Source organism: Gopherus flavomarginatus, chromosome 16 (assembly GCF_025201925.1).
Source record: "Gopherus flavomarginatus isolate rGopFla2 chromosome 16, rGopFla2.mat.asm, whole genome shotgun sequence".
Lineage (NCBI taxonomy): Eukaryota > Metazoa > Chordata > Testudines > Testudinidae > Gopherus > Gopherus flavomarginatus.
This window is the reverse complement of record NC_066632.1, coordinates 2,048,350-2,597,861: the sequence shown is the minus strand read 5'-3', so window position 1 is coordinate 2,597,861 and position 549,512 is coordinate 2,048,350. Positions and strand designations below refer to the sequence as shown.

The 549,512-nt window shown below is 56.1% G+C and overlaps 23 protein-coding genes and 3 long non-coding RNA genes across 61 annotated transcripts; 11 read left to right on the top strand and 15 right to left on the bottom strand.

The window, feature by feature from the left end:
* Positions 1-66,025: 66,025 nt before the first annotated feature.
* On the bottom strand, positions 66,026-71,889 carry BRME1 (break repair meiotic recombinase recruitment factor 1). The gene is made up of 4 exons (XM_050925549.1): positions 71,572-71,889; positions 70,142-70,269; positions 68,825-68,917; positions 66,026-66,900 (listed from the first exon to the last, which is right to left on the bottom strand). The coding sequence occupies exons 1-4, from the start codon at positions 71,887-71,889 to the stop codon at positions 66,777-66,779; spliced, it is 663 nt and encodes a 220-aa protein (XP_050781506.1). The 3' UTR covers positions 66,026-66,776.
* Positions 71,890-85,619: 13,730 nt separating this feature from the next.
* Positions 85,620-120,887, top strand: CC2D1A (coiled-coil and C2 domain containing 1A). 3 transcript variants are annotated; one of them, XM_050925136.1, is made up of 30 exons: positions 85,620-85,684; positions 86,717-86,816; positions 89,923-90,052; positions 90,321-90,430; positions 91,028-91,093; positions 92,706-92,843; positions 93,924-94,275; positions 94,428-94,552; positions 95,266-95,338; positions 96,537-96,632; positions 97,423-97,556; positions 98,629-98,701; positions 99,163-99,302; positions 99,818-99,956; positions 100,344-100,516; positions 101,475-101,597; positions 102,288-102,346; positions 103,624-103,740; positions 104,504-104,577; positions 106,868-106,926; positions 107,013-107,064; positions 108,137-108,236; positions 109,657-109,747; positions 110,464-110,595; positions 111,202-111,257; positions 114,897-114,963; positions 116,023-116,149; positions 116,776-116,852; positions 117,226-117,273; positions 117,745-120,887. In XM_050925136.1, exons 2-30 carry the CDS (start codon positions 86,754-86,756, stop codon positions 117,763-117,765), a joined length of 3,015 nt encoding a protein of 1,004 aa, XP_050781093.1. In that variant the 5' UTR covers positions 85,620-85,684; positions 86,717-86,753; the 3' UTR covers positions 117,766-120,887. The 3 variants fall into 3 exon arrangements, with proteins under 3 accessions (XP_050781093.1, XP_050781092.1, XP_050781094.1); XM_050925135.1 differs by lacking the exon at positions 85,620-85,684 and having other exon boundaries at positions 86,292-86,816; XM_050925137.1 differs by lacking the exons at positions 85,620-85,684; positions 114,897-114,963; positions 116,023-116,149; ... (1 more) ...; positions 117,226-117,273; positions 117,745-120,887 and adding an exon at positions 112,507-112,802 and having other exon boundaries at positions 86,292-86,816.
* On the bottom strand, positions 120,719-123,264 carry LOC127035385 (uncharacterized). Its single transcript, XR_007769781.1, has 2 exons — positions 122,015-123,264; positions 120,719-121,747 (listed from the first exon to the last, which is right to left on the bottom strand). It is a non-coding gene; the product is annotated as an uncharacterized LOC127035385 (long non-coding RNA).
* A 183-nt stretch (positions 123,265-123,447) lies between these two features.
* Positions 123,448-149,354, bottom strand: PODNL1 (podocan like 1). 3 transcript variants are annotated; one of them, XM_050925609.1, is made up of 11 exons: positions 148,666-149,354; positions 140,017-140,214; positions 137,813-138,061; positions 136,576-136,669; positions 135,837-135,901; positions 134,836-134,945; positions 132,111-132,267; positions 131,577-131,692; positions 130,653-131,310; positions 129,063-129,211; positions 123,448-124,597 (listed from the first exon to the last, which is right to left on the bottom strand). In XM_050925609.1, exons 2-11 carry the CDS (start codon positions 140,017-140,019, stop codon positions 124,447-124,449), a joined length of 1,752 nt encoding a protein of 583 aa, XP_050781566.1. In that variant the 5' UTR covers positions 140,020-140,214; positions 148,666-149,354; the 3' UTR covers positions 123,448-124,446. The 3 variants fall into 3 exon arrangements, with proteins under 3 accessions (XP_050781566.1, XP_050781564.1, XP_050781567.1); XM_050925607.1 differs by having other exon boundaries at positions 148,670-149,354; XM_050925610.1 differs by lacking the exon at positions 148,666-149,354 and having other exon boundaries at positions 140,017-140,302.
* Positions 149,355-150,165: 811 nt separating this feature from the next.
* On the top strand, positions 150,166-168,526 carry DCAF15 (DDB1 and CUL4 associated factor 15). 2 transcript variants are annotated; one of them, XM_050925606.1, is made up of 13 exons: positions 150,166-150,304; positions 152,691-152,788; positions 152,979-153,114; positions 154,198-154,304; positions 155,536-155,675; positions 156,158-156,328; positions 159,894-160,511; positions 162,021-162,112; positions 164,004-164,132; positions 165,054-165,139; positions 165,505-165,609; positions 166,068-166,183; positions 167,587-168,526. In XM_050925606.1, the coding sequence occupies exons 1-13, from the start codon at positions 150,170-150,172 to the stop codon at positions 167,640-167,642; spliced, it is 1,989 nt and encodes a 662-aa protein (XP_050781563.1). In that variant the 5' UTR covers positions 150,166-150,169; the 3' UTR covers positions 167,643-168,526. The 2 variants fall into 2 exon arrangements, with proteins under 2 accessions (XP_050781563.1, XP_050781562.1); XM_050925605.1 differs by having other exon boundaries at positions 165,475-165,609.
* Positions 168,527-168,765: 239 nt separating this feature from the next.
* On the bottom strand, positions 168,766-221,293 carry RFX1 (regulatory factor X1). 3 transcript variants are annotated; one of them, XM_050925604.1, is made up of 22 exons: positions 221,021-221,293; positions 211,973-212,296; positions 205,679-205,788; positions 205,025-205,108; positions 199,010-199,105; positions 194,665-194,760; positions 192,984-193,079; positions 190,889-191,254; positions 189,402-189,487; positions 187,764-188,073; positions 184,721-184,902; positions 184,047-184,166; positions 183,638-183,753; positions 182,818-182,936; positions 180,784-180,893; positions 179,726-179,877; positions 179,097-179,194; positions 178,653-178,802; positions 177,485-177,693; positions 177,240-177,393; positions 174,304-174,349; positions 168,766-173,958 (listed from the first exon to the last, which is right to left on the bottom strand). In XM_050925604.1, exons 2-22 carry the CDS (start codon positions 212,244-212,246, stop codon positions 173,792-173,794), a joined length of 3,141 nt encoding a protein of 1,046 aa, XP_050781561.1. In that variant the 5' UTR covers positions 212,247-212,296; positions 221,021-221,293; the 3' UTR covers positions 168,766-173,791. The 3 variants fall into 3 exon arrangements, with proteins under 3 accessions (XP_050781561.1, XP_050781559.1, XP_050781560.1); XM_050925602.1 differs by lacking the exon at positions 190,889-191,254; XM_050925603.1 differs by lacking the exons at positions 190,889-191,254; positions 199,010-199,105.
* Positions 221,294-224,309: 3,016 nt separating this feature from the next.
* Positions 224,310-227,388, top strand: RLN3 (relaxin 3). The gene is made up of 2 exons (XM_050925611.1): positions 224,310-225,023; positions 226,656-227,388. Exons 1-2 carry the CDS (start codon positions 224,864-224,866, stop codon positions 226,922-226,924), a joined length of 429 nt encoding a protein of 142 aa, XP_050781568.1. The 5' UTR covers positions 224,310-224,863; the 3' UTR covers positions 226,925-227,388.
* Positions 227,389-229,425: 2,037 nt separating this feature from the next.
* IL27RA (interleukin 27 receptor subunit alpha) lies at positions 229,426-246,102 on the top strand. 3 transcript variants are annotated; one of them, XM_050925715.1, is made up of 15 exons: positions 229,426-229,934; positions 233,200-233,309; positions 234,829-234,961; positions 235,224-235,384; positions 235,714-235,862; positions 236,424-236,577; positions 238,744-238,823; positions 239,401-239,596; positions 240,546-240,746; positions 241,479-241,580; positions 241,693-241,854; positions 242,258-242,386; positions 243,091-243,181; positions 244,369-244,465; positions 245,151-246,102. In XM_050925715.1, exons 2-15 carry the CDS (start codon positions 233,243-233,245, stop codon positions 245,454-245,456), a joined length of 2,028 nt encoding a protein of 675 aa, XP_050781672.1. In that variant the 5' UTR covers positions 229,426-229,934; positions 233,200-233,242; the 3' UTR covers positions 245,457-246,102. The 3 variants fall into 3 exon arrangements, with proteins under 3 accessions (XP_050781672.1, XP_050781674.1, XP_050781675.1); XM_050925717.1 differs by having other exon boundaries at positions 244,369-244,449; positions 245,151-245,334; XM_050925718.1 differs by lacking the exon at positions 243,091-243,181 and having other exon boundaries at positions 245,151-245,334.
* Positions 246,103-249,681: 3,579 nt separating this feature from the next.
* Positions 249,682-256,154, bottom strand: LOC127035139 (neurofilament heavy polypeptide-like). Of its 2 annotated transcripts, XM_050924626.1 has the most exons (3): positions 255,301-256,154; positions 254,668-254,787; positions 249,682-252,679 (listed from the first exon to the last, which is right to left on the bottom strand). In XM_050924626.1, exons 2-3 carry the CDS (start codon positions 254,717-254,719, stop codon positions 250,551-250,553), a joined length of 2,181 nt encoding a protein of 726 aa, XP_050780583.1. In that variant the 5' UTR covers positions 254,720-254,787; positions 255,301-256,154; the 3' UTR covers positions 249,682-250,550. The 2 variants fall into 2 exon arrangements, with proteins under 2 accessions (XP_050780583.1, XP_050780584.1); XM_050924627.1 differs by lacking the exon at positions 255,301-256,154 and having other exon boundaries at positions 254,668-254,841.
* Positions 255,436-268,962, bottom strand: PALM3 (paralemmin 3). Its single transcript, XM_050925548.1, has 6 exons — positions 268,883-268,962; positions 262,353-262,404; positions 259,907-259,987; positions 258,470-258,591; positions 256,172-256,271; positions 255,436-255,522 (listed from the first exon to the last, which is right to left on the bottom strand). Exons 2-6 carry the CDS (start codon positions 262,395-262,397, stop codon positions 255,436-255,438), a joined length of 435 nt encoding a protein of 144 aa, XP_050781505.1. The 5' UTR covers positions 262,398-262,404; positions 268,883-268,962.
* Positions 268,963-277,949: 8,987 nt separating this feature from the next.
* On the top strand, positions 277,950-283,894 carry MISP3 (MISP family member 3). Its single transcript, XM_050925648.1, has 3 exons — positions 277,950-278,872; positions 280,701-280,783; positions 281,649-283,894. The coding sequence occupies exons 1-3, from the start codon at positions 278,119-278,121 to the stop codon at positions 281,739-281,741; spliced, it is 930 nt and encodes a 309-aa protein (XP_050781605.1). The 5' UTR covers positions 277,950-278,118; the 3' UTR covers positions 281,742-283,894.
* Positions 283,895-289,104: 5,210 nt separating this feature from the next.
* Positions 289,105-293,343, top strand: CLPP (caseinolytic mitochondrial matrix peptidase proteolytic subunit). The gene is made up of 7 exons (XM_050924591.1): positions 289,105-289,199; positions 289,845-289,946; positions 290,689-290,760; positions 291,293-291,389; positions 291,584-291,771; positions 292,153-292,258; positions 292,820-293,343. Exons 1-7 carry the CDS (start codon positions 289,182-289,184, stop codon positions 292,981-292,983), a joined length of 747 nt encoding a protein of 248 aa, XP_050780548.1. The 5' UTR covers positions 289,105-289,181; the 3' UTR covers positions 292,984-293,343.
* Positions 293,344-294,322: 979 nt separating this feature from the next.
* On the bottom strand, positions 294,323-295,522 carry LOC127035118 (spidroin-1-like). The gene is made up of 2 exons (XM_050924590.1): positions 295,020-295,522; positions 294,323-294,901 (listed from the first exon to the last, which is right to left on the bottom strand). The coding sequence occupies exons 1-2, from the start codon at positions 295,479-295,481 to the stop codon at positions 294,434-294,436; spliced, it is 930 nt and encodes a 309-aa protein (XP_050780547.1). The 5' UTR covers positions 295,482-295,522; the 3' UTR covers positions 294,323-294,433.
* Positions 295,523-296,616: 1,094 nt separating this feature from the next.
* LOC127035134 (afadin- and alpha-actinin-binding protein-like) lies at positions 296,617-306,333 on the top strand. The gene is made up of 12 exons (XM_050924618.1): positions 296,617-298,038; positions 298,636-298,827; positions 299,547-299,657; positions 300,377-300,512; positions 300,980-301,055; positions 301,742-301,901; positions 301,984-302,107; positions 302,569-302,714; positions 303,696-303,869; positions 304,264-304,381; positions 304,812-304,986; positions 305,581-306,333. The coding sequence occupies exons 1-12, from the start codon at positions 297,880-297,882 to the stop codon at positions 305,708-305,710; spliced, it is 1,701 nt and encodes a 566-aa protein (XP_050780575.1). The 5' UTR covers positions 296,617-297,879; the 3' UTR covers positions 305,711-306,333.
* A 663-nt stretch (positions 306,334-306,996) lies between these two features.
* On the top strand, positions 306,997-311,255 carry ALKBH7 (alkB homolog 7). Of its 2 annotated transcripts, none has more exons than XM_050925518.1 (4): positions 306,997-307,287; positions 308,845-309,018; positions 309,759-309,883; positions 310,628-311,255. In XM_050925518.1, the coding sequence occupies exons 1-4, from the start codon at positions 307,012-307,014 to the stop codon at positions 310,752-310,754; spliced, it is 702 nt and encodes a 233-aa protein (XP_050781475.1). In that variant the 5' UTR covers positions 306,997-307,011; the 3' UTR covers positions 310,755-311,255. The 2 variants fall into 2 exon arrangements, with proteins under 2 accessions (XP_050781475.1, XP_050781476.1); XM_050925519.1 differs by having other exon boundaries at positions 309,759-309,900; positions 310,628-310,720.
* An 831-nt stretch (positions 311,256-312,086) lies between these two features.
* PSPN (persephin) lies at positions 312,087-314,466 on the bottom strand. The gene is made up of 2 exons (XM_050925517.1): positions 314,289-314,466; positions 312,087-312,550 (listed from the first exon to the last, which is right to left on the bottom strand). The coding sequence occupies exons 1-2, from the start codon at positions 314,434-314,436 to the stop codon at positions 312,105-312,107; spliced, it is 594 nt and encodes a 197-aa protein (XP_050781474.1). The 5' UTR covers positions 314,437-314,466; the 3' UTR covers positions 312,087-312,104.
* Positions 314,385-345,926, top strand: LOC127035522 (adenylate kinase isoenzyme 1-like). 4 transcript variants are annotated; one of them, XM_050925515.1, is made up of 5 exons: positions 314,385-317,895; positions 341,669-341,868; positions 342,355-342,468; positions 342,820-343,014; positions 343,551-345,926. In XM_050925515.1, exons 2-5 carry the CDS (start codon positions 341,671-341,673, stop codon positions 343,617-343,619), a joined length of 576 nt encoding a protein of 191 aa, XP_050781472.1. In that variant the 5' UTR covers positions 314,385-317,895; positions 341,669-341,670; the 3' UTR covers positions 343,620-345,926. The 4 variants fall into 4 exon arrangements, with proteins under 4 accessions (XP_050781472.1, XP_050781470.1, XP_050781469.1 ...); XM_050925513.1 differs by lacking the exon at positions 314,385-317,895 and adding an exon at positions 338,921-338,990; XM_050925512.1 differs by lacking the exon at positions 314,385-317,895 and adding an exon at positions 340,093-340,616.
* Positions 320,966-338,869, bottom strand: GTF2F1 (general transcription factor IIF subunit 1). Of its 4 annotated transcripts, XM_050925509.1 has the most exons (15): positions 338,773-338,868; positions 333,649-333,710; positions 333,231-333,277; positions 332,443-332,515; positions 331,651-331,844; positions 331,100-331,270; positions 330,223-330,398; positions 329,665-329,809; positions 329,349-329,413; positions 328,687-328,806; positions 327,935-328,008; positions 323,194-323,253; positions 322,423-322,561; positions 321,984-322,110; positions 320,966-321,569 (listed from the first exon to the last, which is right to left on the bottom strand). In XM_050925509.1, the coding sequence occupies exons 2-15, from the start codon at positions 333,658-333,660 to the stop codon at positions 321,365-321,367; spliced, it is 1,608 nt and encodes a 535-aa protein (XP_050781466.1). In that variant the 5' UTR covers positions 333,661-333,710; positions 338,773-338,868; the 3' UTR covers positions 320,966-321,364. The 4 variants fall into 4 exon arrangements, 2 of the variants coding, with proteins under 2 accessions (XP_050781466.1, XP_050781467.1); XM_050925510.1 differs by lacking the exon at positions 323,194-323,253; XR_007769870.1 differs by lacking the exons at positions 320,966-321,569; positions 321,984-322,110 and having other exon boundaries at positions 322,523-322,561; positions 323,194-327,540; positions 338,773-338,869.
* On the bottom strand, positions 345,860-368,438 carry KHSRP (KH-type splicing regulatory protein). The gene is given in 20 exon segments (XM_050925511.1): positions 345,860-347,842; positions 347,992-348,069; positions 348,647-348,844; positions 348,963-349,051; positions 349,887-350,005; positions 350,126-350,286; positions 350,390-350,531; positions 353,536-353,636; positions 354,609-354,711; positions 354,911-355,009; positions 356,575-356,673; positions 357,612-357,740; positions 357,742-357,784; positions 358,662-358,719; positions 359,495-359,566; positions 360,863-360,912; positions 361,495-361,534; positions 361,853-361,891; positions 362,502-362,598; positions 368,141-368,438. Coding segments are annotated over 20 exon segments (2,121 nt in total). The 5' UTR covers positions 368,333-368,438; the 3' UTR covers positions 345,860-347,630.
* A 7,669-nt stretch (positions 368,439-376,107) lies between these two features.
* On the bottom strand, positions 376,108-391,267 carry TSPAN16 (tetraspanin 16). 2 transcript variants are annotated; one of them, XM_050925537.1, is made up of 7 exons: positions 391,045-391,267; positions 390,197-390,394; positions 389,583-389,657; positions 388,331-388,438; positions 380,732-380,884; positions 380,053-380,136; positions 376,108-376,576 (listed from the first exon to the last, which is right to left on the bottom strand). In XM_050925537.1, exons 1-7 carry the CDS (start codon positions 391,111-391,113, stop codon positions 376,529-376,531), a joined length of 735 nt encoding a protein of 244 aa, XP_050781494.1. In that variant the 5' UTR covers positions 391,114-391,267; the 3' UTR covers positions 376,108-376,528. The 2 variants fall into 2 exon arrangements, with proteins under 2 accessions (XP_050781494.1, XP_050781493.1); XM_050925536.1 differs by lacking the exons at positions 376,108-376,576; positions 380,053-380,136; positions 380,732-380,884 and having other exon boundaries at positions 387,955-388,438.
* Positions 391,268-393,105: 1,838 nt separating this feature from the next.
* Positions 393,106-406,201, bottom strand: LOC127035531 (tetraspanin-1-like). Of its 4 annotated transcripts, XM_050925539.1 has the most exons (10): positions 406,004-406,201; positions 402,279-405,853; positions 401,945-401,974; positions 401,259-401,325; positions 400,861-401,067; positions 398,079-398,153; positions 396,766-396,873; positions 396,092-396,232; positions 395,408-395,491; positions 393,106-394,107 (listed from the first exon to the last, which is right to left on the bottom strand). In XM_050925539.1, the coding sequence occupies exons 4-10, from the start codon at positions 401,313-401,315 to the stop codon at positions 394,051-394,053; spliced, it is 729 nt and encodes a 242-aa protein (XP_050781496.1). In that variant the 5' UTR covers positions 401,316-401,325; positions 401,945-401,974; positions 402,279-405,853; positions 406,004-406,201; the 3' UTR covers positions 393,106-394,050. The 4 variants fall into 4 exon arrangements, with proteins under 4 accessions (XP_050781496.1, XP_050781497.1, XP_050781495.1 ...); XM_050925540.1 differs by lacking the exon at positions 401,945-401,974; XM_050925538.1 differs by lacking the exons at positions 401,945-401,974; positions 402,279-405,853; positions 406,004-406,201 and having other exon boundaries at positions 401,259-401,936.
* Positions 406,202-413,188: 6,987 nt separating this feature from the next.
* DOCK6 (dedicator of cytokinesis 6) lies at positions 413,189-465,618 on the top strand. 5 transcript variants are annotated; one of them, XM_050925522.1, is made up of 49 exons: positions 413,189-413,269; positions 420,661-420,751; positions 422,467-422,642; positions 423,598-423,666; positions 424,919-425,030; positions 425,228-425,440; positions 426,983-427,068; positions 427,604-427,670; positions 428,357-428,506; positions 428,703-428,783; positions 429,161-429,317; positions 430,758-430,882; positions 431,212-431,305; positions 431,774-431,936; positions 435,886-436,003; positions 436,773-436,843; positions 437,361-437,499; positions 438,203-438,304; positions 439,729-439,815; positions 440,401-440,632; positions 442,308-442,469; positions 443,075-443,250; positions 443,615-443,719; positions 443,993-444,079; positions 445,494-445,589; positions 446,499-446,639; positions 447,005-447,118; positions 448,009-448,179; positions 448,520-448,659; positions 449,040-449,209; positions 450,038-450,189; positions 451,186-451,368; positions 453,043-453,169; positions 453,300-453,384; positions 453,708-453,804; positions 454,369-454,503; positions 455,149-455,301; positions 455,611-455,769; positions 456,045-456,145; positions 456,621-456,813; positions 457,596-457,739; positions 457,951-458,082; positions 458,805-458,819; positions 459,863-459,988; positions 460,560-460,649; positions 461,026-461,262; positions 461,793-461,936; positions 463,424-463,530; positions 463,905-465,618. In XM_050925522.1, the coding sequence occupies exons 1-49, from the start codon at positions 413,226-413,228 to the stop codon at positions 464,074-464,076; spliced, it is 6,291 nt and encodes a 2,096-aa protein (XP_050781479.1). In that variant the 5' UTR covers positions 413,189-413,225; the 3' UTR covers positions 464,077-465,618. The 5 variants fall into 5 exon arrangements, with proteins under 5 accessions (XP_050781479.1, XP_050781482.1, XP_050781480.1 ...); XM_050925525.1 differs by lacking the exon at positions 443,615-443,719; XM_050925523.1 differs by lacking the exon at positions 443,993-444,079.
* Positions 438,659-439,732, bottom strand: LOC127035532 (uncharacterized). Of its 2 annotated transcripts, XR_007769874.1 has the most exons (5): positions 439,648-439,732; positions 439,429-439,549; positions 439,209-439,330; positions 438,868-439,110; positions 438,659-438,769 (listed from the first exon to the last, which is right to left on the bottom strand). It is a non-coding gene; the product is annotated as an uncharacterized LOC127035532 (long non-coding RNA). The 2 variants fall into 2 exon arrangements; XR_007769875.1 differs by lacking the exon at positions 439,429-439,549 and having other exon boundaries at positions 439,648-439,721.
* Positions 440,592-442,327, bottom strand: LOC127035533 (uncharacterized). 2 transcript variants are annotated; one of them, XR_007769877.1, is made up of 4 exons: positions 441,564-442,327; positions 441,106-441,513; positions 440,736-440,861; positions 440,592-440,653 (listed from the first exon to the last, which is right to left on the bottom strand). It is a non-coding gene; the product is annotated as an uncharacterized LOC127035533 (long non-coding RNA). The 2 variants fall into 2 exon arrangements; XR_007769876.1 differs by having other exon boundaries at positions 440,736-440,779; positions 441,106-442,327.
* Positions 448,225-533,598, bottom strand: LDLR (low density lipoprotein receptor). 3 transcript variants are annotated; one of them, XR_007769873.1, is made up of 19 exons: positions 533,410-533,598; positions 523,420-523,542; positions 522,966-523,088; positions 522,013-522,387; positions 521,228-521,350; positions 519,609-519,731; positions 519,164-519,283; positions 518,382-518,507; positions 517,675-517,846; positions 516,934-517,161; positions 516,580-516,698; positions 515,742-515,881; positions 514,796-514,937; positions 514,488-514,640; positions 514,003-514,176; positions 513,415-513,492; positions 512,712-512,869; positions 511,577-511,881; positions 448,225-448,235 (listed from the first exon to the last, which is right to left on the bottom strand). XR_007769873.1 is itself a non-coding variant. In XM_050925526.1 (18 exons), exons 1-18 carry the CDS (start codon positions 533,483-533,485, stop codon positions 511,846-511,848), a joined length of 2,589 nt encoding a protein of 862 aa, XP_050781483.1. In that variant the 5' UTR covers positions 533,486-533,598; the 3' UTR covers positions 509,715-511,845. The 3 variants fall into 3 exon arrangements, 2 of the variants coding, with proteins under 2 accessions (XP_050781483.1, XP_050781484.1); XM_050925526.1 differs by lacking the exon at positions 448,225-448,235 and having other exon boundaries at positions 509,715-511,881; XM_050925527.1 differs by lacking the exon at positions 448,225-448,235 and having other exon boundaries at positions 509,715-511,881; positions 523,420-523,539.
* On the top strand, positions 468,203-494,579 carry KANK2 (KN motif and ankyrin repeat domains 2). Of its 7 annotated transcripts, XM_050925530.1 has the most exons (14): positions 468,221-468,268; positions 468,775-468,828; positions 472,286-472,350; positions 475,624-475,747; positions 479,596-479,710; positions 480,519-481,931; positions 483,802-483,901; positions 485,370-485,558; positions 486,089-486,176; positions 487,649-487,868; positions 490,998-491,140; positions 491,646-491,846; positions 492,171-492,269; positions 493,001-494,579. In XM_050925530.1, exons 5-14 carry the CDS (start codon positions 479,674-479,676, stop codon positions 493,061-493,063), a joined length of 2,553 nt encoding a protein of 850 aa, XP_050781487.1. In that variant the 5' UTR covers positions 468,221-468,268; positions 468,775-468,828; positions 472,286-472,350; positions 475,624-475,747; positions 479,596-479,673; the 3' UTR covers positions 493,064-494,579. The 7 variants fall into 7 exon arrangements, with proteins under 7 accessions (XP_050781486.1, XP_050781490.1, XP_050781485.1 ...); XM_050925533.1 differs by lacking the exon at positions 472,286-472,350 and having other exon boundaries at positions 468,216-468,268; positions 487,652-487,868; XM_050925528.1 differs by lacking the exon at positions 472,286-472,350 and having other exon boundaries at positions 468,216-468,268.
* Positions 533,599-549,512: the final 15,914 nt, after the last annotated feature.

Below are 549,512 nucleotides of genomic sequence, written 5' to 3'. Positions count from 1 at the left end.
TCGATGGGCTCATGATGAGGCTTTTTGTGCCTTACCCAGTGCTAAGTGCACTGGTATTAATCCTACTCACAGTCAGGCTAGCAATGCTTTCCATGCTGCTATGTATAACATACACATGGACAAAAAAGTGGTGATCGTTTCTTTCCACATGGAAAAAAGTTCTTTCAAAAACTTTTATTGGGAGGCATAAGTTGAAAGCGGCTGAAGAAACTTTCCATATGCACAAAACACCCCAATAATCTTTGGGGTGAGACCAGGCTAGACCAGCTCACTCCACAGAAAACAGGTTACTCCAAATCCTCCTCTTCTCTTCTCCCTCTTGGCGGTCCTGTTGCACTGGGTGCGGCACAGACACATGGTGAGAGACAGTTGCTGGCCTAAAGAGTTTACAGTCTCAACAGGCAGGTCAGGTACAGGGAGGAAGATAGGAAGGATTATTACTAGAGTGGGGAAATGTTTTCTTTCATAAAGTTTTTTTGTGACAAAAATGGCTTTTTTAATAGAAATGAATATTTTAATGGAAAATGTCCATTTCCCTCAGAATTTTTCAGGTTTTTGTCCCAAAAAGATGACAACTTTATTTTATTCTTGGCACCCAAACAACAGAAAAAAATCAGCCAAAAACTGAAGAAAAAAAAAATTGGGGTTTGATATTTTTGACTTGTTGACAAAAACCCGAGAAATTTCAGTGAAAAACATGAACACCTGTTTTCATCAACATTTTTCTTAGGGGAATAAAAAGTTGTTTGACTAGCTCTAATGATTGCCCCCAGGACACAGAGGGGAAACTAAGGCACAGATCAAGGCCTTTTCTAAAGCCATATATGCCAGTTTCCAACCCAGTGACTTGCCCAAGGACACAGTGTATCCCTAGCAGAGGCAGGAATTGAAGCCAGAGCGTCTACGTCCCAGTGCGGGGTTGGAATCACAAGACCCTCTTTCTTTTCTCCGCTTGTACAAATAGGGTTTGTGATAGAAACTGTGCTTCAGCCCAGTACAAAGCTGTTCTAATGTAGCACCCTCTGAATACACACCCAGGTGATCGCTTTCATAACATCAATCAGACTTCTCACGTGAGTACCTGCTCGCCAGACAGTGAAATCCATCCCTGTGCAAAGAGCCAGCACCAGGTCTATGCACCACTTCAATCCTAAGCAGAAATCTTAAGTAACATGTAGTCGTCTTCTGGCCCCTCCACACGGTGGTAAAATTCCCCACTTTGAGCAAGGGGCTTGTAATAAACAGACAAAAACACGAGTCCAGATTCTGGAGTCTCTCCATTAGCTTCAGTAGAGTGACTCCGGATTTACGCTGCTGCATCTGAGATCATTCATTTTCCACATCGCTCATTTGTTCCGCCGTTTCCTTACGATTTCTGCCCTGCCTTATTATTTATTAGTACTATTAACAAGAGTTGGAGCTGAGCCAGCAAGCACTGGATCCAGCTCTCGGCTTCACCCGAGGTTCAGGGTTGTTTGGGATTTTGTGATTCGGCCCAATCCAGAGACCAGGGTTAGCTGTGATGTTTGGAATAGGATCAGAAGTTCCCGACATTGTGTTTGTTCAGTTCTGGGGCTTCCATTCAGGGCCCAACCAGATAGAAACAGTTGTTATGAAACATCATAATATTTGATAGATGTTCTTTCTTCAGACTCTTAATTCAAACCATCCCTCCACCGAGCCTTTTAGCTGTATGTCTGTAGGGGGACCGTATAGCTAGTGATTGGGGCAGCACGCTTCCATAGACAAGACAGCTAGGACTGCTGGGTTCTAATTCCATGCTTTGCCACTCACTCATAGTGCATCCTTGGGCACGCTGTTTCCCTTTTCCGTGCCTTGGTTTCCCCATTCGTAAGAGCGGGGATAATAGCACTAACTTATGTGCTTTGATGATTGTTGGTGTTATCATTATATAATGAAACAGCAACCTGGCACATGGGGGGATGTTTGGTAGCACAGTGCCAGGCTATACTTAAGAAGAGTTGCTTGTGACTAGATGGAACGGACATCCCTAGCATGCCATGCCCCCTGCTGGAACGTTTTAACATAACCTGCGTCACATTTCAGCTGCAGACTGTCCACACTGTTTCAAAAGAATGGATCATCTGACAAAGATAAAGGACACACAGTCTTGTACACCAGTGTAAAGTGTATGTAAAAAGCTCGGTGGAGGGCCAGTGACTGGATTTAGCTGATACATGTTCATATGCTGTTCTGGCACCTCTCTCAGGCAGCTCTTCTGTTCCTCAAAATCTCAGCTGTTGTTTCAAAAAAACCTCACCTCTCTAGCTCTCATGACTGTGGAAAAAAACCTCCAAAATGTGACTTGAATTGAAGCAACATTGCCTGAGTCTGCAGAGAGCCTGGAAAGATAGCTTGGAGAGGTGTGAACCACCCCATTCACCTAAGGGAGGAGTTAACATGGTGCCCCAGTGCTGATCAGTTACATTTTGACATTAACTATTTCATCTCTCCTCTAAGAGAGAAGGGGAGGAGTACGGATTGCCACAGTTCACCATGAATGACGTCTCATTTTAGTGCCACAAGTGGCTGGTTTATGGGAGATCCCCCCACTCATCTCTCTCCCTGATTAAGAAGCCAAGCCCAGCTGAGCCCCCAGCACATTCAAGCCACATCAAGAGGGAGCCAATTTCAAGCAGACTAGTGGAGCACGACCATATTTTGAACATCTGCACAGTCTACTGTGAGCAGCATCTCAATCTGGTGACTCAAATGGGCAGAGCTTATTTAGTGGGCAAAACTTGGAGGAGACCCCCCCACCGCACATTCTCCCCAATTTGACCCCAGTGCAGGACAACGATGAATTGGGCCCAGTGTTCTCTGTCCCTTTTTTACCATCTTCAGATCTCAAGCATCTTACAGAGATCCCTGAATTAAATTTCACCATCCCACCAGGAGATAGGTCAGTACTATCCCTACTTTACAGTTAAGGAAACTGAGGCACAGAGAGGGGAAGTGACTTGGCCAAGGCCACACGGGGACAACAGGGTTCTAATTCCGTGAAGACAGGATGGAGCAGGGAACAGAACCAGGAGTCCTGCACCTTAACGAAAGGACGACCCTTCATCTCTAATAGCAAATTTCCTTGCCACCGCCTGAAAACAAGCACTAAAAAGGGTGGAAGCAATAAGACGTGAATGAGTGTCATGCCTGCTTTGGACATCCCCAGGATTATTCTCTATACTGCAGTCCTTGTCGTTTCCATCCCCCTCACCTTTTGTCCGGCTGCCCAGTCCTGCAGCCAGAAGCTCCACTGGCTTCAGTGAGATTAGCTGCACCCCGTGCCCGCTGAACCTCTTCAATTAAAGATCATGAGGTGCTAAGATACTAGAGTGGTGGGAGTGAGATAAGGACTTAGGCCCCATCGTCAGAGAAGCCTGAAGGAGGGTAAAAGATCTGCTCTGAACCCTCCAGTTACAGTCTCATTGTCCCCTTTAGGCAAAAATGAACAGTTAGGGTGACCAGATGTCCCAATGTTATAGTGACAGTCCCGATATTTGGGACTTTTTTTAATATGGGCTCCTATTACCCCCCACTCCCATCCCAATTTTTCACACTTGCTGTCTGGTCACCCTAGGAACAGTTAAGGAAACCAGTGGATTCACTCCAAAATCTGCTGGGCTCAACTGAACCCCCTGTGTGGGTCTCAGTTTCATATGCCCCTAACAATGTGGCTCCGTATGGAGTGGCTCTGTATTGTACCTACATCTTATTGTGCTCTCCAGAGGCAGTACAGAGCTGTTCCCATACAGACTGCACTCTGCAGAGAATGGGTGTGACACATCCCCCAACCACCCTTCACACCCATGGAGCCTCAACCCCATGGATCTTGCACGCAGGGACTTCTGCAGCGTCTCAAGGCTGGGAGAAACACATCTTGCCTGATTCAGTGGCATTTCTGCCCCATTTACTCCCCTCTGCACCTGTGAGGACAGAGAAGCACCTAGCCCCTTAGTAGTTCATCAAATCAAGTGAAAGCCTTGTATCCTTATACATAGTTTTCACATAAAATCTGTGCCAAAGGCATGTCTCAAATCCTAAGGGAACCCTAAATAACCAGTTCCAGTGATTGCCACAAGGGGGCAGCCAGACATTGCAAAGAACAAGGATGGAGTGTAGATTTCCAGTTACAAAGATTTCCCATTCCCAATTAATCAGCCCCCATTGATATTGGGGGATCACCTCGCAAGGGGTAGGACCTCATCTGGAACTTCCGCCCTCCCTGACCCAAGCCAATAGAATATTTTAGATGGCAAATGGCATCAACAGATCTGAGTTAGATGAAGGAATTGACAAGCTTCGTTCAGCAGCTGTAGGACACTGATGAGTCCTGCGAAACTGGGGCTGGTTGGGAGGTGTGTGATGCAGGAGGCTCTGTCCCCTCTGAGTCGGTGCTGGCCCCAGTGCAGTCCTAGGAGGTGCTGTGCTGCAGAAGGGGATTCAGTAGGGGGCACTCTCCCCTCTGGGCGGCGCTGGCCCAGTGTGGTGCTAAGGGGAGCTATGCTGCAAGGACCAGTGTTGGAGTTTCAGTAAAGAGGGACTCTCCTCGCAAAGTCAGTTTGAAACTAAATACTCTCCCTGCAGTTCCAAGCAGACATAGGATTTTTCTTCACTCTGATCCCAAGTTGTTGCTCTGTGACTGTTAAAGAGATGCCGCATTCCACCCAGAGCCAGTGTCTTTTCAGCAGCAAGCAAGAGAACCCTGTACATAAATTATATAGCTTACATGTTAAGCCAGTATATTGCCTTAAAACCCTTTGGGACAAAAGCTTCTGCTGTTAATAGAAGCCCTCCTTAACACAGTGCTGCCTTATATCAACCCGGAAAGTCTCAACTCTCAATAAATCTATTTGCCATTTTCAAATAAAACTGTTTTTGGGGAGCCCCATGGAAACAGACACCTTGCAGAAAGTGGCAGTTTCAACTCCCCCCTTTGCCCCTGGTAGTAACAACATCCCAAGCCGAGCAGTTTAATAAAGAAAGCTGATGCTTTAGGTGCAGCTCCGAGTGCTCCAGTAACATTGTCAAGCTCCAAGAAACATAAACCCTGTATTTACCTCGGTCCGAAACTCACCTGAAGGGGTAGGAAAGTGAGCCCCCCTCCTGTCCCAGACTTGGAATGCCCTGACTTGGATTGGCTGCCCCTTGCAATGCAGGTATGTCAACAGATTCCCCCAGCCCCTCCAACTCCCTGTTGGTGCTAAGGACCATCTGCCTCCTCAGGAAGACACCCCACTGTTATTCCTTATCCCAAAGGATCCTGTCCAACTGGGCAGTGAAGAGGTGGAGGAGCAGGGAGGAGACATCCCTGGTGATTTCTTAATGAGTTTCCAAAACATGCACTGCCGGTGCAGTAGATTGCACTGAGGAAACGGTTTCACAAGGAGGTAGAGACAGCAGAGTCCAATGGTTAGGGTGCCGGACTGAGTTCTAATCCTAACTCTTCTGCCTTTACACAGAGTCATACCTGATTTCATCAGCAGCCCCATTCATTTCGAAGGGGCTTCTCCTGGAGTAAGGTCTGACTGGACCTAAGGGGATTGATTAGAAGCTGGCCCTGTGTGACCCTAAGGCTGTCTACACTGTGCCGCTGTAAGGTCTCCCATGTAGCCGCTCTGTGCCAACCGAGAGATCTCTCCTGCTGGCGTAAGTAAACCACCCCCAACGAGCAGTGGTAGCTATTTCGGCGGAAGACACTGTCCCAGAGACCTAGCGCTGTCACACCAGAGCTTTTCTCAGTGAAACTTATGTCAGTCAGGGAGGTGGTTTTTTCACAGCCCTCACTAACAAACATTTTGCTGACAAAAGTGCTAATGCAGACAAAGCCTAAGCAACTCACTTCACCTTCCAGAGCCTCGGCTATAAAAGGGAATAATGCCTCCTTTGTAAAGTGCTTGGAGATTTGCTGTTGACAAGTGCTGTGCGAGTCAGCAGGACCATTGGTTTTGGATCCTCCCACTTTATACCTAGAGACGTACTCAGGAGAGGCACAACAGGTATTGCCTCAATGTTCCTGTGTGCTCCCTCATCCTAGACTTACACTGCAAGCTCTTTAGGGCGCAGGCTTACCTTGGGTGGCTCCCCGTCAGCAGCACAGTGGAGGTGCTAAGGCAGGCTTCCTGCCTGTCCTGGCACCGCGGAAGCGGTCAGCAACAGGTCCAGCTCCCAGGCGGAAGCGTGCATGCAGCTCCACATGGCTCTCACCCACAGGCGCTGCCCCACCCCAGCTCCTATTGACCAGGAACCAGCCGACGGGAATGTGGAGCTGGTGCTCGGGGTGGGGGCAGCATGCAGAGCCCCGTGGCCCCCTCGCCTTGGAGCCAGACCTGCTGCTGGCCCATCCAGGGCACAGCGAGGTGTCAGAACAGGTAGGGACTAGCCTGCTTTAGCCGGGCAGCACTGCCGACGGGATTTTCAATGGCCCAGTTGGCGGTGCTGACCAGAGCCGCCGTGACTCCGTGCCTTACATTCCGCAACCCAGTACTGGGTCGTGACCCTCAGTTTGAAAACCACAGCACTGGGTGGACCAGCCACTAGATATGGGGAGTCCACAGCCAGTATGTGGCACTGGCCCTGTGGATAAACAGAGGCCTTTGGTCTCTGGCTTATTTTGCCAGTGTGAAGTATTATTCCTAATAAACTTGCTCTCACAGCAGCTGATGGCTAGGAGAGGGTCCCTAGTTTTGGTGGGGCAGTGTGTATGTATGTGTGTGGGTATGTGCGTTCTTCCACTGGTAGGGCAGTGTGTGTGTGGGTGAGCGTGTGTGTGTGTGTATAACCTTCCACTGCCAGGCTGTATCTGTTCTGATCATAAACAGAGTCCTTTAGTCTCCAGAACTGTCGACCTGCCACCTTTCATCAGTGTAAAAATAACCCACTGTGTGATGATTGAGGAACATTGACAATCTCCTTCCGATCAGCTGGGGTGGAGGTGGTTAAGTTCTGAGCCTGAAGCGTAGTGGCAGCGCTTTTTTCGGCCCATCCCAATGTGTTAATGGGTACTGCACTGCCTCTTTATCGATCTGTCTCCATCTCTCTCTCCTCTGCCCTGACCACAGTCTAACGGTTTCCTGCTCGCACCAGGATGCGGCAGCCTGGAGAGAAGGCTTGTTTTTAACATACCTAAGCACAGCTGTGCCATGGGGCTGCTGCTTCTCCCTCCTGACTCTGCAAAGGGTTGTAAGTTCTGGACTGTGTCAGTGTAATTATTATTATTATTTATATCATTGTAGCACCAAGTAGCCCCCGTTATGAACAGGACCCCATTGTGCTAGGGGCTGGACATTATTTATTAAGCATATTACGGTAGCGCCAAGGACCCCAGCCCTGGATCAGGATCCCATTGTGGTAGGCACTGTACATCGTTTATTAGTTGTATTATGGCAGCACCTAGGAACCCCGATCATGGACCGGGATCCTATTGTGTTAAGTTCAGTACATTTTTATTAGGTGTATTACGGTAGTTCCAAGAAGCCCTCACTCTGGACCAGGACCAGGATTACACCAGCTGCTGTACAGACACAGAACAAAAAACAATCCCTGCCCCAAAGAGCTTCCAATCTAATTAGGCTGCAGTTCAGGTTTGCAGTGTTGCCAACTCTCACTATTTTATTGTAAGCCACCTTGGAATATTTGGTGTTTTTCGTCAAGTCACAGGTCCTGGAGGCAGGTGACTAGGTGAGAATTTCACCTTTTATTTAAAAATAAAAAACAAGTTTCTAGCCCTCATGATTGCAGAGAAAAGTTTGAAATCACGACCCAATTGTAGTCGAAAGACTTAAAAAACAGAAGGCAAAAAAAATAATTTTTAAAATTATTTTAAAAAAATCTCTCTGTTTAATCCAGTCTTGTTATTTCTGCTGTCCCAGCTCATGATTTTTGAACGTTTAGCATTGGTTAGACTGGGTATGGGATAGAATAGGTTCAATAGTGCAGGAAAATTGTGAGCTGTTGCTGCTCCAGGATGGAAAAACTCTGGTGAGATTAGTTGATATTGTGCAAGTTTTCTGCCATCTTGAATCACTGAAATCTGGTAAAATGAGCTGATATTGTGAGATTTCCTCCAGCTTGAACCTAGTGAAATCAGCTGTGTCACACAAGATTTCCACCATCTTGAATCACTGAAGTCTGATGAGAGAGAGTGTCTCATAGGTAACACTGGGAGAAATGACTTGTCCAAGATTGTAAAGAAAGACACACCAGCAGAACCAGGAATAGAACCCATGACTCCTATTTTCCACATCTCAGAGTACTAGATCCACACCCCAGCTGCAGTGCTAGAGCTTAAAGCCAGGAGCCTGGCTGCCAAGGGCCCTACTCTGACCACTAGATTGCACTGAGACTATCCTCAAAGAATCTTGACTCCTGATCCTGGATTTTGTCCATACTCCCCCTCAGAACTGGGAAGGGAACTCAGAGATCCTAAATCACAGTCACGTGCTCTAAGCCAGAGGTGGGCAAACTACAGCCTGCGGGCCACATCCAGCCCGCGAGACCCTCCTGCCTGGCCCCTAAGCTCCTGGCCCAGGGAGGCTTGCCCTCAGCCCCTCCCCTGCTGTTCCCCCTCCCTTGCAGCCTCAGCTCACTGCACCGCCAGTGCAATGCTCTGGGTGGCCGGGCAGTGCAGCTGCAGAGCCACGGCCTGAGCCAGTGCTCTGGGCAGCGCGGCTGTAGCGCCGCCAGCCACTGGTGCTCCAGGCAGCGCAGTAAGGGGGCAGGGAGCAGGGGGGTTGGATAGAGGGCAGGGGAGTTCGGGGTGGTGGCTGGGGTGTGTGTGGGGATAGGGGTTGGGGTGGTCAGAGGGTGGGGTGGTTGAATGGGGGCAGGGTCCCGGGGGGCCGTCAGGAAAGAGAAGAGGGGTTGGATGGGTGGCGGGGGGCAGTCATGGGTGGGGGGGCCGGGAGCGGTCAGGGAAAGGGAGCAGGGGGTGGTGGATGGGGCAGGAATCCCGGGGGGCTGTCAGGGGACAGGGAACGGGGGGGGTGAATAGGGGTCGGGGGCTGGGCCACGCCTGGCTGTTTGGGGAGGTACAGCTTCCCCTAACTGGCCCTCCATTCAATTTTGGAAACCCTATGTGGCCCTCAGGCCAAAAAGTTGCCCGCCCCTGCTCTAAGCACTTGGCCAGAAATGCCAGTTGTTAGCCACTGGAGCAAATGACCAAGGGAGGCTGTGGAGGTTTTTAAGAACGGGTTAGACAAACACCTGTCAAGAGCAGTCTAGAGTCCTGCCTCGGGGCAGGGGACTGGACTAGACAACCTCTGGAAGTCCCTTCCAGCCCTGCGTTTCTATGATTTGGGTGTGCAAATGCTGCACTATCAAAGTGGCTCTTCTTCACACAATCTGCAACCTCTTGCAGGGGGAAGCGGTTTCTTGTGACCGATTCTGCCAGGAAGATAACGATGTCCCCTTTAAGAGACAGCCCCAGTTACTGTAGTGCTTATGATACCTAAACTGCAACAGCAACAGCTGCTGTCTGCACCTGCACGGGGTTATGGGAGATCACAGGAGCTGAGCCAGCCCCATGGGCCCTGGAGCCTCAGCATCCGGATGCCAGAGCTCTCTCTGCTGCAGCAGGGTGGCCCCTTCCTCTCCCGGCCCAGCTCTTTAGCGAGTCCCACACAAAGAACATCAACTCTGCACGCACACACACTCCCTTCCACATACTCCCTTGTGTGCCCAAACACACACTCAGTCTAGGCACACATACTCCACCTTACACGTACAGTACACACATGCACAAGCACACACCCAGGCATACGTTAGCTGCATGCACAGGAGGAGTCACACGATCTAAACACATACATACACTTGTTCTCCTTAGCCTCTAAGGATAGAACAAGAAGCAATGGGCTTAAACTGCAGCAAGGGAGGTTTAGGTTGGACATTAGGAAAAAGTTCCTAACTGTCAGGGTGGTTAAACACTGGAATAAATTGCCTAGGGAGGTTGTGGAATCTCCATCTCTGGAGATATTTAAGAGTAGGTTAGATAAATGTCTATCAGGGATGGTCTAGACAGTATTTGGTCCCGCCATGAGGGCAGAGGACTGGACTCGATGACCTCTCGAGGTCCCTTCCAGTCCTAGAGTCTATGAATCTATGAATCCCTTAGTCATACACAAACAAACTGTACACACTCATGCACAATATATATACACACATATACCTGAACAATCTATGCACACATTTTCTACACCCTCCCACACCTTTCCTTATACATACACACATTAGTTGTACACGCACAAACACAAAGTCATATACAAGCTACATACGCACATCCTCCCTTACATGTACATACATTAGCTACACACACATACTCCTATAATAATATCCCAGACTCCCATAATAAATTAGACAAAAGAAGTTTGAAAAAAAAGTCAAAATCAAAAACATTTCAATTGACCCAAGTTGATTTTTTTTTCTAGTTCATCAGTTCACAAATTTTTCTGAGGTTTTGACTTTTCGTCTTGATTCAGGATGGGAGAGTTTTCTAAATCTCAAAAATTCTTGGGGATGGGACACATGAAACGTTCCATATCCATCGATCTATCGATGGCCTTGTACTGCTATCCATAACCCTCTGAGCATCTTCTGTACAAAACAGATTGGGCAAAAGCAAAGTCATGACTCCCTGGCCCTGAAGAAGCTAACGCCACAAGTTCTGTCCAGCTTGGATCCACCCATCTGCCTGAGGATCCCCCATTCACATTACCAACAGCCTCAGGGGAAAACAGCTGCTATTTGCTCCAATTCTTTAATAACATTTAAATCCAAAGCTTCTCTGGCAGGGAACCCAAACGACCCAAAGCCCTTTTGAACATGGTTGGTTCCCACCTCGAATTGAGACACACACAGGAGAAACCTCCCTCCCCTTGTCCAAGGAGTGGCTCGGGGCTGTGGTTTGGAGACTCGAGGGAGAGGTGCTGTTGGTTTAACTGATACACATAGCAACCAGCACCGTCCAGGGCTTTGGTCAGAACGTGTGCAGGCTTTGAGCTCTCTCGAGGCTAACCACACAGTGAATGTTAGAGATGGAGGAACTGTTATTGGGTTTAAACGTATTGCAGTCATATATAACCTGGGGTTAGGTTATAACAAGAATAGTTTGATCTTCCTTAGCCCTTTTCACACAAGATCACAAAGCTCCACAGGCATTCGCTAAACTAAGCCTTATTACTTCCAGGCCAGTGAGTCAATATTGTTCTCATCTATTTTACACATGGGGAAGCTGCAGCACAGAGCAATGAACTGACTGAATGGCACCAAGGCACATACAGAGATGGCCAAAAAAACCCACCCAAACAAAACTAGACCTAGAACCCAGGAGTCCTGATTTCCAGTTCCCTGCTCTAATCACTCTCTTACACAGGGCTAAGAATAGATCCTGGCTTTCAGCTGCCACTGCTCTAACACCTAGACCACACTTTCCTTCCACAGACATGAATGAAAGAACCCAGAATCCCTGTGCTCTAATCACTACCCTCAAAGCTAGAACCCAAGCGTCCTGATATCTGCTCAACTTCTTTCGGTGCTAGATCACACTCTCCCCTGATGCTAGGAATAGAAACAGGGAAGTCTGGATTACCCGTGCCTTGCTCTAGTGGCTAGAGAACCCTCCGTCCCAAAGCGAGGAACAGAATTTAGGATGCCCATTATTCCCCTGCAAGTTACAAGTCACTCCAAGCAGATCTAGGCTAGTGCTGTCCAGCTGCCCTACAGCATGTGCACTGTTCTTCTGTAATATGAAATAAATCATGACTTCAGAAAAACTGGCTGCTGCTGAAACTTTCCATCCATCCCCAGCGGGGCTCCTGTTCTGTAATGCCAGGCTTACTGGACCAAAGCATTAGTGCCCCAGTTGTTCACTGGTGCATCAAATTCAGCTTTCAGCTGAAATGTGTTTACTGCATACCACTGAAAAGGAGGGAATGTGGCCTGGTGGTTGGGGCTGGGGACTGGTGATCGGTGATCAGAGCTACTGTATTCTAGGCCTACCTCGGGAAGGGAATTCAAGATCTTGCACCTAGAGTAGCAGTTTAGGTATCAACACTGTATACTTTAAGGTTCTTAGATTCTAGATTTCAGAGTAGCAGCCATGTTAGTCTGTATCCACAAAAAGAACAGGAGTACTTGTGGCATCTTAGAGACTAACAAATATATTGTAGCATAAGCTTTCGTGGGCTACAGCTCACTTCTTCGGATGCATGTAGCGGAAAATACAGAAGGAAGATAAATATATACACAAGGAACATGAAACAATGGGTATTACCATACACACTGTAAGGAGAGTGATCAGTTAAGCTGAGTTGTTGTCAGCAGGACAGAAAAAGAACTGTTCGTAGTGGTAATGAAAATGGCCCATTTCCAGCACTTGACAAGGAGATATAAGGAACTTGGAGGTGGGGGGGGGAGATAAACATGGGGAAATAGTTTTACTTTGTGTAATGGCCCATCCACTCCCAGTCTTTATTCAAACCTAATTTAATGGTGTCCAATTTGCAAAGACTTACTTGTAGAGGGCAGGCCAGAAGAGCTGCCAGAGTAGAAGATGAGGATACTTAGGTCCCCATTTTCCCCCAGCAGTATATGAAGAGCAACCACTAAAATCAGAGAATAAAAATTACAAACAACAATTTTATTATCTAGTGCTCCTCTGCTCTCAGTAGCTCCTGCATCCCTGCTGGCTCTGTGGCCCGCAGCGGCCCAGGAGGGCAGACACAGAGTCTGCCCGAAGGCATCTGGGAGCTGTCAGGAGTATACACCCAGCAGAGGGCAGTCTTGGGCAGGACAAGTTCAGCCCTGAAGTTGTGGGATGTAACCATCCCTGACCTGACTTTTTGTCTGGCTCTCCAGTGGCATTGTCCATGGGGAATCTCCTTCATCAGGGAGGGGGAATAATCCACTGTACAAAGGTCTAAGAGGGAGAGACCAGAGCTGAGCCCTCTGGAGGGATTTGTTTGGTGTTTAAACACAATCACAACCAGAGAAAAGATGGGAAAGGCCTAGTCTCTGTTACGATGCATATTACAGCAGTGCCCATGGCCTCTCAGCTTAGATTAGAGCTCCATTGTGCTGGGTGCTGTACACAGAGAGAGACACAGTCCCTACCCTGAAGAGCTTACTGTCAGGGAAACAATGGGAGAGGAAACTGAAGCATGAGGAGGAGAAGTGACTTGGCCAAGGCCACAGACAGAGCCAAAAACAGGACCCAGGTCTCCTGGGTCCTAGTCTAGTGCTTTATATACTAGACCATGTTAACGCAGAGACAAGATAGCAGCCAGAAAAGGGTTATCTATACGATCTGCTCCCCATGGCGTTGGTTTGAAATGTCCCAAGCAGTGGAACATTAATTCTTTCCCGGAGGGAAACAGTTCTCACTGATGGGAAATATTTCCTGTTGGTCCGTTCACACTATATATCCCGTCTAGTTATAGCCACCACTCAAAATTCCTCACGCTCCATTATCAGAGGGGTAGGCGTGTTAGTCTGGATCTGTACAAAGTGACAGAGTCCTGAGGCTTCTTATAGACTAACAGACGTATTGGAGCATGAGCTTTCGTGGGTGAATACTCACTTTGTCAGATGCATGTAGTGGAAATTTCCAGAGGCTGCACTACGTGCATCTGATGAAGTGGGTATTCACCCATGAAAGCTCATGCTCCAATACGTCTGTTAGTTTATGAGGTGCCACAGGAGTCTTTGTCGCTTTTCACCCTCCATTGTGTTCAGGGACAGTCCTGGACTCATGGACTCTATTCCCAGCTCTGGGAGGACAGTAGGTTCTAGTGGTTAGAGCGAGGGCAGGAATCAGAACTCCTGGGTTCTACTGATAGCTCTGCATGAATTAGTGGTTAGAGCACAGGGGGACTCAAGATGGCAGAAATCTTGCATGATAATCTCATGAGATTTCTTTCGCTGATTTCATCCAGCTGGGACACAAGCACACTGCTCCACTGTCCCTCACACACTCTGCCATACTGAGTCAGGACCTATAGGTTCTGTTCTCAGCTCCAGGTGTGGAGTGACATCCAATGGTTAAAGCAGTGGAGCTGAGAATCAGAGCTCCTGGATGGAATGTGATCTAGCAATTAGAGCAGCAGGGACTGGGAATCCTGACTCCTGATGTCTATTCCAAGGTCTTGCACAAACTTTTTGTGGGATCTTAGATAAATTGTTTCCCCTCTCAGTGCCTCAGAGTCAGTTAATGATGCTTCACGACTTGGCCGTGAAGTTAACATAATTAATGTTTGTAAAGCCCTTTGAGATCTTTGGATGGAAAGTGCTAGGGAAAGGAAAACGATTATCTTCAATGCACAGCTCAGTCCTGAGCTAATTCAACTTCCCCGTGCCCTTGTGAACATAGAGCAGAGAAGTAATTTGCTCCAAAGTTATTGTCCTCTGCTTGGATCTTGTAGGGTAGACAACCAATACACCATGTTACAGCTTGGGTCCTAGTACTCAGCACCACTCTGAGGCATTAACGTCAGTGCTGACCCCATGGGGAAGGCGCCCCCTACTCAGTCACCTCACAATGCTCCCGGCAGTACAGTGCCCCTAATTTCTTGTAAAGGCTTTTGGGCAACGCTGACTCAGAAGAAAGAGTGCCACCAGTACTGCTTCTCTCAGGGCCCTGGGTTTTCCTTGCAGTTTTCCATGCAAGAGTGAACCTGATTTGAGTTTGTTCCATTTTTGAGATCCCAGACTAAGGTGGTGTGGAGGCAGACTGTCTGGCTTGTCAGGAAGTCACAAGGGCCACCAATCCCCTGGGTGGCTGGTAAGATCCCAAGGCTTCTTCTTTCTCTAGTCCTGCTCCAGCCTTATATCCCAGGAGACCTGACCAGGAAATAAGAGGGCGAGAGTGGGCAGAGTGTGGGGGATAACAGCCTGGAAAGGGTATAATTATTATTCACTCTGTCTTGCTGGCACTGAAGACCCAGGAGGTGGGTCATTAGGTAGCAAATAATTAAAGACTCATGGAATAATGTGCAGGTTTAGGTTTCCAGATCCAGGGAAGGCTCTATGTGGGGGGGGGGACGGGATGTAACTGCTTCCATAAACATGTGAGGATTCAGTTGGAACCCTGCCCACCCCATACTCATCAAAGGAGCTGCCTTCATTATAGCTTCTAGGTACCCCTTCCTTCAAGGGCCTCAGCACCCCTCTTTTCTCCCCCTGTATACACATGCTTTTCTCCAGATCTGGGAAAGGAAACGGGCCTCACTGTCCGTTGCACCAGTGCAAAGTGGTTTAGAATGGTAGCAGTTTTCTTTGACTCTGCCCTGGTGTAATGACTGCACAAGGGGCAGGGTAATGGAGGATCAGGCCTCTTGCCTGTGTCCTATCTGGTTCTAGCAAAGCCTGACCCATTTGTAGGTGGAGAGCAGTAGGCATCTGTCCAGCACCAAGTGCAGATGGTTTCTCATCCTCACTGGGGCGTCTATGTGCTGCCATAACACACAAGATAAATCATCTTCTATCCAGATGTAATATAAACATAATCACAGACGTAAGAGATGGAAAGCCTCCCCTCCTTTTCCCAGTTCCTCTATTTCAGCCGGTAGAAGATTATTTTCTATTGTACATTCACTAGCATTCTTGCCCAGTCTAGTTCTGATGTCGCAAGGGAAGGAGCAGGTATGGCAGGACAGGGCACATGGTCTGTCTGTGGTTCGGAAGCACAGTGGTAAACCCCCCACACCTCCTTTTTCCCTACTGGTAGGACCAGATGAACCAGGGAGTGAATTCGGGTGGGGGCTTGATTTTTGCTGGAGTAGCTGCATCAGTGCAGGGCCAGACTCTGATCTCAGTTACTGCGGTGTAAATCCAGAGCGAGCCCGTTGACTTTGCTGGAGTTATTCCTAATGTACACCGTCATTGTCACTGACACAGAAGTTGGCCCTTGCTATTGCAGCAGATTCCAGCACAGCAGGGTGAGCCACGGGAGGGGTGGCAAGCTGCAGACGGGAATTTCCTGATTGTCATCTGCATAGAATCAAGCAGAACAGTCCATCTGACCAGGGCAGGCTTGTTATTCCCCAGGGCTTTGTCTAGCCTACTATTAAACATCCCAATGGACGGTGGTTCCCCCCTTCCTTTAGGAGCCAGCTCCACTATCCAACTGATTGTTCAATCACTTCTTCTTTTCCAATTCATCCACAATTTCTCTTTGCTCATTTCACCTCCTTACACTTAATTCAACCCCCTGGTTCCACCCTAAACTACCCCCTGCCTTCCTAGGGCCAGATCCTGAGCTGGTGTAAGTCAGTGTAGCTCCATGGGCTCCAGAGTCCATGTACACCAGCTGAGAGCTAGCCCAGACAGACCCGTTTGGTCCCATCATGACAAGGGAGCCAGTGCATATCATTCTCTACAGGCCATTTTCCAGCCTTTTGTCCAGTTTTGAATCAAAACTCCTGCAGGCAGGGGGGCTCGGCGAGACTAGTGCACAGCTAGAGATGTCACACGCCACCACCCTGACTCGGACAAGCCGTGTGCCCTTTGCACACAGCCATGTCCCAAATTCAGCGCACACAGGAGTCCAGGGGGCGGGGGGGGAGGGTCCTTGGCAAAGATGGAATAGAATCACATGGCACAGGGAGGAAAAAGGAAAGAGGAGGGAGGACAAATCACTCCGCTTTGAGTATCCTCAATGGCTTCTTATTGCGCCCTGCAGCCCGGCAGGCTGAGGGTTAAAGTCTGCTACTTGGCAGCTTGTCTGCAACCCCCCCCCCCCCCAGCCCCAGATATCCAAGAAGTGATGTTCTAAAAAAAATATATCAGTCTTTAGGGCCCGTGGCCAATGAGAAAAGCCCTCGGCTTTCCAGGCGGCCAATCCTGCGACAGCATCTGCCCTGATATGACCCCCTCCCCCCCTTTCCTGGCTGCCCACATATGGGATGTATGTATAGAGTTATATATAACTACATAGGCATCTAGAGAGAGAGAGATTTGGCTGGGGCTTAGGGGAGGGAAGGAGAACGCGAGAGCGACAGAGAAGGAGCGTGTGTGTCTGGATGGCCCCAGATAACCTCACTGGAACTGTCACAGACAACTTCATCTCCTGCCCCCCCCCCCGGTGCAATGTACAGTACGAGCCCAACACGGAGATCTGCTCCGTGTATTGTTCGTTCTCCCTTCTGTGTTACACACACACACCCCTTTACAACAGCAGCACCCTCGACGCCAGCTGTGAGTATCTTGCTGGGGAGGGGTGGGGGATGTTGCATGTGGTGGTGGAAGGCAGCTAAGATTTGCCTGCTTCGCTCCTTCAGCTTTTTGGGAATCGAGCTCGGGGAGGGCTCGAAGACTACTCAAGGATTTGTTTAACCCACCCCACCCTTTTTCCAAACCTTCCTGACCCCTCATGTTAAAGAAGGTGGACCCCCCCCTTGCTCCAATTAACCGAGAAATGCAACAACCACCTCAGTTAAAAGCGATGGACCAAGTACAGAAAAGCGAGGAGAGAGACAGACAGAATCGGCTTGAGATCTGGAAATGCACAAAAGGAAGATGTTTCAGTCCAGAGCCCCACATGCACACACCCACCCAGCAGGGCAAACTGCCCGGTCCACTCGGCTTTCTTGACTCTCATTGTTATTATTTTTGCAGCTACCGAAATTACAGCCCGACAGCCGGAGAGACCCAGGCTCCGAGGAGCTAGACACTGTAAGTAGCGGGTTTGTTTTACTTTACAAATCTTTGTGTGTCTGTCCCACCGTGCAGCGAAACGCGGCTGCAGACTGCAAGGTCCCCAGTGCCTCAGTGCTCCAACGCCCCCGCTCCTGAGTCCCTGGGTGATTTTAATTCTGGCAGGAAACATCCCTCTTGCTCCCCGGATCTCGGGCGGCGGAGACGCTGACACGGCCCCCCGGCTGCCCGCCTCCCGTGTAGACAGCAGGAGGTGTGTGCAGAGTTCAGACACGGCTGAGAGCCGAGAGAGCGAGGCAGCGCCTCCTTTCCTCTACAGCCATCAGCGCCTCGGAAGTCTCCCTGCCTGAGATCTTGGAAAGGTCAAGAGCGACACTCCCCTCTTTGCAGCAGCCCTTGGGCTTCCCTCTTCACTGTTCTCTCCAGCCTGGAGGGGAAAGAGAAGATCTTCCCCCGAGGCTGGCTCCGGCGGGAGCTGCTCTGTGGTGCCTGGAAGGGGCAGGAGCTAGGGATGCCAGGGCATCCCCACCCTGACTGCTGGGGAGAGCGAGCCTTCCTTGTCTCTCATGCTAATATATTGCAGGATGTGTCTCTCTCCCGCTGTGTGTGTATTAACTGGTATTTCTAATGGATGGTGAAGTTTGGGGAAGCCTTTAGGTTCCTTTGGAAGGAAAGGGGGTAAGAGAACTGGCCGAGGTTTGTTTGTGTGTTTGTTTTAATTTACTGCTCAAATGGGAAGGGGATACAAAAGGACAAGTCCTTAAAGGGTGTAAATTGCCAGAGCTCCATGGCCTATGCTGATTTATACCAACTGAGGATCTGGGCCAGGCTTTATAGGGGAAATCAAGGGGAAATTACTATCTTTGGTCCAGCCTGGTACCTTCCAGAAGTCAAATGGGAAAAAACATGGTTCTTCAGAAGTCTGTTTATGAGGCGGTGATAAAAACCATCCCTGAGCCGAGATGGTTTAGTGCTAGCCACCTCCAGGGGTGGGGGCAGAAACGGGGAATGAGCTCCAGCTAGGGAAGTCCTCTCCCATCAGTTCCACAGCTGATAGCTCGGACCATCAGTCACCTGGAGGGTCCTTTTGCACATTTCAGTTAGAGAAGCTTCACAAACAGTGAGGATCAGATACAAAGGTGGCAGGTCAGGGAACTGGGGAGGATTTCAAGGCATAATTTATTGTTGTCATAGGTAGATATGGGGGTAAGGTTGTAATACGACACGTATGGGGATTGTCTATGTAACCTAGACAGATAGACAGGGCCTGCTTCTGACCTCAGTCGTGCCAGTGTAAATCAGGAGTAACTCTAGTAACCAATGCAAAACTAGTGTAAGATCAGAACCAGCCCCATGATCTATCATGTCATCAATTTCTATTATGACCATTACTGATAATATTATCTGTACTGGGAACCACAGCCAGGGACCAGAAACCCAGTGTGACAGGTGCTGCACAAGCAGAACAAAAAGGCAAAAGCCCTGTCCCTGAAAAGTTTACAATCATCGATACATCATAGAGCAACTAATCTATATCATTTCATCTATAGCTATGGCCCAATTATGGGTCTGATCCTCAGCTCTTTCTTATACCAGGGTAAATCAGGAGTAACTGCAATGAAGTCAGTGTGTAGTTACACCGGCATCAAATGCCATGAGAGAAGGAACACACCCTCTGATCTTAGTGACACCAGTATAAAACAGGAGTAACTCTGTTGACTTCAGAGGAGTCACTCTGGATTTGCACTGGTATAAGTGAGATCAGAATCTGGACCCTAGTCTGCTGAACGTTCTGGGATCCTGCACCATAAAATTATGGAGCCTCATTTATGCCTGGAGTAAGGGAGAGGTCTCGTTTGTGCTTATTGTGCTACCACCGTTTCAATACCTGTCCCTGCTGATGTAGCTTCCATTGCAGGGTGCTATTTGCCCATACAGACTGGGGGTCAGATGTGCCAGGGGTGCTGCTAGCTCTTACATTTTGCTTGGCTTTTTAAGGTGTGGCGAAGAGGGAGGCAGAAGGGAGGGGCGGGACAGGCTGGTCCTGGAGAAAGGGAGGCCCTGAATCTGCAAATGATATGGGAGTCCAAGGCTACGTCTACACTAGAAACCTCAAAGCGCTGCCATGGTACCGCGTCCATGGCAGCACTTTGAGGTGTGAATGTGGTCACGCGCGAGCTCTCCCAGTGCTCTTGGTAATCCATCTCCACGAGGGGAACTGCTCCGAGGGCTGCCTGGGAGCGTGGCGCCCAGAGCTTGGAGCCTGTCCACACTAGCGCTTTAAAGCACTCAAACTTGCTGCGCTCCAGGGGGTGATTTTTCAGACCCCTGAGCCAGCAAGTTAGAGCGCTATAAAATGTAAGTGTAGACAAGCCCTAATGGTGTTAATGAATGTGAAACAACGAGCATGTTTACTGCAGTGAAGGAGAAGATCTGGAAGAGGAGGGACAGAGTCTGGAGGAGACCAAGAGCCCATTCTTAATAGATGCCAGCCCCTCCATCCCCTTCTCTAGAATCCTGAAGGGCAGGAAAGTCTCATTCTGGATCAATACTGTCTGCCTGTTTCAGTCTGGAAGTCAGGGGTCAAGTCCATTTCTCTGCAAAGGCAGAATATGGCCTCCCCAACAGAGATGTCTTAGCCCTCCCCCGGAGCATCTCGATGAGCTTCACCAACATTAAACCACTAAGGCTCACCCCACCGCACACATGATGTGGGAATCATTCTTCCTCATTTCACAGAAAGGTAAACAGAATCAGTTTACCTAAAGTAGCACAGCAAGTCAGCGGGCAAGGCAGGAACAAACTGCTGTTCTCTGTTCTCCCTGACCAATAGGTCACACTGCCCTCCCAGAACTGGGAATAGAACCCAGTTGTCCTGACCGCCAGCTTCAACTGCTTTAACCACCAGACTCCATTCCCCTCCAAGAGCTGGGAAGAGACCCGACTCTTAATTCTCAGGCCTAGGATTGATCTTAATTCCATGCTCTCACTAGGTCAAAATGCAAGGCTGTGAAACTAAAAGAGGGCTGAACCATACCATCATTAGAGACATGTAGGACCAGATATTCAAACAGCCTCCTAGTTTTATTCCCCGCCTGTTGGATTTCCAAGCACGTCTGTATCCAAACTGGTTAGCTGCAGGTACAGTTGGATAGCTGAGCATGCCCTTGTGTGATGAGCATGTGCAAAGGGCTGCAGTGGCAAATATATTGCAGGCACCATTAAGAAGGCCCTTTGGGAATGCGGCCCTTAAAACTCAACTAGACAAAGCACTGAGGAACAGACTGTGCAACAGGACATGCTCTATTCATCTGTGTTAATCTCGTTACCTTGATTTATGTCCCTCCCTTCTGAGTCGCTCCTAGCTAGAGAGGTTTCCTTTGCGTGCCGGTGGGGGAACAATCCTCCAACAGACAGGGAGATGGGTCCTAACAGTTCTTTTTTCTATGGGAGTCAGTATGGCCTAGGGACGAGATCTGGGTTCTATTCCGCTGCCTGACCTTGGGCAAGCCACTTCACCCCGTGCACACTGTCCCCATCTATAAAATGGAGATAATGATACTGTCCTCCTTTCATGAGCTTTGAGATCTAGGAATGAAAAAGTGCTCTGGAAAGAGCTGTGTATTGTTATTGTCCATCTTGAACTCCTGTGATTCTGTCACACCCTCCCACGGAGCACGGGGCCAAGCTCAGCCCTGGTCTAAGCAGGTGCAACGGCACAGACTCCAGTAGAGTTACAACTGTTGTCAACACCCCACTGGGATTTAGCTAATCATTTCTACAGGCTCCCACACTTGGGGTGCTACCCGCTAAATGTGCGTTGCTCCCCTAGTCAAAGGCACCATTTCATGGTGAGAGAAGCAGTTTGGCTTAGTGGATACAATGCTGGACTGCAACTCAGTAGGCCTGGATTCTCTTTCCTGCTCTGCCAATGGCCTGTTGGGTGACATTGGGCAAGTCACTTCAGCTCTGAGTGCCTCAGTTCCCCCATCTGTAAAATGGGCATAATGATACTGACCTTTGCCCTGCACCATGTGTATTGATTTACACCAGTGCAAAAATGGGTGTCAAAACACCCCGTTCTGATCTGGACCTTGCACTCACTTTTGCCCTGATGTAAAGGACTGCATGAGGTGAAGGGCAAATGGAGACTCAGTCCCAATGCAACTGAGGCCACTGCCTTTATCCTTTATTTAAACACAACTTTCCTTCAAGGAGATGATACACTGACGGCGCTGCTCCCCATCAATTACAGCATTGCAACTCCCAACACTGTAATTACAGTGGTGTCAGCTTGTCGCCAGACCTTGCTTTAAGGGGAGCAGAAAGTTGGCTTGCAAAGTCCTTTCTTCTGGTGTCAGGCTTGTTCATACAGATAAAAGGGGGTGGGGAGAAAATCTTTTTGGATGTTTATGAAATTGTTTGAGTCAAGCAGGTCTGCCTGCCTCTGGGCTATAGGGCCTTGTATCCTCTCATTGGTTTTGTTCCAGCCTAAGTTGGGAGTGACAGAAATCTGAAGGCTGCTTGGCAGCTGGTGTGATGTAGATTTGGTGGCTCTCAGTTCTGCTCGGTGTAGAAAGGTTACAACCCACCATGCAGTTGTCCCTAAGAAGCCCCCATGTTGACTGAATTATCCTCTCCCCCAGTAGTATACCCAGGGTCTATTCCCTAGGAAGCCTTGTGTGCTGATACCAGGCAGTACAGGCTGGGAGCCAGAGAGAACCACAGGGTCTGTCTATATCCCACAGTCTGAATAAAGAATCTCTTTTATACTCATCCCAGCTGACTCTAGTTCTTCTTTACCAGGAGGGACATTACTCCATTGAGAGGTGGGCCCCAGATCATGCTTGAGGCACCCTCATGTAGCAGCATGTGATGGATGCTGCCCAGGCTGTTCCTAAGCCTGCTGGGTGGTAAATCTGGCGCCTTTCAGCAGCTCAAAATTCACACAATTAAAAAGAAACAAGACTGAATGTTGCAAAAAAACCCAAGAACTTTGCCATCAATGAGAGATTTGTTTTGCTGATCTATTCAGAGATTCCAAAGCCAGAAGGGAGCATTGGGATCATCTAGTCTGACCTTCTGTATAACACAGGCTAGAGAACTGTCCCCAAAATAATTCTCAGAACAGATCTTTTAGAAAAAAAAAAACCATCTTGATTTAATAATTATCAGGGATGAATCCACCATGAACCTTGGTAAATTGTTCCAGTGGTTAATTCCCCTCGGTGTTAAAAACGTACACCTTATTTCCAGTCTGAGTTTTTCTGGCTTCAACTACCAGCCACAGGATCGTGTTAGACCTTTCTCTGCTAGACTGAAGAGCCCATTCTTAAATATGTGTTCCCCATGTAGGTACTTATAGCCCAGGGGTAAGCAACCTATGGCACGTGTGCCAAAGGCGGCACGCAAACTGATTTTCAGTGGCACTCACACTGCCTCGGTCCTGGCCACCGGTCCGGGGGGCTCTGCATTTTAATTTAATTTTAAATTAAGCTTTTTAAACATTTAAAAAACCTTATTTACTTTACATACAACAATAGTTTAGTTGTATATTATAGACTTATAGAAAGACCTTCTAAAAATGTTAAAATGTATGACAGGCACGCGAAACCTTAAATTAGGGTGAATAAATGAAGACTCAACACACCACTTCTTAAAGGTTGCCAACCCCTGTTGTAGACTGTAATCAAGTCACCCCTTAACCTTCTCCTTGTTAAGATGAATAGATTGAGCTCCTGGAGTCCATCACTATCAGGCATGTTTTCTAACCCTTCAGTCATTCTCGTGGCTCTTCTCTGACCCCTCTCCAACTTATCAACACCCTTCTTGAATTGTGGACAGCAGAACAGGGCACAAGATTCCAGCAGTGGTTACACCTGTGCCAAATACAGAGGTAAAATATCCTCTCTGCTCAAGCTTCTCCTGCTTCAGGGTGGCATTAGCTCTTTTGGCCACAGCATTGCACTGGGAGCTCATGTTCAGCTGATGATCTACCCATGACCCCAGATCTTCTCCAGAGTCCCAGGACAGAGTCACCCAGCCTCTGAGTAGGGCCTACCTTCTTTGTTCCTAGATGTGTATATTTACATTTTTCTATATTAAAACATATATTATTTGCTTGTGCCCAGCTTATCAAGCAATCCAGATCACTGTACCCGTGACTTGTCCTCTTCATTATTTACCACTCCCTCAATTTTTATGTAACTTCGAAGATGCAATTTAGAAAACCAAAATTGAACTGGAGAGTGATTGCTCATATAATGTAATCTGAGAGAGTGTGGAGTCTAATGGTTAGAGCATATGGGTGGGAGTCAAAATCACTGTTTTCTATTCCCAGCTGTAAAAGGGAGTGTGGCCTAGTGGTTGGAGGGGCTGCTCGTTAGCATCCCTTTGTTCTATTCCCAGGAATGGGAGAGAATATGGATCTGGGGAAAGGAGGGAAGGCACAAATGGGAGTGAGGTGTCCAGTGACTTTCAGTGAAATATAGGCTCCTAATTGCCTTTTGTGCAATAGAGCTTGTGATTCAGATTCAGGATACCTGGCTATTTCTATTCCTAATCCTTGGAGGGTGTGTGGATCTAGTGGTTAGAGCATGTACTGGGAGCAAGGACTCTTGCAACCTATTCCAAGCCCTGGCAGAGGAGGGGGGTCTAGTGGTTAGATGAGGAGACACAGTTTGTTCCTGGCTCCACCACTGACTGGCTGTGTGAACTTGGACACGTCACTGCATCCTACGCCTTTAGGAGCTCTCCTATGCCTGGGGATGGCAGTGAAGGAGGCATGCGATGTGGCACATATAGTCTCTGAAGGTCCTCATCACATTGGGGCCAGTTAAGGACACCTGAAAGCTGAGTGGCTGCCAGATGTTCCACCTGAGGCTATGTCTGAAGGCCCCTTGGAAGCTAGTGCTGAATCACAGAATCCTAGGACTGGACGGGACCTCATGAGGTATCTAGTCCAGTCCCCTGCACTCGTGGCAGGACTAAGGATGTGCTGCCCCCTTTCTGCCCATGGGGAATACTTATATTCCAGGCTCAGCCCATTCACTTCCAGGTGCTAGTCAAGGTGGTCTAGACCTTCATTATATTAGGGCCACCTATGCTGCTAGCATTGCTCTGACAGCCTCTAGTGTGGATCACTTGATGATTCCCTGTTCTGTTCATTCCCTCTGGGACACCTGACATTGGTCATTGTGAGAAGACAGGATACTGGGCTAGATGGACCGTTGGTCTGACCCAGTCTAGGTGGTTCTTATGTTCTTAAGGCGTGCTTGGTAGCAGACCTCGCCTCTGGAATTTGCTCCCATCAGAAGTAAAGTTAAACTCTGACATGGCTGTATTGAAATGCATGCACTAGCCGGGGTCAGGCTTCTCACTGAGTGCAGGGCATGAAATCAAGAATGTTTAGGCTACAGGCTGGTATCTCCTGTCTCCGGACTTTTCAAGGGGAATTGGTTAGGTGTGAGGGCTGGATCAAAGAGTACATGCTCTGCATTTGAGGTTGGGGGAGTTTCTAAAGGGTCTGTGTTCAGATCTGGATTGAAATTTTCAAAAGCACCTAAGTGACTTAGGAGCCTACCTCCCATTTTCAAAAGTCACTTAGGCACCTAGGAGCCTAAGTCTCATTGTGAATCAATAGTGCATAGAGACCAAAACTACATTTTGCTGGGCCTGCACAGACATATAGTAAGAGACAATCCCTGCCTCGAAGAGCTTACCGGCTATGGAGATGACAGACAACAACAAAAAAAAGACCATTGTCTCCATTTTACAGATGGGGAAGTGAGGCCCAGAAAGATAAAGTGTCTTGCCCAAAGTCACACAGGATTTCTGTGGTAGATGCAGGACCTGAACACAAATCTTCTGAGTCGTACTGCAGTGCCTTAACCAGAAGACCATGGTCCCTTTCTAAAAGTCACCTTATTGGTTTTCTAAGATTTTATGCTGTGTACCTGAGCTTTTCTCCTTAGAGATTGCTTAGATGGCTGCATGGAATGAGGGTTAATCTCGTGATGAACTGACTTGTGTGTGCCCTTGTCTGGATGGAATCAGAACTGCTCAGCTGTGAATCATGGACCCTGCACTGCTGACAGCTAGCAGTGATTCTGCTTTAGTTCAAGTGGTGGTCCACCTGTGCTGCTTGGAGCATGATGTCCTGAGATTTATCTCCACTGTTGCTGTGAAGTTCTGAGTAGCCCAGCCCTGCAGCACAGTGGTGACTGTAAAATCCTAGGTGGTCATGGAATTGTTATATTGCTACCGGATCTTCTTCTGATCTTTCAGATAATTATAGGGCTTGCTACTGTTCTTTAAAAATGAGGGTGAAAGTGACATTTGCAGTGTCAGCAGCAGGAAAATGTTGTGGTTCCACTGATGTGCTTTACAAGATCTTGTGTTTTCTATCTAAATTAGTGCAGCGGATGGTTATTTTAATAATTCAGGAAACATCCCTGAATAACCCTCCAAATGTATTCATTCCACTGGCTTCACTTGCACCAAAGATGAATTCAGTCCCTTGTGTTTTGAATCAGGCTGAGTGGGAAAGAAAATTCTTCTTCCTTCCCTGTCCTACACACTAAACAAATATAGACATTGCTGCAAACTGCTGCATTTCAGTGGGGCAGTGATCTCTCTGTATGTGTATGTATAAACGCACACACAAACACAGACACACACGTTAGTGATTAGAAGAGGACTGTGTGGGGATAGACAGATAGGTAGGCATGCAGTACGTATGGGGATGGACAGCTAGCTAGCTGACTAGTTGGCGGTATGAGTGGGGATGGATAGATCAATAGAAGGGGGTTTGTATGGGGATGGATGTATGGCTAGATAAGATTTTGTAAAGAGCTTTGGGATTCTTTAGAATAAAAAGCACTAGAGAAATTTAATCTACTGTTATTACTCTTTTAATATCATGATGATGTTAATCTAATTCCAGGTTACTTTTGGAACAGTTAAATAGTCTTTCAAATAATATTCATAGTCTGGGGAGGCTAGAGAGCCCCAAATAATGTAGTTAGAGGGTGCTGAGAAAGCCTGGGATTGCCCCAGTATAAATGGAATGAGCCATCAAAATTCAGAATGGGCATCGCCTCTATTCCCAACCAAAAAGAAAGAACCAAGTGAGAGTATTCCTTCTGAATTTGGAGGAAAGTTGCTGGATGGAGACAAAGTCTCTCTTCTGTCTGAAGATAGTGACCCTGTTGCTCCCGCTTTTCTATAGGACACATGTTGATCCAGCGCTTAGGGAAGGAAAGATTCTGTTCACAAATAGAACACAAGACCAGCCTTCTCTCCTGGGGGTTTAAATAAAAGACAACACAAGGAAAGAAAGTTCAGGGTAAGATTTACCCTGTCCACAAAGAATAAACCCAAGAGAAATGGGAAGGAATTGTTGATCTGTTACTTCTGCATGGCTCAGAAACAATTAGCTGCAGCAGAAAGGGGTAGGGGAGACCAAAGGTCCCATCCATTATCCCACTGCACTATGGGAAATCTCCACAACCTCCAGAATCGGTTTCATCAGCTCTGTGTAGGCTTTGATTTGTTGGGGATGGTTCTGATGGCCAGAGGAAGTGTCCGTGAGTGTATTCCCATGAGAAGCTCAATGGAAGCCAGGGAGGTGACGCTATTATTATTTAACCTTTATGCAGTAGTAGCGCCTAGAGGCTAACCACGTGCTGTACAAATATAGAGAAAATGACAGTCCTTGTCTAGCGAGGTAGGTCCCTATATCTGGGATGGTGCAGGCAGCTCCCACCCTCTCTGACAGACACCAGCCTGACTGCAGATCGACGAAGAAATAATGAATTCATTTATCAAGGAACCATGTGGTCCAAATTCATCCCTCCTGGTGTCCCTAGACTCTGTTTGTCAGAGGATGGAGATGGATGGCAGGAGAGAGATCACTTGATCATTGCCTGTTAGGTTCACTCCCTCTGGGGCGCCTAGCATTGGACGCTGTCGGTGGACAGGATGCTGGGCTGCATGGACCTTTGGTCTGACCCAGTACGGCTGTTCTTACATTCTTATATGTTCTGTAACTCCACTGACTCTGGGCGAGCTACAGCCGGGATGAATTTTCCCAGCCTGCCTCCAAGCACAAGCAACACCAGTAACTCCTCTGGGTCTTCCCTTTTATGGCCCCCCCGGGAAGAAATGCAGCTCATGGTCAAGCCCATTCTGAAAGTCAGAGACAGTGGGGCACTCCCAGCCTGATTCCCTGGCCCCTCACATCTTGGGGCTATGCAAATCATGGATGTCAGTGAGAGAATTTTCTTTTCCCCTCTCAGCAGCAAGGATACTTTGTGCCCTGTTTGCAGAAATTCAGCCAGCATTTAAAGCAGAAGGAGCCAAGATCCTTTTAGTGTATCAGGGAGACTGGCTGTGCGCCATGTGCGGGGTCATATACTGTCAGAGAAGTCTCCCTTTTAGAACCTCTCTTCCCCCTCCCACACCATCCTGTGCCACCCCCATCCAAGAAAATCAAACCAGCGTTTGTGCCCCCAAGTTTTGCCTTCTCTAACATGGAGAGAGGTCCCCATCCCCACCCAACCCCACTTACAGGCCAGAAGAGATGAGAAACCTCCTTGTTCAATGTAAAATCCAAGCTGAGCCTGGATTCGTCTGGTAACTTCCAGTAACTGGGAGGAGACTAATTTGGCTGAGGGGGGAAGCAGGGGGATGGAGAATTTGGCTGCCTCCAAATCAATTTTTTTGTCTTTTTGGTGCCTTTTAATTGAGCCCCTGCCCAGTGCTCCGGGTTTTATTTTTAGCAGGGAGCCTGCCATGGTGAATTAATCTCAGTGAGGGGAACTGAAATTGGGGTCTGGAGCTCAGCCTCTCCACAGCCCTACAATTACTGCTCCTTTGAGTTTTATTTATAGCTCCAAGAGGTTTACTTGGGAACACGCCCACTGAAATTCACTATAAAAAGGAAAAATGGCCCCTTATTGGAGGCCTACAGAGCACAGTTAAAGAGACAGGGTTTTCTTTTTTCTGGCGGCCGACTCTGCCAGTTTCAGAAGTTGTCTGCTACCTCACACACACTCACACATGCAGGCGCTCTTCTAGTCTGACAAGCAGACACAGACACACACACACACATTTACATAGTGTCACACACACACAGGCATACTCATACAGTCTGAGAGGCACAGTCACCCACCCACACGTACAGACACACAGTCACAGAGGTATGCAGACACACACACACTATCACACAGACACTAATACGCTATCAGTGACACACAGAAACACAAACACAGTTTCACATATAGACATTTACACAAATACACATACAGGCATGCATGTAGACCCACACTCACTGATAGCACTTGACATAACACATACACTCAAGAATACACAGTTGCACACGCATACACAAATACACATATACAGAGAAACATAGCTGAATCTGAACACAATGGTAGTAACATACAATCATTTTACTTCTGATATTTTTTGACATTGGTTTTGCATTTGAAATGAATTCTTTCAGACAAGATAAGCACAGATTGGCATTTATTTATACTCCAGCCCAGCTCTCACCATAGATCCTGTATCCCAAGGACTTTTTCACTGCTCAGAGAGTTAGCAATAAGAATGAAGAACAATAGGAAGAATCCAAATGTCTTTCAACACTCCAAAAAGACTCCCACCTCAGAGTAGAGATTCAGAGTGATTGGTCTGAGTGTCGGGAGTGAAGGCTGAGAGGAGTTGTTTTGGATTTCCGGGTGAAGATTCAGGGGTTCGGGATTTTGGAGTCAAGGTTTAGAAGAAGGTTTCTAACCACCAGAGCAGTGGGGGCAAACAACCTAAGTGGTTTGAAGATGGAACTTGGTATGTTTATGAATGGGATGATATGATGGAGTTGCCTGTGATATAGCTGGGGACTGGACTCAATGACCCAAAAGGCCCCTTCCAGTCCTATGTTCCGAGGATTTGGGTTGAGCAGTCATATGAAGGCCAGAAGGGACCATTACGATTATCTAGTCTGAGCGCCTGCCTAACACAGCCAGAGAACCTCACCCAGTAGTTTCTACATCAAACCCATAACTTCTGATTGAGCTAGAGCATCTCTTGCAGAAAGGGTGACCAGACAGCAAGTGTGAAAAACCGGGACGGGGTGAGGGGTAATAGGAGCCTATATAAGAAAAAGACCCAAAAATCAGGACTGGCCCTATAAAATCGGGACATCTGGTCACCCTACTTGTAGAAAGACATCCAGTCTTGATTTTAAAACTTCAGGTGATGAAGACCCACCACATGATTGTTCTAGTTTTGGACCTAGGTTAAGGTTGATCTCTATTGTATCCTAATTAGGTTGCTCCCAAGTTGAAATCTGTTGTTATTTAGTGATTTTATTACAGTAGCCTGTTCAGGGTCCCCAGCTGAAACCTGGGCCTCATCAGACTAGGCACTGTACGTAACATGAGAAAGCCCCTCTCCCCCCCCCCCCCCGAGTTTGGAAACTAATTAAAGAGCATTCTCCTGTACGTTGTAGAAGTTTTGTCCTGGGGTTTTGGTTCCTTGCTGGATGGCTTCACATAAGAGAGGAAATGGGGAAAGAGGCCAAAAAAATCAATGCCTATAAATAACTTTTCCTGAGATTAGATTGGGGTGGGAAGGAGAGGCCGAGGCTCACGCTGGAGAGCAGCACATGCCTCCTCTTTTACTACTGAAAAAAGCAGCACAAGGAGAACAGTCAATAAAACACTCTGCAAAACGTGCAACTGTCCAGAGCACGTCCTAACACGGCCCAGATAAAAAGACCTTGTGCGCCATGAAATACGAGCTGCTTTCTCTTGTGACAAGGAGAGCAAGTGAGTCTGTAGGGTCAGAACCGTGGAGCCCTCGGTGCTGTATGGAGAGAATGAAGGGAGCTGGTGCAAGACAGGGGAGGGAAGTAGGGTGACCAGTAGGGTTCCGATTTTATAGGGACAATCCCAATTTTTGGGTCTTATTCTTATATAGGCTCCTACTACCCCCCACCCCTTATCCCGATTTTTCACACTTGCTGTCTGGTCTCCCTAAAGGGAAAAGAGGCAGAAAAAGAAGGAGAGAATGTGCAGAGAGAGCTAGATAGACACAGAGACATAGGGAAGAGAGGAGTGAGACACAAGACAGGGAAAAGGTTGACAGTGTGAAGTGCATGTGTGTGACAGAGGCAGGGATGGAATGTGTGTGCCGGAGAAAGAAGGAGAGGGAGAGCAGTAGCGTGGAGGAGACAGAGCAAGACAGGGAGCGGTGTCTGATTGAAGGTGTGTCTGATGGGAAGAGACAGTGTGAGGGGGAGGGAGACTTAGATGGGAGTGTTTGCGATGAGAGAGACAGAAAAAGGGAGGGAGTGTGTGAGGGAAAGAGGAGACAGGGAGGAACAACCGAGTGACGGGTCTGTTCAAAATGCATGTCATGATGGTGTTACAGGACAAGGGAGGAGTTGGGATGGGGCTGGAGGGAGAACAGCTATAACAGGTGTCCGAGCAAGGAGATGCACCCCAAAGCTACAACAGCCTGTGACCTCCCTCCCCACAGCCCCCCACTGCTCCGTGCAGGTGCTGGGAGCTGACACGTGAGTAGCTCGGGGTGCTACGAGAAGCAAGCAGTACCACTCAATCTCCTGTCACTCCAGCCACAATGGGGGCCTTTGTCTGCCTGGCAGTTCCCAGTGCTGCTAACTAGGCTGGGACACAGAGGGAGAGCAACACAGCTTGTTGCTGCTGTTTATCCCATTCCCACAGCTGCAGGGCACGGCTCGTGGGCCTGTTTCCTGAGAAATCCCGCCTCTCTTGGTTTTTACGGGTCCAGCAGCAATACTTAGCCCCATGTACTCTAAGGAGTGACCATCTGCAACACCCAGAAGTGACCGACTGTAGCGCCAAAGGGTCACTTGGCCCACAGGACCAAAGAATTACTTTCCAGATCACCCTGGTGTGAGAGCACCCACAGCCACAAAGCATGGCAGCAATCATCTATGCTAAGAAGATCAATCCAGGACAGGGGGTAACCAACCATGCAAAGCAATGACTATTCACCCCGTGGTAGCGTCTTGCTATTCTGTGCGATGACTCAAGGCTGATCGGCCATGATTGACCTAACTATCTTCACTGCAGGGGTGGCTTATACACTGGAGCACCTCTTTTCTGTGCCTGGCTGTATATTGCTGTGCATTTCTAATGCCACCATCATCATGGAATATGTATCATTTAGACAAAAGTGCATGAAGTTCCGGCTACAATATGACTTAAACTCTCCACCTCTGTGTCCAAAGGGGATCACACAGATGGATGTGTTCCAGCAGACTGCTGCTAAGCTATGCCATAGTTCCATTCCTGTGAGAAGGCCTGTGCAAAGAGGTGGCCCTTGCACCATAAAAAGCCTGGCCTTCCAAGCAATATTCTTTTGTATTGCAATAAAGTCCAGAGACCTAATCGGAGATTACAGCCCCACTGGGCACTGAAAAATACAGAGAAGAAACTGTGCCCCAAACTGCTTCCAGCCTAAGCACTTGTCTACCTAGGAATTTTTTCCAGTAATACTGCTCTAGTCAAACTGCTGTAACACTACCAGTATTTAAACCACTATAGTTATACCAGTATAACTCCCCATATGGACATGCTCATTCCAGAATAAGAGTGGCTTTTCTCGATTTACCTTGAACCACCTCCAAAGCAACATAAACTAAACTGGAAAAAGGCATTCTTATACCAGAATAAGAGTATCCAGCAGGGAGTTTATACTGATATAACTAGAGTGGTTTAAATTCATATCCTCTCTTATACTGGTATAACTTTGCTGTGTAGACAAGTCCTAGTTAGACAAAGGTTGGGAGGGGAAACTGAAGCACAGAGAAGCAAAGTGATTTGCCCATGGACATCCAGCACATGAATCCAAAGGCATGTTTACACAGCAGGTCTGATACTGGTTTTGACGTGTTTTAACCTCATGCTCTCACACCATAAAGCCTCTGGAAACGTGCCTGTGTATCTTCAGAACACACCCTTGCTAGCTCCTTTGGAGGAGGCTTAGGTACAAGCTTGTGTCCTGCTGGCGGATATAGAACCCCACTGCACTAGCCACTGGTCCATGTTACCCCTCTAGCATGCCCTAAATGTGACAGCACTTGGGCTCCTCCTGATTTCCAGGGGGAGGAGCAAGGAGTGGTTGGGAGCCTAGCACTCCACCCTATGCTTTTGTGTTTGATTGACTATTTTAAAAAAAGTTATGGAGGCCGAATGCAGGGAGGGCTACTTTGTGGCACCATGGAATCTAGGAATTCAAAGTGGGAGGGGCTTGGTGTGGCTCATTTCCATAGGATTACCCAGCGTGCTTTGTTGGCTCAGAGCTGTTTCACAGCAGCCTAAGCCTTGGGAATGAACTGAAAGGTTTGGGCTTTGCTTATGGCTGTACTGAGCTTGTTTCAGTTTTGGGGGGGGGGTTTGCATTAAATGACTTTAATTTCTATTTTCCTAGGAAGCCTTTTTAGCTTAGCAAAGGGATATCAATAACTTTTCGTGACGCTGCTGTGGTCTCTCCAGCTACTGACAAACAAAGTGACCATTATTTGCCTTTCTGAGACCCTTTTTCTTGGGGGCCCCTTTAAGGTTTATTGCTTAACTATAAACACCATTATGTCACCACGAGCCAATCAGACGGCAGGGTAAGAGTGGGCTTTGCTGCAGGTCCTGGTAGCCTCAGCTTGCTGAACTCCTGCCTAAAGGCATTAAAAATGAATTGGTCCCAGGATGGAGTAAGGAGAAACACTGGTTTGTAAAACTGGATTAAAGGGGGGTGGATCTTGCTTTATACTGTTTGGGGTAAAAGGACAGTGTGGCCCTGGGATCAAGCTTTATTTTAATTAGGGATTGATTGTCATCTAGTGATTGGAGCAGGGATGGCTGGGAGCTGAGATGCCTCAAATCTATTTTCCTGTTCGCGGAGAACATGTTACCAAGTGGTTAGAGCAGGGGTTGATAAATCAGGACTCTTTGATTCTGTTCCTGGCTCTGGAGAGGAATTTGGTAGAGTGGTTAGGAGATGGGGGAGACAGGGCTCCTTGGGTTCCATTCCCAGCTTGACGAAGCATTGTCGTCTGGTTGTCAGAGCAGAGGAGTGGGAGTCGGAAAACCTGGGCTCTGGTACACTGGGGCAAGTCACTTTGTCCTTAGTTAATCTGGACATGGCAGAGTTCTGGCTGGCATCGATGGGGCATTGTTGTGAAGGAGTTCACAACACTGCAGTTGCTTGGCTTCGGCTAGGGACTTCTGTGAAAAAGTCTGCCATCCCTGGAACTGCTATCAAAATGCTCACGCTGGTGGGTAGAAGCCACCTTTTGCAGAATAGAGCTGTACAAAGGAGCATGGCCACCACCAGCATAGGGTGACCAGATGTCCCGATTTTATAGGGACAATCCCGATATTTGTGGCTTTTTCTTATACATGGTCCTATTACCCCCCACCCTCTGTCTTGATTTTTCACACTTGCTGTCTGGTCACCCTACACCAGCAGGAGATTGCTGGTGTACCTTCAACATGGCACTGAGTAGAGAAAACAGAAGCCAAGTACTGGAGAAGAACACACTGAGGGTTGGGGGAGGTCCAGGAACATGGCTGGAGGTGTGGGAAATGGGGAGAAGGTTACTCATGGAAATTAACAGAATAAAAACCAGCCAGAGCTTGGGACAGGAAACATGCAGTGATTTCTGCAGATCCTGTCCTGTTCTGGCCTGGTCCTACACATCTGAAAAACACAAGAGGTTCAAAAAGCTCAGCATTAATGTTTAAGGAGCTTGGTTTGAAGTACGTGCAGCAGTGAGGCCTGGCAGAATGAAGCTGGGCACAATATGTATCTGATTTATAATTAATAAAGGAGATTTATTTCCCCTGTGTCTCTCTCCCTCGCTCTCATTTTGATCTCCAAGTTTAAAGAGGCAGATTGTGTGTTGTTGGTTTTTTAATGCACTCTTTGTCCATTAATACTGCACGGCTAGCCTTGCATAGCTGGGCACACCCTTCTGGCTTTACCCTTTTACCCTGTGTATTCAATCTGCTTCAATTATTGGTCGGGCTTTCTCAGTGCTGCAGTTGCTGATTTCCTTAGTGCAGAAAGCAGAGGGGCACAGCAGTGGGTAGATTAGATACAGCCCAGAGCATCTGAGGAGGGGTGGGACACTGTGGGTTTATTCTCAGGGTCTTAAGCACAAACAACTGGTCATCTGGTTTCCTCTGCCCAACTCAAGACAAGAAGGGAAAACCACCTGCATCACAAAGAGGCAGCCAGGATGGTCCATTCCCTTCCTCTTGCAGCAGGAAAAGCAACATGCCCTCAGCCCTCCCTGCTAGTATCATTAGCCCTATTTCACATATGGGGAAGGTGAGGCACATAGAGGGGAAGTGACTCGCAATGGTAGAGTCACAATCAGAACCCCGGGTGTTCCTGGTTCCTAATACCATAGTTCTCACTGCAAATTGGATACTAGCAGCCACAAGGTAAGACTTTCAAGGGCACAATCTTGCACTTCTTAAGTGGAAAGAGAAAGAATGGGATGTATAGGACCCAGTTTCTTCTCTCTCTCCCATCACTCTAGTGGGTGAAGGGAGAATGGATTCGTATGTACTAGATTTAGTTACAATGGTGCATCATGGTCGAGATCAGAGTGGATAAAAGCACAGGGTGGTATACACTATATTTGCCGCATTGGACAGTGTTTTATTCCCTGATAGCTAGATTTTAACTGGCAGGCGTGGGGGTGGGCGGAGGAGGGAGATATGTTTTCTTAACAGCCTCACCGTCTCTCCCACTCTATGTGCTGTGTTCACGTTTGACCATGGCAGGCTTGCTTCTCAGTCATGCCAGTTTTAGTGGAATAAAATTTAAATATTAATAAATAAAGCAAAAATCCAAGCATTTTGGATGGGTTATAAACCTTCCTGCGACCTCCAGCCAATGGAGATTACAGTTAGGAAGAGGCTTCCCTATGGCCAGGTTATTTCAGAGCTGTGACAGCAGGGATTCTCGCATCTTCCCAGAAACAGCCAGTCAGAGACAAGATTCTGGCCTAGATGAACCTCTGGTTTGATCCAGTCTGGCAATCCCTGTGTTCCTGTGGGTTACTCCTGGTTTACACCATCGTGACCAAGTGAGGTCAGAAGAGTCATACTCGTTACATGCAATGAGAGGAGGGTGGCTTTGTGGTTCAGTTACAGGAGCAGGGGTCAAGAGATCTGGGCTTTACTTCTGGCTCTCCTCGTAGTTAGAGAACAGGCTGGGAGATAAGACTCCTGGATTCTAGTCCCTGCTCTGGGAGGCAGTGCAGTCTAGTGGTTAGAGCAGAAAACTGAGAGTCAATACTCCCAGATTGTACTCTTGGTTTCGGGAGGGAATGTGATCTAATTTTAGAGTACAGACAGGGAGACAGGACCCCTGGGTTCTATTCCCAGCTCTGCCACCTACTTCCCATGTGATGCTGGACAAGCCACCTCAGTCTCCCTTCTGTAAATGGAAGTAATAATATTGACCTGCTTCCTGGGGGAGCTGTGTAGCTTAATCCACGAATGTTTGTAAAGTGCTTTGAGATGCTTATTTGGGAGATGCGAGAGAAGGGAACAGTCCTATTACTTTTATACCTTGGCCAGCATTTACTGCCAGAGGAGTGAAAGCATTCTTTCATGGCAGCTTCACCTCGGCAGGCTGTGAAGATAAGGCCTGATTCAACGCCCACTGAAGTCAATGAAAGTCTTTCCACGGACTCCTAGGGGCTCTGGATCAGGTCCACACTGTGTGTGAGAGTGTGATGGCTGGGGCAGAGGGTGTTCATGTTGCAGATTGCTAATTCCACCCCTCGGGTGCTCTGCTTAATGGTTCCATTGATCAAGATGTCCATTTTCTTTTCTTTTTCCCCCCCTCCCTGAGCTGTTCCTTGTGCTTGTTGTGGCTCAGCCCAGCATGGCCAGAGCAGACAAGACGTCATTGAGATGCTCCAGTTGGCCTGATAGAACTGAGCCGAGCGGGAGGAAAGATATAAAATAAAGATGACATCTTGTGAAATGCAGGGATGCTGTCTAAAAATAATCAACCTCCCCCTGCCCCCCTTCAGCTCTGCAAAGGAACCACAGCTGCAGTGCAGATCCAGCCACAGCCACGCCAGAGGAAGGGGGGCGTTGGGGAAGTTGCCCTGTCTTGTAGCCTTAGCTGCCTGCGGGACGGGCTCTCTCCCCAGAAGGGTTAATAATCCCCGAGCTAATACGTTAGCATTCATGAAGAAGAATCAAAGCTGCATCTAGGGAGCCATGGGCTCAGCCCGGGCATGTCTGATGCATTCAGCCCGTGCTGCTGATAGATTCACAGGAGCGTGTACACAGCCAGTGAAAGCTTCCAGGACAAAGATACGAGACAGTAATGGCTCTGACAGTCCTCCTTACAAGCAGGAGCTGCTGAGGTCAAGCTCAGGAAAAAACATTGTCATTCCAATAACCTCTGTTCTCTCCTTCCCCTTGTTTCACCCCGTTCCTCATTTCCCTGCAGTGCATTTGGTGCCCATCCCCCAGGCTCCCAGAGGGCAAATCAGCTGATGCTTTTAATTCTTAAACTAGACAGCCCTTGACTTCCTGCTTGCAACTGTGAGAACTATAATTTCTCTTGAGTCACAAAAGTTTCCAAAAAGCAGATGGAAAGAAGGTTGAGGGGAGAGAAATGAAGTGTGGAAATGGGATGATGAATGGGAAACAGAAGCTATTTGTTCAGAATGCAGACACAAATCACACACAGTAACATGGACCTATGCCCAAACACAAGCACACAGACATACAGTATTACAATCACTGAGACACTCCCAAACACAACACAGCATAGATGCAAAACACAGAAACACAAAGACACAACAATGTAGATGCACACATCGAGGTCTGCACATAGATATTACTACAGATATGTATACGGAGATGCTCCAACAAAATAACAGTGATGTACAAATGAAGACACAACCACACCATAACAGCAACATACAAACTGACACACTCACAATAATACAGAGGCATAAACTGAGATAAACTCACATGCTTATAATCAGGGTAATACATCCAATAACAGGGACATAAAAATTGAGAGAATCGCACAACACACACACCTGCATGCACACAATATCTGGGATACACAAATTGAGAAACTCTCACAATAACAGACACACAAACTGAGACAAACAACCCTCAGTAACAAGGATATGTAACTTGAGTTGTTCTCACTATAGCACACACACGTACGTCTAGATAGCTTCACACATATAATAACAAAACTCATACTGTAACAAAGACACATGCTGAGTCACATACACACAAGCAGACTAGCGCTGTTTTTCCTAGAGGGGTCTATAAATCCAAGGAACCTGGCTGTGGTCTGTTTGTTTTTTGGCTAAGCAGTTTGGATCCAGTCCCTCACTGGACTTCCCAGGGACCTGTGCAGTGGCTACAGTGGGAATCTCAGACATCCTAGTCCTCCAAACTCGAAGGAACTGTACTCTCTCTTCATCACTTCTCCCGTCCCCACGGAGTCCATCAGAGACACAAAAGGCTTGGTCTCTTCTGCATTAGGCTATTAAAAACAATCTTTATGTGCTTAATTGGAGGATATAAACCTTATTTGACCTTTGGAAGTCAAATCCTACTGAGGAAAATAGAAAGGAGCATAAACACCAGCAAGTCAAGTGTAAAAGTATAATTAGGCAGGCCAAAAAAGAATTTGAAGAGTAACTAGCAAAAGACTCAAAAACTAACAGCAAAAAATGTTGTAAGTACATCAGTAGCAGGAAGCCAGCCAAACAACCGGGGGCCACTGGATGATCAAGGTGCTAAAGGAGCACTCAAGGAAGACAAGGCTGTTGCGGAGAAGCTAAATGAATTCTCTGCATCAGTCTTCACTGCAGAGGATGTGAGGGAGATTCCCACACCTCAGCCATTCTTTTTAGGTGACAAATATGAGGAACTGTCCCCGATTGCAGTGTCAGTAGAGGAGGTTTTGGAATAAATCGATAAATTAAATGGTAATAAGACACCTGGACCAGGTGGTACTCACTCAACAGTTCTGAAGGAACTCAAATTTGAAATTGGAGATCTACTAGCTGTGGTATGTAACCTATCACTTCCTTACCGATGACTGGAGGATAGCTAATGTGATGCCAATTTTTTTAAAAAGGCTCCAGAGGTGATCCTGGCAATTACAGGCTGGTGAGCCTAACTTCAGTACCAGACAATTGGTTGAAACTATTGTAAAGAACAGAATTGTCAGACATGTAGATTAACATGATGTATGGGGAAGAGTCAACACAGCTTTTGTAAAGAAAAATCATGTCTCACCGCTCTGTTAGAATTCTTTGACGGGGTCAACAAACATGGACTAAGGTGATCCATTGGCTATAATTTACTTGGACTTTCAGAGGTCACCTAATGAAATTAACAGGCAGTAGGTTTAAAACAAGCAAAAGAAGTTCTTCACACAACACAGTCAACCTGTGGAACTCCTTGCCAGAGGATGTTGTGAAGACCAAAACTTAAGTGGATCATTCATGGAGGATAGGTTCATCCATGGCTATTGGCCAAGATGGTTGGGGATGCAGCCCCATCCTCTGGGTGTCCCTGAGCCTCTGAATGCCAGATGCTGGGACTGGACAACAGTGGATTGATCACTTGATGATTGTCTGGTTCTGTTCATTCCCTTGGAAGCATCTGGCACTGGCCACTGTCGGAAGAGAGGATACTGGGCTAGATGGACCATTTGTCTGACTCAGTATGACCATTCTTATGTTCTTACAACATGTGCCTGGCAGGGATTAAGGAAACAGAGAGTGAAACAAGGAACTAGAATGAATTGTCCTGTGTGTGGAGCAACTAATTGCAGCATAGGTGCATTACCTTTAGCTCTGCTCAATAATAGCAAGAGCAGTTTGTACATTGAGGGCCAAATTCTGCTCTTTGTTACACCTGTGCGATGACACTGCCTACTATGGTGGAACGGAAAGAAGAATCAAGCCCAGTGGGTCCAATTGTCAAATGTGACATAATTCAGGACACCCAGTTCTACTCATGATACTAGGCACCCAAGTACCAACATTACATGCCCAATAATTAAAAACAGACAATGCATTTGGCACTCCACAGAACATACAAGGAGATATCGGCCCTGGCCCCTAGTAGCTTAGCACAGACACAGATAATAAACATAATCCCCTGGATGACAGTTCAGACACAGAGTGGAGCAGATCAACATGGAAATGGTTCTGGGTGCCTTTCCTGATTGCCACTGACTCGCTGTGTCTCTTTCTACGCTTCAGTTTTCCCACCTGTGAAACTAGAGTGGAGAAAATGGGAGATCTGAGCTATCGGCGGGAACTGAGTTATAAAGGAAACTGTTGCAGTTGGGGATCAGAGCAGTGAGAGGGGAAACTGATTTTGTTGGGAGCACTTTGGATGGGTTGAAGGGGGAAGTTTGCAGTAGATAACGACGACATGGCAGCAGTCCAGGAAAGCTGCCAGGGGTGATGCGGGAGGGTCTGATTTTAGAGTTCCTGAAACAGGACAATAGGGCAACATTCTGGGATGTGAAGGGACAAGAAAAGCTGGGGGATGCAAGCCTACACGACGAGACGAATGTCAGCACTGTCATTCTACATCCAGCCATTACCCACTCCCTAACCTGGAACCCAGACATGAATTCCTCCAGCTCCAGAGCTTTTCTCACCATGTCAGTGCTGGCTGGAATAGGGACCTGTATGTAATTGGGGCACCGAGCTGGATGCCTTCCCTAAGCTCCTTACTTTCTTTCTAATTTGCTGTCAGAGCTGAATAAATTAATAGGGATGGCTATCAGCATGATAGGAAAATCCCAGCAGGGCCCCGGGCCCCCCTGCAGATTAATCTGCCTGTCTCACAATAACCTGTCTCCCAAATCACCACCTCTTAATTCAGATGGTGCTCTGAAAAAACCTGCCATAATGCCGTGCCGTGGCCCCTCCCGTCACTGCCAGGGAGAAGATCACAGGGATGGGGGAGTAAATCATCATGGAGGTATTAAAAGGAAACAGACAGGACACTGAGCTTCAAAGCTGTGGCTCCAAAAGTCAGTGGCTGGGGAATTGATTGCATCTTTGCATTATCAAAGCAGAGAAGGAGGGATGGGAGAGTTTGATTTTAAAATGGCGGCCTGTCCAACCAAAATGTAGCTTGTTGTTAGGTTTTTTAAATCACTATCAGGTGGATTTTAGATTGTCTTTAATCCTAGTTTAAATTAGCGCACAGGTTGTGTCATTCCCAATCACCTTATACATTCAGGAGACACAATCAGGACGGAGGGAGAGACTCGGCCATGACAAGGAGGTTTCTTTTTGCCTCCAGCTTATTTGGAGAAGGGGTTGTGCAATCAGGGCCGGCTCTAGCAATTTCGCCGCCCCAAGCACAGCGGCACGCTGCGGGGGGCACTCTGCCGCTCGCCGGTCCCGCGGCTCCGGTGGACCTCCCGCAGGTGTTCCTGCGGAGGGTCCGATGGTCCTGCGGCTCCGGTGGAGCTGCCGCAGGCGTGTCTGCAGGAGGTCCACCGGAGCCGCCTGCCGCCCTCCCTGCAACCGGCAGAGCGCCCCCCGGGGCATGCCGCCCCAAGCACGCGCTTGGTGTGCTGTGGCCTGGAGCTGGCCCTGTGCGCAATGTATTGTCATTGCTGGAGAGAAGGCATTATGTTGTTTCTTGCAATTAGTTCCACCCAGTCTTCGATCCGGTATCATGAGACCAAGATTCAGAGCCTGTGATAGCAGGGCTGGGGAGTAGGAACCATAGGGAGGGTAGCTTGCCTGTCCCGCTCATGCAGGCATACATGTTGAGTATGACTATTTGTAGTGTGGGAGTGCCCATTGTGCTAGGTGCCACACAAAAGATGTCTTTGAGCTGAAGAGTTTACTGTCTAAAGCAGGGGTCGGCAACCTTTCAGAAGTCTCGTGTGCCAAGTCTTCACTGATTCACTCTAACTGAAGGTTTCGCGTGCCAGTCATACATTTTAATGTTTTTAGAAGGTTTCGTTCTATAAGTCTATAACAGAGAACTAAACGATTGTTGTATGTAAAGTAAATAAGTTTTCAAAATGTTTAAGAAGCTTCAATTAAAATTAAATTAAAATGCAGAGGACCCGGGCAGCGTGAGTGCCACTAAAAATCAGCTCGCGTGCCGCCTTCGGCACTCGTGCCAGAGGTTGCCTACCCCTGGTCTAAAGCCTTGTCTTCACTAGGAAGAAAAATGTGTTCTAGGTTCCCATGGAGTCTTCACCTTGACCTCGTGTGAGAACTGCAAACTACTTTGTCTTCACTTGGATTTCACCTGCGTGTTAGCCGACACGAGGTCAGAAAACACACGGGAGGACAGGAGACAACAGAGGGAGACAACAAAAGGGCAGGGGGATCCCAGCCTAACAAGGAGATGCTGATAAGCTATGTAATAAGCGACAATTATGCCTCCGCATTCCCACATATTCACACACATGCACAGACCTATCTGCAAAATTAACAAAGACCTACGTGTAGGTTATCTGAATAGGATGCTGGCTTTTCTTCCCTTGGTATTAATTTGCCAGTGCCAGGCTGAGGCAACTTCTTTGTATTTCAAAGCACCTTCTATCCAAAGATCTCACAGCACATTATGAACATTCTTTAATTAAGTTTCCCGGTGAGGTAGGCAAGTAAAATATTAACATCCACATTTTGAAGACACAGAAACAGAGGTTTGCCTCAAGATCACACGAGAAGTCAGCAGCAGGGTCAGGAGCAGAACTCAAGAGTCCTGATTCCCTGTCCTCTCTTGCTGTAACCACTAGACCACATACCCTACCAGAGTATATAGAACAGTAGTGTTTAAGGCCAGAGGGGTCCATTAGCTTATCTAATATAACACAGGCCACAGAATTTCATCCAGTTACTTCTGTATTAAACCCGGTAACTTGTGTTTGGCTAAAACATATCTTCCAGGAAGGCATCGAGTCTTGATCTGAAGACTTCAAGAGATGGAGAATCTGCCACTACCCTGGTACTTTGTTTCAATGGCTAATCCCCTTCCTTGTTACAAACATGCTCCTTATTTCTAAGGCTATGTCTACACTAGCACTTTTGTCGGCAAAACTTGTCTCTGAGGGGTGTGAAAAAATGCTCTCCCGCCGATATAGCTACCACCGCTATGTCTGTAGTGCAGACACAGCCTAATATGAATTTGACTGACTACATTCCAGCTATAAAGTGTTCAAACTCCCAGCTCCCTGCCCTATCCGCTTCCTCTCAAATCTGGGTTTATAATACAGGACCCTAGTTGTCTACCTTGTCCCTTTTAAGCACTAGACAGCAATGCCTATGAAACTATAAAAGAAGGATTATTTTTGTAAGGGGGAGTGTACATTTTTTTTTTTTGGTAAGTTACTGAGACAAATCCTTTTGTCAGTTACACTTTGCACAACCCTACTGGCTTCCCTGGAACTGCATGGGTCTGAAAGGATAATCTGGCTCAATGCCATATGACATTTTAAAAAAATCATTGAAAACTGTTAATATTATCAGTTTAAATTGTTCCCTGAATTGCTGAGATCCAAAACTCAATGATATATTGATGTATGGTGTAGTAGGAGAAACAGACTGAAACTGACAAGAAAGTGAAACCAACTAACTTATTAGCACCATCTCTAACTGAGTGAAGTGCAAACAAGTAAACAAACTGCCAAAAGGGAGAAAAGTAAATTTAAATGTTCTTTAAAATCCTTTGAGTACTCTCAGGTGTTAAAGAAACTGGGGCTCTTAGCTACACCAGTGTAAATTCAGGGTAATGCCGCAGGATTTACATTGTTATCACCACAGGCAGAACTGAGCACGAGTTTTATTTTGATATTGTTCCTTCCCTGCAGACCTCATCTGCCCGGGGGCCAAATTATTTCTGGCCCCACAGGCTCAGGGATTTCTTTTCTCTCTTTTGTCAGCTGAGGGAGGGTGGATCAGAAAGGACGCACTCCCTTAATTCTCTAAGCCCTCATGAATTTAATATGATGCTTGAATTAGCACCCCCATACCGTCTCACACAATGTATCCGAAGAACCTACTGACAATATCTGCTATGGGGGAATAATGTGGGTCTCACTGTATAATCCCTCCTCTGTGAGAAATTCTCCCAAGGTTATTGGATTTATTGAGACTGCACTCCCTTGGCTCAAGAAGAGAGATGCTGAGGGTTTTTGTGTGTGTGTGTGTGTGTGTGTGTGTGTGTGTGTGTGTGTGTGTGTGTGTGTGTGTGTGTGTGTGTGTGTGTGTGAAGGGTGCATGGCAGTGATCAGGGTGGGGAAGGAAATCCTATAGAAGAGCATTTAAAAATGAGCAACGTGAAAAGGTTGCTGACTGTTTAAATGCAGTGGCTCACTGCAGCAGGCAGGCTGTGTCTAGACAAACTCCTGCAAATCTCCCAGGCACTTATCCCTTCTCATTCATTTCTGGTGGACTGTCTAGTGTGAAGTGAACACAGCTGTCTGCTGAGGAGTGGAGCCCTTGCATGAAAGGCCACGGGCATCCCTTTTATCTTCCTTTTGATTTTTCTTTGACATTCCTTTGTGTCCCTTCTGGACTTCTCCTGCCTTCCATCTCCATAATCTCCTTTATAGAAAGACATATACAGGTACATAAGGAACTTTAACTGGAGCATTAGGACTTGAATACATACATAGAATGTGCTTAAATTAATAAATAGTTAAGCAACTCTTGTCCACAATACTCTCAAACAAAAGACATCTTTCCCCCTTACAGCCTGGTGGGATATTCACTGCAGCGCATGGAACAGGAGTGCTGGCTCTGTGATCACAGCCATTTGAGACTGAGCCACTCCCAGCAGCAGGTAATATCTGAATGATGGCTCTAAGGGGTGCTCCTGCCTACTGCAATCCCAGCCTCTCCCAGCAGAAGACACAAAAGTGGACAGTACAGCAGGGTGCTGGCTGTGGGGAGCTGGCACTTAGATGCTACAGTGATGAGCACAGCACAAGAACCTAAATAAAACTCACAGCTACTCCATTCCCAGGAGTGGTGCTGTAGAGAATAATGTCGGAGTGCCAGCTGTGCAGGGATGTCCCTGCTACTCCACTTCCATCTTCTCTCAGCAGGAAGTATTGCAGGGAATGGTGCAGGAATGCTGGAGGAGCTCACAGCTAGTCCAGAGGCCATGGCCCTCTCAGCTAGAAACTCTGTGGCAGTGATAGGAGGCTGCTCCTTTGGCTCTGAGCATACGTCTACACTGCAGTTCAAAACCCGCGACTGGCCTGGGCCAGGTGACTCGGGCTCATGGGGCTTGGGCTGCAGGGCTGTTTAAATGCAGTGTAAACTTCTGGGTTCAGGCTGCAGCCCGGGCTCTAGAACCCTGCAAGGTAGGAGGATCCCAGAGCTTGGGCTGCAGCCTAAGCTGGGAAGTTTACATTGCAATTAAACAGCCCTGAAGCCTGAGTCAGCACAAGCCAGCCACAGGTGCCTAACTGCAGTGCAGACATGCCCTAAAGCCAGGTCTCTACTGCAAACTTACATCAGTATAACTAAGGCACTCGGGTGTGAAAAATCCACACCTCTGAGTGACGTAGTTGTACCGATCTAACCCCCACTGTGGACAGCGCTGTTTCAGTGGGAAAGCTGCTCCTGTTGACACAGGTACTGCCTCTCACGGAGGTGGATTAACTACGCAGAGAGGAGAAGCTCTCCCGTTGGCATAGGAGCATCTTCACTAAAGCACTACAGCTTTGGTAGCTGTGCTGCTGCAGCTTTTGAAGTGTTGAACTGCCCTAAGGGACCTCCCAGTTCCTCCAGACCCTACATTTCTGAGGCCATGTCTACATCTAAAATTTTGCAGCGCTGGTTGTTACAGCTGTATTAGTACAGCTGTATAGGGCCAGCGCTGCAGAGTGGCCACACTTACAGCAACCAGCGCTGCAAGTGGTGTTAGATGTGGCCACACTGCAGCGCTGTTGGGCGGCTTCAAGGGAGGTTCGGGGAACGCGAGAGCAAACCGCGGCGAAGCTGGTCTCCTTTCCCGGTTTGCTCTCGCGTTCCCCGAACCCCGAGCAAGCAGGTCTCCTTCCCTGAGGTTTGCTGGGTGGTTCCGGGAACGCGAGAGCAAACTGGGAAAGGAGACCAGCTTCGCCGCGGTTTGCTCTCTCGTTCCCCGAACCCCGAGCAAGCAGGTCTCCTTCCCTGAGGTTTGCTGGGTGGTTCCGGGAACGCGAGAGCAAACCGGGAAAGGAGACCAGCTTCGCCGCGGTTTGCTCTCTCGTTCCCCGAACCCCGAGCAAGCAGGTCTCCTTCCCTGCGGTTTGCTGGGTGGTTCCGGGAACGCGAGAGCAAACCGGGAAAGGAGACCAGCTTCGCCGCGGTTTGCTCTCTCGTTCCCCGAACCCCGAGCAAGCAGGTCTCCTTCCCTGCGGTTTGCAGGGTGGTTCCGGGAACGCGAGAGCAAACCGCGGCGAAGCTGGTCTCCTTTCCCGGTTTGCTCTCGCGTTCCCGGAACCACCCAGCAAACCTCAGGGAAGGAGACCTGCTTGCTCGGGGTTCGGGGAACGCGAGAGCAAACCGGGGAAGGAGACCAGCTTGATTACCAGAGGCTTCCTCAGGTATGCTGGGATACCTGCTTATTCCACGGAGGTCAAGAAAAGCGCTGGTAAGTGTCTATATTTGATTACCAGCGCTGGATCACCAGCGCTGGATCCTCTACACCCGAGACAAAACGGGAGTACGGCCAGCGCTGCAAACAGGGAGTTGCAGCACTGGTGGTGCCCTGCAGATGTGTACACCTCCTAAGTTGCAGTGCTGTAACTCCCTCACCAGCGCTGCAACTTTCTGATGTAGACAAGCCCTGAGATGGAAGTACTGTGAATGACAAAAGAGCACTAACATTTCGCCAAATGGCATTAATAGGCAGCAGGTTTAAAACAAACACAAGGAAGTGTTTCTTCACGCAACGCACAGTCAACCGGTGGAACTCTTTGCCACAGGTTGTTGTGAAGGCCAAGACTATAACAGGGTTCAAAAAAGAACTAGATAAATAAATGGAGGATAGGTGGCTATCATCCAGGATGGGCAAGGATGGTGTCCCTAACCTCTGTTAGCCAGAAGCTGGGAATGGGTGACAGGGGATGGATCACTTGACGATTCCCTGTTCTGTTCATTCCCTCCGGGACACTTGGCATTGGCCACTGTTGGAAGACAGGATACTGGGCTAGATGGACCTTTGATCTGACCCAGTCTGGCCATTCTTATGTAGCTACTCCTTCCCATGCCTGTCTGAGGACACTGCTTTCAAACTGCACCTTGATAGATACTTTATATATTTTGTGGGTCCATTGTTCCTTTCCTATGAGGATCTCAAAACCCTTTACAAAAATGAATGAACACACACTGACCCACCTCCAGAGGTAGATCAGTATGACCACCCCCATTTTATAGAATGGGGGAACTGTGGCACAGAGAGGTGGAGGGACTTGTCCACAGGTAAGCAATGGTAGAGCCAGGTACAGAATCCACAAGAACTAACTCGGAGTCCCTTGCTCTAATCACTGGACCAGGCTCCTCCCTAAGCCAACATTCCTGGAACAATACAGGTACTTGATAGGATACTGTGGAGGAAGAGAGAGAGGGAGAACGCCAGCAGTAACTGGAATGCTTATTACATAGATATTGTTGTTTCTTTATTGCAGTGATACTTTTTCTTTGCCTTCTAAAAGAGACATGACGCAAGTTCATTTGGACACGTAGAGGCTGTTGTTTCACTTTGGGCCTATACCATCTCATCACTGCAGTCCCTCAGGAAGGTAAGAAGGTTATTTCCACTGCCCTACCCAAACTGGTTAGGAATCCAGGTAGCTCATATGCTGGCTTGACAGGGGCTGGGATCACTGTGAGCTCACACATGGTCTCTGCTGAGCTCTGCATTGTTCCCTGTCCTGTGTCCCTTAATCTCCAGCTGACTCAGAAGCAGTACTGAGCCATCTACATTTACCTGTCATGAAAACAGGAAGGATGTGACTCAGGCTTTTCAGTCTGATGATGGGACAGTAAATGGAGGAGAATCTGGAAAGACACTCTCCCTTTCCCCCCAAAATTAGCCATGGAAACATATATTTGCAGAGATTTGTTTCTCTTCAACCCCAAGCCCAGCCATCATCACTTGGCATCAGTTGTGATTACTGGAAAGTTCAGAGCAGCAGCAGTGGGCGTGGATGAAGGATGCGCCAGGGAGCAACAGATCAGTTGATCAGAGCTAAGTGCTAGCCCTAAATCAATGCAGACAGCAATTTCTGGCCAATCCAGGATCCAGTGAATCCCTACCAGAGAGACACACACCCCTTAACCAGCGTCCTGCTTCCCCCACCCCCCACATACACGCTTTCCTCTATGACCAGGGCCTGGTATCTGCAGTCAGTCACAGAGGTGGCTCAAGGCACCAGCGCAGCAAGCATGTGCCTGGGGCAGCAAGCTGGGGTGTGTGTGTGGGGGGTGGCATGCCAGTCGCTGTGAGGGCAGCAGTCAGGGAGCCTTTGGTGGCAATTTGGCGGCAGGTATGCTGAAGGCACAGGACCGGCAAATCACCCGCAGGACCACCGCTGAATCCGTGGGACCGGCGGACTTCCCGCAGAAACGCCACCGAAGGCTCCCTGACTGCCGTGCTTGGGGCGGCAAAATACACAGAGCCGCGCCTGGTCAGTCAAATCCACCATGAGCTTGCTGCTGCCCCTAAATATTTCTAGCCATGAGGGGAAAGGTTTGTCAGCACAAGGGAGCTGAAAGAGCATGATCATTCCAGTGGGACTGAAAAGAGGTGTTGCTGTGGAGGGAATAGCCATCTCCGGCTCCTCTCTAAGCTACACTCCGCCCTGAACCATAAAGCTCCATGGGGAGAGTATCTATCTATCTGTCATTTGTATATAAACCGTTTTGTGGATTTATCATCTATCACGTTTATGTAAAGCCTATCAACGTAGGGTGAAATACTGACCCTGCTGAAGTCAATGGCAAAACTCCCGTTGACTTTGATGAGGCCAGACTTTCATCAAATGCCATTTTGTGAATTATGCTCATAACTCTGTTTCCTGTGGGATTCTGGAGGGGACATAGTGGGGCCTAAGTTTGCACTAGATCCAGGGGCCACAGCTCCCCATAATCCACCCCTGTATGAGGCAACAAAGTGGTCTGAAAAGAAACCCCTAGAACCGCCTGAAATGGAAGGGTGTATCCCACACCGTGCACGTTCACACCACGTTTGACTAATGTAAGGGAAGCTGAAGGCTGTGTCAGTGTTGCTGGGTAATACCTGGAGGGTCTCATGTAAAGAGATTGCCAGAGGCAGGCAAGGGCTGCATTAAATATGCAACACACTGGATCTGGTTGAAATGTATGGAAGCAGTTGCACAGAACCTGTCACATGGCTTGAAGGGGAGGGGGAAGAAGATGCCTGTGCCAGCAAAAAAAAAAGAGAGAGAGACTTTTTGAACATCTTTGCATATTGTTAATATAAAGCCGTGGTTTCCTCTGACATATTGCAACCAAGACATCTCCACAGTAAGAAGGAATGGAAAGAGCAGAGCTAGAATTTTAAAAGAAATCAGAGTGTGCAACAAAATTCAAAAGAAAAAGAAGAGCTGCTGGATGTATTCTAAATGGCCAGAGTCTATTTAATCCCACTCACTTCAAGGAAGACACCCAGTGAGGGCAGAATGTGACCTGTTTGTACTTTACAAGTGTATTTGAAGGGCTAGATCCTCAGCTGGGTCAAATCAGCATAGCTCCTCTGTTCATTTGTTTTACGAGAGCTGAGGATCAGGCCCGGTGTTTTAGGTTTTGCGTAAAGACACAGATTCTGACTCCTTGTCTACGAGCGGGATGCAGGAAGCACAGTTCCTACTGTGGCCATACTCCTGGTGCTTGCACTCCATGAATGCAAGTGTCCATTCCATGGCATCTTAGCATGCACCGCAGTGCTAGACACTCCCAAGTCAGGAGGATGGCAGGGTACGGCCCAGCCCCTTTCTGCACTGCATGGCAGTCAAAGGGGATGCGTATTTTAAGGCTGTTGTTCCAGTGGATGATCCCTGGAGCTGTTCGTCCAGTGCCCCTTCTGGAGGTATGGCCTCTGTCCTCCAGGCAGAATGCCTCTGGCATCTGCTGCGATATGGTGCCCTTCTATGCCATCCCACCCGCCAACTTGGCTACAGATCCTAAAGAACGTGGTCCTAAAAGCATGCACAGGTACCTGGTGCAGCATTGTCTAGTTCCACCAGCGGCTGAAGCAACATTAACTCTTGTGCAGATTTCCCCTGGGAAATTTGCTATGCTCTGGGAGCATGCCATGTCAAGTAGCTGCTGCCCATCCCCCTCATGACATATTCCCTCCTGACCCACAGTACCCCAACTCTGCAGTATGTCTGGGAAGGGACTTCCGGAGGCTGAGAGAAGCTTATTGCATAACTGCGGCTTCTATCTAATGTATTCTATTCTATCTAACCTACGTTTTTATACCCTGCTCATTACAGTGGTATCTGAACTTATCCCTAGCCAATTCCACTGGCATTTTTGCTCCTGTGTAGGTAAGAACAGTATGGGGCCTTCTGTTTTTGTAAAGCATACTGGAATTTTTCAAGTTGAAAGGCTCTCTCTCCATATATATTTAATATTAAATAAAAAGTTGTTTAAAACTCTCAACCCTGCACACCTACTGGCTGCACAAAGTAATTTCTAGTCCTTTTAAATTCTCTTAATCAGGAACATTTTTCTGAATGGATACAAAAATATTGCTAGAGACAGATTTCCCCTGATAGGTTCATCCTGATCTGCTGCTGCTATCAATAGGAAGGGATGGCTGGGCTGCACTGCTACCTGCTGGTACTGATAAAGTAATGCACAAACAAATTCTTTTAGAGTCATGGGTTGCCTGATGTTGCTGAGTGGCCATCAGCTCTCAGTGACTTCAGCAGGAGCTGAGCGACCTCAGGAGCATGCAGGATTGGATCCTTAAACAGCATAAGTTTCTACTCTGCAAATAAGTTGAGCAAGGGAAGTAGGATAATACTCCTCTAGTCTGGCGTCTTTCATCTGTGGATCTCAAAGAGCATAACAGATGTCAGTTAAATTAATCTCATACTGTAACCCTTCTATGAGCTAGGTATGGATAACAGCTGTTTCACAGAAAGGTAAAGTGAGGCACAGATATGTGGGTTAACAGATCAAGGTAAAGATTAAGGGGATGCCTACGGCTTACTTTGACCTTGTGTTAAAACTACACATTGTCTGTCTTCACTAGGATTTTATCTCATGTTCATTACCATGTGCTATTTTACACTAGTTAAGAACACACTTTTTCCCTAGTGAAGATGCACCCGATAGCTATGGGGAAGAAGTTTTTCCTTGACCAGCTAGCACTTGTTCAGACTACAACTTGCCTTGTGTTCACTAGGATTTTAACACGTGTAAGGTGTCATATTAATCATTTCTTAGTGAAGCCAAGACCTTAATTGTGAGTTGTTACAGTCGTTTTATCTAGTTCTGTCTAATAACCACTTTTAAAACTCTAATCTTGGCTTGACTAGCATTTTGGGCCTTGGTTGGGGTATGTCTACGTGGAGAAATTGACTTGCATAGCTACAGTGGAATAATTATGCCACTATAACTATGCCAGTATAACACCACATAGCTACAGTCACTGGTATAATTATTCTGCTATAGCTACACCGGTCAGTTTCCTCACGCAGATCAATGATTCAGCCCTTAGACTAGGAAAAAAGGTCCTTTTTTCAATTGAGCTGGCTCAGCTGAGACTGAGAGTTTAGTTTCATTCAACTGAATACCCCACATAACACCAATGTACACCGGTTAACACATTTAACTTGATTGTAGCAGGTTGTCTACATTCTTGCCTGTGGCAATAGTATTTCTGCGAAATTGATCAGCAGTGAAATAATTAAAAGACTTTAATGGCCTCTAAAATTGTTCTTTAAATCCTCTACATTAAGCTTTGTCATCAACACCTCATTGAGATGAATGGGACACTTCAGACTTCACTCAGCATGCTGTTACCCGCTGTAGATTCAGACAAGTTGGTATGGGTTTGTGTTTGGAAGATTTTCTGCACAACCAGAGGGCTAGAAATGTGATTTTTTTTTCCCTTATAGGAAATCATAAACTCTTCAGAAATAGATGTGAGTCTCCAGAGAAGGAAATTCATCAGAGTGATTAAGGCAGGAAGGCCTTTTCTCACTAGGGACATGATGCTCTATCTAGTATTAGCCTGTCTCATCAGACTTCTGTTGTGTGCAGGGAATGGAACAGCATGGAATGCCATCTGCTGAGGTGTTGATGTGAGGAGCATGAAGCCTAGCATTGCCGGAATTCCCAAGAAGAAACTCAAGATCTACTGTACGGAGGGGGCCAGCCAGAGACAACATGTGCGTGTGTGTGTAGGGGAGTGTGATGCAGGGTCACATCGCCCCCACCCCCGATTTGCAGCTTGGCTTGTATTGAGCATGCTCAGTAACAGTGCTGAAGCCAGCTGCCCTCATTCTGCTCCCCTCTTATCGACAGGCACCGGTTGTCTCTGCCCACTCAGCAGTGAGTTTCATATCTGCAAGCTCCTCAATCATCCTTCTCCTTGTAGAAGAGGAACCCAAAGCCAGATGCAGTCAGGATGGACAAGGTGTTGAATTGGTGCTGAAGCCTCTACCCACTATGGTATGCACTTCAGATCTGTCTCTCTCAAGTTGGCCCCTCGCCACAGTATCTAAGGGGCAAATATGAGCGTTATAAAATAATATCATTGCTGTCTGGTTACAGAGGGCTTGTCTACACTACAAAACTAGGTCAACTAATTTAGGTCGACCTACAGCCACAGCAGTAATTCAATTGGCTGTTGGTGTCCACACTACCCTCCTTCTGCTAATGATGCATGCCCTCACAGGAGCACTTGCACGGCACCAACTGAACTGGGGCTTTGTGGGGCACTGACAGCTGCATAGGGCTCACAGCTGGAGCCCCCCACCCGCCACGGGGGGACACCCCAAGCTGTGAGTCTGGCGCAGGGCTCAATTTCATAGGAGGGAGCCTACCAGCCTTTCTTGTCAATTTTCTGGTAGCCTCAGCTTCAGAACAGCAGCCAGGGACTCCCAGCTGGAGTCCTGAAATTGACAAGAAGAGTTGGTAGACTGCGCTGTGAAATTGAGTCCTGTCCAGGGCTTGGATCTGGGGCTGTCATCCCAGTGTGATTGAGGGGCAGGAGCTCCAGCCGTGAGCTCTGTGCCTGGCTGACCGCTGGGGGATAGGGGTCAGCTGTTGCGGACCAAGCCTGAGTTTCTCTGTGCTTGTCTATACTGTATATTTGGGGCACAATTCGTTGAGTCAGAGGAAGTCATCATACAATGGTACTGAGGTGAGGGCTGTGTAAAGAGGTGCCCTCCGCTATGCTCTAATGCAGGGGTTCTCAACCTTTTTCTTTCTGAGCCCTCCTGCAACAAGCTATAAAAACTCCGGGGCCCAGCGGGGAACGGAGGGGACTCAGAGCTCTGGGAAGGGTGGGGCTCAGGCATAGATGTAGCTTGACTTCTATTTTGGGTGGGCAGGAGCCGACAGGGCTCAAGCCAGCTCCGCATGGTGGGATCTGGGGAGGGAGCACCACCTCCACCCTGACTCACCTCAGCAGGCCACTCAGCCTGGGTTGTGGGTGAGGGGCAGGGGCGCAACCAAAAATTATAACTCAGAAGTGGGGTGCTCAGCTCAAAATGTTTGAAAACAGCTCAGGGTGCAGGGAGGGGGGTAGCTAGGGGCTGTGTGCTGGGAGGGCTGCCCTGCAGGTCCCTGTTCCCCAAGGGCTCTGCCAGCCACAGAGCTGGGTCCCCCGCCCAGGCGGCTCTTACTGCCTCCGTGAGCAAAGGGGGCTGGGAGCTTAGGAGCATCTTCAACCCCCTGCAACAGCAGGAGCCAAGAGAACAAGGCTGCCTGCACTGCTTGGCCCTTCCTTCCGACCTGGCCAGGGGGCGGGGAGAGAAGGAGGTGGAGCTGCCCCGGGACTGCCCTGCTCTTGCACTGTAGTTTCAGGGAGGAGGCAATATCCCCATGTCCCCCCAGCTCTGCCCATGGGCTCAGGGTTTCTTCCCTGTGGGAAGTACTGGGGGTCCAAAATTCAGCCTTGCTGCTCCCAGCTTCAGCTCTGCAGGGGCACCAGGGATCGGGGCTTCAACCCCACGGCTCCTGGCTTCAGCCCCGAGGGAGGTGCTGAGACTAAGGCTCTGGGTTTTAGCCCCAGGGCCCCATAACCCCCTGAAAGGGTTTGCGGACCCCCCCGGGAGCCAGGCCCCCAATGCTGAGAACCGCCGTGCTAATGTAAGCAAGACACAAACTCCTCTCCATTAGGGAAGTCCACAGGCAAGAGTCCTCTCCTGAAAATTCCTGGCCCTGATCTCGAAAAAGCTTTGTGCTGGATCTGTCTGTTGTTCATAGCAGATGGTCAGATATGAAGACAAAGGGTTCCAGGAGGGCTAGTAACATTAATTGTTGCAGCCATGCCACCTCAACTCGAGATCTTGTCACATCTGCCAAGCTAAGAATGACTGGGTGGGCAGGCAGGATCATTGCGGGGGAGGGGGAGATCTCTAGGGCTGCAAAGTGATGACATCTTGCAGCCACTTGCTGTTGTGTTTTCATGCAGTGTTGTAATACAAGTGTGGCCTACTGGATGTGCTCACAAAGGTGGCAAACCTGGGGAGTTCCCTTCTGTAAGTATACCTTCCACTGTCTGTGGTGACCTCTGCGGTGCTTTGTTCTGACTAGTTCTAAAGAAGAATTGATATCAATTTCCACCAGCCTATCCTAAATGAGTAGCCCAGAAGAGCTTTCAGGCAAATAAATAGGATCGTGCAACACTGTGCCACATCAGGCCTGCTGCACATCATCATGTGGTGGCAACCCTGTGCAATAGATTAGTATTGCGATTTAGTCTGTTAATCTAATCTCTATTTCTCTTTCTATTCTAATCTAGTTGATCTCTTTCTCTGTGCTTTTCTAGTGCATCCGTTAGCATAGAACCACACAAGAAAGAATCCCCTAATAGGGAGAGGATGGGGAACTTGGGATGAATGAGCTAAATTGAACTATTATTATTAATAACCATGTATGTAGTGTTGTAAATGCTTATGGCTCTATAGAGTCAAGTCAGGGGATAGCAGATGATAAGTCCCTGCTCCAGAAGGACTTGTCCCTCCCTACAAATATTTACTACTGTGGGTAGCCTTGACTTCAATGGGGCTGCTCGTGGTGGTAAGTTCTATGTGCAGGCAGTGTTTATGAGATCAGGCTCCAAAAGCAGGAAAACCAAACTGAGCAACGTAAGACAGAACACACATGGACATACTTGGCTGTTTCATAAACTCAGTGGGGCTTAATGGAGAGGTTGGTGTATATTAGTGGGAAGGCTACTCTGGGTATATGGGTGGAATAGAGGAAGTTGGCAAAGGAGACCAGGTCCAAGAGTATATCTAAACAGCAAAGAAAAGCTCACAGCTGGCCTGTGCTGACTTGGGTTTGCGGGGATCAGAGTGTGGGTCTGTTTCATTGCCATTTAGACTTCTGGGCTTGGGCTGGTGCCTGGGCTCTGTGACACCTTCAGGGCTGAGCCTAGAAGTCTACACAGCAATGAAACAGCCTGAGCCCTGCGAGCCCAAGTCAGTTGGCACAGGCCAGCCATGGATTTTTCTTTGCTGTGTGGACATACCAAAAAGGAGCAGTGAGAAGGGTAGCTTGAATGGAATGTAACGAGTGGGGAGGAATATAGGATGAGACAAGGCCAGAAATATACATGGAATTGAGCAGTCCTGCAGGTGAGGAGAAGCAAGTTAGAGATATGGAAGCTACATGTGTATTTAAGGAGTCAAGAGACATGGTTGGAGCAGAATGAACGAAGAATGACGATGGCAGCTGTATTTGGGATTGGATCAGACGTAGGAAACGGGGAAATAACAGAAGGAAGGCAAAGCTGTCTGTTGTGTACCAAGACTCAAAATGTCCAGCAATGCATGTGGCCTAAACTACAAAGATGCAAAGGTTTCAGTGAACATTCAACGCTGTCGGTGAGTTTTCTCAATAAGGTTAAACCATCGACCGTTGAGTGTACCCTGCGGCCTGAGTAGCAGCACCTGAATTGAAGGATTTGGGTTTAAAACCAGGTCTCTCCCAAGGTTTTCACTCAAACAGATTAGCACATTCTAATAGACAATTCCTTTGTCCTGGTTGGAAGGTGTTAATTACATTGAGTTAGTTATCTTAATCTAATATCAGACCTTTAACTCCTTAGGGCATGTCTCTAAGGGAAAATGAGTAGACTAGCTCTTGTGGAATAGCTCAGGACTCCTTATTCAAAATCCCCTTCCCTAATCATAAATCCACAATGCCTTTCCCAAAGGGTAAAGTACGGGTGGCCAACCTGAGCCTGAGAAGGAACCAGAATTTACCAATGTACATTGCCAAAGAGCCACAGTAACACATCCCCCAGCAGTCCTCCATCAGCATCCCCCCCACTCCCAGCACCTCCCTCCCTGCACCTCCTGATCAACTGTTTCTTGGTGTGCAGGAGGCTGGGGGGAGAGAGGGAGGAGCGAGGGCACTGCAGGGTCAGGGGTGGGAAGGGGTGGAGTGGGGGCAGGGCCTGTGGCAGAGCCAGGGGTTGAGCAGTGAGCCCTCCTGACCCACTGGAAAGTTGGTGCCTGTAGCTCCAGCCCCCGAGTCGGTGCCTATACGAGGAGCTGCATATTAACTTCTGAAGAGCTGCATGTGGCTCTGGAGCCACAGGTTGGCCACCCCTGATAAAGTATGTCTGCCCCTGAAGACAGTTCCTGTTCTAAACTGCACAGTTGCTTACAACTTGTATGGCTATCACAGCTCAGCTAGTGTCAGGCATTCAGAATGCACATTCTTGGGCTAAAGTCAAACAGAGTTAGTTGACTGTTCCTCTTGCTCATATGTCTGCCACCAAGGCCTTGTCTAGACAAGGGGCTTGTCTACACAGGGAAATTGACCAGAAAAGCTATTGTGAAATAAGGTACTCTGCTTATTGCAGGATAGCTCCCTGTATGGAGACTCTGTTCCAGAATAAAAGTAATTTTATGCTAGAATACTTAGTGTACGTCTAAAGCAGAACAAATTATTCTGGAATAAAATCAGTGAGTAGTGTCTCAGTTTCCCTAGCTATAAATAGGAATAATACTGCCCTTCCTATACAGGAGGTTGTGAGGTTTAATTAATTAATTAAAGTTCTTTGAGATCATCCTGCTAAATAAGCATGAATATGTTATATATGCTTAATCTCAGTGCCCCAACTCCGTTCCTGTGGTGCTTGCAGACAGATTCTTACAAGCCCGAAAAGTCACAATCAACATTCATTGCTGTCGGTGGGTTGTGTTGTTGAAGGAAAAACTCACTGATCAATGAATGCAACTGTGATTGGAATGGACACATCACATGGGAATGACCTTGTCTTCTGACCTTTTGCTGACAAAGGGATGGGACATCACTTCATTGGGAATGCTAAGGACCTTTCAGGAAATGCCCATCTAAATGCAATATAGGAATACAGGACAAAGGCTGGAGAATTTCAAAGTCCTTGTGAAGTAAATAATAACTTTTAAAAAAAATGAATAGTGGACTGATTTTCATAGGTGCCTGCATCTCCCATTAACTTCAATCATCATAGAATTTAAATATAAAAGACCTATTAGGGTTTTTTCTTCAGCTAGTCTGTATCTCAATTAGTGTAGCCTCTGCAGGCTATTGTCAAGTGCTTTGTGTAGTTTTAAAAGACTTGAGCAACAGGGCTTAGATAGACACCAGAAACTACAGTGATGAGCATGGAAAACAGGATAGATAGATACTTCTTCTTTTCTCGAGGAGATCATTCTACTAATTTTACCATTAGGACTTGTATTTTCAGATATTCACCTTAAATTTCCTTTTATTATTTATGTCACAGCTCCTCGGGCTATCCTAAATAATCCTTTTCTCTCCTTGGTGTTTCAGATACATGTAGACAGCACTGTATATCTTACAAAGATCTTCATTTACAAGTATGAACTGAAACATTAAAACAGTGAGACTGGAGGTGGCAGATGTTTTGCGAAGCATTGGCTGAAAAGTTAATATTATTCTTGAGATTTTGGCTGACAATCCTAGCAGAATTGGCTGCAGTTTCATCAATCCTGTCAGTCAGACCATAAATTTGAAACCAAAAATGGCGAATCACCATTTAATGGGAGGGAGCATGTCTAGTGGTTAGAGCAGAAAACTGAGTTCTGTCTGCGGTCAGGATTTCACCCTATACATCTGTTATTTAGTTATTTTGCAAAGGGGACCTGAGCATACTGAAAAGTATTTCAGTTGTTCCCTGAAAAGCAATTTTTATAACCAGGTCTCCTGGAGCTTGAAAATCAATTCTAATAAGACGGAAATCTGCTGTGGTTCCCTCATTGTTGCAGTGGATAGATTTCAACTGATGAATTCCAGTACCTAGATATTTGGGTATGAAAAGCCAAGAGAACATTTGCTAGGTAGAAGGGGAAAGACAGTTACTCACTTTTGTAACTGTTGTTCTTCGAGATGTGTTGCTCATATCCATTCCAATTAGGTGTGCGCACGCCGCATGCACATTAGTCGGAAGATTTTTACCCTAGCAACACTCGGTGGGTCGGCTGGTCGCCTCCTGGAGTGGCGCCGTTATGGCGCTGGATATATACCCCTGCCAACCCAACGGCCCTTCAGTTCCTTCTTACCACCCATGACGATCATTGGAACAGTGGAGTGCGGCTTAGCTGATCTCCACATCCCCAGCTACTCGTAGTTCTTTGCTGTTTATTGTGTGTATAGTTCGAGTTCTTCTAGTTATAGTTAGTATTAGTTCTTGTCTTTATTGTTAGTGTATATAGTTTAAGGGGGGATTGAGGATTAGCCCCTTTCCTCCACCCCGGGATTCAAACCGTGCTCGGCGTGCCAAAAGCCGATGCCAATAGGGGATCTCCACGACTCCTGCCTCAACTGCCTAGGGGAATCCCACCTTACCGATAAGTGCTGCATCTGCAAGTCGTTTACACCAAGGACGAAGAAGGAGCGGGACTTTCGATTGAAACAGCTCCTCATGGAGTCGGCACTTAGTCCTGCAGTGTCGGCACCGAGTACCCAACAGACTGCTTCTGTAAGGAGCGCTCCATCGGCCCCGGACCGCTCCGGTACCGAGAAGGAGTCCCAGCACCGACCCTTACCAGCACTGACATCTGCTCGGCACCGCTCCCTGTCCCTGAGACCTGGGAAGCAACATAGTGCTCCAACTTCAGCTCCACGGAAGGAGCACTCTTCCAAGATGGTTCGTCCAGCACCATCATCTGCCGCTGCACCGTCGACTGTGGCACCACAGATTGCGGCTCCACCAAGTGCGGCACCATCACTTCCAGTCCCACAAGGGCCGTTGAGTCCGGTGCCTGTCAGCTCCCCGGCTCATGCTGTGGTTGAGCTTGCCCTCCCTTCTACGCCGGAGACCTTCTCCACGGCAAGGGAGCTCATCGCAATGACGGAGTCAACACGGCCTCGATCCCCGGCGCCCAGCCGACCCATCGAGTGTTGCTAGGGTAAAAATCTTCCGACGAATGTGCACGTGGCACGCGCACACCTAACTGGAATCAATATGAGCAAGCACTCGAAGAAGAATATGAATATTATGGGCCCAATCACACGTGTCCTTACTCAGCAAAAATCCTGTTGTTTGAGTAAGGACTGCAAGATTAGGCCCTGTAAAAGTTGACAATGGGAATGCAAGTTTACAAAGACTGTCCAAAATAGTTAGGCCCCAAATTCAAGTCTTGCTAAAATGGAGTGGGGGCTAGGGGGGCAAACCTGGCATACATTGGCTTAGCTCCTATAGCTGACTGTAATGACAGTTTACATCAGCTGAGAACAGGGCCGAGAGGTTTTTTTAAAAAATATATGATCAATAGAAATATTGACATTAATTACCAAAACATCAAATCATAACAGCTTTTTGTTCAGAGGTACAAAAGTTCGGCAGCCTTGGAGGCAATTTTTAATTGGATCTTGATATAAATAGAGAGTCAGGGAAGTTTATTTTATTTATTTTTATTATCATAGCATCTAAGAGCCCTAGTTATTGAACAGGACCTCATTGTGGTAGGTGTTGTACACACACAGAACCAAAAGATGGTCCCTGCCCCAAGGAGTTTGCAATCCAAGTTTGAGACAAGAGGTAGATTAAGGGCTCGTCTGTATTTAAGATGCTGCAGCAGTGCCGCTGGAGCATTTCAATGAAGATACAGTTCACACCACCAGGAGGTGGTAGCTAGGTCAACAGGAGAATTTCCCCATCGACTGAGCACTGTCTATACTGGGGGTTAGGTCAGTTTAATTGCCTTGCTTAGAAAGTGGATTTTTTACATCACTGAGTGATGTAGTGCCCAATTTCCCAGTGCAGCCCAGGCCACAGACAGATAGAGGAGTACAAGTGAACAATGGACAATATTGGTCAGCATGTGTTCAAAGAGGCAGTTGGTGGTGTGGCTCATCCACTTTTTGTATATATGAAGGTGTCCAGTGCTAAGAAGTCTAGAGAGCTGGGAATGGGGAAGGCCTTAAAGAAGGGAATTGCAAAAGTCAAGGTAATAATAGTAGAAGAACTTGATGAGAAAATCAGCAGAAATGGAGTTTAAGCAACAGCATTTACAATCAAATGTTTAGCTCATGTCCTATTTGCCATTAAAAAATCTCTTTGAAATACTACGTGCAATTTCAGCATAGTTACATAGTTGCATAGTTACAGATTGCTGTGACTTTAAACCCCAGGTTTTCTGATAAGGTAATGTTGCAGGACAGTTATCTTTTAGAACTTTTCTTTGAGATAACCCTTTAAAATGAAAAAGCATCAAGACAAAAAACAACCAGACTCATTGGCTCCAGGCTGAAAATGGGGGAGGGGGCTGACTGTGTCAGGTAGGATTCCAAAGAAGTGATTGGCTCTTTTGGAGAGACCTCTGATGGCCCTTTTAGAAAATAAAAGTACATCACATTCAGGGGAGGGACTGGGAGCCATCTGAGAGTTACAAGATGCAGGGTTTTCAGATGTTTGACATGTGGAAGGACTATTTGGGGCTGGCAAAAGTGGTGGAAGAGATACAAAACCAACAGAATAAAGGGGACAACTTGCAGGTAACTGCTGCCTCTGAAGATGAGGTAGACAGTCCCACATTCAGAACAGACCTTTCCCCAGTGACTCTGACAGGAAATTCTCTCTGTGTTTTTTGCAAGCACAATGGAGAGTCAAGGAATATTTATATGACACACAATTTAAAGGACAAGAAGGGACGGGTGGAATGTCCAATCCTGCGTAATTACATCTGCCCCCAGTGTGGGGCCACACAGGATAAGGCTCACACCAAACGATTCTGTCCTCTGACCCAGAAAGGATACACCTCAGTGTACAACTGCTCCTCCAGGAATTCAGTGGGAAAGCGGGTGATTTGGCCTCCCAGTGCCCCTTCTGAAGGGAACAAGGACGATATGCCACCCCTGCCAAATGACTTTTAAAATGGAAAGGCTTCAGCTCCTGGACTCCATGCTCAGGTAACATTTTATTTCCCATATTTTTTGCTGAGAACCTAGCTGTGCGACTTACATTTGAAAGTAGTCCTGCTGCTGAACTCTCATAAGTAAAAAATGTTTAATGTCAATAACCTCAGCATTATCAACCTCATGAACATATGTGGGAAGTTCATGACTCAGGCATGCATTCCAGTGATAATAGCTCCCTGTCTGAAATTTCCAGAAAAGAGAGGATTGCACTGTGACTAGCGCACAGGACTGAGAGCAGCAGTAGACTTCAATTTTATTCCTCGCTTTCGCCAAATTATGACTCTGTCTACAAAACAGATTTTAATGGCATTGCAGCCAAATCAGGGATCAACTGTCCTGTAATTGTCCCCCTGACTTGGGTTATAGTTTCAGTATAGACAGGATCTAACTAGCTCTGGAATCTTGTTGGGCAAACCACTTCACCTCTCTGCCTCAATTCACACTTCAATAAAACTAGGATAAGCCAACAACTTCACAGAGAGTTGTTCACTGGGTTTTTGTCCTCTCTACCTAGGAGGAGGGGATGTTTTGGGACATTGTTACAATATCATGGAAATGTGTTACTACTCACACATCCATGAATTAAATATTTAGTACCAGACTTGACATTCAGTTTCACCAATGTAAATCCAGAGTAAGTTTGTTGACTTTTTCTTGCCTACTGCAAAAACACTTGTTAATTAATCCCTTTCATTGCTTGGCCCTGGGCTTCTCTGTTAATTTTCTGGGAAAAAGTTTTCCGGGTGTTTAATGTAATAATACTTTACACTTCTATTGCTCTTTTCATCAGAGGAATCCTCACAATCCCTTTCTGAAATGGATAAATATTATCTCCATTTTAAAGATGCGGAATCTCAGGCACACAGAGATACTGTGAAAGTGAACTGTTCAAGTTTATCCAGTGAATCAGTAGCAGAGCTGGGAGGAGAGAGTAGGACAGCATCTCCTACTTTCTTCCTCCTTTAACTACTAGACCACACTCGTCCCCATAGCTGGAAATATCACCCAGGAATCCTGATGCTTGTCTCCAGGTTTAACCACTGGGAGAAAATAAACCTAAAATTCATAGAGCCACACATTTTATGACAAGGGAAATGCTTTTAATATTAGTGAGAAAGGGTAGGCTTGGATTTTTTTTTTTCAGTTGCTGTAAGTTGAAGGAAATGGCCACTGGATGGTAGTGTTGACTAAGAGAGGCTGCTATAATTTATAATGACTGAGGCCAGAGCTACACAGTTGCACCAATTTAAATACTGAAGGTATGATTTTAAATTAAACTGATTTAGTTAAACTGGGGCAATTCTGTGTGTGGCTACTCCTATATCAGTTTAAACTTGGCTTATAGAAGTTTAGTTTGCACCTCCGAGGGCTTGTCCGCATGCAAAATTGTAGATACAGCTATGTTAACGGGGGCTTCCCTGGAAGGTCATGTAACTAACTTTGGGGAGATGGTGCTCCTATGATGTAACTATGCTGGTATAGTCTCTGTAGTGTAGACACAGCCTTATGTTGGTTTAAACCAGGTTTGTTTTGGCTTAGCTTAAGTCAGTTAGGACAGGTTTAAGCTGAATCCAAATAAGCCATTCTTAAACCAAAATAAAGCGGTTTCCATCAGGTTAAATTGGTTCAAGTCTACATTAACTGGTGCAGCAAGCTAAATCAGTATTTACTATGTCTAAATCATTATGAGTGACCCCATAGCGATTTACATAGTATTAACTAAATTGTGTTTATTTTTTAACTGACTTACTGTGATGCAACTTCTGTGTGTCACAAGCCTTGACTCAGAATTATTTTGCTCCAGGTCGCTGATAATTATGATAAATTTTTCAACTGTAGAACTTGCAGCAACTTTTTTTTTTTTTTTTTATAAAGCAGCCATGAAAGGATTAAAACTCCCAAATAGAGGACCAAATTCAGAAATCCTTACTCAGACTTTTACTATGGCAGGATTCTGGGGTTTGCCTAAGTAAAAACTGAATAGGGCCTTGTATACACAAGGAAGTTTCAGCTGTTTAAAAAGTGGTTTTTAGTTAGGCTTAGGAATTGGTTTAATGGAGCATCCGCCGAAATGCCGCCAAACTTCTGCGGCATTTCGGCGGCGATGCCTCTCGATGACGCCGCTTGCCAAGCGACGTCATCGAGAGGCGTCGCCGCCGAAATGCTGCAGAAATTCGACAGCATTTCGGTGGATGCTCCACCGCCGCCACGGTCCCGGGACCACTGGTCTATATGATGGTTTGGGTTAAGAAATAAGTACAAGATAGCATGATACAGGAGGGCCAGGGAGCAGTGGGAGAGTGGTCGAGGGGAAGTATATAAGCCCTAGGCTAATTAAGGCATGGGTCCTGTAGACTAGGGAGGGTTGCTACAGGTTAAATTGGAGCATCTATAGTCAATTAAGGCCCTGTTAGCAATCTAATAAAAGCCCCTGCTTCAGGCAGTCAGGGGAGAAGAAGAGAGGACTAGAGTTTAGAGGTGTGCTGTGAGACCTGGATGATCAGAAAGCCGGAATAAGGGAGAGCCTCCCCCAGTGTTTAAGGACTGAAGGTACCCCACCCAAGGGGGAAGAGGGTAAGACCCCACAGGGGTTGAGAGGGGCTGGGGCTCAGAGTAAGGAGCAAACCCAGACCCCTCCCGTGCTTCCCTCCTTTACCACTTTGCCAGGCCACTAGTGGGGCCCTCAGTGCCCCAAGAGCAGGGACAAGTGGTGGCATTTTAGCCCCCCACCAAGAAAAGCACAGGACCCACCATACTACATTGGCCACCTTGTCAGAATAGATTTTGGGCCTAAACTAGGCTAAGTGTAGAGGAGAATTGAAGCTACTAGTGTGAGACAGTTAGAGAGAAGTTGGAGTCCGAGTGCTATGTGAAAGTAAGAGTTGGCAGGATGTGACCAAGGGTTATGTTACCATTGTGTTTTGGTTATAACTGATTTAAGCAAGGTTTTTAATTAATGTTTTATTAAAATATTACCTATATTGATAGAATGGGAAGGACATTGGTGCAGATGTTAATTTAAATAATGGGTAATGTAAAGAGCCAATAAGAAGGTGGTAAATTATGGTAAATATCAGTTTAATGCTAATCAGTATTGAGTATAAAAGGAGTCCTTTTGATAAATTGCAGAGGAGCTCCAATTAACATCAGAAGGGTATCATTAGGTTCCAGGATTATAAGGCTCTTCACTCAGTCAGTGGACTGATCACCTGTTGATACAATCCCTTCCTTGAGGTGAAGTATAACTGCAATATTGTGTAACTAGTAATTGCATTCTGCTTGCTTATCATTTTCCCTTTAAATAGTTTGGTTGTATCATTCCAAGTGTCTCCCTGTGGTCCTCTACAAAATAAATTTTCTCTAACCAACCTAGAGGCTCGAACCTGAAAACTAAGTTTGGTTTTATTGCATCCTCATTTTTTATGGGAACATTTCAACATAAAGGTTACAGACCCTTAAACCAAAATCAGTGTCCATACAGGGGTTTGCACCAGTTTAACTAGTTTTTAAAATAAAAACTTTAGTTCAACTGATGCAACTTTCTCATGTAGGTTAAGTCCTAAATTGGTCAGGTTTAATAATTAATAATTATAATATATTAATTAATATAATTAATAATTGGTCAGCCCAATAATTACATGTGTTCCTCTGAGGGGGGGAAAAAGGAGTGTAGAATTACATGTGCTTAATTTTTTTTATCTCCTAAAGAATGAGGCATCTTCTTCGTCACCTTCCCAACTCTGCCTCAGGTGATGTCCCTTCTCTGGCATTTCAGGCAGATGGAACAGCAGATGCATCAATACTAGAGGAGGATGGCATGGAGGAAGCCAAAGAGATTGCCCGCATTACTCATGCTATGTGGAGAGAGAGGTCTGGGAGCCAGATTGTCACTTTGCTCCAAGAGCCAGATGGAAATAAGGGGAGAGTATGGAGGTGAATTCTCCCAGCATCACTAACTTGCCTACCATTCTACAGGACCATTTTACCTTTCTATCCAAGATGGATACCTGCCTTGGCTTCCATTGGATGTTCCAGTTCATGGAGAGGTAAGACTTGCAGCTAGGAAGCTGATGGCAGATGCCTTAGTCTTTGTGCAATTATGTCATTCAGTTGAAGAGTGGGAGAGAATATCAACAAAATAGTCCTGACTGAAGACTCCAACAGACACTCTGGCCATTTCTGAAAGCTCAGACAACAATCAAATGGCTCTTAAAAGCTATGTGTTCCCATATTTGAGTTTGAGGGGGCATTATGTAACAAGGTTAATTTACCAGCTAATGTTAAGTGGGTGAGTGTCTAATGTTTTCCCTCAGTCTCAAGTCTTCCTGCCTTTATTTTCTTTGAAAATTGTTTTATATGTTATACATACATTTGCCAGTTATTTCTGAAAGTTTATTTCTTTTTGCCAGTTTTTGGTTGTCATTCTATTCAAAATTGTTTCACTAGTTAAAAAAAACTGTATTAATGTTTTGTTTAAAAAAGGTGCATGATATTATAGAGATAACCAAAGTACTGAAATGTTTGAAGACTCATCCATGGATTATGAAGATTGTGTTCAACCAGTATTGTTTTGTTTATTGCACACAATGAAAAGAGGAAAGAAAAGAAATAAATATCAACATTAAGGTTTGCCATCCCATATAGATTAAAAACAGCTAGAAAACAGTTTCACTTTTTATTCAAGGGCCAATGTTTTCTGCATAATTTATATCAAAATAATACTGCACAAATCCAGGCTGTTGCAGGGTCATAGGACTGAAAAAAGCACGTCAGTTCTGGTTTTCCCTGAAAACATGAAGAAAGCCTGCTCTGCAAGAGCTCCATAACAGAAGTGGATGAAAGGTATTTTCCAAAGTCTGGGACTTCAAACACATGCTAAACTGATTGAGGTGAAGTCTTCAGTGGGGAGATTAGGGTTTACCTTGAACAGTTTAGCATGTATATGCTGCCTTGTCTACACTAGACTTTTTCAAACATGGTAGCTAGAATGGCTCAACATTTCACCTTTAACCTCTAGTCTGGACAAGGTTGGAAGGGAAAGACCAAGGGTTTACAACCAGAATTTGAGCATACAACTGTTTTTTGAAATCTGTATATGTGCCTTTTGGGGAGGCAGGAGATGAGTGGATATTCCTGTACTGCAATCAGCCAGTAGCCAGCAAGCATTTGGTTCTAAGCCACTGGGCCTTAGTCTCATTTATAATTCAGCCTCATTTACTACATTCTGCCAGTGAAAAGGAGCCTTACCATGGCTAGAGTGGTGTCCAGGGCCCTGAGTGTAAATAAGAAAAAGGTTCAAAATGCCAAATGTAGGAGAGTAAAAGCAACACCAGAACAAAACCTCTGACTATTAAACCCAGCAATGCTGCTATGTAGCTCTGATTTGATGCACAGTCCTAGAGCGCCTTCCATTTTTTACTTAGTACAGAGTATTTGTCGCTCCCTTCAGGGCATGAGCAATAAACCTTCCGGATTGTCTGCTTTTTCTGTACTTCAATCTCTTTAAAGACTCCAGATCCCTGTGGGTGTTCATTATCAGTCGACTAGAAAGAATGAAAACAAGATGTGTTTCACATTAGCAACAAACTCTCCTCACAGCTGCAGGAATGAGAGTCCAAATATCTTTTTAAAAAAACCCACTCAAAGATCACTAATTTTTCCTTCATTAATCTGAAAGCTCTATAATTTACACAATGCTTTTCTTTCCCTTGCAGATCACCTTTAAGTGAAAAAATGGGTTTGGGAAAGAGATTTTTCTCCTAAATGGGTACAAATAAGCAAAACATCTTAAAGCATTAGGCCCCATTCAGCATAGCACTTAAGCATGTACATGAGGAAGGGCTTGCTCATTTGGTTAAAGATGAATAGGGGCCTAAAAATAAAAACTCTTCAGATTTTATGGTTTGTTTACTTGCATTTATTTAATTCAAATTCCAGAATAGGGAGCTTAAATAAATGAAATCCCTTCCCCTCTCAGGCCTATCTTCACTATGATAAAAGGAGTGGGAGGTTTTAAATCATGAAGACAGGAAAAGTAGTTTAACATGTTATCTGCTAGCAGCTGACTGTAGACTAAAGTCTACACTAAAAAAACTAACTAGTAGAGATTAGGATTTACTTTGATCAGCTAACCCATGTTAAAAAGAAAGATCTTTGAGTGGATGTTTTCAGAGAACTATCCACAATAACTCCATGTGCAGCAGCAGTAAAAAAAGCTAATAGAATGCTGGCAATAATTAGGAAAAGCACAGATGATAAGACAGAAAATATCATATTGTCGCTATATAAATCTATGGTATCCCACATCTTGAATACTGGGTGAAGATCTGATTGCCCCATATCAAAAAATACATTGCAATTGGAAAAGGTGCAGAAAAGGGAAACAGCCCCTTACGAGTATGGACAACTTCCGTGAGGAGAGATTAAGACAACCAGGACTTCTGAGCTTGGAAGAGAGATGACTAAGGGGGATATGACAGAGGTCTACAAAATCATGACTGGTGTGGAGAAAGTAAATAAGGAAGTGTTATTTACTCATAACACAAGAACTAGGAGTCACCCAATGAAATTAATAGGCAGTAGGTTTAAAACAAACACAAGGAAGTATTTCTTCACACAATGCATAGTCAACTTGTAGAACTCTTTGCCACAGGATGTTATGAAGGCCAAGAGTATAACAGGGTTAAAAAAAAGAACTAGATAAGTTCATGGAGGATAGGTCCATCAATGGCTATCAGCCAGAATGGGCAGGGATGCAAAACCATGCTCTGAATAATCCCTAGCCTCTGTTTGTCAGAAGCTGGGAATGGGTGAGAGGGGATGGATTGCCTGATAATTCTGTTCTGTTCATTCCCTCTGAAATACCTGGTATTGGCCACTGTCTGAAGACCATTGGCCTGACCCAGTATAGCCATTCTTATGTTCTTAGGTAATTACAATTCGCTGTATGTACACTAGGATTTTGAAAAAGTATCTTTTTTTTTCCTAGCAAAGACAATGCCATAAACTTTGACCCTTCAAATCCTTGTGTGGTTTGCAGCAGAGTGTGCAGTAAGGCTGTTACCTCCTGCACAAGTGTGAATGGAGGTTTGTGGCATAAGTAATCTTAAGCAAAGTCTTTCACAGTAAGCAGTCGTTTTAACCTGCTGGTACACAGGAGTGATACAATAGCCCCACAGTAGTTCTGTCAGTAGTGCAGGAGTCCCTCTCCTGTGCTCCCTACTTTACTTTACTTTACTTTACTTGCCCTTATGCCCACCTAATTGCGCACATGTCATGTGCGGATTCAACCTCTTACAGGGCATACAAAGACCTGGACATTTGACACTAAAACAGACAATCTCTGAAGCTGTCTATATTATAAAGCACAGTAAACCAATCCTCCTATCCTTCAGTCAATAATCAAGAGAATCACATGCGGTGAAGAGTTCTACATGTACCATCCCTGATACCGAAGTATGTTCTTACTTGAGATTAGAGAGCTCAATAATCAGACCACAAACAACATCTGTTGCATCTTCCTCTTTCGTGGGATCACAATCTCCCTCCATCATCTCAACCCTGATGAAAAAAGGAAGGAGAGAAGAACCAAAACAATCCTAAACACCAACTCATCAATACCCGTTCAGCTAAAACATTAGGCCTGATTCTCATTTATACTAAGGCCCCTATACAGTATATGACTAAATGCAACTTTAAGCTTCTGTACACTGCCGAAGGGGTAAAAGGACCTTAATGTAAACAAAAATCAGGCTCATTATATATTTTGGCTACCTGCTGCAGTTGCACTGTTGTAGCACTTCAGTGTAGACACTCACTACAGTGACGGGAGGGGTTCTTGCTGTAGTTAGGTAGCAACTAGGTGGACAGAAGAATTCTTCCATCAGCCGAGTCTATCTACACTAGGGGTTAGGTTGGCGTAACTACGTAGCTCAGGAATGTGGATTTTCACACCTGTGAGCAACAAAGCTGGGTCAACGTAACTTTTCTACAATCTATATCTAGTTTCCATTTTTTCAAGCTCCAGATAAGTTTAAAGAAAGATGTTCTTGTTTTGAGAAAAATCAGAATGAGGGTCTAGGAAGAAAACTGTATTACCTACATAATGAGAAGTTCTCTATATTTGGTATTTGGCCAGAAACTAGTATCTCATATTGCTACACATTACTCATCTGAAAGGATTGTGAACTATAGTAATGACTTTGTCCACCCACTCCAGAAAAGTATGGAACAAAGCAGTGAGAAGTCCTCAGCAATATTATGCAATAGTTTAGGACAGGAAGTAAAGAATATTAGATCCATTTAAAACTGCAAGGGAAGTTTTAGGTAGACAAAATGTAATTTCCCAATTCCAGATTGTGCACAACTCTAATCCATGTGTAGAGTACACCTCTAAATGCGAATCCACAATGCCATCTCACACCTCCTCCCCCCATATGGAAGGCTAGTACCCATAAATTTATACATGGATACTTATCATATAGAGTGGCAATGATAGAGCATGTCTGTATAGCTCTAAAATCACCACTACTGTCAGCTCACACTTTCCATTCTTTCCATGATAGCTTGAAATACAATTGAATCTTGTTATTCCTTCTTGCCAGAAATGTTCCTAGTACCAAAGAAATCAATTGAAATAATTATACTATTTTCAGTAGTCAGGATTAATATGTACAGTCCTGGACTAGTGAAATGCAATATTGCTTACTCCAGAGCACAAAACTATGAATGGAAGGAACATATTGAAAATAAGGTTTCACACTGCTCAGTAGGAAGTCTCCCTACCTGGGTTGCAGCTTGTTTGAGTAAGATATATTAATGATTGGGACTGGTGTCTTTGGACGCCGTTCTCTTTCAGGATACAGATCACTTTCAGGAATGGAAGGACTGCAATTACTATCCACAGAAAATGGCTGAGAGGGAGGAAGTTAATACAAAATTAGAGAAATGCTCTGTATAACTATTTAATTTGACACACCAAGAGAAGTTGCTTAATGTACTACTGGACAGTGCTCATATATTATGGTGATGAGCATGGTACAAAAACCTATATAGAATAGAATATAGACGCTCCCGACTTACACAATCATTCAGTTCCAGAAAGCCTTGCGTAACTCGAATTTTGCATAAGTCGGACACGTATACCCCTATATTACACAAACATTTCCGCAACTCAAAAATCCCATTTCTGGCACCATGCTGGACTCATGCTTTTAAGCTTCCTAAGTCTGAGCAGAGTCCAGGCACTGCCTCTGGCTTTGGGTTTCTAGGCATTTTCTCAGGTGTAGATCCTCTATTCTGAGACTTGAGACCCATGGTATAACTGCCCGGGCTCTGTGACTAGTGCCAGCACCCCAGACTCCTCAATAGCTTACACACAGCCTTCCCAGAGTTACAGCCCTGTGGGCACCCTCATTTTCAGGGACATGCGATAGTTGAAGCATACACTGGACAGATTTTGCAAAGATTTCTAACACAATTTAAACAGATATACATATAACAAAACACCTACACACCATTCCTTGCCTCAGTTTTCTCACCACCCGTGAGTGTTCTTTGAGATACGGTCAGAGTCCTGTAGGGTGTCCCCATCCTGCACGACTTTGCCTCTAAATCACAGAATCTCTCTCCTGCAGCTAGTTTCCTTCTTTCTCAGCTGGTCCTTCAGTCAGAAAGGACCTCTATGAAGGCATGAGCCTTCATTCTTTTCTCCTACCGAAGCTTCCTATCTGGCTCTCTGAGTTTTTACCTCCTAGTATTAACACCTGGTTTCTTTGTTTCCTCGTTCCACTGTTCAAACCCCTTGTCCCCTTCCCTGCAGACAAACTTGGTCAACCGGACTTCCCTGGGCATTCAATTACACAGCAATTTGATCAAATCAACCAGAATTTGTAAGATGTAAACAGATTCTCCAAATCGTCACAAAACACAGGAACAGTCCCTCTGATTTCCAATGGAATTATTCACATGCTCAAAGTTAAGCACTTGCTTAAATGTTTTGCTGAACTGGGGCCTGAGGTAGGCCTAATAAAATCTCATACTGTACACTGTAAACTGATCATAAAAGGGCCCAGAAATTTTGCATCTATATATAAAACTCCATGTTTGGCCAGGTGTATTTTGAATGTAGTTTTGCTTTGTATGCTAGGTGGGCCCAATGCAGTCCAAAATGCGTATTTATGTTCAACATTATTGTAACTTGACAATGAGCTTACCTGCTTTAGTGGAAATTCAACTCTGTTATCTTCAAGGACAGTCTGTAACGGGTTGTCAGGCAAGAATTCTAGATCTAGAGAAAGTGCATCTTCCCAAGGTGAGGAGGTTTGGTCCACTGGGGAAAGATCCCTCAGTGCACCACTAGGCAAACCTGTATCTGCTGCAGAAAGAGACTTCCAGACACCTGAATTAGCATCAGTTTCTCTTTTATGATTGATTATCACCTTTTCTCTTTCCAGTTGCTCAAGAACATCTGTAGGGGAAAGATAATTTTCCATGGGAACAGGGTCCATTTTATTTTTCTCACAAATGACCATTTCTTCATTGTTTTTTACATTCAACGAGAGGCCAAACAAAAGGGGAGAAGACTTTATTCCTGCCTCTGGAATTTGAGTTGCTGCCTGTGGGACAATCTCTGTATTTGACTGTTTCACTTCTAATGGATTAGGTCTTGAGTCACAGATACCAAATGGGGACTGCTTCCTACCAGGCCTCACCTTCTCACTTCCATTTTCCTTCCCCCACTCCAAAGTGATGTAATCTTCTTGATTGTTCTCACATATAAAACCATTATCAATCAAGGGAGTTGAAGCATTTGGGTCCGATTCTGCTCTGGTGCCTTCAGATGTCTTGCTCTTCTTTTCTGCCTCTTCTTTGCCTGTACAACTCTCTCCATTGTAAAAAGCTGTTTGCAATGAGGTGTTGTTGCACTCTAAGTGACCACACCCTTCAGTTTGTATGCAGAATAGACAGGTTGTTTCAGTAGCTTGTATGCTTTTTAATTCAGTAACCTCTACATCCATCTTCAGATCAATAATCATGGATTGAGTACTACTAAGAAAATCCTTCCCAGAAGTATCTCTGTCTTTGTCATTGTTGATTTTCTCTGAGACGCTGCCACTGTTGTGAAGGCTGCTTTGCTCTGCAACTTTACCACTGCTTTGCAGGCTCTTTCGCTCCAAGACTCTGCCACTGCTCTGTGGGCTGCTTTGCTCTGTAACTTTGCAACTGCCTCTTTGCTCTACTATAACTTCAGCTCTTATGCATGGGCTACTCTGCTGTGTGGTTTTGCCACTGCTTTTTGAGCTGCTTCGATCTGCAATTTTACCAGCGCTGCACAGGTCGCTGTGTTCTGCAATTTTGCCACAGCTGTGAAGGCTATTTTGTTCTGCAGTTTTGTCATCTTTGAATGGACTGTTCTGCTCTGCTCCTTTGTCACTGCTGCTTTGCTCTTCACCTCTGCCCCTTGTGCATGAGTTGTTCTTTTCTTTATCTGTGGTGATGTTTAAATCTACTAAAAATTGAGGTTTCATTAGGTTGCTCTCCATCTTGCTCTTGATGCTTGTATCCATCAGATCTATGACTTCCCCATGCACATTCTTAGTCTCTTCTTCTTCTTTAACGAAGTTGCCTAGTTTTATGGCAATTTCATCCTCTGTGGGTATCTTTTGGTCCACATTCTCAAGACAACTATTCAGGTCTTCATTTTGATTGCCTTTACCTCTGTTAGAAATTCTGTATTCTGTTAGTATACTACAGCTCACATCCTTTTCAATGGGGCATTCAAGTGATCCTAGAGACAGGTTCCTGTTTTCATGACTGCCTGCATCCTCATGACATAAAGTATCTGGAAATAAGGGAACAAGTTCCACGAAGGTGTTTTTGTCACAGTTGTCTTCTTGTAAATTAAATGCTATCCCTGTTCCTTGGTGAGAATCACCTACCATAGCAGTCTTGGTGCTTATGTTTTTAATCTTCTGCTCGTTCTGAGTTTTAACATCCAGCCCTTCACTAGTACATTTCTGACAGTGAGAAATTTCCATATCTCCAGCTTCTTGCACTTTGGACCCCATCAACTGAAATGACTCTGGTGAGAACTTTGCTTCCTGCATATCTGCTTCTGAGGACTCACATGCCAGATTGCTGTCTGTGCATTGGAGATTAGACTCTAATATTTCCTGAAGTTTGTGCATCATTTCCGTCTTGGAGGAAAATAATAAAACAACTTCAGTATTTTCCAGTCTATAGATCTCTACTCCAGTCTATACAAACAATTACCAGGCAATTTATAGGAGCTGCGCACTGAATTCAGATGATATTTACAAAGGTGAAAATTATATGTAAGTTATGTGACAAAGTAGTGGGGGCTAATCCCAGATGGTGTAAATTGGCACAGTTCCACTGAGTTTAATATACATTGGCCCAGGATCTGCCTGAGGCTTTGTCCTCTCTCTTTCAGAACAGTTTTCTGAGGCCTGATGAAACTCCCAAGAACCTCTGCCAACAGCAGACTGTGCCACAGTTCACAGAATTCAGAAAGATTTTTAAATACACCCACTGAACAGCTTTCCCTTTTTTAGTCTTCCTGGATTTATTACTCTCATTTGCATGGGAATATATAGTAGTTGTTCCCCTCTGCTGAGACACTTACACTGTGGAATAATTTCTCAAGGGATCTAGTGGAAACCCTGTCGCTGAGTCATTTAAAATTGAACAAGACATAGCACTAGAAAAGAGACAGCAGAGCAATCTTACAGGCCTAATAGAGCAGATGGACTTAACAGGTTTTTTTTCCATCCTTAATATTTATGGTTCTACAATAAGCAGAGCCAATATTTATTATATCTTGTTGGCTGGTCAATTATTGTATATTACCGACATCAGGAAACATTTTCAGAAGTGCCTAAGGGTATGTCTACACTATCCGCTGGATCTGCTGGTAGTGGTTGATCTATTGGGGACTGATTTATTGCGTCTAGTGTAGACACAATAAAATCAATCTCCGATCGCTCTACCTTTGACTCTGGAACTCAACTGTGGCGAGAGGTGGAAGTGGAGTCGACGGGGGAGCGGCAGCGGTCGACTCACCGCCGTCCTCACAGCCAGGTAAATTGACCTAAGATACGCCGACTTCAGCTACGCTATTTGTGTAGCTGAAGTTGCTTAGCTTAGGTCAACTTCCTCCTCCCTCAGTGTAGACTTAGCCTGAGTAACTTAGAAGCCTAAGGCTTATAGTCAAGAGTAACTTTGACATTTAGAAGCCCAAGTCTCATTGAAAGGGCTTTCAACCCTAAGAGCCTTTTGAAGAAGGGACTTAGGCTCCTAAGTCACTTAGATGCTTTTGAAAATTTCATGCATAATGTTTTCGTTCTCTTCATATCTGGGCAAAACTCTTGGAAAAACCAAAGGGGTTCATTCCTGGGCACTGTTCCATTGAACTGTGTTGCATGGAATATGTTCATCTTTAATTACTAATGTGAAATAAAATGTGCTTTAAATTTTAGAGTCAGAAGGAATTATTTTGCTAAATGTTCTCCAACATCTAACAACAAGAGGTGCCTGTAAATTGTAGGTTCTCTTGTATATAACTGCACATGCATTGGTCGGGCTGTCTAACATGTTAATTGATGATCAAGTGCTGTACCTGTTCTGTATGAAACCCTGCTGCTTCTCCATCATTTCTCTCAGGTGTTTCAGTCAAACCTTTCTTTGGTTTTGCGAAGATTGGCACAAACTTCTCTGCTGAATTCTACAACCCAGTTCAATATTGATGAGTGTAAAGGGTGGTTATTACCAAATGTACTAAGGAATACAGCACTCTGAACAACTCTGACCCAAGCTCCCTCAGATCAGACACTTTCAGTATTGATTAGAAAGATATCAAGGGAATGAATGTATCTGGGTTTATAATCTTGTCTAGTTAAATAATGCAAACCAACCCATTTCAATCTACCCAGTAACATGTCAAGCCTGAATCTAAACTCACAAAGACTACTTGACTGAACATAGAAAACAGAGCTGAACAATTTAAAGAATGCGTTTCACATAATTTCACACACTTTAACATTTATTTTATAAGAGAACAGAGGATTATATTAGTTGTACATTATTAATATGTATTTAGGTCTTGTGATGAATGTGTGGTCCATAGGCAGCATCTCTATGAGGTTAACCTTTTTCCAATGCATGTTGCTTTGGTAAAGCTGCTGCCAACAAACCATAAGCATCCAAGTTTGAGGTGTAGGAGATAACAATATGTACACACAGAAAATCTGGCTACATAACAGAATCATATCCAGCTGTGCCATGTCTAGACAGCACCTAGCAAACCACAGCACAACTTATTGCTAATATTAGTTTTGCATCACACCATTAGAACAGACTTACCTGAGATAAAGGAAGAGAAATAAACTCCTTTGCCTGACTTAACTGTTTCGGCTCAGAGGTAGTCTTTCTTTCTTCATCATTTGAGCTGGTTAGAAAAAGACAGCACAACAGCATGCACATTTAGGAACTGTAAATTAACAAATTAATAAATTCCCTAGGGAGAGGCTAGAGCACAGATTCTGGGCCCCTGCATTCTATTTCCAGCTCTACCAATGCCTTGCCATGTTATCTTGGAGCAAATCGTAATAATTCTGTGCCCATTCTTCCTTCTGTAAAAAGGGGATAACAATATAGATCAATTTCAAAGGAATTCTGTGAGACTATCTGTAAAACACTCTGAGACTCTCAACTGAAAGACACTACTGAAGCACAAAGTATTATTATTAATATACACCAGTAAAACTGAAGCACACATATACAGTAAAAGGGCTTGATTTTCAGAGGTGCTGAGCCAGCACAACTTTATAACTTCATTTGGAATTATATATGGTTAATAACTCTGAAAATTAGATCCATAGGGACAAATCTTGCAGTTCTTGACTTATTAGGTTTTGCCTGAGTAAAGAATTGCAGAATTTGGCTCTCAGGCTTCAAGTGAACATTCTCCTATAAAGAAATCTTATGTGAAAGAAATTCTGCGCAAGTGATCAAAGACAGTGAAAATTAAACGTGCAGGGAGTCAGAAAAAGGGAGTATTTCTCCATATTCATCCCACTCACCCCACTCTACAGGGAGAACTTCCCCCACTGCCTTTGTTACTCCAAATCTCTGTCTTCTATCATCCAAGAAACCGATGTCTGATGATTCCAGTGCTTCATTAAATTACCTTGTTTGCAAGTTTACTGCCAAAGCTTCAGTGTTTTCCTGGCTTTTCTCTGACCGTTCCTGCTTTGTTCCTGCTGTGGTTGGTTTTGATTTTCTTTTGGAATCATTGGATTGAGGTTGTACTGGTATTTCAAAATTATTCTCTGCTGTCAGCTGGGAATTCTCCCTAAGGCTTCTTTTTGCTTTGGAAACATTGAGTTCATTGTTTCCTTCTTTTAAGGGAAAAAAATAATTAAAAAGTCAAATTGATAATGTTCTATGCACCAGGAATAATTACACTACATCTCTCATCTAGAACAGAAAAAGAGTGCAATTTTATACAGTTACATTGTAGCTTGGGAGCTGTGGCAATTACGCCACAGGCCCTATCAATAGAAACTTAATAAGCTCAAGGTATCATATAGTTGGCCAAGTGGTCATTAGTGCAGGTTTTGCATTAATTTTTGCAGCTACGTAAAAATGTCAAACTAACACTAAATTTCTAATGCAATCTGTGACAACATAAAATGCTACAGATGATTTTGGATCTGATAGTTATCCTATGGGCCCTTTGCAGCCCTCTTGCAGTGTTAAGGTGCCTTAAAGAGGGTGTAAAGCAGCATTTTTACACTGCCAGAGGCGTGTAAATTGGCTTTACTGTAACTAAGAATCAGTCCCTTTAACTGTATCCAGCAATCCTCTTAATGATGTGGCACAGGGATTTCCAGATTTACCAAAATTGAGGTAAGCTACATTAGATATTTGCTAGCTGCCAGAACCTATTTTATATAGAGAGAGTAATAATTAATTGAGCATCTAGGAACTTCACACAGAAATTACTATCCTGCACATCATGGTGATCAGGAGCTTACATAATATTATTCTTTTCTTTTCAATTACATATAATTACAATAGCAAAGATGAATCTTATATCCTCCTGCTACAGAAACACACATTTCTACCATTTGAGCTAAAGGGGGATCATCTTTAGTTGTTAGCAATATAGGACCTATAATAACAGTAGAGGACTTCTGATCTCAGTTGAGGACAGTGGTGCCTTAGCCAGTTCAGTACAGTATTTACATCAGTTTAAATAAAGATGCTGGTACTTTTATTCATCTACTGAGGACAAATAAAACATATGGGTTGGATAGATTTATGACCAATAAAACATACATTTATCATGTTTGTCTTCATCTTGAGGTTGCAAGCAGATTAGCCATGAGTGATATTTTAAGAGGCTACAGGCTTTTTTCCCTCTTGCTGCACTTTGGACACCTGATTTGGCAGACTGGAAAACAAATGCTAAGCAAGGAATCCTGAAACCCCCTCTGCATCTTGGAAGAAAGCCTCATGTATGTTGCCAGTGTTAAAAGTTAATTATGCAGTGGTCAAATTCCAGGTCTCCTTTATAGAGTAAATCTGTAAGCACTGCCAGCTGAGAGAGGCGGAACAGGAATTCTCTAGTGATCCTTCAGCTACCAGAAAGCTGCATAACACAAACTACATAATAATTATGCCACAATATATTATTTGACAAAACTCAATCTCTGAACAGATTAGAGAGGTTCTACTCAGGGAAGGGAGCTAAGACTGAACTAATTTAGCAGTAAGAACTAAAAATTATCATCCATATGGTTAAGCTTAGTTTGGTCGTGTCATTCCTTGGACCCAATTCTTCTTTTACACAATGGTGTAAATCAGGAGCAATTCTATTGAAGTCAATGCAGTTACAACAGTGTAAATAGGTTTGGAGGAATTTGATTTTTATTTTTTCATAATTTTGATAGATAATATCAATGTTTATTTTTAAGCATTTTTATTTTTATCTATTTAAATTTTCACTATTGGGCAAAGTTACGGATTTCAAGTATTTTTTTCTATTTTTATCGATTTAAATGTTCACAGTTGCAGGAAACTGAGGTGGTCAGACAATTATTTGATGACAGCAGACAGTTTTAAAATTAAAATTTTATAACTGTTAAAACACAAATTAGCAACATCACCTATCAAAATATACAAAGTAAATATCCACAGATCAAATTCTTATAAATTCTCAAGCAGCATTTTTCTTACTTTGCCTTTCTGATTATTATTGAGGGAAATATTTTTTCATCAGTTTGTGTATCCTGAGACCAATTCAGCTACAACACTGCAAACTACAAAGAAATAGACATTTACTGGAAAAAAATCTAATCCTTCCAAGCCTAAGTGTAAATGAGAGCAAAATCCGGTGCTTTGCCTTTGGGTCCTTACTGCAACGCATTGGCAGGAAGCTTGCTCTTGCAAGCATGCATTGCCACCTGATCTTTGAATAGAAAGTTCAAATGCTGCTAGCCCTCTAGTACCAGTTTCCCATATTCCCCATCAGAGTTAAAAGAATCTACGCAGATGTGATTGATTCTAGAGTGTTTTTTAAATGGACTGTCGTGCTGTGCTGGATTTTTAAAGATGCAGCATTTACTGATTCTTCAAAGTGCGTTTCAGTTAGATGAGGGTAAAAAGATGAGGATTGTTTCCAAAGAACTGCAGACTGTGCGCCCCACTTGAAAATCATCAACTTTATTTCTTTATTACCAACTATACTAAGAGGCACCAGGCCAGACTCCCTTCTGATATCCCATGGAGTAAGAACAAATGCAATCAAGAAAGACAGCAGGAGCACACAATGCAAATAGTGAATTCTTGTGTACCCAAACAAGAAAAAATGGGCTTGCTCCCTGATAAACAGACAGGGTCTCTAAGTGCGGACTACTGAGAAACTTCATGAAATATTTATTAAAACATAACCACTTGAGAGCAGAGCTTTACCTCTTCCGTCACCGGCATACAAAGTGTGACCTTGCATGTACAGTGCATGTGAGGTCATGCTGTGCAGAGGATGCCATTGTTATTGTTTGAGCCTGGGCACCTCTTTCTTTACAAATTAAGCTCTACCTGAGAGGAAGTGTTATAAAGGAACTGGAGGAGCCGTCTGGGTGCTATTCCCTGCTTTGTCAGTGGCTCCTTGTGAGGCTACGAGCAAATTACTGCACATCTCAGTGCTTCCATATCCTCATCTGCAAAACAGGGATAATAATAGATATCTACCACACAAAGGGGTTGTAAATGTAATATCTGTAAAATGCTTTGAGATCTTCAGATGAAACTTCCTATAAAAGTGCAAAGTATTGTACAGCAGCAGGGTAAAAGGAGGGGAAAAGATGGTGGCATAGGTGCCGATGCTGTGGGTGCTCCAGGGCTAGACCACCCACACAAAAAAATTAGTGGGTGCTTAGCAGCCACACACACCTGTCAGCCCTGCCAATCAACTCCTCCCCCTCCCTCCCAGCGCCTCTTGCCCGCTGCCATCAGCTGTTCCACAGCATGCAGGAGGCACTGGTGTTGCAGGCACAGAGGTGCCGGAGGCACGCAACAGTGGTTCGTTGCCCAGAGTGCGTAGCGCCAATAAACACACCAGGGTGGAGAAGCAAGCAAAGTTTATTTGAGATCTCAAAGCGGTGCTGGGAGACTTAGCATGCCTCAGATCCAGCACCCCTACACAAGCGGCTTCCTCCTTTTATATCCCAGTTGCTTTCTGAGAACTATTTCTTGGTGTCTAGCTGATCTCTCACTCCCCCATTCTTTCCCATCCAGCTGCAGTATCTTTTCTCACTCAATCTTTTGTCTTCCCCCTTCCTCCCCGCTCTCTGCTGCTGAGACATGTATACTGTATCTAAAAGCGACCTTGAAACTTGCTTCAATTTAGCTCCAGTATGTTACAGCAGGGAACTGGCTGTTACAATTAGAAAACTAACTGCTGACATTACATTTTACAGCTCTTAACATATTATGTTACACTAGGTTACACAAAGTGTTTAACATGGAGGAACATTGGTTCATTGAGGCCTACAACAGGAGGGCTTCATTGACACTTGTGGTCTACCACCCTCCCGAGTTACCTAGGGTTATGCCTAGTGACACCAACACTGGGGTGGGGGAGGGGGGCTTGCTCTGGGGAGGGGACAGAACTAGGTGGGGTAGTGTGATGAACTGGGAATGTTCTTGATGTTTCCTCTGAAAACTGTGTTGGTGCCTCAGTGTCCCCTATGCAGTTCTTAAGTATCTAGGTGGTGGGATAAGGGCATGTGATTGCTGAAGAGCAAAGGGCCAGTGCACCTAAATGCCTGGCACTCTGTCTCCTAGCAACTGATGGCCTGGGCCCCTCCTCTGCAAAGGTGCCAGCTGAAGGTGTTGGAGACAAAGGGATCAGGTGACCTCCTGGCCCGGGAAAGGGGCTGAGCAGAGAGGAGGGGCTGGGAGGGGTTGTTAGTCTGGAGCTGGCTGGGATCGAGGAGTGGAGGGCAGATGTGGGGGGTCTGGCTCACTGGTCCCCCAGAATGGACCCGGCTGAGGGGTCCGGTTCGCTGTATCTACAAGCTCTGTTTTAGACCCTGTTCCTGCCATCGAATAAACCTCTGTTTTACTGGCTGGCTGAGTCACGTCTGACTGCAAAGTGAGGGTGCAGGACCCTGTGGCTTCCCCAGGACCCCACTGAGGCGGGCTCGCTGTGGGAAGCGCACGGAGGGGCAGAGGATGCTGAATGCTCCAAGGAGAGACCCAGGAGGTGAAGACGTGTGAGCTTCTTGCCCTGAACAAGTCTGCTCCAAGGGAGAGGAGGCTCCCCAAAGTCCTGACTGGCTTGGTGGGGAGCAGTTAGAGAGCATCGCCCGGTGACTCCGTGACAGGTAGGGGTGGGGCAGGGATGGGGACTTGGGAGAAGGGGTGGGGGCAGGGCCTGGGGTGGGGCAGGGGCAGAAAGAGATGGGACAGGAGTGGGGGTTTGAGGGAAGTGGCTGCGTGGGGGTGGAGCAGAGCAGGGGGGCTGAGCACCCCCCAGGGCCTGAAGGAAGCCGGCATCGGTGGGTGGTGGTACTCTTCTAAGCTCCACCCACAAAGTAAGATCTGCCCATGTGAGGTGCCAAAATGAGATAGCAGTGGCTCACAATAGATTGTGCAGTTGTTTAAAATTGAGTGTGTGTTCTCCCTGAAACTCCTTGAAACCAGATCCCTCTCAGTAGTGTAGTAACCTGCATGGAACTTAGATGGAGAAACACATTTTGCAGAGTGGAAAGGTTTGGAGGAGGCACCAAGCAGGAAACAGTTTGCCGACGCATGGTTTGAATGCTAGAGGAGACATCATCTCTGTAAAAAATTATCTTAAAGAGCCAATTCAGTTTTAGAAACATGAAGCCCTCTTATTATTCTCCAGCACCAGGTACATGAAAAGAGTGGGCTTCAATACACCCTGGACTCTACTAGGTTGGGGGGTGGGGGGACTGGTGGCATCTCACACCCACTTGTAGCACCAAACTAGGCCCTAGTATTACATTATTATTACCTGACGGTTCTTTCTTCCTTTTATTCATCTTGACGGTTTGGTAAATCTAGATGGGGGAAAACACATGAGAGTGCTCAAGATACACAAGTCTCGGTGTATGTTATTTCATACAAGGCAAAGCACATTAAACATAAATGTTGACATTTTACTATGGATTTTTAAAATTATTAGTACATAATTCCAGGAGATACCTTTGTCTGGCATATCTGCTCAAATGCTATGGATGGACAAAGTATCTGTAGTGTTGTTGCAGCAGTCTTGAAGAAGAGCTCTGTGTCGCTCAAAAGCTTGTCTCTTTCACCAACAGAAGTTGGTCCAAAAAAAGGTATTAGCTCACCCACCTTGTCTTCTCATGCAAGACAGCATGAAGTTATTCAGCTACACGGATACAGATTTTGCCCACATGTTGTTATACCTATTATCAAAGTATCTAGACACCTTACAAAGTTGACACTGAAATATTCAAGTTCTCAATTAGAGAGGCCAAGCACCTCATCTGCCTGCACTTTTACCAACGAGCTAGGAAATCAGGATTTAATCAGCTCAGAAGGCATGAGCAATGAGTTGCTTCTTTTTGCAGCTCTTTCTATTCTAAGAGTGGCCAGCTTCCTGGTAAATCACTTTTCTGCTGCGAGTGAACTCCGGCAGTATGAGCCTGCTATTGAGAAAACTGTGCTACTCCGATGCAATGTAGTGATGTCGCTGTGAATGGCACATCTCCTCCTCACCAGCTGGCATCTTGGTCTGCCAACATTGTGCCAGCACTACAGCTGGCTGAAATTTTTTTGTCAAAACAGTTTTCCATTGGAAAAATGCTATTTCAACTAAACCAATTTTTGTATTTTGGCTAAATTATATTTTGAAAAAAAATGGAAAAAGTTTTTAAAACGTAGAAAAATCCTGTTTTGACATTTTCAGAAGAGAAAGCTTCAATTTTTCATTTCAAAGCAGTTTTGGTTTTGAAAATGTACAGTAAAAACTATTTAAAATAGTCAAAATCAAACTGAAACATTTCAAATGCATCAAAAGCAAACATTTTCAATGGACCCAAAACAATAATTTTATTTAGACTTTTGTTTTGAAATGTTAGCCTTTTGTCTCAGTTCAGGTCTTGTTTCCTCAGAATTTCTAAATTTGTCACGGGACAGAAAATCCGTTTCCCGGCCAGCTCTCGCCAGCACATTGTGACGGTATCTCTGCCAGCACATCGCTATCTCGTGACACAGTGGCATCTTGGCGTCACTCTGTTACACCAACATCTCCTGACGGGATCGCCGGAAGTGGCCCATTTCCTTCGGATGAGCTGGCCTGTTGGCAGGGCTGGCTCTAGGCACCAGTAAACCAAGCACATGCTTGAGGTGGCACATTTTCAGGGGCTGCATCCCAGCCATCTTTTTTTTTTTTTTTTTTTTGCTTTGAGCAGCAAAAGCCTAGAGACGGCCCTGGCAGCAGCAGCAGCATGTTGTGTGGGGGGGGCACCCTGGGACTGCTACGGTTCACGCCGCAGGGGAGCAGCGCCCGCACCTTGTGGCTGGGCCGGGCAAGCTCCGAGCGGGGGACACTCAGGCTGGGGGCTGCCCCGTAGCTGCCTGCAGGTGCCGCAGGGCAGCTGCTCCCCAGCACCACAGTGGGGGATGGGTGAAGCGGCCAAGGACTGTGGCAGGGCAGCCAGAAGCAGGGCCACAGAGGGCGGGGTGCTGCCGTGCGGGGCCTGCGTCCCACTCTCTGGGGCTCCACTCCCTCTGGGGCTACCCTGCCCCGGCTCCTCAGCCCCCTGCCGGGGCAGTCCCCTGGCTCTGCCCTCCCAGGTCCCGGCCAGTCCTGGAAGCGGGAGCCCTGGCTGGAGGGACCCTGGGCTGAGGCGCGGCCCAGGAGCCCCACTGCTTACCCTGACCTTGCCAGTGCCAGACTAGCTGGAGGTGAGGGGGGAACGGGCAGAGTCAGCACTGGTGGCGGGGGGGGGGCAGGGCTGGGGCAGCAGGGGGTTGGGGGGGAGAGTGAGCCCAGCGCTAGGGCAGCAGGGGGTGCAGGTGGGGGAGGGCACTGGGGGGGAAGGGAGAGCCCAGGGCTGGGGCAGCAGGGGGTGTGGGGGGGAGGGCACTGGGGGGGGGTGAGAGCCCAGCGCTGGGGCAGCAGGGGGTGTGGGGGGGAGGGCACTGGGGGGGGTGAGAGCCCAGCGCTGGGGCGGCAGGGGGTGCGGGGGGGAGGGCACTGGGGGGGGAGAGCCCAGGGCTGGGACGGCAGGGGGTGCGAGAGCCCAGGGCTGGGACGGCAGGGGGTGCGGGGGGGAGGGCACTGGGGGGGGGAGAGCCCAGGGCTGGGGCAGCAGGGGGTGCGGGGGGGAGGGCACTGGGGGGGGTGAGAGCCCAGCGCTGGGGCAGCAGGGGGTGTGGGGGGGAGGGCACTGGGGGGGGTGAGAGCCCAGCGCTGGGGCAGCAGGGGGTGTGGGGGGGAGGGCACTGGGGGAGTGAGAGCCCAGGGCTGGGGCGGCAGGGCACTGGGGAGGTGAGAGCCCAGGGCTGGGACGGCAGGGGGTGCAGGTGGGGGGAGGGCACTGGGGAGGGTGAGAGCCCAGCGCTGGGGCCGCAGGGGGTGCGGGGGGAGGGCACTGGGGGGGGTGAGAGCCCAGCGCTGGGGCCGCAGGGGGTGCGGGGGGAGGGCACTGGGGGGGGTGAGAGCCCAGGGCTAGGGCAGCAGGGGGTGTGGGGGGGAGGGCACTGGGGGGGTGAGAGCCCAGCGCTGGGGCAGCAGGGGGTGTGGGGGGAGGGCACTGGGGGGGAGAGCCCAGCGCTGGGGCCGCAGGGGGTGCGGGGGGAGGGCACTGGGGGGGGTGAGAGCCCAGCGCTGGGGCAGCAGGGGGTGTGGGGGGGAGGGCACTGGGGGGGAGAGCCCAGCGCTGGGGCAGCAGGGGGTGCGGGGTGGAGGGCACTGGGGGGGGAGAGCCCAGCGCGGGGGCGGCAGGGGATGCAGGTGGGGGAGGGCACTGTGGGGGGAGCCCAGCGCTGGGGCAGCAGGGGGTGTGGGGGGGGGTGAGAGCCCAGCGCGGGGGCGGCAGGGGGTGCGGGGGGAGCCCAGCGCGGGGGTAAGCGGCAGCCAAATCCTTTCTTCTCCTCCGGGCAGCTAAAAAGCGAGCGCCCGTCGGCCCAGCCGCCCCCTGACTGCGGGGAGGGCGCCAGGCAGCCCAGCGGCCGCCCTGCGCGTGTGGCGAGGCCCGGGGGTGTCCGGGGGGCCGCCTGCCCCGAGCACGCTCCAGTCACCTCAGGAGGAAGCGGGGTACCGCTCCCCGCAGCACCACCAGGGTTTTCCCGCCCATGAGTCTCACCCCCTGCCCCGCCCTTCGCCTCAGGGCTCGCGCCGGCATCGCCCCGACCGCCCCCGCGGGCCGCTCGCGCTAACAACACTTGTCCCGCCCTTTCCTTGGCTCCGCCCTCAGCTCCCTGGCAGGGCATCTAGCTCCGCCCCCTAATCGGGGCCCAGCCCAGGTGTCTTCCGCTCTGTCTCAGCCACGCCCTCCGTTCAAGGGTTCCAAATGCCCTCCCGGCCTTTGTCTGTTAGCCCCGCCCCGCTCTGGATCACACCTCCTCCACTATTACACATGCGCGATTCTGTTACCTCCCTGCGTTGTCTTCTGGGAAATGTAGTCCCCTCCCCTCAGCCGGTGCCGTAAAGCAAGTCGACCGCGGCTCTGGTTTTGCGACAATGGTGTGCCGGTGGCCGTAAAGCAAGGCGTGTTGTTGACAGCTGCCTGGGCAAAGCAGGAAGTGAGTTGGGGGGATAAGGAGGGAATGGGGCCCCCTGCCCTCGGGGTGTCCTCGAAGAGAGCCCTCCGCTGGGGGAGAGAGCAAGGCTCTTGGGGGGTCAGGACGTGGGGGGGATCGGGGTGGGGGAGCAGGGTGCTGAGGGGAGGGTCAAGACGTGGGGGGGATCGGGGTGGGGGAGCAGGGTGCTGGGGGGATCGGGGTGGGGGAGCAGCATGTTGGGGGGAGGGTCAGGACGTGGAGGGGATCGGGGTGGGGGAGCAGGGAGCTGGGGGGAGGGTCAGGACGTGGGGGGGATTGGAGTGGGGGAGCAGGGAGCTGGGGGGAGGGTCAGGATTTGGGGAGGATCAGGGTGGGGGAGCAAGGTGCTGGGGGGAGAGGTCAGGACGTGGGGGGGATCGGGGTGGGGGAGCAGCATGCTGGGAGGAGAGGTCAGGACGTGGGGGGGATCGGGGTGGGGGAGCAGCATGCTGGGGGGAGGGGTCAGGACATGAGGGGATTGGGGTGGGGGAGCAGCATGCTGAGGAGGAGGGGTCAGGAGGTGGGATGGTTCTGGGTTGGGGAGTAGTCTGCTGGTGGTGGCAGAAGCCTTGGGGTTGGGGGGAGTAGGCTTATGGGGGAGTGAACAATGAGCTGTGTGGGACTTCAGGATGTGGTTGCTGGGGGCATGTGGCTAGTTCAAGAAGCGTGAGAGAGGGACCACTAGGGGCAGGGAGGATAGTTCATTATGCCTCTCCTGGGTTGAGAGGGAAGCAAGGATCTGGGAAGTGTGTGTGCTGTGTTGAGGATTTGTGGGAGAGCTCCTGGGAGTTGGGGCCTCTTGGGAAGAGAGGGGCATTGGAGGTGGTATGAGTGGGAAATTGGGATGGTGGCAGACAGCTGAGTAGGGGAAGGGGAAGAAGAAAGCATTAGGAGGAGGAAGGAATGAGGTTGGTTAGCCTAACTGCCCATGGGGCGAGGGAGCGGAAACACAGGGACTGTGCCTGAGTGATCCCATTGTAACCATCTAGCTCCATCTGACCTGATAATGCACTGATTCTCTTCAGCTCAATCTGAGGGGGAGAAAAAAAAAATGAGCAAGAACACGAGACCGCCTCCACCACCAGGACGCAGTGGTGCTGCCAAAGCCAGACAGGTGAGTCCTGGGTTTCCTTTTTTACCTCTCCCCTGTCTGTATGAGGAAACACCTCTCCCTTCGGATCTGCTTTGAGATTCTTGGTGTCAAAAAATGTAGTTGTTCTGTTGTCAGAATCTGAAATTCTCTCAATCCCTGTAGCTGCTGCTCCACCCCCAACAAGTGATCTCTGAAGTAACCTTTGCATGTATAAAGGCCCCAACCTTGCTACTCTTGACTTCAGTGGGAGCAGGTTCAGGCTTGCAGTTTGTAAAGTTTGGGCTCCTGCTGGATGAAAAGTTCTATAGAGATGAAAAATTGTTGCTGTTAATAATATTGGTTCTTTCATTGTGGGAAAATTTTTGTCCTCCTGGCCTTATGGTGTAAATACTGGTTTAGCCAGTGGGAAAATTGGCCAGGTTGTAACCTAAATGGCCTCTGCCTCCATCCCAAGGTGGGAATTAGATTTACTGTCATTTAGAAATCTCATCAGGAGAATTGACAAACCAGAAATAATAGAAGTAAACAAATCGTCATCATACCCCTCACCCTAGCCCCTTGGGACAAAGATGGGACCAAGTGAAGAGGAGTGATTCATGTGTTCCCAATATCTCTCTGCTAATGCACAAAATGTGGAATTAAAAGTAAACAAGAAAAATACTAATGTGTGGAATTTAAAATAGTGTTGCGTACATTTCCTTAAAGCGCAGCATCTACTTGTACCCAAGTTTCATGATGCAGAATTCCTGATATTAATGTTCATTTGTGTTTACATAATGAACTAAAAATCTGAGTTTTCTCAATCTCTGTGTACAGGCAGATGGGCAGGGTGATCTTTTGGGTTGTTTCTGTCTCTAACTTTTATTAACCTAGATCAGAATCACACAGAAAGTTTACGTGAGTTGCGGGTCTCCTTTCTGACAGCTACTGGCATGAGCATGGTCAAACAATTGCTTTATTTTCCTAGAATGACTGGGGAGGAGAATTTAGGATTTTGTTGAAGATGATTGAAATGAATGGTGTTAAATATGGGTTTGCAAATGTCAAAGAATCAGTTTAACTTTTCAAAGCTCATTTTTCTTTCACATGTGCCTGCCACTCGCTAGTCTGTGAAGCACATGTGCCAATCTAAGGGTGGGAACTTGATTGCTCCTAAGTGACTGTCTCAGGAATAAAATGTGATGGCTTGTCATAGATCCCAGGTTAAATTGCCACTCTGTGGGATGGATGGTCCAGCATCCTGTAGCATTTTCAGTCTGTGGTGGATACAGCTGGGCATTACTCCAGGTCTCTTGTATCAGGGGATATGAGTAATTGAGCTTCTGTAGACCTTTCTTTTGCACCCTTTTAACTGAACTTACCTATATGCTAAAAGCTGGAGTGGCTGGAAAACCTGCTAACGCTTTCAGTGGTATTGTATATGGTATTCCAGTCACTGCGGTACCTAGGCCCAGCTGACCGTAACTAGTACTGCTGTCTGACACCTCACTGAATTATTAATGGAATACCTGTCTGCAGGAGGAGCATGTTAAGAATGGCCATATTGTCACAACATGCAAGTCATGGACCAAATCAGAGATCCAGAGCAAGTCTGTGGAGGACAAACTATCCAGTGACGTATGGTAACAGCCCTCTTCATGTGCTGGAGGGCTTTGTGTCAGACAGAATCCAGTTAGGTGTGGATAATGTATTAAACCTCCCCCTTCGCTTGAATCCTGCTTTCAATAAAATTAATGTATGACCAGTCAATTGGTGAGAGCTTTCAATTTCACTGGCTATAAACCTTGATAGATCGTAAAATGTATCTGACTGTGCTGCAGCTTGGAGGGTGAGGGGACCGCATGTTGCTTCCCCATTTTCAGGCTGTCTGAAGGTTTACAGGACTTGCATTAGCCTTTCTTTTAGTAATCTACCAGAAGGGGGTATTGAGTTGGGTTTTGCCATCTGTCAGGGATTTTTACGTAGTGGTGCATGAATGTAGGATTTGTGTTGCCCTGCCCTGCCCTGTCTCAGTTGAAAGTCTGGCCTGCTCCCTTATGCTTTCTTCTTCCGCCCATCAGGGATTGGGAAACGCAAAGCAAACACTCCTCTAAAAGCTCATACACACCTGCAATTAAGTCTTTGCAGCAGTCTCTGTAGGAGGGAGAGGTGATTCTTCTTAACAAGCAGTATGAAAACAATCCTCCAATATTACAGTGAGGTGCCCTCCACTATACAAACAGCAAGACACGCCCTGACCACATGTTAGGGGAAGCTGTCATAAAGAATGCGTTGTGTAATGCTATCATACTCCTGTAGCTCCTCTCTTATAAGGCTGTCAAAATGCTTCATGAACATATGTTAAACTGTGCAATGCCTAGTAGCGTAAGTAGGTGTCCTGTTAGTTTCACTTTATCACTGGGAAAATTGGCACACGGAGGTAAAGTGACTAGGGTTTCCAACTTTCTGATTGCAGAAAACCAAACACCCTTGCCCTGCCCGCCCCTTCTCCGAGACCACCCCCCTTCTCCAAGGCCCTTCCATCGCTCGCTCTCCCCTACCCTCGCTCATTTTCACTGGGCTGGGGTAGGGGATTGGGGTGTGGGAGGGGGTGAGGGCTCCAGCTGGGGGTGCTGGTTCTGGGGTGAGGCTAGGGATGAGAGGGTTTGAGGGTGCAGGAGGTGGCTCTGGGCTGAGGACGAGGGGTTCGGAGTGTGGGAGAGGGGGCAGATTCTGGGCTCTGGGAGGGAGTTTGAGTGTTGGAGGGGAGTCAGGGCTGGGGCAGGGGGTTGGGGTGCGGAAGGAGGTGCAGGCTCTAGGGGGGTGGAGTTTAGGTGTGGGAGGGGACTCAGGGCTGAGGAAGAGGATTTTGGGTGCAGTGCAGGCTCCAGGTGGCGCTTACCACTATCAGAAGGCAGGATACTGGGCTGGATGGACCATTGGGGTGACCCAGTATGGCCAAGGAGGAAAAAAGTACCCCCTCCTTATCTCCTGCTCTAACCATCAGATGACACTTCTCCCTCTTTTAGTTGAGACTAGAATTCGGGAATCCTGACGCCTGGTCCCTGGATCTAAGCACTAGATACCACTGCCTCTTATTGCCTATTAGGAAACCATGGACTCATGGTTTGTCTTTTATCCTCTCTAGATGGGTTTGCTAGTGGATTTCTCTCCAGATGGGATGATGGACAATGATGAGGAGGATGGTGAACTGGAAGCAGAATTGGTAGCTATCGTCGGAGGCCGGCCAGATTCCAAAGAGAAGCCGAAAGGGAAAAGTAAGTGGTTCTCTGCTCTATGCCCATTATACATCTGCTCAGCTAGGACACATCTGAATCCCAGAAGGGCTTGATTAAAAGAGTTACAAACTGTAAGTTTCTAGTGCCTTAATTTCAGAGCTACAGCGAGAGAGAAGTGGCAGAGCCTCGCAGTCCTGTACTTACAACTAGACCTTTCTTCCCCCCACCCTCCCAGCACACTCGTCTGAACTCTGATATTAAATGGTTATGTGAAATGAGTTGTGTATTTGTCTCCTCTTCTTTTCAGCCCCTTTGCCTATGGAAGCTATCGAGAGAATGGCCGCTCTCTGCATGAAGGACCTGGATGAAGAGGATGAGGAAGAGCAAGAAGATCTGGAAGATGAAGATGATCTGATGGTATGAAGGACTTTGTACTCGGTGAAGGACTGGGAATGTTACACAAAAGTCCTTGTTATCAGGTCAATGCCTCATGTGGGGAATGTCTAAAGTGACATGTCTGAATGAGAATTCTTGTGTAGCAACAGGCTAATAGATCCATTCATCTACCATCTCCCTGCTCCCTCTAAGTCCTCTTGGAGAAACAGGATTTTGTTTTCTCCAGAAAACTTTATACCTCAGCGTATCACTGACCAGGGATCCTTCCGCTGAATTTTGCTCTCAGCTGCATTGTGAGCCAAACTCATTATACCGATATTCATACAGGAATCCCGCGGTGTTACCTATCTGTAGATACTGGAGTTAGTGTCTTGACTCCTAGATTATTCCATTTCCTTAAAGATGGGGTATTATACATAAGTGCCTGTCACATCCTAATAAGGAGAAGATATTTATGAAGTGCTGGGACTTTTGCTGCAAAGCTTCTCCCTTGCTAGTTGTCACCCTTAATCTGTCTCTCTGTAGTTTATGAATTGCTGCTCCACTTCTCATCAGTGTCACTTACATTTTGAGCATCTCTTAAACAAAATTAAGAGACCAAATTTCTCTGTTTTGTAGGCGGAACTCAGTGAAGTCCTGGGTGAAGAGAAAGAAATCAAGGATGCCACAATACCTGCTGCTAAGGTGCAAAACTCCCCTTCCGACTTTGCTTCCTCTTTCATTCTTCTCACTGTTTCCAGTTGAAAGTGTGGCCAGTACAGAAATGGCTTCTGCTTGTGCTACATATCTGTTCCCGGTATGTCTGGAAGTTATATATGCTCACCCCGTTGATGCAAACCAGCATGTGTGCCTGTTAGCATTGCAGAAACGTTAAAGAAGTAAACGACCTGTGAGGTCAAAGTCCATCTTCCTGTCAGTTCAGGGCGGACGAGTGAGCTGGAGCTAGGCTCTGACAGCTTACAATATTGGGTTTGGGTTTTTTCAGATCCAGATTGAACTGATGACATTGGTACAGGGGCGGCTTCAGGCCCCAGCACTCCAAGCGCGTGCTTGGGGCGGCAAGCCGCGGGGGGCGCTCTGCCGGCTCTGCAAGGGCGGCAGGCAGGCTGCCCTCAGCAGCTTGCCTGCGGAGAGTCCGCTGGTCCCGGGGCTTCGGAGTCCGCTGAAGCCGAGGGACCAGCAGACCCTTTGCAGGCAAACTGCCGGAGGCAGCCTGCCTGCCGTGCTTGGGGTGGCAAAATCCCTAGAGCCGCCCCTGCATTGGTAGACAGTTAGGAGGCTTGTTTTGTTCCCTGTAAATTGAGCAAAGTAATTGAGTGGAAAAGATACGGCACACTCCAGAAATTTGCAATGTATGGACAAAATGCTGTGATCTCCGGGAGCCACGTTGCCTTAGCGGCGCTCTGCAGGTGCAGCTGCTGTCCCACGTATCATAAATTGCAGGATCAGGGCCTAAATGTGCACGCCCAGTAAAGTCACTCCTCAGGAGCCAAATCCCTAAGGAAAAATCGAGTATTTAGTTGTCTTGAAATCAGATGGGTTTTAGAATTTACAGCTGATGAAGTTGGAAAAAACGATAAACCTCTAAGTCTAGGTCGTTGCTACTAGCAGAAAAGGCCTTGTACTATTGTCATTCATTTCTCACTTTCATTAGCGATTGTGTCATAACTACCACACTTTCCTGTGGCCATACATTGGCTGTTCCATTGTCTTTTTAAAGGCTTTCCTGAATTTAGAAGATAAATGCATCCTTCCTCACCTTCAGTTTTTAGTATCCGTTGCTTGAATCCTGGTATACCCTGAGGAGAGTTCTTATTCCTTTACCGAATCCCTTCACATAATGTATTGTTTTTCCTATGAGTGTCTTTAAAAGACTCTCAACTAGTTGAAGACCAGTTCTATTTTAAAAACAAACAAAAAACGGGGAAAAACTAATATGATTAAGGACATTTTTGTTGTATGTGGTTGGATTAGTTTGGATTAGTTAACCCAAACTCCATAGCCTTGTGCTTTCAGACCTTTCTAAGGCACCAATTGCTTCACCAGCTGCCCACCTTCAGTCCTTAGTGTCTGAACAGAGAGATCTTGAGGTGTGGTCACTCTAGACCCACGTTGTCCAGGAAAATTGTTCTAGCATGTAAGAACCAGAAAGTGAAACGGAGCAGTCCAGTTTGACTGTCTTGAGCTGAACAATATCAGTCTGTCATTGGAAATGTTGCTATGGCTGTCTCCCGTTAGGCCAGTGCTTTGGATTAATTAACAACACTTTTTCCTCCTCTTCTCTGGGCTCTTACAGGTGAATGAAACTCCAGCTGATTCCAGCAGCGTAGAATCTACTCTGGTGGAAAGGTTGGAAATGTACAGAACAGCCATCGCTAACGCAAAGCAAGCTGGAGACGGGGCCAAAGTGCGCAGATATGAACGAGGCCTCAAAGTGAGCATTAAATAATGCATCTGAATACGATGTGCCCAGGCTAATGGCTTGGTAACCATCTTGTCTTGCAAGATGCTTTTTAAGAATAAAACTGAAAAGATTTTTTTAGAAACTTAATAGAAATTGTTTGATCTTAAATTTGCAACTGAGCACGGCCAGCATTTTCAGTATGGCACTTAAATCCATATTTAGGCACCCACTTAAGGGGCCTGTTTTTTCAGCCTTGCTCCTAGTGCCTTTGGAGGAAGCTATGGGTCCTGTGCCCTTCTGAAAATCAGGCCATTTTTACTGAGGTGCCTAAATATGGATAATACAATAGCTGATAACCTCTTCAGCAGCAGTATATTGTAGGGGATGCTGCGCTCTGATGTCTTAATATTAAGTGGTGTTGCTGTGTCCTCAGAGATAATATTGAGCCCAAAGGCCCCAGCATCGTCCTAATGGATCCTGCACAACTGCAGGTGTGGGCTTTCCAATTAGATGGAGAAGTGAGGACCTGATCGCTCCTGGTCATTAAAGTTCCCATAGTGCTTTTCTCAAGTCAGAGTGCTTGTCCCAGCATCCTAGCCAAATTCCATCTTGGGTACTTTTATTCTGCCGCCCTAAAATTCTCCCTGCATCTTCATTTGGGTATGGAGTCTTCACTTACAAAACTGGGTGTGCTCTGACAGTGTGCTGTTCCTAATCGTCCTGCTGCTTCCCACCACTGAGAACTGCATTTCTGTGATAGATTTGTCCATAAAGAGCATGCGGTTTGTAGAACACTTTTGGCTCCTGAAGGATGAATGGCACTCATCTAAGAGGCTGCTACCTTCTAGTCATGAAAAATGTGGGAATTAGGAACTTGCTGTTTGGCTGAGGAATGACTTTTTAGCTGATGACAGGCAGTGGGTTTCTGAGGTCTAATTAGGCTGCAGTTTCTGGGCTGACTAAGGTGCCGGTATCCAGTTTTCCTGCTGTCAGGCTCTTAGCTGAAGTTCTGGCTAATTTTAAAGCCCCTGTTTTCTATAGCTGTTTGCAAAACCAAGAGTGAGAGTTTGGAAGCTTATCGCTAATTATCCATTATTGTTTTTTCCCAAGACATTAGAAAACATGCTGACCTCTGTGAGGAAGGGCAAAAAGATTGATGAGGAAGAAATCCCCCCTGCAGTTGCACTAGGGAAGAGCGGGAACTCCCAGCTGCCGTCCCCTTCTCCACTGACTTTGTCATCCCACAGCTCCGCACCCAACGGAAGGTTCAGTTTATCCAGCCATACTCCTCCACAGCCACCCACTGCAGCACCTCCACAGGGGCCCTCTGCGGCATCTCCCAAGCCACCACCTCCTGTGTCTCCCAAGCCGTCGCCTCCTGTACTTCCAAAGCCAGCCCTGTCCTTGCCCATCAGATCCCCGGAGACACCAGAGGAAAAACCTGTCCCTTTGGCGCTGTCGGGTAAGCATGGGGAGGGCCTTTTTATTCTCTCTCATCACAGAAGGTTGAGCTTATAAATTCCTGCTGATCTATGACCATGATGTTCCCCCAACCTTGCATCAGATGATTCTGAAGCACAAAGCACAATGGCTCTTTTCTCGGTCTCTCTGCAGGTTCTGAAAACTCCAGGACCCAGGCACTCCTACAGGACAGGCAGCGGGAGTACAAGCTAGCCGCATTGCACGCTAAACAGCAAGGCAACGTCGAGATGGCCAGTAAATACTACCGTGTCGCTAAGGTAGGTGCCTGCCAGCCAGAGCACTGTTCTGCCAGCCGGGCAGAGGCTTTGCTTTGGCCCTAGAAGTGACACTTTCAGTGGGTGCAACTAAGAAGTTGACCAGTTGGTGCTTAGAAGGCTGCTGGTAAACCACATCCACTGGTTCTGCGGCATGTTTGTGACTCTGTTTCACCTTGGCTAGTCTTATTCTGGGGCAGGCTTTTCCTTCAGTTCAGCTGTTCTGCTTCGTATGCGGAATTAAAATCAAACTCTACAAAAAAAGATCCTGAAAATTGCAGTTAATACAGATGCAGTTATTGTCTCCATAGGCCAGCTCAGGTGTGGCTTAAGAAACTATATTTCTCTGCTCCTATCTGTCCTCCACCTTTGGAGCATCCCTCTGTAATCAACATGAACCTGCACTGGTAGTATGGTTCACTTGCTGTAGCAGGAGGCTGGGAGCCCAGAGGCCTGGGTTCTGTTTCCGATTCTGGGGGGAGAATGTGGTCTAATAGTTAGAGCAGAACATTGGAAGCCAAGACTACTGTGTCCTAATTACAGCTCACTGTGAAACCTTGGGCAAATTGCACTGGTTTTTTCAGTTGTAAAATGGAGATAAATCCCACTTCACATGGGATGTACGAGGTTGGTTTGAGTGGTTTTGAGTGAAGTGTTTAAAGATCTTTTAAAGAAAGAGGTTACAAGTACTATTCTCCCTGGCTTGTGCCTTTCAGAGCTTTGATCCCATTCTAGAAGCTTTGGGGAAAGGTGAAACCGTGGATCTGGGACATCTGCCCCCACCTCCAGGTGAGAATTGGTACTCAGCTTTGCCAAACAGCCACGTCTGCTTTCTGGGGAGGTCCCACTGACTTCATTGATATGGCAATGGAGGCGCTGACTGAGTGGAGGAAAGTGCTAAAAGAACAAACACAGCAGTCATGATCTTTCTTTGCTAAGACAGGCCTACAAAGTTTTGCCTGTATAGCTCTGTCAGTCAGAGACGTGAAGAAATCTACCACCTTGACTTACATGGCTATGCCTGCAAAACCACCCGTTGACATGCAGCTGGACTGATAAGAGTCCCTACGTTGTCATTCGGGGAGGTGGATTGTACCAGCCAAAGCTTTCCTGATGCCAGTAAAGCTGCACTAGGGGGCTCTGGCAGTACAGCTCCACTGGCAGCTGTATCAGTAAAGCTTTTCTGGTGTAGACCAGCCCTTAGTGTCATCCAGTGGTTGGAGAGGGCCTGGAAGTCGGGACTCGTGGGTTCTGTTCCCAGTTCTGTCACTTACTCATTGCCTGGCCTTTAGAAGGGGACTCCACCACTCTGTGTCTCAATTGCTGTGTTTGTAAAGTGGGACTGGGAGGAAAGGGGAGGTTTTATTAAGTGTTTTGGGATCCTGGCGTGGAAGGTGCCAGAGAAAGACGGAATATCATCATTGCAGTGTACCATCTGGGTGCTGCTTCTTGTGAGGACTGGGTTGGCTGGGCCAGGTGGGAGAGGAGGAACCTGTCTACTTTCTGTCAATCTGGGTTGGGGGTTTTTTTTGTCCCCCCCAACTTTCTGCTTGTCACTTAAGATCATGAGAACGGCCGTACCGGGTCAGACCAAAGGTCCATCTAGCCCAGTATCCTGTCTAACGACAGTGGCCAATGCCAGGTGCCCCAGAGGGAGTGAACCTAACAGGCAATGATCAAGTGATCTCTCTCCTGCCATCCATCTCCACCCTCTGACAAACAGAGGCTAGGGACACCATTCCTTACCCAGCCTGGCTAATAGCCATTAATGGACGTAACCTCCATGAATTTATCCAGTCCTCTTTTAAACACTGTTATAGTCCTGGCCTTCACAATCTCCTCAGGTAAGGAGTTCCACAGGTTGACTGTGCGCTGTGTGAAAAAGAACTTCCTTTTATTTGTTTTAAACCTGCTGCCCATTAATTTCATTTGGTGACCCCTAGTTCGTGTATTAAAATCTTAAAAAATTACAATCTTATTTTCACAGACCAGCTGCCCAAGGAGCTGTTGTCCCCAGGTCTACAACAACAATCTGCTGTGTCGACAACCATGCCTTTAGCAAAATCAGCAGCCCCTGCTGCAGGTATGATCTCCAGAATGGTACCTTGGTACCTTAGCTGCCCCAGCGTGACTAGAGGTTGCTCATTATGCCGTGCAGCCGATCAACCCTGGAATTTCCATTAGACAGAATGGGAGCTGCCTGCTGTACTGCCTGTGTGGTGGTTGCTATGTATCTTGCCAACCTTGTTTTTGTTCCTAAGGACAGCAGACCCTCTCTGTAGTGAAAGGAAAAACCTGTCCAGAGAGTAAATGGGACTGGAGGGGAGGAGGTTTCTACCAGAAAATATTCTAGAGCCTTGCAGAGCTTGTGCTGCATGTTTGGGTAACAAGAAGAATCGTTGTGACACGGGGATGGGTGGGCGTGTGAGTTCTGGGGTGGGAACACGTTTGCTCCCTGATTGGCAGGGAACATCTCTTATTTATCGTCAGTGCTCAGGGAGGAGTCAGTGTTGCCGAGTGGATAGAGCACTGGACTAGGACTCAGAAGACCTGGGTTCTATTTCTGGCTCTACTGTTGGGTGACCACGGGCAAGTCATAGCCTGCTTTGTGCCTCAGTTTCCCCATCTGTAAAAAGGGGGGATAATTCTATGACTTCATATGTAAATCACTTTGAGATCTACTGATGACAACTAATGATGAGAGCTAGATATTCGAGGCAGCGGTTAGAAATGAGTTGGAAATGAAATGCTGAGTTGCCTTCTGTCACCACCTCAGCACGGGCTGGGGCAGAGTTACAGATTTTCGTTAAGGAGGGAGAAGCTGGAAAAGTAAACCCAGTAAACATATCATCCCTTTCTCCCCGCCCCTGCAGTAGAGCTCCCTGCACCCCCACGAGACATGTTGGAAGCCCTGCAGCAGAGGATGGAGCGGTACAAAACAGCCTCTGCTCAGGCCAAGAGTAAAGGAGATGACCGGAAGGCAAGAATGCATGAGCGCATTGTGAAGGTGAGAAAAGCGTGAAAGTCCTGTGGCCTACAGCTCTGAGTGGATCCTGGCTCCCCTCACCCCCACCAGATACCGTGCTGTATTAGAGCTCTACAGCAGGGCAGTATTCCTTCTGAGGCAATGTTATCTGCTGGCTGGGGATTCGATTGGTGGTTGCCTTCTCTTTGAGTCGATGCTGACCCCACTTGCCGGGAGCACAGTGCTTCTGGACGTGCCATCTTTTTGAGTGAGATTCTTCCCCACTCGTAGTCATTAGTCTTTAGTGCTTTCCTCAAAAGTTGGGGGGTACATTTTGGGTAACCGCATACTGCCTTGCCCCTGCAGTTTCATTTGGATCCATGATACATCACTTCAAGTAGCATAAATGTTTCTGTGCGCTATTAAACAGCTGCTCTGTTCCACCCCAGAGACTGCTGCATTTCAGTGATGAGTGAAAGATCCTTGTGCCGATCATCTTTATTCGTAAAATCCGTCAGTTTTGCTCAATATCTTCTTGAGGGCTGAGCATTAAAGCCTAGTGCAAATTGCCAGTATCTTGACAGAGAAATGGAGGGCTTAAAAAACCTGATCTTTTAGACTTAAGCAAAACCCAACCACGATGTGGAATCTAATCTGCCACTGATGGCATAATTCCAATGGATGTTAGAGTTAGCCAGGTTTCTTCTCTCATACCACACTCACTGCAGTAATGGGAGGAGAAACCCCTAACTGTTGCCATGGGGGTAAGATTCGAACTCCTCAGTAAAAAGATTCTGAGGCACAAGCTGGTTGTCTGACTCTTGATTAGTTGATGGGACACCCCCCCCTCTTGGCAGCTTGCATGGGGATTGTCTAAGTGTTTCCTTATGCTCCCCCCATCTGTCTGTATCCACCTGCTGCCTCTTGGCTATACTTAGTTTGTAAACTCTCTGGAGCAGGGACCACCTTTTTGTTCTGTTTGTACAGTACCTAGCACAACGGGATCCTTGCCCACACTGGGGCTTATAGGTGCTACCCTAGTGCAAATAATAAGGCATATGGCATGCCTGTGAGGCACCATGGCAGAGGTGCTCAGTCCTGATTTCTCTTTCAGCAATATCAAGAGGCCGTCCGAGCTCACAAAGCAGGGAAAACTGTGGATTTTGCTGAGCTGCCTGTTCCACCAGGTATTTTCTGGTTTTAGTTTGGTACCGTGTAGAACAGCAGAGGACACTCTTCACTCATGGTTTTTTAAAACTTCCATATGCGTGAATTTCACTCAGGAATAGCAGCTTTGGAGACCTCTCTGTTTACAACACATACAGCATTGGCAGTAACAGGGCACATTTCTACACTCCATCCCCACCAATGTCTCTGAGCCCTGCCCTGGAAGGACCTTTCCCCTAGGAGCAAGAGGGAATTTCAGTCTCCTTTCTGTGGTCCTTGGCATTTCTTCTGAGATCGCCCCCTTGGTCCCTGCAGTTCTGTTACCTAGCACGGTTCACTCACCGGGTTTGAATGGCATTATCACTCAAGTAGCTAGATTTGGAATCTTCCTACCTCTTTGGGGAGCTCAGGTATGCAGCAGCTCTCTATAGTAGTTTCATCAGTTTCGATCTCCTCTTTAGACTTGCCATCTCTTTGGCAGGCTTCCCACCCATCCATGGCATGGAGGCTTCATCAGGAGACCAAAGCATCATGGGAGTCCTGGAAACCGCTATGAAACTAGCCAATCAGGAAGACCGAGAGAATGATGAGGAAGATGACAATGTGGAGGGGAGGAAAAAGGTCAGGTGCTGCTAACCTGGGAGCCTGTTCCGCTGGGCACAAGATGGCTCAGTTAAAACCAATGCTGACTTGTATTAACTGATTATCAGGGGTGGGACCAGTTTGTACAGAACCCCATTCATTTGTGCTATGGAACTTTTTTCTGTATGGAAACTGGATACAGGTCACTTGCAGGTTTAAATTAGCATAAAAGGTGGATTCTCTGTAACTTGAAGATTTTAAACCATGCTTTGAGGACTTCAGCAACTCAGCTACAGGTTAGGGGTCTATTACAGGATTAGGTAGGTAAGATTCTGTGCTCTGCAATGTGTGGGAAGTCAGACCAGATGATCACGATGGTTCCTTGAAGTCCTTTGGGTCTGTGTTTGGGTTGAATTTTATAGTGCTGGCTAACGTTGGCTTTTTGCCTCTCCATTTGTTTCAATTCCCACCTTGCCTGAGTCCCAGAGTTCAGAAATGTCACGTTCTGTTGTAAGAAAAATAGCTTCACATATTTTTCTGATTGTTAATTACAGCCGGGCTCCCGCCCTGCGCTGTCAAAGCCAGCCGCCTCATCCCAGCCCAAGCTGGTTCCACGTGTATCTTCGGGAGGTACCCCTGCAGCAGCAAATCCTGCTGGGACTGGCAAATCCACCGCAAAAGCAACCACAAAAGGTACTTGCACTTTCCAGCTCACAGAAACGTTCCATCTTTATCAAGGCCGATGCTGTAAGAAGTGGCCAGGCTGCGTTCAGGGCCACGCTATCCTATATGCTGATCTGTGGTGCTGGTGCCTGCTACGGTTCTCTGGATGGAATGGTTCCCTTGTCTGACTCGGTGCCTGTGGTGTAGTCAGGAGGCCAGGCCAGGATTTAGGGAGAGCATGCATGATGACATTAGGCAGGAAAGGCTAGGAACCAGAGAGGACTGTAGGGTCTGATGAGCCCGGTATTTTGAATACACCAACATTCCCAGCTTCCCTTTCCAGCTCGGACTACCCATAGCATGAGGTCCTGACAGCCACCCCCGATGTGACTATCTTCTTTCTCTTCCTCCCGGCAGCCCAACAGCAGCTGGCTTTCCTGGAGGGCAGGAAAAAACAACTGATGCAGGCGGCGCTTCGAGCCAAACAGAAGAATGACATTGAGGGAGCGAAGCTATTCCTGCGTCAGGCCAAGGGACTTGACCCCATGATCGAGGCGTCCCAGGGTGGGCTTCCTGTCGACATAACCAAAGTAAGGAGGTCCCTGCAGTGCATTTAATTTGAGACCAATCCACGGCATGAGAAATACTGGTCTCTGCATCTCCCATTCAGTTGTTAAAGATTCCTGGCCTTTTCAAAAGCCCAGAAGGCCTGGGTAATTCTATTCTGCCTCTTTCAATTCCAAATGCGTTTATTATGGCATGTTTCACTCTCTCTCCTACCATGTTGTGCACCATTGCTGTGTGCTAGTTAGACAACTGATACTTCCCACCCCAGAAGTGACTGCATTTTAGCGCTGGGCATTATGATCCTCACAGACAGCATCTGTCACTGTTAAAATTTGTAAAGTTCTCTGGGGATCCTGCATAACAAAAAGATAAATGGTTTTGCTGCTTATACTGTAATGATAATCCGTCTCTAAAACTAGCCACTACATGAATATTCATAGCTATGTGTGTTGCCTGAATTCAGGAGTATTGAATGCACAAGCTCCTGAACTTAAATATAACTGGAGCTGTGTTACATACTGAACACTGGAATACCCCGCCCCCTGCACTTGCTTTCGGAGTGCTGACATCTCTGCCTGTATCAGAAGATATGTCTAATGGTTAGATTAGGGGGTGAGCATTCAAGTCTCCTGGATTCTATTCCAAGCTCTGAGAGGGGAGTTGGGTCTAGTGCTTAGAGCAGGAGAGTGGAAGTCAGTACTCCTGGGTTCGGGTTCTGATACTGACCTATTGTGGGACTTTGGAAATGGAGATGCAAAGATGAAGTGACTTGTCCAGTTTGCAAAGTGGGGATAATCTCTGCCTTCCAGGGGCTGTGAGGCTTGATAAGATAATGAAGGGTTTTGAGCGCCTCGGTTGGAAGATGTGGTCCAGCATGGGCAATTCCTTACTCCAGGACTGACTTCTGCAGATGAGTGTGTGTAGGTGAAAATCTCTTCCCTTGAAACCGCAGGTCACTGTCATGCCTCACTTCTGTTTCAGGTGCCTCAAGCCCCAGTGGACAAGGAGGATTTCATGCTTGTGCAGCGTCGTGGGGTCAGCATCTCCCCAGAGGCTGCCAGCCAGTACATGGAGTTCATGAAGCTGATGAGGCAGCAGCACGAGGTGGGAGATGCAGTAGGAAGAGAGCGTTCGGCTGGGCTTTCAGAGGCTTAGAATCTCCTGGGAAGCTCTTCAGAAGAGCAGTGATGGCAGCGGATTCCTCAGGGACTGGAGCTTTTCTGCCTAGGCTTAAGTGAAGTTTCTTGCCCTTCTTAGTCTAGGAGGAGATTCTGCCAGCTGTGATCCCAGGAGCGTTAGGGTCACACCTGCTGCAGCGTCTTGTTAAGTCAAACTTGCTCTGCCCCTTCTGGAGTCCTCCTTCTCTGCAAAGGATTGTGGAATTTTGGGGGGCGTAGCAAGAAAACACAGGTGTCTATTAGTTCCTAGATTAAGAACTGCTGATCCTAGGCATTAGGCAGGGGACTGAGGGAGACTCCAGTTTTGTTTAGCAGACGTGTATTGCTGTGGTGTGTGGTGGCAGGAATGCCGTCCTGATGGCAGTGTACTGGGTGGATTGTAAAGGTCTGTATGAAGGAGAAAGGATAACTTGGGAGACAGGACTCAGGGGTTCTATTTCTCCGCTGAGCGACCTTCCCTTTTCCGTCTCAGTGGCTCCATTTGTAATTGTGAATGAGAATACTTCTTCCACAGGAGGCTGTGTCTGTGTGTTAGTGACGTGCTGCAGATCCTTGGATGGAAGGCGCCAGAGGAGGGCAGATTGTAGTAACTTTCTCTCTCATGTTTTTGTCCCAGATGTGTTTGAATTACTCCAAGCAGTTCACTCACCTAGGGAATATCGCCGAAACAACCAAGTAAGTGTCAGCGAGAGTGCTTTCTCTCCCTCTTTCCCTCAGGCCCCTTTCCTTGTGTTGGTTGTACACACCATGACGCTGCTGCAGAATTACCTAGGGTGTCCTTCCTGGTTGCTTCCATCCGGGAAGTCATGCGTTTCCTTTCTGAAATGTGGCTGTGTTGGGGGCTCTACTGGATGTTCTGCCTTTCAGATGAGATGCTAAGCAGGGGTCCTGACTGCTCATGGGTTAATGATCCTATGGCATTTTTCCCAGCCCCAGTGTCCTGGCTAAATTCCAGCATAGGTAATTCCATACTGCCTGCCTAAAATTCCTGGCACACAGGACACCTCACTGTGCAGTGTTGTTTAACAGCACACACCAGCTTCTGTTCTCTACTCCAGAGGTGGCTGCATTTCAGAGGTGGGTGAAATACTTAAAAGCATTGCAACTTCTGAAGCATTTGATGAAGGGTGCTATATTAAATATAGAAAGTGTTTGTAGTGATCATATGAAACTGGTAACCCCATGTCTCCAGTTTCTCTCTCCGTCCTAGAAGGTGCTTTCGCTAAATTCAACAATCTATCTTCCACTCTCCATCCTGAGTCAAAGCTAAGACTGCAAATTAAGATTGCCTTGGCCCAAATGGGTCCAGTTTGCTCCACATCTGTTGGATGTAGGCTCATGGTGTGAATTTGTGAGATAGGAACTGATTCAATGGGTCAGGCACACAGAGATACCGTCAGCAAGGACAGAGGCCAACAATACCAGATATTTATGTGATGTGCACAATGTATGTTACAAAATAAAACAATTAGGGTATTTTTTAGTGTCACTCATGGGAAGTTTTGAGATTACAGTTCAGATTTTAATAAATAGAAGGAGAGAGAAATTGTGGGTATGTCCACACTGCGATCCTGAGGTGTGATTGCAGCTCTCCAGGCGTACCCAAGGTATCTTTGACCTTGGGTATGTACTCCGACAACGAGCCCATGTAACCACCTGTGCTGCTAAACTGCCACTGTTCTAGCTAGGCATACAGGAGCTGCAGTCAAGCCTCCTGATTGTAGTGGAGACATACCCAAAGCCACAGACAAGAGGGGCAATGTGATAGGCCATCTCCTGCAATCTGTAGTGAGATGGAGAGTGAACAGTGCAGGAATGCTCTTCCAGGCAGCAGGAGCTGCAGGCTTGAAGGTTCTTGCACTGGTCTGAGAGCAGAGTGCAGAATAACAGGTAAGCTACAAAAGACTCCATGAGAGTAAACTCCTGGCTCAGTTTAGCCCTTCCCTCTGCAGGTTTGAGAAGATGGCAGAGGATTGCAAGAAGAACATGGAAATCTTAAAGCAAGCCCATGCCAAAGGCTTCCCATTGCCCAAGTACCACTATGAGCAGAGGACCTTCAGTGTGGTCAAGTAGGTTAATTTGATGCCAGTTGCTTCCTGCTCCTTTCATTCCAGCCATGCTATCCCTCATTGCAGGGTGGGAGAAGGTAACCAAGACCTTTCCGGTGCTGATATGTCTGGCCCTCCACTGGGGGCAGCTTCCCGTGGCCTTGCTTTCGGGGGAGCTCTTCTGTACACTGGAGCGTACATATTGACCTCTGCCTCCCAGTCGGTGTGGAGTCCTCCCTCCCACTCTAGTCTCAGGAACTGAATAATTGGTTTGAGTTCTGTCATGATCTGGTGTGTGCGTGAGGTGGAGATGGCGGCCTACAGCAGTTGGAGTGGATAGGGCTGTTGTATGTTTCACCCATGGCTAACCCTGTGTGCCGTCTTGGAGCCATACTCTATAGTCAATTAAACACAATATTTGTTAAAACTGAGATCGATACAGCCCACTCTGTGCCTGTTTCCCCATCACCAAAATGGGGATAATACGTTGCAATTCTTGGATGGAAGGTGGTATAAATGCAGCATTTGATCATTTCTATGGAAAGGTTGTCCTGGCAGATATATTTTTCCTGGTATAGTTGAGACATACCTGTGTTGGTCCGCTGTATGCAAGCCCAGGAAATGTCAACCTACAGCACCTGCAGAGGGCACTGCAGAGCATACCAACCCCCTTCCCCCCCCGCCCCTCCCTGTTCCTGTCCCCCGTCCCCAAGTCACTACTTGGCTGGCTGGAGAAGGTAGGAATTATTTGATGTTTAACCTTCTTTCTGCCTTATTCTTGAAGGATCTTTCCTGAGCTGAACAGCAACGATATGGTTCTTACTATAGTGAAAGGGATCAACCTCCCAGCTCCTCCAGGTAAAACAGCAGTTGGCTCTTATTAGCAAAGGAGGGGGTGAAGGGGATGTGTCTCATTACTGCTATGCGAAATAACCATAAGCAGAGGTGCTGAGTGGTGGTTTCGCTGTGCAGTGGGAATTATCTGTTCTGCTAATGCGGTGACTGATTGGAGCAGGTGAAGAGCCCCAGGCACTGGGACTGCTGCTGAGTGGGGTATCAACCAAAGGGGGTGGCCTAGGTGCAGTGGGAGCATGGGGCTTTGTCTGACGACATTGTTGGTGGGGCGGGATGTTGCTACAGTGTCTGCTCCAGCTCTTGGACTCCCACGCTTTTTAATTACCTTTTGTTAAAATGCCCCAGAGACTGTTGGTCAGAGCACCAGCAATTGTCACTGGTGCTTTTCCCTGCTCTTCTCATATGGGATCCCCTTGTGGACTGGTAGGTGCATCAAAAATTGTGTGTCTGAAACACGGTTATGCAGAGCTGTCCCAATAAGGAGAAGAACCCCACTGCGAGTGGGGCTCAGATGATTAGAATATGGGAATAAAAGTCAGGAAAAACGAGTTCCGGCCCAGTCTCTGCCACTGATCGTGTGACCTTGGGCAAGTCAGTTAGCCTCTGTGCCTCAATTTCCCCATGTGTAAAATAGGGATAATAGCACCTAGTTCTTGGGGAAGAACTTAATTGTTTACATTGTTGTTGTGGCCATGTGGGTTCCAGGATATTAGACAGCTAAAGGCAGGTAAGGTGATACCATTTATTGGACTAATTTCTATTGGTGAGAGAGACAAGCTTTCGTGCTTACAGAGCACTCTTGTCTGTGTAGCTCAAAAGCTTGTTTCTTTCACCAGCAGAATTTGGTTCAGTAAGAGATATTATCTCACCCACCTTGTCTCTTTAATTTAATTTATTAATGTTTCTTATAAACTTTGAGATCCTGGAATGAAAATTGCTATGGAAATGCAAAGTTGCAATTTATGAGGAACTTAAGTGCTGCAGAAGATTTACTGTCTCCATAGTCCCCATATTTTCAGCCTCAGTTGGAAATAACTCTCCCCTGCAGCAACTCTCTCTCTATTCGTCTAGGTACTTACCTAGTACTAAGTACTCGTGTAGATACTACTCCATCACCCTAATAGCTGAGTGTCTCACAGATGTTGTTTATTATCACAACACCCCTTGGAGGTAGATCGGTATTTATATCCCCATTTTACAGAGGGGGAACTGAGACACCCAGAGGTTATGTGACTTGCACAAGGTCACACGGGATGTCTGTGGCAGAGCCACACACTGAAGCTATTTCTCCTGAGGCCCAGTCCTTAATCCTGCTGAAGAGTGTTGGCTCAGGTTAACTGTTAATGAAATGTATCCAGTCATTAGCAGAGGAGGAACAAAGTGGGATATGGGACTCTAGGAGGGTATCAGACAAAAATAACACCAAAATATGATCAAATAGGAATAGCGGGGCATGAGGTAGATGGTGGTAACTGTGAATGTGTGGGAAGAAATGAGCAGAACGTGAGAATGCACAGATCTAGGATGGATTATAGACCCTCTCAAGAGTGAAAGTGTTCAAGCTGGTTGGGAAATGGTTTTTTTTCCCCCAACAGAAAATTTATTTTTTGTGGGAAAATTTGAAAACTACAAAATTTCTATTCAGGAATGCTGCCTTATGGGAGTTGTCGTTTGGGTACCTTGTGCTCCCATTCTCCTACAGACTGGGCTCCCTGGTTCATGTGCATCCGCCATGGTGCACCCCCTCCCCAGTTGGAGAGGGGAGTCAGTACATCCTGGGAGTCCCTGACTATAGTGCATCATGGAAGATGTTGTCCAGCCCGGGAGCTTGGCTAGTAGAGGAGAATGGGGACATGAACTACATGTCCCATGTGGCAGCGTGGCAAATTATCAAAACAGAAATACTTTGCTTTGGGGGCATTTGGGGTTTTTGCAGAAAAGCCAAAACTTTCTGTGGAAATTGGATACTTCTTGTGAAAAATATCTTTGAATCGAAACCTGACTTTTCCATCACAGAAGAGTTTTGACAGTTTTCAGCCAGTTCTAGAAAAAGAATTTGTCTTCAGTGTAGGCTGGAACCTTCTGTCTTAAACAACCATTTCGACTATCCCAGACGTCTCCAGTACAAATTAATCTGCCCTTTGGTTAAAAAGCTCTCTTCCCCCAGATAGATAGCTTCAGGGGGGATTGCTCACTCCCAGTGACCCCAGCGGAATCCTTGGATTTTTATCTCATGTTGCATATTAGGTCTTCTCCTTTAAGCTGTAAACTGGTGGGTTTTTTGTATTTTAAGGTGTGACTCCCAATGACCTGGATGCCTTTGTACGCTTTGAGTTTCCATACCCCAACGCGGTGAGTTTTGAATGCTGCTCGGTGACATTCCCAGGCTTCAGTTGGGAAGGCTCAGTTCTCACCCTCTCTTGTGTCTTGTGTTGTAGGAGGAAGCTCAAAAAGATAGGACCAACGTGATCAAAAACACAGATTCACCGGGTAGGTTCCCGTCTGGAGTTATGGATGCGTGTGTGTGCGTTTGTGCTGGGAGGAGGGTTCCCTTGCGTTAGCATTTCATTTCTGAAGACTAGAGCACTGGCCTTAAGGTGATCTGCATGTGGAATGAGCCAAGGTGACAATACACCCCATATGTGATCGGACAGTCTCTGCTCAAGAGAGTTGCAGAGCAGGAATAGAAATGGATGGGACAGGTCAAGACTGGTTCCGCAATGAAGCACTTAGATACTGCAGGGATCCTGGATAAACAGCGTTGCAGGTGCACGTCAGTCTTCTATCTGGGGACTTGGGACTAGGAGAGCAGAGAGGAGCAGGTCAGGATTGAGGGACAGTCGCTAAACTGTGTGTGAGGAGCTCACGGGCTGGAAAAGTGGGGAGCCAGCAGGTTGGGACTGAGAGGCATCAGCAGGGCTGTGTGTGTGGGGAGCCCAGGACTGGTGTATTAGGGTGGGGTGGGTGGTTGGTAAAGGGACAAGATTTCACTGTGGTGGCAGAGCTGTGTGGGCAAGGACCACACAGTCTGTGCCCCCTCGGTGCATTGCTGGATCTGTTTTTAGTCCCTCTCCTGGCAGCATCACAATTTCCTCTTGCCTGACTTGGAAACTCTTTCTGTGAAATACGTTCTGCTTGAGGTTGAAAGACCGAGAGGCTGTAATCTCCAGTGACACGCTAGCTGGTGCCTCGAGGTCTTTCTCCCCAAGATTGTGAGAGGTGATGGCTGTAGTGGCTAAAGCAGGGGACGGGGAACCAGGACTTCTGGGTTCTGTTCCCAGCTCTGCTGCTGATTCTGTGATACCTGGGGGGCAGATCACTTCACCACACCGTTTCCTTTTCTCCAGCTATAAAATGGAGCAGGTGGAGGGCTTTGTGTTGAGGCATAATGAACTGCAAAGTGCACTGAGATCCCAAGGCGAAAATCATTGCAGCTGCACAAAGTGTTCCCTGCTAATCCTGTTCCTGGCTTCATGTCTTGCCCAGGGATGCAGTTGATGGCTCTTCTCTTGGTGTGTAATCCTCATGCTAATACCATGATTTGCTGCTGTTCCCTTGCCAGAATTCAAAGAGCAGTTCAAGCTGTATATTAATCGGGGCCACCGAGGGCTCAAGAGAGTCTTTCAGACCAAAGGCCTCAAGTTTGAAGTTGTCCACAAAGGGTGAGTGAGATGCGAGGCTGGGGGCACTGGAGGGCAGGTTTAAATGTCATCCGCAGAAGCTAGAGGGAACCTTCCTTATGACACTCTTGATATGGCCTGGGGTGGAAAACTCATGAATATTGGGGGCAGGCAGAAGGTCCGTTGCAGCGTTCAAAGGTGAAATAAACAACGGCTGTTGGGCGTCACTGCTTATTAACAGCTTCACTGTCACTAACAGTCGGTCTTCTGCTGAAATCAAAACCTGCAGTCCTGTGAGATGGACCAAGTGTGCACATCTCCATGTCCCCGGAGTGCTGGTCAGCAGGTTATTGTTACCTTGCGTAGCAAAGGAATAGCGCCTACTCTCTGCCCTGCTGGGAAGCGCTCTGTGCTGCCAGGCAGAGAGCTGGGCTCATTCCCTGCCTGTGTCCCACCCCTGTGTTGGGAGCATCGCAGAGGTAGCCTGCTTGGGGAGGAGAACAGTTTGTCACACAGGGTATGTCTTTGCTGCAAGTGCATACCCACGTGGGAGCCCACCGGGGCCCCTGACTGCGTACTCAAGTGATTAGCCCAGGCTGAAGCCTGTGCCACCGCGTTTTCACTGACGCTGTTATCTGTGCTAGCTGAATTAAAGCTAGCACTTGGCTGTGCCTGTGTGTGTGACAGTCACACCTAGGGTGACCAGATGTCCCAATTTTATAGGGACAGTCCTGATTTTTGGGTCTTTTTCTTACATAGGCTCCTATTAACCCCCACCCCCATCCCGATTTTTTCACACTTGCTATCTGGTCACACCTCCCCTTGCACTGTAGCGTAACGGTGCCACTCACTAGGCCACTTAAGAAGCAGCAGTGAATGTGTGTCCCTCCTTAGCTGGAAGGATAGTGGTCATGGTCGAGGAGAGGGTTTGCTGGGTTATCAGGGCTCTGACAAGGGAGGAGGGGAGAGGACTTGTGAGTGGAGGGCTGTGAGAGTCTAGGAGACAGAGAGGCTGCATGAAGCGTTGACACTGGTACATAGGAAACTGCCCTGGGAGACAGAGGTTTGGGACTGAGCTGAGAGGAGCAGCAGCTGCCAGAGGAGGAATATTTTGTCCTCTGTTGTTAGGCCACTGGTGCTGTAATGTGCTGCCTCTCCAGAGCACAGCTGGCCCTTGGGGGGCATACAGACAGAACCTTCCCCCCAAAGCTGAAACCCTCCCGTTCATGTGTTCAATCTGTGGGAGTGCTGCTGGGATCGGTCATTGTGGGAATGGGGGTTGGAGCGGCAGGGTTCTGCCCACTAGTCACTTCTGAGAATCGGATTCCCACTTAGGGGACGTTCCAGGATCAGAGAGGTTTTTGTGGGAGCTGGGATTGGATGCCCTGGGCTGAGGGACTGATAAGGACTTCAATTTTATGTTGTCGTATCCCTTTCTCCCCACACACACACAATCTCCCAGGGGGCTGTTCAAGACAGACCGCATTGTGGGCACAGCGCAGCTGAAACTGGAGGCCCTGGAGACAATGTGTGAGCTTCGGGAGATTGTCGAGGTAGGAAACAGTGGAGAGTTCCCCCTCCTCCCTCTAAGCGGCACCTGTGTGCGCCTGCCTATAAATCCTGCCCTCTTATCCTTCCGAGTCCCAGTCCCAGAGCTTCCTCCCGGCCCGAGGAGCTGCGACTAGAAAGGAGCAAACAGCAGAGCAGGGGCAGGGGCTGGATGTTATTACCAGCTGCTCTGAACTCTCTGGTCAGTGTCGGGCTGGTTCTGTTACTGGGGCCTCCGTCCATTTCCAGCTGCAGTCAACGCCTCTCTGAAATGCCTCCCTGCTGTACAGTGGGTAGGGAGTGCACTGCAGTAGGCGCAAAGGCAGACACTGTGTCTGGATGTTTATATTTTAATGGGCTGGATAATTGACCAGTAATACAGATAATTCTGCTAAAATGAGGATAATCCAATCTCATGCTTCCCGGCAGGTGGCTGCAGGGTCAGGAAGGAATTCCAGTCCCCTTGGGTGTGCAGTATTTCACTGTTGGGCCACGTGCCAATTATGTGCTTGAGCCTGTCTCTGAAGACTCTGCTGGAGAGAGGACACTGGGCTAGATGGACCAGCAGTCTGCTCCAGGGAGGCAGGATGCTCGACTAGATATGTCCAGAGATGGGATATTGGACTAGACACCATTTTTTCATTTTGCTTTGGCCTCTTCGTGGTTTTTCACTGTTTTTCCCCTACACCCACGTCTCTGCTCCATTCTTTTCCATGCCTAGCTACTGGATGGCCGCCGGCCCACAGGGGGGAAGTTGGAGGTGATTGTGCGGCTAAGGGAGCCTCTGAGTTCTCAGCAGCTGGAGACAAGAACAGAGAAATGGCTGGTGATTGACCCTCAGACCATGCCGGTGGTAAGGGCAGCTGTCTTGATGGGGCTCTGGGTTCCCTGTGACCTAGGCAGGATGGTTCTAGGACTGACTGGGAAAGTGAGTCAGATCTGGCTCTGCAGAGACTTTGCCTTAGCCCCAGGCCACTGGCATTGGGCTGCCAGTCAGAGGAGGCGGCGTCCATCCATCGGGGGGTTGGCGTGAGGGAGGGAATATAAGTCGTTCCCAAACAGAGCGGTCACATCTCCCCTTTGCCTACAAAGCTTCCTCGTGTGCCGGGGTCTGGAAAGCTGGGAGTTGACCTAAAAGAAAAATTGCCTGAGGAGGAGCAGCAGGTCTGCCTTGGGTCGTCCGTGTGAGCTGTGGTGATAGTCCTGGGGATTTTGCTTTAAAAGGCCCTTTTTCCTTCTAATAGAGAGGCAGCCCAGTCCGGTGTGCAGGGCTCTGTACTGGGGAGATTCTCTTCCCAGCTTTGCCATAGACTTGTGTGAGACTGGACAAGTCACTTCCCCGTCGCTTATTTGGGGTAATGATCCTGTCCTGGCCTCTTGTAAAGCACCCGGAGATCTGGGGATGAAAAGGCATCGCACTGCTATGACTTATTTTGAAAGCTTCTGCCTCTTCTTTCAGGTTGCTCTCCCCAAACCAAAACCAACAGTCGGTCCAGTAAGGGATGTGGGCAACAGGTACGTCCCACTAGCATTGGCTTAGCTTAGTTGTGCTGCTTAGGGTTTTGTCTGTGCTCTAAGGAAACTGTGAGGATTTGTCTGCCTAAGGATCCTTCCCCACTCCCATTCTGTCGGGGCTACGGGCGTGGGATTCCTGCTGGACGTTTTGCATCCCTGGTGAGCTTCTGCTTCTGTAGCTTTGGATGATGAGACATGTGGGCATAAGCAAACTACCGTCATCTGGCAGTGCTGATATTGTAGACCTGTAAACTCCAGGATAATAATAATAAATAATTCTTTGCCCTGCTCTAGGACCTTCTGTCCACGCACAGAATCTCCCTGCACTTCACAATGTCTTCTCTGGGATGTAGGTCAGAATTATCCCCATTGTACAGGTGGGAAAACTAAGGCCCAGAGAGGGTGAAGTGAGGGGTTACGGAACAAACTTGTGCCAGAGTAGGGAACAGAACCCTGATTGTTATTCAGTCACTAATTATCCCTTACATGCATGGTGCTCTAACAAACTGCATTATTGCGCAGTATGGTAGCTGCTCATGGTAACGCCATATGCCAGTTATCAGAGTTATTTTGTAGCTGGGGTGGGGGAGATGCTTTTGTTAGAGCAAGGAAGTGAGCTCATTCGCGGCTCTGCCACTAACTCACTGTGTGACCCTGGGCAAGTCACTTTGCTGCCCCGTGCCTCAGTTTCCCCTGCTCTAAAGTGGAAAGAATGCTTGCCTTCATTGAGCGCTCCTAGATCTATGGATGAGCAGTGGTGTAGAAGTGCAAAGCTGTGCTCATCTGCGACTGATTTTCCATTTGCTCCAGTGGAGAAAGCAACTCCCTCCATCCTGCTGGGCAGACCCGACTTCCTGGGTGGGGTGAGGAAAGTTCAGTAAAACAGCAGCACCCACAGAGAGACTTGCCACCATAGTCTGGACAGCAAAACAGAACATTTGTGTAGCTGTCTAATGCATGAGGTTGCGGCCACTCTGCCCTTCCCATCTTCGTGTGCGGAATGGGGGATCCTGGCTAGATCCTGGGTACGTGGGGAGGGGATCCTGGCAGTGCTGGCTGAGAAGCGCTTTGAGAGGGCAGTGTGCTGTGCTTAGATACCTTAGGCTGTATGGCCCATGCCCAGCGAGTCCTAGCAGGTTCTCTGAATGGGATGAGCAAGTCTGTGCAGGCCCTGCTGAGATCAAGGCGCAGCCTCTGTCTAGCAGTCGCTGTTTATGGTCTCTTGTCTCTGTCTTTAATTTCCTTTCAGAACATCCATCTGCTCAGTGCTCTAGCAAGGCCGGCTCTGACTGGACCCTTCTCCTCCTCTTCCTCCTCTTGGGCCCTAGAAGTTCTCACGTGGAACACCTTTCGCTCCTGCTGGCCCTGGAAGAGCAATAGCTTAGAGTGACTAGTGCATTTAGAGCCCCTGGTATTCCAGGAGCCTCCTGCTTCCGTGTAATCCAGGGATACTCTCCCCTTTGCTGGCGTCTTACAGACCTTGCTCCCTACTTCATCCTCCTGCCACCTCTCCCCAGTGGCAGAGGTGAGGTATGCGCCTGCTGAGGGGGCAGAGAAAAGGTATGAGGTGATGTGTGCCCAGCAGCATGGGGGTCTCGAACAATTCCTCTGGGAGCTAGGGGCAGAGATGGAGGGAGTGGGGGGCAATGGGTTTTCTCAGCCCCAGGCTGGAGACGGGGAGGGAGAAGGAAGAGGCTTAGAGGGGACAGAGACTGGTGAAGAGCAGAGGCTCGAGGAGGAGGAAGGCCAAGCAGATACTCAGGAGGAGAGGAGCAAGGAATTGGGTAGGACTCGGAGCTGGAGAGAATAAAATGAAAAGGAGCTGGGGGCAGGGGGGGACGAGCAGCGGCTGGCAAATCCCCTGTAGTCACAGGAAGGGTCACAGCAGTCTGCTTCCTGGTGACGCATCCCGGGCTTAGGATCTGGCCTGGGGAGAGCAAGTGGACTGCGGGGGAGGGACAGCAGTTCCCTATTTCCCTTCCGTGCCTGGATCCCTGATTCCCTGTGACGGAGGTCCCGGTTCGGGGAGGGAGAACAGTTCCCTATCTCCCTTCCCTGCCTGGACCCCTGATTCCCCGTGACGGAGGTCCCGGTTCTGGAAGTATCTCTCAGCCTGAGTGCAGCACGTGATGTTCTGAAAGGAAATGGCAAAGATGGGACGTGTGTGGGGGTTGTGTGTGTGTGTGTGTGTGTGAGAGAGAGACTGAGTGCGAAGAGCTCATGTCTGTGCAGTTTCCATGAGACAAACTAATCCATCCCCAGCAAAAGGTTTGCCTTAGTTTGTACCAGAGAGGAGACAGTGAGACTGTTAACTGCAAGGGGAAACTGAGGCACAATGGAGGAAGTGACTTGCTCAAGGCCATGCAGTGAGTTAGTGACACAGCTGGGAGTAGACCTGAGGAGTCCCAACCCCACGCTCTAATCTCCCTCCCACTAACTGCCTTCTGAGAGCCCAGCATCTTTATGCAGTGGGATTTGTGTGGCAGCAGGGATCACTTTTCTGCTTTGCCTTCACTCCAGAGACCTTCCACCTCCTCAGGGCTTGTCAGAGTTGCGGGCCCTTCCTTTAATCTGGTGAATGTTCCCTCTGTGCATTTGGACCGACCCACTTGACCCAGGCCATGACGGAGGGGCACAGACTCTTCCTAGGGGCCTGCAGCCCATCAGTCACTCTGCTGCGTGGCAGGGCTGGGAAGTGAGAGCTAGCTAGAGCTGGACAGGTGCGGGGGTCTGATGGGAACACGCCATTGGGCTCCTGTGTTTCCAGGATGTTTTACAAGCGCCGGTAGGGCACCGTGCACTGAAATGCACCGGGTCCGAGTTAATACCCCCACCAGTCTCCTGAGCTGTTGGCTCAAAAGGGTTTTCTGCTCACGTGCAGCGGGTGGCTTCTCTGAAGGCTGCGGTGTTCTCCAGGCTGCATGTGGGCTAGTGACTGGAGCAGGGGACTGGGTCTCTGGACTCCTAGGCTGTAGTCACGGCTTAGGAACGGGAGTGGAGTCTAGTGGTTTGAGCTGGGGAGGGTCTGGGGTTGGGAATCAGGATGCCTGAGTTGTAATCCTGGCTGTGGTGGTGGACAGTTCGCTTCCCCTCTCTCTGCCTGAGCTCTCGTCCCCCTGTCTGACACAACGTGACTGTACTTGACCCACCCATCCCTGATCCTTTCAACGCCACGTAGCGCACCCAAGTGCCTGTCTGAGGACAGTGCTGCCTCTGCACCCCTCCTACCTTCACCAGCGCGACATCTAGCCAGGCAAAGCCATTGAACTGGGAGCTGGAGCGACTGGCAGGTGTCAGGGGCGCTCATTTCTAGGTAGTGGGAGCAGGGTCAGCTCACAGGAGCATGCTTGCTATCCCTCCGAGGGGCTGATGCCTGCTTTGGAGTAGCAGCTCTGGGGTGAAGTGGGGCATTCTGGCAGGGCAAAGCTTCCTCAGGCCATGAGGATCTCAGTAGGGTAAACCCTGGGATCTCTCCTGCACGGGCGTGGTCTCGATTCCTATGGCCGTCTCTCCTCTCTCTGGAGTCAGAGCATGTCCCCTCTGGGAAGTCAGAGCAAGGGGAAGTTCTGCCCACCTCCAGGGGATGGAATCCTGCCGCTTTCTTGGGTTTAACCAAAGCTAATGTTTCTCTTCCCCCAGCAAACCCATTCACACTCTGCACAGCTTGAATGTTTTAGCCTTTGACAAGGAGAAGCTGGAAAAGAAGGTGAGTGAAACCCGATGCCCTACACCTGCCCAGATTCTCTGGCAGCACCGGCTCAGCTAGGCCTTGAGCAGAACTCTGTGGGGAAGGGGTGAGAGTCTTCTGCAGCCGCTGGTTATGCCACGAGGGAACTGGGTGATAGAACTAGAAATAGCAACCCGGAGATCTGACTCCCAGTCGCCTGCCTTGACAAGCTTGCGCTTACCATCCGGATGGGGAAGCAGCTCACGCTGCGCGTTTTGGAATGGTCTCTGGCCTCGGGAGGGGGTTGAATCCAAGAGGTTGGCTGAAGCCTGTCTCTGTTTAGGAGACTCCCTTGGACTGCAGTGGGCTTTGGATCAGGCCCCAGCATGTTAATGCTGTGAGGCTTCCTCTGCCTGGGAGGCACTGATGGGCCCAGGCGTTTCCCTCCCTGGGGTTCACCTTCCCCATGGAGCCCTGTTCAGACCACACCCCGCCCTGACTGGGCCAGGATTTTCAGATGTGTTGGCTCTCTGTCTCTCCCTCGCATAGGCACCGTCTTTGGGGCAGGTCCCTTGTCCCTGCTGGGTGGGTCCTCACCAGCCCTGCTCCCAGTGGCGGTTCCCAATGAAATGATCTTGAGTTCACAAACCCACTTAGCCCACTGACCGCCGAAGGGAACCAGCCTCTTACAACTTGCAGGTCCCCTGCTTGGTGGGCTGTGACGGCTCTTCCCGCACAATCGCAAGGGTGCCGGGTTATGGGAGACGTCGCAGGTCATGTCCCCTTCTAGGGGCAATGTGAAAGGGTGAGAGAATACAGGACGGAGTCCTGCCCTGCCGCTGGATGCATACTCCACTGCCCTGCACAGGAGATCTGGGTGTTGGCTGCTTGGAGGGCAGCAGTGTGTTCACTCCCCATGGGAGTGCCTCTCTCACCGGGTCCTGGCTGCTTTTCCTGAACTGCTCCCTCCCCAGCCCGCGCTCCCTGCTCCCAGCGCCGATTCCTGCACAGCTCAGAATGACTTGACGTATGTCAGGGCTTTGTGGGCTCCTGTGTGTTTGCCTGGGAAGCCAACAGGCCTTCTGGCTTTGCTGGCAGGTGCTGGCGTACAGACAGGCTCACAGGCAGCTTCCCAACGAGCTAGTGGAACAGTTCCAGGACATCACACAGCGGATCCAGTGGCTGAAGTCCCAGCTGCAGCATGGGGGCCCTGTGTTCAGGAAAGGTCAGTGCAGCCCTGCGATCGTTGGGTGCGAGGGAGGGTGCTGTCCATCACAGTGCTTGTGAGAGGTGAGGACTTCTGCCTCAGGGTGGACACAGCCTGACATCGCAAGCCTCCCCCGGCCTCCGCCCTGGGCTGTGCGTGAGACGAGAAAGGGTGAAAGGGGCTTGGGGCAAGGGACACACGTCCCACTAGGACTTGGGCAGAGACCAGCGATTTGTCACATCTGTGGTAGTTCCTGAGCCTCGTTCCTACAGCACCTTAAGGGCCCCCCTTCTCTTCTTAGTCCTAATGCCTGTGCCTGACTGGGCCTGTTTAATCCCCCTCCCTCTCACCGTAGGCACAGGGGTGGTCCCAAGAGCAGAGATTCCCAAACCTCAGAGCGCTGGCTAGTCAGACGTGCTGGGGCTGCCTTGTGTAACTGAGCGATTGTGCTAAAAGCAACTGAACGTAAGGGCTTTCCTAACGCTGCATGGCTGTGTGAGCAGCCACCGGGAGCGTTCTGCAGTTCGGGAGGGAAGGTGTCCTGGAGGGAATCGCTATTCGGCTGCATTCCCCGCCACAGAAAGGTTTGAAGACCCCTGCCCTGCCCATAGAGGCTTGACTGAATCTAACCTTCCTCCCCCTAGAGTACCTGTCGCAGCTGGAGAGGTTCCTGCAGTTCTACACCGATTCGGCTCGGCGTCTCGGGAACGAGGGCAATCGGGTGAGGAAACCACTTACCGTTCTCTTCTCCCTGGCAGGAAGCTGGGACAGAAGCTGAACGTTGGTTCTGTGATTGTGTGTGGTGGGACAGGGCAGGCATCTTTGCATGAGTCCTTTCTACTCGTGATAAGTAACACGGGGCGACTGGTATCTGTGGGATTGCTGTGTAACTTGGCATGCTCACTACAGCCTGGTGGTTCTGTGGGGGTGTAGGTAGAAGCCTGGCTAGTCTGTTGTGCCAGGCCCATCACCCAGTGCTGCTAAGGTGCCTGCTTTAAAGCGGCACAGCTGTCAAACTTGGCCTGGTCCCTGCAGCAGCTTCCCGCTGCCCCAGGAGAGTGTGACATCCTGATGCTTGTTGTGTTGGTTAACAGGACGCCGCCAAGGAAGCCCTGTACAAGCGGAATCTTGTGGAGAGTGAGGTAAGCGTCCCCTAGCAGCTGAGCAGGGTCAAAGTGCGTTCGTCCAGGAGTTCTTGGCTTATTCCAAGACCAGGGTCAGTTTCCCACATCTCAGCCCTGCCCCCCCATTGGCAGCTGGAGGGGAGCTCATTCTCCATGGCCCATTCCACCCTCAGCCTCCCTGCCCGGACTGTCATGAAGGAGGCTGACCAAAGATGGAGGTCAATGATGCTTCCGAGATGGTTCACTAGATTTATGGTGGCCCCGACGCAGTAGATTTTCCCAATCCTTGAGGCCTGGAGGCTCCAAAGTTCTGCAGTCCCAGGGTCTCAGGGGTCCCGAGTGCAAGTGTTAGCTCCCTCATGCCAACCTGCTGTGGTTCCTGTACCCCGCCCATGAGTTAAGTGCTGTTTGTCCCTTCCCTTCCCTGCCCTGCCCCACATGGCCTCAGGGGCTGCCACTAAAATACCCACACGTGTCTTTCTCTTCCAGCTTCAGAAGTTCCGCAGATGAAGCCCTTGGTGTTTTGAAGGCCTGGGACAGAATGGCCCACTCCCCTACACTGCACTCTTCTTCCCCCCCATGGGGGAGAAACTAGACAGACACTAATGGGGGGGGTGGAGTTCCTTTCTGCCCAGGAGGGAGATGTACTGGAGGGGATGGGAAAGGCCCTGAAATTGACCTTGCATCCTCTGCTAGTGTAGGGCGGGTGCTGTCCTTGTGCCCTTCCCCACCCCCCTCTGGTAGTAGAAGTGAGCTCAGGCCCTGACCTCACCCCCCAGAACAGCCCCACCCCAAACCCTGAGGTGCATGATGTCCCACAGGGAGAAGAGCCAGACAATCACGTGACAATCACTTTGCCCCTCTGCTCACTGAGAAGCACAGATGCTAGAGTCCACCCCGCTCCTGGTCCCCGGCTTAGCGGGAGAGCACTTTATTCACTAGGGTTTGTCTCTGCAGGGGCTGGGCCTGCCCTAGGGCAGATACCTGTGGCAATTGGGTGCTGACCACAGGTCCCGCCTCCCTTTGGCAGGCTCAACCCAGGGCTGTGAGGACTGACAGCACTGCAGCGTGCAGGACTCTTCATCTCTGCAGGCCGTTACCTGTAATAGCCCCCAGCCTGTTCTCAGCACCATCTGATGGGGGTCTGGGCGGATCTGTGGCTCATGGACCCCGTTCTCAGCCACAGGTCTCTGTCCTAGTCCAGGCACGACCCAGTGCAAAGGGAAATCGCCCTGTCCCATCTCCTGCCCTGTCCCTCAGAGCCCGGTCTGAGCTGGGGCGGGAGCTGGGCTAGAATTCTGTGGGCAGGGAGTAGACGGGAAAATTCCCTGTCATGGGGCACCAGTGCTGGCTGGAGCAGGGCTCCTCAGGGCCATTGTCCCTGCGACCCCCCCCCCTTGGTAAAGTGCAAGCCACACTGCCCTTTGGGCAGTGGTTTCAAAGGGGGCTTTGTACTGCGCAGTGCCTGCGGCCAGGCAAAGGCTGCGACCTGTGAGCGCTGCCCTGTGCTCCCCCTCCCAAAGGTAGGGAGGCCCCAGGAGAGGGGCCATTTACCCCTCGCTCAGATAATCCAGTCCCTGGTGCTGTTCCTGGGGACTGCCCATGTCCTCTGCCTGCAGCAGCAGCTCTCGGGGACGACTCCAGCGCCTGTCTGCATCACACTGACAAATGGTGCGTGGTGTGACCAGTGCTTGTCCCGGACGCCCCCCACGCCCTTCACCAGAGCTTCTGCTTTGGCAGCAGCTGCTCTTCCAGCCTCTGCCTGCGTTGTGGGAGGCAGGGGCGTGAGCAGAGATGGGCAGAAAACCCTTTCCCTAGCCCCGAGACACTGTCTGAGCCCCCCCCACGCAGCAGGGTGAGAGCCGGGGCGGTATGTGGGGCAGGAAGCTGCTTTAAGGAGTCAGAGCAGGGACGCAGCGAGTGTGACTGTGGCGCTGCCTTTGACTCCAGAGGGCTCTAGGCGAAGGGAGGCCGTTCCTGCCAGTTCCTCCAGCCCAGGCCAGGATGATCACAGGGAGCGAAAGGCGCTGGAGTGTAGCTCAAGAGCAGCTGCCCCAACGTCCGGAACTGGCTCCTGTGTAAATACCGACTAAGACTTCCGCACTTTCTCTGACCTCGATGACACTGAAGATGCTCCCTCCCCCTCCTCCCCAGCATGGCTCATGGGGACCCTCTCCCCACCCCCGATTTGCACTCTGGTCATAGCTCATCTTGCACGGAGGGGTCCCTGCACCAATGCACTTTGCACGCACCTCTCCCCCAGGGACGGCAGGCCCCAGCTGCTCAGGCTGCTTTGTTCAGGATTTGCAGGGCTCCAGGCAGAGGATGCCTGGGGAGGGTGGTACACGTGAACTGCCAACCCCATCATGGGCCTGCTACTTTAGGAGGCTGTGAAAGAAGGAAGTGGAGAACAGGGCTATTTCTCGCAACTTACCTGATCCACCCAGAAGGGCTACCGGGCCCGTTTGAGGGCTGTCCAAGATCCCCCCTTGCCCTGCACGTCGCACTAGAACCCAGTCACTTACTGGTAGTGGCCATAGAGGAACCTGTAGCTAAAGCCCCTCTCTGGCCGCTAGTCCCGCTCCCATGCCCGTTCCTTGCCCTTTGGACAGAGAGCCGGGCGCACGCACACACGGGGCTGGCTTTCTCAGTGGCAGGGTGAAACAGATCTGCAGTTCACCCTACTGCCTGTCTCCCCTGGCGCCTGGCTTCTCGCTGAAGAGACCGTATTCAGCCCTGGCAGGGGCGTAGGACATGGCTCGGGATACCCTACTGGGAATGGTGGATTTCAAAAACCCCATGCTCCGTGGGAGGCTGCAGCCCGGGGCTACTAAAGGTACCCCCGGCTCTGAGCTGCCTAAGCAGGAGCCTGTAACCCCCGAGCAGTGCCCAGCTCTCCCTCCTGCAGTGCCCAGCTCTCGCTGGCATCTCAGTTGCAGCTTGGCTGTGGGCCGGTGGCTCTTCCCTGCGGGCCTGGCACTGAGAGATGTGTGAAACTGCCACTGGCGCTGAGCCGGGTGGAGCCGCGCGGCAGCCCCTGCACAGCAGTGAAGGGAGCGTGTCAGGCTAATCTGGATACTCCCAACCCCTTGCAAGTGACAGCTTGGTTTAAACAGAAACATTCCTTCAGTCCCTGTAAATAACCAGATCCAAAGAGCTGCTGCTGGGTGATGGAGGAGTTGATTAGCTGTCGAAATGGTCCAATCTCAACTTCCCCCTTTCCGCTCTAGACCTTCCTTTTAAACCAAATTTTAACCCTTTCTGTCTCTGGCCCGAGCAAAACCTTGTTTGAGGGTAAATAATGGGTAATTGTCTAAATGTCTATTGATCCTCCTGGTCTGATTCCACAGCCCAGTACAGCAGAGTGTGTTGCTGGGTCTGTTTTTACATGCTGTAAGTGCCTGTCTCTGGGGGCGTCTGTCCGTCCCTCCGGAGAATCCGAGAGCGAATGTAAAAGCAGAGATGTGGGAACTGACTGCGTTCGGCTTTTATTTTGTGCTTAGAGAGACCACAAATCTATATAAAGTTTTTAAGACAAATCTCTTTTTCTACCAAAAAAAACAAAACCAAACCCAGCTCTACACTGAACTGAAATCCTGTAACAAATAACAATTAAACCTCTCTGGAACCTCTGCAGTCCTTGGAGTTCTCTGCCCGATTCCCCTAATGGCAGCTCCCCCCGGGAAAAGAGAGCAGCTGAAATCAGTTGTGCCTCCACCCTGTCTCATTACCCATCCTTCTCTGCCCTTTCCTCACCTGGTGGTAGTATGTTCTCTCCAGCAAGCGCTATGGGTCGGTTAGTGGTGCGACTGCGTTAGCTCAAGCTGAGTTCCTGGTAAATTAATGTAACGTACAAGTTCTGTGGAAGCCAGTGTGGGTGAAACGCCCTGGAGGTGGGAGTCCCACCCCCCGAACAGCCAGGCAGTGGGCATCGCTCAGAGCCCACTGCTCTAGTCCTCTCAGCTTCTTTCCCAACAAAGGGGCTAATTATGAATGGGGCTGCCTGCCCCCCCCCCTCCATGAAATGGACCGAGATCGAGTGCGATCATTGCACACGCAGGCTGCCGACTGGTTCTGACAGTGCCGCATGCCTGGTCTGAAGGGGGGCGATGGCCCTAGGCGCTGCCTAGGAAGAAGCGACCCCAGTAACACTCCTGCCCTTTTACCAGCTCAAAGTGCTGCGTTCACTTTGTCTCAGGCTGAGTTAGCCCCATTTCAGACACTAAACGCAGGCACAGAGCCAGGTCTACAGGCAGTGAATTAATGAGCAGATCCTCCAGGCTCCCCTGCTTCCCAGCCTAGCTGCAGTCCCGGCGTGCTTCGTGCAAGCCGAGCAGCAGCATGCTGATGGGGGCGCACTAGCAGGGCTCTGCGCCGCGCAGGTCGACCACTCATTCCATGGCCTTCTGCTGCTGCCAGCTCCTCAGATCGGGCTTAAAAGAGCTCAGGGAGTTGTAGACGACTTGGTTAGATTCGTGGACCTGGGGGGAAGCTCAAAAGGGCACCTAGTCCAGACCCCTGCACTGAGGCAGGACCAAGTAAACCTAGGCCATCCCTGACAGGTTTGTCTAACCTGTTCTTAAAAACCTCCAGTGAGGGGGATGCCACAACCTAGTCTTGTATTTCACTAGCCTGAGAGTTTTCCTACTCGCTAACCGAAATCTCCCTTCCTGCAGCTGAAGGCGATTCCTTCTTGGCCTTCCGTTGCCATGGACAGTTGGTTGCTGTTCTCTTTGGAACAGCCCTTGACGTACTTGACCTACCAGCTTCCCTCAGTCTTGTCTCACAACTAACCCTGCCCAGTGTTTTTAATCCTCACAGTCACCTTTTCTAAACCTTTTCATCATTTTTGTTGCTCTGCTCTGTCCTGCCAGCAAATTGTCCACATCCTTGTAAAAGGCTGGTGCCTGCCCTGGACACAGCACTTGGCTGAGGCCTCAGCAGTGCTGAGTAGAGCAGGACAGTTCCCTCCCGTGTCTTACACACCACACTCCTGTTAATACACCCCAGAATATTAGTCTTCACCGCAGTAGCTCATATCCAATCTGTGATCCACCGTAACCCCTCATCCTTTTCTACCATCCTGCCCCCATCCAAGGATTCCCCAGGGTGTAGCCGTGCATTTCATTTCCTTCCCAAGTGCAGGACTTGCACTTTATTGACGTTCATCTTGTTGAATTCAGGCCCCTTTTCCAGTTAGTCAGGGTTGGTTTGAATTCTGACCCTGTCCAACGTGCTGCAAGCCCCTCCCATGGTGTCCTCTGCCAGAGCCATAAGCGCACACTCCGCTCCATTAGCCAAGTCATGAACAAAAAGATTGAGTAGGACCAGCCCCAGGGCAGAGCCCTGCAGGATCCCGCTAGCTCCGTCCCTCCAGCTCGACAGTAAACCACTGAGAGCTACTGGGGGGCGGGGTTCAACCCATTGTGCACCCACCTTACAGTCATTGCCTCGAGCCTGCACTGGGGTCAGATGAAATCTATGTTAGGGATTCATTCCTGGGGATGGGAGCTAACGGGGGACTGCAAAAGGAAAGAGGCCCTGGTTAGTCCATTCACTCTGGGGTCTTTTGCTACCAGACCCAAAACGAGTTCCCCGCCCGTGGTTCAGAAACGTGGAGACACCCGCTGGCTCTGCTGGCACCACTGCCTGGGTCCAGGCCCATTCCCCATCCCAGAATCTTAAATACCTTCCATGGGCTGCAGCTGGGTGTCTGTGACCTGGCAGCCCTGCAGGCGCAGGTTCTAGACCCTTACCCCAGCCCTGACGGTGCCTATGCTGCAAGCACAAACAGTCCCTAATCGACAGGGAGGGGCCCCTTCAGCTGGGTTGGAGTTCAGGCCCTGGCTGAGGCATGCCTCCAGCTGGCCAACTCAGGCCTAGCAGCAAGCAGCCCTCCCGGCCCTGCAAGGCTAGTAAAAACGCTTGGCTACAGTGGAGCGAGGTGGGGCGGCTCCAGACATTTCGCCGCCCCAAGCACGGCAGCACGCCAAGGAGGGCGCTCTGCCGGTCGCCGGGCCCGCGGCTCCGGTGGACCTCCCATAGGCGTGCCTGCAGAGGGTCCGCTGGTCCCGCAGCTTCGGTGGACCTCCTGCGAGCCAGCTCCACCGAAGCTGCGGGACCAGCAGACCCTCCGAAGGCACGCCTGCGGGAGGTCCACCGGAGGCGCGAGACCAGCGGACCCTCCGCAGACATGCCACCAAAGGCTGCCTGCCTGCCGCCCTCCCGGCAACCGGCAGAGCGCCCCCCGCGGCATGCCCCCCAAGCACGCACTTGGCGTGCTGGGGTCTGGAGCAGCCCCTGGAGCGAGGCCTTAAGAGCCCAAGGGGACGTGCTGCTTCTCGGGAGGCCGGGGCAGGACCTACAGGGGTGTGTCGGCGCCCCGTGCAGCTGAACGCGCCCAGAAGAGCAGGTAGCGTAATCCCTCTGGAACGCTGCCTCAGGGAAGTGCAGGGAGGATATTGAAACCATGTTATCGCTGCGATCTGGGACGGGCCGCGTCAGAGCCTGGAAGTGAGGGAAGGCGGCTGCAGGAAATGACAGCAGGAGAGAGGGATTTCAGCAGGGGATGTTGCCAGAGCTCCTCTCAGCCCAAGAGATCCCAAAGCACCTGCCAAGTTCAGAGCTGGTTGGAGGTCTGAGAGGAATCGCACCTGCTGATAGTAGCTCAGAATTTAGCCCTATACAGAGGGAAATAACTTCCCTGGGACTGAAATGCAGCCACCTCTGGGGTGGAACATGGCAGTTCTACGTGATGGTTTGACGAGAGGTGGAGAGTGCAAGGGGGAGTTAGAGAGGCAGATGGACGTCACCAGGCTGACCTAGGGGCAGAACCCCAATTCTGTGGCTGGCTGAAAGAGCAGGAGTGTGCCCCGTGCTCCCGGTAGCACAGCGCCCCCAGGACTGTGCTGACTCTCCGGGAAGAGCGCTCCCTACTGAGACACCCGCCCTACTCCCCACCATAGCTGGATTTTCCTCTGTCCAAGTGCTGGGCCTTCCCAACCCGGCTTAGCTGCCGCTCCCTGACAGGACCACCTGAGCCCCTGGCGATAAGAGAGTCTAGGACCTGAGCGGCACAGCTGGAGAAGGACAAAGCTGCCCCGGTTCCTCATTTCCTTGCTGCTATTCAAGCTTCCCTGAAAACCAGGCCCAGGGCAGACACTGACTAGCTCAGGCTGAGCTGTCCGCTTGTTAGGCGCCTGGGTGAGATCTGAGCCAGCGCCCGGCTCGTGGCATCTTGACACTGATGGGTTCTGGGTTCCCCGTAGTGTCCACAACCTCCAGCTGCTTCAGGGCCGCGAAGGCCTGGTCAGACACGCTGGCTGCCAGCAGGCGGTTGGATCTGAAAGAGCAGCAGGACAGGTGAAAAACTTGGTTCTGTGCCGAGCAGAGGCCTCCTCAGATGGCATTTGTTGGCCGAATGCTCCGGGGAGATGGTACCCAGGGCCATCTCAGGTTACAGAGCAAGGACGAGACAGTCCCATTCTGCTGGGCTCCAGCCTGGCCCTCCCCACCTTGTAAGTGTTGCTAAAGTGCGGGAGGGGGTATGGAGAGCAGCGATTGGGCTCGAGGCCACTCAGGCTACCTCCTGCGCTAACGCTAGCCATGTGGATGTTGTGACTCTGGCAGGACTCAGGCTGGCCACCCAAGTCCTAGCCTGCCCAACCCCATGGGTTGCAGCTCGGGTGGCTAGCCGGAGCCGCCGCCCCTGCTCCCCACCATAGCTGGATTTCCCCAGCGAAGCTAGTGTGAGTCTGTCTACCTGCACTGCAAGGCATGCGCCGGGCTGCAATGTAGACACACCTACAGCGAGCCAGGGGTCCTGACTCCCAGCACCCCCTGCTCTGACCCCTTCACCTAATACCTCTCCCAGAACCAGGGAAAGAGACCCCGGAATCCTGACTCCCAGCACCCCCTGCTCTGACCCCTTCACCTAATACCTCTCCCAGAACCAGGGACAGAGACCCCGGAATCCTGACTCCCAGCACCCCCTGCTCTGACCCCTTCACCTAATACCTCTCCCAGAACCAGGGACAGAGACCCTGGAATCCTGACTCCCAGCACCCCTGCTCTGACCCCTTCACCTAATACCTCTCCCAGAACCAGGGACAGAGACCCCGGAATCCTGACTCCCAGCACCCCCTGCTCTGACCCCTTCACCCCACACCCCTCCCAGAACGAGGGACAGAGACCCCGGAATCCTGACTCCCAGCACCCCTGCTCTGACCCCTTCACCCCACACCCCTCCCAGAACCAGGGACAGAGACCCTGGAATCCTGACTCCCAGCACCCCTGCTCTGACCCCTTCACCTAATACCTCTCCCAGAACCAGGGACAGAGACCCCGGAATCCTGACTCCCAGCACCCCCTGCTCTGACCCCTTCACCCCACACCCCTCCCAGAACCAGGGACAGAGACCCCGGAATCCTGACTCCCAGCACCCCTGCTCTGACCCCTCCACCTAATACCTCTCCCTGAACCAGGGACAGAGACCCTGGAATCCTGACTCCCAGCACCCCTGCTCTGACCCCTTCACCTAATACCCCTCCCAGAACCAGGGACAGAGACCCCGGAATCCTGACTCCCAGCACCCCTGCTCTGACCCCTCCACCTAATACCTCTCCCAGAACCAGGGACAGAGACCCCGGAATCCTGACTCCCAGCACCCCCTGCTCTGACCCCTTAACCCCACACCCCTCCCAGAACCAGGGACAGAGACCCCGGAATCCTGACTCCCAGCAGCCCCTGCTCTGACCCCTTCACCCCACACCCCTCCCAGAACCAGGGACAGAGACCCTGGAATCCTGACTCCCAGCAGCCCCTGCTCTGACCCCTTCACCTCACAACCCTCCCAGAACCAGGGACAGAGACCCTGGAATCCTGACTCCCAGCACCCCCTGCTCTGACCCCTTCACCCCACACCCCTCCCAGAACCAGGGACAGAGACCCTGGAATCCTGACTCCCAGCAGCCCCTGCTCTGACCCCTTCACCTCACACCCCTCCCAGAACCAGGGACAGAGACCCTGGAATCCTGACTCCCAGCACCCCCTGCTCTGACCCCTTCACCCCACACCCCTCCCAGAACCAGGGACAGAGACCCCGGAATCCTGACTCCCAGCAGCCCCTGCTCTGACCCCTTCACCCCACACCCCTCCCAGAACCAGGGACAGAGACCCTGGAATCCTGACTCCCAGCAGCCCCTGCTCTGACCCCTTCACCCCACACCCCTCCCAGAACCAGGGACAGAGACCCTGGAATCCTGACTCCCAGCACCCCCTGCTCTGACCCCTTCACCCCACACCCCTCCCAGAACCAGGGACAGAGACCCTGGAATCCTGACTCCCAGCACCCCCTGCTCTGACCCCTTCACCTCACACCCCTCCCAGAACCAGGGACAGAGACCCTGGAATCCTGACTCCCAGCAGCCCCTGCTCTGACCCCTTCACCTCACACCCCTCCCAGAACCAGGGACAGAGACCCCGGAATCCTGACTCCCAGCACCCCCTGCTCTGACCCCTTCACCCCACACCCCTCCCAGAACCAAGGACAGAGACCCCGGAATCCTGACTCCCAGCAGCCCCTGCTCTGACCCCTTCACCCCACACCCCTCCCAGAACCAGGGACAGAGACCCTGGAATCCTGACTCCCAGCACCCCCTGCTCTGACCCCTTCACCCCACACCCCTCCCAGAACCAGGGACAGAGACCCTGGAATCCTGACTCCCAGCAGCCCCTGCTCTGACCCCTTCACCTCACACCCCTCCCAGAACCAGGGACAGAGACCCCGGAATCCTGACTCCCAGCACCCCCTGCTCTGACCCCTTCACCCCACACCCCTCCCAGAACCAGGGAAAGAGACCCCGGAATCCTGACTCCCAGCACCCCCTGCTCTGACCCCTTCACCCCACACCCCTCCCAGAACCAGGGACAGAGACCCCGGAATCCTGACTCCCAGCACCCCCTGCTCTGACTCCTTCACCCCACACCCCTCCCAGAACCAGGGACAGAGACCCTGGAATCCTGACTCCCAGCAGCCCCTGCTCTGACTCCTTCACCCCACACCCCTCCCAGAACCAGGGACAGAGACCCCGGAATCCTGACTCCCAGCAGCCCCTGTTCTGACCCCTTCACCCCACACCCCTCCCAGAACCAGGGACAGAGACCCCGGAATCCTGCCTCCCAGCAGCCCCTGCTCTGACCCCTTCACCCCACAACCCTCCCAGAACCAGGGACAGAGACCCTGGAATCCTGACTCCCAGCAGCCCCTGCTCTGACCCCTTCACCTCACACCCCTCCCAGAACCAGGGACAGAGACTGTGGAATCCTGACTCCCAGCAGCCCCTGCTCTGACCCCTTCACCCCACACCCCTCCCAGAACCAGGGATAGAGACCCTGGAATCCTGATGCCCAGCCCCCCTGCTCTGACCTCTTCACCCCACACCCCTCCCAGAACCAGGGACAGAGACCCCGGAATTCTGACTCCCAGCAGCCCCTGCTCTGACCTTCACCCCACACCCCTCCCAGAACCAGGGACAGAGACCCCGGAATCCTGACTCCCAGCAGCCCCTGCTCTGACCTTCACCCCACACCCCTCCCAGAACCAGGGACAGAGACCCCGGAATCCTGACTCCCAGCAGCCCCTGCTCTGACCCCTTCACCCCACACCCCTCCCAGAACCAGGGACAGAGACCCTGGAATCCTGACTCCCAGCACCCCCTGCTCTGACCCCTTCAGCTAATACCTCTCCCAGAACCAGGGACAGAGACCCTGGAATCCTGACTCCCAGCACCCCCTGCTCTGACCCCTTCACCCCACACCCCTCCCAGAACCAGGGACAGAGACCCTGGAATCCTGACTCCCAGCCCCCTGCTCTGACCCCTTCACCCCACACCCCTCCCAGAACCAGGGACAGAGACCCCGGAATCCTGACTCCCAGCAGCCCCTGCTCTGACCCCTTCACCCCACACCCCTTCCAGAACCAGGGACAGAGACCCTGGAATCCTGACTCCCAGCCCCCTGTTCTGACCCCTTCACCCCACACCCCTCCCAGAACCAGGGACAGAGACCCCGGAATCCTGACTCCCAGCAGCCCCTGCTCTGACCCCTTCACCCCACACCCCTTCCAGAACCAGGGACAGAGACCCTGGAATCCTGACTCCCAGCCCCCTGCTCTGACCCCTTCACCCCACACCCCTCCCAGAACCAGGGACAGAGACCCTGGAATCCTGACTCCCAGCACCCCCTGCTCTGACCCCTTCACCTCACACCCCTCCCAGAACCAGGGACAGAGACCCTGGAATCCTGACTCCCAGCAGCCCCTGCTCTGACCCCTTCACCCCACACCCCTCCCAGAACCAGGGAGAGAGACCCTGGAATCCTGACTCCCAGCACCCCCTGCTCTGACCCCTTCACCCCACACCCCTCCCAGAACCAGGGACAGAGACCCCGGAATCCTGACTCCCAGCACCCCCTGCTCTGACCCCTTCACCCCACACCCCTCCCAGAACCAGGGAGAGAGACCCTGGAATCCTGACTCCCAGCACCCCCTGCTCTGACCCCTTCACCCCACACCCCTCCCAGAACCAGGGACAGAGACCCCGGAATCCTGACTCCCAGCAGCCCCTGCTCTGACCCCTTCACCCCACACCCCTCCCTGAACCAGGGACAGAGACCCCGGAATCCTGACGCCCAGTCCCCCTGCTCTGGCCCCACCTTTCGGAAAGGTGGGCGGGAAAGCCAGTCAGCAGGACCGCAGGGCAGGAGCCTGCCTGTGCTCCTGGCACTAACCTCCCTGCTCTGGCTGTTACCTGAGGATGATGGCTCGGATGTCGGGGACGGTGTGGAAGGCTTCGGCCCCAATGACAGCAATGCGGTTGTGCTGGAGATACAGGTACTCGAGGGACTCTGGCAAGTCCGGGGGGATGTAGGACAACTCGTTGTTGCTGAGATCCAGGAGCTGGGGAGCAGAAGGGACAGGGTTACTCAGGCCAACAGCAGAGTTCTCAACAGCTTCTTGAATTCACTCTACGCCGCTAACCGCCGGTAACACCCTGCCAGGCCTGACTCTTCTAGACAAGGTTCTTGCAGGGCAGGCAGGTCGGGGACTTGATCACAGCCTTCTAGTCGCTACACTGGGAGAAGGGAGAAAACTCAAACCACTTCTCCATTCAGCATGTAGTTAGCCTGTGGAACTCCCTGCCACATGAAGTCAATGAGGCTGCGAACAGAGTCAGACTCGAAGAGGGGTTGGATGTTTGTATGGATGACAAGGAGATCTGGAGTTAGAACGGTTCTGGAAGGGAGATTAAACCTTTTAAGCCAATCTCTGACTATTAGGAGACCTTCATGGGGAGCTGAGTATCCCTGTGGGAGTTCCTGAACCTTGAGCTGAAACATCTAATGGTGGGGCTCTCAGAGACAGAATAAGGGGGTACTTGGCCATTGGTCTTGATCCTGTCTGACACTGCCATGCTGCCAGAGGGTCTTTCACCTAGCAATGAAGGTACAAGGTCAGGAGTTCTGGTGCCTCATCTCTGACCACTGAGCCACATCCCCTTCCAGAGCCGGGATAGAACCCAGGAGTCCTGGCTCCCAGCCCCCGCCCCTCCAACCACTCTACCCCACTCCCCTCCCAGAGCCAGGATAGAACCCAGGAGTCCTGGCTCCCAGCCCCCCCCCCAACCACTCTACCCCACCCCCCTCTCAGAGCCGGGACAGAACCCAGGAGTCCTGGCTCCCAGCGCCCCCCCCCCAACCACTCTACCCCACCCCCCTCTCAGAACCCGGACAGAACCCAGGAGTCCTGGCTCCCAACCCCCCCCTCCAACCACTCTACCCCACTCCCCTCCCAGAGCTGGGATAGAACCCAGGAGTCCTGGCTCCCAGCCCCCCCCCCAACCACTCTACCCCACCCGCCTCCCAGAGCCGGGACAGAACCCAGGAGTCCTGGCTCCCAGCCCCGCCCCCCCCCCAACCACTCTACCCCACCCCCCTCCCAGAGCCAGGATAGAACCCAGGAGTCCTGGCTCCCAGCCCCCCCGCCCTCCGACCACTCTACCCCACCCCACTCCCAGAGCCGGGATAGAACCCAGGAGTCCTGGCTCCCAGCCCCCCTCTAACCACTTGACCCCACTCCCCTCCCAAAGTCGGGATAGAACCCATGAGTCCAGGCTCCTAGCCCCTCCACCTCTAACCATTCGACCCCACTGCCGTCCCAGAGCCAGGATAGAACCCAGGAGTCCAGGGTCCCAGCCCCCACACCTCTAACCACTGAACCCCACTCCCCTTCCAGAGCTGGACTAGAACCAGGAGTCCTGGCTCCCAGCCCCCTGCTCTAACCACTCGCCCCCACTGCCCTCTCTGCTTACATCATTAGGGCAATCGTCCCCCTCCCTCACCCGGAGCCCCTGCAGCTCCTGCCACGTGCCAGGGGTGATGGAGCTGATGCGCAGCCTGTTGTGGGCCAGGTGCAGCTCCTTGAGGCCGGTCAGGTTGGCCAGCAGCTCAGGCGAGAGGGAGTTGATCTGGTTCTTGTGCAGCCTGAGCACCTGGAGGCTGGGCGGCAGGCCGGCGGGCAGGAGGGTGAGCTGGTTGCCCGACAGGTCCAGGCTCTCGAGCCGGCGCAGCTTACGGAAGGCCAGCCGGTGGATCTTGGCGCTGTACAGACGGTTGTAGCTCAGGTTGAGCTCGGCCAGCAGGTAGGTGTTGGCGAAGTCCTGCAGGCCGATGTGAGTGATCTGGTTGTGCAGGATCATGAGGGAGCGCACCCGGCGGGGCAGCCCCGGGGGCACCCGCTCCAGCCGGTTGTTGTAGAGGTGCAGGGTGTGCAGGTTGCGTAGCTTGAGGAAGGCGTCGGGGTGGACGCCAGCGGCCGTCAGGCGGTTGTTCTGCAGCAGCAGGTACTGCAGGCCACGCACCCGGCTCAGGCTGTCCCGTGGCAGCGAGTCGATGCGGTTCTTGCCCAGGTGCAGAATCACGATGTTCGGGGGGAAGCCAGCTGGGATCTCGCTCAGGTTGTTGTTAGACAGATCCAGATACTCCAGGCTCTTCAGCTTGCTGCAGAGGAGAAGGGGAATGGGGTGCTGGCTTGGGGTGAGCAGCTCGTGCCATAGCCTCCTGCTCTACTGGACCCAGGAGTTCTGATGCTCTGGTCCCCCCCCCCATTCTAACCACTAGACCCCGCTCTCCTCCCCAAGCTGGAAATAGAACCCAGGAGTTCTGACTCCCAGCCCCACTGGCTAGAACCACTAAACCCCCCTCCCTGCCCAGAAGTCCCGTGTCCTCCCCTCTAACCACTCTGCAGCTCGCTCCCTCAGTCTCACCTGAAGGTGGAAGGGTCCATGCCCTTGTTGGACAGGTTGTTGTTCTGCAGGTAGAGCTCTCGGAGCTTCCAGTGGCTGCTCAGCGCCCCCCTGGGGATCCGGGCGATGCGGTTGTTCTGCAGGGACGGGAGGTCGCGGCCACTAGAGACGCTCCCGAGCCTGCCTCAGACACCGTCAGCAGGCCTGGGGGGGAGACTGCCCTCGATACAGTACCAAGGTAACCACTAGGCCACCCAGCCCAGCCGCCATCTGAATGGCAGAGCTGGGGCACAGAGAGGCGATGGGCTTGCCCAAGGTCCCAGAGTGAGTCAAAGGCCACGCTGAGACTAGAACCCAGGAGTCCTGGCTCCCAGCCCCCTGCTCTAACCACTGGCCTACACCTCCTCTCCCCATATCAAAGGCAAAACGCTGTGGGGTTTTGGGATGTGTTATGCCTCAAGGATCCAGGCCAACCACATGTTTATACAAAGCACCCGCGGAGGCAGATCCCCTGCCCCGCCCCGCCCCCGGTCATGAGCCCAAGCCCTGCCCCACCTGTAAGTGGAGCCGGACGAGCGCAGGGGGCAGGTTCTGGGGCAGGTAGCTGAGCTGGTTGCTGGAGAGGATCATGGTGCTGACAGCGTCGGAGCCGTTGAAGGCGTCGTAGGGGAGCCCAGTGTTGGTCAGCTGGTTGTTGTGAAGATACACGGACCTGCATGGAGAGGGAAGCAAAACAGAGCTGACACCAGAGGCTCTGGGGTAGGGTAATGCCCCTGTCCTGCATTACCCTACAGGGCAGAGCGCCCCCTAGTGAGCCCTCCAACCCTGCAGCACGGCGCCCCCTAGTGTCATGCTGGGGTGAGCACCAACTTCAGGGGGACAGCCCCCGCAGGTGAACCCCCATCCCGCTCCCTGCAGCACAGCGCCCCCTAGCGCCATGCTGGGGTGAGCACTGACTGCAGGGGGAGAACCCCCCCAGCTGAACCCCCATCCCGCTCCCTGCAGCACAGCGCCCCCTAGTGTCATGCTGGGCTGAGCACTGACTGCAGGGGGAGAGACCCCCCCGAGTGAACCCCCATCCCGCTCCCTGCAGCACAGCGCCCCCTAGTGCCATGCTGGGGTGAGCACTGACTGCAGGGGGAGAGCCCCCCCCGAGTGAACCCCCATCCTGCTCCCTGCAGCACAACGCCCCCTAGTGTCATGCTGGGCTGAGCACTGACTGCAGGGGGAGAGCGCCCCTAGTGAGCCCCCATCCTGCTCCCTGCAGCACAGCGCCCCCTAGTGCCATGCTGGGGTGAGCATTGACTGCAGGGGGAGAGCCCCCCCCGAGTGAACCCCCATCCCGCTCCCTGCAGCACAGCGCCCCCTAGTGTCATGCTGGGGTGAGCGCTGACTGCAGGGGGAGAGCCCCCACCCTGCGTGAACCCCCATCCTGCTCCCTGCAGCACAGCGCCCCCTAGTGTCATGCTGGGGTGAGCGCTGACTGCAGGGGGAGAGCCCCCACCCTGCGTGAACCCCCATCCCGCTCCCTGCAGCACAGCGCCCCCTAGTGTCATGCTGGGGTGAGCACTGACTGCAGGGGGAGAGCCCCCACCCTGCGTGAACCCCCATCCTGCTCCCTGCAGCACAGCGCCCCCTAGTGCCATGCTGGGGTGAGCACTGACTGCAGGGGGAGAGCCCCCCCCGAGTGAACCCCCATCCCGCTCCCTGCAGCACAGCGCCCCCTAGTGCCATGCTGGGGTGAGCACTGACTGCAGGGGGAGAGCCCCCCCCCGAGTGAACCCCCATCCCGCTCCCTGCAGCACAACGCCCCCTAGTGTCATGCTGGGCTGAGCACTGACTGCAGGGGAAGAGCCCCCCCCCCCCGAGTGAACCCCCATCCTGCTCCCTGCAGCACAACGCCCCCTAGTGTCATGCTGGGCTGAGCACTGACTGCAGGGGGAGAGACCCCCCCGAGTGAACCCCCATCCCGCTCCCTGCAGCACAGCGCCCCCTAGTGTCATGCTGGGGTGAGCACTGACTGCAGGGGGAGAGCCCCCCCCCCCGAGTGAACCCCCATCCCGCTCCCTGCAGCACAACGCCCCCTAGTGCCATGCTGGGGTGAGCACTGACTGCAGGGGGAGAGCCCCCCCCCCGAGTGAACCCCCATCCCGCTCCCTGCAGCACAGCTCCCCCTAGTGTCATGCTGGGGTGAGCACTGACTGCAGGGGGAGAGCCCCCACCCTGCGTGAACCCCCATCCTGCTCCCTGCAGCACAGCGCCCCCTAGTGCCATGCTGGGGTGAGCACTGACTGCAGGGGGAGAGCCCCCCCCGAGTGAACCCCCATCCCGCTCCCTGCAGCACAGTGCCCCCTAGTGCCATGCTGGGGTGAGCACTGACTGCAGGGGGAGAGCCCCCCCCCGAGTGAACCCCCATCCCGCTCCCTGCAGCACAACGCCCCCTAGTGTCATGCTGGGCTGAGCACTGACTGCAGGGGGAGAGCCCCCCCCCCCCCGAGTGAACCCCCATCCTGCTCCCTGCAGCACAACGCCCCCTAGTGTCATGCTGGGCTGAGCACTGACTGCAGGGGGAGAGACCCCCCCGAGTGAACCCCCATCCCGCTCCCTGCAGCACAGCGCCCCCTAGTGTCATGCTGGGGTGAGCACTGACTGCAGGGGGAGAGCCCCCCCCCCGAGTGAACCCCCATCCCGCTCCCTGCAGCACAACGCCCCCTAGTGCCATGCTGGGGTGAGCACTGACTGCAGGGGGAGAGCCCCCCCCCCGAGTGAACCCCCATCCCGCTCCCTGCAGCACAGCGCCCCCTAGTGTCATGCTGGGGTGAGCACTGACTGCAGGGGGAGAGCCCCCACCCTGCGTGAACCCCCATCCTGCTCCCTGCAGCACAGCGCCCCCTAGTGTCATGCTGGGGTGAGCGCTGACTGCAGGGGGAGAGCGCCCCTAGTGAGCCCCCATCCCGCTCCCTGCAGCACAGCGCCCCCTAGTGCCATGCTGGGGTGAGCACTGACTGCAGGGGGAGAGCCCCCCCCCGAGTGAACCCCCATCCCGCTCCCTGCAGCACAGCGCCCCCTAGCACTGTACTGGGACACTGAGGTCAACACAGAGGGGAGAGCGCCCCCTACTGAGCGCCCTACCCAGCTTGAAGAAGAGGCCCATACTAATCAGGCCCAGAGCTTGGCTTAGCCAGTCCAACCCACTGAGATGAGCAAACAACCCACACCTGCAGGCCCCGCCCGTCGGACCCCCGCATGCCGAGGCAGGAGGCCTGGATGGCAGCTCTACCTGAGGTTGGCTTTCTGCCCAAAGGTGAGCGGGTAGACTTCGGTGAGCAGGTTAGCAGCCAGGTCCACTATGCGCACTGTGCTGGGGAGGATCTGCGGTGCTACCGTGAGCTGGGAAAACACCAAAGGGGAACAGGCCGATTCTAGCAGAGCAGTGTGGCCCCGGATCTACCCGCTGCCGCCAGATGGCCTGGCCAGGCTTTATACAGGGATTGCTTCACTGGTCAGTGGCATGCAGCCACCTCTGCGGTCAGAGGCAGGGTGACCAGATGTCCTGATTTTGTAGGACAGTGCCGATATTTTTCTTATATAGGCTCCTACTACCCCCCACCCCGTCCCGATTTTTTCACACTTGCTGTCTGGTCCCCCTAGTCAGAGGCAGCAGCTGTCTATAGAGGGATTGCTCAACATCTGGTCTGGGGTAGAACACAGCAGCTGTTTAACGGTGCCCAGGGCCACCACACAAAGGTTTAGGACAGGAAGTGGAGAGAAATCCTCTCTCCAGTGAGCACAGCAGCAGGAGGTGAGGAAGACAGAATGGAATCACACCAGGGTTACCACAGACACTTGGGGGAAATGTGTCAGCATCTCTAATGACCACGTGGGACCCATCTCCTCTGAAAGACAGCACCTCATGGTGCCCCTGAGTGCCATGCTGGGCCCCGGGGTCAGCACAACTCAGAGGGAGCGCGGCGCCCCCTAGTGCTGCACTGACTCAAGGGACAGCACCGCCTACCGAGTCCACCAGTCTGCTCCCTGCAGCACAGCGCCCCCTAGCGCCACATGACGGAGTCACCCATACCACCCCCTGCAGCACCCTTGGCTTCCCCTGGAGGTCCCATCCCACCGGCGACCACACTCAGCATGGTTTAGCTTGTGAAATCCCTCTCTCCCACACACACGTGCAGAGCCCCCTCCAGCTAGCTGCGCGCAAACTCCTGGCACCATCCCTGCTCGCTAAAGCCCTGCCGCCGCCAGGTCAGAGGACAGCCGCGCGCACACCTTGTTGTTGGCCAGGTAGATGTACTGCAGCGAGTCCAGGGACTCAAAGGCTTCATCCGGGAGGCCTAGAAAGCAGCAGAGAGAAGAGCAGAGATTGCCTAGTCCAGGCACACCCTGCGCAGAAGGGAGGCCAGTACGTGAACCTGCTCCATCCAGCTAGTGAACTCAGACCCTGCCTCCCTCCCTGAAAGGCCCTGTGGCTGCTTCCACTCACCCACAGAGCTACGCATCCTGTAACTGGTATCCAACTACCCAGAATGCTTTGCATCCAGCTTCCCATCATGCTTTTCTATAACAGTCCCAAAAAACTTCCCAGGCTGCTGAAATGCAGCTGCCTCTGGGGTGGAGCATGGCAGCTGTTTGCACAACACTGCATAGGGATTGTTTATCCAGCACTGAAATGCAGCTGCCTCTGGGGTAGGAACCAGCAGCTGTTTAACAGCATGTGACAAGGCTGCACAAGAATTTAGAAGTGGGCATGGAGGAAATTCCTGTATCCAGCTGAAACTGCAGGACAGAGGGATGGCCTGCAAGTGCATCCTTCTGGGATTCAAGGAGAGGAGGATAAAGGGATGATGAGCTCTGATACCGGACCGTGGGGATCTCTCTTCTATAGGAGGCCAGAAGAGCTCTCCCTTGACACGCACACACACGCTCAGGTCATGTGGGCAGGGCCCATGCCCACTGCACCCCTCCCTTCGATGGCGTCCCAGCCCCCTGCCCGCGACGGCTCCCTCACCATCGGAGATGATGTGGTTGTTGTGCAGGTTGAGAGTTTTCAGGCTGGTCAGCTGGGCCAGCTCGTCGTAGGGCAACTCCCGCAGCTGGTTATTCTGCAGAAGGAGACCCGCTCACTTCAGTCCTTGGGCAAGTGGGAGGCGTTTGCCCAGGGCCGGGGGGCAGCATTGAGAGAGAGACGGAGGGTGGAGAGTCAGGGAAGGGCTGCTCTGGGCTCTGGAAGGGATTCCACGGAGGTACCACATCCAACGGCCCCCGGCTGCTCCCTGGACCCTGGGGCACCACGTCCAACAGCCCTCAGCTGTCCGCTGACCCCTGGGGCACCGCGTCCAACAGCCCCCAGCTGTCCGCTGACCCCTGGAGCACCGCGTCCAATGGCTGACGGCTGCTCCCTGACCCCGGGGCACTGCGTCCAATGGCCCCTGGCTGCTCCCTGACCCCTGGGGCACCGTGTCGAATGGCCCCCGGCTGCTCCCTGACCCCCGGGGCACTGCGTCCAATGGCCCCTGGCTGCTCCCTGACCCCTGGGGCACCGCGTCGAATGGCCCCCGGCTGCTCCCTGACCCCTGGGGCACCGCATCCAATGGCCCCTGGCTGCCCTCTGACCCCCGGGGCACCGCGTCCAACGGCCCCTGGCTGCCCTCTGACCCCCGGGACACCGTGTCCAACGGTCCACGGTTACTCCCTGACCCCCAGGGCACCGCGTCCAATGGCCCCCAGCTGTCCTCTGACCCCTGGGGCACTGTGTTCAACAGTCCCCGGCTGCCCTCTGACCCCTGGGGCACCGCATCCAACAGTCCCCGGCTGCCCTCTGACCCCTGGGGCACCGCATCCAACAGTCCCTGGCTGCCCTCTGACCCCTGGGGCACTGCGTCCAGCAGCCCCCGGCTGTCCTCTGACCCCTGGGGCACTGCGTCCAGCAGCCCCCGGCTGTCCTCTGACCCCTGGGGCACTGCGTCCAGCAGCCCCCGGCTGTCCTCTGACCCCTGGGGCACTGCATCCTGCAGCCCCTGGCTGTTCTCTGACCCCTGGGGCACTGCGTCCAGCAGCCCCCGGCTGTCCTCTGACCCCTGGAGCACTGCATCCAACAGCCCCCAGCTGCCCTCTGACCCCAGGGCACCGTGTCCAACAGCCCCTGGCTGCCCTCTGACCCCTGGGTTGCTCTTTAGACCTTCCTCGGTAACTGGGATCTGGCCCTGGCTGGGCTCCTGGGTTTGCTGGGGACCAGAGACAGTTACCTGCAGAGAAAGATGCTGGACAGCTCTAGAGACGTTGCTGGGGAAGACGTGCAGGTCAAGCCCACCGCACTCCACTGTCTCCTCTGAGGGGCAGGTGCAGTTGGCTGGGCAGCCTGGGGTGTTCTTCGGGGGCAAGGGCCCCACGCCAAGGCGGGGGGATGGTGGGGCGTCCTCGTCATCCTGGCTCCCGACCAGGCAGAAGGAGGGGATCTTCACAAAGAGGACCAGGAGACAGCCGCAGCTCAGCCGCTGGGGAGAGGGGGAGAGGGTCTGGTGAATTCTGGAGCAAACTGAACTATCTGTACGCTACAGGCCTGCGGAGAGGGGAGCCTGAGGGCTCCTACCAACCCAGGCCTGGCGCTGCTCAGCCCCATCAATGCAGGCTCTGTCTCCAGAGCACCAGCCACTGCTGCGGGGGGATGAAGGGCCCCAGTGAGCGGAGCCCGCTGGGGATCCAGGCAGGTCGGTTTACAGAGCACTTGGCAGCTCTGAAATGCCTTAGTTGTTGTTTTAGCCAGCCTGGCAGCCGATCAGCTCCCCCCAGCCGCACAGGCCGACGTTTCACCACCTCAGCACGGCAGCCAGAGTGTGTGTGCACGGGTGTGTGCGTCTGTAAATTAACACATCAGCGCCTGGCACAACAGGGCCCTGATCTCGGTCTGGGGCTGCAGTTGGGGGTGGAGCTGGGGATGAGGGCTTTGGGGTGCAGGAGGGGGCTCCGGTCTTGGGGAGGCTCAGGGCAGGGGGTTGGGGCGCAGACTTACCTTGGGTGGCTCCCGAGTGGCGGTGCTGCAGAGGCAAGGCAGGCCGCCTGCCTGTCCTGGGGCACTGCTCTGCGCCCTGGAAGTGGCCAGCAGATCCGGCTCCTAGGCAGGGGCGGGGGGGGGGAGGAGCTCCACGGTGGAGTGCAGAGCTGGTGCATGGGGCGGGGGCAGCGCGCAGAGCCCCATGCCCCCCCACACACACACCTAGGAGCCGGACCTGCTGGCCGCTTCTGGGGTGGGGGCAGTGCCCCAGGACAGGTAGGGACTAGCCTGCTTTGCCTCCGCACCCCACCGACCGGACTTTAAACGGCCCAGCCGGCAGTGCCGACCGGAGCCGCCAGGGTCCCTTTTCAACTGGGTGTTCCAGTCGAAAACTGGACACCTGGTCACCCTAACTATAATACAAAAAAACCCCATTCTCCTGCTGCCTGTTTCGTTCCCTGGCCACATGCTTTTTTGGAAGCAAGATGTACATTTCTGGAATGACAGAGACACACTACAGGGCTCCCACGAGCTCTGTTCGGTATCCCAGGGAGTGATTTACCCCCAGATGGGACAGAGCCCCGGAAAACAGCCTGGAGGGAATGGCCCTGCCGGGCTAGCTGGGCTCCGATAGATCCCCCACAGAACAGGTGCTGCCTGGACACACTCTTGTCCTGTCCCACCAGAGCAGGATCTGTTCAGTCTTCAGCTTCTCCGCTGAGGCTGCCAAAATGGACCCAACTGTGACGTCGTTAGAAATTGGCCGGGACTGGGGGAGTTGCTCCTGTCCCCTTTGGGAGTCGAGTGTGAAATGCGCAGGCAGGATCCCAGCCCAGATCCCAGCTGGGAGACAGGGCAAAACCTGCCAGCCTGACAGGCAGTAAAAGGCCCCTTGTTGACAGCTCCAACAAACCAGCCATAAAGAAGGAGCTCTGCTCTGACTGGGGGTACGGGGGTTGTATCTGCAGGGCAAGGCTAAGACGCATTGATTGCAGGGTCTGAGGACATTTGCCTTAATGCCAGGCCCCTGCTGTACTCACTAGACCCCACTCCCCTCCAAGAGCGGAGAATCGGCCCTGGGGTCGAAAGTTGGATCTCCCCTGGGCCTTGCCTGGGGAATCCCCTTGGACACAGCCCCACCAGCGAGAGCACTAGGAGCTGAATCACTGTGTCATGAACCCTGCTCAGAGCAGGTGGGGGGCCAGGCCAGTAGGAGCCTGTCCCCCAAAGGATGGGATGAATCCCTCCTAAGATTTCCCCCTTTTGGCCAGTGCCAATGCAGCTAAGTGGGTTTGGGAGATCTCCTCCCTCCTCCAGCTCAGTGTGGGATGGCCCCCAGCTGCCCTCTTGGGTCACCCGCCTCTCCCCAGCCCAAGCAGGCATCACCGGAGCCTCGTCGTCCACAAGCCTGAACTCCGCTGGGTCCCCAAAAACATCAGAGCCAAAGCTCTCCCTCACCATAGCCAGGTCCCGGCTGCGAGTCTCCCAGGCTCCACTCTGCAGAGTCTTCTCAGGATCTTTAATTGAAGCCAGACCGGCGCAGGGCTCCTGATTCCCTCTGCTCTGTCTTTGCCTCCGAAATAAAGATCGTCCTCACATGGTCCCCACAGGAACAGTCGCGTTCCACACACACCCCCACGCTTGCCTCCCAGAGCACTGGAAAAGGAAACAGAGAAAGCAACCTGCCAGGAGCTGTCACGCTGCCTGGGCGTGAACTGGAGCCGGGACGCTGTGTCTTCGCTTGCTGTTGTCTTCACGTCTGATCAAAGCCAAGGGAGGGAGGTGGGATGGGGGGAGATTCGGGCTGTGGGCAAGTAGGGGGGCTTTGTGTCTGCTGCAATTGGGGTTGCATAATGGGGCTGGCAGAGGTCCTGAAGGAATGTTTGGAAGGGATCACGTTTACTGAGTCTGGTATTCCAACCATGTACAGAGGCAGATAGGACTCTGGGGAAACATAACTGTTGCTGTTTGTTTTTCCTAAGTGCGGTCGGAACTGCCATGTTCTGCCCCCGCCCTGATCCTGTGTTGCTCCGCACTCAATCGCTAAGCTGCCCTCCACGCAGGCTGGCTTGGTATTAGCACTGCCACATAACCTGGGGGAAACTGAGGCATAATGAGCTGACATGACTTGCCCAAAGTCACCCAGAGCACTGGAAAGAAGTCAGGAGTTCTTCCTCAAAATCCCTCACTAGACCCCACTCCCACCCCAGAGCTCGGAGAGAACCCAGAAGTCCTGGCTCCCAGCCTCACCTCCTCTAACCACTAGATGCCACTCCCATCCCAGATCTGGGAACAGAACCCAAGAGTCCTGGCTCCTAGCCCCCCTGCTTTAACCACTAGACCCCAGTTCCATCCTAGAGCTAGCAATAGATCCCAGGAGTCCTGACTCTCAGTCTTCCTGCTGTAAGTACTGGACTAACATTTCCCCCACCCCAAGCAGAGACCAGCCCCCACCCCAGGAATCTTAAGCCCCCAGATCATGCCCACTAGACCACAAGCCTCTGATCTCTGGGCTCTGCTCCCACTAGGGACCCCAGATTTCTCCCACTAACCAATGGGAGGTGGGAATTCCCAGATTCCCCTCTTCCCGGCTGCTCACTCCTTGATGCTGACATATCCAGGGGCAGAGCCCAGGGGGCCAGCAAGGGGATGTTGCCTGATTCCCATATGGGGTAACATTTCTGGCTCCCAATGGGCCGTGAAGAATGTAATTTGTCCGGCCTCAAAGATCTCCCTGGGAATCGCAGTGTTTGTGCTTCAGAGTCAGTGGTAATGGCCAATTACTGTAACTGAAATACTTGTCACCCAGCCAGCTGTAAGCCGCTACACAGTTGCTTCAGCAGGCTGGGTGCAAATTCAAGAGATCACAGGGGCTTTCTCCGAGCCCGTCTGGACAAGCCCCATGGGCTCTACAGGGAGCAGGGGCTGACTCCCTGGATTGGCTCCCAAACCATCCCCCACCCCAGGATTGCCCCCCATCGTAGATTCAAGGCAGCTATTTCTCTGGGCCCATCCATCCCAGAGAAGGATGAACTCCTCTCTGGTTCCCATTCTCAGTGCTGCTGCTGGCCCCACTGCTCCAAACCCTTCATAACTCATGCCCCTTACGCAGATGTCATGACGGGAGGTGGGGCCAAGCCTCTGTCCGGGCTTCTGTCTCTTCTAGTGCCGGAAGGACAGCTCACCCCCACCCATTCCTACATGCTGCTCTAGGCAAAGACAGGGATTGGCACCCCTTAACCCAGATGGCTTGCTGCCTCCATCTCCCCCCAATCTCCCTTTGTCTGTGTCATTCCCCCTCGCCTGTAGGGGCCCCCTGGTTTCTGCTCATATGTCTGTAGCTGGTGCTTAGAGATTTAAAAACATGCCCCCAGAATTCTTTGCACCTCCTGCAGAGTTAGCACTTCAGAAGTACTGAGACAGCTGCCACAAAGGATTCTGGGACACTGAAGTGCCACTACTGCTAAGGATTCTGGGGCACTGAGGTACCTCTGCAGCAAAAGCCTTAAACCGAATCAACGCCGTCATGTTTCTGAACACCCTCTAGTGATAGCTCTCATTACAGTACTTCTTAGTACAGGAAATGTCGCTACTCTACCTGGAGCCCCCTCCCGTCCGGGGTAACATGCACAGCTCCACAACACACATGCAATATTGCCAACCCCAACCGGTCAAATGCCAGGAGATGTTTGAGCTCTTTTCCTTTGCCTTTTTGAGCTGTACAAGGGTCGTGTTTCCAGGCTTTCCTCTGCCCGGGCCCCTACCTTCGACAGGAAGAATCGAAGAGAGTACCACCAGCAGTGGTCTGCTGCCACCACTGATAATAAGAAACGTAGGGTAGTGGTGGTTGGAGACTCTCTGCTAAGGGGGACGGAGACACCCATCTGTCGCCCTGACCATTCACCCCGGGAGGTATGCTGCCTGCCAGGGGCCCGTATCCGAGATGTTACAGAGGCATTGTCGAGGATTATCCGGCCTTCTGATTACTACCCCATGCTACTCATCCATGTGGGCACAAATGATACTGTGAGGTGTGACACTGAGCAGATCAAGAGTGACTACAGGGCTCTGGGAGTACGGGTTAAGGAGTTTGGAGCGCAGGTGGTATTCTCTTCAATTCTTCCTGTTGAAGGTAGGGGCCCGGGCAGAGATAGATGCATCATGGAGGTGAATGCCTGGCTGCGAAGATGGTGTCGCCGGCAGGGCTTTGGCTTCCTCAACCACGGGATGCTATTCGAGGAAGGACTGCTAGGCAGAGATGGCGTTCACCTTTCGAGGAGGGGAAAGGCCTTATTTGCGCACAGACTGGCTAACCTAGTAAGGAGGGCTTTAAACTAGGTTCGACGGGGACAGGTGAGCAAACCCCACAGGTAAGTGGGGAACAAGACCTGGGAGATGGGTTGGAAACAGGAGGGAGCACGGGCTATAATGGCAGAGAGAAAGGAGGGTCAGGGCAAAGCTGGGAGGCAAGATCAAACCAGTATCTTAGATGTCTATATACAAATGCAAGAAGCATGGGTAATAAGCAGGAAGAACTGGAAGTGCTAATAAATAAATACAACTATGACATTGTTGGCATTACTGAAACTTGGTGGGATAATACACACGACTGGAATGTTGGCGTGGATGGGTATAGTTTGCTCAGGGAGGATAGACAGGGGAAAAAGGGAGGAGGTGTTGCCTTATATATTAAAAATGTACACACTTGGACTGAGGTGGAGATGGACATAGGAGATGGAAGTGTTGAGAGTCTCTGGGTTAGGCTAAAAGGGGTAAAAAACACGGGTGATGTTGTGCTGGGAGTCTACTACAGGCCACCTAATCAGGTGGAAGAGGTGGATGAGGCTTTTTTCAAACAACTAACAAAATCATCCAAAGCCCAAGATTTGGTGGTGATGGGGGACTTCAACTATCCAGATATATATTGGGAAAATAACACCGCGGGGCACAGACTATCCAATAAGTTCCTGGACTGCATTGCAGACAACTTTTTATTGCAGAAAGTTGAAAAAGCTACTAGGGGGGAAGCTGTTCTAGACTTGATTTTAACAAATAGGGAGGAACTCGTTGAGAATTTGAAAGTAGAAGGAAGCTTGGGTGAAAGTGATCATGAAATCATAGAATTTGCAATTCTAAGGAAGGGTAGAAGGGAGTACAGCAAAATAGAGACAATGGATTTCAGGAAGGCGGATTTTGGTAAGCTCAGAGAGCTGATAGGTAAGGTCCCATGGGAATCAAGACTGAGGGGAAAAACAACTGAGGAGAGTTGGCAGTTTTTCAAAGGGACGCTATTAAGGGCCCAAAAGCAAGCTATTCCGATGGTTAGGAAAGATAGAAAATGTGGCAAAAGACCACCTTGGCTTAACCATGAGATCTTGCGTGACCTACAAAATAAAAAGGCGTCATATAAAAAATGGAAACTAGGTCAGATTACCAAGGACGAATATAGGCAAATAACACAGGAATGCAGAGGCAAGATTAGAAAGGCAAAGGCACAAAATGAGCTCAAACTAGCTATGGGAATAAAGGGAAACAAGAAGACTTTTTATCAATACATTAGAAGCAAGAGGAAGACCAAGGACAGGGTAGGCCCACTGCTCAGTGAGGAGGGGGAAACAGTAACGGGAGACTTGGAAATGGCAGAGATGCTTAATGACTTCTTTGTTTTGGTCTTCACTGAGAAGTCTGAAGGAATATCTAATATAGTGAATGCTTACGGGAAGATGGTAGATTTAGAAGAGAAAATAAAAAAAGGGCAAGTACAAAATCACTTAGAAAAGTTAGATGCCTGCAAGTCACCACGGCCTGATGAAATGCATCCTAGAATACTCAAGGAGCTAATAGAGGAGGTATCTGAGCCTCTAGCTATTATCTTTGGGAAATCATGGGAGACGGGGGAGATTCCAGAAGACTGGAAAAGGGCAAATATAGTGCCCATCTATAAAAAGGGAAATAAAAAGAACCCAGGAAACTACAGACTAGTTAGTTTAACTTCTGTGCCAGGGAAGATAATGGAGCAAGTAATTAAAGAAATCATCTGCAAACACTTGGAAGGTGGTAAGGTGATAGGGAATAGCCAGCATGGATTTCTAAAGAACAAATTGTGTCAAACTAATCTGATAGCATTCTTTGATAGGATAACGAGCCTTGTGGATAAGGGAGTAGCGGTGGATGTGATATACCTAGACTTTAGTAAGGCATTTGATACGGTCTCGCATGATATTCTTATAGATAAACTAAGAAAGTACAATTTAGATGGGGCTACTATAAGGTGGGTGCATAACTGGCTGGATATCCGTACTCAGAGAGTAGTTATTAATGGCTCCCAATCCTGCTGGAAAGGTATAACAAGTGGGGTTCCGCAGAGGTCTGTTTTGGGACCGGCTCTGTTCAATATCTTCATCAACGATTTAGATGTTGGCATAGAAAGTACGCTTATCAAGTTTGCAGACAATACCAAACTGGGAGGGATTGCAACTGCTTTGGAGGACAGGGTCAAAATTCAAAATGATCTGGACAAATTGGAGAAATGGTCTGAGGTAAACAGGATGAAGTTCAATAAAGATAAATGCAAAGTGCTCCACTTAGGAAGGAGCAATCAGTTTCACACATACAGAATGGGAGGAGACTGTCTAGGAAGGAGTATGGCAGAAAGAGATCTAGGGGTCATAGTGGACCACAAGCTTAATATGAGTCAACAGTGTGATACTGTTGCAAAAAAAGCAAACGTGATTCTGGGATGCATTAACAGGTGTGTTGTAAACAAGACACGAGAAGTCATTCTTCCGCTTTACTCTGCGCTGCTTAGGCCTCAACTGGAGTATTGTGTCCAGTTCTGGGCACCACTTTTCAAGAAAGATGTGGAGAAATTGGAGAGGGTCCAGAGAAGAGCAATAAGAATGATTAAAGGTCTTGAGAACATGACCTATGAAGGAAGGCTGAAACAATTGGGTTTGTTTAGTTTGGAAAAAAGAAGACTGAGAGGGGACATGATAGCAGTTTTCAGGTATCTAAAAGGGTGTCATCAGGAGGAGGGAGAAAACTTGTTCACCTTAGCCTCCAATGATAGAACAAGAAGCAATGGGCTTAAACTGCAGCAAGGGAGATTTAGGTTGGACATTAGGAAAAAGTTCCTAACTGTCAGGGTAGTTAAACACTGGAATAAATTGCCTAGGTAAGTTGTGGAATCTCCATCTCTGGAGATATTTAAGAGTAGGTTAGATAAATGTCTATTAGGGATGGTCTAGACAGTATTTGGTCCTTCCGTGAGGGCAGAGGACTGGACTCGATGACCTCTCGAGGTCCCTTCCAGTCCTAGAATCTATGAGTCTATGAGTCTATGAGAATGGGAAAGCTTTTAAAAAAGAAAAGCCAAGATTCTCACATAATAACATGACTCCAAGAGCTGGAGCTTTAAGAAAACCACCACATATCACAAGACTGGGCAAGGCTGCATGTGGCTGAGTGTGCCTTTGCCCTGGGCTTGTTCTCATAAACCATCCTTGGCCCAGTCATCTAAGAAGGCAGCATGGCCCAGTGGCTAGGGCCCTGGACAGGTACTCAGGATACTGGGTTCTATTCTTGGCTCTGTCCTGTTGGGGGCACCAGACAGGCACTTCACCTCTCTGTACCTCTGTTTCCCCATCTGTGATGTGGGGATGACGATACCTCATTTAAAGCTGCTTCGAGAAGGGGCAGATGAAATGTGCTACCTGAGAATGAAGTATCAGACTCAATCCCATTTCAGCTCAACCCCTCACGTTTCAGCTTCAATTCTTTCATTCCCTGCAAACTGAAATCCAAGGAGGATGCTAGAATATGCTCCAGCCACTGCCAAAAGCAAATCATTAAGAAGCTTTAGCTGTGTTTTAAGAAACCCCAAGCTCTCCTTTCAATGCCACACACTTCCTATAATCACAGACACTCAAGACCAAGCCAGGTCACTGGAAAGCACTGACGCTGTTAAAGCCATGGGACCAGATTTCCAATACCACCATGTAGTACAACAGAGAACCCCACCATCCTTAAAGCAAAACTGAGGAGTACCAAAACTCCTTACAAGGTCAGAGTCATCCTTGGCTCCTAACTGGCAATGCCCAATTTCTTTAAATCTGATTTACTTTCATGCCCTTTGTGTACTTTGCAATTTGCTCCTCAGGAGGTTGATCAGTGAAACCGATGTGTACGTCGTTTTTCTGTCGAGGACAGGAAGGAACTATGGATTTGCTATATCCAATCTGACCATCTGTCCAGCTAGGCCTCTGCCCAGCTTCTTAGAGTACCCGTTCAGAGCATTGCTCCATGTGATTCAGTACACCTGCTTTCCTAGTGCATTGGATCAACATCTACCCACTCTACCCATCTAGGGTGACCAGACAGCAAGTGTGAAAAATTGGGATGGGGTGGGGGGTAATAGGAGCCTATATAAGAAAAAGACCCAGAAATCGGGACTGGCCCTATAAAATTGGGACGTCTGGTCACCCTACTAATATCTCAGCTCCTGCTGCACAGGTTTCATTCAGGTTAAGGGACTTTACTGGCAAAAGTTCTGCTGCTGACAAAATGATTGTGGCAGCGCACACTCCCGCATGGGTGCTGGCACCTTGAGGCCACACACGGCGTCAGGGTGGATGGGCAAGAAGGTGTTGAATTGGGTAGGCAACCCAGCACCCTGTGCGTCCCACCTGCAAGCGTGCTGCCTTGGGCATTTTTAGGCTGCGTGGTGGGACATCCGTACATCTCTCAAGGAACTGTGGGAATTTGGGGCCAAAGGCCCACAACTCCCTCTGTCCCGTCCCATAATCTACCGCCCTTGGGCATCATCTTTGAACACGCTGTTGCAAATCCAGATGGACTTTTGAAAATGGAATTTCGCTTTCTTAGTCACTTAGGCACTATAAAAATTTTGACCCCTAAACCAAAACGCCGTTTAGTCCCATATCCCTGACACTTGCTGCCCTGGATCAGACCAGGAGCACTGGTCCACCAGCCTCCTTTCACCACTGGGACTTTACAGATGTCACTCTGCTGCATATAATGAATGAGGAGATACCTCAGAGTCTCTGCTCCAAAATCACCATTGCCAACTTGAACTATAGGCGACTCTCCATTAGCCAGGAACAATATAGAACCTATGACCCACAACTGAGCAGTTTGACATTGATAGCCCATGGCCACTTCTTTGTAGGAATACAGGTATTTAAAAAACAACACCCTTCCTGAGCCCTGCAGCAATCAGATGATGCCTTGTAGCATGACAGTGGATTAACACTTACCTTGCCTTACATTACTAACAATGCTATAATGGTAACAAGATTCCCAAGCCCCTGTTTTAAAAGTATTTCTGGTATTTGACTGGCTGACCTTTGGAAGCTATGTTAAAAGCCTATTTATAGGTCCAGGCTCCAGCCTGGCTTGGCTGGCTCAAGGCCGGGATAGAACTGTAAACATATTTTTCTGGCTTTTCTTTTCGAATTCCCACATTCTGACCATTTGCCAGTGTATTAAGAGTCCTGCCAGCTTCTGAGTCAGACAGGGAATGAAGCCATGACTCTGCCTCTGTCCTGCAGCCTGTGATCAGGCCCCAACTATTTCAACATGAGAAGCTTCTGCGCTGGCTGGGGATCTGGGGAACGGGGTATTTCCCCCCTTGCTGATCCTCTACTCTCCTGGCAGGTGAATTTCAATGCCAAGGCTGAGCCGAGATCTGAAATGCCTCCTTGTGCCAAATGAGATGAATTTGATCCTAAGGATTTATCGTGATAAAGATGTCTTGTGGCAAAAGGCCAGAACTTGGAGTCAGGACTCCTGGCTCTGGGAGGAAAGTGTACTGCAGTGGTTAGATCAGGGGTTTGGAAGCCAAGATATCTGGGTAGAAGGTAGGATTGAGCGTCAGGACTCTTGGGTGCTCCTTCTGGCTATGGGAGAAGCCTAATGGTGATAGCACAGGGAGTTTGTCTCTATTGCAGGCACTGGAAGGCAGTGTGACCTAGTGGTTAGTCCGAAGCGCTGCACTACATCCCAGGCTCTGTGACCTTGGCCAATTCACTTTCCTTCTCTGTGTCACTGTTTCCCCTCCATGAGATAAAAGGGATTAATGATACTGACCTACCTCCCAGGAGTGTTGTGAAGCTCAATCCATTAATGTTGGCAAATTGCTTGAATGAGTTGGATGGAAGACGCAGGAGATGGTCAGAACATTATTAAAATCCCAACATTGATTAGAAGGGGGAAGTTCTCAGCTCGTTTTCTGACTGATTCCTTCAATGTGCTTCATAAATAAGTCACTGATCATTTACTTAAGTCATGCATAAATGATGGTGGATGCTGCACATCACAAGCCTTCTAGGATTCTACAAGGGATGGGTGACCCATTGGTTATGTCAATGGCTTCAGACCTCATTTTCATGCCACATGCAGATGATTTCACATGATGTTCAGTTGAGACAAGATGACACTGGGCTGAAGCAATGACATTTTTAGGCACTTAGATGATTTCCTCATGGTCTTTTTGGTGGTGCTCATCACCAGAGTGAGCGCATCACAGAGATGAAGGAATTTATCTTCAGAACTCCCCTGGGACATAAATCAAGTCTGGATGTCTTTCTAAAGGAGACGCTCAAACTCAGACAGAAGTTTTGGGCTTGATTCAGGAATCGTTGGGTAAGATTCTCTGGTGTGTTTTATGCCAGAAGACGGATCAGTGGATCAAAATGGTCTCTTTTGGCCTCAATATCCACGAATCTCCCTCATTATACATCGGGGGATGTTTTTGCGCAGCCTGATGATGTTTCAGTGCAGGGAAGGACACAGTTTGGTTGGGATGTACTGACGGTTTAAAGCATCACCCCATTGGACACAGTGTCGTTTGGCTGGCACTGAGCTGCACCAGCGCTGGGCATTTAGCTGTTCCTACCACCGGGCTCCACCACCATCCGTCACAACATGCTTTGGTGGGCAGCCCAACTGAGCAAGGTGGGACCATCTCGCTGCCCCATTGGGCGCCATGGCCCTGGGCGGCTGCCCCATTGGGCGCCATGGCCCTGGGCGGCTGCCCCATTGGGCGCCATGCTGTTGGCTATGGCCCCAATGGGCTCCATGTTATTGGCTGTGGCCCCACTGGGCGCTACAACGCCTCCCGTCTCAGGGCTGGGCTGGGCTGCCACCGCGGGATGCCTGGGCCTCATGCACCTCGAGGACACAGAGACCCTGTTGCCATGACAACGGCCCAGCACCCGCTACTTCTCAGGCACCACTTAGACACCCCGCTCCGAAGACCCCCTGCGCCGCCTGCCAGCCCGGGAGGCGGGCCCTAGCTGATAGCTCTTCTCCATAGCAACCAAATGGGATAGAAACTGACAGGAGTTAGCCACCAACCGGACAAGGCGGACTGATGGGGCGGGGCGCGGAGGCGAATTATGATTGGTGCGTATGCCCCGCAAGCGTGGAACGCCTATGATTGACAGACCGTCTGACGAATGAGAATAGCGGAGAGATCTTAAATCCCGGCGGGCGCCGGGGTTGGCCAATGGAAAAGCGGCGTGGGCGGGCCCGGGCGCAGGAGGCGGTGGCGGGCCGGGCCGCTCCGGAAGCTGAGGGGGCCGGGGGGAAAATGGCGCCCAGCTCGAAATCGGAGCGGGGCGGCCCGGGGGGGAAGCGGGGCCCGGCTGGAGCGGGGGGTGGATCCTCCTCCGGGGGGGTCCGGGGCCGCCGGGAGCACGTGGTGCGGCAGCTCGACCGGGTCAAGGTGAGGGGGGCAGTGGGGGCGGGGGGCTCTGGGGAGAGGGATGTGGGGGCGGGGTGGGGGGTCTGGGGGGGCATTGGGGGTGAGGCGCTCACTGGCAGGGGGGCTCTGGGGAGGGATGTGGGGGCGGGGTGGGGGGGCTCTATGGAGGAGCATTGGAGGCGAGGCGCTCACTGGCGGGGGGCTCTGGGGAGGGGCATTGGGGGCGGGGGGCTCACTGGCGGGGGGCTCTGGGGAGGGGCATTGGGGGCGAGGCGCTCACTGGCGGGGGACTCTGGGGAGGGATGTGGGGGCGGGGTGGGGGGGCTCTATGGAGGAGCATTGGAGGCGAGGCGCTCACTGGCGGGGGGCTCTGGGGAGGGGCATTGGGGGCGGGGGGCTCACTGGCGGGGGGCTCTGGGGAGGGGCATTGGGGGCGAGGCGCTCACTGGCGGGGGACTCTGGGGAGGGATGTGGGGGCAGGGCGGGGGGTCTGTAGGGGTGGGGCGGAGGGGTTTGTGGGGGCATTGGGGGTGGGGTGGCTCATTGGCGGGGGGCTCTGTAGGGGGTGGTGTGGAGGGGTTTGTGGCGGCATTGGGGGCGAGGCGCTCACTGGCGGGGGACTCTGGGGAGGGATGTGGGGGCGGGGTGGGGGGGCTCTATGGAGGAGCATTGGAGGCGAGGCGCTCACTGGCGGGGGGCTCTGGGGAGGGGCATTGGGGGCGGGGGGCTCACTGGCGGGGGGCTCTGGGGAGGGGCATTGGGGGCGGGGGGCTCACTGGCGGGGGGCTCTGGGGAGGGGCATTGGGGGTGAGGCGCTCACTGGCGGGGGACTCTGGGGAGGGATGTGGGGGCAGGGCGGGGGGTCTGTAGGGGTGGGGCGGAGGGGTTTGTGGGGGCATTGGGGGTGGGGTGGCTCATTGGCGGGGGGCTCTGTGGGGAGGGATGTGGGGGCGGGGCGGGGGGCTCTATGGAGGGGCATTGGGGGCGGGCCGCTCACTGGCAGGGGGCTGTGTGGGGAGAGGTGGGGGGCGGGGCGGGGGGCCTGTGGGTGGCATTGGGGGCGGGGCGCTCACCAGGGAGGGGCTGTGTGGAGATGGAGCTGGGGGCAGGGCGGGGGGTCTGTAGGGGCAGGGCGGGGGGGTTTGTGGGGGCATTGGGGGTGGGGTGGCTCATTGGCAGGGCACTCTATGGGGAGCATTATGGGGGGCAGGTCGGGGGACCTGTGGGTGGCATTGGGGGCGGGGCGCCCACTGGGGAGGGGCTGTGTGGAGACAGAGCTGGAGGCAGGGCGGGGGGTCTGTAGGGGTGGGGCGGAGGGGTTTGTGGGGGCATTGGGGGTGGGATGGCTCATTGGCGGGGGGCTCTGTAGGGGGTGGTGTAGAGGGGTTTGTGGCGGCATTGGAGGCGAGGCGCTCACTGGCGGGGGACTCTGGGGAGGGATGTGGGGGGGCTCTATGGAGGGGCATTGGGGGCAAGGCGCTCACTGGCAGGGGGCTGTGTGGAGAGGGAGCTGGAGGTCTGTAGGGGGCAGGGGCGGAGGGGTTTGTGGGGGCATTGAGGGTGGGGTGGCTCATTGGCAGGGGGCTCTGTGGGGAGGGACATGGGGGGGCAGGGCTGGGGGTGAGGGATTAATTGAGGACTGGAGTGTGGTCCTGTGAGGAATGGTTGGGGGGGCTCATTGATGGGGAGCCCTGAAAGGGACGAGGGGGGAGGAGAGGCTCCTGTGAGGGAGTTTGGGTGGAGGGAGAGCTCACTGAGAGGGGGCTGCTTTGCAGGGGAGGGGGTGCTTCCCACAGGGAGCTCATTGAGGGAAGGGGGATGGGGGCTCTGTGAGGGGCAGTTGCACAGGGAAGGGGGGGTCTGACTGATTGGGACTGGGGTGTGATTGTGGGAGAGGGGAGGGTCTCGGGGGGGGCAGTAAGAGGCTCTGAAAAAAGAGAGGGCAGTTTCTGCAGAAGTGGGTGAAATGATTTGAGCAGAGAGCTGGAGATAAAACCCCAGGGTCCTGGCTCCCGACATCTCTCCCCACCCCCAGTTCATTAGACCCCACTGACCTAGGAGTCTTGGCACTTAGTTTTCTATGTCAGCCTCTGTTCTGCTGCCCTGACCCTGCAGCAAGGTTGCTCCATGCAGCCATTGCCCCAAAAGACCCAGCCCTGGGGGCTGCGATGGTGACTTGTCAGGAGAGCCCAAGGGCAGCAACTAATGTGGTGACCATTACCAGAAATAAACACCCCTGACTGTGCTATCTGCTCACATAGCCCTTGCCTAGCTCAGCTCCTTCCTCACACTGGGGTCGCAAGCAGAAGGCATCTACGGGTAGAAATTCAGGACACGTTTTGGGATGTCTTGAGCCCACTTCTTGTTGGATGTACCCCTGAGTCTCTGACACTTACCTTCTTTCCAGATCAGCGGGCAGCTTTCTCCACGCCTCTTCCGCAAGCTGCCCCCAAGGGTGTGCGTTTCCCTGAAGAATATTGTTGACGAAGATTTCTTGTGTGCAGGGTAAGATGAGGCATTTCGCTTTGGCAGGTTGGCAGGGCCATCCATCGTGCTCAGCTTGACTTCCATTTTGGGGAGGTGGGGGGCAGACAAACTCATGGGGAGTTTCCCTGCCCAGCAAGTTTGGCGAGATGGGGATGTGAATGCACGTGAGTGCTCTGGGCTGAGCTATGATCGTGTGCTTATCTTCCAGACACATCTTCCTCGGCTTCTCCAAGTGCGGGAGGTACGTCTTGTCATATACCAGCAACAGTGGTGACGACGACTTCTCCTTCTACATCTACCACCTCTATTGGTGGGAATTCAACGTGCACAGCAAGCTAAAGCTGGTATGTATGATGCCCCCAGTCTGGCAGTGGAGGAGGGACGGCTTCTGATGCAACTGAGCATGGTGAATGGGCTCACAAGGAATGAAGCCCCACTTCCTGCAGATATTCCCCCTTTGGGCTGTGATCCAGAGGGATCTAATGTTAAACAGGGTTAGGTGTGGCCGGTGCTTGGAAGGGAGACTTCAAAGGAAAACCCAGAAGGGGGATTGGGGATTCAGTAGGGGACACTCTTTCCTTTGAATCATTGCCCCGTATGAGACTAGAGGGTGCTGTGTTGACCACTGTTGCCCAGTCTGGTTGTAGGAGGTACTACGGTGCAAAAGGCATCACCTTTTAAACAAGGCATAAAACTGACTTCTCGATCGGGTGCATTTTGCTAGAGTTGAGGAGCTGCTGTCCTCAGATCCCTAACCAGCTCATAACATTTTGCCTCCCTAAATTTCCCCCACGGTTTCAGTTCTTCCGGTGCTAAATGCTAGTGCAATGTTGCTGTGCACTGTCAAACTACTGTCGTGCTTCACCCCAGAGGCAGCTGTATGCAGTGATTCTTATATGTAATCAGTTTGTAACGATAAAGCATTTTGAGACCCTCCTGAGCGAAAGGGGCATCCAAAATGTAAAATCACCTGTCTTCTCTGTGCCAAACCAAACATCTTTCAGAGACTGCCTGATCTTGGCTAAGGGTATGTCTACACTACGAAATTAGGTTGATTTTATAGAAGTCGATCTTTAGAAAACGATTTTATACAGTCGGTTGTGTAGGTCGACAGAACTGTGTTGGTTGTATAGACACATTGCTTATAAAATTGACCTAATGCAGCTAAATTCGACCTAACCTCATAGTGTAGACCAGGTCTAAGCCTCTTAAAAGACCTTCCCAAGTAACTTAGGCCCTATAAAAAGTGAGGGAGTCCTGTGGCACCTTATGGACTAACAGAAGTATTGGAGCATAAGCTTTCGTGGGTGAATACCCACTTCATTAGGCCCTACAGTTGTCTAGTGGTGGTTCTAATTCCAGATCCCAGTGCTTGGTCATCTGTTTTCTCACATCAGGTTTCAATCTGATTTGCTCTGTTCCCATAGGTGCGACAGGTTCGCTTGTTTCAAGATGAAGAAATCTACAGTGACCTTTACCTGACTGTGTGTGAATGGCCCAGTGACTCCTCCAAGGTCATCGTCTTTGGCTTCAAGTGAGTTCCATTGAATGAATCCATTTTGGGGGATGAGGGAGTGAATTGGCCAGAATTTGAGTTCCCTCCTGCATTCCCAACTTCGCATCCCCCCATAAAAAGTTAAAGACTGAGGCACCCATAGCAAATTCTTCATTGCTGCTGCCAGCCTCCTCCCTGAGGTTTCTGGGTGATACACTCCTGCCTCTTTAAAATAGTTATAAATACTTCACGTAACACACAAGTATAGGACTGACAGTCTTGGAAACTGACGTCTTCGTCCTATCCACAGATTGGGTGCAGCCTGGTCAGCGCAGGCCAAGCCTTCCTGTCAGCTGCCCCCTGTATGCAGGCATACACCGTCAGCTCACCCCAGCCCTAGAAGATGGCATGTCTAAGGCTGTCAGGAGTGGGGAAGCGGTGCTTTGGGATATTAAGGGAGAGCTATGGCTCAGTTACACTCCCACCTCCTCTTGAGCTGAATCTAAGGTTGGAAGAGCCAAATGCCCTGACCTGGCAAATAAGAGAGGCTGGTGGGGTGCATCTGCTGTGGTTGGTTAGCAGAATACAAACTCCTGTCGAAAGAGGCTGCAGTAGAGTTCCAGATCAGACCCCTTATCAGTTGAAATCGTTTGACTTCCCTTGTTTCTTTGTTCAGGTTTTGAAAAAAAAACCTGTTTTGTTCTCCATCTGTTTTTAATGACTATAAATATTTAGTTTTGTGTGTTGTTAGATTGGCAGAGACGTGTGTTTTTTTGCTTTTTCCTCTACATTGTATTTGTTTGTGATACGATGGTGCCTCGAAACCCTAGTCATGGGCCAGGACCCCATTGTGCTGGGCGCTGCACAAACTGAACCAAAAGACTGTCCCTGCCCCAGAAAGCTGCAATCAAAGTAAATGCTGACATTTTAATCACCCAAGCAGTAACAGGGAGTGGGGCTGGGAGCTCTCAGTGTAATGGCACAGCATGTGAAACCTGTTCGTAAAGATCCGAGAGCAATTCAGTCCTGCCTCTTAGCCCCGAGGCTCTTGTAAAAGAAAAATAACAGTAGCGGCTCCAGTTTTGATTAAACCCTTTGAAGAGAGAATCTCATCGCCCCCTCTCCCATGTCACGACTGGCTAATAGGCCTGATTTGCAAGCTAGGACAGAGACCAGGGATGGAAGATGTGGGTTTAAAAGAGGGAGATGAGGGTTTGACTCCCTGAACTTCGCTGAAAGTGACCAAAGATGTCTCCTGTCTCCCTGGCAGCACACGCTCTGCAAACGGCCTGCTGATGAACATGATGATGATGAGTGATGAAAACCATCGGGATATTTACATCAGCACGGTGGCCATGCCCCCACTCATGCACTGTCCTGGCTGCAGGGATATGGCCCTCGCACATCCAGGTGAGGCAGGGGGACGGTTCCCTAGCTGTAGAGAATATGTTCACCGGGGAAGCTGATGTGCATCTTCCTAAGGGGGTGGGATGAGGCAAGCCGTGACGCTCGGAGGTTTGGTGAAGGTGGGGTGATAGACTTGGTGATGGGACAGAGTGAGGTCTCCTGATTTATTTAGGGAACAGTTGGGACTCCTGGGTCCTCTCGCCAGCTCTTCCGCTGACTTGCTGCATGATCTTTGGGCAAGCTTTCATCCTCCGTGCCTCAGTTTCCCCATAGGTCCACACAATGAGGATAATGTAATCGGACTCCTGGTGGGATTTGTTTAGTGTTAGTAAAGGAAATGTTCTTACCCTGCTAGGTGCTAGGCATGCTCAGTGTGGGTGACTCTGGGACTGACTGCTTGTCTCCCACGTGCTGTCTGACCCCCAGCTGTTCTCATCTCTTGGGCAGGTATGGTCTCACTTGTCCCTCTCCTTGTGTGTTCTCAGGGGACCCAAACGCCCACTGCCTGCAGCACGGCTTCATGCTGCACACAAAGTACCAGGTGGTCTATCCTTTCCCCACATTCCAGCCAGCCTTCCAGCTCAAGAAGGACCAGGTGGTGCTGCTGAACACTAGCTACTCCCTCGTAGCATGTGCTGTTTCCGTACACACCGCAGGTAAGCGCCATGCCTCTCTGGGGCAACTGGAACTGGAGAGTGCTAACGTGCATGGATTTCTTCCTGGGAAGACGCCGTGTTCGGAATTCCGGGCCTCGCTAGGTGTTTCAGCAAGGTCAGCGGCGAGGCTTTGGATGTGTGGGAATGGCTGCTTAGTTTAGTCCATCTAGCCAGGGTATCTTCTCTCCCTCATCTTGGATTTGAAGGAACCATTAGCTCATCGAGTCTGAGCTCCTGTATAACACAGGCCAGAGAACTTCATTGCCATCCTTCTCTTGCAACCAGCTTGAGCATCACAGCTACTAAGTGTGGTGCTTTCAGCAACCCCCAGGCCTGTGGCTTGGCCAGGGGTTGGAAACTCCATGGCTTCAGAACGAGTGTGGTGCTGTGAAACCGCTGCTCAGAGGGAGGAACCAGGGGTCGGTGGAAGGTCAGGTATCTTGCAAGTCACTGGGCCTAGAGATGAGTAAGTGGTGCGCGGGAGAGCAGACAGGCCCAGCTTCCCAGGGTAATGTAGGGCATCCTTTGTAGCCTCAGGTGGTTTCAAGGTACATCAGACCTCAGGTTCTCATTCCCCCATTTAACAGCTGCTGAACCACCTAAGAACAAAGCAACCGCCTCGGCCTTGTTGAGGTTTGGATTTCCAGCTTCAAATGGTCTCAAGCACTAACCTTGAGGGAGGGAAGGATGGTCTTATGGCTGCTTTCTATTGCGGTAGGGCCCAATGGCCTGCTGCGCCAGGTGCTGCACAATCAGATGTCCCTGCCCCAAAGAGCTTGCAATGTAAGAAAACCAGCAGAGGAAGTGTGGGGGCGGGGGGGGAGTGAGCCTCTCAGTTTATATGTAGTAGACCAGAGGTCTCAAATACACGGCCCGCAAAGTTATTTGCTGCAGCCTGCCAAGCTCCCTGCATGCCCCGCCCCCCCACACCTGCGGCCACCTAGCTCCCCTCCCCAGCCACCCCCCACCCCCACCCCAGCACGCCACATCTCCACTCCTCTGCCTACCTCCAGGTGCTTCCTGCTGCCAAACAGCTGTTTGGCAGTGCTTAGCGCTTTCCAGGAGGGAGACAGACGAGAGGCGGGGCAGGGGTGGGGACTTTGGGGAAGGGGTTGGAATGGGGGCGGGGCCTCATTGAAGAGGTGCGGGTGGGGGGGGGTGGTCAGTGTTGCAGCCCTCGGACCAATGTACTAGTCCTCGTGTGGCCCTCATGGTGGTTTGAGTTTGAGATCCTGTAGTAGACAGTGTGGTCTGGTGGCTAGGGTATTGGACTGGGACCCAGGAGACCCGGGTTCTACTCCTGGTTCTACCACTGACCTGCTGGTTGACCTTGGGCAAGTCGCTTCCTCTTCCCCTGCCTTAATTTCCCCATCTGTAAAAAGGGAAGGATGATACCAACCTCCTTTGTAAGGAATGTACATCTGAGAAATATGTACCTACTAGCATTCGCCCCATTGTAGAGACTGAAAATAATACATACCCCTAGTGCAGGACAGGAAATTGACATATTTAGAAAATTGGTTTTCCCCCGATTCTGTATATCAGTGGTTTTCAACCTGTGGTCCACAGACAGTCTAAGATTTCCAAAGGGGTCCGCACCTCCACTTGAAACTTTTTAGTGGTCCACAAATGAAAAAGGTTGAAAACCACTGCTGTGTATAATCCAACTCATTAAAATGTGAGGAGAGCTCATCGACGCAGCATATTTTAATATATTTAAGTAACTTGAGTAGTGAGATTAGGTTTTAACATGGGTGGTTGTCATTTCAAATTTAATCTTAGGTGTATTTTTAAAAGAAAATGTATTTAAATTAAATAAGGTGTTTTCAATAAATGCAATTTTTAAAAAGAATCACTTTTTCTAACCGATTAAAAGGATTGAGAAGTGCTTTGAGATCTGCTGATGAAAAGTTAGAGCTAGTGAGTATCCACACTGTCTGCCCCCTGGGATTGCGAGGGTTAATATGTGATTGTAAAGTGCTTTGAGATCCTCGATTGCACGCTGCTGTAGCAATGCACAGGTATGTTGTCCAGATCTCGCAGCCTGGCACAATGGGAGCATGTGCTGTTCCTGGGTGCCAGGAACTGGAGCAGCCTAATGAGGCCCTCACGGCTTGGCTCAGGGTAGGTGTCCCATACCTAAGGACATGCTGAGATGTGGAATCTCCAGCATTGGAGGTTTTTAAGAGCAGGTTAGACAAACCCCCGTCAGGGATAGTCTAATACTTAGTCCTGCCATAAGTGCAGGGGACTGGACTAGATTCCTCTCGAGGTCCCTTCCAGTCCTACGATTCTAGGATTCTGTGTTTGGGGTGAGAAGTTGACAGCGGAGCAGAGATTTGGTGGGTGAGGTGGGAGGCATGTAAGGGACACGTAGGGGAAGGGCCTCAAAGGGGAGAATGTGATGCAGGGACATTAAGTCTCTTTCTCACTCACCTACGGGCTGTTGGAAGCACGTGACATGCTGGTTTCCCAGTGTTTTAGACGTTGGAAGAGGTAAACTTGACCCATGTTAGCGAGTACTGTAAAGCCGTCCTGGCTTCCTCGGGAGAGCAGCCCGCTGTGTGTAATGTCTCATTTTACAGAGAAACTTGCTGCTAAAATGAGGACACAGGGAAATGCCCAAGGGGTGAAACTCACACCCCACTGGCAGGACGGGGAGTTTTGCGGGGGCTATATTAGCGATTTTGAGTTGTGTTATTCTAGGGAAATCCTGGTGTATCGACAAGCATGTTGGAGAGTCCAGAGCAGGAGGCTGGGAGTTGAGACTCCTGGGTTCTGTTCCCAGTTGTGCTCCTGCCTCTGCCACTGGCTCACCGTGTGACCTGGGGTGTGTGCACGTTTCTGCCGCCGGGACCTGCCTCCTTTGTGCAGGAGCTCTGGAGGCTCAGTTCTTTAACGTCTGCGAAGCACCGTCAGATCCCAGAGACCCAGCCTCGGAGCGGGCAGCTGTTTTGCGAATTAAGGCTTTGCGTGTTCATTTCTCCTTAAAACCAATGGGAAGTGGGCAGCCGACCCCCTTCGATGGCTCTCCAAATCTCAGCCAAACTCTGAAATGATGTGCCTAGGGCTTGGGAGACCTGAGTTCAGACTCCATGTGTGACCTTTGCCTTGGTTCCCCCTACCCTGCCTCCCCAGGGGCGTAGCAGGGGAAATACATTAAAGCTTGCGAAGCACTTCCAGGTGCGCTGATGGGAAAGCATTGCCCAGGAGCCGGGTGGTACTGCTGACCCCGGATCCTGACTGTCTAAACGAAGGCAGAGTTTGAATACTCTTCATCCGAGTATCTGCCAGCGTCTGACAGAAGAGGGCACGTGTTACAGGGGAGGATCTGGGACCTGAGGTGCAGAGAGGCTGAGTCACAGCACGGCAGTGGCAGGGCCCGCGAGGGGACTGGTTTGTGCCCCGTGCCCATCACTCTGGTATTGGGGCACTTGGTGCTCTATCCACTAGACCTTGCTGCTCCCACTTGGCCAGTGGAAGATGCTGAGGGATGTCTCCATGGAAACTGTTCTCTGTGTTGCCATGGCCTCTTTAACCCCTTCCTCGCCTCTCTCTGGTTTAGAGGACAGCAACTTCTGCCAAATCCTCTACGACAGAAGGAACCAGCCCCAGTCACCCCACGCCGGGGCTTGTGATGCTGCAGGTGCCATGCGGTGCCCAGCGGGTGCGGAGGAGCGGATGGAAAGAGATGGCTGCCCTTGCCGAATGGCTGCCACGCCATCGTCCACCTGCAGTGCTTCCCAGGGCCCGGAAAGCCCTGTCAGACCCATGGAGCTGTCGCCAGCCGTGGCCAAGGCGAAAGAGTTTGTGGCCGATATCTTCCGGCGGGCCAAGGAGGCCAAAGGCCCAGCCCCGGTGGAAGAGGAGGAGGTGGGTGGCGGCCGGTTTGAGTGCCGGCCTGCCCAGGAAGCCGGCCCACACAGATCCCTGTCCCAGGGCCCCCCTGCTGATGCACCATGGGAGGCAAGGTCGTGCTCGGGGCCCTCCGGGAGTTACTGCCGCCTGCATCATGGCCTCTCGTCTCCCAGGGGAGACCGAACTCCAGAAGGGGATCAGCCCCCGAAAGATTCTCCCCTTGCCGGAGCGGAGCTGGAGAGCCAGCCGGCTGAGCCCGGCTACGTGAACTACACCAAACTGCGCTATGGCCTGGAGCCCAGCGACCTGGCAGAGCCGGAGGACGGTAAGCAGGCTTAGGGAGGCCAATCCGCTTCTCGGTGCAGGGACCGACTCGCCCAGGGGTTGGGATTGCGCGTAGGGCTGAGCCGACTGGGAACTCAGGGGTTTTCGGCTGGAGCCCGGGTCCTTTCACTCTCAGTCTGCTCGTAATTGGACTTACGTGCATTGTAACGGAGTGTTAACGGTCTAGTGTCCAGCCCGTGCGGTGAGTTTGGGTCTCCCTCTGGTTCCCAGCAGTCAGGCCTCCATGCTGCTAAACCACCCCACCCCAATCCCTCCACCCCCCATTTTGCTGGAAGTCTCAGTGGAGGGGCTGAGGACTGAACAGGCTCCGGAGACTGAACTGCCCCTTGCCCCTGTATGGGGTCCCTGCAGGGCACAGCTGTGCTCGCTTTGCATTCATGGTGTGGATTGGGACCTCTCTCCAGCACCCTGCAGTGCTGCGGGCTGGAGACACCCCCCTCGCTAGCTCCTGGTTCTGTAATGCTCCGAAGGGGCCTCGTCCCCTCCCTTGGGGAGCTCTCGGGGCACATCTCAGGCGCTGAAGCCTGGGCTGGGGCGGGGAAGCCAGGTTTGGCGGCTCCCTGCCAGCTGCAGCGTAGCTGTGCCCTGAGCGGCCAGTCTCTGCACAGGTGCCGAAAGGTTCCCTTCCCCCCCCATCCCCACCAGCTCCTTGGTACAGCACATGTCTGGCCCCAGGCTGCCAGAGCCGTTCTGGTCCTGTCACGTTGGTCACTGCAGTCCCTCCCGTACCAGCTGGCACAGATTTGCTCTGGCACTTGGTCTCTTCCCTGAGGCAGTGAGCAGGAGGCTGGTTAATGAGGCTCTGAGAGACTAGAGCACTTGCCTCCCCCAGAGTCCCGCCCTGCTCTCCGCAGCACATCGATCAGCTGACTTGCCTAAATGGTCCTGTCCCAGCTAATGGTGACTGAAGGAGGACGCCTTAGTTAATTGCCCTTGTCCCTCTTGGGAAGGTGCCAGTTCACTTCAGTGGGTCCAGCTTTTTGTAATTAGCTTCTTTCTCTGCTCCCCACCAACCGCTGGCCCAGCCTGGTGCCTTTGGTTGCATTGCCCAGGTGTAACTGGAGGCAGGTTTTATTTGTACCATGGTAGCACCTAGGAGCCCCAGGCATGGGCCAGAACCCCACAACAAAAAGCCAGTCCCTGTCCCCCAGAGCCTACTTGCAATACAGGAGTCGTAGCATCTGGCTCGTTCCCCCAGAGCTGGGTCGACTCTGTAGGGCTGATGGGAGCAAGAGCTCTGGTCACCAGAGCTGGCTCAGAAATGCACGTGGAGCGGGTGTGAGAGGAAGAGCCACTCCTTGGACTATATGGCACTAAAGCAGGGGGCTGAGACCAGTGGTTTGTTCCTGCTCCCTTAGCAGCCATCTCGCTTCCCAAGCCTCTTCCATGGGGGGTGACTTTGCAGACCCCTTTTCTGGTTCCTTGGGATTGCAGGCCCAGGCCCTTCGCCAGCCACGTGGCCTCTGCCTCACGCTGCCTTCCCTTTCAGAGTACGAGGATGACAAGATCTCGCTGCCGTTTGTTGTAACTGACCTAAGAGGGCGAAACCTCAAGCCGCTGAAGGAGAGAGCCATATTCCAGGTCAGGCATAGCCTCGGGCTCTGGTCCTGTCATGAGGGGGGGACTTTAAGGGACACTTTCAGCTTGAAATTAGTCAGTTTCAAATAATGAGCTGATGCTCCCGCAGCTGCCCCTGGATGGCCCGGCCGGTTTCGGGGGGTTGGCAGCCGTGTTCTGTTACCGCTGAATGCATTTGATCTTGCCGTGTTGCTGGAAATAGAGGATTTGACCACGTGATCCACGAGGCAAAGGGAGAAGTGTCTGACCCAGTGCTGTCAGCTTAGGTGTCAGGTGTAACAATGGTGTGTGAGAGGCTTGCAGATAGAAGTGTGTGTCCTTTCTAAAGCTTTCATCAGCCTCTGCTGTTCCAGAGAGATGTAGTCTCCCTGGAGACTACAAGTCCCAACATGCAGTGCTTTGTCCGGAACCAAGTGTCGCATTTTAAGGTGTCAATTCCGAACCTGGCAGCTGTGAGTAACACCCTTGGGCGAAAACTAACCACGCTGCCCCACCTCCAGTCAGCCTTCCCCAGCGAGGCAGCCGAACCTTGCTGAGTTCACAGATGCTTTCTACAGTCACAAAAATTCTGATTTTTCACCTTCTAAATGGGCTGGGCTGGGCTGGAGGGAGATGCCTCCCTGAGAGAGGGCAGCTTACCCAGTGATCTGCTGGGGGAGGGAAGTGTGAATGAGAGGCAGTGTGCTCTAGTGCTGGGGTTCACAGCGTTTTTCTTTCTGAGCCCCCCCACATGCTATAAAACCTCCATAGCCCACCTGTGGCACAACAACTGCTTTTCTGCATATCCACGCCAGGGCTAGCATTAGGGGGTAGCAAACAGGGCAGTTGCCTGGGGGCCCACGCCACAGCGAGCCCCATGCAGCTAAGCTGCTCAGGCTTTGACTTCAGCGCCAGGTGGGGGAGCTCAGGGCCTCGAGCTTCAGCTTTCTTCCCTGGGCCCCAGTGAGTCTGATGCTGGCCCTGCTTGACAGGCCCTCTGGACCTCTGGTTGAGAACCACTGCTCTAGTGGGCAGAGCACTGGCCTGGGATGCAGGAGACCCAGCTTCCATTCTTGACGCTGCTGCTGGGTGACTGGGCGAGTCGTGTTCCCCGTCTGCACCATGGTGGGGACTGTTCCTGATCACCTCTGTAAAATGATGACCAGCCCTCGGTGGGGGGATTACTCAGGAGCAGGTCTTCTGAGGAGGGCTGCTGAATCAGCACTGTGAGGCTTCGTGGCCGTGGTTTCTGTCCACTGTTGGTCGTAAAAGATTCTGCCAGCCAGAGAGGTGCCCCCGTCCTGTCTGTCTCAGTGCTGATGGACTTGGTATGGAGTCTACAGGCTCCAGCTGAGATGGGGGCCTAGAGCACCACGCGCTGAACAAACACCCCGTGAGAGCTCCTCCCTGACGAGCTTACAGCTGAGAGAAAGGGCACAAGAGGTGAAGCCCACACAGTCACACAGGGAGTCTGGCAGGGCTGGGAATCACACCCAGATCTCAGGGAGTCCCAGCGACTCCCTGTAACCTGGCTGCCAGCCCTGTAGGAGGTAATGGGCTCGTGCATGGGGGCAGAGCTCGAGCCTGCAGTTAAAACTTGGTTCACAATTCTGGTGATGGGTGAGCTGAGTCGAATCTAGCTTGTGCCCTCGGAGCCAGGTTGGTCTTACGTAGCTAGACGCTTGGACCAGCCTGTCTGTCTGTCTCAGCACAGAGCTGGGGGGTGAGAAAAGGGGCCCTTTCTGCGGAGTCCCATCGCTGGGTGGGACTGGACTTTGAGGAGTGAGCTCCCTGGCTCAGACAGAAAGCTTTCTAACTAGCACAGCTGGGCTGAGGGTGGAAACTAAAGAGACCGGCCCTTAAGACTAGGGAGAAACAGCTGCCGAGGCATCTGGGTTCTCCGCTCCCATTGCAGGGCCAGTACCTGACTGTGGAGCAGCTGACTCTGGATTTTGAGTACGTCATTAATGAGGTGATCCGGAACGACGCCTCCTGGTCCAGGCAGTTCTGCTCCTTCAGTGACTACGACATCGTCATCTTAGAGGTGAGTGTGCGAGAGCGTCCCTTCCCCTGTGGAGCCAGGCGAGCCTCATGCTGCCTAGCGAAGCCGTCGGGCAGCATTGGAACGGGACCGCCTCCGGCTGCGTGCCCTGAGAGCTGCAGCACCCTGCCTGGGCTGGGAGCCAGCACAGAGGAGTAACACCCAGGGGCTCCGCCGGCCGCTCCTCCAGCAGGGTCAACAAACTTCTCTGTTGGCTGCCACATACTGGAGCGAAGAACTGGCCAGAAGCCGTAGTGCTGCTGCTGGAATGAAACCCATTGTAGTAGCCCTCCTCTGTAACCGGGCGTGGCCAGTGGGCTTCAGGCCCTGGGCACTCGGCATTGCATGCCTGGGTCCAGTCTGTACGTGGCAGAGTTGAGGGGGCTCCTTGGGGAACTGAGTGGAGGGGAGAGATGGTCTGGCCAGGAACCCACAGAAGGAGCAGGTCTCAGCCTCTGCATTTCCCCTGGCTGCTGCACTGGGATGGGGGGGTCAGAGGGGAGTGATTGGCACCTTGCCTCTTTGGGGGGTGGGGATCTCACTTCCTGCTGCAGCACCTGGCGGCTGACTGCTCTGGGGGTGGCTGTTGGAGCTCCTGACTAACCTAACCTGAGGGGGAGGGGGAGGAGGGGTCAAGCCCCTCCCTTTGGTGCTGCTGTTTGAGATCTTGCTCGTGTTTCTACTGTCTTGACTGCAGTGCCCGGTGTGTGGTGGGCAATCCCAGTGGGCAGGTCTCTTGTGCACATCAGCTGTGAGGCTTAACAGAGAATCCTGGGCTCTGGAGGTACCATCCAGGGCTAAATACAACCAGGCCACCCTTCCTTCTGCCCAGCCCAGCGTGAGCCATGCACAGCCGTGCTCTGCCGTCATCTCTGCCAGGCTCTGTAACCTCCCCGAGTCAACTGTCCAATCCCCTCCCTCTAGGTGTGTCCAGAAACCAACCAAGTCATAATCAATATCGGATTATTGCTCTTGGCCTTCCCATCTCCTGACGAAGAGGGCCAGCTTAGGTGAGTTCAGCCACTACCGCACTCCCCCCGTGATGTCTCTCCAGCCCCTCGGCGGGTGCTTTTAGGGGACCCAGTCCCCACAGAAGGGGCAGGAACTGGTGTGAAGGGAGGTCATGGGGAGCAGATGCCGGAGGAGTTTGTGGGGGAGAGGGGGTCTGGGAGGAATTCCAGCAGCAACAGGGCGACCCCCTTGCCAGAACCCCTCCATCCAACCTCAGTCCCTAGCAGGGTCCAGGGGTCCTGGTAACTGCCCAGATTGACCGTGGGGCTTGTGTGCCATGGGTTTGGGGAGGAAATGGTTAATTTCTAGCCGACCCCTATTCTAACCTGCCCAGGCCGGTGTGTGTCCTGTGCCTCCCCTCCAGACCAAAGACCTATCACACCAGCTTGAAAGTGGCCTGGAATCTGAACACCGGCACCTTCATCACCGTCAGCGTGGGAGACCTCACAGAAGTCAAGGGGCAGACCAGGTGCGTGGCCATGGCCAGTGCCTGCTGGGGTGAGCTGGAAAAAGACACTTGCTCCAGAGAGCTGGGCTGGGGGGCCGAGTCCCAGATCCTGGCGCCGTCAGACCTTTGCTGGTTAGACTCGAGCCCTTCACTGAGCCTGTTGCCATCTCACTTCAAACCTCCCTTTTCCAAACCAAAGTGGCCCTGCCTTCCAGCTTTCTCCACTGGGAACACAGCTCCCTTCCACCTCCCCTGAGCTGGGGCATCTGCGTCCGGAGGGCCCTGCCGCTGCTGACCTCCAAGCCTGGGGCTGTGGGGCGTCTGGGGATCTGACCAGCCCCAGAACTGCCTGGTGCTTGCGTTTTGACAGCACTAATACAAACTGTCCAGGGCGTTGCCTCTGGGAAATCACAGGCTGGGGCCTCGCCCCAGGACAGGCCCCTGCTCTGCCCACTCACGGTGCTGTCTCCTGTCCGCAGCGGCAGCGTCTGGAGCTCCTACCGGAAGAGCTGCGTGGACATGGTGATGAAGTGGCTGGTGCCGGAGAGCAGCGGGCGATACGTCAACAGAATGACCAACGAGGCACTTCATAAAGGTACAGCCGGGCACTGAGCCCTGGAGGAAGGGGCTGCCCAGCTTCCCCTCAGGGACTCCTAGCCAGGTCTGTGTGAGTGAGAGGGGCTGGGCAGGGTGACGCAGCACGGCTGGCTGCCTGCTTCAGATCACCTTCAGCACGCAGCTTCCCCAGTCCGCTGAGCAGCAGAGCCCCGCTACGCTCCCAGCCTGCCTGGGAGGGCCATGGAGCCCTGAACCATTCGCTCGGCTCCAGGCCTATGCTCTGCACCCCCGCAGCAGGAACGTGGCGCTGCAGCTGCCTGGGGCCTGGGCGAGCCGTGTGCCGTGCTGCTGGAGGCTGGATCTCGGGGAAGCTGCTCTCCTTTCCAGCTCAGAGGAGGCGAAGCGTGTCTGGGCTGTGCTGCCAAGGACGCGGTTCCCTCCAGAGCCCAGCGGGGGGGCCTCTAAGCTCCCTGTCGTGTTTTGGGACAGTTACTTTCTGCTAGACCATGTCCTGCCCTAGACTCCATGTGTGGGGCGTCCCTCTCTGCCCTCCAATCTCCAGCTACCCCAGGAGGTACGGACTGGGGAGGCTAACTGCCCAGTCACAGCTCTTCGCTGCATGGCCCTCGGTTAAACTCCCCACCGGAAATAATTGCATGCTCCTAGATCCCTGTATATCAGTGAAGGCCAGGAGTGGCCGCTGAGATCCTCGCCCCTGGATTCCTGCAGCCGGCCCATGGCTAAGCTTGGGCAGATGGGTTAGACAAAGAAGCCAAACGCCCAGCAGTCCTGGTGCAGATGGTGTCTGACCAAACCCCTCCCAGGCTGGACCCAGCTGATCCCGTAGCCGGAGCTCTAATGGGAATGTGGGGGAGCAGGGGCAGCTGCCCAGGCTGTTCTGGGGCTTGGTCCCTACCCTCTGGGTGCAGGACTCTGTCCCATCTCTCCAGGGCCTGCTGCTCCCTCCCCCTGCGCCCTACGTGTCTCCTGACTTTGCAGCTGAGCACGGGCAGGCCAGAGGACTCCTGACCGACGGATGGGATTCCACGCTTGGCTGGCAGCCGAGCCAGGCAGAGCTGTGCCCTGTCAGTAGGCAGGGGAGGGCAGAGCCGTGCCGGGGGATGTGGGGCGGGCATGGCAGGCATGCCATGCTGGGCTTGAATCGTGAACCTCCAGCAGGACCATCTCCTGCACTGAGCACGCCCCTGGCTTGACTCCTTGCTGCACGGTGGCTTGTATCCACACTGACTCCTGGCCCAGGCCCTGCGCCGATCCTGCCACCTTACTTTACCATCAGTGTAGTGGAGAGACTTGGATCTTTCCCCTACCCCCAGCGCAGCCCTGGGCATGACCCCCCCGCCCTCATCCGCCCAGCCTTGGAAGTGGGGAAATGGCCACGGAGGAGCAGCTCCTTAAACCCACCTGCTCTTCAATCTCTAGGCTGCTCCTTGAAGGTCCTAGCAGACAACGAGCGTTACACCTGGATTGTCTTGTGACGCGGAGGCGAGCCCGGGTTGGTTCCTGCCGTACTGTACGTCGGATTTAACTACCTCCTCCTGGTTGAGTTTCGTTGGGTTTTCATTTCTCTTCATCCTTTTTCTAATTAGAGTAACTCGTGCTTTTGCTGGAAGTGGCTGGAAGTAGGAGTATCCCTAGGGGAGGGGGAATGCCTGTCGGCCCAGGGCCAGGCCCAGCGGCTCCTCGGGGGTTGGACCACGAGTCTCTTGCCTCTGCCAACGGCTACAGGCCGCTCTGCCTGCCGGTGGCGTTTCCTGTGGTGCACATGCTCAGTCGGGCTAGCGGGATGCTGTGGGAGGGGACCTGACCCTCGTCACCGTGATCTGCGGTGATGTAGCAGTAACATGCCCTGGCACTTGCTGCTAGGGCAGGGGTCCACCCTTTCTGGCGATGGGGCAGCCTTGTCCTCCGGCTCAGGACACCACTTCAGCATCTCCTTGCTTATTGGAGACGGTGAATTCTTTTAATACTGCTCCGGCTGCGTGCTGCCAAAGCCGTCAGCAGCGCGCCTGGCCCCTGGGGAGAAGGACCCTCGCAGCCCCTCTCCTGGGACCGTTCAGGTGTTATTGAGGGGGTGAGAGGGCAGCATTCCAGCTTCCCCCTGTGGCTGAACAAATCTCCCGCCCTCCAAGGGGCCAGACTGCCCGGTTCTGTTCAATGTCTATTTAAGTGTCATTCTCTGTTCAGTGTTTAAGGCACTTTTTCCAGTGGAGGAGGCTTTTCCTTTGAGTCCAGATAACGCACCTCTCCCCCGCCCGCACACTTTGTGGATCATTCCACATCCCTGGCCCCACTGTTAATCATTTAGTTTCTCCTCAAATGGGCTTTTGTTTCCCAGTAATAAACGTTTTAATTTCCAAGACTTGGGCTTGCGTCGCTTTCTGCTGCGGGCGCAGGGCAGGGTGCCTGCATGGAGTGCGTGTGCCGCGCAGCTCCGGGGTCACCTCCCAGCTCCACCACGGACTGGAGCGGAGCTGCCGTCCAGGTGTGCTGAGCACCACGTGACTGGGCCGTGCTCTCAAGGATTAGCGAGAAGCCTTCTCGAGCGTGATCCATCCGGGCAAACGGCTCCCACTGCCAATAACCAAGTGGCGCCGGAGGCAAAGAACACGGCTGAATTTATTTCTCTTAAGAAAGAACTACAAAAGGTAGAAAACAGCGTTTGCACTCTAGACTACACACGTCTACATCATCCCATCACAGGCACTGCCCATCTCCTGGGCCGGACACCTACAAAAGCTCTTCACACTCCACGTGAAGGCTGCAGCGCAGCCCACAGCCGCTGCTGCACAGAAGATTGACACAAAATATATATTTTATACAATATGTAGATTTTTCAATAAACATCTATCTCACAGGTTTAAACCACTGGAAAAAGTGAACAAATAAGGCCATGATGGTTGAAAAAACCCAAAAATATCAAGTAATTTATAGCTTCACCAATCTCACAATGTTGAAGTGGTTTATAGAGTAAGGATTAGTCATTACATACAAAAGCACAGATTTCTTTTCCTCTTTAAAACTAGAATATCTAATGTTCAGTTACAAACCGGTCGAGTCGAACTTGGTTTCTGGCGCACGGAGAGTAGCCGAACCTGACTGCTGGGCTCTTGGTTACTAGCAGAGAGGCGGGACGCCAAGGAGCATTTTGCTCTGTTCTCTCCGAGCAAAGCCGGGGGATAAGCAAGATCCCAGACCCACCCACTGACTGACCTTGAGCTCAGTTGTTTCCCAGCCAGAGCAGAAGCTACCCAAGCGGAGGGCATCTCCCATGGGTTGGGCAGAGGGTATTTTATAAGGCAGCAACTCAAAAGAAAGGTAAGATCGTGTCTCTGGCCATCCTGCTTGAGGGGTGAGGGGGAGCACAGGTAGCTTTGGGGTGGGGGGGGTCATGCCACAAGTCTGAATGGCAACGGGACTTGAACATTTCTAAACCAAAGCCAGGGTGGGAGCTCAACTGCAGAGGTTTGTAGGGGGTGGGCACAGCTACCCTCGTATTGTCCTAACGCCTCGGCTGGAAGCTAACAGTGAAACTACCTATTTCTTGATGTTTTGGGGGGCCGCTGCCTTCTTCCCACTGCTGGACCAGGGGTGCCAGAGCTGGGGTATGAAATACGTTTTCGCTGGCCCCAAGCTCTCAGGGGCTCTGAGCTCTGGCATGTGGCAGTCCGTGTCCCAGGTGGGCATGAGAGCTCTGTGGTGACCTTAGCCGTTTTCACAGTGGGAGGGTGGAGTCACCTCTTGCGGGGTTTGCAATGGGAAACACGGGGGCACTTTGCTAGCTGAGGGGGAAGCTGTCAAAGACACAAACAGCAACAAAGTGTTTGCAAAGCAAGGCCCCTTTGCAAGGACAGCTTAGGGCCATGAGGCTGGGCTGGTGGCTGGGGGAATGGGCAATGACTGCAGTTCTCCTGATTCTCTCCACTAGGGGGCGTGAATGGGCCTTGCCATATCCCCTGCGAGCTACAGCCTGGGGCAGTTCCCTGCGGGGGGTTGGACCTGGGCAGGGCCTTGCCTCGGAGACATCGAGCACACTCAGCAGCTCCAGCAGGCAGGGAAGGTGCTGGGTCTTGGGCCCCCGAGGTGGGTCCTTGGAGGGTGGAGACTCCTATGGAAGAGCCCGTGCAGCACCCAGCTGGAATTGCACTTGAACGAGGAGTGGGCTCCTGTTACAGGGCTGAAAGGCGCCACCTGCCCTGCAGGGGAGCCCAGAGCCTGGGCCTGGGGCAGGGACAAGGGCAGAGAACCGGCTGCAATCGGCGTTGGTGAAATACAAAGCCAGCTGCACCCAGCTAGCCAGGCCTGTCGTGCTCCGAGCCGTGCAGCAGGGGGCGCTCTGGTCTGCGCAATCTCAGGAAAGGGTGTGGAGGGTTGGACTCCTGGGAGCCAGGAGGCAGCAGGGTGAGAGGGGCCTGGGGTGGGGGTGTAGGGCAGTGGTCCCCAGAACACGGCCCCTCCCGCTGACTGGCGGGTGGAAAGCGAGGGCTGGTTGTATCCTCCCCAGCAGCCGAAGCCCCCTGCCCGCTGGAGAACGGCCGAGGGGAAACGCTGCTGATTGCTGGGGCGCTGCACCCTGCCCATGCCTCACGCCAGACTAACCGGCTGAGACCTGATGCCCTGTCCGGATTCACTCACCCTTTGCCCTGTCGGCTTTGGCAGTGAGGGCCAGGGGCTGGCAGGGGGTCCCCAGCCTGCCACAGCTCTCCTGGACCTCAGGGTAGCAATGCCCTGTCCCCGAGGGAGATTAGCAGAGCCACAGTGGGAATGAATAAGGGGAGCAGCAGGAGCTCTGTGCTGTGCCTGCTGCTTGAGCTGCTGGCTCTGTGCTGCCGGGCTGAGCCCTGCCCGCTGGGGCTGCGGGAATCCATGGCCAGAGCCTCCCTGGCAGAGAGCAGCTGAGCTCTAACCCCACAGCATGACTCCAGGGCTCTTATTCTGACCCTCCAGCCGCCTGAGGTCAGAGGTCATCTTACCATCTTGGGGGGAGATGTCAGGGGGTAAGTCAAGATCTGGGGCTGAATATGATTGCCAGGAAGCCCCCAGTGTGGGGGTTTGGACATTCTAACCTGCCCCCCCGGTCCTGCAATGCTGCTCAGAACCCTCCCTTCTTTACTGCACTGCTCTTGCCTGAGCCCCTGGTCCTATCGCCTGAGCGGAGATCAGCGCTCCAGCTGCCCCTGGGGCTTGCTGTCAGCACAGCGGGCTGCCCCTCAGCTGCTAGCCTAGGTCTGTCCCCCAGCAGAAAGGGGAAGAGGAAAGGCCGGGCCGGCTGCCTGACCGAAGAGCAGAGCGTCCTTCTGGGACGTGCACAAGGGGATGCTGGGGAGGAGATGCTAAGAAGCCCCCAGTACGTCTCACTGGGAGCACTGGCCAAGCGTTGGGAGCTGGCAGCTGCAATGCGCCAGCTGCCAGCCAGGCAGTGCCAGCAGCACCAGCAGCAGGGGCCCATAACACAGCCTGCACACACGGCAGAGCGGGGAGGCTGCGTGCCATATGGCCGAGTAGCCCCCTCCCCGGGGCTGGCCATCGCTCTGCCCTGCCTGGCACATGCAGGCCAGGAGCCTGGGGATCCCTGTGGGGAGGGCCGGGGGAGAAGGTCTCTGTGTCTCACAGCCGCTGGAGCGCGAAGCAGAGACCCAGCCCCTTTGTGGGATGATCTAAAGAGCCAGGACCGTGGGCAGAGGGCAGACAGGGCACGAGCACTGGGGCTGCACTGCAGCCAAAGCTGCTGTCCCGGAACAAACGCACGTAGCCAGAGGCTCTGGGAGCGAAGACCTGCCCATGAAACAGCTCTGCTCTCTGGAGTCTCCTGTTCCTCCAGGACCTGCCTGCCGGCTGGGACGACACTGAGAGCAGGAGCCCCAGACAGAGCCTGGATCTTCGACAGCTGTTAGCACGAGCAGCCAAAGCTCACTGGGTCGACCAGGGAGGGTTTAAGCAGAGGCGCTGGGAGAACAGCTTCTGTGTGAGGGTGGAAATGTTGAGGGCTGAGCTCTCAGCCCCAAAAGGGGATAAAATACACAAGAGAGAAAAGATCCAAGACCAGGAATGAAATAGGCCGGGGGGAGGGAGATTCCTCACCCCCCTTCCTGGAACCAGCAGGACCAAGCAGCAGCGTGATGTGCGGGAGGGGGAAGGAGGGGAAGAACGAAGCTGCGAGGGATTGTGCGGGGTGTGGGGGGGGACGTAACTCCCCAAGGGGCTGTGACAGACTCAGATCACTGCCAGGGCAGCTTTGCCACGGCTCCTGCTCTCGCCCACTAAGAGACGCTGCTGGTTTTCTGGCCGTGGCTTTGCCAGTTCCATGGGTTCTGTGCCGTAATCCCCCACTGCGGCTGAGAGGAGAAATACCCGCTCAGCCCCCATCCGTCTCCCCCGCCCCTGCCTATTCTCTAAGGAGCCTCCTGGCCAGGGCTGCTCTGGCAGCTGACGCGTCTGGCACAACAAATGCATATTCCCTAAGGCACCTGGGTTCTGCTGCACATCCCCTGTACGGCGAGCGCCCCTTGAGGCTGCACAGAGCAGGAGCTGACCCAGAACTCCTGATTTCAGCCCCATGCAGGCAGGCTGGCAGGTGGGAGAGGGCAGCGCTGAGCCGTGCAGGTAGTGAAGGGGCTGGGCCTCGGAGCCTTCCCCGGGGCACTGAGCACGCTGATGACACAGAGCTGGCCACTGTGCCCTTGCCAATGGGAGTCATAAATGACCTGTGATGTGCGCCAGGGGCTAGCATGGCCAGCCCCCACAAGCCCCGCTGGGGGCTCCCCTGCATGAGTCCCTTAGCCACTAAAAACGAGGGGATGCGGCCCTTTGATTGTGCAGCTCTCATCCCTGCTGGGCCCAGGAAAAGCCTCTAAAGGACACTACACGTGCTCTCGCGGAGCTGCAGCCCTGCCCACTGGCACTGGCTTGCCGTACCTGCCCTGGCGGGGGGAAGCTGGGAGCCAGACTGGCTGTGCAAGGAGTTTGCCGGCGGGAGGCTTCTGTGCTTGGCTTGGTGCCTTCCCATGGGGACAGCCTGGGCCCGTGTAGACAGGGGGCTGGTTCAATCACTGCCTGGGTGAAAGTCCAAGTGAATCGTCCCGCTGGACCGCGGCTCTGACAGCTAGGAGGGGCTGGCAGGTGAGGGCTGGAGACAGGTACTTGCCTCCTGTTCAGAAGTCCCGTGATGCTCTCTGCCAGATCTCGGAAAGGGCAGAAGCTGCATCTCGGGAAAGTAAAAAGCAGCGAAGCTGGAGGCTAGCAGCCCTGTGCCCAGCTGAGGAGGGAGCTGCTCCCCCACATGGTAGGACAGCAGCCCTGCAGGAGCCACCCAGCCCAGGGGGTTGGAGCAGGGGCGAGGGGTGTAGTGGTGTTAAATGGCATCTTGCTTCGCCTCCCCCATAACGGGGCACTCTCACTGCACAAGCCTTCCACAGCCCACAAAGCACCCACGCTGGGGAGTGGGGTGAGCCCGGGCTCAGCGGGGGCAGCAGGGCCGGGGGCGGAAATGAAAGCGCTTTGCATACCACTCGGAGACAAGGAATAGCTCATCTTTATCACTAGGCAGCAGCCGGGAGGAACTGGACACAGGACTCGGCTCTGGCTGGGTGGTTCTGACTCCAGGCCCACGCAGGCGTCTCTCTGGCCTCTAGCTGGAAGGCAGGGCTTGCACAAAGATCCCCCTGGAGTCCGTCCGTGAGAGCTTGGAGGGGGGTTCCAGGGGCTCAGCTGTCAGGCTGGTGGAGTCATTGGAGTTGAGGGAAATCTCCTGCTGCATCTCGTCGTCGCTCTCCTCCTCTTCCTCCTCCTCCTCATCTGAGTCAAAGAGATCAGGGACGAGAGAGGGAGGGCGCTGAGTATCCGGTGCCTGCACTGTCTGTGCCCTAAACCCTGTATTTCTCTGGCCCCGCCCTGCATGGTCCCACCCGCCTCCCGGTCCCTTCTTTAACTATTCCATTGTCCCATGGGTGCGGCCTGCGCAGATTAGCTGATGGGGGAGTTGGGGCCCACATCTCCTCTGAACCCCTTTGCAGCCTGACTGGAGGGGACTTGATAGGGGGGTGCTGCTGGACTGAGCAAGCTGGACCCCGAGGAACTGTGGCGCTTGGCAGCTTAAAGGCAATGGCCCCATTCGGAGAGACGTGGCAGGTGGGCAGTTACCTTTGTCTGCGTCCAGAGAATTCAAGGAGCTCGTCAGGTTAGCAAACTGGAAAGACAAACCAGGATGAGTGCTCAGAGCCCCCAGCCCCGCCCCCTCCGTCTCCCCACCAGGGAGGCAGGACGATAGCAGGTGGGTTGGGGAGACCAGCATCTGCTCCCCTCTTCCCCATCGCAATGGGCACCTGCACCGTCCCCTCTGACAAGGCGGTGGCAGGACTTCAGAGAAACACATTTCCTGTATGGGATCATCTAGTCCAGGGCACCAGCCCTCCCCCCTGCACTGGGTCGGCCCGTCTCGGCTGGTAACCCCGCCTCCCCCCTGCACTGGGTGGGCCCGTCTCGGCTGGTAACCCCCCCTCCCCCCTGCACTGGGTCGGCCCGTCTCGGCTGGTAACCCCGCCTCCCCCCCTGCACTGGGTGGGCCCGTCTCGGCTGGTAACCCCGCCTCCCCCCCTGCACTGGGTGGGCCCGTCTCAACTGGTAACCCCGCCTCCCCGCTGCACTGGGTCGGCCCATCTCGGCTGGTAACCCCGCCTCCCCGCTGCACTGGGTCGGCCCGTCTCGGCTGGTAACCCCGCCTCCCCCCTGCAATGGGTCGGCCCGTCTCGGCTGGTAACCCCGCCTCCCCCCTGCACTGGGTCGGCCCGTCTCGGCTGGTAACCCCGCCTCCCCGCTGCACTGGGTCGGCCCGTCTCGGCTGGTAACCCCCCCTCCCCGCTGCACTGGGTCGGCCCGTCTCGGCTGGTAACCCCGCCTCCCCCCTGCACTGGGTGGGCCCGTCTCGGCTGGTAACCCCCCCTCCCCGCTGCACTGGGTGGGCCCGTCTCGGCTGGTAACCCCCCCTCCCCCCTGCACTGGGTCGGCCCGTCTCGGCTGGTAACCCCGCCTCCCCCCTGCACTGGGTGGGCCCGTCTCGGCTGGTAACCCCGCCTCCCCCCTGCACTGGGTGGGCCCGTCTCGGCTGGTAACCCCCCCTCCCCCCTGCACTGGGTGGGCCCGTCTCGGCTGGTAACCCCGCCTCCCCCCTGCACTGGGTGGGCCCGTCTCGGCTGGTAACCCCGCCTCCCCCCTGCACTGGGTGGGCCCGTCTCGGCTGGTAACCCCGCCTCCCCGCTGCACTGGGTCGGCCCGTCTCGGCTGGTAACCCCGCCTCCCCCCTGCACTGGGTCGGCCCGTCTCGGCTGGTAACCCCGCCTCCCCCCTGCACTGGGTCGGCCCGTCTCGGCTGGTAACCACGCCTCCCCCCTGCACTGGGTGGGCCCGTCTCGGCTGGTAACCCCGCCTCCCCCCTGCACTGGGTCGGCCCGTCTCGGCTGGTAACCCCGCCTCCCCCCTGCACTGGGTCGGCCCGTCTCGGCTGGTAACCCCGCCTCCCCCCTGCACTGGGTCGGCCCGTCTCGGCTGGTAACCCCGCCTCCCCCCTGCACTGGGTGGGCCCGTCTCAACTGGTAACCCCGCCTCCCCCCTGCACTGGGTGGGCCCGTCTCGGCTGGTAACCACGCCTCCCCCCTGCACTGGGTGGGCCCGTCTCGGCTGGTAACCCCGCCTCCCCCCTGCACTGGGTGGGCCCGTCTCGGCTGGTAACCCCGCCTCCCCCCTGCACTGGGTCGGCCCGTCTCGGCTGGTAACCCCGCCTCCCCGCTGCACTGGGTCGGCCCGTCTCGGCTGGTAACCCCGCCTCCCCCCTGCACTGGGTCGGCCCGTCTCGGCTGGTAACCCCGCCTCCCCCCTGCACTGGGTCGGCCCGTCTCGGCTGGTAACCCCGCCTCCCCCCTGCACTGGGTCGGCCCGTCTCGGCTGGTAACCCCGCCTCCCCCCTGCACTGGGTCGGCCCGTCTCGGCTGGTAACCCCGCTTCCGCGCTGCACTGGATCGGCCCGTCTCGGCTGGTAACCCCGCCCCCCCGCACTGGGTCGGCCCGCCTCGGCTGGTAACCCCGCCTCCCCCCCGCACTGGGTCGACCCGTCTCGGCTGGTAACCCCGCCTCCCCGCTGCACTGGATCGGCCCGTCTCGGCTGGTAACCCCGCCTCCCCCCTGCACTGGGTCGGCCCGTCTCGGCTGGTAACCACGCCTCCGCGCTGCACTGGATCGGCCCGCCTCGGCTGGTAACCCCGCCTCCCCCCTGCACTGGATCAGCCAATCTCGGCAGGTGACCCTGCCTCCCCACTGCACTGGATTGGAGCAAGGGCCCATCTTGGCTGGTAACCCCACCTCCCCACTACACTGGATCGGAGCAACGGCCCATTTCAACTGGTGTCCCCCTCTCAGCTGCACTTGATTTGGCCCACCTAGTCCTTAGTATAGAAAGACAGGATGATACGGGTGCCTCAGAGGAAGGCCCCCGCCACCCTACAGTGCAGCTGACCTAATGCTCTAGGGGGAGAGGGGGAAATTCCTTCCTGAGCCCAGATGTTTGCAGTCGCCTTAGCCCTCTCTGCACCTGCACTGCCAGCAGCGTTCCCAGCCAGGATGAAATTCTCCAGCCCTTTCTTATGTCGAGTTTGACCTGATCCGGCCTCATAAATCCTGGAGCAGGAACCCAGCACTGAGTCATGGCAGTTTCCCTTTTTTAAGCTGGTGCTGCCTAGCGCCCCTGGGTTTTGAGGGGATGGGATGAATTGATCTGACAGTCAGAAAGGACCATTCTGACCTCCGGTACCACACTCCTGCCCCGGGATCCTGCTGAACTACAGTGATGTTTCCGAAAGACGGCCCGTGTCGACTGAAAGAGGGCAAGTGATGGACAATCCACCGGGTGCAGGGCAGCTGGTCCAATGGTTAATTCCCCTCCCAGCTAAAAATTTGCCCCTTCTTTCCAGTATGAACTTGTCCAGCTTTGGCTGCCAGCCATGGGGTCTGGTTCTGCCTTGTCTGCTGGATGACAGAGCCCTCTGCTCTGAGATCTCCCCATGAAGCTCTGACGGAGCAGGACCCACCTCTCCCATGACAGCGATGGGGGTCTCTCCCTTGGCCTGGGCCACTCGGTGCTCTATCAGGTAGTACATGTACTCGTCGTAGAGGAGCCGGATGAGATGGAAGGAGCCGAAGCTGGCGGCGCTTCTCAGGGTCAGATCCCGGATTACCATGGAGCTGTGGAAAGAGAGCCCGGCTCTGGGATTACCTCTCCCGCTGGGTCAGTCATCCAGTCCCAGACTGGGAACGGGGGAGGGCAGGAACGTACCTGTAGAAGGACCACTTGAGGAGGAAAAGCTTGGCGGCCTTGGGGAAGCTGGAGCTGCCCTGGTGGGGCTTGAGGACCTGGGTGACCACCCCGTCCAGCCACACCGCCCACTGCTCCAGGGAGTTCTGCTGCTGCAGGGTCAGCTTGAAATCCTGCTCCAGGCGCTGCACCACGCGGTCCTCACAGCGGCATACCCATGAGGCCTGCTCCTGTGGGTGGGGGAACGACAGAGACACTGGCACCTTCAGAGAGGGGAGCAACATGGCTGAGGGACAGGGCTGGGCACTGGAGGAGTCACATCCTGTGAGTTCAGCCCCATCCATACTGTGACCCCCGAGGGGCCAGTTCCATTTGCCTGGAACGCAGGGAGTTCAGAGTCCCCAGGAATGTTCCACTTGCCAATGGGCAGAACCCTCAGGAGCTGGGGGAGACTGGAAGAGGGACACTTGGAGTCCTGGCCTCAGCTTAGCAGACCCAATGGGATGGTGGCACACAGGGAGGGATACAAGGAGCCCCTGGGGCGTGCGATGAGCCAGCCTCTGTCGGGGGTGCCCTGGGAATGGCTGGCACGTGGCACCTCTAACCAGCACCCCGGAGGTGTCTCAAATTAAGCATCCAGCAGCAGAGGCAGCTTTAGAGAATTTCAGTCTAGATTATTAGGATTCACAACCTGCTGCTTAGGCAGCGAAGTGTCTTTATCTGCATTTTCCAGAGGGTGCAGAGAGGTGACAGGCCCAGGGCCCCGGGATGGAGCTGGGCCTAGAATTCAGAGGACCTAAACCCCAGTCTCCCACTCTAACCATTAGACTGTGCTGCCCCCGTTATCATGGCTTTGGGATAAGAGGCTGGTGCCAAAGGGTTCTGGAGACAGTGCATTCTGGGTCGGCTGTTGTGTTATAGGCCACTCAGCAGGACTCCCGGCTTCATGGGCGCCGAGAGTCTGGGCCAGTCTCCTGGGAATCACCTACCAGCTGTACCCACTGCAGAGGATGAGTGAAGCTGATGGCCCAGCTTACTTCACTCAGCTCCTTTTGAGCTACGCTGGCAGGTGGGTCGGCAGCTCTGACCCAGCCCAGGGGGTTCCTGCCTCCACAGTGCTGAGACAGACAGGCAAGCACCAAAAAATGGCTCATAGTGCAATTGGCCAGAGGAGGAGGGATTCTGTTACCTGGACGTTTGCAAAGTCTACCCGGTTGAGGTCGCTCAGCATCTGGTTGATCTGGGCCGTATTCTGTAATACGGCCCGGGCGGCCTGGGCGAGGTGGTTCAGGGAGGTGTATCGCCGCAGAGTCTGGGCAAAGGCACTTGCTGCTGCCACCTGCAGAACAGACAGGAGTCAAACCCCCCGAGAGCAGGCAGGTTCCACGCACACGATCTAGCTATAGAACAGGCACCGTGCCGTACGGCTGGGCACTCAGGGCCAGAAGTCACTGCCCAGCACTGCCCAAGGGGCACAGAGCCACAGACCACGCTACAGTGCAGTCCAAAGATCATAGAGACTAGAGACCAGAGCCTTGCACGGCCAGAGATCAGAGCCTGGCGCTGCTCAGGAGTCACACTGCTGAGATATGGGTCCCAGGCCTCTCCCCTCCACGCCCCTCCCGCATCTCACCTTCACTCGGACCATCTCTTCAGGAATATTCATCATTGCGTTGGTTAACCAGCTTTCCAAACTCTTTGCGAAATTTCGGATCGCTTGCGTCAAGGCACCTGGGATAGAGAGGGGCAGTGAGCCCCTCGCACAGCCATGGATTGGTCAGCTGCTCAGAACTAGGAGGAGGAGCCCGTTCCCTGGCGTGGCACTGGACTGATGGCTTCAAAAGCTAACCCCAGGGGACAGCAGTTAGGCCGGGAGCACAAAACCTGACCAGGTGAGGCAGTGTGGCTTAGAGGATAACATACAGCCTAGCCTAGACCTAGGCCTGAGGAGAGCTGGGTTCAATTCCTGGCTCTGCTACTGGCCTACAGTGACCTTGGACAACTTACCACGCCGTGCCTCAGTTTCCCCATCTGTTAAATGGCGCTAACAATACTGACTTCCTTTGTACAGTGCTTTGAGATTCCCCAGATGGGAAGATGCCCTACGTAGGAGGGGGCAGGATCAGCTGTGTTGTGGAGGTACCATCCCAACTCTAGTGTAGTGACCCTGGGACCAGTGTCCAAGCCTACAGCCCTGTGGAGTCAGCGCAAGAAGCCAGGCTAGGCAGCTCTAACACAGCCCTGTGGTGCTGCCGCACTTACTGGGAATGGGCCGGAGAACATCGGGGATGAGGATCTCCACCAGCCCCTGGTACAGCATGTTGTCACAGTCCTTTGTCCATTTCAGGACAGGTTCGTATTTGGACAGTATCACCAGGCAGTTCTTTGGGAGACGCTTCTCTGCTTCATCGTGACTAGACAGACACGTTTGCCCCAGTTAGTGCATATAAGAGCCACATATCAGTTCACCCCAGAAACACTACAGCCGAGGCCCTGTGTGCTTCATGCCACGCTAGAACGAGGTCTTACGGTCAGGCCTTCTAGGCTGCACAGCAGTCTAGAAACTCTATGGAGCAGCTCTGTTGGCCTAGTGATTAGAGCACTGGACTGGGATTCAGGCATCCTGGGTTCTATTCCTGGCTTTGCCATTGGCCTGCTATATGCCCTTGGGCAAGTCACTGCCCCCCCGTCCCTCAGTTTCCCCATATGGAACGGGGGTGAATGATACCATCTTCCCTTGAAAAGAGCTTTGAGATCTACCAATGAAAGGTGCTACACACGAGCTAGGAATTATTCCGGAAAATGCTCGGCTGCACTCAGGGAAGCAGGAGCATTTAGCAGTTGGGAGTAGAGTGCTTGGGAAGGCAGTCTTGGGTTATGGAGAGGGTCTGACTGGCTTCTCCGCCTCCTTGCCCAGCCCAGCATCTCTGGACTGCAATGAGCTGCCCCTGCCCTGCTGTCTGCCACTGAATTCCACAGCGCTGGCTCTCCTGCATTAGGAGGCTGTTTTTGCTGAAATACTCAGCAGGGAAGGAGTTAATGCGATGATGATAAACAGTCATCAGCTGTCTCCAGAGGTGCTGAATGGGGTGGTTCACACCTTCCAGGTAACAGCTGCAGACTCAGGCAGTCTTCCCCTGATCCCGCCACATACACCATTAAAGGGCTATAAACCAACTTTCTGCTGAACTGAATCTTCCATTCTGCCAAGACCGAGGGACCCACTGCAGAGGGGCTGGGGCAGTGCCCCAGCAAGCGCCAGCTCGCTCCAGCCCCTGCTGCCATGGCAGGGAAGAGAGGCACGGTTTGCGGGTACTCACACTGCTATGGGGGTGGCTTCGCTGGGCTGATTCAAGTTGTACCTCCAGAAGGTCTTCCACAAGGTCTCCACCAGAGTGAACTGCAGGTTTATCATCACGTCCACGATGGCCTGAAGAGAAGGAGCAGAGGGTCAGCGCTGATGTAGGCCATGGATCAGTAGCTATGAGGTGAGTGACCCCTAGTCCCCAGTCTTCTGCCCTGGTCCTCCTAAGATGTTCCCTTCAGAGCACACCCCAGGAGGAGCAGCTGCACGGGGGGCCTGAGATGATGAAAACCAGTGGGATCCTCACACTGAACTGGCGAATGGAGCATTCCATGATCCATCTGTATTAACACAGCCCTGGCCCTTTAAATCCCCCCTGTGCTGCTGGACAGGAGCAGCGCAGGGCTGGAGGAATTTTAAAGAGGCAGAACAGTACCACTGTCTCCCTGAAGGAGGATAGTCATGGGGTGGCCTGGGACAGATCAGCTCACCTTCCCAGGTGGGAGAATGATTTTGGTCATGTGACCAGAAGATCATGTGACTAACTCAGGCCAGACCTAGGGATGTAAGGTCTGAGGGAGATCTTAGAACTCCAGCTAGGCAGAAGATTCAATGGATTCTGAGACCTAAAGGGACCACTGTGATCATCGGGTCTGACCACCAGCGTATCTCAGGCCAGAGAACTTCCCTGAAGAAAATTCCCAGAGCAGATCTGTTAGATAAACATCCCCGCTTGGTTTGAAACTTGTCAGCAACAGAGAATTCGCCACAGCCCGTGGTAAGTCGTTCCAACAGTTAAGTGTGCACCTTATTCCCACTCTGCATTTGTCTAGCATCAACCTCCAGCCATTGGATCGTGTTAGACCTTGGGCAGCTAGATTGATGAGCCCTCTATAACCCAACATCTGTTCCCCAGGGAAGTACTCACAGACTCTCTCTTTGTTAAGCTAAACAGACTAAGCTTCTTGAGAAGCTGGGGAAACTGCAGCTTGTCTGAGGAAATAGCTGCAGGTGAGTGCGACAGAGAACAAGACTGGTTCCGGCAGGGAATGAAGGGACTGTTTGACCAGAACACAGCTCTGGGAAGGAGAGGGGGTGGGGGACGACGACTCCTGATTCAAGGAGAGAAACTCTGATCTGGGGTTGGGCCTGGAAGACCAATGTCTGTGTAGCCTAAATAAACTGGATCCTGCTCCAGAAGGGGAATGTTTTTAAAGGACATGGACTGGGTAAGATATTCAGGGGTCCAGGAAGGGAAACTGAGGCAAGGTGGTGCAGAAGCACTGATGAAAGCAAAAAAAAAAAAGGTCTAAATTTTTAGTGGAAAATTTAGATTTTTTTTTCCCACATGAAAATTAAAATATTTTGACCCAAAACCTAGAAGTTTTGAGATGGAAATGCTGCTGAAGGGCCTTGTGGGAGCTGTAGTTCAGTACCTTCATGTTCCTGTTGTCCTCTCAGGCTGGGCTCTTGTGTCGGGCTACATCCCCCATGACGTATTATAGACTCACCTTTTGCAGGAGGTGGTGCACCATGGGAAATATTGGCGAGTCCAGCCCATAGAGGAGAACAGTTGCCGTATGTCCCTTATGAGCCAGGCTCCCCAACTAGACTACATGTCCCATGATGGAACATGGCCAGGGAAACTCAATATGCACCATCTCTCTGGAAAGGAGAGACAAAGGTGCATTATGGGAAATGTAGTGTAAAATGGTGGCACAGCCCACAGAGGAGAATGAGAACATGTGGTAACTGAGCTACAACTCCCATGAGGCACTGCAGTGACATAGCCAAACTGAAAAAACTATTGGGCTTTTTGGGTGCTTAGTTTTCTACACAAAGTAGACACTCCCCCTCCAATTTTCCACTGAAAAACAAGTTTGATGGACAAATTTCATCCAATCCTACATACAGACCACCCAGTGGGATCAAGGTCTGTTTCTACCAGCCTGTGCTGGATTTAAACCAGTCGCCATGAAGCGAAAAGGTCCATGTCCTGTTGCCAGTGCTTCCCAGCAGAGATTGCCCCATTCTGCATGTGGCCCCATACCTCACAATGCTCTCGGTAGAGCAGCTGGAAGGCCTTCACATCCTCTGCCCCAATGCCATCGGGCAGAGGTTTCCCTTGTAGATCTATTTCGGAGAACTCAGAGAGGGTCCGTGACGCATCTATGGGGAGGAAGATGAAATCAAGCCAACGTGAGGAGAGAACAACAATGTGACTGCCTGTGAGGGCCTTATTAAGCTTAACATCCATTGGTTTCAATGGGCCTTTGCCACCAGGGTTTAGCTCAGTATCTCCAGCTTTCCTGGGCTGAAAGAGAAGTTTGGACTTCGTGGTCTATCCAGTCCCTGGCCTCTTTGCTGACGCTACCAACCACACGTCAGTCAGTGAAAGCAGCGGTGGTGACGTCTGTGATGGAGACACAAATGAATGGGCTGAGACCCACGAGCACATTTCATAAACTCACCAGAGAGCAATGATTTGACCACTACTGGCCGGTCCTGGAATTGATCTGGCAAGCCAGAGGCGAAAGGCCCCTTTGCTGTTCCTCATGCCCTGGATCTCTGTGTTCCCCTTAGTCCCCTGGGTTGAAATTTAGGACGTGAACAGAACTGATCTCTAAGTCATGAGGATGCACTGGTAAGTGCCCCGCTGGCAATGTAGTGGATCTATTGTGAGGACCCCACCGAGTCTGATACAACTGTATCATGAGCATCAACCTCTAAGGCCTGACTGTTCCCACCTCCCTCCCCCACAAAAGAGCGGGATAGGAAACTGCGCTCTCTTCCCTTCCATCGACCGAATTAATTCCTGTCCCGGCCTCAAGCTGCCAGGCTTCTAAACGTGCTCTACCGCCACTTCTTACCCAGGAACTGCTGATATTGCTGCACTTGAGCACTGATGTCAGACAGCCCGGAGCCCGGCTGCTGGCCCACTGCCGCCCCGTTGGTCATCCCCTCCATCTTCTGAATGGGCTTGAGTCTGAAAGGCAGAGGAGCCAGAGGTCAGGAGCTGACGGAGCTGCAGGCCTGCGAACCAGGCCGGGAAATGTGGCGCCTGGGAGGGTCGTTGTATGAGTGGTTGCGCCTTGAGGTCACATGGGCGTGGAAGGGTGTCGCAGGGGATTTCCCATCCAGGCACTTCAGACAAGAGCAGTCGCCCTGTGTGTCTGTAGTCACCAGTGACTGATGGTGGATCCAGATGGGATAGCTCCGGCTGGGTGCGCAGGAGCATACGTGGGTACCAAGGCGGCTCTACACCGCGCTGCCTCCTACCTTTGCTTCTGGGAGAAGGGCTGCTGCCTCATGGCCAGGTGCTGCTGATCCTCCATCAGGCGCAGCAGTGGCGAGTTGGCTTTGATGCGAAGGCCGTAGTAGTGGTACTTGGAGTTGCCTCTGAAAGGAAATCAGGATAGATAAGAGCTCCAGGGAAACACAAACCCACTGTCAAGTGTCTGGTATAGAGGAGGAAACATTCTGCACCAAATCCTTGGGCCAGATTCTACTTTCCCTTACCCCAGCCCAATCCCATCAACTCCAGGGGAGTTTACTCTGGATTCATGCCAGCGTTGCAGAGATCAGAATCCAGCCCTTCAGCTCTGCGTGCGATGCCAGGAGAACGGGAATCGGGCGTCTGTGTTTCCAGTTCACATGCAAAGCAGTTTTCTGCAGTTCTTAGCAGATATAGGAGCCCCGCTGGGGCTGGTGGCAGCGCACCCGCAGAAAATGGGAAACAAAGCAGCAGCCCCATACTAGGGGCCAGCATAGACCTTCATCATGACGGGCCTAATCCTATGTTTTTGCTGAGCACCCTCTGTTTGTCCGTATCTCAGTGGGTGAGGAGGCAACCAGCACCTTGCAGGTCTGGAGCCTGAAGTTCCCGGTGAATGTTACTCAGGGCACGGTGGACTGTAAAGGATTAATACCCCAGCCACTGGAGATGCCTTTACCGTGTGCCAAGCCTGCGGGTGCGGAGTCCCATGAACACGGATCGGATCAGCTTGCCAAAAGACGCTGCGTTTACTGGCTCCAGTTTCTGCTCCTGGCAGTGCAGCAGGTAATGGCAGTAGAGGGTGCTGCGCGGCAGGCTCACACCCTCGGCCGTCTCGTAGTTATCCAGCAGCCACTGGACCTTCAAAGAAACCCAGCAGCAGTGAGAGGGCTTCTTCAGGGCCAGTGATTGTGTCTACCAGACCCCTGCTAGCACAGACCTCGCCCCTCACATCTCCCACACTGACCCCGCTGTCTCCTTCACTGCCCCAAGACAGGTGTCACCGTCACCCTCGTCAGCATTCCCAGTGTCAGCCAGTTTTCAACCACTGGCACTCCCTAGGCCAGTCTTTGTGGGCTCGAGCTGAACATCAATGGTCATTTTAGGTGCCTACACGTGGATTTATGTCAATTAAAAAGCAGCCCCTCCCCCGCCTGGGGGCTGTGTTCTGCACATACTCGCTACCAGGAGACATTCCACTGTCTTAAAACAGAGTCATGAGCATTATGCCTGGTAGTCAGTGTTTGTAGGACTGGGTCCTAGGTTACTAACAGGCCCCACCAGAGGAAGTGTGAACTAGTGGATAAAGTACTAGACTGGGACTCAGGAGACCAGGGTTCTACCCTTTAGCTGGACATACACATGTGCCACTGGCCTGCTGGGTGATCTTGGGCAAGTCCCAGCTGCTCTGTGCCTCAGTTTCCCAATCTGTAAAATGTAAATAATGATACTGACTTTCTTTTGTAAAGCGCCTTGAGCTCTATGGCGACAATTGTTAGGTAAGAACTGGGTGTTAATAGTGAGAAGTATTATACACTTCTCCAGCCCTTTCCACCCAAGAATTCTAAAGTACTTTGCAGGCCCTAAGTTTTACAATCCAGCCCCCGGCTCCCCCACCTGTGACATAGGGTGCTGTTGTGGTCTCCATTTCCAGACTTGTCCAAAGTCACACACAGCATGTCGGGGCAGACTTGGGACTAGAACCTCAGAGTCTTGACTCCCAACAAGGCATCTTAATGACAAGACCATCCTCCAGCCCTGGAAGGGTTAACAGTGACCCTTTTTTGGCCCCTTTTGAAAGGATGCATCTGAGGAAGTGGGTATTCACTCACAAAAGCTTATGCTTCAATATGTCTGTTAGTTTATAAGGTGCCACAGGACTCTGTCGCTTTTTACAGATCCAGACTAACACGGCTACCCCTCTGATATTTGAAAGGATTAAAACTGACATGATGAATATCAATAGTATTTTAAAAATCTAATTAACTTTTCCCTGTTTGCACTACTTCAGGGTTCTGAACTGATATGGGCTTGGATAGCGAAGACAGACTAGTCAGTTTCATAATGGTTTCTAATTAGTTTCCCTTTCTGGCTCTCCCATGCTAGCACAAGGCTGCAATATTTGAGCGGTAAATGCTGTGGTTTATTTGCTTTGTTGCTTTAAATGTTCCCATTGGATTTCTGCTGGTCTTGGGTTCGGTCAGAATTGATTCACACAAAGTATTCGTTGCCAGATTTAACACGACAGTGTCCAAATTAAAAGCCCAAATGTGGATGTCCTGTTAAGATGTGCAACTGACTGCAAATATTTGGTGTAATGTTAGTATAGTAACAACACAAGCCAAGTTCTGCTATAAGCTATACCACAGCAATTCCACTGGAGTCTGGAGTGCAGGATTTGACCCAGAACTATGTAAAGGAGACACTGTGGGTTGGATTCTGTTAAACCAGTGTGAAGCCAGTATGACCTCACTTTTATACCAAAGGACCGTCTCTGGTTTTACACTAGTATCCAAGATCCGCCTCCGCCCCAGGAGCGTTATTCCAGATTTACACTTGTGATTTACATCAAAATCTGGCTCTGTTGCTTTAAACAAACAAACAGGATTTTAAAAAATTCTAAGTGCTTTGATTCAATATATCAGATGCTTCAAATAGCTGAGGTGAGGCGCGTGTACAACCTACCCTTCCCAGAGCTCTTAGACTGGCAGATCTTTGGGCAGGGGCCATCTTTTTGTTCTGGGTTCGTCCAGTGCCCGACACAATGGGATCCTGGACCCCGACTGGGCCCCCATATGCTACCGTAATATACCTAATAAATAGTAATGATAGCTCTCAAACTCCAGAGCTGTCCCGGATGAACAATTCCCAGCCAGCAATAACCCTACCTACACTTTGCCCAGCAACAGCATGTCTCATTCGAAGATCTCAAAGCCACTTACAAACAGCAGTTCATTAAACTTCCCAATCCCTCGCCGGGCAAGTCAGCACCATTACACCTACCTTAAATGTTTAGCGTTACTTGTTACCATAGTTATGCCAAAAGGCCTCAGCTCAGCTTGGATCCTTGTTTTCAGTGTCTTGGGTAAGACTAAACTCTTCAGGGCAGGAACTCTCTTACCACCTAAACAGACTGTGGGTGGGAGGGGAAACTGAGGCAGAACAGAAGTCTCCTGGTTCCCTTATCCACTGGATTTCCTTCCACAGGGGCAACAGAACCCAGGAGCCCTGACTCCCAGTCCCAATTCTAACCACTAGCCCATGCTTCCCCTCTGTCACAGCCCTCTAGGCGTACAGGTAAGTCCTGGTTTGGTTTTATGCTTTTCTGAAATTTTATTTTATAAAGTCAGAATATTTAAAAAAAAAAATCTTTGCAAAACTGTGCCACGATGTAACTAAACAGCTTCCCCCTCCCCACACCTGTGGGGCAGGGCTGTGCAGTGGAGGCAAAGCCACTAGCAGAATTGCATTCTGGGACACAGCACAGAAATAGTGAGTTGGGATAGATCTGAGCTAAGCGCGGCAGAAAGAAAGGCCAGGGCCATTGTCTAGCCCATGCATGCTGACCCCCATTCCCACGTGGTCAGGCCCTGTCTCCTGATTCTTCAGGCCTGGTTCCGCATTTGCAAACAGCTGAGAATGATTAACATATTCCAAAGGGGGGTTTCCAGTTATGTGGCCTGAAAAAGAGAAGCAGCCTCACAGATGTCTTGGTGACTTACGGTTGCTGGAGAGGCACGTGTGGTATGGGAGTAAGACTGACTGGAGCTTCCTAACATGTATCCTCCCTGAATCACATAGGTTCCTGTTCCACCACCACCACCTCCTCCGCTGCCTCCGCCGCCTCCTCCGCTTGGATTGGCTATGATCTGCCCTCCGGAGACGTACATAGGGACGGATCCAGTGCTGGCCACAGTCTGGGAGGTTGCAGGGGTGGTGACCTGCGCCGGGGTAGCTTGCGATTCATAATAATTAGCTCCTGTGTTCTGCGTATAGAGAGGGGTCTCTGTGTACGGGTAAGTGCTGGAACGTCTGAAACAAGAGGGAGGTTTAGCGGAGTTGTGGAGCAGGTGCCGCTGCTGCTGTGCAAACAGACATTTCACATTTATATAGCCCCTTTCATCCGCCACTGAAATGCAGCCACCACTGGGGTGGAACACAGCACCTGATTAATACCACAACAGTCTACGGCAGGAAATGAAGAGAAATCTTGTATCCAACAAAGTGCAGGGTGAATTTAGCAAGGCAGAACAGTTACCAGCCTGGAATTTGGCTGGGGTGATAGGGTGAATATGCCCAGGGCCTCAGTTCTTCATTTCACCAGAAAGACGATGATAATAATACAGTGGTTTCCATACATGCATCTCAAAGTGCTTTACAAAGGAGGGCAATATAGTTAACCCCGTTTTACAGATGGGGAAGCTGAGATACAGAACTCACCCAGCAAAGCAATGGAAAGCGCTTGTTGGTGCCACGTTGACACCACTTCCTGCAGCACTCTAGCTGCCAAGTCTGCATCTCTGATTCTCTCTCTCTCTCTCCACCCCACAGCCCCCAAGGAGCAGGAAAAGATGAGGAGGTATAAGCCACCCCTTCTCCCCCTAGATAAGTGGGAGCAAGAGTGAGTGGAAAGAGGAGTGGGGAGCCTGTTGCCCAGAAGCAGGTGGCAGGAGGTAGGTGGTGATGGAGGTTCCTGGGTAGCTATGGGGAAGAGGAGGTGTATGTGTTGGGGGAAGCGGGTGATGGAGAGGGTGGGGGTGGCCTCGGCCGTTGGAGTGGCTGGTGAAAGTATGGTTCGGAGAACGCCTGGCAGCTGGGGAGCAGAGGAATGCCGGTGACAGTTGGCTGAATGTGGAGGGGGAAGCAGAGCCAGTCGGCTGCAGGGAGAGAGGTAGCCTGGAGCCAAGAATGGGCCCCTCAACTGTGTGCCCCCAGCTGCCGCCTCTTCCACTGTTTCTGGTTCAGATTCAGGGAATCAGTGTAAAGAAAAGCAGAGCTGCTGCCTGGCTGCTTTCAGGGGGCAGGACAAGTCATGGCAGGGCAATGCCTGCTGCCTGCCTACAGCCCTGCTGGGTGCAGGAGAGCCAAGGTGGGCAGGCACAGCAATCAGGGGGCTGCAGGGCCTAGCTGTTCCTTGGAGGTCTCCCATCCGAGTCTGGCTCTGTGAGAGCTGAGAGAGCCGGAGCCTTGCCTGGAAAGAACAAAGCCGGGAGGCCACTGCCCTTTAACTGCCCCTGCTGACATCTTGGCAGGCCAGCTGAACAGCACCGAATATCCCCGGGAAAAGGGGGAAGTGAACAGGGTGCTCGCCGCTCTCACACCATTAGCTGGGCTGCAGAAGCTTGGTGTGGGTCACTTACATGGTGCTCGCTGTGTAACTGGCGTCGCCCCCTTCCACGTACTGCACCTGGTTGGGATAGACGTGCTGGACGGGCACCTGCTGCAGCTGAATGAGGCAGGGGAGAGAAATTCATAACAGCCCGAGTCCTTCGGTACGGCTGTCCCCCTGCCCGGCTCTCACATGCTTCCTCTGAGGGGCTCAGGGCCTCTGCACCCATTGAGCATCACAACCCCATCAAAGGTGGGCCAGTATTACCCCCTCTTGCCCCCTGGGGAAACTGAGGCACAGAGGGGTGATGGTGATTAAATACTGACTTGGAGGGAAAATTACACTCGGACTGGAAGCTCTTTGGGGCAGAGACTGTCTCTTTTTTTGGTCTGTGTTTGTACACGGGGGGCGGGGGGGACTGGTCCATGACTGGGGCTCCAGGGCATTACCATAATACACCTAATAAATCCTGTACAGTGCTCCAAATGGTGAGGACCTGACCCTAGGTGCTGTGGTCATACGAATAATAAATACTAATCATTACACCGCAAGTCAGTGATCGAACCCAGGAATCCTGTCACCCAGGCCCCTGATCTAACCAATAGCCCTCACAGTGTCTCTAAAGGGCAATGAACTTTTCCTCCAGGAAACTGGGGTTCCTGCTAGATAATGAGCTGTGTCAGCTGTTCGAAGCTCCTATTTTTGGAAGCTCCTGCTTGTATCTTGACACTGGTCTCTCACGCACACACACACTTTATAAATCCTGCGAGGTTACTACTCGGGCTATTACAATTTCTGAAACTGTTCCAACCCCGTCCATCACCAAGGGATCCCCAGGCGTTTTATACCCACCACTAAAGGGCTCAACCCTCTGGGATGGGGTGCAGCAGCTGTTTGACAGCTGCCTGGCAACACTGCATGACAGTTTATGGTAGGAAGCGAAAAGGAATCCTGCATCCACCTGAAATTACAAGTAGGGTTTCAGGGAAGCAGAATGTGAACTGCCCATCCTGGCACTGGGGTTAATGAAATGGGACCTACAATGGCCAGAAGTAACCCTGCCCATGGGTTTCTGAAGCGAAGAGCTCAGCATTCTACCTCGCTCGTATTGTACAGTGAAATCTGCTGCACTGAATCAGAATTCTTTGTGAACGGGAACGAATTGGTGCCTGTTCTCCCATGTCCCAGCCTTGTCTCTGTGGACGGAACCCAGGCACCTCCCTCCCTCCCCCAAAACTCGGCTCCTGGGCTCCTATTTCACTCAAATCCGAGACACAAACCAAAATATCTGCATTCAGGGGGTTCAAGAATTTCAGAGCCCCTGGCAGGGGCTGGTCTAGGTGGGTAAGAAATGAAGGCAAAGCGGGGGTCCCCGGTGTAATGCTACTGGCTTCAGCAGAAGGAAGTGGTCCATGGTGTCCTAATGCAATGGGATGGGGATGCTGGGTGGTTCCAGCTCTGCTCTCTGGAAGGAGCAGGGAGGGCAGAGGCAACCATTCTTGGATCTCCCTGGGGAACCTCTCCAGGACCTACTTTAAGAGCTGTAGCTGCTGTCCCAAACACTAGCACCTGAGGGACTCTCTGAATCTTGACTCTCTGGTCGGGACTGGCGTGATGAGAGGAGAGGAACGGCAGCTGCTCAATCACCACCTTTTGCTGCGGGAGGAGGAGGTGCTGAGGAAGCATTCGGACCAGTTCCACCCACTGCTCCGAAGTGGATTCTAGCGAGTGGAGATAGTGGAGCCTGTGCTCTTGGCTGGCTAGACAGCAGCTGGCCAGCGGATGCGTCCCGCTGCTACACTCTAAGGAGAGAGGATGCTGCACTGCCTGCGGCTGCTGCTGCTCATTGTTCCTAGCCGGACCAGGGAACTCACTGCCTGTGCTCTAAACAATAAACAGAAACACTGAGGAAATCAGAGCTTGCATTGCGACCATGAGCTGTTCGATTGCTTCTCTGCTCGTGGGGGAAGCTCTGGCTCAGAGTTAAACCCAGTCGCTACTTAATGCAGCACCTTACACCACAACAGTACTCTGCATTTACATGGCATCTTCCATCTGAGGACCTGACCGTGCTGAATAACAGCAGGGAAGGAGAATTATTCCCATTATACAGATGGGAAAAGAGGCACTGGAGGTGAAGTGACTTGGGCCTGTATTCTCAAAGGTATTAAGGCACCTAATTCCCATAGATTTCAGTGGAAGTTAGGAACCTAAATACCTGTGAGACTCAGGACCTTGGTTAAATTGACCCAGTGAGTGATCTGGGAACAGAACCTAGGTGTCCCAACTCACAGTCCCCAGCTCTAACCCCAAGACCACATACTGGTTACTTGAGGAGGGTGGGGGGAGGAGGGAGAAGCCCACAAGGTGGCTGCCAGCCAGAGAGGGGTTTGAGGAACTTGCCCTCTTACGATCCTGTAGTCTGAAGATCAGACTTTTGCAGCACTGGCTCTGTGCAGCGTTGCGAGCAGGTTCTCCCAGCAGGGGGGGGCTAATGAGATCAGACCAGGCTGGCTATACAGAGGCAGGAATCTAAGTCAAATTTCGAGATCTGGATTTGGGCCTAGGGCATCTTAAAACCAAATAAGTGGCACCAAAGCCTGGATGGGGAATTTCAGAGTTTCCAGAGCTTCCTTTGTCCCAGCACCAGGTCTATGGGGTGGGGATAAACATGGGGAGGGAGGAGCAACGCTTATGGGGATGTGAAGGGTAATGGGAACACAGGACCCGCCTGGGTCATCATGTCCAGCCCCCTGCTGTCACAGGCCACCCTGTCACCTCATCCCATTCACACCCTGAGCAAACTCCATCTGCAGAGGAGTTAGGTTGTTGTGCCAACTGCTCCTATTGGAGGCTGCCCCAGACCCTCCTTCCTGTGAGGGGCAGAAACCTGCTTCTCCTAGCCAGCCTCAATCTATTCCTGGCCAGTTTGTCCCCATTGGTCCTTATGCCAACGCTGTCCCTTAGCACCCTGCCTGGGTCTACCCCCCAAAACAAGTGCTGGGATGAAGGGAACCCAAGGAAAAGGTCACCCTCAAGCACAGGCTGGGAGCTCCCTTGCCAGAGAATGGAAAATGGTCGGGATGAACAGGGACCAGCGGGGCACGGCCTGCCAAGGGAATGGGTTGGACGGGGCCTATCAGGTCTCTTCCCTCTCTGAAAGTGTGGCCAGCAAACAAGGAAGTGCACTCAGTACTGGTGTAACTGGCTGAAATTCCATGGCCTGTGTTATTTCTATGACATCATCCAGTCGTCACAGGCCATCACCTTTCACTCAGATACCCCCCTATTGAGCCCAGTGACTTTGGTCAGACCAGGCGGTTCAGCCCTCGGAGACTGGGTGCCAGAGGCAGAGAACAGGAGGGAGCGAGATGCCCCTGCAGTGGCCGGGGATTGATTTGGTGAGACATGTTCCTCCAGGGGAGGTCAGCCCAGATGATCTAATGGTCCCTTCTGACCTTGAACTCTGCCCATGCTGGGATCAGCTACTCTGCAAAGAGACAACTGTTGGTCTAGCTCAGGAGCACATGGCCGAGGGCAGAGGACGGTTGCCTCAGAACTAGCCGAAGGGCACAGCCCCCAGGCGGCTCGCTACATGACTGGAAAGCTCTACCTCTTGAGTGACGTGAACCTGCTGGAGTCCTTGCACCGTCAGCTGTTGTACTGTGCCCGATTTCGGGGTCTGGGGGGTGGTTTGCACGACCGAGCGCTGTGGAGGCAAACAAACAGGCCATCAATAACCTCCCGGAGTGAGGTCCGTGCCAGTGAAAGGTACCACCTGATGGCCCCAGAGAGTCCAAGGCTGGTTACTCTGAGATCAAAATCAGGCAGGGCACGTGCCCTGATGCATGCACACCACCCTGCACCAGAGCAATCTCGAGGGTGAGAGGGGAGCTCCATTTCTCTGACTATTTTCCTTGGCCTCAGTGCTAAGGCTGCCAACAAAGGGGTCTGTTAGCGCAAGGCAATGAACAGAGAGGCCCAGAAAGGCTGTCTTTGCTTTGATGGCACTTGCCCATTGGGTCACTTATAGCCCAGCCCAAGCTTGTAGTAACCCCCAGCTGCTCCTATCTGATGGCTGCTTGGTGGCTCCTGGGTGGAGTGAGTTAGGAATACAGGAATGGCCAGGCTGGAGCCGAGCAGCCCAGCGTCCTGCCTCAGAGAGAGGCCAGCACCAGATGTGTCCGAGGGAGGCGTAAGAACACTCCGGAAGCAGATGTTGGACAATCTGCTCCACATTATATCTCAGTCTGGTCTCTACCAGTCTGTCTGCACTACGTTCAGGAGGTGTGGGGTGGAGCGTGTGTAGACATGCCCAGGCTTTGATCAAGCTAGCTCATGTGCCAACAGCAGTGAAGCTGGGACTGGATGGGCAATGACATGGGCTAGTTCCGCCTCCCCAGGACCCCAGCTGGCTACATATTCAAATGGCTGTTGCCAGCGGTGCTGCGGCTTCGCTGCTACTGTTATTTTGATCTCGCTCGCTCGGGTTTGTCTACAGATGCTGCAATCACACCTCCCATCGTCACTGTAGACAGACCCTAACAGGCAGAGACTGGCTTAAACCGTGAGGCAGGAAATGTAACATCTCTTCCAAAACGGTTATCATTAATTATAACAATCCTGGGTATTCTTGTTATCCATAGAAGTGGCCAGTCCCTTTTTGAGTCTTGTTAAGTTCTTAGCCTCAATCACTTCCTGTGGCAGGGAGTTCCACAGTCTGATTCCATGTTGTGGGAGAAAGCATTTCCTTTGCTCAGTTTTCAAGTCACCACCATTTATAGCCCCCGGGTGTCCTCATCTAACTCAAACAGGCACCACTAGAAGTGCTAATTGTCCTCCTGGGGGCAGCCAAGGATGGAACAGAACCCAGAGACTGAACTCCCCCTCTCGACCCACAGGCCAGGGCTCGGGCACCCAGGCTGGGGCCAGTGAGTGGCCACATCACTCTGATGTTGCCCGGACTGTATCTGCCCAGCAATAACAAAACTTTGCAAGGTTCATGTTTGTTTCTAGATAGCAGAGATGGTCTGAGCTTCAGCCTCTTTGAAACATCAACAGATGTGAGTCGCTGTTGGGGGAAAACGATACTAAAATTGTATTTGGCAGCTGTTGCGGTGGGGACACTGTATCTCAGATCTGCGATCCATGCTCACACCCAATGGAGCTCCAAAGCCAAGCTCCTGAGAGCATTTACTACCATCATCCCCCAGTGGCTTTTCCTTCCCCACCCAGCAGAGAGGGCTCAGGTGACACCCTGGGGGGTTACTTTGAGATCTGCAACCATACAGCACCTCTTGCGAGACGGGCACTTGCTGGACTCCATGCACCTGAAGCTGCTGCACTTGTCCTGATTTAGCGGTGGAGCTGTTGCTCTGGACAGGGGAGTGCTGGAAAAACAAGGGGGAGGTGTTTTATCAGCTGCTTAGTGGGAAGGAGTAACACAGATTGTGTTCCCGTAACACATACCCCCTCCTTCCTGTTTCAGATCCCTCCTGGCTCTGCCAAGCCCACCACCCACAGCCATGTGCTGTTCTGAGGGGTGACTTCGCTAGCTGCCAGATCTGGATGGTGCTTTGTGGAACAGATGAAAAGCATGCAGGTTAAAACAGGAACAACAGGAAGTGACAGCAACACAGGAAGTGGGTAGACAAGAGCACGATACTGTAATGCCACCCTTCCCCCCTCCCCCTGACCTCTGGGGACACAATGTGAGGAATATGGGAACTGCGAGACTGGATCCACTATCCCATCTTTCATAGCAACCAGTCACAGCTGCTTCAAAGAGGAAGTTTCTTGCTACCACCTCTCAGGCAGGGGTTGCTCCTAACCCCTTTGCCATTCCTTATTCAATCTAATGTAATTGTTCCTGTTATTCATGTAAATGCCCCACCCTTTTGTGAATCCAGTTATGTTCTTGGTCCCAATAACATCCAGTGGCAGAGAGTTCCACAAGTTAATTCAGAATGTGTAACCAAAAGAATGTTTCCTTTCTATAATATTGTCGTCCTCTGCATTGCCAAGAGCGCTCTTGCCTGATTTTTGCCTAGCTTTAAAAAGTAATAATAATAATTCCTAGCTCTTGTCTAGTGCTTTATGTCAGTAGATCTCAAAGCACTTTATAAAGGAGGTGAATAGCATGTTCCTATTTTACTGGTGGGGGAAACTGAGGCACAGAGCAATTAAGTGACATGCCCAAGGTTGCCCAGCAGGCTAGTGACAGATCTGGGAACAGAACCTATGTCTGTTGAGTCCAGTCCAGAGCTCTATCCACTAGGCAGCACTCCTTGGGGCTGGGCCTGAGTTAGCTATTCTAATGTCCTGCAGTGCTGAGTGCTTAGTTCACACTTGATAATTTGCTCCCAACTGTGGTTTCCAAAGTAGGTCTTTGCCTCCTTTGGCACAACTGTACTGCAGCCTCCCTGCTCCTGGCCTGAACTCCTGCTCCCTTCATATGTTCCAGGCCAGCAGGACTGGGTCTGAGTCACATGCTTCCATCATGTGACACCATCCAATCATTCCCTTCATGGCAGGGGCTGGGGGGAAGCTCACCCCTCGCTAGTTCTGTTAGCAAAGCTCTTCCTTACAAGTTTCCTGCACACCTAGGGTGTGTAAAAACCAGGATGGGGAAGAGAGACATTGCCAAGCTAAAAGGTCACATACTGCCAAAGGTCCTTCTCTGAGTTATTAACACTGGGAAGAATTTAATAACATTTTGCCTCTTCATAAAAGATTCCAGGACCAACCTTTCATCTGCTGGGACTCAGAGTCCTTGACATATCTGGGACCTACCGGGAAGCCCTAGGTTTGGCCCTGATGTAAAATAGGATCCTGGTGGAAGCGACGTCACTTTACTCATGCACGAGGTCAGTGAAGAAGCCCAACAGTCCCAGTTCCTCAAGGTGCTTAGATGCCTAATTCCCACTGAAGTCAATGGGAATTAGGCACCTAAAGACCTGGGAGGATCTGGACCAAAGTTCCTCACTAATTAATTACTTTAGACTGAAGCCAGGAGCAGAAGCAGAATAAGAAACATCTTGATCCCTCCCTATTCCCTCCCCAAAAAATTAAGGGCGACTCTCTGATTTCACTGGACTCTGCATTAGCGGGAGGAGAACAGGGCTAGTCAGAGCCGCGATCCTCAAATGTCCTTCAGCTCCTAACCACCCTTGGGGCCAGCCCCTTAGGGGAGTGAAGGGGGTGAAGGGTCAGTTAGAGCTGCTGGGGAGCAGCCAATGAGAGCGCAAGGGGCTCAGGGGTTAGAGCTGTTGTAGAAACTGTACAGAATAGAAATATACCTCATTCCCCGCTCCACTCCACCCCGCTCCCCTTCCAGAGCTGAGACCAGAACCCAGGAGTCCTGGCTCCCAGCCCTCTGCTCCGATCACTACACCCCACTCCCCTTCCAGAGCTGAGACCAGAACCCAGGAGTCCTGGCTCCCAGCCCTCTGCTCCGATCACTACACCGCACTCCCCTTCCAGAGCTAAGACCAGAACCCAGGAGTCCTGGCTCCCAGCCCTCTGCTCCGATCACTACACCGCACTCCCCTTCCAGAGCTAAGACCAGAACCCAGGAGTCCTGGCTCCCAGCCCTCTGCTCCGATCACTACACTCCACTCCCCTTCCAGAGCTGAGACCAGAACCCAGGAGTCCTGGCTCCCAGCCCTCTGCTCCAATCACTACACCGCACTCCCCTTACAGAGCTAAGACCAGAACCCAGGAGTCCTGGCTCCCAGCCCTCTGCTCCGATCACTACACCCCACTCCCCTTCCAGAGCTGAGACCAGAACCCAGGAGTCCTGGCTCCCAGCCCTCTGCTCCGATCACTGCACCCCGCTCCCCTTCCAGAGCTGAGACCAGAACCCAGGAGTCCTGGCTCCCAGCCCCCTGCTCCGATCACTACACCCCGCTCCCCTTCCAGAGCTGAGACCAAAACCCAGGAGTCCTGGCTCCCAGCCCTCTGCTCCAATCACTACACTCCACTCCCCTTCCAGAGCTGAGACCAGAACCCAAGAGTCCTGGCTCCCCACCCCCCTGCTCCGATCACTACACCCCGCTCCCCTTCCAGGGCTGAGAACAGAAACCAGGAGTCCTACTTTACTTTCATTATTTCGCTCAGCACAGCAAGTGAAAGCAGACTCTGTTTTGTCAGCTGCCCTTTCCGGTCACAAACCCCTACAAGGCTGGGGGTGGGAGGGAAGTTGTGCAAATACAGCAGGGGGAGGTACTTATATTTATTAATGAACTGCTTTATGGTGTATCGTTTATACACGTCATTACGACATTCTGGCCTGCACTAAGATGTGCCCAAAGCAGAGCCCGAGGGTCTGACCCTGCAGCCCTCACTCCCCACAAGGGTCCCACTGAGTTCAACAGGACAGCTCCACACAGTGCAGGTCAGGCGGGGAGCATGACAATGGCCCAGACCCTCAAACGTAGGAGCCTCACTCCGATTGATTTCAATGGGGGTGAAGTGCCTGCACTGTTTGGAAGATCTGGGCCAATGTCCCTTTAGATTATGAGGATTGTGTATACCCCCCGCTGGCAGGAACAGGGTTACAGGATGCCTGACAGCCCAATTAGCCTCTTCTGGGGCATCTGGAGGGCAACGAAGGATTAGCCCCAGCTGGGGAGAGGCAGGCCAGGGGGCACTATAAAGGAAGGACTGCACGGCCAATAGGAGGAGACCGGAAGTTGGGAATTTCTGTTCTCTGGGATTGGAACTACAAAGGGATCTGAAGGGAGCATCTGGGACCATCCCTGAAGGGAGAGGGCAGCCAGAGATTCATAAACAGGCCTGAGGGAAGAAGTCTGAGAATCAGTGCCTGGGCAGAGGAGCCTGGGAAGGGGGAAACTTTTCATTCCTTTGAGCTGGGCCTTGGTTGGGGCGCTCAGCGTGAGCTAGCCGGAGGGCCAAGTCACTGCACAGACCCCTGACCTCCGGAGGAGCTGCAATGCCAGATCTTGCCACAAGGAAGTGCTCCAGGATGGTAAGTCTATGCCAAGGACACACACAAAATATGGTGGCTTGATCCCCTCCGTCTGTGCCTCATGCACCCCGCACCAATCCCCTTCCTGTGTCAAAACCGAGATCAGCCTAGATCCCTAGGGGCGTTAGCTCATCTAGCCGGAGCTGTCAAACAGAGGAGGGCTCCCGCTGCACTGAGCCCCATCGCTTGTAAACCAACACTTCAGCCCGAATGATCAATGCCGTGTGATTGTGAGTGACCATGGAGAGCAGTTTTCCAGACCTGCCAGTTACTCAGGGAGCAATGGGATCATTAAACCATCAAACAAATATCCCTTGAACATGCCCCTGCCCCAGCTTGAGGTCTGGACAGGATCTGGGGCCAAACAAAACCCTGGTGTCACACTCTGGGCCTGATCTGGGGCCAAAACATAAACCCAGAGCTAAACACATGCCAGTGAGGTGGCTGAATCTTTCCCCAGGATGAGGCTGATGTCTGGCTGTGAAGGTGAAATGCTGCAGCGATGAGACAAGGATGCTGGTGGTGAACTGAGGGGGTGGGGTAAATGAGCGACAGATAGCAATGCAAACAAATCTTCCCGCCTTGTGGCTGTCTGGGTGCCTGGTCATGCTTTCCCCAGGCTAGGGAGGGACCAACATCCCACCACCCACCTCAGGTGGAGAATGGACCTGCTGCTGAACACTGTGCACGGTCACCGAGACTTGGCTCCCTTTGCTAGCCTGGGAAGTACTCTGCACCACCAGCCGCTGCAAAGGGATGATACAAAAGAAGTCCTGGTTAATGACCACCTCGCAGTCAGAGGAATGCCAAGTTCTGCTGGCCACTGGGGAGCAAAGCAGGTCATGGCCGTGCTGGTCCAGAGAACCGCCCGAGCTGAGCAGCCGGTGCTAGTCCAGAGTGTAAGTGAAGCTGTATTGGCTTTGGGTAACAATACTCACCAGTACAGCCCGAGCCAGAGCGTCACTGGGAACAGAACTCACAAGTACAGTCAATTTCCATTCGGCATGTTCGGTATTTATCTGGACTAGCTCCCCCACAGAACCGTGACTAAATCAAAATGACCTCTTTGGCTCCCTTCATCTGCTTGTGTCTGGCCAACATCAAACAGGCTGGCCACTTGTGTCCCAAGGCAGGGGGCGTGCCATCACTTGGGGACTTCAAACACTAGACAAACAAAGCAAAGAGAGAAGTACACTGGCTGGAAAATGGGGTAGAGGATATAAGGGCTTTTCCATCTCTACTTTCTTTGAGTCAGTGAAAATAATCTGCAATGGGGCAAATTCTGTAGCGTTCCCTTTTTGTAGCGTCCCTCTGAGGAACGGATGCCTTCCACCACGCAGACTAACGCCACACTGGCCAAGGACGTTTTATTTCTCTTTCCAAATGCAACTGCAACCTGCCAAAAACTGGAAGCATGATGCAACATTTGGGTCCCATTCTCTTCTCCTTGAGCCCACCTTCAGGAGATGCCAGCACGCAGAAAATCTTTGCACCCAGTTGATAGGTGGTTTCTTCACCTGCCTGGCATGCAAACAGGCTGAGACGTGGTTTTAGGTTCTCTGCAGTTCCTCTAGCACTGCACTGTCCAGGCAGCTGCATTACCCAGGAAAAGGCTTTTCAGGCCATTCCTAAGGAAAACGTTAGACAAAACCGCCAAAGGTTAACCCAGGGCACTGCGAAGCAGGCATGAAAGCTGGCCCAACTAGGGTCTGGGACAGCATCTTGGCTTGGAGATCTGGCTGTGGAAGAGCCTCTCAAAGGGAGGGGTGGGAGCCCCAACACATGGAACTTTAAAACCCGACTGGATAAAACATTAGTGAATATACAAAGTTAAGCTTCTAATACAAGGGCTTGTGCCTCAGGCTCTCTTCCTACTACAGTGTCCATCATGCTAGTCCAAACAGATGGACCTCAGCTGGCATGTCTGAAGAGCCCATCACTGAGGTTTGCAGGCACTACAGACCAATTACAAATTCAGGTAAGATCTGTCCAGATCGGACAGCCAAGAATCTGTCCAAATCTTTGGGTGAGCTGTTGGCTGTAGGGTTCTGATCTGTCTGGATTTTCTACTGCTCTGCTGGTTTGAGTGACAGTCTGAGAAAGAGGCAAGTCACGAAGCTCAGCCAAAAGTGGTGAGCGCTGACTCACCCTGACATCTCGCTATCGAGAAGGCTTTGTGATGGAGGTCTGACCCACTAAGGTCACTGCAGATCAACATCAGAACCTTGTCAGGGATCTAATAGGGAATAGGAACCCAGCAGAAGCTGTGAAGCACAGAGGTCCTCTGTAGCTTCTTCTGCTTTGGAGATGATTTCAGGCAGGCTTTTGATAGTCTCAAGTAACATTCTCAAAGAAAGCTAAAGAAATGTGGTCTGGATGAAATTACTGTAAAATAGGTGCAAAACAGGTTTAAAGATCATCCTCAGTAGTTATCAACAGTTCAATGTCAAAATGGGGGAACGAATCTACCAGGGTTCTGCAGGAGTCTGTCCTGTAACAGGTGCCATTCGGTATTTTCATTAATGACTTGGATAATGGAATGGAGAGAATACTTCTAAAATCTGAACATGACACCAAGCTGGGAGGGGTTGCAAACACTTTGGAGGACAGGATTAGAATTCAAAACCACTTTGAACAATTGGAGAACTGATCTGAAAACAACAGGATGAAATTCAGTAAAGACAAGTGCAAACTATAAGGCTTAAGAAGGAAAAATCAAATGCACAACTACAAAATGGGCAATAACTGGCCCTAGGGTAGCTCTGCTGAAAAGGAGCTCGGGGTTATAATGGATCACAAATGAAATATGTAATAGGAGCCAACAATGTGATGGAGTTGTGAAAAGGGGTAAGACCATTCTGGGGTGTATTTGCAGGAGTGTGGCATGTAAGACATTGGAGGCAATTATCCGGCTCTACTTGGCACGGGTGAGTCCACAGCTGGAGTCCCATCTCCAGGGTGCCACACTTTAAGAAGGATGTGAACAAACTGGAGAGAGTCCACAGGAGAGCAACAAAAATGATGGAAGATTTAGAAAATCTGACCTAAGAGGAACGATTAAAGACCCTGGCCATGTTTCATCTAGAGAAAAGCAGACTGGTGGGAAACCTGAGAACAATCTTCAAATATGCTAAGAGCTGTTCAAAGTGGACAATGATAAGTTGTCCTCCACGTCCACTGCAGGTGGACAAGAAGGAATCAGCTTAATCTGCAGCAAAGATTTCGGTTAGATATTAGGAAAAGCTTTCTAGCGAGAAGGAGAATCAAGCTCTGGAACAGCTTTCCAAGGAAGGTTGGGGAATCCCACTCGTTGGACGTTTTTAAGAACAGGTTGAACAAACCACTGTCAGGGATGGTCTGGTTTGACTTGGTCCTGCCTCAGTGCAGGGGGCTGGACTAGATGACCTCTCGAGGTCCCTCCCAGCTGCACATTTCCATGATTCTAGGAGTCTCCATGCGATGCGCTAGCTGCAGCTTCCTCTTCCTATGCCTGTCCTTTAAAGCACTGTAGCCATCTCCAGCAATGTCCACCATTCAGCAAATGCTCCCACCATTAACCTGGTAGGTTTCGGTATGAAGAATCATCACAAAGGAGTCGCTCTCCTCGATATCAGCAGAGGTGACAGATTTGGGGTCTAAACATGAGTTTAGAAATATCTCAGCAACCCAAATTCAGGGGTCGTTTAAATGTTAATCCTTCAGGGGCTTTTAGACAACATCTTTTCAACAAGACGTGCTGGGATAGGAACGATCTGATGGTGTGTTTCTTTTCTAAGGGAGAGCATTTAATGCTGTCCTTGGCCAAAGTTTCTCACTGCACCATCTGGTTGTGAGCGAACTCCCAGAGACAGCTGCATTTCAGTGCTACCGTGTGTAGTCTGAACTGCTTTGGGAAATATTTTATTTATTTCATGTAGAGGAAGGAAGCTGCCAAACCAACCATGGACTGGAAATATGGGAATATTGCTTCCTCTCCATAATCTTGCCTAGTTCAGCGTCTGCGACCCCTCTGCTTGTGTGTAGCTGTCAAATCCACATGAGTTTCAATCACTGATAAATTCAAGGCAAGACAACTTGCCTGGCAGTGTTTTTCAACATGGAAAGGAAAAGCCAGAGGCAGAGCGGATACAAGTTTGCACAGAACTGAGACTCCCTTGTGCTGGACATGCGGCAGTCTATCCCAGACATGGAGGAAACCACTGTTTAGATAATGATTAGTGGCCTGCCAGCTGTGCTAGATGAATGATAGACACACAAACCTTCTTGCAGTCTCCGGATGCCTGTCCATATGCCTCCAGCTGCATCTTCATTACAAATGTAATGCTTTACCAAGATAGCACCTTCTGTCAGAGGGCATCCCCCATGCTATTCTGACTCATACTGCCTGCCCCAGGAGAAGTAGGTAAGAATTAGCCCTGATTTGCAGATTGGGAAACTAAGTGGTAGGGAGAGTATGTGATTGGTTCAAAATTACAGAGACAGTCAGGATAAGAATCCAGGAGTTCTGACTCCCACCCCCCTGCTCTGACCACTTACCACTCCTTTCCGAGACCTGGGAATAGAATTGAGGAGTCTTGCATGCCCTCAAAGTCCACCAGGCAGACAGACTGTGGGTGAACCGGAAATGGAACCCAGATCTCCTCACATCTGTGTGGTAGATTCTGTGCTTTAATCACACGACCACCCTTCTTTCTTAAGACACGGTCACTGTTTTTAGATGATCCATTCCACAGGCCAAAAAGCCCCGCTCCCCGTTTGCTGGCACTGCAGGAAGAGCCTCTGTGTCTTCCGATGCCCACACCACAATTCCAACTATGACCCATCTTTGCTGCTGTGCATTTCCCTGAGACCAATGCTGGGATCAGGTAACCCAAGCATTACATAAAGGATCTGATTAAATTCCCATTAAAATAGGTGAAAAGACTCCTATTGCTGTCAATGAGAGTTGGATCTGGCCCTACATAACCAGGGATTAATTGAGCCCAATGGGTCCAGTTACCACTTATGTCCTAGGGCTACATTCAAACCTGGAATAAGACGGGGCAGCTCAGATGGCCTCTGATCCAGAATCAGATGTGGCCATAAATAATGGCGTAAGTTACGCGGGGTGTAAAGCGAGTGGAGAATGGGGTGTAGATGCTATAAACCTCTCTGGCATTCAGTGAGCATCCAAAACATACGTCAATTACATACACCAGTGGCTGAGTCAGATTAGTGCAAAGGAGGCAGAACTCACCGAGCAGCTGTGAGGCTCTGTGATATGTAGGAACAACAGAGGGTGCTGTGCAAAACGCATGACAATTACACAGCAGGGAGATGCAAAACGCACGTCAGTTACACATCAAAGGGGCAGAAGGCCTGGGGAAGTGGCAGGAAAAGCAAATAACAAGTAGGGAAAATAAATGAGTTGGCAGGACCTCTTTTATCTTCCACCCTCCCGTGATTTGCTCTTCCCACCTCATGCCCCCTGTGAGGAACCGGGAATGTTCTTAATGTGTTCTTTGAATGGGGAGTGTTGACCTGGAAAGGTTGCAGGGACTATCTGCATTGGGGGATGGGAGACTTGCCTTGAGGGAGGATACCTAAGCCAAGAGGCGGGGTTGGAGGCTAGGTAACTAACACCCTCTGCCCGGAAAATGGAACAAAGGGTGGAGAAGAAGCCGGGGGAGGCTGAGTAAGACGGCTGGAGGGAGTTTCAGTTTGGAGCTGGCTGGAAAAATGGAGGGGAGCCCAGGTGGGGCTCTAGCCTCCCTTGCCCCCCGTCCCCCCAAGAGGGACCTAACTGAGGGGTCTGGTAGTCTGTACTTGCAAGACCTGTCTTGGACTGTGTTCCTGTCGTCTAAATAGACCTTTTGTTTTGCTGGCTGGCTGAGAGTCTCTGGTGAACCGCAGGAAGCCAGGGGTGCTGGGCCTTGTCTCCCCCACACTCCGTGACCACCCCTTACACCAGCTAAGTAAAATCCTGCTCCCATGTAAGACAATCCACCTTTAGCCACTAACACACTGGTGCTGGGGGTGCTCCCACACTCCCTGGCTTTAAGCTGTTTCCATCATATACAGGGGTTACAGTCTGGGGATGCTGAGAGCCGTTGAACCACTATACAAATTGTTCCAGCTCCCCTGCACTGATGTCAGTGAGGCCTAGATCCAACCCAATCCATTCTTCTGACCAGTGTTGCACCCAACACGCAACCCCATTTAAGGCACCACTAAATCTGGACCCCAATCTCGCTAAACAATAAGCTTCCCCTGCACCAGTTGGATTAACTGATCTGAATGATTCTTACCCACCTCTAACTTCTAATCTCTTATCCGCTAACACGGTGAGTCGCAGAAGCACTGTTATTTCCCCAGGTCAGCATGATCAGGTGCCCCTCATGCAGCCTGATTTTCCTCGGGCTTTAACAGCGGTGAAACTCCGTCGTTTCCGAGGAGTTACTCCTGCTTTGTGCTGGTCAAAGGGAAAGGAGGATCAGATCCTCAGGGTGCTACTTGTAGGTATGTGAATGAACTAAACATGCAGTGAGGAAGCTGTGCCTACAACTATGTTCTGGGGGCAGTTTAACACAGAGACACTGTGAGTTGCAAGGTTGCCAAGCACAGGGGGTTGCAGGGGAGAAGTGTGGAAGAGCACAGGACACAGGGCTTTCTGAACCATCGCTTACCTGCTGCGGCATTTGCACACCTGTTAGCTGGAGGGGGGATACCGAAGGTGGCTTAGCCTGCACGCTGGCTTGAACCAACAGCCTCTGTCAAACAAAACACCCAGAGTTCAAGGTGAATGGAGGAAGCAGGAGCGATTACAGAAACGGCACCCGGACAATCTCCGGTTATCATCAGGCCCCAGCATTTAATAAAGCACCTGGCAGCAGAGGGCGACAACAGACTTCACAAAGGGGATGAAGTATCATCATCCCTGTTTGGTCCTAGGGCGCAGAGCGACCTGCCCAAATTCATACAGTAACTTAGTGACAGAGCTGGGAACGGAACCCAGGAGTCCTGATTTCTGGTCCTCCCCACCCTGTAACTTCGAGAAACACTCCCCTTCCAGAGCTGGGAATAGAACCTAGGAGTCCTGACTCCCAGCCCCTGCTCTAACCACTAGCTCCTGCTTCCCGCCCCCAAGCTGGGAACAGAATCCAGACATACAGCCTCCTAGCCTGCCCTAGACCACTAAAGCTGAAATGATTTCATGTTCACCAGGCTCAGAAGCAACGAACAAATCCAAGGAGTCCAATTCTAGCCTGATTTATTCCCCCTGTAACAAGTCTAACAGCACCCAGCTGTGCCCCAGGAAGATCGCCTGCTTGTCCACCTACCTGCTGCGTGGCCTGGACTTGCTGCACCACCTGTGTTGGCACCCCAGACTGTGTGGCCGTCGAGCCCGGGCTGGACTCAGAGACGGAGTCACTGGGCCTCATGGCACCTTCTGAATTTTGGAAAAGGAGAAGAAAAGGTTGCATGAAAAGTCTGAGGAAGGCAATTCAGAAAAGGTGTCCAAATCCCTCCTGTATATTTCAAGGGGGTCTCAAGAGGCAGCCAGGGCTAGTGGACTGAGCACAGGACTGGTGTTGGGACCTATGGGGAGTTCTAGTCACAGCGCTGGGAGGGGAATACAGCTCCCAAACTTGGGAATGGAACACAGGAGTCCTGACTCCCAATTCCATGGCTCACTAGTTTCATGCCCACATGTAGAATGGCGCTCTCTGCCATTGCACATAATTCCTCTGATTACCGTACTGCACCCGGTGTGAATTTCCTTCTAACAGAAAGAAACAACCAGCAACTGCCCCTACCAAAAACTAGTGAGAAAACTGGTGACTGAGGTCTCTGATTCAGTCGGCCTGCTCGATGGACCCTTAATGCAAAGATTCCCTGCGAAGCAAGCCAGGTACTTACGATCACAAGGAGCTGTACAGAGACAATCGTAATACATGGTGCAGTGGGCACAGGGGTGTGCATTTGTGTTTGCTCCCCTTCCTTGCGAGACAGGTAATAAAAGACCCAAGGCTTTTATAACCTGGAGCCTTGGCCACCTAATCCCTGCCAGTTCTCACCAAAGCTGGTTTAGTATAAACATCCCCATCCTAGAAGGTGCAATCCCAACCCTCTGATCCTTCCAGGGAGGGGTAGGGGGAGCTCATCTGGGGCTCATTCTAATCTCTAAAGGAGATCACATTTCATGGGTGTCTCGTTTGACATTATCAACAGAAGAGGAGGAAAAAAATAGCTCAGCGACCTTCCAGGATGGTGAATTAGTCTGTTTCCTTAGGGCACTTGAACAAATCAATGTTAATGCTGGCTTTAACAGCTTGGGAACCCTGGGAGACGAGACTGGCTAAGCGGGAAGTCCTTTTCCCACTTTAACAGCTATGATTCCATGGACCAGTGGAGACGGATTTTGAGGAAGCTTTTGCACGATGGGTCATATGGGTTTGGTGCTCTGGCATTTCCTGATGAATTGAGCGGGGCCCTTGCACTGGTAATGTGCAGAGTATCTGGCGCACATTTGTGTTGGTTACTTTGCACACCACAGAATCCCACACGTTAAAGATGGGGAAAAAAGTGTTAGCCCAGTCAGGCCTGATTCCTGCAATCTACTTTTCACACAGAAAGCTGCATTGTTACCCACAATGATTCTGATGCAGCTTCCAGAGCCTGAGGACCTTACTCGACTGATCTGCCCGAACTCCCACGGTCTTCAATGAGCAGCCCTGGCCCCTTTTTTCCTAACCCAGATGTCAGGAGTTTGGACAATGATCAGTTAGGTGAAACTTTGTCAAAAGCCTTCTGAAAATCCAATTTCACTGGCTCTCCCGTGCCGTCCAGCAGCACAATGCCCCGTCATCACAGTAGGTAATTAAAAGGGAGGTGCAGTGGCCTACTGGACAGAGTACAGGACTGGGCCATTTCCTAGCTCTGATTTTGCTCTACAGGGCAACCTTGGGTGAGTCACTTTGCTGCTCTGTGCCTCAGTTACCCCATCTGTAAAATAGGGATGATGACAGTGAGCTGCTTTGTAAAATGCTATGCGATCTACTGGTGAAAAGTGCTAGATAAAAATGAGGGATGGTTCTTTTTATTTTGTTAAAGATCCCATCCCATGCTCTGTAAAGTGTTTTGGCCAAAATTCCTGCTCTCCCCACTAGTCAATAAGTGGCTGCACCCCTCTGCCCCAGAGGCAGGTGCATTTCAGTGAGTCTGTGTGTATGTGCATAGGTCAGGATCAAAGACCTTAGAGAAACGTAACATTATTATAATATTCCTTCCCTTTAAATTCTAGCTCCTCTAATTTAGATGGGTATTTCTAGTGTGCCTAAAACTGCAACAGCCATTGATCCAACAGAACTTTAAGTTTACAAAGCATGTTCAGACCTGAGTTAAGCACCACAGCTACTCTCTGAGGTAGGCAACTACCAGTATTATTACCTCTGCTGTGCAGGTGGAGAGATGAATGCCTAACTCTCATTCAGATCCAGGTGCCTAAATAACTTCTGCAAAGGAAAACCAGCTCTTTGTGCTGTCTGCAAACATATCTGTGCCTGTTTCAATTAAATTAAGTGGAAGATGAATGCAGAAAGAAATTGGCCCCTACACAAATTCTTAGGTGGCGAGGTCTTTGCTCGGCTGGGCATCAAGTCACTCCCACCCCCTCCTCCTCCATCTAAAGGCCAGATGGTAAGTAAACCTTCATTATTATTGCTTTCCTTCTCACTCTCTCTTTTTAAAGGCAGCAGAGCGTGGGTTCCTGGGATTATAAGGCATTTTGTGTTATCAGAACTGTTTCCACTGCTACACTGGTGGGGAGAGAGACAGAACAAGAGAGGCTTGTCTGATTGCACCAGGGTCAGTGTTATTGACTAAGGACCAGATCTCGCCAGGTGCTAGAGGGCGGCAGTCAGTGGCAGTTTGCAGAGGCTCAGCACCTCTTGGCAACCTCTCTCCCGATGGAGTTGAGTGCCTCACAGGTAGGGTCCCCCTCTGGGCACAGCGCTGTTCACTTTGCTGACAGGCGCTGGAGAACGCTGCTCCTGGAGTGCCCTCATGGCTTTCCAGGAGCGAGAAGCGATGCCCGAGAGAGGCACGTTCGCTTCCTTCACAAGGCAGCAAAGCGAGGAACTGGATGGTTGCTCTCCCAAGACCAGCTTCGGGGGCTTGCACAGCCACAGCTCTGAGCTGGCCCAGTAGGAAATGATTTCTGGAAGAGTGAAGGAATCCAATGTCTTCTAATAACTAGGTGCATATGCATCACCCCTCACACTCCCCCTCTAGCCAGCCAGGTACTAATATTGGGGCCTGATTTTCAGAAGTTCTGGCACCCATAGTTCCAGCAGACATTAACGGAGCCGCATCGATCTACACTTAGTGAGGATCATGGTCTTTATTCCAGAAAACTAAAAGGAATAAGATTCATGGCAGATCTCTGACCTGCATCACTCCAGGATTGCGAACAGAAGGGTCAATCTATTATGACAGGGTCTGCATGGTGGATAATCTGCCCTAGCTCACACGCCCCTTTGAGAATCACAACGAATTTTCTCTGACTAAAATGCAAGCTAGCTTTAAAACCTAGTGCCTGCAGACAGCCCTTAATGGAACTGAACTGGAGGGGAGGGAAGTGTTGGGGGAAGTCTGCTAGAAAGATAAACTCCAGCTTTGGTTGTGGGTGGATGTCTTAGGACCTTACAGGGAGTAGCTCGGTAGCTAGAATCTGATCCCCCAGCACCTTCTCCAATTAAACTTTCCACTGCTAGGAAAATACAATCTTGTTAAAACTCCCAACCGGAACATGAATCAAAAGGCTCAAGAGATTTCTCAACAGCTTAGGTGGAGCCTGATTATTATCTCAAGCTATCCAGGTTTCTTTGGATGATATTTCATGCAACTCTGCAACACGTGACTGAAGTCAGCGGGAATATTATCCATCTGTTTTCCTTGCCTGCCCTCAGCTACTTAGTAACAATCTTCCTTTCTATAGGAAACTGACTGCTCCTGATCTGGGGGTGTTTAGATCTAGAAGGGAGGGTTGGTTGGTTCTGACTCAGTTAACTGGAAATGTTCCCCCATTAACGTATCTCTTTGTACTGCTTATTCAGACCCTGCCCTGAATCACAATAATGTGCTACAATAAGGATTTCCTAGCATGATCTGACAGGGGACAAAGGGCCTTCACGCACCTGCCTTCTGAGACAGAAACTAGAATATAGCCCCGGACAAACTGTGGTACCTATGGATGGAGTTCAGTTCTTAATGCACCTTAACAAACAGGCAACCACTCAAGCATTTCTACTTACTCACCACTCATCTACTCCAGTGATGACTTAAAGGATTGGAAAACCTGCCTTACAGTGATAGATAGACTCAAGGAGCTCAGTCTAACCAAGAAAAGGCTAAGGGGTGACTTGATCACAGCCTGCAAGTACTTGCACGGGGAACAAAACTTTGATAACGGGCTCTTCAATCTGGCAGCCGAAGGTCTAAGAAGCTCGGCTGGCTGGAAACTAGACAAATTCAGCCTAGACACAAGGTGCACGTTTATAACAGTCAGGGTAAGTAACCACTGGAACAATTTACCAAGAGCTGTGGTGGATTCTCCATCTCTAGCCATTTTTAAATCAAGACTAGATGTTTTTCTAAACTCGTACACACAGGAATTGATTCAAGGACGTCCTATAGCCTGGGTTATACAGGAGGTCAAACTGAGGATCTCTACTGGCTTTATAATCTATGAAACCCTGATAGATTGGCTCTAGACCAATAAATAATATGGTTATAACAGTGCAGAGCTATGGTAATAGATAGGTTCTACAGTGACTAACCTATGGTTTTATGACTTCTTGTTTCTGTTAGACCTGCGGAGGAAACCCAGTCCTGGGAGAATGAGCTGGATTCTATTCTGACTCATACATCACCAATGGAACACACTACATTCCAAATTCAAATCTGAATTGATGATGCGTAAGCCAGAAAGAACCTGGTTTGACTCCCCGATCTCAGGGGGAGTTTGCAGTCTGGTGGCATTAAATTATTATCTTTTTACTTGAAAAGCGAGTACCTTTTTATCTGGAGCTGCTGAGAGATGATAAAGGAGGAGCCTCGCATAAATATTCTCAATAGCAGCAGTGCACTGGAATAAGTCCATCTCTTGCTGAAAGTCTCTTGATGTATGGTTAGTTCTCAGTGGAGAGTCAGCTCTCCAGATCACTGTATAAAGGTGCCTCTGCTTACCTGAGCCTTTTCCACAGCTTGGATATATTTTAAAGCACATGTTCTATTCTGAAGCATGATTATTGCTCCTTCGTACCTCTCAGACCTTCGCCCTGGCAGGATCTACCTGCTGACTGTAGAGGCAACAGTCAGATGTGGCTGCTTCTCACTCTGATTAGTCCTGCGGAGCCAAGAGAGCTCTGGGGGAGCAAGGCAGAGTCTCTTGTGGCTCGTGCCTCATCAAGAGAATTGCTGATTAATTCCGAGGGGGTTACAAAGGCAATGAGGCTGCACAGCTGTCCCTGGGGGCAGAGATTCCCTGCAGAACCATACTACTGGTGCTGATCCAGAGGATGGCAAGAGGCCAGGTGGACAGGGAAGATCAGGAAGAGAGGAAGGATGGTTCCAGTAGTTCAGGCACTGGCGTGGGATTTGGGAGACCCAATTCAATTCTCTGCCTGTGTGACCTCCGCCAGCTCACTTAGTCTCTCTGGGACTCAGTTATTCATCCGTAAAATGGGAATAAAAATATTTCCCTGCTGCCCGAGGGGGCCTGAGGGTAAATACAACAAAGACTGTGAGGCGCTCAGATACTGTGGTGATCCAGGTCATAGAAGGACCTAAAACACATAAGAAGGAGCTCATGCCCATCTATTGAAGGCAGAGGTGATTCCTATTTGTTTCAATTACATACATGTACCCAGAGGCTGTGTCCATAGACAGATAATATAAAGCTCTAGGCCTGACCCTGTTCTTGCTGAAGTCAGTGGTCTCCTGAGGGAGCAAGACTGGAATAAATACACACAATCTTCTGCTGAAAGGGGCTAGCAGTGAATCTTGTATCTAAAGACAATCTCAGACCTAAAACTTATGTTTGTGGCAAGCATAGTTTTAGGCCCAATAGAAGAAACAATAAAGACTCTTTAGGTAGCAGAGACAGCTGCAAACATGGAAGCTACCGCCCAAGGCGCTAGGTCACATGATAGGTCAGAGCTAAGTTGTATGGGCCGAGGGGTTTCCCTGGTTGCAAACACAGGGGCTAGGATGTTGGTTGCTGCCTGTGTGTGTTGGAAAAAACAGCCAGGAGTGTGAGTGTGACCTTGAGGTGAAGAAGAGTATCTAGCTTCTTGGGCACAGAGCTCGCTGGAAGCGCAGGCATAGGGATTTCTGAGGAAGGAAGTAGCCTGCTGCTGTTTGTTTCTATCGTCAGAGAAACAGCACTCAGTAGACATTTTTTGGAAATAAACAAGGTAACACCAAGAATATACCTGGCTCATACAATCGATTCCTCAGCCTAAACAATTCTGAAAGGCCCCTGGCATTAACTAACCACTCAGACTGAAGGAGCAACCATAACATGTGAGAAGCCATGAGGCTTTCCTCCACCACACTCCTCCCAGACTTACCGGACACCGTGACTATGATATACTGCTGTGGGGCTGGTGTTGGAGTTGGCTGGCCCGTGGCCTGAGCCTGCGGCTGTGGGGCCTGGATTTCCGAGACATACTGTTTCTGAGTGGCTGGTTGTTGCTGCGTGCTTTGCAATTCCGCTACATATTGTTGCTGGGCTGCTGCTGGTGCCGCCGTTGTTGCCGTCGCCGTCGGCTGTTGCTGCGCCTGTTGCTGTTGTGACTGTTGCTGAGCTGCCTGTAATTCCGTAACGTACGCCTGTGTTGCCATGCCAACAGTGGGGAAAATGATAATAAATAAGGCTTTTTTTTTTTTGCTTCCTTTTGTTGAGAAAAAAAAGAGGAAAAAACAAAATAAAAAAAAGAAAGAAAGAAAAAACAATTAATCAATTGTAAAGCGGATCTGAGGATAGAAACAGCTCCCTGCTGTTCTATTCGTTAACCAATAACTTAATTACACCCCATGGTTAATAACTAATTACAGTCAATTACAGTAGGAAAAAGCAGTAGCAGAGTTCATCTTCCTCTGCACAAACAGGCCTGGAAAAGTAAAGGTTCTGGAGAAACCTGTTCAGAACCAATCCCCACATTATGACTGGATGCAATTTACGAAGCTGCGTCAATTATCTTTCCCAGATCCCCACCACAACACACCCTTTTTAACTGTACTGAAATTGGAGATCAGCCTGCTTCTGCGCTCGCTTCCACTGAGGGAAATCCGCAGTAACTCCACCAAAGCCAGTGGGCCTGAGGGAGAGGAGAAGCAGGCCCTTAAGCTGGCATCGGTAGTGGTCTCGGATTGTGGGTGCCCAACTTGACCCCGGTTTCCAGAGGCGCTGAGTGTCTGCATCTCCAAATGAAACTGGGATTTTGGAAACTGCATCATTTCCACATAACAAACAATCAAGCTTCAGCTTGACGGATCAACTGCAACCCCAGGGGCAACTCTCCTCTTACACCAGGGCTGGATTTGGTCCAGCACCTGGGAAAGGATAGCTGTGCACTCAGACGTGAAACCCGCGAGACCATATTCTGCAAATCAGTGAAACTGATGTAAATACACAGATTCACATCAACAGAGCAGAATTTTGTCTCCAGGCCTGCTGGAGGTTCTGACAGCATCACCAGCTCACCCCTTCCGAGGCTGAGTCCTGTGCAGTTCACTGTGTTGGAGATTCATGGATAAAATTAAAATAAAACAAGGTCCATCAGCTCCTACGGATATGGAAACATCCCAGGACACTTTTCAAAAGAGTAAGGCAGGGCTTTCTCTCTCATTCATGGCCTTTGGTCGGACTCAGTATGGCCGTTCTTATGTTCTTATGTTAAATTTCCCTTCTTTTTGTTGTTGTGCACCTGCTGATTGCCCCTCTAAGCCCCAGAAGTGACTGCATTTCACTGGTGGTTTATGTTGAAGGATTTACAAAAAGCTTTACAGTGAAAAGTGCTATGCAAAAGTTAAATATTATTAGAAATCTGAAGGTCTGAAGCAGGCCGCATCAGCAGAAGGAAGCTAGGCCGCAGATATATTAGAGAAGGAGAGTGCTCACTCGTACAACTGACACACATCACACTTACTGTTACAGAGCATGTTCATGTTACAAGAGAGCCCATGGCAGTAGAGTCCAGTATACAATAATCCCTTGACACTCCCAAGCATTCTTGGACTGAGGATCTCAAAGCAATTTACAAGCATTAATTAATTAGGGATCTCACAGCCTCTGGGAGATGCTAGTGACGTGGGTAAACCGAGGCACGGAACGAGGCAGTGACTCTTCCCAAGCACACACAAATGAGTCAGTGGCAGAGTTAGGATCAGATCCAGATTTCTTTTCACCTGATCCCTTATTCTGCCCACTAGACCACAGTGCCTTCTAGCCTAGCAGAACCTCATCACCCTGACTGCCAGCTTTAGTGTGATCTAGTGATTAGAGCAGGAGCCTGGAAGTCAGAGCTCCTGGGTCTCACTCTCTAATCCATCAGTGACCCACTGGAAGAGCTCAGCTGAGTCACTTTGCCAGTTGGTGCCTCAGTTTCCCCATCTGTAAAACAGAGATAACACTGAGGATTGATTAATATTTGTAAAGTGAGTTGAGATCCTCAGAGGGGAAGTGCTTTGAGGAAGGGCCTGGAGCAACTCCACTCAGCTTTACATAGACCGATCCATTTCTCGCACTGCTAAAGATAAGGACAGAAGCTCAGACAGCTGCATTTCTGGTGTGTGTGCTCCTGCGTCAGGGTCTCTGAGGGAGAAGTAATAAGAATCATGTGCCATAAGCAGCAGCCAAGCCCATCAGTTGCTTCTCAGAGACAACAACCCAGACTCCGGAGTTAGAGGAGTCATGACTCCCTAGAGTCTGCCCTGAAGCTTTTTGACAACAGTTTTCATTTGTCACTCTGATCTGCCAAAGCTCCCACCCCAGAGCCAGTCCAGGGGTGCCCATTTGCCCTTGGTGTGCTTCCCAGCTGCATGCCTCCCAGCTCTCCCTGTCCCTTCCACCTCGCTGGCTCTCAGAGCCCACAGAGCTACCGTAGCCTTTTATTTTGCTCAGCAGTAACGCAAGGAATCTACATGCCCATGTCTTGTAAGACATTGGCTCAAGCAGGTTAGTATAAGTAAAGCAGGCCCATGCCCCTTAGCACTGATAAAATGGCCTGACAGTTACCCTAGATTTGGGGAACTGGGAACAGCTTGCTCGAGAGAGAGAACTGGTTCATAATGATACCAGGCAACATTAAGAACCCCGAGCTGAGCCTGGACGTGAGAATTTTAGGATAGAATCGCTGGCAGATGTTTAACCACAAACTTGCTTTAGCAATAGGTGATGTCTACGATAATGAGCTAAAATACGTGAATATCTTAACCTACAGGATACGGGCACCCTGATATTCTGAGGGAAGGAAGCTGGACATGGACATGGAAGGCGGGGCATCTGAATAAATATTCACGACAGGGCCTAGGCCAAGCCCGCATGTAACGGGGGCTGGGTGTCCATCAATGACCCTTCAGCTTTTCATTGTTATCCACCACCACCCTTTGGGTGTGAGGGTTCTGGACCATCAGACGCATTGGGCATCCCAGGGGCAGGGCTGCTCCTTTGTCTCTCACCGCCAGGTCCCCAAGGAAGGATGTGAGTAGATACAAGTATCTGAGTGTCCACACTCACACACCCCTACTAGAGGATTGAGGTCTTTTCACCCAGCAGCACTACAGACTGCAGCCACAATCACAGCTGGGAGAGATGGCTTAGAGCAGGGGTTCTCAACCTTTGTCTTTCTGAGGTGTCCCCCTACCCACACATGCTATAAAAACTCCACAGCCCATCTGTGCCACAATAACTAGTTTTCTGCATAGAAAAGCCCGGGCCGGTGTTAGGGGGTAGCAAGCAGGGCAGTTGTCTGGGACCCCATGCTGCAGGGGCCCCTGCAAAGCTACATTGCTCAGGCTTCAGTTTCAGCCCTGGGTGGCAGGGCTCAGGACCCCCGGGCTTCAGCCCCATGCGGTGGGGCTTTGGCTTTGTACCCTGGGTCCCAGCAAGTCTAATGCTGGCCCTGCTTGGAGGACCCCCTGAAACCTGCTCGCGGCTCCCCAGGGGGCCCCAGGCTCCTGGCTGAGAACCACTGGCTTAGAGGTCTAAGCATCAGGTAGGAAAGAACTACTGCCTAGAGCCTCTGGAAGGAGGAGTTCTAGTTCTTAAAGCAGACCTTTGAGCTGGTTTTAGTCCCCGCTCTGAGAGGTATGTGTGACGCCTGGATTCTATGCCCATCTCTATGACCTTGAGCAAGCCATCCTCCGTGCCTCAGTTTCCCAATATGTAAAATGGGGATAAGGATAGTAATCTGGGGACAGAGAGGATTACCTAGTTAATAGCTGCAAATTTCACTGAAGATGTGAAGAGCTTCTCAGCCAATGAAAAGACCTCTCTTTTCTGACATTACTAAGTGTCCCCTATGGATCATTTGCAGCCACAGGCACATGCGGCTAGCCAGGCATTTCCCACATGCCAACAGCACTGCGATAGCCAGGATTGCTTTCTGGCAGGCAGGAAGGCCACAGTATGTGCAAAGCCGCAGTGCTCAGCTTAAGGCACAAGGCACAATCCACATTCCAAAGGTTTCTGTGCCCTTGGTCACTCCTTTAGGAACATGCCGAGCTTGGAAATAACCTGTCTGTTTTTAGATCCATTCCCCACCCCCAGAATGAATCACAGCAAACAAATATGGGGCCTGATTCTCCGAGATGCTGAAGGGCCTGCATTTCCACATGGGTGCGAGGCCCTTTCTGAGGCCCAGGCCTGGGGCAAGTTCCTGGCTCCAGCCACTTGCCAATTCTCCTAATGCTGCAGAGCAAGAGGGCCAATCTCTCAAATCAGGCACATAAAACCTTCTGAAAGGGCCTCTGGATTGCATTAACCTGTCCTCCTCCCTCCTCCCTCAGAGCAAAGGAACACTCAGGGCTATTGAATGCCCCAATCAGAGGAGACATCTCATAAGGCTGCTCCGATCTTTGGATGGTGCTTTTTTTAAAAGCACACAGTAGTCTAACAATGTGCTATGGAAGCTTCCTCTGCACAAGATGCTGAATGCAAATGGCAGACAGCTGGGAGACTCAGTGACCACGGGGAATGAGCAAGGTGTTGGGGGAACTGGCTGGTTCAGGAGTCACCTCTCGACTGCTGGTCCCAGTCTACACTGGTAATTTTGTAGCGACCAAATGTTGCCAGCACCTGGAGTTATTTTAGTGACCCATGTAAAATGAGTTTGGAAGTGGTCATGGGCCAATTCCTAGTGACCATCTTAGGGGCTTGTCCACATTCTCCTTCCTACTGGGTTGGGGTAACAGCACAGGAGAGGTGGCTTGTGCACGATAGACAGGATTGAATGTGTTTAAGCAATGATCCTGAATTGTGCTGCACCTCATGGTTTAATCTCATAGAATCACACAAATGTCGGGCTGGCAGGGATCTCAAGAGAGACATTAAATCCAGCCCCCTAGAGTATCCCTGACAGGTGTCTGTCTAACCTGTTCCTAAAGACTCCAATGATGGGGATTCTACCACCTGCCTTGGAAGCCTGTTCCTGTCCTCTGCTATCCTTACAGTTAGAAAGCTTTTCCTAACATCTATCCTAAACCTCCCGTGCTGCAAATGCAGCCAATTTCTTCTAGTCCTACCTTCAGTGGCCATAGAGAACAATTGATCACCATTCTCTTTATAACAACCCTGAACAGATCTGAAACTGCTATCAGGTCCCCCCTCCGTTGACCTTTCCAAGACTAAACATGTCCAGTTTTTTATTTTGTCCTGATAGGTCAGATTTTCTAAACCTTCCATCATTTTTGTTGCTCTCCTGTGGACTCTCTCCAGTTTGTCCTCATCTTTCTTAAAGTGTGACTCCGAGAACTGGATACAGAACTCCAGCTGAAGCCTCACCAGTGCCGTGCAGAGTGGGACAACTACCTCGTGTCTTATATATGACACTTGTGTTAATACACCCCAGAATTATAGTAAGAATATATATGATATTATATTAACCTTCTTTGCAACTGTATCACATTGTTGACTCATATTTCAACTTGTGATCCACTATAACCCCCGGACCATTTTCAGCTATATTACCACCTAGCCATTTATTCCGCATTTGATTTTTCCTTCCTAAGTGCAGGTCCTCTTTGTCCTTTTTAAAGACAGGTATTATGTTTGTCCTCCACTCCTCTGGGACCTTACCCATTCTCCATGATTATCGAAGATCACTGCTAATGGTTCCGAGATTGCTTCAGCTAGTTCTTTAAGCACCCCAGGATGAATTTCATCAGGCCCTGATGACTTGAATACTTCTGATTTATCTAAACATTCAGATCTACCCTGCAAGCCTGAACCAGGCTTCTACAGTATCTGGGGAGAACGCTGCTGTGAACAAATTCCCCTAGCATGTTAGGATTTACAATGGGACCTAGCTGACTGTCTTGGCTAATGGTTAAATGGGCCATACTTGCCTCTTACTCCAGAGTGGGTCCCTCCAAGGCTGGAGGAGGGGTACATGCACAAGGGAAGCTTGCCTTGTCATTGTTCTGCAGAGCGATCTCAATCCAACACCTTTCATCAGCATGAAATTCACCAAGGTTTGAAGGTTAAAAACTCTTACACAATGAGCTCAAATAACAATAACAATCTCATGTTCCTATAGAGCCTTTTCCTTCTAAAGAATCCCAGGGAGCATGTTACACATTGGCATTATCACTAAAATGCAGCCATCTCGGGGGGGGGGGGGGGGTGGCAGCTATTTAACAGCACACAGCCAGCATATGGTTTAGGACAGGAACTGAAGAAGAAACCCGTATCCAGCTGAAACTGCAGAAGCAAAATGGAATCACCTGAGTTGGAATTTGGCCAGGAACCTCAGGTTAACAGCCTGAGCCTTTTGATTAAATGTCATAGTTCATAATGTGTAGGACCCAGTCTGGAAGTGCTTTGTGTGGGTCTGTAAGCATACAAAGATGCTCGGGAAGACCTATGTCTGCTGCACAAAGTGGGGGGACCACACAGCAAAGACCCCACTGGCTGCCAACTGCTCGAGAACCTGAAGGTGAAATTGGTGAGGAAATAAAAGTGAAACTGACCAAATTCAGCCCTGGACCCAGCATAAATAATGAGACGTGAATCTGGTTTGTAAAATCTTTTCCTTTTATAAATTGAAGGTGTCAGGAGTAACACAGATAATGATAATTACTACTATTCTGTACTTCTCTAACACTGTCTATTGCAAACATTTATGAATTAAATTTCTTAATGCTTTTGGGAGGTGGGTATCATTATGTTCATCTTACAGAGAGGAAAACTGAGGCAGAGAGGTTAATGTGGTTTACCTGAAGTCAAAGAGGAAGCCTCTCATATAGCTAGAAATGGAATCCAGAACTCTTAACTGCCAGTCCTGTACTTTAATCACAAAACTACTCTTCCTTTCAAAGAAAGGCAGGAATACTTCTATAAAACATATGATCTTTAACCTGAGTGTTTCCCTTTATTTGTGTTAATTTTCGTGTTTAATGACACAAAGTGTCCACTCACACCAGCTCCACTGGCCCTTTAAATGACAGATTTGTCTCATCAAGGATCAAAGCAACAGACTATTCTGCCGAGCTTGTCTCTTATTCTCATGCACTTTGTTCTCCAGTTATATCCTGTGAACAGCATCCTCCCCTCCACATGCATGAGACAAAGTGCTGGAATCTCTTCACAAAACATGTGATTTCCTTAACGCTGGCTGGGGCCAGACTGATACAAAAGGGCATGGATGACAGGAACAAATTAAAACTCTCCAGGCTTTTGGAATGACAAATTTACAACCAAGATCCCTGATTAGAGGATGTAAGATGCTGAGCATGCTCAACTCCCTCTGGCTTCAAGAGATGTTGAGGGCACTCAGCACCTCACAAGGTTATATCCTATATCCCGACTTTTGCAACGTAAGAGCCTCCTCTTCCTTCTCACTCAACCTAAACTGAGCAATGTCCATACAACTCCTAGTAGCTATTCCCCACAAGCCTCATCTCTATGTATAACAACATCTCATTCCTCCCCATTTTACCTATCCCCTTGCAATTTATTTGTGAAATGCCCAGCAGGAGATCAAGGGAAAAGTCACACAAAGGACCCACAGTCCAAGATAAACGCAACATCATAATACAATTATGAAACAGTAATGCGAACCACAGGAAAATATATGGAAGGTGCAAATCTACCCCCTACTGAACATTTAAAGCCAGGGAATGGGTAATTTAGAGCCAGGGAGAAGACAATTTTCCTGGCGAATGGTCCCCATCCCTAATTTCCCTGAATTGCTCCAATTTTGTTGACAGGATTCAATTAACTGAGGACATGCATGGGTCTGGCAATTGTTTCCAGGGCCTGGGAAATGCGATCATGCTGTGTCTGATCTGTGGTATTTTGGTGCTATGTTGTCATCTCCCAGTGCCACAGTGTGACAACACAATGATACTTTGACACACTGTCACAATGACATTTTGCACACGCATGAGCAGCGGCAGTTTTGATGCCATTTTGACACAATACTGACGTGTCACCCACAGTGTGATGGCGTTTGAGACATCAGCGCGAGGCCTTGTGGAGTGATGACATTTCAAAGGCACTGTCACCGCCTCACCTTTTGACTCCACATGACGGCCATCGGGTTAAGACATGAAGTTTCAATGTATCATCATCACCTCTTGTGGCCCAGCGCTGCTCTGAGGCAAGACCCTCTTTTGCCAGGACGAGTTTGACATCATACAATGATATCATAACGCATCCTCTGTGCATGCGATGCTGATATTTTGACATCCTAGTATATTTGAGTACATCACCACCACAACACGGTGCAAAGCGGTTCTGATGCCACGCCTGGGCGTTTTGAAACCTGTGGCACTGGAACAAGGTCTTGACTTTTGAATGCATCCTCGTGCTGGGCCGACACGAGGCCCTATGCGACTGGATCCTCACGGCGTGGGGGTGATGCCGTTTGGAGGCCTCCCTGGCTGACCTGGCAGCGCCTCACAAGGACAAACACCAGCCGGGCAGGGCAGCGGGATCCCGGCAGCTGCGGTCGGGGCCGGGGCATTTTAACCCCTCGGGATGAAGCCCTGTGACGTCACAGCATGACGTCACTGCCCCTCACACTGCCGCGCGCTCTATGACATCACAGAGGGAGCCCCTCCCCCACTTTGTAAACCCACCTTAGTGTTGGGGGCAGGGGCTCCCCATGTCGGCCCCGCCCCCTCCCGTCCCCATTGGTGGCCCCCGCCGCCCCGCTTCTTCTCATTGGCCCGCCCGCCCACCAATCACCGGGGAGCGCTGTAAGCCCCGCCCACCGGGCCTGGGCCCTTCTTAATCCCGGGGCAACAGCCGGGCCCTCACTGGAGCGAGGGCGGCGCCTTCCTCTGGCGCGAGCAGCCTCGAGACTCCGAGTCACCGCCTGTACCCCCCCTCCTCTCAGGGGCGCCCCCCCCGCAGCCATTTTGTGTGGAGCGGGAATTAGAGTCGGACCCACCTGAACTGTCCCTCCCCGCGGCCCGCTGGCGGAGCCCCGCGGAGGCGGCTTCACTTCAGGATCCGACGCGCCGGGGTCGGGCGGAGCCGCCGGTCATCGGCCGCGGCGGTGCCGGATTTTTGGAGGGTATCGATTAGTCGGGGGGGGGAGGGGGTCCGCTCAGGCCGGTTGTTGTTGTTGTTGCCGGGTTTCCTGGTCGCCACGACTACCGTGGCTATGGCGCCCTCCGTGTTCCCTCACCGGGGCAACTGTTGCTACCCACCTCGGCTACGGGCGGGGCCGAAGGGGGACAGAGGGAGGCCCCGGGGCTGATTGGACGGAGCTGGCCGCTCCATTGGGCACTCTGGCTGTCAATCTGTACCCTGCTCGCTCTGGTTGGTTGCAGGCCGTGCTACTCATTTAACTCCCCGCTTCCTAGTCTGTTTTTAATTGGTCTGTTTCGCTTGGAGCATGTTTATTGGCTCCTCGTCACGTGTGTCCTCACGTTGATTGGGCACTTCCTCCGTCGGTCTCGGGGTGGGGCGGGGGGGGTGTTGAGGAGGCGGGTTGGGATTGGCCAGTCAGGGCGTTGGCGGGTTGCAATTGGTTACAGACGCCTTCAGTCAGTTGGAGAGGAAGCGTCAGTTGGGGACTGTAGAGCCGCGCCCCAGCGTGGGCGAAATGCGCATGCGGGCTGTGCCCTGTGGGATGATGGGAAATGTAGTTCTTGGCTAGCAGAGGCTAGGTGTTTCCCTGCCTGTCTCTGCTGTGGTTGGATGGCCACTGACCATCCCCTATCGCAAACCTCTGACGTCACTGCGCGGGGTGTGACATCACACTGTGCTTCAAAAACCCACAGTGATGCAATGCAATGCCTTGTGAGGCAGTGATGTCACTGATATGCAGATGACATCACTGAGTGCTCGGTGGCACTGCACAAGCATGCACCCGCCATAGAGCAGATCCCCAAAGCTGTGCCCACAGCATGCACGGGCTAAGTGAAATGCATTGACACAGGCTGCCCCTGATCACAAATCTGCAGGGGGTGCTCCTGGGACATTACATCCCGCACAGCACAAGTTGCAGGGAGGCAAGCTTCCCTATAGCTGCTCTCCACATGCCAGACTACACACCTGGCCAGGTGCACTCTTTTTTTTTTTCCTGACTACCTCTGATGCATAAAGAGGAAGGATGGTGCAGTGGCTAGGATGCTAGCTGAGGACGTGGGAGATCCAACTTCAATTTCCTGCTCTGCTACAGCCTCTCTGTGTGACCAAGGGCAATTTGCTGGGCCTCAGTTCCCCATCTGTAAAATGGGGTTAATCACACTCTCCTGGCTCACAGGGGTTTGGGGAAATCAGTGTGTTAAATGACTGTAAGGTGCTCAAATCCTATGGTGACAAAGGTCCCATCTGAGAATCTTAGGCAGATAATTGGCCTCTCCCCTTAGGATAGCCTATTTGATGGCCTGCTGGTCTTTCCTTGAATGGTCAGGAGTCAAACTGGAAAATAAGAAAAAAGGAAGGATGTTGTTATGGTAGCGCCCAGGAGCCCCACTCCATCATGCTGTGCGCTATACAAACAGAGACCGAAAAGAGGGTTCCTTCCCCCAAAAACGTGCTCTCTCACCCTCTCAAGACACCAGAACGTGATTCCACTCTCTGGTGCTCCTCGGTCTCCCTTTCTGGCGAGCTTTGAAATAGTTAGTGATGTTGATACTTTAAGAACCACGGTTAGGTTTCAAAGAGAACGCCCCATTGACACAGACACACTTCTCAAAGCCACAGGGCCAGATTCTGACTTGCCTGGCCCATGTGCAGTCATTAATACTGGTGGATGCTGTACTACTGTATTGACTTGAGAATGTCTGACACTTACTTTCCACCTGTATAAAGGACTAAATAAACAAATTCCGGACACTGGACAATCAAGTTCTCTGCAGCCATCCCTGTATCGTTTCCCTGCTAGGCTCTGTGCTGCTGCCCATCACCCTGACCGCCAGTGTCTGACCACATTCCAACGGTTTTTCTGTGCGATCATAACGTGAGAACTGAGATCTTGGCGCATGAGAGAGCAGCTTCCAGAAAGCATAAAGGGTGCGTGATCCACCGCAGTTCCTCACCTGGGAGTGGCAGGTCCTCTGTGCCGATGTGCTTTAGCCAGGCCCGGAGGGACCCCTCTCTTGTTATCTCACAGATTTTTGTTTCTGAGCCTGTGCAATCCCCTGCCTGTTAAATGAAACTGACAAAGAAGGAAACCTGTTTCTCAGATTCCCAAGATCCCTGAATTGATACTTTAGGCCTGGTATTCAGGTAAAAGTCTACATAGTTACCAGATACATGCAGCTTGGCTTGTGCTTTCCAAGGGTGGGGATAGCTCAGGGCATTGAAGCAGCAGGTGTGAAACTTCCTGTCATCACAGGTTCAAATCCCCCCCCAGGGACAGCTCCAGCCTTCAACTTAAATTAAAGTCACTTAAATCAGGAGTGACTCTGGTGCAGCTATGCTGGGGTGAGATCTGAATCAGTCTGCATGTCTCGTGGAACACGCCTTTAAAAACCCGACTAAGTGGATGCCTGAGAAGTGTTTGGGGAGGGGAAGCGTTTGCCCCAAAGCTGTCGCTGTGCGAAATACACATGAATCTGGGGGAAGTGGCACGTGTAGCTCTGTCTCCTTTATCTCCAGAGAAGAATAAGAAATGTCAAAGGAGACATGGTGGCACTGTTCCCCCCCCAGCACAGGGAGCGCCCCCCCCCCCGAGAGAGCATGGAGTGTGACTGAGTTTGGAAATATTAGTTATCAGCTGGCAGGGCAGGGGCTGCACAGTGCTCCAGCCGGGGTTATCTCTGCACCACAGGCTTGCATTTGCTGCACAGCGAGGAGGAAGGACATAATTGAAAGGAGATAAGCAAAGGTTACAGTTGCTCCTGCTGTCTGGGGTGATGCGAGAACGCCCTGTGCTGGGTGATGAGCTTGTGGGGGAAGTGCTGAAGGGATGAGATTGGAGAGCTGGGTGATGCGCCTGTGGCTGCGTGTGTTCCTGCACTGCTGCCTACAGTGCCCCCTCCTGGCAGAGGCTGGGGTTGGAATATCTGTGAGCACCTCACAACCGGCTTTCTTCCAGCTTTCCCTGTAAGGAATGGCCCGTCTGCCATCCACAAAGCCTAGGTCCCCATAACGACTCCAGGAATGGAGAGGGCAAGCAGACAGACAAGGCTCCTGGGTCTGTCCCCGGCTCTACTGATGACTGGCTGTGACAGATCAGGAGAATCCCAGACCTCTCTGTGCCTCAGTTTCCCCCCATGGTAAAGTGGGGCTAATGATCCTCACAAGGGGTGGGAGAATCTGGTCCAAGGGAGCGGGGCCCTCAGGAGCTTACGACCTTCCCGGCAGTGCTGCATGGGCAGCTCTGACCCCTGGCCTTGTTAGCTGTGGGAGTGAGGGAACGACAGAGGGGTCTGAATGGATGATCCATGCATGGATGGGGTGTGCGTTTGTGTGTATGTGTGTGTGAGAGAGAGAGGGAGCACACAGAGAGCTGGCGGGGGCCATCTCTGACTCGCCGCTGCTGTCTGTCCCTCCACCTTGCGGCACCGTGATAACCAGCAAAAGGTTATCAGCGTCTCGCTCCCTGGCACCCAGGGCTGATGTCCCCCGCGCCCCCGGAAAGGTCTCTGTGTGCCACTCGAGTGACTCGGCCAGCTAATTGGGGAGATAGCGCCAGAGCTGATGGCCAAAGGCCACCCTTTGTGCCGTGTCTCCGAGGGGTTCCTCAGCAGGGAGGGGGCGGGATGCTATAAAGGGTGCTGCTGTGGGGCTCAGGAGGCAGCTGTGAGCTCTTCTGGCCTCGGCGTCCCAAGCAGCCATGCAGAAGCTCCTCCTGGCCCTGGCTTTTGGGACGCTGCTCTCGGAGCTGAGGCTGGGAGCTGAGAGCCGGAACCCACCCTACGGCGTCAAGCTGTGTGGGAGGGAGTTTATCCGGGCTGTCATCTTCACCTGTGGCGGCTCCCGCTGGAGACGGGCAGGTGAGAAAGGGAGCTGGGGGGTGTGCATGGCTGCTGGGTACCCAATGGGAGGGGAGCGGGGTCTGCTGGTTGGAATGGGAGTGGGAGCTGAGAATCAGGACTCCTGGCTTCTATTCCTGGCTCTGGGAGAGAAGTAGGGTGCATGATGGGGGACAGCCTTGGGAGTCAGGACTCCTGGGTTCTACTCTTGGCTCTGCCACTGATTTGCAGCATGACTTCTTGTCAGCTCACTCCCCCACTCTGTGCCTCAGTTTTCCCACCTATAAAACAGGGATCAGTGTCCCTACCTTGCTTCCCTGGAGGTGGGGATTGTGAGGCACAGTCCAGGCGTGACTGAGTGTCTGCTTCCCCCAGCGCCGTCAGGGTAGGGATGTAGATCGCTGCTCAGTTCTTAGGAGCAGCACAGGGAGCCCGTGTTGCCCAGAAGAGCAGATCTAGGGTCCCCCTCCAGCAGATCCCAGAGCAGATTTGCTCCCATGACAAGTCAGAAGCCGACGGCAATTTTTTCCCCATGGAAATTTGCTGGCACTTCCTGCCTTATCACCCACCAGCTGGGGGGATCTGTGATGGGGTGTATGAACTCCTCGTGGCCGGGAACAGGTTAGCACATGGCATTGGCTCAGTCAGCCCTGCTCCGGTGTACCCACAGTGAGCGTCAGCGCTGGAGCTGATCCCCACTGCCTGCTCCTGGAAAGAAGCTGGGCTGAGGCCAGCGAGTGCCTAGAGGTCGCAACCTGCCAGTGTCTAGTCCTGACCTGGGGCTAGTGTTGGATTTGCTACCTGGGACTTGTCTGTTGTTCCTGCTGCAAGTGCCAAACTGAGCCCTATTCCCGGCTCGGCCACCAGCCCCGCTGGGGGACCTTGGGCATGTCCCTTCCCCTCACCATGCCTCAGTTTCCCCATCTGTAGAATGAGGCTTTGACCTGTTCAGAGAGCGAGACCTTCAGGGCCGGGACTGTCTTTCCCCTTGTGTCCGTGCAGCACCTGGCACAATGGGGACCCTACTCTTGGCTGGGAAGGAGCCAGGGTTCTGTGCAGCATTTGGTGTGTTGGGGGGGACCTGATCTCAGGGGTGGGGGGTGATCTGGTGCAGTGGAGACACTGACCTTGTTTGAGGGGAGGGTGTGTTGTTGGGGCGATGCCCACATGATGGGATGTGGGCCCCTGATCTCATTCAGGAGGGTGGTGTCTGTGAAGTGACTGGTGTAATGGGGAATGACGATCCTGGGGAGTGGGTGTCTGTGCCATGCTCGGCACAATAAGGCATCTAGGGTTTACTTTTCCGTACCTAACAATACTGTTTAGGGAGTGACCTATTGGCAGTGTCTCTTGGGTCTCTAGGAGAGAGACCAGGATAACGTCAGATGGGAGCACTGTGTGGCCACCTCTGCTGGCTGGAATCAGAACAGCTCGCCTGTGTGTCATAGGCCCTATACTGCTAACAGCAAGAGGGAGATTTTCCCTTCAATTCAAACGAAGAGGTCAGTGCTCTGGAGCAGGAGGAACTGAGTTCTAGTCTTGCTGTCGACAGGAAGTTGTGACCTTTCTGGGCCAGGTACCTGGGTCTTCCTCTTCTGTTCTCTATGCATTAACCCCTTCCCTCCCACTTCCCTGTCTCCTCCTCTGCTGCAGGTGATCTCGATATCCTGAGTGGCCCCCCTGCAGGGGAAGACTCCTCAGAAACCGCCTCCAGCGAGTGGGATGCCAGCCACCTGCCTGGGATGCTGCCCCACCAAGATCTCTCCCCCGACTACCACGAGATGTGGAGAGGCAAACCGGGCCGCGGCCTCGCCGAGGAGAGCTGGCCTCTGGAGCGCGCCGTCCGGGACATCATGGCGGGGCTGAGCACCTCGTGCTGCAAGTGGGGTTGCAGCAAAAGCGAGATCAGCTCCCTGTGCTAGAGGCAGGGGGTTGGGGCAAGGGGGGGGCAGGGCAGGATTCGGCACAGGGCACTGCATGTTGGTACCAGGCCTTCAGCTGGCGTCAGGGCAGCTCTGATTGGCACCAGCACTGGGATCTGGCCCTGGGATCACGGCTGCATGTAGAAACCCACCATTAAGAGCTCTGCAGTTGCTCAGCTCACTGGGAGCTCTGCCCGAGTGAGGACTGCATGGACCAGACTGTGGAAATGTATGTGACTTCAGACAGGGGTAATGTAATGCTGGGGGTGGCCCCTGGGGAGGGGGCAGTGGTGGCCTCCAGGGTCCTGGGGCATATGGAGATTGGAGGCTGAGTTTCAGTTTGGACACGAATAAGGAACCAGATGACAAATCTCGCCTCCACCCTTCCCCTCCAGTTGTGGTGTCACCCCCACATTGCCGCTTCGTGCGCTTGTATTCACGGTTAAATAAAAGATCAAAAGAAACGAACGGTGTGAGAGGGAGTCGGGGATCAGGGACACACGCTGGAAAATCAGGGGCTGGACCTTCCCCAGAGCGCCTCCTGCTGGGGCTGGAGTAGCCTGGAGTTCTTCCCCAGCTGGCACATCTGCCCTGCTCTCTATCCCGCCCCCTGTTGGGAGAAGCCAGGACTGCAATGGCTATGAGCTACCCTCCCACAGCTGGCACATCTGCCCCACTCCCTGCAACGCCCCCTGCTGGGACTGGAGCACCCAAGAGCTCCCCACGCATCCAGCTCTTCTGCTCTGTTCCTGCAGTGCCCGCTGCTGGGAGAGGCTGGAGGTGGAGTAGCTGGTGCCCCAGCTGTGCCCCATGGCCCTTTCTGGGGAAGCCCCTGGGCTGAGAATTCCCGTCAGGTTCTACCTCACTTCCCTGTGGGGGTATGTTCTGTGGCAAATTCCAGGAATGATTCTCCTCTTACCTCCCACTTCCAGTCTGACCCTGCCGATCGATGAATAACAGCGAGGGTTAGGCAAGCTTGGTAAACACCACTTGCAAGGGACACTCTCAAAACCCTGCGTATGTCCTCCGTTTGTCCAGCCCCTAGCACAGCGGGGTCCTGGTCCATGACAGAAGTGCCTAGCCCTGTGGCTTGGATTCTCTGGCTGGTGGGCTGCAGGCTAGATAGTCAGCCTTCAAATCTGTGGGGCTGATCAACCCATCTGGTGGAGTCAGCTTAGTGCTTACCGCTAGCACCCACTCCCCTCCCTGTGCTGGGGAGAGAACCTCGGAGTCCTGGTGCCCAATCCCCTGGTCTAACCGCTCAACCCCACTCCCTGTCAGAACTGGGAATAGGACCCAGGAGTCCTGACTCCCAGCCTGTCCCTGCTCTAACCACTTGACTCTACTCCCCATCAGAACTGGGAATAGGACCCAGGAGTCCTGGTGCCCAACCCCCTGGTCTAACCATTCCACCCCACTCCCCTTCCCAAGCTGGGAATAGAACCCAGGAGTCCTGACGTTCCCTCTTTGCCTGCACGTCTCCTTGCATTGGAATCTCCGTAATGCAGGCGATTGCTAGCTGCACATTAGTACGTTGTGTGGCACTGAACAAATACCCTCGCTTAGTGTTTGGATCAGGAAACGAGTTCTGGAGTGAACCGTTCTACTCACTGCTGGGGGAGAGATTATGGGCTAGTGCAGGGATGGCCAGCCTGAGCCTGAGGAGGAGCCAGAATTTGCCCATGTACATTGCCAAAGAGCCACAGGAATAGTCAGCAGCCCTCCATCAGCTCTCCCCACCCCCAGTGCCTCCTGCCCACCGGCAGCCCTGCCAATCAGCGCCTCCCCCTCCCTCCCCACACCTCCCGATCAGCTGTTTTGTGGGGTGCAGGAGGCTCTGGGGGGAGGAGCGAGGGCAGGGCAGGCTCAGGGGAGGGGGCGGGAAGGGGTGGAGTGGGGGCAGGGCCTGTGGCAGAGCCAGGGGTTGAGCAGTGAGCCCCCCTGACCCACTGGAAAGTTGGCGCCTGTAGCTCCAGCCCCAGAGTCGGTGCCTATACGAGGAGCCGCATATTAACCTCTGCAGAGCCGCAGGTTGGCCACCCCTGGGCTAGTGCTTAGAGCAGGGGACTCATGGGTCCGGACGCCTGGGTTTTGTCTCCGGCACTGGGAGAGGAGTGTGCTCTAGTGATTGGATTAAGAGGGGATGGGAAGTGGGACTCGTGGACTCTGTTCCTGGCTGTGAGACGGGAATGTGAACTAGTGGTTAGAGCAGCAGCAGGGAACTGAAAAACAGGACTCCTGGGTTTTATGCCTATTGTTGGGAGGGGAGTGATGTCTAGTGGTTAGAGCAGGGCTGACTCAATGGTCTAGTGGTAAAAAAAAAAAAGAAGTTGGTAAACTAAACTCCCTAAGCCCCAGATCCATAGTGGGTCAGCTCTGCCTTTACTCTCATTTACTCTCGACGATCCGCCTGGGGTGACCAGAAGTCAGGATTTCTGGGTTCTCGTCTTAGCGCCGATCGGCACGTGGTTAAAACAACAGACTGCGGGATCCTCAGCTCTGCTGCGCGGTGTGTGGTCATGGGCCTCTCCTCCTTGCCTGCGCCCCTTGTTTAGCAAAGACACTAAACAAACCGCCCGCCCGCCTTCCGGCGCTAGCTCTGGGGGATGTGCGCCCCGAAGAGCCACCCAGGCGATGCTGCAAACTTTCGGAAACTCTGACTGGGGGCTTGTTCCGGTGTCTCGGCAGCTGGTTTCAAGGCTGTGTGTGTGTGTGTGTGTGTGTGTGTGTGTGTCCTGTACAGCTTGCTCAGCGAGTGTACAGCCGAGCGCTTCCTGCTTCAGCACGGGTTCTTTCCTGTTCACTCGCCGCCGGCTGCTTTGTCCACATTCCCGCTCCCCAATGGATGGCGAGGGCTGGGCGGCCACCGGGCCCCAGAGCCAGGCAGCAGGGACCGTGTGAGCCCCTGCCATGTGGTCTGATTTTGCCACCGTTTCCTTTCCCGTCTGTTTCTCTGTTCCTTTTTCCTTTTACCACTGAAACTCGGCCGCAGACTCCAACTTTAAAGCAAGTACGTGACTGGGGCTGCAAAGTACCTTGTGGAGGGGATTGTGGGACAATGTCGGCTGAGGGGTAAGGATGGGGATGGAGGGGGGGTATTGGGTAAGGTGATGGGGCCCAGCTGTTCCCAGATCCAGATGTGTATGTGGGGGGGGCTCTACCTTTCCTCCCCTCACCCCCCGGGCAGGGAGGGCTGCAATGGAAGGGGAGTCTCAAAGGATGGTCTGCGAAAGATCTCGCTGGGTGTCCATTTGTTTGGTTCGTGCTGTGGAGTGTGTGGAGAGGAGCTCAGCAGGGGAGAAGCAGCACAAAGAGCTGCTTGACACAAGCTGTACTGAGCCCAAGAATCAGAACTCCTGGATTAAATTCCCAGCTCCGGGAGGGGAGTTTGGGCTTGTGGTTCGAGGAATGGTGGCTGGGAGCCAAGATGCTAGGGGGTTTATCCCTGACATGAGAAGGAAGTGGTGTCTAGTGGTTGGGGGTAGGACTGCTCGGAATCAGGATTCCTGGCTTCCATGCCCAGCTCTGGGAGGGGGCGTTAGGACCAGTGGTTAGAACGGGACTGGGGGGAGCTGTAAGTCAGGTCTCCTGGTTTCCATGCCCAGCTCTGGGAAGGGCTGTTAGGACCAGTGGTTAGAGCAGGGGGGGCTGTAAGTCAGGTCTCCTGGTTTCCATGCCCAGCTCTGGGAAGGGCTGTTAGGACCAGTGGTTAGAGCAGGGGGGCTGTAAGTCAGGTCTCCTGGTTTCCATGCCCAGCTCTGGGAGGGGAGCTGGAGTTAGAGGTGCAGCAGCCTGTGCATCAGAATTAGTGGGTTCTATCCCTGGATCCGGGGGGGAGTGGGATCTGGTGGTTAGAGCAAGCAGGGAGGGCTGGAAGTCAGGTGTCTGGTCCTATTCCCAGATCTGGGAGGGGAGCTGGCATTAGTGGTTTGAGGCACAGCATTTCTGCATTTTAGTGGTTTGAGGTGCAGAATTTTGGCATTTTACTCCAGGCTCAAGGAGGAGAGTAGGATCTAGTGGTTAGATCTGGGGAGGGGGGGGCTGGAAATCAGGGTAATAAAGACCACGACAACTGAAGTCAAGGTTAGTTTTTGCTCCAAAACCGGACTGCTCCAAACGCTGAGCAGGATTCCAAGCCACCGGCTGGGACATTTCTATGGGTAAGGAGAACATCCAAGGGAGAAATCCTGGCCCTGGGGGAGCCAATGGGCATTGTGCCCAAGAAAGTTACAACCTTCCAGCTGCAGGGCTGGAGCTCATTAGGGGTCAGGAAAGACCTTTCCTATGGGCAGGTGATCCCCCCCCTTCCCCGTGTGGTTCTGGAACAGCAGGTGCCAGGCACTGTTGGGGTGGGCTCAATAGATGGACCTGGTGCTGATCCAGTTCAGCCTTTCCTATGTGCTGTCTGTGCATGCGAGCGAACTGAGGCCATGAAGAAGTGCCAGCTGGAGCGCCATTTCATCAACATGACACTGGTTTCCCGTCAGACTCCCCCATTTCTTGTCGGTTTTTTATGTTTTGTTCTGCGCTTTTATTTACTTTTTTTTTTGCTTTCAGCATTTAGAGCTCACCTCTGTGTTAGCGCTTTAGCGTGCCACCCATCACCGTGGACTCTGGGCACCTCCCACGTTAAACCCACAGCAAAAGCATGGCCCGAGTGGGTTTCATGGTGCCTCCAGCCCTTCCCCTTTCTGTGGGACCAAATCTCTGCCTGGGGTTTAGTTTGTGGCCTTGATTTTTATTCATTTCCTTTGGTTGTTGGTGCAGTTTTAGGACCTTTTGTCTCCTCCGGTGTTTCCTTCCCTATATAAGACTCTATGGATGACCAGGGAGCCTGTGCCCCCAGAGATGCTCATGAACCAAAAGGGGAAAACACTGATTTGTTTTAAAACAACAAGGAGTCCGGTGGCACCTTACCGACTAACTTTAAGGTGCCACTGGACTTCTTGTTGTTTTTGTGGATACAGATTAACAGGGCTACTCCCTGATGCTGATTTGTTTATTTCATTAGTGCCTATTTAACTCAAAACTATGTGGGTTAAACCCTGCAATTCATAGAATCATAGAATATCAGAGTTGGAAGGGACCTCAGGAGGTATCTAGTCCAACCCCCTGCTCAAAGCAGGACCAACCCCAACTAAATCATCCCAGCCAGGGCTTTGTCAAGCCTGGCCTTAAAAACCTCTAAGGAAGAAGATTCCACCATCTCCCTAGGGAACCCATTCCAGTGCTTCACCCCCCTCCTAGTGAAATAGTGTTTCCTAATATCCAACCTAAACCTTCCCCACTGCAACTTGAGACCATTGCTCCTTGTTCTGTCATCTGCTACCACTGAGAACAGCTGAGCTCCATCCTCTTTGGAACCCCCTTTCAGGTAGTTGAAAGCAGCTATCAAATCCCCCCTCGTTCTTCTCTTCTGCAGACTAAACAATCCCAGTTCCCTCAGCCTCTCCTCATAAGTCATGTGCTCCAGCCCCCTAATCATTTCTGTTGCCCTCCGCTGGACTCTTTCCAATTTTTCCACATCCTTCTTGTAGTGTGGGGCCCAAAACTGGACACAGTACTCCAGATGAGGCCTCACTGATGCCGAATAAAGGGGAATGATCACGTCCCTCAGTCTGCTGGCAATGCTCTTACTTATACAGCCCCAAATGCCATTAGCCTTTTGGCAACAAGGGCCCACTGCTGACTCATATCTAGCTTCTCGTCCACTGTAACCCCCAGGTCCTTTTCTGCAGAACTGCTGCCTAGCCACTCGGTCCCCAGTCTGTAGCAGTGCATGGGATTCTTCCATCCTAAGTGCAGGACTCTGCACTTGTCCTTGTCGAACCGCATCAAGTTTCTTTTGGCCCAATCCTCTAATTTGTCTAGGTCCCCCTGTATCCGGCCCCTACCCTCCAGCGTATCTACCACGCCTCTCAGTTTAGTGTCACCTGCAGACTTGTGGAGGGTGCGGTCCATGCCATCCTCCAGATCATTAATGAAGATACTGAACAAAACCAGCCCCAGGACCAACTCTTGGGACAGTCCGCTTGAAACCGGCTGCCAACTAGACATGGAGTCGTTGATCACTACCCATTGAGCCTGACGATCTAGCCAGCTTTCTATCCACCTCATAGCCCATTTACCCAGCTCATATTTCTTTAACTTGCTGGCAAGAATACTGTGGGAGACCGTATCAAAAGCTCTGCTAAAGTCAAGGAGACCTGTGGAAAACCAGAGGGGGCCAGATCTGCTGCGCTAAGGTGGTTACACACTTGCTCCTTGCCTGCCAGGTTGCTGACCAGCTCCCTGTGCTCCCCATGCGGGGCTGGCGCCATGAAGAAGAGATGGAGGGGAACGTGGCTCCTGCTGCTGGCACTGGAGACCTTTGGGTTTCAGGAAGGTGAGAGCTCAATTTCAATGTCCCAGGACACCCAAGTCCTGGTTCTGATTTTGTCTACACTGGGGTAAATCAGGAGTGACTCCTAAAGAGTCGCTTGCCATGCACAGATGGAAAGCCAGTCTGGGTGCTGTCAGGATCAGACCCCTGCTCTGCCTGACGCTCAGTCCCAGACTCCGTACCCACCAGGCTGCAACAGCCCTGCCCCTGCTCCCGGCAGCACAGATCCCCCCTCCCCGCCCGCCCCACATTGGGCTCAGCATCGACTGAAGGGAGTTAGCCCCCCTGCTCTCTGCAGCACAGGACCCCATGCACCACACCGGGGTCAGCACTGTCATAGGGGAGAGACACTCCCGCTCCCACCCCCAGCTGCTCCCTGACTTTCCCATCCAGCAGGCCCGGCTCTGCTCAGTGTGCGCGGCTGGAAAGCCAGTGAAAGAGGATCTAGGTTACCCCCATGGCAGACAGCCTCTCCCTCCCCCTGGCCACACCACACTGGATTGCTGGCGCCCTGTGGTTTATAACTGTTTGACTTGGTGACACCCATGTGGTGGGGAGGGACAATGACAGAGGCTTCTGCTATCACGGGCAGGCCAGAGATGCAGCTGCTGCAGACAGACAGAGGAAGGCTCCGGAAATGCCCCCGCCCTGGCCCCCCTCCCCGCAAGAGGAGGACAGAGCCCTAGGCCTGCTGCACTCAGCAGGAAGAGCTGAGCTAGATTAAGGCAGGGGATGGGGCATCTTAACAGAGACCAAGTGACAGTCCAGCCATCTGCAAGTCGGTGCTAGGGAGAGGGGGCTCAGGACTCCTGGGTTCCATTCCCAGCTCTAGGGGAGAGCGGGAGCTAGTGGTTAGATGGGGGGACACGGGGGCTCAGGACTCCTGGGTTCTATTCCCGGCTCTGGGGGGACAGCGGGAGCTAGTGGTTAGATGGGGCGGGGGCAGTGGGGCTCAGGACTCCTGGGTTCTGTTCTCGCTCCAGGGCGGGGTCAGGAGCAGGAGCTAGTGGTTAGATGGGGGGGCACTGGGAGTCAGGATTCCTGGGTTCTGTTCCTGGCTCTGGGGGGGAGAGCGGGGGCAAGTGGTTAAATGAGGGGCACTGCGAGTCAGGACACTGGGTTCTGTTCCCAGCTCTGGTGAGGGGGGGAGCGGGAGCTAGTGGTTAGGTTGGGGGACACTGGGAGTCAGGACTCCTGGGTTCTATTCCTGGCTCTGGGGGGGAGAGTGGGGGCTAGTGGTTAGACTGAGGGGTACTGGGAGTCAGGACTCCTGGGTTCCATTCCCAGCTCTGGGGGAGAGCAGGAGCTAGTGGGTAGACAGGTGGGGGTACTGGGAGTCAGGGCTCCTGAGTTCTATTCCTGGCTCTGGACAGGGAAGAAGAAGGGTCTAGGAGGCAGGTTACTGGATGTCACCCAGCAGTTAGGCCCAGGACCCCTGGGGCCAGTCCTGCTCAGGCTGGATGGAAGCATCCAAGCCCCAGCCTCCCCAGACAGCTGCAGGTTGACGTGTGCTTGGGTGCAGGTGACCCAGAGGAACCCACAGGGCTGGAGTGTTACCAGATGGGCCCCAGAGGGGGCATGAATTGCACGTGGCCCAGCAGGACTGGCCCTGAGGCTAACACCACCTACACCCTCCACTACCAGAGCCTGAAGTTGTGAGTATAACCCCCTGCCTGGGGGGAGGGCGCCCAGGACAGCTCCTCAGCTTTACCCCCAGCTAAGGGAGGGGAGGGGAGGAGGGTGCAGTGGCTAGAGCATGAGCTGGGAGCCAGGACTCCTGGGTTCTATTCCCAGCCCTGGGAGGGGTGAGAGGGTCTTGAGATTAGATCAGTGGGAGGTCTGGGAACCAGGACTCCTGGGCTGTCTGCCTAGCGTATGTGCCGACTCATTGGTTTATTCCTCGGGTTCATCTGCCAGCAAACGCAACCAGACGCGGAGTTCCCAGGCCCCCGCCGGACAGAGCTGGGTGGTGATTGGAAGAAGCCGCCTGACGCACAATGACAACTATGCCGTGTGGGTGGAGGCTGGTGACGGGACCCAGGTCACACCAAGGCTAACTCTGACCCTGCACGAGATAGGTAACCCAGAAGCAGCCCAGCTCCTCCCCTGCCCCTAGGAGAGAATGGTGGGGGTGGGAGGATTGGGAGATGGGGGGGAGGCTGTTGGGCCTCATCAGGAATTTTTGTTGACTTCATCTAGATGCTTTCCATTTAAAATCCTCTAGACCTCAACCAGCTGTTTCACTGACAGGCTGGGTGCAGTGGTTAGATTGGGTGTGGGTGAGGCTGGGAACCAGGACTTCTGGGTTCTAGTCCCGTTTGTGGGAAGGGAGTGGGGTCTAGTGGTTAGGCCTGGAAGGCAGAGTTTTTGGGTCCTACTTTCCCTTTATCCACTGTGTTGGTTCCAGTGAAGCCGGATCCCCCTGTACTGAGCCTAGTGGATGTGACCCCTGTGGTCACGGTAACCTGGACAAACCCCCACTGGCCCCAGCATTTCTCCCTGGCTCTGGCCTGCCAACTTCGCTACCGGGTGTCTGGGACCCCCAACTGGACCAGGGTGAGTCTGCGTGGCAGGATTGCAAAATGTGTGGGGGGAGAGGGGGCTTAAGAGACGGGGCTGCCTCTGGGATAGCAGCCTACTACTGCTGCTAGATAACAGAGCTCCTCCTTCAGCTCAAGTAATGGAGGTCTGCATTCTGGTGCTACAGACTCCTGGGTTCAAATCCTGCTCATAACATAGCAGGGCCTGTTACATCTTCTGCTGACTGGGGGCAGCTGTAGAGCGACAGGTGCTGATTCCTAGTTACGCTCAGGCCCATCCACCCCTTAAATTGGGATGGTCTGGCCACTGCAGAATTCCTGCTGCATCGGAGTCTCACTGGCTAGAGTGGAGCCGGCGTACAGGCCAAAAGTCACCATGTCAGCCACTGAGTCTTAATCAGCTGGGCTGAACAGCTCAGGGGAGCATTAGAACCCGCTCCTCTCCCAGAGCTGGAGACAGAACCCAGGAGTCCTGACTCCCAGCCCCTCTGCTCTAACCACTAGACCCCTCTCCCTTGCGAGTTGGGGCACCAGACCCCTGGGGCCCCATCTCTCTGTGTGCCATTCTCCCTGGCAGGTGCATGAGGAGGATGCTGAGCCCAACAGCTACGAGTTCTCCAGCCTGGAGCCTTTCACGGCCTATGAGGTGCAGGCTCGCTGTATCCCCGAGGACCGGAAGGGCTTCTGGAGCGACTGGAGCCCATCCCAGACCTTCCAGACCCCCGAGGCTGGTACGCATGGAAGTGAGCTCGCCGGAGCAAAACGCCTGCACTGCGGAGGAGGGTCACATGCGGTGTAGTCAGTCAGGACTCCGGGGTTCCCTGCCCAGCTCTGGGGCGGGAGGGGAGTCCAGTGGCTGGAGCAGGGGGCTGGAAGTCAGGACTCCGGGGTTCCGTTCCCAGCTCTGGGGTGGGAGGGGGGTCCAGTGGCTGGAGCAGGGGCTGGAAGTCAGGACTCCGGGGTTCCATGCCCAGCTCTGGGGCGGGAGGGGAGTCCAGTGGCTGGAGCAGGGGCTGGAAGTCAGGACTTCGGTGTTCCGTTCCCAGCTCTGGGGCGGCAGGGGGGTCCAGTGGCTGGAGCAGGGGGCTGGAAGTCAGGACTCTGGGGTTCCGTTCCCAGCTCTGGGGTGGGAGGGGGGTCCAGTGGCTGGAGCAGGGGGCTGGAAGTCAGGACTCCGGGGTTCCGTGCCCAGCTCTGGGGCGGGAGGGGGGTCCAGTGGCTGGAGCAGGGCCTGGAAGTCAGGACTCCGGGGTTCCGTGCCCAGCTCTGGGGTTGGAGGGGGGTCCAGTGGCTGGAGCAGGGGCTGGAAGTCAGGACTCCGGGGTTCCGTGCCCAGCTCTGGGGTGGGAGGGGGGGTCCAGTGGCTGGAGCAGGGGCTGGAAGTCAGGACTCCGGGGTTCCGTGCCCAGCTCTGGGGTGGGAGGGGGGGTCCAGTGGCTGGAGCAGGGGGCTGGAAGTCAGGACTCCGGGGTTCCGTGCCCAGCTCTGGGGCGGGAGGGGAGTCCAGTGGCTGGAGCAGGGGCTGGAAGTCAGGACTCCGGGGTTCCCTGCCCAGCTCTGGGGCGGGAGGGGGGTCCAGTGGCTGGAGCAGGGGCTGGAAGTCAGGACTCCGGGGTTCCCTGCCCAGCTCTGGGGCGGGAGGGGGGTCCAGTGGCTGGAGCAGGGGGCTGGAAGTCAGGACTCCGGGGTTCCGTGCCCAGCTCTGGGGCGGGAGGGGAGTCCAGTGGCTGGAGCAGGGGGCTTGAAGTCAGGACTCCGGGGTTCCGTGCCCAGCTCTGGGGCGGGAGGGGAGTCCAGTGGCTGGAGCAGGGGGCTGGAAGTCAGGACTCCGGGGTTCCGTGCCCAGCTCTGGGGCGGGAGGGGAGTCCAGTGGCTGGAGCAGGGGGCTTGAAGTCAGGACTCCGGGGTTCCGTGCCCAGCTCTGGGGCGGGAGGGGAGTCCAGTGGCTGGAGCAGGGGGCTGGAAGTCAGGACTCCGGGGTTCCGTGCCCAGCTCTGAGGCGGGAGGGGAGTCCAGTGGCTGGAGCAGGGGGCTGGAAGTCAGGACTCCGGGGTTCCGTGCCCAGCTCTGGGGCGGGAGGGGGGGTCCAGTGGCTGGAGCAGGGGCTGAAAGTCAGGACTCCGGGGTTCCGTGCCCAGCTCTGGGGCGGGAGGGGGGTCCAGTGGCTGGAGCAGGGGCTGGAAGCCAGGACTCTGGGGTTCCGTTCCCAGCCCTGGGGTGGGAGGGGGGTCCAGTGGCTGGAGCAGGGGGCTGGAAGTCAGGACTCCGGGGTTCCGTGCCCAGCTCTGGGGCGGGAGGGGGGTCCAGTGGCTGGAGCAGGGGCTGGAAGTCAGGACTCTGGGGTTCCGTTCCCAGCTCTCGGGCGGGAGGGGCATCCAGTGGCTAGAGCAGGGGCTGGAAGTCAGGACTCCGGGGTTCCGTTCCCAGCTCTGCGGCGGGAGGGGGGGTCCAGTGACTGAAGTGGGGGGCTGGAATCAGGACTCTGGGGTTCCGTGCCCAGCTCTGGGGCGGGAGGGGAGTCCAGTGGCTGGAGCAGGGGGCTGGAAGTCAGGACTCCGGGGTTCCGTTCCCAGCTCTGGGGCGGGAGGGGGGTCCAGTGGCTGGAGCAGGGGCTGGAAGTCAGGACTCCGGGGTTCCGTTCCCAGCTCTGCGGCGGGAGGGGGGGTCCAGTGACTGAAGTGGGGGGCTGGAATCAGGACTCCGGGGTTCTGTTCCCAGCCCTGGAAAAGGTCTCCTGGCAATGCTAAATGCAGAGGCCTGTCCTGCCCCGGACAGTCGGGGGAACACCCCTCTTGGGAAAGGGTCCCAGTCCTTTCCTGGCTCTGGAGAGCTCTTGTCGTGCCCTGTACACCCCTCCTGCCCTGGAGCAACCCCAGTTTTTTCCCTGTTGCCCTTAGCCCCACTGGGCCTGGTGGACATGTGGCGAGTGGCCAGCCCCCCTGAGTCTGGAGAGCCCAGCCTGCTGCTGCTGTGGAAGGTGAGACCTGCCTGGGCCCATCACTGCAGGCCCCTGTGCTTAGCTCACTGCAAACCAGGAAACAAAGGGGTAGAGTACAGCAGAATCTTCCCACCGGTGCCGGAGGTCCCAGCCAATTGGATAAGCTCCGCTGTAACATGACTAGGGGCGTGCACCCCAGTGCCCTGGCCATATTCTGATTGGCTTTCTCTCCCGGACATGCCCATAGCCTCTACTTCCTGTCCTAAACCGATGAGCCATGTGTTCATGCAGCTGCTAAGCAGTGGCCACGTTCCACCCCAGAGGTGGCTGCATTGCAGGGGTGGCTAGGGTGACCAGATGTCCTGATTTTATAGGGACAGTCCTGATTTTTGAGGTCTTTTTCTTATATAGGCTCCTATTACCTCCCCCCACTGCCTGTCCCGATTTTTCACATTTGCTGTCTGGTCACGCTTGGGGTGGCCCAGGTTATTCCCAGGCACTTGGGGGCCTAGCGATGGCAAGCACAAGGGGTGGCCCCATCTGGAGAGTGGGGTGGGGGGCTGGGGGATGGGATACTCATCCGTTTGCATTAACCCTTCGCTGGATTCCCGACCAGCCGCTCAGTTCTAAAGCAGCCAGGGGAGTCATTCGCAGCTACAGCCTGGCCTTCTGGAACGGCAGCGACAGCCCCGAGAGCCTGGAGTCCCCCTGCTGCCGTGTGAGCCTCCCCTCCAGAACCACCCGCGTCTGGATCTCGGCAAACAACCACGTCGGGCAGACGCAGCCTGCCAACCTCAGCTTGGAGCGGCAGGGTACGGCCGCGTGGGGGCCTGGGCCAGCCTGGCCACATCGGGACCCGTGGCCCATTCCCTGCCCACTGAGCCAGACCGTCCCCTGCCGCAGGGTCAGATGGGAGCGGGCGTCCCTGTCACGGAGTCCCCGGGCGATGCACTGGAACTGCTCCCCACCAAGCCAGGCAGGACTTTGGGGAGCCTCCTCTCCCTCGGAGCAGACTGTCTGCAGGGCAAGAAGCTCACACGTCTTCACCTCCTGGGTCTCTCCTTGGAGCATTCAGCATCCTCTCCCCCTCCGTGCGCTTCCCACAGCGAGCCTGCCCCAGCGGGGTCCTGGGGAAGCCACAGGGTCCTGCACCCCCACTTTGCAGTCAGACGTGACTCAGCCAGCCAGTAAAACAGAGGTTTATTAGATGACAGGAACAGGGTCTAAAACAGAGCTTGTAGGTACAGAGGACAGGACCCTTCAGCCAGTCCATCCTGGGGAGCGGCAAGCCAGACACCCCCGTCTGCCCTCACTCCCCGTCCCCAGCCAGCTCCCAAATTGAAACCCCCTCTAGCCCCTCCTCTGGGCTTTGTCTCTTTCCAGGGCCAGGAGGTCACCTGAGCTCTTTGCTCTCCCCCACCTTTAGCATCCCCTTGCAGGGGGGAAGGGCCCGGGACATTAGCTGCCAGGAGACAGAGGGTCGGCCAGAAACTGAGGCACCCACGCAGTATTCAGAGGAAACATTAAGAACAGCCCCACTTTGTCACAGCCCCCTAGAGGGGAAAGGCCCTGGGCCCCATTTCCTGCCCCCACCCCCACCCCCAAAGCCAGCCAATCCCCCCACCCTGGGCTGAATCAGGGCTGGCGTCCCTTAGAAGGAAAGGATCAGAGTCCCATTCCTGCAGCATCCCTAATCTGGTGCAGGGGGGACCCAGAGAACAACTGCCCTCGCCCAGTGATGGATCCTGTGGTTTCCCCCAGATCTGCCTGCGCCGGCAGGGGTCCAGGTTGCAGCCGTGCATGGGCAGGATCTCCGCATTACCTGGGAGCCCAGCAAGGACCCTCTGGAAGGGGATCCCACAGAGTACCTGGTGGAGTGGACCGAGGAATGCAGCAGCTCAAAGGCGGCATCCCTGGACTGGGTGCGCAGGCCAGCTGGCACCCACAGTGCCCTGCTGACAGGTACGGGGGGAGCCTGGCTACAGAGGCCTCTGCATGCCACAGCATGGGGCCAGGGGGCTGCTTCGCCTTGCCCCATGCCTGATACTTTGCTGGGAAAACTCAGAGCCTGAGCAACTGCCAGGCCCTTTGCACGTGTGAATGAGGGCTAGTGGTTAGAGCTGGGGGGGGCATTGGGAGTCAGGAGTCCTGGGATCTATCTCTGACTGTGGGTGGGGGTCTAGTGGTTAGAACATGGGGGGCTGGAAGTCAGGAGTCCTGGGCTCTATCTCTGGCTGTGGGTGGGGAGTGGGGTCTAGTGGTTAGAGCGGGGGGGGCGGGGCTGGGAGCCAGGACTTCTGGGTTCTATCTCTGGCTGTAGGTGGGCCGTGGGGTCTAGTGGGTTAAAGTAGGGATAGGACAGGAGTCAAGGCTCCTGGGTTCTATTCCCAGTTCTGGAAATGGGGAGTAAGGTCTAGTGGTTAAAGGAGGGAGGGCTGGGAGTCAGAACTCCTGGGCCCTATCCTGGGCCCATGCACAAAAATTGCTGGGTGCCTCAGTTTCCCCATTTGTAAGATGAGCCTCGGAACTCTGCTGCACCGAGGACGGGGAGGGGAGGCCAGAGTTGTGGGGCTCGGTTGTGAGGTGCCCGAGAAGGGCAGGGAATTTCTACTTTGTGCTTCTAAGCCCGCGACCGCTCAGATTGGCAGCTCCCCCTGGGAACTGACCCTGTCTCCCTTCACTCCCCCGCCTCAGGTGACTTCAGACCCCGGGTGCCATATCAGGTCCGCGTGTACGGGCTGTACCCCGGGGGCTTTGGTGCATCGGCCCCTGTCCGAGCCTACACCCAGGAAGGAGGTAGGTGCGTAGCCCCGTCCCACCTCGATTGGCACCACGCTGGGAGCTAAGGAAGGGGGAATGGGTAGTGCTGGCTGTCCCTCACAGCCCATCCCTTCTCCTCTCTTCCCAGTGCCATTGGCAGGGCCCCAGAGCCTACAGGATCATAGCATCTCCAAGGAGGCGTCTGTCATCTCCTGGGAGGCGATTCCCCTGGCACAGCGCAACGGGCACATCACTCACTACACCCTCTACCTCACCACGCCCACAGGGAGCCTTCAGACCTACCAGCCCAGTAAGTGCCACCCCGTGGGGTCCCTCCCCATGGATCCGGGGTGCTGTGGGAACAGGCAATCCCCCCCAGCAGCGTGGGCCTGGTGGGAGCTGAGCTGAGCTGATATCTCAGGGGCGGCAGCAGCTGGAGTTGGACCTGGGGCTCTCCGAGCTAAAGGAGTCGCTCCCTCTGCCAGCAGCAGTAGTGAGACTTTTATCCTCTATGTAAGCTGGCCACTAGAGGGGGTGCTAGTGAAGACAGGAGCCGAGCCAAGTCTTGGGAGTGGAGAAGGGGCATTTGCCTCAGATAGGAAGGGCAGCTGTTCCTTCCCCCGCTGTCTGACCTGGGAGAGGTGGGACTGGGGGCAATGGGAACATGGAGACCTCAGGCCTCCCAGCTCATGCATCTCTCATCCCCTGTGCAGTTGCTGCTACAGAGACAAGCTACAACCTCTCGGGTCTGGAGCCCGGCACCTCCTACCAGCTCTGGATGACGGGCTCCACCTCGGCTGGGGAAGGAAACGCCAGCTCCATCCACCTCTTCCACACGCCAGGTGGGGGCTAAGCAGGGTCCGGCGGGTCAGTGCTGGGACGGGAGCCCCTTTGCAGGGAGCGAGGTGCTTTCCCCACACACTCCACGCTGGCCCGGCTGTCAGCAACACTCAGGGGATCAGCTGCAGTGTCCCAGCCAAACTCCACCTCGGGTGGTTTCAATTCAGCCTCCCGTGCAGTTGCAATCAGATGTGGGATTCTCCTTCACCTCACGTGTGCAGCAAGCTGTGTGGCTCTTTGTCACCTACCGCGCCACACCCCAGAGGCAAGAGTATCTCAGCGCCAGGTTAGGGATAACTGTGTAAACAGCTGCCATGCCCCACCCCAGAGGTGGCTGCATCTCAGCGCTGGCAGAGCAATCCCCATGCACTGGTGCTGTGTGCCAGCCACACAGCTGTGTGTGTCTCGTGTTCCACCCCAGAGGTGGCTGCCTTTTGGGATTGTCAGAGGAAAGGATCCAGGAGGTTACCGTAGCCTTGTCCTTTCCTGCTGGGCCTTCCTCTCACCCTATGCCTCTGTAACGTGGCTGGGGGAGGACAGAGGTCCGCGTGGCTCAGATCCTGTTGCAGAGCGGTGCTGTGTTAGGGCTGGGTGGACCTTGCCCTCTCGGGGCCGCGTGGGGCTCTCCCCCCAGCTGGGGGGCAGGTAAGGATTGAGGGACAAGGTCACTCAGGCTTTTTCCCAACCCTGCTCCCTCTCCCTGCAGATTCCCGCTGGGAGACTATCCTGGCTTCCCTCCTGGCAGTGGGATTCCTCCTTTTCCTCGCCTGCGTCCTGGGAGCTGTCCTGCACGTGCAGTAAGAATGCCAGGCAGTCGGTGGAGGAGGGGAGCGGGCCCCCACGCAGGGTGCTAGGTCATCATGGACGGAGCTTTTAAGCTGGAGGGAGCCCACATCGTGCCGTGCTCTGTCACGCTCAGTGGCGGCTGGAGCACGCAGACAGAGCCAGGCAACCGGTGAAAAATGCAGAGCCAGCGGCGCCAGCACTTTGGGCAAATCTAGGTCTGGTTGCCAAGCTGCGCATCACAAATGCAAAAAAACCCACCCAAATTAAATGTTAAATATTTCTATTTTTTCCCGGCTCTGAGCAGCTTTGGGTTTGGAAACGTCCTTCCGCGTCGGTTTTGGCAAACGCAGGAACGTTCCCAGGATGCACGAAAGGCAATTGCAAGGGTTCGATTCACCCCGAATGATGCTTTCCCACCCAGAATGGTGGGGTCTGGCCTTTGCCATTAGCTGAAACTGTTGAAAAAGCCTCAGGTTTGGTTCCACCCAAAATCAAAATGTTTTTTGGGAGGGGTTTGGAATTGCCAGAGAGCCGAAAACGCCAGAGCAAGGTGACTAATCCTGCTCTAGCATTAGCTACCGGAGCCAGCTTGGCTATAGACGCCCTCCAGCTTCTAGATCCAGGGGCTCTGGGTTCAATCCCAACTGCCCACAACCCCCCCCCCCACCTCCCAGCAGTGAATGGACACACGCCCAGCACCAAGGGGGGCTGGGGTCCTTAACCCCCTCTCTTCTGTAGTATCCGAGCCCCTGGCATCGAACAAGCCAGAGCCACAGAACTGTGGGCTGAGATCCGCCAAACTCGTTTCACGCAACAGGCTGTTCCTCCAGCTCCCAGTCTGGGGCGGGTGGGCGAATGAGGGAGCTAGTGAGTGGGAGAGACGGCTGGGGGAATACATTTAAATGGGGTGCCTGGGAGAGCGATGGGGGAAGGCATCTCTGGTGGGTCTAATTTATGCAAACGAGGTAACGTATTGATCTAATTTATGCAAATAACGCACTGCGTGGATCTCGTTTTTTGCAAATGAGACGCTGCATGTTTATCAAGTGTGCAAATCAAGAAGTGCCATGATTTGCGTAACATCTTGCAGGGGCTGGCCCCACTCAGCCAGGCAGTCTCCGTACCCCATTGCTGGCCCCCCTCCACCCCAGCTTTCACCCTGGGGTTAAAAAAACCTTCCTCTCTCTTGCGCCCACAGGCTGCTGGACCTGTGCCAGAAGGTGCTGCCCAGCTGGTGCTGGGAGAAGGTCCCAGATGCCACCCACAGCAGGATTACGCTGTACGAGGTGGACAGGGTGAGATGGGTGGCCCGGGCTGGGATGCGTGACCCACCCTCGTCCTATGCAACGGGGCCAAGGAGGCAGATCGGACGAGCCAGACCTGGACAATCAGGGGTTGGGGAATGGGGTCTAGTGGTTAGAGCAGGGGGGCAGAGAGCCAGGACTCCTGGGTTCTATCCACAGTTCTGGGAGGGCAGTGGGGTCTAGTGGTTAGAGCGGGGGAGGCTGGGAGCCAGGACTCCTGGGTTCTATCCACAGCTCTAGGAGGGCAGGGGGGTCTAGTGGTTAGAGCGGGGGAGGCTGGGAGCCAGGACTCCTGGGCTCTCTCCCCAGCTCTGAGAGGGCAGTGGGGGCTAGTGGTTAGAATGGGAGGGGGCCAGGGAGTCTGGACTCCTGGGTTCTATCCACAGTTCTGGGAGAGCAGTGGGGTCTAGTGGTTAGAGCGGGGGGGCCTGGGAGCCAGGACTTCTGGGTTCTATCCACAGCTCTAGGAGGGCAGGGGGGGCTAGTGGCTAGAGCAGGAGGGGCTGGGAGCCAGGACTCCTGGGCTCTCTCCCCAGCTCTGGGAGGGCAGTGGGGGCTAGTGGTTAGAATGGGAGGGGGCAGGGAGCCAGGACTCCTGGGTTCCATGCCCAGCTTTGGCAGGCAGCTCCTTGTCATAGGGAGTGAGATGGCTGCTCTCATGCTCTGTTTCCTCCAGGATCCCCACAGCTACAGGGGGCCCTTGGCGCAGGACCCGGACGCGGAGGAGCCCTCCATCACCGAGCTCGATATTGCAGAGCCAGCAGACCACGTGAACCAAGGCTACTCAGCTCTGCCACAGCTGGAGTCTCCTGTGCCTGCCCTGCCCCACGGCAATGACTGGACCGGGAGCAAGCCCAGGACAGAGGAGCTGGGGCCAAGCAGCCCCCCCCTGGAGGAGGCATGGGGCCAGCAAGCCCCGGTCATCTCTGGCTATGAGAAACATTTCATGCCCACCCTGGAGGAGGTGCTGGGACTGACCTGAGCGATGCGGCTGGACAGGAACCACCAGCCCCACCCAGCACTGCCCCAGGCGCTGAGGGAGACCCAGCCGGGCCCACCGGGCTGGAGGGGCCAAAGACTGGGACATGGGGTCTTTCCCCTGTAGGGGGCGCCGGCTCCAAGCTCAGGCTGGGGCAGGGAATGGGACGCGGAGACCTTCCCCTGTAAGTGGTGCTGGCTCTGCAGTGAGCGAATTGTCTCTGCCTGGTGGACTGTTTGCTGGTATAATGGGTCCCTCCTAGACAACCTCCCCAGCAGGCTGCCTTAGCAGACAGGCCAAAGACTGAACGGCCCATGGAGACCAAGTGCCTCTCCGGACTCCCAGCCCCCCTGCTCTAACCACTACACACACTACTCCTCTCCTGGAGCTGGGGATAGAAGCCAGGAGTCCTGACTCCCAGACCCCTTGCTCCAACCACTGGACCCCACCCTCCTCCCAGAGTCTGTGACAGACCCCAGACCCTGCCCAGCTAATCTCCAGCAGCCCATCACCCTGGTATCAGGGCCACCTTAGTTTCCCGCCTCCCTAAGCCAGCCCTCTCCTCAGACTCTGGTCCTGCTGTAGCCCAGAGCTCCACCACATGCAGCTGTACTGTATTTTTTTACCTGTATACATGTTTTTAACCTTGGCTCCCTGCCTCTCATTGCCACAAGTAAAGCAGCGGCTTTCCTGTCGGGACCCCAACAGGTCTGGGCAGGGTCCGGCCCACCTGTGACCCGCCGCCTCCCGCCTGGCATTCAGTAGCCGCAGAAAGCACCAAGCTCACCACAGCAGCCGGCCTGCAGAGCTGGAGAGCCAGTGCTGGGGGGCTGTTGGGGGGCTGCCTTGTGGGTGGAAGAGTCAGCCAGTGGGGCGAGCGAGAACCTGGAACCCGAGTGCTGAGGGGCTCAGGGGTAAGTGACCTGGAGGTGACGTCCCTGCAGGGCAGACTAAGAAATTATGGTTCACTGAGACCCTGGGGACCATGGCTGTACCAGCTGGGCTCTCCTGACCACTGAATTGGCCAGCAAGAGAGACTGGGTTCACTTTAGAGTGGACCAAGGGAAACTTGTCCTGCCACAGCGCGGGAGCTGCCTTATTACAGCACCTCACGTCGACTGCCTGGGAGGGAGGGAGCCTGAGTCCCATTTTACAGATGGGGAAACTGAGGCACAGAGTGACTGGGCTAAGGTCACACAGCATGGCAGTCATGGACACAAGCGTAGGACCCAGGAGTTCTGCTCCCCACTCCCCTCCTTTAACCACTAGCTCCTACTGTCCCCCCAGAGCTGGGTTGGGAACCCAGGAGTCTTGCTGCCCAATTCCCCAGACTTGCCCCTGGAACCCAGGCCTGCTGCCCGAGGCCCTGAGAGCATAGCTGCAGCTTGCCCAGACTCAGAGAGTGGCAGAGCAAGGAGCTGGGCTCCAGGCCTTCTGGCTGCTATGTCAAAACCACAAGAACATCCTTCCTTTCGGGCGAGTTGCAAAATATGTGAGATGCTGCAACCTTCCCCGGCAGTGCGCAAGGGCGGGATGGGCTCTGCTCCCCCAGCCCAGGGCCCCAGCTCAGATCTGCTGCGCCCAACATTCCTCCAGCAACACCCGCCGTGCCCTCAGAGCACCGGGGGCTGCACAGCCGGGCTGGTCTCTGTGCTCAGCATGGGTCCCTGGCACCCTATGCACACCAGACACTTCAGCCCTGCGCCTGCCTCGGTCGCTTTGACTCAACGGGGTGAGCGGGCAGCGCAGAGGAGGGCGTGAGGGAGTGTGGGGGGAACTGGCCCTGCAGCCCCCCCGCTGGGGGGGTGGGAGTTGCGCTCAGTTGGCAGGGGTAGGAAAGGCCCTGGGTGCTCCTGACAGAGAGGGGTTGGGACCTGCATCAGAGGGGACCTGAACTGACCAATTGCTTGGACTATACAGGACTATGGCCCTTAAGAGACCACCCTCCATGTGGGACCAATGAGGTGAACCCCTTAATATTGTAAAAAGCTGGCTAACGCAGGTAATGCCACTGCTCTCTGCTGGTTTGGCTTAGCCATGTGTCATAGGCCCTGCATCGCTCACAGCGATTCCCCTTCAGTGCCAGGAGCTGAGTTCCTGTCTCACTGCTATAGCTGACTGGTAACAATCCTCAGCTGCAATGATGTGCATTCACAGGGCCCCGGCAGGCTGGGCGCTGCCCGGACACAATGAAATAAACCCTACCCGGAAAAGCTCACAGTCTAAACAAGGGAAACCGAGGCACACAGCAATGAAGTCACTTGTCCAAGGTCATGGAGTGAGGCCATAAATCAGGAATTGAATCCAAGTGTCCTGAGTCCCTACTAAGGACCTTAAGCATGAGGCCAACACTTGGCAGACATCAAACCAAGGTGGGAGGGATTTTAATTTCATGCCCAGCCTATTGGGCAGAGAGAAGAGGGAGATATTCCTCCCCGATGAGAAAGACCTGCCCCCCCCCATCAGATCTCAATTCACTTGACTTTAACCCCTGCAGCCTCACTGGGATATGCTGAATTCCCACCTGCGGGGAAACCTGGACCCATTCACAGTCCCCTGCTCAGCCCCTGGGAAGCTCCCAGCGCTGAACTCCCACTGACTTCATTCAGCAGCCAGGGCCAGAGCCTCAGCGGGTGTCAAACAGCCCCACACGGCCAATGACGCTACCTTGAGCTACACCAGCTGGGGTCTGGCCCCATCCACTCCAGCGGCTCCGTAAGCATTTAAAACGGACAATCCACGCTCAGGCGAGACGCTGAACATCACCCTGTGGTGTCTGCCCAGCAGCCTGTGCTCAGAGCTGGCAGCTTGTCCAGGGGGAGATTTGTCCCTGGGGGAAGGTTTCATTAGGGTGAGGGCAGCAGCAGGGCCCTGAGTGATGGAACAGTCTGTGCTGGCAGAGACAGAGGCACCGGGGCCGGGCAGGATTCTGGTCTCCCGCTGTCACAGCCCGGACTGCAGCACTGGGGCTCAGAGCTGCTGCCCCCATTCGCACTCTGAAGGCTGAAATCTGGGCAGCCCCACACGAGAAGACAAGCCCAGATGTGGAACCAGTGCTGCAAAGCCAGAGTAACAGCATTGAGGGCCAAGGATGCTCTGGGGTGTCAGTCTGGAGTCGCTGACTCCGAGCCCCCCACAGCCTCTAACCACTACACCACACTCTCCTGCCATGGCTGGGGCTAGAACCCAGAAGTCCAGCCTCCCACCACCCTGCTCCAACTCACTAGAGAGCTGAGAACAGGAGGCAGGGTCCTGACTCCCAGTCCCCCACTGCAATGCACTTGACCCCACATGTCTCCCAGAGCTGGGACCAGAACCCAGGAGTCCTATTCTCAGCACTTGGAAGGAAGGTGTATTGCCGAGGGAGGGGACCTTAAAGGTGGGAGCAGGGATTCCCTAGGTCAACCTTCTCCTCTCTGAAATGGGGATAATCCCCATGCTTGGTGCCTATTAATAGATCAGGGCACAGACCCGACCGAGATCAAAGTCCCCCTCAGGCTGGATGCTGCCCAGACCCTGACTGAAATCAGGGATCTTGCTGTGCTGGGCACTGCACAGACACACAGTGAGAGACAGTCCCTGCCTGGCAACGCTCACCGAGACAAAGAGGGTGGGAGGGGAAACTGAGGCCAGAGAGGGGATGGGACTTGCCTAACGTCACCCAGTAGTAAAATGGCAGAGGTGGGCACAGAACCCAGCAGGCCATCACTGGGTAGGGTGACCAGATGTCCCAACTGTTGGGTCTATTACCCCCCACCCCCATCCTGATTTTTCACACTTGCTGTCTGGTCCCCCCCACACAGTCACAAGCAGCGACTTCCCATTGAAAGTGACTTTAATTGTGAATCACTCAGTACTGACCCCTGCTGGACAGCTCAAGGCTAGCCCGCGTGCCCAGCTCTCGCACACTCGTTCCAAACAAGAGCGGTTTAAAGGGGGGGGTGGGGGAGGGCAGAGACAAACCCAGCTTTGGGGCCTGTTCTACTGATGCCCATCACCGTGGCATCTGAGGCCCAGATCCCCAGGGACACAAAAACACCTCTGAGACTCAGGGCCAGGCTGCTCCAGCCTGTCCGATTACTGAGCTCCAGGGCTGCTCGAGCCAGAGCTGGGAAAGGGGGTTTGGTCCTGCAAGGGGCAGGATGCAGGCGCTGGAAAGCTGGGCTGAGGACTGGGGGACGAGGTGGTTTCTGAGGCCTCCCTCACTGACCTGCGCAGGGTGCCCCCTCCTGGCGTGGCGACGACTCTGGGAAAGGTGTCTCGGCCAAGACATGTTGGGGAGCAGGCAGCCGGGCAGTGCCCCGCTCAGCTGGAGGCTGAGCTCACGTGCTCGTGTGTACACGTCTGGGTGTGTGCAGGCATCTGGCGAGGCACTTGCCAGTGTGCGATTGTGTCGGGCCCGTGTGTGAGTGCGAGAGTGTGAGTGCACCTGTCTGGGCCGTGATGCGTGTGCAGTGTCTGTGTGCAGAGGGGTACGCATTGTGTCTGTGTGTACTTCTGTACTGGGGGGTGCACGTGTACTTGTGAGCATGTCATACTAGAGCTGCATTTGTACCTAGGAGCTTGCCCGCATATTGAGGGGTGTGCGGGAGACTGGGCGTGTGTACACGTTTGTACGCAGAGGTCTGTATTCAGGCAGGGGCATGTGCATTCATGCGGGGGGGGGGAAGCATGCGTGTATACAGGCGTGTGCAGAAGTGTGAGCTGGGGCCCTGAACACCCAGGAATAGGAGACCTCCCACTTTGCTCAGCACTCAGAGCTCCAAAAGGGGCAGACGTGGCAGGGATGGAAGGAAAAGGACCCCTCCATGGCGGGGCTGGGGACAGAACCAACCAGACATGAAATTAGCGCTGCACCCAGCAGCCATGTCCTGCCAGCAGGAGACAGGTGCCCCCCAAACTAACTGCCTACTCCAGGCACCCCCCGTAGGAAAACATCAGGCAGAACAAATGAACAGCCTCCCCGGGGGAATTAAAACACCAAGGAGCTGAGCTGCGGCCGCAGGGGCCCCCAGGCACTGGAGCAAGGCCCCTCTGATCGGCCAGTCTCCGGCTGGGGCTCTCGACGCCCCATCCCAGCGGCAGGCGGGGCCGGGATCACATGACAGAGCAGCACTGGCACGTCTTCTGCTTGCGTCTGCCCGTCTCCTGCCCATCTCCCGGCCGGGGGGTGGTGGTGCTCCTGCCCTGGCATGGAGAGGCGGTGTTGACAGAGGCGGTGGTGTATGTCGGGGCCTCTGGGCTCATGGCTGCCAGCGACTTCAAGGTGCCAGCTCCCGGCTGCAGGTTCCTGGCCACGGGATCCTGTGGCTGCTTCCAGCCCATCCGGAGCCCAGAGGCTTCCTTAAGCAGAGGCTGCTGCTCTGGGTGGAGCTTCCCTAGGTTTTCAGTGGTTTCTTCTGCAGCCGATGAAATCAGGCCAGTGCCGCTGCCTCCTTTCAGGGCCATGCTCTGCCTGGGTCGGGAAGGCACCTGCTCCGGGGTTGGTGCTCTGCGGGGTGAGGTAAGCGGTACCTCCCCGTGAAATGCAGGGATTGGCTCTTGGCTGGAGGGGATCTGGCTGTGGAATGAATCTTCAGCTTTGTGGGGTGAAGGGATCTGGTCCTGCAGAGCTGCTTTAGCTTCGTGGGGTGAAGGGATCTGGTTCTGGAGAGCTGATGGGGTCTGGTCCTGGAGGGAAATGTTAGCTTCCTGCAGAGAGGAAGGGATCTGGTCCTGCATAGATTGGATCTGGTCCTGCAGAGAGGATGAGATCTGGTCCTGCAGTGCTGCCTTAGCCTCTTGTGGTGAGGGAATCTGTCCCTGAAGAGATGTTTTAACTTCCAGGAGAGACAATGGGATCTGGTTTTGCATAGACACTTCAGCCTCCTGCAGAGAGGAAGGGATCTGGTCCTGCAGAGCTGCTTTAGCTTCGTGGGGTGAAGGGATCTGGTTCTGGAGAGCTAATGAGATCTGGTCCTGGAGGGAGATGTTAGCTTCCTGCAGAGAGGAAGGGATCTGGTCCTGCAGAGTTGCTTTAGCTTCGTGGGGTGAAGGGATCTGGTTCTGGAGAGCTGATGAGATCTGGTCCTGGAGGGAGATGTTAGCTTCCTGCAGAGGGGAAGGGATCTGGTCCTGCAGAGAGGAAGGGATCTGGTTCTGCATAGATTGGATCTGGTCCTGCAGCACTGCCTTAGCCTCTTGGGGTGAGGGGATCTGGCCCTGAAGAGATGTTTTAACTTCCAGCAGAGACAATGGGATCTGGTCCTGCACAGTTGGGATCTGATTTTGCATAGATACTTCAGCCTCCTGCAGAGAGGAAGGGGTCTGGTCCCAGAGAGCTGCTTTAGCTTCATGGGGCAAGGGAATCTGTCCCTGCAAAGCTGGGATCTGGTCTTGCAGAGGGGTTTTAGCCTCCTGAAGAGAGGAAGGGATCTGGTCCAGCAGAGCTGGGATCTGGTCCCGGAGAGCTGCTTTAGCCTCTTGGGGGGAGGGGATCTGTCCCTGCAGAGCTGGGATCTGGTCCTGCAAAGAGACCTTTGTCTCTGCTGTTTCTCCCACTCCTGCAGCTTGGGGATGCTCTGCCACGGGGGACACCTGATGCTCCTGTTCCCTAGCAGGCTCCTGCCACATAGGGCCTCTCCCCTGAGTGGGTCCCAGCTCCTGCGGCCTCTCTGGTTCTGCTGCCCTGCTCCAAGTCCTCTGGGCAGACTCTGCCTCCTCCATTTCCGTGGCTCCCCTGGCAGGCTCAGCCGAGATCTCCCCCTCTTCCACGACCCCGATTGGCTCCTCCAGCTCCCCATCTGGCTCAGGCCTCGGGGAATCGAGGCAGCAGTTCTCAACTGGCAGGGCCTGCACCTCCCCCTCCTGCACCCCGGATTCCCCCTCCGGCCCCTCTCTGCTCCCTTCTCCTGTCACGCTCTCCTCCATCCTGCTGTCCAGGGCGTCACTCGCAAAGGCAGGTGGGCTCTGTGGCTCCCGCTCTGTCCTTCCATCCCAAGCCTCCTCCAACCCATTCTCTCCCCGGGGAGCTTCCCCCTCCGTCTCGGGGGACGTCCGCCTGATGGCATCCATGCTGCCCACTTCCTGGCCCAGGTGGTTTCTAATGATCATCTCCACTTTGCCCATGCCCAGCTTCTCTGGCTGCTTGGCGGAGGCCCCTGCCCCGTCATCCCGAGTTCCTGGGGCAGCAGAGCTGGCTTCAGTCTTGCCCTCCCCAGGGCTGATCCCCTCCATGCCAAAGGGACCTTGAAGGCAAAAGAGAACGTGGGTCAGCCTCTTGGATCTCTCCCCATAGCCCCAGGCGGAGGGAGACCTGTCCCAAGGTGGCTGAGGAGATACTGGTCTGTAGGCAACAGCATCACCTGGGGGATCTTTCAGACTGGTCCCCAAGCAGGAGGCCCCCTGCTAGAGATGGTCATTACTGTAGGGGTCTGTGGGCTTCGCCCCTTTGCCTCCATGTATAACAGAGTGCTTCGCTGACCTCTCTGGACTGAGCCTCCCCATGCTGATCAGTCCCATTTGACTGGTGGGGAAACCAAGGCACAAACAGGGAGGTGACTTGTCAGCAGAGGAGCTGGACCTGCTTCCTTTAAAGGGCCCGGCCACCTGTGACATAGGGTACAGCTGTGCCCAATTGGGCCAATCAAGGGGGTGGGCGCAGCAGCCGGGGCTATAAGGGACCCAGGAGAAACAGAGAGCAAAGTGATCCTGTCAGGAGGATGTAAAGGGCCCTGGGGAAGGCTGAAGGTACCAGAGTTTGCCAGGCTGAAGGTTGGAGTTGCCTTCTTCTGAGCTGGAGCCGAGGGCCAGGGGACTAGCTGGGGGGTGTCTCTGAGATGGAGTGATGGAGGCTCCCCAGCTGAGCATGCCCACCCAGCGAGGGGAAGGGGGTCCACTGGGAAGTGGGGGGCTGGGCCTGGCAGAAGGCCAGGAGAGGACTGAAGGTGAACAAGCCGCCGGACATGGTATGTGCCACACTGATGGACCAGATGTTGTGTGATTTTAAGGGCTCCACGTTCTAGATCTGAGGGTGACAAACTGACTCTTTGGGGACTCTGGTAAGGGTTTCTTTGTAACACCCTGGCCCCAAGGAGGGGCAGCAGAGAGGCCAGAGACCCAGGCGGGGTGTCCTTGGGGGCCCTATGCAGAATGGTTCACTAGTAGAATGGCTCACAGCCACTGGGGAAGTTGTGGCAGAGTCAGGAAAGGAACCCGAGGATGCTGGTTCCCAGTACCCTCATCTCCCCATTGCACCAACCTTCCATCCCCCAGCTGAGATCAGAACCCAGGAGTCCTGGCTCCCAGCCTCCTGCTCCGATCACTACAGCCCACTCCCCTTCCAGAGCTGAGACCAGAACCCAGGAGTCCTGGCTCCCAACCCCCTGCTCCGATCACCACACCCCACTCCCCTTCCAGAGCTGAGATCAGAACCCAGGACTCCTGGCTCCCAGGCCCCTGCTCCGATCACTACACCCCACTCCCCTTCCAGAGCTGAGACCAGAACCCAGGACTCCTGGCTCCCAGCCCCCTGCTCCGATCACTACACCTCACTCCCCTTCCAGAGCTGAGACCAGAACCCAGGAGTCCTGGCTCCCAGCCCCCTGCTCCGATCACTACAGCCCACTCCCCTTCCAGAGCTGAGACCAGAACCCAGGACTCCTGGCTCCCAGCCCCCTGCTCCGATCACTACAGCCCACTCCCCTTCCAGAGCTGAGACCAGAACCCAGGACTTCTGGCTCCCAGCCCCCTGCTCCGATCACTATACCCCACTCCCCTTCCAGAGCTGAGACCAGAACCCAGGACTCCTGGCTCCCAGCCCCCTGCTCCGATCACTACAGCCCACTCCCCTTCCAGAGCTGAGACCAGAACCCAGGAGTCCTGGCTCCCAGCCCCCTGCTCCGATCACTACAGTCCACTCCCCTTCCAGAGCTGAGATCAGAACCCAGGAGTCCTGGCTCCCAGCCCTGAACACTACATCCCACTCCCCTTCCAGAGCTGAGACCAGAACCCAGGAGTCCTGGCTCCCAGCCCCCTGCTCCGATCACTACACCCCGCTCCCCTTCCAGAGCTGAGATCAGAACCCAGGACTCCTGGCTCTCAGCTCCCTGCTCTCACCACGTCCCATGCAGGTATCCCCAGGCTGAGATTTGGTCCTGGCTGCCCTCGAGTACTGGCCTAGCTGCCAGGCCAGGGCTCTCAGAGCAGTGGTGCCCCATCCCAGCCCAATGCTCACCTGCTCTCGACACGTCCCCATTCTCCAGGGTCTCCTGGGCTGCCACTCGCATGGCCCTCTTGGGGGGGACTGGAGCCAGGGGGAGGGAAGGTTCAGTCTCGCAGACACAACCCCCCCTACCTGGGTTTGGTTGGAAGAGAAAGGAGGCTGGGTTGATCACCGAGAGAGGCTATCCTGCGCTCTCCCTCCTCTGCCCTGCCCCAGAGGGACCCCCTATGGGGAGAGGAGCCCCCAGGACACATTCAGTCCCTGCCCCATCGATATTACATTGGGACACTCCCCTCCCCCCAGTCACCAGCCTCTGTGCTCCACGGGCAGCCCTGGGACAAGCCTCCGGAGCAGGGGTCGTTCCCCTCTCTTGCGCACATGGTTGGCTTCTGGGCATGCCGGCTTTCCCCAGCCGGCTACTCCCTCGGGCCCCCATGACCTGAGCTGCGGGATCCTGCTCCCTCCCCACACACTGCGACACCAGCCCATCGCTGGCTCACGTCCCACAGCTGACACCAAACTCCCCTGTTCCCTGAGCCTCGATTCCCTTGTGCCTTGGCCCTGCCAAGCCTCCCCGAGCCTCAGGAAGGGACCTAGCCATGACCCCCTGGGGAAACCAGACCCGGCCAACAGGGAACAACTTACCTGCCAAAGCAGAGCCAGCCCCATGGGCCTGAAAGAGAGACACAGGCGCCTTAGGGGGTGGGGGTGACAGCTTGGGGAGGGGACTGGGGACAATTTATTGGCCCAGAATGGCTCCAGCCTCCTGTTTTCCAGGGGTCAGTTTTCCTTCATCTGGGGTTGTTTTTGCAGCCCAAGAAGGAAGCAATCGAAGCCCAAAGGAAACCCAAGGAGAACCAGGGAGTCCTGAAAAGAGGCCAGAGGCTCAGACACAGGGCTGGGGGGAAAGAATTTAGGCCATAAACCGTAAAGACGAGACAACTCAGGTTGGGGAAGGGATAGAACAGGAGCTGCTCAACAGGGTGGGAGTGAGGAGGCTGAAAGCCCCCTCAACTTAGCCGGCCAGTGGCCTGACCAGGGGTAATTACAAAAGGTGGCAGGGCCCCGTCTGGTCAGTGGCCAGAATTTTTTGCATGTCAGGGCACAACCAATATTGTATTTTTAGCCGCCAGGTTCAATGAAATGGCAACAAGCCAGGCCAGGGAGCAAAGGGCTCTGACTCTCCCTCCACCCCCCAAGGGATGGGTAGCAGGGGAGGGCTGGGTGGGAGTTAGAAGATTCTGCCCCTCCCATAGGCATCACATTCACCCCTAGGCTGTGCTGTCTGCATAACCACAGAGGGACCTCACTATATCTTCAGGGGGACTGAGCCTGCCCCATCCCCTGCTGCCCTCTTACCCGCCCCATGTGCCCACCTAGGAGCTAATCCTTGGGAGCATGCAGAGGGGGGCTCCCCCTGACTTGGGTACGGCCTGTGCCCCCCTGCCCCACAGCTCCCCCTCTTCCTGGGCTGCTGCAGCACGCGCTCCCCTCACCTCCTGCCCCACTGCGTTACCTCACAGGTGCCCCCTGCTGGCCGCTTGGCATCTTCCAAGGCCTCGTGCGACTTGCCATGATGCTCCGGGTTATCCAGCTGCTGCATCTGAGATTGGAGGCTGCAGAGAGAGGGAGAGAAAAGCTCCCAGGCTGGGTCCCTTTCCATGGGGACTCGGGCCGACCCTGCTCCCCAGCCACAACCAGGATCCCGGGCAGGAAAGCAGAGACACTGAGCTCAGTTTGGCCATGTAGAATTTTGCCCTGGCCCCTGCCTGTTGGGGGTAAAAACCCCATTGGCCTCTTAAGATGTCCGAGGAGCAAACACTAAAGCACAGGCCCCTGCAAGTCAGGACACCCAGGTTCTATCCCTGGCCTGACATTTCCCTTCATCAGGCCTCAGTGCCCCTCACATCCTTTATGTATTTAGCCTGTGAGCTCTCTGGAGCAGGGACTGTCCCTCACCATGTCTAGGTAGCACCTGATACAAGGGAACCCTGATCTACCGACACATAATAAAAATCTAAAGGGAAATCTCCTTTATTTGGGAGCAGTATAGGGGCTAAGCCACATAGGTGCCAGACTGAAGGGGAGTCTCCATAACTAGCATGTGCGTTCACAAGCACACACCCCTGCCAGTTTATTCCCATGTGCACGCCAGTTTCATTGGCTTTTCTAACCCAGCTGGTTGAAATGGTGAGTTCTGTATAAATGGGCACATTGCAATGATATCATGTTGCCAATATCCTTCTTGTTTGTTACGGGTTCACATGCACAGACAGCACGGTCCAGGGGTTGGAGCAAGGGGGACTGGGAGTCAGGTCTCCTAGGTGCCCAATCTCTGGTTTTGAGAAGCAAAATCTCTGGTTATGATTAGGTGTATTACGGTAAAGCCTAGGTGCCCCAGTCACAGACCAAGACCGCGTTGTGGTAGATGCTGCAGAGACAGGACAAAAAGACCCTGCCCTGACAGCTTCTGATCTACATCTGGGACAAGAGACGCCAGCTGGTTACAGGCAGGCGGGCAGCCCAAGGAAACAGCTCAGCCCTTCTCGGGTTGGTTGCAGGCCTCCCGGCAAAGGGGAGGATTTGCAGGTGGATAATGAGGTGCTTCTAGGGGGTTTACGGGGAGCTGCTCCCAAGCCGGGAGAAAGCACCGCAGGGCTGGTTTGCAAAGGGTCCAGGTGGGCACTGGAGACGGGAGTTGGTAGCACAATTGTGAATGAGAGACAATTGGTCCGGCGGGGAGAAGCCATGAAGGAGATGACAAGCAGCTTATGTTTGATACGATGGAGAAGGGGGAGCCGGGGGAGGGATGCCCTAGCCCGAGTAAACCTAGAGGCTACAGCGGGGGGGACTGGGGGTCAGGATTCCTGGGTTCCATTCCCAGCTCTGCTCCTGCCTCACCCTGTGGCCCTAGGCAAGTCACTGCCCTGCTCTGTGCCTCAGTTTCCCCCTGTCCTGGCAAAGTGCTGTGAGATTGTTGGGTGAAAGCAGCTCTGATTGGGCAGAGAGATCTCTAAGTTCCCTTTAGATGGACAGACCCCAGGGTGGGGGGTCCTCCCATGTGCAGGGATAAAAAGTTCCAGGGTTTAATAAACCTTCCAAATTCAACATGTGCGACTTGCTCAGCTGTGGCTTCTCTGGCCCATTGTTCTGAGCGGTGATTTAATCCTGCGGAGTGCTGCTTACTCGGCATTCAGTCACCTCCCCGCCCCGTGTCCTCCTTTTGATTCCCTCAGCGCTTTGCCTACGCTACAGCTTCTGTGGTTTCAGACCATTTGTCTGCTTTGTAAATGTCAGATTCCTTTGCTCTGTTTTACTTGCATGCTTCTTCCGGTCCAGGCAGGGGAGGGGAGCTCTTGGGTAACGGGTAGGGGGTGAAGTACTGAAGGCTCATGTCCTCCACCAAAAGTTTGGGCGACCAATCCCCAATTCCAGATCTGTCTGCTTCTACCTTGCTTCCCTAAAATCCCCATCAGATCTTCCTTCCTGTCCCGAACTGCTGTGTGGCTGGTAAACAGTTGCACTCCTCATCCCAGAGATGGCTGCATTTCAGAATCGAGAGAGCAATCCCCAGGCAGCTTGCTGGGCGAGAGTTAATCAGAGGCCCTGCCCTGCCCGGTGGCTGCAGCTCAAGGCTGAATGAGTAATCCCCAGTGCTGCATTGCTGTGTGGCCATTAAAGAGCTGCCAAGCCCCGCCCCAGAGGTGGCTGCATTTCGCTGTTGGGTGAAGCATGTAAAATGCTTTGTGATCCCTCCCGAGGAAGAGGCCCGCTGCAGATCTCCCCTGCAACGTACCCACTGCCCTCTCCTTACCTGGACAGATCCTGCTCTAGCTCCTGGATGCGGGACTGTGTCTGCCATAGCGGGGAGGTGGGGTCGTTCTCGGGGGGCAGACACGACCCCTCCATCAGCCACCGGTCTCGCAGAGACTTCCTCTGGGGGAGGAGAGAGCAGAACATCTTCTAACAGCCTGCCCCTCCCCCGTGCCCTGGATCGAGGCCACATGTACCCATGTGCCCCCCCCACGACATATAGCCATGCACCCATGCTGTCACGCAGTCACATGGACATCAACACACCCCATGTGTTCTATTACAGCCCCTCACCCCACAGCACACGTCTCCTTACCATTGCTCCTGCTCCATGCACATGTGTGTCCAAGTATAGCGTACATACATGTAAATGGGGACATACAGACACACACACACACCAACTGCACCTATGACCCTGCTGCAACTTATGCTTCATGCACAAGGCTAGACCAGGGATGCACACATGTGCACAGGCATGGACACATGCATGCACACACACGTAGACATCCACAGCCTTACACATGTGTACACACGCCTGCACGGCACCCACACACATGCTCTGGTTCAGTGGCCTGTGGCACTTCAGCACCTGGCAGGTGGCTCCACCTGCCCCAGGAGCCAGGCAGCAGGTGGCCTCTGACTGGTAATAGGATCCGCGCCATGGGTGGGCCCCAAGACAGGAATAAGTGGGGTGGTGGGAGTTGCTTCCCTGCACATGGCCCCCCCTGCTAGCTCACATCAGTGCCAAGGGGTTTGCCATGCACTGCACAGGGTGGGGCTCAGGTAGCCCCCACCCTGTGGGGGTGCTGGTGTGTCCCTGTGCAGGAACTGCCACCCCCCAAAAGCCAGCACCTCACACTGGAAAGCAATCCCTGCCCCCACAACTCCCAAGGCAGACAGGGATCCTGGCACCCCTTTGTTGGGCTGCTCCCCAGCAGACTCCACCCCCAAAGTCCCCTAATACCCCTCCCAGACCCCACAGACGCCACCCACACTCCTTCAGATCCCAGAAGACCAGCCCCCAGCTCCCCTAACCCCACCCACCCTCCACAGACACCCCCTCAGGTCCCCTAACACCCTCCACAGACCCCCCCAACAAATCACCTAACACCCCCCACAGAACCCCTCACACCCAGGAGACCCCCACCCGAGACCCTACCCCCCAACGCCCCCCACAGACCCCCTCACCACCAGGAGATCCCTACCCGAGACCCTACCCCCCAACACCCCCCACAGACCCCACCCCCCACAGACCCCCTCAGCACCAGGAGATCCCTACACGAGACCCTACCCCCCAACACCCCCCACAGACCCCCTCACCACCAGGAGACCGCACCCCCCAGCTCCCCTAACACCCCCCCAGGAGACCCCACCCCCCAGCTCCCCTTACACCCCCCATAGACCCCACCACCGTCCTCGCTGCCCCCAGTCCCGGTACCTTCAGCTGCTGGGCTCGGAGTTTCTCCTCCTCCAGCTCCCGGCGCGCCCGGAGGATCCGCTCCTGCACCTTGCGCCGCCCCTGCAGCCGGGGAGCAGCAGGAGTGAGGCTGAAGCCGCCGCCCTGCGGGGCCAGACGCGGCGAGCCGCGGACAAAGAGCCCTGGGCGGGGGGAGCCCACGTGCGCCGCCAATGGGACCCTGCGGAGCTGGCACGGGATAGACCCGGCCCAGGGCACCCCCGTGTCCCTGCTGCTCTCCACCCCGCGTGCACACGCGTGTCCCTGACACTATTCACCCGTCCGCACACGTGTGTTGTCCCTGACCTGTTCACCACCCTGCACATGTGTCCTTGCTTCTGTGCATTCTGAGTGCACACACATGTGCCTGACACTATTCACCCATGCACACGTGTGTCCTTGCTGCTGTTCTCCCCATGTGCACACACGTGTCCCTGACATTATTCACCCATCCGTACACGTGTGTTGTCCCTGACCCTGTTCACCACCCTGCACATGCGTGTCCTTGCTTCTGTGCATTCTGAGTGCACACACATGTCCCTGACACTATTCACCCATGCACACGTGTGTCCTTGCTGCTGTTCTCCCCACATGCACACGTGTCCCTGACACTATTCACCCATCTGCACACATGTGTTGTCCCTGACCCTGTTCCCCACCTGTGCACACGTGTGTCCTTGCTTCTGTGCATTCTGAGTGCACTTGTGTCTCTGACACTAGTCACCCATGCACACACATGTGTCCCTGCTGCTGTTCACCCTGCATGCACACACATGCCCCTGACACTATTCACCCATGCACACGTTTGCCTTTGTGCACACGAGTGTCTCTGTTGCTATTCATTGCCTCTGCCTGCTGCATCACAACCTCTGTGCACACGCGTGTTCCTGACACTATTCACCCCATGTGCACACGCATGGTACAAATGCTGCTCACACCCATTTCCATGTCATGTAGACTTATGCATATTGCTACCCCCACATGCCTGCTGCTCCATCTCAGTCCCTGGCCTGATCCCCCTTCTCCCCCATCCCCCTTTCCCAGGGTGCTGCGCTGGGCTGGGCAGGCCTCCAGGTCCCTCTCTCAGCCTGAAACGCCTGGACTGGAGAAAAGCTGCTTCTGGAGCCACTGCCTGCTGAATAATTGATTTGTTAATGACAGGCGCGGGGCGGGGGGGCAGGGGGGAGAGCCAGGGCTCAGGTTACTCCCCTGGCTGCTAAGAGCTTCCTGGCTCCAGGATTCAGCCCAGCCCATGGGCCTGCAGAGACAGGAGGTCACTGCTGTGACAAACAGGCCCGTTGTCAGCTCCAGCAGGCCCAGAAACTGGACCAAGTCGCCCACCGCCCAGCACCTGTTGGCTGGACAGCCGGACGGCGGGCAGTGGGGGGAGCTCGAGGCTAGTCCAGTGCCAGTTTCCCCCAGCAGGGGGTGCTGTGGGGAGCGGGGCAGGAGCGCTGCCTGTGGGTGGAGCTCGTGGCCACTCCAGTCCTAGCCCCTCCCAGCAGGGGAAGCTGTGGGGCGCGGGGCAGGAGCGCTGGCTGTGGGGGGAGCTCATGGCTAGTCTGATGCCAGTTTCCCCCAGCAGGGGGCGCTGTGGGGAGCGGGGCGGGAGCACTGGCTGTGGGGGGAACTCATGGCTAGTCTGATGCCAGTTTCCCCCAGCAGGGGGTGCTGTGGGGAGCGGGGCAGGAGCACTGGCTGTGGGGGGAGCTCCCGGCTAGTCTGATGCCAGTGTCCCCCAGCAGGGGGCGCTGTGGGGAGCGGGGCAGGAGCGCTGGCTGTGGGTGGAGCTCGTGGCTACTCCAGTCCCAGCTCCACCCAGCAGGGGGTGCTGTGGGGAGCGGGGCAGGAGCGCTGGCTGTGGGTGGAGCTCGTGGCTACTCCAGTCCCAGCTCCACCCAGCAGGGGGCGCTGTGGGGAGTGGGGCAGGAGCGCTGGCTGTGGGGGGAGCTCGCGACTAGTCCAGTGCCAGTCTCCCCCAGCAGGGGGCGCTGTGGGGAGCGGGGCAGGAGCGCTGGCTGTGGGGGGAGCTCGCGACTAGTCCAGTGCCAGTCTCCCCCAGCAGGGGGCGCTGTGGGGCGCGGGGCAGGAGCGCTGGCTGTGGGTGGAGCTCGTGGCTACTCCAGTCCCAGCTCCACCCAGCAGGGGGTGCTGTGGGGAGCGGGGCAGGAGCACTGGCTGTGGGGGGAGCTCCTGGCTACTCCAGTCCCAGCCCCTCCCAGCAGTGGGCGCTGTGGGGAGCAGGGCAGGAGCGCTGGCTATGGGGGCGCAGGCTGTGGGCCTCGCCTGTGCCTTGGGCTGCTGACTCGCTGGGATTCTCCCAGAGCAGGGCAAGCAGCTCCGGAAGGGGGTGGGGGAGACGGTGCCGGCCTGGGGCCCTAGGCCTGCTTTGGCTGGGGTCCCTGTGGGTGGGGAGGGGTCCACTCACCACGATGGCCTCTAGGCGCTGCGTGTACAGGGAGCTCTCTGCCATCTTCCCTCTGAAAGACAAACCGAGCCTGGGGACGTGGCCAAAGGTCGAGCAGCTCCAGCTTTCTCCTCCGTTCCTGCCCCCTCTATCTCTCCTTCACGTGCTCCTTTTCCTGCCCTTCTTCCCCCCCACATTCCCTCTCTCTGGGTCCCTTCCCCGCCTCTCGCCTGAGCCAGAAGCGGTTGAGGGATTCAGCAGCAAGTCTGGACAGGACAAAGGGGGCTGCAAAATTGCTGTCGGCCTCAGATTCCCCTGCCAGGGAGCACAAGCTGGGACCACGCTGCATGGGGGAGGGGGGGTTCCACTCCCCTCTGCACCCCCCCAAGGCCTTTCTGAGCTAAAAAATCAGTTTATGCCTGTTTAGAAAATCAGCTGGCACTTCCCCCCCAGCTGAATCAAAGTCGCTGTGTTTGCAATCCCAGTCCCGGCCTCTCCCAGCAGGGGGTGCTGGTTTTGGGGGGGCGAGCTCCTGGCTACTTCAGTCCTGGCCTCTCCCAGCAGGGGGCACTCTGCAGCACTCAGCAGAGGGATGAGAGGAGGAAATCCAGAGGCCCCCCCCACCACGCCCTGTGCCGTGCAGGGGAGCCCAGGGGAGTGGCAGCACTGGGAGAACAGAATGTGGAGCAGAGCGGGCATCTGGCTGGCATGGGGGGCATTGGGAGGGGCTGGAGGGGGCATCGCCAGGGGCAGATGGACCCTGGGCATTTGGGATGCTGGCAGGATCCTGATCTTGGTACCCAGCTGGGCAAAAATTCCAGGGAAGGGGCTGGTGTGTGTATGGGGAGGGGTGAGGGGGATCTCTGCTCTGGGGAGGGGCCGGGGGGGAATAGGTTGGGGCAGAGGGGCCTTGCCCCATGCAGCTTGCCCTACGGTGTGGGGCACAGAGAGCAGGGGCAGAGCAGGGGAGGGGGCACATCAGCTATTGGCATCGGCTCTGGAGCTGCCCACACCTCCCCCCAGCTCTGTGCAGGAGGCAGGGGCTTGAGAGGAGACGGAGTGGGGACCCCATCCTGCCCCCCCTGCCCTGGGAGGTTTGGCAGAAACAGGGTTTGGCAACTGGCTACTGAAATGCTTCCCTTGGGCCGGGGGTCCTAGGCAGGGCAGAAGGACCCCTTCAGGTCCTAGCACATTCAGCAATAGGCTGGGCCCCCTTTGTGCTCCTCTGGGGGCCGAGCCACCCGGGGGGGTCACCTCCCCACAACCCGGCCCAGGTGCCTGGGGCTGCGGTGGGTGATAGACACACAGACAAACACACTGCGAAGGGCTGACAGCACGAGGGAGGGGAAGGGAGTGGAGCCACCAGCGCCTCTGGGCGCCCCATCCCCACTCCTTTTCCCCCCACACTCGCCGAGACGCAGCTGTGCCGCAAGATGGACAGACAGACACTGAGACCCAGCGGACAGCGGGATCCGCGCTGGGGGACTCGCTGGCTCCGTGCCCGTGCCTGGGTGTCCGGCCACGCTGCATCATTACCCTTGCCAGACCTGGGTCTCACGGCCGCGCTAACGCGTCCACACTGCTGCGCCGACCCTCCGGTTCGGGTCTGCCATTCGACCTGCCTCCACACTGCGAAGTGACAGGGCTCTGCCCCAAGTCTCAGCAAGACTCAGGCTCTGACCCACCCTCCTTAGCAGGGGCCACAGGCCCAAGTCCCGAGCTGTTCCTGGCCCAAGTTAGGCTGATTTGAGTGTGGACGGAAGGAGGACTAGGCTCAAACCTGAGTGGGCACCCAGGTTCACGGTGCAGTGTAGTCGTACCCACAGCTTGAGAGACACACATGCACTGTGAGAGACACAGAGACACACGGGGACACCCCCACACACAGGGGCCCAGACGTGGGCTGAGTGTCACTCTAGGAACTCCTGTCTACACTAGAAATGGTTTGCCAGTGGAGCTAGACCAGAGCAAACTCCCCTAGTGAAGATATAACAGCTGTATTCCAATGCACAGCAGCACAATACAGGGATCGCTCTCCCAGCAGTGAAATGCAGCTGCCTCTGGGGTGGTTACGACAGCTTCTATCAGAAAAAGAGCTGATATGGCTTACACCAGTTCTCTGAGGGAAGTGAGCTATCCTGGCAGGACTTTGATGCTGGTGTAACCTCGACCCCCGCCCCCACACCCCCTCAGAAGGATGGTTCAGGGCAGGCATTGGCAGGGAGAGGTGTGGGGAAATGGCCATGGGGAAGGAGGGGGGGACAGTATCCGATCAGAGCTGGGTCTCTTTGCCCCTGAGGTTACTTGAGGCCGTCTTGTCCAGCCCCCCACCCCCACCCCCATGCCCATCAGCAGCCAGGTTAATAATGGACACTGACAAACTGCAGGATCAGGGAAAGTGGAGGCTGGCAGATGCCAGGGAGCTGGACTGGAGCAGGCCCAGGGCAGAAGGGGGCCGTGGCCACATCCCAGGAGGCAGGCACAGGGTCGGCATAGAGCAGGAAGAAAGGGAGGACTGGGGCCATATCCTTCCTTCCACCCAACACATCTCTTCCCCAGGACCGGCGCTAGGGGTTTGAGCGCCTTAGGTGGACGGCAATTTTGCCGCCCCGCGCGCTGGTCCCACGGCTCTGGTCGAGCTGCCGCAGTGGTGCCTGCGGATGGTCTGGTGCTCCGTGGCTGTGGTGGAGCTGCCGCAGTGATGCCTGCGGGCGGTCCACCAGAGCCACGCGAGCAGCCAACCGTCCGCAGGCATGACTGCGGCAGCTCCACCGGAGCCGCGGAGCACCAGACCCTCCCCAGGCACCACTGCGGCAGCTCCACCGGAGCCGCCTGCTGCCCCCTCTGGCAAAACGGCACCCACCAATTATTCTGGCGCCCTAGGCGATTGCCTAGGCTGCCTAAATGGTAGCGCTGGCCCTGCTCTTCCCCCTGCTGGCAAGGTCCCACGCTTGCTACGTTCCCCCCATGCATACACACTCTGATGCAGACAGGGTCCATTTCTACATACAGGCTCCCCAGAGGTGGCTGCATGTCAGTGCTGGGTGAGCCAGCCCTGTGTGGCATTGTTGTGCGCTGGTATGCAGCTGCCATGACCCACCCCAGAAGCAGCTGCATTTCAGTGCTGGGTGAGTGATCCCTGTACAAAATTCATGAGTACTGTTTTACACTGCCACGCCCCACTCCAGAGGTGGCTGCATTGCACTGTTGCACAAAGGGATCTGTATCTATATAGAGAGATTCTTCAAGATGAGACTCCACAGAGACATTTAAGATCCAGGCCCTGGTTTATCCTCCCTGTCCTTGTCTTTTTCTTGCTGGCTCACTCTGTTACTCCCCTACCCTGTGTTTTACTTTGGTCCTCTGCCCAGCAGCTAATCGAATTCAAACCCATTTGCTTTAGTAACAGCCCCCAGCCACAGACCAGCTGCCAGAGCTGAGGTGGGAGCCAGGGACGGGCCAGAGGGAGTGAAGTCCCTGTGTATTTAAGCAAATAGACCTAGCCACAGAGGCAGTGAGCCAGAGGCCTGCGCACTCCAGCCAACAGGCTAACCTGGCTCCTGCCCTTGTTTCTAGCCTGTGTGAATTCTCTCCTACATCAGCAGCCTCAGAAGATGCAAATCGCCTTGTGTTTCTACTCACTGTCCCCCTCCACCAATGCTCTGCGCTGTTACCGAGCTGCCGCATCCCACCCCAGAGATGGCTGCATGTCAATGGGTGAGCCATTCCTGCGTTGCGTGGCAATGTATCGTTACGCAGCTGCCATCTCCTACCTCAGAGGTGGCTGCATGTGAGTGCTGGGTGAGCCGTGCCTGTGTGGGGTTGCTGTGCGCTGTTACACAGCTGCTATGTCCCACCCCAGAGGTGGCTGCATGTGAGTGCTGGGTGAGCTGTGCCTGTGTGGGGTTGCTGTGTGCTGTTACACAGCTGCTATGTCCCACCCCAGAGGTGGCTGCATGTGAGTGCTGGGGAGTCGTGCCTGTGTGGGGTTGCTGTGCGCTGTTACACAGCTGCTACGTCCCAACCCAGAGGTGGCTGCATGTGAGTGCTGGGTGAGCCGTGCCTGTGTGGGGTTGCTGTGCGCTGTTACACAGCTACTACATCCCACCCCTGGAGGGACCTTCCCTAGGGGCTGAGAGCAGTCTGGGCTCAGAGTCCCATTTGCTGAACTGGACTGAGACCTGTCAAACTCACTACAGGCAGATCCACCCAATTCCGTCATTCTGGTGACCGCCAGTGAGTGCAGCGGAGACCCCAGGTGGGCTTTCTCCCCAGGGACATCAATGTGAGCCCTCTGCCCAAACAGCTCCAAATGGCACTGCCTGGCATCTGCCCCTTTGGAATTAAAAGCTCTTCAGTACAAAAGGTGCTGGGACTCGGGGGGCAGCCCAGCCTAGAGCCCTGAGCAAAGACCTGGGAGCCAAGACACCTGGGTTCTATTCCTGGCTCTGGGAGGGGAGTGGGGCCAAGTGGTTAGAGCAGTGGGGCTGGGAATCAGGATTCTTGGGTTCTATTCCCAACTCACTCACAGTGACGCTGGGGAAGCCCTTTGGCCTCTCTGTGCTGTCAGATACATGGAAGATCCCGATCCCTTCCACACCACAGGCTTAACAAGTGAAAGCGGGATCCTTGTGGTTATTTGCAGAGCCATGAGGGCTGACGGCGCTTTACCCCAGGCACCTGTCAGCAGAAAGCCCAGCCCAAGGGCTAGCCCTGACTAGTAGGGTGTCATTAGCCATCCCCAGCCCTGGCAGGGCTCCCGGGCACCCCAGACATCAAGGAGGGAGTGTCCCCCCAACCTGTTCCACTCAAAGGCCTGGTATGATGCTCTGGCAGTCAACCACTCCCCCGCAGGGCACTTAGCCAGGGCTCCCAGGCCTTCAGACTAATGACTTCTGATTTGTTCCTTCCTAGGGACAGCAGCTAGAGGGAAGATTCTGGAGTGGCTGGAACCTCTAATGAGTGTGTGTTGCAGGAGTCCTGGCCAGGGGATTGAACCAGGGATCACTGGAGCTGGGAGCATGCACTGCTCCTTAGCTGGGGGTCCAGCAGCCGGGGACGTGGCCCAGGACCTGCAATGCACAAATCAGGGGCCCCAGGTGCAGTGTCATAAAGGGTTCAGCTGCAGAAGGGGCTGGAATTGCCCAGGTTTTGAGCTCTGAGCAGAGCATCCTTCCCCTGCGCTGCCCAGCAAACCCACTGGGGGGCCCCTCTGGGTGCGAGCAGGAGAACAGGCCCCCGAACAAGGCAGGGCTGAGCAGAGGAGTTTGCTGACGGGCAGCTCAGCCGTGTACGCCTTTCTTCGAGGGGCATCTCGGCTCTCTGTCTCCCCCATTCTGATAGGTGGCAGCAGGCGGTACTGCACTTCCTGGGTAGTGCTGAATAGCTATAAACCCTCCCGCTCCCATTCACACCTGCAGGAGCAGCCAGGGTTAGATCCGCTCTGGATTTAGGGGTGTGGTCAGCTCGGGGAGGGAAGTGGCATCTAGTGGTTACAGAGGGTGGGTGGGGGCTGGGAGCCAGGACTCCTGGATTCTCTCCCCAGCTCTGGGAGGGAAATGGGGGCTGGTGGTTAGAGCAAGGGGGGGCTGGGAGCCAGGACTCCTGGGTTCTCTCCCCTATGCTGGGAGGGGAGTGGGGTCTAGTGGTTACTAGTGCTGGGGTGCCAGGACTCCTGGGTTCTAGACCACAAGAGGGCCAATGTGTGGGGACAATGGAATATTCTGCTTGCCACTAATCCACCCCTCTCCATGCTGCTACGGGTCCGCCCCCCTCTAGGCATGAGTTCAGGTTCCATGGTCCGTCTGGCACTTTGGCCTCCCTGCCTGGTTAACTCCTACTTGTTATTCCATCGCCACTGGGACCTGGGCTGAGACCCGACCAGCCCATTTCACCCACCGAGGGACCGCGTGGTTCAGTCTGGCCCTGGGCTGCATTTGACCTGGTGGCCTTGAGGTCAAAGCCCAGGCAAGAGCCTCGGGAGAGCTTGGTTCCTATCCCCTGGGGCCTTGCAGCCTTCTCTGTCCCTCTGCTCCCTCGCCCCCCCAGCTCACAGGTGCCCGCGATAGTGGGTCCCTCCCTTCCTCCACTTACCGCTGCTGCAGCTGCCGCTGACTCTACCAGGGGTGCGTGGGGTGGGCTGGTTGAAGCTTGCAGACCCCTGGCAGTGTCCCCCTCCCTTGTCCAGCCAGAGGGAACTGCTAGGCAGGACTGCCGGCGCTTCACCCTCTGGCTCGCCAAGTCAACGGCGCGGCATCATCAAATCTCTCCCTCCGCCTCACGCTGGCACTGCGCTCCCTGCCGCGAGCTGCCTTCCCCGGCGCGGCTTTGGGGGGACGGCTTGGGAGAGCAGGTTAGGCCGGTTTGGGCTCCGGCGAATGGCACAGGCAGGGAGCGTTGAGCAAGGGAGGTGGATTTCCCGGAGGGAGCTGGAGCGGTTCCGGGTCTGGACGCCCTTGAGAGAGCTCTCCCGCGCCCCCCTGTCCCGGCCCCTGCCCGCGTTCCTGGGTATGATCTGGAGACACTATCAGCTGTCTGGCTGAATTATTTACCAGCATTCCTGGGCTGCCTTGTTCAGCCACCTGTCTGCTCTCTCTCCCACATGCATGTCCGGTGGGAGTGCAGATCCCCGGCCCTTCTCCAGCTTCCTCTGAGCAGGACCGTCCAGCCAACGTGATGGGGCACCCTGCGATCCCCCCTGCAACCAGAAGCAGCTGGAGCAAGGGGACGGCTTGGCAGCCCTGTCACTCGAGGGCCCTGTGTCGGGCGCCACAGCCGGGCACCACTGCATCGGAGGGCGTTATGCCCGCTGTGCCCAGGCGCAGCAGACAGCGCATGGAGCGGGCTGATGGGAAAGGCGCCCGGAGCGGGTGAAGCACGGGGCGCAGTAAAGGAAGCTACACGTAGACACATGCTGGTCCCTGGCGGTGCTAAGCCAGGCAGCGAGGTGGCAGGCACCACATGTGCAGAGACATCATCTCTTGAACGGGGCTTGGCCGGGCTGAGTCCGTAAAGCTGTAACAAATTAACACGGGGGACTTTCAATGGTCAGCAAAGGGGGGGCTGGCTGGCTGGCCATGCCGTCGCACCGCGGGGCTCGCGTTGGATGTTTGCAGGCCATGATTTCCGCAGCTGCTCTATGGAGGAGCTTCACCAGCCGGTGGAGAACATCCCTGGCGGGCGTGGGGGTCGTGCCACCAGGATCTGCCTTCTTCAGTCCCTGCAGGCAGGGGCCCTGCATGCACCGTAGCTCGGAGATCCTGCCGCATGCATCCCAGTGCAGCTCCCTCACATTTAAAATCATAGATAGATCATTAGAGTTGCAAGGGACCTCAAGAGATCATCTAGTCCAACCCCCTGCTCAAGCAGGACCAATCCCCAAATGGCTGCCTCAAGGACTGAGCTCACAACCCTGGGTTTAGCAGGCCAATGCTCAAACCACTGAGCTATCCCTCCCCCTTGCCCCCCAGACTCCATTGCATTGCCCAGCTAGGCCAGCCCCCCCACATTCTCCTGCATCCCGCACCTTTGGGGTGCATGGTGCCACTGGCTTCGCTGCCTGCCCCTGCTGGACAGTGTGGAAGATGTCCCCTGGCCGCAGCTCTGGTCCCCACCATTGTGGGGGGTGTGTGGCGTAAGGGATATTTCCCTGAGTCTGGGTCAGGTGATTTTGCATTGAACCTAAGAACGTCTGTGCTGGGTCAGACCAATAGGCCCATCCCAGGGCAGCCTGGCCCTTTAATGGGAAATGGGGCTTGTCAACTGGAAAATGAAGGTGGGATTCAGCCAGGCCGCTAGGATCAGCAGTGGGGAAGCAGGGGAAAGAAACTCAGCAAAGGGCTGGATGGGAAAACTGCTGAGAACCCCAAGGCCCTTGCAGCAGGCCCAAGGGGACGGCGGGGGCTGCAGAGGGGGGTTTCCTGCCAAGCTGTCTGAGCCAGAGAAGAGACAACCAGGGAGAGCTTTAGCTCTGGAGCAGGGAGGGGGGAAGGAGCGATGGCTGGACGAAGGGCTGCGTGAGCTGAGTATGGGGTTTGTGTTAACGACCCCTCCCCGCACTGGAGTGTTAGCCGTGGGAGAAAGCCCCGGTGGTCTAGTTCTGGGAATTTCTGAGGGAAGCTGAGGCTGGGGCTGCTGTGGCGCCTTCCCTGGCTACGAGAGGGTAGTGACCCTGTTACAGGGCCCATCTAGCCTGGGACACCCCCTCCCTCAGATCACACCGCTGGAAAATCCAGGGGCAGGAAATACTTTTTTCTGCTGCCCAGGAAGGCTGAGCTGCTGATGGCACCATGTCCAAAACACTGAACTAGGAACGCGTCTTGCAGGTCCGCTGCCATGTGGGGATGGGAGGGGGGTGGAGGGAATCCTGTAGCGTCACAGCTGCCCCCTCCCAGGTGTGGGTGCTGGGCAGCCCCTTAGCATCACAACTCCTCTCCCAAACACGGAGTTTGGGGAGGGGGATCCATTTGGCTTCACGGCCCCTTCCCACACACTGAGTACTAGCCACCAGCCAGCCAATTTCAGGGGGCACTGGACAGATCTCTCAGAGGGATGCTGAGAGGTACAGAGAGGCACCTGTGTACATGTACGCATGCACACACACTTACACACACACTTACACACACACATCTCTCACAACGTGTGCCAGACCTCATCCAGGGCACTAACTCTTCCAGTTACGACTCTTTGGAGGTGTGGGGGTAGATGGGAAATCGCTGTGCTCTTGAACAAACTCAAACAGAAAAACGAGACCCTATCACCCGTGGGTGAACACTTCACAGCGTGATCACTCCATTGCTCCCCTCCCAGTCCTCATCCTGCCAGGAAACCTGCCCAACACCTGGGAGCTTAAATTCAGACCTTTGGTAGACACTGAACATCAGGGACTGAGCAGAGACCCTAGATTTGTGGCTTATTACAACAATCTGTAACCCACTGAACCAGCGGCTCTCAACCTTTCCAGATGACTGCACCCCTTGCAGGATCTGATTGGTCTTGCGTACCCTGAGTTTCACCTCGCTTAAAAACCACTTGCTTACACAATCAGACATAAAAATACCACAATGTCGCAGCCCTCGATTACTGAACAGTTGCTGACTTTCTCATTCTTACCATATCGTTATAAACTAAACCCACTGGACTATCAATATTGTACTTACATTTCAGTGTATAGTCTATAGAGCAGTAGAAACAAGTCCTTGTGTGTATGAAATGTTAGTGTGTCTTGGCTTGGCTAGTGCTTTTTATGTCGCCTGTTGTAAAACTAGGCAAATCTCTAGATAAGTTGATCTGCCCGCTGGCAGACCTGAGGGTACCCCTGGCTGAGAACCATGGCACTAAACCCCATAAGTTGGGCCTGGGTGACAGGGGATGGATCACTCACTAATTGCCCTGTTCTGTTCATTCCCTCTGGGGCATCTGGCATTGGCCACTGTCTGAAGACGGGACATTGGGCTAGACAGACCGTTGGTCTGGTCCAGTCTGGTCGTTCTTATCTTCACGAAACTCCCTCTGTCTCCTTCCTCGCCTCCAAGGACTGGAGAGGTGTTAACGGCCACCTCACCTTGCATGATCCCTTGGAATGTGTGTGACCCACTTCTGCTAAGCACGCTGTCCCGCTTGCATTTAGCCGTGATGCTCTGAGCACTTTCCCCAGATCTGGAGAAGAGCTCGGTGAAGGCTTGTGTCTCTCCCCGGAGATATTTCTCTCACCCACCTTGTGTGTCTATACAGTAATAGTCTGGGACCATCTCCTCCCACTCCTACGCAATCTTTCACCCTGCTGCCACTAGGTGGTAACCAGTCAGACTTTTGCTCCCACCTTCAGAGAAACCCCCAGTGTGTTTTCATTCAGCAAAGCGGACGCTGGACCTCTGGGTCCTTTTCTGCCCATCTGCACTGGGAAGCGGTGAGGCCCGAGCGCACAGGGGCCATGACCCTAATGAACCTGGCACTGGATTCAGCTTCCCTCTAAGAGAAGGAAGCTTTTGTCCAGACCCAGGGTCAGCCCCGGAGCTCAATTCCCTGACGCCTGTGACAATGCCACCCCTCTGCGCCTCTTTTCTTGGCAGGGCAGGGAGCCAGTGCAAAGCCGCTCAAAGGAAATGCTCTTTCATGCCATCTGCAAGGAGCCTGTGGAACTCCCTCCCACTGGATGGTGTGGGGCCTGAGGACCCAGTGAGAAGCCAACAGGGCTTGGAAGTTTATACTGCTAAGGAGAAGGCCCAGAGGTTTCTGCCAGCAGAGAGATTTGAAAGAGTTAAAAATACCATGTGCTTTGGGGGTTTAAGGCGGGGTGTGAGGAGGAGACCTTGATAGGGGCACATTGTCCCATTCCTGCCTGCTTGCAGGGGACACACCTATCTCTGAAGAACCTTGGCCTGCCCCACCTTTCCCTGTAGTTGCTCCCCTTCCCCGTGGTGATTGCAATCTCTCGTGGCTGGCATGGGCAGGTTGGCATGTCCCATACCACCTGTGGCCCTGCCTGCCGATCCTGTTTGTTCCAGCCCCGGCCATTGCGACACCGCGAAACAAGAGGCGACCAAGCAGATCCCAAACCCTGGGGCAGTGCCGCTGACTGCCAGGCCCTGCCCGTCCCTCCCATTCTTGGCTCAGCAGCTGGATCCAGTCCCTGCCAGGCAGCCAAGAGGGGTTGTGCAAAGCCTTTGAGCCTGATCTGAATTAGCTGAGTCCTTGAGTGTCCTCTAGTCCCATGTAAAGAGCTGGGGGAGGTGGGTACTTAGCGCCGATGACCCCCCCACTGCTCCACCCTGGCCTGGCTGCTGTGCCAGGCTAGACTCCAGCTCCAATCCCTCCCTCCCACACCTGGATCACATGCCAGACTGGGTACACACCTGCCCAAAGTCAGCGGCAAGGTGACTCTGTCTGCTGGGGCCAGGAGGTACCTTCCCCAGCTCCAGGAGGTGGGAGGGGAGCCGGGGAAACAGAAGTGTTAAAAGGGAGGGCAGAATCTGTGGGTGGGGGGAGATACATCGACATTCTGCCCCCCCCCCCAAGGCTACTGTAGATCCACTACTCACCTCTGCAAGGGATTGTGGGAGCAGGCTCTCCGCCCCCCATTCCAAACTTGAGGGGCTCTTATGTCTTAGAGGGCTCACAGGTTTGCCTGGATGTGGGTCATGGCTCCCAGTATTCCAAAGGGAGCACCGCATATTCCCTGGGGGACCCCAAAGTTAGCCATTCCCCTTTTATGCTCTCCTGCTTTGGTGGGATCCCTGCCGAACCTCCCCCCTGCCCCTACCATTTCCATTCCCAGCAGTGACCTTCCCACTTTTCTCTTAGGAGGCAATGGGGGAACCTATCAACCGGGGTGGGTTTGGGCTCTCTTCCTCCCCAGGTGGCTGAGATGCAGCATCCTTGTTTGACTGGCATGGATGGCCCAATCCCACCCAATCCTAGAGGCCCCTAACCAAGAGCGAGACTAACGTTGTGCCCAGCCCTGCATAGACCCCACCTGAAATCAGGGCCCCATTGTGCCAAGCACTGCACAGACCTCAACTGAGATCAGGGCCCCCACTGTGCCAGATGCTGCCCAGACCCCAACCGAGATCAAGGCCCCGTCGTGCCGGGCACCGCCCAGACCCCCACCGAGATCAAGGCCCCGTCGTGCTGGGCGCTGCCCAGACCCCAACCGATATCAGGGCCCCGTTGTTCCAGGGACTGCACAGGCATTTAGTGAGAACTGGTGCTGCAGAGCTAACAATCCAAACTGACATGGCAGATGAAGGCAGGATTGTTCTTCCCATGGTAAATATGGGGAAACTGAGGGCCAGAGCCACGATGTGACATACCCCATGTCACGCAGAACTGGAAATAGAACCCAGGTATCCTGCATCCCAGCTGAGCTCGGAAACCGCAGAATGATCCATCTGCCTTCACCAGGCAGTCCCCCTCCCAGAGCAGCCTTTGCCTGTGTGTGCTATCTGTGGGTCAAGTACCCCATACCGCAGTCATCTCCCAGCCGCCAAGGCCTCTTCCTGTGCGTGGGGAAGGGGAGGGTGATTGGATAGCTGCCCCAGGAGTCAGAGATTGTGAATCCCTGCCCCCTAGGCTGAGACCAGACAACTTGGCACATGTAACCCGCACTCAGCCAGGTGAGCTAAGCAGAGGCACCGGCCCGGGGACCAGCAGCGGCATTTGCAGAGCTGGGCAGCTGCTTAGAGGTCCTCCCAGAAGGGTTGAGAATGAAGGGACCTCCTGGCTACTCCAGCCGCGACCGCTGCCAGCAGGGGGCGCTGCGGGGAGCGGGATAGGTGCGCTGGCTGGGGGGGGCTGGTCCCGGCAGGGGGCGCTGCGGGGAGCGGGGCAGGTGCGCTGGGGGTCGGGTCCCGACAGAGGGCGCTGCGGGGAGCGGGGCAGGTGCGCTGGCTGTAGGGGCCTATCCCGGCAGGGGGCGCTACGGGGAGCGGGGCAGGTGCGCTGGCTGGGGGTCAGTCCCGGCAGGGGGCGCTGCGGGGAGCGGGGCAGGTGAGCTGGCTGTAGGGGCCTATCCCGGCAGGGGGCGCTACGGGGAGCGGGGCAGGTGCGCTGGCTGGGGGACGGGTCCCGGCAGGGGGCGCTGCGGGGAGCGGGGCAGGTGCGCTGGCTGCGGGACGGGTCCCTGCAGGGGGCGCTGCGGGGAGCGGGGCAGGTGCGCTGGCTGGGGGACGGGTCCCGGCAGGGGGCGCTGCGGGGAGCGGGGCAGGTGCGCTGTCTGCGGGACGGGTCCCGGCAGGGGGCGCTGCGGGGAGCGGGGCAGGTGCGCTGGGTGGGGGACGGTCCCGGCAGGGGGCGCTGCGGGGAGCGGGGCAGGTGCGCTGGCTGTAGGGGCCGATCCCGGCAGGGGGCGCTGCGGGGAGCGGGGCAGGTGCGCTGGCTGGGGGACGGGTCCCGGCAGGGGGCGCTGCAGGGAGCGGGGCAGGTGCGCTGGCTGGGGGACGGGTCCCGGCAGGGGGCGCTGCGGGGAGCGGGGCAGGTGCGCTGGCTGGGGGACGGGTCCCGGCAGGGGGCGCTGCGGGGAGCGGGGCAGGTGCGCTGGCTGGGGGACGGATCCCGGCAGGGGGCGCTGCGGGGAGCGGGGCAGGTGCGCTGGCTGGGGGACGGGTCCCGGCAGGGGGCGCTGCGGGGAGCGGGGCAGGTGCGCTCCCACCTTTCCAGGCGCTGGCCCGGGTTAATGGTTAATAGCCCCCGTGTGTGCTCAGCGCCTGGGGCCGCGCTCGCCACGGGCAGCTCCGGGCCTGGGACGTCCCGGGCTGCGCCGGCCGGAGATTAGCAGAGCGCGTCTCATTGGCTCAGCGGGCAGGATAAATCGCAGGGCCCGCAGGACCCGGGCACTTTCCTGCTGCAGCCGCCCAGGGGCTGTGCGGCTCGGGCCAGGTGCGCAGCGACAGGCTGGCACTGGGAAACGGGGACCCCCCCCCGGACTCGGAGAAACGTGAGTGAGGGGCGCCGGGTCCAGCTGGGGGGGTCAGCAAGCCAGGGAGCGAGGGAGGGGCCAGGAGTGAATCCCCTCTGCTGGGGTGGGGCTGGGCAGGCTGACACGTGAAGGGGGGTCCTGAGCCAGGTGTAAAGGGGGAGGAAAGTGCTGGTACCCCGGAGCTGTCCTGATCTGGGAGGCATTTAAGAGTGGGGGGGGGCACTCTATGAATATCCCTCGATCTTGCCGCCCCGCTCAGGCTCAGCGGGTTAGTCCTATGCAACTCCCTGCACATCTGTCGCGTGCCTGGGGGCGAGACACTGCCCCCCCCCCGCTGCTCTGTAGTCCCCCAGGAGCTGTCGCCCAGGTGCGTGCAGAGGGGGAGGGGAAAGCCCGCTGCCTCTCCTTGCCCTGAAGTGATTGTCCGCAGGGGGCAGCTGGGCAGGGGGTGATGGGCACCATCCTGCCCTGGGGCTGTGGTGATCAGAGCTCGCCAGCCGCCCCGACACCACTGGCGATGGGCGCAGGGATCCTGTTCTGCCCCTGCGACGAGGAGCTGGTGTCTGTGGCCCCCCCAACCAAGTCCTCTTGCCCTTCTGGGGGCCTGGTAATTAAAGCTAGAGGGACGCCCCCCTTCCCCCCGTGATGCCTGGGGGAGCCGTTCACATTGGTACCAGGCAGGCGCCAGCAGCATGTGCCCTCGTGTCATGAGCCTCCGTCCTCAGGGTGACCCTGGCAAAGTGGAAAATCAGCCGGCTGAAGGAGTAGTTTGAGAGCCTCGCCCTTTGAGCTGCCCCTCCTGAGCTCTGCTCCCCTCTGACCCCAAACCCCTGAGGCTGCCCCCGAAATCGAATCTCCCTTCTCCCATCCTGGTGTGCTCTGGCGAGGGGCAGCCCCAGGCACTCACCCTGGCATCTCCTCCTGCCCTAGGTTTTGCTGGAGAGCCCTGGCCTGGCCCTGATGGCGACGGAGACCATGTCACTGCCACCCTCTGCCCCAGGGGGGTGCCAGCAGGATGCCCTTGCTGGCCCATGCACAGACGGGGAGGGCATGGATGTCCCCGGGAAGGGGCACAGGCCAGGGGAAGGCGGCGCTGACCCCATCATTACACAAGAGAGGGAGCCTGGGGTGCCTGAGCCCCCTGGCGCCACTAGCCAGGACGAGGCACCAATACACGGACAGTCCCCTGCTGCCCCAGGGGAGAGGGCCAGCCAGGCAGATCACCGCGGCGCCTGCCCTACTCCCACGGCACAGCCAGACCCTGCTGACACCCCAGGCCGGCCAGCCTGCGTAGGGGAGGGCAGCAATGGTGACATCCTTGGTGACCCCCATGGTGCCACCCCCTCCTTGGAGCCACCTCAAACTGCCAATGCCATCTGCCAAGCGAACCCTGGGGAGCCAAAGCTGAGTGCCGGCTTCGAGCAGGGATGCCAGGAGAGCGCCGAGGCGGCGGGCACAGAGACGGGCGGGGAGAAGGTGCCCGGCCCACCCGGGGACAAGTCACCAGCCAGAGGCCCAGGATCAGAGCAGCTGGCGGACGAGTCTGAAAAGGATCCCCAGCCAGCTGGGGAAGAGGGACCCCTGGCACTGGGCAGCGCTGGTGCCCAGGGGGGCCAGGATGCCAGCTGTCCACTCGAGCCGGATGGCACGCCGGTGCCAGGGGGACCCCTGCTGGCACCAGGGGACCTTGCCCCTTGCAGCCAGCAGGGGGCAGCAGGTGCCAGGCCTGTGGCAGTCGTGCCAAGGTCTCCCGTGGCAACTGGTGACTCCTCTGGGCCTGCCCACCTGGTGTGCGACAGCAGCTGGGAGCCGGGGGGCGGGGAAGGCTGGAGGGAGGGACCAGCTGGCAGCTGGGCAGGTGGAGCCGGCGACAACAATAAACCCCGGGGTGAGGTCGGAACCGGGACTGTGCTGGAATCTGAGCCGAGCGAGGTGCCACCCAGCGCTGCTGGGCCCCGAGAGACCTCGCCCGGGGGAGACGGTGCCAGGGAGCCAGACGGTGCCGCAGGTCCAGCTGGTGCTGAAGTTCCGGGCCGTGCTGCGGTTCCAGCTGGTGTCAGGGATCTGACCGCTACCAAAGATCCAGCCGCTCCGCGAGAGACAGCCAGTGCCACAGATCCGACCGGTGAGGATCCAGCTGTTCCCAGCGATCTGGGCAGTGCCGACGCACCGACCAGTGCCGAGGACCCAGCTGGGGCCAAAGATCCAGCCGCTCCGCGAGAGACAGCCAGTGCCACAGATCCGACCGGTGAGGATCCAGCTGTTCCCAGCGATCTGGGCAGTGCCACAGCTCCAGCCGGTGCCGACGCACCGACCAGTGCCGGGGACCCAGCTGGGGCCAAAGATCCAGGAGCTGCCTCGGAGCAGGAGAACATGGAGAACGGAGACCTCTCCAGTGAGGGCGAAACCTCTCCGGCCCTTAAGCCAGGTGGAGAGACCCCCATCGAGCGGGAGATCCGGCTGCACCAGGAGAGGGAGGAGACCCTGAGACGGCAGCGGGGCATGGCCAGCCCGCGGAGCACCCAGGAGTACGTGGAGGTGCGGATGAAGCCCATCTTGAGCCAGGCCCAGCTGCCTGCCCAGCTGCCCAAGGACAAGGAGCGCCAGTGGGCTGGGGCCCAGATGCAGCGGGAGATCCAGCGGGAGAGGCTCCGCGAGGAAGACCTGATGCATATGGGCCAGGTGCGGGGCACCTACGACCGGGGCACCCCCCAGGAGCTGCAGGAGAAGAAGATGCTCTTCGAGCACCAGCCCAGCCCCGAGCCCCCTTCCCCCAGGAAGCCGGCGAGGGTCGCCTGCAGCAGCAGTGCTGAGACCCCCTTGGATCAGGGCCCCCGGGGTCCATCCTTCACTGAGGCCAACAGCCAGGCCAAGGTGGTCATCCTGGAGCCCAGCACCCTGCTGCGCCCCAGCCCCGGCCGCCAGCCCCCCATGGAGCAGACCCAAGGCAGCCCCTTCTTCAGACTGCGCTCCAGGAGCCCCCAGTCCCGGCTGGAGCTCGAGGTGCAGGAGGCCCAGAAGAGAGAAGAGGAGCTGCAGAAGCAGAGGCACTGTCTATATGGCTGGGTCCTGCCTCGGGATGCCCAGGGGGAGACCGACGGCCAGGAGCCGCGCCGCAGCCAGCCAGGTAAGGGGGGCATGCCCCGGGGGCTGCGCAAACCGGGTCTAGGGGCAGCTGGAGGAAGCCAGTGCTGGTTAGAGCAGTGGGCCTAGGAGGCAGGACTCCTGGGTTCTTCCCCTGGAACCAGGTGGGAGCATTGATTAATACCTAGAACTGGGGTCTGGGAGTCAGGACACCTGGGTTCACTTTCCAACTCCAGGAAGGAACAGGGCCTGGTGAGAGCCAGGACTCCTGGGTTCTGTGGCCAGCTGTCACTGACTCCCTGTGCAACAGGCACTCTGTGCCTCGGTTTCCCCATCCGTAACATGGAGCTAATGACACTGACCATCGATGAGAGACGCTGAGGTTCGGTACCATTCCAGCCCAGCCGCTGGCTGTGCCCGGGAGCTGTTCCCATGGGATGAGTGCAGTGGGACCCTCTTCCTGGGGCCTCACGATTGAGATCGCACTTGTGCCCAGTGAGTGTTGCCAATGGGCCAGTAGGGCCATCCAGATAGTGGGAGTAACGGGCACCCAGATTTGCTCTCCTGCTGCTTCTCACAAGGCTCCCGTGGGGCAGAAGCGGGGCTGGCAAGACAGCGACCCCTGGGGCAAGACACCCCGGCCATGCCGGAGCTGGGCAGAGCCTGGAAGAAGCAGGTGATTTGGCGGGGAGGGGTCTGTGCAGAGAGGCTTTAGGGGTGCAGGAGGCAGGGGGGTGTCCAGGGGACCCTGGAGGGCTGTAGAGAGACAGGTGCCTCCCACATGGAGGTGGGGGGAGGGCTTTACCTCCCCTAAAATGCTCTCTGCCTGTCTCAGCAGCACCTCCGTGAGTGCACCCGTCCGTGTGTCCGTCCCATGCATGCCACGCTCTCGGCATGAGTGGGGCTCGTCCCAGGGCCAGGGCTGAGGAGTCTCTAGCTGTTCCTGGGGAGAGAGGGAGGGGATCCCCAGTCCAGGCCCGGCTTCCCATCTCCAGCCAAACCAGGAGCTGCACCTGGGACGCTGGTGTGTGTACCCAGGGAGCGGTGGCTGCGGCAGGGCGGGGCGCTGGGCCGACCTTTGGCTAGAAGGAAAGGGAAAGCCGCTCAGCGGTGTTGGGAAGGGGGCAGGCTGGCGGGGCTGTGGCCGGGGCCCAGGGGGAGCCAGGAGCAGGGCCAGCCTGCGGTTTCAGAGCTGGGCTTTGGCCTGTTTCTGGGGATCAGGCCCCGCTGTACGGTTGTGAGCTGAGTGATCAGTATTTCACCCAGATACCCCAATCAAGATGAGGACCCCACACACACACACACACACACTGTGCTGGGTGTTGCATTCCCCCCTCTGAACTGAGACTTGGCCCCCTTTGTCCCAGGTGCTGCATGGATCCTGACCCAGAACAGGGCTGCATTGTGCCAGTGCAGCACAGACATCCCTCCCCACAAAAAACATCCAGGCACCACTGTGCCAGGGACTGCGCAGACACCTAATGAGAGTCAGTCCCTGCCCCACAGGGCTCAGTCTAAAGAGACACAGGGAGAGGAAACTGAGGCCCAAAGGGTAGAAGTGGGTCATTGGCAGAGCTGGGAACAGAACCCAGGTATCCTGAATGCTGGCCCAGTGCCCTAGCCTACATGCATGCATCCTCCTCTTGCCCCTGGGGCAGGATGAATCCCCCAACCTGAGTGCTGGGATGGATGGTGTGAGCTGGGGGACAGGGAAACTCAGGCTGAGTCTCAGGGGGGCAGGCAGTGTTTATTGGGGTGGGGGGGAGATGTATTAGGGTACAGAATCTGGGGGGCGGGAGCCTGGCAAAGCCCCCAGAAGGAGGCAATGGGAGCCCGTGGAGCCTGACCCACTGTCCTCCCTCTCGCTGCAGAGAGACTGTCCTGCGGGAAGCTCGATGTGACCTGGCCTCCCCCAGCCCTGTCGGAGAGCCCCCAAGAGAATGGGCTGGACCAGGTAACCACCCCCCTTTCCTTCCTAGGGCACAGCCAGGCCCGGCCCTGTGCCAGGCGATGACCCCTGGGGGCCGTGCTCTGCCACCGACGGCCGTCAACACCCATGAACACACGTGTGAAGGTGGCAACATGGGGAAGTGCCCACAGAGGTGCACACAGCATGGAACCTGCCTGGCCACAGACACATGCTCCAACATGCAGTTACACGCAAGAGCCCAGAGCCGTTGCTACTCCTTGAGGAGCCCTGGTGAGCGGCGGGGGGGGGGGGGGGGGGGGAGAGGGGGCATTCAGTCAAAGTGTCCTGACTCCTGCAAGCTGCATGCATGCAGCCACACACGGGCTGACATACGGTAACAGCCGTGAGCCCCTCCTGCACGCTCAACTGCACACTTGAATACAATGTGCAGCTGGGGCATTCGTGCATCCACAACCACAGAGCCCTGCACACGTACACAGATGAATCCACCCGGGAGTGCTGCGCCCATACATAGACGCACAAACCCACACGGACTCAAACACACACGAGCCTGCACCTGCCCACGTTCACGCAATATTCACAACAGACATGCCTGGGGGCCCACACAACCATCATCCCCTGGTGCCCGGGTCCCTTTCCTCCTCTAGTGGCAGCTTCAGAAACGACAACAGCCTGGGTCCCCCAGCAGCCCCTTGCGGTGGAGGCTCAAGGGTTCGATCTCCGCCATGGGTATGCAGTCCTTGTTCGTTCCAGAGCTGCCCCTGCAGTGGGAACATGGACACGTGGCCTGCCTTGCCTCAGGGAAAGGCCTCTCCCCTTTTGCCATGTATTTGCTAGATCTCTGCCTTTGTTGTCCTCAGTGGCTTACGCTGTCCCATCTCCGCCCCAGGTGGAGAAAAGCCCCCGGAGCCTTCGCCAGAAAAGTGCCTTAATCCAGCGCTGGGAGTCAGGAGCTGTCAGCAACCAGGAGAGCTGGGAGTAGGGAGCAGCGCCGAGGAGGGAAGGGAGAGAAAATGGGGGGAGTGGGGGATATCCCAGCATCTCGCATCCTGCTCCAGAACCTACCCCCCACTTGATCCTTCCGGGATCCCACTGCTGGAACCACCGTGTACCCTTCCTACCCACCTGATTGGACAAAGCTTTAATGCATGTGACCACCCAGGCTGCTTTGATTGGGTGATGAACTACTTCGCTTCACCTCCTTCCACCCCAGCTTTCTCCATGGACCAATCAGGAGAGACCTAGGTGAAACACATTGTAGTTGATTATTTTTTAGAGCAAGCCAAATCCCAAATTAAAGGGATTTTGGATCCATGGAAGGATGAGGCCTTCAATACTCCGGACTAGGCACTGATCTGAGCTATCCCAGTGTGACTCCAGAATCACTCAAAGGGGGTGACTTCAGAGTCACACCAGTATAAAGGCAATCAGAACCAGGTTCTCTATTGTACGTAAAATGCATGGATCAGAATCTCCATCACTTTGAACTCTGGGTTGGGTGGGATTACTATTAGTGTGGCCTTGGGACACCTGGGTTCTAGGCCCAGCTGTGCCACTGATTTCCTACGTCCTTGTCCAAGTCACTTCACCACTCTGTGCCTCAGTTTCGCTATCTTTTAAATAGTGGGATGACAACGCATCCCGTGGCAGAAATCATGAACATTTGGCCAAAGCACTAGTATTACTTTGATCCCAAACGTATTAACCCTCTAATGGTCTCCTCCCCAGAAACAGTTGCTTCTGAAACAAGCCGACAGAGTAGATTGTGCTCAGGCATGAAATCATCTTGGGAAGAAGCTACGGGGTGTTTTAAGCAAAAAGGGTTTAAGAAAAAATCAATAAACTAAAGCAAAAGCACCAAGTGACTCGACTTATTGCCACCACGATTCAAAGTGGAGTAATGCAAAGGCGGTTGAGTGTGCGGCCACAGCAGGGCCATCCTGTCGGCTTCATCAACAGTAATCAAATTAATTAGGTTTTATGTGACGACACTGCCTGAGCCAGCTCACAAGTTGCGAAACTCCCAGTGATTTCCATGGGAGTTTTGCCTGAGTGAGGACAGACCGGATCAAGAGGAGGGGCTGGCTGGGGTAGAGGATGGGAAGAGCTGGGAGGCCCCATAGCAGAGGTTACTCTGGGAATTCACCACTGTAGAGGCCTGGAGAGCAGCCCTTTGCTGCTATAAAATAGAGCCGCTCCCAGCTGCTCTAAGTGACGCAGACGTCAGGCAGCTGCAGCCACCTGGGATCTGTCGGGCCTAAAGGCCCAGCCAAGCCCCAGTTTGGTCAAGCCCAGGGATGTGCAGAGTTGGCAGCCTCCCCGGCTTGAGCAGCTATCATAGCAGGGTGTCATAGATGGCCATCCGCTGTGGCTCCGGCTGGCAGGCGAGCACCATCAGCCTGGCCACACCTCAGCCCCCGAGCTGGAGTGCGTGGGCCCGTTTTCAATGGTTACAGTTCCCGTCCCTTTGTACATTTCACTGAGGATGGTATATGGAGCTAGGGGGGAAAATACACACACACAACCTGGCCTCTGTCCATAGGCAAAACCCTGCATCCCTCCCGGCCTCAGTTTCCCTAGTCGGACAAAGAGGGATGACCATTCCGCCCTGCCCCACTGTGCCCCGGGGAGTGAACCAGTGCATAGCTGTAACCCCCGTTCAGGTGTCAAAGTCCGGCTGAGGTTCTGATTACTCAATAACCACTAATAACGAGGGGAACAGCCTTGGACCTAGTGCCAGAGATGGGCCCAGCTCCCTGCTGGGTGTAAATCGGCCTGGCTGCCCTGGAACGATGTGGGGTCAGCCCCATCCTATATGGGGCTACATCTGAAGTCCATTAGGGAACTTAGCTAGTGAAAAATGCAGCAGGTCTCCTTTCTTAGAGGTTCTTTCCACAGGGAGTGGATTACCCGGGGCCGGCATGCACAGTGTGAAAGTAACTCAAGGGAGCGGCACAGAGATCAAGGTGATATGACAGCTGGCTGGGTTTTGATCACCTTGGGTGTTCACAGGGGTCAGATCGTCCCCTCCCTTGCAGAGGTGTAAAGCAGCGACCCCATCGGCGGCTGCGGAAGCTCGCGTCAGTGGGAGCCGTGTTTGGCCACGGGATCAATCTCATGCATCTGAAGAAGGGGGTTTTTTACCCACGAAAGCTTATGCCCAAATAAATCTGTTAGTCTTTAAGGTGCCACCGGACTCCTCGTTGCTTTTATGGGATCAGTTCAGCATTCACGTGCGGGCTCCCCTGGGCTGACCCCACCATGCTGCCTGGGCAAACACACCGGTGGGATGCAGACCCAGCTAGTGCCAGGTGGTGTCACTGGGGGGGGTGGGCATCTGGCTTCCCCACGGGTGCACACGGGACTGGAGGCAGGCACTGGGCAGAGGGACCAGGGCTTCGCTCCGCAGAGGAATGGAGAAAGCAGCCCGACGTGCCGGATCTACTCACAGATAAGCCGCAGCTGTTTAGCTGGGAGGACTCAAGCTACGTCTCCAAGGCCGGCCTATACACATGGCAGCTGTCAGCAAAGGATGGGCCCGTGTGGGCCCATGTCCAGCGTGCTGGCTGGCTCCGAGCCAGCCCAGCCCCAGATAAGTCCCTGGCCCTGAGGCTGAGCTGGCATCTCTGGCGCGTCCCTGATTCTGTCGTGCATGGCTGGAAGTCACAGGCCACGGCTGAAGCGTGTTCTCCTCACTGAAAGTGGTGCTAGGCTTGGGGGACACCTGGGGGGGCTCCTTTTGGGAGCAAAGCCCCCCTGTAGCTTCGGGCAGAATCTCTCCTCACCCGAGCCATGACCCAGTGCCCTGGGGTGGCTGGGGAGCCCAGCAAGCCGTATACAGCCCTGACTTGTGGCTCACCAGCTCTGGGTCATGCAAGGTCATGCCAGCTCCTTCCAGAGCAGAGATGGAGGGTGAAATCCCAGCCGATGGGCTGGGGCAAGGTGCAGAGATGGGGGCAGGAAATCAGTGTGAAATTTATGGAGGGCACGGCGTGGGAGGCCTCTTTGGCTTCAAATTGGGGGCCCATTTGACTGAAAAAATTGCCCATGTACAGCCACCTTCTGGGACGCTATGGAGAAGCAAATGGTCAGGGCCCATCTAGACCATAGTAATGGCACCAGGCCCTGACTAAGATCAGCGCCCCACTGTGCCAGGCCAACCGAGATCAGGGCCACACTGTGCCAGGCACTGCTCAGACCCCGACTGAGATCAGAACCCCGTCATGCCGGGCGCTGCCCAGACCCTGACCAAGATCAGGGCCCCGTCGCGCCAGGCACTGCCCAGACCCCAACCGAGATCAGGGGCCCGTCGCACAAGGTGCTGCCCAGACCCTGACTGAGATCAGGGCCTCGTCATGCTGGGCGCTGCCCAGACCCCTACCGAGATCAGGGGCCCCGTCATGCCGAGCGCTGCCCAGACCCCGACCAAGATCAGGGCCACACTGTGCCAGGCACTACTCAGACCCCGACTGAGATCAGAGCCCCTTCGCGCCAGGCACTGCCCAGACCCTGACCGAGATCGGGGCCCCATCGTGCTGGCGCTGCCCAGACCCCATCCGAGATCAGGGGCCTGTCGCGCGAGGCGCTGCCCAGACCCTGACTGAGATCAGGGCCTCGTCATGCCGGGCGCTGCCCAGACCCCGACCGAGATCAGGGCCTCGTCACACCGGGCGCTGCCCGGACCCGGCCCGAGATCAGGGCCCCGTCGTGCCGGGCGCCGCCCAGACCCCAACCAAGATCAGGGCCCCGTCGTGCTGGGCGCCACCCAGACCCCATCCGAGATCAGGGCCCCATCACGCCAGGCTTTGCCCAGACCCCAACCGAGATCAGGGGCCCGTTGCGCAAGGTGCCGCCCAGACCCCAACCGAGATCAGGGCCCCGTCACGCCGGGCGCTGCCCAGACCCCAACCGAGATCAGGGCCCCGTCACGCTGGGCACTACCCGGACCCAGCCCGAGATCAGGGCGAGGGAAGTGAGAGGCCTGGCACTAGTGTGTGGATCCTGGGGTGGAGGGGTGGGGGGTGAGTCGCACAGCGCGTGGGGGGACAGCTCCCAGCCCTGCGAGGGCCGTGCCCATGGGCGGCTGGGGCCGGTGCTGCGCAGCTAACGCTAAACGGGCTCTTTGTTTCTTTTCCTGTCTAGATAAAAAAGTCTGGGAAGAAAAGGCGCTGGGAAAGTGGGATGGAAACAGCCGCTAATCTGCCAGGGTGGGAGCAGGGAGCTGAATTCTGCACCAGAGCCAGGGCTCTAACCACTAGAGCCTGCTTCCTCCTCGCGATAGGGAGAGAACCCAGGAGTCCTGACTCCCAGCCCCTCTGCTCTCACCACTAGACATGACTGCCCTCCCAGGGGGAAGCCCAAGCTGAAGCAGTGGCTGCCTCTGGGAGCTGGGACTTTGGCCTCATAACATTTCCCACAGGAAACAGGAGGGGAGCCAGGACTCCTGGGTTCTCTCCCCAGCTCTGGGAGGGGAGTGGGGTCTAGTGGTTAGAGCAGGAGGGGCCTGCCAACCAGCGCTACGGACCCCGATCACGGTGGCCTGGCCTGAGACCCCCCAAACTCATTTCACACCAAGCCTCTGTTAGAGGGGACTGAATCTTGGTCCCTCCTTACTTGGGGCCTGATTGGAGGCAGTGGCCCCTAGAGGAAACAGGCCCCATGCCCCCCCCCCGAGCCCTGGGACCACCAGTGCCCCTCTAAGTGGGTTAGAGATGTGAATGCCCAGTGGACAATAGATCTACCCCACCCTGTGCCTGCGCCCTGCTCTGGGGGGGATCCAGGGGCCCTGCTGAGGCAGCAAACAGCCCTGGGGTTGCTGCTGGAGCCCAGGGAGTGCCGGGAATCAGCACCAGGAAGAAATGACTCACACTCTGTGACTCACACGGGGTGAGTGGGACACACCCGGCAGCCCCAGGCAGGGACCAAACCTCAGCACTGACCCTTGGCAACCACAGCATCTCCCCAGCAGCTGTGGGGCTCGCTCCGCCCTCTGGGTATTTCCACCAGGCCAACAGGGGAATTTCCCCCCCAGTTTGCACTGGGCCCTGGGCCCCGAATCGGCTCCCAAGGAGCCAGATCCTCACCTGCTGTAAAGCAAACCAGCTCCACTGCGCCCCACCAGCTGGGGAGGGGTCCCATTGACTCCAGTGGAATCCTGGCTCCCAGCCCTCCCCCCACTCTAACCACTAGACCCCACTCCCCTCTCTGAGCCAGGGAGAGAACCTAGGAGTCCTGCTCCCACCACCCCGCTCTAACCACTAGAGACCACCCCCCCCCGAGCTAGGGAGAGAACCCAGGAGTCCTGGCTCCCAGCCCCCCCAAGCCTCCCCAGTCCCCTCTCCGTGGCATGTTCTCCCGGCTGCTCTGGGTGCCTGGTGTCGTCCTTCATCCTGCACTCCCCCCAGCTCTGGATCGCATCCTCCCTCGGCCGGGGGACAGGGAATGACGCTTACACGGGGGAGCGCCCGATCTTGTTTCCTAGTCACCTTGGGATAGTTACTGCGGGCGGGGAGGAGGCCGGGTGATAACACTTTGCCCTGCAGTAACATCTTGGATGGACTTGGCTCAAAGAGCTCGGCTCCTGAGGCCCTTCCTGGGGAACTCAGGAGGTGTTTGCCTCTGGCTACACAGGGGAAACTGAGGCACCGAGCACGCCTCACCCAAGGACACGGCATGTCAGTGGAGTGCGGAATAACCCCCCCGAGTCCTGCAGTAACCACTAGACCCCATTCCCCTCCCACAGCCAGGGACAGAACCCAGGAGTCCAGGGTCCCTACCCTGCCCCTGCTTTAATGCCTATATCTCATTGCCTAGGGGAGAAGCAGCATGAGATACAACAGTTAAATCCCAAAGAGAACCCTGGATTGAAAGACCCCCAAAGTGAGAATTCCCTGTTCTAAACAGAGAGACACGCCACTGAGCTCAGAGGAGGAGTGGGAGAGGGGTCTAATGGTGAGAATGGGGTACAGGGAATCAGGACTCCTGGGTTCTATCCTCGTCTCCAGCGGGGGCACTGGGGTCTAGGGGGAGGCCAGAGGGCGCGACCTGAGTCGTCTGAGGTTTGCGCCCGGTAGCTGAGACATCTCTGCAATCTAATCACTGCCCGGTTTCACCCTCTGTTCTCACACCCTGGGCGTGGGCCCTTTGTGGGGACAGGCACACGCCACCAATTAACGCCTCGTAAATCCTGGTGCCCTTCCCAAGTGCCAGTGCCTGGCTCTGTGGCCTGCCCGCCACTCCCCTCTCACACCCAGCCTGTTCTGTGGTCCCTGCGTGTATCGAGTTGGGCAGCTCTCAGCCCAATTCCTACAGGGGCTGCTGTGCCTCCAACGTCCGCCACAATGGCACCAAGCCTGTGGGGGCACCTGGGCTGGAGAGACCCCAGCCTGGACCCTCAACTTCTAACTGGCTGCCCGGCTATTCCTCGCTCCTTGCTGCCCTTGTGTGGTGTATGCGGGGGCTGCAGGCTCTGCCAGGTTCCCCAATGGACTGAGCGATGCAGAACATGGGGTATGAAATCAAGGTGGGCACTAGAGACCCTGAGGTAGCTGGAGGGGTGGTTTGGCACAGGGCTGCCACACACGGTCAGGGGGGTGACAGCCTCTGCCAGGACCCTGAGGCATCATCTGTCTCACTTCCTCCATCATGGCCAGGCTGGCTCTGGACACAGCGTCGCTCTCTTTAGGGGGTGGTTTGGAGCTGAGACTCAGGACTCCTGGGTTCCATCCCCAGGTCTCAGGGCAGGGAGTGGGAGGTGTTAGTCAGCAGCTGTGTCCTGGTCACAATGACACCGCCGCATAAAGCCATTCCACTGGGTCACAAAGTCAGCATGCTGGCAGGGGAGGTGGGGAGAACCCAGGAGTCCTGGCTCCCAGCCCCCTCTGCTCTAACCTCTAGACCCCACTCCCCTCTCAGAGCTCAGCACAGAACCCAGAAGTCCTGGCTCCCAGCCCCATTCCCACCCGCTCTAACCACTAGACACCACTGCCTTCCCAGATCTAGGGAGAGAACCCAGGAGTCCTGGCTCCCAGCCCCCCCTCCCACCCACTCTAACCACTAGACCTCACTGGCCTCCCAAAGCTGGGGAGAGAACCCACAAGTCCTGGCTCCCAGCCCCCCCTCAACCACTGGAACCCACTCCCCTCGCAGATCTGGGGAGAGAACCCAGGAGTCCTGGCTTTTCAACCCTTCCACCCCGCTCTAACCACTAGACTCCGCCCCACAGTCTCCAATCTGCAGCCCGGGGCTAGAACTACAATTCCCAGCAGTCACTGCAGCAGCGCCATGCATGCTGGGAGCTGTAGTTCCATTCTGAGGGGCCCTGATCCCATGACTCCCACAGGCTCCACCTTCCGAGGAGAGGGGCGGTGCATCACTTCCGGGTCGTGGGGGCAGGGAAGGGGGGCTGGGTTGGAGCGGGAAAATGCTGCTGAGAATAGCAGTGAGTTTGGGGGCCAGGAGCCCGGACTCCTGGGTTCTCTGCCCAGCTCTGGGAGGGGAGTGGGGTCTAGTGGTTAGAGCAGGGGGGCTGGGAGCCAGGACTCCTGGGTTCTCTGCCCAGCTCTGGGAGGGGAGTGGGGTCTAGTGGTTAGAGCAGGGGGGCTGGGAGCCAGGACTCCTGGGTTCTCTGCCCAGCTCTGGGAGGGGAGTGGCGTCTAGTGGTTAGAGCAGGGGGGCTGGAACCCAGGACTCCTGGGTTCTCTGCCCAGCTCTGGGAGGGGAGTGGCGTCTAGTGGTTTAGAGCAGGGGGGGGCTGGGAGCCAGGACTCCTGGGTTCTCTGCCCAGCTCTGGGAGGGCAGTGGGGGCTGGTGGTTAGAGCAGGAAGTGAGGATTCCACTGGTGTTGCTGGGCTCAGCTCCCACCCTGGTGTGGGGGTGCCGGGGGCAGGCCCCTGTTTGGAGGGGACAGCGGGGTCTCTGCCTTGGGCTCCAGTGGCAGCAGGGCAGGGGGTGCTGCAGTGTGGAGCAGGGGCTGGACACAGAGCAGGTTGGGGGTGGAGCAGGCAGGAGTGCTAGAAAGTGACCTATCCCTGGGCAGGGGGGCAGCGGTTCATTCTTCCCTAACCGGCCGGCTCTCTGTCCCCAGCGCGCCCTCCGGCCCGGCTGCCAGGCAGTGACCGCAACCCGGAGCCTCCACCGCACGCCTGTGAGCGGCATCCCGCTCATCCCCATCGTGGTGGAGCAGACGGTGAGCCGGTGCCCCTCAGTCTCAACCCACAGCCCCCTGCTAGCTCAGCCCTGCCGGTGCCCCTCAGTCCCAACCCACAGCGCCCAGCCAGCCCAGCCTGGGCTCCACCCAGCCCTGCCATTGCCCCTCACTCCCAACCCGCAGCCCCCTGCTAGCTCAGCCCTGCCGGTGCCCCTCAGTCTCAACCCACAGCGCCCAGCCAGCCCAGCCTGGGCGGTGCCCCTCAGTCCTGACCCGCAGCCCCCTGCCAGCCCAGCCCTGCCATTGCCCCTCACTCCCAACCCGCAGCCCCCTGCTAGCTCAGCCCTGCCGGTGCCCCTCAGTCCCAACCCACAGCGCCCAGCCAGCCCAGCCTGGGCTCCACCCAGCCCTGCCATTGCCCCTCACTCCCAACCCGCAGCCCCCTGCTAGCTCAGCCCTGCCGGTGCCCCTCGGTCCCAGCCCACAGCACCCAGCCAGCCCAGCCTGGGCGGTGCCCCTCAGTCCTGACCTGCAGCCCCCTGCCAGGCCAGCGCTGGGCCTCACTGGGCCGGGCCTGTTCAGGTGTTGGCTTTTGGGCTGAGCTGTTAACATTGTCTAGCAGCTGAACTGAGCCCTACCAAACTCATTTCACTTGTGACCTGTGAAACCGGGGCTCCCACATGCGATCATGAATCCTGCTCCCATCCCAGGTGCCCCCACACTCCCTCCCTGTCCCTTGAGGGGTGCTGGCCGTGGGCTGAGCTCCCGGTGTGTGTTGCAGGGCCGCGGCGAGAGAGCCTATGACATTTACTCCCGGCTGCTGCGAGAGAGGATCGTCTGCGTCATGGGGCCGGTGAGTGTCCGTGGCAGCTCCTGGCCCAGCCCCCCTGGGCTTGCGCAGCCCGCACCCGACAGGAGATAAAGCGGGGGGGTCCCCCTGTCTCTAACAGGGCCGTGAGGTCAGCCACTCTAGTGTCCTGCTGGGCCGGAGCCCCACACATACACTGGACCAGGGGCCAGCAAACCCCCTTGCTTTGCTGTCAGACCAATGGGCCTTTCTGCCCCCTGTATCCACCCCCCCCACACCCAAATAATGGACTGGGCCAGACCAATGGGCATCAGAGGAGGCGTTCCACCCCACATGGTGGTGAGGAGTGGTTTGAGCTAACAGAATTCCTTCCTGACCACTGACAGCTGTGCGCCCTGAAGCAGGAGGCTGCCTCCCTCGATCTTCCCTCTCTGAGCCACGAGAGTTAATGGTCGTGAAATGATTCAGCCTGGGGGGGGAAAAATTCAAACCGCCCCAGCCGCTGCATTTGCCTCTCCAAGCCCCTGCAGCAGGGAGTTCCCTAGGTCGCTGCCACCTCTCTCCCCACCCTTTGCAGATCGACGACGGGGTGGCCAGTCTGGTCATTGCGCAGCTGCTCTTCCTGCAGTCAGAGAGCAACAAGAAACCGATCCACATGTACATCAACAGCCCCGGTGAGTGGGAGCCCGGGCGTGAGCGCCACCATGACAGCAGCCAGCTGTTCCCCGAAGTGCCCCCTGCTGGCCGAGCCTGGGTCTGGAGCAGCCGGGAGCTCCACAGCCAGTGCTGGGGCCTAGCTCCCTCCAGCCACCCGCCTGCTGGGTGAACCGGAGAGATCCTCACCGTCATTCTCCGGGTCTCTCTCCAGGTGGCGCCGTGACCTCGGGGCTGGCCATCTACGACACCATGCAGTACATCCTGAACCCCATCTGCACCTGGTGCGTGGGGCAGGCGGCCAGCATGGGGTCGCTGCTCCTGGCTGCCGGCTCCCAGGGCATGCGGCACTCCCTGCCCAACTCCCGCATCATGATCCACCAGCCTTCGGGAGGGGCGCGGGTGAGTCCGGGCACCAATCTGTCCTCTGGCGGGAGTGGGGCTCCTTTGGGGTCAAGATCAGTCTCCGTGCTGCCGGGGCCCACCCCAGGAGGCAGTGACCAGCCACGTTGCTGCGAACGAGGCTGAGGAATGATTGGACCATGGAGGCGGGTTCCCCTCTGGCTGCTGGTATTGAGGGTCCCTCTGGGTTGGGGGAACCTTTGACCCTAAGGTCGCCGTCCCCAAGTGGATAGAGCCCCCCGATCATTCCCAGCCAATGCCTGGGACGAGTTTGGCTCAGCTGTGCTCTGCGCCTGCTGCAGTTGGACTAGTCGGGGTGAGAAGCACCCCCGGGTGGGGGCTCCATGAAGCCAGGCTGCACCTCACGATGCCTCCCCGCAGGGGCAAGCCACGGACATCGCCATCCAAGCCGAGGAGATCCTGACGCTGAAGAAGCAGATCAATGCGCTGTACGCCAAGCACACCAAGCAGCCCCTGGAGGTGATCGGTGAGTGCCCCCGAAATCTCCCCATGGGGTCTCCAATGGGGAGAGGCTGATGGGGGAGGGGAAGGCAGGGACAGCTGTACTGGGCTTCCCAAAACATCTCTGTTCTGTGGGTGAAATGGGAGGGAGTGGGGCCCCCTGTCACCAATGGGCCTGGATCCAGACCTCGCCCTCCTCCCCCTGTGTGGAGATGTCAAAGTTCAGACCCTGAAGGCAGGGCGATCAGCTCTCATGCTTCCGGGCATCAGCCACTCGCTACTGCAGGGGTCAGGAAAGAATGGATGCCGTAGGCCAGGCTGATGGGGTGAAATATCTCAAGCAGTGCAGGGGGTTGTTAACTCCAGAACCCCAGAGGCACCAGTGGGGCTAGACCCCTCTGCTCCTCAGCTCCAGCTGTGGGAACTCCTGGGGGCTCTCCAATGGCTGCTGCAGTGTTAAGGCTCTTCTCCCCCCTCTCTCTTTGGGTCAGCCACTAGAGGGTGATGTGCCCTGGGCCAAGGTCTCGAGGCTCCTCCCCCCCCAGCCTAGGGCACCCCTCACCTTCCCCGTGCTCTTGTCCTGCAGAGTCCACCATGGAGAGGGATCGCTACATGAGCCCCATGGAAGCTCAAGAGTTTGGGATCCTGGACAAGGTGCTGGTCCACCCCCCTCACGACGGGGAGGACGAGCCGGAGCTGGTCCAGAAAGAGCCTTCCCCACCTTCCTCCTCTTCCTTGGCTGAGCCCTGAGAGCCCTCTGGGCTTGGATGGGAACCGACAGAGGCAGCTGGGGATTGTTCCAGCCAGGATGGAGGAAGCTGGGACACACCAACCCCTCGAAGCAGAGGGGTGGGGATGGCAGGGCCCCATGCTGGGATCCCCTCCCCGCCCCCGCTTGCTACATGGATGCAAGAGGAAACCAACCCCACACTGGGCGTCCCCCTCTGCTGCCCCACCAGCAGCTGGCAAGATTTGTTGGGCCGAGCTGGGGTGTGTCTGGCAGGGGCCGATTATTTTGGTATCTTTGGGTCACAAGAACACGCCCCCTTCCTGGTGTAGAGTCGTTAGCTGAATGATTGTTACTAAATTAAACTCTCCAAGCTGTTCACACTCTGTTTTGGGTCCTTTCCCCTGTAACAGCAGCAAGTGAAGAGGCATGAGACAAATATTTCTTAAGATGGGAGGGTGTCTTTATGCTCCCCATGTCCTGGTCCCCTTGTGTCTCTTGGAGCAGCCTGAGGGCGGCTCTAACTTGAGCTCTGATTCCCACCGACCCAGAGGGAGCAGAGAATACCCCAGTGCTGTGTGCTTCCCCCCGCAGCAGCTGGGACAATCCCTGCTCAGGACTGATTCTCAGCAGGTCTTGGCTGACCAGCGTGCGTGTTTTTTTGCCTAGGACTGTTTGTGGAAAGACTCCAAGCAGGGTTTGCAGCAGTCACCTCTGAGGTGGAGCGCAGCAGCAATTTAACGGTGCACAGCAAGGCCGCACAAGGGTCTGGGTCACTCTGGACTGAAATGCGGCCACCTCTGGGGTGGGGCAGGGCAGGTCCATGATTGCTCTTGTAGAAGGGTGACATCATGCATTGGCCTGGGTCGTGCTCTGCCCTGGGGAGGGGTGGGACAGGGCCGTGGTCTGAGTCTTCTAAAGCAAGCCCAGGTGGAGCAAAGGGAACGTCTGACCTGGAGGATGGGGCATTGGGCCGGGAGGAGGGGGAGATGGAAGCAAGCAGGTCCCATCCTATGTGGTCGTCTAGGCCAAGGGGTAAAGACGAGCCCGTGGGGCTGACTGCACGGTGGATTCTAGCGAAGGCAGCAGGAAGTTGTGTAAAGGGGGGGGTTTGGTGTGGACTCCGGTGCAGACTGAATGAGATCTTCTGTGGGCACAGGGGGCTGGGCCTCAGTTTTCCCTTCTGGGTGTAGCACAGCGCCTCCTAGTGCCATCCTAGGGCATTGGGATCAGCAATGACTGTGAGGGACTCCCCAGGCCCTCTAGGCCAGTGGTCCCCAACGTGGTGCCCATGGGCACCATGGCGCCCGCTGGGGCATTTATGTGCGCCCGCCTAGTGCCCGGCAGGGGAGACAAGCCGTGGCCCCGCTCCTGACGGGGACAGAGAACTCCCGGGCTGCGGGCACCAGTGTTCTCTGTCCTCGTGGCTTCTCTCTGGATTCATATGTTACATTAAATATGATAATTTTTGTATTATTTAATGGACAAATACACAATAACCCTTGAAAAATTGTTGGCGCCCGCCACACTCTTCTGAAAACATGAATGTGCTACTGGCCACATAAAGGTTGGGGACCACTGCTCTAGGCTGAGCCCCTGCCCCAGCGGTCCCAGAGCTAACCCATGTCCTGCAGCACCCAGCCCCTGAGTGCCCAGCGGGGCATGAGCCAGAGCTCCCTGCCCCTGTGTCCTGCAGCACCCGGCCCCTGAGTGCCCAGCGGGGCCAGAGCCAGAGCTCCCTGCCCCCGTGTCCTGCAGCACCCGGCCCCTGAGTGCCCAGCAGGGCCAGAGCCGGAGCTCCCCGCCCCCGTGTCCTGCAGCACCTGGCCCCTGAGTGCCCAGTGGGGCCAGAGCTCCCTGCCCCCGTGTCCTGCAGCACCCGGCCCCTGAGTGCCCAGCAGGGCCAGAGCCGGAGCTCCCCGCCCCCGTGTCCTGCAGCACCTGGCCCCTGAGTGCCCAGTGGGGCCAGAGCTCCCTGCCCCCGTGTCCTGCAGCACCCGGCCCCTGAGTGCCCAGCAGGGCCAGAGCCGGAGCTCCCCGCCCCTGTGTCCTGCAGCACCCGGCCCCTGAGTGCCCAGCGGAGCCAGAGCTCCCCGACCCCGTGTCCTTCAGCACCTGGCCCCTGAGTGCCCAGCGGGGCCAGAGCTCCCCACCCCTGTGTCCTGCAGCACCTGGCCCCTGAGTGCCCAGCGGGGCCAGGGCCAGAGCTCCTCATCCCCTCGTCCTGCAGCACCTGGGCCCCTGAGTGCCCAGCGGGGCCAGAGCTTCCCGCCCCCATGTCCTGCAGCACCTGGGCCCCTGAGTGCCCAGCAGGGCCAGAGCTTCCCGCCCCCGCATCCTGCAGCACACAGCCCCTGAGTGCCCAGCGGGGCCGGGGCCAGAGCCAGAGCTCCCTGCCCCCATGTCCTGCAGCACCTGGCCCCTGAGTGCCCAGCGGGGCCAGAGCCAGAGCTCCCTGCCCCCGTGTCCTGCAGCACCCAGCCCCTGAGTGCCCAGCAAGGCCAGAGCCAGAGCTCCTCATCCCCTCATCCTGCAGCACCCAGCCCCTGAGTGCCCAGTGGGGCCAGAGCTCCCCGCCCCCATGTCCTGCAGCACCTGGCCCCTGAGTGCCCAGCAGGGCCAGAGCTCCCCGCCCCCGTGTCCTGCAGCATCAGGCCCCTGGTTGCCCCACAGGAGCAACGCTGCCCCATGGGGGCCCGGCTCCGTTTCGAGTGGCTCGCAGAGACTCTGCACTAGCTCTGGGCGCAGGGAACGAGAACCAGGCTCCTGCTTTGCACACGAGGAGAAAAAGTCTACGTATCTCCAGCTCTATAACCCCATATCCAGTCCTATATGCCCCGGATTTCCCTCTATGCTCCCTGTCTATTGAGGCACACACACATCTCTATCCCTTATAGCCACAACCTCTACCCCATATAAGTCCGTGTCTGCATCCCTCTAGAGCCCTTTCTATCTCCCCCAGAGTCCCTTCAACCCTGCTCAAGCCACACGCACCAACCTCCCTCCTGCCATGTGGGCTTCACAGCTACCAACTACAATTCCCAGCCTGCCCCTCTCCCGAGCCACGCCTCCCCCGCTTAAGCAATGCCATTGGCTAGCCCTGCTGCCCTCTCATCCAATGGAAAGCCACAAAATGGGGCAGCATGGCCAATGGGAGAGGCATGGGGAGGTGGGCTGTTTGAAAGGTTCCCTGGGCCAGGGAGGTGGCTTTTGTTTGCTGTTCCCACAGTGAGATCAGTTGGGTGGGCAGGGGTAGGTTACAGGGGGCTGGGGCTGGAGGGGGTTGGTTTGGGGGGCTGGTGTTAAGGGGTGTTGGGGATGCAGGGGGTTGGGTTGGGAGGCTGGGGATGGATATTTGGAAGGTGTGTGTGGGAGGGTTGCTGGGTTTGGCTAATGGAATGGGTAGTTGGGGGGATGGGTTGATGGGTGGGGCTGAAGGTGGAAGGTTGGGGTCTGGACTGTGGGGGGCTGGGATTGGAGGAGTTGGGCTGGAGGTGGGGTGCTGAGATTGAGGGGGTTGGGGGCTGGATTGTGGGGGGCTGGAGGTGGGGGATTGGGGGCTGGGATTGAGGGTATGGGGCTGCGGGTGGATGGGGGAGGGAGGTGGAAGGTGGGGGGCTGGAGGTGGAGGGTTGTTGGGGGCTGGATGGGGGTCCGCGTGCACGGGCTGCGTTCTAGGGGGGTGGCTCTCGGTTGCGCTGCGGTGTCTGGCACTAGGAGCCCCCGGGCTCTGAGCTCCTGGAGGGAGCAGCGCTGGGCCAGGAGCCCTGTGGAGGCATCACCAGTGGGTGCCCCTTGGGACAGGGTGGGGGGCTTGAGCTCCCATTTTTCCTGCCAATATGGGAAGATGTTGGAGCGTCTCCCCCTTTCAGTTCCCATTTTTCTGCAGTGGGGAGCCCTGGAGAACTCAGGGTGCTCCCTGCCGCAGCAGGCTGAGCCATCGCCAGGTAACTGCCAGCACCATGATCTGACTTTGGGGCTGAGGGCCCTGGGCGCCTTCTCCCACATTACAGGGTTTTGAAGCCTCGTGGGCCCCTCCCCTCTGTGAAGCTGGGGAGCTGGTGTTGCCCCTTCTTTACTGGAAAGGGAAACTGAGGCACAAAGGTGGGGGACAGGGTGAGACCCAGGCTCCAAGTTACAGCTGGGAACAGAATTCAGGGGTCCCGACTCCCAAACCTGCTTCTTTAACCCTCTTCTCTTCCTCATTAGACCCCGAATCCCCCCTAGTGACAGGAATAGAACCCAGGAGTCCTGACCCACCCATCCCTCTCCCTCTAGACCCCACTATCCTCCCAGAGCTGGGGAGAGAACCCAGGAATCTTGGCTCCCAGCCCCCCCTGCTCTAACCACTGCACCCCATGCCCCTGGGAACTCAGGAGTTCAAGTCAAACATTACAGCAGATGTAGGGTCAGGTGCCCGCGGGGATTGAGGTTGTTCCTGGCCCTGAGTTGGAGCAGGGAGCGGTTAGGTAGGAGCGCCTGGTTCCATATGGGAGTGCCAAGCCCTGGGGAGAAGCATGGTGCAGTGGTTAGAGGAGAGACTTAGGGAGTGGGGTTCCTGGTGGTTCTCTCTGCCTGTCTAGGCTTGAAACAGCATGATCCAGTGCTTCCACTGCAGAACTGGGAACCAGGACTCCTGGGTTCCATTCCCAGCTCTGGGAGGGGAGTGGGGTCTAGTGGTTAGAGCAGGGGTGGGGCTGGGAGCCAGGACTCCTGGCTTCTATTCCCAGCCCTGGGAGGGGAGTGGGGTCTGATGGTTAGAGCTGGGGCGGGGGTGGGAGCCAGGACTCCTGGGTTCTGTTCTCAGCTGTGTCCCTGACTGACTCTGACCTCTTGGACTAGCTCCTTCACCCCCGTCTCCCTGCTGGTGCCCAGATTTCAGTCTCGCTCCTTTCTGCACTGCAGAGACCAGGGGTTTAATGGCCAAGTACATCCCCGAGCCAGGCATCTCTTCACTGGTGGGGGCCAGCCTGACCGACCTCGATGGCCCCCTGGAGCTGCTGGAGGCGGGCAGCGAGCCGAGCGAGGGCTTCTGCTGCAGCGCCAACATTGATCATTGCATCTCGTACCTCAACGAGGCAGGTGGCGTCCCGGGTGCCGGGGAGGGAGGAGTTAATATTCCCTGGGCAATGGGCTGGTTCCCGCCTTGACTGTGGTAGGCCCCGTTAACCCTCCTCGCTCGTTTCATGGGAGGATCCCACGCTCGTTGTGAATTTCATGGGTCAAAGAAAAGGCACCTCTCCAGCCTGGGGGGGATTCCCCTGCACACTGCCAGGCTGCAGCTGGCTTGGCCCTGGAATCCAACCCTTCTTGGTACAGATCCCTGGGGACCCTCAGCATGGGGACCTGGGTAAATGGCTGGGGGGAGTCAGATTGGCGTGGGGTGGAGCTAATGGGGAGGAGCTACAACTGGGCAGGGGGTGGGGCTAATTGGGCAGGGGGCAGAGCAAGCTGGGGGTGTGACTGGACAGGACTTGGGGTAATCGGGGAGGAGGTGGGGGCATGAAGGAGCTAATTGGGGGGACATAACTGGGGAGGGGATGGGGGTGAGTGGGAGTGGGTGGGGCTCATTGGGGAGGTGGGTTGCAAGTGGGGAAGGGGCAGGGCTAATTGGGATCCAAATCCTGCCCAGAACTGACACCCCCACCCCCGGTCTGGCCTGTCTGCCGCTGCAGGAGGTGGTGGGGCTGGGGCTGGCCCCACTCTGTGCAGAGGGAGGCTTTGACCTCCGGTCCTTGGTGAATGGCACCTGGGCCCTGCTGCGGCGTTACCGGGAGGCCTTGGCCAAGCTGGGCGCCATGGAGGCCGAGGAGCTGAGGCGAGCCGGCGAGCTGGGCTACCTGAGGGGCCGGCAGAGCAAGCTCAAGGTGGGTGCCGGGGAGCCGGGGCGCGGGAGGGGCTGTGGTTTTCACCGGGGCGGGGAAAGGGCCCATCTGGCTCGGATTCCCACTCCCACATCAAGTTGGACGAAGGAGACGTGCCCAGTCTCATGCCCCTTCTCCGGCAGCGGAAGGCACCAGTGGGTTCAGCCAAGGGGACAGATCGCCCCAGGCCATTGCCTGCCAACAGCCTGGTGCGACTTTTTGGTGGCCGTGGGACCCCCCCAGCGTTGGTTGTCGCAGTGTCCCCTGAGCCATGTGGTCAGGCCGCCCCTCAGCCTGCATCGCTGTGGATCAGGCTGCAACCCCGGGATGCTGCTTTCCTGTGGCGGAGAGTTCCACAGGCTGATGGTCGGCAGGAGAGGAGCGTGTCTGGGTAGAGGGGGCAGAGACATTGAGCTGAACCAAGGGGGGAACGTGAGGGGTTATGGGGGCGGACGTTCCCAGCTGAGCTCAGGGATAGTTTCCCAGGGGAAGGGGAGGAGGCCTCGCCGTTGGAATCGGTGACACTCCAAGTGCTGCAGAGTCCTGTGCCCGGGTGGATCCTGCCCTCCAAGGCGAGCTAGATGCTGCCCCAGGGCGCTTACAGAGGTGGCTCCTGTGTCCTTCTGGGGGATCACACAGGGCCCCGGTGGGCTCAGTAACTTCTGCCAGGCTCCCAGGGGTGGGGCCGGCCCTGCATCCACCATCTCCTTTTCCCACGCCAGGGACAAGTGGAGGCCTGCGAGAGAGAGATCGCGGCTGTGCAGAGCAAGGAGCAGCAGCTGCAGACCAAGAACAAAGAGCTGCTGACCTTGCTGAAAGGAGAGAAGGACGAGGTGAGGGGGCGCAGGACGGGGGGTCTTCCCACCCGGCTGCCCCATCCCACGGTGACCTCCCAGCCCCCCCGCTGGAAGGGGAGCATAGGAACCGCCAGAGTGGGTGGGACCCATCTCCCATTTTGGACAGGGGACAGGCCCCAAAGGCTTCGGCTGGGGGGTAGAAATATCACAGATGCAGTTATGGGATAATCTGCTCCCCGCATGGAGTCCCATCCTGACCCCTAATGGACACTGGCTTGGGATAACCTCTGTGCATTAACTCTTACAACCTGGCGGTTGGTATCTGTATCACCTCCCTGGCCCACTTGGAACCTGGCTGAGTTCTCAGCCTCGACGGCTTCCTGTGGCAGGGAGTTCCACAGGCTAGTGACACACAAGCAGCCATTGTGGTCATGAAGGCACCTGAGCGACGCCGATCGGAGCCTGGGTTCTAGCTGGGCAAAGGGGCTGGTGCAGGTGCTGGGGCATCACCCCCCCGGCACGCCTTGGGGTGCTACCCCCTGCACTGGCCGCCCACCCAGCAGCCCTGCCTCCCTACTCCCTGCCCACCCCAGGACACCCCCAACACCCACCTACCCACCTGGGGGCATGGCTGAAGCACTGGCCAGCGGTGATGCATGATCCAGAAGGGCAGAGGTTATAGTGAAGGGAGGGGGCAGTGCTGCCTTGCCCCTGGGGCGGTCCCGGTTTGATCGGTGCCTTGGGGTGCCCAGCAGGTGGCGAAGCTCCTGGCCACCCTAGCCAGCCGTGGGGCACAGCACCGCCACGAGGTGAGGAGGAAGGAGCAGGAGCTGAGCCGGCTGAAGGAAAAGATGAGCCAGCAGCTGATGGACAAGAGGGACAGGCGGGCGGGTGAGTGGGGAGTGCCGGGGTGGGTGGGGGTGACCTCCCCTGTGGATCTACCTTCTGCCTCCCTGCTGCAGTGCCCATGGGATTCAGGCTTCTCCACTTGCTGCGTTCTCTGCAGCTGTTAAACAGCTGCCACGCTCCACCCCAGAGGCAGCTGCATTTCAGTGGTGAGTGAGTGGTCCCTGCGGAGGGCTCTGGGGATCTTCCTGCTAGAGGCAGAAGATTTCAGCAGAAAGCTAAAGTTCAGGGGAGGTAGCATTGTACGGTAGCTAGAAATGGGGACTTTATGGGGCCAGGACTCCTGGGTTCTATCCCTAGCACTGTCAAGTGAGTGGTGCCCAGTGGTTAGAGGAAGGGGCAGGGAGCCAGGACTCCTGGGTTCTATCCCTGGCTCAGTGGTTAGAGTGGGTTGGGAGGGTTAGCTCATTTGGGGCTGTCGTTCTGAGAGTCCTCCCCCTTACTCCCTCCAGCCATGGAGATTCTCAACAGCCTGGGCCGAGCAGATGGCAGGAGGGCAACCTGGAAAACTGGGAAGTCGCTCAGCAAGTAAGAGCTGTGGCCTCTGCGGTGGGCACCTGGAGCTCTGGGCAGAGGCCGCCCCTGGACATGGCAGACGAGGGCAGCTGGCATGTGCCTGGGGGGTGGAGGGGTTGCATGGCTGGGTCTGAGAAACACGGGGAGGTTGTGTGTGGGGCGGGGGGTTCCCCTCTGTGGTGGCTCAGGGAGCATGAGGGGTGTGCAGGCAGTTGGAGGGGAGGGTCTGAGTGGATGATGGGGCATAGGAAGGTGGGGCTCTGGGGAGAGGGTCCTGGGGGGGCTCTGGCTGAGGTGGGCCAGTGGAGGGGAGATGGGGCTGGTGGTGGGGAAGGGAGGGTCTGGGTGAATGGGAACAGTAGGGATGTCTTGGTGGGTGGGTGCTGGGGGATGCTGGGGGTGGGCAGGTGCTGGGGGATGGGGCTCCGGGGGACACTGGGGCTTGGCGGGTGCTGGGGGACGCTGGGGGTGGGCAGGTGCTGGGGGATGGGGCTCCGGGGGACGCTGGGGGTGGGCGGGTGCTGGGGGACGGGGCTCTGGGGGACACTGGGGCTTGGCGGGTGCTGGGGGACGCTGGGGGTGGGTGGGTGCTGGGGGATGCTGGGGATGGGGCTCTGGGGGACACTGGGGCTCGGCGGGTGCTGGGGGGCTCCAGGGGACACTGGTGGGTCTCAGCGGGTAGCTCCCCGCCCGGGCAGGAAGGAGGAGGAGATGTTCCGCTCCCTGCTGGCGGCGCAGGAGAAGCAGCTGCAGGAGCTGATGCTGGAGAACGGAGAGCTGAAGCGGCTGCTGGCCCAGCTGCGCCAGGACGTGGGGGGCCTGCTGGGCGAGGACGGTGTCGCTGTCAGCGCGGCCCAGGTGAGCTCTGCCCTCCGGGGGCCCCTGGGGGGGGGTTGCTGCCTCCCCGGCTGCTCATCCCACCCCATCCCCCCATGTGCAGGGCAGTGAAGGGGAGCCGGAGCCAGCGCCAGAGGGGACCCGTTCGTCTGATGCGACGCGGGAGCAGCTGACCCGCAGCATCCAGGACCAATGGTGCAGCCATGTGGAAAGTCTGGGCTGTCAGGGTACGGCACCCTGCTCCCCCCCAGCTGTGATCTCATCTGGGGTGCTCCCCCCCATGGTGATCTCACAAGGTGACGGGCTGGGTGTCTGTTACACCATGGCCTCGTCTCCCCTCCCCCATCCCCCTGCCCTCCCCAAACGTGCCCCAGAGGGAGCCCAAACCATGCACCCCCACCGGCTGCTGTCCCTATATCCTGCCCTAGACCTTCACCCCTCCCCACATCCTCTCTTCTGTCCCTGCCCTAGAGAGACCCCCAATCCTTATGCTGAGAGGGCTTCACTCCAGGGTGTCTCCACCAATGGCCCCCCAGTCCCACTCTCCTCCTTGCTGGGCCCTGTCTGTTTATTCAGTCCTGGTGGTGGGGGAGAATCTCCCCCCGAGCGGCTGGCTCCACTCTGAGCTGAGCTCCGTCTGCACAGTCCCACCTTCTGGAGCTCAGCTGCCCTTGCTCCGTCCTTCCAGCCATGCCCTCCAGCTCCCAGGGGTATGAGGCCGAGGGCGGGGACCATGTGATCAGTGTGACGGACCACGACAAGGAGATCATGAAGCTAAAGGCGGAGATTGAGGACAGCCAGCAGCTGATTGCCTTGCAGCAGCAATGCTTCCAGGTGAGCACCCTCGCAGGGGGAACTCCCTCCCTCCCTCCCCCCCCCAAGTACCCCACGGGGGGGCCCCAGGTTCCTGAGCCACAATCAAGAGATAGGAGCATCCCATGGCATCGTCTGAGCGGCCGAAGCAGGCAGCTCTATGCCAGTGGTCCTGGCGCTCATCCCACCCACCTGCTGCTGGGATCCTGGCTCCAGATCTGGTGCCCACCCTTCCAGGAGGATGGGGATAAACAGGGGAGGGGTCAGAGAAGACCCATGAGAGGGATTAAGAGATTGGAAAACCTGCCTCCCAGAAAGAGATGCTTAACGAGGGGGGGGGGTGACTTGATCACCGACTGGAAGTACCCACCTGTGCTTGGCAGTCTGCCAGGCAAAGCTCTAAGGAGCCAGTGGCTGGAAGATGAAGCTAGACCAATGCAGACAGAACTGAGAGGTACGTTCCTTAACAACGAAGGGGATTAATTAACCACTGGCACAACTTACTGAGGGCCGGTGGTGACTCTCCACTGCTGGCAACGGGACATCGCGGTTCTAGTTCAAACGGAACGAATTCAGGGAAGTCCCATGGCCTGTGTTCACACACCAGCCCAAACCCAGAGAGGGACAAAACAGGCTGCTTCCTAAGACAGCGAGGGACAGCTTCCCCCCTTACTCCGGGGGGAGCTGTCTGCTGACTGCCTCTGATGGCAGCTCCCCCGCAGAGCCCCCGGCCTGCAGGCCGGAGCAAGAAAACCCAGTTTTCAAACCCACCATGTTTTGGCAGCTGCTTCCCAGCTTGTCGGCTCTTTGTAGTTGTTGCTCCAACTCAGATCACCTCCACCTGCCGCTCAGTCTGTCTCCCTCTGTTGGTTGGAGCATGTACTACAGCAGAAGCTGGTGCTTTGTGACCCAAAGGTGGTGGGTTCGATTCCCCGCTAGCCACACCTCCAGGGGATTGCTGCCTCTTCAGGCCTGTGGCATCTCTCCCCATCCTTCTCCCAGGAGCAATTGATCGCAGCTGCCAACAGCGAGCTGCCGGCCAACCTGAGGGGCTCCTACTTCCTGGAGGAGCAGCAGCGGCTGCAGGAGGAGCAGGAAGCGTTCCAGCAGCAGAAGCGAGCCTTTGAGGAGGAGCGCGAGAACTTCACGGAAGCTGCCATCCGCCTGGGCCATGAGGTGGGAAGTGGGCGGGGGATCGCTCACTAAACAGCATCCTCCTCCGTGAGCCGGCTGCTGGATTGCTGGCTCTGTGGGTCATTTTGTGGGTGGGCGAGGCCTGTATCTTTGGTTCTCAATGGCATTCAGATGCCCCGCCCCTTTAGCCACTGGCAGGCCCAAGGGTCGCTGGTGCAGAGGGATGCAGGGGTGAGGGCCGGGCGGTGGGGAGTGCTTGGAGGCTGGCACTCAAGGAAGCCATTTAAAAAGTCACTGGAGTCAGGAGCATGACCAGTGGGGAAAGGGGGAGAGGATGGAAGGCGCCATCCATGGGGATCTTGCCGTGGTCTCAAAAGTGGCCTTCCCTCCCCCGGCATCCTGGCATTTTATTTCTCCTCATCCCCTCTCCTGCCAGAGGAAGCAGTTTGAGGAGGAACGAGCCCTGCTCCTGAAGCAGCATTTCCTGAGCACAATGGCGGGGCTGGGACCCAGAGACCCTGGGCGGAGGCAATCGGCCCCACTCGCCGCACAAGGTGAGTCGGGCTGGACCAGCACCTGGGTTTCTGGCCGAGGCACGTGGATTCCCACTGCTGCTGGGAAAGGCTCTGCAGGCTCCCAAGGGGACCCTGGGAGAGGCTCCAGGGCCCTGTGGTGGGATCTCAGCACCGTTTACCAGCGTCACAGCTCCCTTGTCCTGGGCAGGGAGGGTGGATGGGGAAGTGTGGACCCTGCTGCTTGCCCCTGGCTCAGACCATGCCCTGAAGGGCACCCGACTGGAAGCGGAGCTGGGGCAGAGGGTCTGGACTCCTCCTCCAAACAGTCCTGACCGAAGGCCCTCACACACCCAGCACTGGCTGTGTCTACGCTTCTGCGTGTGAGCTCTGCATGTCTGCAGCCCTCCCGTCCACTGCCAGGCCCCAGGGCTGCTGCGTCTAACCTCCCTCCCTTTCCCTTTCTCCTCAGCTGCGGAACAGGAGATTCTCCCCCAACCAAAGAAATGGAACAAACCCACCTACACCCCCTATCCGAAGACCAACAGCCCAGCGGTGCTGGTCAGAGGCAGGCACCTCGCCGCCAGTCCCGCCACCCCCAGCACGGCGGAGCTGCTCAGGGTGCTGAAGCTCATCCCGGATAATGGGTACGGGGTGGCAGGGGAAGGCTGCGCTCTGCAAGGTGGACCAGGCATAAGCTAGTAATTCCCGACCGCTATGGCCAGCTGCATCACTGCAGCCAGACTCAGCTGCCAGCTACCACTGATCTAACCAGTGAGCGAGCCCGGCTGCTGCAGTTATGGGGCTGGGGACATGGAACAGCCCTAGAGGGTCATGAGCAGTATGCGGGTTGGCTGGAAAACAGGAGATGACGGCCCCCCCAGGGCCCAGCACAGGGACTCGTTGTTGAGGAAGGGGAAGGATATGCACAAAAGTCTGGCTGTGAAGTGCTGGAGTCATCAGGATGGGGACCTGTGCCAAGGATTGGGGAAGCCGCCGCCAATGGGAGGTGGAGGGTGGGAATCTGGGAGAAGCTGTAGGTTGGGTCTGGAGGGGAGGGAGTAGAGGGGAGTTCATTAGCAACTACACCTGCTGGTAGGACTCAGGCATTAAGAGCAGCTGCCATGTCTCCTGCGCTGTGTTCGAGACCTTCTTGGTATCCCCATGTGTAAGGGAAAGAAAATGGAATCCGGGACGTAGTAGAACATGATTCTGAATCTCTCATCCTGATCTCCCCACAGACCCCCGCCCCCCGCGCAGAGTAATGACCAGAGAGAAAGCCACAAAGATACAGCCTGCCAGACAGAGAGCGAGGACTTCTGGCCCATTAGCGGTGACCTTCTGGACCATTTCTTAGACAGCTCCTTCTAGCCCCTTGCTGCATTTATCTGGAAGAACCTGACCTCAGACCATTGCTGGAAGAACAGGGTCAGCTGCTCCCCGTGCTGCACAATCTTAGAGCACCACTAGTAACATTTGTGGGTGTGGTGTTTCTCCCCCCTTTTCGGAAGATCTAATCCACCCTGATGAGTGTTACCTTCCAGCTCAGACCTCCATAGCTGCAGCCTGTGTGGGTTGTGACTCGGTAGATGAGATCTCACTATGAGCTCATGAGTTGGGAAATCTCTTTGGAGAAGAATCCCTGCACCTTGCCTGTAAGCTTTTTATCCTCACTGGAGGGCTCTGATATTTTTACTTTTTTAATGGTCGTGGTTTTAAATATTGGGCTGTTCTATAAAAGCCAGTTAAACGCTGCTTGCTCAGTGCCTTTCTCCACTGAAACCCCCTCAAGGCTGGGTGCTAGCAAACTCCCACCCAACCCATGGATTGTGAATATGAAAAACTGGCCATGGAGAAGGGATTTCCCCTCTGCTGCTGCCTCATCCAAAATGTTATCCCCCTCCCCTGAGTGGTGGTGTTCTGTGTCCTGGTGTGGGAGGAGGGGTTCTTAACTACTTTTATAGTTCTTATAATAAAGAGACATTGAAATTAAGAATGTTTTTGTCTTTAAAATGGGGTGATAGCAAAGGGGTTTGGTTGGCCAGCTTGGCTGAGGCATAGGTGAGGGCAAAAGCAAGCTACAGCCTCGCCAGCCCAACTTGGGTCAGTTTCTAGGGGGGCGGTAGGTGGGGGAAGAAGCAGTCGTTTTTGGAGCTGCCCAAGGAGTTTGCATGGAGCAGGGTGGCCCTTGCTTCTCGGCACTGAGCCAAGGATGGCCAAAGTCCTGCACCTCTGGGCACATGGACTGACACCTGTTCCTGTCTGTCCCTGCTTCCCATCATGCAGTGGGGCGTGTCCAGGGATGTCCCTCAGTCCCAGAATGCACTGGGGCAGTTGTCAAGTCACTTAGTCCCTCACACTGCACCGGGGGGAGGGTCAGGGATGCCCGTGCGGCTCCTTCCCACAATGCACCGGGGGAGGGTCAGGGATGCCCGTGCGGCTCCTTCCCACAATGCACCGGGGGAGGGTCAGGGATGCCCGTGCGGCTCCTTCCCACAATGCACCGGGGGAGGGTCAGGGATGCCCGTGCGGCTCCTTCCCACAATGCACCGGGGGGGGTCAGGGATGCCCGGTCCGCTTTTCCCACAATGCACCGGGGGAGGGTCAGGGATGCCCGTGCGGCTCCTTCCCACAATGCACCGGGACGAGGGTCAGTGACGCTCCTTCCCACAATGCACCGGGCCGCCCACTTTCCGCCCGCCCCGCCCACAATGCACCGCGCCGCGGCCCGCCTGCCCCCGGCCCGGCCTGGCCCCTGGCCCCGGCGCGCCCTGTGCGGGGAGGCCCCGGCGCTGCTGCGGGCCTCGGGCCCGGGCGTGGCGCGGCGGCTGCGGGGCCAGGCGGGGGTGCGGCCCGGCTTCCTCAGCGGCCCCGAGGAGGCGGCGCTGGGCCAAGAGCTGGAGCCGCAGCTGCGCCGCCGCCGCTACCAGTTCGACCATTGGGACGGGGTGAGCCGGAGGGGGCGGGGCTGGGAGCCGGGTGTGGGGGGGGTCTTGGGGTCAGGGTGGGGCTGGGAGCCGGAGGGGGCGGGGCTTGGTTGGGGTCTGGGGGCGGGGCTAGGAGCGGGGGAGGGGAGGGGGCGGGGCTTGGCTGGGGTCAGGGGGTGTCTTGTTGTCAGGGTGGGGCTGGGAGCGGGGGTGGGGCTTGGGGTCAGGGTGGGGCTGGGAGCCGGAGGGGGCGGGGCTTGGCTGGGGTCTGGGGGCGGGGCTTGGCTGGGGTCAGGGGGTGTCTTGTTGTCAGGGTGGGGCTGGGGGCGGGGCTGGGCTGGGGTCTGGGGGTGGGGCTTGGGGTCAGGGTGGGGCTGGGAGCCGGAGGGGGCGGGGCTTGGCTGGGGTCTGGGGGTGGGGCTTGGGGTCAGGGTGGGGCTGGGAGCAGGGGCGGGGCTTGGGGGCAGTGCTTGGCTGGCAGGCTGGGGGGCGGGGCTGGGAGCCAGGGGAGGTCTTGGGGCTTGGCTGGGGGTCTTGGGGTCAGGGCGTGGCTGGGGGCATGGCTGGGAGCTGGGGAGGGGGCGGGGCTTGGCTGGAGGTCTTGGGGCAGAAGGGGGACTGGGCTATGCGGAGAACTGAGGGTGGGGTCTGTGGGGTCTGTGGGGTCAGGGAGCTCAGCTGGAGGAGTGCGGCTGGGAGGAGCTGGGTGTTTGGGGAGGGAGGCAGGTTCTGAAGTGAGCTCAGTGTTGGGGGGGCCTGGGCTCTGGGGGCTTTGGGGAGGGAACATGGGGGGGCTGGGCTCCCAGGAGTGGGAGGGAGCTAGCGGGTGTCAGGTCTGAGCTAGGAGCCTTTGGACATTATTGGGGAGGTAGGTGGGATTCTGGGCAAAAGGGAGTTTGGGGGGGTTCCTTGATTGTTCTAAGCTGGGGTCTGGCTGCCCGGGCAGTGCTGTGGGCTCTGAACAGGGAACCTTGCGGGGGCCGCAGTCACTGGGGCTAAGCTGGGCTCCATTGGAGCTAACGGGGGGCTGAGCTGCCCTTGTGTAGGGGCTCAGCCTGGGTATTTGGGGCGTTGTGGTCTTAGCAGGTCTAAGTCGAGCACTTGCTTCTTGAGGGAGAGGAGGCTCCTGGTGGAAAAAGGGAAGCAAGCTGGTTATAGGGTGGGAATGGCTTCTGGCCCCCTCTGGGGGGAGAGCGTCTTGGGGATGGGGGCAGGGGGCAGGCAGCTGGTGGGCCTTACAGGGGAGTGGCTGGCTTGCAGCTGGCCACCCAGTTGTTGAGGTGTCCTGATGTGGAGAAGGGCTGGGCATGTGAAGGGTGGACGTTGGCTTGCTGGGCATAGGGGGGAGTGGGGAACAGAGCGAATTCCCAACCATAGGGATGGGGGTGCTGCAGGGGGTCATGGGAGCCAGTGCAGGAGGGGGCTGATATGACTCAGATTGGCCCCAGGTTTTAAATAGCGATGGGCACAGGGAATCATGGCCCAGAGGAGCACCCCTCTCAGTCGGGGTTGGGCACATGTGGGCACAGGACAAAGCCGAGATGCTCCAATCCATTACCATGGCGTTCTCTCACCCAGGCCATTCATGGCTTCCGGGAAACAGAGATAGCCCAGTGGAGCGAGGCAAGCCGGGAAATCCTGCAGCGGGTCCGGGATACGGCCTTCCCGCCAGGGATGTCGCAGCTCTCGCTAGTCCACGTCCTCGACCTGGATAAAAGCGGCTACATCAAACCTCACATAGACAGTGTGAAGGTGAAACTGCCGGGCTCAAATGTGACCTGGTTGGAGGGAGCTGGGGCTGGAGGATTGAAGGGGCAGGGGTAGAAAACAGACATTTGGTTTTGTCTTTCAGCCAGAGCACCTTGGGCTTCATTGCTCGTCCTAAGCCACATACGGGCAAGTCGGTGCTGGGAAGCGAAACCTTTGTTCCATAGGGATTGGGGCGGGTGAGGGGCACTCTCCTCTCTGAGCTAGTGCCCCAGTGTGGTGCTAGGGCAGGCGGTGTGGGTGACTCAGTAGGGGGTGCTCCCCTGATCCATACTGATCCCAGCATAGAGCATGGCTTGCTCTTTTGGGTGAAGGATAAAAGCAAAGGCAGGACTACTGGGCAGTGATGAGCCCAGGTTTTTTTTTCAAGCTCCCCTTTGCCCAGCATCCACCCCCCCCCCCCCAATAATGCCCAAAGGCTCCTAGCTCCTGACATCCCAGGGTATCCCCTCGTCCTGGCCTAATTCCATTAGGTCAATCGTTGGATCTTCCTAAATTTCCCTGCAGTTTCATTTTGAATATGTGATTCTTCACTCCCTGTCCTAAAACTGCCTTGTGTTGCTGTGCACTGATAAGCAGCTGCATCGCGCACCCCAGAGGTGGTTGCATTCGCTGGCTGGGTGGGAGACCTTCATGCTGGGTCCCAAAGGGCTAGGACAAGCAACACGATAGAAATGCCTGGCGGCATTACCGGCATTTATCGTACCTTTTCTTCCGTGCATTAGTTTTGCGGCTGCACAATTGCAGGCCTGTCCTTGCTGTCCTCCTGTGTGATGCGGCTGGTCAGTGAGCAGAACTCAGAGGACTGGATGGACCTGTTGCTGCCGCGCCGCTCGCTGTACATCCTCAGGTAACGTGGCCCATCAGGTGAGGATGTGGCAAGCCCTAGACATGACGGCGCCTCGTCTCTGCCGTCAGAGGCAGGGTGCGCCTGGTTCTGTAGAACTTTGTGAGAGGTGCCAAAGGAGGTGCCGTATGAGAGGAGTTAGTTTTTTTTTTTTTTTTTTTTTGGGGTGGGGGGGATGTTGTTAATAATCCCTAGGTCCTGTAGAGCTCTTACGAGCAGCACGTCTCAGAGGAGGTCAGTAAAATTATCCCCCTTTTACAGATGGGGAAACTGAGGCATGGAGCAGAGAAGTGACATACCCAAGGTCACCCAGCAGGCCAGTTGCAGAGCCAGAACCAGAACTGAGGTCTCCTGACTCCCAGTCTCTAACCACTAGGCTGCAATGCCTCCCTTAGTGGCAGCTGGGAGTGGAGACTGGGCACCCTGATTTCAGTCTCAGCGCAGAGGTCAAGGACTGAATGTGCCATGGACACTGAACTCACCCATAGAGGTTCTATCTAAGGCCCATTTATGGCCCATCCCCATAGTATCTGAGGACTGTATTTATCCTCACAACCCCCGGTGGGACAGAGCAGGGCTTTTATACCCAGTGTACTGCTGGGGAAACTGAGGCACAAAGACTAAGTGACTTGCCCGTGGTCTCACAGGGAGTCTGTGGCAGAGCAGGGTGGGCCTCCCTAGTCATATGTTATAGAGGCCAGTGGCTCTTGGGCTGAGCCAGACTTCCTCTCTTCCCTCCTTTCACAGAGGCACGGCTCGCTACGAGTTCACCCATGAGATCCTCAAAGACGAGGAGTCCTTTTTTGATGGCCAGAAGATCCCCCGAGAGAGGAGGATTTCTGTCATCTGCAGGAACCTGCCAGCTCCTACGTAGGCCAGGCTAGAGACGCTAGTGGAGCCGTGGGATTGGAAACAGCCTTCCTCCCCTCTCCGGGCTGGAGCAGAGCTGAATGTTTTCATTTTTCGCTCCAGCCTGCTCAAAGGGACCTGTCTGTGGGGGTTTGTAGCCAAGACTAAACCAGGGGACTTCTCCCCTCAACATGCAGCAGTGGAGGAGTCTGCAGATGTGTGTACCCTCGACAACCACCCAGGTACCTACTGTGTCATGAGCCGTGCAATTCACAAATGATTTAATGCGCTGTATTGACTACCCACAGGGCACGGGAAGCTGCAGAGTCCATGTTAAACCCAACAAGTGAAATCTAAAATGGAAACATCTCTCCTGCAATCTTTGTTACGGGGCCTGGGGTGACTTTACCAAGAGCAGGTAAATAGAATTCAGACAGAAGTATGCCACTTTTGTTTGTTTTTAAAGGGAACCGCTGGCAAATTTTGGCGAATTTCCCTCAGTAAAAATAATTTATTTTAACATGAACCTTTTTTCAGAAGTTATTAATCATTTTTGTTACAGGGCCGAAAGGCCAGCCGCAAACGGCACCATTGTGGTCCGCCTAAGGGACGACCCTGGGCTCGCTCAAAGGGAGTAATCCTTGCCCATCTGTCCCACAAAATAGCCACACATCTTTTGATTAGTTTCATGGTTTTTATTAGTCTGAAACCACCATGTACATTTCAGCCGTTCCCAAGACATGCCTGAAAACGAGCAAACAAATACAATCCCCGACTCTCTGCTAGCGGAAAGAAGCAAATAAATTAAAAAGGGACTCTAACAAGCTCAGGTAGGGAGGTGGCAGGAATGAGATCCCTGGCCCTCCCTGCCCTTAGCGGAAGATACCAAATAAATAAATAACTTAGGAATCCATAAATATCTCTTGTATCATCCAGCTCTCCCCCTGCACCTGCGTGTAGATGAGCCATGCGCGCCTCCTCCAGGCAGGTTCTCAGTCTCTGGTTTCAGGGGAAGTTAGGAGCCTAAATGCCTTTGAGGTTCCAGGCCTTAGCAAACAAGCTAGCGTCTCAGTAATGCAAAGAAACAGGATGGGATAGCGGCTGAGTGGAAGAAGGGGGTTGGCCTGGTATTGTGAAGTGAACGCCATTGTTGTTTTGATTGACTCCCCAGCAGTGGTAGCAGCAGTTCCCTTCTCCCACCCCTAGAGGGTGCCCTTCAAGGGGCAAAAGTCATGGCCCCCATTCTGTGGGATCTGTGGGGTGGAGTTTGGTCTTCTCTCAGGCTACGGGTTCTAGGGTGTGGGAGGAAGAAACACTGACTGCTTTAACACTGGAGCTACGCACACCCTGCTGACATACCCTCCCGCCAGCAGCATCAGCCCACGCAGGAGCAGGCAGAAGCCGAGAGCTTCTCCACCTCGTGCCACTGGTGGCTGTTGTCTAGGAAGGCCACGTCCTCGTAGTGCGTTGGCCGGCAGCAGGGGTCGCCAACGATCTTCTCATCGCCCAGGGCCGGGATCTCGCTCTTCTGGAGCAGCATGGAGAGCGTCAGGTCGTGGTTGGTGCGGGCCTTGGGGCAGCTCCCGCTGCAATACTTGAACAGGATGGTCTCCTCGGAGTCGTAGCCCAGGGCCAGGTCCTTGACACGCAGCAGCAAACTCCGCAGCCGGCACTCCTGCTCCTCTGGCTGCTCCCACAAGCGGCTGCCAGCCAGCAGCCTCCGTTTTTGACGGCGCTTGGCCGGCCCGGGGAAGGCGTAGGGCAGCAGGTTTCTAGGGTCATCCGGGACGTGCAGGGAAGGTCCCTTTGGCATGTGCGTCTCTGAAAGAGAGAGAGACAGAGATCACGCCAAACTAGGGAGGGCTGCTGAAGGCACTGACCAGACCTGGAATCCCAAGTGCAATTCCACCCACCACCTCCTCGAGCAGGGAAGAGGGGAGCCCCTTTATGGCTCAGACTGCACCTGCTGTGATCCACCACCAATGGGCAAAGAGGGGAGAATCCCGTCTGCCATTGCGCATCTCAGCTACGGTGCTAAGTTCTCGACAAACTCAGCCCCAGGGAGATGGAGACGCTTTGCAGGGAGCTCAGAGGAGAGCGGCGGCAGCAGCAGCAGCAATCCAGTGGCTGCAGGGACTGAGTTAGAGGCGAAGGCTCCTGGGTGACAGAGCTTGGCCGAATAGCCACCACGAAGGGACAAGGACGATCCCGGGATAGAGGAGCAAAGGTGATCTCGGCTGGCTGGCTGTGGAGCTAGAGAGGCTGGCGGAATCTTTTAAAGTTAAGAAGCGATGCTGAGTGTTTTGCACTGTCCAGTTTTAAGCGACTCAAACCATTGGGGATGCCAGTGATTCTACAGGAGGCTACTCGGACCCTGCATACAGCGATCCTGCGGTGGATGCAGCTGGAGAAGTCAGGAGGGGAAGACAGGATCCGTTATACCCACGCTACTAGCCCAGGATCCCCCCTGTGCTGTATCAGAGCAAGCCAGAGAGTCCTATATCCTGCCCCGTTGGTTCCAACCAATGGGTGTCTGGATCCATATCCCCCCCTCGTTCACACCACCTGTAGCTCTCCTGCATCCAATCAGAGCAACAGCCCATCGCATTTTGGTCTCTTAACTCCAGCCATGACCTGTGCTAGATGCTTCGGAGGAAGAGACTAAATCCACAATGGCTGGTGGTTTAATAATTGGACTGTGAGTGTGTGGGTGGGGGGGAGGGAAGGGAGGTACCTTCCTGACCCCCACTGTTGTTGCTTATCTCAAGCCCTGAAGCATGAGGATTGATGGACTTTGTCCAGCTAATTGAGTGATGCCATTGATAGTGAACTGAGGGATGGGTTTAACCCCCTCTCCCCCTGCACAGATCTACCCAGACATTTATTCCATGCTCATCCCTTGCAGTATCTGAGTGCCTGCGGAGTGCGGCCGCCTAGGGAGCGAGTGGATTTATAGCTGTAATTTCCCTCCTATCTACCAGACGATACGTTACATCTAGCGTGTGCAGGTCTTTCTGCTGGTCCGACGGCTGGGGTTAGAGCAGAGTCGCTCAGTCTAATCCAGTAATTTTATGTATATACCCTCCTGCCATGCCACTAGCTAATCTCTTAGCAGGGATTGAGTGGCCCTGGGGGACTGAACCTGCCAGGGGGAAAATTCATCCCTCTGCTACCCACTCTCCCGTGTGAGCGCAGAGGGTGTACTGGGTAGTTAGGACACTAGGTCACTAAGACCAGATTCAATTCCCGCTTCCACCACAGATTCCCCGTATGACCTTAGCCTTCCCGTGCCTCAGTTTCCTCACGTGTGCAATGGGGATCATAGTGCTGCCCTGCCTCCCAGGCGTTGTGGGGATAAATATACTCACACGTGGGAGGTGCCCAGATGCCGCGGTGCTAGGGGTGCCGGATAAATGCCAGGCATAGCTTGGTCTCCAAGGCTTGAGGCCGGTTTCCCTTAACCCAGAAATCACTGGGGTTGGGGAGAGAACAGTACAAAGCAGGAGCCTGCCCTCCCGGCACTGCCCAGCCTGGGAATAGCACCAAAAGCGTTGCATACCTAGGAGCGCCCAGAGCAGGTCCCTGATGCTGGTACCCGGCTGTGGCTCTTCCATCAGCAGGGGCCTCTTGCCTTCCACTGGCTGGGAGACAGCGGGTCTGACCAGGAGGAGCAGCGAGATGCTGCAGAGGAGCTGGGATGAGTCCATCCTTCCCCAATTAAGCTGGGTTGGCTTCTGAAAGGAAGGTGGCTCATCTCTTAATTTATATCCTCCTTGGGATGGCCCGGGGGGTTGGCAAGGCCAGCGTTAACTCTTCGTAACCCTTGAAACATTCCATGCTGGGCCAAATGCCGGGCGGGTGGAAGGAGACTCACTCCCAGCAGAGTCTCTGGCGTTGGTATCTTGATCCCTGCATGCGAGCCGGTCTCTCTCCTGCCGTCGGGACAGAGGCTTTGCCTCTGGACGGGACAATGCCTGCGGGCTGAGCTGGCTCGGCGAGGAACAGCAACACAGCCGCGAAGTGCACTCAGCGAAGGTAGATTGCACCCGCTCAAGTCACCCCGGCCCCAGGGTATTGGACTGAAAGCGACAATGGAGTGGTGGGGTTTGGGGAGCTGGGATGGGGTTAAATCCTCCTCCTCCTCTCCCCGTCTGAAAGGGTTAACCGAAAATCTTGGGGGGAAAAAAAAAGCCCAGGCTACTTGAATGGAAATTCCTGGACTTGATTACACCCAGATCTGCTGTGCAAATCCCTCGGGGGCGGGGGGGAGACAGAAAGGGGATTGCACATAAATTACAGGGTCGCAGCAGGGGTGGGCTGGGGTAACACGCTGAGCCGGCTGGTAACAGACTGCTAGTAAAGTGTGAGTGCGCCTGGCCAGCCAGGCTGCCCAGGCCTGTGTCTGTCTGGCGAGACGGCCGGAAAGGGGGGATTCCTGGCCCTGGTGGATGAGATGGAGCCGGGATTTACTGGGCTTGACTTGGTTCCATGCTGCGGGTCAGGCAGGTTTCCCTCTCCCGGCTGTGCGAGGCAGCAATGCTCAGCTGGCTTGAACTTCTCCCTTCCCCACAATGCAGCTCGGGGCAGTCACCACGGCCCACCCTCCCATTGTGGGCCCAGAGGAGGCAGTGCGGGGCAGCGCTCTCCCTCGGCCAGATTTCCTCCCCCGAGCACTTTGCCTTCTCCCCCATCTCTCCCTGATTCGGGGGCAGACCCTGGAAAACCTGTGCAGCGGTTCCCGAGAAGTCACTGCAGCTCCCCCTGCCCTGTGGACTGCTGGCAGGATCAGGCCCTCAGTTCCCGGTGCCAGATAAAGAGGAGAGGAAGAGATGGGTGGAAGCCCCTGTTAGGCACCCAAACCCCTTTGGCCCTAGGAGGTGGGGGTGCTGGATTGAGCCCTCAGGGTGACAGGTAGCTGGACGTTGGAAGGGGCCCATTTTTCAGGCCAGGCCCTAAAGTGGCTTTGGATGGGAAGCTAGAAGGTGGCTTGGGGCCGTACAGCCCAAGGCTGGGGCCTGCCTAGCACCGGTGCCGGCTGCTCCCCGGAACCGACAGCTCGCTGCGTGTGGCAGCCTCGGCTAAGCGGAGAGCAGGTCACTTCCCCAGAGCTGTGCGCCCTGCTCCATGTAGACACATCTTCCGTAAACTCTGGAGCCAGCCCAGCCTCGGGGAGCAGGGGCTGGAGGGCTTTCCCCTCTGCTTCTGTCTCCCCCTAGCACAGCCTGGGGCTGAATCAGAGAGAAAATCCCCCTTACGTCACCTGCCCCATCCCCGGTGCCTATGCCGTGGCCTGCATGGGACTCAGCAACTGGGCTCCCCCATGCCACAGCCTCTAATGCTTCCTGGCTCTGCTCGATTTCCTTTGCCATCCTCTGCCCCAGGCTTGGCCCTCGCACCCCAGTACCCCTCATCCCGCTTGGGGTTCCCACAGCCCTCAGACCAGCTATTTGGACGCCTAGTTGAGAGCTTAAATCTCTCTGGTGTTAGAAAGCTCCTGCTCCTCTTGGGAGATTTGGGTGACATGTTAGGGAAACCTTTCTAACTTGCGGGGCTGCAGGATCCCCATCATTGGAGGGGTTCACGAACAGGTTGGATGGACACCTGTCAGGGATGGCCTAGGTTCACCCGGTCCTGCCTCAGCGCCGGGGGGTTGGGGGGCTGGATGGCTCGAGGGCCCATCCAGCCCTCTGTTTTTAGGATTCTTGTCTGACCCATGTAGTCAAATAAGGGAGGTGTCTGCCTGGGTCACTCGCCCAGCTCTGGGTGGAGCACGGCAGCTGGTTCACAGCAATGCTGCTGGCCAGCGGGCAACTGCAGACTGCGATTACAGGGCTGTAGTGGAAGGAGGGGCTGGGATTTTGGCCAGACACCAGCTCTGCAGGAAGAGTCTGGAGTCTTTAATGCGCACACGTGCTCAGCCGGCCTCTGCTGCCCCGCAGCAGCAACCCCCCGAGGGCTTCATAGCCCCGGCCTGAGCCAGCCGTGCCTCCTGCACCCCAGAGCAGCAGAGTCTGGGCCGACACAGGAGAGTGCTCCATGCGCAGCTCCCATCCCACTCCCCAAAGCCAGCGCTGACGGAGACTCCTGCTGGAAAATCCTAGAGGTTTCTAGCACGTGTCCCCCTTAACTAGCAGCCACAGGGCCTGTCATCTCCGCGCCACGGCTGCCAGCTGGACACGCTCCCCTCCAAGTTCAGCTCTGAGTGGATGCTGCTTAGCTCAAGATCTACCAGAGCCCAGAGTGAGCGGGTAGGTCAGGGCCATGGGGAATCTCCATCATGCTCCGGCTGTGGGGCAGGTAGGAGCCCCGGGGCTGGCGCTCAGCTGCTCCCACTTGTGCTGGCGTTCCGGGACTGCCGAGGGAAAGGTCAGCGAAGGAGGAAGAAGAATTTGGGGGCGGAGGGGAAGAGCAGCCGTCTGGTTCCCGGCTTAGGCCTGCCGCGTATGGAACGGGCTGCGGCAGGGGGATTGCACGCAGCGTCACAGGCCCTGGGGATAAATCAGCACTGGCGCTGACAGGAGAGCGCCCGGCGCCGTCTGGGACTGGGGCCGGGCAAGCACATTCCTTCCACTCCTTCCTCCAGCGGCCGTGCCAATGGCGAGCAGGGCGGCGAAGCCAGGCCCTGCCAGGCTGGAGGGGAAACACCCCTGAGGGGAGGGGGTTGTCTGGACACCTGGGTTCTAGTCCTGGCTCTAGAGGGAATGGGTGGAAGAGAGGGAGTCAGGACACCTGGGTTCTCTTCCCAGCACCAAAGGGAAGTGGGGTCTAGTGGTTCCTAGTCTGTGACTTCCCCCCTCCTCAATCTTTCACAGGGCTCTGGTTTTCAGAGCCCAGCCTTGCCCCTGCTGCTGCCTCCCCCCACCAGCCCCACCGCATTTAGCGCTGCCATTAACAATAAAGCATTTTGAACCCCTGAAAAACTAGACCCAGGTGAGGAAGAGGGACACTCTGTGGGAGTGAGGCTCTGTTAGGTAATGAGGGGATTGTACTTTGACTAGACGTCCCCTCGGGGCTGACTCCTGGGAGACCACTCTCCCCGTGGCTGGCCCAAAAGCCGGTGGAACTTACTGCTACTAGATCCAGGCCCGGCCGCGGGCCTCACCTTGTACAGAGCCACAAGCGGAATTCAGCGCATCCCAGCCCTCTCTGACACCTTGGAGCCAAAGGTATTTAACTCCCATTAGTCTGGACTCAGGGCCCATGGCAATGGGGCCAGGTAACGTCTGTGGAGGAGGGGCTGTAATGGATACCTGCACCAAGAAATAAATACCCTGTGGGGGGTGGGGGTAGGGACCTTGCCAGCTGCTGGGACACAGAGCAGGGCCAAGGCCAGTGCCAGCCCCAGCCCCTGAGCTATTCAGTAACACCCCCACACACAGCCACTCAGTGGCCATGTGGGGCCAGAACTTCAAAGGTATTTAGGCACCTGATTCTGGGAGCTAGGCACCTAAATCTCTTTGAGGAGCCAGGTCTCAGCCATTGAGTCCTGGCTGAACGAGCTGGGCTGCCAACATGGGGGAGGGGGGTGAGGCTGGGAACTAGGTGCAGAGGCAGGGGGAGGGGGGCAGCTGGCAGCCAGATGCATCAGCTATCTCTGCCCACCCCACCGGAGGCGCCTCAGGTGTTACGTCCTGGCCCATCCCAGCGGGTTATTTTTAGCAGGGAGATCTGATGGGCCAGATGCCCGCGCCGCAGTGCCCCCCCAGCCAGCAGGGCTAATGAGAGCAGCATGTGGGGAAAGGCGAGAGCAATGTGAGGAATGTCGGGGCCTGCACCAAGGGCAGCCGGATTCATCGGGATAAATCACCGCTGGGTTTTCCTTTACGTGGAGCTGGCTGCAGCAGGGAGGGCGGTAGCCCCATGAGCGTGGTTAATGGCACTCTGCAATGCTCGGCTGGAGGGGCGCACAGGGGTCCAGCCGCCGCAGCCTGCTGGCCAGGAGCATCATTAGACAGAGCGGGGAAACTGAGACACCACAGCATCATCATGGCAGAGCCAGGACTAGGACCCTGATTTCCAGCCCCCTCTAACCACTCAGCTTCACACAGTCCCTGAGCTGGTGACAACCCAGGAGTCCCCCAAGCTAACCCCCCATCCAGGGCCTGTCACAGTCTGTGGTGTAGGGCCCCAGTCCATGGTAAATGGGGCAGGATTCACTGCCCCACACCTGTTCTGCCATTGTTGGCTGGTGCCATTTACAGTGGGATCAAGGGGGCAGCTGGCTTTCCCGTAGGCCCAACACCCTGGGGCTCCCTCCCTTCCCACAGCATGAGCTGGGCAATCACCTTAACTCTAGAGCTGCAGCCCTCCTACCCTTTGCTCTGCCTTCCTGGCTAGGCACCCACCCCCAACCCCGAGCTTTCAGAGCAGTGCTCCCTGCCCCACGGACTCAGCGTCCCCCCGCCAGGCCAGGTTCTGTTAACTGCCAGCCCCCTGGGTGGAGTGGGATGGCTGTGCCCACAACCCAAGCCCAGGCTCCTTTCAGGCTGGCCCGGCCCAGCTGAGGGCTGCTAGCCCCTGGTGGAACAGCCTCGGCTTTTGCCCACAGCAAGGAGGTGTAGGGGGAACTAAATGAGAGGGGGAGTCCAGGACCAGTGCTGGTTCTGATCCAGCCCCAGGGTGGGGAAGAAATGGGACAGGAGTAGCGCCTCCAGCCTGCCCCTAGGCAGGGAATAGGACCAGCTCTAGGGGGCAGGAAATGGGACCTTTCATAGAGTCAGAGAAGATTAAGTTGGAAGGGACCAACCCAACTGAATCATCCCAGCCAGGACTTCATCAAGCCGGGCCTTAAAAACCTCCAAGGAAGGAGATTCTACCACCTCACCAGGGAACCCCTTCCAGTGCTGCACCACCCTCCTTTCCCAGCTCAGGCGTGCCACCCTTATGGGCTCTTCTACCAGCAACTCCTGGCGTTGGGGTTAGGGCTGCAGTCCTGTAACGGGCCCTCATACAAGGGGCTTTTGCTCCTCTCTGGCAGCCAGAACCCACCAAGCCACCTTCATCAACCAGGGCAGGTGCCTCTATGTGCCGAATCCCAACCCAGCATTTGAGGCCCGCGCTGGCCAGTGACACAGCTCTTGGGTGCACCGTGCTGCGGACTTGGTCAGGAGAACTTGCCAAGCAGAGACATGGTGAATGAGCTGATAAATCACCCAGCGCCTCCGCAGGCTCAGCTGGCCTGAACAGAGTCTCCACAGCCTCCCACCTGGGGCAAAGCCTGGAGGTTTTCCTGAGGAGCAGAGGAAAAAATAATAAATAGCAGGCAGGGCAGGGCAGGGCTGGGAATTGTTCTTTCTCGGGACGATAAATCAAGGCCGGTGGCTCCAAGACTTTTCCACATCGGCTCAGCTCTTAATCCACTGGAAAAACAGCTTAGGCAGGCTACAGCCTGCACTCTGCACCTGGGGGGGAATGTTAAGATGCGCCCCCTCTCCAGGCCAAGGTTCAGTCCAGGTGGAGGAGCAGCTGCCTCGGGCTGTTTTGCCCAGATGTCACCAGCTCGAGTCCTGCATGGCTCAGCAGCGAGTAGAAGTTGTACTCACTTGTGAAACAAGTTGGCTGGATCTCAGCTGGCTTCCCTGGGGGGGGCAGGTGGCCAGGAACTGTTCCTGCAGGTGGTTCCCCCTTGCTGGCTGAGAGAACAAGCTTCTTTCAGAAGCTGGGCATGCTGGCGGCTGGACTACGGGTTTCAGAAATACAGCTGCCTCTGGGGTGGGACTCAGCACCACAGGTCAAGGATTAGGGTCAGCCAGGACATCAGCACTGGCCAAGGATGCTCCCCAGCAGAGTTGGCCCACGCAGCCCATGGGGGATGCATGCACAGGGCCTGGCCCTCCATGGCGAGGGCTCAGCCCAGGTTGGATGAAGTCACCCCGGGCCTGGATTCCACGCTCGGCTTCACCATAAAAGGTGGCGGCGCTGGGCCAGGCTGGTGCCCACGTGTCCCCCCAGCTGGGGAACGGTGAGCGGCTGGAATGCTCGCCCAAACCGCACAACATGGCTGGGGAATTAATCCCGGCATCTCAGGCATCCCTCAGAGCAGCCACTTCCGGGGGCAGTGGGGGAGACGGACACAGGGCTGGCTGAGCAGCAGAGGCCCTGCCCCTGGCTGGACTCCAAGCGCTAGGGAATCACCCCCGCTATGGGGCAGGCAGTCAGCGCAAGCCCCTCTCAGAGCAGGACCCCACCCCACGCACCACGTGCCCTCGGCGAGCAATAAGTCATCCCTGACGCAGGTCAGAGCCACGAAGAGCCACCCATTTATTGTAACAAGAGAGCAGGACAGCCGCTGGTCCCACCTTGGGAGAGACAGAAACAACCCTTTTGAGGGCACCACACAGGCTCCCTGGGGGGCAGGGCTCAGGGAGCACCCAAGGGAGGCAGGGGCCCCAGGGACTGCCCCAAGCGAGATCTCTCAGGCGAGTAACAGGGACATACCACGAAGCAGCCACAGCTGGGCTGTGGAGGGATATGGGTTGAGGTCCTTTGGGGAGCAGGACCAGATCTCCTCACAGCTGACATGGGGGCCCAGGCTCTTACAGCAGGAAGGTTTTGAACCCAGGAAGGAGGATGACCTTTGCCCTTTGGGCCTGAGTGGGGGAGGGGATGGGGCGTGGCCTACCCAGGCCCCACCTCTCACTCCTTCAGGAAGAAGTGCATCTTGTCATTGATCATCTTGCGCTCGGGGTTGAGGCGCTTGAGGATCTGGGCCAGCACATTCACCGTCTGCTCGCTGCTCAGCCCCGTCTTCTTGGTCTGGAACTTCTTCAGCAGGTCCTTGGTGGTCATGGGCTTGCGGGTCAGGTAGCGGCGCACGGCCTCTTCCGTTAGCTGCACGTCACTGCGGGGGCAGAACGGGGCCTGAGCAGGGGGCGCCCAGGGAGGCTCTGGGCTCACAGGTGCCGAATGGGACGCCCACAGGCACCACCCAGCGAGGCAGGGGCAGGGGCAGGGGCAGGGGCCAGCTCTGTCCCCAAACGAGCCAGTCAGAGGCCATGCGCTGGCTCCCCTCCTGCCCCAAAGGCTCTTCCATCCGCCACTCCTGCCCTGGGACCAGCCAACCCCAGCACTTGGCAGCAGCCCCACCCACCCCCAAGGGATTGGCCTCATTCCGCAGGCTGAAAAGCCCCGCCCACCCCATGGGATTGGCCAATGGGCCTTGATCCCACAGGCTGAGAAGCCCCATCCACCCCCAAGGGATTGGCCAATGGACCCCGATCCCACAGGCTGAGAAGCCCCGCCCCCGGTCACTCACCCACTGCTGGGGGTGGACTTGCCCGACTGTGGCTGGGGAGTGGACTTGCCCGAGGTCGTCTGAGGTCCCGAGTCCAATTTCAGCCTCTTGGCCGTCGGGAGGTCACCGGATCCCGACTGCCGCTTCCCTGCGCCGAGATGGAGCAGCTCAGTGCCCTGGCCAGACCCCGTCCCCAGTTCTCACCGACAGATGCTCTGCTCCTCCTGCTGGCGAGGTCGGGAACCAGGCCACACGGGGGTCTCCCCAGACCCCTCCTTCCCTGCCTTCAACAGCTGGACCCTTGGGCAGCTGGTGTAAGGGCTGGGTGAGCTGCAGGGGACGCTGCCCCCTGCTGGCATTTGTGACTGTTCCAACATCTGGCCTGGAAGCCCCAGCCCAGAGGCCGATGCCCTAGTGGTGCCCGATGCTGCCAGCCCCCCTCCCGCCCCCCAGCCCTTACCTTGCTCCAGCTTGCTGGCTGCAGCTCGCAGCGTGGAGGATGTGCTGCCTGCGTCCACGGTGGGCGTCCCTGGGCGGCTGTTCCCCCGGGAGCTGCTGGCCGACCCCTTTCGCTCCTTCTTGGGTGGAGTTTTCCTCCTCTAGGTGTCGGGTGAGAAGAGGAGCCGGCATTGGGCATCGTCCTGAGATGCACCCTAGTGCACCCCACACTGAGCCAAGCCAGGGCATGGGGGGCTGTGCAGAGGAACAACCGGGCATCCCCACCCCCCAGCATCCTCCACACTTGATGTGTCATCTCCATGACGGCACAGAGGCAAGGGGAGATGACCCCCGGCTCCGGGTGAAAACCAAGGGGAGGGCTAGTGAGTCAGAGTGGAATCGGCTCCCCAGGGGTTTGGCCAGGGCAGCAGGGTCACTGCCCCCTTATCCCGAAAAGGGCCGGGATCAAGGCCGCAGTGGTGGGTCTTAGCCAAAAGGCAGCCTGTCCAGCAGTGCTGGAGGGGACAGTGCGCCAACTCTGCATCCTGGGAAAGGATCCCCCCTCCAGATATCCAAGTCCATCAAGCCGGAGCCAAGCACGGGACCCCTCTGGGGCGAGAAGGGAATTGGAGCCTTGGGCTCTCTGCTGAGGCCTCCAGTTGGGGAGTGCTCAGCAAGATGGGGGAGCCCTATCCCATCAGGAGCTGGGCTGAGAACACCCCCAGCTCGGGGCACACAGGCCAGAAGGGAAGTTAGCTCTCGGCCAGCTGCCTGGGGAGAAAAGGTTACTCACCCTGTGCAGTAACCAGGGGTCTCCGAGATGTGGGTCCCTACGGGTGCCGCCTCCCTGCGCCTAGGATCAGAGATTTTCCATAGCAGCGCCCGTTTGGGCCACACACGTGCTCCCTCTTCTCAACCGGCCTCGGTTCCTTCTATGCCGCAGAGCCCATGGCCGAACTCTGAAGCAGAGGGAAGAGGGCGAGCAGTGGAGCACGCCCAGGGACACCCGTCTCGAAGAACCTCAGTTACCGCACAGGGCGAGTCGTGTCCCTGGGGGTGCTGCACTTTAGGTGACAGGAGAACGCTGGAAGGCTAGGGCTTCGGGGTTGGATTTGTTAGCGACGATCACACGGACAGTCCTAGCGAGCACCTGCTGTAGTGACTCGCACTATGGCATCATGCTCCGGGAACGTGCGTGCCGACGCCCAGGGCACTGCTTTACCAATGTCTGTGATTGGCGCATGGGTCGGGAAAGCTAGAGACGTGGAAATGGATCGTGTGCAGTGCCTTCAGGGGCAAACCGCACTGATGACAGCAAAGGTGAATGCAGTCGGAAACCTGTTGTGAAAGTCTTTGTGTAGGTACGGCTGAGCTCTGATCTTTCTGCAATAGGAAGGAGTCATGGTGGTGACTTTCTGAAAGGGTTAGTCCTTGGGAGGTCAGAGGCAAGCGCCCGTCTAGCGTGTGGAACGTTTAGTTCTACGTGGTTCAGGGACAACAATGGCTGGCAAACAGGCCGATTCAGGGGCAGTGAGGAAGGTATTTTAGGAAGTAACTTTGGATGCGGTCTCAACGAAACTATCTTTGAAGATTATATTGAGAGGGGGTAACGAGAAACATCTGTCAGTGAAGACAGCCAATGAACAAGCAAGTAGGTCATCATGGGCTCCAAGGAGTGTCCAGTCAGGCATCGCATGACTAGGTTAAGGACCCAAGGTGCAGTGGGATCTCATACTTCAAGGCAGAGATTTCAAATTCCTCTGAGAAACCGTCTTGTTCCAGGGTGGGTGAACACCAAATGACCAGCGACCTTGCGGTGGAAGGTTGGGATGGCTGCAAGATCCATTTGGATTGAACTTGAGGACAGCCCTGGCCCTTTTCGTTCTCAGATGCAGTCCAGTACCAGTGACAAGGGAGAAGTTCTAGGTGAAACACTGTCACACCAGGTCTGGAATCTTGTCCATTCACACGGGTAAGATTGGCTTGGGGAGAGATTTGTTTAAGCTGTGTCTGTGCAGGACGTATTCTGTCTGGAGCCATACCTGTGCACCTGGCATGTTTTACAACACTGGTGGGCACTGCCATATGCCCTGGTAGTCGTCTACATGTTCTGGCCAATGCCTGTGGACTGGTTTGGTACCCTGGAGATCAAATTGGCTAGGGTGGCAAGTCTGTGTGTTGGTCAGAAGGCTCTGGCCTCCACTGCAGCAGGGTAGGGCCCAATGAACTCTGGATGCAGTACAGGCGTCAGTGGTGATTTCTGAGTGTTGATTTGAATGCCTAGTTCTCTGTGTAGCCAGGACTGCGTTGTCTCAAGAGGGGGCTTTGAGAAGGCAACTGGACACATATGGGAATATCATAATTGCCTGTTGGCGGAGATGCACCACACCACAAGGAGCTTGGAGAATACCCTGGGTGCCAGAGGCCCAAGGGAAACACTTTGTACTGGCCAGGATCCAAGCCCAGAACAAATCTGAGGAATCTCTAGGAGATGGTGTATGGGAACGTGAAAACATGCGTCTTGGAGGTCGAGATCAATCCCCTGGTCCAGTGTTGCGATTATTGTTGCTAACGTGACCATCCTGAATTGTTGTTGTTGAATGTTCTGAAGTCTAGGACTGGGTCTCCACCCACTGCTCTTTTTTGAGATGAGGGAATAGTTAGAATAAAAGCCTCACTTGTGGTGTTGGAGCAGAACTGGTTCTACAGCCCCCGAGTGGATTATTTCTTCCTGCAGAAGGTGTCGGGGGGGGTGGGGGGTGGGCATGGGTGGATTGGCGGGAGGGAGAGAAATTGCATTGAGTATCTGTTAGTGACCATTTCTAATACCCACTTGTCCAAGGTGACACTGGGTAGAACGGGGTCAGGCAGTCGCCAAAGGGATGGATGTTTTCTGGTGGTCACAGCACATGGATCCGGGGGAGGCACCTTGGAGCCTCAACCCAATATTCTGTTGTGAGATGGGTTGGTGAGATGTACATGACTATGTCGGGGGCAGTTACATTTGGGAGGTGTCGGTCATTTCCGGGTCGTAGAGTCGTTGAGGTGGGGGAAATGCAGAGGTTCGAGATCTTGAGGTAGCGTGGTATCTATTCTGCCGTCTCCTTGGCGTGGAGACACGTAATGCTCTCAGCAACTCTCTTGAATCTCGGATGGAGCGGAAATAGTCATCGGTCTTGTCAGCGAATAAGTTGGAGCCTTCAAAGGGAAAATCCTCCACTGTAGCTTGTATGTACTTTGGGAGTCCCGAAAGACGTAGCCAAGATATTCGCCTCATGACCGCCGCTGTTGCTATGGAGCGGGCAGCCGTGTCTGCTGCATCGAGGGATGCTTGCAATGCTGTCCTGGCCAGCAGCTGGCCCTCTGTCACGACCGCCTGGAATTGTTTTCTTTTGTCCTCTGGGATATATTGAATAAATTCGTTCAGTTTTGAATAGTTCGTGTGGTTATACCTTGACATGAACGCCTCGTAATTGGCAATTCGGAATTGGAGAGCTGCTGAGGAGTGTGCTTTACGGCCCAGCAAATCTAGTTTCTTCCAATCTTTGTCATATGGGTTGTTCAGACGTAGTCTCTCCCTTTCGTTCACCGCCAAGACCACCATTGAATTCGGTGTGGGCAGCGAAGATAAGAACTCCATGTCCTTTGAGGGGACAAAATACTTCTTCTCAGCCCTCTTACAGGTGGGAGGGATCGTGGCTGGAGTTTGCCAGACCGCTTTAGCTGAGTCTAAGAGGGTCTTAACTATAGGCAGCCCGATCTTGGTTGATGTGGGCAGTATATCCAGAAACATGCACCGCGACTCTCTTGGTTCCTCTAACGGGATGTGGAGAGAATCCGCTATCCGTCTGAACAGCTCCTGACGCTGTCGGAAATCATCATCAGCCGACAACGGTGGAGGCGGCACGACTGCTTTGGCCGCTGAGGACGACGGTATATTGGGTGCAGGCGTAGCTTCCTGCTCGAGCCTTTCCTCCTGCTCCTTGACAGATTCTCCTTCAGGCTCGGGAGGTCTGGACACTGAAGACGACGAGGAGTGCCTTGGTTTCTCCCTCTGGGTATTGGGTGGCCTGGAAGACTGTTGCCTGTAAGCAGCCCATGGATCCCAGCAAGGCCACTGGGGGGGCATAGGCATGAAGGGGGGCATCCATGGGTGTCCATACCAGGGTGTTGGGTCACCTCTGGGTTCCTGGTACCTACGGCAGGCAGAAGAGTCAAGTTGTGCCGCATCTCGACGCAAAGAGCAGCTGCGTGAGGGCACAGAATAAGCATCGTTTTCCTCCTCGTCTCCGCTGGAGAAGGCGGGGGCAGTCCTGGATGGTGACGGCGAATGGGTAGGTTTGCTGTGTACCGCAGCCGTCCCGGTACGGAGCGGTGGAGACTCTGGCGTCTCAGAGACAAATCCGTCTTTTGGGAATCTAAACTCCTGGGACGTCTTCGGTACCATGGGAGGTAGTTGTGTCGGCATCGGTGCCGACTGTCTTGTCAGCGCCAGGGTTGCTCTGCGTTCCGCTGAACGCCCAGCAGGCGGCGCCACCGAAGTGCCTGGTGCCATGTGGCTGGTCGGTTCCGTCTTTGAGGCTTTGGGCTTTTCCTTGCCTCCGTCATCAGATGGTGCAGTCTTGTCTCGTCTTGCCCTCTTGGGGTCCTTGGACTTACCGGCGTCCACAATACCGGAGGTCCCAGGGGTGTCATAGGTGCTCAGTATTACACCAGTCAGTGCCAAAGCTACCGATCTTGCTGGGGACCTCTTTCTTTTCCTTGGCTCCTGGGTGGGCGAACGTGGGGTTCGTTTTTTAGCATCTTTTTGTGAGGAATCTGTTGATTTCGTCTTTGTAGCCCGCAGGGAGCGTGGAGCAGCTGGTGCTGATGGTGACCGTTGTCCAGGGGGGGTCCCAGGCCCAGGGTCTGAGGCTGGCCGCAGCAGGCTCTCCTTCATTTGGGGTTTCAGCTTCAGGTCACAGGCTTTCTGACTGCGCACCTTAAGGTTAAGGCAGTGTGTGCAATTTTGGGGCAAGTGTGCCTCTCCCAAGCACAGGAGGCAATGGGGGTGCCCGTCGCTGATGGGGATGGCCTCCTGGCAGGAGAGGCACCGTTTGAATCCGGGGGATCCGGGCATAACCCCCTGATTGGAATCAACCTACGGGGGGTAATGACAAGGAAAGGGGGAAAAAATAGGTAGTTTTGTTAGAAAGAAGGAAGGAAGATGGTAACCAACACTACGAAACGAGAACCAGGGCACTTGAAGATTCGCTAGGAGGTTCAGGCCAAGGGCGGTTGGGCCGCACAGTGCTACGCAGCTGCCACACAGGGCGCAAGACGGGAGCACAGGTGTGGCCCAAACGGGCACTGCTACCAAAACCCTGCGATCCTAGGCACAGGGACGCAAACACCTAACGCAGAGCACCCACGGGGACGCTGCTCAAAGACGAGCTAAAGGTTTGGGATCCCGCCAAAGCCCCGAGCATCCAGAGCCCCCAAGCAGGCAACCCAGCCAGGACCCCGCCCTCCCAAAGGACGCGCGTCGGGGTTACCGCCATGAAGAGTGCCGAGGACGCTTCGCTGTCAATGTCGCTCTCCTCGGAGGTCTCCGACTCATCACTGCTGTCTGCAACACATGGTGTGGGTGGGGTCACAGCAAGCCCCTCCCCTCTGAATCACCTGTCAATCTCCAGCCCCATGGGGTGCTGGGGTCAGAGCTCTCTCTCTCTCTTTCTGCCCTCCCATGGCCCCTGGCTCCAGCCACCCCGGGGCTCTTCGCTCAGCACACTGTCTAGCCAGAGACCTGAACCAGAAGCCTTGGGCTGTGAGGTGGGGGAGGAGTTCCAGGCACAGCACCACCCCAGTGAAGGGAACTCCCCCCACTTGGGCCAGCTGGCACAGCATCAACTGAGAGCAGGATGTGGGGCAGCGCAGGGAGGAGTCCTGTCCCTTCTGCAGCTCCCTTTGGAGGAGGCAGCTTGGTAGATACCGGCGCTCTAAGGATTAACGAGCAGGGATTCTCAAAGTGATTTCATAGCTCCTTCCCCAGACCCTCCCACAGGGGCTCAGCCCCAGCCCTGCCTGGGGAGGGGGGGAAAAGGAGAGTGACCAAGGGGCTTGAGTGAGTGAGTGGCAGTTCGGGAAAGAACCCAGGAGACCTAGTCCCTCCCCCCCCAGCACTATCCCTTAGACCTCAGTCCCCACTGAGACCCTGCGTAGCTCAGTGCCAATCTGATGACCCAGCAGCAGAGACCACCACCCCGGCCCCCCGTGGTACAGCCCCCTCCCTCCCCAAAACACTCACCCTTTTTCTTCTTCTTCTCCTGAGGGGTGGGGGCCTTCTTCTCCTCTTCCTCCTCCTCCTTCTCCTCGGCAGGCTTCTCCTCCTCGCTCTCCTCGCTGCTCTCGCTCGCCTCGTCGATCCCTGGGCAGCCAACCGACAGCGGGCTCGGGGCAGGAAGGAGCCATTTTGCAGCCCGGATTTGATGCCCATGGAGCAGTGAGCTCCCCCATCGCCAGGCCGACCGAGCGATCGTACTGCGCGTTCCCAACCCAGGGCCCCGCGGCCCCGTTCTTACCCTGCAGCCCCTCCCACAAGGGCACAAGTGCTGAACAGCCAACAACCCGCCCCCGCCCCCAAGCCAGTTCAGGAGCAAGGTGCTGCCGAGGTTAGGGGGTGGGAAGCGGGGGCCAGAAGCCCCGTGTTCCACGAGGCACTGGGGCAGCACAACCCAAGCCAGCTATTTCACCTGCCAGTTTTCTATTTAAGCAACCGGATTTTTGCACGGAGAACGGATGCTTTTTGCAGAACAGGGCTGAACACCCGATTCTCCACCGGAAAGCAGCCTCAACGGAGAATTTCCAACCAGTCGCGAAGGCACCAAGGGCCCCGCTGAGGTCTGACGGGTGCCGCCGCTGCCACCAGGTCTCAGCGGTTCCAACTGGGGCCCTGTATCTGCTACGTACCTTTGGGACCGTCCTCTTCCTTCGTCACCTTGGGCTTCCCCACTGCTGCCTCCTCCTGCGAACTGCTGCAAGACACAAGAAGGAGCTGATGGGGGACAGCCTGGCACAAAGGGGGTGGGGGAGGGAACCTGCCTCTGCCAAGACTAACTGTGCAGGGCACAGCTGAGATCTACGTTCCCAGGACAGGTGGGGAACAGAACATGCTGCTTAATGGGCACAGGCACCACCAGGTGAGGAGCTGAGTGGAGCTGAGCCAGGCACCCTGTCCCGGTGGGGAGGGGCGGAGCAGGCCTCGCCCCTAATGCCCCATCCTTACCTGGACCCATCCGACATGTAATCCACTTCCTGCCCCTCAAAGTCTCCGTCGTCGCTGTCCTCAAAGGCCTCGTCGTCCGAGCCCTTTTTCTTCTTCTTCTTCCTGGTCAGCGGGGTTTTCTTCTGGGGCTTGGCCGCCTTCTCCCCTGCAGCATTTGGGGAAACAGCCCGCGGCTGGCTCAGTGGCAGGACCTGGGGGGGAGGTGACAGCCACAGGCCCAGCAAGAGGGAGGGACCGAGAACCAGGACACCAGAGTTCTGCATGGGGACTCGTGACAGGCTGCAGGCTCTCAGAGGGAGCACCACGCTTCGAAGGCACAGGGGTCAGATGCTGGCAGGGCTCGTGACACAGGCCTAGGCAGTAGCCAGGTCACCCGTTAGCTGGGACACAGGGCTCCTCTCCCAGGCCATGAGTGAGAAAGGAGTCGCTGTTCTACACCCATGACCCCCAGCAGGGGGCAGCACCGGGCTGAAGGCCCAGGCTAGGGCTGGCTCAGTAACCTCAGAAGAAGGGGGCCTGGAGGTCCCAGGGCTGGCTCAGTCCCCAGGGGCCCCTCACCATCAGCGTCACTCAGCTCGCTCTCATCTGAGCTCATCTCCAGGTCGTCCTCCAGGTCGTGGATCTTCAGCTCGCTGCTCCTCTTCTTCGTCTTCTCCTTCTCCTCCTCCTCGTCATCCTGGTCCTTCCGCCGCCGCTGCTGCATGATGGTGAAGTGGTTCAGCACCTTGTTCCGCCTGGGAGGGAGAGGGCAGGGGGTTAGACCCCCTCCACGGCCTGACCCCGCCGTAGGGGAGAGGGGCTCTGCTGGGATGGGGTGAAACCCAGCCCTATGGGGCTGCTGTTGGGATTGCAAGGGGGTGGGGAGAAGGGACCCCCCCAAACCCGTATGATCCACAGGGAAAGGAGCAGGGCTCCCTGGTTCCAGGCTAGAAGGAGGGTGCCGGACCCAGAAAGGCCGGTGCTGAGCTCCACGCCTGCCCTGCTGGAAGTGGCAGGGAGAGGGCCAGAGGAGGCCTCTAGCAGCAGCTGGGCCTGCGCCAGTCGGTTGGCTGGTGACACAAGGGGACTCCTTACCCCGTGACACTGTGCAGGACACAAGGAGCCCCGGCTGCAGCATGTGTCACACCCAGACACTGCACCCCCAGCCCGTCCTCCAGCTCTGAGCTGCCAGGAGCACAGACCTTCCTGTGTCAGCCAATCCCAGGGACAATCCCCGTTTGGGTCTAGTGGGTAGAACAGGGGGCCTGGCAGCCAGGACTCCTGGGTTCTAGTCCCCCTGTAGGGAGGGGTGTGGGGTCTTGTGGGTTAGAGCACCGAGTGCCAGGACTCCTGGGTCCTAGTCCCCCTGTAGGGAGGGGCGTGGAGTCTCACGGGTTAGAGAGTGCCAGGACTCCTGGTGACAGCAGGGCAGGGGCAGCCCGTGCCCCTCACTCACCGCTCCCACTCCTCCTCCGCCTCCTCGGCCGTCAAGGTGCGGTGCTTGGCCACGGGGGTGAAGTTGTACCAGTTGCTGACCGGGAAGGCCTCGAAGGCGCCGTCAGGGCACTGTGTGAAGATGTAGTAGGAGGCGTTCTCGGTCACGCCACCCTTCTTCACCCCTTTGAACCTGGACACAAGGGAAGGGAGAGCTGGATTCAGGGGGGCACCCAGGATCTGGTCCGATGGCCCAGCAGTTGGGGCTGGAAGCCAGGACCCTGGGTAGGGAGCGGAAACCAGTGGTAAAAGCAAGGGGACTGGCGAGGCAGGACTCCCTCCGAGCCAGGAGTGCAGCCTGGGAGTGATGTCTAGTGGTCAGAGCAGGGACAGAGTGACCTAGGATTCCTGGGTTCTTCTTCTGCCCCATGGCATGGGGTTAGGGCCGCATCCTAACCCCCCCACTCCAAAGCAGGCTGCTGGCCAGCACAGCTGGGGCTTGGAGGGCAGGCTGGAGGGGCTCCTGTGTTTGGACCCAGTGCTCACGGTTCGGACCCTGGGACCCCCACTCACTTGCGCCCAGCTTTGCCGTTGACCTTGAGGATCCAGGGCTGGTCCTCAGGCTTGAACTCCCGCAGGACGATGCCGTACTTCTTGCGGCGTGCCTCCTCCCGCAGCTTGCGGTTGAACTCGCTGCCGGCCCCCGACTCCGGCATCTCCTCTTCCTGGTAGATCTTCTTGTTGCTGAGATCTCGCTCCATTTTCGCCTGTGGGAGGGAGCAAAGGAGAATGTCACCTCCCCGGCCCCAGGGAAAGAAAAGCCCCCCAGCTCGGTCGCCTCGCTGCGTCTGGTCCCTCAGCGCTGCACGGCAGTGCCCACTCAGCTCCCTGCGGCACTGAGCTAGCGATGGCCATGCCATGACTCAGCCCAGGTCACCCACAGCTCTGCACACTAAGAGCCAGAGCGAACGCTGGGCTTCAGGGCTGAAACAGAGCCACCTCCTGGGACTCCTCGCCAGGCCCAGAGAACAGCCCTGCACCCGGGGCACTGCGAGAGGGCTCTGCAGTATCAGGGATCGATCAGTGCAAAGGAGGGGGCCTAGATGGACCCTGATGTGTTCCCCAGCATGGCAGGGAAGCAAGAGCTGCCCTGTGGCCCACTGCATTATGGGGGACGCTGTGCCCAGTATTTCTAGCCTTGCTGGCAGGCCCGGCCCCAGATGCAGTCACAACTATCGATCCATCCGGAGTCCAGCACCTGGCTCGAGTGGCCAGGCCATCAGCACAGAGGGAGCTCCGGCACCTGGCAGTGCCTCCAAGCAGCGGGCAGGCTGCCCTTGCTGTGTGGGGCTAGGGGGCACCTACCTGGTGCCAGGTGGTGAAGTTGACTTTGTCGGCGGCGTTGAAGGCCATGATGTTGTACTTCTTGGGGGCGTTTCTGCAGCAAGAGGAGGGCAGACACCTGAGCGGCCAGCAGCTCCAGCTCGAGGAGCAAGTGACATCCCCACGCTCCCCGCTGCAAGTCTGGCACTATGCTAAGCGCACCCGGGCTACTGCTGCCAGCGTGCCTCAGCCCTGCCTGGCCCCCCTCCCTGGGGCATTCGGCCCCCAAGCCCCATTCAGGTCCCCGTCTCTGTACTGAACCCACCACAGGGTCCAGTAGGAGTCAGCGGTTTATACGATACAACAGGCGGCATGGCTCAATTCCCTGCCCTGTGCTACTGGGTGATCTTGGGCAAACCACAGTCCCGCTCCGTGCCTCAGTTTCCCTTCCCCACCCTTTATCTATTTAAACTGCAAGCTCTTCAGGGCAGACGCCATGAAGGTCTGGGACAAAGGGCCCTGATCTCAATTGGGGAGTCACCATACTACGCCAAATATACATGGCCTCAGGCTCAGCAGGAAGCATGGTGTTTAGATCAATCAAAACAGAGGCTGGACAACCAGGGAGACGGGCTGAGACCTACAACTCGGTTCATCCGTTGTCAGAGAACAGTGACCTGAGCTTGATTTGACCTAGCAATGCAAGGGACACTCCCCCACCTCCACTCTCAACTCTGGCATCTTAAACTGTGGTTTTCTGTTTTCCCCAGGGAGATAAGCTTTCAGCAAGTAAGCTGAGAGGGCTGGCAAATCTGAGAGAACGGACTCACTTGGGTACTCGCACCACATACTCTGTAACGGACTGGTTACTCGTGCCCTGGGGAGAGAACAAAGATTGAGGTTTCATTTCAGGGGTGTGCGTTACCCAAGGGCTAGTCAGGGAGTCCCCCTCCCCAATCACAGCCGGGGACACAGGAGATGCTTAAGGCTAGCTGGGGAGAAATTAACAAGGGCTCTCTGTCCTCTTGCTTCACGGCATTAGCTGGGGTCAGGAAGGGATTTTCACATAAGAGAAGAGTTGGCAGGCGATGAAGGGTTAGCAGCTTCCTCTGGGGCACTCAAGACAAGTCACTCAGAGACTGGATCCTGAACTAGATGGGCATATCAGTCTAGGCCAAGGAGACAGGGCATATTTCCCAAACCTATGATGACTCCAGGTTTGGGAAACAGAGGAAACTGAGAACTTACCAGGGAGGTCATTTTGGCAGCAATGGGGCTGCGTGAGTCCACCTGGGCTTCCAGGAAAGGATCTAAGACAGAAACAAAAAGTCAGTGCTTCCAGTAGGTTAGCAGAGCAAGAACTGGCAGAAACCTGCGTGGGGTTGGGAAGGGGAGCCAGGAGAATCAAAAATCCTCAAGCAGAGACAAGGAGAAGCTGACGCAAGCAGGGAACTTTGGGGATAAGAACAGACGGCCAGTAACTCCGTTGGCGAAGCCGTGCTAGAGCAAGGGGTTGGGAGCCAGGACTCCTGGGTTCTGTTCCCAGCGCTGGGAACGGAGTGGGGTCTGCTGGTTGGTGCTGGGAATGATATTGGACAAAGGTATAAAGCCAAGACACAATACTGAACCTGTCTCATGTGCCCAGTTCTATGGCCCCCTCCCACGGGTGAGTTGGCCTGGCCCTCCCCAAGGGTGCTTCCTTCCAGGCCCTAGGAGGGTTAAATTGCATGCAGAGGCCTTGAATGACATCCAGTATTTTAAAGAAGTCCCCTAACAATCACTACATACGGTAACTCCTCACTTAACGTTGTAGTTAGATTCCTGAAAAATGAGACTTTAAGCGAAACGATGTTAAGCAAATCCAATTTCCCCATAAGAATTAATGTTAATGGGGGGGTTAGGTTCCAGGGAATTTTTTTTCACCAGACAAAAAACTATATATATTATATATATATATATATACACACACACACACATTCACACACACAAGCAGAGTATATGTTTTAAACAAACAATTTAATACTGTTCACAGCTATGATGATTGTGAAGCTTGGCTGAGGTGGTGGAGTCAGAGGGTGGGATATTTCCCAGGTAATGCCTGGCTGCTCAATGATGAACTAGCCCTCAGCTGAGCCCTCAAGGGTTAACTCATTGTTGTTAATGTAGCCTCACACTCTACAAGGCAGCAGGAGTGGAGGGGAGGGGAGACAGCATAGCAGAGACAGACACACCCCTTGTGTGTAGGAGAGAGAGAGATGCACACTGCCCCTTTAAGTAAACTGACCCACTCTTAAGTGCATTGTCTTTTTAAGCGGATCAGGAAGTTGAGAGAGCAGTTGCTGCCCAGGCTGTCTCTGTCTCTCTCCCGCCTGTCCCCACCCTGCTCTAAATGGAGAAGAAGGGGTAAGTGGGGTGTAGCAGCAGGGGGGAAGGGGACACCCTGACAGCCCCCCACCTTTCCCTCCCTCCTGCACAGCAAGCAGGAGGCTGGGGAGCAGCTCCAAGGCAGAAGGCAGGAGCAGCACATGGCAGTGGGGGGAGGGGTAGCTGCATTCGCTAGCCTGCTGGCAGCTGTTGCACAGGGAACTTAGGGGAGCTGATGGGGGGGCTGCCGGTCCACCCTGGTTCCAAGCCCCCACCAGCTAGCAGCAACAGGCTGCTCTTCCTGCAAGCAGTGGACAAAGCAGGCAGAGGCCAAAGACATTAGAAAGGATCATTGCACAACTTTAAACGAGCATGTTCCCAAACTGATCAGCAACCTAACCAGAACGACTTTAAGTGAGGAGTTATTGTACCTCTGATGTTCCCCCCCCAGAGCCCTCTCCTTGCCCAGCACCCCCCACAGCACCCCAGGGCTCAGCCTCTCCCCCTCGCTCTGCCCCACCACACACCCCGCTCTCCACTCCACAGCCTGGCAACCAGCAGGCATCCCCCCAGCCACAGCTCCCCACCCCCATCATCCCAAGCCCCAGACCTCTTGCTCCACTCAGCGCCCTTCTCAGTACCAACCTTCCTCACCACCCCCCCATCCTCAGTGACCCTCACCCCCAGCCCCTCTCCCCCAGTGACCCCACTCCCCAGCCTCCCTCCCCCACCCCAGTGACCCTTACCCCCAGCCTCTCTCCCCCAGTGACCCCACTCCCCAGCCTCCCTCCCCCACCCCAGTGACCCTTACCCCCAGCCCCTCTCCCCCAGTGACCCCACTCCCCAGCCTCCCTCCCCCACCCCAGTGACCCTTACCCCCAGCCCCTCTCCCCCAGTGACCCCACTCCCCAGCCTCCCTCCCCCACCCCAGTGACCCTTACCCCCAGCCCCTCTCCCCCAGTGACCCCTCTCCCCAGCCTCCCTCCCCCACCCCAGTGACCCTTACCCCAGCCTCTCTCCCCCAGCCTCCCTCCCCCACCCCAGTGACCCTTACCCCAGCCTCTCTCCCCCAGCCTCCCTCCCCCACCCCAGTGACCCTTACCCCCAGCCCCTCTCCCCCAGTGACCCCACTCCCCCAGCCTCCCTCCCCCACCCCCGTGACCCTTACCCCCAGCCCCTCCCCCCCAGTGACCCCACTCCCCAGCCTCCCTCCCCCACCCCAGTGACCCTTACCCCCAGCCCCTCTCCCCCAGTGACCCCTCTCCCCAGCCTCCCTCCCCCACCCCAGTGACCCTTACCCCAGCCTCTCTCCCCCAGCCTCCCTCCCCCACCCCAGTGACCCTTACCCCCAGCCCCTCTCCCCCAGTGACCCCACTCCCCCAGCCTCCCTCCCCCACCCCAGTGACCCTTACCCCCAGCCCCTCCCCCCAGTGACCCCACTCCCCAGCCTCCCTCCCCCACCCCCGTGACCCTTACCCCCAGCCCCTCCCCCCCAGTGACCCCACTCCCCAGCCTCCCTCCCCCACCCCAGTGACCCTTACCCCCAGCCCCTCCCCCCCAGTGACCCCTCTCCCCAGCCTCCCTCCCCCACCCCAGTGACCCTTACCCCCAGCCTCTCTCCCCGTGACCCCTCTCCCCAGCCTCCCTCCCCCACCCCAGTGACCCTTACCCCAGCCCCTCTCCCCCAGTGACCCCACTCCCCAGCCTCCCTCCCCCACCCCAGTGACCCTTACCCCCAGCCCCTCTCCCCCAGTGACCCCACTCCCCAGCCTCCCTCCCCCACCCCAGTGACCCTTACCCCCAGCCCCTCCCCCCAGTGACCCCACTCCCCAGCCTCCCTCCCCCACCCCAGTGACCCTTACCCCCAGCCCCTCCCCCCCCAGTGACCCCTCTCCCCAGCCTCCCTCCCCCACCCCAGTGACCCTTACCCCCAGCCCCTCCCCCCAGTGACCCCACTCCCCAGCCTCCCTCCCCCACCCCCGTGACCCTTACCCCCAGCCCCTCTCCCCCAGTGACCCCACTCCCCAGCCCCTCTCCCCCAGTGACCCCACTCCCCAGCCTCCCTCCCCCACCCCAGTGACCCCATTCCCCAGCCCCTCCCCCCAGTGACCCCTCTCCCCAGCCTCCCTCCCCCACCCCAGTGACCCCATTCCCCAGCCCCTCCCCCCCAGTGACCCCTCCCCCCAGCCTCCCTCCCCCACCCCAGTGACCCTTACCCCCAGCCCCTCCCCCCCAGTGACCCCACTCCCCAGCCTCCCTCCCCCACCCCAGTGACCCTTACCCCCAGCCTCTCTCCCCCAGCCTCCCTCCCCCACCCCAGTGACCCTTACCCCCAGCCCCTCTCCCCGTGACCCCACTCCCCCAGCCTCCCTCCCCCACCCCAGTGACCCTTACCCCCAGCCCCTCCCCCCCAGTGACCCCACTCCCCAGCCTCCCTCCCCCACCCCAGTGACCCTTACCCCCAGCCCCTCTCCCCCAGTGACCCCACTCCCCCAGCCTCCCTCCCCCACCCCAGTGACCCTTACCCCCAGCCCCTCTCCCCCAGTGACCCCACTCCCCAGCCTCCCTCCCCCACCCCAGTGACCCTTACCCCCAGCCCCTCTCCCCCAGTGACCCCTCTCCCCAGCCTCCCTCCCCCACCCCAGTGACCCTTACCCCAGCCCCTCCCCCAGTGACCCCACTCCCCCAGCCTCCCTCCCCCACCCCAGTGACCCTTACCCCCAGCCCCTCCCCCCAGTGACCCCACTCCCCAGCCTCCCTCCCCCACCCCAGTGACCCTTACCCCAGCCCCTCCCCCCCAGCCTCCCTCCCCCACCCCAGTGACCCTTACCCCCAGCCCCTCTCCCCCAGTGACCCCACTCCCCAGCCTCCCTCCCCCACCCCAGTGACCCTTACCCCAGCCCCTCTCCCCCAGTGACCCCTCTCCCCAACCTCCCTCCCCCACCCCCGTGACCCTTACCCCCAGCCCCTCCCCCACCCCAGTGACCCCACTCCCCAGCCTCCCTCCCCCACCCCAGTGACCCTTACCCCCAGCCCCTCTCCCCCACCCCAGTGACCCTTACCCCCAGCCCCTCTCCCCCACCCCAGTGACCCCACTCCCCCAGCCCCTCCCCCAGTGACCCCACTCCCCCAGCCTCCCTCCCCCACCCCAGTGACCCTTACCCCCAGCCCCTCCCCCAGTGACCCCACTCCCCAGCCCCTCTCCCCCACCCCAGTGACCCTTACCCCCAGCCCCTCTCCCCCACCCCAGTGACCCTTACCCCCAGCCCCTCTCCCCCACCCCAGTGACCCCACTCCCCCAGCCCCTCCCCCAGTGACCCCACTCCCCAGCCTCCCTCCCCCACCCCAGTGACCCTTACCCCAGCCCCTCTCCCCCAGTGACCCCACTCCCCAGCCTCCCTCCCCCACCCCAGTGACCCCACTCCCCCAGCCCCTCTCCCAGTGACCCCACTCCCCCAGCCCCTCTCCCCCACCCCAGTGACCCTTACCCCCAGCCCCTCTCCCCCACCTCCCTCCCCCACCCCAGTGACCCTTACCCCCAGCCCCTCTCCCCCAGTGACCCCACTCCCCCAGCCTCCCTCCCCCACCCCAGTGACCCTTACCCCCAGCCCCTCCCCCCAGTGACCCCACTCCCCAGCCTCCCTCCCCCACCCCCGTGACCCTTACCCCCAGCCCCTCCCCCCAGTGACCCCTCTCCCCAGCCTCCCTCCCCCACCCCAGTGACCCTCACCCCCAGCCCCTCTCCCCCAGTGACCCCTCTCCCCAGCCTCCCTCCCCCACCCCAGTGACCCTTACCCCCAGCCCCTCTCCCCCAGTGACCCCACTCCCCCAGCCTCCCTCCCCTCCCCCAGTGACCCTCACCCCCAGCCCCTCCCCCAGTGACCCCACTCCCCCAGCCTCCCTCCCCCACCCCAGTGACCCTCACCCCCAGCCCCTCCCCCAGTGACCCCACTCCCCAGCCCAGTCCTACTGACCCTCCCCCTCAGCGACCCGTGACCTTTACCCCGCCTGCCACGCACGGGCCGCGGCCTCTCCGGACGCTGCCCCGCGCCAAGCGCCCCGTCCAGGCCAATCACAGAGCGGCTGCCTGCGCGTGCGCCGCTCCCTGCGCATGACCGGAAGCCGGAGCTCCCTCGCTCCCTGCGCATGACCGGAAGCCGGAGCGCCCTTTTTGGTTGCCATGGCAACCTGCACGGCCGTGCCCCGCCCCCGGGAAAAGGGGCGAGGTTACCCCCACGACGGCCTTCGTGGGGGGGGTGTAGAGGGGGGGACATGGGGCCTGTCGCCCCCCAGGGGTGGGAGAAGGAGGGGAGGATACGGGGCCTGTCCCCCCGGGGGTGGGGGTGGGAGAGGAGGGGGGGACACGGGGCCTGTCCCCCCGGGGGTGGGGGTGGGAGAAGGAGGGGGGGACACGGGGCCTGTCCCTCCGGGGGTGGGGGTGGGAGAAGGAGGGGGGGACACGGGGCCTGTCCCTCCGGGGGTGGGGGTGGGAGAAGGAGGGGGGGACACGGGGCCTGTCCCTCCGGGGGTGGGGGTGGGAGAAGGAGGGGGGGACACGGGGCCTGTCCCTCCGGGGGTGGGGGTGGGAGAAGGAGGGGGGGACACGGGGCCTGTCCCCCCGGGGGTGGGGGAGGGAGAAGGAGGGGGGGACACGGGGCCTGTCCCTCCGGGGGTGGGGGTGGGAGAAGGAGGGGGGGACACGGGGCCTGTCCCTCCGGGGGTGGGGGTGGGAGAAGGAGGGGGGGACACGGGGCCTGTCCCTCCGGGGGTGGGGGTGGGAGAAGGAGGGGGGGACATGGGGCCTGTCCCTCCGGGGGTGGGGGTGGGAGAAGGAGGGGGGGACATGGGGCCTGTCCCTCCGGGGGTGGGGGTGGGAGAAGGAGGGGGGGACATGGGGCCTGTCCCCCCGGGGGTGGGGGAGGGGGGACACGGGGCCTGTCCCCCTGGGGGTGGGGGTGAGAGAAGGAGGGGGGGACACGGGGCCTGTCCCCCCGGGGGTGGGGGTGAGAGAAGGAGGGGGGGACACGGGGCCTGTCCCCCCGGGGGTGGGGGAGGGGGGACACGGGGCCTGTCCCCCTGGGGGTGGGGGTGAGAGAAGGAGGGGGGGACACGGGGCCTGTCGCCCCCCAGGGGTGGGGGTGGGAGAGGAGGGGGGGACATGGGGCCTGTCCCCCCGGGGGTGGGGGTGGGAGAAGGAGGGGAGGACACGGGGCCTGTCCCCCCGGGGGTGGGGGAGGGGGGACACGGGGCCTGTCCCCCCGGGGGGGAGGGGGGAATGCTGCTGCTCTTATGTTGGATCCTGGCCAGGCTGCCCCTGCCCCCAGCCCAGCCCCATTGTCTCCTTGGGCCCTTCTCCTGCCTCTTGCCCACAGTCCGGGGGGTCAGACAGGGTCACTAGGCCCGTCCGGAGATCTCGGAGCCAGGAAACTAGCCCCCTCCCCTGGGGGAAACTGAGGCCCAGCGAGTCGCCGAGCTGGGAGGGATCCCAGGTGTCCTGATTCTATCGTTCTGGTCACTAGGCCACGTGCTCTGGCCTCCTCTCTGCCTCCCCCCACTTCCAGCACAGACTGGAATTGCCTCCCACGCATCCCAGCGCCAGCTCAGCTGATCCTGTCCCCAGGCGACAGGCCAGCTCATGGCTGCCTTGTGACATCAGAAAGCCCGGCTGGCTAAGCAGCAGGGCCCGGGCTAAAATGGCCAGATTAGTTTTACATGGGAGCTTGAGGACTGCAGGCCAGGCCAGCACCTTTGGGGGGGCCCCCGGGAAGGGGAACGGTCAGTGCCCTGGAAGATGGGACTCTGCCAGTCCCGGCTTCCTAAAACTGCCAAGCCTCTGAATCCTGAACTGCAGGGTAAATGGCAAGCTAGCTCTGGGGCATGGCGGGGTGGGGCTTGCTGTGCTTTCAGGGGGCATCAAAATGTATGAATGGGTGGGTATGTTGTGCTGGTTAGAGCCCAGGGAGCCAGGGCTCTGGCATCCATTCCCAGCTCTGGGAGGGGAGTGGGGTCTAGCGGTCAGAGCTGAGAGAAGGCTGGGAAATAGCCTTTATGGGAAGGGACAAATCTGCCCAAGCAATGGCGAGGCTGGGCCCTGATGGAGGATTTAATTTGTCTTCTTGGTACCATGCGACTCTTCTGGGAACTGTTGCTTTGGCCAGCAGGTCAACAGAAGGACGTTTGGCTCCAGGTGGAAAACCGTGCATATTTGCTAGTAGCACTTTAGCTTGGCTGGGAGTTAGGGGGAAGGCACTGGTCTGGGGCGTACCCTGATCTCACTGCAATAGGAACATGGGAGGTTGGCTTGGAGGGAGTATGGGATGCAAAACCCACCAGCCTAGCCTTGCCACCTGGGTTTTCAGGATCTCATGGGTCCGTCTAGCTCAGTACCCACTGCCAGGCTCTCCAGGTCCCTTCCCCTAGCTCAGGGGTAGGCAACCTATGGCACGGGTACCAAAGGCAGCACGCGAACTGATTTTCAGAGGCACTCGCATGGCCTGGGTCCTGGTCACCGGTCTGAGGGGCTCTGCATTTTAATTTAATTTTAAATGAAGCTTCTTAAACATTTTTAAAACCTTCTTTACTTTACATACAACAATAGTTTAGTTCTATATTACAGACTTACAGAAAGACCTTCTAAAAACATTCAAATGTATGAGTGGCATGTGAAACCTTAAATCAGAGTGACTAAATGAAGACTCGGCACAGCACTTCTGAAAGGTTGCCAACCCCTGCTCTAGCTTATTTTCCCCATCGAGCAGCAGCCATAGTGCCTATTTTGTGCCCGCAGCCACCCTGCTCTGGGCTGGGATCTCATCAAACTGAGCAGCATCAGGCCTGTCCACTGCACCCTGGGAGATCCTTGTCTCACCCCTTCCTCTTGCCTGACCTCTGTCTCTCGCCGCAGAGATGCTGAAGTCGCAAGTCATCATCTTCGTGATAGGAGGCCCAGGCTCCGGCAAAGGGACACAGTGTGAGAGGCTGGCTGCCAAGTACCAGTTCCAGCACCTGGGCATGGGGAACCTGCTGCGGGCAGAGGCCAGCGAGCCCACGCGCCAGGGGCGACAAATCAAGGACATCATGCTGAAAGGAGCACTCGTGCCTTCAGTGAGGCTCCCCCATCCCCCCTCATGGATTGCAGTAGCCCCCAGCTCCCCCGGGGGAAATGATCCCACCAATCAGCCCAGCGCCTGGCACTTCCTCAGGGCCCCAAGGAATGTTCCGAGGCTGTAGAAGAGCCCTGAGGATGCAAGAGTCGTCCCCCGGGCAGTATGGGCTGCAGGGATGCCGCCCGCTGGCTCTCACTGCCCTCTGCAAGCACCAGGCTCCCGGCTCTGCCCCCTGCCATACCCAGCCCTGCTCATCCCTCTCCCACCCCCTTTACCAGTCTGGATTCAGCCCAGCTGGTGCCTGGTAGAAGGATTTTGCTGGGGCTTGGCAGGCACATGGGAGAGGAGCTGAGTGGGGGTCTGGGGTCCCTCCAGTGCCCAAGTCTCATGGGCAAGGGGAGGTGGGGCGCTGGCTCATGCAGCCAGGGGTGACTCTGGACAAAGCCCTTCCCCCCCGGCGCTGAGGGGGCTCCTGTCTCCCCAGGGCTTCGTCCTCAACCTGCTGAACGCCAACCTGCTGCAGAGAGAGGAGGCGAAGGGCTTCCTGGTCAATGGCTTCCCCCGGGAGCTCAACCAGGCCAAGGACTTTGAGCGTGTGGTAAGTGCCACGGGGAGAGGAAGGCCAAGCAGCCCCTGGCCAGAGCAAGGCGGGGGTGGTGTTTACACCCAGGAGGTAGATGAGGGAGGCAGCATGAGGCATTCAGAGGGGCTGAGCACATGCGGGAGACGCAGCCACTTCTCCCCCCTTCCCTAACTCGGACCCAGGAGGGCTCCGTCATGGGCTGGCGCTGGCCTCTGCCCCCACCCCGTCCTCTTGCCTTGCACGGGAACGGCCTGGTGCCCATTTCGCAGCTGGCCCTGGGGCTGCCCCCCACTCCTGGTGGCTGGCCAGGGAGCAGCCTGCCAGGGTGAGGCTGCCCCCCTGAACAGGGGGGTTACCATGCCGCAGGTGGGGCGTCCTCCCAACATCGTGATCGTCTTGGACTGCTCAACGGAGACCATGATCCAGCGGCTGCTGCTGCGGGGCCAGACTGGCCATCGGGCCGATGACCATGAGAGCTGCATCCGCCAGCGGCTGGAGACTCACTACTCGCTGTGCGAGCCCGTCATCAGCTACTACCAGCAGAAGAGCCTGCTCAGAAATGTAGGTGGGGGTACAAGACAGATGTCCTGGGCATTAACCACTCCCCTTTCCTTCTCCCCCCACAGCCCAGCAGAACCCATTGCAGGCTGCCTGCATGGGGAGGGCCCTGCCCTTCTGAACTAGGGGTGATGGCCCCTTCCCTGACACAGCCTATGCCAACAGCTTCATCCCCCCCGGCTTAGCAGGATCTTGGGTACCGCTCACCAGGCGTGTGGAAACATCATCCAGGGGCCAAGCGAGGGGGCAGGCCGCTTGGTCCTGAGAGGCAAGAGGGCCAGAGCAAGCCCTTGGAGGAACTTGCTCTCAGCTAGGGGTGGGAGGATGGGCCTGGACTGCCCAAAGCTGCAAACACCCAGCAGTTCTGAGCAGAGCCTAGTGCTGCATGCCCCCAGCACAGGGACCCCAGTGTGTTTCCCGGAGGGTGGGGTACTAATGCCCGGGGCTCAGTGAGGCCGGGGGAGGGAAATAGAGCTAGGTGCCTGCAAGGTCCCGTGGCACATGCTGCTCCACCCCAGCTGCTCTGTTGTGTCCTGCAGATTCTAGGTGAGGAGCCGGAAGACGCCATCTTCGCAAAGTGCTGCTCTGTCCTCGACAGCCTCCGTTAGGCCAGGTGCCTGCTGCCCTGCCCGGGGCCGGGACTGTGTTCAAATAAAGGTTCAGCTTTGGGCCCTGACCTTACACCTGCCCTACCCTGACAGCCCTCAGCACCTGCCCCACCCATGGGGCTAGGGCATGAGCGCCCTCTGCTGCCCAGAGCTGACCCCACATGCTTAAGTCAATGGTCCAGGTCCCTTTGGACCTCCCCAGCCAGCGGCAGCAGCTGCAGATAGTCCACAAGCAGCCAAGATGCCGCACAGCTAGAGAGGCAGGGGCCCAGCTGCACACAGCCGGCCAGCAGGAAGCCAGCAGACAAGGGAAGTATCTGACAAGCAGGGTAGCTGGGCAAGGCGGGTCTGGCCTAGGGCAAAGAGCAAATGACTCCGGGAGCCTCCTTACCCCAGGGGAGGGGAGATGGCTACAGCTCCACCACCCCTCCCCCCAAGCTGCTTTGAGTGAGTGCAGTTCCCTGCTCTGCCTTCTAGAGCAGCCCATTAGCTCACCAGCCTCCTGGCCTAACCCCCACCTCCCTAACTCACTGGGGCAGTAGCTCCACCCCCCAGCCCCGAATCAGACCTGGGCCTTTCCCCAGCAGCCCCCTTTAGAGCAGCAGGACTGCATGACAGAAGGGCAGGGACAAGACAGCCGGGCTGGAGTGCAGGGAGGGTTCTGAGGGGCCAAGGAGCAGCCAAGATCACATCCATCGAAACACCCAGCTTATTACCAAAAGTCCTTTTGTTTTTCCAATCCATGAATTCAGACCCAGCTACATGTGAGTGAGGAGCGCCCCGGCCAGACACCAGTTCTGTAGAGGTCAGCTTCGAAAGAAACCTGCTTTCCACACACATCGCACACGGGTCACACAAAGCCGAGTCTTAAAAGCCAACAGCAAGGGGGGGAGCGGAGAGAGACACTCAGCACAAGTCCCAGGTTAAGGAAAAAATACAGGAGAGTCTCATCTTATGTTGGGTTACATTCTGCTGTCAGCATGTAAAGCGAAAATCCCCTATAGTCAAAATTACATAGAGTGTAATGGCAGGTGGAACCGCCCACACCACAGGTAGTATTTAAATTTGTTGTTTTTGCTGACTGCGCAAAGCTGAATTTGTGCATGTTTAATGTGCGTAAGATGAGACTTGCCTGTACACCAGCAGCAGGTTGGCTCTGCCTATGGGCTGAGCACCTGGGGAGAGCTGGAATGCAAGGCCCCCCACAAGGATAATGGCCCTCCTGCCCAGGGTAGGGTTAGTCTCCCATGGAGTGGGAATGCTCACCCACTCCAGGGGGGACATTTAGCTACTAGGGGCTTGGCAAAAGCCCCACATCCGCATCAGTCTGAAATTGGGCTTTGTGCCATGCTCTCCCCTGAAGCTGGCTGGGCAGAACAGGGAGGCTAGCAGATGTGACACAGGAACTGGTTTAGGGAAGGCTTCCCTGTGTCACCCCAAGCCAGGGACTGTCCAGCGGGTGGATGGAAAAGAACCTTTCTAAAGCTGCTTTTGATAGCCAGCGCTCTCCAGCCCTTGCTGTCTTACCCTGACCCTCCAGAGCGAGTTGGGGGAAGCAACGGGTCCCCCTCACACTCATCTGCCTGGACAGCCTGCTGCACCAGCCAGAGAGTCCGAGCCGGAGGAGGTTCATCTGTCCATAAGCAGAGGAGGGTCCAGGGCTTAGGGCATGAGCCTAGGACTGGGGAAAACCAGGTGCAAGGTCTGACCCCCAAGGAATCTGGGCAAGTCACAGTCTGTGCCTCCAGTGGGGATCAGAGCTCTGCCCTGCTGCCCAAACATGGATGGGTGGGAGGCGCTCAGGCCTTACCTAGGCAGGTCCATTCCCACTGCAGAGGTGAAACTACAGCCCCTTAGGATTGCTCAAAGACCAGAGGTGTTGAATGGATTGAGCACAGCTCCACCTGTTCCTCAGAATGGTCAGCAGAAGCAATTCCTTACCCCACAAGGTACCCTCAGCTCAACAGACCAGATACCCTGCTGAGGGGCAGCGGCATAAAGCCCCCCGTAACGGGCACTATCCGGGGCGCAGCGTACCACCAGTTGCTCGGTTCGGAAACAGTGCAGCAGAGTTGGTTTCAAAACAAAAAGAGCATTTTATTTAACAAAGCACAATTGCCTGCTCAAACTATAAAAAACCACAGGAGCTCTTAGTTCATCAGGTTTTACAACAGCTATATCATGAGAACAATCCGCTTCAAAACCCTATGGACAGACAGACGCCACCCAACAGACACAGGGAGGTTTTGTTATCATTTATTTGTGAAGTTAAAAACAAGCGGTAAAAAGTAAAAACTGAGCGTACAATTTTGTTTGTTTCAGTTTCCTCTCAAACAGACAAAATACATGACAGACCAGTCCCAATTGTGGGAAAATGGGAGGGGAAGGGGGTTTTATCTGAAACACCGACACCTTATTCGAGGAATGTTCCAACTCTAACTAAAAAGCAGAGTGATTTTTTTTCTCCTTGTAAAGTTTTTTTATTTTATTTTTTTTAAAAACAAAAGGAAAAGAAAAAACCTGTTCCCCTGAAATCGACGTGTGTTTCAGGAGGGCTGAGTTCTTGCAGCAGTTTTAGTTCACTATCTTCTACAGCTGGCTCAACATGAAGGATTCAGATATTTTTATTTTTAATTTTATTTTATTTTAAAGAGAATCGAAGGAGGAGCAGCCGAGGTTCCACTAAGAAACCCAGCGATCAGACCCAGGGGCCGGCTCCCTTCCCCAACAGCGCCATCTCTCTCCAAAACCAAAAAGTGTGTTTCACAGGTGGGAAGTTCACATTCAATTCACTGAGCCTGCAAGGATTGGGGAGAGAGACAGGAGTCAGTCACCCCGACAGACACCGCTACGGACGGACGAGTCCGAAAGCAGCACAGGGTCACCCTCTGCTGCAGCGGCACTGGCAATGCACTGCCGCGTTGGGGAGTGGAGCGAAAATTGGCCCTCGGCTCCCAACTCCCCTGCACACAAGGAAATCCCACCACTGAAGCAGGGTGTTTGAAAAGGGGAAATTAGCAGGTCAAGTCTGGAAGAGAATCTAGGGTTCGGAAGCAGCAGCTTTGGTCAGTCCTGAAGATCAGATGAAAGTCTTGGCCTGGGGAAGCATTTCTAAAGCGGCTGCTTGAAATTTGGCATATTTAGGCAACTAACTAAGTGGCACAGAGCCCCTAGCAAGACCAAGTGAAGTCACCAGGCTCTGCTGGAAAAGTCACTTAGCCAGGTGCCTAGATGTGGCTGAAACCTGATTTTTAGGCTTCGGTTTCTGAAAAACATGGCCCTAGAATGTAACCGCTAAGCCTGGCCCAGTGCAGGGTCAGCCTGGCGCCAGGCCTGAGACCCTGAGAGCTGCAGCAGGACAGGCTAGAGGCTGAGCTGGAGCTAACCTGGCTCCCTGGGTCAGCGAACAGCAGCCTTCAGTTCAGCGCTGCCGAGCGTGCGCTCACCTTAGGGAGGAGAAACTGGTAAGAAACGTAGGAATCTGCAGCCAGGCTCTCTTTGAATGAGTTCGCTATATTCCAACAGCTTTCTACAGCCCGCTCTCCCCAAACTACCAGGGCTAACAAAATGATCCCTCCCACATCCCACAGTGGATAAGACAACCCCTAACCCTATGAAGAAGTCCTAGCCCCGAAAATGGACCTGTGAGCCAGAGCTAAGAGCCCAGTGGAAACTGGAGAATCCTTTACCAGTTCTGTCCATTTCCCTGAGCTCCCATCTCCTCCAACCACCCCCCCAGGTGTCTATGGGTCAACGTAAATCCACATTAACAGCGTGGGTCTGTGTTGCCACCTAGCGGCGGATCCATAGAAGAGGTTTACGAGTCTCCTACTGCCTCCAGCTAATGGACTGGGTCCTTTAGCTCAAGCAGTAGCAGCTCATGCTTGCAGGTCGAGGTGTCCTGGGTTGAATCCCCGTCGACGACAGATGTGGGAGCCGGTGCACGAGCACAAAGATGCCGCTCAGGAAGCACTTCCTGTGGGACCGAGGGTCTCACCCAGGCAGGAGGAGCTACAGCTGGGGGTTGAAGGCAGGCAGCGGGGCACATGGCCGATCACTCACCTGCTGTCCCTGCGGCGTGGGTGGCGGCACTGGGCCCCCAGCCCCTGGTGTCTGTCCGTAGTAGGCAGCCTGCTGTCTGTAGTACTCTGCCCAGGCTGCGCTGTAGTCTGGTTGAGGGCCCGGGGGTGCCCCTGGTCCTCCACCAGTAGCCACTTGAGCTGCTACAATGGGACAGGGGAGAGAAGAGGGGGTGAGTCAGTGACTCCGGGGCACAGGGCTACCCCATGTCCCCAATGGTCAGCAGACAGGAGCTGGGCTCTCCTCACTGATTCACACAGCCCCACACAGAGGAGCTCCAGGCCTCACTCACCTTGTTTCTTGTAATATTCCTCCCAGGCTTTCGTGTAGTCCTGCTGTGGGGGTGCCCCGGGCTGCTGGGGCTGCTGGCCTGTGGGCAGAGACATGCGTTAGGGACCTCGCACAGGTGGGCATGGGGAGTGAGCAGTTGCAAAGGGAGGAGGAGCCTGGCAGTATTACCGCCACCTTTGCCCAGTAGGTCTGAGACCAGTACGAAGTGGCATCTCTGGCCGGGACCAAGACGGGGGATGATCACACGGATTCTGTGGGGCACACTGCTACCTTGCTGGGTCTGCCCCACGGTCCTACATGTTCTGAACCCCCTTCTCCACCTGACCTCAGAGACCTTCCCTCTCAGAACAGGTCTGACTGCTCAGTGCTGGGGAAATCAGCCAATGGCCTGTCACTAGCACCACCCTCCGCCCACGCGTGTGGCCAGGCCAGTCTACTTCAGCCCTGCGCAAGAGGTACCTGCCTCGAGTCCAGTCCTCAGGCCCCTCAATGCTGAGCCTTTGCACTAGCACCAGTCCTGGGTCACAGGGAGCTGGGCTGAGACCCTCGAGTCACTGCCGCCATCCAGCACAGCGCTCTTCACCCAGGGCTGTATCTGCCTGAGCGCTAGTGCCCCCGCCCCCCCTACAGGCGCAATGATTCCCCCAGGGCATTACCTAGTTTTTTATAATACTCCTCCCACGCTTTAGTGTAGTCGGACTGCCCGGCTGGGGGCGGCTGCGGCGGCTCGCCCTGAACAGGGGGCGCTGTGGGAGCTGGGGGCTGCCCGGGCACGGGGCCAGGTGGCTGCTGGTAGTAGTGCGAGTAGTACGCTGCCCAGGCCGCGTTGGGATCTGCTGCCGCTGCTGCTTTGCCTGGAGAGGAGCCACGCATGAGAACAGACCCCGCCTCCTGCCCCGGCCAGCATGTGGCTAACAGGGCTGCCCGCCCACCTGCTCCCTGGGGCCAACCCCACCTTCCTGAGGTACTTACTTGGGTCATGAGGGGCTGGAGGCTGCCACTGCGGGTAGGTGTTCCCCCAGCCTTGGGGCGGGTATGGGTGCGGGGGAGGAGCCCCAGGGCTGAAAGAGGAGAGCGGGAGACACTGATGAGGAGGGGTGACAGGAGGCACTGCAGAGGGAGGAGCAGAACCTGGCTGGGACACGCTGACTGGGAGAGGCCCTTGTACAGCTGGGGCAGCCCCCTGCTCATCTCCCCAAAGCATGGTCCTCAGATCCCTGCTGCAGCCCACAAGAGCCACATGGGCCTTAGCTGGTCCCTCTGACAGACCAAGGCTTTGCTCTGCTCCCTTTGGTCTGGGTTTGTCCAGGGCCTGGCACTGCAGGCTCCAGGGTAGTGACAGGGCTCCTCGGTGCCACCCTAGTAGAAAGTACCAATTGCACAGCTCTCGAGGATGGGAAGAGGCCAGCTGGCTCTGGAGATCTGGGGGGGTTAACCCCACCTATTTTACAGGCTACGTCTTCGCGTCCACCTCCACCAAAGGACAAGGCCACGACTACTCTGCACCAGGGATTTTAACTCCCTGCAGCCTTGCTTCTGGTCTATCAAGATCCAGCAGGTCTCTGCAGTCTTCTCCATTCTCCCATCTTCCCCACCCGGGGCAGTCGCAGGCAGAACAGGCCAGGAGTGGGGCCCTTGGCTGGCAGCTTCCCCAGCAGAACTTAGGGTTTGTTTGTTTTTCTTGCTCCCAGACTGAAAGGATGGTCCAAAGTTCGGGCACTAGACACTACAGGGGATTCCCTGGACACTAGGGGAGCAGCCCCTGTCAGGCCACCAGATGCCCCTGGATTTATTGCTCATTCCACCCCCTTAAAGGCAGACCACAAGTGCCTTTTTGCAGCATGTCGTGCACTCCCTCCCTTGCCCCCCAAAGAGGCAGGAGATTCCAATACTTACTGAGGGGGAGCTCCTGGTGGCCCTGGATTGAAAGGTCCTGGGTTGAAAGGGCCCATTGGGCCAGCAGGGCCCGGGGGCCCTCCAGGCCCAGGCCCAGGCCCAACTGGGCAGAGGGGGCCCTGGAGAGAGGAAATAATCCGTAAGTGCTGAGAGCCACGATGCCCCGGGTCAGCCTCCAGTGCTCTGCTGCCCCCTCGCTGGGGGGGTAGGTGGAAGCTGGGGGCACTCCCCGCACCCACCTCGATCTTCTCCTCGATGAGCTGCTTGGCATGGTCGATCTGCTGCGGGGAGCCTCGGATGATGAACAGTTTGAAGTTGGGGTCTCCGTTGGGAGGCAGCTGCCGGGAGATCTCGACGAACGCTCCTGTCTGCTGGTTTATGGCTTTGACGTTCTCCCCGCCTGGAAGAGAAGGTGGAGCTGTGAAGCTCTGGCTCTGCTGGAGCAGTGGCGGGGGATGCACTGGGAACCGCTGTATGAAGAGCCGTTGGCAAAGGGCACTCACCTCTGCCAATGACCAGCCCACACTTGTGAGTAGGGATAGAGAAGGTCATCTCTCCTCCAGGAGGCCCCCAGTTACCCTGCCCTCGGCCACGGCCTCTGCCTCCGGGGGGCATTCCTGGGCCAGGGGGACCCGGCGGGCCACTCTGCAAGACAACAGCAGAAACAGCTTCAGGGAAGGATCACTGGCAGCCAACTGCAGTGGTGAACATCTTGGCACTTGCGCTGGCGGGGGGAAAAATCAGTCTGCTGGTTCAGGCACTTTGAGCTTTAAAAGCGACCCACTGAGGGAGGAAAAGTGGGTGTGTGCCAGGTCACGAGCCCCAGAGAGCACAAAGAGCGATCACTTGGGGGCAGGCTGTGGGCATGGACTGAAAGCCAAGGAAATCTCACTCCCTCTCCAAGGGCAGGTTTTCCTCAGTCGGCCTCTCCAAACACACATTCTATAAGGTTCTCGCCGATACTTTTTTACTCTTATAGTCAGTTTAGACAGGGGTAGGCAACCTATGGCACGTGTGGGCAGTTCTCCAGTACAGCTATTCCCTTATGGGAAAGAATTCTAGAATCTCAGGGTTGAAAGGGACCTCAGGAGGTATCTAGTCCAACCCCTGCTCAAAGCAGGACCAATCCCCAACTAAGTCATCCCAGCCAGGGCTTGTCAAGCCTGACAAAGGGACCAAGCCATATTAGTACAAGGACAGACAAGGGGAAGCAGTGTGGTCTAGTAAAGAGTGCACTGGCCAGGAACTCAGAAGCTTTGAGTTCTCTTCCCAGCTTTGCCTTGCTGAGTAACTGTGGGCAAGTCCTCCTTGTGCCTAACTTTCCCTATCTGTACAATGGGGATAATATTGATCTCCTTTGTGATCTACTGATAAGAACTAAAGGTTATTCTAACAGCATCCACGCTATGGGTTGCACTGGATAACTATTTCAGAAGAAACAATGACACCTGAAATAGTTAATCAGTAAAGAGTCTGCGGAGCATGCCTTGGCCCTGTCTACACTTACAATTTAGATCGACGTAGCTAGGTTGCTGAGTGCAGTAGCTATGCTGACCTAACCCTCAGCAAAGGAGCTGCTAGGTCACCAGAAGAATTCTTCAGTTGATCTAGCGCCTGCCTCTCCAAGAGGTGGATTACCTACAGCAACAGAAACCTTGTCACTGTATGAAGCGTCTACACCAGGGGTAGGCAACTTATGGCACGCGTGCCAAAGGCAGCACGCAGACTGATTTTCAGTGGCACTTGCACTGCCCAGGTCCTTGCCACCAGTCGGGAGGGCTCTGCATTTTAATTTAATTTTAAATGAAGCTTCTTAAACATATTAAAAACCTGATTTACTTTACATACAATAATTTATTTATATATTATAGACTTCTAGAAAGAGACCTTCTAAAAAACATTGAAATGTATGACTGGCACGCAAAACCTTTAATTAGAGTGAATAAATGAAGACTTGGCCCACCACTTCTGAAAGGTTGCCGACCCCTGGTCTACACTGAGGGTATGTCTACATCTACAATTTTGCAGCGCTGGTTGTTACAGCTGTATTAGTACAGCTGTATAGGGCCAGCGCTGCAGTGGCCACACTTACAGCAACCAGCGCTGCAAGTGGTGTTAGATGTGGCCACACTGCAGCGCTGTTGGGCGGCTTCAAGGGGGGTTCGGGGAACGCGAGAGCAAACCGGGGAAGGAGACCAGCTTCGCCGCGGTTTGCTCTCGCGTTCCCCGAACCCCCCTGCAAACCGCAGGGAAGGAGACCTGCTTGCTCGGGCTTCGGGGAACGCGAGAGCAAACCGCAGGGAAGGAGACCTGCTTGCTCGGGGTTCGGGGAACGCGAGAGCAAACCGCAGGGAAGGAGACCTGCTTGCTCGGGGTTCGGGGAACGCGAGAGCAAACCGCAGCGAAGCTGGTCTCCTTCCCCGCGGTTTGCTCTCGCGTTCCCCGAACCCCGAGCAAGCAGGTCTCCTTCCCCGCGGTTTGCTCTCGCGTTCCCCGAACCCCCGAGCAAGCAGGTCTCCTTCCCTGCGGTTTGCTCTCGCGTTCCCCGAACCCCCGAGCAAGCAGGTCTCCTTCCCTGCGGTTTGCTCTCGCGTTCCCCGAACCCCCCTGCAAACCGCAGGGAAGGAGACCTGCTTGCTCGGGGGTTCGGGGAACGCGAGAGCAAACCGGGCAAGGAGACCAGCTTCGCCGCGGTTTGCTCTCGCGTTCCCCAAACCCCCCTGCAAACCGCAGGGAAGGAGACCTGCTTGCTCGGGGGTTCGGGGAACGCGAGAGCAAACCAGGGAAGGAGACCTGCTTGATTACCAGAGGCTTCCTCAGGTATGCTGGGATACCTGCTTATTCCACGGAGGTCGAGAAAAGCGCTGGTAAGTGTCTACACTTGATTACCAGCGCTGGATCCTCTACACCCGAGACAAAACGGGAGTACGGCCAGCGCTGCAAACAGGGAGTTGCAGCGCTGGTGATGCCCTGCAGATGTGTACACCTCCTAAGTTGCAGCGCTGTAACTTTGTGATGTAGACAAGCCCGTATACGATGCTTCAGCTGTGACACTGTAGCTCCCCTAGTGTGGACATGCCCTGAGTCACCACTTAAGTGTTTCTGTTAACACCTAATTAACATTTTGATTAAAAGAACCCTAACTGGCAACACTCAGCTTTTCAATTATGGTGTTAAGAGCTTGCAATAAACAGAGCTTCTATCACCCACAGGTCTGCCAAAACCAGGGAAGATCAGTCCTGATTTGTTTTTAAACCTAGAACTAAGTAGGAAGAAATTTGACTTTTCAGGCCCCCTTATACATCACACAGCAGAAAAGAAGTGGCACACGTTCTCTTTTTAGGACTCCTTTGTTGGTGAAAGGAACATCCGGACAGCCAGACTGGATCAGACCTGAAGCCAGCCTAGCCCAGTATCCCAGCAGATGCAATCCCCAAGGTTTTGGAGGAAAGCGTAAGAACCCCACAGCAGCAGGGCAACCTGTCCCATGGTAGGTCTCATTATCTACCAAGTTCCTTTGAGACAGTCTCCCTGAATCACTATTCACCAGCTAATAAGGATGCATTTTCTGCTAAGGAACACACACTGGGTGGGGAGTCGGCCCCGCCTAGGGCTGTATGCTAGAGTGGGGCACCCCAGTGTTACCTACCCGAAGGCTCTGCAGGAGGTCATTTATAATCCGGGCAGCATGCTCGCACCTGTCTGGGGGCCCCATAATATGGGCGATCTTCTCAGGACCTGTCCCGTCATCTGAAACAAACACAGGAGCCAGCTCAGCAAAGCAAGGTATCCACTGCCATGCCCAACTGCTCAAAACGAGGGCTCTGGACAAGTGCCAGGCCCCAGAACACTTGGCATTAGCAGGGGACGAGGTTTACCATTGTGGTCACAGCAGTGTAAAAGGAAGTAGTAGCATCTCTGCAAAATAGTATCCCCCTTGCACCCATCCTCAGCTGTGGCACTCAGGGACCATGGTGAAGAGGGCTATATAGACGCGGTACGAGTACTAGGCGCCAACCTCCTGGATTAAGACTATCTGGACAGCGTAGACCATGCTAAAATGTGCTTTGTCTGCCTTTTACGCATGCACAGTGTCCATTTCATTAACACAGGATCAGTGGGTGGAAGGGCAGGTAACATATCCAATCAGCCTGAAGAAGCAGATTGCTAAAGTGGTATGTTTAAACTATGTGGGAAATTAACCTCGAGTGAAATCTGTTAAACTGCTCAGAGCACAGGATTTGCCACCCAAGGTCAACCACTGGTTCCCTAAACCAGGTTATTCACCTCTGGAAGTGGCTGATACCTGCTGCTTCTGAGGGTCACCATCCCCATCCCACTCTGCATAATGCACTGGGCTATTTGCACTCACGTATGGGGGAAGACAATGCCTTCCTGACCCTTTAACCCACAGGTGTGAGATTGAATAGGCAATTCTAGTGATTTTTTCGAAGCGAAACAATCCGTTTTATTGGTTTTCAGGAAAAATACCCTCCCCGCCCCCCCCCGCCCCCAAAGTCTAGTATGGTGCTGATGTGAATGAGGAACTCCAAAGGGATCACTGAATGATGTGAGTTACAGTATCGACACCCAAGGGAACGTGTGTGCAGAAGAACCCAGGCTGAGTTTTTGGACAAGAATCTTGATGCTTAGCCATGCAGGTGATGGGTTTGGAGGGATTCTCTGATGAAGGGGAAGAGGAGAGCTATTTCGGCTTCTGACCTTGCTTGAACTGTATCCGAACTCCAGCATCATTTTGTATTTTCTTAATCATCTCTCCGCTACGGCCAATCACTACCCCGACAGAATGCCTGGGCACAGGGACCTGAGCAAGGGTCAAGAGCAAAATTAACTGGAGAACAGGAAAAACAGCTAAGACCTAGGAAGCAGTTTCCTAGAACACTAGGCCCAAGGTTTTGTTTGGTGACTGCTGACCCCTACTGTCAGACTACATAACATCCTCCCTTGACAGAACCAGCAGCAGGTAGACTGTCCCCCAAACTAATGCACTAAATGGGTCTTACATCTATTCCTCCGCCAATCCTGGAACCATATTCATTTCGGTCACCAAAGCCTCCCTGGTCACGTTCTCGCAGGATGTCCATCACCATCTCACACGCTTGCTGCAAATAAGAAACAGCAACATGAGCCCAGGGAACCAGTGACCCCCACGCTGCAGGCCTGAGGCTCGCATGGACCTGGGGCACCTGGTCAAGAATTCCTTCTTTAAATACATGGGGACCATTAGCTAGGTTAAGGGACTTTAACCCCAGGGGCCCCACACAGAAAGGATCCCAGTGGTCCCGGAAAGCCATAGCTGCTACCAAGTGGCTGGGAACAATGCTGCTCCAGTGAAGATCCAAGAGTGACACGCACACCCCCAGCCATGTTGCATAGTTCAGGCACACACAGCTCTGTTCCCAGTCTCCTGGGCAATTCCCAAATTCACCCTCAGTCCTTTCTACCTAGCCATGCAGGTACTATTAGGCCACTGTAGTAGAGCGCCTGCTTTGAACTTGTCCAGCACGTTCACAGAGGACCTCAGTGATTTATAAATAGCAGAACATCCACTACAGGTGTGTGGCAGGTATAGTCAGTCTCCTTTTACTGAGGTATAAGCAGACAGAGGTCAAACTGCCAGTGTCTGCAATACAACCCAGGCATCCTGATTGGCAGACTCCCTACCTGCTTAATGTAATCATTTCAGTGCACATTTATCCCTGTACTGTGCTCACCATCTGAGGAGCTCAGAAGTTTACATCAAATTCATTTCCACACCCTAATTAAGTGTAATTTTGGGGAAATAGGGAAAAGAAACAACTTGTCCATCACCGTGTCACAGCAAGTGGAGAGGCATAGCTGGGACTAGAAGCCAAGTCTCCAGACTCCTACCCTGATGCTTTAACCACAAGCCCATCCTTCCTCAAGCAGACACTATTTAGTATTCACTTCCTGTCCTAAACAAGGTTGTGCTGTGGGACCCAGAGTGGTTTCACTGGGGGAGATGTGTGCGTGGAGCAATTCTGAATGTGTAAATCGTTCTGGAGAGATCAAAAAGAGACTCACTAGGACTTTTACAAGGTTTGAGCCAAAGTAGATAATTTCAGAATGGCCTTAAGGCCAGTAACCACTGACCACTAAAGCAGTGGTTCTCAGCCAGGGGTACACAAGGTCCTCCAGAGGATACATCAACTCATCTAGAGATTTTCCTGTTTTACAACAGGCTACAGAAAAAGCACTAGCCAAGTCAGAACAAACTAAAATTTCATACAGACAAGGACTTGTTTCTACTGCTCTACAGACTATACACTTAAATGCAAGTACAATATTTATATTCCAATGGATTTATTTCATAATTACAGTAAAATGAGAAAGTAACCACTTGTTCAGTAATAGCAGGCCATGATACTTTTGTATTTTTAAGTCTGATTTTGTAAGCAAGTGGTTAAGTGAGGTGAAACTTGGGGTACACAAGACAAATCAGCCTCCTGAAAGGGGTACAATTGTCTGAAAGGTTGAAAGCCACTACAATAAAGGGGCCATGTAATGGGAACCACCTTATACCATCCATAACAAGCCCTCCCCACGGGGAAATAGAGGCACAGTGCAGTCAGTCAGCCTGCTGCCCTTGCTCTCCACACACGGTTACATACACACACTCCCACTAGGGCGAGCCAGCCAGACCTACCTGGACTTTGTAGGGGTCTCCAATTATCCGAAGGGGCTTGTCTACATTGGTGTTTTGGGAACCGTCTTGAATTAAAATCATTTTCACTCCAGCTCGCTCCTGCATTGGGGTGGAGATTGGAAGAAGTCAGCCAGGGGTTGGGCAAGTCGATAGCTGGAACTCTCCAGCGGCTCTCCAGCATGCTGTGCACCTGCCACAGCCTATGGTAACCTGAGCTCTGACAGGGGAAGGAGAAGGGACCAGACTTCCCCACTGCTCAACTCTCGGAGCTTCACCCTGGTCTCAAGAGACTCACCCAAGAATTCAGCTTGTGTCATGAACCCTGGTTCCATTACAGATATGGCACTTGGCCGTGGAGACCAGCCCTGCAACCATCACTGCCAAGGGCACAAGCCCCTACCTGTAGATTTTGGGATCTCCAGGGTTTTAGGCTTCCATTGAGTTACACTCTTAGCCCTTCCAGTGGTGAAGCTTTTGAACACGTGCTGACTTAGGCAGGATTCCCTGTGCCCTGGCTGATGCACGTGAGACTCAGTGTCCCTCTGTCTCTGCTGCACTTTTCCAGAGATGCCAGGGAAGCAGCTAAGAAAAGCTGCCTTGGGGCTTAGCTAGCCTAGGGAAGTCTGCACAGGGTTGCTCCAGTGCAAACTGGGGCTTGCAAGAGCGACTTACCAGGGTAAGTTAGACGGGTGCCAAGCCCAACTTACATTGCTGGAGCAACACCAACATAACCCCTCTTGCACAGACAGGGCCTGGGGAGAAGGACCAGGGAGCTAACAAGGCACAGCTGGACACACCAGAATTTCGGAAGGAATCAGAGTGGCCCTAGAGCAAAAGCCTTTCAACGCTCAAGATGAAGAGGCTACAAAGACACCATGCTAGAGGGGGCTGAGCCGCAATGCGGGTAGAGCTAACGAGACAGACAGGAGGAGGAAATTGCTAAGTGAGGGGAGTAGGCTCTGGTCCACTGCCCCCTGCTATAACCACAGGGAGTTTTGTCCACCTGCCCCACAGCCCGGGTGGCTCCCAGCCCTTACCTGTAACTGTTTAATGGTCTCTCCCCCTTTGCCGATCACCAGCCCAGCCTTCCCAGCCGGGATCATGATTTCCTGCACTGTGCCGTTCTGCCCATTGGCATTGTCATGGAACTGGCCAGGCGGCCCCCCCCCGACCCCGCGACACGATATCATCCAGCATCATTTTCGCCTTCCTGTGTGGGGAAAGAAAATATCCAGCAATGGTGGTGAGCAAGGGGCAAGCGCATTTATCAGCCTCGTACACCTCGGACTAATAATGCAATACACAGGACAAGCCCCAGCACTGTAGTGGCCCATCCAGCTCCCTTCTGGGATGCCTCCCTCTCCGTGGGCTCCTATCCCAGCATGCCAAGTCTCAAGACTTGATGACAGCCCAGCTAACACGCACTGCACTGGTTTCCATCTAGCCCTGCGTATTCCAGAGTGAGTTTGTTCAGTCAAGGACAGCAATGCCTTGCCAAGAAGGCAGGCCCAGTTGCCATGCTGCCCAGGGCTGACCTTTGCTACATCCTAACTCCATGATTATAAACCAAAGTCGACACTGCTGTTCTGCCTCCAAGAGCCCTGAGCAGTAAGGTCAGGAGATTCCTACTGCTGCACTGATGGGCATTTTGGTTTTATGTCCTATGGCCAAACCCTGTCAACTGCCCAGCTCAAGGCAAGAGGCTAACAGTCCCTTCTAAGGACGGGGCACCTGCTTGCAAACCTCCCACTCAGAATTTCACTATTTAGAAAGGGGAGGGGAAGGGTTATGAATTTTCTTCAGGGTCTCTTCCCACTAACTTTATAGGGCCCTTGTCCTCCCTGAAGACAGGGGAAGTTCCCAAGAAGCAAAGCACCAAACAGCAGCAGAACCTCCAGGACAGCGCAGCAGAAGGCAGGTGACAGAGAGAACCACTGGCAGTGGTTTGTCAGTGAGGGAGGAGAGGCAGCAAACACAAAGCAAGTTCTGAAGAGCTGAGCTTGAAGTTCAGCAACAAGTCCCTGCCTGACAGACAGCCGATCCCCATCTGCAGCAGGGCCCATAGTTGACAAGGGGGGTGTACTCACTGGACAGATTCTGGGGATCCAGTCAGAGAGACGCTCCGCTCTGGTAATCCGCCACTGTCTGTAGGAGAAGACAGTGTTAAAGGACATGCTCCAAGGGCATTTCGCCTGGAGGTTCCCACAGGCACCTCTACAGATGTGCTTATGCTTTCTCTCCCTACAAACCAAGTCAGAACTCTGCCTGGGCAACAGGTTTCAGAAAACCATGTGCCCATGGCATAGTGAAGGAGCTGGAATAACTGGGCAAAGATCTGAAGGGGGAATGCTGTGGTGACTGAGTTCTCTAAGCAGATGCACACTGTGCCATGTGGCTCAAACTTCCGTTATACTTGCTGGAGCTGATGGCCTCTGCCACTTTATATCAATGACCCCTGGTATTTATAGGACGTCACTACAGTAGCGAGGCAATATTGTATAGATGAGCGAACTCACTGCATCCCAGGGAAGACATGGCCAGGGCTGTCTAACGCAATATTAAACCACATACACTCAAGGGAACACATTAGAACATTTCTGGGGAACGCCTGGTGCCATGGGCATTCCTTGATTCAGAGATTTAAGGCCAGAAAGGACCATGATGATCATTTAGTCTAACCTGCATAATATGGGTTGTATAGAACTCCACCTAGGAACTGCCACAGAGGCTGACAACATACTAGAGACATCAGATGACTGAGACTCTACCACATCCATTGCTCACAGGGGTAATTATGTTCACTGGTATAAATTTACACCTCAAATGAAAGGGCCCAGGAAGACAAGTCTAGCTGGGCATTGAGGACCGCTCTGCAGAGTTCTTGCACCATGAAGGATTCCCAAGATGCACCAGTCCATACCTGGCGATATCTGTACTTTGCAGCCCGAGTCCTGCTGGATTTTGTTGATCTGTTCACCTCCTCTGCCTATAACTGGAAAAAGAAAGGAAAGGAGAAGAACTGCTAAGCAACACTGGCTTGCTACAGAGAAAGGAAATGTCACTAGCAGACAGACCTCAAAGCAAACTGCTTCACATGATTCAGTTATGGTCTATTAATCTGCAACCACTTTAAAAAGAAAAAACAATCCAATATCCATCTATCTCCACGCAGAAGATAGAAGCCTTACATTCTACGGGAGAAATGGTAAAAATAATGTTCGGATATAATGTAGTGGGAGGGGCCCCCCCACACTGCAGGTTCTAGGATGATCTTTGCTCTCACAGCTACTAAGATATGGCACTTTTCAACCATGAATCTCAAAGCACTCTACCAAGGCGAGTGAGTTTCATTATCTCCTTTCTAGAGAAAGGGAAACTGAAGCAGCAGCGCACAGAATGGAGGGCTCAAGTCCAGTGCCCCATGCGAGTCTATGGGCATCAGAAGGGGGAAGACGAGCAACCGATTCAAATATTAAATCTAGTTAAACAAGAGTCTCAGAAGGGCCTTGTTCACCACAGGGCCTGGGCAGCCTAAAGGAATCAGTAGCCTCTGAAGGCGAGTTTGGTACACCCAAACTCAGCCAACTCCTCCACTAGCCTCAAAAAGCTCAGAAAGCCAAGTCAATTGAAACCACATCTTGTAAACCGACTAACTGTTTCCTGGGCTCAGATCTTGTATGCAGTTGAGCCCAGTTTTCTCCTGCTTAGCATCACGCGGAAGCCAGTGTTACAGCCACCATTCCTTCTGGCAAAGGTCTAGATTGGACTCCCTTGAGAGCCAGTCACTGCTTCTCTGATCAGCCAGACAAGACTGAGCGTCTCCTCTTCTCTGGGAGAAGAGCACGGAGCCCATCACAACACTCCAGTGAATCCACGCCACTGCCCAGACTCCATTCTCAGTGCACAATGGAAGTGCCAACAACCAGTGACAACACCCAGTTAGGGAGTTGCCCTCAGTATCTAATCCCTACCATTTAAAGCAGGGAGTCCGAGCCTGCGCATTCAATAAAACAATGCTCTACCCTGCATCTCTCCTGGCTGGCACAAGTGCCACACCAGAGTTGCCAGAGTGTCAGGATAAGACTCAAATGCTAGTCAGAGATCTTGGATAGCTGTCACCCAACGCAGTGAAGGGGATCAGAGCAGAGAGCCAAGAACAACTGAGCTTTTCTGCAGAAAGCTCAGCAACTGGCACTGAGAAGCCAGGACGGTATTTGTGAGTAAAAGTAACAGTGAAAGCCTTTCACTAAAGCAACGGCAGGCTGCTCCCTCCCTGTCTAATACTCACTGAGTCCCACCATGCCATCAGGTACTCTGTACTCTTCAGTCACTGTAGACCTGCAAAGGGAAACGGTCAGCGGCTTAAAGTGAGGAGTGGGAGGGTAACAAAAAAGGAACCGATAGTCACCTGCATCGATCAGAAACAAAAAAGACAAAGGACTTCCCTTCTCCTGGGAGGACAGTCCGATTGGAAGGTGACTGAGCTACTGACACCAGTCTAGGGGATGCGTGAGTGTCAGGGTTACACATGGCAAACTAGTTACGTGTCCTGGAGTCCATTTGATCAACATTTGCACACAGTGCACTGGTTTTACAGAAGCCAAAGCTACGAAACCTAAAGCAAAGGCTGCACAAGAGCTAGAAATACCGCGCTGGTGGCCAAGAAGCACGTCCCTCACTACCAACACGGCCCACTCATGCCAGGAGTGACCAGTCTCCCCAACGGCATGTCACACAACAAAGTGTAAGCCTCACATCTGAGCAAAGCAGCTGGTTAAGTTTTGGGGCATCACAATGTTGCCCCTCCTGCAGATGTCTGAAGTACAAGAGATGTGTCGCTAATCTGGTTCTGAATGTACAGTTCAAATTCACAAGCCTTGTGACTTTGGGGTGGGGGAGAAGGATGAAGGTAGAGTTTACCTGGGAGGAGGATGGATTGGTCCAAGTTGAGCTGACATTGCTGAAAAGAAAAACCATGAGAGGTTTTGAGTTATGAATTCATATACCAGAAAGCAGAATACCACAAAGCCAACAACAAATCAGTCACTATCCAGGCAGACTATGGAAGATAAAAATCCCAGCAGGTTAAAAACAGGTTCCTATGTATTTCTAGCCCAAATCTTCCCCTTCCTTTCACCCAATCCACTCTTATTTTCCTCAGCCTCAATGTGAAACACTCACTCCAGGTGAGCACCAGCTATTAGAGGGTTTTGTAGGTGGTTAACCGCACCTCCTATAAAGTTATTTTCCCATCCCTTTTAACGTAAGTTGTACTTACAGTCACCCTGAGCAGCCAGTTTCTTGCTCTCTGGCTGGTCTGTTTGAAAGAGAAGGGAGTAGATTAGATGCAAGCCAACCTCTTCCCAGTACTTACAGGTGGCCTCCTGTCTCCACATGCTGATGTGTGACATAGGAGACCAACTCCTGAAGTATGATGGGCTAGATGTGAGCTAGGTACATCCTCATTCAGGAAATCATCAGAACATTTAAATAATGGAAACTTATCAAAATAAAAAGTAATAGTCTAAATCCAAGCGCCTATGACAACAACAACTACTAACATTTATGTAGACCATTCCATCCTGTGCTTAACCACCACCCAGGAATCTTTCACCCACGCTGAAGGGCCCTGGCACTTCTACAGATGTGGGGATCGGAGACGGTCGTGGATTCGAGTAGAGTGGGTACTGGACTAAGAGTGCAGAGAGACATTGGGGGTTACTCCCAGCTCAGCCAGTGGCTCTGTGTGAGAGCTTGCGCGAGTCACTTCTCATCTGTGCTATCTGTACAATCGGGATACACTGAAAAGCCTCCCCCCAAGATCTGCAGACAAAAAGCACTATATAAGTGCTAAGTATCACCAAGGCCCAGGACTCTCATCACATAATGGTGCTGTTCAAATATAGACAACGAACACCCTGCAGTACCTCCATCTTCCAGTTGCCTCTTCTGACCCCCAAACCCAAAGTCTGGAGTGTTGTTGTTCACCGTGGTAGCTGCATCACCCCCAATTTTAGCCGCTATCTGAAAAGAAAGTAGTTGGCATTGTACAGTTACTACCAAAGGGAAAATCCTTCCAGAAATTAGCAACAATGGGGAAAGTAAAAGCAACTAGATTAGCAAAAACAAAATTCTCAAGCCCTAGGACTTTCAGTCCATTAAATATACCACACAATAACAGCAATGCCATTTTAAAAGTCCTAGGCTAGACTACACAGTTCAGATGACTACATTGAACAACCACACTTCTGCTAAGTGAGGGCTAGAATGTTATTACAGCACTAAAAAAATATGCTCTAACCTAGGTCTATATAGAGAGTTAATGACATTTGTTATTGTATTTGCATGTAGCAAACACTATTAAAGCTGAAAAATTGCAGCTACTAAATACGAAAAGCTCATGTGCTTAAACTTCCTGAAAAACATTTTCTGGGATTGGAAGATTTGTACTTTATTTCAACTAAACTGTGACTTTTATGCAAAACCCCCCCTTATTTAACACATTATAAATGTCCCTTCCTATGTTTCTGTTCACTGATGTAACTCAAAAGTGGCAGTACCTTCAGTCTTTATACCTACCAGACATAGAACTCTCAACCAAGAGCACTATACCACATTCAAATTATTTGGAGTTAGAGTGTGGAAGTAGAATGTGCAACAGCAAATTTCACTAGCTAAGGGTCCACTTCTGAACTCCAATTGAGATAGACTTTGTCCCATTCCTACTTCTCAGGTAGGATGCATGGTCACAACAGTGTTTCTTGTATGTAGAACAGTTAGCTCACGCTCAGTTCAAATTTCTCCCACTCCAGCTAGCTCTCTGGAAGCATCAGTATACACTCGTGTCTCTTAGGTGTGCGCATGCATTACTTTGGCATTAATGAGAGTGTACACAACTCAGACACAGATTTCCCTCTTTCATTAAACTTAGGAAATTAAATGCAAAAAGATTAATACAACATGAAGGTTGCAAATTTTAATTAAGAAGTCAAGCATTGCAATAGTTAGTGTTTGAGAATCTGAATTTGTGCACACAAGACAAATGTGTAACGAGTCTATTCACTAATAATTGGTACCGACAAATATGCATCATTTTGATTACTGGTTAGATTAATTTATACAATTAAGATCCAATAGGATAGAATTAAGAAGACCAGATGATATTTTGTATTTCCCATTTAAATTCACAACCTTAACACTGCATTAACGTCGTTTTTCAACTGATTTTTAGAAGTAGCTCCCTTGTTTATTTACCTGCTGCAACTCAAGTTTAGGATTCTGCTCAACAGGAGCTGACACCACCACAGGCACCTGAAGACAGTAGAGGACATGGTGATGTGCTCAGCTGTTGCAGGACAGAGAAAATCCTGTGCTTGGGTATTGGCAGATAAGTCATTTTTATAGTGTTCATAAGATTGACAGCACTGAAGGTCAAAGTTCTCTACCTAGCCAAATCAAGTACAGCCACGGTAGTCCAACAGCAAGGCAAGATTCCCTACAATGCCCCGAGCAATGTGTGTCATCCACTACTACTAGTAATTATCGTTAAGTGCTGATAGCAAGCTTGCTGCTGTACAACTCACAAAAGGCTCTCCCTGCCCGGAAGAACTGCAATTCTCAAGTGACCTGGAGGGACTCTTCCTTGGGGCAGAGGACAGCTCAGTTTCCATGGCCCACTCAATATTCTGCCCCTTTGGTGAGGAAGCCAATGGAACTCTGGTGATGTGTGTTGTGGACACTTGTTCACTGAGAAGCCTACTGAAGCCTAATCACTACTAGAAAAGGTTTGCTGGCATAGCTACAAGATACCGAACCTGGCAAACAGAGCCCTGCAGCGGGACTGGAATCCTGCAGGTCCCGCAGGACCTGTTGCCATACCAGGAACTGGTAAAATTTACTTTGTGCAGATGCAACTGGGTGGGCAAAAAAAAACCCACACCCCAGACAGCAGTAATTTGCCGGAAAACTCTAAATGGTTAAAGATTGGTTTTATTCTTTTAATGGCAAAAATGGTCTGAATTCCATTTTTTCAGAGAGAAAGAAACTGATGGGATTGTTTTGACTTTTTTTGTTTTTAGTAGCATGGAGGGAATGTTTCTCTTGTGGGACGTAAGGTTTTTTTTCAGGTGGGAGTGGGATAAAAATGCAAGAAATAATGCAGGAGTGGGTATTGCAGGGCAAGAGAGGAGCAGGATTTTTTTTAAAAATAGTCCCATGCAGGGCTCTCTTTGCAAACTCTTCTTGTGGTGATGCAGATTAAGAGTGTTTGTACCAGGACAGTTTACACAGTTCTCCAAAGGAAAGGAGCTATTCTGGAAAAGTATTTCTTTGCTGGCATAACTGGGTCTACGCTAGGGCTTTTGTCAGTATAAAAGTGTTGTTATAAATCACATCCTAAACTGACACTACTATTGACAAAAGTTAAGTGCACACCTGTTCTTAAACTCCCCAGCCCAGCCACACCATTCGATGGCAAGCATTTTTGGCAGCTATCAAACTGGACTGGACTTCAATCAGTGACATAGAAGTGAAAAGCTTTGTACACCCCATTATTAGTCTACTAAACCATCCCACCCACTCCTTTATTTTATTAAAAACAAACTTATTCCTGATTTAAGGTTTCACTTTTGGGATCCTTCACTTTTGAACGAAGTGAGCTTTGCCCCTTGATCCCCTAAAAACAAACAATTAATATTCTCATTTTAAAAGTCAAATTTCAAGTGCCAGCCACAAAGCAACCAAGACATTAAAAATACAGAAATAACTTAAGTTTGGGAAATGTGTCAGTTTTATACTGAAGCATCCATCTGACACACAAATGCATTAATATGCCAAGATTTTAGCACTGCAGAAAAATACACCTAAAAGTTGGGAAGAAGATTAACATAAGACATATTGCCAGATCACCAGCATCTCAGTACTTCCTTGAGGTGGCAAGGCTAGTGCAGGATTGCCCTGCATGGTAGCAGAGCCCACATTTCAGCGCTCTGTCCAACCACCAGTGCCCGCAAGTCATAGCAGGATACAGACATTTTCAGTGTAGAGAAATTCCTTCTGCAAATGCAATCGTTCATCTGAATTGTGACTGACTTGTCAGCATTTACGCTGCTTCCTCTGTAGTCTGAGGAAATGAAGCCATGAGTTGCAGTGGCTTGCCTACTGATAAAGATGTTAATCGGCTCCACAATTTCAGTCCAAGTGTCACCCTGTCTCCCAAATGTTGGGTGGCTATTTTTTGTAGACTGTGTGTGAGACAAGCTTGTTTGAGCAGTTGGGTTAGCGGCCCATGGCTCTGGGGTTTTATAGCATTCTGTTAGCCTTGCAAAGTCAGAAAAACAAGGGACACCTGCAGAAGTTGGGATGTGTGGGGACATCAAGCCCTACTGCCCATTAGGTTAGATCACCAACCACCTGAGGACAAGGTGTTTAACACTGCTAACCTTCTCCTTTTGGGATAGTCATGTTGCAACAAGAACAGAAGGAACCCCAGAATTAAGGAGGGCCATCCCAAACAAGTCCCTATTTAAGGTGGGACTAGGGATGAGGCCCCAGTGGATGCTGCAGGCAGAAATAGGGGAGGGCTGAGCAAGAGCTCTCTGCTGGCCACATGTGAGGGAAGAGACCCAGGAACCTGGCTATCGCCCTCTTCCACATGCATGAAGCAAGAAGTAAGACCCAGGTTAAGAATAGCCTCAGTATGGACCATGAAATCCTGAAGCTCAATGCAGATGAACTACTCTGACCTCTCCCTTCCCAAGCTGGTGATAGAAGCGAGTATCCTACCCCCCTGAGGGAACAGTAGGCCACCTTGGGGGATCCCCTCACTTTCCTGCCCCTCTTCACTCAGCCTGTCGTCATCTCCACTAGTTCCCTCCAACCCTTCACCTCCCCTTCCATGCCTAAGACACCAGCCCCTCCATCCCATTCCCAACACTTACCTCAGACTCCTCCCCTAGTCCCCAATTCCCCTCCTCCCTGCATACCGCTTCACCCCATTCCCCCCAGCCCTGGTACCAACCCTCCCAGCCTCCCTCTACCCCTAAGGCCCCCTCCTCCCACAGCCCATATCCATCCCCCACACTCAAGGCCCCCTCTCCTCTGGCCCCAGAACCCATACCACTTCCCTCTCATCTAATCCCCATACTCCCACAACCCATACCCCTTCTCTAACACATACCCCCTCCTCCGCTCCCACTCTATCCCCCACAACCCATAACATTTCTTCACCCTCCCCTCTGTTCCCAGACCCCTTCTCCATACCCTTCACATCCCCTTCTCTCTGCTCCCAGACCCCTTCCCTCCACCACCTCCTATCCCCCCACCCTCCACACCCCCTTCTCTCTGCTCCCAGACCCCCAGGCCCCTTCCCTCCACCCCCTCCCTCCCATCCTATCCCCCCACCCTCCACACCCCCTTCTCTCTGCTCCCAGACCCCCAGGCCCCTTCCCTCCACCCCCTCCCTCCCATCCTATCCCCCCACCCTCCACACCCCCTTCTCTCTGCTCCCAGACCCCCAGGCCCCTTCCCTCCCATCCTATCCCCCTACCCTCCATACCCTTCACACCCCTTCTCTCTGCTCCCAGACCCCCAGGCCCCTTCCCTCCACCCCCTCCTTCCCATCCTATCCCCCCACCCTCCACACCCCCTTCTCTCTGCTCCCAGACCCCCAGGCCCCTTCCCTCCACCCCCTCCCTCCCATCCTATCCCCCCACCCTCCACACCCCCTTCTCTCTGCTCCCAGACCCCCAGGCCCCTTCCCTCCACCCCCTCCCTCCCATCCTATCCCCCCACCCTCCACACCCCCTTCTCTCTGCTCCCAGACCCCCAGGCCCCTTCCCTCCACCCCCTCCCTCCCATCCTATCCCCCCACCCTCCACACCCCCTTCTCTCTGCTCCCAGACCCCCAGGCCCCTTCCCTCCACCCCCTCCCTCCCATCCTAACCCCTCACCCTCCACACCCCTTCTCTCTGCTCCCAGGCCCCTTCCCTCCACCCCCTCCCTCCCATCCTATCCCCCCACCCTCCATACCCGTCACACCCCTTCTCTCTGCTCCCAGGCCCCTTCCCTCCACCACCTCCCTCCCATCCTATCCCCCCACCCTCCATACCCGTCACACCCCTTCTCTCTGCTCCCAGGCCCCTTCCCTCCACCACCTCCCTCCCATCCTATCCCCCCACCCTCCATACCCGTCACACCCCTTCTCTCTGCTCCCAGGCCCCTTCCCTCCACCCCCTCCCTCCCATCCTATCCCCCCACCCTCCACACCCCCTTCTCTCTGCTCCCAGACCCCCAGGCCCCTTCCCTCCACCCCCTCCCTCCCATCCTATCCCCCCACTCTCCACACCCCCTTCTCTCTGCCCCCAGACCCCCTCCCCCCCCAAACCCCTCTCACCCCCTCCCTCCGCTCCCGGACCTGTTCCTCCCCCATTCCACCCCCCCCGCTCGCAGCCCTCGCGGCTCACACCCTTTCCTCGGCCCCCAGCCCAGCCCCCCAGCCCCTCGAACCCTCACGGCTCCGGCCCCATCGCGCCTCTCCCGGCCCGGCCCGGCCCCGCCGCCCCCTCACCTGTCGGGCCCGCTGCACGGCGTCGGCGAAGGCGTCCTTGCGGATCCCCCCGGGCGGCCCCCCCGCTCCGCCCGGGCCGGGCCCCCCCGCGCCCGCTCCTCCCGGGGGCGGCCCCCCAGCTCCGGCTCCGCCGGCTCCCCCACCGGGGGGCCCTCCGGAGGGCGGGGGCCCGGCCGGGCTATAGTCCGACATGGCGGCGGCTGAGGCCGGCGAGAGACGCTGAGGAGGCGGCGGCAGCGGCGAGGGCTCAACGCGGGAACCAGGCCGAGCTCTCCACACACCCCCGCAAAGCACGGTGGGATCGGGGGGCGGGGACTCCGCCGATATCCCCGCCCCCCGCGAGGCTCGAAGGCCAGTCACACAAGCGGATCGCTCTGAGTGACAACGACATACAGCCAATCCCGATAAGGAAGGAGCCGGTTTACATGACTGGCCTATTAAAGGAATAGGAGGCGGGTGTTAAAACTGAGTGACAGAGGACTCATCCAATCGCACAGAGATAGGTCCCTGAGTTTGCTCTGTTATTGGAGGACAAGTAGGCGACAGCCATATTGATTGATACGAGATTAAGCCAATCAGAGATGAAATGTAGCTCGTTTTTGGATTCCCATTGGAGAAGATTAAGGATGGGCTGATATTATAATTGATTGACATTTTTATAGACCAATACAAAATGACAAATGCCCAGGCCCGGTCTATCCGGCGCACCTATTGAAGGATGAAAAGGCAAGAGCGAATTTCATTGACAGGCATTTGAGCCATTCACAGGGAAGGGATTCTACACGCTACTTCGTTATTGGAAGGTGCAATGCACTGAGGTTCTTATTAATGAGTGACACGTACGTAAACCAATCAAAAACGTAGAGTGTCCAAGGTATCTCCTTATTGGCGAGTGAATGGGGGTGGGTCTAATTTTGATTGATAGGGAGCTAACACAATAAAAAGTAATACATCCCATATACCTCCCTATTGGAGGATGATTCAATGAGTCCAGAATTTGATTGGTTCATATTCTGTCAATCATCCATCTTTTCTCCGCCTATTTGGAAATCCATTGGTTAATGTGTACATCAAGGTGGGGCGATAGATGATGGACAGGACTCTGGACCTATAGAAGGAAGGGAATCATATGTTAACCCAATGGCTTTGTGGAAGCAAGACAGGTGGGACTTTGAAGGGAATGAGTTGGAAATTGATTGAAGCTCTGGGCAGATTGACAGCTACATCGGCCAATCACATTGAAAGAGAGTCAGGGGTTACCAGTTTCTATGGGGGGGTAACAGGTTAGAGAGCTCTTTACCCATAATCCTTTGGGTGTGTGGTTTTTGGTTTTTTTTTGTTTGTTTGTTTTTGGCTGGGCGTGAGCCACGTGAGCTTTCTGGGATGATTAGCCAGGGTGTGGCCTGTGCCTCAATGGGGCTGCCCATTCTGGCCTGTGACCTTTATAGACTCATAGACTCATAGGTCAGAAGGGACCAATGTGATCATCTAGTCTGATCTCCTGCACAAGGCAGGCCACCGAACCCCACCCATCCACTTTCATAACAACCCCTAACCCAGGACCGAGTTATTGAAATCCTCAAAAATGGTTTGAAGACCTCAAGCTGCAGAGAATCCACCAGCAAGTGACCCGTGCCCCACGCTGCAGGGGAAGGCGAAAAACCTCCAGGGCCCCTGCCAATCCGCCCTGGAGGAAAATTCTTTCCCGACCCCAAATATGGCGATCAGCTAAACCCTGAGCATGTGGGCAAGACTCACCAGCCAGCACCCAAGAAGGAATTATCTGCAGTAACTCAGTTCCCATCCCATCCAACATCTCCCCGCAGACCATTGAGCAGACCTATCTGGTGGTAATCCAAGATCAATTGCCCAAATTAACGATCCTATCATAACATCCCCTCCATATACTTATCAAGCTTTGTCTTAAAGCCAGAAAAGTCTTTTGCCCCTACTACTTCCCTCGGAAGGCTGTTCCAGAACTTCACTCCCCTAATGGTTAGAAACCTTCGTCTAATTTCAAGTCTAAACTTCCTAATATCCAGTTTATACCCATTCGTCCTCGTGCCTACATTAGTACTAAACTTAAATAATTCCTGTCCCTCCCTAACGTTAACCCCCCTGATATATTTATATAGAGCAAGCATATCCCCCCGCAGCCTTCTTTTGGCCAGGCTAAACAAGCCAAGCTCTTTGAGTCTCCTTTCATAAGGCAGGTTTTCCATTCCTCGGATCATCCTTGTAGCCCGTCTCTGAACCTGTTCCAGTTTGAATTCATCCTTCTTGAACATGGGACACCAGAACTGCACACAGTATTCCAGATGAGGTCTCACCAATGCCTTATATAATGGTACTAACACCTCCTTATCCTTGCAGGAAATACCCCGCCTGATGCATCCCAAAATCGCATTTGCTTTTTTAACAGCCATATCACATTGGCGACTCATAGTCATCCTGCTATCAACCAGTACCCCAAGGTCCTTCTCCTCCTCCGTCGCTTCCAACTGATGCGCCCTCAAAGTATATCCAAAATTCTTATTATTAATTCCTAAGTGCATGACCTTGCACTTTTCACTATTGTATTTCATCCTATTTCTATTACTCCAGTTTACAAGGTGGTTCAGATCTTCCTGAATAGTATCCCTGTCCTTCTCCGTGTTAGCAATACCCCCCAGCTTTGTGTCATCCGCAAACTTTATTAGCACATTCCCGCTCTTTGTGCCAAGGTCAGTAATAAAAAGGTTAAATAAGGTCGGTCCCAAAACTGATCCTTGAGGGACTCCACTAGTGACCTCCATCCAGCCTGACAGGTCACCTTTCAATACGACCCGCTGGAGTCTCCCCTTTAACCAGTTCCTTATCCACCTTACAACTTTCATATTCATCCCCATCTTTTCCAATTTAACTAACAGTTCCCCATGCGGAACCGTGTCGAATGCCTTACTGAAATCTAGGTAAATTATATCTACCGCATTTCCTTTATCTAAGTAATCCGTCACCTTCTCAAAGAAGGAGATCAGATTGGTTTGACACGATCTACCTTTAGTAAATCCGTGTTGCAATTCGTCCCAATTACCATTGACCTCTATGTCCTTAACTACTTTCTCCCTTAAATTTTTTTCCAAGACCTTACATACTACAGACGTCAAGCTAACAGGCCTATAATTACCCGGATCATTTTTATTCCCTTTCTTAAAAATAGGAACTACATTAGCAATCCTCCAGTTGCTTGCTCATCCAGCTTGGCCTACAACTCCTGCCCATGTTTTTTTTCCCCTTTCTTGGGATGCAGGCTTCCGACAGTCTCCGCAGCTGCGACTTAAAGTAATTCCAGGCCTCCTCCGCATTTAAATCCACTAATTCCTCCGTCCAATCCACTTCCCTAACTAATTTCCTTAACTCTTTAAAATTAGCCCTCCGGAAGTCGAAAACCCTAATCCTGGATCTACATTTGTTTATCCTTCCATCTAGTTTGAACTGAATCAGCTCATGATCACTCGAACCAAGGTTGTCCCCTACCACCATTTCTTCTACGAGGTCCTCACTGCTCACCAACGCCAAATCTAAAATGGCATCTCCTCTTGTAGGTACTTCAACTACTTGATGAAGAAATCCATCCGCTATCACATCCAGAAAAATCTAACCCCTATTATTCTTGCAAGCACTCGTCCTCCAGTCTATATGCGGGAAGTTGAAGTCCCCCATAATCACACATTTCCCCTTTGTGTTTACTTCATTAAATACATTAAAGAGGTCTCTATCCATATCCCAATCGGATCCCGGCGGTCTATAGCACACCCCAAGCACTATCTCAGGGGAAGCTCTAGTTCCTTTTTTACCCAGTGTGATTTTTGCCCAGACAGACTCTGTCTTATCCATTCCATCGCTTCTTATTTCGCTACAGTTAATTTCATCATTGATGTACAAGGCTATCTTTGCCCCCTACCTGAGCCTGTGACCTCTGACCAGGCCGTGACCTTTGCTTCCCAACCCAAAGGCAGAGATTTCAGGCTCCCCCCACCCCCCCAGCTCACACCCCTGTCCCGGTGCGTGTCGTCCCATGGAGGCTCTGACCTCTGCCCCGTGCTCGTAGGGTCACCCCTGTAATAACCTTAGTCCCAGATTTGGACCTTAGCGTCCAAAATATGGGGGTTAGCATGAAAACCTCCAAGCTTAGTTACCAGCTTGGACCTGGTACCTGCTGCCACCACCCAAAATTTAGAGTGTTTTGGGGCACTCTAGTCCCCCTGAAAAACCTTCCCTGGGGACCCCAAGACCCAAATCCCTTGAGTCTCACAACAAAGGGAAATAATCCTTTTTCCCTTCCCCCCTCCAGGTGCTCCTGGAGAGATACACAGACACAAGCTCTGTGAATCCAAACAGAGTGAATCTCCCTCTCTGCTCCCAATCCTGGAAACAAAAAGTACTTTCCTATTCCCCCAGAGGGAATGCAAAAATCAGGCTAGCGATCCAACACACAAATCTCCCCTTGATTTCTTCCTCCCACCAATTCCCTGGTGAGTACAGACTCAATTTCCCTGAAGTAAAGAAAAACTCCAACAGGTCTTAAAAGAAAGCTTTATATAAAAAGAAAGAAAAAATAAGTACAAATGTTCTCTCTGTATTAAGATGATACAACACAGGGTCAATTGCTTAAAAGAATATTGAATAAACAGCCTTATTCAAAAAGAATACAAATCAAAGCACTCCAGCACTTATATTCATGCAAATACCAAAGAAAAGAAACCATATAACTTACTATCTGATCTCTTTGTCCTTACACTTGGAAACAGAAGACTAGAAAAAAGAAACTACTTTTCCAAAGCTCAAAGAAAGCAGGCAGCCAGAAACACAAAGACAAAGACACTCAAATCCCTCCACCCAAAGTTAAAAAAAATCCGGTTTCCTGATTGGTCCTCTGGTCAGGTGCTTCAGGTGAAAGAGACATTAACCCTTAGCTATCTGTTTATGACAACCCCCCGCTCCCAAGCTACAGAATCGTAGGACTGGAAAGCACCTCGAGAGTCATCTGGTCCAGCCCCCTGCACTCAGGGCAGGACTAAGTATTGTCTAGACCATCCCTGACAGGGGATTGTCCCACCTGCTCTTAAAAATCCCCCACGGTGGAGACTCCACAACCTCCTTGGGCAATTTATTCTAGGGCTTAACCACCTCAACAGGAAGATTTTGTTAATGTCCAACCTAAACCGCCCTTGCTGCAATTTCATCCCATTGCTTCTTGTCCTGGCCTCAGAGGTTAAGAAGAACAATTTTTCTCCCTCGTCCTTGTAACCTTTTATGTACCTGAAAACTGTTCTCATGTCCTCTCTCAGTCTTCTCCTCTCCAGACTAAATAAACCCAATTTTTTTCAATCTTCCCTCATTGCTCATGTTTTCTAGACCTTTAATCATTTTTTTTGCTCTTCTCTGGACTTTCTCCAATTTGTCCACATCTTTCCTGAAATGTGGTGCCCAGAACTGGACACAATACTCCAGCTGAGGCGTAATCAGCACAGAGTAGAGCGGAAGAATTACTTCTTGTGTCTTGCTTACAACACTCCTGCTGATACAGCCCAGAATGATGTTTGCTTTTTTTGCAACAGCGTTACACTGTTTAGCCTGTGATCCACTGTGACCCTCAGATCCCTTTCCGCAGTGCTCCTTCCTAGGCAGTCATTTCCCATTTTGAATGTGTGCAACTGATTGTTCCTTCGTAAGTGAAGAATTTTGCATTTGTCCTATTGAATTTCATCCTATTTACTTCAGACCATTTCTCCAGTTTGAATTTTAATCCTATCCTCCAAAGCACTTGCAACTCCTCCCAGCTTGGTATCGTCTGCAGACTTTGTAAGTGTACTCTGTATGCCATTATACAAATCATCTATGAGGATATTGATCAGAACTGGACCCAGAACCAAACCCTGCAGGACCCCACTACTTATGCCCTTCCAGCATGACTGTGAACCACTGATAACTACTCTCTGGGAACAATTTTCCAACCAGTTATGCACCCACCTTATAGTAGCTCCATCTAGATTGTATTTCCCTAGTTTGTTTATGAGAAGATCACGCAAGACAGTATCAAAAGCCTTACTAAAGTCATGATATACCACATCTACCACTTCCCCCCTAACCACAACGCTTGTTACCCTGTTAAAGAAAGCTATCAAGTTCGTGTGACATTATTTGTTCTTGACAAATCCATGCTGTCTGTTATTTATCTCCTTATTATCTTCTAGGTGTTTGCAAATTGATTGCTTAATTATTTGCTCCATTATCTTTCCTGGTACAGAATTTAAGCTGACTGGTCTGTAATTCGCCGGGTTGTCCTTATTTCCCTTTTTATAGATGGGCACTAGATTTGCCCTTTTTCCAGTCTTCTGGAATCTCTCCCATCTTCCATGACTTCTCAAAGATAATCGCTAATGGCTCAGATATCTCTTCAGTCAGCTCCTTGAGTATTCTAGGATGCATTTAATCAGACCCTGGTGATTTGAAGACATCTAACTTGTGTAAGTAATTTTTTACTTGTTCTTTCCCTATTTTAGACGCTGATCCTACCTCATTTTCTCTGGCACTCACTATGTTAGATGTGCAATCGCCACCAACCTTCTTGGTGAAAACAGAAGCAAAGACGTCATTAAGCACCTCTGCCATTTCCACATTTTCTGTTATTGTCTTTCCCCGCTCATTGAGTAACAGGCCTACTCTGTCCTTGGTCTTCCTCTTGCTTCTAATGTACTTGTAGAATGTTTTCTTGTTTCCTTTTATGTCCCTACCTAGTTTGATCTCGTTTTGTGCCTTGGCTTTTCTAATTTTGTCCTTACATACTTGTGTCATTTGTTTATATTCATCCTTTGTAATTTGACCGAGTTTCCACTTTTTGTAGGACTCTTTTTTGAGTTTCAAATCATTGAAGATCTCCTGGTTAAGCCAGGTTGATCTCTTGCCATACTTCCTATCTTTCCTATGCAGGAGGGTAGTTTGCTCTTGTGCCCTTAATAAAGTCTCTTTGAAAAACTGCCGTCTTCAATTGTTTTTCCCCTTAGACTTGCTTCCCATGGGATTTGACCTCTGACCTCATGGTTGTCGTCGTCCCCCCTCCCCGGCTGTACCTCTGCCCTCTATCACTCCCCCACCTGAGGCCATGACCTCTCACCTCATGGTTGTTGGCACTCCCCAACCTCTGCCCCAAAGAAAGGCACAATAACCCTCTGCTCTGTTGGGGGTTTCTAGCCCTTCTTCCTAGACACAGGCCCTGGGGTGTGTTAGTCACTGGTTGGGCCTTTGGTGGTTGGGCTTATGGCTTATTTGCATTTGGTTTTGATACCGGGAAGAAGGGTCACTGACCTGATGAGAGGGATATTCGCTTTCTGTAACTGTACCTATGTCAGAACCAGAAGTGATGCGCTGGATGCAGAAGTCTTTCGGGGCAGGTCTCTGTCCTGCATTATACAGGAGGTCAGACTGGATAACTGCAATGGTCCCTTCTGGCCTTAAAGTCTATGAATCTCCAGAGCCCTAGGCCAGGTCTATGCTAGAGACCTCTGCTGGCATAGCTGTGTCAGTCAGCGGTGGGAAGAGGTGGGACCTCTGATTGGCAGTTGTGTTCACAGGAGCACCTAGTGTAGACGCAGTTATACCAGCAAAACTGCTCTTTGGAATAAACGGTACCACTTTGCCAGCATAGCTGTGTCCGCCCTAGGAGCGCTTTGCCATATAGTATATTGATATTCCTAATGTGACGTAGCCCTGGTCCTGTGCCTTAAGCCCAACATCCTCCATTCTCTCTCCTTTTCTCTTCAGTGGTCTGAAAGCAGCTATCCCTTTCTCAATCCTTTCCAGGCTCTGGCGAAAAGACACCTGCCTTTTCTGAATTAAAACCTTGTATCTACTCAGACAGGTAAGCAAGCAGTTGATTGGTGTTTTAGGAAGATGAGACACATTTAAAAACACAGAGACCCTAGCAATCAGTCTCCCCTTGTTTATTATCTCTGTTTAAATGGTATCTTCCCCCCCGGGGATGGAGAATAATAAATATATAAATAGTTCAGTACATTTGTCACTAATAACCGCGCATGTGTAGAGTGGTTTCCATATTCAAAGCTCTGGAGAAACTTTGATCCTGTATATTGATATGGCTCCCAGGATTTTCTGTTCTGTAACTATGGAGCTTGAAAACTGGGCAAATGAATGGTCTTGCTCCTACGCAAGTCAGCGGCAAAGTCGCAGTGACGGCTCTGGGGCAGGATCGTTAGTGCTTGGTACTATTTCAGCTTTGCTGTAACGTAGTGTGGTGTGTGTCCCCGCCCCCCCCCCCCGCCCCCGGCCCTGATGCAACACAATTCCAAGTGTTTGGGAAGTCCTCCTGCTGTGTTTCCTCAAATGTTGTCATCCCAGTTTAACGTACAGCATTAAGGAGACCATCATAGCTGCTAGCTGCAGTGGGAGAGAAAAAAATATAGACGGAATGACTAAAATTCTTAAGGATTACGTCAAAAATGTTCCAATCTTGGTGCCTAAAGACTGTCATCTAAACTCATGATTATTGTTACATACATTTTTGGTACTTCTAGATACCAAAGACATAGGGACAGGTAGGAAAGAGGTCCTGGAGGCCAAATCTAGGCTGTTAGGTAAGGGATTTAAGTCCAGGACCTCCATGGTAGCATGCTCTGAAATGCTTCCAGTTCTGTGTGCAGGGCCAGTTAGACAGTCAGAATTAATGAATGAGACAATGGTGTTTAGAGGAGAGATTTAGGTTTATTAGGAACTGGGGAACCTTTTGGGGCAGGATGATTCTATACAGAAGGATGGGCTCCCCCTAAACCAAAATGGAACCAGGTTGCTGGCATGTAAAATTAACAGGGTTGTAGAGGAGTTTTTAAACTAAGGGCTGGGGGAAAGCTGATAGGTGCAGAGAGAGGAGCACCCGGTTCAGATGGAGACATGCCTCAGGGGAGTATTTATTAAAGGGGATACAATATAACCTAGTAAAGAGGCGAGGCTAGAACTTGATAAAGTACAGGTAGGAACTGAAGAGAAACAGTCAAATGAAAAAAGTCTCATTCAGTTACCTCACATGAAGGCAGACAACAAAATACTGACAAATGTTATAAGTGCTTGTATACAAATGCAAGAAGTCTAAGATGGCTGAACTTGAGGGCCTGGTAGTAAATGTTGATATTGATAGAACAGGCATCACAGACACTTGGTGGAATGATGATAATCAATGGGATATCAGAATGCCAGGGTACAGAATATATAGGAATGACAGAATAGGGTGCACTTGTGAGGAAGTGGCAGTATATGTGAAAGAAAGCACAGAGCCAAGTATAGTAAAAATCTTAAATGAATCAAACACAATTGTGCTTGTATAAGAGCGTAGCCGTAGGAATACACTACCGCCCACCTGACCAAGATGGTGCTAGTCGTTGTGAAATGCTCAGGGAGATTAGAGTGGCTATAAAAACAGAAACCACAATAAAAATGAGGGATTTCAATTATCCCCGTATTGACTGGGAAGAGGTCACCTCTGGATGGGATGCAGAGAGAGAAGTTTCAGACATCATTAACAACTACTTCTTGGAGCAGCTTGTCCCGGAACCCACAAGGGGAGAAGCAATTCTTGATTCAGTCCTGAGTTGTGCACAGGATCTGGTCCAAGAGGTGAATACAGTTAAACCGTTTGGTAATAGCAGCCAAAATGTAATTAAATTGATCATCCTTATTAGGGGAAAATACCAAAGAAACCCACCACAGGAGCATTTAACTTCAGAAAGGGGGACTATGCAAAAATGAAGACGGTAGTTAAATTGGAAATTAAAAGGAACAATTGCAAGAGTGAAATGCCTGCAAGTTGCATGGAAACTTTTTTAAAACACCATAATAGAGGCTCAAACTAAATGTATCCCCCAAATAAAAAAAAGTAAGTGAAGCACTCAAGGAAGACAAGGATGGTGCAGAGAAGCTAAGTGAATTCTTTGCATCAGTCTTCACTGCAGAGGATGTGAGGGAGATTCCCACACCTCAGCCATTCTTTTCAGGTGACAGATCTGAGGAACTGTCCCCGATTGAGGTGTCAATAGAGGGGCTTTTGTAACAAATTGATACATCAAACAGTAATAAGTCACCAGGACCAGAGGGTATCACTCAAGAATTCTGAAGGAACTCAAATGTGCAGAACTACTAACTGTGGTATGTAACCTATCACTTAAATTAGCTTCTGTACCAGATGACTGGAGGATAGCTAATGTCACGCCGATGTTTAAATAAGGCTCCATAGGTGATCCTAGCATTCCAGGCTCGTGAGCCTAACTTCAGTACCAGGCAAATTGGTTGAAACTACAGTAAAAAACAGAATTGTCAGACACATAGATTAACACAATTTGTTGGGGAAGAGTCAACACAGCTGTTGTAAAGGGAAATCAAGCCTCACCAATTTATTAGAATTCTTTGAGAGGTTCAACAAACGTGGACAAGGGTGATCCAGTGTACTCGGATTTCCAGAAAGCGTTTGACAAGGTCCCTCACCAAAGGCTCTTAAGCCAAGTAGGCAGTCATGAGATAAGAGGGAAGATTCTCTCATGGATCAAACAGATAGGAAACAAAGGGTAGGAATAAATGATCAGTTTTCACAGTGGAGAGAGGTAATTAGCAAGGTTCACCAAGGGTCTGTACTGGGACCAGTGCTGTTCATCATATCCATAGCTGATCTGGAAAAAGAAGTAAACAGTGACGTGGCAAAGTTTGCAGACAATACAAATTTACTGAAGATAGTTAAGTCCAAAGCTGACTGCAAGGAATTACAAAGGGATCTCAAAACTGGGTGACTGGGCAACAAAATGGCAGATGAAAGTCAATGTTGACAAATGCAAAGTAATGCACCTTGGAAAACATCATCCCAACTCTACATATAAAATGGTGGGGTCTAAATTAGCTGTTACCACTCAAGAAAGATCTTGGAGTCACTGTGGATAGTTCTCTGAAAACATCCACTCAATGTGCAGCAGAGTCAAAAAAGCAAACAGAATGTTGGGAATCATTAAGAAAGGGAGAGATAAGACAGAAAATATCATATTGCCTCTATATAAATCCATGGGACGCCCACACTTTGAATGCTGGTGCAGTTCTGGTCACTCCTCAAAAAAAGAGATATAGAACTGGAAAAAGTGCAGGCCAATGAAAATGATGAGGGGGATGGAGCAGCTTCCATATGAGGAGAGATTTTAAAGACTAGGACAGTTCAGCGTAGAAAAGAGACGACTAAGGGGGATCTGAGAGAGGTCTATAATGTCATGACTGGGGTGGAGAAAGCGAATAAGGAAGTGGTATTTACTCATCACATAACACACAAACCAGGGGTCACCCAATGAAATGAAAAGGCAGCAGGTTTAAAAACAAGCAAAAGGAAGCAATTCTTCACACGACGTACAATCAACCTGTGGAACTCATTGCTGGGGGATACTGTGAAGGCCAAAAGTATAACTGGGTTGAGAAAAGAATGAGATACGTTCCTGGAGGACAGGCCCATCAGTGGCTATTAGCCAAGATAGTCAGGGATGCACCCAGTGCTCTGGGTGTCCCTAAACCTCTGACTGTCAGATTCTGGGACTGGACAACAGGCATTGGGTTGTTTGATGATTCCCTATTCTGTTTATTGCCTCTGGGACACCTGGCATTGGCCACTGTCAGAAGACAGGACACTGGGCTAGATGGACCTTTGGTCTGACCCAGTCTGACTGTTCTTATGTTTATGTGTAACCCCCTAGTATCTAACTGAGGTCAGGGCCCCGCTGTGTCAGGTGCTGCACATATCCATGGTCGATCTGTGCACAGCTGGCTAATTGTGCCTCATCGGAGTACTGAAAAGTGAATACGTCCCTTTAAGACCAGGTTAACTGGGTTAAACTCACTTCCAGCAGGGCAGCTCCAGTGGCAGCTCCACCAAGCAATAGGCTCTTCTCTTTGATCAGGGAAACCAGCTTAGGGAAGCAGCCCTGAAGGGTGAAAAACACGGTGAGGTGTAGGCTGTTCTAAGAGCAATCAGAAACGAAAAGCAATGGCAACCCATCCCCTGGTGGAATCCCACTGGCTTCAGCACACTTGCTGGGCAAACTGTTGTATCTTCCCTTCCCCACGGGGCGTGGAATTAGCCCCTGGGTGGCTGACTGGCCACCAGCCTATGGCTGTGCCTAAATCCATCGAGCTCAAAGCACTTGCCAAAAGAGGTCTGTATACGTTATTCCCCCACACTTTACAGAGAGGGAAACTGAGGCACGAGGGAGTGGCTTGCCCAAAGTCATGCTGCAGGAAGAGCCAACCCAGTGCCCTGCCCACTAGGCCCCACAGCCTTCACTTAAGGGGTGTACAAGGTGCTTTCTTGTTTTGAATTTAGAGCACATGGGCACCGATCCAGCCATGAGATCCCTGTGGGTGCAGGGAGACGTCCAGGCAGCATTAGCTGCAAGATCAGGGTGCTGATCACTCCCCCTACATGCTCCTTTGCTCCCTCCGACTCCAACAGACCCATGCTAGGTTTTTAACAGCACTGTTCCCACAGTTTCCTTTTCAACCCCCAAGCTGGGCCGCGACCTCCTGGTTGATGACCACGCTGCTGACGTTGCGTCCGTTGCATGCGGAGCTCGTTGGATCTTTGCAGCAGCTTTTGGGATAAGTCAGATTGGTCCGTATTTGAAAGGCAGAGCCGGAAAAGTCTGTGTAGTTATGAACCCCGCAGCAGTTCAGCTAGGAACGACACACAACAGGGTTTGTTAAAGGCCAGGGTCTCGAACATTTAAATTTTCCTTCCTACCTCCCTTTCCTGCTGTATCCCAATAGAATGTCCTCAATTCCAGGGCTGCCCAGAGGATTGAGGGGGCCTGGGGCAAAGCAATTTTGGGGGCCCCTTCCATAAAAAAAAGTTGCAATACTATAGAATACTATATTCTCGTGGGGGCCCCTGCGGGGCCCGGGGCCTGGGGCAAATTGCCCCACTTGCCCCCCACCTATGCGGCCCTGATCAATTCTCCTTTGCCCAAATGATGATTTTACTAGAGGAGAAGTATGTTTAACCCTTCAGTTGCTATCAAATGCCTACGTTGTAAATGCTGGGTGAAATTCTAAGGCCTGTGGTCAACAGGTCAGACTAGATGAGCAAAATTGTCCTATCTTGTATTCTGGGGTGAGGTTTTTCCACCTTCTTCCGAAGCGTCAGAAATCAATCACAGCGGGAGATGGGACACCAGCCAGGACGGACCAGTGCTCTGGGCTGGTACAGAGACTCCTCCGTCTGGCTGGCGAATCTCACATGCTCAGGATCACCAGATCTGGGGTTGGGAAGAAACCCCAGCTCAGATTGATAGGGATTTTTCGCCTTTCTCTGCAGTGTGGGGCGTAGGTCGCTACTGGGGTCCTGGGGCTTGTCTCACCTAAGCAGTTCCCTGCCATGGCAGGGGCTGCAGACACTGGTCACTTCTTGGTGGGCTCTATTCTCTACCTGTGGCTCACAAGACATTTCTCTCTGAGGCTTACGCTGCTTTGATCTCACTAGTCATTGAGTGGCTTTGTGGCCTGTGCTGAACGGGAGCTCAGACTGGTGATCTCATCTGGCCTGAGACTGTGTGAAACTTCTGGCCCCAAAAATTTACACAGCAGATCCTCAACACATGTGTGTCGACTTGACTGCTTTGACCCCAGAGCAGCGCTGATTCACACGGAGGATCTGGCCTGGAGACTCACTAGATGCTAGCGTTGAAGGGTGGGTGGGCGCGTGGTTAAGATACTGCTGTGGGATCCAGTTCCCAGCTGTGTTACAGAACCACTTGGGCAACTCTGTGTATCTCTTTTCCTGATTGTAGGGTGGGCCTATGTCACGGAGTGTGGGGGAGTCCAGTCCTGCACCCCTCTTCCTGGGACCCACAGTGACTCTTAGCCAGCCAGTAAAACAGAAGGTTTATTGGACAACAGGAACACAGGTTACAGCAGAGCTTGCAGGCACAGTCAGGACCCCTCCACCGAGTCCTTCTGGGCTTTCAGGGTGCTTGGATCCTAGCTAGGATACCCTGAATTCCGCCCACACAGCCCCAAGCCCCAAACTCTAACTGCTTCCCTCCTGCCACTCCCTTCCTTTGTCCCCTTCCCGGGCAAAGGTGTTGACCTTTCCCCTCCCTTACCTAGCTCAGGTTACAGGCCCTGGCATCGTCCATCTCCTAAAGTCCTGCCCTGCTCTCCCACTCCCCACACAGACAGTCCCTACTGCATCACATCTCTCCCCCCTTCGAGACTGAACTGAGCGGGGTCACTCTGCCCAGTGACCTGGGGAAGTTCAGGGTCCCCTCTCCGGGACAACGCATCCGCTGTCAGGTTGGCACTTCCCTTCACATGGACCACGTCCATGTCATAGTCCTGCAGGAGCAGGCTCCACCTCAGGAGCTTGGCGTTGGCTCCTTTCATCTGGTGCAGCCAGGTCAGGGGAGAGTGGTCGGTGTACACGGTGAAGTGTCGCCCAAAGAGATATGGCTCTAGCTTCTTAAGGGCCCACACCATGGCCAGGCATTCCTTCTCGATGGCCGCGTAGCTTTGTTCCCGGGGTAGCAGCTTCTTACTCAGGTACACGATAGGGTGTCTCTCCCCCTTTTCATCCTCCTGCATTAACACCGCCCCCAGTCCCGTGTCTGAGGCATCGGTGAACACCATAAAGGGCTTGTCAAAATCTGGGTTTGCCAGAACTGGGTCACTAACCAGAGCCTCCTTCAGCGCCCGGAAAGCCTCCTGGCACTGCTCAGTCCAGATCACCTTGTCTGGCTTCCCCTTTTTGCACAGTTCAGTGATGGGGCCGGCTATGGCACTGAAGTGGGGCACGAACCTTCGATAGTACCCCGCCATCCCAATAAAGGCCTGGACCTGCTTTTTGGTTTGGGGAGCAGGCCAGTCTCTGATCACCTCCACCTTGGCTGGTTCCGGCTTCAGGCAGCCGCTCCCCACCCGATGGCCCAGGTAAGATACTTCAGCCATCCCCACCTTGCACTTCTCAGCCTTTACTGTTAACCCAGCCTTCCGGAGTCGGTCCAGGACTTGTTTAACCTGGGACACGTGGTCCTCCCAGGTCTGGCTGAAGACGCAGATGTCGTCAATATACGCCACGGCAAAACTCTCCATCCCCCTCAGTAGCTGATCCACCAGGCGCTGGAAGGTGGCCGGCGCTCCCTTGAGGCCGAAGGGCAGGGTCAAAAACTCATAGAGCCCCAGAGGGGTGATAAAGGCCGATTTCAGCCTGGCATCTGCGTCCAGCGGCACTTGCCAGTAGCCTTTGGTAAGATCCATAGTGGTGAGGTACCGTGCACCTCCCAGCTTGTCTAGGAGCTCGTCAGGCCTGGGCATAGGGTAGGCATCAGATACGGTGATGGCATTGAGCTTTCGATAGTCCACACAGAACCGGATTGACCCATCCTTCTTGGGAACCAGCACTACTGGCGAGGCCCAAGGGCTGGAAGACGGCTGGATCACCCCCAAAGCCAGCATGTCCCTGACCTCTCTTTCAAGATCCTGGGCAGTTTTACCAGTGACCCGAAAAGGGGAGCATCTTATAGGGGGGTGTGACCCCGTCTCCACCCGGTGGACAGTCAAATTAGTGCGTCCAGGCTGGTTGGAAAACAGCTGTCGGTACAGATGCAGCACCCCTCTGATCTCAGCGTGCTGGCCCGGGGTCAGTTGCTCAGAGAGGGGAATCGCCTCCAGGGGGGAACCAGCTTTTGTCCCAGGGAATAGATCCACTAAGGGGTCATCTCCCTGCCCCTCCCAATGTCCACACACGGCCAACACCACATTCCCCCTGTCATAGTATGGTTTCATCATGTTCACATGGTACACCCGACGGTGATGTGCCCGGTTTGACAGCTCCACCACATAGTTTACCTCATTCAGTTGCTTGATAACCTTGAAGGGCCCTTCCCAGGCGGCCTGGAGTTTGTTTCTCCTCACGGGGATAAGAACCATCACCTGATCCCCGGTGGCGAAGGCACGGGCTCGTGCTGTGCGGTCATACCAGACCTTCTGCCTCCTCTGGGCTCGGGCCAGATTCTCCCTGGCCAGGCCCATGAGCTCGGCCAGTCTTTCCCGGAAGGTCAGGACATACTCCACCACTGACTCTCCCTCGGGAGAGGCCTTCCCCTCCCATTCGTCCCTCATCAGGTCTAGGGGCCCCCTCACCCGCCTTCCATACAACAGTTCGAAAGGTGAAAACCCGGTAGATTCCTGGGGTACCTCCCTGTATGCAAACAGCAGGTGAGGTAAGTACTTGTCCCAATCTTGCGGATGCTGGTTCATAAATGTTTTTAGCATCATCTTCAGCGTCCCGTTGAACCTTTCTACCAGCCCGTTGGACTGGGGGTGATACGCTGAGGCCCAGTTGTGCTGGACCCCACATTTCTGCCATAAGGACCGGAGCAGGGCCGACATGAAGTTGGACCCCTGGTCCATTAAGACCTCCTTGGGGAACCCCACCCGGCTGAAAATTGTCAGCAGCGCATCTGCCACTGTGTCTGCTTCGATAGAGGACAAGGCCACCGCCTCGGGGTAGCGAGTGGCAAAATCCACCACCACCAGGATGTATTTCTTCCCTGACCGGGTCATCTTGCTGAGAGGTCCCACTATGTCCATGGCCACCTTCTGGAAAGGTTCTTCTATGATGGGTAAAGGCCTCAAAGCCGCTTTCCCCTTGTCCCGGGCCTTCCCCACCCTCTGGCAGGGGTCACAGGATTGGCAGTACTGTCGGACATGGGTAAAGACCCCAGGCCAGTAAAAGTTCTGTAGCAGCCTCTGCCTGGTGCGCCGGATTCCCTGGTGCCCTGCGAGAGGGATGTCATGGGCCAGGTACAACAGCTTGTGACGGAACTTCTGGGGAACCACCAGCTGCCTCCTGATCCCCCATGACTCTACTTCCCCTGGGGGAGCCCATTCTCGGTACAGGAACCCCTTCTCCCACAGGAACCTCTCCTTGCAACCTCTCCTCATGGTCTGTACCGCACTAAGGTCAGCCCGGTCCCTGTGCTTCCGCAAGGAGGGATCTTTCTGCAACTCGGCCTGGAACTCAGCAGCTGGGACAGGAATGGGGACCGGCTCTCTCTTGCCAGCTGGGTCTGAGGCCGCAGCCTCTCTGCACCGTGCCCCTGGGCGTTCCCCGCTCCCTGAGTTAGGGTCCTGCACCTCAGGTCGAGTACCTTCCCCGTTTTCGGGGTGCAGTGCCATTTGCCGACTCTGACTACGAGTCACGACCAGGGCACTCTGGGTGTTACTAGGCCAGTCCTCAAGGTCCCCTCCCATTAACACGTCAGTGGGCAAATATTGGTGTACCCCCACATCTTTGGGGCCCTCCTTGGCCCCACATTTCAGGTGTACCCTTGCCACGGGTACCTTGAATGGGGTCCCGCCCACGCCCATCAGGGTCAGGTAGGTGTCGGGCACCATCCGATCTGAGGCCACCACCTCGGGCCGGGCCAGCGTCACCTCTGCGCCCGTGTCCCAGTACCCAGTGACCTTCCTCCCATCCACTTCCAGGGAAACAATGCACTCTTTCCGGAGGGGCAGCCCCGCGCCCACCCGGTAAACCAAAAACCCGGAACCGGGAGCATCCATAGGTGGTATGTTGCCAACCCCCCTTTCCTGGGAATGTAGCCCCTCCTCCGATTGGGTTTTTACCCAGTCCACCCTCTGCGGGTTGGGTCTGCTTGGTCTGTCCCTGAGCTTGGGGCACTGGGCCCGTATGTGACCTCGTTGGCCACAGCGATAGCAGCCCATATCTCGTGGGTCCCCTTGAGTGGGTCGGAGGGACCTGCCCCTGGATGTTCCCCTTTTGGGGGGGGTTCTCCATAGGCCCCCTTTGGGAGGTCCCATGTTGACTCTCTCTCTGCGTTGAGGCAGGCCTGCTCCTTCGAGACTCCTCCCTGCCATCCCCTGCCCGACTGTCCACAAATTGGTCGGCCAGCTGGCCTGCGTGCTGCGGGTTCTCCGGCTTCTGGTCCATCAACCACAGCCTCAGGTCGGACGGGCACTGCTCGTACAGGTGCTCCAGTATGAATAGGTCAAGCAGGTCCTCTTTAGTTTGGGCCCCAGCTGTCCATTTGCGGGCATACCCCTGCGCCCGGTTGACCAGTTGTAGGTATGTGACCTCACGGGTTTTACGCTGGCTCCGGAACTTTTTCCGGTACATCTCAGGAGTCAGCCCAAACTCGCGGAGCAGGGCCTGTTTGAACAGTTCGTAGTCCCCTGCCTCCGCCCCTTTCAGTCGGCTGTACACCTCCACGGCTGTGGAGTCCAGTAAGGGGGTGAGAACTGCAATCCTGTCTGCAGGGTCAACCCTGTGCAGCTCGCAGGCATTCTCAAAGGCCGTCAGGAAGGTATCTATGTCCTCCCCCTCCTTACGCCGGGGCAGCAAGTGCTTATCAAAGCTCTTTGTAGGCTTGGGTCCCCCCTCACTCACAGCAGCTGGAGCCTCACTGCTCCTCAGCCGGGCCAGGTCCAGCTCATGTTTACGCTGTTTCTCCTTCTCCTCCCACTCACGCTGGCGCTGGTTCTCCTCATGTTTACGCTGGTTCTCCTCATGTTTACGCTGGTTCTCCTCATGTTTACGCTGGTTCTCCTCATGTTCACGCTGTTTCGCCTTCTCCTCCAGCTCTCGCCTCTTTAACTCGAGCTCCTCCCGTCTCAGCTCCCTTTCATATTCCAGCCGCATCCGCTCCACGGATGCCGAGCGTTGCCGGGAGGATCCCCTGCTGGGGGGTGGGCTTCGCCGGGCAGATCCCCTGCTGGCCGGGGGTGTAACGGTGCCCTCGGTATACACTGGGCTCCTCCCCGCCCTTCCTCTACGCCTAGGAAGGGGGGGTCTCGGGGAGCCCTCGTCCGCCGGCTGACCACTCCCAGCAGGGACAGTCACTGGTGCCTGCGCTGCATCTGCTCGGCTGCTTCCCTCAGAGACAGGGCTCCGTTCATTCATGCGGTCTCCCTGCTCCAGCTGTGCAATCAGCTGGTCCTTGCTGAGCCTCCCTGGGTGCAGCCCCCTCTGCTTGCACAGCTCCACCAGGTCACACTTGCGCCGCTTGGCATACATCTTCCTGCTGACCACTCACAGGCCGGGGTGCTCGCCGCTCCCCACGGTTTCCAGGGGGACCCCTAGTGCACCAGCCCTTCTTGAGGTCACCACCTCTCTGCCAGGGTCGAGCTGCAGACTCCTCCGCCCCTGGGACCGCTCGCTGCAATCCCCTGGGGGACCCTGTTACTGCAAAGTCCTTCTCACTGGGCACACACTCCCAGGGGTTAACCACCCCTTCGTTTTACTGCTCCCCAGTCACTTACTGCAGGAAGCGCCGTCCACGGGGTGCAGTATATCCCACCGCTGCCACCAGTTGTCACGGAGTGTGGGGGAGTCCAGTCCTGCACCCCTCTTCCTGGGACCCACAGTGACTCTTAGCCAGCCAGTAAAACAGAAGGTTTATTGGACAACAGGAACACAGGTTACAGCAGAGCTTGCAGGCACAGTCAGGACCCCTCCACCGAGTCCTTCTGGGCTTTCAGGGTGCTTGGATCCTAGCTAGGATACCCTGAATTCCGCCCACACAGCCCCAAGCCCCAAACTCTAACTGCTTCCCTCCTGCCACTCCCTTCCTTTGTCCCCTTCCCGGGCAAAGGTGTTGACCTTTCCCCTCCCTTACCTAGCTCAGGTTACAGGCTCTGGCATCGTCCATCTCCTAAAGTCCTCCCCTGCTCTCCCACTCCCCACACAGACAGTCCCTACTGCATCACAGCCTACGACCAGTCTTCCTTTCGCCTGTCCTCCCTCTTTAGATTGTAAATTCTGCTCTCTGTCTACGGCATGTATGTACCAGCTGGGCATCTGCTCCCAACCTCTCTGCTATGATCCCCATGGTACCGATGGGGAACAGGTGCCCAGGGAGCCCAGGTGACTGGCCCCAGGTCACACAGGGATTGCATGGGAGAAACGGGAACTGAACCAGGATTTTCTGTCCTAACCACTAGACTGTCCTTCCTCTCACACCACCTCGTCACAGCAGGGGCTGTCACTGTGTATGTGCAGCACCGGGCACACTGGGTGAGGCTTCTCGGAGCTACCGTAATACGTGGGAACAAATGTGTCAAGTCCTTTGACACAGGAGGCCTGGGAGGCGGAGGGTCCCCTACCTTCAGCATGAACGCGTTCCAGCCATAGGACACGATATCATCGTGTTTGTAGCCGCTGTATTTCTTCTTCAAGGCAGTCAGCGATTTGTCTAGGACGATGCTGCGAGCCTTGAACGGGGGGAATGAAATGGGTCTAGAGCCAGAAAATATTTTCTCTTCAGATCCCAAAGTGTGGCCAAAGGTTTTCAGGGAGCGAGCCTCAGCTGGGGTAAATCAGAACTGCTCCACCGAGGACAGCGGAGCGGAACTGCTGGCCACCCGCTGAATATCTAGCCCAGAGACAGCAATGCAGCCGTGGGCCAGCCTCAGACTAGCCAGCTCACTTTGGCCCTAGTGTGGGCTCTGATCCTGTGCAGATTTACTCACGCACTTAACCTGACCTCTATGGCTCCTGCAGTGGGTGGGTGTAAATGCAGCCCATGTGGGAATAAAGCGCAGGTACTGAACAGGTGGGGTAATTAGCCAGTGGATCAGATTCCTAAGGGATAGGGCAGGACACCTTTCTAGAGGAGTCGCTCACTCAACCAAGTTACTGGTCTGGATACAGGAATAACTAGGTGATATTTTCTGGACCGTGTTATGCTGGAGGTTGCACTAGATCATAACAATCTGTTTGAGCCTTAAACTCTGTGAATCTGTGCAGGGTCTGGGCCTAACCTTTGTGGATGTATATCCAGCCAAAGGAGAATCGATCATATTTCAATTTGCCTTTATAAACAATAAGAACAATGCGGTAGGAATAATTCTAAAGCAAAGAGGAACCGTCTAATCGGTTAAGCATGAGGAGTGGGCAGGCCTCAGTTAAAGCTGTGAGTTGGTTTGGAGGGACAGAGCTGGTTCAAATGAGAGGAGGGAGGGACGATTTCCTTTTTCTTTTATGTGCGACGACATTTTTTACAAAACAGTCAGAATTCCACCTGCGCTCAGAGTCCAGGTGATCAGCACTTGGAGGGGAAATTTTGTCAACATTTTTTTATTTGGCCACCAAAAGTTCCAGATTTGGAAACTCTGGGCTCGTTCTTTGGTGCAGTGCAATTTGAACAAGATGTCACTAGATGTTTAGGGTCCCACGCGACTCCTGGATTTTCCAAGGAACTCACAAAAGTTGGCCACTTAACTTCCCTTTCGAAGGGTCTCCCCGTTTGGGAAAAGGCCCCAATCCCAAGTGACTCTTCTTTGTAGGATCGGGGCCTGAAACTTTGCCAAGGAAAATGAGAATTTCCCACATCAGAAGGGAATTCTGGATACTCACAAACGACGTGAAAGCAAATACGACGACAGCTGCTGTGATTTCGGCGTTGAAGATGACCAGCATTATTAAGAAGTACTGTGAGAGAAGGGGGTGGGAGGAAAGCGGAAGATCGTGAGGGATTGCCAAGTGAGGCACAGGAGTCAAGTTTACACTACAATAAAAAGATTTAGCCCAGAGCGGCTGTGGCTGCCCAGATGAACAGGAGGTCAGGGGCTAGGGGTTCATGCCCACCCATAAGCGTCTTGACAGCTGCTGATTGAGAGGCTGTCTGCTGGGTAGAAAGCAGCGCACACACGGTCAGAGTCCCCCCAGAACAGAGAGGGCTGCAGACCACATGAGCTGCCAAAGGGTTTAAATGGTGCGTGCATGTCCCACTCCCTCTGAACGGGCGTGAGTCTCACCCGCTAAGGATGGAAAAGAACAGCTTGTGACTGCAAGGGAGACAGCTGTTTAGTTAAGGTATAAGCAACGTCTAGGGCGAAGTAGGGGGTCAGCTCCCCAGCTGCAGTAAATCACGTGGCTGTGCCAATGGGCGCATCATTCCGGCACGCTCTGGCTCACCCCCCTATCGGGCCAGGACTCCACCCCAGCCGACAGCGGCTGTGTGCGCTCACCATCAGCAGGAGGCATCTGTTCTCTTTCACTGCGCCCCAGCAGCCCATGAACCCCAGCATGACCACCACGCTGCCCACCACGATGCAGAAGTACCCGACATGGGCAAAGTACACCGAGGTGGCGCCCAAAACCCTGACGAAGGAGGTGCTTCCCAGTTTAATCCACAGGCCCAATCCCACCATGGTGCAGCCGACAACCTGGGGAGAGAATAAACGCATACGCGTGTGTGTGTGCGAACTAGTGCGTGCGTTGGCCCTCCGGCTTGAGTGCTCCGGCCATGCCCCCGATTCACCCGGGGCAGGGAGCAGAGATGCCAGCCCGGTGCTGGAGGGGCATGAACATCACTGCGAGCCTCCCCCTCTGTGCCATTCCACAGCCAGTCCCTCCTCCTCGCTCAGGTCTGCCCACCAAGAACTGAACGGAGGCTGCTGAGCATGACCCACGGTTCCGACCAACCGTGGGGAGACATGAACTTCAGGTGAAAGGCTACGTTACCTGAAGGCCGAGGGCCAGATCTCCTGTTGATGTAAATCATTGTAGCTCCATCAGTGCCGACAGAGATCTACACCGGCTGAGAATCTAGCCCCCAAATTCTGGGGGAGGCAGCTGGGCACAGGACTGGCTGGTTTTATTCTTTGCTCTGCTCCTGACCTGCTGCGTGACTGTGAACGAGTTTCTTCCCTGCTCTGTGCCTCAGTTTCCCCTCCCACCCGGTGCCTGGCTAGGCTGTGAGCTCTTCAGGGCAGGACTGTCTCTCACTCTGGGTCTGTGCAGCCCCTGGCACCATGGGACCCTGGTGCCACCATAATACACCTAAATAAATGTGTATCTGAAAACACAGGCTTACAAAGACAATGGCGTTGAAGCAAATCATGACAGTCTTCAGAGTGGCATAGCCAGTGCGCGAGGGAGCCATGGTGAAAACCAGTCAGCACGGCCGCTCACAGAATGAGTTCTAGGTTGGAGAGACGGCAGAGAGATTTTCAGCTGAACTTGCTGCTGCAAACAGCTTCATCTCAAATCCATTCCCACCTCGGTTTTAGGTTAAACCCACTAGCAACACAACACATTGTTGGAGGCTTTTACTTACGATGGGACAAATGCTTTTATTTAAAAGCTGATGCTAGGCAGGGAGGTTGGTCTAGTGGGTACTGGCCTGGGGGCCAGGAGATTGGACTTTGCTTCCTGGCTCTGATCCAGACCCCTCATGTGACTGCATCGTTCTGTGCCTCAGTTTCCCCATCTCGGGGCAGGGAGGGTAATAATCATTTGTCGAGTTAGACTGGAAGCTCCTCGGGACAGGGACTGTCTGTAGCTATGCATTTATGCAGCGTCTGGCATAACAGGACCTTGATCTCAGTTGAGAGGGTCTGTGCAGCACCTGGCACAGTGAAGCCCCAGTCAGCGCGTCCTATAATGAACAGTGGTTGCACTGAGAGATTATCACTGAGTTTGGGGGCACGGGGTCCCCGTGATGTGTGAAAATCCAGCCCCCGCCCCCCCCGGGGAAGATTTCAGTACTCGACGATTGTCATGGCCTTACAGTGTCTGGGCTGTGGGAAGGAGAGCGCTCCTCCCCGCTTGCAGCCACCGTTAACTTTAGCCCAGACTCCGCTGTGGGGGAAATTCGCCCCGCGTAGAGGGCTAGCAGGGGACCGATGCCGGCGCTTCCGTCTCCCTTCCCTGCATCAAGGGCTTCGCCTCCCACCCACGATCCAGGCCGGGGCGTCCAGGGGCTGGCAGCCCTAGTGGGTGGCGTGGTGTGGGTGCCACCCAGGCCTCGGGATCAAAACTCACAAGCCCGGAGCTGAGGGAGCGGCCGGCACGTTCGCTCAGAGCTGGTTCAGGGGCCTGGAGCGTGAGTTTACTCACCCACGGGGCCTTGGGCTGGCTCCCCTGAGCCTCCTGCCCTGGCCGGCCTGGCTCCCGGCCCTGCAATGTGCCCCAGGGATCACATGTCCTTGGCCCGTGCCCCTGCGCTCCAGCTCACCCAGCGCCTGCTGGGATTCCAACCGTCGCCCGATGGCTGTTGGAAGGGGCTGGGGTGGGGGTGGGAGGGAGATGGGGAGCAGACTCCATTGTGAGACAGCGTCTGCCTCCTTCCTCCCTAGGGGCCAGAAAGCGGGACAGTTATAGGGGCTGTGCCTTGGGACAGCTATAGGGCCATAGACTGGGACCGCTGTAGGGTGTCTATTGGGTCTGCAGTTTCCCATCGCTGTAGGTCTGCGGCTTGGGACTAAATCATATCTTCCCCACAGAACAATAGGGGACCCCGTTCCGTCCATGCCCACAAACCGAGGGCTGTTCTTTAGGCCCCGATTGTGGGACCGCACCCCTGTGCCACATCCTGCTACCCCCTCCAGGAGCAGAGCCATGCGAGCAGGGGGCACGGGGGCCAGGGGCAGGCTGAGTGGCACATGCTGGAACACGCAGCCCAGAACTCTTCAGCTCCATTCAGCGGGAGATAGTTAAGGGGTGGGACTGGGACTCACACGACACGGGTTTTGTTCCTGCTCTTCCTGGGCGACCTTGGTTAAGTCACTTCCTCTTCATGTGCCTCAGTTTCCCCATCTGTAAAATGGAGTTCTCCTTCCTTTGTCTCTTTAGAATCTTTGGGGGCCAGGGACTGTTTGTACAGGGCACCTCTGAGTGCTCTAACACAAACAATAAATTGGCACAAAAAAACCCACCTTCCTTTGAGAAATTAATCAGACAATTGAATTCCAGAAGGATAAGAGTAACCCCTGGGGAATTTAAGATCGTGTGCGTCCCTAATCCCAAGGATGAATTTCACTCCAAAATGAGCAAAGGAAAATCTTCTTTTTTTTCCCTCCAAAGCCCAGCTCTGCTCTTCCCTGAACCCCGCCACTTTCAAACAGCCACTCGCAATAGCCAAGCTAACAACATCTGCATAGAAAGATCATGGATATTTAATTTATACAAATACAAGACACTGGCAGAAAAAACATTGTCGGGTGCAGAAAACCAATGACACATTGTTGACTTGATCTTTTCCAAACACACACAAGGGGGGAGGAAAAAGGGACATGAAATATTTCATTAGAATTCAAGTTCATGATGTGCTAGATCAGTAAAAGTGCATCGTTGAAGTGTTTCTCAGATTGTCGGGCATGTTTAAAGCTGTAGTGAGCACAGAGGGGTGAATGGAATTCATAATTATTCCCCCAAGTCTCTGTTTTCATTAAAAGAAGAGGGGAGGGAGCCAGTCTCTAGCTGTTACGGCTGCAAAGAAAACCTTCAAAATGTGAAGTAACCAATGCAGTGACATCTGCCTGAGTTTGCAGAGAGCCTGAATCAGTCACTCTGAAAGGGATGACCTGCCCTTTTCGCTGCAATTCAGATGCAATGACAGTACGTTAAAACGTCAACATGGCTTACTGTGTCACTGCTCAAAGCATGTGACAAATGAAAGGAAGTACTGTAAGAGCTACATAAATGATCCTCAGTCAGTGTGTGTTTGGGGTAGGGTCTACAATAACACGTGGCAGGGGGCATGTTGGTTTCATTCTCTGCTTTTAGATGTTTAGACTGCCACCTTTAAGCTAATTTCTTGTTGAGCACGCAAGAAAAACAAATCAGATCGAATTTACCATTGAAACATACACAAAAAATAGCATGGAAAAGATACCATCCCAATTTTCACTGTAGCCTCATTGGCGTCGTATCCATCTGATTGCTCAGTGCTATTACAGATTAACAGGAAATATTAGTGATGAGTTATGAATAAGAAAAGTTAGGTTTCTCTCGCAGTGAACACCAGGAAGACGCAAAGGCAGGAGGTGTTATGGACGGCAGGAGAGACGTTTTGTGTTTCCGGTGGAAATCTTGTTTGTCAGGCGTTCGTCCCGATCTGACAATACAGAACCAGGGAAACGGCCATTGCTGCCAGCTGGGAACCAAGGAAACAAAGAGGGAGACATTTACAAAGAGTTCATAGATTTTCAGATCATAATAGATCGGGGTGGCCAACCAGCAGCTCTGCAGAGGTTAATATGCAACTCCTCGTATAGGCACCGACTCGGGGGCTGGAGCTACAGGCGCCAACTTTCCAGTGGGCCAGGGGGGCTCACTGCTCAACCCCTGGCTCTGCCACAGGCCCTGCCCCCACTCCACCCCTTCCCGCCCCCTCCCCTGAGCCTGCCCTGCCCTCGCTCCTCCCCCCAGAGCCTCCTGCACCCCACAAAACAGCTGATCGGGAGGTGTGGGGAGGGAGGGGGAGGCGCTGATTGGCAGGGCTGCCGGTGGGCAGGAGGCACTGGGGGCGAGGAGAGCTGACGGGGGGCTGCTGACTATTCCTGTGGCTCTTTGGCAATGTACATGGATAAATTCTGGCTCCTCCTCAGGCTCAGGCTGGCCATCTTGTAATAGATCATTAGATCTTCTAGTCTGACATCCTGTAGAACAGGCCAGAGAATCCCCCCCGTCCGCACTGTACTGTAAACCCGGGTCTGCAGGGCCTGGACTTGGGGCCTCTTTCCACGCCTGCACTTGGGCGTCCGAGCTGGGTTTACAAGGGCTAGACCCGGGTCTCACAGCCGTGCTGGCACGTCCACACCTCGCTCCGCTGACCTTCTGACTCAGGTATGTGGCTTGAGCTGTGTCCACACTGCAAAGTGACAGGGCTCGGACCCGAGCCTCAGCAGGACTCGGGCTCAGAACCACCCCCATTGTCAGGGTGCTGGGACCCAGCCCTGAGCGGTTGCTGGCCCAAGTCACACTGATGTGTGCATGGACGGAAGCAAGGTTTGGGCTCAAACTGCAATCAGAGCTCAGGGTGCAGTGCGAACGTACTGCAAGGAAGGCATTTCTCCAGCTCTCGGCTCATAGTTCATGGGAGTGGCCCACAAGCTATTACAGCCATTCACGCCTGATGTGATGCTGGGGGCTGTTTAAACTCCGCTCCCCGAACAGCTATTCCAATACCTCTCACTCCTATCCCGCCATAACCCCGGCTTCTCAATGTCATGCCTGAGCTCTGACCCACCAAACTTTTCAAGCCAAGATGCCGAGGGGCACGATCCAAGGAAAGATGACTGTCCCCCCTTTTACAGGTGGGGAAACCAAGGCACAGAGCAGGAGTGAGTGGTGGTGGGGCGAGTTACTTGCCAGAGGTTACCCAGCAAGGCAGTAGCAGAGCCAGTTCTCCTGAGTCCTAGCCCATGAGTATGCCACAAAAGCGTCAAGCGTACCTCAAGCACACCGATTCCTAACGCCACCCCTCCAACAATCTTCCCATTCCTGCTCAGGAAAGTCTGGAACTCATGCAAGCAGCCCTGGGAGGGGAAAGAGAATCACAGATGCAACAGCGGGTCCTGGCAATGGGGCCAGTGCATCTCCTTTTGGCACTAGTGGCTGTCTCTCCCCGCAACGGCCCATAGCAGCTCATTAACCGAGGATGTGATTGTAATATCAAACCTAGAGCCAGATGCTCCGTTGGCGTGAAAAACCAATGGCAGTTCCACAAACTGTCCTGTGGAAAGTTTCTTCTTAGACCAGGTCTATACTAGACAGGACTAGCTGATAGAGCTATGCAGCTTTATCAGCAAATCCTCCTAGTGGAGATGCAGCATCTCCCAGCAGAAGAGTTCATAGAGGTGATCAGACAGCAAGCAGGGCAATTCCTTTGTCTTGGAATCTCAATCCAACCAGTTTTCCCGGGAGCAACTCTGCCCCAAGAACTGATAAATCAGAGCCCGAGGCAGACAGCAAACTCTACCCAGAGTCTTGCTAACCCAAAACAAAGAACACAGAATTTCTTCCCAAGACTGAAAACTTGCTCAGAACGCTAAAAAAAGAAGAATTTGGAAGACCACGTATGTCAGCGCCACAGCGCCACTCCTATGGCAAATACCTTGCTAAGCGCTCTTCCTTACCTGCTTGGTGCTGTCCAGTTCAGATTCTAGGCATTCATGCTTGGGTGGCAGGCAGCAGCCCGTGGGATAAGTCTGGCTGTGAGTTTGGTAGAAGTAGGAGCTGTTGAAATCCTTGTAGTTGTTGAAGCCACAGCATTTCAGCTAGAATGAGAGTGCCAGTTGGTTTACAGCCACAGCTGCGTTTTAGATTCACGGCCAGGACGGTTTGACTGCTGGGAGGATGCGGCTGTTTACAAAGGCAGTGTTGTAAAAATCTTGCCCTGCCCTGAAAGTGAATCACATAGGCCAGATCGCTAACAGAAGTGGGTGGCTTTGTATTTCAGCTTGGCTGGGACCCAGGAGATCTACATTCAGTTCCTAGCTCAGCTGTAGAGTCCCTGGGTGACCCGGAGCAAGATTTTGTGCCTCAGTTTCCCCATCTGGAAAATGCAGCTAATGATCCTTAGCCTCTGCAGGTGCTTAACTTCAGCCATGTGCTCAAGTCCCACTGGAGTTAGATGTGTGCTAATGTGCTTTGCTGAATCAGGGCCTTCCAGCATGGAGCTTCCTCTCCCCTCCATCCCCCATTCCACCATTCCACCATTCCACTGCTGGTGGAATTCTCTCTGCCTCCCATGCATCAGCTGGCCAAATCCATCTCTTCCAGGGGGAATGCCGAAATGTGTGCTGCTCACCTCCTTCATGGTTGTGTCCCAGATTGCAGTCACATCATCCCGCCTCCCGTAATCCTCTCGTAAGGTTTTCACAGCCCAGTTTTTCAGGTGCTCAATGAATATATCAGCCTGGAACCCAGAGACATGCACAGATTGGCACCACCTTGTCTTTCGGGAGCTGTTTGGTTTTTCCTTTATTGAGTTTTGCAGACCAACAAAACAACTCCCAGTGCAATGAGCCAGGCTTTTAAATGACCGCACCAGCCCTCAGGAGACACACGGGCAGACTAGTGTTTTATAGCTTTATCTTCTCTTTGTTTAACCCAGGGACGGCCTGCCTGGATCAGACCCGTGGTCCATCTAACGCAATATCCCGTCTCTGACAGTGGCCAAAGTCACATCCGTCAGAGGAAGGTATAAGATCAATTTCCTTCCCAGCACCCTTTATTTGCATTAACTATCACAACTCTGCTGCTCGTAGGCATGTTATCATCCAACCCCTCTCTGAATTTTGCTGTGTTCTCAGCCTAAGCACCATCCAGTGGCAGAGAGTTCCACAGACCAATAGCACGCTGTGTGAAAACATATTTCTATCAATCAATCTTGAGGTTGCCACCTTTCAATTCCAATCAGTGTCCCCTTGATCTTGTGTTTTGACAGGGGTTTTAAATGTTGACCCAGGGAAAAGTCATTGGGATTGGAGTGGGACAAATTATTATTGGAAGTGGGGGAGATGCTTATTGGCCAAAAATGCAGTTTTGGTTGAATTTGCTGCATAGTTTCAGCCAAAAAAAAAAGAGTAGGGGGGTCTCCTAAAAACTCAAAACATTTCATTTCTACGTTTAATTAAATTTAACAAAAAAACCCCCACCCAAACCCCAAAAGGGTAAAAAAAAACCCCACCCAAACCCAAAACAATGTTTAAAACAATTTCTGTTCAGTGGCTCACTCAGCTGCCTCTAGGCTCAGTGAGTACAAGGCCTTGTTATTTACATGGTTATTTACAACATCTAGGGAGACAAGCCTAGGCCAGGGCCCTAAGGGTGCTGCAGGAAAGAACCCAGGAATCCTGACTCCCGGGACTTTCCACTTCCCTTAGCAGAATCCCCCTGGGTCCTGTTTTCGAGGCAGAGGAGAGCAGTCAAACAGCTCCCAGCCCGTGGGGCTCTGACTCAACACCAGAAGCCAGGAGTGGAAAACAGCGGCGGCTCACCGAACTGCTCTGTTCTGTACACTTCCTGGGCAGTGGTGGAGACAGGATCCTGGGCTGGATGGACTCCAGTCTGCCCCAGGCTGGCAGCTCGGATGTTCTCAAAGCCCAGCCTTTAACTTACCACGGAAGAGAAGGCGAGGACTACGACGGCCCCCGCGACTTCAGCGATGAAGAGAATCAGGATAATGACAAAGAACTGGAGACAGAGAGAAACCAAGATCAAAAGCCGCCTGTGCCCAGCACAGAGACCTTCCCCTTTGCAGGAGCCATCCCTGGAGGCTGGAGCAAAGGGGCTTCAGGAAAGAGCTGCTACTTCTGCCAGTACCAGGTGTGGGGCTCGCAGGTGGTCACGATCAGCAACGGACCTACACAGCTGTCATGAACATACAGCTAAGGGTAGCATAAAATTCCTCCTTTACCTGTAAAGCTCAAATAACCTGGTTGGCACCTAACCAAAAGGACCAATAAGGAGAGAAGATACTTTCAAATCGGTGGGGGAAAGTTTTTGTTTTGTGCTCGCTGTGTGTGTTTTCTCCGGGACAGCGAGGAACCAGGGCAGGGAAAATACACCTCCGAAAGCCAGACCTGAACTAAGCATCTAAGATTACAAAGTGTAAGTAATAGCAAGGAAATGCGTTAGATTATCTTTTGTTTTAGCTTGTGAATTTTCCCTATGCTAAAAGGGAGGTTTATTCCTGGTTTGTTTTTCTTTTGTAACTTTAAAGTTTTGCCTAGAGGGGAATCCTCTGTGTTTGGAATCTGATTACCCTGTAAAATTACCTTCCATCTTGATTTTACAGAGGTGCTTCTTTTACTTTTTCTTTATAATAAAGTTCTGCTTTTAAGAACCTGATAGGTTTTTAGTGTTATAAAAAACCAAGGGGCTGGTCTGTGCTCACCTTGGTTACCTATTTGGTTGGTATATTATTCTCAAGGCTCCCCAGGAAAGGGGGTGAAGGGGCCTGGGGGGATATTTTGGGGAAACAGGAATTCCAAGTGGTCCTTTGCCTGACTCTTTGTCTAACTCACTTGGTGGTGGCAGCGATACCATCCCAGGGTAAGGAATTTGTGCCTTGGGGAAGTTTTTAACTTAAGCTGGTGGAATATAAGCTTAGGGGGTCTTTCATGTGGGTCCCCACATCTGTACCCCAGAGCTCAGAGTCGGGAGGGAACCCTGACAGCAGCCAAGGGCCAGATTTGGGTACTGAGGCACTGAAGATGCAGAGCCAATGGGAATTAGGCACCCAGCTCACTGAGGCACTTTCTACATTCCAGTAAGCACCTGTTTTCTTAAAGGGCTCAGCAGTCCAGCTCACAAAGGTCTAACAAGGTCCAGCGGCTGGAAGTCGAAGCTAGACTCATTCAGACTGGAAATAAGGTGCAGGTTATTAACCAGGAGGGTAATTAACCATTCGAACAAGTTCCAAAGAGCTGGGCAGCTTCGCCCTCGCTGGCAGTGTTCAAATCAAGACAGGATGTTTTTCTAAAAGGTCTGCTCTCGCTCAAACAAGAATTGAGTCGGGAAAGGTCGTTTGGCCTGTGTTATACAGGAGGTCGGGCTGGAGGATCACAATGGTCCCTTCTAGCTTTAGCATCTAGGAATCTGCTTCTGAACTACCTTGTAAATCTGGGTTCCAGCCCCTAGGGGAAACAGTGAGTGGTCTGGTGTTAGCTACAGAGATACTGACTTTTGGAAGAGTCTGAGCTCAGAGCTAGCTGGGAAATTATATTTCCCCCTGGAAATTTTGACAAAATTTTGTACATTTTCATCAAATGTTTCTTAGAAATATTTCAGGTTTTCATCCACCTCCTTCCCACAAAAAATTCTGGTATTTTTTTTTATCAAAACTTGACATTTCTCAAAGCCACAAAACACTGGTTGCTGAAAACCAATTCTCCTGCCCCGCACCAGCAAAACCCTGAACATTTCCAACAGCAGTGGGAATTCTGGGGGTGAAAACGTCCAAAAAAACCTTGAAAGGGAAATGTTCCCACCTCCCAACCGGGAGAGATGGCAGGGGTGAGGTAGAGCAGGTGGATGAACTGGCAAAATCATTTTGTGGGAAATATCTCACTGGTTACCACGGTGAGACTCAAACCCAGGCCTGCAGAGTGATCAGCTAGCCAGCACCTCATGCTGTCATAGCCTGTCTACCTGGCAATCTGCAAGCCCCAGAGGGTGCACACCATTGGATGGTCTGCCCCGAGAAAGCCAGATGACCGTTGGTTTAACAATCACTGATCAGCTTCTTGATCCTCCGTAAGCCCCTGGGCATCCCAGGAAGCACCCAGAGGATAACAACGTGACAGTTCTGCTTCTCTGCCTCTGTACAATCAGTATTGACCTTGGTGCCAACCTGTCTGCCGCCCGACCCCTGAAACCCCAACGCTGATACCGGGCGCTGGCCCTTGGCCTGGACTCCATCTCTGGATCTGCCCCTCGGCTTGACTCAAGACTCAAACCCTGGGTTTGCTGTTCAGCTTCTCTGACCCCAGGCTTTGGTTCCTGGCTCCCAAGGTCCTGCCCCTACTCCTGTCTACCCTCACCCAGGATTCCGACAAAGACGAAACTGGTTTGGCAGAAGTTGCCACGACCTACATCCCCATTGTAGGTAGGGGAAACTGAGGCACGCAGGGGCGCTGTGCCCAAGGTCACTCGGAGTCTGGGACAAAGCCAGAATCGGAAACAAAATATCCCGTGTCCTAGCCAACCCCCTTAACAACCCCTCTGCCCAGGAGCACTTGGTGCGCAAAGGCAAGTCTGGCTGTTATCCCCACTGCATACTGGGGAGAATGAAGCACAGAGGGGAGCTGGCTGGCCTGAGGGCCTGGAGACTCCTGGATCCCAGGTCAGTGCTCTGTCCGTTAGCCCCCAACCCTTCCCTGTTGTCCTGCAGCCCTACCAGCAGCAGCATGCACTTGCTCTCCTTCATGGCCCCGCAGCAGCCCAGGAAGCCCATAAGCAGCAGGAAGGTGCCGACAGCGATGCACAGGTACCCCACGTTGATCAGCTGCATCAGCTGGGGCGCGGCGGCCCCCAGGATCTGCACGAAGGAGCCTCCATCCACCTTCACCCAGATGCCAATGCCCAGCACGGCCAACCCGCTCAGCTGGGGGGGAGAGGAGAGAGGCTGGTAAGCAGCGAGCGGCCTCCCTTCATTCCCCACTGTGGAAAAGGGCCGTACGGGGCCATGTTCTGCACTGCAGCTCCCAGGGTTACCCCCAGCCTGCAGGGCCTTCTCCTCCCCTTCCACGCTGTATTTGAGCCCCCAGCCCACCAGCCAGGGCTTTGCCTACTCACAAATATAACGCCATTGAACACAAACATCATCAGCTTCAGGAATGAGAAGCAGCCCATCTTCCAGCACCTACACGGAAAGGAGAAGGGGGGCAGTAAAGACGTCGGGTCAGCATGGCCCCACACAGTTGGGGGCCGTGGGGGGGGCTGTGCAGCACCTGGCACTACCGGGGGCCCCCCTGTCTTGGTGTGAGTCTCTAGGCACTACCATAATACACACAATAAATACAGTTATCGCTCCGACCCCGCAAAGCCTTCTCAGACCCAGACTTGTCCAAGCCGCCTGAGATAAGAAGGGTGATTGGGGGTGAAGCTGACCACACAGGGGACAGAGATGTGTTTTTTCCCCACTGTTTATAGTGTTGCCAACTCTCACTATATTTGGGGTTTCTCTTAAAGCCTCAGCCACTGGAGTCAGGTGATTTTATGAGATTCACAGTTTTCATTTAAAAAAAAAACAGCTTTCTAGCTCTCCCAGCTGCAGAGAGAAGCTTGCAGATGTGACCCTCAAAGACTCAACAAATGGAAGGCAAAGAAACAGATCCCCAGAGAATTACTTAAACAAAAAACAACAGCTCATGATTTTTGAAAGGTCACAGTGACGATTTCTGAACAGTGCGGCTCAGCCGCGTTCCAGACGCTGATATGAAATAACGTTTCCCCCCGGCCAGGTTGCAGTGTAATCACACCTTGTATGCAGCTTCCAATTTACAAGGAATCTATAAAAGATGAGTACCTGGCGGTTAGACGTTTTCATAAATAGTCCATCAATTGTCAAACCACTGACATCGCTTATAATCAGGGCTTATAACTGTCCAGAACATCATCCCCCGAGGACCTAACCAGCTGACAGCAAGAGCCCCAGGAGCTCCAGCTGTTTACGGGTGACTCGGTCACAGGGGGACAAAATTTGACTACAGGGAGTTCTTCAATCTAACAAAAGCCAATGGCTGGAAGTTGAAGCTAGACCAATTCTGACTGGCAATAAGGCGCAAATTTGTACTGGGGAGAGTAATTACCCACCGGACCAGCTTCCCCCGGGTCCCAGTGGATTGTAAGCACTGGCAGTTTTTAGATCAGGGTGGGTGCTTGTCTCAGCTCTGAACGGATGGAGGGAATCCCCAAGGCCTGTGTTCTCCAGGAGGTCAGACCAGAAGATCGCAATGGTCGTTTCTGGCCTGGGGATCTAGGAAGCTGTGAACGCGGATCACACGAGCTGCTCACGTCTGTAATAAGCTCAGAACATTGGTACACTGTGTGTTAACCCACCACCGAATGCGCAACCACAGTAAAAAGCAGAGAGGGATTTGCTTTCGCCCCAGAGCGGGAGTAAAGCACCATAAAGGCGGCTGCAAGGCTTTAAAGCCAGATAGGACAATTGAGAACAATACCTTATTCTTATGTAGCTTCCTCTGTCGTAGGTCGCGAAGCGCTCCGCAAAATGAGGCCAATCTCATTAGCTGGCTGGGGAAACTGAGGCAGGACAGTGCCAGGCCAGTTGCTGCATGGGTACTAGAACCCCAGTCTGCGAGTCTCCTGCTCTGGGCACTGGCCCATGCTCCCACTGACCCCTCTGGTGTGCAGGCCTAGAAACTCACCCAGCAATGCCTGCATCAAGCCCCTCATCCGGCTGTGCTAGATTTGGAAGGACGTCCTGTCTTGATTGACAGCGGGCACATGATGGAGAATCTGCCCTGGCCCTGTGGGGCAGCTGCTCCAATGGCTAATTCCCCCCACCTCCGGTTCAAAATCTGCCCCTTCTTTCCAGTCTGAATTGTCCAGCTTTGGCTCCGGCCGCAGGGTCTCGTTCGGCCGCGATGAGACAGTCGGGCCTCTCCTCCTGCCATGGCTCCTTGGCACTGGGCTCACGTCACAGGCTGCCCCGGGCTGGAGCCAGCAAGGACCTTTCCTCGGTAGCTCCTCACTGCTTCAGGAGCCAGGCCGGTTCCCAAGCGGTGCCCCCCCCTGAAATGTGGAAGCTATAATAGAGGGGGCTGGGCCTGGAGAAGCAAGTCACTGAGCCGGGAAGAGGGGGTGGGGAGGTCTCAGGGTGACGCGTCTCAGCGAATCCACTGTTGGTTCAGCGGTGCTCAGCCTTCCCTCCCATCTAGCCCACAAGACTGTGCACAAGCTGTTGGGGGCCGTGCCACCCCAGCCATGCTGTGGATACTGAGTCAGGGTGAGCCTGGGAACAGGGGCTGCAGAGCCTTGCAGACTCATCACATCCAACATCCACCCAGCGCACGGCTCCTGTGAAGGACTGGCCGGATCAGACTGGAGCAAGGCCTCACCCGTCTCCCAGCAGCGATGGGACAACTTGCCCTGCGGCTACAGGCTCCTCCCCGCACCGCTGCTCCCTAAGGCCACCTCTGCAGCATCTTCTCCTAGCCCCTTGTTTCCCTGCAGCTGAGGCTGTTGCCTAGCAGCAGCCAATCAGCTGGGAACCGCCCGCACCCCTGTATCCTGGGGGTTCCGCTAACGGCAGCCTCCCGCTAGGAGAGCTCAGGGGCCCCAGGGCGGGGCACTGAAACCTGTCCAGCAGGGTCAGCCCGACTCCCTGTTCAGCCAGGAGGCACTTTCCATGTCTTGTGTGTGGTCTGCAGCGCTGGGACTGCAGGGGGCTGAGGGCAGGAGTTGAGGCGCATCGGCAGAGACATGTGGGTGCTGATGGCTAGTGCTGAAGCTCCATCTCCAGCAGGAGCCCAGCACTCCGCTGGTGAGACTTGCATTCAAAGCAGGCACAGAAACGCAGGCAAGTCACACCTGCCCCGTGCCTCAGTTTCCCCATCTGTGAAATGGGGGTAACCCTCACTGGCAGGGGGTAAGGATAAATCTATTGTCCACAGTGCTAGAGTGTCAGGAGTGAGACCACAGGCAAAGCTACGCAGGGAGGCCAGGGCTGGAATAGCAGGGGGCTGTGGGTCGGGAGTGAGGGACACTGGCAGAGCTGCGGGGGGGGGGGAGCCCAGGGCTGGGATACTAGGGGTCTGCGGGTCAGGATTGCGAGGCACTGGCAGAGCTGCATGTTGGGAACTACACATCTATAGAGACCCAGCATTTTTGCAAACTGGGTCAGATTTCAGGTTTGCAGGAAATCTCCTGCCGATGTTGCAATTTCACCCCTGCCCCACGCACCCCATCAGAAAGCACTGGCCCCTCCGTTGATAACATAAAAACGCCCAGACTGGGTCAGACCAAAGGTCCATCTAGCCCAGTACCCTGTCTTCCAACAGTGGCCAATGCCAGGTGCCCCAGAGGGAGTGAACAGAACAGGGAATCCTCAAGTGATCCATCCCCTGTGGCTCATTACCAGCTTCTGGCAAACAGAGGTGGGGACACCATCCCTGCCCAGCCTGCTTAATACCCATTGATGGACCAATCCTCCGTGAACTTCTCTAGTTGTTTTTTTAACCCTGTTATACTCTTGGCCTTCACAACATCCTGTGGCAAAGAGTTCCACAGGTTGACTGTGCGTTGCGTGAAGAAACATTTCCTTGTGTTTGCTTTAAACCTGCTGCCTGTTAATTTCATTGGTGACCCCTAGGTCTTGTGTTATGAGGAGTAAATAACACTTCCCTATTTACTTTCTCCACCCCAGCCATGATTTCATAGACCTCGATCATATCCCCCCTTTGTCTCTTTTTCAAGTTGAAAAGTCCCAGTCTTATTAATCTCTCCTCATACAGTGGCCATTCCATCCCCCAAATCATTTCTGTTGCCCTTTTCTGAACCTTTTCCAAAACCAATATATCTTTTTTGAGACGGGGCGACCACATCTGCACGCAGTATTCAATATGGGGACATACCATGGAATTATATAGAGGCGATATGATATTTTCTGTCTTATTATCTCTCCCTTTCTTAATGATTCCCAACATTCTGTTTGCTTTTTTTGACTGCAGCTGCACATTGAGCGGATGTTTTCAGAGAACGAGCCACAATGACTCCAAGATCTCTTTCTTGAGTGATAACAGGTAATTTAGACCTCATCATTTCATATGTATAGTTGGGATGATGTTTTCCAAGGTGCAATACTTTGCATTTATCATCACTGAATTTCATCTGCCCATGCTGAGTCAGGGTGAGCCTGGGAACAGGGGCTGCTGAGCCTTGCAATCCAATCACCCAGATTTGTGAGACCCCTTTGCAGCTCTTCACAGTCTGCCTGGGACTTAACTATCTTGAGTAGTTTTGTATCATCAGCAAATTTTGCCACCTCAGTGTTTACCCCTTTTTCCAGACCATTTATGAGTATGGTGACTAGGACTGGGCCCAGAACAGACCCCTGGGGGACACCACTATTTACCTCTCTCCATTCTGAAAACTGACCAGTTATTCCTGTCCTTTGTTGCCTGTCTTGTAACCAGTTTCCAATCCATGAGAGCAGCTTCCCTCTTATCCCATGACAGCTCACTTTGCTTGAGAGCCTTTGGTGAGGGACAACAGCACACTGTACACACACACACCCCTGCACACACACACGCTCACACGCACCTACATACACACACATACACACACGCCTGCACACACATGCACACACAAACACCTGTGTGCACACACACATGCCTGCACACACATGCACACCTGCACACACACACCTGCACACACACATACATGCACACACACATGCCCCCCCACACGCACATGCACACACACACCTGTACACACACACACCTGCACACACATGCCTGCACACACACACCTGCACACGCACACACCTGCACACACATGCCTGCACGCACACACACATGCACACATGCCTGCACACGCACACCTGCACACACACATACACACATTCGCACACATGCACACGTGTAAATGCACACACACACATGCAGACATGCACACACATGCATGTGCACGCACACATTTGGCTTCTGGTACGATTCAGAAACCCGCCAGAGGGTCCTGGCCTTGGTGATTCGCCAGCCACTTGCACTAGGAAGCCAGATTAGGTCATGATCGTCAGATCACGTCTCCCTGGGAGGAGGGAGCAGCCAAGGCAAGTGTTCCTGGAGCGACGAGAACCCCCCTTCTGTCCAACCCGCCTCGGGGGTAAAAAACAGGGTGGGCAGAACCGAGCTGGAAAGGGTCTGATATGTCGGGGCGCTGGATCTAACCACGACCTGCCGGGACCCCAGCTGCGGTAAACTGGCTGCGTTGCAGTCAATGGAGTGACGCTTTTTCCGACATCAGCTGCAGATCTGGGTGCAAAGCCTCCCTCCCTCCCACGGGGGGTTTGCAGAGCTCCCGGGGCTGCCGGTGCCTTCCTGCCATTAGCGCTAATGGAAGGTGCCCGCCTGGACTGGAATGAACGGGGGCGGGGGGGATAGAAACCACTTAGAGCAGGCCCTCAGCACACAGGCATACCCACGAGTGCAGACTTGGGCATCGCTGCCAGCCAGCCTGGACTCTGCCCTCCTCGCCAGTCGCAGCAGCGGGGCCGGAAGCCCCCTCTTGGCCAGCTTCACCCCTCTCCCGAATCCGCCGGCTTCGGGGGAGCGACTCCAGAGTCAGAGCCGCGGGAGGCCGGAATCCGGGCGCTCCCCACGGCAGAATCCCCCGCTGCCCTTGCAGGCTGGTGACTGGAGGGGAGAACAGGCAGCAACACCATCGGGCCGGCTTGGACCCTGACACTCTCTTCAGCCCAGCGCCCAGGCAGGACACGAAGCGCCATCGGCCCTGCCAGCCCCTCGGAGCCCAGGCCTTCCAGACCCTCATCCCTTGGGCGGGACAATCCAGACAAGCGATGAGCCAAGCGGCGCCATCCCAGGCCTGGATCTCCTGGGGCCAAATCCTGGGCTGGGGTGAGACGGGCACCACTCCATTGATTTCCCCAAGCTACAGCAGAGGACCTGGCTACACAAGCAAGAGAACTGCAGGTATTGGCCATTCAAAAAGCTCTTACCTCTTAGAGGGGTGGCTGAGAAGTTTGCTCTGTGTGCGGGTGAGTGTGTGTGTGTGCGGGTGAGTGTGTGTGGGTGCGGGTGTGGGTCTCCTTTCCACAGGGCGTGGCTCCCCACCTGCCGCACGACAGTGAGCTGCGGCTCTGTAGTTCAAATCCGCTCTCTGTGCTGGGGTTGCGCCTGCTTCTGGGACTTCATCGCCCTCCCCACCTGATCCCGCCTGAACTCCCAGCCGGGCAGGGGGAGGGGAATACATGCAACTGGCTTGTACACCCGGCCGCAGCTTTAACGCTTTGTTTCCCAAGGCGAGGGCAGGGCTTTCCGTGAGGCTCTGGGCCCAGCCGGACATCGGCCCAGGGGAACGTGGGGTGGAGTTCCCTCGAGCCCGCGGGGAGCGCAGGCATTCAGGGGAGGTTACCCAGAGCCAATGGCACTTGGGTAGAGGAGCTTTGGAAAACCCCACCTATTCTTATCTGTGTTATGGTAACACCGCTAGGACCTGGCTGAGACCCCAGCCAAGACTGGGGCCTTGTTGCGCCGGGCACTGCCCAGACTCCAACCGAGATCGGGGCCCCGTCATGCTGAGCGCTGCCCAGAGCCTGACCAAGATTGGGGCCCTGTCGCGCCGGGCGCTGCCCAGACCCCAGCGGAGATCAGGGCCCCATCATGCTGGACGCTGCCCAGACCCCGACCAAGATCGGGGCCCCGTCGCGCTGGGCCCTGCCCAGACCCCGACCGATATCAGGGCCCTGTCATGCCGGGTGCCAGCCAGACCCCAACTGAGACCGGGGCCCCATACCACAGGTGCTGCGCAGCCACAGAGAGAGAGTCAGTCCCTGCTCTGAAGAGCTCACAGTCTGAACAGACGAAAGGTGGGAGAAAGGATTATTATTCCCACTTTACAGCTGGGGAAGCTGAGGCCCAGAGAGGGCACGGCGAGAGTTGTCAAAGGTGACTTGTGACTGTGGGATTGCTCATCCAGAGCGTGGTCAAAGGGCTGGATTTCATTTCAGTGCAGGAAAGGAATCGACCGACCCGTCCAGAGAGACAAGGGGTGAGGGCCTTGTATTGGACCAACTGCTGGTGGTGAAAGGGACGAGCTTCCCAGAGCTCTTCAGATAGATCCCCCTGTCCCCAGACAGCCCTCGGTCTGTCTGTCTGTCTATCTGTCTGTCCTCAGACACCCCTCAGTCGGTCGATCGGTCTGTCTATCCCCATACACCCCCTCGGTCTGTCTGTCTGTCTGCCTGTCCCCTAATACCCCTCAGTCTGTCCGTCTACCTGTCCCCAAATACCCCTTTGTCTGTCTGTCTGTCCCCCGACACCCCTCAATCGGGCGGTCGGTCTGTCTATCCCCATACACCCCCTCGGTCGGTCTGTCTGTCTGTCTATCCCCAAACAGCCCTCGGTCTGTCTGTCTGTCTGTCTGTCCCCAAATACTCCTCGGTCTGTCTGTCTGTCTGTCTGTCCCCAGACACCCCTCAGTCGGTCGGTCTGTCTGTCCTCAGACACCCCTCAGTCTGTCTGTCTGTCCCCAAACAGCCCTCGGTCTGTCTGTCTGTCTGTCTGTCCCCCGACACCCCTCAGTCGGTCGATCGGTCTGTCTATCCCCACACACCCCCTTGGTCGGTCGGTCTGTCTGCCTGTCCCCTAATACCCCTCAGTCTGTCCATCTACCTGTCCCCAAATACCCCTTTGTCTGTCTGTCTATCCCCATACACCCCCTCGGTCGGTCGATCGGTCTGTCTATCCCCAAACAGCCCTCGGTCTGTCTGTCCCCAAATACCCCTCGGTCTGTCTTTCTGTCTGTCTGTCTGTCTGTCTCCAAACAGCCCTCAGTCGGTCGGTCTGTCTGTCTGTCCCCAAACACCCCTCAGTCGGTCTGTCTGTCTGTCTGTCCCCAAACAGCCCTTGGTCTGTCTGTCTGTCTGTCTGTCCCCATTCACCCCCTCGATCTGTCTGTCTGTCCCCAAACAGCCCTCGGACTGTCTGTCTGTCTGTTCCCAGACAGCCCTCGGTCTGTCTGTCTGTCTGTCTGTCCCCAAACAGCCCTCAGTCGGTCTGTCTGTCTGTCCCCAGACACCCCTCGGTCTGTCTGTCTGTCTGTCTGTCCCCAAACAGCCCTCGGTCGGTCTGTCGGTCTGTCTATCCCCAAACAGCCCTCGGTCGGTCTGTCTGTCTGTCTATCCCCAACAGCCCTCGGTTGGTCTGTCTGTCTGTCCCCAGACACCCCCTTGGTCTGTCTGTCTATCTGTCTGTCTATCCCCAAACACCTCCTCAGTCTGTCTGTCTATCTGTCTATCTATCCCCATTCACCCCCTCGGTCTGTCTGTCTGTTTATTTATCTATCCCCAAAAACCTCCTCGGTCTGTCTGTCTATCCCCATCCACCCCCTCTATCTATCTATCTATCTATCTATCTATCTATCTATCTATCTATCTATCCCCATACACCCCCTCTATCTATCTGTCTATCTATCCCCACACACCACCTCTTATCTATCTATCCATCCCCATACCCCCCTCTATCTATCTATCTATCCCTACACACCCCCTCTATCTATCTATCCCTACACACCCCCTCTATCTATCTATCCTCCCACACACCCCCTCTATCTATCTATCTATCTATCCCCATCCACCCTGTCTATCTATCTATCTATCTATCTATCTATCTATCTATCTATCTATCTATCTATCTATCAAGAATCACTGTAATGTCTGGGGCCAATCCTGGCCCACTGTGACTCAAAGCAGCTCTATTGACTGAATTGGCTTGAGGCTGATTTACCCCAGTAGGGGATCAGGCCCCCAGAACACAGGCAGACCCAGCCGTAAGGTTGCTGCCGCCCTGTCCTGAGTTCTCTTCCATCCACTGGGCTCTTGGTTTAGCGAGAACATTCAAAGCCAGAGTGAGTTAGGATGGGTTATAAAGCCTCATGCTTCAGGGCCTGAGCAGACCTTTGGCAGGCAGTGGTCAGGAAGGAGCTGTCCCCGCTGGCTGGATGTCCCACCTCTGCCTTCTGCAGCAGGGTGTCTTGGAGCAGTTGGTACTGGCCCATCTCGGAGACGGGCCCCTGCTCTGATTGCGCAGCTGACACAGCTCCGGGCAGCCTGTAAACATTGACCTGAATCAGGGCAGATGCCTCCACAGCTGTCAGCTACTGCCCGGCTCCAGCAGGACGGACGTGGGGCCGCTGCTCACTGGAGCAGAGGAAAATCTCTCCCCAAACTTGGCCAACACACCCCTGCAGTTCATGTGGCTGTTCTGCAAAGCATCACTAGAGGGTGATGTTTCTCCATCTTCCTGCCAGGCCTGGCAAGCCAGTGCCCTGTGGAGGGAGGTCAGCGGGTGCCTCGCTGTACCCCCGGGCACCGCCGAGCGTTATTTGGGCGCCATCACTGCCCTGTTTGCCCCTTGTCGTGGCTCGGTTACAGGCCTCATCCGTGCCTGGCAACCCGGCAGCCATCTCCAGTGCCATGGGCCAGCCCGGGCCAGGGCCCACTGGCTGCCTGGCCCAGCTGTGTCTAGCCAGAGCTCCTGGGCAGCCCAGGCTGTCCCGTTTCACCCAGGTGCCCCTGTGCTGAGCCCAGCTGCTTGTGCTCAGCTAAAGCATCTTCCAGGCGGGCAGCGAGGCTGGACGGGAAGCCACGAGGCGCCGGAGAATCCACCACTTCTCTGGGGAGTTCCCCCTGACCCCAGTGCTTACTCACCCCCACCCCCCGGAAAGATTTGTGTCTTATTTCCAGTTGGATTGTGTCTGGCTTCAATCCTACCGTCAAGAGAATGAGGGTCCCCCGTTCAGCGCTGTGGGTCAGATTTATTGGGCCAGATCCTCAGTCGGTATCAATCCGTGGGGCTCGGGTGATGGATACCAGCTCAGGATCTGTCCCCATGTTAATAGATTGGAAAACAAAAAACTTTGAAAAGATCTTTTGGTTTGGCTGGAGAATCTGCTCACCTGGAGCTGCCCCGGGTCACGAAGGAACGTCTCTGCAGGGCTTTGCGACCCTGTGTCTGAAGCAGCTGGCACTGTCGGAGACGGGATACCGCGCTAGATGGGCCCCCGCCCCGGTCCGAGCCATTGTAACTAACCCTGTTTGTAGCTAATTCAATCTGCTCTGTGCAAACGTTCGTTCCTATTGTAATCGACTCCAAGCCAAGTTAATTTGATCCCATCTGATCTATAGATCTGCCCACTTCTGTTTCTAATTGAATCTTATCCCCTCTATAGAGCGGGAAAATCCCAATTCACTCTCTGAATCTGATGTGTAACTCTGGCCATTCCTGTGTTTCTAGACCAGGCCGTCTTCACCTACCTGTCCTTTCCACCTTGGCATTCACAGCCTGGCCAACCCGTCTCCAATGGTTTCACAGCATCTCTGCACACCAGGCTGCCCCAGCCTGGTGTCCAGAGACATGAGCCCGGCAGCACATTACAGATCAGGAAAGGGGCAGCGAGGCCTGGTGGGTAAGGCTGGACTAGGCTTTGGGAGGCAACTGGTTTGGACATCAGAACCGCCGTATTGGGTCAGACCAATAGTCCACCGAGCCCAGATCCTGTCTCTGCGAGCGGCCGGTGCTAGACGCTTCAGAGGGAATGAACCAGGGCAATTATCGACTGATCCATCCCCTGTCATCCAGTCCCAGCTTCTGGCAGTCAGAGGTTTAGGGACACCCAGAGCATGGGTCTGTGTCCCTGCCCAGCCTGGCTAACAGCCACTGATAGACCTACCCTCCGTGAACTTATCTGGTTATTTTCTGAACCCAGTTATACTCTTGGCCTTCACAACATCCCCTGGCGAGGAGTTCCACAGGTTGACTGTGCATTGTGTGAAAAAATACTCCCTTTTGTTTGTTTTAAACCTGCTGATTATTAATTTCACTGGGTGACCCCTGGTTCTTGTGTTATGTGATGAGGTAAATAACACTTCCTTAGTCACTTTCTCCACCCCAGTCGTGATTTTACGGATCTCTCTCAGATCCCCCCTTAGGCATCTCTGTTCCAAGCTGAACAGTCTCAGTCTTGCTCCTCTCTCCTCGTACGGCAGCTTTTCCATCCCCCGAATCATTTGTGTTGCCCTTCACGGTACTTTTCCTGGTTCTAATATATTTTGTTTGAGCTGGGCCGACCAGAGCTGCAGGCAGTATTCAAGTTGCCGGGTGACCTTGGGCAAATCCCCTGCCTTCTATGTGCCTCAGTTTCCCCTCCTGCCCTTTGTCTCTCTAGACTGTGATCTAATTGGGGCAGGGTCTGTCTCTCAAAGTCTGTCTGTGCACCACACTGCGCAATGGGGCCATGATCTTGGTTGGGGTCTGGGCAGCGCCCTGCCCTATAATACAGTACAGCTAACAACAGGTCGACCCACCAGCCCCACAGAATGAACGATACCCAGCCCCACTCCTTGCACAGGAGGGCGAGGAGTCGAATCGCCCTAAAGTATGGGGGTGGGCGACTCCCTATAGGGTCAGAGCTATTTCTACAGGGGAAAGGGTGCCATTATGGGATTTCTCTAGGGGAAATGGTCTCTCTGCCTTTATAGCTGTATTTCTATAGGGGATCATGCTGTTAATAGATGTCTTTTGTAAGGCACTGCTTATATAGGGGGTCTCACTATAGGTGCCCTATAACGGTCTCTGTCTCTGATGGCTGTCTGTGGGGGAAGTGGTCTCTCTACAGAGTTCGTTATGGGGTGTCTCTGTCTTTACGGGTGCATTTCTATAGGGGATTCTGCCTATAGCTGTGTCTATTCAGGGCTCTCCCTCACATGTGTAGGGGACGGGTCTCTGTAGCGGCTCTCTGTCCATAGGGGGCCTACAAGGGTCTCTCTATAGGGTCTGCCGGGGGGGGCGTGTCTCCGCCCGGGGCAGGGCTGTCTCGGGGCGCTCTATAGGGTCTCCATAGGGGACGCTGCCCCTATAGGGCTCCGGCCGGCAGGTGGCGGCGCAGTCCCGGCGCCCGGACCCGGAAGGTGCCGCCCCCGGTTCGGCCCCGCCTGCCCGGCGCAGCCCGGCCCGGGGCGCCCAGCGCGGAGCGGAGCCGGCGGCAGCGGGACGGAGCCACATGGCGGCCCCGGAGCGACGGGCCTTCGCCCAGCGCATCAACCGGTGAGAGACCCCGGGGCCCTCCCCGGCCCCCAGCTCTGCCCCCGGCACCCCGGGGCCCCCAGCTCTGCCCCCGGGGCCCCCCGCGCCCCCAGCTCTGCCCCCGGGGCCCCCCAGCTCTGCCCCCGGGGCCCCCCAGCTCTGCCCCCGGGGCCCCCGGGGCCCCCAGCTCTGCCCCCGGGGCCCCCCAGCTCTGCCCCCGGGGCCCCCCAGCTCTGCCCCCGGGGCCCCCCGCGCCCCCTCCCCCTGGCCCCCCCAGCTCTGCCCCCCAGGGCACCCAGAGCCCCCAGCTCTGCCCCCGGGGCCCTCCCCGGCACCCAGCTCTGCCCCCGGGGCCCTCCCCGGCACCCAGCTCTGCCCCCGGGGCCCTCCCCGGCACCCAGCTCTGCCCCCGGCACCCCGGGGCCCCCAGCTCTGCCCCCCGGGGCCCCCCGCGCCCCCTCTCCCGGGCCCCCCCCAGCTCTGCCCCCCAGGGCACCCAGAGCCCTCTCCCCCTAGGGCGCCCAGCGTCCCCCCAGCGCCCCCTCCCGGGCACCCAGAGCCCCCCCGGCACCCATCCTGCCCCCCCAGCTCTGCCCCCCGGGGCCCCCTGCGCCCCCTCCCCCGGGCCCCCCCAGCTCTGCCCCCCAGGGCACCCAGAGCCCCCAGCTCGGCACCCTGGGGCCCCCCGCGCCCCCAGCTCTGCCCCCCGGGGCACCCAGTGCCCCCTCCCCCTGGGCACCCATCGTGCCACCCCCAGCTCTGCTCCCTTGGGCACTCAGCATCCCCTCCCCTGGGGCACTTATCCTGCCCCCCCAGTTCACCTGGGCACCCCTCGGGTCACCCATCCTGCCCCCCAGTGCTCCCGGGCACCCATCGTGCCACCCCCAGCACGCCCCCTTCCCCACCCCCCAACCACCTGCCCAGGGCACCCACCCCCCAGCTAGCCCCTGGGCACCCAGCACCCACCACTCAGGGCACCCACTGCTGCGTACCACCCCAGGCACCCATCACTCTGGGCACTGAGTACCCCACCAGCTAGCCAGCCAGCCCCCCCCCCCCCCCCCGAGGGCACCCAGAGCCCAGCCTCCCTCAGCCAGTAGCCAGGGCACCCAGTGCCCATGCCCCAACTAGCCTCCCTGGGGCACCCAGCCCCCAGCATTCACAGCCCAGGGCACCCACCCAGCATCCACCACGCAAGGCACCCACTGCCTCAGGGCACCCCCTATCCAGCCCCCTCAGGGCACCCAGTCCCCAACCCACAGCCCCAGCGAAACCCTCCTACTGCCCCCATGCTACCCTGCACCTACTCCATGGGCACCCCAGTCTGTGCACCTCTGCCTCCCATGGGCCCCTCTAACCCCATGGTGCCCCCACTCCCAGCCCCGATCCTCCCCATGGAAAGCCAATGGGCAGCCACCCCAGCCCTGACCCCACAGGGCCCTGTGGGACACCTCCCATTTTCCATCCACCCATGGACACCCTCAGCCCTGATCCCTCAATCCCTCCCCCATGGGGCACCCCCCATTTTCTAACCATCCTCAGGCATCCCTCCCTCGTGGGGCACCCCTGAGTCCCGCAGCTCCCTATGCAGTGAGGGCTCCATGTTCCTGCCCCTCTGACAGCCAATAGCCTGGTGTTCCCCAAAACCTGCTTCCAGCTCCCAGCAGGGCCCCCTCCTGCCAGACGTAGGCTGAATAGGCAGGGGGGTCCCCAGGATGTGCACTGGGGCAGGGGGATAGAATCCTGAACAGCTTCCTAGCACGGCCATGGGGGAGGGACCCTGTGCACTGTGGGGTCCCAGCTGACATCTCCTCCCCGCCCCCCATGGAAGTATGAGCCGACCACCCCTCTTGCCTTTGCCAGATAGGAGCATCACTCGCCTCTTTCCAAAGATGTGTGATTGGGCGCTGATGGGGCTGAACACTAGAGTCTCCTCAACCCCCCCGCCCAATGTGAAATGAGTCCCAGCCCCAGAAGATGGGGGGGAGGGGGCAGCCAGGAATCCCCACTCTCCCCTTGTAAGGAGCACCGGTGACTCCTTGCACGTGCTTGTGCTAGGTGTGTCCCATCGTGAAATGCTAGGGCTTCACGGGGCCTGGTCGGCGCTCGAGATGCCAGGCTGCCTGTGGGGCGGGAAACACGGTGTATTTCAGGAGGGTGCCCTGGGCGAGGTGGGTTTTACCAGCCCAGCGGTCGTGGGTGCTCGCCTCCGCCACAAAACCTTGGCACTGCTGCAGCCTTGTGTAGACGCTGCTTTGAGAGGGTGCCCGTAGCGGGCGCTGGCTGCCCCCTCCGAGGAGCCTAGTGCGGACAGGCTGAGCTGATCGCTGGGAAGTGTGGACTGGCCCTCGGTTTCACACGAGAGTTTCCTTGGGCCAGGTAACGCGGTTCCATGACAAGTGCCCCATCTAAGCCAGGATCTTAACCTGGGTATGCCTAACGCGCCACCACCCTCTGGGTCCAGGCAAGACCTGCCCTCACCACAGTCACTGGGGCCACCTCCCCTTCCCGGCCCTCGGCCAGCCCCGCTCTGGCGTGCATTGTTTCATCCCGCGGAAGGAAATTCTGGCTCGTTTCCTGGCTCCCCCCGTGGGGATCAGAGCTGGCCTGGCAGTTTTTAATCGCTGGGCTTTGTTGCATTGCCTGCTTGGGGGGCGGGCGGGTGGACGGGTGTGTGTGTGTGTGTGTGTGTGTGTGTGTGTGTGTGTAGTTTGCAAAGTGTGGGGCTGGTGCTCTGGCAAAGCGCCGGGATCTCGTAGGTGGAAGGCGAGGAGCTGGGACCGCCTGTGCACTCATTCAGATTTAAATAGCAGTTCGTGGACGTTGGACTGTGTGGGTTTCATTCTGCAGCCAGAGTCTTGGATTTGTGTCGCGTCTTTTCCCCCCCCAACACCCCCCTCCGCAACACAACTCAGTGCCCGGCACTCGCCCGGCAATAACCAAAGGAGTAACTGCGGTGGGGGGCGTGAAATGGACAATGCCGGGGCCTTCGGGTCAGCTCGGGAGCTGGCAGCAAGCAGGGAGCAGGTGTGTGAATAATTCAGCAGTGCCCTGGGCTCGCCCTCCTCCGCCTCTGTGGCTGCTTTCGGCTTCCTCTTTCCTTCGCCAGGCTCCGGGTGGTGGATGTGTGTGCGACGGGCTGGGCCGTGCAGCAAAGCGTGCAGCTGCGCTTGCCCCAGGTTTCCGAGGGGAAGGCAGCGAGCAGAATGAAGTCCCATGGGATTAGCTTGAGGGGGCAAGAGACAGGTCTGGGACCTGCCTGGGATGCAGACTCCCTTGGGGAAGTCTCTTCATTTACCTGTCTCAGGTCCTTGTCTGACCCCCATCCCCGTGGCATCTGGGCGCCTCACAGGTCCCAGGCCAGTGCTCTAACCACTGCACCATCCTTCCCTTCCACTCTCTCAGCCTCAGTTCCCCCAGCTGCAAAAATGGGTATAAAATTCCTGCCCCCACCCCTTTGTCTAGTCGGACTGTGAGCTCCTTCTGACAGGGACTCTGTGCAGCACCTGGCACAGCGGGGGAGCCCCCCCAGTCCAGGACAGCACCCGGCACGGTAGGGGAGCCTCCCCGCACTCCGATCTCAGGGCTCAAGATGCTGTCACAGTGTCCTTGAATAATACATTGTTCAGCCTGTGGCTGGAGCCTGTCTCTGAGCTACTCCCAGGAACGCAGGACGGTTGTCCCCCAACCCCTCCCATTCACGCCTTGCTCCCAGGCTGTGGAGAAGATGGAGTCCCTAGCTGTGACTCAAAGGTCCGGGCAATGCAGGAGCTCACAATCGTGGCCTTGCTGGTGACATCAGGCGAGGCATCCCTCTTTGCCTCAGTTTCCCCATTTGTAAGGGGGAGTGAATGATCTCTCCTGGCTTCTGCTGGATAAGAGCCAAAGCAGGGATTTAGGCGCCGAGCTCCCCCTGAGTTACTTGGGGACCTGACGCCTTCAGCTAAAGGGGGGCCGGTGTTGTTGTGGGGCTGCAGGAGGCCGGGTTCCCCCTCTCCCATAGCCAGCACACAGATTCTCCCGCAAAGCATCTTCCTGCGCTACTGGCAAGTGGGAGCCAGTCGCCGCCAGGCTTCCTGGCTGGATTCCAGCACCTTGGAGCCGGACGGATACGCCTCCCCCCGCAGGGCTGGGCTGATTGCAGCTTATTTCCGGCCTCTGCATCCTCCCCCAGACATGGCCCTGCCCCACTTCCCCTGCCCTTTGCCCTTGATAGGGGCAGCTGGGCCTGGCCCAGAGGCTGGCTGGACTGCTCGCCTGGCCTCGTGGATTCCAGGGCCCGAGGGGTCTTTGGCTGCTGGACTCCAGCCCAGCGGGAAAGATTTGTTCCCCAGGCTGATGCTTCTGGCCTGTGCTATAGGGGGCGCTCTCTCCCCCTTTGGGGCCCAATGCCCCAGCTTGGTGCTAGGGGGCCCCGTGCTGCTGTGGGTACCACCCTTTGCATGTGCTGTAATCCTGGTGCCCTGGCACGTGGGAGGGAGCCTGGAGTCCTGACGAAACCCCGGCTCTGGTCATTGCAGTCTCTCCCCTACAGCTGGGGGGCGCCACTTCCCTTAGGGGGCCGAGCCCCCTGCTGGGCTCGGGCGTTAACAGCCCCTGTGCGTGGGATGGGGGCTCCGTTCCTGGCACATCTTTCCCTGTTTGTGCTGTCTGCAGGAATCCCGCAGTTAAAACCTCGGGGTGGGTTGTCGCTGGCTTTATTGTCCTGGGGTCCAGTCGGCTTTCCCCGGGGGACGGGTGGGGGGCTGTGACCCTCAGGCCTTGTCTGCACCAGGCTCTGAGCTGCAAGCCCCTCGTGTGGCTGTGCGCCCTGCAGTGTCAGGAAGCTGGGGTCCCTGCTGGGCTAGCCTGGGGCACTGGACTAGCTGGCCACCCCGACGACTCCTCTTCCTCCCCCCCCGCCCGGAGCCCGCCCCGCTGCTGGAGCGTGGGATCCTGGCCGAGGAGCCGGCTGGAAAAACATCTGGCTCCCCAGGAAGCCGGGCTGAGCCGGGGAGGCCGGGCTGGCAGCTGCTGCGCCATGGCCCAGTTGCCAAGCCAGCGGTAGCGTGCAGTCACGTGGGTGGCACTGCCAGCCCCAGCCAGATGGGTGCCCAGCTGGACCCTGTGCTGAGTCCCAGGCCGGAGCTAGGGTAGAGGGCACGAGAGGAACCTGGCCGGCTAGCACCAGCTGGGCTGGGCTGTTCCGTTCACTGGGAGAACTGGGCCCCCGGGAAGCCACTGGCTTCAGACTCGCTTGGACCCGCTCTGAGCTGCTGGCCTGGAGACGCTCGGCTCTTCGGAGGTCAGGGAGCTCCCCCCTGGAGCCCGTCGCTTGCTCAGCGAGCTCTGCACTCACCTCTGTGGGTGCCTCCGTCCGTCAGAGCAGGGCCAGAAGTGCAGAGCCTCGAGCGCTTCAGAGCTGACTCAGGCCCCATTTGTGGGGAAGGTGCTGGGCAGGGCCCCGGACACCTGGGTTCGATTCTTAGCTCCACCTCAACAGGCCATGGCCCCATTTCAGAGGGGGAAGGTTGGGGCTGAAAGTTGCTGGTTTGACTGATTTGGTATTTTCTTTTCCCACTGAAAAGTTGAAATCTAACCCACAGAGCCAGGAGAGAACCCAGGAGTCCTGACCCCCAGTCCCTCCTCTAACCCCTAGACCCCTCTCCCCTCGCAGAGCCAGGAGAGAACCCAGGAGTCCTGACCTCCAGCCCCCCTGCTCTAACCACTAGACCCCTCTCCCCGCCAGAGCTGGGAGAGAACCAAAGAGTCCTGACCTCCAGCCTCCTGCTCTAACCCCTAGACCCCACTCTCCTCAGAGAGCTGGGAGAGAACCAAAGAGTCCTGACCCCCAGCCTCCTGCTCTAACCCCTAGACCCTGCTTCCCTGCCAGAGCCTGGAGAGAACCTAGGAGTTCTGACTCCCCCCTTGAAGCACGAGCTCCCCGCTTTTCCCCTCGCTCTGGTACAGGCCTGGCAGGGGTGAAGTAATGTTTGAGGGGGGACCTTTTAGGCGACAGCAGCCCCCCGCAGCTGCCCCCTGGGATTGCCTGGCCCGGCTGGCACTTGCTCTCCGAACACCCCTGTCTCCGTGCAGGCAGGTGCCACTTGCAGCTGTCTCTGTGTCGCTGTGGGGAGATCTCCGGGTGCGGGGCCATCTGGCAGCGTGGGGAGCCAGGGCAGGGCTCGCCTGTCTCCTTTCACACGCGCCCAGCAGTGCCTGTCTGCAAGGACATATCTCTCCCCCCCCCCACCCCCCGGGGACTTGAGCGGGAGCCAGGGCTGGGCTGACTCTGGGGCACATGTTGGCTTCTAGGAGGAACAGTCCTGCAGTCGCTGCTGAGCTGGAAGGAATTTGGGGGCCCCCCTCTCGGAACAGGGAGCTAAAGGCAGCAGGGTATCCACTGCCAGTGCGAGAGAGGGTCCCTGCTTCCAGAACACTTGTGCCAGGGACGCAGGACTCCTGGGTTCTAGTCCTGCCTCTGCCACTGGCCTGCTGGGTGCCCTGGAGCAAGCCCCTTCCCCGCTCTGTGCCTCGGTTTCTCCATCTCTGAAATGGGAGTGATTGCTTGTAGATCTACTTAACCCAGGCCCGCTGTTTCTGCCAACTCCCTTACTAGTAGCAGGTGTATTACGGTAGCGCATAGGAAACCTCACCGAGATCGGGGGCCCCTGTCATGCCAGGCACTGCCCAGCCCCTGACCGAGATCAGGGCCCCATCGTGCTGGGCGCTGCATAGATCGAGCGAGGGACAGTCCGTAACCTAGTGAGAGAAAAATGGAAGGATCATTATCTGCATGTTACGGGTGAGGTAACTGAGGCACGGGGCAGCACAGTGACTTACCCAAGGTCACCCAAGGAATCAGTGGCAGAGCCCTGGTGTCCTCAGAGCACATCTCTGAGAGAAGGGGAATTAAAAACCAAACGCTGCAGTGAAGCAAGGAGGCTCCCGCAGGCTTGCCAGTGCCACCCGCAGGCCTTGGGGTGATCCGTGGAGGGGAGCTCAGAGCCTGCTGGGTGCCCAGCTGAGGCTGTGATGCGTGGCTGGGCGGGAGGGTCTGGGGGCAGCGCAGCCTTGGGTGGGGAAGGGAGGGGGCAGCAGCTGCTGGTGTGGGGCTGGGAGTGCATTCCTCTAATCTGCAGCCGGGCACAGAGAGGGGAGTTCACAGGAGCAGGGGCTGGGAGCCTGGACTCCTGGGTTCTGGTCTAAGCAGAAGTGTGACCTAGTGGTTAGACCAGAGGCCTGGGGCACAGGAAGGACTCCTGGGTTCTGGTCTGAGCGGCTGCATGTGGCGAGGCGTCGTGGGCGCCGCCATGCCCCAGGCTAGCGAGTGCCCCGTGTGCGCACTCCCAGCCCCCCTTGGCCGGCTCTCTGCCCCATGGGATCTCGGCCGAGCCCAGGGCGCTCTGGCCCCTGACCCGTGTCTCTTGCAGGACGGTGGCTGCCGAGGTGCGGAAGCAGGTGTCTCGGGAGCACGGCGGGTCCCCCCAGCTCTCCAAGAAGCGCAGCGGGTCCCAGCAGATGGTGAGTACCCCAGCGCCCTGCCCCCCCTCCGCCCCCGGCACCGCCCGGCTCTCAACACGGTCCGGCCACTAGAGGGGGACAGAGCCACCTTGGGGAACGTTAGCGCCGGCTCCTGCCATTGGCTCTTCCCTAAGCATCATGGGAACGTCCCGGGACTCCACCCCCTGGCCCCGCCCTTCCCGTGCCCGTCTCGCCTGCCTGGCTGGAGGCCCCGCCCACCACTCTGCTGCCCCCCCCCCCCCCCCCCCGGGCCCAGGCATCGAACCTGCCACCTCGGCGTGTAAAGGCAGCGCCCGCCTGCCCGAGCTGGCACCGCCGAGGGCTGGGAGTCACAGCTGGAGCTGGCTCATGGCCCCCGCTGGACATGGGGCCGTGGCGAGGCCCGAGGGGGCTGCTGGGTCCCCACCACCCAGGCGGGGAGCCAGCCACGCGATTCCCCACAGCCGCCCCTGTTCCTCGTTGTCCCTTCTCCGTTAGGCTGCGGGAGCTGGGGTCCCGCGGGGGCTCAGCAAGGGGCCCATGGCAGGGAGCCGAACGGCACTGGCTCCTCCTCTACAGCTGTTTCCTGGCCCCTTTCCCATGCTGCCTCTTGTCCCACAGCTGCTGCCTTTCTGAGCAGTGAACCCGTGGAAAGGAGTGAGGGCCAGTGGTTAGAGAAGGGGTGGGGCTGAGAACCTGGACTCCTGGGTTCTCTCCCTGGCTCTGAGAGGGGAGTGGGGGTTAGTGGTTAGAGCAGGGGGGCGGGAGCCAGGACTCCTGGGTTCTCTCTCCAGCTCTGGGAGGGGAGTGGGGGGTTAGTGGTTAGAGCAGGGGGGGCTGCACTGCGGGGGGCATGCCGTGGAGAACAGGGCATTTCCATCCATCTCCCGGTCCCACGTGCTGGCAGGCTTGGGGCCAAAGCATTGGCATTGGCCTCCGTGAGCCCAGGCGGGAGGCCGGCCCCGGTGGCTGGGACCAGGCACCAAGGGGGAGGACTCCGGCGCGCATTAGATCTAACCGCGTTGGTTTCCCCTTCCCTTTCCCGTGTGGTTTCAGTGTCTTGCCCTCACTTCCTGCCCGGTTAGTGCTGGCCCGGCAGGCGCTCGTGGGCAGGTCGGCGCTGAGATTTCCTCCAGCACAGATGGCTTATGCTACCTGTGCTCCCTCCCGTCAGCTGGCTCGGCCCCCACCCAGCCCGGGAGCCTTGAGAGAGCCCCCTTGGCCAGCCACGTACCAGCAGCTGCCTGGTTTTCTGCCCCCTCTCGGTGGCCAGGCTGGGAGGATACCGGTGGTGGTGGGGTGCTGGGGGGCTGCAGGAGCAATACTGGGAGGCCTCTAGGGGGTGATCTCTTCCCAGTCGATCCTGACTCTCTCTCTCTCTCTCAGCCGCACCGGGGTGCCAGGAGCTCAGCAGGGGACGCTCTCCCCGCTCAGTCAAGGTTCATTAGAAAGACAGGCACTAATATGGTATCCCAGATTGCACCCCAGGTTGGCAAAGGAACCCAGGAGTCCTGAGTCTCCTGCTCCAATCACGGGACCCCACTCCCCTCCCAGAGCCAGGGAGAACCCAGGAGTCCTGGCTCCCAGCCTCCTGCTCTAACCCTTAGCTTATCCCACTGCTGTGGGGAGCGCTTGGGGGGCCACACGGGTTGTCCCTGCTCCAACGACCAGCAGGAGGCAGTGGTGGGGTGGGGTTTGCGGAGAGCAGTCCTGTGCTGACTGGTCTGTCGCCGCAGGTGCCGCTGACGGAGGTGGTGGAGCCGGTGGACTTTGAGGAGTACCTGGCTGCCCACCCCCCCGAGCTGGAGCCTGGCCCACTCCGTGACCTGGTCGAGTTCCCTGCTGACGATGTGGAGGTGGTCCGGGAGCCACGGGAATGCCGCACGCTGGAACCGGGGGTGCCCGACGAGGGGTGGGTGCCTGGGCTGGGGCTTGCTGCTGAACAGTGGGAGAGGGGTGGGACCTGGCCCCGATAATCACCTGGCCCTGTGTGGTGCTGCAAGAGACCCCCAGCCCCGGATGGGGCAATGCGGGTTAGCATCTCAGTACTGCCCAGCCACAGCAGGGGGCAGCGAGTCTAGCACAGGGTCCTATATCTTGGGGCATTTTGTCCTCTCCTTGGGGAAACTGAGGCACCAGGGGGACTGATCAGACTGGGGAGGTGGGAACTCAGGATAAGGGGCGTGGCCTGGGTTTTACAGACTGGATGGGGCGGTAACTCAGGATAAGGGGCATGGCCTGGACTATTCAGACTGGATGGGGCGGTGACTCGGGATAAGGTGTGTGGCCTGGGCTATACAGACTGGATGGGGGGGTGGGACTCAGGATAAGGGGCTTGGCCTGGACTATACAGACTGGATGGGGGGTGGGACTCAGGATAAGGGGCGTGGCCTGGGCTATACAGACCGGTCAGGTGCGGGGACTTGAGGCATCAGAGCTCGTGAATTCTCGGCTCCCAGCCCCGTGGTCACCCCCTGCCCTCTCTCTGTCTCGCCCTCTTGCCATGCACACCCTGTGCCTGGCACAGCCCCGTCCTCTGCTGCACAAGGGGGCGCTTTGAGATGGGGCGTTTGGCATTGCAGGTCCCTCTCCCCCAGCCTGGACGCATGGCTGAGATAATGCTCCTTGCCTGCTCCCTGGGGCTGTGATAAGGCTTAATTAGAGTTATCATTAGTTAATTTAATTCCGGCAGAGTGACTTGCTCAAGGTCACCCAGCCGGCCAGCAGCAGAGCCAGGAAGAGGGAACCCAGGTGTCCTGGAAAAGAGGCCCCTGGTGTTGCTGTGTGCCCGCTGCCCACGCATTCCCTGCCCTCTTCCCTCCCCCCGCTAATTCAGAGGTGAGCCCTGTGTGTTTCCCTCCTGCCAGGAAGCTGGATGCCCGGGTGCGGGACACGGTGCAGGTCTACACGGAGGACTGGGTCGTGGTGCGGAGGAAGTAAGTTGGCGGAGGGGGCAGGGTGAGCCTCAAGCTGCACTTCGGAGCCGGGCGGGTCTCCCGTCCCCTCTCCTGCCGGCGGAAATCGCTGTCCCACTCCGTGCTTGGCGGGAGGCCAGAGGGATGGGCCTAGCTCGCTGGTGCTTGGCTGGGTTGCCTGGAGCCAGCCACCCGCTGTGGGCTTCCAAACTCCTGCAAACCAGATCCGCTCAGTCCTTTGGAGAAAGGGACCTTGTTTCTCTTGGTGCCTGGGGCTCTGTCAGCCCAGCCCGGCTCTGCCGCGTGACCGGAGGCTTGGCCAGGGGACAATGGGCTGTTTGGCTTCTGCCCCATCTGTCCGTCCGTCAGCCCAGGGTACTGTCACGGAGTCCCCAGGCGATGCTCTGCAGCTGGCTCTGCAGCTGCTCCCCCCAAAGCCAGTCAGGACTTTGGGGAGCCTCCTCTCCCTTGGAGCATTCACCATGTGCCCCTCCGTGCACTTCCCACAGCGAGGCCGCCCCAGCAGGGCCCTGGGCAAGCCACTGGGTCCTGCACCCCAACTTGGCAGTCAGACGTGACTCTCAGCCAGCCAGTAACACAGAGGTTTATTTGAACGGCAGGAACACAGCCCCAGACAGGCCTTGCTGGAACAGACAACAGGACCCCCTTTAGTTAGGTCCATCTGGGCCCCCAGGGAGGCCTCAGCCCCGTTGGGAAGCCCAAGTCCCATCGGGCGCCCCTCTCCATTTCCCTGCTAGCTTCAAGCTGAAACTCCCTCCAGCCTCTCACTCAGCCTCCCCCTGGCTCCTCCCCCAGCCTTTGTGTCCATTGTTCAGTGTCCCGGGCAGAGGTATTACCTGGCCTCCACCCCCCCTCCTGGGTTCTCAGGTTACATGCTCAGGTCTTCTCCCTTCCCCAAGGCAGCTGTCCCAGCAGAACTCCCCTGCACCCTTCCCAGGTCAGTGCTCCCCACTCAGCATTCACAGAACACAGCCAGAACATTCCCACTTCGGCAGAGTTACACAGCAGCTGAATCCTTGGAAGGAGGTGCCACCCTCTGTTTTACAGATGGGGAAACCGAGGCACAGAGCAAGATGGTTAGTTCCTGGCACCCACTCCTGTGCTCTGAGCTGGGGCCCAGCCCCTCTGTGGCTGGGCTGGGCCAATCCGGGCATGTCAGAGGGCGATATGGGACAGACGAGCCCCACAGCTGGTTCTGTCCTCCCTCCCCGTCCCCCCAGTGGGATGTGACCAAGGCTTCCCGCGCCCGCAGGTACCAGCAGCTCAGCACCATGTACAGCCCCAACACAGCCGAGCGGCAGCGCCAGAGACGGAGGGGGCTGCCCCGGCAGGTCTTCGAGCTGGACGAGGCCGCGGAGGAGCCGGTGAGGCTGGGGGGCAAGGGAGGATGCCCCCAGGCAGAGCGTGGCCCTGGTTGGGGGGGATCCGTGGCTGGGTCACTGGTATCTGGCTCTGCAGGAGCGAGGGCTGGGCTGGAGGGACATTGGGGTAGAGGGGCTCGTTGGGGGGTCTGGGCTGGGGGGGTGGGAGGACACCCCCCTCACCCCTCCACCCAACCCAGGAGGAGCTGAAGCGCCACTCGGCCTCCCTGGACGACACACCCCGGGGCAGCTGGGCTTCCAGTGTCTTCGACCTGAAGAACTCGGTGGCCGACCCGCTGCTGCCAGGCCTGCTGGAGCACATGGCCATGGAGGAGCTCGACCGCTGTAACGAGGAGCTGCGCAAGGAAAACCGGCACCCAGAGCTGCTGGCGCTCTTCCCCGCCCCCGACGAGGTGAGCCCCAGGGAACGGGCTGGGTCTCCTTTCCTAGGAGAGTGAATGTGGCACCCCAATGCCCCATGCAAGATCGGGGCCCACCATTGGGCTGGGCCCTGCCCCAAGAGCTCCCAGGGGAGGGGAGACTGAGGCACAGAACTGAGTGAGTGGCAGAGCTGAGATGTAACGATGCTGCCTTTGGTGGGACACTTCTGAGAGTGTCAGTTCAGGACAAATTGCGAGAGCCGGGCAGTAATAGCCCCAGGCTGGGGGTTCTCCACTTCTAAGCAAACCAAACCAGCCAGCCAGAGGGGACTTTGGTCTCACCCCACTGGCGAACCACAAAACACACAAGCAATTCCCTCAGACACTCCAGTTTCCCAGTATCCCCAGCAGTCCCACTAGCTATGGGGCCGAATGGTTATGAAAACCAAGGCCCCAGTAAAAGGGAAAAGGATCTCTCGATCCCAAAGGACCAAGCCCCAGACCTAGGTCAATATACAAATCAGACCCACAAATCACGCTGGTGCCAGCCCTTTAGAATCTAAAATCTAAAGGTTTGTTCGTAAAGGAAAGAAATGCAGCTGAGAGCTAGAACTGGTTAAATGGAATCAGTGACATCCCATAATGGCAAAGTTCTGGGTTCAGGCTTGTAGCAGTGATGGAATAAACGGCAGGTTCAAATCAAATCTCTGGAACATCCCCCGCTGGGATGGGGCATTCAGTCCTTTGGTCAGAGCTTCAGTTTGTAGCAAAGTTTCTCCAGACGTAAGATGCAGGATTGAAGACAAGATGGAGGAGTTTTCAGGGCCTTTTATATCTTCTGCCTGTGGAAGGGCCCCTCCATTCTTACTGTGGAAAATCACAGCAGCAAGATGGAGTCTGGAGTCACATGGGCAGGTCTCATGTCCGTGCATGACTCAGTTTACAGGCCGACGCCATCGTGTCCATGTTAGTTTGAACGTTCCCAGGAAAGTTCAGAGGTAGTTGGCATCTCCCAAAGTCCAGTGTCCGTTAAGTGTTTCTTGACCAGGCACTGCCTAAGAACAGCCCCTTCTCGAGAAGCCGACCAGACACTTCACTGAGGCTACTTAGCATCAAAGTACATTGAGACAAAAGTACAGAGCCAATATTCCTAACTTCAGCTGCGCGCACACACACACACACACAGAGAGACAGCATCATCGTAACCAGCAAATCATCACCTCTGTATAGACGCCTCACGGGGCCTCCTTGGTACAAGATTTGCTGCAACTATATCACAGTGGTTGCAACAGTGATCAGTACGGTCACAGTTTTATGTCAATAACATCACAGCCCCAAGAGCTCCCAGTCTAAACATACCAGGGGGGAGGGGAAACTGAGGCACAGAGCTGCGGTCACTGGCAGTTCAGGGAATAGAGCCCCGGTGTCTCCACGAGGCCATGGTGCCTGCGCAGGGCCTGCTCGTGCAGTGGGTATAAAGGCAGGGTCTGGTTGGCCGCGTGGGGCAGGCTGGGGGGCGCTGGGCGGGCACTGGGTTCGAGGGGCCACTCTCACCACTGCTCCCCCGGCTGGCAGGACGAGGCGGTGGAGCGCTGCAGCATACCTGAGATCCCCCGGGAGCACTTCGGCCAGCGGATCCTGGTGAAGTGCCTGTCTCTCAAGTACGTTGCCTCTCATCATTGCAGTGATGGGGCTGGGGGTGGCTCCCTGGGGCTGGGGGGAGGCAGCATTTTCATCCCCACTGTGGGGAGGCACCTACCAGAGCCAAGCGAACTTCCCTGTGGGCTGGGCCAGTCCAGTGGGGGCAGGGGGGTGTCCCCTGTCTTCCCCGTGGGGAATGGGAAGAGGAGGGGGACCTGGCTGTGAGGGCAAACAGCTCAGCCTTGGACGCCCATGCTGAGCCCTACTCATCCCTAGAACCTCGGGGAGGGGCATGTGGGGGCAGTGATGTCTGTTAGAGGGGAAACTGAGGCACTGGGGGCAGGGCTTGGCCATGGAGGCCCAGTGAGTAAGTGGCAGATCCAGAAATAGAACCCAGGAATCCTGGCTCCCAGTCCCTTCCCCCGCCCCCGCTCTAACCACTAGACCTCATTGCCTCTGAGCTGACCCCTGAGTGCCAAGGGGTGTGGGGCTGGAGAGGGGGCCGTCGCTCCCCGCCGAAGGGCTCTGACGCACTCACGATCTCTCTGGCACCAGGTTTGAGATCGAGATCGAGCCCATCTTCGGGACGCTCGCCCTGTATGACAGCAAGGAAAAGAGAAAGGTACCCAATGGTCCCTCCTCATCGGGGCATGTCCTGGCTGGGTCTGTACCTACTGGGCAGGGATGCAGCGTAAGGAGCGTGGCCTGGGCTGTACTGACCAGGGGGTGGGGATGCAGGGAGAGGGGCGTGGCCTGGGCCGTACTGACCAGGGGATGGGGATTCAGGGCTAGGGGCGGGTCCCAGGCCATACTGACCAGGGGGTGGGGATGCAGGGCGAGGGGCATGGCCTGGGCCATACTGGCCAGGGGGTGGGGATGCGAGTGAGGGGCATGGCCTGGGCCATACTGACCAGGGGGTGGGGATGTGGGGCTAGGGGAAGGCCTCGGCCATACTGACCAGGGGGCAGGGCTGAGGGGCGTGGCCTGGGCCGTACTGGCCAGGGGGCTGGGATACGGGGCGAGGGGCGGGGCTCAGGCTGTACTGACCAGGGGGCGTGGCTGAAGGGCATGGCCTGGGCCGTACTGGCCAGGGGGCTGGGATACGGGGCGAGGGGCGGGGCTCAGGCTGTACTGACCAGGGGGCAGGGCTGAGGGGCGTGGCCTGGGCCGTACTGGCCAGGGGGCTGGGATACAGGGTAAGGGGCGGGGCCCAGGCTGTACTGACCAGGGGGCGGGGCTGAGGGGCAGGGCCTAGGCCAGCCCGCATGGTAGCGCTGTCCCTTGCTCTCACTTTTGCTCTGTCCCTAGATCTCTGAGAACTTCTACTTCGACCTCAACTCGGAGCAGGTGAAAGGGCTGCTGCGGGCGCCCGGCGGCCACCCCGCCATCTCCACGCTGGCGCGCTCCGCCATCTTTTCCATCACCTACCCCTCCCCTGACATCTTCCTTGTCATCAAGGTGAGGAGGTCATCAACCTTCCAGGTCATCAACCTGGCCTCGCCGCTGCTTGCAAACGCTCGTGCAACTCTAACCACTAGACTTCACTCCCTTCCAAGAGCTGTAGTGGAACCCAGGAGTCCTGGCTCCCAGCCCCGCTCTACGCCTTGGCCCCGACTCCCCTCCCCAGTGGTCACTCATTTCTCTTCTCCCCCAGCTGGAGAAGGTGCTGCAGCAGGGGGACATCAACGACTGCTGCGAGCCCTACATGGTCATGAAGGAGACAGACGCAGCCAAGGTAGGTGCTGCCCTCGGACCCGGACTCAACCCCGTCTGCAGGGCGGCTCACCTGGGAAAGCCAGTGTGGATCCCTGCTGCCCCCTTCTCCCTGCTTTAACCTCTAGACCTCACTGCCCTCCCAGAGCTGGAGAGAGAACCCAGGAGTCCTGGCTCCTAGCCCCTCCACCCCCGACTTTAACCGCTCAGCACCACTCCTCTCCCAGAGCCAGGGAGAGAACCCTGGAGTCCTGGCTCATAGCCCCCCCCCTCCCCCCCGAGGGGTACCGCTCTGACAGCAGCAGTGCAATTCCCCATATCCCGAGGGGGCTCGGTCTAGGAGTCAGGGTGAGCCGGGGTTTCCGTGCCCCGGTGACTCCGGGCCCGTCCCTGCCCCAGAACAAGGAGAAGCTGGAGAAGCTGCGCGGGGCGGCGGAACAGTTCTGCACCCGGCTGGGCCGGTACCGCATGCCCTTCGCCTGGACAGCCATCCACCTCCTGAACATCGTCAGCACCGCCGGGTCCCTGGAGCACGACCCCACCGACGCCGAGAGCGGTGAGCCCGGCTGGGATTGTGGGCGCAGCCTCTGGCTTCCGGCACCTGGGGCTCGGCCTTGGCGTGGGCACAGTCCGGAGAGCTCCGCGGAGCGACGTTCCCCACAGTGCTGTGGGGCTGGGTGGGGGCATTCTGCCCTCTGGGCCTGTGCTGGCCCCAGCATAGCAGTAGGGGGCGCTGTGGGGCAGGGAGTGGGGCGGGGGCTCAGCAGGGGGCGCTCTCCCCTGGCAGGCAGGGCTGGCCCCAGGGTGGCGCTATGGGGCACTGTGCTGCAGGGAGTGGGGTGGTGGTCCCCAGGGGGCACTCTCCTCTGGCAGGCAGGGCTGGTCCCAGGGGGTGCTGTGGGGCAGAGGTCCCCAGGGGGCGCTCTCCCATGGCAGGCAGGGAAGTCCCCAGGGGGCGCTAGAGGGCACTGTAGGGCAGGGAGTGGGGCAGAGATCCTCAGGTTGCACTCTCCCATGGCAGGCAGGGCTGGCCCCAAGGGGCGCTAGGGGGTGCTGTGTGGCAGGGAGTGGGGCGGAGGTCCCCAGGGGGCGCTCTCCCCTGGCAGGCAGGGAGGTCCCCAGGGTGGCGCTAGGGGGCACTGTGGGGCAGGGAGTGGGGTGGAGGTCCCCAGGGGGCGCCCTCCCCTGGTAGGCAGGGAAGTCTCCAAGGCGGCGCTAGGGGCCACTGTGGGGTGGAGGTCCCCAGGGGATGCTCTCCCCTGGCAGGCAGGGTGGTCCCCAGGGGGCGCTGTGGGGCAGGGAGTGGGGCGGAGGTTCCCAGGGGGCGCTCTCCCCTGGCAGGCAGGGAGGTCCCCATGGTGGCTCTAGGGGGTGCTGTGGGGCGGAGGTCCCCAGGGGGCGCTCTCCCCTGGCAGGCAGGAAGGTCCCCAGGGTGGGTCTAGGGGGCGCTGTGGGGCGGAGGTCCCCAGGGGGCGCTCTCCCCTGGCAGGCAGGAAGGTCCCCAGGGTGGGTCTAGGGGGCGCTGTGGGGCAGGGAGTGGGGCGGAGGTTCCCAGGGGGCGCTCTCCCCTGGCAGGCAGGGAGGTCCCCAGGGTGGCTCTGGGGGGCGCTGTGGGGCAGGAGGTTTTGATCTAAAGCCAGGTCCTGGCTGCTGCTGGTGGTTTACGGCTCCTGTTACCCTTGTCCGAGTGCCGGCTGCACCCCACCCCGCAGTGATCTTCCCCGCCACCCCCCGTGGGCACACGGCGCTGCAGGTTTCTTGCCAGTGGCTGTTCTGGCAGCTGCTGCCTCCCACCCCAGAGGTGGCTGCAAAAAAATCTTTGTCGTCCAGCTCAACTGGGGCCGCCCAGGGAGGAGGCTGGGTGCTGCCAGGCTTCTCCCTGGGTGGCCGGCAGGCCCAGTGGAGTCTCTGGTTGGCCCGGCCCGTGGGGCTTTGCTGGGCCCGCCCGCCGGGAGCCCCCCTTGCCCGGGATGACCCCTCCCCTCCCCCCTGGCAGAGCGTCGGGGCACCTGGAACGAGCGCAAGCGGAGGATGCTGGAGCGCATGAGCGCTGGGGAGGAGCTGTGCAGCTTCGCCACCTTCCGCCCCGCCACCCTCACCGTCACCAACTTCTTCAAACAGGTAACAGGCAGCGCCCCCTGCTGGCCACAGGGGGGATTGATGGAGGGTGCTTGGGGGTGGAGCCGTCTGGGTGGGATGGGCTGTATTTGGTTTGGGGGGGGGCTTGGGGCACCTGGGGCCAGGGGGTGTCTGCTTTGGGGATGGGGCTAGGGGGTGTCTGCTTTGGGGGCAGGGCCAGGGGGTGTCTGCTCTGGGGGTGGGGGCAGGGCCAGGGGGTGTCTGCTCTGGGGGTGGGGGCAGGGCCAGGGGGTGTCTGCTTCGGGGGCGCCTGGGGGGTGGTGCCAGACACTGCAGCCTGCTCTGCTCTAACGCCCGCCCGGCCCCGGCAGGAGGGCGACCGGCTGAGCGCTGAGGACCTCTACAAGTTCCTGGCGGACATGAGGCGTCCGACCTCGCTGCTGCGCCGGCTGCGGCCCATCACAGGTACGGCTGGTGGGAATGGCCTGGGCACCGCCAGGATGTGTGTACTGTGAGGGCGTTAGGGGGCCCGTATGCAGCAGTAAGGCCTCCTGGGGGCAGCCGCAGAGCCACACCCGCGGGGGCTGCTGCACCCAGGGCAGCCCTCACGGCTGCTCTAACCTATATTGAGGCCAAAGGAACCTCCGGCAGCCCTGGGGGAGGGGAGCTCCAAGCCCCCTCCCATGTACCCCATGCCCCACCCCTTCCAGGTCCCACCTTCTCCCTGCCCTGGGCCAGGCGCCCAGCGCCATCCCCTATTGACATCTTCCTCAAGCCCCTTCCCACCTGCCCCTGGGCTCAGTCCCGTGGGTTAGCGTAGCCACGGCCCTCCCTTCCCATCAGCCACCGGGCTGGCTCTGGCCGTGGGGGTCTGCCCCACATACCGGCCCCATAGCGCTGAGATCCTCACGGCCCATTGCCTCCTCTCTCCAGCTCAGCTCAAGGTGGACATCTCGCCAGCACCCGAGAGCCCCCACTACTGCCTCACCCCAGAGCTGCTGCACGTCAAGCCCTACCCAGATCCCCGGGTGCGGCCCACCAAGGAGATCCTGGAGTTCCCGGCCCGCGAGGTGTATGTCCCCCACACCACCTACAGGTGGGCACCCGTGGGCGTGTGTGCCGCTGCCTTCTCCTGGGAAGTCACTGGCCGCCCAATGGCGCCCGGGCATGGCGTCATCGGCCATCAGATGGGCGCTTTGCTGATCAACAGGGCCAGGCACATCTGCTGGGACCCCTGGGATGGCGAGGGGGTCTGGCTACTAGCCCTGAGCCCCGAGTGCACCCACAAAACCCACTGGGAAAATGTGACTAGGGGTTAGTCTGATCTTTGGCCCTGAAGGGCCAACAACAAAGATGGGGTGTGGGGAGCTAGGGCTGGGATAGCAGGGGGCTGCGGGTCGGGAGTGAACGGCACCAGCAGAGCCGGGGGGCAGGGCTGGGAGAAGGGGGATTGTGGGTCAGGATTGAGGTTCTCTGGTGGAGCTGGGATAGTGGGGGCTGTGAGTCGGGAGTGAGGGGCACCGGCAGGGCTGTGTTGGGGGAGGAGAGCTTTTCCCCAATGCCCCTGTAGAAGCTGGAGTCACTTTCTCTCCAATAAGCCCCAGGAGGAGGGTGGCTCCCCCAGCCCTGGGGTTCATTTATTTCCTGGCGGGAGGGAGGCTCCAGCGCTCGATACCAGAGCCCTCGGGAGACGTGTCCGTCCCTCGGGAGCTGGGGGTCCTCCCAGATCCAGCGGCCCGACTGGCACTGCCTGGCCCCTTGTCACAGCAGCCCCTGGAGCCGGGGTCCCTCGCAGCGGTGAGGCTCCATGTGGCTTTCCTCGGCCGTCCCGTGGGGCCTGTTCATGTCTTGGTGCCAGCACGACCCTCCATCTGCCAGGGGGGAGCGGGCAGGCTGAGAGCAGGTGTGGGGGGGGCGATGGGCATCGTGGGGCAGCCGGAGGGGGGGACCCACTGGCTTTTCAGGGAAACTGCCTGGGCTCCGCCCTCACGAGCAGCACCCAAGGGAGCCGACCCTGCTCGGGCTTCTAACAGACCCAGGGTTCCCAGCCTGCCTCAGGCCCCCTGGCTGCAGAGGCCGGGGATGGGGGTGGGGTTGGGGTTGTGCCTGAGAGCCAGGGATCGTGGGCTGCATGGGCTAGTGGCTAGTGCCATGGCCACGGGGCACCTGGTTCCAGTACCGGCTCTGCTAGGGCCTCTCTGCCTCAGGTTCCCAGTGGGTAGTGGCTGTGCCCCCCCATGCTCCCCCAAACCGAGCCCCCCAACCCTCCCCCCCCCCCGTGGGGGCCTTGCCTGCTCCCGGAGCCGGGCCAGCTGCTCCGCCTGCCTGGCCGCTTGCTGCTGCTGCTGCTGGGCCACGTCCGCCAGGGACTGGAGGGTGAGGTTCTGCCGCTCCACGTGCATCTGGGGAGAGGCGGGGGTCAGACACTCCCGGGGGCACGTGCCAGGTGACCCTTTGCTCCCCCTCCCCCACCAGCCACTCTCTCCCCCATTCCCCTTCTGTTCCCCCATGCCCCCTCCCCGGGGGCCGCCTCCCTGCATCACCCCTGAGCTGGGGGCCCAGCAGTCCGGGGGGGATCAGTGCGCCCCCTCTGTTGGGGCCTGGGGCTCAACAGATCATAGTGCCTGGATCCCAGCGGGGGCTGGTTGGCATCACTCCCTGGAGGTTGCTGGGGCCAGATCCTGGCTGGGGTCACTCCCCTCCCCTTGACAGGGACATGCTGATCCCCCCCAGGGGAGGGTTGAGCCCATGGTTCAGAGCTCCCCTGCTGGCAGCAGTGGTGCCGGCTGGGCTGGGGGTGGGTTTAGGGTTGTCTCAGGCCCAGAGCAAGGTGGGGTCAGGGCAGCATCTGGAGCTGGGAATTCCCAGGGCCCAGGTCTGTAAGGACCCCAGCGTGCGCGTGTTACCTTGAGAGCAGCCAGCTCCGTGGCCCCATGCCGGGGGCCCCTCCCCGCCAGGCCAGCCAGCGTCTCCTCCAGCTCCTTCAACCGCTCCGCCAGCAGGAGGCGCCCCGCTAGCGTTGTCTGGAAGGCCTGGGCCATGCTGTGGGTCTGCAGCCGCAGCGCCGTCTCCTCGGTCTGGCGGGGGGAGGGGAGAGCAGCAAAAGCATCCTGCCCTGTGCCTTAGTTTTCCCATCTGGGGCTGGTAATCCTGCCCTCGGGACTGCGGACACCCTCAGTTGGGCAGATGAACTGGGAGACCTGGAGACTTGGGGGTTAGTAGAGACCTGGCCCCAGCTGGGGAGACACTCCCAAATCCTCTTAGCCCCAGGGCCAGGATCCAGCGGGCTCATCCTCCTCTCCGCCTGGCCTCCCGCAGGCCTCTAAACCATCACCCCCGCCATACAGCTAGGGAAACCGAGGCAGAGATGTGACCCTCGAGGTTTCAAACTGAGGAAGTGCCAGAGCCAGGAATAGAACCCATGAGTCCTGACTCCCAACCCCCCCGCTTTCCGCAGGCAGGTACCTTGAGCCTCCCCACTGCCTCGCGCAGCTCGTCCATAGCCTGCCGGGCTTGCTGCGCCTGGCGCTGCAGTGCCCACAGCAGGTGCTGGCAGCGCCCGAGCCGGTGCCCGGCCTGCTCCAGCCGCTGCCCCGTGGCGCTGTAGGTCTCGTGCAGCGCCTGGCTGAACTGCAGCACCCCATAGACCAGGATGTCCACCTCCTCCTGTGGGGCCACCCCCGGTGGGGGCAGGGTGGGCAGGGCCGCACCAGGGGGCAGCAGGGGAAGAAGCAGCAGCAGCAGGCTCAGCATCGCTCCAGCACCGGGCGCCAGGAACTGGCCTTATACAGGCCTGGGGATGGGGGGAGGTGTGGGGCAGGGCACTGGGTGTCTGGTGAGACTCTCCTCCCCGCCCCTGGGGCTCCAGTGCCAGCAGACTTTGGCAGCTGGCGCAGGTCCAGCGCCCTGTCCTGACGGCTGTCCCGGGGCACGGAGCCCCTGGCCGGGTCAGGGCAGTTGCGAAAGGGGATTGCGTCAGAGAGGCTGTAGCGAAGGGTTAATAATGGAGCGGGCTTGTGTTCCTCAGAGCTTCCTCCAGCTGGGGCGGGGGGCAGATCCCCAGCAGGCAACCACAGAGGTCCTGACACACACAGCTAGACCCCGCTCCACTCCTCCCAGCTCCCCACCGGCTCTAACCGCTAGACCCCGCTTCACTCCCAGAGCCGGGGAGAGAACCCAGGAGCCCCGGCTCTAACCGCTAGACCCTGCTCCCCTCCCAGAGCTGGGGCGAGAACCCAGGAGTCCTGGCTCCCAGGGCCCCCCCTGCACTCTAACCACTACACCCTACTCCCCTCCCAGAGCTGGGGAGAGAACCCAGGAGTCCTGGGTTCCAGGGCCTCCCCTGCACTCTAACCACTAGACCCTGCTCCCCTCCCAGAGCTGGGGCGAGAACCCAGGAGTCCTGGCTCCCAGCCCCCTTGCTCTAACCACTACACCCTACTCCCCTCCCAGAGCTGGGGAGAGAACCCAGGAGTCTTGACTCCCTGGTCCCCCCCTCCAACTACTAGACCCCACTGCCCTCCCAGACTGGGGTTCCAGCTGAGACAGGATCTGGGGCAGTCCAGTCCAGTGCAGGGTACCAGGGAAGGGCACCTGAGCTGGGGGGTCTCAAAGCAAATCCCCCCCTCTGCCTTTTCATCCCCCTCCCTTGCACTCCTGGGCCCCTGCTGCCCGTTGGCTCTTCGCCTGCCCAGCTGCATGCATGCCCGCCCCAGAGCGGCCTCGTGATTAGTGCGATCAGGGTCACCAGCAGGCAGCCATGTGTGGGTGGGGGGCAGGCAGGGGATGGGGGGCAGGAGGCACCGCTGCACAGCCAGGGGTGGGGGGGCAGCACCATCTAGGAGCTAGGATACCTGGTTCTCTTCTGTGTCTTGGCACCAAGCCTCTTCCCCTCTTTGTGCCTCAGTTTCCCTCCCTGCAATGGGGCTGCTGCTCTCTCTCACAGGCCTCTGGGAGGCAAGACCCCATCCCAGCCCGCAGCTGTGTGAATGGACATTGCCAGGCCCCCGCTGATCCCCTGTGTGTCTCTCTCCCGCCCCCCCCAGGAACCTGCTCTACGTCTACCCACAGAGCCTGAATTTCAGCAGCCGCCAGGGCTCCATGCGCAACATCGCCGTGAAAGTGCAGTTCATGGCGGGCGAGGACCCCAGCCAGGCCCTGCCGGTGAGTGCCAGCCCCAGCCCCGAGCTCCCCGGTGTGACAGCCGGCAGGGCACCTAGCTCCTTGCGCCGCTGGAGAAACCACTCGCCCTTAAGGGACATGACTGGCCTCAGCCTGACACACCTGCCCCCAGCCCAGTTCGGGGGCAGCGGAAATGGAGCCGAGAAAGGGCCACGGATCATGGGGTGAAGCGGAGATGGAGCTGAGAGCTGGCACCGCCCCTCCCTGCTTGCCGCCCGGAAGCAGAGTCTGGCCGAGAAAGAGGCTGTGGGTCCCTGGCCCTATATCAAAGCACTATCCCGGGGTGGGAGGGATGGGTTACCCAGGGGTGCTGGGTCCATGGCACCAACAGGCTCCGGCTCTTTTTGGGGCTTCACTGAGCCACAGTCTCCAGCCCATTTGGGGATTTTCAAACTGATCTCGGGGTTTCAGGGCCCTGGCTAGAGAGTTTTGCTCCCTCTGGGCTACCCAGCCTGAGACCCCAAAAACGTTGGGGGGGGGGGAACGCGTTGCCTGCAACCTCAGGGCCCTTTGAGGTGCTTCACATCAGCCCCACGTTCAGGTGGGGTGGCCCCAGCTCAGCGATGCTACATAGGGGCACCTGAAACTTCCGGCCCAAAGTTGAACTCTCTCCAGGATCCCAGGGAGGTTAGGCCCGGTTCCTGAACCCCCGAGGCAGCACTGTCTCTCTCCCATCTCTCACACCTGTGTCAGTCTGTGGCTGACCTGCCTGTCTGCCCCCCCTTGCCTGGTGTAACGGTTCTTTCACCAGGTGATATTCGGCAAGTCCAGCTGCAGTGAGTTTACGAAGGAGGCTTACACTGCCGTGGTGTATCACAACAGGTGAGCACTGCCCACCGAGCTGTCGAGGCATGGGGGGGGCTATTTCAGGTAATATGGTAACCCATCTGGGGGTGTCTGGGTGAAGGGGGTGCTAAGCGGGATGGAGGGCTATTTCAGTTAATATGGTAATCCACCTTGGGGTGTCTGGGTGAAGGGGGTGCTAAGCTGGATGGGGGGCTATTTCAGTTAATATGGTAACCTGTCCGGGGCTGTCTGGGTGTGGGGGTGCTAAGCGGGATGGAGGGCTATTTCAGTTAATATGGTAACCCACCTTGGGGTGTCTGGGTGAAGGGGGTGCTAAGCTGGATGGGGGGCTATTTCAGTTAATACGGTAACCTGTCTAGGGGTGTCTGGGTGGAGGGGAGCACTGGGCTGGGCTGGTCTCTGCTGTGGGTCTCCCCAGGATGTGGGTCGGGGCCCAGGGCAGCCCCCAGCCTGGAGACCGGAGGGGTTTCAGTGCCTGAGCGTGGGGATCAGGGGACGCCGCGGGGGGCTCACTGCCTGCTGGCCCCCCCAGGTGCCCCGAGTTCTACGAGGAGTTCAAGCTGCAGCTCCCGCCCGCCCTGACGGACAATCACCACCTGCTCTTCACCTTCTCCCACATCAGCTGCCAGCCAAAGCAGAACGCGCCGCTGGAGACGCCTGTCGGCTACACGGTCAGCCCGCCTGGGGGGGCCCCTCGCTGCCCCCCGCCCCTGAACCCTGCCCCCCGAGAGCCTCCCCAGCCCTGGGGCTCCCAGCCCGTGTCCCTGCCCCCCGAGAGCCTCCCCAGCCCTGGGGCTCCCAGCCTGTGTCCCTGCCCCCCCGGGAGCCACTCCAGCCCCCCGGGAGCCTCCCCAGCCCTGGGGCTCCCAGCCTGTGTCCCTATCCCCCGGGAGCCTCCCCAGCCCTGGGGCTCCCAGCCCGTGTCCCTGCCCCCCGAGAGCCTCCCCAACCCTGGGGCTCCCAGCCCCTGTCCCTGCCCCCCCGGGAGCCACCCCAGCCCCCCGGGAGCCTCCCCAACCCTGGGGCTCCCAGCCCGTGTCCTTGCCCCCCCGGGAGCCACCCCAGCCCCCCGGGAGCCTCCCCAGCCCTGGGACTCCCAGCCCGTGTCCCAGCCCCCCGGGAACCTCCCCAGCCCGTGTCCCAGCCCCCCGGGAACCTCCCCAGCCCCCCGGGCATCTCTCCAGCCCTGGGGCCCCCAGCCCCCTGGGCACTTCCCCCAGCCCCTGTCTCTGTCCCCCAGGAACCTCCCCAGCCCCGTGTTCCTGCCCCCCAGAAACCTCTCCAGCCCGGAGGCCCCCTGCCCTGTGTCCCTGCCCCCCAGGAACTTCCCCAGTCCTGGGGTCCCCCGGTCTCATCCCTGCTCTCTTCTGCCAGTGGGTCCCGCTGTTGCAGCATGGCCGCCTGCGGACGGGGCCCCTCTGCCTGCCCGTGTCGGTGGAGAAGCCCCCGCCCAGCTACTCCGTGCTCACCCCCGATGTAAGTAAGCATGGCAGGTCCGGGTGAGCCCTGGGCCCAGTGCTCCAGCCCCTGGCCCTAGGGGCACCAGCTGGCTCGGGCTGGGGTCTGGGAGGTGGGCATCCAAGCCGGCAGACCCAGTCTGGACCTGTCCCAGTGAGGCTGGGATTGAGCCAGCCCCCTTGAGACGGGAGCTACATTGGGGGGGGGGGGGGCGAGGAATGTCCTCTCTTTGGGCACCACCCACCCTGCAGCTGGCAGGGAAACTGAGTCATGGGCGTGGTCAGATTCCGGGAGGGAGCGCCGCTGCACCTCTGCCTGGCATCCCTGCCCTCTGTCCATGGGGATGGGGTGGTAGCTGGGACCTGGGGGTAGGGGGAAGAGTGGGGGCCAGGCCGGGAGTGGTCAGGGGCAGAGAGGGAGCGCCGCTGCACCCCTGCCTGGCATCCCTGCCCTCTGCCCATGGGGATGGGATGGTAGCTGGACCTGGGGCCGGGAGCGGTCAGGGGCAGGGAGAGAGCGCCACTGCACCCCTGCCTGGCATCCCTGCCCTCTGCCAGTGGGGATGGGATGGTAGCTGGGACCTGGAGGTAGGGGGAAGGAGTGGGGGCCGGGCTGGGAGTGGTCAGGGGCAGAGAGGGAGCGCCACTGCACCCCTGCCTGGCATCCCTGCCCTCTGCCCATGGGGCTGGGGTGGTAGCTGGACCTGGGGGTAGGGGGAAGAGTGGGGGCCAGGCCGGGAGTGGTCAGGGCCAGAGAGGGAGCGCCGCTGCACCCCTGCCTGGCATCCCTGCCCTCTGCCCATGGGGATGGGATGGTAGCTGGACCTGGGGCCGGGAGCGGTCAGGGGCAGGGAGAGAGCACCACTGCACCCCTGCCTGGCATCCCTGCCCTCTGCCCGTGGGGATGGGATGGTAGCTGGGACCTGGAGGTAGGGGGAAGGAGTGGGGGCCGGGCTGGGAGTGGTCAGGGGCAGAGAGGGAGCGCCACTGCACCCCTGCCTGGCATCCCTGCCCTCTGCCCATGGGGATGGGATGGTAGCTGGACCTGGGGCCGGGAGCGGTCAGGGGCAGGGAGAGAGCGCCACTGCACCCCTGCCTGGCATCCCTGCCCTCTGCCCGTGGGGATGGGATGGTAGCTGGGACCTGGGGGTAGGGGGAAGAGTGGGGGCCGGGCTGGGAGTGGTCAGGGGCAGAGAGGGAGCGCCACTGCACCCCTGCCTGGCATCCCTGCCCTCTGCCCATGGGGCTGGGGTGGTAGCTGGACCTGGGGTCGGGAGTGGTCAGGGGCAGAGAGGGAGCGCCACTGCACCCCTGCCTGGCATCCCTGCCCTGTGCCCGTGGGGATGGGATGGTAGCTGGGACCTGGGAGTAGGGGGAAGGAGTGGGGGCCAAGCCGGGAGTGGTCAGGGGCCGGGGCCCACGGCTCTCCCTCCCCGCCGGCAGGTGCAGCTCCCTGGCATGAAGTGGGTCGATAACCACAAAGGGGTGTTTCACGTGGAGCTGCTGGCCGTGTCCTCAGTGCACACGCAGGTGAGGGCGGGGCTGGGGCTGATGTCCTGGGGGGCTGGAGCTGGGTGGGGAGATGGGGGGGGCTGGAACCCAGGGGGCAGGTCAGGGGGTGAGGGTAGGGAGGCTGAGGGTGCTCTGTATGGATGGGGGGCACTGTGTCTAGTTACTGCATGAGGGGCGCTTTGCCAGGCTGCAGGGGGGCCATGGGCCTGGCTGAGGATCTAGGCCCTGCCCCCCGGACTCAGGCACAGCCTGTCTCGGGGGCTGGGATTGGCTCCAGACCCAGCACCCCAGCCCTTGGCAATCACGCCATGCCCGATTGCAGCCCCTCCTGGGCTGCCGGACACGGCTCCCCTCTGCCAACGCACCCAGCGTCTCTGGGGCTGACAGGTCTGATCCCTCTGTGCCCACGCTACTACCCACCCGCCCGTGGGGAGCTGGAGCCTGGTGCTGGGGGCCAGGACTCCTGGGTCCATTTTGTTGGCCCTCTCTGCACTCGGGGAGGGATGCTAGTGCAGGAGGCCAGAGCGGCGCCAGCCGGTGCCTGGTGGTCCCAGGAGCTGGGGCTGGAGCCCCCCAGTGCCACCTGCCCCTGTCCCCCGGCAGGACCCCGCCCTGGATAAGTTCTTCACGCTGGGCCACGTGCTGGAGGAGGGGCACTTCCCGGTGCGGCTGCGGGACACCGTGCTGACCGAGGGCAGCGTGGAGGGGGAGCTGCGGGCCAGCGTGGCCGGGCTACGGGGGGCCGGGCTGGGGCCACTGCTCGCCCACTGCCACCGGGTCCTGGACAAGCTGCTGCTGCTCATCGCCCGCCCGCCCGTCATCGGGGGCCAGATCGGTGAGTACCCGGCGCCCCCACCTCGCCCTGTGAGCCGCGCCTGGTGCCCTCCACCTCGCGGGGACCTCGCCCTGTGATCGGAGGGGGTGCCTGGCCCCCCCACCTCGCCCTGTGAGCAGCGCCTGGTGCCCTCCACCTCGCGGGGACCTCGCCCTGTGATCGGAGGGGGTGCCTGGCCCCCCCACCTCGCCCTGTGAGCAGTGCCTGGTGCCCTCCACCTCGTGGGGACCTCGCCCTGTGATCGGAGGGGGTGCCTGGCCCCCCCACCTCGCCCTGTGAGCAGTGCCTGGTGCCCTCCATCTCGCGGGGACCTCGCCCTGTGAGCGGAGGGGTGCCTGGCCCCCCCACCTCGCCCTGTGAGCCGCGCCTGGTGCCCTCCACCTCGCGGGGACCTCGCCCTGTGAGCGGGGGGGTGCCTGGCCCCCCCACCTCGCCCTGTGAGCCGCGCCTGGTGCCCTCCACCTCGCGGGGACCTCGGCCTGTGAGCGGGGGGGTGCCCGGCGCCCCCACCTCGCCCTGTGAGCAGCGCCTGGTGCCCTCCACCTCGCGGGGACCTCGCCCTGTGAGCGGGGGGGTGCCCGGCGCCTCCACCTCGCCCTGTGAGCAGCGCCTGGTGCCCTCCACCTCGTGGGGACCTCGGCCTGTGATCGGAGGAGGTGCCTGGCCCCCCCACCCCACGGGGACCTCTCCCTGTGAGCGGGGGGGGGGGTGCCTGGCGCCCCCCCTACCTTGCAGGGACCTCGCCCTGTGATCGAGGGGGTGCTTCGTGCCCCCCACCCCATGGGGACCTCACCCAGTGAGCGGGGGGATTGCCTGGCGCCCCCACCTTGCGCTGACCTCTCCTTGTGATCGGCGCCAGGCACCCCCCAACCCACGGGGACCTCGCCCTGTAATCGGGGGGTGCCTGCCCATACCCCCACCCCATGGGGACCTCGCCCTGCAGAGACCTTGCCCTGTGATTGGGGGAGTGCCACCCTGCCCCTCGCGGGGACCTTGCCTTGTGATCGGGGGGGTGCCTGCCCACACCCCCACCCCAGGGGGACCTTGTCCTGTGATCCAGGGGGGGTGCCTGCCCCCCCCTTCGCAGGGACCTCGCCTTGTGATCGGGGGGGTAACTGCCCCCACCCCCACCCTGCGGGGACCTCGCCTTGTGATCAGGGGGGTTACTGCCCCCACCCCCACCCCACGGGGACCTTGCCCTGTGATCGGGGGGGTGCCTGGCGCCCCCCACCTGGTGAGGACCTCACCCTGTGATCGAGGGGGGGAAGAGAATTTTGCAGCTGCTCTGATTGGCTGTTCTCCCCAAGGGGCAGGGCAGAGGGGAAGACAGCCAATCAGAGGGGGAGTTTTGCAGCTGATTTCCCATTTGTGACCCCGGGCGCGTGATGCTGGCGTGTTGGAGCCCCAGCAATCGGCCAGAACCCTAGGGGAGCATTAGCCCTGCTGTCCCGATGGGGAAACTGAGGCACCAGGAGGAGCAATGGCTTGCATGTGCTCAGCCAGCAGGCCAGAGGCAGAGCCAAGGAGTCCCATGTGCCAGTGCTGGGCTCCCCCCACTGGGCCAGGATTGATGGGGACCTGCACCCATGCCCCAGGGAGAGGAACCCAGGAGTCCTGTGGCCCAGCCCTGCCCCCAACCCTGGCTCACCCCTGACCCCTTCACGTCTTCCCTCAGTCAACCTGGGCCGCGCCGCCTTCGAGGCCATGGCCATCATGGTGAACCAGATCCACCGGGGCCTGGAGGCCAGCCAGGGCCAGCACGGCCACAACCCGCTGCTGGCCGCCTACGTCCACTTTGCCTTCCGCCTGCCCGCCGAGACGCCACCAGCGGGGAACAGTGAGCATGGGGGGACAGGGCCCTTGGGGGGCCCCTTAACATCCATGGGGCTGTGTGTCCTGGGGGGGGCAGGGCCCCCGGGGGGGCCCTTAACATCCATGGGGCTGTGTGTCCTGGGGGGGGCAGGGCCCCCAGGGGGGCCCTTAACATCCATGGGGCTGTGTGTCCTGGGGGGGCTGGGGGCAGCTGCTGGGGGCCAGTTCCCAGGGGTGTGGTGGAGGCAGGGGCTGCTTCTGGGGACAGGTGGGTGGGAGGAGGAGGGCTGCTCCCAGGGGCGATGGTGGGGTCTGATCCCAGGAGGGGTCTTCTGGGAGTGTTTCCTCGGGGGGATCCTCGGGAAGGGGAGCAGAGTTGGAGAGGGGAACCAGGCTGGGAGGCAGGACTCCTGGGTCCTATCCTCGGCCCTGGGAAGGGAGTGGGAGCTGGTGGGTTAGACCAGGGAGGGGATAGGACGAAGCCACGACTCCTGGGTCCCATCCCCGGCCCTGGGAGGGGAGTGGGGGCTGGTGGTTAGAGCAGGGGGCTGGGAGCCAGGACTCCTGGGCTCTCCAAGGGGGTTAAAATGCCTCCCTACCCCCTTGACTCCCCCCGGGTGTTTGTTCCAGAGGCCGGGACGCCGCCCCAGGGGGCTGCCATCCAATGTGCCACCCTGTCCCGCGCCACCGGCCGCCCCGCCAGCCTCAGCCTGTCACGCTCCAAGAGTATCAGCAACAGCAACCCCGACCTGGCCACCGCGCCCGGCTCCCCCGACGACGAGGTCCAGAATATCCTGGGCAGCAAAGTAAGGCCGGCGCTGGCTGTGCCCCAGGGGAGGGGCACCCAGCGCCCCCAACCCCTTCCCTGCTCTGCCCCTCTGCACCCCCTGGGGTGGAATCAGCCCCCTGGGCTCCCTGCACGCCGCCAATCGGGCACAGCTCCCCAGTCCTCTGCCACCTTCCCCGCTTGGTGCTTTCGGGCTGGGGGCTCTGGTGGTGGGTCACTCTGGTTGGGGCGTTTCCTGCTGGTTCCTGTCTGAAATCCCGCCGTGGGCTGGGGGCTGGCTGGGCAGAGAGGGGCTGGGGGGGTGTCCTGCTCTTGGCTCTGAATCCGCCCTCCCCCGGTGACGGTTCTCGCTGCTCTCTTCTCTCCCGGCGGCCGCGGTGCAGGGGATCGACCGCTCGCACTCCTGGGTGAACTCGGCCTACGCCCCCGGCGGGCCCAAGGCCGTGCTCCGCCGGAACCCGCCCAGCTCCAGCGCCGACCTCAAACAGGTGCCCCTTCCCCTTCTCCGCTTCGCTTGCCAGCCGTACCTGCCCCGCCCCAGTAACTGCCCCGCTGGGTCTCCCCACACAGCGCTGACCCCTAGTGGTGAAGAGCGAGGACTGTGGCTCCTCTCCACGGTCACTCTGCACCTCCGCCCAGGGTGGGTGGGTAGAACATGGGGCACTGGTGTGGGGGGCTCGTCCATCACATCTCTCCTCTGCTCCATCCTCTCATTCCATTCACTCCTCTCCTCCATCATCACCGCCCGCCGCGTCCCACAGGCCTGCGAGCGAAGCTCTAACCGCCTCTCCTCCTTCCTGGAGCGCTCCTCCGCGCCCGCCGCCCCCACCAGGCTGACTGCCAAGAAGGTAGAGGGGGCGGGGGGGACGGCTGAGCAAAAGTCTGAGGGGCGGAGGGTGGGTAAATGATTCTTGCCCAGCTACAACTGATCCTCGGGCTCCTGGGATAGACATTCCTCTTCCCAACACCCCTGCATCCATCCATGGAACAGACATGAGGGCCTGGACTCCTGGGCTGGGGGCCTGGACTCCTAGGTTCTGTCCCCAGTGCTGGCAGGGGTGTGGGGTCTAGTGGTCAGAGCAGTGGGGGCTGCGGGCCCAGACTCCTGGGTTCCATCCCCAGCTCTAGGAGTGGGAAGTGATGTAATGACTAGAGCTGGAGCCTGGGAGCCCAGAGTCCGGTCCCCTGCCCCCAGCCCTGCCACTGATGTCCTGCGTGGCCTGGGGTTCATCATGTCCCTTTTCCATGCCTCAGTTTCCCCACTGATAACGCTTGCCTTAGCCTCACTGGGGTGACATGAGGCCTCATTAATGAATGCCAAGTACGTGCTTGGAGCCCTGCCCTGGAGAATCCCAGTGTCTGTAAAGCGTTGAATTGGTACCAGGCTCTGATCCCGCCCACGCCCGCTGCATTATTCAGAATCCCTGAGCTCCAAAATCGCTCTGAACCCTGGGTCTCCTCGGCCGGACAGAGAGAGAATCCGGGTCGGGGGGAGGTTCCTTTCGGACAGGTTCCATCTATCACCCGCCAGCTAAAATCTCCTGCCTGTTACTCTCCATCCGTCTTCTACCTTGTGCCTCATCACCATCGACCCCTCCTTCGCCATATCTGTGTGAGCTGCCTCCCTCGCCGGCGTGCCCAGGGAGCGCTCCGCTGGGCCGCTTTCTCCTCCGGGTTCGCAGGCTCAGGCTGGCAGGGGGGTCCCGCTAGCCGAGGGCAGGCCTGGTGCCCAGGGATAGCCATGAGCTAACGGAGGGGCCCAGTGTGTTATGTGGGGGGGCGCTGCAGGCTGGCCGCGTGCTGTAACCCAGGGTCTGTCCCGGCCGGAGCCACTAACGCCTCCACCGTGGGCGCCTCTCCAGAGCATTTTGGCTGCTTGACCCGCCCGGGCAGGCATCAGTGGGGAGCGGGGAATCGTTCCCAGGCCAGAAGAACTGCTGGAGCCAGGCCCAGCTCGTGGCACCGGGGCTGGACCGATGTAGCTCAATCTCCCTGGGCCTCGGTTTCCCGCCTGTGCCAAGGGGTCAGAGCCTGGCCTGCCACGGGGCGGTGGGGGGGCCGTGTGGATTGCAGAGCAGGAAGGGTGATGGGGGCCGGCTGAGCACCGCAGGCAGAGGGGTAAATTCCTGCTGGGGCCAGGCCTAGGAGCAGTGCGGGGAGGGGGAAGACAAGCTCCCCCCACCCCCTGGTGTTACCCCCATGGTGCTGCCGGCCGTGCCCCCCCCCCGCCGCCCCGGTAACCGCCCGGCTGTCTCCTCCCAGCTGCTGCACGAGGAGCTGGCCCTGCAGTGGGTGGTGAGCACCAGCACCGTGCGTGAGGCCGTGATACGCCAGGCCTGGTTCTTCTTCCGGCTGGTGGTGAGTGCCGGGGGAGGGCGCCCTTCAGCCTGGCCTGGCAGCCCCCCTAGCGTCTGGGCTCCCCCCTGCCCCGTGTTGGCCTTGGCCTGGCAGCCCTCCTAGTGTCCAGGCTTCCCCCCCTGCATCGGCCTTGGCCTGGCAGCCCCCCTAGCGTCTGGGCTCCCCCCCCGCCCTGTGTTGGCCTTGGCCTGGCAGCCCCCCTAGCGTCTGGGCTCCCCCACCCCCCGTGTTGGCCTGGGCCTGGCAGCCCTCCTAGTGTCCAGGCTTCCCCCCCTGCATCGGCCTTGGCCTGGCAGCCCCCCTAGCGTCTGGGCTCCCCCCCGCCCCGTGTCGGCCTTGGCCTGGCAGCCCTCCTAGTGTCCAGGCTTCCCCCCCTGCATCGGCCTTGGCCTGGCAGCCCCCCAAGCGTCTGGGCTCCCTCCCCCCTGTGCTGGCCTGGGCCTGGCAGCCCCCCTAGCGTCTGGGCTCCCCCCCCCTGTGCTGGCCTGGGCCTGGCAGCCCCCTAGTGTCCAGTCTCCACCCCCAGCCCCATCGGCCTTGGCCTGGCAGCCCCCCTAGTGTCTGGGCTCCCCCCCCCAAGTCAGCCTTGGCCTGGCAGCCCCCCCTAGTGTCCAGTCTCCGCCCCCACCCCCATTGACCTTGGCCTGGCAGCCCCCCCTAGTGTCGGGGCTGCCCCCACCCCACCCCCATCGACCTTGGCCTGGCAGCCCCCCAGCACCACCTCTTGGAGAGGGTCCAAGCGAGGGGCCCGCGGGCCCAGCGTGCGCCGCCCCCAGGCGCAGCATCCCCGAGCCCCCCCACATAGCACTGCCCTGCCCCTTGGGGCAGTCCGGGGGGTCAGTGTCCCTGGCTGCCCTCCCCCGGGGGTCCCCGCGGCCTGTGCCCAGCGCTGGCGGCTCTCGCCCGCAGGGGAAGAGCATGGCGCTGCACCTGCACCAGGCCGAGAAGCTGGAGGCGCCGCGCCGGCTGCGTTTCCCCAGCCGCTTCGTGGACGACGTCGCTGCCCTGGTGGGCGCCGTCAGCATCGAGATCGCCAGCCGCTACCAGAAGGTCGGTGTCCCCTGCCCCACTGCCCTGGCCCCCCGCTCCCCTTCCCGCTTAGCTACCTCCCCCCGACGCCTTCATCTATCCCCAGCTCATCTGTCCATCCAGGTAGCCAGCCCCCTGTAACTCCCCAGTGTGTCCCTCCCTCCATCCCCAGCCTGTCCGCACCCTGTTTTTCCATCCACCCCCTTCGCCCCCCCCCCCCAGCCAGTCCCCTATTATCCATCCACATCCCCTGTCTGTCCCTCCCTCCGCCTGCCCTTGCTCACCCCCAGCCGGGCCTGCGCTCTCACCCCACCCGTTGCTCCTGTGCTGCTTGGAGCCCCGTGTCCCTGGGGGGGCATTAACCCCCCCCCGGCCTTGTCTTGCAGGATGTGGAGCTGGTGGAGCACCTCAACAGCAGCCTGGCCTTCTTCCTCAACGACCTGCTCTCCCTGATGGACCGCGGCTTCGTCTTCAGCCTCATTCGCCTCTACTACAAGCAGGTTGGCTGGGGCAGCTTCCGGCGGGACGTCCTGTGGCTGGGAGTTCCGCAGGGCCTGTCTGGGGATGGGCAGTTCTCCACTTGGAGCTGCAGCCTCAGAACTGGGGGGGATGTGCCCCTGGGATACGGGAGGCCAGCCAGTGACCTCCCAGAGCTGGGGAGGGGGTGGGCATGGGGCATCACGGCGTGTACAGCTGGGCCGGGGGGCTGGGCGGGAAAGGGGGTGATGGGGGGTGGGCGGGGGAGGGGGCAATCGGAGGGACAGCTGGGCTGGGGGGGACAGGTGGGAAAGGGGGTGCTGGGGGGCAGGTGGGAGGGGGTGGTTGGAGGGGGACAGGCGGGAAAGGAGGCAATCGGGGAGGACAGCTGGACTGGGGGCAGGTGGGAAAGGGGGTGGTTGGAGGGACAGCTGGGCTGGGGCAGGGGGACAGGCGGGAAAGAGGGTGATGGGGGGCAGGTGGGAGGAGGGTGGTCAGAGGGGGACAGCTGGGCCAGGGGGCAGGTGGGAGGTGGGTGGTTGGAGGGGGACAGCGGGAAAGGGGGTGATGGGTGGGAAGGCAGGAAAGGGGGTGGTCGGAGGGACAGCTGGGCAGGGGGGACAGGCAGGAAAGGGGGTGATGGGGGCAGGTGGGAGGGAGGTGGTCAGAGGGACAGCTGGGCCCGGGGGGGGGACAGCGGAAAACGGGGTGATGGGGGGGCAGGTGGGAGGGGGGTGGTCAGAGGGACAGCTGGGTGGGGGAGGACAAGCAGGAAAGGGGGTGATGGGGGGGAAGGCAGGAAAGGGGTCGGTCGGAGGGGGACAGCTGGGCCAGGGGGATTAACTAGGGAGCTGTCAGCCTCTGGGCTGTCCCTGGGAGCCCAGCCCCCCATCACAGGCTGCGCCCCCCCCAGATTGGTAACCGGCTGCCGAGTGCCCAGAACCCCCCCGCCCTGGTGGCGCTGCGCGTGGATTTCCTGCGTATCGTCTGCAGCCACGAGCACTACGTCAGCCTGAACCTGCCCTGGCACAGCCTCTCGCCGCCTGCCTCCCCCTCGCCCTCCGTGTCCTCCGCCACCTCCCAGGTACCAGTCCCGCCACCGAAGCCCCTGGGCACCCTCCAGAGCGGAGGAAAATCGATCTTGTGTCCTGGGCCCGGGGGGCTCTGTCTTGGGGTGGGGCTGGACCCTGGGGCGCCCGGGGGGGTGCCAGTCTGGGGAGGTCCCACACCGAACTCTGGCAGCCCCGACCCAGCCATCACAGCTGGGGGGAGAGCCCCCAGCCGGTGGGCGGGACTGCTGGGGGGGACCCCAGGCATGGGGCAGCTGTAGCTGCTGGCCAGGCGGTTTCTGTTCCTGCGCCCCTATGGCTTCCATCCCCCCCCCCCCCCCCGTGCTCCCAGCTCACTCCCGCCGGCTCCCCCAGGGCTCGGCCTTCTCCAGCCCGGCACAGGACCAGCGGGTGGCCAGCATGTTCGAGCTGTCCGTGCCCTACCGCCGGCAGCACTTCCTGGCGGGGCTGGTGCTCACGGAGCTGGCGCTCATCCTGGAGCCGGACGCCGAAGGGTGAGTGGGGTCCCCCCGGGGTCCAGCCCAGAGCTAGCGACAGCTTCCCGGGGATGGGGCCAGGACTTCTGGGTTCTATCCTGACTCTGGGAGGGGAGTGGGGTGCAGTGGTTGAAGCAGGGGGCTGGGAGCCAGGACTCCTGGGTTCTATCTCGGCTCTGGGAGGGGTTTGGGGGTTGGCGGGCTAGAGTGGGCGGAGCTGGGAGCCAGGACTCCTGGGTTCTATCCCGGCTCTGGGAGGGGAGTGGGGGTTGGCGGGTTAGAGCGGGCGGGGCTGGGAGCCAGGACTCCTGGGTTCTATCCTGGATCTGCGAGGGGAGTGGGGTGCAGTGGTTAGAGTGGGGAAGTCTCATTCCCAGGCCCCCTCTCCCCCCTGCCAGCGTTTTCTTCCTGCACAAGAAGGTCATCAGCACTCTGCACAACCTGCTGTGCAGCCACGACGCTGACGCCCGCTACACCACCCCCCCCGTCCGCGCCCACGTGGCCCAGCTCTACCTGCCCCTGCTCAGCATCGTCCTGGATGCCCTGCCACAACTCTACGACTTCACCGGTGAGCACTGGCCCCCCAGCTCTAACCACTAGCCCCCACCCCCCTCCCAGAACCGGGGAGAGAATCAAGGAGTCCTGACTCTCAGCCACCCCCGGCTCTAAGCACTAGTCCCCACCCCCCTCCCAGAGCTGGGGAGAGAACACAGGAGTCCTGGCTCCCAGCCCCCCCAGCTCTAACCACTAGACTCCACCCCCCTCCCAGAGCTGGGGAGAGAACACAGGAGTCCTGACTCTCAGCCACCCCCGGCTCTAAGCACTAGTCCCCACCCCCCTCCCAGAGCCGGGGAGAGAACACAGGAGTCCTGACTCTCAGCCACCCCTGGCTCTAAGCACTAGACTCCACCCCCATCCCAGACCTGGGGAGAGAACCCAGGAGTCCTGATTGCCAGCTTCTCCCCCTGCCCCCCAGCTCTAATCACTAGACACCACCCCCCTCCCAGAGCCGGGGAGAGAACCCAAGAGTCCTGCCTTGCTCTCACCCCCCTTTCCCAGAGCTGGGGAGTGAACCCAGGAGTCCTGACTCCCAGGCCCCACCCCACCCCCTAGCTCTAATCACTAGACTCCACCCCTCTCCCAGAGCTGGGGAGTGAACCCAGGAGTCCTGACTCCCAGGCCCCACCCCACCCCCTAGCTCTAATCACTAGACTCCACCCCTCTCCCAGAGCTGGGGAGTGAACCCAGGAGTTCCGGCTCCCAGCCCCCCTGCTCCCAAGGCTAGGGAGAGGACCCAGGCGTCTGAGCTCCTGAGCCTGTCCCCTTTCCTCTGTCTGGGGAGCCCCCGGGCTGGCTGGTGCCCAACGCCCCCCAGCCCTGCGCTCTCCCCTCACAGAGAACCACAGTCAGCGCGGGCGCCTGGTCACCGTGCTGGGGGACGAAGGAGACGGCGACAGCAGCACCATCAGCCAGTCGGTGGCCATGGCCATCGCCGGCTCCCCCCTGCCCCACGCCCACCGGGCCAGCCCCTTCCCGCCGCCGGCAGCCGTGAGTAGCCGTGGGGCGGGTGCAGGGGGAGGAGGGGAACGTCAGAGTGACCCCGATCTCGAGATGGGAAGCTCCCTTCCCCGGGTCCCCTCTCCCTCCCAGAGCCAGGGAGAGAACCCAGGTGTCCTGGCTCCCAGCCCCCACCCAGAGCCGGGAGCCCCTTCAAGCACAGTGCCCCCTGGAGGTGGGTGGTATCTGCGGGCCCGTTTGGCCTTGCAGGGCCTGTCCCCAGTGAGCAGCCGGACGGGGGGCCTGCCCCCAGGATCAATCCTGGGCCCCCTGCAGGTCCCAGCCCCGACTGTGTGAGTAAAACCAGGGCAGCTGCTGGAGGGTGCCCCATGGGGTACGGTCCTGAGCTCCCCCCAAGCCGGGCGGGGGATGGGCGCTGACCCCGTCTCTCCCCCCAGCCGGGCAGGGGATGGGCGCTGACCCCCATCTCTCCCCCCCACCTGGGTAGGGGATGGGCGCTGACCCCGTCTCTCCCCCCAGCCGGGCAGGGGATGGGCGCTGACCCCCATCTCTCCCCCCACCTGGGTAGGGGATGGGCGCTGACCCCATCTCTCCCCCCAGCCAGGCAGGGGATGGGTGCTGACCCCCATCTCTCCCCCCGCCCAGGTAGGGGATGGGCGCTGACCCCCGTCTCTCCCTGCAGCCCCTCCCCCTCTGCCCGGGCGGGGGATGGGCACTGACCCCCGTCTCTCCCCCCGCCCGGGCGGGGGATGGGCACTGACCCCCGTCTGTCCCCGCAGCCCCCCCATGCCTGGGTGGGGGATGGGCACTGATCCCCATCTCTCCCTGCAGCCCCTCCCCCCCGTGCCTGGGCGGGGGATGGGCCCTGACCCCCGTCTCTCCCCCCGCCCGGGTAGGGGATGGGCGCTGACCCGTCTCTCCCCGCAGCCCCTCCCCGCGTGCCCTGGCAGGGGATGGGCACTGACCCCCGTCTCTCCCCCCGTGCCCAGGCGGGGGGTGAGCACTGACCCCCGTCTCTCCCCACAGCCCCCCCGCCCGGGCGGCACTCTGTCGGCGGAGGCGAGCCGCACCCTGCTGGCCTGCCTGCTGTGGGTGCTGAAGAACGGGGACACGGGGGCACTGCACAGCTGGTGTGCGGAGCTGCCCCCCCTGCACCTCGGCCGCCTCCTCGACCTGCTCTACCTCTGCGTGGCCTGCTTCGAGTACAAGGTGGGGGGGCTAGGGGGACCCAGCAGGTCAGGGGGATCTGGGGGCAGGGATCCACCTAGCGGGGGGCAGATTTCGGGCGGGGGACCCAGCGGGCCAGATGGATCCGGGGGCAGGGATCCAGCAGGCAGGGGGTGGATCTGGGGGGGAACCCAGTGGGCCGGCGGGGAATCTGGGGGCAGGGATCCAGCAGGTGTGGGGCAGATCTCGGCGGGGGGGGACCCAGCGGGCTGGGGGGATCTGGGGGCAGGGATCCAGCAGGCAGGGGGTGGATCTTGGGGGGGATCCAGCAGCAGGGCCGGCTTTAGGCCAATTCAACCAATTCCCCTGAATCGGGCCCCACCCCTAGGAGGGCCCCACATCCAAGCCCCAGTACGGCGTACCGGCAAGAGCTGGTGCACTGTACCGGGGTGGCCCGGCTTCCCCAGAGGGCAATTTAAAGGGTCTGGGGCTCCCAGCAGGGGCTCCCCGCACTCCCTGCCCTGTCTCCAGCCAACCCCTGCTGCACCCCCCTGCCTGAAGCCAGCCAGTCCTGCCAACCTATGCCGCACCCCTCTGTGGCCCTGCCTGAAGCCAGCCAGCCCACCCCACACACCCCGTCTCCAGCCTGCCCCAAACTCCTCGCCCTGTGTCACGGAGTGTGGGGGAGTCTGGCCCTGCACCCCTCTTCCTGGGACCCCCAGTAACTCTCAGCCAGCCAGTAAAACAGAAGGTTTATTGGACAACAGGAACGCAGGTTACAGCAGAGCTTGGAGGCACAACCAGGACCCCTCAATCAAGTCCTTCTGGGGTTCAGGAAGCTTAGCCCCCAGCTTGGGATCCCCTGAATTCCAACCACCCAGCCCAAACCCGAAACTGAACTCACCCAACTCCCTCCAGCCAGCCCCTTCCTTTGTCCAGCTTCCCTGGCAAAGGTGCTGACCCCCCCCCCCCCCCCGGCTCAGGTTACAGGCTTAGGTCCTGTCCCTCACCTAAAGTCACCCCCTGCTCTCCCTTCCCCTCCCCCCCCCCCCCCCCAGTCCCTACTGCATCACCCCCTGCCTGCAGCCAGCCCCACGTCCACTGGTGCCCTGCAGTTCCCAGGGCACTAACCCTGCACAGCTGCTTCAATGAGGGGGGCAGGGAGCAGCTGGGACCCACACATGTGCACACCCCCAGGGAGTGGCGGGACCCCACACGTGTGAAATGGAGCTCAGTTCTAGTTCAGGCCTATCTTTTTAAACAAGAATTTTAGGTAGGGTTAACGTACAGCCGTATTTTACCGGGCATGTCAGGCTTTTTGGTTCTTAAATCGCCATCCAGGTGGAAAATACGGACGTATGGTAACCTTATTGGAATAGGAAATACCTACTGTGGCACAGCCCTTAAATCAGAACTTTTTAGAGGGAACCGGTTGCTAAGAAATGAAAGGCTTTGTTTTAACTTTTTTTTTTTTTTTTTTTTTTAGTCATCCCTGCCAGGGCCACGCCAAAAATATTCAAATTGGGCCCAGCACTTCCTAAAGCCAGCCCTGCCCAGTGGGCTTGGGGGATCTGGGGGCAGAGATCCAGCAGGCGGGGGGGGTGATCTGGGGGCAGAGATCCAGCAGGCAGGGGCGGATCTGGGGGGGGACCCAGTGGGCTGGGGGGATTCCCCGGGGGTCCGATTCCCAGTGCTTAGCCCGCCCCCACCCCGCAGGGCAGGAAGGCCTTCGAGCGCATCAGCAGCCTGGCCTTCAAGAGGTCGCTGGACATGAAGGCGCGGCTGGAGGAGGCGATTCTGGGCACCGTCGGCGCGCGCCAGGAAATGGTGCGGCGCAGCAGGGGTGAGCCATGGCCGTGCCCCCCTGCCCCCGCCAGCCCTGCCCCTGCCAGACTCCCCCAGCCTGCCCCTGTGCCCCACCGCGCCTCTACCCCACCCCTGCCAAGCGGCTCCTGACACCCCCATTCCCGCAGAGCGCAGCCCCCTGGGGGGCCAGGAGAGCGTCCGCTGGAGGAAGAACCTCGCCCACTGGCGCCCAAACTCCGACAAGGTGGACAAGTGCGTGTGCTGCGGCGCCGGAGGCCCCGGGCTGGGAGGGGAGGGGTGGGTTCTGGGGGCACAGGGGTGGGGGCTGGCCGCTGAGGGGGGTGGAGGGGAGGGAGGATGCTGAGGGGTGCCGTGCTGGTGGCTGGGCGGTGGGGGCTGCTGGGGGGCCCCGGGCTGGGGAGGGCCAGGCAGCGACCAGGATGGAAGCAATGCCAGGGAGCCCAGGGCACTGTGGGGGGCTGGTCGTGGGGAGCGCCAGGCTGGGAGGTGGAGGGGTGGGGGGCACTGGGCTGGGGGTGGGAGAGGTGGATGCTGATGCCTCACTCTGCCCCCAGGAGCCGGGAGGAGGTGGAGCAGGAGGTGCTGGTGGAGGGGAACCTGGCGACTGAGGCCAACCTGGTGGTGCTGGACACGCTGGAGATCATCGTCCAGGTGGGGGCATGGTGGAGTTACCCCCTTCCCTCTCAGCGCCCCCCAGCAGCTGCCACTTTCCTGTCCTGCATCCTCCCAGAGCTGGGGATGGAACCCAGCAGTCCTGGCTCCCAGCCTCTGCCCCCTGTGAACAGGGCCGGCTCCAGGCCCCAGCGTGCCAAGTGTGTGCTTGGGGCGGCATGCCACGGGGGGCGCTCTGCCGGTTGCCGGGAGGGCGGCAGGCGGCTCCGGTGGACCTCCCGCAGGCGTCCCTGCGGAGAGTCCGCTGGTCCCGCGGCTCCGGTGAAGCATCCTCAGGCACACCTGCGGCAGGTCCCCCGGAGCCGCGGGACCGGCGAGCGGCAGAGCGCCCCCCACAGCGTGCCGCTGTGCTTGGGGCAGCGAAATGGCTAGAGCCGGCCCTGCCTGTGAACATCAGGCACTGGTTTCCCCAGGAGACTTCACCTTCCCTGCCCCCGCCCCCCCGGTCAATACCCCACAAGCTCTGCCCTGTGGCAAGCTCCACCCTCACAGCCCCTCCCTCCCTGCCCCCCGAGCTCCGCCCTCACGCCTGTGTCCCCGCAGACGGTGCTGCTGGCGGAGGCCAAGGAGAGCATGCTGGACGGGGTGCTGCGGGTGCTGCTGCACGGCATGGCCTGCACGCCCAGCGCCCTCTTCCTGCAGCACTGCTTCGCCTCTCAGAGGGCGCTGGTGAGCAAGGTGAGTGGGGCCCCCGCGCGGCCCCCCCGGCATAGATCCAGGGGGCCTGCGGGGAGCTGGGGGTGACCGGGCTGCCGGGGAGAAGGGAGATCAGAGGGGAGAGGGCTTCGCCTGGGCCCATCCCACAGGCAGCTGGGCTGGGCTGGCTCTGGGGGGGGTCGCACCCGGGTTCGTGTCACTCCATCCAGAGGGAATGGGGAAGCCAGGATGGGAACCCAACTCCCTGCCCACTGGACCCCACTCCAGGCCAGCACTGGGTGAGAACCCAGGCATCCTGGTTCCCAGCGCCTTCCCCCCGCCCCCCCATTTCAGCCACTGGACCCCACTCCTGGCCAGCGCTGGGTGAGAACCCTGGCTTCCAGTGCCTCCCGCTCCCTGCCAGCGCCGAGTGAGAACCCAGGCGTCCTGGCTGTCAGTGCCCCCCGCTCCCTGCCAGCACCGAGTGAGAACCCAAGCGTCCTGGCTCCCAGCGCCCCCCCCCCCCCATTCCAGCCACTGGACCCTGCTACCTGCCAGCACCAGGCGAGAACCCAGGCGTCCTGGCTCCCAGCGCCCCCTGCTCTAGCCACTGGACCCTGCTCCCTGCCAGCGCCAGGCGAGAACCTAGGTGTCCAGGGGTCTCTAACCCCTCTCCTCGCGGCACAGTTCCCAGAGATGCTGTTCGAGGAGGACACGGAGCTCTGTGCCGACCTGTGTCTGCGGCTCCTGGGGCACTGCAGCAGTCGGGTGGCTGCCATCCGCGCCCACGCCAGCGCCTCGCTCTATCTGCTCATGCGCCAGAACTTCGAGATTGGCCACGTGAGTGCAGCACCGCCAGCCATGCGGCTGTCTCTGGGGTGGAGTTCAGCAGCCAGGTGGGCTGGCTGGGCCATGCCGCCGGCCCCTTTGCAGGTGGAAGAGGTGGCGGTTTGTTGGAGACTCCGGGGATCCCCCCTGCTCCCTGGGCTAGGCCGCCAGGGAATTCGGGCACAGCCAGCCAGCGGGATCCCAGGGGCTGTCTGGGCATCCCCTGCCCTCACCCCCGTGCCAGGAGCCTGGTGCTCTGTGCCCAAGCAGCAGGGGGCGCTGCGGGTTCCTCGGCTCAGCCTCCCCACCGTCCTCCCGCAGAACTTTGCCCGGGTCAAGATGCAGGTGACCATGTCTCTGTCCTCACTCGTCGGGACCTCATCCAACTTCAACGAGGAGCATCTCCGGCGCTCGCTGAAAACCATCCTGACCTACGCTGAGGAGGACGCCGGGCTGCGGGACAGCAGCTTCTCTGAGCAGGTACAGGGGGGACGGCCCCGAGTGGGGGGTGGGACCTGCCCTGATTGACAGGCTCCCCCCTCCGAGGGCCCATTCCTGTAGCTGAGTGAGTACCGGGTGGGGCCTGTCCCCAAGGTGGTGGGGGACAGGATCCACTCTACAGCCTGGGGCTGGCCCGGCCAAGGGCTCCCCGACTCTCGGCCCCCCGTGGCAGGCAGGGGCCCTGGCCCAGCCATGCCCCCAGCGCGTGGGGTGATGGGCGGGGAGGGGGGAGTCTGAGCCCACTGCCTCCCCAGGTGCAGGACCTCGTCTTCAACCTGCACATGATCCTCACCGACACTGTCAAGATGAAGGAACATCAGGAGGATCCGGAGATGCTGATAGACCTGATGTACAGGTGAGTGCCCTGACCAGGCCCCCTACCCCCGCCAGGGTCCTCCCACAAGCCCTCTCCGCCCCCCAGCCAAGTTCATGGTCCTGCCCTCACCCGCTGCCCACTCCCCTCCATGCAGGAATACAGCCCCCGCAACTCCCTGGAAGTGGCACCTCCCAGTAGAGAAGTTGGGGGCTGAGGAGCAGAGAGGGGAGACTTGACGCAATCTTATAGACGGAGTCCTGGCTCCCAGCCCTCCCCCCCCACTGCTCTAACCCACTAGACCCCCTCCCCTCCCCAGACTCCGGAGAGAACCCAGGCGTCCTGGCTCCCAGCCTCCCCCATCCCGAGACTGGGGAGAGAACCCAGGCGTCCTGGTTCCCAGCCCCCCCATCCCGAGACTGGGGAGAGAACCCAGGCGTCCTGGCTCCCAACCCCCCCATCCTGAGACTGGGGAGAGAACCCAGGCGTCCTGGCTCCCAGCCCATCTCTCTCCCAGGATCGCCAAGGGCTACCAGAACTCCCCGGACCTGCGGCTGACGTGGCTGCAGAACATGGCAGCCAAGCACTCGTCGCAGGGGAATCACGCCGAGGCGGCGCAGTGCATGGTGCACGCGGCCGCGCTGGTGGCTGAGTACCTGAGCATGCTGGAGGACTCCCGCCACCTGCCCGTGGGCTGCGTCTCCTTCCAGGTGAGCCCCAGTGCCCCCGGGCACTGGCCAGCAACACCGCCCCTGCCAGGGGGAGCGGGAGAGAACCCAGGAGTCCTAGCTCCCAGCCCCCTCCTCTGACCACCAGACCCTGCTCACCCCCCAGAGCTGGGGAGAGAACCCAGGAGTCCTGGCTCCCAGCCCCCTGCTCTGACCACCAGACCCTGCTCACCCCCCAGAGCTGGGGAGAGAACCCAGGAGTCCTGGCTCCCAGCCCCCTCCTCTGACCACCAGACCCTGCTCACCTCCCAGAGCTGGGGAGAGAACCCAGGAGTCCTGGCTCCCAGCCCTCTGCTCTGACCACCAGACCCTGCTCACCCCCCAGAGCTGGGGAGAGAACCCAGGAGTCCTGGCTCCCCGACCCCTGCTCTGACCACCAGACCCTGCTCACCTCCCAGAGCTGGGGAGAGAACCCAGGAGTCCTGGCTCACAGACCCCTGCTCTGACCACCAGACCCTGCTCACCCCCCAGAGCTGGGGAGAGAACCCAGGAGTCCTGGCTCCCAGACCCCTGCTCTGACCACCAGACCCTGCTCACCCCCCAGAGCTGGGGAGGGAACCCAGGAGTCCTGGCTCCCAGCCCCCTCCTCTGACCACCAGACCCTGCTCACCCCCCAGAGCTGGGGAGAGAACCCAGGAGTCCTGGCTCCCAGCCCCCCACTAGAGCCCCCTCCCTGCCCCATCCCCAGGCAGGCCTGCGTGCTGACCCACCCGCCCGGGGCGGGTTCTCGGCCCCCAGCCCCTCTCACTGCCCGTCTCCGGCAGGGCATCTCGTCCAACGTGCTGGAGGAGTCGGCCGTCTCGGACGACGTGCTGTCCCCGGACGAGGAGGGGATCTGCTCCGGGAAGTTCTTCACCGAACTGGGGCTGGTGGGCCTGCTGGAGCAGGCGGCTGCCTTCTTCACCATGGTGAGTGCCCAGGGAACGGCCCTACTGCCGCCGCTGGCCGAGGGAGGGAGCCTGCCTGGGGGGGCCTGGAACGGGGAGAGGGCTGGGCGGGGGGTTGGCAGGGGTTGTCTGGGCCTGGGGGAGCTGGGCAGGGGCAGACCCTGGCCTCTACGGTCCCTGCCCCCTTTGCTCACGTGCCTGGGGGGCTGCGACCCCGTCTGACCCCCCCCAGGGCGGGCTGTACGAGGCAGTGAACCAAGTGTACAAGATCCTTATCCCCATCCACGAGGCCAACCGGGACTTCGAGAAGCTGGCGGCTCTGCACGGCAAACTGCAGGACGCCTTCGGCAAGATCAGCAGCCAGGTGGGCACCCGCCCCCTCGGGAGCAAGACCCAGAGCCAGGACTCCTGGGTTCTCGCCCCGGCTCTCGGGGGTGTGGGGAGGTGCTTAGAGCCGGGGGCCTGGGAGCCGGGACTCCTGGGTTCTCTCCCGGCTTGCAGGGAGGGGGGGTGCTTAGAGCAGGGGGGCTGGGTTCTCACCCTGGGTCTGGGAGGGGAGTGGGGTCTAGTGGTTAGAGCAGGGGGGCTGGGAGTCAGGACTCCTGGATTCTCTCCCTGCCTCTGCCACTGTCTGCCTGCGTCCCTGGGCAGATCCCTCCCTGTCTATGGCTCAGTTTCCCCCTCTGCACCATGGAGTGATTCCTGTTAGCCTGAGGGGGGCCCTTTGGCTGCTCCCCTAAGGCAGAGCATGGGCATGGTCCCTTGGTGAGAGCGCCCCCTTCTGGCAGAGATGTGCATTGCAGGGAGTGGACCCCAGCCTCCCACTGGAGGCGGAAAGGGGGGTGCCTAGCTGGCTGCAGGGGGGAGCTGCCTCCGGGATGCCCTGGTTCTCCCAGGGGGGTTGGGGGTCAGTGTTTTCTGATGGGTCAGGCCTCACCCCCGAGCCCCGTCTGCAGCGTCCAGGGGGGGTCGGGGCGTGATGCGGGTGCAGCCCCGATCTTGCGCTGAGGGGCCAGGGGGGTCCCGATGGCAATTGACGTGCTCTCTCTCCTGCTCTCTCCCCCCACCCTGCGCCCGTCCTGTCAGAGCGCTGGCTGGGAGGTAGGACACGTGTGTGTGCGTGTGCGCGTGCCCCCGCTCCCCCAAGCCAGTTTGTGCAGCACCCTCACAGCCCCCCACCCCCATCACCTGCATGGTCCGGGCTGCCTGGCAGAAGGGTCTGTTTCTAACCCTGTCCAGCTTGGGAAGTGGGGTCCAGTGGTTAGAACATGGGGTGGGGGGCTGGGAGCCAGGACTCCTGGGTTCTCGCCCCAGCTCTGGGAGGGGAGTGGGGTTTAGTGGTTCGAGCGGCAGGGACTGGGAACCAGGACTCCTGGGTTCTCTCCCTGGCTTGGGGAGGGGGACGGGGCCTAGTGGTTAGTGACCGCGGCCATGGGCTGTCGTCCTGGGTGTGATGAGTTACCAGGCTCGGCTGGTCCGTGCTTAGCACCCACTTCCGTGCTGGGGGGCCGGGTAGCCCTGTCTGGGAACAGCCGTGAGCCAGGGCAGGAAGTCCCCAAAGGGGGTGGGGGTGCAGCCCCCCCAGCCCCTCTGCCCCAGTGTGCCCAGAGCGACCCCCAGCTGTGACCCTGGTGACCTTTCACCTCTGAATGGGGGGTCAAAGTGGAGTTGGCTGAGGGTGGCAGTGCCTCGGGGGGGCTGCATGGTTGCAAGGGGGGTGGCGATCTGTTCCCCCCCCCGCCAGGCCCTGCCCCCCCCCCAGCACCACACCAGGAGCTGCTCGCTGCCCCCTGCTAACCTGCTGCCTCTCGTCTTCTCTCCCTGGCCGCCGGTCCTGCCCGCTGCTGCTCCCCCGCCTCGATGCTGCGGTAAGTCGCCCCCCCGGGGCGTCCCACCGATTTGGGGGGGTTCCCTGGGCCGTGTCCTCCAAGCTGTGGGCAGGAGTGGGGGGCTCAGTAGGGGGTGCTCGCTCCTGCCCCCAAGCTGTTGCTGTATCCAGCTGTCGTGCTGCACCCCAGAGTTGGCTGCACTTAAGGGAGAGCCGAGCCCATGAGGTGCTTGTGGCCCCCGGCTCTTGGCCTCTGCCTGGCCCCCCAGGCCCTGCCCGCCCAGGATCATCGGCCTCGCTCTGCCCCAGGCCCCAGCGCATGTTCGGGACATATTTCCGGGTCGGGTTTTACGGCAGCAAGTTCGGGGACCTGGACGAGCAGGAGTTTGTGTATAAAGAACCGTCCATCACCAAGCTGGCCGAGATCTCCCACCGGCTGGAGGTGAGGTGCGGGCGGGGGGAGCCGGGGGCTGCGGTTGGGAGCGAGGGGCACTGGCAGGATGGCGGGAGCCCAGGACTGGGGGACCTAGGGGCTGTGACTCGGTTGGAAATGGCCCCTGCTCTCCCCCTCGGCCAGAGTCCTGTCGGGGTGGGCGCGAGGTGTCCCGTGGGCTGGTTCTGCCCCTCGTGCTGCCTCCCGGCTCCCTACAGCGGGATGGGTGGGTGGCAATCCTGCTGGATTTTGGCAGCTCTCCCAGGAGCCTGACTCGGTGCCCCCCCTCACAGAACCCTGATCCTCAGGCACCCCTGCCCCCTCTGCCCGTCGTGGTCTCTGGGCACCGAGGCGAATCCTGTCTGCGGCTCGGGCAGCTCTGCCCCAGGACAGTGGGGTGGGGCCCTAGGGGGCCCTCGACACACCTTGGGCCTCCGTGGTCCCTCTGCTGCCAGCCAGGGAGGCTGCGGGCTGGGGGACCCGGGGCTGTTCTGGGGGTACCGGCTGGAGGCTCCTTGGCTGGAAAGTGGCCGGTTCCAGGTCCGGCCCCATAGAAAGGGGGTCTCTCCCCCCCCCACAGGAGTTCTACGCCGAGCGCTTCGGAGACGACCTGGTCGAGATCATCAAGGACTCGAACCCCGTGGACAAGGGCAAGCTGGACCCCAACAAGGTAAATTGCCTGAGCCCATTCGGGTACACGGCAGTGCCTGGAGACCCCGGCCAAGATCGGGCCCCCTCCCTCCCCCACTGCACCCGATGCTGCCAAGATCAGGGCCCCCCGTCATGCCCCAGGTGCTGCGTGGACCCCAGCTGAGATTGGGGGTCCCTGTCATGCCGGTTGCTGCCTGGACTCAGCAAGACAGCCCCTGACACGAGGCAGGAGGGGAAATCGAGGCACGGAGCAGGACAAGGACTCTCCTAGTGTCACCCAGCTCTGGGGCCGTGAGGAGGGTGGTGTGGGCCGGGTGCTCCTGGCATGGGGCTCCCTGGGGCTGGGGGGCAGATCCCCGGCCATGCCCCCCCAGACGGCCTCCCCCCCGTCCCAGGCCTACATCCAGCTGACCTATGTGGAGCCGTTCTTCGACACCTACGAGCTGAAGGAGCGAGTCACCTACTTCGAGAAGAACTACAGCCTGCACACCTTCCTCTTCTGCACACCCTTCACGCAGGACGGGCGGGCGCACGGGGAGCTGCACGAGCAGCACAAGCGCAAGACTCTGCTCACTACCTCGCACGCCTTCCCCTACATCCGAACCCGCCTGCCCGTCGTCCACAAGGAGGAGGTGCTACTGGCCGGCCGCTGGGGGGCACCGCGGGGTAGAGGGCTCGCTGGGGGCACCGGGCTGGGGCCACCGTGGGGTAGGGGAGGGGCGCTCGGCCGTGGGTGCGGGGCTATGGGGCGTGAGGTGGGGGCTTGCCAGGGGCACCGTGGGGTAGGGGAGGGGCGCTCGGCAGGGGGTGCCAGGCTATGGGGCGTGAGCTGGGGCTTGCCGGGGTACTGTGGGGTGGAGGAGGGGCACTTGGCAGTGGGTGCCAGGCTAGGGGGCGTGAGGTGGGGCCTCGGCAGGGGGCACTGTGTGGTAGAAGAGGGGCGCTCGGCAGGGGGTGCCACACTATGGGGCGTGAGCTGGGGCTTGCCGGGGGTACTGTGGGGTGGAGGAGGGGCGCTTGGCAGTGGGTGCCAGGCTAGGGGGCGTGAAGTGGGGGCTCAGCTGGGGGCACCGTGGGATGGGGGGTCAGCTGGGGGCAGGAGGCTGCAGGGGTTTGAGGGTCTGGGGAGGCTGAGCTGACACCCCCTCCCCGGTGCCCCCAGATCATCCTGACCCCCATCGAGGTGGCCATCGAGGACATGCAGAAGAAGATGCAGGAATTGGCCTTCGCCACCCACCAGGACCCAGCTGACGCCAAGATGCTGCAGATGGTGCTGCAGGGCTGCGTGGGCACCACCGTCAACCAGGTGGGGCAGCACCCCGGGCAGGAAGGGGAGTTTGGGGGTCACGCACCGGCCACGGCCTGGGTGGGGGCACAGATCCTTCCCTGCCCCACTGGACCTGCCCTAGGGCAGCTTTGACCCTTATGCCAGGACTTGAATCATGCGGGTTGGGAGTGAGGGGCATCGGCAGAGCTGGGGGGGTAGGGCTGGGGTGGCGGGGGCTGCGGGTCGGGAGTGAGGGGCACCGGCAGAGCTGGGGGGAGGGCTGGGGTAGCGGGGGGCTGCGGGTCGGGAGTGAGGGGCACCGGCAGAGCTGGGGGGAGGGCTGGGGTAGCGGGGGCTGCGGGTCGGGAGTGAGGGGCACCGGCAGAGCTGGGGGGAGGGCTGGGGTAGCGGGGGCTGCGGGTCGGGAGTGAGGGGCACCGGCAGAGCTGGGGGGAGGGCTGGGGTAGCGGGGGCTGCGGGTCGGGAGTGAGGGGCACCGGCAGAGCTGGGGGGAGGGCTGAGGTAGCGGGGGCTGCGGGTCGGGAGTGAGGGGCACCGGCAGAGCTGGGGGGAGGGCTGGGGTAGCGGGGGCTGCAGGTCGGGAGTGAGGGGCACCGGCAGAGCTGGGGGGAGGGCTGGGGTAGCGGGGGCTGCGGATTGGGAGTGAGGGGCACCGGCAGAGCTGGGGGGGTAGGGCTGAGGTAGCGGGGGCTGCGGGTTGGGAGTGAGGGGCACCGGCAGAGCTGGGGGGGTAGGGCTGAGGTAGCGGGGGCTGCGGATTGGGAGTGAGGGGCACCGGCAGAGCTGGGGGTAGGGCTGGGGTAGCGGGGGCTGCGGGTCGGGAGTGAGGGGCACCGGCAGAGCTAGGTGGGAGGGCTGGGGTAGCGGGGGCTGCGGATTGGGTGGGAGGGCTGGGGTAGCGGGGGCTGCGGATTGGGAGTGAGGGGCACCGGCAGAGCTGGGGGGGTAGGGCTGAGGTAGCGGGGGCTGCGGGTTGGGAGTGAGGGGCACCGGCAGAGCTGGGGGGGTAGGGCTGAGGTAGCGGGGGCTGCGGGTTCGGGAGTGAGGGGCACCGGCAGAGCTGGGTGGGAGGGCTGGGGTAGCGGGGGCTGCGGATTGGGTGGGAGGGCTGGGGTAGCGGGGGCTGCGGATTGGGAGTGAGGGGCACCGGCAGAGCTGGGGGGGGGTAGGGCTGAGGTAGCGGGGGCTGCGGGTTCGGGAGTGAGGGGCACCGGCAGAGCTGGGGGGGTAGGGCTGGGGTAGCGGGGGCTGCGGGTTCGGGAATGAGGGGCACCGGCAGAGCTGGGGGGGTAGGGCTGGGGTAGCGGGGGCTGCGGGTCGGGAGTGAGGGGCACCGGCAGAGCTGGGGGGAGGGCTGGGGTAGCGGGGGCTGCAGGTCGGGAGTGAGGGGCACCGGCAGAGCTGGGGGGAGGGCTGGGGTAGCGGGGGCTGCGGGTCGGGAGTGAGGGGCACCGGCAGAGCTGGGTGGGAGGAGGCAGGGCACTGACCCACTGCCTGTTGCCCAGGGCCCGCTGGAGGTGGCCCAGGTGTTCCTGGCCGAGATCCCAGATGACCCCCGGCTCTACCGACACCACAACAAGCTGCGTCTCTGTTTCAGGGACTTCACCAAACGGTACCAGCCCCCCCCACACCTCGGCACCTCCATCTGCCCCTCTGCCCCCCCCAGCACCACCATCCCCCTCACCTGCATGGCCCAGCCATCCCCCTGCCCAGCCCCTCACACCCCTGCTCCAGGGCCAGCCTCACCCCCAGGAGGTGGGGGCTGGGTCCTGGCCCCTCCCTGCCCCGAGCAGGGTTGGGGCAGGGGCTTCCCTGAAGGGATTCCTTCTCCCCCACGTGGGGTCCCTCCTTTGGGCTCCGAGCCCCCCAGCTCCCTGTCCCCTGCCATTGTCTTTCCCTGGCACTGAGCCTGCACTCAGCGGGGGGAGCAGCAGTGCATTCTGGGAACCCTGTTGGCCGTGTTCATGAGCCCCCCCCCGGTTCCAGGTGCGAAGACGCCCTGCGTAAGAACAAGTCACTGATCGGGCCAGACCAGCGCGAGTATCACCGGGAGCTGGAACGTAACTACCTGCGTCTCCGGGAGTCGCTGCACCCTCTGCTGAGCCGCCGGATCCCCCAGCTCTACGCCCCCCTCATCCCACGCTCCACCCACCGGTGAGCCCCCCAGCTCCCAGCCACAATACACACAGGACCAGAGAAACTGAGGCAGAGAAGAGCCGGGACTTGCCCAGGGTCACACACGGAATCCTGTGGCAGAGCCAGGAATGGGACCCAGGAGTCCTGGCTCTCACCACTCCACTCCACTCCCTTCCCTGAGCTGGGAATCCAGGACTGGCTTGTTCCATGGGCTCTTTCCACGGCCAGCAGTTTCCAGGGTCCCCCACCCACTGGGTAGGGCGCGAATTTGCCGTGTGTTAGTTTCACCCATTGCATTAATTGGAGGGTCCCGTCCCCCTTGAAACTCTGAACGGGTCAAGTTTCCGTAAGCTGGAGGCGCTAGGAGGAGCCAGCGGGATCCCCGAGGACCTAGGACCAGCTGCGTCCGCTCTTCCAGTCCGGGGCGCGGGGGAGACACCCCTCCCAGCCTCCAGAGTGCCTTGCTGAGCCTCCCATGTGGAGCCGGCCCAACCAGCCTCCCCCGGGGCCAGGCCCACTCTCAAACCCTGCCCCCTGCGGGGAGACCGCTCGACTCTGTATGTTTCTTTTCTCACCCAGAGGAGCCCCCCTCTCCCCCAGCTCTGCAATCTCTTCCCTTGACCCCCTGGCGGGAGGGGGGTCTGGGACATTTATTAACCCAGGGGTGGAAGGAGGGGTGCTGGGGGGCTGAGCTGGTTAAAGGGGGGGAACACAGGGGTAGGCTGTTCGAAGTGAGTTGGGGGGCTGGTGTATTAGCAGTGGGGCAGATGGTGCCCCCAGCAAAGGGGTGCAGAGACTGGGGGGGACTGCCAGGCATGGGCCCCTCCACTAGCTCCCACCTCAGTCCCTCCACATGTGGGCCGGGCAGGGGATTCCCCAGGCCTGCAGTGTCAGTGCCAACCCCCCACACCCCCCAGCAGCAGCCAGCTGTACACGAGGGAGCCCAAGAGCATCCGGCTTAGGGCCCTCCTGCCTCCTTCAACTCTGCCAGGGCCCGGGGGGAGCCCAGGCCTTCCCTGTCCCCCTCCAATCACAGTTGCCCCTGTGCTTTTACCCCCACCCCCACCTTCTTCACTGTCTGAGCCACCAGCGTTAACCCCAAACTGGAAACCCCCCCCCCCATGCACCCATTGAATTTGTCTCCTGCCTTGTTCTGGGCCAGAACAGGGGTACATGGTCTCCACTCAGCATCCTGCCCAGCCCCGTCCCGTCCCGTCCCGTGTCTGGCCGGCTGGGGAGAGGCGCTGGCCAGGGGTTTATTTATAAAGTGATTTAACAATAAAACCAAAACCCTTTGGATTGTTTGAATTCCCGGGAGCCGAGTCTGGTTTGTGGGGTCATGGGGGGCAGAAGGGGGCTGGGCATACCCCTCCCACCTGCCGGCCCCCATGCAGCCCCCCAGGAGTGTGGGGCCCCCCTCGGCCGAGCACTGGACAGAGTCCTTACCTGAAGAGCTGACACTCACCAAGGCTTTGGAGGGGAAACTGAGGCCTCCCCCCACCGCCCCCCCAGCCAGTGGCCGAGCCAGGCCTCACCCCACACTCGCTCCCTTTCCCTGGAGCACCGACCCCGCCCACTTGCAGCTTGCGCCATCTAATCTGGCCAGGCCCGTGCCAGCATGTGCTGGTGATAGCGCCCAGCCCTGATAGACCCAACGGCTGGTGCACGGTGTGGGGGGCAGTGAAGGGCCTCAGCCGGGTTAGGGGCTGGGCTGGATGTTAATTAGTTACTATTAGGTGTATTACGGTAGCGCTGAGATCTGCCGCCCCCACCCCGCTTTGTGCCAGGGGCTGCCCAGACCCTGCCCGAGATCCAGGCCCGGTCGCGCTGGGCGCTGCCCAGACACAGGGCGCAACAGCATCCAGACCCCAAGGAGCGCCCAGTCTAGCTCGATGCAGGCTGGGAGGGGAAACTGAGGCAGTGGGTGGGACTTCCCTACGGTTGGAGCTGGGAAAAGAGCCCAGGTGTCCTGGGCTGTGTGGCTGAGGCTCGGCAAGGCAGCGGGACGGGACCCTCGCGGGGAGGGCGCGAGGTGCAGGTATCGGCGAGTCGCCCCAGCAGGCCTGGGGCCCGGCACCTGCCAGGTGTGGGGAGGGGGACGAGGGGCCCTGCTATGGAGGCTGGGACTTCGGGATCAATTCCCGGCTCAGCGCCAGGCCCCTGGGCACGTCACGGGGTCTGGCTGGGGGGGATTTTCCAGCCCTAGAGCTGCTGGGACCGACCCAGCCCAGGGGTGCGGTGGGCCCCGGGCAGGAGCGGCCGGGCGCAGCTGAGTGAAACGAAGCCAGCACGGGACGGTGCCAAATGCATCTGGCTGCAGCCCAGGCTCCATGGGGCTCGCGAGGCCCGGGCATAAATGTCCCTTGCCAGCCCCTCTCTGCCCCCGCTGGGCCGAGCCCCCTTGGCAGGGCTGGGCGCCTTCTCCCGGGGTCTGGGCAAAGCTGGGGCCACCTGGGCTGCTGTTCACAGGGCACGACTGCCTGCCCCGGGCCTCGGCCAAAATCCAGCCGAGCGGGGTGAGGAATCGGCACAGCTGGGTTTGGTGGCTACCCCGGGGAGGGGGGAAGCAGTTGGAACTACAACCAAGATCGGGGCCCCCACTGTGCCAGGCGCTGCCTACACCGGCCGAGATCGGGGCCCCCACTGTGCCAGGTGCTGCCCAGACCCCAACCAAGATCTGGGCCCCCTCGTGCCAGGCGCTGCCCGCACCCCGACCGTCAAAGAGCGCAGTTTAACTGGACAGCCAGCGGCCCAGCAGGCCGCTGTAATTTGCCCCCAGTGGGTCGGGGCGGAGGCAGGTACAGAACCCAACTCTCCCTGCACCCTGTCCTGGAGCCCCAGTGCAGGCCGAGGGCCCGACCCGTCCAGGATCTGCCCCTGCCCTGGGCTGCCTGGTGGAGTCCAGGCTGCAGGATCGGGGCCTGTGTTTGGCAGCAGCGCCCAGCGGTTTGGTGCAGCCCAACCCCAGCCTGCAGGAGGCAGAGCAGCTGGGGGGGGGGCACTGTGCCGATGGATCGGACGCCTGGATCCTGCCCCCACCTCTGCCACTCGTTCACGGGGGGGCCCCGACCAGGTCCTGCCCGCACCCCGTTCCCCGACTGGCTGAGCAGCGAGCCTCCTTCGGGCAGACTGGGAGCTGCTTGGGGACTGGAACGTCTCTGGTTTGGGGTCTGGGCAGTGTCCAGTGTGACGGGGCCCTGGTTTCAGTTGGGGTCTGGGCAGCGCCCAGCGCGACGGGGCCCTGGTCTCAGCAGAGCTCCACCCATGTAGCTCTAACCCACATCATTATCACTAGCCACAAACTCCTCGTGCAACGTTTCAGCTCCAAGCAAAAATGCACCAAGAGCTGGAAAAGCAGCTAAATTAGAACCAGGCCCATGGAGCCGGGCACCAGCCGCTGCCAATTAACTCCTGCCAGGCTCGATCCCAGCTGCCCGCTGGCCCCAGGGGAGCCCAGGAGTGGGGCAGCGCAAGGGGCAGGGACTGGCGTTGTGTTCTGGGTCTGTGCAGCGCCTGGCGTGGGGACGGGGCGCCGCTGAGATCAGGGCCCCGTCGTGCCGGGCGCTGTCCAGACCCCAGGCGAGATCGGGACCTCCTCGTGCCCGGTGCTGCCCAGACCCCAGCCCAGATCAGGGCCCTGTTAGGCTGGGCTGCCCAGACCCCAGCCGAGATCGGGGCCCCGTCGGGCCGGGCGCTGCCCAGACCCCAGCCGAGATCGGGGCCCCGTCGGGCCAGGCGCTGCCCAGACCCCGGCCGAGATCGGAGCCCCGTCGGGCCGGGCGCTGCTCAGACCCCGGCCGAGATCGGAGCCCCGTCGGGCCGGGCGCTGCCCAGATCCCGGCCGAGATCGGGGCCCCCTCGTGCCGGGCGCTGCCCAGCCTCCCATCAAGACGTGCCCGCCCAGCCCAGCGCACCCCTTTGCCCAAATCCCCGTTGCCTGGAGCGCGGGGGTAGCCGGACCCAGGCCCATCCCCAGCCGCTCTGGGCTCCTGGTTCTGTGGCTCCCCGGCGGGCTGCAGCCGGGAACTGGTTCTGCTCCTCGCAGGCCGGATCGGGCCCTGCTCACTCGGGCGCTGCCCCTTTTAGCTGGGAGGGGTGTGTCCCGGGCGGGGGGGGGCGGGACCAAGGCAGCCCCCGGGAGCTGGGCTGGCTGGTCACTCCAGAGCTCTCGAGTCTGTGCCGGGGAGCCCTGGAAACTGACAGCGGAGGGAAAGGTACCAGCCCCTGCGAAATCCCCTCGAGCCCCCTGCCGCCGGGCCCCCGGGGGGCACAGCTGGGCCCTGGGCAGGCCTGAGATCCCCGCAACCCGCCCGTTCCTCCCAAGCAGCCCGGCTGGTTCGGTGCCACCCTGGGGGGCTGTTGGCCAGCGCGGCGTCGAGGGTCAAGGCGAGGAACCAGAGGGAACCGCGTCTCCTTTGGGGCCTGCGGAGAGCAGGGTCCGTTCGTCCCGTCTCCAGGGACTTTCGCTCAGGTCACTTCACCCGCTTCTTTCTCTGCCCCCGGGACCCGCCCAGCCCAGACTGGGACCCGCGGGTGCCGCCGTCCCGACGCCGCCCCCGATTTCATAGAGAGAGTCCCGATTTGTGGGGCTTTGTCTTGTGCAGGCTCCGATTACCCCCCACCCCGGTCCCGATTTGTCACATTTGCTGTCTGGTCTCTGGCCGACGCCCCCGACCCGCTGGGTCTCGTTAAGCCGACGCCTTTCTCCTCCCTTCGCCAGGGCGGGCCGGGGCCGCGAGTGCCCAGCGGGGACGGGGACGGGGTTTCTCCCAAGGTAAGTGAGCGACGAGCCCCGGCGCTGCTTCGCCGGGCGACTTTCCAGCCCAATTCCCGGCCCCGTGGGCAGGAGCAGGAGAGGGGCCCGGACGGTCGGGAAATCTAACTGCACCCAGGGCTGCGATGGGGCTGGCCGGGGTCCATCCAAGGGCCGAAGGCGGCCTCAGGCCCCCGACTCCCGGCCAAGCGGCTCTGGAAGAGGCTGGAAGCGGATTTTGCTGGAGTCCCCTTGCAGCAGCCCGGCGAGGGGGAGCCGCGGGGCGGGGAGGGCTCCGGGCGGAAACCAGCGGATATATTTGTCAAGGGCCCAGTTCTGGGCTGGACTGAGCCGGGGGGAGGGGAGCTCTGGTCATTCTCCCAGCTCCAGATGTTTGTCATCAGACTCCAGCGGCTTTACCCCTCGCTTTCCACTCGCGGGCGGGGGGGTGGCTAGCGGCTGGGCCAGACGGGCTGGGGCTCACGGAGCGGCTTCCCTGGCCCTGGGGAGGGGAAACGCGGGAGCGGCCCAGTTCTGGGGACTGAGATCGGAGGGGGATGGGGGCTCCCCTCCGCGGTCTGCAGTTCGATTCCCAGTCGGGGTTCCGGGGCCCCCACCCCCGTCTGGTTCTTAGATCGCCCCTGCCAGAGTCAGGTCCCTCGGCCCGGCCTGGCCCCGCACAATAGAGGCTTTGGCCAGCTGCCCTGGATGGGCATCTTGGCGTCTTCGTGCACATCTGGGTGACAGGTGAGGGTGCCGGGCGAGGGGGCAGGGGATACGGGGCGGCCCGTGGGGCCAGGGGAGAGAGGGCAGGTGGGGCCGCGTTTCTGGCACATGGCCCAGGCTGGGAGATCGGTGTCAAACCCCCCAGCGCTGCCGGCGACTTGCTGAGTGGCCCTGGGCTGCTCACTTCGCCTCTCCGGGGGTAACGTGGGGGGCGTGACCCCTTGATTGGGAGATCCCAGAGGCAGGGACTGGGTCTGATTGTGAGTCTGGGCAGCACCCAGCACAAGGGAGCTGATCTCGGTTGGCGCAACAGGGCCCTGATCTCGGTGGGGGTCTGGGCAGCGCCGGCGCGACGGGGCCCTGATCTCGGTGGGGGTCTGGGCAGCGCCGGCGCGACGGGGCCCTGATCTCGGTCGGGGTCTGGGCAGCGCCGGCGCGACGGGGCCCTGATCTCGGTGGGGATCTGGGCAGCGCCGGCGCGACGGGGCCCTGATCTCGGTGGGGATCTGGGCAGCGCCGGCGCGACGGGGCCCTGATCTCGGTGGGGGTCTGGGCAGCGCCGGCGCGACGGGGCCCTGATCTCGGTCGGGGTCTGGGCAGCGCCCGGCCCGACGGGGGGTCACAACCTTGCCCGGTCTCTGGGTACTAAATACCTAGCAAGGGTTACCTCATTTCTCCTGTAGTCGCTGGAGGCCAGATCTCGCCTGGATGCCCCTCTGGGGTGGAAATGCCCCTGGTTAAGCAGTGGGATATTTGCTCCCACACCCACGGGAGTTTCTGACACGGGAGGTTTACGGCATATGTTGGAGTAGCGCCCCCAGGCCGCGGCTGAGTTTGGGGCCCTGGCAGGCCGGGTGCTGCAGACTCAGAGGGGCAGAGCCTAGAGCTCCCAGGCTAAAATCCCAGTTCTGCATGAGCAAAAGCAGTTGCAGAATCGGGGCCATAAATCACAAGAGCCTGTTTCCTGCATCCCCACATGCAAGAATGCAGCTGCCTCTGGTGTGCATCGCGGCAGCCGTTTGGAACAGGAAGTGAGGGAGAATCCCAGCTCCGGGGGCCGTTATGGGGGGGAATTTAGGGGGCGGGGCCATTGCTAAATTCAGGAGGAGAAGGTCTGGCTCGGGGGCCGTTTCGGGGGTGGCCGGGCCCCGGTGACAGGCCAGGCCCCCGGCCCGGCAGGCAGGCTGGGCGCGGCGGCTGTGGGGACGCTGCCAAGGAGCAGCTGGGATGTGTGATGTCAGAAGGGAAGGATCAGAACCGAGATTAGCCGATTAGGGGCGATTAGCTCTTAACTCCTCCGTGGCCACGTCGTGGGGGACGCTAGGAGCGGCTTGGGGAAAGTCCTCCGGCAGCCGTGGCTGGGATCGGGGACCCCCGCATTGTGTGTCCCCCCAAATTCAGGGCCCCCGTCGTGCCGGGCACTGCCCAGACCGCAGCTGAGACCAGGGCCCCGTTATGTCCCCACATTGGGCTGGGTGCTGGAACACGTCCTGCAAGGCAGCGCCGGTCCGGGAGACCTCACAGTCTAACTAGACATGGGGGAAACTGAGGCACAGAGAGGGGGAAGGGAGTCAGCCAGGGGATCAGAGGCAGGCATGGACCCCAGGTGTCCCGGGCTCCCAAGCCAGAGCTGCAGCTTTCAGCTTCTGCGTAGGCCCCTTGTGGGGTATCCGAGGGGCTGGGGGGGCCAAGCAGGGTGCAGTGCTGGGGGCTGGGCCCCGATCCTGCCCCGCCCCAGGCAAGACAATGGGGCAGGAGATGCCCCGCCCCCTCGGACATTCTAGATGTGGCTCAAAACCAGCAAAAGCGGAAGGAATTTCTGTGCCCAGCGCAGGCGGCACCCCCTCCCCCCCACCTCGACCCCCGCCTCAGCGCTGGGCAGGGGGCTGCGGGTAGCTGGGCCCAGTCGTGCTGGGAGACGAACTCGAACTGGTTGAGGGGGGGCTCAGCCTGCGGGGGGGGGCTGAATCATGGGAAGGGGGGGTTGGTTTGCAAGGGTGGGGTCGTAGAGCTGTGGGCAGGGGAGGAGGGATGGGACAGAAGGGTGGGGGGTCCTGGCCTGCAGGGAGGATCGGGGGGGGGTCCGACACACATCAGCCAATCTCTGTCTCCCCTCATTGGAGCTCGAGGAGCCCCCAGCCTGATTCCCCCCGACCCCCAGTCACTGCCCTGGGCCGTGGGGGCTGCTTGGCCCAGTTCAGTCTGGACTGGGGGCGGCTGCCACAGCTCGGGCTGGCTGAGTTTGGGGGGAGGGTCTGGGGTGGGGCTGCTCTGGGCAGAGGGGTGAGCCTGTTCCCATGGGCCATGGGAATTGTGGGATCCCTCTGGGCACAACCCATCCCCCCAGACCAGCCTCCCCAGTATCCCCTCTGCCCCCCCCCCAGCCCAGCCCCATGGGCCCAGTTCCCTCTGTTCCTTGCCACCCCAGTTTGGATCCCTGGACCCAGCACTTCACACCTCAGAGGACCCCGCCCCTGCATCAGTGGTGGGTCCTTCCTGACCCCTACAGCTGCTGAAGCCCTGAAGCATGCGGCTGTTTTTTCCCCTTTGCAGCCTCTCTGCTCCCCCCAGTCTCAGCGCTAGGGCCAGGAACGGCATCGGGGGGGGGTTGGCGTAGGTCCTGCCTTCTGGGGGGGGCTCTGGGCCCTGTGGGGAGAGTGGAAAGGGTCCCCCAACCTTCCCCTGTTTCAGAATCTGCCCCACAACCTGCAAGTCCATTTAACTCCCCGCTGCCCCTCTCTCCCGCCCCCAGGTCTGTGGAGCCAGAAGGGGAGGATTCACACGGATGCCCCCATTTTGGGGGGCCCGTCTCCCAAGGTGCAGCTCTCCCCACGGCCCCCCCCCCCCCCCCGGTCCCTGTGCACTGGCTGGACCCCGTTTGGGAGGGAGGGGGCTGGGGGGCTCCAGAGGCTGAATGGCTCCGTTGTGCGAGCGAGGCGCAGGCAGCAGGGGAAGGTTGGACAATCGCTGCTTTCATGCCAGGCCCAGACGGAAGTAGGAAAAGTCCCTCGGGGGCCCGGGCGGGGCCTGTGGCTGGGGGCGGAGCTCAGAGTATGGGGCTGGGGGGATTCTGGCTGGGATGGGGGTGGGGGCTTGGTTCAGTTCCTTTGCTCCTGGGGCAAAGACGGGGCAGGAGATCCAAAATCTGTTGGGCTGCAGCGTGGCCCATCTGGGGTTCTGGCCCCCCCCCTTCCAGCCTCTCACCCGGCCTCTGACCCCATCTCCCCTGTGGGACACAGGGCCTTTCCCCAGGCTGGGGTCTGGCTGGGGTGACCTGGCCTCTGCCCACGGGCTGGGTTTCGGGGCAGCCCGTCCATGTCTTTGCCATAGGGCCGGCTCTGAGGGTGGCATCCGAGGCCTGGATGCCCCGGGGATGGGCACCCCAGAGGGGTCACTGCTCTCAGCAGCGGCCCAGGGCCCAGCGCGCCGTGGGTGGGACTGGACCGACCTCGCCAGGGGCTGCCGCGCCCGGAGCTCCTGCTAGGCGGGTGCCCCCTGGCCATGGAGCCCCCTCTTTTGGGGCACTTGCTGTGGGGGTCCAGCGGGGGTCAGAGCCAAGCAGGTCACATGGTCACTGGGGACCCCCGTGGCTTAGAACAGAGCTGGATGCAGGCATCTGAGAAAACCCACTCCGGTGCCTCAGCCAGGAGCAATCAGAGATTTCTGATTCACTGCCCCCCCCCCGCCCCCAAAAGACCTCCCCCCGCCTGAGGCTGGGCCCAGCTGACCCGCTCCACTCCTGGCACCAGCCCAGCCCAGCGCCAGCACCATCCTGCCCAGCTGTGTAGCTGAGTCCACCAGCCGGGATCGCTGTATAACCACCCTGCACCCCACCCCAGAGGTGGCTGAATCTCAGCACCAGGCAAGGGGTCCCTGTATAACCAGCCCCCCCATGCTCCTCCCCAGAGGTAGCTGCATCTCCGCGCTAGGGGCAGGGTCCCTGTATAACCAGCCCCTGTGCCCCACCCCAGAGGTGGCTGCATCTCAGCGCCAGAGGAAGGATCCCTGTATAACCAGCCCCTGCACCCTACATCAGAGGTAGCTGCATCTCCGCGCTGGGGGCGGGGTCCCTGTATAACCACCCTGCGCCCCACCCCAGAGGCAGCCGCCTCTCTGCGAGGCAGCGCTGGGCTCCCCTGCACACAGCTCCGGGCCTGAGCGGCTGATTCTGAAACCTGAGCCCCTTCCCGGACCCATGTGAGCCCAGCCCGGGCTAATTGGTTCCACGTGCTGCCCAGGGCTGTGCTGCCGGGAGGCGGGGGGAGCAGATCTGCCTTAAAGGGGCCGTGCTGAGATCTGGGGTGGGGGAGAGTTTTCCTTCTACGACCTCCTCCCTCAAAGCCACAGCCTGGCCCTGTACAGATTGGTCCGTACGGGGCACCTGTGAGGAGAGCACTGGGACACAGGGCCCCAGGGTGTGATCTGGGGGGCCGGAACCCCCCTTCCAGGCCTGGATCTAGAACCCAGGCATCTGATTCCCAGGCCACCCCTCCCCCACCCGGCACATGCAGCAAGTCTGGGGGGTGACAGTCCCTGGTGGTGGCCAGGGGGTCACTGGGCGGGGGTCCCTTTAACCCCATTGGATCCACCCCAACTCCCGGGTGCCCTGGGGGTTCCGGACGCCCTGAGCCGCAGGATTTAGCAGGACCTGAGCTGGGCTGGAGGGACGGGGCAGTGGGGATGGAAAACACACACCCCGGCAGCGCGGCCCCCGCCCCTCGGGCGTGTCCCAGAGCCAGCGCCCAGCAGCTCCGGGCTGCAAAACAAGCAGGAATGTGGCAGCTTCGCCTCGGCCTCCCATAGACACAGCACAGCCACTCGGGGGGCTGCGGGTCGGGAGTGAGGGCTGGGGCTTCAGGGGGCTGAGTCTGGACTGAGGGGTGCTGGCATTGCTGGGTACAGTCCCCCCCCCAAAATGCTCCCAGCAGAGATCCCAGGGTGGGGGGGGAGGGGTTTCCATTGCCTGGCCTATGCTGGCTGGTGCTGGGTGGGGCTGGCACAGCAAATGCCCCTGGGGGGCACCCCCCAGCCCCACTCTGGCTCCTTCAACCTGGGGGAGCCCCATGGCGTGGGGAGGGGGCTCGGTGTGCTGGGCTCGGTCCCCTGCTGCCCCACCCTCTGCCTCCCGCCTCCTGTCCCAGAGGTGGCTGCATTTGGGGCAGGAGCCAGGTCTTGGTGGGGCCCAGGGCAGAGCCAGGAGCTGGCCGGGATCCCACAGCACCAGCTGTGGTCAGGAGCGATGGATTTTCCAGTGTGTGGGAGCCAGGGCCCCGGAAACCAGCTGAACCTTCCCTGGCAACCGGGCAGGCCCTGCCCCTGCCCGTGTGAGGGGTGGTTGGAAAGTGACGTGCTCTGTGCCAGGGGCTGCCCTGAGCCCAGTCCCCCCAGTGCCAAGCAGGCCCCAGCACGGTGCTCTCTGAGCCAGACCCAGGCCAGGGTGGGGCAGGGCCCCGGCCCAGCCCCCCTCTCCGGGCCCCAGCTACAGCCAGCGCTGGCCAGGCCTCCGGGGTGACTCATCAGAAGCAAAGGAGAAGGGGGCATCCCCTGGGGCTGGGGTCCAGCCAGCAGTTCGACAGCCCTCGCCGGCTCCGTTCCCTCCCCCACGGTCTGTCCCCCCACCACAGTCACTTCAGTGGGGCTTTCGGGAGGTGGGGCAGAGGCTGAGCAGAGTCTGGGAGTGGAGCTGATTTTCCTAAATGCACCAGCTGGCAGCTTGCTGCAGGGGTGGGGGGAAGAGCAGGCCTGGGGTCTCGCCTGGCTCGGAGAGGGGGGTGGGGGCTGGTGGTTAGAGTGGGGGGGGGGAGCCAGGACTCCTGGGGTCTCCTCGGCTCTGTGAGGGGAGAGGAGGGGAGTGGGGCTAGTGGTTAGAGTAGGGGGCTGGGAGCCAGGACTCCTGGGTTCTGTCCCCAGCTCTGCGAGGGGAGTGGGGTCTAGTGGTTAGAGCAGGGGGCTGGGAGCCAGGACTCCTGGGTTCTGTCCCCAGCTCTTCGAGTGGAGTGGGGTCTAGTGGTTAGAGCAGGGGGCTGGGAGCCAGGACTCCTGGGTTCTCCTCCATTCGGTGGCTGACGCTTGGTGCCTTTTGCTCCGCAGGGCAGTGCCCGTCGCTGGGCAGGTGGAGACGGCTGGGGCGGGCGAAGTGCCCGGGGGCAGCATGGTGCTGGCGTCCCGTCTCCCTCAGCACAGGCAGAACCATCAGGAGGCTCCGCTGGTTGGGGTGAGAGCGGGTCAGTGGCCGCGGGGGGTCTTTGGGGGCCTTTGGGGGCAGCTGTGGGGGGATGGGGGCTCTCGGGGAGGGAAGGGACGGCGGGACCCATGGGGGAGTGGGCAGTTAGATGATGCCCTCGACACAGCCGGGCCTGGTTCATTTCCCCCCGAGGGGCTCCCCTGAGGACCCCTCCCCCAACATCCCCCCTGAAGCGGCTGCCCTTCGGGTGGGTGGGACAAGGGGGTTCCCAGCTTTGCTAAGGGCTAGCCGGGGGGGAGGGGTGCCCCCCTCTGGGCAGGGCAGGGAGGAGTGTAGGGGGAGGGCTGCCGGGGGGCGGGGGCTGTGTCCCAGCGGGTCCCAGAGCAAGGCCCTGGGCTGTCTCCCTGCCTGGTGCCCTGGGGGTAACCCACCCCCCCACTGGCCCCCCGGGGCTGGGTTGAGACCTGCCATGCTCAGCGCACAGGGGGGCACACACAGGCTTGAGCCCCCACCCCGCCGGGGGCTGGATGGGAGCCAGCACCCCCTAGGGGAAGGGCCGCAAGTTGCCTTTGCCTCAGTGTCCCCCGTGTCCTCGACTGGGGGGGCTGCAAGAGGAGTTGTAGGGGGGCTGAGCCTGGCCCAAGCGGCAGGAAATTCTCACGTAGCTGCCTGTGAAACTGTTTATTTTTAGAGCAAATCGCTGCCATATACGGAAAGGACCCGGGCTGTGCGGGCCGCCCCCGCCCCCAGTGCTCCCATCCCCCCCCACTGCCCATCCCCCGCCGCCTGTGCTCCCCTCCCCCTCTCCCCACTGCCCATTCCCCACCCCTGCTGCCTGTGCTCCCCCCGCTGCCCATCCCCCACCCCCTCTGCTCCCCCCACTGCTCATCCCCCACTGCTCCCCCTCCCCCTCTGCTCCCCCCACTGCCCATCCTCTGCCCCCGCCACCTGTACTCCGATCCCCCCGCTGCCCATCCCCCACTCCTCCCCCTCTACTCCCCCTGCTGCCCATCCCCTGCCCCTGCTGCCTGTGATCCCATCCCCCCCGCTGCCCATCCCCCACCCCTCCCCCTCTGCTCCCCTCGCTGCCCCTCCCCTGCTGCCTGTGCTCCCAACCCCCCCTGCTGCCCATCCCCCACCCCTCCCCCCTGCTACCCCCACTTCCCATCCCCTGCCCCCGCTGCCTGTGCTCCCATCCCCCCTGCTGCGCATACCCCCACCCCCTCTGCTTCCCCCACTGTCCACTCCCCGCTGCACATCCCCCACCCCTCCCCCTCTGCTCCCCCTACTGCCCATCCCCTGCCCCCGCTGCCTGTGCTCCCATCCCCCCTGCTGCGCATCCCCCCACCCCCTCTGCTTCCCCCACTGTCCACTCCCCCCTGCACATCCCCCAACCCTCCCCCTCTGCTCCCCCCACTGCCTGTGTCCCCTCCACTGCCCATCCCCTGCCCCACCACCTGTGCTCCCTCCCCCAGGGCTGAGCAGGGGGCTTGGGGCCCTGTCCCCCCCCCAGCGCCATTCCCAGAGCACCAGGCAGCTGAGCAGACAGCGCAGGGGGGACGGAGAGCAGGCAAAGGCCCATCGACCCCAGCGGGATATGGAAAAATCAATGGGCGGCTGCCCGGGGGGAGGGGGGGGCCGTGAACAGCCCCCATCCTGCAATGCCATTGGTGCATTTCCGCTGGCGGGGGGGGGCGCGTGTCCCTCGCCGTCTCCGTCTTCCCCCCGGCCTGGTGTCTTTTCCGGCATGGGGCTTTGCCAAGGTGCGTGGGGGGCACGGGCGAGTGCGGGGCTGGGGGGGCGGGTGCACCCCGAGTTAACACCGCATCAGAGCCCAACCCCAGCTCCCCACTCCTGGGTTCTCTCCCCGGCTCTGGGAGGGGAGTGGGGGCTAGTGGTTAGAGCTGGGGGGGCTGGCAGCCAGGACTCCTGGGTTCTCTCCCTGGCTCTGGGAAAGGAGCACCGTCTCCCAGCCACCACCTCGTCCCGCTGCCAGGCGTCGACGTGCCCCGCACAGGGATGCAGCCCCCTGCCGGGGAGGCCGGACCAACCCCAGGGGGCCCTTTCCCCCTCCCAGCGAGATGCTGTCTTGGCCCAGTTCCCAGCCCCCTCCCCTGCCCAGCATCAGACTTTCCAGAGGCCTGGCACTGGGAATGACCCCGCCAGGAGCTCAGCCTGGCCAGGGGGCTGGAAAATCCCTGTGGCTCCCTGGCCCCCATCCCCGGTTCTCTGCGCCCGGCTCTGTGGCAGAAATGCCTTGGCGTGATGGTGCCAGGGGGCCAGATCCCCAGCAGGACCTAGCTGAGCAGCCAGGCCAAGCAGCTCACGTTAATGCCTGGCTGGGGAGTGGGGTCCAGTGGTTAGAGCGGGTGGGGGTGGGAACTAGGACTCCTGGGTTCTCTTCCTGGCTCTGGGAGCGGAGTGGGGGCTAGTAGGTTAGAGCAGGGGGGGCTGGGAGCCCGGACTCCTGGGTTCTCTCCCCGGCTCTGGAAGTGGAGTGGGGGCTGGTAGGTTAGAGCAGGGGGGCTGGAAGCCAGGACTCCTGGGTTCTCTTCCTGGCTCTGGGAGCGGAGTAGGGGCTGGTGGTTACAATGGTGGGGGTGGGGGCTGGGAGCCAGGACTCCTGGGTTCTCTCCTCAACTCTGGGAGCAAAGTGGGGGCTGGTGGTTACAGTGCGGGGGGCTGGGAGCCAGGACTCCTGGGTTCTCTCCCCGGCTCTGGGAGCAGAGTGGGGGCTGGTGGTTACAGTGGTGGGGGTGGGGGCTGGGAGCCAGGACTCCTGGGTTCTCTCCCCAACTCTGGGAGCAAAGTGGGGGCTGGTGGTTACAGTGCGGGGGGCTGGGAGCCAGGACTCCTGGGTTCTCTCCCCAACTCTGGGAGCGAAGTGGGGGCTGGTGGTTACAGTGGTGGGCTGGGAGCCAGGACTCCTGGGTTCTCTCCCTGGATCTGGGAGGGGTGTAGGCTCTGGTGGAGGGTTCCAGGCTCCACACTGGGGGTGAGGGGGGACCCTGCTCTGGGAACTAGGCGTAGCTGGAGTGGGGAAGTGCCCCCATGCAGTGGGAGGGGTGTCCCCCTCCGTCCCAGCATGCCCCAGCCCAGGGCTCTTGGGGGCAGGAGTGGAACGAGTTGGTTGAGTCTCAGCCCGTGTAGCCCCCACCAGCCATGGCGGGGAGGTCTGGAGGCGCCAGGCGGGGAACGCGGTGGATCAGCGGGAAGCCATGTCCCCACCCCCGTGGCAGGCTGGGGAGGGGACACCCCATAGGACCCCCCAGCGAGCGGATGGGGGAGGACGGGATCCAGGCTGCTGGCGCCCCGCCCAGCCTGACGGGGCCAGGAAACCAGACACAGCAGATGGGAAAGTGCTGGGGGGGTCTGGGCACTGGGTCACCGGGAGGGCGAGAGCTGGGGGGGTGGCAGGGGGGCTTGGAGAGTCGGGCTTCAAGCAAACTGGGATTGGGCGAGGGGGGGCTGGAAGCCAGGACGTCTGGGTTCTCTCCCGGCCCTGGGAGGGCAGTGATGGCTGGTGGTTAGAGCGAGGGGGCTGGGAGCCGGGACTCCTGGGTTCTCTCCCCAGCTCCGGGAGCGGAGTAGGGGCTGGGGGGTTAGAGTAGGGTGGGGTTGGGAGCCCGGACTCCTGGGTTCTCTCCCCAGCTCTGGGAGCGGAGTGGGGGCTGGGGGGTTAGAGCAGGGGTTTGGGAGCCAGGACTCCTGGGTTCTTTCCCTGGCCCTGGGAGGGGAGTGGGCATTTAGCGGTTTGAGGCAGGACTCTTGGGCCAGGCAGACCCCTCAGGAATGGTGGGGCCTGGAGCTAGATGGGCCCCCTGCTATGTCTCCTCCCCCAGCCGCGTTCCCAGCCACGTCGCTACCTCTCGTTGCAGGTCGTGGGGCCGCGTCGTCCCACTTACTAAGAGCTCCCAGGATTTTGGTGACGGGCTGAGGCTCGGACACAGGCCAGGATGGCGCAGGTGCTGCACGTGGAGTCCGGCTTCCCCGGTGAGTGCTTGTGCTCGGGGCTTTGCAGAGCTCAGGTGTGAAACTGGGAGTCAGGGCCAAAGTCTGCCCTGAATGTGGTTTCGGTAGAATACAGCAGCCTCACTTCCTGTCCGGTGCAGCGGTGTTGTCAGTAGCTGTGCTCCACCCCAGAGATGGGTGCATTGCAGTGCTGGGCAAGTGATCACAGTATAAACGGCTGCTGTACCCCACCCCAGAGGTGGCTGCACTCTACCCATGCGATAAGGAAGCTGCCTGGGCACCTATAGATGGTAAATGAGTTTTCTAAGGACCTTTGGTTTCCTCCAGGGCTCAAGGAGCTGGATAAACCAAGATCCCATGGGCCTAACAGTGTTCCTGGGTTCTCTTCCCAGCTAGGGCAGTGGGGTCTAATGGTTAATGTGTGGGAGGGGCTAGGAGCCAGGACTCCTGGGTTCTATCCCCAGCTTGGGGAGCAGAGTGGGTTGGTGAAGTGGGGGCTGGGTGCCAGGACTCCTGGGTTCTACCCCCAGCTTGGGGAGGGCAGTGGGTTGGTGAAGTGGGGACTGTGTGCCAGGACTCCTGGGTTCTACCCCCAGCTCAGGGAGGGGAGTGGGTTGGTGAAGTGGGGGCTGCGTGACAGGACTCCTGGGTTCTACCCCCAGCTCGGGGAGGGGAGTGGGTTGGTGAAGTGGGGGCTGGGTGCCAGGACTCTGGGAGTCTAGTGGCTCAGTTTCTCTCTCTGAAAACGGGGATGGGGGCGGGGGAGTCAGCTAACGCCTGTGCAGTCCCAGTGCCCCCCATGGACCCCTGCCCTCCCCCCTGCTTGCAGGGAAGCCCACCCCGACCTCCCCCACCGCCTTCGGGGTCCAGGAGCCGCAGCTGCCCTACTCGGTGGAGACGCCGTACGGCTACCGCCTCGACCTGGACTTCCTGAAGTACGTGGACGACATCGAGAAAGGCAACACCATCCGGCGAGTCCCGGTGCACCGGCGGCCACGCTACGGCTCCCTGCCCCGTGGTGCCGGCTCATGGTGGACATCCACCGAGTCGCTCTGCTCCAACGCCAGCCTGGACAGCCGCCACTCCTCCTACTCCTACTGCGCCCCCGGCTTCTACCCCCAGTGCGGGACGGGCGCCTTCAACGCCCGCGTGGAGAAGACCCTGCTGGACGCCCGCAAGAAGCTGGAGGACCAGGCGGGCGACCGGGCAGGGCCGGGGGGCTTGGGGAGCCTCCACAGCAGCGTCTCGGGCTCCACCAGCTCCCTGGTGGGCGGGCAGCCCCCGGGCAGGCTGAACGGCTCGCAGGCCGGGTTCACCCCGCTGAGCTCGGGGCTGTCCACGCCCGTGTCCCCCAGCCCCGGGCACCTGCAGCACGTGCGAGAGCAGATGGCCGTGGCGCTGACGAAGCTGCGGCAGCTGGAGGAGCAGGTGAAGATTATCCCGGTGCTGCAAGTGAAGATCTCGGTGCTCCAGGAGGAGAAGCGGCAGCTCAGCGTCCAGCTGAAGAGCCAGAAATTCCTGGGCCACCCGGGCGGGTTTGGGAAGGGCAAAGGCCGGGGCGAGCTCTACATCGAGATCCCGGAGGAGGAAGGGGGCGGAGGCGGGGCGGGGGTGACCCTGCCGCTGGGGGGAAGCCGGAGGCTGGATTCGGGGGGCGGCACGGAGGGCTCAGCCCCCCTGAGCCCCCAGCCGGCAGCAGAGCGGAGGGAGGTGAGATCGGTGGGGGTGGGGACGTCGGAGCCGGGGGCCAGGCGGAGTGTGGGGGTGGGGGTGAGCGAGGAGGAGCTGGCACCAGAGGGGCAGCGCCAGGCTGCGCTCGCCCTGTCGGCCAAGGTGGCCGTGCTGGAGAAGCAGCTGCAGAAGGCTCTCCGGGAGCTGCAGGGCGCCCAGCCGGGCACGGCCGGGCAGGAGGGACGCCCCGGCTGGCAGCAGCAGGAGGTGCCCGTCAAGGCGGACACGGTCAAGGTGATCCAGGCACAGCGGGAACCGGAGATCGCCGCCAGCACTGCCACGGGCGTGGCCCACCGGCCGCAGCGGGCGCAGAGCTTGGAGACCAAGGAGCCGTACGCCAGCCTGCGGGCTCTGACGCTGGGGGAGCCGCCCCAGGCCGTGGTGGTGGAGACGACCTTCCCCGTCCACACCGCCGCGCCCCACGCCGCCCCCGTCCACGGCATCAAGAAGATCAGCATCGCGGCCGAGCCCGGCGGGGAGGAGACAGGCCCGGGCGGCGGAGCCTCGCCAGGTAGGGCCCAGTGCAGGCATGGGGGGGGGGTGCCGTGTCCTTCCTCCCCCATCAGGCTAGGGGCTCCCTGCCCCCTGGTCAGTGCTGGGGTGGGGATTACTGGGGGACAGGGCTAAATGGAGGAGAAAGGCCCTGTGCCCTGTCCCCCCCACCTATCCAGCACCCCCCAGAGGGGATAGGCCCTGTGCCCTGTCCCCCCCCACCTATCCAGCACCCCCCAGAGGGGATAGGCCCCGTGTCCCGTTCCCCACTCCCCCCATGCCCAGTCCCCCTCATCCAGCACCCCCCAGAGGGGAAAGACCCTGTGTCCCGTTCCGCACCCACCCTGTGCCAGGGGCTCCCCCCATCCAGCACCCCCAGCGGGGAAAGGCCCCGTGTCCCGTTCCCAACCCCCCCATGCCAGGCCCCCCCATCCAGCACCCCCAGAGGGAAAGGCCCCCCATATCCCGTTCCCCACCCACCCTGTGCCAGGGGCTCCCCCCATCCAGCACCTCCAGAGGGGAAAGGCCCTGTGTCCCGTCCCCCCCCCTCGTGCCAGGCCCCCCCATCCAGCATTCCCAGCGGGGATAGGCCCCATGTCCCGTTTCCCACTCCCCCCATGCCCAGTCCCCCCCATCCAGCACGCCCCCGGAGGGGAAAGACCCCATGTCCCGTTCCCCACCCCTCCCGTGCCAGGCCCCCCCCATCCAGCACTTCCAGCGGGGATAGGCCCCGTGTCCTGTTCCCCACCCCCCTGTGCCAGGCCCCCCCCCATCCAGCACCTCCAGAGAGGAAAGGCCCCGTGTCCCATTCCCCCCACTCGTGCCAGCTCCCCCCTCCAGCACCCCCAGAGGGGAAAGGCCCTGTGTCCTGTTCCCCACCCTGCTAGCCCAGCCTGTCCCAGGGGCATCCAGATTCCAAGGGGGCACCACAGCCCCCTCCACTCTGTCCCCGTCCCCTAGTCCCAACCCGGGGGGTGGCTGAGCAGCGCTGCCAAGTGGCCATAGTGTCCCTGTGCTGCTCGGGTTTGGTCCAGCCTCCCCTCTGCCATGGGCTAGGCAGCTCCCAACCCTCCCACCCCTCCGCAACCCTCCCTGGGCCACTCCGGCCCCATGAACCCACCAACGCTGCCCCTGGCCAGTCTCCATAAGGAAGCTGCGCCCTGTTTCCAGCTGGATGGTAGCGAACGTGGTGCTGCTGCTCAGCCTCCAGCCCATTCTGCGTTCAGCCGCTCTTCTTTGCCTGCGCTAAGCCGAAATAAACCCGGCTCAAACCAGAATCGGAGCATCCACACACGGCCTTGTGCGCCAGGCGATCCGAGTGGGTTGGGTTCTGGTGAGCTCTGCACTCGTCCCCCGTCTCCCACCTGTCCGAAATGGCGGGGGGACCCTGCTGGCCGTCTCCCGCCTGTCCAAAATGGCGAGGGGACCCTGATGGGGGGCACTGGGTGCCAGGACTGCTGCTAAGGGGGGGCGGGAGGATCTCTGATCCCATCTCCCAACCACTCCCTCCTCCACACCCCACCATCCCCCGGCCCGCTGGGCACTGGTCCCAGAGCCTTGCCAGGTCCTGGTTGTGTCGGGCCAGGCCCAGCCGGCAACGTAGCATCTCCCCTCGCCCACCAGCCAGCCCAGGTTCAGCGGTGCCACCTGGGCATGGGTCTGTATCTGTAACCCGCTCCCCTCAGTCCCCCGGAGCCTCCCCAGCAGCCAAAGGCCTCGGTGGCCCTGAACCTCATCCTGGCTCAGCCGGCTGCACCGTGTCCGAGTGAGGCGGAGGACCCAGGTGAGGGGTGTGGTGGGCCAGGGGCTTCAGGGGCAGCCAAGGGGCTTCAGGAGCAGGGGGCCTGGGCTGGTCTCTGATCCTGGTCTCTCTGCTTGTCTCCCCGCAGCCTCGGCTCAGGGTGGCCTCAGATCTGGCACGAAGAGGCAGGAGGAGGCCCCAGAGCTGGCGGGCAAGAAACGTCTCCAGTTTGTAGGTGTGAACGGCGGGTAAGGGGAACCGCGGAGCAGGCTGCTCTGCCACTGGGGGGCGGAGTCGCCCTCGCCCCAGGTGGCCATATCTTATAGGGGTTTAGGCAGGAGGGGGGGCTAGTGGCCAGGACTCCTGGGTTCTATTCACGGTTCAGGAAATGGGGTTGTAACAATGCTGCCTTTGGTGGGACACTTCTGAGAGTGTCAGTTCAGGACAAATTGCAGGAGCTGGGCAGTCACAGCCCAGGCTGGGGGTTCTCCACTTCTAAGGCACCAAACCAGCCAGCCAGAGGGGACTTTGGTCTCACCCCACTGGTGAACCACAAGTCATGCAAGCAATTCCCTCAGACACTCCAGTTTCCCAGTATCCCCACCAGTCCCACTCGCTATGGGGCCGAATGGTTATGAAAACCAAGGCCCCAGTAAAAGGGAAAAGGATCTCCCGATCCCAAAGGACCAAGCCCCAGACCCAGGTCAATACACAAATCAGACCCACAAATCACGCTGGTGCCAACCCTTTAGAATCTAAAATCTAAAGGTTTGTTCTTAAAGGAAAGAGAGCGAGAACTGGTTAAATGGAATCAGTGACATCCCATAATGGCAAAGTTCTGGGTTCAGGCTTATAGCAGTGATGGAATAAACGGCAGGTTCAAATCAAGTCTCTGGAACATCCCCCGCTGGGATGGGTCATTCAGTCCTTTGGTCAGAGCTTCAGTTTGTAGCAAAGTTTCTCCAGACGTAAGATGCAGGATTGAAGACAAGATGGAGGAGTTTTCAGGGCCTTTTATATCCTCTGCCTGTGGAAGGGCCCCTCCATTCTTACTGTGGAAAATCGCAGCAGCAAGATGGAGTCTGGAGTCACATGGGCAGGTCTCATGTCTGTGCATGACTGAGTTTACAGGCCAACGCCATCGTGTCCATGTTAGTTTGAACGTTCCCAGGAAAGCTCAGAGGTGGGTCGGCGTCTCACAGTCCAGTGTCCGTTAATGTTCTTGACCAGGCACTGCCTAAGAACAGCCCCTTCTTGAGAAGCCGACCAGACACTTCACTGAGGCTACTTAGCATCAAAGCACATTGAGACAAAAGTACAGAGCCAATATTCCTAACTTCAGCTGCTTACACACGCGCGTGCGCGCACACACACACACACACACACACACAGACAGCATCATCGTAACCAGCAAATCATCACCTCTGTATAGACACCTCCCAGGGCCTCCTTGGTACAAGATTTGCTGCAACTATATCACAGTGGTTGCAACAATGATCTATACGGTCACAGTTCATGTCAATGACATCACAGGGGTCTAGTGGTTAGAACAGGGGGGCTGGGCTCTAGGACTCTGCTGTTCTATTTACCAGCTGTGGTGGGGAGTGGCGTCTAGTGGTTAGAGCAGGGGTGGGTGGGAGCCAGGACTCCTAGGTTCTGGGAGGGGCGTGAGGCCCAGTGCTGCCCTGCCAGCTCTGAGCCCGCTCCCCACCTCAGGTACGAGTCCACCTCCTCGGGGTCCAGCACGGCCGAGAACTCCTCTGACAACGAGAGCACGGAGAGCGAATACCATGAGGCCAGTGAGGGGCCCCCTGCCGGGCAGACGGATACCCCCAGGCCCCTGCCACCAGCCCCCCAGAGAGTCCCTGCGGAACCCCCCAGAGCAGCACCAGGACACGACACTGGGTAACTATACAAGGGTCTGCACCCTCATGCAAGGGGAGTGGGGTCTAGTGGCTAGAGCAGGGGGGTGGGGGTGCAGGGGTTAGACCAGGGAGCCAGGACTCCTGGGTTCTCTCCCAGCTCTGAGAGGGGAATGTTGTGCCAGGGATTTTTCTGGATTGTAGCTGGACTAACGTCTTCAGCACCTGGTTGGGCTCTGCCCCCGCCCAGCTGGGACTAACCCAGGCTCAGGCTGGGCTCTCAGGCTGCAACCTGAGCGTGGATCATGCCCTGAGCAGCTGGCCCCTGAGCTTCCATCTGTCCTGCACCCCCACAACTGCACCTAGGGCAGCTCTCACCTCTGGCTGCCTTGCTCAGGCCCTGCTACCCGTTAGACTCAACATAACCCCTTGGGTGCCACTTTCAGTGACCAGCCGCCTCTGCAGGGCTCAGGAGCAGCACTGCCCCGTATAGACCCCCTGCTCCATCCCCCCCTAGATTCAGGATCCCTCCCCAATGAGGAAGACCCCACTAGCCCCCACCTCTTGTTGCAGGACAGGACTCAGCCCAGAGCTGTTAGCGGCCTGTGAAACCCTGCAGAAGTACCTGGAGAGCCCGGACATGCTTATGGACAAGGAGATGGTAGGGAGAGAGAAAGGGCTTGTGCGCAGGTCTCGAACCTGGGACCTCAGAGTGCGACAGCCCAGGCTGCTGCTGCCTGAGCTGCAGGATCTAAACCCACTGCTGTTCACAGAGTAGCGACTGGGGGGGACGACAGTGAACCCTCCTGGTGCAGGCTGCGGGGGCAGGCAGGACTCTGGGGTCCTCGCCGCTTTCTGCTGGGAGGCCCAGCACACGCCCCGCCAGCCGAGGGCCGCAAGTCACGGCCCAGCTTCCTGCCTGGCAGGTGGTTTAACGGGTGCAGAGGAATTAACAAGAATAATCCCTAGAGCTCAGGTCTCTTTGCAAAGCAGGTCACAGGTTCATCATCTGAGAAATTGAGGCCCGGGAGGGGCCATGACCTGCCCCAGCTCACCCAGCGGGCCTGGGGCAGAGCCGAGAGGAGATCCCCGGGCTCCTGAGGGCCAGTGCACTACCCATTGGGCCATGCTGCCTCCCTTCGCACTGCCCTCTTGGCTAGCTGCAGGGAGCACCTCAGGAAGGGCCAGGGGTTATACAACGTGAAGCCAATCTGAAGGGTCCGCAGATGGGCTCAAACCAGGAAATTCCCTGGCAGGATTCTGCCAGCAAAGCAGAGCAGCACCAGGAGGCGAAACTGCCGTGGCCCCAAAGTGAAATGAGGCGCCTCATTCATGTCCGCTGAGAGAAACAGGGTGGGGCAAGTTAAACAGAGCAAAACCAGGTGCCAGGCAAAGATTTGCTCCTGTTAATCCTTTGTACTAGGGTTAGAGGGTAAAGACCCCAGGGCCCCGTTGTCCTGGGTCAGAGCAGGGGGTCTGGGAGCCAGGAGTGACAGGGTCGGTCACAGAGACCCCCTTGAGACTGTCGCCTGATATGCTGACTCTACCTCTGAGCCCGTTTTCCCTGCCAGCCTGGGACTCCAGAACCCTGCCCTGTTGAGCCAGACACGCCAGCCTCCTGCAACCCAGACCCAGCTCTGAACCACGTCCCCCCAAAGCTGCAGACTTAACTGAGAACAGCTCAGCAAGTGCTCCTGTCTCCAGCACCAAGACACCCAGCTCCCAAGGGGCTCCAAACCCCAAATCAATCCGTTTTACTCTGTATAAAACGTATACAGGGTAAACTCATAAACTGTCCGTCCTCTGTAACACTGAGAGAGAGAGATGCCCAGCTTTGTAATGACACCTTACAAGAGGCCTTTTGCATAAAACATATTCCAGTTACATTATAGTCACACTTATTAGCATATTTTCATAAACATATGGAGTGCAACGTCACACCAGGACTCCAGGGTTCTGTCCTGGCTCTGGGAGGGCAGTGGGGGCTGGTGGGCAGAGCAGGGAGGGCTGGGAGCCAGGACTCCTGGGTTCTCTCCCCAGCTCTGAGAGGGGAGTGGGGTAGTGGTTAGAGCAAGGTTCATGTCACTTCCTCCCAAAGGCCGCAGCAACACCCCTCTCCCCATCTCCCCCCAGAAGGCCGCCTACACCCTGGTGCTGCAGGACTGGCTGCAGCTGTCGTGCCACAGGGAGGCTGCCCCCGAGGCCGTGGGGGGGCGCCTGGCTGCATACCGCACCCTCTCGCCCCGCCTGCTGGAGTTCATCCTCAACATGGCGGATGGGAACGGGAACACGGCGCTGCACTACAGCGTCTCGCACTCCAACTTCCCCGTGGTCCAGCGCCTCCTGGAGACCGGTGAGGGGCCACGGCGGGGAGGTCCAGCCTGGGGGGTGGGGGCTAGTGGTTAGAGCGGGAAGGGGTGGAGCCTGGACTCCTGGTTTCTGTTCCAGCACTGGTGGTGGGGGTGGGGGCTAGTGGTTAGAGCAGGGAGGGGGTGGAGCCCGGATGCCTGGGTTCTATTCACAATCATTCCAGGGTATCGGAAGGACAGAACAGGTCGTGCAGGGGGAGGAGTGGCACTATATATGAAAGAAAATGTAGATTCAAATGAAGTAAAAATCTTAAGCGAATCCACATGTTCCATAGAATCGCTATGGATAGAAATGTCATGCTCTAATAAAAATATAACATTAGGGATCTATTATCGACCCCCTGACCAGGACAGTAATAGTGATGATGAAACGCTAAGGGAAATTAGAGAGGCTATCAAAATTAAGAACCCAATAATAGTGGGGGATTTCAATTATCCCCATATTGACTGGGAACATTTCACTTCAGGACGAAATGCAGAGGTAACATTTCTCGATACTTTAAATGACTGCTTCGTGGAGCAGCTGGTACGGGAACCCACAAGGGGAGAGGCAACTCTAGATTTAATCCTGAGTGGAGCGCAGGAGCTGGTCCAAGTGGTAACTATAGCAGAACCGCTTGGAAATAGTGACCATAATACAATAGCATTCAACATCCCTGTGGGGGGAAGAACATCTCAATAGCCCAACACTGTGACATTTAATTTCAAAAGGGGGAACTACACAAAAATGAGGGGGTTAGTTAAGCAAAAGTTAAAAGGTCCAGTGACTGAAGTGAAATCCCTGCAAGCTGCATGGGCCCTTTTAAAAGACACCATAATAGAAGCCCAACTTCAATGTATACCCCAAATTAAGAAACACAGTAAAAGGATTAAAAAGAGCCACCGTGGCTTAACAACCATGTAAAAGAAGCAGTGAGAGATAAAAAGACTTCCTTGAAAAAGTGGAAGTCAAATCCTAGTGAGGCAAATAGAAAGGAGCACAGACACTGCCAGCGTAAGTGCAAGAGTGTAATAAGAAAAGCCAAAGAGGAGTTTGAAGAGCGGCTAGCCAAGAACTCCAAAGATAATAACAAAATGTTTTTTAAGTACATCAGAAGCAGGAAGCTAAACAACCAGTGGGGCCCCTTTACGATCGAAATACAAAAGGTGCGCTTAAAGATGATAAAGTCATTGCAGAGAAACTAAATGGATTCTTTGCTTCAGTCTTCATGGCTGAGGATGATAGGGAGATTCCCAAACCTGAGCCGGCTTTTGTAGGTGACAAATCTGAGGAACTGTCACAGATTGAAGTGTCACTAGAGGAGGTTTTGGAATTAATCGATACACTCAACATTAACAAGTCACCGGGACCAGATGGCATTCACCCAAGAGTGCTGAAAGAACTCAAATGTGCAGTTGTGGAACTATTAACTAGGGTTTGTAACCTGTCCTTTAAATTGGCTTCGGTGCCCAATGACTGGAAGTTAGCTAATGTAACGCCAATGTTTAAAAAGGGCTCTAGAGGTGATCCTAGCAATTACAGACCGGTAAGTCTAACGTCGGTACTGGGCAAATTAGTCGAAACAATAGTTAAGAATAAAATTGTCAGACACATAGAAAAACATAAACTGTTGAGCAATAGTCAGCATGGGAAATCGTGTCTTACTAATCTATTAGAGTTCTTTGAAGGGGTCAACAAACATGTGAATAAGAGGGATCCAGTGGACATAGTGTACTTAGATTTCCAGAAAGCCTTTGACAAGGTCCCTCACCAAAGGCTCTTATGTAAATTAAGCTGTCACGGGATAAAAGGGAAGGTCCTGTCATGGATTGAGAATCGGTTAAAAGACAGGGAACAAAGGGTAGGAATTAATGGTAAATTCTCAGAATGGAGAGGGGTAACTAGTGGTGTTCCCCGGGCTCAGTCCTAGGACCAATCCTATTCAATTTATTCATAAATGATCTGGAGAAAGGGGTAAATAGTGAAGTGGCAAAGTTTGCAGATGATACTAAACTACTCAAGATAGTTAAGACCAAAGCAGATTGTGAAGAACTTCAAAAAGATCTCACAAAACTAAGTGATTGGGCAACAAAATGGCAAATGAAATTTAATGTGGATAAATGTAAAGTAATGTACATTGGAAAAAATAACCCCAACTATACGTACAATATGATGGGGGCTAATTTAGCTACAACGAGTCAGGAAAAAGATCTTGGAGTCATCGTGGATAGTTCTCTGAAGATGTCCACACAGTGTGCAGAGGCGGTCAAAAAAGCAAACAGGATGTTAGGAATCATTAAAAAGGGGATAGAGAATAAGACTGAGAATATCTTATTGCCCTTATATAAATCCATGGTACCCCACATCTCGAATACTGTGTACAGATGTGGTCTCCTCGCCTCAAAAAAGATGTTCTAGCACTAGAAAAGGTTCAGAAAAGGGCAACTAACATGATTAGGGGTTTGGAACAGGTCCCATACGAGGAAAGATTAAAGAGGCTAGGCCTCTTCAGCTTGGAAAAGAGGAGACTAAGGGGGGATATGATAGAGGTCTATAAAATCATGAGTGATGTGGAGAAAGTGGATAAGGAAAAGTTATTTACTTGTTCCCATAATACAAGAACTAGGGGTCACCAAATGAAATTAATAGGCAGCAGGTTTAAAACAAACAAAAGGAAGTTCTTCTTCACACAGGGCACAGTCAGCTTGTGGAACTCCTTGCCTGAGGAGGTTGTGCAGACTAGGACTATAACAGTGTTTAAAAGAGAACTGGATAAATTCATGGTGGCTAAGTCCATTAATGGCTCTTAGCCAGGCTGGGTAAGGAATGGTGTCCCTAGCCTCTGTTTGTCCGAGGATGGAGATGGATGGCAGGAGAGAGATCACTTGATCATTGTCTGTTAGCTTTGCTCCCTCTGGGGCACCTGGCATTGGCCACTGTCGGTAGACAGATACTGGGCTAGATGGACCTTTGGTCTGACCCAGTACAGCCGTTCTTATGTTCTATTCCAGACCCAGGGAGCTGGGTTGTGGGGGCTAGTGGTTAGAGCAGGGGGGGGGTGGAGCCCGGACGCCTGGGTTCTATTCCAGCCCAAGGGGGGTCGCCCCTCTACTGACTCTGTTTCCCTCCCCAGGCCTGTGCAACGTGGACAAGCAGAACAAAGCGGGCTACACGGCCATCATGCTGACGGCGCTGGCCGCCACCCGCGCCGACAACGACATGGCCACCATCCAGCAGCTGCTGCAGCTGGGGGACGTCAATGCCAAAGCCAGCCAGGTGTGGGTGGGGGCAGGCCGGTGGGGGGGGCTGACGGGAGCACGAGGAGCTGGGGACTGGCCGGGGGGGCTGGCCAGGAGCTGGGGACTGGCCAGGGGGGCTGGATGCGCAGGGGGCTGGGGTTCCGCCAGCTAATGATGATAAATGCCTTGGCTTGCGGCTAGGAGCCATTTCCTGGCGACGATGGGCACCCTGGTGAGTGGCCAGGAAAGTGACTGATCTACCTTGGGTGCGACCCCTTCCACCCCACACAGCCCCCTCCCCACCCACCTTCCCTATGACTCCCCCCTCAACCGCTCCCGCTCGCTCTCTCCTCCCCCCACAGGCACCCCCCAACCCTCCTGTCCCCTGTGGACTCTTCCCCCCCATGGATCTCTCCTGAGATTTGGACCCCCAGCCCTGCCCCTCCCTGCCCCATGGATTTCTCTCTTCCTGCTGAGTTTCCCCCTTCCCACCTGCCCCCATGGATCCAGCCCACAATCCCCTGACCCCGGGCTCCCCACAGGCGGGGCAGACGGCGCTGATGCTGGCCGTCAGCCATGGGCGTCAGGACATGGTGCGGGCTCTGCTGGCCTGCGCGGCCGACGTGAACCTGCAGGACGCCGACGGCTCGACAGCCCTGATGTGCGCCTGTGAACACGGCCACGCCGAAATCGCCCGCCTGCTCCTGGCCACGCCCGCCTGCCATGTGGGCCTGGCCGACCATGTGAGTGCCACGCCCGGCTGGGGCCCTCGAGGTGGGGACGGGGGGAGCCCCAGCTTTGCAGGCACTCTGGGGTGGTGGAGGGAGCTTGTGCTAATGAGGCGATGTCCTGATTTGCATACTGGCCTATGCATCAGCCCACTGTGTAACCATTCCCCTATGGGTGGGAGCCCCATGTCTCAGGCCGGGCCAGGGTGGGTGCTCGCTGCTTTGGGGCAGCCAAAGGGGGCAGGCACATCGGGGGGGCTGCCGAGACGGGTCCCCGCCCGGGAGATTCAGTCCTCTGCCGACCCCGCCGGCCGACCCTGACCCCGTCCCCTCTGGCAGGACGGCAGCACGGCCCTGTCCATCGCGCTGGAGGCCGGGCAGAACGACATTGCCGTCATGCTGTACGCCCACATGAACTTCGCCAAGCCGCCCTCCCCGGTGAGTGATGGGTGAACCCCCTCCCCCCGCATGACTCCCCCCGGGAGCAGACAGAGCCTGGCCCGGGGCGTGTAACACCCCCACACTGATGCGGCTGGAGCAGGGCCATGCCAAGGGGCTTGTCCAGCTTTCCTAGGCTTGGGCCCTGTTTTCCGATGCCCCCTGCCAGCTCCCCCAGCCCCTAGTGGCTCTAGCAGGGGGAGCCGTGGGGTAGAGGCAGCAAGCGGGCCAGGCGAAGCTGGGGGCCGGCAGCCCCTCGGCACCGCTGCGGGGGTCACTGCCAGGCAGGAGCGGGTGGGTAAGCCCAGGGCCCTCCGGGAGATGGAGCCTGCAGTGGCTGGGATGGGGGGACATTGTCTTGGGTGGGGGGCAGGCGGTACCCAGGGGGTCTGTGGGGAGGCGTGTCACACACACAGACACCTGCAGATGCAGACAGAGCCAGGTGGGCCACACACATGCTGGGCTCTTCTGGAGCGGCCAGCACAGCTTAGAGCCAGCTGGACCCCAGGCCGGGCTGTTATCCGGCTCTCAGAGAGGTTCCCTGAGCACGGCTGAGCGGACAACCTGGGCCAGGACTCGGCAGCCCTGGGACCAAATTCTGGATCTGTTGTGCATGACCAGTGACGTGTCCCGTCCCCACTCCAGGCCTCAGTTTCCCCAGCTGTAAAATGGGGCCAGGGAGCAGGCGGACAGGGCCAAGGTCGATACTGAAGCCGAAACATTCTTTCCAGGGGACCCCAAAGCCGCTGAAAGCCGAGGCTGCAGCAGCTGTCCTGCCCACCGAGGCTCAGTAGCAGAGGAGGGACCTGCCGTGTTCCCTCGGCCCCCACCTCCGGCAGCCCCGAAGACACCGATCAAGATGTGGGGGGGGAAGGGGGTGGGTCTCGAGGGAACTCGTCCACCCCAAGCACTGAGACTCACAAAGGCCCATCCCTCCTGCGGTCCGAGCTGAGCCACTGGAGCATCTGCCCCAGCTGGAGCCGGGGGGCAGCTGCTGCTTGCTGGTGGGAGTTGGGATGGATGTTGGGGGGCAGAAAGGACATGAGACGAAGGAAGCCGGAGACAAGTCGGTGGCGGAAATCTGGCAGCTGCGTTTTTTCTAAGTCTCCACTGGCTTTGGTCCCACGGGAAAGGACCCACGACCACGGGGCCTGCCACGGCCGGGTTGATAGGCTCCGCTCCAGCAGCAGCTGCATCGCCCTGGCCTGTCTCCAGCAGACACCGGATTCCCATCCGAGGCCATTCCTACACGTCATGGAAATTCACACGAGCTGGAGGCTCCCCTCCATCTGGCTGGAGATGGTGGGGGGGGCTCTTTGTTGCTTTGTGGGTACTCCGTCCATCATCAGGTGACAGACCCAGACTCCTCCTGTGCGTGTGACCTTGGGCAAGTCACAGTCTGTCGCTCTGTGCCTCAGTTTCCCCTCTGGATTTTTTTCTCACTTAAAAAAGCTCTCTCTACTCAGTGTTATTTCTGTGATGGAAGCAGCTGGGGCTCTGTTTCTAGAATCGATTTTAAAGGGAGCAGGTTTTTGAAACAAAAACCTTCCTAAAAATGCCAGGCTGGGACATTTGGATGGATTAATTACCCTACCTGGCCAGTAGGGGCAGCACCTCCTCTCTATGTACCTGCCTATATCTATATCGCTTTTAATTGCAACGACAAAACGTTTTTCAATACCAACCCCTCCACAAAGGCGTTTCTCGCTGGGCAGAGGCCGAGCAAGCCCTTGGACCCGAGGTGTGTGGCCAGCACTTTTAAAAAGTAATTCCTAGACAAGGAAACAGTCCTATTTTTATAGCAAATCTATAGATTAATATACACCAAGAAACCCCCGAAGGCGCTAAGTTATTTTACCACCCGCCCGGGGCTTAGGGCCTCAGCGGACACAGGCGGGTAAAGCGGAGCAGGGCCCGGCTGGCTGCAGCAGTCAGAGACCCCCGGGTGTTTAGTTCCCACAGCTACATGCTGCCTTGGTACGATCCAGGCGGGCTTTTAGGGTGGCATCTTATTCTTCTCCCCTCCCCCCCAAGATTTGGGGCTCGGGGCAAAGCCGTGGTACAAAGCTGTCTCTCTAGCTTCTATTTGCTGCCTGACCTCCCCCTCCCGGCCCCAGGCATGTTTATCGCCCAGTGTATCATTCCCCTGCCCCCACACACTGGGCAGTGTCTGGGGCGGGGGGCGATGTGCCCAGCACTGGGGTTATACGTGGGGGGGTGTTTACTCGCACATACCAAGAGGTGTATTCGCTGATGTCAGTATTACCTTCAGCCTGTAACCTGTTCAAAATAAAGCTATTGGGAAAACGATGCCCTGGTTCGGGGCGGTTAAACATCAGGGCTGGGGCGTGCGGCAGGCTGAGCTGAGAGCTGGGCCCAGCTCTGCTACTGTCCTGCGGGGTGACTTAGCATGAGCCACTTTGCCCTCCATGCCTCAGTTTCCCCTCCCTACCTTTGTCTACTTAGATTGTGAGCTCTTTAGGGCAAGGACTTTCTCACAGCGCGTCAGTGCAGGGCCTGGTGCAACGGGGCCCTGATCTCAGCCAGGGTCTGGGCAGTGCCTGGTGCAACAGGGCCCCAGTCTCGGTCAGGGTCTGGGCAGCGCCTGGCGCGATGGGGCCCCAGTCTCGGCCAGGGTCTGGGCAGCGCCTGGTCCGACGGGGCCCCGCTCTCGGCCGGGGTCTGGGCAGTGCCCGGCGTGATGGGGCCCCAATTTCGGCTGGAGTCTGGGCAGCGCCTGGTCCGACGGGGCCCCGCTCTCGGCCGGGGTCTGGGCAGTGCCCGGCGTGGTGGGGCCCCAGTCTCGGTCGGGGTCTGGGCAGCGCCCAGCACGACAGGGTCCCGGTCTTGGTTGGGGTCTGGGCAGCGCCTGGCGCAATGGGGCCCAGGTCTCAGCCAAGGTCTGGGCAGTGCCCAGCGTGCCGTGTGGACAATCTCAGTCTAACTGCTACTGTAATACAACTACTATTAACGGGGCTGTATAGCCATGAAATCGCAGCCTCACCTGGGGCGCGTTATTGTCCAGCCAGCACTCGGCTTTTAAGCTCTCTTCTCAAACCTCCTGCATGGCCTGTCAGAGCAAAGGAGTGGCCAGACCCCAGGGGCCCATCTACCCCGGTATCTGGCCTCTGCCAGCCACCAGCTGCTGCGGAGGAGGTGCCAGATGCCCCCTACTGGCACAGGTTGAAATAAAGTCGCTGCTGGAGCTGAGCATCGTGGGGCTGGTCCGGGTGGTGCCAGCCCGGGCGCATGTCACTAATACAGCCTGGCTCTGTCCCTGCCCGGGGGCTGCAGCCTTTTGGCTCAGGCTGGCACATCTCCCTGGTCCAGGCAGAGCGGCTGGTGCCCGGCTCCATGCCCAGCCCAGCCCTGGCCAGAAAAGCCCCAGCGCCTGCCCTTGCTTTGCTGGCAAAGTCCTGGGGGTGGGGGTCGGGGGTCATGCCAGCGCAAGCCGTCAGGAGCTGCTAATGCTTGGGACCGGTAGCCACTGGCCACATGCAGGCACCGGGTGTTCACCTGGCCCAGCCTAAGCCAGGCGTGTCCCAGGCCGAAACATGGCAGGTTCTGGCCTTGGGCTCCTTACCATCCACCCACCCCAGTTCTCCTGATCCCACCCTGTCACGGAGTGTGGGGGAGTCCAGCCCTGCACCCCTCTTCCTGGGACCCACAGTGACTCTCAGCCAGCCAGTAAAACAGAAGGTTTATTGGACAACAGGAACACAGGTTACAGCAGAGCTTGCAGGCACAGTCAGGACCCCTCCACCGAGTCCTTCTGGGCTTTCAGGGTGCTTAGATCCTAGCTAGGATACCCTGAATTCCGCCCACACAGCCCCAAGCCCAAACTCAAACTGCTTCCCTCCTGCCACTCCCTTCCTTTGTCCCCTTCCCGGGCAAAGGTGTTGACCTTTCCCCTCCCTTACCTAGCTCAGGTTACAGGCTCTGGCATCGTCCATCTCCTAAAGTCCTCCCCTGCTCTCCCACTCCCCACACAGACAGTCCCTACTGCATCACATCTCTCCCCCCTTCGAGACTGAACTGAGCGGGGTCACTCTGCCCAGTGACCTGGGGAAGTTCAGGGCCCCCTCTCCGGGACAACGCATCCGCTGTCAGGTTGGCACTTCCCTTCACATGGACCACGTCCATGTCATAGTCCTGCCGGAGCAGGCTCCACCTCAGGAGCTTGGCGTTGGCTCCTTTCATCTGGTGCAGCCAGGTCAGGGGAGAGTGGTCGGTGTACACGGTGAAGTGTCGCCCAAAGAGATATGGCTCTAGCTTCTTAAGGGCCCACACCATGGCCAGGCATTCCTTCTCGATGGCCGCGTAGCTTTGTTCCCGGGGGAGCAGCTTCTTACTCAGGTACACGATGGTGTGTCTCTCCCCCTTTTCATCCTCCTGCATTAACACCGCCCCCAGTCCCGTGTCTGAGGCATCGGTGAACACCATAAAGGGCTTGTCAAAATCTGGGTTTGCCAGAACTAGGCCGCTAACCAGAGCCTCCTTCAGCGCCCGGAAAGCCTCCTGGCACTGCTCAGTCCAGATCACCTTGTCTGGCTTCCCCTTTTTGCACAGTTCAGTGATGGGGCCGGCTATGGCACTGAAGTGGGGCACGAACCTTCGATAGTACCCCGCCATCCCAATAAGGCCTGGACCTGCTTTTTTGGTTTGGGGAGCAGGCCAGTCTCTGATCACCTCCACCTTGGCTGGTTTCCGGCTTCAGGCAGCCACTCCCCACCCGATGGCCCAGGTAGATACTTCAGCCATCCCCACCTTGCACTTCTCAGCCTTTACTGTTAACCCAGCCTTTCGGAGTCGGTCCAGGACTTGTTTAACCTGGGACATGTGGTCCTCCCAGGTCTGGCTGAAGACGCAGATGTCATCAATATACGCCACGGCAAAACTCTGCATCCCCCTCAGTAGCTGAACCACCAGGCGCTGGAAGGTGGCCGGTGCTCCCTTGAGGCCGAAAGGCAGGGTCCGAAACTCGTAGAGCCCCAGAGGGGTGATAAAAGCCAATTTCAGCCTGGCATCTGCGTCCAGCGGCACTTGCCAGTCGCCCTTTGTAAGATCCATAGTGGTGAGGTACCGAGCACCTCCCAGTGTGTCTAGGAGCTCGTCAGGCCTGGGCATGGGGTAGGCATCAGATACGGTGATGACATTGAGCTTTCGATAGTTCACACAGAACCAGATTGACCCATCCTTCTTGGGGACCAGCACCACTGGCGAGGCCCAAGGGCTGGAAGACGGCTGGATCACCCCCAAAGCCAGCATGTCCCTGACCTCTCTTTCAAGATCCTGAGCAGTTTTACCAGTGACCCGAAAAGGGGAGCATCTTATAGGGGATGTGACCCGGTCTCCACCCGGTGGACAGTCAAATTAGTGCGTCCAGGCTGGTTGGAAAACAGCTGTCGGTACAGATGCAGCATCCCCCTGATCTCAGCGTGCTTGGCCAGGGTCAGCTGATTAGAGAGGGGAATCGCCTCCAGGGGGGAACCAGCTTTTGTCCCAGGGAATAGATCCACTAAGGGGTCATCTCCCTGCCCCTCCCAATGTCCACACACGGCCAACACCACATTCCCCCTGTCATAGTATGGTTTCATCATGTTCACATGGTACACCTGACGGTGATGTGCCCGGTTTGACAGCTCCACCATATAGTTTACCTCATTCAGTTGCTTGATAACCTTGAAGGGCCCTTCCCAGGCGGCCTGGAGTTTGTTTCTCCTCATGGGGATGAGAACCATCACCTGATCCCCGGTGGCGAAGGCACGGGCCCGTGTCGTGCGGTCATACTAGACCTTCTGCTTCCTCTGGGCTCGGGCCAGATTCTCCCTGACCAGGCCCATGAGCTCGGCCAGTCCTTCCCGGAAGGTCAGGACATACTCCACCACTGACTCTCCCTCGGGAGCGGCCTTCCTCTCCCATTCGTCCCTCATCAGGTCTAGGGGCCCCCTTACCCTCCTTCCATACAACAGTTCGAAAGGTGAAAACCCGGTAGATTCCTGGGGTACCTCCCTGTACGCGAATAGCAGGTGAGGTAAGTACTTGTCCCAATCCTGCGGGTGCTGGTTCATAAATGTTTTTAGCATCATCTTCAGCGTCCCGTTGAACCTTTCCACCAGCCCGTTGGACTGGGGGTGATACGCTGAGGCCCAGTTGTGCTGGACCCCACATTTCTGCCATAAGGACCGGAGCAGGGCCGACATGAAGTTGGACCCCTGGTCCGTTAAGACCTCCTTAGGGAACCCCATCCAGCTGAAAATTGTCAGCAGCGCATCTGCCACTGTGTCAGCTTCGACAGAGGACAAGGCCACCACCTCGGGGTAGCGAGTGGCAAAATCCACCACCACCAGGATGTATTTCTTCCCTGACTGGGTCGTCTTGCTGAGGGGTCCCACTATGTCCATGGCCACTTTCTGGAAAGGTTCTTCTATGATGGATAAAGGCCTCAAAGCCGCTTTCCCCTTGTCCCGGGCCTTCCCCACCCTCTGGCAGGGGTCACAGGATTGGCAGTACTGTCGGACATGGGTAAAGACCCCAGGCCAGTAAAAGTTCTGTAGCAGCCTCTGCCTGGTGCGCCGGATTCCCTGGTGCCCTGCGAGAGGGATGTCATGGGCCAGGTACAGCAGCTTGTGGCGAAACTTCTGGGGGACCACCAGCTGCCTCCTGATCCCCCATGACTCTACTTCCCCTGAGGGAGCCCATTCTCGGTACAGGAACCCCTTCTCCCACAGGAACCTCTCCTTGCAACCTGTCCTCATGGTCTGTACCGCACTAAGGTCAGCCCGGTCCCTGGGCTTCCGCAAGGAGGGATCTTTCTGCAACTCGGCCTGGAACTCAGCAGCTGGGACAGGGATGGGGATCGGCTCTCTCTTGTTGGCTGGGTCTGAGGCCGCAGCCTCTCTGCACCGTGCCCCTGGGCGTTCCCCGCCCCCTGGGTTAGGGTCCTGCACCTCGGGTCGAGTACCTTCCCCGTTGTTGGGGTGCAGTGCCCTTTGCCGACTCTGACTATGAGTCACAACCAGGGCACTCTGGGTGTTACTAGGCCAGTCCTCGAGGTCCCCTCCCATTAACACGTCCGTGGGCAAATGTGGGTGTACCCCCACGTCCTTGGGGCCCTCCTTGGCCTCCCACTTCAGATGTACTCTCGCCACGGGCACCTTGATTGGGGTCCCACCCATGCCCATCAGGGTCAGGTAGGTGTCGGGCACCATCCGATCAGGGGCCATCACCTCGGGCCTGGCCAGCGTCACCTCTGCGCCCGTGTCCCAGTACCCAGTGACCTCCCTCCCATCTACCTCCAGGGAAACAATGCACTCTTTCCGGAGGGGCAGCCCCATGCCCACCCGGTAAACCAAAAACCAGGAGCCTGGAGCATCCAGCCCCCCAGAGGAGCTGACCTGGGGACCTCCTCCCTCCTTCACAGGTGGTATGTTGCCAACCCCCCTTTCCTGGGAATGTAGCCCCTCCTCCAATTGGGTTTTTACCCAGTCCACCCTCTGCGGGTTGGGTCTGCTTGGTCTGTCCCTGAGCTTGGGGCACTGGGCCCGTATGTGACCTCGTTGGCCACAGCGATAGCAGCCCATGTCTCGTGGATCCCCTTGAGTGGGTCGGAGGGACCTGACGCCTGATGTTCCACTTTTGGGAGGGTTCTCCATAGGCCCCCTTTGGGAGGTCCCATGATGACTCTCTCTCTGCGTTGAGGCAGGCCTGCTCCTTCGAGACTCCTCCCTGCCATCCCCTGCCCGACTGTCCACAAATTGGTCGGCCAGCTGGCCTGCGTGCTGTGGGTTCTCCGGCTTCTGGTCCATCAACCACAGCCTCAGGTCGGACGGGCACTGCTCGTACAGGTGCTCCAGTATGAATAGGTCAAGCAGGTCCTCTTTAGTTTGGGCCCCAGCTGTCCACTTGCGGGCATACCCCTGCGCCCGGTTGACCAGTTGTATGTATGTGACCTCACGGGTTTTACGCTGGCTCCGGAACTTTTTCCGGTACATCTCAGGAGTCAGCCCAAACTCGTGGAGCAGGGCCTGTTTGAACAGTTCGTAGTCCCCTGCCTCCGCCCCTTTCAGTCGGCTGTACACCTCCACGGCTGTGGAGTCCAGTAAGGGGGTGAGAACTGCAATCCTGTCTGCAGGGTCAACCCTGTGCAGCTCGCAGGCATTCTCAAAGGCCGTCAGGAAGGTATCTATGTCCTCCTGCTCCTTACGCCGGGGCAGCAAGTGCTTATCAAAGCTCTTTGTAGGCTTGGGTCCCCCCTCACTCACCGCAGCCGGGGCCCCACTGCTCCTCAGCTGGGCCAGGTCCAGCTCATGTTTACGCTGTTTCTCCTTCTCCTCCCGCTCATGTTTACGCTGGTTCTCCTCATGTTTACGCTGGTTCTCCTCATGTTCACGCTGTTTCGCCTTCTCCTCCAGCTCTTGCCTCTTTAACTCGAGCTCCTCCCGTCTCAGCTCCCTTTCATATTCCAGCCGCATCCGCTCCACGGATGCCGAGCGTCGCCGGGAGGATCCCCTGCTGGGGGGTGAGCTTCGCTGGGAGGATCCCCTGCTGGGGGGTGAGCTTCGCCGTGATGCTCCCCTGCTGGCCGGGGGTGTCACGGTGCCCTCGGTATACACTGGGCTCCTCCTCACCCTTCCCCTAGGCCTAGGAAGGGGGGGGTCTCGGGAAGCCCTCGTCCGCCGGCTGACCACTCCCAGCGGGGACAGACCCTGGTGCCTGTGCTGCATCTGCCCGGCTGCTTCCCTCAGAGACAGGGCTCCGTTCATTCATGCGGTCTCCCTCCTCCAGCTGGGCAATCAGCTGGTCCTTGCTGAGCCTCCCTGGGCGCAGCCCCCTCTGCTTGCACAGCTCCACCAGGTCACACTTGCGCCGCTTGGCATACATCTTCCTGCTGGGCACTCACAGGCCGGGGTGCTCGCCGCTCCCCACGGTTTCCAGGGGGACCCCTAGTGCACCAGCCCTTCGTGAGGTCACCACCTCTCTGCCAGGGTCGAGCTGCAGACTCCTCCGCCCCTGGGACTGCTCGCTGCAATCCCCCGGGGGACCCTGTTACTGCAAAGTCCTTCTCACTGGGCACACACTCCCAGGGGTTAACCACCCCTTCGTTTTACTGCTCCCCAGTCACTTACTGCAGGAAGTGCCGTCCACGGGGTGCAGTATCTCCCGCCGCTGCCACCAGTTGTCACGGAGTGTGGGGGAGTCCGGCCCTGCACCCCTCTTCCTGGGACCCACAGTGACTCTTAGCCAGCCAGTAAAACAGAAGGTTTATTGGACAACAGGAACACAGGTTACAGCAGAGCTTGCAGGCACAGTCAGGACCCCTCCATCGAGTCCTTCTGGGCTTTCAGGGTGCTTGGATCCTAGCTAGGATACCCTGAATTCCACCCACCCAGCCCCAAGCCCAAACTCAAACTGCTTCCCCTAAAGTCCTCCCCTGCTCTCCCACTCCCCACACAGACAGCCCCTACTCCATCACACACACCCCCAAGCTCTTCCCCCCCCCAGTGCCCCTCACTCTTAACTAACTGTCCCCCCCCAGCTAGCCCAGGCCTAGCCCGCTGCCCCCAGCAAACACAGCACCTTGTAGCCCCCGCATGGCAGGCAGTGCCTGACCCACCACTGAGCTGGGGTAGCGCAAAGCCAATTGCATTAATGCGCAGACACTAAACCCCCCCCCAGCCGGGCTTTGAAGGGAGACACGAAACTTGGATTCGCTCATCGGGCAGCTGCTGGAAGGGGCAGGGGGGCCCTGGGGGCAGGGGCCCCTCGAGTGGGGGGGGCTGGAGTGGGAGGAACCAGAGCGGAGGCAATTGAGGGCATGGGGCAGTGCTGGGGGGTGGGGTTTGTCTGGTTGGCTCCTCACCCTCCCCATGCACAGGGTGGGCTGTGGCGGGGCGGCCGCCGGGGGGGGGCGCCTCCGGGAAGCTCCGCGGTGACTTTGTGGGTGCCTTTGTTTTCGCTTGGGTCTCCTTGCCTGCAGTGTGCTCCTGGGTGGGGGTCAGGGGTGGCCCTACGCGGCGGGGGGGGGGGCGGGGGGCCTGGCACTGCTTGCTGCCTGCCCCATGGCTTGTACCTCTCATGGACCCCAGAGGAGCTAGGGCCTCTTCTATTCCCAGGGCCACATGGGACCCCCAACCAATCCAGGGCGGCTGGGCTGTGCTGTGTCTCTGTGAGATGGGGCCCATGGAGAGCAGGGCAGGGCTGCCCCCTCCCCCCCCCCCGTCTCCTCATCCAGGTAGTTGTGGAAGAGCCAGCTCTGCCCCCCGATCCTCCCCCCCCCGTGGAGCCCCAGCACCCCAGAAAGCCGCCTCTGCCCCCAATCCTTCCACCCCCTCCGTGCCAACCGAGCGCCCCAGAAAGCCGCCTCTGCCCCCCAATCCTTACACCCCCTCCGTGCCGACCGAGTGCCCCAGAAAGCCGCCTCTGCCCCCCAATCCTTCCACCCCCTCCGTGCCGACCGAGCGCCCCCAGAAAGCCGCCTCCCCCCCGATCCACCCACTCCGTGCTGACCGAGCGCCCTAGAAAGCTGCCCCCCCGATCCTTCCACCCACTCTGTGCCAACTGAGCGCCCCAGAAAGCCGCCTCCCCCCCCCGATCCACCCACTCCGTGCTGACCGAGCGCCCCAGAAAGCCACCTCTGCCCCCCGATCCTTCCACCCCCTCTGTGGAGCCCCAGCGCCCCAGACAATCAGGTCTGTCCCCCCAATCTGCCCACCCCAAACTAGCACGCAAGGGAGCCAGCGTATGTGCCCAGTCCCTCTGCGCTCCTCACATCTGTACCTGTGGTTCTCAACCAACGGGCCACAGCACCCTGAGGGGGGGGCTGCAAACTCATTTTCAGGGTCCACAGGGCCCCGCAGCTGGGAACCCCAAATCCCTCTCCCCCCCCGCAATGGGACTGAAGCCGGACACCTGGTGCCCTGAGCCCCAGCACCCTGTGAGGCAGAAGCCCCCCAGCCCCAGTGGGGTAAAGCCCCGAATCCTGCCCCCACAGTGGCTGAAGCCCAGAGTCCCAGCCCCACAGCGCTGATGTCCCACCTGCCCAGAAGCAGCCCCTGTTCTGGAGGCCTCCCCCTGGGCCCTGGCGTGTTCACAGCATGCAGGGAGGGGGCGAATTCCTCAACTATACCCCAGGCCCATTCCCTCCCTCCCCCGGGCCAGCTACACTCAAAGCCAGCCACAAGCCCCTGCCCCCGGAGGGGAGCCCCTGGGACTGGGCACACAGGCTGCTAGGAGCTGGCCAGGACTGGACTCCCCCCAACCCTCTGCTCCAGGCCAAGCGTCCCCAGCTGGGGCAGCACGTCCCGCAGCAGCAGGGAGCCCCTGGGGTGAGGGCGAAGGGCCAGAAGCCTTAGATGTCTGTGTGTCAAAGAAAGTCACTGGGGAGGCCTTAGCAGGAAGCTCACAAATCACCTGAAGGGGTGGGGGGGGCATTGGGCTCAGCTTCATTGCTGGAGGGGGAAACTGAGGCACAGAGTGGTATAGCAACTGTTTCACGATCACATTGTTCTAAACAGTAGATCCTGAGTTAGGGCTAGAGCCCATAAGTCCTGACTCTCAGCCCTCTCCTACTCTAACCACTAGACCCTGCCCCCCCCGACCGGGTCACTGGCTAGCTGCCTTGGTGGAAAGCAGGGCTACCCTGGCTCCCACCGCTAGGGGGTGCCCTCGTGCCATTCATACACATCTCTAGCCCTCTACCTGGACACAGGCTGCCCTCCCTGGGCCTAGTGTTAACTGGAACCGCTGGGATTTACCAGCACTGAACTAACAGAGCAGTGGGCTGGGTGCCAGGACTCTTGGGTTCTGCCCCAGCTTTGGCAGGGGATGCAGTGCCACCAGTTTGATTGCCTGTACATCAAGTCTTGCACTATTTCCTGGCTTTCCTAAAGCCCCAGCTCCTGGAGTCAAGTTATGTTAGTGTGACCAAACCCCTTGTCCCCCCCCCCTCGGCCCAATTGACCCCTACCCACTATTGCAATAGTCTTCACGCACAACCTGCCTTGTGAGGGCTCGTTTGAAAACTAACAACCCTGCCGGTCGCTACCCGGATGGCGAAATGTCCGGGGCCCTATGATGGGTAAATTCAGCAGCTCCCTGTATGACTCTGTTAGCATCTGCTCAAAAACCCGGCAGTGCTGCCCTGGCAAATGGCATCGAACAGGCTTGGCCTAAACATGGGCGGTGGCATTAAACAGGGGCCTCAAGGTGGCTGGGGAGGCGCTGGCAGGATTCAGAGCAATTTGCATTTGAAGAGCCCGGAGCCGCCGTCCCTTTGCCTTTGTCACAGCTCGACTCAACGCGGGGACCCTGCAGAAGCCACCCACAGCTCACAGGACTATAAAAGACAGGGGCCAAGGACCAGGGCTGCCCAGAGGATTCAGGGGGCCTGGGACAAAGCAATTTTGGGGGCCCCTTCCATAAAAAAAAGTTGCAACACTATAGAATGCTATATTCTCATGGGGGCCCCTGCAAGGCCTGGGGCAAATTGCCCCACTTTCCCCCCCTGCTCCGGGTGGCCCTGCGGAGACTCCCTTTCACCTATGGAGCCCAAGGCCCCAGGGGTTTTGGGCGAGCAGGGCTGAGGGGATGCGACCATGAGCAAAGCCTAGGCCCCCACTTGCTAGGTTGAGATGTTTCGCTGCATCTGTCGTCACCTTGGAACCGGGAATTCATGCAAACTCCTGGCTCCTCTTGTTACTAGCCGGGGTTAGTTTCACTCTCCTTGTGAACAGCTGGTTGAACAAACTGTTGACTAGCGATGCCTTAAAGGGGCAATGAAGGTGACCATCCGGCTGAGTGGTCCTGGCCAGGGCTGGCCTATCCCACACACACAGCTTGGGGCTGGGGTGAGGAGGCGCTAGCCCAGGTAACCGAGGCTGGGGGAAGCCAGTGGAAAGCCAGGCTCCAGGACCCCACAACGCCTCGTCCTAGGGCTGCACAGTACCCAGGCTTGTCGTGGCCAGTGGCATGGTCTGGGAAGGCACTCAGGGGTACGGGGCAGGGGGTGACAGCCTGGGTGCACCCCAGAACAGCACAGGGAGACTTGCAGGTTTTAATTTAAAACAATGAATCGATTTCTCACCCTCTTGGTTGTGGGGAAAAGAGCCTCTCTCTCTCACACACACACACACACACACACACACGCTCTCAAACAAGTCTGCATTTGTCAGCCAGTCTCAGGCTCAGGGGTGGGGGTCTGACATTCATGGGTATCAGTGCTGTGAATAACCCTGCCCGTGCCCAACCCAAACTCCCAGACCATCACTCATGGATCTAGTCCCGACAGCCTGCTCTGAGCACTGCACCCCACTGCCCTCTGAGAGCTGGGATAGAACCCAGGAGTCCTGACACCCAGCTCCCAAATCGCGCTCCCCAGCTGTTTCTGCTGACAAATCCCGAGGCCCTTTCAGAGGTGTGGGCGAGCTATGAGGCCAGCTCTGGTGTCCCCTGCAGCTCTTGCTCTTCAAACACAGCTGGCCGGGCTCATGGACAAGCCCCAGTGGGAGCGATGGCTGGTGAGCGTCCTTGTCCCCTGCCCTGTGGCGTAGGCAGGCGGGCAGGGAGCAATGCCCAGATGGCCCAGTGCCCACTGGCACAAAGTTCAAGCTTTATTTATATGCTTCCCTCTCTGGCAGCAGGGAGAGACAAGCAGGCACCTGGAGCCTGGGCTAGGGCAAAGCGTGTTAAAATTGCAGGCTGATACCATATGTCTCAGGGGTTTCCTGGTGCTGGTGGCAGGGAGACATAGTAGGAAACACTGCGATCTGTGTCCCAGCCTAGCATAAGGTGGGGAAAATTGTGCACCTCTGCCAGAGAGAGCAGCCTGCTTTGTCTTGCGCTGGTTTTGGATTTGTGGGGTAGTGTTGGGGATTCTCAAGCAGAAAGCTGTTACACGCTGCAGGCTGCCAGCAGATGCAGTTATGTTTGCACCGCAATGCCGTGAGGGTAACAGCTGCCCTTTACAAACTCGCATATAGAATGATTTGCAGAAGATATTTGCACAACAGCAACGCAGAGTCTAATTGCCCCCTCGCCTCCCCCAGCAGCAAATCTACATCAAACTGCAGCTCTCCCACATGTTAACCCAACTCATCCCTGGAGACAGAAAGCGAAGCAGCTTCATTGCGCCCAAGCGGCTTCAACCGAAACACTGTTGATTCAGCAGAGCTACCGCCAGCCTGCAAGGTGACCTTGGACAAGTAAATTCCTCCCCCTCCTCTGTGCCTCAGTTTCCCCATCTGCAAACTGGGGCTGGCCCTGTGGAAAGCACTGTGGTTAACAGTGATAGGGAACATTCAGGCTCATTCCACAGAACTGCCAGGGAGATATTTTTGGGACCCTCCTTGAGCTCCTCAACCCCCCTCCCCCAGCCCAGGCCAATGGGAACATCAGCACAATGAAGAGGAAAGAAATCAGGGGCTGGTTTGGGACATTTAAAGTTTTATTCAGTCAGTGCTGTCTGGAAGGGAGGGGGTGGGTCTAAGGCAGGGTTTTAACACAGCTGAGGCCAGGCCAGGCCAGGGCACCTCCCTCCGAGCAGATTCCTTCTCTCTCCAGCCCGCGAAGTGTGACCCAAACCCAGGCACCTTGGATGCAGCCGGCCCTGAAAGCCCCCCGAGGCAATCACACAGCAGTGACTTGGGCCCTGCTTGAAGACCGGGACCTTGAGACATCTCCCCTCCTGCAGAGCCCAGTGCGAGACCGGCCCAAGTACCCCCAGGGGCTCTGCCTAAGCCTCAGCTCAGTGCCCTCCCGCAGCTCCCAGGCAGGAGGGGGAAGCAGGCCCTGCATGGGGGATTTGCAGCAGAAAGTGCCTGAACTGAAAGGGGGGGGGGGGAGAACAGCTGGTTAAACACTCCTCACCCGGGCCAGAATCCCCAGCCCCAAGAACCTGCTAGTCTAGAACCAGCGCTGCAACAGCACATGGGCTCTAGCTTCCCCTGGCGTCAGTAGGAGCTGGGTCGAGAGCCCTAGGATTTTTGCACCAGCCGAATGCCCAGGAGCGGTAAGCCCTTTACCAGCTTTGCGTTTGCTTCCTACCCCAGCTCAGTGCCTTGCTGATCCTGCAGAAGGCAGCCCCCCGAGGTCACCGGTTCAAAACTCTCCGCTGTACAGGGGAAGCCCAGGCACTGGCAGGGACAGCAAAACCTGTTCCAAGCTGGCGTAGAGAAAAGCATTGGGAACGCCAGAGGCCTGTCTACAGCAGGGCACCCACTATTGCTAGAGTTAATGTTAACAGCAGTTCAGCTACAGGGGAAGCTTGCAAACCCAAAGAAACCCCTTCCTCCTAAGGCTTGCAGGGCACAGAGGGACCTGTGACAGAGAGGGGCAGGACAGGGGGCCCTAGGGGCTGCTTCCTGGAGAAAGAAGCCACTCTTAACAGCAGCTCCCCTACCCCTCCAATACCTCACTCTACTCCTTTCCCTACTAGTGAGCAGCTAAGAAATCCCAACTTGGCCCTACAACTTTCAGTCCCACCCCCCCAAAACCTTCAGGCAAGGAGGAATTTACCAGAAGGGAGAGCCGGGGCCTGGGGAAGAGAGGTAGAACTTTGTTGCATTTTGATTGTTTATATGAGCATAAAAGGAACTTGCTGAAACATTTAGAAGCAGGGCTGTGGAACGAGGCAAGTGCCAGGAGATCACTTTTGCATCACATGAAGAATATGTGTAGAAACAGACCACACAGCTGGAAGGTAAGGAGGGGTCGGGGAGAGAAGAGAAAACACACAAGGCGGGTGGGTTTAGCTCATGGAACCAGAGTTAGGACAAGTTTCACTTGAGCAGTTTTCAGGCAGGGTTTTTCCAACAGTCTTAGAATGGCTTAGCACCCAAATCCCACCCAAGCTGGTGTTTAATACCTTTAGGTTCCTTTGAAACATCCCAGCTTATCTCTACTCGATTCCTCTCCCTTTCTCACTGGGGGGAGGCTTGGCTAGAGCTCAGAATCCCACAGGTCCTTCGTGAGCACCAGGAGCAGGGCTGGGCCCTGTGGTGCTAAGACCAGGGCAAACAGTTAACAGGATTCCAAGTCACTAAATCTGCTGCAGACAAGCCAGGCACCCGACTCCATGTCACAGCATTAGTGCAATTTTTAAGCTCCTTTCCCTTTCTAACACGCAGCGCTCCTGGCTTTCAGCAGGAGGCCAGCTGGTGAGAGAGAGAGGGGAGGAGAGTAAGCTGATTTTTGGATGCACCTCTGCCAGGGAAAGGGAATGTTCTCCATGCTGCAGGCTCTGTCCTCTGGGCCTGACCCACAGCCTAGGGGGAAAGGCTTTGTCCATCGCAAGAAATAAATAAAATAGCTCCTGCCATCCAGCACTTCTTGGTAAAGCCAAGAACCACGTGTGCAATTAACATCTGGGGCCCCCTTTCCTCACCAGCGCCCCAGGACCCGGAGTACAGAACTCCCCTCCTTAGAAAGGTCTCTGTATTTGACAGAAAGCCCCCAGCTCACGTTGGATCGAGGGCCCAATATTAAAAGTTGGTTTAGGTAACAGGACAGAAGCTGCAGAACAAAACCTACATTCCGGGTACAGTTTGCAGTTGTCATAAAAGGCAACAAAGTTTAGAGAGAGGAAAAACAGTTACCAGAGGGTGTTTTTTCCTTCCTTTAAGAGTCACTTGGTTTAAATAAGAACGTGTGGTTGGGGCTATGTGAGTGCACCAAACCTGTGCCTTATTCTGAAGTCATATGCGAGACTTTGGGGATGCATCCAAAATCATTGATGAACAAGCTCGGGTTTGGTTACAACGGATACTACAGGCGAGGAGGGGAATGAAACAGACAGCAGCCTATTCTGAGCCATCTCCGCCTGCAAGCAAGGCAGGCTGTCCCACAGCACATGCCTCAGCCCTTGCTGAAATCAGCAGGAAAGTCATGCTGCCGGTAGCTAGCTAGCGTCTGATGACTGTTCGTATTGCATCCACTCAGCTACCATCAAAATCCCTTGCTGGAGGGTAAGTGGCTGAGGAGTATAATTTTTTTTAAATAAAGTGCCTGGGTAAGGGTTATCTTTGGCTATGGAGCCAGACGGTCACATTTAAATGCACTGTTTATGTTGTTAAAGAGGGCAACTGACAGATCAATAGATTAATCTATGCCACACAGTTAATGATTAATATCAGCAAGGCAATTTACAAGTAGGTGTGCCCAGTGGGGAGATAAGCTGGAAACATGCAGTATACAGAACTCGTAAGAGTCTCCTTTGGTTTTTATATTATATATAAATAAAAAATGAACTAGTTCAGGAAAGCAGGCCCTGAGCTTTGAGCACATACTAAGGTCTCATGTAATTCAGTTCTTCTGACTCTCAATTCAGGAAAGCTTGGAGGAAAAACAAAACCACCCCCACAACATTATCCCCCCATTAGGAAAGGAGAAGCGACTAATTCAGATTCTATATTAATTACAAAAAGAAGGACACAGTGAAGTTTCTACTGATCGTTTCCATTCCAAAAATTTAATTGATCATATTAGACTAGAAATTTTAAACACTTAAGATTTAAAAAAAAATCTGTGACATTTATCGACTGTAGATGACACTTTTCCCCCAGTAGGCGCTGGTTGTGGCATGGAGTCCGGTCAGTAGTGCAAACGTCCCTTTAGACAGCGAAAGATTTGATGGCAGGTGGAGACACCCTCCCCCACAACTTCCCCCAAAAAACAAAATAGAAAGAGGGGATGAAGGATGGAATTAACTCAGCAACCATGAAAACAAGAAAATAAATAAATCATATTTTACATACAGGAAACGGCTCCAACCAAACATATACAAACACACACACACAGGCCATGGTGTGTGGCAACAGATACTATATATAAGCTGTACACGGCTATTTACACCCTTCAAAATAAGAAAGAAGTTGAATCTGTCACAGCTTCAGGCCAAAAAGGCGAGTTCTTTGCACTGGTCTGTAGCCCTGTTCCCCGGCCCGAGGGACAGCTACGCCAAGGCGGAAAGAGTTGTCCCTTTGTGAACTTTAACCTTTAGATCTCGTAACATTACGCCGGCTTCCCTGCAGTTTTATCATTACAACTCATCCGTGCAGAATCCCCCCCCGCAGACTGAATGGGGACGGGACTGACTCCGATCAGAAAGGCCACATCTAAGCCCTGATCCTGCAAACGTTAGCGAGCAAAGTCGCCCCAGTGCAGGACCAGGCTATCGGTCCATATACGCGCATAGGGAATGCCAGTAACTCAAGCACGTGCTAGAGCACGGGGAGCAAAAAGCTCCATCGCTCATGAAGGCTTAGGAGACTTTGCATTCTGGGTATTTTTGGTAGGGTGCAGAATCAAGCTGACTCGAGTCCTGCACTTTTTGTTTGTATTTTAAATAAAAAAGCCAGTTTCGGGGGGGGGGGGGGGGGGCTGTAAAAGGGATTCAGACTAAGCAGAATGGGGGGGGGGGGCGCAAGCCGGCTTAGACTTATCAAGACTCAAAGTGCTAAGGCATGTGGCAACTGTAAACAGTAAAACGAGTCAGGACACGCTCCTGGCGCAGGTTTCCTCCTGCCCCAGCCAGCACAGGCCGTTCCTCTTTTCCCTCCCAGCCAGACACACAGAGGCCAATGCAACGAGGCCTCTTCGAGCCTGACCTGGATTTCTTCCCTGCAGCCCCCACGTTCCACCAACCCTGCAGCGCAAGAGGGTGGCAGGGAGGGAAAAAAGTGAAAGACCATGCAAAAAAGTTACCAAAAATACACAACCCCCCTGAAAAGGGCCCAAAAAAGTGCAAGGTGGGTGAGGGAGAAGTTGCAGCATTGGAACCCGGAGATGACAATCGGCGAAGGGCGACTGCACCAATCGGCCCATCTCTGAGGAGCCATCCTGTTCAGCACAAGCGATGCCAGCGTCACCGACCGAGAGAAGCACCTGGGTCGTGCCTTATCTGTCCGGGGGGCGGGGGGAGAAAGAGTCTGAAGACTTTTCTTCAAGCAGGATAGGGACATGGCACGTGTGTGTCAGGTGGGGGGCGGGATTCCAGATCTAAGCAAACATCCATCCCCCAGAGGGGGCGCACGCAGACATACACCGAGTACAGACGGGATGGCAGCACCAGTTTGGTTTTTAAGTCCCTGATACAGATCTGGCTTCATCCTTCCTCCCTGCCGTTAGTCCTTTAGTGAAGCTGACCAGCTGCAGGCGTGGGGACTCCCAGCTTACATCCAGAGAAGTCGTGTTTCTTTCCACCCACCCGATTTCTTTTCTCCTTCACACGTAAGAAAAAGTTCTCCTCCTGTCCCAGATCAAATGGAAGAAAACCAGCAGGTACATCCCCGGGGGGCGGGGGAGAAATCAACTGCATCTGATACAAAAAGTATTAAATATATAAAACATAAAAAACCCAGGAGTCAAACCAGATGCATCTCCTCCCCCGAGAGCCAAGCGAACAGTGTGTTGGGGACAAGCAGCGCAGGCCCATCAAGTTACTCAGGAAGTGGCGCGGCGCTGCGGGCGGGTTGGACGGTCGTTAAAGAATCAAAGAAAAAGTCAGGGAGGAGAAAGACGTAGTGCGTCACTCCCTCCCGTGAAACGAGCAGCAAAGTCTGGCAGGAGGCACGTCCCAGGTTCACGCTACGTCGTCTTCCAAGCTGACGATCTGTCTCTGTTAAGGAAACACATTTCAGCCATTACCAAAGGTTTCTCCTTCGGACAAGATATGGGGCAGGGATCTAGCTTCGCCTCAGAAACCAAACAAAGTGGGTGCTTCAGACTTCAGGGTTTGTCCCTGTTGGGTTAAGCTCTGACTAGCCAGGATGCATCAGCCATTGGGAAATAGGATGCAGGAACTTCTGCTTCAGAAATTGCTTGTGCTAAAGGAGAACTCCTCTTAGCTGCTGGCAGTCTAGGGGCTAGGACACAGTTAAGCTACTCCGATTCCAATTGGGTGGGGGGCAGTGTATTCCCAGGCATCCTGAGAAGGTGTGAAATCAGTGAGACGAGCAGTGACTTTGCCAAAGCCTCAAGCTGGGTGGGGGGAGGAACACACCCAAAACAAACTTTTGGCAAAGCAGATTCCGCGACCCCACAAATATTTCTGAACTACAGGAGTCAATTTCCCTGCATTTTTTGAATCAGGGAACTTCGACCCGTCCCACGTGAAGTGTGTGTGTGTGGGGAACAGTTTTGTGTCTATGCAATTCCTTTCAGGACCAAGGCAGCTGACAAAAAACCCAGAAACTCATTTGTCTTTTCAGAGTTGCCGACAAAGCAAACCCGTTGTTCTGGCCCAGCTCTGCTCAGGCCTTCCTGGCTGCCAGCCCTGCACGCAGCCACGCCTGCGGCTCTTGGAAGGCAGACTGGGGACATACTCGGACCACGGGCTCCTTGCCACCAGCCTCTCAGGGGGACTGCAGACCTCCCGGCTCACGTACTGGGCAGAACTCGGTCTTGCAGCTGGATTTGGGAGGCTAGCTGAGGCAGGGAGCCGCTTACCGATGGGTACGTGTATCCGTCCTGGCTCCGACAGATGTGAACCTCGTCCTCCGTCGTTTTCTGATAGACGGGGTTGTCAAAGTTGATGCTGTTGATGTTCTTGAGGCGCCAGTTCTTCCACACCAGGAAAGCACCAAAGGCGATTAAGCTAATGAGCACTAGGGGGGAGGGGAGGAGTGAGAGGAGGGGAAACATTGTAACTGCTGGAATTAAACACAAGCCCCGAGAAGCTCTAGTCAATCCCTGTCCCCGTGAGGCAATGGTACAGTGGGATGTGAAATCCCCACGGAGCACAGAGGCCCCCCAACCGGTCCTGATCCAGCAAAGCATTTCAGCGGAGGTCAGAGCGAATCACCGCTGGGAGGGGAGGAAGGATCAGAGGTCACTGAGGTCTCTCTCTCTGGTACTTAGACCCCGCTGCTGGGGACTACGAGTGCCTCACGATGTGTTCACCCCCACAGCAGTGCTGCTCTTCTCCACTGCATCGATGGGGAAACTGAGGCAGGCACCCATCCCAGGGGTCCCTAACGCATTCCTAGGAGAAATTCCTTCCTGCCTCCAGACCAGGGCGGGCCACTGAACCCGATGGCCATGGCCAGCCGCCTCGGCAGCCAAGGCGAGGAACAGCCAGGATTCAGTGCCCAGTGATTTTGTTCGCAGAGAAAGGAGGCTGCTCAGGACAGCCAGCATTTTAGGAACTTACCCAGCGGCAAGACAACGGAGAGCGCAGTGCGGCCGCTGTGCTTGTCCTGGTTGGTCTCAGCAGCAACATCATTGCGAGCTGGAAGAGTGGAGAAGCCAGTTAGCTGCAGCAGAGGGGCTGGAGCCAAGTGGCCATTCGAGACAGGATGGTTTGTCTATCCCAGGTGCTGCACAGGAATCCCACTGGTCACAACAACATCTGACAGAGCGACTGGCTGTCTCCCAGCTCTTCTGCTGCTGATTGCAGCAGCCTCATTTTACAGGTGGGGAAACTGAGGCACAGAAGCCCAGTGACCTCAGGCAAGTTGGTGCCTACGCAGAATTAGAACCCAGGAGTCCCAACTCCCATTCTCCCCCAGCATCTACTCATGAGGCTACACTCCTCTCCTAGGATCGAAAACAGAAGCCAAGTGTCCTGACACCAAGAACACCCGGCTCTAACCATTAGACCACGGTGCCCTCCTTGAGTTGGGAGCATGACCCAGGAGTCAGGACTCCCAGTCCCCTCTGCTCTAACCGCTAGACCGCATTGCTACCTATGGTTCTGGACAAGGGAGAATGTTAGGGGGGCAAACAAAGGCATTCTTACCCTGCTGGGATAGAGTGACCATCTCTGACGTGGTCAGGTCGAGGCCATCCCCAGCATGGGTGCTCAGCACCCCAGCCGTGGCAGCCGGTGGCCTTGCTGTCTGCTTCAGTGCACTGGTCGTGGTGAGCAGCCGGGCCAGAGGCGTGGTGCTGGCGGCGGTGGGGACTTCCGGATCTGGGAAGGGAATTTAATACTTAGCGGTGGGGGGGGGGGGGGGGGAGGAAGGGGGGAGAGGTTTCTCTGCCCCTTTTACTGGCAGCCTAGAGAGGTCAAGTGACACCCAGCATCACACAGGGAAAGTCAACGACCACTCTGAGAACAGGACCCAGGAGTCCTGACTCCCCGTTCCCTTGCTTTAACCACCAGGGAACACTCTCCCTCTCCAACAGGACCAGGCTGTCTACAGAAAGCTCGGCACAGACACACTGGGAAAGCCATTGAGCCGACAGCTGGCCCCACAAGCGTTGGCCGATTCCCCCATGTACCTTTGGAGCAGCTCCTCATGTCCGCAGCGAGGTGCAGGCCATCGGGGCAGGCACAGGTGTACTTGGGTGAGTGGCGTGTGATCTGGGGGGCAGGGAGGCACAGGTACTCGCAGCCGCCATTCGGGAGAGGGTGGTTCTCGCACCAGTTGATGCCTGGGAGGGCACAGAGAGCATAGGCCTGAGCACCGAAAGCAATGGGGTGGGGCTCCGGGGACAGATAGAGGGATTCTGCAAAGAGATCCCAACGCGACAGCAGAGAGTCCCACAGCCCACACACCCCGGTCTGAGCGGATGAGCGCCTGCCGTACCTGCCGGCTGCCGCAGGTTGTGATACAGGACAATATCTTCTGGGGAAAACAAGTCTTCCGCCACCAGGGTGACATTGGTGCCGGTCAGGCGGTTGGCGCTGAAGATGGCTTCATTGAGGATATCCGTCCAGAACACTTTATCCTGAAGTGGGATTTGAGATGGAGAAGCAAAAAAAGACACCTCCCCGATTAGCCACTGGTTTCTCCCGACACCTACCCACCGAAAAAACCCAACAGCATGTGCCAGTGACACAAGCAAATATTGAAAGAGGCAGACAAACGCCTGGCCTCTGTATCCAGAGCAAGTTGCATCACTGATCTCCGCATGGTGCAAGGTCCAGGCAGTCCCAGACCTTCCTCCTCTAAGTGGGACAGTCGACCCCATGGATTGAATTGGGGTCGGAGAGGGGCTAGAGATTTAGTGACTGGTCAGTGGCCTGGATGAACATCCCCATTTGGAGCAGCCCCTACGCACTTCAGCTGTAAGCTCCTGGGCCTGGCTTTTCCATTGTGTCTACACAGCCCCCAGCAGAACGGGGTGGTGCCAGACCAGATTGGAGCCTGTAATGCAGTGTCACTCCCAACACAATCTCAGTGCATCTACGGCAGGTGCAGGAATGGGGAGAGGCTTTTAACTCGGAGGGGAATGTTTTCCAAGAGCAATGAGCAATTCCTGGGTGTCCAACTTGAGATCCCCTAAAGTGGCTGGATTTTCAGGGGGCAGGTGCTCAGTGCTCGCTGGGGGGCACGGGGAAAAGCCAGGCCTCTTTCAAGGTGTCAAGTGGGGCAGTCACAAAGAGGCACCCACGTCATTAGCTGCCTTTGAAAGTGGGGAGCCCCATGACGCCGGGGCAGGTCCCTTGATTTTGTGCCTGATACATTTAAGTTTCCACCGTGGATTTCACAAGGCGGATCCAAGACAGAGGAGCTTCGACCCAAGACTCACCTCAAAGACGGTGACCGCAAAAGGGTGAGCCAGTCTCTCCTGGTCCTCAAGGATGGTTTTCCTGCTGCCCCCGTCGACGCCCACGCTGGAGATCGAGTGCAGCTTGGAGTCCACCCAGTAGAGGCGCTGGTTTACCAGATCTGAAATAGACCGGGGGCTGGTGAAGGCTCTGGAGGCTCCAGGACAGCAGAGATCTTGCAGGGAGCTGGAGCACTCAGCTAAGAGACCTTCTAGACAAGCCAGACTCCCCATTCAGCCAAGCCATGGAGAAAGGAACGCGTTACGCTCCAGTCTGTGCCAACGCTCCCCAAAGCTATGGGAACAAAGAGCGGCCAGAGACCCCTGTGCTGAAACCTCCGTGTGGCCAAGAGGTAAAGGAACCCGATTTAAATGGGACACGTCACCGATGGAGTTGGGAGCCTTGCTTTAGACCATTTCTGGCCTTCAGTAAGTGGCCTGGACGGATTTTCAGAAGCTCCCAAGAAACTCACTCCCTGAGCAGCTTAGTTTTGGGCTCCCAGACTTGAAAACCTTGGCCAATAAACCCCCCTCTGTGTGTTACTGATGCCCCTCCCCACACAGCTCGTTACACTGGAAAGCGCTTTAAGCAGCTTATCTGGACTCTAGCCCCGATGGTTGTTCTTTGGCCCATAGAAACGTGGGGCTGAAAGGGGTCACTGCATCACGGTGCCCAGGCCAGAGAAACCACATTGGTCAGATTTCCTTTGGTTTGCGCTCCGTTTCTGCCTGGGCTCTCCTCAAAAGGGACAGTTCCTTCAGTTCTGTGTGCACCCTCCTGGCGGGGAAGAGTGGGACCCACGGACACCCCCCCACGTACCTAGAGTTATTCCATTCGGCCACTCGATGCCGTCTTGCACCAGGGGGAAGCTGTCCACACCATTCAGCCCGCTCTTGGCAATCTTGGCAGAGCTCCCCCAGTCCGTCCAGTACATGAAGCTGCCAGGGGGGAGGCACAAGGAGATTAGAAAGCACTGCTCACCGGGCACCAGCCGAGCTAGCGCGACACGGAGGAGACAGCTCCGACTCTGCCCACAGAGTTCAAGCCCATCTCCATTTGAATTCTCCTGTCAGGGCAGCAGATGTCTCGTTTGTCTGCGTTGCTGAGGGGATGCTCTGACTGCCCCTTCCCCTCCCCTCCCCTCACATACGAGATGGCTTCAAGGCCACCTACCCGTGGCTGGGGTCCACCACGATGGCACGTGGCTTGGAGCTGGGCTCCTCGATCAGGGTCTTCCTCTTGGCGCCCTCCCTGTCGGCCACGGAGACGGTGCCCAGCGCCGAGTCCGTCCAGTAGATGTTCCCGTAGACCCAGTCGACAGCGATGCCGTCGGGGGCTCGGAGGCCAGTGCTGATCACAGCAGTGTGCTGGGTGGCGTTGTCAGCCTGGTCTAGCCGGGTGCTGCAGGGGAGAGGAGACGGGTCAGATCCAGGGGACTCGGACCCAGCGGCACTGGAGGAGTGGTACCAAGCACGTCCTCGCAGCCCAACGGGCCAGTCGGCGGAGCATCAATGAACTCCGAGGAACTGCATCAGTTTCCGCCCACAGAGGATCAAGGACAAACTCTGGCACTGGTGAGAAGATGCCAGACCAACTGTCCTGAGAACCGACAGCCTCTAGCCGCAGGACAAGGACGGCTTAGGGAGACGCAGGGCCAGCTTCCCCCCAGCCCCTCTCCCAGCACGCACCACCCCTCCCAGACTAGGGCGGAGACCTCACAGGCATCTCTGCTGGGGCTCCCGGTTTCACTATGTGCCCCCTCCGCTGGGAAATGTGATTAGCTTCTTCGCTGGAGGCTCTATCAGCTGGGGTGGCTTTCACACCCTGCCGGGTGGGGTCCCCCCTGCTCAGTGGGGTTCTGGGGCCACGCCCGGCACTAGCAGAGCCAGGCTGCCCCGGCAGAACTGGCTTTACCTGTAGATTTTCTTCTGAGACAGGTCAGACCAGTAGATTTTGCGCTGGGCAATTTCCAGGTCCAGGGCCACCACGTGCTTCAGGTGGGAGATGAGGCTGCCGTAGTCGCTGCGATCCAGCGTCATGCGCCTCACTTCGTTGCGGTTGGTGAAGAACAGGTACGCGATGGTGCCTGGCAGGGCCGGGAAGGAAGAAAGGGGCCATGAGACAGGGCCAGCCAGCAGGCAGCCACTGGGCAAGACGTGCCAGGGCTCTTCACGGACGGGAAGAGGGAACCGCCAGACAGAGCTGGAAGTTCACAGCGACAGAGACAGTCTAATACCAAGATACCTGCTGTCGCTGTGGCAACAACTGTGGCCACAACCCCCATCCCACAGGGTTGTTTCCACCTGACACCGCCAGGCGCTGGGAAACAGCCAATCAGTTTCTCATTAAACACTCACAACAGTTTTCTTAAGCAAAATCCCACTCTCCGATTCCGCGAGAGTCACCTTATCTTAAGGTAGGGAAGCGTCTGAAAAGCAGGGACTGCCGAGATCCAGGCCTGGCAGGCCCGAAACAGCCTAGCATCACGGAGGGACTAGGAACCAGATGCTGCATTGCACTGGGATGCAACCCCCCATTTTCCAAGAATACTGCGGCCTGGCCAAGACACAGGAGTGTAGATCAAACGAGGCATCCCCAAGAACCAGGAGTTGCTGACATACCGATGGCTTTGCAGGTTTTGGTAGTGAGGTCAAGCTGGTAGCCTTCGTTACATTCACACTTGTAGCTTCCCTCCAGGTTCACGCAGATCTGGCTACACGTATCGGGGCTCAGACACTCGTCAATATCTGCAAACCCCAAGAGGAAGCAGTTAAAAACCCCTCAAAACGCAAGAGACAGGATGTCCCAGCAGAGATTTTAAAAGAGAAAAATTAAGTTATTTCTTTTTTTTAACTCCCGGGAGGCTGAGAGCCGCATGCGTTTGCTGTGTCCCAATCCCAGAGGAGCATTTCGGTTTGAGATACTGAAAAGGGGTCTGCCAAGATAGACTGGGGAGTGGGCTTCAGGAAGGGAGCTACATTTACCACCGTAATAAAAACTGACTCGCCCCGATTTCAGGGCTAGGATGGCGGCCAGAGGTCACCTTACTCATCAGCAGGGCCCTTTTCAAAGTCAGCTGTGCTACACTGAGCAAAGCCACCTGCACAGCAAGGCAGCCACACAACTGTTCACACCAAGGAGACCTGCCTTTGCGTGGAATGTGGCCAGATCAGGCCCCACCCGTCAGACGGCACTTGCAGGCCGCGGTGTCGTTGGGAGCGGTGCCTGGACTCTGCGCATGCTGCTTAGAAGCAGACATTACCCCTCAAAGCCACAGAAATCTCCCCCATAGCCAGTGAGAGGCAATTAAAAATACTGCTCCAGACTGGCCCCCGCAGCTGGGAGTGGGTTTTAAAGCCGTATACAGCAGTTGGCAGGAGGTTGACGGGGATGGAGAACCTACCTTCACATTTCTTCTGGCCAACCAGCTGGTAGCCCTCAGGACACAGGCACTCGTAGCCAAGTTTGAGATCTTTGCATATGTGGGAACAGCCGCCTTTGTTGGCCAGGCACTCGTTTGTATCTGGAAAGAGACCGACGTGGCGTGAGCTGAAAAGCTTTGCCCAGCATCGTCACCTAACCCGCCCGTCCCTCCAAGGCCATCGACACACCATGCTGGCCCCAAGCGGAGGTGTTTGTAAGCGCGACGCTCACCACCCCCTTCTTGAAACCCACCCGAGAGTCCGTAGGATCCAACATGTCAACAGCAAAGGTGAGAGAACCAATTGCAAGAAACTTGGGATCCCAGCTAAACAGAGCCAGCTGGGCTCCTCGGAAAGGACGATGCCCTCGTCTGGCCAGCTGTGCATCTTCGAGCACGGCCAATGTGAGACTGAGCAAACTCTTACCACACTCCTTGATGGGCTCGTCGGACCAGTCCCTGCAGTCCCGCTGTCGGTTGCACACTTTGTCCAGAGGGATGCACTCCCCAGAGCGGCACTTAAACTTGTCAGGCCCTTCGCAGGCAGTCACTGGAAGGAAGGAAGGAAGGAGATTCTCTTGAGTTTCATGCTAGACTTCTCTTGCAAGAGACACGAGCCCTGGACGGCTGCTCTTCGCCACTCAGCCAGAGCTGGAGAGATCTGCCAGTAGAGCGCCTCACCTCCAGCACTGCAGAGAGGCCAGGGCTGGGGTGATCAGTCTTCCCTCTCCTCCAGCTAGGAGCTCAGCACAGCATCAACTCCACATGTAAGTCCCACAGTTTGGCTAATCAGTCATTGTCCTGGACCTGGCTGGGTACTCTGGGAGGTGCCAGGTTCCGACTGTCCTGACATTGTATTGACTGCTTGGGAAGGGTTTTACTTGCCCTCAAAGGTTTTGTTTTAAATGTGTAAGTAAAAATAAATCCAGAGCCAAAAATCAAACCCCATGATGCCACCTTGGCACAGGAAATGAGCGAGAAAGCGCAGATCTTCTTAGCGGAGTATCCCTTCCCATCAGGTAGGATAAAGCTCCTTGACACCCCTCTGGCAATGGAGGGGTCTTCAAACTCTCACAGGTTTTATGCTCTTGGGGGTATTGACTGAGAATGGGAACTGTTAACTAACAATAGGCACATTAACAATGTTCCTAGCAGGCAGGCTGCTACATTTCTGCCTCCAGCCTGCCTCGTGCATAACAAAACCCAACCCTGCCATGCCAGCCAGCTGCAGTAGCAAGGGACAGGGACAGAAAGTCTGTCTGACTCTCTCATCAGCACACTTGTACACCCAGCCCCGCAACCCCTCTTCCCCTCCGATGATGGTCAGTCACGCAGGCAGGCACACCCAGCGCCCCTCTCCAGTCTCAGGCTGCTCCGGGCATGCTGGAACGGACATGCTGCCAGGGAAGAGGTGCGTGTCCCCGGCAGATATTTTTTTGTTTTTCTGCCCCTGCTTTCACTGCCAGCCTGGGAATCCAGCATCCTGTCTCGTAGAGCCAGACATACCCGTCTGCTCCAACAGACACCCAGGTCTGAACCACGTGCCCCAAAACTGAAGCACACATGGATACAGGCAGTGAACAGAGCCATTTACAGTCAATTGTCCTGGTTATCGGGAGCCAGCAAGATTCCAAACCACCATTAATGGCCCCCACTTTGCATAATCACAATAGGCCCCAAAGTTCTAATTCTTGTTTCAGATACACGAGTGGTACATTTAGACAAACAGAATGACCTCACGCAGTAGATTATAAGCTTTATAATGATATCTTACAAGAGACCTTTTGCAAGAAGCATTTCCCAGTTACATTATATTCACACTCGTCAGCATCCTGCCATCAAATCAGAGTGCAACGTCCCAGGAGGCACTATTTGTGCCTGCAGGAGCTTGTTCAGCGAGAAGTTCTGGCCAGAACGGGAACTATTGGTTTCAGAACAGCTTGGAGAGCAGCGGTGACCCAGCTCAAGCCGGCAGGAGGCGCCCTGGGCTTGTCGAATGCCAGGTCACGCGGGTCTAATCGGCCGTGCCCACCCTGCACCACTCACCGTTCTTGCAGCCGACCTCGTCGCTCAGGTCTTTGCAGTCGTACTCCTGGTCGCACTGCCGGCTGCCGTGCACACAGGCCCCGTCGTTGCACTGAAACTCGTCCGGGCGGCATGTGGGCTTCGCTGAGGGGACGGAGAGGAAGGCAGAGACTTGGGGACCCAGCTGCAAAGGCAGCCCGGCACAGAGTTTCCCGCTGCCCGGGGAAAGCCAACGCGGGTTTCTACCCCACTCGCTCAAGGGTTTTTATTTAAATCTGATCCCAAAGAGCACACAGTGTCTCTGGGCTGGAGCCGAACCCGGGGGGTGGGAAATGTGTCAGCTGAATGAGGGGCGCTCGCAGCGGTCGCTTGCCAGGAGGCAGGTGGGTGACTTGACTATCAGATCAGCCACTCCCAATTCATCCCCTGAGCAGGGTCAGCCCAGGAGACAGGCAGGGACAGGGTCACTAGCCTCTGTTTGCCAGAAGCTGGGAGTGGACCACACGATAATGGCCCTGTTCTGGTCACTGGGCTGGATGGATCTTTGGCCTGACCCAGTCTGGCCGTTCATAGGGCAAGGTCAGGTTTCCCCACCCCCGCCCATGCGTCAGCCAACATGCCTGGGCCTGGACGCGCCCACACCAAATCAGTATGTGGGGCGGTCCCAGGCTTCTCCCGAGGCTGACCCACTACAGCCAGTTGGGAGGGAGGGACTGGGCCAGTAGGAAGTTTCCCGGGAGCCACTGTCTGGCCACCAGCCAGCAACAGGCGTCAGGCCTTCCCCGTGCGGCTAGCGCCCGACGTACCACAGTTCTCCTCGTCCGAGCGATCCCGGCAGTCCAGGCCCCCGTCGCAGCGCCACTGCGCGTGGATGCACTCCCCGGAGCCGCAGTGGAACTCCAGCGGCGAGCAGGGCCCGGGGGCGGGGGCCGTCCGCCCGCCGCAATTCTGGGGCCACTCGTCGGAGCCGTCCGGGCAGTCGGGGTCGTCGTCACAGGCCCAGAGCTTGGGGATGCAGAGGGAGCTGTTGCACTGGAACATGTTGGGGTTGCAGGTCGGGGCAGGGCAGTCGGCCTCGTCACTCCCGTCCTCGCAGTCGTGGTCCTCGTCGCAGACAAAGGCCAAGGAGACGCACTGCCCGTTGTGGCACTGGAACTGGTCGTCCATGCAGCTCTTCGGTGCTGGAGAGAGGGGCAAGGCAGGGGGGTGATCAGCAGCCCACGCCGGGGTGTATGTGTGTGGGGGGGGAATTGGCAGCCCACACTGGGGGGGCTGAAGAGAGGGGCGAGGCGGGGGGGGGAGGGTGAAATTGGTGGCCCATGCGGGGAGAGGGAGGTGAATCGGTGGCCCACGCCAGGGGACTGGAGAGGGAAACTCGGCCCCAGTAACAGCTTGGGAGGCCGTTCCAGGAGCGAGTGCAGCTCTGTCTATGCCTGCAGCGGTTACGCCTCTGACTATAGCCTAGGCACCAGCCCTGTTTGACATGCAGCGAGGTGCCCAAGGTCACCACAAAGCAGCAACACAGCTGGGGATAGGACTCAGGAGGCCTGACTCCCAGTCCCACCCCCCGTCACCATCTAGCCACTAGCCCCCGCCCCCCCATCACCATTCCCAGTGTTCCCCTAGACCCAGCCAGTCCCTCCAGCACCAGAAACTCCCCGCCTGCCTGCTCGCACGCCACGCCATGCTCCGCCATTTAAAGCCAGGTGCGCAGGACGTCCTGTTAGAGCTGCTGGCGCCGACGCCGAGCGCGACTTACCACAATCCCGCTCGTCTGAGCCGTTCTCGCAATCTGCCTTGGTGTCGCACCTCCAGGAGGCCGGGATGCACCGGTTAACGCGGCCCCCACAGCTGAACTCCTCCGACTTGCACGTCACCAACTCTGGAGGAGACAACGAAGAGACACTGGGTGCAGGGGACACGGGGCTGGACGAGACCGTGATGCCAGTCCCTGCTAGCACGGGCTGCCCTGTCATCTCACCCCGGCCGGCCAGACCCTCCCTCCCACGGTTCAAAGCCTCCCTCTCCTTTCCGGACGGCATCGATCCCTGGCCAGTTTCCATTTCTTCTTGGGCCAACTTTGGCCTTTAACAGCTCTTCACTCTCCCCCGGGGTGCCCCACCTCTTGCTAGGCAGAGCCAGCCAAGCTCTGCATCTCCTCCCACGAGATCGGCCCTCAATTCCCCGTTTGGCCACCTGGAGCGGCCACTTACTGCAGGTCTCCTGCCACTCGTCGGACTCGTCCTTGCATTCCGGACTGCCGTCACACACCCACTTGGAGGGGATGCACTCGCCGTCCTGGCACTGGAACTCTGTCTTGCCGCATTTCTCCTCTGCTGCCAGGGAAACAAGAGGCCCTGGGTTAGCTGCGGAGAGGACAGTGAGACTGGCTCCCATGGGAACATTCATCAGGAATCAGTGGCATTGCCGGAGACGGACCAGACCCTACACGCCAAGTTCCCTAAGCCCGTTGGATCCCCCATCTGCAGAGAGAACGGGCCAGAGCTAGTGTAAATCAGCACAGACCCACTGATGCCAAGGGAGCCATCCTGATTCACACCAGCTGAGCATCTGGCCCCTAAACCCATCTGAGAGTGGGCGGGGCAAACCAAGGTCTCAGTATCTGTGGACACGAGCCATTATCCCAGCTCCAGCTGGATCCCCACTTTCCATGGGGATGGGGTCCCCAACTTGGGCGCATCCACATTTTAAAGATCTTCATGGCAGATGCAGGGAGTGAATTTGTGACTTCAGTGGGCCCAGACTTCACCGGTGTCTATTTACAGGCGTTCTGCAAAGCACCGTGTCCCCGTGTGGTGCTACAGAACCCACCCGGGCATTGCGCGCGGCCGTGAAGCATAACCCAGCAATTCCCAGTCTCCCTACGCCGGCTGAGCATTAGAGAATCGCTCCTCCAGCCTCGATCCGTTTTGCCAACGCAAGCAGACGCCTCGGGAAAAGCATCGCTGGAGAGGAAAGGAAGTTAACTCTCCTCGGCATCCACAGGAGAGAGGGAGCCGGTGTTCAGCCAGTGCTAAGAAATACCCTCACCAGACTAGAGAACCCCACTTCTTCCCGTGTCTGCCCACTGGTTTATGAACCACCCACAGAATTATTTTCTAAGCAGAAGTGTGTGTTGGGTCAGGGACAACAGCATCCATGAAGGGTCCGAGCCAGACTGAGGAGGGTCAGACGCGCTACTGCATGGGATGAAAAGGAACCAGGAGCCAGAGGGGGAGTGACAGAATTTCAGCAGATTGTTTAAATGTTCTCTGCTTGGCTGTGAAAGCTACCAGAGGAGCCGGGAGTCTTTGGTAGGAAAGCAGGGTACCTTTTCCGCTACAAAGTTCCCACGTCTTGGCTAGTGGCTACAAAGCACGCCACGTGCACCAGTCTAAAAGGGACCCAATGGGGCCATGTTCTGTGGCGCTGCAGAGGAACGGCAGCACGTGGGGAACACGGGATTAAGGAGACAGAAGGCACCTTGCTCCAGTGGGACAGAAGCCGGACTCGAGAACAGAACAGCTCAGCCCTGCCAATGCTTGCTATGTCTTGGGATATTTGACAGCCTTCTGGGGTCTGGTGGTTTACATTCCTACCCCTTCCCCCCAAAATCAGCTTTAAAAGAGAAGCCGTCTCACCCCTCGGCTGCTGGGGAAATCTCAAACATGTCAGCCATACCCAAGGGTCCTTCTCTGGCCCCCAGCGCCAGAACAGCTGAGCATCTGACAGTTTTTAGTGTCTTTATCTTCACAAACACCCCTGAGAGGCAGGGCAGGGCCATTATCCAGGTGGGAACAGAGGCCTAAAGACTGGGCCAAGGTCACACAGGGAGTCTGTGGCAGAGCCAGGATTTGAACCCAGAGCTAGTGCTCTAACTGCTGGACCACCCAGTTCATACACCAAGAGACTCTACTTTTGAGATCTCATGATTTCATGGGGCCCAACTCAACTCAGGATTGTGTGATCATAGAATCTCAGGGTCAAAAGGGACCTCAGGAGATCACCTAGTCCAACCCCCAGCTCAAAGCAGGGTCAATCCCCAGATCCCTAAGTGGCCCCCTCAAGGATTGAGCTCCCACCCCTGGGTTTGGCAGGCAAGGGACAGTCCCGCTGCAGGCCGCAGAGAGTTACACTGAACTGCAATGATTCGAAGAGACCAGGGCTAGCTGGGCACTAGGCTGTTTTGCCCTGGCAGGCTCTCGCACCCCACGGACCAGCCCTGGCGAACCACCTGACTGGCATCTGACACACCCTGTGAAACACACACACACGCACATCTCAGGCATGAGCTGACTCACGGCGCACTGGGTTTTCCTCCCACGGCCGCTTGTACTGTTACTACAGCTTCCGCTCTGCTGCACACCACCGAGTTTCAGCTGATTCACAAGCCCTCACTTCACACACGCCCTTAGAACGCGGGAGTTGCCCGGCTCTGTGTCACGGTTGTCCCAGCGAGGAGGAGCCAGGATCACACCACCAGTGCCCAGGGCTCAGCCCAGCTATTCATCTTCTGAGATAAGCTCTCAAAGGGCAAATTACTTCTCCTGCCTGGCTCCACTGCTGCTTCTGTTTGCCGGCATAGCCTTACGCAAACAAGACACCACCAGGCGACCGAGCCACGGAGACATCTCTGGTACAAGAGGGAAATCTATCCCCTGCCTTCACACGCATCCCCGGGCGTGTCCCCGGAGTTTAAATCCAGTGATCAGACGGCCTGAAGTAAAAACCTCCCCAAACCCCCAGCTGGACTTTGCAGCTGTTGGTCCATTTCTAGTAGACCCCTTGTTACGAGTTTTATTGAACTGCACCAATAATGGGGGATAGTGGCAGACTAGAGCCTTTCTAGAAGTGAGTATTTTCTAGCCAGCCCTGACCACAGCGCCCTTCCCAGGATCTGGAATTGTTACTGATTTGCAAATCGTGTGGCACTGAAATGGATGTGAGCTGGGCATCCATCGCAGCCTAGATGGCTTATTTCACCTGGCCTCAGAACAAGAGCGATCAGGTAGCAAGGCACCCCGGGAGGCCAAGAGTTGGCTGCTCAGTAACGTTCTTCCTGTGAAGGAAGAGACACAAAATGGCAGCTGCGGCTCCGGCAGGAAGGCATTGAAAAGTGCAACCCACACACCACCTCTCCTCTCAGGCACCACATGCCACCTGGGACTTTCCTTCGGTTTTTAAACAGGGCTTTGCTGGATGGGACTTCGCCCTGGGGAAGGTCACTGACACCCAGCTCCAAAACCCTGCATCTTTTGAGGGGAGTTGCAAAAACAGACACCACAAAAGGCCTGGGCTATGCCAAACAATGAGGTCGGTTTAACTACGTCCGTCGGGGTGGGAAAAATCCACCCCACTGAGCACACAGTTACACTGACCCAAGTCCCCATGGAGACAGCGCCAGGTCGACGGACGAATTCTTCCGTCCATCTAGCTACCGCCTCTTGGAGGGGGATCACTGGCACTGAGGGGAGACTCTCTACTCTGCACAAGTGTTTTAAGGGTCAGACGTGGTTGTTGCTACACAGACGTCAGCTGATGGGCAGAAGGATCCAAGAAAGCAAATGGCATCTGCATCCAGGAAAGCCAGTTCTCAGCAACGTGGCGGTCACTTAATGCGGTCCAAAGTCTTGGACATCAACCTCTAGAGCTGTCCACTTGAACCCCACACAGCCATGCCAAATGCTAAACCCTTGAGGAATCAGAGGCCAGGCTTCTGTCCTACAACCGCCCAGCAGGAGCTTGCAGCTCTGTCTGTTACTAGGTCAGACACATCAAAGTGGTACTCAAGAGACTTCCCTTGGTTTCACTTCACTTTGGAGACACCGCAGTTTCCCTATTTGATGCTGCCAGGGAACATTGATGCACTTCCTTAGCTTTGGGGCTGCTCCCACAGCAGAACTAAGGCCACCAGGATCAGGGCTCGAGTACTTCCACTCGCCTGGGGGGGAGCTTTTAGGGGCGCATCGCCAAGTGGAGCGTCACTTGCAGATTTCAACGTTTTCCGCCCCTCGCATTCCTTAATTGTGAGAACCGTACAGCACTGCCATACCACGGTAATGCTGAGCCGACAGAGCTTTGATGTGGGAAACTGGCAGGGCACAAGCAAGGTTATTAGAAGGGTTGTCAGGCACAATTTGAAACAGCGCTGCCAGTAAAGGCAGCCTACTTCCCTTTAACCCATTAGCACGACCCCAGCAAGAGACGGAGACTGCTTGAAAGAATACTTCAGCCAACGCACTGCCAGAGAAAGCCACTCATTCTGCTTTGCCCAGTGAGGCCCCGTCCGTCGACGTTTCCACCTCTTTGTACGGCTGGTTGTACAGCGAGGGGTGCAGCCTGATCGCCAGCACCATGCTGGCGATTTACATTCTACACGACTGAACCACGGCGCACCATTTTATTGCTGTGCCAACAGAAAACTGGAAAGCACTGAGGCGACTTTTCGACCACTGAGCCCCAGGAGAGGAGAGTCAGATGACAAGACTCTCTGAACTGATTTTCTGAACGCAGCCTCCGGGCACCCAGCATCCCATCGGACCATGGTCAACTGACCCTGGGAGTGGGTGGTTTAGAGATGGGATTTTGGGCTTTAAAGGGAAGAGACGCTCCCATATTGGCCAGAACAGACACACATCTGGGAAACCCTTCGAAATTTACATTAAAAAGTTTAAGCAACTCAACCCCCCCCCCCCCAAAAAAAACAACCACTTCCTTTTCAAATCGACATCCTCAATTATCTTTCCTAAAAATCAAATAAAAAAATAATTTCTTGTTTCTAGGACCAGGTGAGAAAAATATATATGTTGCCACTAGGCAATAATTCCTTTTGCTCTCCACGCTCTGTGCAGACAGCAGATGCGTGTGGTATGACAACAATCTAGGCAAATTTTAAACGCTTTTCACTGCAGAACTGTGATGTTCTGTTTGCTCCTGCTATAGATTTAGTGCTGGATTTTTTTTTGGCAGCTCAAGTCACCCTTTCACATGACAGCTGATTTCTAGCCCACTTCCACGGCAGGTTCCACTTTGCTACAGACTGTTAGCAAATCCTGGTTATAGAAGCCTGTAGCTACTCTCCAGTTCAGCTGTCTCACGTCACAAGCTCAGGATAAAACATCACTCCAGCCCCTGCCTAGTTTGTAAGAATGCCTGGAATACGGTCAAATTCCTCAAATCGCTGGCAAAGCCAACTGCAAAGCCCCTTTGCCTGGCACGGGAGTCTGGAGCATCACCCCCGTGTAGTAACGGCATCATGCCCTTGACAGCGCCTGGACAGATGAATGAGTAACACTCACTCCAGAGCCTGTACTCGATCCAAAAAGCCATGTGCATTCATTCATGGCATTTTGCTGTGGGTCGCACTGGAGCAGGAGTATTTGAAACCCAGCGTGTCGCCATTCAGCCTTCAGAAGGAAGCTGAGAAGCAAGGGAACGGATCCAGAGGGCCTGGAATCCTTTCCTGGAATCACACTCCAGAAGACCAAGGGCACTAGGCAATTAGCCCAGCTGGCAGAAGTCCAGGGTGGGGGAAGAAGGAAATCAGGAACAGCTCATAAGGCCAAAGCTGAGTAATTACAAGGTAACTGTGTAATGACTCTACAGACTTTGTACCAGATTTACAGAGGCACCTGAGTTCGAGTGACAGTCAACGGGAGACAGACGCCTAGAGGAATTTACAGGAGAACCTATCAGCATCTCCAAGTGCATCAGTTTAGCCCTTTGTCTAACCTTATGCCCATGCAGTTTGGCTCCGGGGAGAAGCAGCCCCAATTCGACAGGCAGCCTTTTGTGGAAACTCTCTTTACACAACAGGCAGGGAAATCCCAGATGAGCCAGATTTGTAAGATGAGCAACCGAGTTTCCTTTCCTGCTGAATGAAACATCCTACACTCATTACAGCTTATCCAGGACTCCCAATTTGCAGCAATGTTCGCTATCCAGATCCAGCGTTTGCACCCAGGGGAGGCTGTGGATTTTTGGCTACAGAGATAACTGGGAGTGCATGGCCATGCTACAGCGACACCTGGGGTTGCTGAACATACAAGTAGATGTTTCCCTGCAGAGGCATAACAACTATCTACAAATTCACACACAATCAAGCTGCTCTGCTTTCTTGGACAGAGTACAAGTGCCCATTCCCTGGCTGAAGGGAGCAGCACCTGAGGAGAGGGTTGTGTAAAAACACCCCATGCAGGAGTGAACTCCTGGGGTGGCGAGAGATCCTGAACCAAACCCATGCAAATCTCAGGCCAGGAGCATTTAGAGACCTAGCAAATGCTTCTAAAGCGCCAACATGCAAACTAAAGCGCCAACATGCAAACTACATTGCTAGACACTCAAGAATGCTGAATGTGAAATTTTGCCAGGCACTCGATTTTGCACAAAAATGGGGGGGGGGTCATAAAAAGCCTGCAGCGAAACATCACTCAGGGTAAGCAAGGAAACGCCCATCTGACACTCTAAGCAACAGGCATTTGGGTGCAGACAAAGCCCTTCCGAACACTGAGGTGCAGGATGCTGCCAAGTCAGAAAGGTTCAGCCCCTTACGCTGGTGTAAGAGAGGACACAAGACGCAAAGCGATGCAGGATCCTGGCTCACGAAGCACTGAGCACTCTGGGGATGACACGGAAACGTGCCTGCGTACCAGGACCAGGCCTCAAGGGGTCACATTGGTAACAGCCCTGGGCATTTCCAAGCAGGGCCCCTCGGACACACACTGCAGGCTGCGTGACAAGGGGTTTTGCACTCAGGGCCATGACCCTGAAGCTTGTTTATGGATTTTAAGAATCCGTGACTAAGGACAACTCCAGGCTCCAGCTCCCCAGGGCCCTGCCGCAGTCAGGGCAGCCATCCCCGACATGATATCGGGATCAGCCACAACCCCAAGTCAGCAAAGGGGTCGGGCCCCAGGTCCCGCTCCCCCTGGCTGGGGGGCGACTCTGGCTGGGGCGGGGGGGAGACACCTGCACCATGGGGCTCTTGGGGGAGGCAGCCCTGGGTTTATGGGGGGGAGAGAATGGGATGGGGGGGTAAATACACACTGGGGGGCTCATGTGGGGAGGGGGGTTGATGCAGACACTGGAAGGGGCTGTATGGGGGGGGGTCACAGAGAGACCCTGGGGAGTCAGGGGTTCATGTGGGGAGTGTGGCTGTCATGGGGGGGTGTGTCCTAGGCTGGGCTCCGCCCACCTCAGCTGCCATTGGCCAAAGGGGGAGGGAAACCCGGGTGGCCAGTTGCAGCCACAGCCAATGAGCGAGGAGAGAGCCCAGTGCGCACAGGCTGGGGTGGAGCGGGGCCCCGCCCCCTTCCCGCCCATCCTGGTGGCCCCGCCCACCCAGAGCCACGTTCTCTAGTCCCCGCCCCCCCGTGTGAAACCCTGGTACCCCCAGAGCCCCCCACAGACCAGGCACCCCTCCCCTTCAGAGCCCCCAGCCCCCCCATTCACCTCATAGCCCCACCAGGGACCCTCCACCTTACCCCCCCCCAGAGCCCCCAGAACAGCCACCATGCCCCCCAGGTCCCCAGCATGCACCCCAGCCCCCCCATTCACCTCATCCCCACCAGGGACCCTCCACTTTACACCCCCTCAGAGCCCCCAGAACAGCCACCATGCCCCCCAGGTCCCCAGCATGCACCCCCAGCCCCCCCATTCACCTCATAGCCCCACCAGGGACCCTCCACCTTACCCCCCGCTCAGAGCCCCCAGAACAGCCACCATGCCCCCCAGGTCCCCAGCATGCACCCCTCAGCCCTCCCCCATTCACCTCATAGCCCCACCAGGGACCCTCCACCTTACTCCCCACTCAGAGCCCCCAGAACAGCCACCATGCCCCCAGGACCCCAGCATGCACCCCCCCAGGCCCCCCATTCACCTCATCCCCACCAGGGACCCTCCACCTTACCCCCCCTCTGAGCCCCCAGAACAGCCACCATGCCCCCCAGGACCCCAGCATGCACCCCCCAGCCCCCCCCATTCGCTCACAGCCCCACCAGAGACCCTCCACCTTACACCCCCTCAGAGCCCCCAGAACAGCCACCATACCCCCAGGATCCCAGCATGCACCCCCCAGCCCCCCCTTTCGCCTCATCCCCACCAGGGACCCTCCACCTTACACCCCCTCAGAGCAGCCACCATGCCCCCAAGTCCCCAGCATGCACCCCCAGCCCCCCCATTCACCTCATAGCCCCACCAGGGACCCTCCACCTTACACCCCCCCAGAGCCCCCAGAACAGCCACCATGCCCCCCAGGACCCCAGCATGCACCCCCCAGCCCCCCCCATTCACCTCATAGCCCCACCAGGGACCCTCCACCTTACCCCCCGCTCAGAGCCCCCAGAACAGCCACCATGCCCCCCAGGTCCCCAGCATGCACCCCCAGCCCCCCCATTCACCTCATAGCCCCACCAGGGACCCTCCACCTTACCCCCCGCTCAGAGCCCCCAGAACAGCCACCATGCCCCCCAGGTCCCCAGCATGCACCCCCAGCCCCCCCATTCACCTCATAGCCCCACCAGGGACCCTCCACCTTACCCCCCGCTCAGAGCCCCCAGAACAGCCACCATGCCCCCCAGGTCCCCAGCATGCACCCCTCAGCCCTCCCCCATTCACCTCATAGCCCCACCAGGGACCCTCCACCTTACTCCCCACTCAGAGCCCCCAGAACAGCCACCATGCCCCCAGGACCCCAGCATGCACCCCTCAGCCCTCCCCCATTCACCTCATAGCCCCACCAGGGACCCTCCACCTTACTCCCCACTCAGAGCCCCCAGAACAGCCACCATGCCCCCAGGACCCCAGCATGCACCCCTCAGCCCTCCCCCATTCACCTCATCCCCACCAGGGACCCTCCACCTTACCCCCCCTCTGAGCCCCCAGAACAGCCACCATGCCCCCAGGACCCCAGCATGCACCCCCCAGCCCCCCCATTCGCTCACAGCCCCACCAGAGACCCTCCACCTTACACCCCCTCAGAGCCCCCAGAACAGCCACCATACCCCCAGGATCCCAGCATGCACCCCCAGCCCCCCCTTTCGCCTCATCCCCACCAGGGACCCTCCACCTTACACCCCCTCAGAGCAGCCACCATGCCCCCAAGTCCCCAGCATGCACCCCCAGCACCCCCATTCACCTCATAGCCCCACCAGGGACCCTCCACCTTACCCCCCCTCAGAGCCCCCAGAACAGCCACCATGCCCCCCAGGTCCCCAGCATGCACCCCCCAGCCCCCCCCCATTCGCCTCAGATCTCCACCCAGCACCCCCAGCTCCCCACCAAAACAGCCCCACCCAGTATCCCCCGTTGGCCTCAGAGCCCCACCAGGGACCTTCCACCCCCCAGACCCCCCCGCGCCCCAGGCGAGATGCCACGGCCAGCCCCCCTCCCCCTGAGACCAGCCAGGGGTCATCAGCTGTTCGTTCCCCCCCCCCGCCCGCTGGGTCCTGCAGCCCTTCCCTTCGGGCCCAGCTCCCGAGCTGCCTTCGGGCTCCTAACTCCCCTCGACGGCACTTGGGGTTGGGGCGCGCCCGCCGCAGCCCGAACTCCCCAGTTCAACCCACAGGCGCGTCCCCGCTGCAGCCAGCCACAGCTGATCAGTAACTCATTGGGGGGGACTGACCCCTCCTTCTTCAGAGAGCCCCCCCTGCCCCCCAGCAAGATCTAGGGTTTGAGTCGGCGCTCGGGTGTCAATCCGGAGTAAGTCACTCGGTTCGAGTCCAGCCGCGGGGAGCCATGGGTGTAAACGGGATGAGAACACAAGCAACAGGTGGAGACAGATGGGCTCGGGGGGTTTCCACCTGGGTTAAGGGGTGGCTGGGGGGGGGAATCCAACTGCACCCCCACCCAGACGGGCAGAGCCCCCCCAGACTTCCCAGCCCCGCCCTAGCCAGGTGCCCCCCCCCTCCGGAGAGTGAATGAGAAACACACCAGGGAGGAAGCGGTTTCACACTAACCGCCCCCCCCCGGAGGCAATAGGGGGTAGAAAAGCCCCCCCACCCTGAGAAAAGCGGGGTCCCCCCCATCTCGCTGCAGCGATGCTAGGAAAGCAGAGGGGGGAGTCCCGGCCGGGGGGGCTCCAAGCCACATTACCCTGTGGAACCGCCCAGTCACCCCCTTTCCCCCCAGCCCCGCGCCCCACGTGCGCCCCCAGAGCTGCAGCCGAACCGGGCACTTCGGAGCCCCCCCCCCAGGCGGGCTCTTACCGGAGCTCGCGGCGAGCCCACGCAGGGCGAGGAACCCCAGAGCCAGCAGCGAGGCGGCGACCCCTGCCCGTCCCATGCTCGCGTGGCCCGCGGGCGCTTTTCGGTCTCGCGTGGGGCTGGGGCGTCCCTAGGTGCGTTAATCCGGAGCCGGGCAGACGGGAGCCCTGGCCGCTTGCAAGCGCATGTGGGGCCGGGGAGTCGCATTTCAATGGGCTGCGGAGGGGAGGGGTTTAGAGTGGGGTGATTTTCAAACCGCTCCACATCACGGGCGGGGGCGGAGCCGGGAACGCACGATGTGACATCGGCCATTTAAGCCTTTCCACCCACCCACGCCCCTCACCCTGCCCTTAGGGCGGGAGCTGAGCGCCGCCGGACCACCAGAAACAAGGGTGGGGCCCATGTCTTCCCCTGCCTGGGGCATTTCCTACCAGAAGTGATGGTGATGGCCTGCCCCGTTCTCCCCCCGCCCCAACCTGCTGCAAAGCAAGGAGTTAATCTGGGATGTTTGTGTCTCACTCCTGCCAGCAAAGTGCTTTGGTTTCCCCAGCTGCCCGGTGCTGCAGGATTGCAGCCTGGCCGTAGGATGGCACAAGCCAACCTGGCTACGCAATAAAAGAGCCTTTAGCAATTCAGAAGGTCCCACTAGGTAATCCCAGCCCAGCCCCCCCCAGTGAGAAGGTGTTTGAGGGGCCAGTCAGGAACACCAATGGGGTTGCATTCCCTACACTGTTTGTAATCCAGGGCTGCTGTTGCTTTCTCCTGGGGGAGAGGTGGATGTGCTAAGAGCGTGAAGCGAAGCCAGTAATTCTGCCTCTGCTGAAATCCAGATAATGCCATGCTAGAAATCCAGGGCCTGGCCTGATGCCTTGACACCTGATCTTCTACAGGGAGGCAGCCGACACCGAGATATTCCCAAAGAAACACCAGCCCTGATTCTCTCATCGCTTCCAGCCGCACAGATCAGTAGTAACTCCAAAGTCAGCAGACTTACACTGATGTAAAAACTGAAGTAAGAGAGACAGGACCCAGGCCAGTGATCCTGTGTGGGACAGTGCGGCAGGCATATGCCCCCCGACTTTTCAGAGCCATACCCAACCCACTGTGGGGAAGCTGAGATCTGGAGCTTTTTCTGGGGGTGCAGGAACCTGGGTTGCACCAATCCCCTCAGTTTTCATCATCTTACCTTGGCTTAAAGGTACCGTGAGCTGCCTCAGTCTGTAAACTGCCAGTGGTGGGTTCTAGGAGCTAACAGTTTTCAACAAAGGTGAGGCTGGGCAAGAATCTAAGGCAAAGAGGCAGAGACAGTGGGGAGGAGAAACGCGACCTTGTAAAACAACCCAGCACTAGATCTGACTTCCTAAAACGCCCGTTAACCCGGGTCTCCAAATCCAGCTAGAAAATTGAACCAGAGAGGAAATGGCTGAAGCAAAAGCTACAACTGTGTCTCAAAAACACCAGCCCTCCATTCCTCTTTCACAAGGCCACGCCTACGTCAAGCTCACGGGGGGGGGGAGCCTCATGCAGTGCGGGGATGAAGATCAAGGGCTACAGGCTGAAATAGCAGCTCAGCGCTTTGTAACGCAGGTTGCAGGAAATGCAGGGTGATGGAGACACACATTACGAGCCAAGATGGAAGCCAGTGCAAAGCACCAAAGGAAAGCTGCTTTTAGCAGCGCTCAAAGGGCTCCACCAAAGGAGGCAGCATTATCCCCATTTTACAGATGGGGAAACTGAGGCATAGGGCAGTGACATGACTTGCCCAAGGTCATCCAGCAGGCCAGAGACAGAGCCAGGTCTCCAGAGTCCCAGCCCAGTGCTCTAGCCCCTAGGTAACACTGCTTCCCGAGATCCCCCACCATCAAAGTTGCAGCAACCCTCTTGCGAAGGCTGGGGTAGGGCCAGGAGAGACGCAGCCTGGGGACACCGCAGCAGTTCCCTCCAGCAGCCACAATTTCCCAGCTGCAGAAGATTTAAAACATACTTTCCATCCTCAAGGCCTCATCCTGAGAGGCACTGAGCACCCAGAACATCCCCAGACTCCTAGCTCCAGGCAATGGGAGGGTCATGGACTTAGCACCTCTTAGGGTCCAGCGTGGCCCCGCCCACTTCCGATGCATCACTTAAGTCTCACTTAAGCCTTCAAAGTAATTCACGGGTCTCAAATTCTCCCAGCGCCGCCCAGCGCGATGGTTGATGTTTGGGCCACCACCCTCTCTCCCGTGCAACTGGCAGATCCCATTGACTGATCCATTTACCTCCCTGGGGGCCGTTCCCGACCTGCACAGGGTGAAAGGGGTCACGCCGTGGCCAAACCGCTGCTGTAGGGAACATGCACCGACTGGCACGTTCGTCCCATGTCCTTGTGAACTAGACGTTTCATGGTGAACGCTGACTTCACTAGACTGCCCCACCTTTGAAATGAGGATAATGATTCTCCCCGACCTCGCTGGGGGTGCATGGCCGAGCGACCGGCTGGGGTGCTACATGAGTGCCAAGCAGTGGAGCTCTGGGCCATGTGGAGGCACCTACACTGAGATGTGACAACCACTGTCAACACGCTAAGGAGTGAACCGGGGGCTTCCCTAGCAGGGACTGCAACAGACAGTGCTGTGGCTTGGGCAGAGAGGAGGTCCTGGAAAGAGACACAGACGGGGGCCTGCCCCCAGCTCCAGAAACCCAGCTGGGGCTCCCAGCGTCCCTCCCCTCCCTTGTCCCCCAGTCTCATTCCTACAGCTAGCAGGGAACCTAGTCAGGCCCAGGCTGGAAAGCGAGAACCAGGAGCTGATCTGAGCAAGGAGGATGGCTGGTAGCGGAGGGGAGATCTTAGGACTGGGGTGGCAGAGGCCTTGTTCCAATGCGGGGACTGGGGAGGCGATTGAAGGGTGAGATAAATAACTCAAAATGTGTCTGATTTGTCTTTATTTCCTCATCGTGCACTGCCAGAGCGTTTTTTGCAGGAGTCTGAAATATTAACCCGGGACTCCTCTCTTACGCTTTGTCCCAATTTCCCCTTCCCCGTCTCCAAGTTTCAGTTTAGTGCAGTATCTTTTCTTTCTTCGACCCCTGACGCTTTCTCTACCTCTTTGGTTGCTGGAGTCAAATTCAAGCAGAAAACAGCTGGCTGCATGGAGTCCAGAGTGAGAATTAGCTCCTCACTGGATTATTTGAATTGTTTTAAAAGGACCTTGCCTCATTTGCAGCATTCCGAGGGCCACTACCATGGGAACAAATGCAGCCAGGAGTAAGCAGTGGTTTGCAGGAGAGCTGCTAACTAGGACTGGATGAAATTATTTACACCAACCTTGTATTTGGCAAAAAATGCAGGTTCAGTGACACTAAAATGTTTTCCAACTATGCGTCAGTTTTGCTGAAATTTTTGTTTTGGAACAAAAGTTTTAACATTTCAGAAAACTCAAAATGCTGGGATGGCTATTTTCATAATGAAACAGCCTGACCTTTCAGGCTGAAATGAGTCTTACTTTCAATATGTCCTTTACTGATGTTTAGTTTTTAATCCAAAAACATTTTAAAATGCTCAGAATCAAAACATGTTGATTTTTTGTCCAAAACGAAACGTTGTTTGGCCCAAAACAGTTTCTCTTTTGACTTCTCCAAGCTGCTAAAACACCGAGAAATCCAGTTTTCACTCACTTGTAGTAATGAAATTCTTTTGGCTGCCACCTGAGAGCCGTGAGGGCCTAGGAGCAGAGAACTAAGACAGTGCCGGACCGTGCACAGGAACTGAAATAATACAAGAGGGGATTAAAAAACCCACTGGGCTGGTGGCTAGGGAGATGGTTAGACTCAGAAGGCCTAGATTCCAGTCCATCCTCTGCTACAGATTTCCTGAGTGAGCTCGAGCCAGTTGCTTAATCTCTCTGTGCCTCAATTCTACTGGGGTAACCGCATCCATGCAAAGGGCGATGCAGGTATAATGAGTAGGGGCCGTCTTCTTGTTCTGGGTTTGTACAGAACCCAGCACAGTTGGGTCCTGCTCCATGACTGGGGCTATTTGGGGCAACCATAATACACCTAATAAATCAATGAAACTCTACTAGAGGAGTCAAAAGAAAAATCCCACTTCTGGCTGCAATAGTTCTACTGGTACAAACTCGTGCGCAGAGCAGGCCTCGAGATCAGTGAGGCAGGAAGAGGCACAGCAAGAAGATTCCTGCACCAGCAGGGACAAGCCACCGAGAAGGGAGAGAGACACTGAGGATGCAAGCGGGTAGGAAAGCAGAGCGACACTGGCCAGATTCTCCATTGGCCTGCAGCTTCTCCAGTCATATAGGCCGCGGTTCAGCAAAGCACTTTAGCACCCGCTAAGCCGCGGGTTTCGCCGAAGAAGGGTGGTCCCCCCACCAGAGCACAGTGAGCGTAGAGCGCTCTCTTGTTCTGTCAGCCCCGGGGGGATTTAGTGGGGGTGGCTGGTGAGACAAGACCAAATCTGCCTGCGTGTTACCCTATCACCAACGTCCAGCACCTGGCTCCGCTGTGCCAGCTGCTGTAGTTCTACAATATTATTGGCGCTAGCGCGTCCCCTTTGCCCAAGCGGTTAAGCACTGCCAGGCTTGTTTCCATGTGGAGGAAAACCTGATGCCACGAATCAGGTTGTTCTTTGGTGCAATCCTCTTTATTTACACAGAATGCACAAAGTCCTGACTCCTTATGCACACAAAGTCCTGTTTGTTTGTTTCTACTGTGATCAAGAAAACGACAGCAGGCAGGTTCCTGGCTCACTATTTCCAAGCCTGCCTCTTGCCAGTCCTGTGCCCCAAGGAGCTCTGTCCCTCCGCCCTGTCTCAGGAACATGCTTTTCTCAGTGCCTGCTGGCTTTCTCCCTCCGGCACACAGCTTGCCATGCAACTTCCCCTTTCCCCTACCCCCGGTGTTTGCAATCAGTCCCAAGGGAAACCACTCAGACCACATCGTTTAATTCCACTCAGGCTTTGACATGCAACTAACTGCCTTGGGCGATGGCTTCTATTGGGTCCAGCTATCACTACAGAAAGGGGCTTAACTGCTCCTCCACTTTAGCCTTAGAGAAGGGTGGCTAGCTCTGTAATTGACCCATGCTTGAGGACAGCCATTTACCCTTCCCCTATTCTAGTGCTGATGAAAGTGAAAATCACCTGGCACTGACATCAGGTATTTCTCCCAGATACGCCTTTCCAAGATACCACGGCCCTTGGCTGTCGCAACCTCGCAGCTAGTCATGGCTTCCACTCCTCCTCAGCTACGCCTACCAACTGAGCTATACTCCTAGCCTGCAGTGGGAGCCAAAACCCAGAGAAACTGGTTCAAGAGGGATCACACCATACAGGGCGCGGCCCGTGAAAGCAGTCAGTCACCTCACCCCACAGCAAGAGACTGAGTGAGGGAACATGGCAGATCTTACTCCCACAGGAGGAAAGATCAGCACTGCAGGTTGTGATCCCTTCCTGCGGGCCTGTCTCCAGCAAGCGAATGCTGCAGATTTCCACAGCCCTGTGCAAAGGACTCAGGCCTGATATCATGTAAATGCCACATTCACAGGGCCACGGATAACTGGACACAGGGCAGGGTGGGATGTGGAGGGGAAGCAGCAGTGGCTAATTCCTAAACTCTAGCTGTCAAATCCAGCTAATGAAAGATGGACTAAAATTCTCAGCCTTGTCTTTTAAATCAGAACCTGGATTCTAGGAGCTAAACGATGCTGAGAGTTCGAGTGTGTTTGGCTCTGGGTGAAAGTAGAGGCCAAAGTTAGCTCTATATTTTTGCCATCGATCTGTCCCAGAAATTCTCCCTTGCAGTTTTCCAGTGATAGCGTGAAAATACTTGATCTGGACAGAAATTGACCAGAGTGTGACAGACACCAACATCACCTAGCACAATCTTGGAAGGAAAAGGTCATTATTTGAAGACAACTCCTTTGATCAGGCCTCTTGGGAACAGCACATGGCAACACATGACATGGGTGCAACATTGCAGCCGCCTCCTATCCCGTTTCTTCACTGCCAGTGAACTGGAACCACGGCATCACCAGGACCAAGAAATTGCCCAGAGGAAAACGGCCCATTTGGGATCTGGCGGTTCAGTACTAGCAGCCCTGCTGGCAGGTGGGAAGATGAGTGTTATTTACTGTTTGGCACATTAGCGTATACAGGTGCCAACCAACCTCATCAGATGTAAACAGATCAAGAATTTTGTTACCCCAGCTGGAGAGCCGGGGTCCTTAATCTAAACTTGAGAACCTCGTCTACACACAGAAGTGAGGTTGACATTGTAAATTCACCCCCGAGCACTGGAGCTACCCCGACAATGGTGTAGATGCTGCTAGGTTGACGGAAAACCCCCTTCCATTGCTAGAGGAAGAAGCTACAATACGATGCTACAGCAGCATTGTGCCAGAGCTTAGATGGGGCCTCGATGTTCTAAGAAACCTAAAATCCTCTTGGGGTTGAATGATCTTTGAAAAATCCATTTTAGGATGTCAGCTAGTAATAGCACCGAAGAGTTGGCTTAGCCTTAGGGGCCTTGCACTCCGGCTGGTCATTAAGGGAGCTGGTAGGCTAGGAAGGCACTGATCCATATTAATAAAAAGTCCCACTTTTTATCTAGCACTTTTCATCAGTAGATTTCAAAAGGCCCAGCTCTGAAAAGGTATTTTGGCACCTAAATCCCATTTGGCACCTAAATCCCTTTGCCAATCAGGGCCAAAGTGCTTTACTGAGGTCAGTATTATCCCCATTTTATAAATGGGGAAACTGAGGCAGAGCACAGCAATGCAGAGCCAGCCTCCCACCCCAAAGAGGTTCACCATAAGCCACTGTGATTTGGTGACTCCATCTGAGGTGAGTGAAACTGGTGATTCTGAGTTAAGACACGGCCTTTGCAGGTTTAATGGGGATTTCTTTTTCAGTTGCATTACAGCAACCACCAGAGGGCCCAATCACGCAACAGGGCCTCATTGGGCAAGGCATTGTGCAAACAGAATGACAATCCCTGTCCTGAACAGCTTGCTATCCTGACTAACATCCCAAATGCAAGAGATAGGAAACACAGACAAGCTGGAGGAGGAGGCACGCATCATACAAGCATGGCTGGGGGGTTTAATAGCCTCGTTGGGGGCGTGTTTCACGGTACATACAGAGAAATTAGAACCAAACACCAAACACTCTCGCTGAGAGGTTGTAATGTAACATGCCTTGATCGCTTAGACTCCAGACCAAGCATGCACAGTAACCAGAGACAAAGCAGGCTGCTCCCTATGGCACTGAAGCCCGCCTGGTCTACTCTATGAAGTTAGGTCAACGTAAGCCACTTTGTGTCGACCGAGCCGGGCTCGCTTCTGCACTTAGATTTGTTTGTCACCACTGCAAGCGTCCCGTTCTGGCAATGCAGGAACACAGCCTCCCCAAGCGGCACTGGGCTGTAGCCAACATACTGAGATTGACGCCCTACGAGCGTAGACACTGTGTGACCTATGGCAACCTTAACAGTCCTCCAGCAGCTGTCCCACAATGCCTGACACTGACTGCTCTGGCCACAGTCGTGAACTCCACTGCCCAGGGGTCACAGAGCATGGGAGCAAGTGGGGACTGTGCACTGCAGCAGATCAGCTGAGCGGCAGGAAAAGGAGAGCAGAGGGAGTTGCACCAGGACATAACGGGGCGCCTCTGGCAGCAAATACAAACACTGCAGACTCTTGTGGACAATCTACATGGCATCAGTGGCTGCATCCCTGCCCCTCTGGCCCCAGGGAAAGTCAGGACACCCCCAGCTTTGCACACACAGCTGCAGGTGTCGCCGAAACAGAGTGAAATGGACAGAAATGCTCTTTCCCCGGTGAAGTGTTGTTCTGTTCATTGATTTCAGAGTTTTTATGGGAGTGGTTTTTCTTTGCACATCCTCGCTATGTCGGGTTGTGGTTTGCAAAACAAATCTATTTTGGGGAGCAACAATATCTTTGTTATTTCACAACATAGATTGCAGAATTCTGAGGGCTCTCAAAAGCGCCAACTGCTTGTATACAGAGCAACAGAACTCATGGGATCGGTGACAAACTCAGTAATAATTATAAAGGTGCAGCAACCACCACAAAATTAATATGTGCATTAATAGTGTTATTATCAAATATCATAATGCCTCTCTGTAAACCCCTGGTACGCCCACATCTTGTATGTTGCATGCAGATCTGGTTGCTCCGTCACAAAAAAGAGAAATTAGAATTGGAAAAAGTACAGAGAAGGGCAACAAAAGTAATTAGGGGGGTAGAACCGCTTTTGAGTGAGGAGAAATTAAAGAGCAGCAATTATCCCCAATCCTTATTTTAGAGTCTCCTTAGTTGGCAGCTTTCCTGAGGACTTGGGGCTGGATTTTACCCTCTTTAAAATGGGTGTAGGTTGGGAGTCACTCTTCTTTGGTCCTGGAGTTACCCCAGGGTAAACCGATGTGTGAGGAGACACAAGTGCTCGGGATTTTGGAAACGCTGTGTTTGCAGAGTTGCGCTGTGAACCGAGAGCTGGATTTTGCGCAGGTGAGGAGGCAAACGGAGGAATACCAGCAGCACAGAGGTCATTTTAGAGAACGTCGAAGATTATCAATAGGGTAGCGGCTCAGGAACCCTTGTGCGAGGCACTGGACGAGCACAGGACAATACAGGTGGCCCCTGCCTTGATGCTCCTCCAGTCTAAGATCTGCACTCGTGCAACCAGGAAGTGATTCAGAGCAGCCTCACGTGCAACGCAGGTCAAACGAGATGATCCCACCGACTCGAGGATGATACCGGCGAGACTTTCACCAAAGCGCTGCCAAATATGCATTGCAACCTAAGAACCATTCCCAGGACTCCCACCTTTGCTTGCCATCCGGTATTCTGTAACCACAGTGACTGGCTCAAGGACTGACAACGGACATGCGATTGTCCTCCAAGGTTCTCCCTGCTGCTCCGATTAATCAGCTGAACTTAACCCGCTGGCAGCTGCGTTGGGCCTTGCTGAAAGGCCACCTGCCATGTGATTGCTGACGTGAGCAGCAGGCTGTGGGGAGGAGTGGGGGGGAAGAGCTGCAGCCACCAAGAGCTCTACCGCTGTGCGCCCTTGGGCACATCACGGCTGCTGCTGTGCCTCAGTTTCCTCATGTGTTAAATGAGGACTAGTAGTAACAGCCTCACAGGGCTGGCTTAAGGGTAAACGCATTCATGTTTTGTGATCCTCAGGTGGATGTTCCTATAGACCAGTGGTTCTCAACCACATCCACACAGTGTATATACTGCCTGTATGGCCCAGAGGGTGTCACAGGGGCAGCAGCTGTGAGCTGATTGGGCTGCAAGCAGCCTGCAGGCTGAGAACCACGCTACAGATCAGAAAACTCTTCTGCGTTTCATGTGGGTGTCAAAGCCAACGCACCGTACGGCAGGTTTGGCTCCGCTGGCGCCGTTGGGCGCAGGGGCTGCACGTCTCTAGGAAAGAGGAGCTGGCAGCAAGAAATCCCAGTTGTAAGGCAGGTGCAGCCTTTCGGCTGCTGGCCCGCAGCAGCGTGGGGCACACTGTTGGGCTGGGCAAACCCGGCCCAACGGGCATTAGAGGTGCCACTTAGACTCTGCACGCTCCCATCATGGGCCAGACCCTCCACTGGTGTCTCAACAGCACCCTGGGGAAGAGAATGAGCCTAGAACCACTGAGATATTTCATGTTGTGTGAGGAGGACTCAAGCCACGGCACTCGTCAGCCTGCAGGATCATGCAGTTTACAGGGAGGCAGAAGCGTGGACCCCACCAGGTCCAGGAGACCTTGACAGCTCCGGCTGCACCATGCGTCACGGCTGAGAGCCTGGCCCTGAATTTCACTGCCTCTTTCTTCAAGGCCAGGGGCATCAGATTGTCTGCCTGTAACACACATTATGTATGTGGGTATCTCCGTAAGAGCGCGTGCGTCAGGGACGTCCAGCTAGCTCCAGGTGGTCTGGCCACATGCGCGTACCCCATGCGGGTGAGTCCCCCTCTCTCAGTCCACAGAGCCTATGCGCTGTTACAGGCCCCAGCAGCTGCAAATCCCAGGTTCAATTCCTGATGCATGGGCCAGAAGGGCAGCCCCCCGGAACAAGGCAAAGGGAGTTATGTAGAAAACCTGGGCTTTACTAGTGCAGACAGAATAGAATGAAGTGGGGTCTTTAGAGGCCAGGGGGATCTGCATTAAACATTTAGCAAAGGAAATTGCTTCTTGCCTCTTTTTGGACCCAGAGTTCCTCGCTGCTTCCCTTTGCGTGGCAAGCCCCAGATGGCTGTAACAGGCCCCTGCCCTGGGCCGTGACATCCCCCAAACCCTTCCGCGCTGCCACGGCAATCATTCACTCTAACAGCAGCACTGCCAGCTCACAAAACTCACAAATCCGGCCTCAAAAAACCTCAGGCAAATGGCTAGAAAAATCATGAGATCTTCCCAAAACATATTATTTGGTTTCTTCCCATTTGCCGTGTGGGTTCTGAGCCATGAGGGGGTCACGTTTGCAAGTTTTTCTCTGAAACCATGGAGAGCAGGATTATATTTTTTAAATGAAAGCTGCAAATCTCTGGCAAAAAAAAATCACCCTGACTCCAGGAGCTGGGGCTTTTCAGGAAAACACCAAATATCACAAGACTAACAATGAAAATATGAGAGCTGGCACCCCAGAAAAATAGCAGCGTAACCGTGCACTGATTGCTCAACTCCTGGAGAAGCAGAGGCAAGGAGCAGGAATCTTCATCTGTTCCCTGCTCTTTATTCCTCGTTCCTTCTATTAGAAGATTCGTGGCTGTAACTGCTTCCAAAGTGCTCTCTGAAATGGCCAGATTATGGTACAGGCACCGTAGCGTTGTGCCCAAGGCCCCAACAATTTGAGTGAGGAGCAGCTTTGATTTTTTAAAATTAAGGTCGGGCTTTGTCTACACACCAGCACTTGGAGGGAACAAATCCAAATTCACTGCTGGTGTGAATGTAAAGAGTTAAATCACATCAACTCCAGTGTGGAGACTCATTCAGGGCTTGTCTACATGGACAGTGAGTTCGTGGCAAGCAGGCTGTGCCCCTATCCCGATCTAGTCTGCCGCACAATCAGTGTCTGCCTGGACGCTGTGTCCGTGTGCTAACAGCTCCCAAGGGCGCTTTGAGGTGGCTCAGCTCAAAGCCCATCATGGAACTGTTTACACAGCAGCCAGGGCCAGCGGCTAAGCTGTAGCCGGGCAACCCGCTGAGCGGTGCGTGAGCCCAGCGCTGCAGGGCTGGCGGAGGGGAACACTTGCCAACACCTCGAAGCGGCATTGGGCAGGACCATCTGGCCACTGGGGCAGCCTGGTGGACTTTACTCAGCGGAATCCAGGGGCCGGCATGGCGTTTAATGAGAGCCAGCCGCGTGTTTGCCATTCTGTTAGTAAATACAAGCTGTACTCTGGCCGCAAATAGACGTCCCGGGCAGGCGGATCTGGGGGCACCGTGAGGCGCTCCGCCAAGCCAATCACATGCCTGGGAGAAACGCAAGACAACACAGTCCACTCCGGCAGGGCTCGTCTACACTGGGAAATCGACCAGCAGCACAACAGGCCTCTTGGCCCAGGACGCAGCAGGTGAGGGACACTGACAAACCCACTGCCACCGACTCCCTTGAGCTCTGGTCAGTTAGCCCAGTTACCAAGAGATGCCACTGGCCACAATGACCTAAATGCTGCCAGGCATCCTGGGGAACGGCTGCCGGCTCCACATGCTCCGAGGCGGGAAGTTTACGCTGCCCCCCTCTAGCCCAGGACTTGCGAGGGGCCCTGGGAAGCGAATCCTCCCCTGCGTGGATATGGGGGTCATGCCACTCCTGGCCCTTGGGCCCAGAGGGTGACAGTCTCACCCCCAGAGTTTACGATGAGACGGGACCGTTGTGATCATCTCAAGGCAGAGAACCTCGCTCAGCTGAGCCCAGGGACCCCCGCAAACTGCTGGGTCAGAAACAGAGCGAGCGGAGCTGCCCGTGTTCACAACGCTAGCAGCGAAGTGAGGCCCTGCCTGTGCGCTGGCCCGGCCCAGCCTCACCCAGCTGCCTGCACTTGGAATCTGGCAGCTGCTAACATGGAACCAGGTCTATCTGGCGACAAGTCAGATTTACCTTAAAAAGAAATCAGGCCACTCTGTGACTCCTCCCTGCTCCTTCGCTGGTTGGCTGCAGAGCCACAGGGGAAAAGGGAGGGAGGAGACGGGCTGACGGACTCCTCCCCAGAGCCAGCCTCTGGCAATGGGAAAGGGGCCGCTTGGAGGCAGCGATCCCTAGTGGGTGAAAGGCATCCCAAAGGGCAGGGGCTGGGAGGGCTTTCTGGAATGTGGCTCTAGGAAAGAGCAGCTCAGATTCAGAATTTGCTTCTTGGGGAACTGGCCTCCCTCCCAGCTAGGTGCAGCCTCCTCTTCCTCTGTGCCCCTGCCCTGCATTTCTAGGATTCTAAGAGTGCGCCGATGGCACGTCTGCCTGTGGGGTGGATTTGCCCCAGCTCTGGAGGGCTGTGTACATACCACAGTGGCCTTAAGCCACCTTTGGGTGGGGCCCCGACCCTGGGCCAGCCCACGGATGCTTGGAATGGTCCCAGCTGGTGGTAGCCCCTAGGGGACCCCCTAGTCACAGTGATATTGGGGGTGGCGGGGGCAAGCTAAGGCAGTTGGAGGCCAACATTGCATTGCAACGCTGCCCTAATGCAGCCGGTGCAGGATTGCAGAACTAGGGCAGCGTCTTCAAAACACGGCAGGCTCAGCATTGGGTGCCGTTAATTCCAGCCCGAGCCTCCATGGAGAGCACGGAGTGCTGCAGCTGGCTTTGGGGAATTCTGCAAAAGGCCTCGGGGCGGGAGGGTGGAGCTAGGCAGCTGGGTCCGGTAGGGGTCAGTTTATCAGAGTGGGCGCCTGTGCGGAGCAGCACCAGTTTAAAACCCGTGCTACCAGCTGTGTGGATGCTTGGATTTCCGTTCAAACCAGGCTTACTCTGGTTCAGCCTGAGCAGCTAAAGTGAAGTCACCCTTAAACCAAAACCAGTTTCACAGGAAGGTTTAAACCAGGGTGCATGGGTGCAGACAGGCCCTGCAGCACAGCAGAGGGTAGGAGCAACAAGAGACACGTTCAGAGCCGGCCCTGCAGCAGTTCTACGTCGTACTGCAGCCACACCAAGCCACCCAGCGGCATCCCCACGAGCCGGGATGGCCCAGCTCAGCTCCACCCGCCAACGGGATTCATTTGCCCTCTGCCACGCTGGCAGCCAGCTCAGAGACAAAGCCATGGGCAGGTATCCTGGCAATGAGGGCGACTTAACCCTTCAGGTTTGGGAAAAGAACCAGCAGAACTTGCTGGGAAACAGCCAGGCGGCACTGGAAAGGGGCTGGGCTTAGCTCATGCTGGGTCCTTTTGCCTCTTTCCATGATATACCAGCCCGAGCTCTGCTGAGCTGGGAGGTGCCAGGCTGGACATAAACAGGTTCTCTCCAGCTCCTGCCCCCCTCTCCCCAGCCCCCAAAACAGCTGGCTGGGGCTGTGCAAAAATCTCCTACAAAAGACCTAAACGTCAAATAAGAGAGAGTCCTTGTACAAAGCCCAAGGGCAGATTCAAGGAGGGCCCCCGGTGCTAAATCAAGGCTACCACAGGTGGTTCCCCGGGGAGAGAGACCCCGAGGCCCTCGGCACTGGCTTTCTCAGGGCTGCTGGCAAACAGAGGTCAGGCAGTGTGGTAGAAACCTGCATTGCTAAGGCACAGCACCGACGCAGCCGCAGGTTGTGTACGATGCTGCTACAAACCACGCTGCTGCCTTAGTGACAAAGGTCCACATTGTATCGCCGAGCTCTCCAGGGGTCTGAACGGAGCACGTGGCTACGCTGGAAAAGTCACCATTAGCTCACACCTGCTGCCCAGAAACCCCCCTGGCTGCTGTACTTCCACAGAGGATTCAGTGAAAGGCAGGGGAGGGGCCTTCATTCTTCAACAGGGACTTTCCCAGTCAAAAGCCCACAGCAACTCCCGCAGAGCAGGCCTGGGAAGAACGGCAGCTGTGGTTAACTCAACCCTAGCAAGCATCACGGCTTAAGCATCTACCTAGAACCCATCGCCATGATATCTGGGCGCCTCCCAATCCTTACTGCGTTTATTCTCCCAGCCACCCAGGAGACAGGGCAGGGCTATTAAACCCATTGTACAGGTGGGAAACAAGCACAACAAAATCACTTGCCCAAAGTCGCGCAGAGAGTTAGTGGCAGAGCAGAACCTGGAAGACGACAAATCAGGGAGACCGAAGCGAAAGGGCTAATGTGAACTTGGGATGCGTGAAGGGAGGAATTCTGAGTAGGAGCAGAGGTTATTTTACCGCTGTAAGTCACTGCTGGAACCCTGTGTCCAGTTCGGGAGGGATGAAGGGGTCGGAGAAGAGCCATGAGAATGACTGAAGGGTTAGGGACCGTGGTTAGCCCCTTTGGAGAAAGGGATTAGGTTCCTAAGTGACTGGGGTGCTTTGGAAAATGTCCCCCCTTATCTCGTGTTCTTTTCTGAAAAGCATCTTCCCACAGCACTGGACAAACCAGAGGAGCAGCCCCCAAAGCTGGAGTTTCACAGCCTGCAGGTAGCCATTCAACTGCGCTACCGTGGGACAAAGCGCCAGAGCAAACCAGCCCCTTCTGCTTGGGCTGCTTTCCCTTTGGGGAAGAGAAACAGCCCGAGAACAGCGGTGTGGGAAAGGCAGGGCCAGGAACCCCTCCCCCCATCTACGGAATGACACAGGCCTGCCTCTCTACCGGGACATATTCCGTCAAACAGGAAGGAAGGCAAAAGAACACGGTGCCTAGCACAGAGCAAATGAGTCACTGCTGGTGCAAGGGCAGTGGGGTGCGAGGAAGGGGGTGAGTCGGATTTCCGGCTCTGATGTAGATGGGCAGATGGCATCACCAAAAATCAGGCGAGGGAAGTCTGCATCCACATGGCCGGTGTTATCGCGAGCGCCACAGAATGCAAGATGCAGCTGTCATCCCTCCCCAGACCGTCCCTGCTTTCCAACAGCTGGGCAGGAGAGAGGACGAGGGCGGCTAGAGCCTGTGATGTTTGGGGGTGAAGACAGACATTAGCCCAGTCGTCAGTCTTCAGCCAGGCTCATCGATCACAGGAGACCGCAGGGCTGCCCCAGACGCTGGGCTGCTGCCCTCCAGCGGCAACAACTCCAGGGAAAGATCTTTTGAGTCAAGCCACCGAGAACAACAGATCCCAGGAAGGAGCAACTTGAGCCCAGCTTAGGTTCCACAGTCAAACCGGCCCCATCTCCAGCCAGCTTCCAAATTCCTAATGTGGCGGTGCAGATTAAATACAGCTCGGCTGCTCCGAGCAGCGCAGCCTGGCTCTAGGAGGGGAGGTGCTGCCAGGGCCCCAGCTGGCTACAGCTCCTATGGGAAACCCCTCGCTTCTTCGAGAGCTCTTGTCCGTGTGGATCCGCTCCCATGCGCGCTACATGTGGGCATAAGTGGGGTCCACGCGGCCAAGACGCCTCGAAGAACCAGCTCCCACCAGGTAAGGAACCATCCTTCCCACTCATCTTCCCAGGCTGCCCTCAATGTTCATTGGCAAAATATTGACGGTTGTTAGGTGAAAAAGGCTGTGGTGCCAGCAAGCACAGAGCAAAGAGCAGCAGGGAACCGGGGGTGGGGGGGACAGAGAACCTCTGGGACTTCACAGACATCAGTAAATAATTCCCTGGTATCCAAAAGAGGTGGATTATTTACCTGTCTCTCTCAGCCCAGCCCATAAATCGTTAAAAGAAACCCTTGTGAACAATTAGGTTCAAAATACATTGAGCAAGAAGCTTCACCCCCGGACCCCCCCAGGCTGCTGCAATTTGGTTCTCTGTTCCCAGGCACTGCAGCGGGGTGCAGTCCCTGGCAAGACCCTCTGCTGCATTTGACTGCACAGCCCCACCTAGTGGATCTTGCTGAGAAGACAGGAACTTGTTCTCTTTGCAGGACACTGCAGCAGCGTTCCCCTGCTGGCTCTGGGCACGTCCTCCGGCTGGAAACGAGTCTGTCAATTCTTAAACCGTCTCCACAATCCGCACGTTCATTAATACACTAATTCAATTGCCAGCCCTCGGGGGTG

Excerpts from the sequence above, each read along its gene's own strand:
- BRME1 (XM_050925549.1), bottom strand. The coding sequence starts at position 71,889 with ATGGTCATTTGTGAGAAAAATAAAATGGACCCTGTTCCCATGGAAAAT. Across the intron at positions 70,270-71,571 it reads TTGAATTTCCACTAAAGCAG|CCATTTTCTGTGGATAGTAA; the intron begins GTAAGCTCATTG and ends CCTCCCTCTCAG. Across the intron at positions 68,918-70,141 it reads TCAAACAAGCTGCAACCCAG|GGTTGAGATGATGGAGGGAG; the intron begins GTAGGGAGACTT and ends TTTTTTCATCAG.
- CC2D1A (XM_050925136.1), top strand. The coding sequence starts at position 86,754 with ATGAGCAAGAACACGAGACCGCCTCCACCACCAGGACGCAGTGGTGCT. Across the intron at positions 97,557-98,628 it reads TGCATGAGCGCATTGTGAAG|CAATATCAAGAGGCCGTCCG; the intron begins GTGAGAAAAGCG and ends TTTCTCTTTCAG. Across the intron at positions 109,748-110,463 it reads AGCTTCGGGAGATTGTCGAG|CTACTGGATGGCCGCCGGCC; the intron begins GTAGGAAACAGT and ends TTCCATGCCTAG.
- PODNL1 (XM_050925609.1), bottom strand. Across the intron at positions 135,902-136,575 it reads CAACCACATCATCTCCGATG|GCCTCCCGGATGAAGCCTTT; the intron begins GTGAGGGAGCCG and ends GCTGCTTTCTAG. Across the intron at positions 134,946-135,836 it reads TCTACCTGGCCAACAACAAG|CTCACGGTAGCACCGCAGAT; the intron begins GTGTGCGCGCGG and ends GTGTTTTCCCAG.
- DCAF15 (XM_050925605.1), top strand. The coding sequence starts at position 150,170 with ATGGCGCCCAGCTCGAAATCGGAGCGGGGCGGCCCGGGGGGGAAGCGG. Across the intron at positions 153,115-154,197 it reads TGCACAGCAAGCTAAAGCTG|GTGCGACAGGTTCGCTTGTT; the intron begins GTATGTATGATG and ends CTGTTCCCATAG. Across the intron at positions 155,676-156,157 it reads TATGGCCCTCGCACATCCAG|GGGACCCAAACGCCCACTGC; the intron begins GTGAGGCAGGGG and ends GTGTGTTCTCAG.
- RFX1 (XM_050925604.1), bottom strand. The coding sequence starts at position 212,246 with ATGGCAACACAGGCGTACGTTACGGAATTACAGGCAGCTCAGCAACAG. Across the intron at positions 205,789-211,972 it reads TATCATAGTCACGGTGTCCG|AAGGTGCCATGAGGCCCAGT; the intron begins GTAAGTCTGGGA and ends TCCAAAATTCAG. Across the intron at positions 179,195-179,725 it reads TGTTCTCCGGCCCATTCCCA|GTGCCTTGACGCAAGCGATC; the intron begins GTAAGTGCGGCA and ends TCTCTATCCCAG.
- RLN3 (XM_050925611.1), top strand. The coding sequence starts at position 224,864 with ATGCAGAAGCTCCTCCTGGCCCTGGCTTTTGGGACGCTGCTCTCGGAG. Across the intron at positions 225,024-226,655 it reads CTCCCGCTGGAGACGGGCAG|GTGATCTCGATATCCTGAGT; the intron begins GTGAGAAAGGGA and ends CCTCTGCTGCAG.
- IL27RA (XM_050925715.1), top strand. The coding sequence starts at position 233,243 with ATGAAGAAGAGATGGAGGGGAACGTGGCTCCTGCTGCTGGCACTGGAG. Across the intron at positions 235,385-235,713 it reads TCTGACCCTGCACGAGATAG|TGAAGCCGGATCCCCCTGTA; the intron begins GTAACCCAGAAG and ends TGTTGGTTCCAG. Across the intron at positions 243,182-244,368 it reads GGAGCTGTCCTGCACGTGCA|GCTGCTGGACCTGTGCCAGA; the intron begins GTAAGAATGCCA and ends TTGCGCCCACAG.
- LOC127035139 (XM_050924626.1), bottom strand. The coding sequence starts at position 254,719 with ATGCGAGTGGCAGCCCAGGAGACCCTGGAGAATGGGGACGTGTCGAGA. Across the intron at positions 252,680-254,667 it reads TGGGGACGTGTCGAGAGCAG|GTCCCTTTGGCATGGAGGGG; the intron begins GTGAGCATTGGG and ends TTTGCCTTCAAG.
- PALM3 (XM_050925548.1), bottom strand. The coding sequence starts at position 262,397 with ATGGCAGAGAGCTCCCTGTACACGCAGCGCCTAGAGGCCATCGTG. Across the intron at positions 259,988-262,352 it reads AGCGCCTAGAGGCCATCGTG|GGGCGGCGCAAGGTGCAGGA; the intron begins GTGAGTGGACCC and ends CCCCGGCTGCAG. Across the intron at positions 258,592-259,906 it reads TCCGAGCCCAGCAGCTGAAG|AGGAAGTCTCTGCGAGACCG; the intron begins GTACCGGGACTG and ends CTCCTCCCCCAG.
- MISP3 (XM_050925648.1), top strand. The coding sequence starts at position 278,119 with ATGGAGAACGGAGACCTCTCCAGTGAGGGCGAAACCTCTCCGGCCCTT. Across the intron at positions 278,873-280,700 it reads GCCGCGCCGCAGCCAGCCAG|AGAGACTGTCCTGCGGGAAG; the intron begins GTAAGGGGGGCA and ends CTCTCGCTGCAG. Across the intron at positions 280,784-281,648 it reads AAGAGAATGGGCTGGACCAG|GTGGAGAAAAGCCCCCGGAG; the intron begins GTAACCACCCCC and ends TCTCCGCCCCAG.
- CLPP (XM_050924591.1), top strand. Across the intron at positions 291,390-291,583 it reads CATGTACATCAACAGCCCCG|GTGGCGCCGTGACCTCGGGG; the intron begins GTGAGTGGGAGC and ends GTCTCTCTCCAG. Across the intron at positions 291,772-292,152 it reads AGCCTTCGGGAGGGGCGCGG|GGGCAAGCCACGGACATCGC; the intron begins GTGAGTCCGGGC and ends GCCTCCCCGCAG.
- LOC127035118 (XM_050924590.1), bottom strand. The coding sequence starts at position 295,481 with ATGAGGAGCTCTGGCTCTGGCCTTGCTGGGCACTCAGGGGCTGGGTGC. Across the intron at positions 294,902-295,019 it reads GCTGGGCACTCAGGGGCCGG|GTGCTGCAGGACACGGGGGC; the intron begins GTGCTGCAGGAC and ends CTCAGGGGCCAG.
- LOC127035134 (XM_050924618.1), top strand. The coding sequence starts at position 297,880 with ATGGCCAAGTACATCCCCGAGCCAGGCATCTCTTCACTGGTGGGGGCC. Across the intron at positions 298,039-298,635 it reads GCATCTCGTACCTCAACGAG|GAGGTGGTGGGGCTGGGGCT; the intron begins GCAGGTGGCGTC and ends CTGCCGCTGCAG. Across the intron at positions 298,828-299,546 it reads GCCGGCAGAGCAAGCTCAAG|GGACAAGTGGAGGCCTGCGA; the intron begins GTGGGTGCCGGG and ends TTCCCACGCCAG.
- ALKBH7 (XM_050925518.1), top strand. The coding sequence starts at position 307,012 with ATGCACCGGGCCGCCCACTTTCCGCCCGCCCCGCCCACAATGCACCGC. Across the intron at positions 309,019-309,758 it reads CTCACATAGACAGTGTGAAG|TTTTGCGGCTGCACAATTGC; the intron begins GTGAAACTGCCG and ends TCCGTGCATTAG. Across the intron at positions 309,884-310,627 it reads CGCTCGCTGTACATCCTCAG|AGGCACGGCTCGCTACGAGT; the intron begins GTAACGTGGCCC and ends CTCCTTTCACAG.
- PSPN (XM_050925517.1), bottom strand. The coding sequence starts at position 314,436 with ATGGACTCATCCCAGCTCCTCTGCAGCATCTCGCTGCTCCTCCTGGTC. Across the intron at positions 312,551-314,288 it reads CCTGCTCTGGGCGCTCCTAG|AGACGCACATGCCAAAGGGA; the intron begins GTATGCAACGCT and ends TCTCTCTTTCAG.
- GTF2F1 (XM_050925509.1), bottom strand. Across the intron at positions 330,399-331,099 it reads GCGGAGGAGGAGTGGGAGCG|GCGGAACAAGGTGCTGAACC; the intron begins GTGAGTGAGGGG and ends TCTCCCTCCCAG. Across the intron at positions 328,807-329,348 it reads GGAAGAGGACGGTCCCAAAG|GGATCGACGAGGCGAGCGAG; the intron begins GTACGTAGCAGA and ends TTGGCTGCCCAG.
- LOC127035522 (XM_050925512.1), top strand. The coding sequence starts at position 340,556 with ATGGGACTCTGCCAGTCCCGGCTTCCTAAAACTGCCAAGCCTCTGAAT. Across the intron at positions 341,869-342,354 it reads AAGGAGCACTCGTGCCTTCA|GGCTTCGTCCTCAACCTGCT; the intron begins GTGAGGCTCCCC and ends CTGTCTCCCCAG. Across the intron at positions 343,015-343,550 it reads AGAAGAGCCTGCTCAGAAAT|ATTCTAGGTGAGGAGCCGGA; the intron begins GTAGGTGGGGGT and ends TGTGTCCTGCAG.
- TSPAN16 (XM_050925536.1), bottom strand. The coding sequence starts at position 391,113 with ATGGCTCCCTCGCGCACTGGCTATGCCACTCTGAAGACTGTCATGATT. Across the intron at positions 389,658-390,196 it reads ACAGATGCCTCCTGCTGATG|TACTTCTTAATAATGCTGGT; the intron begins GTGAGCGCACAC and ends CTTCTCTCACAG. Across the intron at positions 388,439-389,582 it reads TATTTGCTTTCACGTCGTTT|GCTCGCAGCATCGTCCTAGA; the intron begins GTGAGTATCCAG and ends CCCCCGTTCAAG.
- LOC127035531 (XM_050925539.1), bottom strand. The coding sequence starts at position 401,315 with ATGGGCTGCTTCTCATTCCTGAAGCTGATGATGTTTGTGTTCAATGGC. Across the intron at positions 401,068-401,258 it reads TGTTCAATGGCGTTATATTT|CTGAGCGGGTTGGCCGTGCT; the intron begins GTGAGTAGGCAA and ends TCTCCCCCCCAG. Across the intron at positions 396,233-396,765 it reads GGGACACAACCATGAAGGAG|CTGAAATGCTGTGGCTTCAA; the intron begins GTGAGCAGCACA and ends CTCTCATTCTAG.
- DOCK6 (XM_050925520.1), top strand. The coding sequence starts at position 413,226 with ATGGCGGCCCCGGAGCGACGGGCCTTCGCCCAGCGCATCAACCG. Across the intron at positions 436,844-437,360 it reads GCCGTGGTGTATCACAACAG|GTGCCCCGAGTTCTACGAGG; the intron begins GTGAGCACTGCC and ends TGGCCCCCCCAG. Across the intron at positions 450,190-451,185 it reads CCTTCCCGCCGCCGGCAGCC|CCCCCCCGCCCGGGCGGCAC; the intron begins GTGAGTAGCCGT and ends CTCTCCCCACAG.
- KANK2 (XM_050925529.1), top strand. The coding sequence starts at position 479,674 with ATGGCGCAGGTGCTGCACGTGGAGTCCGGCTTCCCCG. Across the intron at positions 479,711-480,518 it reads CGTGGAGTCCGGCTTCCCCG|GGAAGCCCACCCCGACCTCC; the intron begins GTGAGTGCTTGT and ends CCCTGCTTGCAG. Across the intron at positions 485,559-486,088 it reads GCACCAGGACACGACACTGG|GACAGGACTCAGCCCAGAGC; the intron begins GTAACTATACAA and ends CTCTTGTTGCAG.
- LDLR (XM_050925526.1), bottom strand. The coding sequence starts at position 533,485 with ATGGGACGGGCAGGGGTCGCCGCCTCGCTGCTGGCTCTGGGGTTCCTC. Across the intron at positions 519,732-521,227 it reads CGAGGTCGGCTGCAAGAACG|TGACTGCCTGCGAAGGGCCT; the intron begins GTGAGTGGTGCA and ends CCTTCCTTCCAG. Across the intron at positions 516,699-516,933 it reads GTGGTGGACCCCAGCCACGG|CTTCATGTACTGGACGGACT; the intron begins GTAGGTGGCCTT and ends CCCCCCTGGCAG.